At 41.3% G+C, this 413,596-nt stretch overlaps 3 protein-coding genes, 1 long non-coding RNA gene and 1 pseudogene across 7 annotated transcripts; 2 read left to right on the forward strand and 3 right to left on the reverse strand.

Annotated features, from left to right (window-relative positions):
• Positions 1 to 17,471: 17,471 nt before the first annotated feature.
• Positions 17,472 to 17,585, reverse strand: LOC113921225 (annotated as a pseudogene).
• A 57,712-nt stretch (positions 17,586 to 75,297) lies between these two features.
• LOC118356807 lies at positions 75,298 to 298,244 on the reverse strand. Its single transcript, XR_004819955.1, has 4 exons — positions 298,053 to 298,244; positions 278,864 to 278,980; positions 178,314 to 178,430; positions 75,298 to 75,552 (listed from the first exon to the last, which is right to left on the reverse strand). It is a non-coding gene; the product is annotated as an uncharacterized LOC118356807 (long non-coding RNA).
• On the forward strand, positions 139,713 to 140,161 carry LOC113919476 (macrophage migration inhibitory factor-like). Its single transcript, XM_027588649.1, has 2 exons — positions 139,713 to 140,032; positions 140,095 to 140,161. Exons 1-2 carry the CDS (start codon positions 139,713 to 139,715, stop codon positions 140,159 to 140,161), a joined length of 387 nt encoding a protein of 128 aa, XP_027444450.1.
• A 1,873-nt stretch (positions 298,245 to 300,117) lies between the features above and the next one.
• On the forward strand, positions 300,118 to 307,830 carry HNRNPA3 (heterogeneous nuclear ribonucleoprotein A3). Its single transcript, XM_027588643.2, is given in 17 exon segments — positions 300,118 to 300,204; positions 302,077 to 302,115; positions 302,117 to 302,200; positions 302,289 to 302,435; positions 302,513 to 302,723; positions 302,987 to 303,027; positions 303,029 to 303,077; positions 303,161 to 303,202; positions 303,205 to 303,228; positions 303,231 to 303,251; positions 303,332 to 303,346; positions 303,349 to 303,393; positions 303,396 to 303,410; positions 304,326 to 304,469; positions 305,436 to 305,558; positions 305,656 to 305,728; positions 305,821 to 307,830. Coding segments are annotated over 16 exon segments (1,125 nt in total). The 5' UTR covers positions 300,118 to 300,132; the 3' UTR covers positions 305,709 to 305,728; positions 305,821 to 307,830.
• Positions 307,831 to 316,443: 8,613 nt separating this feature from the next.
• Positions 316,444 to 350,224, reverse strand: NFE2L2 (nuclear factor, erythroid 2 like 2). Of its 4 annotated transcripts, none has more exons than XM_027588598.1 (5): positions 350,010 to 350,224; positions 320,897 to 321,163; positions 320,301 to 320,390; positions 319,056 to 319,247; positions 316,444 to 318,173 (listed from the first exon to the last, which is right to left on the reverse strand). In XM_027588598.1, exons 1-5 carry the CDS (start codon positions 350,052 to 350,054, stop codon positions 316,953 to 316,955), a joined length of 1,815 nt encoding a protein of 604 aa, XP_027444399.1. In that variant the 5' UTR covers positions 350,055 to 350,224; the 3' UTR covers positions 316,444 to 316,952. The 4 variants fall into 4 exon arrangements, with proteins under 4 accessions (XP_027444399.1, XP_027444401.1, XP_027444402.1 ...); XM_027588600.2 differs by lacking the exon at positions 350,010 to 350,224 and adding an exon at positions 349,338 to 349,690; XM_027588601.1 differs by lacking the exon at positions 350,010 to 350,224 and adding an exon at positions 349,141 to 349,163.
• Positions 350,225 to 413,596: the final 63,372 nt, after the last annotated feature.

The following is a 413,596-nucleotide window of genomic DNA, read 5'->3' on the forward strand; positions in this document are numbered from 1 at the left end:
AGCAGGTATTTCAGCGGAAATCTGGACTCTGAATTTTTCAACAGGACACCTCATATTTCGTGGCTATTCAATAGGTCATGATTTCACAATTGTCTTACATCTGTTCCCAGCATCTCTTCCCACCCTCTACCCGTCCCCATTAGGCAGGCCAACATGACTAATCTGAAACTTTGAGGTAAGAGGAGGAGTACACATATACCCCAATATGTATTTGTTCCAGACCTCCAAAACCAATATTGACTTGAGAATCTTATGACTTTTCTTAGGAAACTGATCAAGTTATGAGATCAGGGCTAGGAATATGCATTCTCCAAAAGCTGCAATTTATGCTGAAAGTAGCTCCAGAAATACAAGCTCCTTAAGAATGTACATTGTACTTTCTTTTCCTGCCTTCATTACAAACATGCGAATCATGAATTTTTGATGCTCTGCGAACCTCCCTAGGCGCTGACAATTTTGCATTCCATCACACCATCAGCCCACCAGATGTAAGGGTCAGGCCTCCTCCTGGAGCTTACGGGTCCTTCATGAATGGAGAGAGGCTAAGGCAGGAAAGACGATCTACTCTTGTGCCCATGATCCACCTTCTCAGACCTGTTCTGGTTCCTTCTCTTGGATACGTTCCACAGAGAACTGGAACAGGTGGACTGGATGGGCAAGGGCTGAGGTTTTGGGGATGGAGCGGGGACAGAGAGAGGGCAAGGGGGTACGGTGGGGGAGAGACCAGGCTGAGGGACTGAGGGGCAGAGCAGTGGATGCTCTCAACCGTTGAGGACGTGGAGCAGGGAGTCTGCAGGCTTTGTTTCACTTCATGACAATTCGGTCACAGAAATTTCTCACTTCCTGTATTCCAACCTCAAATTCAGCACGTCATGGACATTTGACCCCACGTGTACCGTGACAGGTTTCTTCTTGAAGGTCACACATCAGAAGCATACAAGTCAAAGACAGGAAATGCCCAAAGTCAGAAGTCCCTTGACGGCAGGTTTCTTACAAATCTCAGTCTTCCCCTTGGGTCGTCCCTTGGAGGGATGGATGTGAACATCCATTTTCCTTTATTGTGGTCTGGGTCACCTCATGAAGAAAACAACCCGCAGCTCAGTGGTGCGTTTCTGAGTTTCTCTTATTTATTTGGTTCTCAAACACAAAGCCCAGGTCCAGGGATGGCACTATAAACCCTCTTAAATACAAAAATAAAACTTGATATTTCCATAAGGCCACAAAGAAAAGGCAGTGGGTCTGACTTAGCTATTCCCCTGGGTTCTCTCCAGAAGTCAGGGGTAAGACAAGCTGTATTTCCCAGCACGGACACAGCACACACCTTTTTGACCGACAGAGGATGTTGCTATTTGCACTACGTTATACCCATAAATTCCATCCGCTCAGCAAGTCAAATTATTGCTGGCCTCCAAAATACATTAAGTTTGGGTTTAAATCAGTCACTTTTGAAGATATACTGCAGCCCACTTCCTAGCCATATTTGTAATATATTCACCCTGCAAATGTTCTTTAAAATGCATTGTTTGTAGAGTTGTCTTACTTCAGCCCCCCATGTGAAGATATAAGGAATATAAGCTCTAACTTGCAGTTTCTTTGTGTGTGTGACTGTTCACGATTCTACGCATGGAGCTAATGGCTGCCGAAAGGCTTTTGTGTTATGAAGAGAAAGAGCTCGTTGAATCTGAATCAAATTAGAATTAGTGATATAATAGTAAACCGCAATGGGAAAACACAGAGCCCTGAGCTGTTTATGCTAGAATTTGGTGACGGCAGACAAGCTTTTCCAGGTAATGGTGGGAAGGAGAAAGCCACAGAATCGTCTGGGAGGGTTAATGGTGTATTGCAAGATTAAAGTATGCCTCAGTGGCAGTGCTAAAAATCTCTCCCCCTCTCCTACACTCCCTATCTTACAAAGTGTTACACACTTGTGCTCCTCATCAATTGTCATTCAAACAACACGACAACACGACGAACTGACTCAGAAAGCAAGGAAGCTGAGAAAGAGAGAGAGAGAGAAATAGAGCCATAGTTCCTTGGTTTCCTTGGGAAAGAGGTGCGTCCTCTCGGCAGTTCCCTTCCTCCAACCGCTCTCTGCCTGACGGGAAGGAGGTGCGCACCGTGGCAGGAGGGATGTGCGGGCGGCCCCTCCCCAACGCTCGGCTCGGCGTTTCTCTGAGCTGGGGAAGGAAACTGGCCTGTGGAGCCTGTGGGAAGCAGGACATTCGGATGGTTTGGCACCTGCCACTATTCTTTATGCCCACCTTATTTCAAAAGACTGTTAGTTTTTTAAAGATAAAAAAGCTGCTAACACCTCACCAAAGAAGATGGCGCCACAAGCATTGTCCACACTGCACGCAGTATCTTTAGTACACTGTGGTATATATGGATTGTTCTTAGTATTTCTCAGAAATCAAGCACGCATGTTTTTCCTTCCCCAGTCTTTTGCACCCAGGTGTACGAGCCTACTACCCTAAATATCTGGTGGATACTAAGATATTATTTTCCTACAAGTCACATGCCAGGGTCAATTGATATCTATAATATTCCATATTCTCTGATAATCATAATATTTCTGCATAGATTGGGGGCTGTCACATTTAGTCTCAATTACCATTTTTGATCACTTACATGCCAAGAACTTTGCTGGGCACTTTACATTTACTATCGTCTTTATATAGCTATCAACCTTATAATAGATATTATTCCATTTTGCCACTGAGGAGACTCAGGATCAGAGAGGTAAAGTAGCTGGCTGGACATCACAGGGCTAGTAAGTAGCACAGCTAGAACTTGACCTTGGGGATTATTTACTCCAGAGCTTCTTTAATCACTTCCCCGCATCCATCATCACGATTATTATATACTGAGGACCAGGGTTTTGCTGGAGCCCCTTGTACCAGCTTGCAAGAGCTGAGTGTGAAATCTTTAGGAAGTTTGCAAGTTAGTTGTTGTCACATTGGTGGCTTGAAATTGGCCACGGTAGGAGTATTTACACCATGGAAACAGGCAAACACTACACATCAGGGCCTTTTTTTTTTTTTTTTTTTTTTGAGAGAGAGAAAGAGAACCAATTTTTTGAAAATTTACCAGCACACTGCTGCCAAAGGAAGAACATTTCCAATTATTGGGCTCTTTCTTCCTCCTCCATAGTGTTGTCCCCAAAGCACGTAAGGCAACAAAGTTAACAACTGGAGGACGAATACCCTGGGAAATGGTGCCAACCTCCAGGCTAGGTGTGGACCTCCCTACACGGTCTCGGCTTCGATACCAATTCTGGCCTGATTTTGCCCTTGGTCTTCACTTATTCCACCCACTCTGCCTGTGAAGTACATAGGGGTTGGCAGAACAAATCAAGACATCTGATACAGTTGTTTTGATGATAAGTTTTGGAAGCCAAATTCAGTTCTTACGACTGAAAATCAATACCCTCAGCCTATGGCATCAATTAGCTTTTCTCAACTCTTTTACTTTCCATCAGGTGAATATAATGTAAGTCCAAAGGAAATATATATTCTGAACACAGAGGGCATCCCTTTATGTCCAAACCTGATCTCCACCGGGGAGAGTCATGCTCAATATTTTTTATTATTATACAGTTAACATTTATTGAGTGTTAATAGTGAGCTTATATATAACACAGATACCATTACTATACCTGGTTTCTTGGCAGAGTATAGGAACAGCATGTTTTTGATATCTTGTATGGCACCAAGCTTGCTATAATTTCCCAACGAAGTCAGTGCTCCTAATTTCCTGAACATCTGTGCGTCAAATTCATTAAATGGCTAATGAATCCAGACATATAAGGTTCATAAAAATATTTATATCTGACATTAACAAAATGGCACTCCTGCTTTGTTCCTCTACATGACACCCTTAAGACAACCAAGTTTTTGTCACTGGCTAGAATCTGGTGGAAGAAGGCAAATGACTGAAATCAGTACTTTCAAGTTTCTTCCATTGGAAGGGGGATAGAGAAACCATGGCTCAAAATGGTCAATGAATATAGGACAAAGAAGAGGGGAATGGGATCCAGGAGTGCAGGCAAAATCAGAAGATGCCCACATTCCATAAATTCACTTACATGAAGATCACAGCAAACATGGATCAAAGGTTGACTAAGGGTAGAACGTTATGCAGGCATGATCAGTGATCACACATGTCCCCCCGGCCCCCCGCTGTCACCATGACCACCAGCCAGATCAGGGTCCCTGGGCTGAGCCCACATTTACAAAAATTAATAATCACAATGCTCTGTTCTTCGAAGTTTAAACATTCTAGCAAGGAATGAAGAAACACTATTTGCCATGAACTCTGAACTGAGTCAAATACTGGGGTTCTCCTCTGAACGTTCCCTGACTAGATAACCTTGTAGCTGTTACTGGATTTCTCCATTGTCTCAGGACTTCCTACTCCCATGCATAAAATGAGCCGGGGTGTGGGTGAGATTTCCAGCCCCTTCCCAATCTAAAGGTTTTAGGCTTGTTCTGTTGAGGAAGATGGGAGGCTGGAGATAAATGTTAACTTACAGAACTTTAGTCCAAAGCTGGAAAACAACGCTCATTTTTGTGTTTGCACAGGTTAAGGAAAAAGGGCTTCATCAGGGGCCTACCAGGGGGAAACCCCCACCTTCATATCCTCTCTTGTAGACACCTTTCAGTAGAAATGAGACTCACAACGTCCCAGTGGAGCATGTTTGCAGCTCTGTGACTTGCTCATTCTGTCTCAATGCCTGGAAGAGCCTCCTGGTCCCCTTCACCAGCCCCTCCAGAAGCAGCTCACACTCTGCTGGCCCTCTCCAGTCCTCATGACCTGGCCCCAAGAAACCACCTCACCCTCCTCCAAACTCCTGTAGAGATGACTTTTGAACAACACGGGTTTGAACTGAATGGGTCAACTTATACATGGATTTTTTTGATAAATACAGTACAGTACTGTAAATGCATTTTTTCTTCCTTATGATGTTCTTAATAACATTTTCTTTTCTTTAGCTCACTTTGTTGTAAGAGTACAGTATATAATATATATGTAACATACAAAATATGTGTTAAATGACTGCTGATGTTGTCAGTAAGGTTTCCAGTCAACAGTAGGCTATTAGTACCTAAGTTTTGGGGGAGTCAATAGTTATGTGCAATTTTCAACCATGTGGGGGCTGGCACCCCTAACCCCCACGTTGTTCAAGGGCCCACTATACTATTTATCTCCAATGAATGCCATTTTATAATCCAGTACTGCTCTGTGACATGGCTTTTCTGGTATTAAAGTATTATTCAAACATATCATTATTATTGTCTTTTACATATGCACAATTTATTGCCCTGATTTGATTATAAACTCCTTGAGAACAAGTTTTGTATCATTCACTTCGGAGCGTCCCCACAACACCGTGGTGAGTTGCCATAGTAGATTCTGTAGCTCACTTTTTCCATCTGCAGAATGGGGATGATAGTACCTACTTTATAGACATATGCGGAGAAAAGGAGATTGTGAGAAGTAAATTATGCCTGATTCAATAAATGCTGGATGGCATTATTAATATTATATTAGGGCAAAGGGAAGAATATAGTGTTAGAAATGAGCAAAACTGAAATCTGGTTCCACCTCTATCAATTAGTGACTTTAAGAAAGTCAATTACCACTACCATATTCCAGGCTTCTCAGTGTTTCCTTGAAAGGACTATTTCTGTAACACCAGAGAAACCAAACTAAAAATGTAAAATGTCTACCAGCGAACCCACTATTTTGTTTAAAACAAGTAAAACAAGCAGACATCTAAATAGTCAATTGATGAATTATGCTAGCATGATTGCCTATATCCATGAGTAAGAGATGAACAGAGCCAGAAAGTACCACGCACCCAGGGATGTCCCAAGATGCCTCCCCTGGGGACAAAAACCTCCTCCAGCCTAGGCACCAGAGGACCTTGGCACATACACACCATGGGGTTCCTTGCCCATGCCTATGCAAGGCCATTGCTTTCATAAAAAGCTAAGTACATCACAGATGAAACCGCACAATTTCATTTCCTGACTTCTTACGGTCTAAATGTACTCTTCTACCCGCAAACCATAAATATGATCATTCTTACTTTTTCAGTCTCATGTTATCAATTATTAGAAGTCAGAGGCCATCTAAGTTATATCAGCAATATACCAGATAGTCATTCATTCACCAAATAATTATTTAATATGTCTGTGTGCAAGGCACTGGGGCACACAACAGCAAACAACACAATCTAACTACAGTATTATTAGACAACTTATCTTAGTATCTAGGAAGATTTGTCCCTTTGCTGTCATGTAGGCATAATTACAATGTGAACAGTACATCTTTAAAAAGAAAAAAGTATTAATCAAGCAAAAATCCATGGTTAAAATACTTGGAATTTAGTGTTCTTATCCCTTCTTTAAAGACAATGAAAGGCAAAAAAATTATTAGGAAAAATTATTTGATATTCTGATATGCTCACACTCATTGCTCCAGTGAAAACAGGAGATGTGTAAGTGCATTTTTACTTTGTATAACAAAACAACCCAATAAAAAGGTAAAGTATGGTGGAAGTATACAACCTTTATGATATTTCTTGAAATTACTCCACTTTTATAGAGGATGATATTCATGCTGGCAACAGCTATAAAAAATATGGAAATGTAAAAGAAGAGAGATTAAATATGGGATTTATCTATGGGCCCCAGCACATTAAACCCTTAACATATTTGAAATATGAAAATAACCTGGGCCCTCAACATCAGGATCATGAAGGGAATTTTAATGGTGTCCTGTGCCTTCACTTCCAAGATTTGAATTTTTGTTGTTTCAAAGGTCTTTTTATATATCTGCTTGACTTGCACAATTACAGCAATTTGTCACTGCGACCAATAAGACAAAAGCATTTGAAATTGGTGATGGTGGGTGACTCATCCTGACCTGATATGCAGTAAGCAGAAACCAGTCCTTGGCTTTCTCTTTCAGCCTCCCACAAAGTGGGAGCTCAGGCCATGCTGCCAGGCTGGAAATCGTAGCAGCAGTGACCACACCTGGGGGAGGCAGGATGCCAGTTCTAAATCCTCTGCCCACGAAACATGCACTACCTGTGCATCAAAGTGGGGCCATTCTTGAATCGGCAAATGTTAGAGAGCAACACAGCCTTTCCTCCATCTGTTACCCGTAAACACCTCCTAACTGAAGCACGAGCTGACACACTGGTCCTCTCTGTAAAGGGTGGAAGGAAAAGCTAAGTCCATCCCAGAATACGCCATTTCTTCAAGAATGGAGTACCTGTTCATCATGACCGATGGAGATTTTGAAGAGTAAAATCCGAGTTGGGGAGGCAGCAAAGAAATGAACATTATGCCTGTATCAGTGGGACATGAGAGAATGGCTGTAAGGTTTAAATCCAGGCATGGGAAAAAGGAAAAGGAAGGAGTGAGAACAAAGAGAAGTTTATAGGGCACTGGGGACAATGAGGAAGTGAGAGGTAAAGAAGTAAGAGACAAAGCACAATTCCCAAATCTGTCTTCTCACTTCATTCCAGGGCCATCTTCTAGCTCTTCACTTACTTATGTCTCACATATGCCACAGGAGTTGGTAGATAAAAGCAACCTGGTAATGAGTTTTTTTAAATAAAGAGACCCCTAGGACTTCCAGTTTAAAATGGCATCTGGCTAATAGTCCTGATATGGCCTCTTCTACTAAAACACACACACACGCAGGCAAACATTTACATTGCCACCAAAAATTAAGATTGACAGTCAACTCCTCACCACTAACAGTAAGGTCAATGAACCTGGATTTTTAAAGGCAATTAGTGGCCCACCTGTGCTTGCCACCAGACCTAGGGAAAACGCACCTGTCTGAAGTTAGAAAGGCCCATTATACCTTCCCCACTGTCTGCCACCTGGCTCGTTAAATCAGACAGCCATTCTTCTACCATATAAGTGCTCCTTTTTAAGCTGGAGTGTTATTTTCCTTCCATATCCAACCCCTCAGCAGTCAGCTTTTTTCTTAAAAACAATCAGGGCCCCTACCTGGAAAAGAACTGGTCAACAAGATGGAATGAGGAAGCAAGCCTTGGGGTGCCTCATTTCCAACCATGAAAAAAACACAGTATGAGAGAAGACAGAATAAAAGATCTCTGACAACCAGGTATGCTGAGTCTTACAGCTTTCATGCCAGAAGGTAAAGCAATGGGAGCAGGGCATGAGCTAATGTCAACGCTTAAGGAATGAAAGCAAGTTAAACTCCAGAAATCGAGCTAGCGGCTCTGGATATCACCTTGCCCTCCAGATGTAGCTCTACGAAGGGAATCAACCCCACATTCAAGTGGACAGAAGGAGGCACCAGTCCAGATAGATATCCTGTGTTAAGAAAAGTGACAAGAAGGGGCGCCTGGGTGGCTCAGTCAGTTAAGCATCTGCCTTTGGCTCGGGTCATGATCCCAGCATCCTGGGATCGAGCCCCGCATCTGGCTCCATGCTCGGCGGGGAACCTGCTTCTCCCTCTCCCTCTGCCTGCCTATCTGCCTACTTGTGATCTCTCTCTCTGTCAAATAAAATCAAGAAAGAAAAGAAAAGAAAAGAAAGAAAAGAAAAGTGACAAGAAGAATAATAAATGCATTTTGATGAATGACACCAAAATAGAGAGAGAGGATATTATCCTAAAGACTCAGAGGGAGCAGAGCCTCTGAAAATAATTTACCACAGGAATTGAAAGAAATTTTCAGAGAAAATATTTCTCAATCTTCAGTAGAATTCAAGAAGTAATGGCCTTTATGGAATAGGAACAGATATCCATAACAAGAGAATAGGTCATGAGAAAGAGACAGCAAGGTGAGATGGAAAGAAGATTGTGTGAGATAGAAAAAGACTGAAGTAAAATCAAAATGCAATGATAGAATTAAAATCTGAATTTGAAGCCATGTGGTACAGAAATGACACTGCAGATAATCACATCAGTAAAGCAGGAAACCAATCTGAGAAAAGGACAAAGATGGAAATAATTAAAGAAATTATGACATAATGAAAGAGAGGATAACAAACACAGAAAACCAAGAACTATATATGCTTTTTAGGAAAAACTAGAAGAGACAGAGGTTATAATCAAACAAAAAAAATTTAACGTTTTTTAACTTAAAAAAAAAATGTTGAGTACCAAGATCACGAATCCACTACATTCCAGGCAAAACAAACATGTTAAGACATACCTAGAAGCATCCATGAGAACTTTTGAAGGTCAGAGGTAAATAACATTCCTACCACCCAAAATGTCATGCCTAGACATGTTAGATTGTTTTTCCTGTGCAAAAATCACAGAAAACACTGCTGGAGGTCAACTGTATGGCGATGGTTGGGAACCAGACTTTGGATGATGATCACTTTGTAGCCTATACAGATGTCAAATTACAATGCTCTACACCTGAAACTTATATCGTGCTGTATACTAATCTGCCTCAGTAAGAAAAAAGGGACACACAAAAGGACTCAGAGATAATTTGAAATAAATAAGAATGGAACAATTGTGCTTTTGAAGAATTAGCAACGAGCAGTAAAAGAAGTTCTCCATTTTAATTATGTTAAGCGATTTTTGCAAAATTTGTTAACAAAGTAAATATTAAAAGTATCAGGAAGGGCGCCTGGGTGGCTCACTTGGTTAAGCGACTGCCTTCGGCTCAGGTCATGATCCTGGAGTCCTGGGATCGAGTCCCGCATCGGGCTCCCTGCTCAGCGGGGAGTCTGCTTCTCCCTCTGACCCTCCCTCGTCTCGTGTGCTCTCTCTCTCGTTCTTGCTCTCTCAAATAAATAAATAAAAATCTTAAAAATAAATAAATAAAAGTATCAGTAAAAGAAAAAAAGGTTATATAAACAATAGTGATAATATGTATCTTACATCTAAGCTTGTATTAACAAAGATGGGTAAGTAATGAGGGAAAAAAATAAAACTATGGTAACTTTCTCATATATAAGGATATTTTAGAGACATGGTTTAATTCTTGATTTTGAAAATTTGGGGAATATAAAGAATGGTTCTTTAAAAAATTTAAAGGCAACCAATAGTAAAATTTAAAATAAGATTACCTTTCAAGATTTCCTTAATAGAAAAAGTAAATTTTAAAAGAAAGCAAAAAATATTGCATAGAGCAAATAAACAAAAGACAAGGGAACAGCAAAATGTCAGTAAGAGGATAAAACATAAATTATGGGAAAATTTGTAAATGGGTTAAACCAGCCCATTTAAGGACCAGTAGTTTCAAATTGGTTTCATCTTTTTCATTGCAGAATAACTGACATACAGTACTGTATTTGTTTTAGATGCACAACATGGCAATTTGATATTTATATACATTATCAAATGATCATTGGATTAAGTCTAGTTACCATCTGTCAGCATACAAAGCTGTTACGATATTGATTATATTCCCTATGCTGTACATTACATCTCCAAGTTTTATTTATTTTATACCTAGAAAACTGTACCTCTTAATCTCCTTGACCTATTTTGTCTATCCCACACACACATCCCCTCCAACAACCATCAGTTTGTTCTCTGTACCTGTGAGTCTCTTTTGTTCTTTTTGTTTTTTAGATTCCATATGTAAGTGAAGTCATATGGTATTTGTCCTTTCTCTGTTTGACTTATTTCACTTACATAATGCCCTCTAGGTCCATCTGTGTTGCCACAACTGGCAAGATTTCACTTTTTATGGCTAACATTCTGTTGTGTATATATACGTATATATGCCACATCTTTTTTATCCATTTATCTATCAATAGACATTTAGGTTGTTTCCCTATCTTGGCTATTGTAAATAATGCTGCAGTGAACATAATAGGGGTGCGTGCATGCATATATCTTCTCGAATTAGTGCTTTTTGGATTCATCTGGATAAATACCTACAAGTGGAGGGGCTGGATCATAGGGTAGCTCTATTTTTAATTTTTTGAGAAAACTCCATACTGTTTTCCATAGCAGCTGTACCAGTATAAATTCCCACCAATAGTGCACTAGGGAGCCTTTTTCTCCATATCCTTGCCAACACTTATTTCTTATCTTCAGAAACAAAATTCAGACCTATGCTGCCTAAAAGAGACCCAACAAAAAACAAGTGGCTCAGACAAGTAAGAAGTGTAAGAATAGGTAAACATATGTTTGATAAATACATGCAAAAGAAAAAGTTATAAATGAGGAGTCAAGCTAAAAAGCAATAAACAGGCCAAAGACGTAATTTTATACTGATAAAAGATATAATCCACAACTAAGGGAAAATAGTCGTAAACATTTTTATACACCAAATAGCATAGCAAAATTTAATAAGCCATTCTCATATATCAGACCATAAAAACAACAATTAATTTCCCAAAGCAGAAATTCTAAAGGCCACATATTTCCAACCACAATACAATCAAACCAAAAACCATTATCCTATATTTTAACAAACAAATTAATAAATAAATAAAACCAATAACTCTGAACTTTTAAAAAAACACTCTCCTGGAAGCCTGGATAGCTCAGTCAGTTGAAAGTCAGACTCTTGATTTCAGCTCAGGTAGTGATCTCAGGGTGGTAAGATCAAGCTCAGTGTCATGTTCCTCACTCAACAGGGAATCTACTTCTCTCCTTCTCCTTCTCCCTGTGCCCCTCCCCTTGCTCTCTCTCTCTTAATTAAATAAATCTTTAAAAAAAAAAAGGTGGGGGGCTGCTAGGTGGCTCATGTCAGTCAGTTGAGTGGCCAGCTCTGGATTTGGGCTCAGGTAATGATCTCAGGGTCCTGGGATTGGGCCCTGCATCGGGTTTGCTCAGCCGGGAATTTGCTTGAGGATTCTCTCCCTCTCCCTCTGCCCCTCCCCTTGCTCACATGCTCTCCTTCTCTCTCAAATAAATAAATCTTAAAAACAAACAAATAAACAAAAACACTCTCCTAACGTAAGTTACAAAGGATATCAAATCCTCAATTATAGACTAGGTTTTATTTTTTAAAAAGATTTTTTTTATTTATTTGACACGGAGAGAGAGAGAGAGAGAGCATAAGCAGGGGGAGCAGCAGAGGGAGAAGGAGAAGCAGGCTCCCCACTGAGCAGGGAGCCCGATGCAGGGCTCAATCCCAGGACCCTGAGATCATGACCGGAGCCAAAGGCAGAAACTTAACCAATTGAGCCACCCAGGCACCCCTAGACTAGGTTTTAAATAACATAACATAACTAAGAAATAACATAACCAAGTATATTAATAAAAATTGTGGGAGGTGGCCAAAATTCAAGTCAAGAATGAATCATAACCTTTAATGAATTATCAAATCAAATACAAAAATAAATTGATATTTGATAAATTGATAAATCTGGTCATTGATAAAATAAATTGAAAATAAAATTATGACAATGATGAAGTTTGAGCACTTGCCATGAGGTACTCAACCAAATGTCTTACATAATTATCTGTTGAAACATCACATTATTTTTGAGAGATGGGTATTACTAGCAGTAGTTATATTTCATAAATAGAGAAATTGAGATTTCAAGACATTATATTTCATAAATAGAGAAATTGAGTTATATTTCATAAATAGAGAAATTGAGATTTCAAGACATTAAGTAATTTTCCTAAGATAACACAGCTAGTAAATGACAAAATTGGGATTTAATCCAGGTTTGTCTGACTCCAAAGTCTTTGCCCATAATCACTGCCATTACAGGATTAGAAAAGAAAAAAGAATCTAAATGATAAATTTAGTTTTGAAAAACTAGGCCAACATCTGATGAACCTAAGAAAATAAAGATAAAAAGAATAAAAAAATTTTAAATTAAGAAGAGGATATAACAGATACATTATAATTTTAAAATTATTCTTTATGTTGGGGTGCCTGGGTGGCTCAGTCGGTTGAGCGTCTGCCTTCGGCTCAGGTCATGATCCCGGGGTCCTGGGATCCAGCCCCGCATCAGGCTCCCTGCTCCGCGGGAAGCCTGCTTCTCCCTCTCCCACTCCCCCTGCTTGTGTTCCTTCTCTCACTGTGTCTCTGTCAAAAAAATAAATAAAATCTTTAAAAGAAAATTATTCTTTATGTTAATAAATTTGTAAGTGAACTAGATTATTTCATAATATAAATTTCTAATTGTGTTGAGAAGTAGATGATCTGAATAGACAAAAAACTGGAAAAAATAGAAAGTTATCAAAGTCACAAGGATTAGAATGATTTATCAGTGAATTTTTTTTTTAAGATTTATTTATTTGAGAGAGAGAGAGAGTAATCAGGGGGAGGGACAGAGGGAGGAGCAGAGGATGAGGGAGAGACTCTCAAGCAGACTCCCTGCTGAGCACGGAGCCCAATGGGCTCCATTCCACCACCCTGAGGTCATGACCTGAGCCAAAATCACGAGTCACTCAGTTAACCAACTGAGCCACCCAGGCACCCCACCAGTGAATTTTTTTAGTTTCAAACAACAAGAATAATCTTTAAAACTCAGGTATAAAACCAAAATGAACAAATGTCAGAATTTTATCAAGACCCAAAGAAAAGACTTGAATAAATGTTCCTGAATGGGAAAACCCAATTTTATAAAGATGAAAAAAAGAATTCTAAAATTAATTTCAGGATTTAACTCAGTATTCATGGGGATAATTTTTTTTAATTTGGCAAAATGTTTCTAAAGTTTAACAAATGAACAAAAAGGGCTGACCATTACATTTTTGGAAAAGAAAAAAACATGCATAATTAAGAGCTATCTGGATGATTAAAACATCCTATACAGTTTTAGCAAGCAAACTATTAAAAAACTGTTGCAAAAATCAGTGGGTAGATCAATGGAATGGGATTAATAGCCCAGAAAGACACATGGCATATAAAGGAATGAGTATGTGATGAAGGTGCCAACACAGCTAGTAGGAAAGGAATGACATAGTCAATGCAGCAGTGTAACCATGTGGGACAGAAAGGAGGACAGGAATTAAATCCTTCCCATCCCCCACACACATGCACATGTGACACGCATGCACACATCATACACACAGTTCAAAGATATAAACGTAAAAGCCAAGAAATCCAATCTTAAAAATATTTGAAAGTAGATGAATATATAATGTAAGGATTTGGGGAAATATTCCAGGCATAAATATAATGGAAAATGCTGAAAAGGTAAAAAGTCAACAGGTTTGACTACTTTAAAAAAATTAAACTTTTCTGTTTCGAAAAGAAATATAAATAGAACTTAAAAGCAAACCTGGTAAAATAAGTCTTTTTTTCCAAAATGTGGCAGATAATATGTTGATATACTCTGTGTATAAGGGGCTCATACAGTTGGATAAAATCCCATGTAGTTGATTTCTGTCATTTAGGTGCCCACATTCAACACCCTTCCCTTTGGAGGAAATTCCCTGGTGGACAGCCTGCCATCCTTGTTCGCTGGCCTGTGGCCATAGGCCATGTGACCTAAACACAGCCAATCATTCATATGCACCCATCTGAGCCTTTGCCTCCTTGGGGGTGAGACAGAGATAATAAAATCCATTAAAAATTATTCACAGCTGCTGTGGTAGAATTCAGAGGCCAGAGGAGTCATTGTCGAGCCATCATGGGGCCAGTGGTCATGTGCCAACCACTGACCAGCAGTTATGGTGGAAGCTGTGGTGTCGTTTTTTTGTGGGGTTTTTTTTGGATACAGAAAATATATTTAATAAAATTTAGCACCCATTTTGGGTTTAAGTTTTCATTTAAATTCCAGATAGTTAACACACAGTGTAACATAAGTTTCAGGTGTCTAGTATAGTGATTTAACACTTCCATCCGACATAACAAGTGCCTTCCTTAATCCCCACCACCTGTTCAACACATCCCCCTGCCCATCTCCCCTCTGGTAACCAGTTTGTTCTCTATAGTTAAGCGTCTGTTTCTTGGTTTGCCTCTGTCTCTTTTTTTTCCCTTTGCTTATTTGTTTTGTTTCTTAAATTCCACATATGAGCGAAATCATGTGGTATTTGTCTTTCTCTGACTGACTTACTTCACTTAGCACAATACTCTCTAGCTCCATTCACATCGTTGTAAAAGGCAAGATTTCATTCTTTTTGACAGCTGAGTAATATTCCATTGTGTATTTATACCACATCTTCTGTGTTATTCATCAGTTGATGGACACTTGGGCTGTTTCCAAAATTTGGCTATTGTAGATAATACTGTTATAAACATCAGGGGGCACATACCCCTTGGTATTTCTGCATTCTTCTGGTGAATACCTAGTAATGCAATTGCTGGATCATAGGCTAGTTCTACTTTTTCACTTTTTTCCATACTGTTTTTCACAGTGGCTGCACCAGTTTGCATTCCCCCCAACAGTGCAAGGGGGTTCCTTCTTCTCCACATCCTCATTAACACCTGTTATTTCTCGTGTTGTTGGTATTAGCCATTCTGACAGGTGTGGGGTGATATCTCACTGTAGTTTTGATTTGCATTTCCTGGATGATCAGTGATGTTGAGCATTCTTTTCATCTGTCTGTTGGCCATCTATACGTCTTCTTTGGAAAAATGTCTAGTCATGTCTTCTGCCCATTTTTTACTTGGATCATTTGGTTTTTGAGTGTTGACTTTTTTAAGTTCTTTATATCTTTTGGATACTAGCCCCTTTATCAGATAAGTCATCTGCAAGTATCTTGTCCCATTCCATAGGTTGCCTTTTAGTTTTGTTGACTGTGTTGTGGTATCTTAACTGTTCCTATGGCAGGATGTCAGCTGTGCCTTGTCTCTCTTGGCTCCTCTCCAAGTCTGGTTCTCAGCCTTCCCTTCAATTCTGTGAGATACTCAATACGCTACTTAAGTTAACTAAAGTCAGTTCCTGTCATTTGCAAGCAAGAATCCTGACCAGTACACCTCTCTAGATAAATGGTCAAAGGACATATAATGGAAATTCACAAAAATATATATATAAATTGTTACTAAGTATTTTTAAAGTGTCTAATCTCACTATGTCAGATAAATTATTCCTAGAAAACCAAAGCAAGAATTTGGGTATAAAATTAGCATGTTTCTTTATTAACAGTAATATTTTGAATTACTAAAGATGTGGAGCCCAAATTTGTACAATCTTTTTAGAAAATAATTTGAGTATAAACACCAAAACCTTTAATATGCCCTCAACTTTTTGACATAGTAATTCTTATTCTAGGAATTTATCCTAATAATCATTTATGCAAAGATTTATGTATAAGGACATTCATTTTAGCTTTGTTTTTTGAAGTTAAAAAGTATACACAAAAAATGTGTTCAGCAATACAAAAATGGCTATGTACAGAAGATTCCTTCTTAATGCATTTCCACTAAACCAATGCCTGATTAGTCAGTGGTATTTATTCCCTCTGGAAACACACCAAACATTCCTCATTCAGACACACATGTACTTTTTCCCCCCAATTAGGTGGGCACTTACCAAGAGTGGGATATGTTTGTGCCTAGGCCTATTTATGAACTCAGTAACCTACTATCGTCATTCTGAACGCTAAAAGAAAGACGGTAGTTGTTTCTACGAAAATTAAGTTGAATGTTTTGCAAAATTTAGCTAAAAGCAAGTTGCTGAAAAGGAAAGAAAAGAAAAGACAGGAAGGGAGGAAGGAGGTTGGGGGAAGGAAGGAAAACAAAGAATATACTGTTACTAGGCAACAGTACGCATTGGGGAAAATCAATCAAGTCTAGCACAGGGATGCTCAAGATTTTTGGTCCCTTCTTAAAAATGATTAAGTGGGAAATATGTGGGAAATACCTGTTTATGTGGGAAATATCTACTGACATTTACCATATTAGAAATTAAAACTAAGAGATTTATAAACTATTAACTTTGAATTCATTTTTAAAAATAATAAACCCATTATGTGTTAACATAAATAACATTTTTATGACAAGTAAATATATTTTCCAGAATGAAAAAAATTAGAGTGGTGACACTGACATTGTTGTAACTCTGTAATGCTTAGATTAATGGAAGGCAGCTGAGTTCTCACATTGCTTCTGTGTTCAATCTACTGCAGTATCACAAGTCATGTAGCCCCTGGAAAACCCTACTGTATAATACTCATGAGCAGATGATAGTGGGAGAGGCAATAATATCTTAATATTATTATGAATATAATTTTGACTTTGCAGACATCCTCCTGAGGCTTGGAAATCTCTAGAAGCCCGTAGACCACACATTGAGAATTGTGGGCTTAACAGGGGTCTGTGCTCAGACCTCTTGTAATTGTCTCTAAGTTGGTGATCTACTTCAAAACAAAACAAACAGAAAACTGGAGAAATTGGGGAGGGGGGGTGGGGGCATGGGTTAGCCTGGTGATGGGTATTAGGGAGGGCACGTTCTGCGTGGAGCACTGGGCGTTATGCACAAACAATGAATCATGGAACACTACATCAAAAACTAATGATGTAACGTATGGTGATTAACATAACAATAAAAAATTTAAAGAAAACTGTAGAAATTAGAAGTGTGTTATTGATCTTGTTTATGTGATAAATATAGCACAGATCCCCCATTATAATTAAAGACCCTGGCCTACATTTTTTAAACTGATAAGAACAGATACTACACTTGATCTTAGCCAAAAGGCCGAGAAGCGATCTGGCCTACATTTTTTAAATGATGAGTAAATGCATAGATGTATGCTTTAAGTATTTTTTTAAATGTTTAAAAATAATTCCACATCATTTATTTTACTATTCCCCACTAGTTATTTCACTTGGGGCTGCAATTACTTACGTGCTCATTATTTCACGTAGGAGTCTAAAGCTTCACGGTTCCAGGGTTGGTTAATTCGGTGGCTAGGAAACATCAAGGCTCTGGGTTGGCATATCTGAGATAGTCTTGGCTTTCCCCCATGCTCCAAAGATGGCAGCCACAGCTCCAGTAACCACCAGCAGGAAGGGAGGACTGGGGTTGGAGATGGAGGGCAAGGGGTGTTTCATCTCATGCATCTCTCTCCTTAGCAGGAGGGAACTCTTTTCCAAAAGCCCTTATCAGACTTCCCTTTATGTCTCATTGGCAGGACTAGGTCACATGCTAACCCCCAAACTCTTCGTTCAAAGAATGGGATCATCATGACTGGCTCAGAACAATCATAGGTATCTCAGTGTTGGTGTCTCAGCATCTCAATTCCATCCTCCCAGGCTGAAAAAATCGATTTCACACACCTGAACAAAATCAGGGTCATTTTAGCTAAGACCAGGAGGGGAAATGCTGTGCTGTCGGTGATGACAGTGCCTCACCTGCTTTAAACCAAATTTTCCAATTAACCAGCCAACTACTGGGCTGAGCCCACAGCGCTAAGAGGGTACATCCATATCCAGGTATTTAAATCATTTTTAAAAGTAGAATATAATATTGTATTTATAGTGTAGAACCAATTTATATATACATATGTACGCATACATGTATATATACATATACATATATACACTTTTTTAAAAACTGGAAGGGAAAATACAAAAATATAACTGTTTTCTTTAGGTTTATGAGTTGGTTTTAATTTGCTTCCTTATAACTTTTTCTATTTTCTGATTTCTCCAATGACACATCACTGTAATAAGCTGGGGGAAAAGCATTATTCTTAAATGGTTTTGTGAAATAAAAGAACATATCCATGTCTTTCATTTGTATAGCAGTTTTACCACAATTATTGCATTTTCTTCATCTGTAAAATCAAAATAAGAATAATATTTCATAAGGAAAATGAATGAATACGTGTAAAATACCAGCAATGGTACCTGGTAGATAATGAGAGCTCATTAAATGCATGCCATTCTTGCTATGCCGCATTTGCTCTGTGACGTAAGTAGGACAGGAAGAATTATCAGGCAGCTGAGGCTAAGGGAAGTGCAGTGACTTGCCCAGGATCACACCACTTGCCAAGATCAGTGTTCCTTTCAAGTACACCATCACTATTCACCATCCATGGCACAGAGGATAGAGAAGAAAATTCTATTCCTAACATCTAAAAATGTTTGATATGATAGGATTCTTTTAAAAAACATTATACTAGAGGGGCGTGCCTGGGTGGCTCAGCAGTTAAGTGTCTGCCTTCAGCTCAGGTCATGATCCCAGGGTCCTCCTCCGCGGGAAGCCTGCTTCTCCCTCTCCCACTCCCGCTGCTTGTGTTCCTGCTCTCGCTGTCTCTCTCTGGCAAATAAATAAATAAAATCTTTAAAAAAAAAAAACCCATTATACTAGATTTCTTTGTTGTTGAGATATAATTCACATATCATAAACTTCACCCTCCGAAAGTGGTGAATTTAGGGATTTTTAGTATATTCACAGATTGTTCAACCATCACCCTAATTCCAGGACATTTGCATATCGCCCCCCTAAAAACAATATCCATTAGCAATTGTTCCCCATTCCCTTCTCCCCCAGGCCCCTAGGAATCACTAATATCCTTTGTGTTTCTGTAGATTTGACTATTCTGAGCATTTCCAGTAAATAGAACCATACAGTATGTGGCCTTTTGTATCTCGCTTCTTTCACTTTGCGTAATGTGTTCAAGGTTCATTCATGTATCAATAGTTTATTCCTTTTCGTGGCTGAATAATATTCCATTCTGTGGACATATCACATTTTGTTTATCCATTCATAAGTTTTATACTAGATTTCTGGACATGGTAATTTGACAGTTTAACCAACTAAAACAACTAGTAAATGAATCAGCAAAATTCAGTAAACCAAAAAAAAACCTGACTGAATAAATGATCAGTAAGCAAAAAACAAATCACTAAAATTCAGTTCAGTTAGTCTATCCATGACTGTTTGACTTTTTATTTGCATCCCTGCTTGGAAAATCCTAATTCCTTGCTTTCCTTAAATAATCAAATATCATCAGACAGACCCCTTTAAAAAACAGAAATATATTTTTTCACCTTTCCTTGGAATCAGTACTTGTTTTTCTTTTTATTTACTAGAAACCAAAAATATCCCAGTTCTTTCCAGAACCCTTTGTCCTTCAAGTCATCTGCAAGTCTTTTAGTCTCGATTCCCTCCACTATAAACTACAAAACACAAGCATCTCTGATACCTAGCTAAGGGTGCCAGTGGAAAACCTCGTTTTCTCTTCCCTGGGGCTCTGGGACCTATACCTGTTTTCTCCACAGACATATATTTAAATAGATGACCTCTGTGATCCTAATACAGCTCCCAGGGGTCTATGATTCTAGTCTTTGGTTTGTGTGCATAGCCATTGCCAGCACACCGCCCCACCCCACTCTACCCCAACCTGCTACCACCCTGATTCCACTCAAGTCAGGGAATCTAGAGGAGACTAAACTTCGTGTGGCTCTGGTGGCAGGAAGAACTAGAATAAGGGGACAGTGGCATCATATTACAACCACCCCCAAGGTTTATATAGCACTTGACAGTTTACAAAGCCATTCTTGATGCAATTTCTCATACAATTTCCCATGACAACTCCTTGAGTAGTTAGGCATCTTATCAAGGCAGAAACTGAGATTTGGGAACTGGTTCAAGTTCACGTGGTCAAGGATGGGCCCCGAGGCTCCTGTCTCCCAGTCTGCGTTCATCACATTGTGTCATTGAGCCACGCCACTGCCAAGGGCACTGGGACTGTGAAAAATGAAGAGCTGAGGGCAAGCAGTAATGACTGGTGGGAGCTTATGGTGGTCACAAGGGTGACTATTCACGGGCATGCCTGTGCCGAATGGGAATAAAGGAAAGGCTGACAACAGGAGTAAAGGGACAGTCAGAGAAACAACTGAGAAGTTAGCCAAATGCACTCAAGGCCAGTACCCCTGTGCTACCTGAAGAACACCCAGCACTACAAGCTCCTCACTTATTGAAAGCTTCTGAGAAAGAAATGTTTGCAAACTGCCTGTGGAGTGTCACTTAAACCAGGCACTACCTGTCCAGCCCCAGACCTTCCCACTGAAACGTTGCTCCGTGACATGATGGTCTCTACTCTGAGCGTCTATGAGGGGATCTTAAGGACCTGTGGGCAGCGAAGGCACAGCGTCACAAGTAAGCCATACGTAGAATAAGCAAACTGCCTTGCTCAGCATTTCAACCCATTTCAACACTCCTCAACAACCGAAATTTTCACCAGACCCCAACACCTACATTTTGCCTCCATGTCTACTTATAGCATTCTTTCTATAGCATTCTTATAGCATGGCCAGATACATGCCCAGTGCTCTGCATATACCATTCAGTTGCCTCACACCTGTGAGACACGCCTTATCACCCCATTTGACAGATGGGGAAACCGAGCTCAGAAACATGGATAACTTGCCCAAGCTACTTAGGGATAGAGCTGTCATTTTTTACAAATTATGAGGAAAACGTCACTTAAAGCCAACTATTTACTACATATTTGACAGTACCAAGTCAGATCTCTGTTGTTCCAAATCGATTTTTCTTTCTACTAAAATGCAGTATGTCTATTCAAACTCTGTATTAGATTTTCCATTGAAATCTTGCCTGCAGTTGAGATACATAAAATATTTTGAAGAAGCTTTTATTAGTATAAATTTGTGATATTTAAATTTCTAAGTATGTTTATTACACAGTCAATTAATGAAATAATGAAGCTGCCTTGATAGACAGAGTTGCAACAGGCATTTTAGCTCTTTATTTAGATTGCATAGAATTGAGAAAATCATGATTTAGTAGGTGAAAATGTCTTTTAATAATGGCTTTAATACTCTTTTAATAATGACCTCAAGTCACACTGTCATTAAACAGATGCAACAGAAAAAAACTTTATTCTGCTTTCAAAAGAACTTGTTAGCCTGGTAGCACAATTTGACATGTTAATTTTCTCCAGTGTGTTAAAAATTGTTACATATCACATTTTAGTGTGCCTGATGTGTCTATCACAATTTTATTAATAGTTTAAGGTGTATTTAATATTTTGGAATGAATTTTCCCCCAAATTAATCTAGAAATTCAATGCAATCCTAATTGAAATCCCAGCAGTCTTCTTTGAAGAAATTAACAAGCAGACGCTAAAATCTGTAGGAAATGCAAAGGACCTAGACTTGCCAAAACAATTCAGAAAAGAAGAATAAAGCTGGAGGATTTACCTGATTCTAAGATTTACAAGAAAGCTACCATATTCAAGACAGTGTGGTATGGGGTAAGGATAGACTCATAGATTAGTGGAACAGAACAGGGTCCAGAAATAGAACCAAACTTTTATGGTCAATTGATTTTTAACAAAGATGCCAACATAATTAAATGGGAAAATCATCAAAATGATGCTGAAACAACTGGATATTCACAAGGGAAAAAAATTTAACCTCTACCCTTCCCTTACAACACACACAAAAATTAACTCAAAATAGATCAGAGATTTAAAAATAAGAACAAATACTACTTAATTTCTAGAAAAATGTATACGAGAAAATGTGACATCCAGTTAGGAAAAGCACAAAAGCACAAATCATAAAAGGAAATATTTATGAAACTGACTTTCAAAATGAAAAGCTTTTGCTCTTAAAAAAGTTAAAAAGACACATTGGGGAGGGTATGTGCTACGGTGAGCGCTGTGAATTGTGCAAGACTTGAATCACAGATCTGTACTTCTGAAACAAATAATGCAACATATTTTAAGAAAAAAGAAAAAGAAGAAGATAACAGGAGAGGAAGAAAAGGGGAGTATGTCAGAGGGGGAGACGAACCATGAGAGATGATGGACTCTGAAAAACAAACTGAGGGTTCTAGAGGGGAGGGGGGTAGGGGGATGGGTTAGCCTGGTGATGGGTATTGAGGAGGGCACGTTCTGCATGGAGCACTGGGTGTTATGAACAAACAATGAATCATGGAACACTGCACCAAAAACTAATGATGTAATATATGGTGATTAACATAACAATAAAAAATTAAAAAAAAAAATAGGCATACAAAAAAAAAAAAAAAAAAGTTAAAAAGACAAAAAGGCATCATTTCACAATATGTGTAAGTCAAGTCATCGCGCTGTACACCTGAAACTTATACAATGCCATATGTCAATTATACCTCAACAAAACTGGAGAAAAAGATAAGCAAAAGATTGTGACAATATATATGCAAAACACATATCTGACGGAAGGCTTATATCCAGAATTTGTAAAGAACTCTCATGACTTAATAAGAAGGAAACAACCCAATAAAAATGGGGAAAGATGTGAACACTACAAACGAATGTACACAAATGCCAGTAAGCACATGAAAAGATGCTCAACATTACAAATTATGAGGAAAATGTCACTTCAAGCCAACTATTTACTACACATTTGACAGCACCAAGTGTTGGTGAGGAGGTGGGGCAACCAAAACTCTCATACGTTGCCTGTGTGAAAGTATAAAATGGTATAATTTCTTTTTTTTTAAGCTTTTATTCTTTTTAAAGATTTTTATTATTTTTTTGACAGACAGCGGGAGAGGGAGGGAGAGAAAGCACAAGCAGGGGGAGCGGCAGGCAGAGGGAGAGGGAGAAGCTGACTCCCCACTGAGCAGGGAGCCCGATGCGGGGCTCAATCCCAGGGCCCCGAGATCATGACTTGAGTGGAAGGCAGACACCTAACCAACTGAGCCACCCAGGCGCCCCAGTGGTATAGTTTCATATAAGATTAAACACATACATGTCATATGATCCAGTAAGCTCACTCCTAGATACTTACCCAAAGGAAACAAAAACATTTGTCCACACAAAACCTTTTTTACATGAAGGTTTATTGCAGCATTATTCACAATACTCAAAATTGGAAAAAACCCAAGTGTTAGTGAATGGATAAACAAACAGTGGTGTATCCACACTATGGGATACTACTCAGCACTAAAAGAAACAAGTATTAATACAAGTCAACAATGGAAATGAATTACAAAAACATCCTAAGTGAAAAAAAGTTAAACACAAAGAACTACATACTATGATTCCATTTATATGAAATTCTAAAAAAAGGCAAAACTATAGTGACAGTAAATCAGCAATTGCCTTCCGGCCAGGAGTTGGAAGAGTGGAGTAACTACAAGGAGGCACAAGGGAACTTTCTGGGGTAACAGAAATGTTCCATCTTGATTATGAAAATGGTTATACAACTGCATACAATTACCAACATTTATTAAACCATACACTTGGAATTTTATCTTATATAAAGTATACCTCAATAAAACTGAGGTGAAATGAATTTGTTTAAATTACGAGGGTTTCACAATCTTTTAAAAAGAAAGAAAATTGTACTAGTGTAAGAACAGAAGTGTGTTCCCTTCTACATAATAATACCAAGAAACACACACAGAAGTTAAACAAAATATATAAAAGACTGACTTCTTAATGCTATCTATCTGCTTTAAATTTTTGTCCCTCTAATCTCCATCTCAAGAATAATGAGAAATAAAACAACTATACCTGAAATACTGTTGGCTGACTTTAATATACATTAAACTAATATTAAATAGGTTCCTAGAGAAAAATCTTTGTTACAGGAGATTCTTTCATTGGACTACAGCTACTTGAGGCATTTAAAGACGAGTGAGAAACAGATTGTTTTGGTTTGTTGGTTTTGGGGATTTGGGGTTTGGGTATTTTTTCTTTTTAGCCGTGCTTAGCTGTTTCATCATGCTTTCCTATCGCCACAAAGGATATTTATGACTCATCAGTCAACACCCAGTGTCAGATAATTAGCCATTAACATACTTCACCTGCACTGGGATGAAAATGATATCACAACTTGCAAGAGATCCCCTTGAAGATGAAACCAAAAGAAATTGTGGCCACATGTTATTCCAAACCTGTATTCACTACCCCTCCTGACTGCCTGTCATCCAAGAGAGGCCAAACAGATGTGTAAAAATAGCTGTTTAACAGGGGGGAAAATCCTGTAAAATTGTTTATGGCAGGACAGCGGGTTCTTATAGGCAAAGTAAATTACAAATAGATTTCTCAATTACTTTTTAAAGCCTGGTATTTGATTCTTATATAACAGTCAAAAATCAATTTTGCATGGAATTTATGTGAATGTCTCATTATTAATAAAACAGCGGTTGGCGGCTGTTACTTCCTGCCCACAAAAGCAGCACGCAGTGGGGAAGCACTCACGTGCCAAGCTGTGCAATCCTTTCTCTTTTCATACTCTGCTTCAGATCATAAAAAGAAAGAGAAGAAATGAATTCAAGCAAATTTTAGGCATAGGCTTCTGGCAGCACCTACTTCAAGGGGGCCTGAAGGGGTGGCCTGAGAGTGCTCAGTGGCGGGTGTCAGAGCAGTCCTGACAGCCCCCCCCACTCCCTGCTCATATTGTACCCTGAAGGTCCCTTTTTTTAAAAAAAATAAAATCTAACCAAGCAAATAACTCCAGTTGTTGAAAAGGACATTGAATTTCATCTCTCGCTCTACCCCTGGCATATGTCATCTCAGTCTTAGAGTTCACTGCTGACCACATGAACTTATTTAGAATGACTGGTCAGTGATGTTTTTCACATCACTTAATGATAATTATTAATTTCTGAAAGAAAAGGACTGGTTCCTGACTCAAACATTCCAAGTACCTAACAAATATATTTATCTCCAATTCACAAATAGGAAAATTGAATTCCATTAATGTCCACAGACCATATACTCTGCTCCCTATTTCGTACTTGACTCCCCAAACCATGAAGACCCCCTTCCCAAATGAAAAGTGTAGTGTAATGAGAAAACCTAGCTTCTCTGGGTAGCCTTTCCTAACCAACTGGGTGACTTTTAGTAAGTTATATCATTGCTGTAGGCCTTGTCTCTTCAACAGGAAAATAAGAGAGTTTTCAAAAATGATGTGAGGTTTCTTTCAGATCCTAAACAACTCCAAGACTCAGGGCAATGAGAAAGAAGTCATCGCATTACATGTGAAAAACAAAAAGAAAGTTGCATGTTTGGCCACCAACATGGGGAAATGATCCTCTTCAGAAGTTAAAATACAGTTAAATCATGGCTACCTGCTATTTCTTCTATGGGGTCACACTTCAAAGATACCAACAGGGGAAAGGTAGAGCTCTCCCTGCCTCTGAGTGCTTGCAGCATGTTTCCACATACTGATTTCTCCTTTATTTGGACCTCTGCTCAGTGCACAATCACACCTGGCAACTGTGGGAAAGCAGCACTTGCCCCCTACACTTCCGTGTCAACAGCTAATCAGCAGTAGTCACACAATCATTAAACCAATCCAGACTGCTGTGCTGGGATCCAGTTCAGAAATTCTACTCAGCCATCAGAAAGGATGAATACCCAACATTTGCATCAACATGGATGGAACTGGAAGCTGAGTGAAATAAGTCAAGCAGAGAAAGTCAATTATCATATGGTTTCACTTATTTGTGGAACGTAAGGAATAGCAATGGAGGACATTAGAAGGAAGGGAAAAATGAAGGGGGGGAAATTAGAGGGGGGGATGAACCATGAGAGACTATGGACTCTGGGAAACAAACTGAGGGTTCTAGAGGGGAGAGGGGTGGGGGATGGGTTAGCCCAGTGACGGGTATTAAGGAGGGAATGTACGGCATGGAGTACTGGGTGTTATATGCAAACAATGAATCATGGAACACTACATCAAAAACTAATGATCTACTGTATGGTGACCAACATAACATAACAAAAAAAAAAGAAATTCTACTTGAAATAGAGGCGTGCATGAGATGACCTCTTGAAGATACAGAAGGTCAGAAATTTGCTTAAGAATAAAAGTCCAGGGCACCTGGAGAGCTCAGTTGGTTAAGTGCCCACCTTCAATTCAGGTCATGATCCCAGGGTTCCAGGATAGAGCCCCCGCATTGGGCTCCCTGCTCAGCGGGGAGTCTGCTTCTCCCTCTGCCTCTGCTCATTCTCTCTAGCTCTTGCTCTCGCTCTCTCTCAAATAAATAAAATCTTAAAAAAAAAAAGAAAAGAATAAAAGTCCAAGGTACATAAGATCTTATTATCCCCAGGTCTGTCTTTAAGTACTGGACTTGATATATCATTAAGAAACAAAGTGGCTGCCCCGCCCCCTCCTCCGAGGTCCGGGAGCGGAAGGCTGGGGAGTGCGCCTAGAGAATGACTGTCGCTTGGCTGGACAGCCTGCTGAAAGGTTGAATTGCCTCCATCTTCAGACCACACAGGGGAGATTGTCCCTGGAGCTAAAATACTGATCACAGTCATCTTCTGCCCTGACCTGATTAAGTCCTTTATCCACCCAGACTGCTGCCCTGGGAGGTATCCAGATACAGAAGGAGCCCATCTGCACTGGTACCACGGTCTTACTATTCTAGCGGAAGTTCAGGTTTTGTGCAGGCACTGGTGTGTTCTGAAATGCTCTTACTCTCAGGGGGAGAAGCAAGATGGCAGCAGAGTAGGAGACCTAAATTTTGTCTGGTCCCAGGAATTCAGCTACATAGGTATCAGACCATTCTGAACACCTATGAACTCAACAGGAGATCAAAGAAAAGATTAGCAGCAACTCTGAACAGAAAAGCAACCACTTTCTGGAAGGCAGGACGTTTGGAGAAGTTAATCTGAGGCGATATTCAGGAAGATAGACGGTGGGGGAGGGGGCCTCCATCAGCCGCTACCGGCAAGTGATAAAGCAGCAGAGCACAAAATCGAAACTTCTAGAAGTCTGCTACGCTGAGGGACGTCCCTCCAGTGGCTAAGCGGGGGATGGAACCCTCGCTGGGACAGTATGGTCTCAGGACCCTCAGGGTCACAGAAAGACAGGGCATGCCTGAGTGCAGCAGAGCTCCCAGGTATGAGAGCAGGGAAGCCCTCTGCAGACACAGAGCCGAGGAGCGGGCTCTCAGCTCCGGGTGGCCGTAAACCGTTATCCCTGGCACAGTCAGGCCACTGCTCTTCCAGCAGGGGCCAACAAGTGGCAGATCCGGGGAGACTCCCCTTCCTCCCCCAGGAGGAATCTGCTGGGTTTGGAGATTCCACAAGGGGTCGTGTGCCAGAGATAGAAATGCTCAGTCACAGGCCGGGTGAGCACGGAGTGCGGCCAGAGACCGGGGAGATGGGAGTGACTGACTGCTTTTCTCTGGGGGCTCACTGAGGAGTGGGGCCCCAAGTTCTTGGCTCCTCAGGGTGGAGATTGGGAGGCCACCATTTTCACTCTCCTCCAAAGCTGTACCGAAAGCTTGCAGGGAACAAAAGATGCCGAGAGCAAACCCGAGCAGATTACTTAGCCCAACCCGGCAAGGGCAGGGGCAATTCCGCCTCCAGCAAAGACATTTAGGAACTATGGCAACAGGCCCCACCCCAGAAGATGAGCAAGAACAGCCAGCCAAGACCAAGTTTACCGATCAATGAGAATGGCAGAACTCCAGCGCTAGGGGAATACTGCACATAGAATTCATGGCTTTTTTCTCATAATTCTTTAGTCTTTCAAAGTTAATTTTTTTAATTTTCTTTTTTTTCTTTTTCTATCTTTTTTTGAATTTTTCTTTTTCCCATTTTCAACCAACATTTTATCAATCCCTTTTTTAAAAATCTTTTATTTTTCATTTTTAGAGTCATATTCTATTCCTTCATTCTTAGTTTTCATGTATATATAAAAGTTGGTCTCTCTTTAAAATTTTCAGATACAGTTTCTTCTAACAGACCAAAATATACCCTAAATCTCTAGTGTATGTCTTTGTTCTAGTCTCATGCCTGATCACATTCTCTCCCTTTTTTTTCTTCTTTCTTTTATCAATCAGCTTATCAATTCCTTTTACAAAATCTTTTATAATTTTCATCTTTACAGTCATATTCGATCCCTTCATCATATTTACCTGTATATTTTGCACATATATAAGTTTTTCTTTCTTTAAAATTTTGGGAGGCAGTTTCTTCTAACAGACCAAAATACACCCAAAATCTAGTGTGTGGCACTGATCTATTCACCAGCCTAATCATATTTGATCATATTCTTTTCTTTTCTTTTTTTCTTTCTTTCCCTTTCTTTTCCCCCCATTTCAGGTCTCTTCTGATTTGTTTAGTGTATATTTTTCTGGGGCCGTTGTTACCCTGTTAGCATTTTGTTCTCTCATTCATCTCTTCTGCTCTGGACAAAATGACAAGACTGAAAAAAATCACCTCAAAAAAAAAAGAACAAGAGGCAGTACCAACTTCCAGGGACCTAATCAATACGGATTTTAGTAAGATAACTGGAACTAGAGTTCAGAAAGACAATTATAAAGATACTAGCTGGGCGTGAAAAAAGCATGGAAGAAACTACAGAAACCCTTTCTGAAGAAATGAAAGAACTAAAATCTAACCAGGTCAAAATAAAGAAGGCTATTAATGAGGTGCAATAAAAAATGGAGGCTCTGGGCGCCTGGATGGCTCAGTTGTTAAGCGTCTGCCTTCAGCTCAGGTCACGATCCCAGGGTCCTGGGATCGAGTCCCACATCAGGCTCTCTGCTCAGCGGGAAGCCTACTTCTCCCTCTCCCACTCCCTTTGCTTGTGTTCCCTCTCCCACTGTCTCTCTCTCTCTCTGTCAAATAAATAAATAAAATCTTTTAAAAAAAAATGGAGGCTCTAACTGCTAGGATAAATTAGGCAGAAGAGAGAATTAGTGATATAGAAGACTAAATGATGGAGAATAAAGAAGCTGAGAAAAAGAGAGATAAACAACTATTGGATCACAAAGGCAGAATTCAAGAGATAAGTGATAGCATAAGACGAAACAATATTAGAATAATTGGGATCCCAGAAGAAGAAGAAAGAGAGAGGGGGGCAGAAGGTATCTTTGAGCAAATTATAGCAGAGAACTTCCCTAATTTGGGGAAGGAAACAGACATCCAAATCCAGGAGGCACAGAGAACCACCCTCAAAACCAGTAAAAATAGGTCAACACCCCAACATCTAATAGTAAAACTTACAAGTCTCAGAGACAAAGAGAAAATCCTGAAAGCAGCTCGGGACAAGAGGTCTGTAACCTACAATGGTAGAAACATTAGATTGGCAACAGACCTATCCACAGAGACCTGGCAGGCCAGAAAGGACTGGCATGACATATTCAGAGCACTAAACGAGAAAAACATGTAGGCAAGAATACTATATCCAGCTAGGCTGTCATTGAAAATAGAAGGAGACATACAAAGCTTCCAGGACAAACAAAAACTAAAAGAATTTGCAAACACGAAACCAGCCCTCCAAGAAATATTGAAAGGGGTCCTTGAAGCAAAGAGACAGCCTAAAAGTAACAGAGACCAAAAAGGAATAGAGAAAATATACAGTAACAGTCACCTTACAGGCAATACAATGGCACTAATCCATATCTTTCAATAGTTACCCTGAACGTAAATGGGCTAAATGCCCCAATCAAAAGACAAAGGGTATCAGATTGGATAAAAAACAAACAAACAAACAAACAAGACCCATTGATATGCTGCCTGCAAGAGACTCATTTTAGACCCAAAGACACCTCCAGATTGAAAATGAGGCGGTGGAAAACCATTTACCATGTTAATGGACATCAAAAGAAAGCTGGGGTGGCAATCCTTACATCAGAAAAATTAGATTTTAAACCAAAGACTATAATAAGAGATGAGGAAGGACACTATATCATACTTAAAGGGTCTATCCAACAAGAAGATTTAACATTTGTAAATATCTATGCCCCTAACATGGGAGCAGCCAATTATATGAGCCAATTAATAACAAAAGCAAAGAAACACATTGACAACAATACAATAATAGTGGGGGACTTTAACACCCCCCTTACTGAAATGGACAGATCATCTAAGCAAAAGAGCAACAAGGAAATAAAGGCTTTAAATGACACACTGGACCAAATGGACTTCACAGATATATTCAGAACATTCCATCCCAAAGCAACAGAATACACATTCTTCTATTCTCCAGAATAGATCACATCTTAGGTCACAAATCAGGTCTCAACCAGTACCAAAAAATTGAGATCATTCCCTGAATATTTTCGGACCACAATACTTTGAAACTAGAACTCAACCACAAGAGGAAAGTCGGAAAGAACTCATATACATGGAGGCTAAAGAGCATCCTACTAAAGAATGAAAGGGTCAACCAGGAAATTAAGGAAGAATTTAAAAAATTCATGGAAACAAATGAAAATGAAAACACCACTGTTCAAAATATTTGGGATGCAGCACAGGCAGTCCTAAGAGGAAAGTATATAGCAATACAAGCCTTCCTCAAGAAACAAGAAAGGTCTCAAATACACAACCTAACCCTACACCTAAAGGAGCTGGAGAAAGAACAGCAAATAAAGCCTAAACCCAGCAGGAGAAGAGAAATAATAAAGATCAGAGCAGAAATCAATGAAATAGAAACACAAAGAACAGTAGAACAGGTCAATGAAACTAGGAGCTGGTTCTTTGAAAGGGTGAGATTGATAAACCACTGGCCAGAATTATCAAAAAGAAAAGAGAAACGACCCAAATAAATAAAATCATGAATGAAAGAGGAGAGATCACAACCAACACCAAAGAAATACAAACAATTGTAAGAACATATTATGAGCAACTATATGCCAGCAAATTAGACAATCTGGAAGAAATGGATGCATTACTAGAGAAGTATAAACTACCAAAACTGAACCAAGAAGAAATAAAAAACCTGAACAGACCCATAACGAGTAAGGAAATTGAAGCAGTAATCAAAAATCTCCCAACAAACAAGAGCCCAGGTCCAGATGGCTTCCCAGGGGAATTCTACCAAATATTTAAAGAAGAATTAATACCTACCCTTCTGAAACTGTTCCAAAAAATAGAAATGGAAGGAAAACTTCCAAACTCATTTTATGAGGCCAGCATTACCTTGATCCCAAAACCAAAGACCCTATCAAAAAGGAGAATTACAGACCAATATCCTTGATGAACATGGATGCAAAAATTCTCACCAAAATACTAGCCAATAGGATCCAACAGTACATTAAAAGGATTATTCACCACGACCAAGTGGGATTTATTCCTGGGCTGCAAGGTTGGTTCAACATCCGCAAGTCAATCAATGTGATACAATACATTAATAAAAGAAAGAACAAGAACCATATGATCCTCTCAATAGATGCAGAAAAAGCATTTGACAAAGTACAGCAACCTTTCTTGATTAAACCCCTTCAGAGTTAGGGATAGAGGGCATACACCTCAATATCATAAAAGCCATCTATGAAAAACCCACAGCAAACATCATTCTCAATGGGGAAAAATTGAGAGCTTTTCCCCTAAGGTAAGGAACACGGCTGGGATGTCCACTATCACCACTACTATTCAACACAGTACTAGAAGTCCTAGCCAGAGCAATCAGACAACAAAAAGAAAAAGGCATCTGAATCAGCAAAGAAGAAGTCAAACTCTCCCTCTTTGCGGATGACATGATACTTTATGTGGAAAACCCAAAAAACTCCACCCCAAAACTGCCAGAACTCATACAGGAATTCAGTAAAGTGGCAGGATATAAAATCAATGCACAGAAATCAGTGGCATTTCTATACACCAACAACAAGACAGAAGAAAGAGAAACTAAAGAGTTGATCCCATTTACAACTGCATGCAAAACCATAAGATACCTAGGAATAAATCTAACCAAAGAGACAAAGGATCTATAATCAGAAAACTATACAATTCTCATGAAAGAAATTGAGGAAGACACAAAGAAATGGAAAAACATTCCATGCTCATGGATTGGAAAAACAAATATTGTGAAAATGTCAATGCTACCTAGAGCAATCTATACATTCAATGCAATCCCTAGCAAAATACCATCAACTTTTTTCAAAGAAATGGAACAAATAATCCTAAAATTTGTATGGAAACAGAAAAGATCCCAAATAGCCAGAGGAATGTTGAAAAAGAAAAGCAAAGCTGGTGGCATCACAATTCCGGACTTCAAGCTCTATTACAAAGCTGTAATCATCAAGACAGTATGGCACTGGCACAAAAACAGACACATAGATCAATGGAACAGAATAGAGAGCCCAGAAATGGACCCTCAACGCTATGGTCAACTAATCTTCGACAAAGCAGGAAAGAATGTCCAGTGGAAAAAAGACAGTCTCTTCAACAAAGGGTGTTGGGAAAATTGGACAGCCACATGCAGAAGAATGAAACTGGACCATTTCCTTACACCACACACAAAATAGACTCAAAATGACTGAAAGACCTAAATGTGAGGCAGGAATCCATCAAAATCCTAGGGGAGAACACAGGTAGCAACCTCTTCGACCTCAGCCGCAGCAACTTCTTCCTAGAAACATCGCCAAAGGCAAGGGAAGCAAGGGCAAAAATGAACTACTGGGACTTCATCAACATAAAAAGCTTTTGCACAGCAAGGGAAACAGTCAACAAAACCAAAAGACAACCGACAGAATGGGAGAAGATATTCGCAAATGACATATCAGATAAAGGGCTAGTATCCAAAATCTATAAAGAACTTAACAAACTCAACACCCAAAGCACAAATAATCCAATCAAGAAATGGGCAGAAGACATGAACAGACATTTTTCCAAAGAAGACATCCAACTGGCCAACAGACACATGAAAAAGTACTCAACATCGCTCGGCATCAGGGAAATCCAAATCATAACCTCAATGAGATACCACCTCACACCAGTAGAATGGCTAAAATTAACAATTCAGGAAATGACAGATGTTGGTGAGGATGTGGAGAAAGGGGAACCGTCCTACACTGTTGGTGGGAATGCAAGTCGGTGCAGCCACTCTGGAAAACAGTATGGAGGTTCCTCAAAAAGTTGAAAATAGAGCTACCCTATGACCCAGCAATTGCACTACTGGGTATTTACCCCAAAGACACAAACGTAGTGATCCAAAGGGGTACGTGCACCCCGATGTTTATAGCAGCAATGTCCACAATAGCCAAACTTTGGAAAGAGCCAAGATGTCCATCGACAGATGAATGGATAAAGAAGATGTGGTATATATATACAATGGAATATTATGCAGCCATCAAAAAAAAACACGAAATCTTGCCATTTGCAATGAAGTGGATGGAACTAGAGGATATTATGCTGAGTGAAATGAGTCAATCAGAGAAAGACAAGTATCATATGATCTCACTCATATGAGGAATTCTTAATCTCAGGAAACAAACAGGGTTGCTGGAGTGGTGGGGGGTGGGAGGGATGGGGTGGCTGGGTGATAGACACTGGGGAGGGTATGTGCTATGGTGAGCGCTGTGAATTGTGTAAGACTGATGTATCACAGACCTGTACCTCTGAAACAAATAATACATTATATGTCAAAAAAAAAAAAGATAGTAGGAAGGGAAAAATGAAGGGGGTGGGGAATTGGAGGGGGAGACGAACCATGAGAGACTACGGACTCTGAGAAACAAACTGAGGGTTCTAGAGGGGAGGGGGGTGGGGGATGGGTTAGCCCGGTGATGGGTATTAAAGAGGGCACGTACTGAATGGAGCACTGGGTGTTATGCACAAACGATGAATCATGGAACACTACATCAAAAACTAATGATGTATGTATGGTGATTAACATAACATAATAAAATAAAACTTAAAAAAGAGAAACAAAGTGGCTAAAATATTAGCAATATATTATGGAGTTAAAAAAAAAAAAACAATTACTGGGGCACCTGGGTGGCTCAGTCGGTTAAGCAGCTGCCTTCGGCTCAGGTCATGGTCCCAGGGTCCTGGGATCCAGCCCCACATCAGGCTCCCTGTTCAGCGGGAGCCTGCTTCTCCCTCTCCCTCTGTCCCTACCCTGCTTGTGTTTTCTCTCTCTCTCTCAAGTAAATAATAAAATCTTTAAAAAAAAATTACTTTTCCTTTCATTCTTCCTCTTATTTTTACATGATGACTCTGAACATGTCTTCATTGAGAATCATATAGCTGATCCAACTGAAATCAGCAAAATCAGTATTCTTCCGGGGGCAAAAAGGAAATATACACTTTTTTCCAAGTCAAATTCACATTTAGGATTTATTGTGCAAGTGCTGCTAATAAGTTCAAACAGAAGCTTATTTACTGGTGCTTGTGGTCGGTTGCATGAATGGCCTCAATCCTTCACCCCTACTTGTATCCATGCCCTTTGCCCCGTGATTTTGCAGTTCCTGATGAAACGCAAATCTATTTCCTTATGCCTTGAATCTGGTCTCAGACACATGACTTGCTTTGGCCAGTAGAAAGAGCCGGAACTGACTGACAGATGGGCCAGTACCATGCCTCAGCCCCAGCCTTTCGGCTGGTCATTTCCTACTTCTGCCATTGCCAAGACAAGCACACGCTTGGATTACCTGTGGATCTCAGAAGAAGGAGGAGGGACATGTGGAGCAAAGCCAACTCACCCCGAAAAAGCCCAAAGTAGACTGACCATCCCTCAGATACAAGAGGGAGCCCAGCCAAGATCAATCGAACCCTGCAGATGCAGGAGAAAAAGGTGTCTCCTGTTGTATGCCCCTGAGATGTCACGCTTGTTTGTTAGGCAACAATTTCACACTAATAACTAATACATTTACCTCTCCTGATAGTAACTGACACCGATGATGATGTTAACCTTCTCGAAGTATTTGTGACTATCTGGCCTTGCCTTACCTTTCTTAGCATGAGTGATAGATTGATTCTGAGTCATTATAATTTTATTCTTTTTGGTAAACAGTCTTCCTCATGTTCTCTGAGCATCTTAGGCACGGAGTTCTCTCTCAAAGGTTTGTGTGCCCAGAACTACCTGGAGGGCTTCTTACAACACAGATTGCTTGGACCCACCTTCAGAGTTTCTGATTCAATTGGTCTGAAGGCAGCCTTGGCCTGGGACTGTGCATTTCTCACGAGTTCCTAGGTGGTGCTGTGCCACTGGTTCTGGGACCACACTTGAGTGCCACTTCCTTAGGCCATCAAGAGTGAAGCACAAGGTTGCTGGTTCACATACCCACCTGTGTTTTCCCAAGGCACATTTTCCATCACCTTCTCCCTCCAACCAATAAATGAGTGGGGCCAGAGCCAAGATTCCACAGCCTTCCAGATGACTTCCCCATGGAAGAGGCAGTCTCTGCAGCAAAGAGCAAGCAAGGCCCCCCAAGCCACACAGCAGGGACTAAGCACTGTCTCTGCCCCAACCTTACAGCTATTCCAGGGGCTTGGGAAGCTACCTGGCTTGCACCCAAGATGCACTGATTTGGGGGGATAAAAGAGAGTTCACACTTCTTCTCGGTGTCCACCTCAAAGCACTGTTCTTGAATTCTTCATCTCAAAATGCGGGGCTTTTACTGTCAGAAAAAAACCTTAGCCCCATCTATTTAAAGGTGTGCAATCAATTTCTGTCTCAAATCTCCATGCAGGGCAGGCATTCCCATTCGTTCCCACTTGCTGTGTATGCAGTGCTCCCCCGCTGGGAAAACAGAGCAGCTTTTGCTCAGGGTGTAGCTCAGCTCTGCCTGATTTCTGTTTTACAATGGTCTGAAGTCAAATTTGAACTCAGACACTTGCACATGGCTCCTCAGCATCAGCAAGAGTTGGCAGGAATCTGGGTTCTCTGAGTGATGTTTATTTGCAGTGCTGCCTCAGAAAATGAAACCAAATTAAAAAGCTGCCCCTTGAAACTTAACGTTTTTAAAATGCAATAGGGAAATAGTAAGCAATTATAAAGAACTGGCCAGCCTGCTTTACCTTTCATGTCTTTTTTTTTTTTAATAAAGTATGGTTTTCATCTGCTAACTGCTACATTATTCTAACTCAATGGCTGCGCTTTGAAGAAGGGTAGGGTTGCCCTTGAGGTGTGTGAACACTTGCCCAGGGGCCTGGGGAATGTCTGGCACTTTTCTGCTCAAAGCCTGGGGTAGTGGAAATATTTCCAATCTGTGTACTAGAAGTAGCCTGACCCTATTTTGAAATTCTTTTTCATTTTGCAAAGAATTTTCATAAGAATCTTGACGCTCAAAACTTCATAATCAACCACTATTTTGCCTATAAGTAAAGTTGCACACGATCTGACATATTAAAACTAAAGTGTTATTTTCACTCAACAGATATTTATCAAACAACTACTATGCGCGGGGACTGTGTCTGGCGACAGGGATACAGAGATGAAAATATCCTCTTTGCTTTCAAAATGCTTATCATGCTTTTGATGAAATGGACCTCAGAATGAATAGGGATTCCTTCATTCATTCAGCCACATATGTTTTGAGTGTGTATCATGTCCTAGGCATAGTGTTTCCTGCACAGGTGAGCACACAACGATCATAAAGGTAGCTGTGGTTCCTGCTCCAAGTTTAGTCTTGTGAGTCCGACAGTTACAAGAACGTGTGATAAATGTATTTGGGGCAGCCATGCCACAAGAGCAGGGGGCAGGAGACCTGGTTTTGTTCCGTGAGGTCAGAGAAAGCTTTGGAGGGAGTGGCACCGAAGCTGAGATCTGAAAGAGCACAAGAAGGTACAGAGAAAGGAGGAAGGGAAAGAAACGGAAGGCGGAAGAGGTCTGCAAATGTGGTGATACCTGGTCACCTCTAAGAAATGGAAATGGGATGACGGAGAACCCCCCCAGGCCCCTCCTCCAAGCCAAACTGCTCAGTCCTTGGGCAGATGATTCCCAAGCTCCTGTTCTGTGCCCGGGGCCTGCTCTACATGCTCGGGGATCTATCAGTGAGCAAAACAGGCAAAGAACACTGCCCTCAAGGAGCTTACAGTCCAGTGGCAGAAAAACAGATGACGGAAAAGAAATACAAGTAAATTCTGCCACATAGGAAAAAGTATTGGTGCAATGGGAAAAGGGAAGGAGTCACACTAGTGCAGGAGGAACCCCTAAGGAAAAAGAGGAAGAAGAAAAGGGTTTCGGCTCAAAGTAAGCACAGCAGTTGCTAAAAAAGCTCCCTTATCTCCCCTGGAGAGGGTGTCCTACCTCCCACTGCCTCGACCCAAGTGGTAGCCCCTGGGCAAGCAGGTTCCACAAACAGGAGACTAGATGGAGTCAGTCTGCGAAGATGGAAGGCCATCTGTTTCATCCATCGTACGTTGTATCAACTCTCTTCGATCTTGGGTTGACTTTCTTTTATGCTTGGCAAGAGGTCTCCTAACGGCCAGGGGAGTCCTCTCTCTGTTAAACCAGACTATAACCTAATGGTGAATTATTTTACAATATTATCTTCTTTGAGTCATCTGCCGTTACCTTTCAGATAGAAAGACCTTCGTTTCCTTTTTGTTAGTTTTTGTTTCTAGCACTCACCGGACACTTTCTTACCTGACATGTCCTGCAATTTCAGGTAACTGCCACCTGGTGGACAAGGGTTTCAGGACTTGCTGTTAAACAGCAAATAAAACAAATGAGCATCTCAGCTTCCCCTGAGCACAAATAAATGGGAAATCTGAAGGGCATGCTTCTCCTCCTGGTTTTGATTTTTCCAGAAACACTGAACTCTATTTAAAAAGCCACTAAGCAAAGCATGACACCTGTGTGGATACCTGGAACATGAGGTTTCTACTCACCCTGGTCTTGGTTCTCCTCTAGATACGAGCAGGAATAATGGAACAGGTCTTTCAGTTTCGGATCTAAATCTTGCTGGTGTATACTCACAATGATGCTTTAGACTCAGGGCAGCCCAACAGTCCTTTCAGGTAGATATATCTGCTCTGCCAACTCTGTTTGTTGGGAGATACCTCCTTCCTTCTGGATTCTCTTCTCCTTAGCTCTTCCTCTTTAACAGAAGCAGAAAAGTCCCCTAGCGCATCTAGATGTTATGAAATCTGATTATATTTTTCCAAGCAGCAATATCCCTGCCTTTCTGACTTCCAATTCTGAATTTTTCTCTATTTGAGAGATGTTCCAGTTTCCCATTCCCCTTTCTGATCAATAGCTGGCTTCTACCTACAATCGATTCCTTCTTCAACTAGCTCTAAATCACAGTATCAGAGAGATACTGCTTTCTGTTCCAAGCGTTAGTGTTACAAAAATAGTCACAACAATACTAAAACGAAACATGTAACTTGCTTGTCATTTATGTAAGAAATTTAATTGAAATTTTTTTCTGTGGGTGAGTGCTCCTCAATTTTTAAATATCCCGCACTTTTGTATGAAAACACTGGAACATATTTACACCAGTCTTGGGATTCCAGGTAATGAGTCTAATTTCTTCAAAAGCAACAGACGTCCTCCACCCCCCTACCCCCAGACAAATTTTCCTAGTCTGAGTTAAAAACTAAAGGCATATTGATTTCTAGAGAAGTGTAACCATCGATGTTTAAACCAGTAATTAAGACAGTGTTTATACAGAAGGTCTGAGTGCAAATGTTCTCTGGACATTCTGGATCCTTGCAACCCAAAATGCAGCCCTTGACCTAGCTGCTTGTCAGAAATGCAGACTACACTGCAGACCCTACTGCATAAGAATCTGCATTTTAACAAGAGTCCCAGGTGATTCACCTGCACATTAAAGTTCGAGAAGAAATGTAAATGGGATGATGTTTGCATTCCAGGATTGTTCTTCCCAGGCAAAAGAGTAGTATTAGTATGGAAGAGAGAGATGGAAAAGTTTGCACCTCTGGTTGTTACTTCAGACATTTCTTTAACACAGCCACTGCTGCAGTCTTTCGCTGAATTCAGGCTTCTGCTGATCAGCACCTCCAGGCTCCTGGACGAGACTGCAGCTCTCCCGCAGGAGAACCCACCTCAGCTTCCTCTCCCTGGGCTTTGGCTCCCCACAGAGCCCGCTCCTAAGTTTTACATTCTCAATCCTCTCTGCCTCCTTCTGAATCTCCCATTTCTTTAGTGTTGAGGATGCCTGGACATAGGATGAGGTGGAACAAAAAGCCAGAAGACTCTTTCATCTTCTTAACACCCTCTTGGCCCCAGAGATCAGTGCTGCCCAACAGAACTTTCTGTGATAAGGGATATGGTTTTTAGCTGCATTGTTCATTCTGATAGGCACTAGCCAGCTATGACTATCGAGCAATTGAAATGTAACTAATGTGACTGAGAAACTGATTCTTTTTTGTTCCCTAGCTATTTAAAATTCAAATCTTGTTTTTTCACAGTTTTAACTTCACTGTTTTAATATCATGAAATACAAGTACAAAACATTGTACTAGTATATATTGTACTACATGGAAATGGAATAATACATTTTTTATCAGAATCTGTATCACCTAGTGCTAGCCACTGGACCAATGGCTTTCCACAGGGATTTTTCTACTCTTCCTATGAGGTTTTTTTTTTTTAAGATTTTATTTATTTATTTTACAGGGAGAGACACAGCGAGAGAGGGAACACAAGCAGGGGGAGTGGGAGAGGGAGAAGCAGGCTCCCCACTGAGCAGGGAGCCCGATGCGGGGCTCGATCCCAGGATGAGGTTTAATCATGAATAAAAAAGCTCACAGATCTTTTCAACCACTGCAGATTTATATTTACCTTAATATTCTTGTTCAGCTGCTTTGGAGAACTGTTAAGAAATACAAATTAAAAGTAAACAAGTTTTAAATTCATTTCCCCGGTCACAATACCCACTTAGCTTACTAAGCCACCCTGTGGCTAGTGGCTACATTTTGGACAATGTTAAGTCTAGATCATTCTCTTGGGGTTTCTGGGCTCCCTACCTTTTGGTTGCCACTTGGATGGCCATCACATCCCCACATGGCATCCACCACCACCTCACATGGCATCTCCACAACAGCTCTAGCAACTTACGTGTGTGTGTGTGTGTGTGTGTGTGTGTGTGTGTGTGTGTGTGTGTGTAGCAGGGCAGAAATCCTTTTATCAGAATATCACTGCTCTTTTTATAATTACCACTTATTTCCTTCCCGAGTTTAGAAACCTCCCTGGAAACTAAAGCTCAAAGGAGGTTTCTTTCTCTTAATAATTACAAAGTGCTCTAAAAAGGCCCCAAGAAAATGACCACTGTGTAACAACCTCAATATAGTTGTAAACTGTTTTGAGAATGTTCTTCTCTCAGAGACTCCAGAAATGTAGAAAGGGACCAGCACCCTTAGCAAGCTTTATCATCAAACATCTGCATGTGTTTGAAGGAGAAATTAAATGTTCTTATTGGCTAACAAGGAGTCTGAGCAGGGACTAATGGACCATAATTCTCTCTTCAGAATTTATGAGGATTCATCATCATTTAATTAACAATATAAATATTAAAAAAACATTTTACAATAAAATTTTATAATTGTAATAAGACACCCTAGCACATGAATTATGGGGTACTAATTCCCACCCAGTTTTGTTGAAACTGGACATGAATGAATATATTAAAATGCATACTATGTCACATGTCTTAGCATGTAAAAAATAAAGTGGCAAAAAAAGTGTTCCAAAACTCAAAATTCTATCCCCTAAGAAAATAAGTGAAGAAATTCAATGAAAATGTAATTTATTGAGTTTGAGTTTTTATTCATTTTTCCACTGGTAATTACATTACCCAATAACAAGAGACAGTTATTGAAGAGGTTCAAAAAATTAAACTGGGTTTTTTTTTTACTCTAGATTTGTAAGCTCTCACTCTTCTGCAGAGAGGCCATGTTTTTTCCTCCTAAATCACCCCATAATTTAGGAATGCAACAATAATAAAATATTAGCAGTCAGCAGAACACAAGAGTCAGAATTTTCTAACAGCAACCCTAAATCATATCCACTATCATAATCATTTACTTATAATAATAATAATTAACATCTGTAGATGTTTACAATGTACCTCGCACTGTGCAATGCACCTTGCATATATTTACCTCAGTGCATATTTACAATAACTCATGTGGTTATCATTTTCCCGTTAACCCATTTTACAAGTGAGAAAGCTGAGGCTTGGCGGTGGGGGGGGGGGGGTTCAGTGAGCTGTCCAAAAAAGCTAATAACTTGTAGAGACAGGATTTGAACCCAGGCAATCTAATACTAAAACCTAGCCCTCCAGCCACATCCTTGAATTAACCAGTGAATGAACCCCACTGACACATAAGGAAGACTAAAGCAGACAGGTAAGAATTAAACCATCATCATCAGAGTTTAGGCAGCAGCTTGGTGAACATTCAGAGATTTGGTGGAGTGTGTAGAAGCTCCTGGGGAAAAACCCGTCCTGATGATGAGACACGCCAGTGCAAGCACAATGCTCAGTATCAGAAAGGAGGAGGGGGTCGCCACCTGAGTTCTCAAGGACGCCAGCGGGAAGCCTGGGGCCAGGGCACGGTGTGCAGCACAGGAGCGGGCAGGGTGGACAAGACAGAAGGCCCTGCAGCACAGGCGTTGGGTCTAGGCATCATCAGAACCAGAGGTGCTCCCAGAGCGAGTCCAACCAGGAGGGGGAAACAGAGGCGGTCTCCTGGTGACCAGATCTGCAGAACAGGTCAGACACCTTGGGAGCCTCAGAAGTAGAGGGCGGAGTGTGACTACCCTGATAATCTGATTTTCCTTTCCAGGCTGATGAGTGATTCCTCAGTTTCTGACCCAGGAGGAGAAGCACACAATGCCACCTATCAACGGTCTCAAGTTTGACTGGAATGGTGATACTAGCCCAAAGACAGAACGCCTGTCATAAGGGCTCCAACGCCTGTCACATGATGAAATTCAAATGTGAGCTATGGGGATCTGGGAGGAGAACCCCAACACAAGACGCTTCTTAAGACCCAGATCCTTGTCCACTTATAATCGCATGACTGTCTATTAGCTACTCTGTTAGGACTGCTCTCTGGAGAAGCCAAAATTTGAACCATTCTGTGGACTTTTCTAGATAAACCTCAAACCACTGAAATCTAACCCTTCCATAACCTTGTTGCTTAATTCAGAGCCTGTCCAAAGAAAATCTAAGCTTCACGGTGCACTTGACCCTCACTTGTACCTTAGTTTAGTGCTTTTGCTTTGTTATCTTCATGGCCTGTACGTGAATATCCAGCTAGGTACAAAATAACACACTGCCAAGTGAATGAATAGGGTCCAAGTAGAGAGTATCAGCCTCCATGCATGCCACTGTATCCTTAAGATGAGGCAAATGCTAGTGTCCACAATGACAATCAAAAAAAATCCACACAGCCAAGCAAAAATCCTGCATAAAACTTTCTGAGCATTCCAAAAATCAGCACAAATACAGCTTCCTCACCCCTATCTCCCTGTCACCTAACCTATCCTCTACACACCCCTGAGTATTACAATACTCATGTTCGTGAGTATTGTAATACTCATTCATCTCATTCATGAGTAAATCATGTTCAAATTCTCTTTCCTGTAGCCATAACTGAGCAAGAATGAGGTCTGTCATTAGAACTCTGCTGGCTAGTATTTTGCACTAGCTGGGGAAAGTGCATATTTGGTTGTCTCTTCCTATTATGATTTATAGCACTCCTGTTCCCCAGAAATGATTCCTGGCCTTGGGGTGGAGGGGATGGGGAGAGAGTGGTGGGATTAAGTCAGGTTATTAGGTTATTTAGAAAGTAAATCAGTCACCATCAATCCCTACACATAGCGGGCCAAGTGTCATAAAACAGAGCTACAGGCAGAACTTCAGACCTTCAGATATTTGGACCATATAAAGCAGAGAGACACTAGAGGAATATAAAGAAAACATTTAAGTAGAGATATAAAAGTGGCGATGGGTTTCGTGGGCCTTAAGAAAACCTAGCAGACCAGGATAACATTTAATGTACTAATAGGCTTTCAGAAAACTTTTGCCCTTCAACCTTTACCTCTCATGACTAGACGAGCTGGTAGCTATTGCCTCGGGGAATCAGAGAATAAAAGAAGCAGAAGTTTTAAAGTCGTAGCCCAGATTTAAAACAGAAAATATCTGAAGAGTACATCACCAATAGAAGGCCAATTTTCCCAAACCCTGAAGAAAGAAAAGAGCTGGGGAAGAAGAGAGAAGGGGAGCAATTAAGACAATCAGACTCTAGTAGGTGTCCCTGAAAAGGGGTCCAAATCCCTCTGCCCCATCACTCCTAGGCTGATTCCAGGGCTGGGAGATGAGGCAACAGAATGTCCCCAATTAATCTGGAAAGACAAAAGCTGAGAAGACCAGGGCTTCATACCATATGGGCCCAGGAGAACAGGAAGGCCTGGAGCTCTCCACACCCCAGTGTGAGTTTGGAGCCATTGAGTAGAAGTACCTGCTTGAGATGTCCAGGAGAAAAGGCTTAAGGCAGCCCCACCAAGTAATAAAACGCAGACAACAGATAGCCAACCTGCTAGGGCTGCCTGGCTGGACAGGAAGGACATAACAGTGGATGCATTCGGAGACCACAGACGACCAAGGACAGCACAGTAGCTGCCTGCACAGAAATGGGACTGCCTCGCAGCAGATGCCCTGGCCTCCTACTGCCTTGACTCTTACGTAAGGACCAGGAATTCAGACACGGTGGTCCCCCCTTACCTGCAGTTTCATGTTCCACAGTTTCAGTTATCCACAGGCCACCACTGTCCAAACACGGATGATTCTCCTTCTGACGTAGCATCCAAAGGTCAGTAGCACAGGGCGCCTGGGGGGCTCAGTCGTTAAGCGTCTGCCTTCGGCTCAGGTCATGATCCCAGGGTCTGGGATTGAGCCCCGCAGGCTCCCTGCTCAGCGGGAAGTCTGCTTCTCCCTCTCCCTCTCCATCTGTGTGCTCACTCTCTCTCCGAAAGAAAGAAAGAAAGAAGGAAAGAAAGAAAGAAAGAAAGAAAGAAAGAAAGAAAGAAAGAAAGAAAGAAAGAAAGAAAGAGAAATCAATCTTAAAAAAGAAAAAGTCAGTAGCAGCCTAACACTACGTCACTATGTCATGCACCTCACTTCATCTCCTCACATAGGCATTCTATTATCTTACAGCATCACAAGTACAACAAGATATTTTGAGAGAGACCACATTCACATGACTTTCATTACAGTATAATTGCTTTTCCTATTATTAGTTATTGTTGTTAACCTCTTACCTCTGCCTAACTTATAAACTTTGTCATAGGTATGTACGTATAGGAAAAAGTATAGTATCTATAGTGGCTTCAGTCGTCCACTAGGGGTCTTGGAACTTACCCCTCATGGATAAAGGGGGACTACTGTATAAGAGGCAAAGATAAGGGAAACCTTTAACTGAGAATCATCCTGATTTGACAAAGGGCACCCCAAACTGATGAAGAACACATTTTCTCCACCCAACGGAATGAAGTCTTGAGATGGAAATTAGGTTTATTTCATAGAAATGAAGTTTCATTTCTTGCATATCCTAGTTTGTGAAAATAGCCAACTTCCAAAGTATCAGTTGCTGGCTCTTTTCTATTATTTAAAAAAGAACAGGAGAGAATGAAACCTTAAGAAAAGCATTCTTTGCTGAATGATGCTGCATGCACAGGAAACACTTATGACTGAGTAAAGACGAAGACTCCTCTGAGAAGCCTTGCCCCAGGTGCACTGGAAGTCTTCTCTGATTCACGTAAGTATTCATGCACACAGTAACTCCAGCTCAGTTCTCTTGTGTATTTGAAATACATCAATGTGAAAAAAAAAAAAAAAAAAGTAGCGTTTCTGAGTACTTAATAAGATATAAGTGAAAAGAAAATAAAGGAAGATACACGGTCAAACGGAAATTTCTCTCCCAAATAACAAAGAGAGACTTGTTGGAGACAATCCTGAGGTTAGGATTTGATAGATCATTGATAACACCCAAATACCACTTTAACCAATAAGTTTTAAAAGTCCCCTTGGGGGAAAACATTTTTACAAGAATTGTTGACAGGTTGTAAAACATACAGTGACTTCAGTCTCTCCACCTAAACAAGCAGGGAGATGTCAAGAGAGTGAAATGATGAACTATCTACAAACTTGAAAACAACTTTGTTGGACATGATGGATCTGAACTGAGACCCGGGGTTCCCCTAACATCTCCGTATACTCTGATATCTATTGTAGTTCTGATTATCAAGGTGTTTGCAAGTGTGCATACATTTTTTGTTGTGTAAGCATCGAGTGATTCAATCCCTGGGAGGAGGAGGACCCCCTGCTTGATCAGAAGCCCAGACAATCTGGGTGCCTGGATGGCACAGTCAGTTAAGTGTCCGACTCATGATTTCGGCGCAGGTCACAATCTCAGGGTCATGAGATGGAGCCTCAAGGCAGCCGCCATGCTCAGCAGAGAGTCTGCTTGAGATCTTTCCCTCTGCCCCTCCGCCTGCGCTCGCTCACTCTCTCTCACTCTCTCAAATAAATAAATCTTTTAAAAAAGCAGCAGCAGCAGCCCAGGCAATGAACTGATAGGGCTCAGTTGGCCAGCCACTCCCCAACAGCTAGCTAGTCATAGCGAAATGTTTCACCTACCCAAGATCATTCATCTTTCAGGCCTGCATTACTGACAGGTAAAAAGAGTCCAGTGTTTTAAACTAAAACCGCATTGTAAATAGACAACTTGCTAACTTGGACGCAATTAATTATACGGTTAATTTCTACAACTATTTATGTACCAGTGTCTGCTTTAGCAGTGTTCTTCTGTGAAAATAAGGAGAGATTAGAGGCATTTTGCCTTTCTTTATATTTAGACATGGAGAAGAAATGACAATGCAATGGGATTTATTGGTGTATAAATGTGGTTATCTAAATAAGACATTATTGTTGTCAAGTCTATCACTAAAAATTTAGTGATTACAAACAGAAGTGTCACCCTCCCAGTTTCAAACTGTACTACTAAGCTGTAGTAATCAGAACAATTTGGGACTGATACAAAAGCAGACACACAGGTCCATGGAACAGAACAGAGAGCCCAGAAATAACCCACACTTATATGGTCAATTAATCTATGACAAAGGAGGCAAGAATATACAGTGGGAAAAAGACAATCTCTTTAATAAATGATGCTGGGAAAACTGGACAACTACATGAAACTGGACCACTTTCTCATACCACACCCAAAAATAAACTCAAAATGGATTAAAGACTTGAATGTGAGACCTGAAACCATAAAACTCCTAAAAGAAAATACAGGGAGTAACCTCTTGGACATCAGTCTTAGAAATATTTTTTTGGATCTGTCTCCTCAGGCAAGGTCAACAAAAGCAAAAATAACAAATGGGACTACATCAAACTAAAAGCTTTTGCACAGCAAAGGAAACCATCAACAAATGAAAAGGTAACCTACTGAGTGGGAGAAAATATCTGCAAATGATATACCCGGGAAGGGGTTAATATCAAAAATATATAAAGAACTCATAAATTCAACACCAAAAACCAAACCATCTGATTAAAAAATGGGCAGAGAACCTGAATAGACATTTTGCCAAAGAGGACGTCCAGGTGGCCAATAGACACATGAAAAGATGCCCAACATCAGGAAAATACAAATCAAAACTATAATGAGATATGACCTCATACCTGTTAGAATGGCTAAAATCAAAAAGACAAGAAATGAGAAGTTTTGGCAAGGGTGAGGAGAAAAGGGAACCCTTAAGCACTGTCGGTAAGAACATACATTGGTGCAACCACTGTGGAAAGCAGTGTAGAGATCCCTCAAAAAATTAAAAATAGAAATACCATATGATGCAGTAATTCCACTTCTGGCTATTTATCTGAAGAAAACAAAGACAGTGATTTGGAAAAATATATGCACCTCTATGTTCACTACAGCATTATTTACAATAGCCAGGATATGGAAGCAACCTAAGTATCCATCAGTGGTTGAATGGATAAAGATGTGGGGGGATAAATATATACATACATATATATATGATGTAATACTACTCAGCAATAAAAAAAAGAATGAAATCTTGCCTTTTAAAACAATACAGGTAGGGGTGCCTGGGTGGCTCAGTCATTAAGCGTCTGCCTTCGGCTCAGGTCATGATCCCAGGGTCCTGGGATCGAGCCCCACATCGGGCTCCCTGCTCAGCAGGAAGCCTGCTTCTCCCTCTCCCACTCCCCCTGCTTGTGTTCCTGCTCTCGCTGTCTCTCTCTCTGTCAAATAAATAAAGAAAATCTTTAAAAAAAAAAAATAAAACAATACAGGTAGACCTAGAAGGTATTATGCTAACTTAAATAAGTCAGAGAAAGAAAAATATCACATGATTTCACTTATTTGTGGAATAAAATCTTTAAAAAAATAAAAAACTAAAACAAATGAACAAACAAAACTAACAGAAATAGACTCATAGAGACAGAGAACAAAGTAAGTTGGGAGGGGGTGGATGGACAAAACAGGTGAAGGGGATTAAGAGGTACAATCTTCCAGTTAAGTCACAAAGATACAAGTCACAGCACAGGGAACATAGTGAATAATATTGTAATAACTTTGTGTGGTAAGAGATGGTAACTAGACTTAATCTGGTGATCATTTAGTAACGTATATAAGATGTCAAACCACTATATTGTACCCCTGAAACTAATATAATATTGTATGGCAAAAATACTTCAACTTAAACAACAACAGAAGTGTCAGGCTTATTCTAGGCCCCCCGGCTCCTACTGAATTAGAGTAAGTTTTTTAATGTTCTTTTTTAGAATTTTTCATGCATGAATTTAATTGGGTTTTGAGATTTCTTGGTCTCCTCTCATACGTGACTGTTTTTAAAAATAGAAAATGGATAAAATTAAAAATAAAAGAGAGAAGAGAGGGACAGAGAGAGGAAGGAAGGAAGCAAAGAACCTAAGTGGCTCAGTGCTAATGCTTTATAGTGTCCCTAAAATTCCTACTCTCATTTTATCACTCTTTCCCAAATGACAGTGATGTTTATAGAGCACGCACAATGTGCAGAAGTCCTGGGTTCTCCTGCTCCCACAGACCTAATCACTTTACTGTGACACTAACAAAACAAAAATTGTATGCAATTGTATGCAATATTGCATTGCATTGATAATCAGAATTACAATAGATAAGATACCAAAAATAAGTTTATGCTCTATACCCCCCCCAAGATCAAAATTGAAGTAGTGATTTAGAGGGCAAGTCTTTTATGTTGGCCTAAATTTGGATTGTGGGTGAAACATAGATTGTCATGCCCTTTGTCCCAGGGTTTCTCTACCTGTAAAACCTGTCAAACCCTTCCCCAGCATCTCTAAGAAATTAATCATCATTGATAAGCTTTGGTGTTATTACTGAGGCTTAACCTAGTCCAAATTTTTCCAGATTTCTAAGTCAACCCAGCCTGATCTCAAACTCCAAAATTCCAAAGTTTACTCTATGTATGAAACCCATGATCAAAAAAAAATTTTTTTTAAGATTTGATTTATTTATTAGGCAGAGAGAGAGAGAGCCCGAGAGCACAAGCTGAGGAAGCAGCAGGCAGAGCGAGAGGGAGAAGCAGGCTCCCCGCGGAGCAGGGAGCCCGATGCGGCGCTCGATCCCAGGACCCTGGGATCACGACCTGAGCGGAAGGCAGATGCTTAACGACTGAGCCACCCAGGCGCCCCCATAATCAAAATTTTCAAGCAACACAAACCAGTGGTACACATTAGTCATGTCACCCTCTCCATGGGAGGCAGCCTAAATTACACACATTAAATACAGATGTATTGATTCATTCTTTTGGGGAAAAAAAATAGCTCTCTTTAGTGGACAGTAATATCCAATCTGGCTATATTCCCACAAGTTCTCTGACATATGACCAAACATCTCCCCACTCAGAAAAGTCACCCATAACTGATGGTCTCTTTGGGGATGGGCTAAAAGACTTTTTTTCTGGTTTCTCTCTGTCAAAAATTTTCTCCCCGTGTACCATTATTATAATTATTATGACTACTAAAGTATTATTAAGTACCTACAATGTAGTAGGCACTGTTTTGGTGCTTGGAATATATATGCAAATAAAACAAAGATTGCTGCCTTCATGAGGCTTACGTTCTAATAGAAGAAATGGACATTAAACAATAAAAAAATAGGTAAAGAATGGGGGAATTTTTTTATAAAACTCAACCTACATCTATTTCTTCAACCCACTGACCCAACAATTATGAGTCAATGATCTCCTTGCGTTAAATCCTTGTCTGCTAAACCTTCCTGGAGTAGGTTCTGGTCTCAGCAACTGAATCTCAACCAGTACTATTAGCCAGCCCACTTTATCTCCAGCCCCACCTCATTTAAAACCACAATAATGGAGTTTATCAGTCAGTAGCCCAAGGGGCCTGCCTCCTACTGACAAGATTGGAAAAACCTATCTAGTATTTTTCAACTTCTCTAAATGGGAGAGGCTATGCCAAGTGTCATACATTGACGAATTCTGACACTTAGAAAGAAGGTTCCAAAGATGGGCAGCTCCTCCAAAATGACAAACATCTTTAACAAAGGACTGTCTCTAGGCTTTCTCCTTAAATGTGCATCTTTTTTTTTAATTTTTTTTACAAGGTAATAGCAGCGCCTACTATAAACCTCTCACACACCAAAGGTAAGACACAGACAGCTAAGCAAACCTGCTACAACATGAGAAGCCTCTGAGCTTCTATTCTTGGCAAATCAGCCTTCCCTCCACCCTGATCAACAGACTGAGCTAGGTTCACTTCCTCTGTGCCTCCAAGCAGGCTGTTCTTGCTTTCATCATACTGCTCACCCTCTTTTGTAAATGCCATTCCGTTCACTTGTCTGTTAACCCTTTGGGACTAAAAGCACTTGGAGAAAAAAGAATTTGTGTCTATAGTACAAATCACATTCCTTGGCACCTAGAGGAAATAAATAAATATTTGCTCAACAACTGAATAAAACTTCAGTATCAAGACTCCAAAAGATGGAAACTAAAAATAGCAGGTGTTTCTGTATTACTTCTTAACCTCAGAACATTAGTCAGAATAAATTCTCTTTTTTTAAGATTTTATTTATTTTTTTGAGAGAGAGAGCGCGCGCGCGCACAAGCAAGGGAGAGGGAGAAGGAGAAGCAGGCTCCCCACCAAGCAGGGAGCCCAATGTGGGGATCAATCCCAGGACCCTGGGGTCATAACCTGAGCCAAAGGCAATTGCTTAACCAACTGAGCCTCCCAGGCGCCCCAAGTCAGAATAAATTCTTAAATATTTTTTGCAAGAGATGATCCTGCAAACTCTGATGCACCCATGACCTTCAGAAAAGAATCTTTAAAAAACACCAAAGCTTTACAGGCTTAGGTTTGAGAGGTGGCTCTGCTTGAGGCCCTTCCCACCCAGGCACCATGCTCCTTAGCTCTCTGCCCAGTTTGGGTTCCTGAGTCCCAATCCCAGCATACCCCACCCTCACGCAAACCACTGCTTATTATCATCCTGTTTCTTACTTTCCTCTGCAAGTCAAGGAGCTACATCTAAGGACCAAAAAATGTCAAACATCCCTATGTGGAAAATCAACTGTTTTTTTAACAGTTTTTCTTACCCATGCCTAGAGGTTTTCTAACTGGCCGTTACTATTTCTAATGAAATATCTAGCCTCCCAAACACTGCTCTGATGAACCTGAATGGAGGAGATGGTTGCCACCTTGGCATCAGTTGGCTTTTTCTGAATAATACACCACCTAAAATTTGGTGGCTTCAAACAATAGTCCTTTATTATTGTTCTCAAGTCTTTCGTTGGCTGGTTGTTGCTGCAGATCTGGGTCAGGATTGGATTGGCTGCTCTTGGCTGGGCTTGCTCATGCATCGCTGGTCAGCTGGCTGATCAGCTAGAAGTTGGATGGTCTAGGATGGCCTCATTCACATAGGCAAAAGACAACCTACAGTCTGGAGTGAGGAGGGCTACACTGAGTCATATGTCTCTCATCATCCAGCAGGCTAGCTAAGCATCTTCACATGGTGACAGCAGCAGTGGCCCCGTGTGCAACAAAAGACGGCAAGCCCCAATGTACAAGCGCTTTTCACATCTCTGCCTCATATCTGCTATTATACCACTGGCCAAAGCAAGTCACATGGTCAAGCTCAGAGTCAGTGTAAGAAAGGACTGCCCAGGGACCTGGGTACAAAGAAGCCATGAACAAACTGGAGGCCATTACTACAACAATCTCCCACACATCTTTGACCCAAGGTGACTTCATTCTTCAATCTCTTTAAAATATTTAGGTGTTTAATTTGGAGACTGGAAGATGTCTCACAGGGAGGCTGATGTAGGGCTCGATCCCAGAACCCTGGGATCATGACCGGAGCCGAAGGCAGACACTTAACCGACTAAGCCACCCAGGTGCCCCCCTTTCTGATTTCTTTTGTGTGTAGTTCAGATGGCCAACTGTGTGCTAGAACAAGACACAAACATTTCACACAGAACCCAGGCAAGTCAGCTTTTGAGAGAGAATGCTCATTTGCATGTTCATTCACAGGAGCCTGAATCCATAAACACAGAGATTTTGTGAGTTCCATTTCCAGCTGTATCCCCAGAGCCTGGAATATGGCCTAATAGATAGTAGGAGATAATTCATTCAACAATTTCTTTTTCTTGAGCTCCTACTGTGTGTAGGCCCTTCCCACCCAGGCACCATGCTCCTTAGCTCTCTGCCCAGTTTGGGTTCCTGAGTCCCAATCCCAGCTGGGGCTGGAGATACAGAGGTGAAAGACCTAGGCCTCATCCTAGTCAAGAAATGATGGGCGTCCAAACTAAGACAGAGGCAAAGAGGTGGAACAAAGGTGCCAGAGTTCAGAAATGAAGAATGGAAAATCCACAGGTCTTGGTGATTGGTTATATGTGGAAAGGGAGTATGAGGGGAATCAAGGATGATGGCCAGGTGACTGGCTGGATGGTAGTGTAGAGGGGAGACCATGTTTCCCCATATTGCAAGCCCAGTTGTAAATAACAGCACCAATTCAAAGTAGCTGTTCTTTTGTTTCAATAACAATTGTAACGAGAAACCTACCCAATAAGCATGCGTGACTTTCCTTAGCCCTACACACTCTAAAGAACCCTTTAAACTCATACGTCTTCAATAATATTGCAATTACCTTTTCAGTGTCTACTCTATACCATCTCAAACATGTAATCAAACTTAAACTTAGTAAAATTATTTTTCTATAGAGTAATATATTTTTATTGTCCTTGTCCACTGCTAGAAGCCAACAATCTCTTTTTTATTGCTATTATCTTACAATCATAAAAGCTCTATGGTTGGGTTATGATTGCTTCAAATGAAGAAACTTAGTCCAGGTAATTTCTCATGACAGAAGTCCATGAGGAAGGTTAAGTCTGAAATCAAGCATATCAGATAATGCATCCAAGTTCAGACATTTGATTTATTGCCTATCCTTTCTAATGATTAAATATTCAGCTGCCCCACTGAAACCACACACATATTCATACTATAAAGTTCAAAGCAGGTTAACTGTATACTAACTTTCTACCTTCATTCTCTGGAGAAAACCATCAGCCTGTGCACAATTCATAATAACAAAGAAGGATTGGATACTAAGATCCAAGAAAGAGTAGAAGCGACTAATGAGGATGTGAGCATCAAATTTCTCTTCCTAAACACCAGGCTCTAGCAAAGTTTTTCTTTGTGATAAAGGAACTCAAGAACAGCTGTCAAAAATATGGCACTGCTAACCCTTTAACAAATTAAAAAGCACCATCTGCAGGCACTGCAGTCTGGATAAGCAGATGTGCACCAAGTACAAAGCCCAGGGAAGAGAAAATGGCTTGGCAATGCTGAGGTGAAGGGGTCTGAAAGCAGACAGCATATGTTTCTCCAATAAAAGGAGCACTCCACTACAGAAGCCAACAATTTGTAACATTTATAAATCGCTATTGAACCCCTAATGTACCTCTAAATACCTGCATTCATGTTTTTAAAGTTTCTTTAAGAACAGTAAGTAGATCAATTACAGAGGACTACAAGTTCAGCATCTTTCCATGTACCATTAGTCGTTCAGTTTAGCTGAAGAAGGTCCCTACACTATCTTTAATCTGTTTCTTTTTCCCTCATCCAGTAACGCCTCTCATTAAAACTAACTCTTTTGAAATATGCAACACTGGCTAGCTTGTCCTACTTGCTAATGGTCCTGAATTGATTCTTAATTAGTTGCAGTTTTGGAAAGAATCCAATTAAAATAGTAGGGGTTTCCAATAGCAGAAAAGAACTGGCTAATATGTGTTATGCTCTGAGCTGCTGATCTTTGCATTAAACTTGCTCAGGCAAAAGGCAGCTATGCAAAATATGGCAGGATTCAAATCATACTAAACATATTCAGGTTTTAAACAGAAACCTTCACATGGTAATTCATCCTCTAGCCATAAAACATGATCAAAGAAAGGCAGCCAAATGCTGTTAGAAAAATTGCATTCCTTCATTCCACTTTCTCTCTCTTCTTCCTAAAAGGACAGGTTACTAATTCAGGAGAAGACAGCAGAATCTTTTCAATAAATTATACTATATCTTTTATTTGCTGTGCATTTTCCAGTCCCGTACTTAAATTCCAAGAGGAGAGAGGAAGCTCAGTGTGGGGAGAATTGGAGGAAAAAAAAAAAAAAAAGGTAGAGCAGGGGAGGGACGTCTCTAGGAAGCTAAAAAGGATATTTTCCTATATTCTTTCCAAAAGCATAGAGCTGCTACCAGCAAAATTCCCAGTGTTGTTTATGAGGGCAGCTGGAGGTCATTTGACAGGTATGGCTTTTATGGTTCAGATTTAATTATAGAAAAGCAAGGGCTCCGAAAAGCAAGGTCTCAGGAAGCCCAGGCGGGAGAAGGACTTGTGCCACTGCTGGTAGGTGACAGTCACATGACCAGCTTTTGTATTCAGCAGTAATAACTCACTGCCCGCTGCCGGGATGGAGCCCAGCTCGCCTATCCCCTGAGGAGCTTCCACCAGGCCTGGATTCAGAGGCTTTGATCTGCAGATTAACATGATCAGGAGCACAGGCTTTGTCTTTTGCAAACATCCTCAGTCCCTAAATTTGGATCCAATGCAAGGTTGCAACCATTTTTATTTGAGTAATGAATTGCAGTAATTAATGTATACATTGATTTTTTTCAATTCTCCCTAAAGGCTATTTCCTTTTTTAATTTATAGAAAATATATAGCACTCCTTTAATAAGAGACTGCTCTATATTTCAAAACATATACAGAAGAAGAGGCACAGCAAACAAGAACAAAAAGATGAAACAGGTAATATTAAAGATGGGGGCAGTGAGTGAATTAAGTCAAGTCACTCTAAAAATCAGTAAGAAGAGGCTCTTCCACTGGCATTTCAATATTTGCTCTCAATCTGTTCAAATATTTCAGAAAGCTCTCTAAAGAAGCAGTTATTTAAAGTATTCAGTTGAATGGATAAATAATCTCCTTCCTTTTAAACAAAGTTTTTCCCAACTATTATTAAAGGGACATCCTGTGCAAAAAGAAAAAAAAAAAGAGAGAGAGAGAGAGATGAAGAAAGAGAATCTAAACCAGATTAAAGTGTTGTGGAATTTTAGTTTTGTTTGAAGAAGTCATATCGTTTCTTCCAATGTCTCTGACCACGCAGCTTTTAAAACAGAAAGACAGAGAGAGAGAGAGATTGAGAATGAGAGTGCCCCTTGTCTCAGCTGTACCTTAATGAAGTATCCCCAGGGCTGGAAATGATGGGATTTTTCTTACTTGAGAAATAATTATTTTCTTGCACCAGTGTTCTCAGTAAATACCAACAGAGAGAGAGGAGTGTGTGGGTAATACAATCGGACATTTATCTGAAAGTCACAGGTAAGGAACAGTGGAAAATCTCCCATGACAGGTATTCAGCAATGGCCCGGCACAGCCCAAGAGGAAGGAGTTTGGAGACAAATGCAAACTAAAGAAATACCTGATTAACCTTTCACTGACTCTGAGCCACGTGATGAGCAGTGAGCCTTCTTAGAGTGATGGCTTTAGAAGAAGATGTTAAATTTAACCTCTGGCGCAATGATAAATTGACAATAAAAAATTCAATGGCTTGGTAATTACCAATCACTTTGGACATCGGCAACATTTTTCAGCTCTGTCACTGCGCATTGGCACAAAAGCTTCAGCTGAAATTCTCTCGATCTTCCTCTTTTTAACTTTGTTTTCATGATGCAGATTAAATCTGCCACCCTATTACTGATTCATTTTCCTAATTTTTCATGTCTGCACCATGCCCCAGCTGCACCAGACTGATAATTGTGGAGCCCAGCCCTGATGATTAACATCAGAAGAATTAATTATGCCTGCCATTAAAATTCCGGGTTGCACATGGTGATCAAGAAAAATTAAGTTTCTCTAGGCCTCTAAATCATTTCACCTTTACAGGGAAGGATAGGGCTTGGACAGCCAGGCTGCAGCCTGCCTTCCTGCCGAGGTCGAAACCACATGCCCTTTGTGTAATTCAACAAATGCCTTCCCAGTTATTTTTTCCAGGATTTGGACGAAAGGATTTAACGCTTAGAAAATAAAAGAAACCTGAAAGATACTCCCTATCCCTGCTTGGAGAGAGGAGAAGAATACTTTTTCAGAGGCTCAGCTGCTGTTTCTGAAATATCTGTTATTCTAATTTGTAGATGAACGCATCCTGTGGAAAAAAGAAATGTACAACCCTTGGAAACAGTTGATGAAATGGAGGTGGAGAGGGCTCTAGCTTTACAATCATTATAAATGAGATGAAAGGAAATGTTCATTCAAGTAGGTAAAGACAGGGACATTTCTTGGAAATAAATTGATAACAGAATAAAAACAGATTCCTCAGATCTTTAGGCTAAATAATAATGAGTAAAGGAAGCCTGTTGACTGACGCATTTCCAAAATGATTGTTGCATGAGAAACACAAAATGTATTCAGTCTAGCCTAAGGTACAAAATTTACTAGAGCTATAAAGAGTAAGATGATATGCATTTATCATGTTCTTTTTCTACTCTATGTTCCATTTTTAAATTACCATAATAATGTGTATTATAGGCATGGCTTTAGAAGACTACAAAGGAAGTCATATTTTGATGAACGGATGTAAATATCTTATACCAAATGGTAAATCTCTTGTTCACCTCTATGCAAAGAGTATGCATAAGCTATGCATCATATCTGTTTCACTTATTATATTTAAGAAGTGATATCACAAGACAACTATTTCAATGCAGATATTCTTGTTAGTTTTTATTGGCAGTAAATTTACAGAGCCATGTTAACCATCCGCCCATCCCAGGTGAGGTAGAGGGAGGGGGGACAAGAAACAGTTAAAAATTAATTCTACCTTTCTAAAAACTGTACTAGAAAATTCTAGAAGCTTATATATTTTGAAGTTGTCTCATCTTCACACACACACAAAAAAAAAACCTCTTGGACTTAGTGACATGATAAAATCCCACACTTAATGATTTAGTAGCTTAAAACTGAGTATTTCTTATATTTTTTTGACTGCCTTCTGTACTAATTACCCAGGATCATTTAATAACACAATTTCACAAGTGACAAGTTCTGTATGCAGGGCTGACTGCAAATGTGTTCATCTTCTAAGCATTTTTCAAAGATGATGTAACTAGAAAACTAGAAACGTCTACTGAAATACCAAATTTGAAAAGTCATAAAATCTGTTTAGAGGGCCGAAAGGACAGATGAGGTAAAAGCAGCTACTTGAACTCCTCGAACACTTCCTGGCGGCACACAGAACTGACCGTTTAGTCTCCATTTTCCTCATAATATACAAATCCACCAGGAGGTCTGGAAACAGAAGGAAAAGCTGCCCCCAAATAGTCACATCTCCAAATCAAATAAATTAGATTTAAAAATACAGAGCAAATAATAAAGTGTATTCTGTCTTTCAATAGCAAACAAATTAAAGGTACAAGAAGTAAAAAGTGATGGGAGAATATGAAGCAGCAGGGGAAAGAAAGAAGAAAAGAAAGTAGGAAGGAAGGAAGGAAGGGAGGAAGAAAAGAGGGAGGTGAGCAGCCTGCAAAACACACATAAGTCACATAAGCACCAAGACTGTTGATGTAAAAATATGTAACAGTACAATGTTCTGATGATCAAGGAATATAACTCGGGAAAAGAAAAAAGTAACATGGGAATCAAGCAGCAGAGAAATGCCTAATGCTAATGTCACTATAGAAGGAAATCAAGATGGTGGCTCAGGGGAAATGTCTGGATTTTTCTTATAGGTTTTATAAGAAGCAGTAGATGTGGGGGGTGGGGGAGGAAACAAACCCAGGTGCAAAAAACAATTAGAAAATAGATGAAAGGCTTCCTGTAACCATATTGAATAATAGAAGTGGGACAAAAAAGATGCAAAGATTTCCCAACTGCTTTATTTTCCCATTTCTTAGTAAATCCTAAATAAACAGACCCTTACATTATTCCTCCTTATTTGTGACAAAGAAAAGATGGTGTAAGAGAGAAATTTGGATGACATAAATAAATTTTGTGTTGGTTTACAGTATCAGCTCTCATGCTCTGTTTGTCTTTATTGTCACACTGATATTTACCATGCAAGGACACAGGAGCGTGCGGGCGTGTGCACACACGTGTGTGTGTGTGTGTGCGTATGCATGTGCACTCTTATGAATGAAAGTGTTTTACAGTGTTCCTTTAGATTTGGGGGCAGCAGGCAGATAATTATTCTGATTGAGGAGACCACAACAACCTATAAAATCAAGCATGGATATGCAGGGTCTTCAGTCTAAGTAAACAGAACTTATCACAAAATGAATCTGGCACATGATTTAATGAAACACAGAATCAAAATAGTGCTGTTCCCCAATTAGGAAAGAATACTAAGCAGTTCACATAAACTAATACAATTTGTATTATTAGTAACCAGTCAAATAAAATGTTTAGGTTTTTTCTACTTCGTCATTTCCTCAACGTCGGCATAACCAGTTATCAGTGAATGAGAATTGTAGTGAGTAGTAGGGGTTCTCTCAGCGGTGGGGGGAAGGGGGGTGTCCTCTGCAGTTCAGGTAGTACACTGCTTCCAGATGGGATGCAACTAAAACAATGTCACAAAGCATTCTTGCCAAAATTGTTTAACCTGAATCTAGTCAACCTCGAGATCTAACTCCCAGTACATAGGAAATACAGAGGCTAGAGGAAAAAGTGAAATGACACCACAAGGGAACAAACAAATCTGGAAAGGAGAATGTCCTACAGAAAAGCTAGTCGAGTCTCTTCAACATGTTAATCTCAAGGAGAATTAAGCAAGCTTGGGGAGGGGAGCTTTGATTAAGGGACACTGTAAATGCATGCAGTGCAATACCTTCTGGCTTGAACAAAGTAACTTAAGAGACATTCTGAGAAGATAGTGAAAATCAGAATATGGGCTGGATGTTCAATGATATTAGAGAATTGTTAATTTCATTAGGTATGATGATGCTATTGTGGTTATGTAGGAAAATGTCATTATCATTCTATGTATGCATTCTGGAATGTTTAGAGCAAAATATCCATAACTTTAAAATAGCTCAGAAAAAGAAGAAAGAAATACAGCAAATTTTAAGATAGAAATGTTGTTCATTATACTATCCTCTCTACTTTTCTGTATGTTTAGAAACTGTTCATAATAAAGTGCCTTTGTGGGGGTGGGGCATATTGGGAGGTAGATTCCACAAAAGATAGTTGGATCTGAGTAATAACTAAATTGAAGTGGTTGTGAGTATGTTCAAAGTAAAGTCAAGGTAGAGTCAACCCAAGCCACCGGAAATCATTTGAGGTATTAGAGGAGTCTATAATGGGTCAGAGAATTACTGATTGGTAAAAGTTTTTCACTTGGAGTTTCTTCAGTTATCACCTGGTCCAACTTAGCATTTTGCAGAAGAGGGAAGAGAAATCAACATAAGTTGCTCAGCCTGTGGCACACTAGAAGGGGAATCAATCCTCTCAATTTTCACCCTACCCCTTCTACTCCATCTTACTCTAGACCAAAGATTCCATGATTCTACCTTTTCACAACAATAGGGACAAATTATACTTCCGTGTGCTTTGTAGTCTTTGGCATACTTTTCAAACATTATTTCTTTTAACTCTTCCTAGGAGATGGATCGTTTTACAGATAAGGAAACTGAGGTGCTAACTTGCCTAGTGTCATAGAGGGAAAAGCTTGAGGTACAATCAAAGCATGTCAGAACCAGCTCTGTGTTCTTCATCCTTCTGTAGACAGCACCTATACTTGTAAAATGACAAGATCTGATTCCCCAACAGCTTGTCCCCTTAGGGGACAATACTTGCAGCAGCAAGTTTCATATGATCTTTACTTGCAATAGTAAATAAAAGTCAAATGCCTAACACTAGCTAACAACCCAATGAAGGTAACTGGATAAACCAATGGTTCTCAACTCGGGCTGCACTGCATTGACTCTAGAGGAGAGTCAGATACTCTGGGTTTTCTAAAAGTGCCCTGGTGGGGGTAGGGGTAATTCTCATGTGCAGCCATGGTTTAAAAACTCTGAGATATGTTACCACCATCCTAGTGCATAGCCTCTTGGTGGTCTTGATTCAGGGATAGAATTTGGAAATCTGAGGAAATGAATGACATGATACAACATGGATGAACCTTGAAAACATTGTGCTAAGTGAAAGAAGCCATTCACAAAGGACCACATATTGCATGATTCTGTTTCTAACATTATATGTCCAAAATACGCAAATCTATTGACATAAAAAGTAGATTGGTAGTTGCCTAGGGTAGGGGTATGGGTGACTTGGAGTGATGGCTAAGGGGTGTAGGGTTAGTTTGGGGGCAATGAAATGTTCTAAAGTTGATTGTGGTGATGGATGCACAAGTCTGTGAATATACTAAAAACCATCACACACTTTAAATGGGGGAAATGTATGGTATGTGAATTAAATCTCAATAAAGTTGTTTTTTAAAAGTGAACAAACTGTATGTCTACACAATCCCCCATATTAACCATTTCTGTCCCCCTCTCTTTTTGAGAAAAGCTAAGCGTGTGCTTTCATTCACATCTGCAAGTATTCACTGACCACCTTCCATATGGCAGGCTCTGTTCAAGGAGTGGGAGATATAACAACAAACATGTCATACAAGAATACTGTCCTCATGGAACTTACATTCTAAAGGAGGAAGAAAGACAATAAATAATTAAATAAATTAGGAAAATAATTTCAGATTAGGATATAAAGCAAGTAAAACTAGATGAAGTAGTAAGTGTATGGACTAGGGGTGCAGGCCACTTTATATTGGGGTAAAGGTATCTTTGGGGAGGTGACACTTGAATTGAGGCTGGAATGACAAGAAGTAGCAAACCATGCAAAGATCTGGGGGCTGAACACGGACAAATGCCTTGAAGTAATAACAAGGCTGACATCTTCCAAGAAGGAAAAGAAGGCCAGAATGGCTGGCACCAGGTAAACCAGGCAGAAGTGCAGGATGAGTTGAGGGGGTTGGCATCCAATTTTTAGCATATTCACAGACTTGTGCATCCATCACCACAATCAACTTTAGAACATTTCATTGCCCCAAAACTAACCCTACATAGGGCCTGCTAGATTACATAGTATGTGTCTAAACCAGAATATATTCGAGGATGAAAGAAGATGCTTTATGAGTTACACAGAACATAGGAACTGTTCCAAGCAAACCAGGATGTCTGCTCACCCTACATTAGGACCAAGCTTTTACTCTAAAATGCCATGGAAAACTGTTGGTGGGTATTAAACTGGATTGCAAGAAAGTTTGAAATTTTCCTAAGGAGTCCCCAGAGCTTATTCTTGATTAGAGAGATTAAGGGTGGAAATGGCACAGCCAGGCATCTCTTATGAAAACTAGAGGCACCTACAACCACCTCACCATATGGGGGTGGGTGGCAGAAGTCCCGCACTAAGACCGGCCAGAATTGTACTCCCTTGGCAGCTTGGGGTCAGTTCCAGTACATGAAAAATACTCCACTCAATTCCCAGGGTTCCATGACATACAGCACAGCCAAAATCACTTTGGCTTGGAAAATCTTCAAAGCAGGTATTGCTTGCCATCCACCCTCACCATAGAAAAGCTTCAGAAATGTTCCCAAGCTTCGACGGACCCACAGCATGGGAATTGACTGTCATTTCCCAGGGAGTTCACAGGCGTGAGCTATAAAATGCATTCCCAACTGACTGCTTGGAATTATGTAAAGGGCTTCCTGAATTATGGAGCTTGCCTACCAAAAACTTGTCATCTTGTCTGAGTAACACTGAATTATTCCTTCTGGCTCTGCTTAGATACCAAGACGTTAATGAGTAAATAAGAAACGTCTAACAGCAACCATTTTCACCATAAAATCCGCTTCTGAAACAGAGTCTAGGAAAGGCTGGGCGAGTTCAAATTCCAAGAAGCATTTTTAAAACCCCTAAAACTCTTTTTGAAAACAGTTTAATAATAGTTACCATTTATTAAGTACCTACTATGCTCCAGGCATTATGCTAGATGGCTTACTTGCTTTACCTTACTACAAACTTGCAAGGTGCCTGTGTTATTCCCATGCGTCAATGAGGAAATTAGGTCTCTGGAAGGTTAAATTATTTTCTCAAAGTCATATCTCTAAACTTCAAGCTTAAGTAGGAAAATGAGTCCATGTATATTCCCAAATGCCCTAACTCATTCTCCTCTGATGAAACCAAACATACTCTGTTGTTTACATAATTTTGCAAATGTTCCGTGTGTGTACCATCTTTTAAAAACTCAATACCACACTGAAAATCCAAATAAAGCAGAACAAATAAATTAGGAGTTATTGTTAACATTTCAGGAGGTTTTACTTCACTGACTCTTTTAATAGCAACCTGATTTGCTTTACAAGTTTTCAGTTTACATTCACCTATTCAGAAATATATCTTCTGAATGTACCAACGTATAGATTTATAACCCATTCTATAGCATATCTATTTTTGTGGGGGTTTTTTTATACCTCACCCCTTCGCACGAAACCACCAAACCAGGTGGTTCCCATAAAAATCTCAGAACTTTGGCAAACACGCTGAAGTCTCTTTAAATGTTATAATTAATGGTGGCCTGTGGCATGTAGATATAGTCAACAAGCCACTCCCTGGCCCTCAAGGCAAATCCAATCTTCTCAGCCAGGTTTACCAGGCCCTTCACATTCTCCCCACGTTTCGATCCTATTCCAGCTGCCATGCTGAGCTCTCCCAGGAGCCTGTTGGATAAAGGGAGAGCTGCCATTTGGAGGAATCTGACATGCAGGTGGCAGGGAGGGTATCCTGCAGGGGACCTGGGGGGCCAGGTTCAAAGACCACCCCCAGCCACACAGAGGCCAATTAAATCAGACTGGGAGTGGGGCCTGGGTATAGCTCTGTTTTGTATTTGCTTGCTTATTGTTTATGTACTGAATTTCTCACGGATGCCAAGTGCGGCCAGGATTGAAAACTTCTGACCCCCTTCACCCACCAACCTGGCTCACCGTGCTTCCTTTCCACACTCAGAGCCGCAGCCTGCCAGCATGCCTTCACCTTGAGGCCTCTGCACAAGATGGACCCTCTGCCTGGAACACTCTTCAACAAGTCTCCTCCTGCACACCCTGCTCACTGCTGCTCACCTCTCGGGTCTCTTTTTGGATACATTTTCCAGGAAGGTTTCCCTAACCCCTACCAAACAAGTTAGGACAGAGTAAGCTCAACCCTCAACCCTCACGAAACGTGTATTAAACTGCACTGAAGGGCGCCTGGGTGGCTCAGTTGGTTAAGCGACTGCCTTCGGCTCAGGTCATGATCCTGGAGTCCCAGGATCGAGTCCCGCATCGGGCTCCCTGCTCAGCAGGGAGTCTGCTTCTCCCTCTGACCCTCTTCCCTCTCGTGCTCTCTATCTCTCATTCTCTCTCAAATAAATAAATAAAATCTTTTAAAAAAATAAAATAAACTGCACTGAAATTGCCTATTTAATCTGCTTGCCACCTTCCCCATGGGCTCCTGGAGGGCAGGGTGTGTCTGCGTGAACTCTGTACCCCGGGGGACTACCTCAGGGCCCCATGCAGAGTACATGCTCAGCGCACTATGCCACCGAAGGAGCGATGTTCTCTCTCCTGGTCTGAAGCAGCTTGCCAGTTGATGCGGTCAATGCCTCCAGAAGTGCACAGGACATGCTTTCAGGAGAAAAGCTCTCTCCTGACTGGTTCCCACACACTCCTCATCCCTTGCCTTGTTTTTAGAGGCATGTTATATTCTCATTGTCAGGCACTGGTGCTGTTTTAAAACCCAAAGTAACATTTATCAGGAAATCCTACACAAATGCAAAATGTCTCCATCCTCTGGTAGCCTGGCTTGACCATGTCCTTGGAGTGACCTTAAGAAGTAGATGTGGGAATGCCATCTTCAAAAAATGATTTTGTATTACCATCTGTGATTATGGACAGAAGCATATTTTGGTGTGTTCTACCCAATAGAAAAACAAATCCATTACTTTTTTCTTTTTTTAATTAGTGATTTTTTTTTAACTCAGTGATAACCAAAGATTAATGGCCATTATTACTTTTTGTTTATATCCTTTAAAACTTTCCTTTATTTGTAACTTTTCTATTTGTACAAATACAGAGTTTAATTATTTTTTGGAAAAGTGGGAGCATAAATACAGTTTCCTAGCCTAGTCTTCCATTTAACACACAGGGTTTATTTTTCCATGTTAATAAATACAGATTTACATCATCATTTTTAAAGCCTGTAGGTAATCTGTGGTATTGTACCATTAGTTATTGAGCCAGCCACTATTAGCAGTCATTTAGACTGATTTCAATTTTGGTTATAAACAACGCTGTGATGAATACCCTCACGCACACATTTGCATGCATTTGTCCAAGTATTCCCTGCAAATAAATTTCCAGAAGTGGAATTCGTGAACCAAGGGGTATACATATCTTTAAGTCTGACATTTTGCTAAATTGCCCACAAAATATGTTAAACCAATTTTTATCACTATCAGAAGTTTATAAGAATGTATGTTTCTCTATTTTCCTATTAGCATTATTTCAATATTCATTCATTTCATAAGAGAAAATATCTATTGCTGTTTTAATGTGTAGTTCTTTGATATTCATGAGCTTTAATATTCTTTCACATATTTTTTGCCATTTGTATTTTTTGTATTGTTATGTTTACATTCTTATTAATTTGTAGGAGCTCTTTATATATTAGGGATGTAATCCTCTTATTATATGTTGTGAATATTTTTTTCCACTTTGTCTTTATCTTTACCTTTGTTTAGGGGTGTGTTTCTGTTTTTCATGTGGTCAAATTATCAGTCTTCTTCTCTATGTCCTTTGCTTTGATGGCATGCAATTTTAGTATTTTTAGGGGCGCCTGGGTGGCTCAGTCGTTAAGCATCTGCCTTCGCCTCAGGTCATGACCCCAGGGTCCTGGGATCCAGCCTCACATCGAGCTCCCTGCTCTGTGGGAAGCCTGCTTCTCCCTCTCCCACTCCCCCTGCTTGTGTTTCCTCTCTGGCTATGTCTCTCTGTCAAATAAATAAATAAAATCTTTAAAAAAATTTAGTATTTTTAATGTAGTTTATAAGATTTAAGATGGATTGTTCTTATTGTTGACAATAAAAAGTCACCTGGAAACCAAATCAGAACTTCAAAAAATATATTTTACATTACTTATTACACTCTAGTCCTTATCACTACTAGAAAAAAAAAAGTAAGACTAAAGTTAACATATTTATCAATATTTTTGAAAGGAAAAAATCTATCTTTTCAGAATCCTCTCTGTGCCAATTAGCAGGTGATACTTTACGTATTCCATATTTATTACCTGAAATAACATAATCCCAATAGAAAACTCTAATTTGGTCAGAAAACGATTTTACAAGCTGTTGCAGAATATGGATGCAAGTATCACAGCTTCAAACTGTGAGGAGAGATCCAGCCAGAACTTGGCTAGAAATGTTTCAATAATGACCACACATGGGATAAAACAACTGAAAATCATTCACTCTCATTGACAAGTGAAGCATTCTAGAAAAGTTCCTCTTTCCTTTCCTGGAAGCCCAGAGTTCATGAAGGACAGAGTGACAATAATGCCGTAGCCTGATGGATGACCTCCACACATGCCCGTGCCCTTCACTAATGAAGGTCCTCCAGGCCTTCCTTTGACATGTTCATCTAGACCCCCGGGCAGTAGAACACAGCCAGCTTTTAAATACTCAAATTCCTTCTGATTTCATAATGCCTGTTCAGCTCCCTTTAAATTCTGCAACAAAACAGTCTTCTCAATGGGTTGTAAAATAATGAATTTATGAAAGCCAAGAACTGAAAATTTTCTGTTTTAAATAGAGAAAATTAACAATAACAACAATAATGAAATAATTTGGGCAGCATGAGTCAAAAGAACCATTCCCTGTGACAAAAACAGCTGTGCAAGATAAATCTTCATTTTCATCTCTTGAGAATATAAAAAAAAATTTATAGCTCTCTTCTCTTTCTTTGTATTCTACTAAGTGCTGTAAAAAAAAAGTTAATTATTAAGAGTCTCATAGTCACCACTTTTACAACTGTACCTTCAGCTGAGGAAGAAACAAACGCCCTGGCAACCCTTCTCTTCTTGGTCAGTGACTTTTTTGTTTTTTTGTTTTTAAAGATTTTATTTATTTATTTGACAGAGAGAGACACAGTGAGAGAGGGAACACAAGCAGGAGAGTGGGAGAGGGAAAAGCAAGCTTCCCGCAGAGCAGGAAGCCCGATGCAGGGCTCAATCCCGGGACCCTGGGATCATGACCTGAGCCAAAGACAGACGCTTAACGACTGAGCCACCCAGGCGCCCCATGGCCAGTGACTGTTAAATGAAATGGAGTTGTGGGCCAGGGGACACGGGGCACCCACAAAAACCAGAGACAGAGTCCCTGATACAAAGAACTCCTCATCCGTTAGGAGGGGTGGAGGGACTCAAATGGGAAATAATGATGTGACAGCAAATACAAGGTACAGGCAAAGCTTAGGAAAGAACAAGTAAGCACAGGCTGCGGCTTAAAGGCTCACTGGAGAAAAGAGAAGCTGAGCGGGACGCTGAAGACTGAGCTAGCGGAAAGGAAGAAGAGACGTTGGCCAAGGAGGGAAGAAGCCAACAGCTTCCATGAGAGCAGAGAGGTACATATGGTACAAACAGGATTTGCTTGGGGAGCCACTGAGTGCTCTATGACAGAAAGGAAAGACAAATGTTGTACCACAGGGGAAGGAACTGAAAATACGACAGGGAAATGCAGGAAGTATTTAAGACCACCAGGAGGGAGTTTCATCAGGGCTGAGCAGACTATGCCCACCCACCTCCCCACTTTCCAGAGTCAAAAACAGGAAGTTTGGTTGATAAGGCAGAAGTTGCTCATAGAGCCTGGGGGCAGGCAGAAGACTGTGTGCTGCAATATTGTGTCTCTCTCCCTTGTCATGGGTCCACTCCCATTATATCTAGATGATTACCATATACAGGGATGCTCCCCAAAATCATTTGAGAATGAAGAAACAATGAATCTATAAACTAATGAACAAGCAAACGTGATGAGAATTTTTTCCAGGAGCTTGTTATATCTGGATATGAACTACTGGGGATTTCAGGGAAAGAAAAAATGGTGAGAGAAAGGAAAACCAGCTATTAAAATACAGCAGAATATCAATTATAAAATGATAAAGGCCTAGATTTAGGAGACAGAAATAGGAATAAAAACACAGACATTAATTTGAGAAAATGATGGTGAGTTATTGAGTGGTTTTAACTCCCTGCTATTCCCATCTTACAGCCAGGTCAAGTTTTAAGTGGTCCAATCAAATATTATACTCATTCATTCAAATGTAAAATATCTATTGAGCACCAAGCAGTCCTCCGGCTCCAGGGGCCAAAGTGAAAATCAAATTTATTTTCTTCAAATTTCTGACTGATGACATAAAGCCCTGAACCCTGACAGCTAACGACTCATGTGCAATTGGCCATTATCACAATAACCATCCCTGATTACCAAAATAACCTGGCATTTATTAGGACAAAGGTTTGAAAGAGTGCATTTTAAGGCTGAGCAGCATGGAGGCAGTCCCAACTGTGTATATATTGGAAACATTAAACAAGCAATTAAGCACTTCATCTGCAATCATTCCACATTATTTATCCAGGTGAGACAGAGTCCCAACCGGACATAATATTGTTTTAGGAAGCATGAATTTGGCTAAGATTTTTAAGATAGAAAAAATCCGCACAACAATTATATATGGATCATGAGTCAAAAATTCTCTAAATCCACGTCAGAAGATACAGCTTAAATTTGATGCTCTTTCTACCACTGACCTCTGCCTCCAGCCTCTACCACCAATCACATGTCGTCTTATACATTTATATCAAGGTTAGATGTCCCAAAACATCATTCAGCAAATCATTCCTCAGGGGAATAAAGTTCAATGATTCCTTCCTCAGTCTTCTTTCCCCCACCCCTTTCTTTCCCTCTTCCTTTCTTCCGTACCAAGTGTCTATTATTCATCAGGCATGCTGGGAGCTCCCACACTGAATGTAACAGACATAGTCCAATGGTCTTGGGAGGGTCCCCTTGACTACAGCCAGCCATTCCAAGCCCTCCAAAGTAGAACGCCAACTCCCCAAGGCTGATCTCCCAATTATTTCCACATACCACTCAAACCTCCAAATCGGACCAACAGAACTGCGAATTTAACTTTGAATACCTGGAATTTGTTTTTGTCTTCCACCCCTCCATCTTTCACCACCCCCTTATAATGCCACTCCCCAGTTTGACATAGTCTGACCTGGGTTCAAATTCTTAATACATTCTTCTATCTGTAGGATCTTAAACAAGTCACTTAACTTCTGGGAGCCTCAACTTCCTCATCAGGTAAATGAAAATAATAATACCTACATTTCTGGAATGTTGAAAGGATTAAATGTGACCATGTGTGGTAAAGAATTCAATAAGAGGCTTTGTGATGATTTTCTTGGACCACCCCAGCTGGAAGTGAGCTCTCCTCCTAAATTCGGAGCGTGGTTATACCACTGCACTTCTGAGCCACTTCCAATTATTAGTTCTCTCTCTGTGTCTATCTTCACTTCCTACTTAGGACCAGAGAATGGGAAAAACTTCTTTATGGCTGATAACCTGAGATGGAGCCTGACACATACCTCGTCCTATTGTGGAGGAAGGAGAGAGGCATGGTTAATGACCCGCGGTACCTCATAGTTGGCATTGGTAGTTTAGTTTAAAGATTCTGCTGAATTCGGAGAATCATCCAACACTCAGATTGTTCCTCTGAGCTTTGGACAATAATGCAAATGGGGAGTTCTCCTCAGAATGACTTGCCTCTTTTATTTCTGTTGTTACCCAGTTTAAACCCAAATGCAGAGACTGAAAAATATTCATACTTACTTTCCACCTAATTTCACATTGGTCTCCATATTCAGTGGCCATGAAACAGTTGTAAAGATCAAACCAGAAAGAATTTGTCTGGAATTCAACTAACAGGCCATCAGAATACGAACTTAGCCAGAAAGTTGAAAGGTTAATGAAGAGTCAAACCAATACTCTAACCCCTCACTGGCACTCTAAGACAATGACTAGCACCCTCACATGAGTAGGAATCACAAGCCTGTGCCTTCAAAGAAAAAAACTGATGCTGAAGGACTCATTTTCCTAGGCCACTGTCATGGCCAAACTTGCTCTTATTCCTGAGCAAATGCAACTTCAGGAAACCTTCTTTGAACCTTCTTCAAGAAGCTTCAAACTACTTTACAGAATCCCTGCACTAGCCAATAGCCCCCTGCTTCTGCGGGAGTAATTTATGGCCCCCTAAATCAAGGACCTTCTACTGTTCAATAAAACTCTTTCCTGAATTATAACAGTAACCATAATTAACTTCACCCAGACTGGGCAACATGCAGCCCAAAGCTCTCAATGGCCCCCAGGCATTATTTCAGAGCGGGCAGGAGCTCCTGGCTACCCCACCCAATGCCTCACTGATCCCCTATGTGGTTCTCCCCCCAGAGCCAGAAATCTGGAGATAATCCACAATAGGAACAAGCGGCCTATTCGGATCAAACTCTAGGAGTATCTTGCTCCCTCTCTGATAAATGGACATAACCACTTTCCAAAAGACTGAAGAACGGCCAAAAGGAATCTTTCAAAATATACATTTATTTAACAATGATATAAGCCCATTCTGAGTTATTACTGCTTCACATGGAAAAAAACCCAAGCCTTTCCCAAGAGAGAACTCAGACAGACAATGCAGGTAATTGGAACTAAGGGATAGAAACAGGTTGGCAAATTCTCAGGACACATTTGGATGTAATTGCTTATTCCTTTTTTTTTTCCCCCAAGAAAAGCCCCAGCGACAAGGAAGGAACCCCTCCTTGCCCCTTTCCAGTAAATTCTCCTCATAGCACGTTGTACCTCCCCAGAGACGCTTAGAGACTGCCATTCATTTAATTGCTTGAAAAGCCCAAACCAAACAAGAGTCACTGGAGCTTGGCCCTCTGTTTGTTGGCTGTCTGCAGATTTACAATTTAGCACCATGTGGATCTTCAGAGCCAAAGTGTTAGAATTCGGAGGGCCTCATTCCACCTCTCAAAATACAATGGGCCAGGGCGGAAAAGCTTCAAAGTCCCCAGAAGGCACCAAACCCAATTACATTACAACACATGTGTGCAGCCCTTTAAGCTGCTCATTAACATTTGGAAAATTCTTCTGGTAAATGTCCTCCCATCCAATTTAGCCTCCTTTTCCCTTCTCTCTACCACCCTCATTTCATAGACAGGCAACAGTAATGAGCTATTTACACGTAACTCTTTAAACAAAGAATGTCATCACTTAAGAATACAAGAGAGCGGTGCATGTTGTGTATGTCTACAAACTGCAGTTGCTGTCTGTTAGAGTTTGTAGCAACTTTTAAATCTGTCATCACGGCATGAATTTCATACTAAGCTCCTTCCCGGTGCTTGAGCCAGGAAGCAAAGGGGGAACAGGCTGTATCATTTATGGGCAGATTGGTATTGGGTCAAGTGTGACATCACACTCTACTCCCACCATAATGAGGTGAAAGGCAAAGCAGCAACAACGTGGCACTTTGTTTATTGGGAAAATTTAAGTGGAGCTGTATTTCAGCTTATGATAAAACTGAAACAAAGAATATGGATTACAAGATTTTTAATAGCTTCAAACAACAGGAGAGTGAAAAAGAGGGGAGCCCTATAGGACTTAGTAAAAAATGCAAAAAGTCAAAGGATCAATGTAAGCTCCAAACAGGCTGGTCCCTTGGCATTTGTCCTGGGCACATTTGCTCAACTAAAATATTAGCATATCAGCCAAGTGTCTAATTTTTGTTTCTTTCCCATGGTTAATATTTTAAAGCAGGAAGGAAAACCTGACCTAAAATGTGTATGTGTGTTTAAAATATCCCATGTTTAATACTCTGGCAGGTCTCTACCATGATCAAAAATTTTCTATTCAACAAAAAACAGAATCCAACCTATAAATACAGAGAACAAACCGATGGTTACCAGAGAAGACAGGGGTGGGGGATGGGCAAAATAGGTGAAGGGGAGTGGGAGATACAGACCTCCAGTTACAGAATGAATAAGTCATGGGAATAAAAGGTACAGCATAGGGAATATAGATGATATTGTAATAGTGTTGTATGGTGACAGATACAAACTTGTGTTTGTAGTGAGCACAGCATAATGTATAGAGATGTTGAATCATGGAGCACCTGGGTGGCTCCGTCAGTTAAGCATCTGCCTTCGGCTCAGGTCATGACCACAGGATTCTGGGATTGAGCCCCACATTGGGCTCTCTGCTCAGCAGAGAGTCTGCTTCTCCCTCTCCCTCTGCCACTCCCCCTCTACTCATGCTCTCTCACTCGCTCTCAAATAAATAAATAAAATCTTAAAAAAAAAAGACAAGGCACAGTGAAATTAGAACCCTCAGCTAAGCACAGGTATTCACATCAACCCAGAAGAAGCAGCCATTAAATTCACCTAAATTGTTTCATCTTCCACTGAAAGAACTCTACATACAAACTTTTCCTGTATATCAAGAAAGCAAAAGCCAGGGGCATCTGGGTGGCTCAGTCGGTTAAGCGTCTGCCTTCGGCTCAGGTCATGATCCCAGGGTCCCGGGATCGAGCCCCACATCGGGCTCCCTGCTTGGCGGAGAGCCTGCTTCTCCCTCTCCCTCTGCCTGCCACTCTGCTTGTGCTGTCTCTCTCTCTGTCAAATAAATAAATAAAATCTTTAAAAAAAAAAAAAAGAAAGAAAGCAAAAGCCTGAGCTGCCCCTGTTGGGAGGGGACCTAAGGCCCCACTCAAGTGAGAAAGACACAAAGCTTTGTACCACCGAGGTCCCATGAAATCCTCTGGAGGAGCTTAGTTTTCAAATTGCTCTAAATAGTTCTACTTAATTTAAGTGAGAAATTTGTTTTTTAAGAGAAAACATCCCATTGTAGGACTAAAAATCTACAACTACTCTTTTGTCCTTAATTTTTCAGCTCTAATCAGACACACCCTAGCAGAATTGGGCCTAAATTTTACCAAATCTTTCCAAGAATAACGGCACCTCCCATAATGCCATTGTGAAGATTAAATGACATGTGAAGTACTTAGTAGAATACCAGCACATGGCAAATGCTCAAGAAGTTAGCTGTTGACAAAATGATAATTATATAACGAGGAGAAGATGATAATAACAATTATATTATACAATAAGCGTATATTACATCATAATCGTTCTTGGTAGGAGCTCATTGACTAATATTATCCAAATTCACAGTCCTTCCTCTAGTTCATTCTATTTTAAGACCCTAGTATTTTCAATCTTCCTACCTGTGGGGAAAAAGCAGTGGAGAAAGAGAAAGACAATGGAAACAAAATGCAGAGACAGCCAATCACTCAGCAAAGCCCCCACCCCATGTGCATACAATCAGCACCAGCTGTAGTCCAATTAAACTTAATCTAGTCACATGCTCATGTGCTCCTCAGAAATTAGAGGAAATCAATTCAAATGCTAATGAGAAAGTCCATAATTTATTATCTGCTGAGGAATGCATGTTACATTAATTTTAACTGTAAACAATTATTTTTATTGCAAGATTAATTACCCTATCTTATACAACTTCCTTTTTTCATATTCTTTTAAGGAATTAGTTTTCAGTTGCTGTTTTGTGGCTCTGTCACAGTTCTTTAGCTTGAGAAAAGTATAATTAATTTAGGGATGCTGCAAATGTTGTTTTCTATTCTTCTGCCAAAAGAAAGTGGGATAAATGGCTAGGTCAAGCATGGAGAAAAATAGCCGCAGCTTCCGGCCAGGATGAAAAGACATTAGAACTCAGAATGGAAGTGGGGAGAACCAAACAGAATTTAAAACATGAGCTAACGTTGGTCAGTTCTGACCGCAGCATTCCCCAAAGGCTTCAACATGCAAGGCAGTCCTCAGATTATTCCTACGCCCTGAAAGTCCATGGGAACTGCAGGGGCTAAAGTTTTCAGAGCAAGAAAGAAACTAATCCTTTTTGCTTAAAATAGCATCAAGGTCTGGACTTCTCTGTCCATGCTGGGTGGAGGTGACTGTTCCTTTGAGCAATCAAAATGGAATAAAAGTTTTCTGTCAGAATTCCACTCCCTTGACAAAACTGCCCTCTCTTTGACTTGGCTCCCAAGGTGAATGAATGTTCTTACGGTGGCTTGTGGGAAATTATTCTTAAAATGGTCACTTCTCAATATGAAGCACAGGATTTCAGACAGTGAATGGCACTCACAGGGTTGAAAGTGAGTATTCTATTGTTTCTGACGAATCATTTGCCTGATTCTTAGGCTTTCTAAAAGTTTCCATTGGCAAAACTAGATTTAGCGGTTTAAAGGTAAATATCTATAAAACACCAAAATCTATTAGTCTACTTCATTGTGACTTTCTCAATTTAAACATCCAGTGAAAGCAACTGCTGGTCATCGATTAAAATTAAATTAGACTAAATTAAATCAATAAGCCTAGTTGTTGATTTCAATGGGAATTTGGTTAGAAAACGGGTAAAAGAGAATTGTGCCCAGAGAAGATTCAACTGCTAATTACTTGTAAGTTTGGGCTTAAAGGGTAATAAGCATTTGACCTAGGAAAGGAAACAGAGGAAGAGATGCTGGCTAAGACAACCCTGAGCCACAGCCCTAAAGTCAGGGTTGGCCGTGACTTCCTGTCAAAGAGTTTGAATCCTAGTTAGTCCTAATGTGTTTCTCTCAACTATGGCCTGGGAGGCCATCAGGCACACACAATAATCAGCTGGACTGTAGTAGACAGGATGAAAAACAATCTTTCCCGTCAGCGACAAGCTCTCAGCACTCCACGTTGTAAATTCAAACCAAAAAGTCGGGTTTTTGCCCTTCTTACATGCTTTTGTGACTTCTATTAAATATTTTCACAAGTCCCTACTAGGAAAGCATGTGCTACTTATCAGAATCCCATATAGTAGCTACAAAAACCAGGAAGTGGTTGGAAGGGACAGGCTGTGGTGATACAGGTTACACCTGGTTTCAATTTGATTGTCAGATGTCATAAGGGCAGGCTTATAAGACTAAACCTCACGTCTACCTCAAATCTATGGGGAATTATTGCTGATTTATTTTAGCAAAGAATGTTTCATGCTCTTGATTTCCATTCCAATTTCTCTGCTTAATAAAATAAGATATCACATGGCAAGCTACATTGTGGTGAATTATTTCAACAACCCAAAGCCATTCAAATCCACTTGAAAACTTGCCACAATGCCAAGATCTGTCACAAAGCATTAGGATTAGTTACCCCCGGAAAACCCTCCTATTATAAGACAAGCGGATAGGCAGCACACAAGAAGAAAAACCTTGAAGTATTTCTAAGCTTTGCACACCAAAGAACTCTGGTTCAATAGACTACAGGTTCTATGGCCCTTTGAATTACTCCATGCCTAAATTTAAGTTCCTCTGTTCTTTTGACCAGACCAAAACAATCTTATCATGGACCAAATTCCTGCTTTTCCAAGCTGTAGACCTCTGTGTCATGTTCCACAAAGTACATGACAAAGGACCTCCATTAATTTCAGATATTTCATATAATAGAAATTTATATTCTATCAAAGCCCTGTGCTTGACAAAGAGCATGACTTCCAGGCAATAGGCACAAGTCTACATTTTGAAAGTTTGTCTTGCTCTAGGTCTGTTGCCTTGTATCCAGCAGCAGGGAGGACATTCAAATGAGCCTCCTTCTAAGTGGGGCAAGTGGTCATATCTCCAACTCTGATCAGTTACATGTTTTTTGTTTTGTTTTGTTTTTTTTTTAGTTACAGATGTCTTTCACACATCCCAAACCAATGTGGTTAAAGAAGAAACTACTTTGGGGAGAGTCTATAGATCATAAACGAAATGAATGAACCTAAGGAACCCCATCTGTAAGTGCTTAGGCCTTCTCGATTTAATGGTAGACTTTCAATGCCTTACCCTAAAACACTCTTAAAGTCCGATTTTTTATGGCAAATATGTGTGGAATGTCTTGTAGAACCACAGGATTTCATTTCCCAAGGTTGATGTATATCGGAATAAAAATGAACCCGGAGAAACACAGAGATGTGAAGCCTTTTCCTTAAACTTTCTTCAACTATTGGGAAGCAGGAAGCCCCAAACATCACACAAGAAAGTATTCTCTTTCATGACTCCAACAGAGAAATCCAGTCTTTAAAAGGATCACAGCTCTTCTGAGATTCACCGATCTCTGGTCATACTGTGGTCATTCAAGCCGTGTGGGCTCTTGTAAAGCCATGTTTGGGCAGCAGCACCTGCCTCTGCCAGCCCCCAGCCATCCTCAGAGAAGCAGCTTGGGCTTCCACCTCCACGCCCAACCTCATCAAGGTTCCAAACAAACTCCCAAGGGTCAATGGATAGAATTCAGGATCTCTGCGAACTTGGATGAGAAAAAAATTATTTTCACTAAATTCAGTATCTCAAATTGTGAATGTAGACAACAAATCAGAGCAGAATTAGCACATCTAGGACTTACAGAAATCAAACATATTTTCATATCACCATTATTATTGATGCAGCTATTTCAAAATGGCATTTATGTTCATCATTATATCAAAATTCTGGTGCTTAGCAAACACATTACTAGATTTTATTATTAATCTATTAAAGCATATACAGACAGTCCCCAACTTACAAGGGTTCGACTCACAATTTTTCAACTTTACAATGGTACAAAAGAGATATACATTCAGCCACACCATCATGGGGGTCCACAACTGGCACACTACAACTGCTCTGTACCCGTACAACCATTCTGGTTTTCACTTTCAGTACACTATTCCATCAATTACATGAGATATTCAACACTTTATTATAAAATGGGCTTTGTGTTAGAGAATTCTGCCCAACTCTAGGCCAATGTAAGTGTTCTGAGCACATTTAAAGTAGACTAGGCTAAGCTATGATGTTTGGTACGTTAGGTGGATTGAGTGCACTGCTGACTTACATAGTCTCAATTTACAATGGATTAATCAGGAGGCAACCCCCTCATAAGTAGAGGAAGATTTGTATATTACTATATCATAATCTTTAGAGTATTTTGAGAACTATATTTCAGTATAATTGGTTTTCCTCATAATTCTAGATATTTTATTTTATACATTAAAAGCATATTTCTAAGAAAGGGTTTTTGGCTTTATCAGATTTCCAAAGGAGTCCATGATGCACACATACAAAAGATGAAAAACTCCAACCCTAGGGGCGCCTGGGTGGCTCAGCCATTAAGCATCTGCCTTCAGCTCAGGTCATGATCCCAGGGTCCTGGGATCGAGCCCCGCATCGGGCTCCCTGCTCAGCAGGAAGCCTGCTTCTCCCTCTCCTACTTCCCCTGCTTGTGATCCCTCTCTCGCTGTGTCTCTCTCTCTGTCAATAAATAAATAAATAAATCTTAAAAAAAAACAAAAACAAAAAACCTCCAACCCTGGTTACAACCTTGGAATTCTCATCTGATCATTACTATGTAACCCGATTCCACAAAGTGGTTTCTCTCTGGTCCTAACAAGTTCTACAGTTCTAGCAGCCTAATCCTGCCAGTCTTCCTGCTTGACTTTCTGCCCTAGAAACTTGATTCATTCTCTGTTCCTTCTAAGACTTGGTTTTCTGATTTGCTCATTCATTCATTCATTCATTCAATAAGTATTTACTGAGTGCCTACTATGTGTCAGGTATTGTGTGATGTGGTAGAGATACAGAGACAAATTCTCTCTGTTTCTATATAGAGACAAGTTCTACATTCTAGTGGGAGGATGGATAGACAGGTAGATAGCTAGACAGAGAGGAGATGGATAGGTAGAAGACAGAAAAAAGGGAGGCAAGCAGTTAAGCAGGAAGCTATGCAGAAAATTAGAATAAGCTGATGTCATGGAAAATGACTTGGTGGCCACCACAGCTTGATGGTCATGCATAACCTCTCTGAGATTAGATGGTAGAAGGGGCAGTCATTTGATGTTCAGGAAGGAAAATCATCAATGTTGACTTGAGTGATCAAGGAAGGCCGGGGTAGTTGGAACACAGTTCTGAAACAGAGAGTGGTCATAGAGGAGGTCAGAGAGGAAAGAAGGGTTTATTTCACAAAGGGCATCCTAAGTTGGGTAAGAACTTCAAACTTTACAAAAGTGCTCAGCAGCCATTCAAGAGTTTAAGCAGGAGATTGTCATGACCTGATTCCTGTTTTTAAAACAATTGTTTTAGCTGCTGTGTGGTGAACAGGCTGTAGGAACACAAGAGTGAAATCAGTGAGTAACTTAGGAGGCTGGTGGGTAAACTTGCAGGATTAAGTGAGAGTACAGGAGATGGAGAGGGAGAGATGAAATTGGGATATGTATCAGGCTGGGTCACAGCAGGAAGCAGTGCCAAAATCAAGATAATTGAAGGAAGTTTAACAAGTGACAATTTATAAATGCATGGATTGGGTATAAAGAAACCACAAGGGATAGTACAATAGCCCAAGGCTGTTAACCTAAAGGCCCAAAGGGAATGGGAATGGAAGTTACTGGAGCCCAGAGGGTAGAAAGCATGCAAAGATGGTGGCCTCGAGAAAAGCTCTGACCTTCGGGCAGGGGGCACGGCCAGCCCATGCTAGTAAGACCTAAGTAGGGGCACAGCTTAGGACTGGCTGTGGCCCACTTTTGAAGGCCAATGAGGAAATAAATATCTTTACCTCACCCTCCAACCTCCTGTCAGGATTCCCTGTTGGCCAGAGGGAATGGCTGGTCCCTACCAGAGTAAAGGAGGATGAGTGGTCCCTGCCTGCCTTGCTGCTCAGTGTGCCAGGTCTCTTACATCCAACAATTATGGAGATTATCTCCTGGCATCCAAATTATTTGTTTATATTCTTTCCCCCACAAGACAATGAGCTTCTTGAGGATGTCCATGTGCATCTGCTGCACCCAGAAGAGTGGCTGTTTAATGAAAGATTGTGGTTAGTGAATGAATGAATGAATGAATGGCCCCTTCCAGGTTCCTATGTCCCTACACCTATGGAATGCTGTTACTCTGTATGGGGTTTTCCTGACATCAAGGGCTATACAAGGAATAGTTCCTCCATGTCACAAGTTATGCTGACACACTGGCTCTCCTCCCAGTTCCTCAGATGGGCCCATCACGGGGTTCCTGTCCCACTTCTTGTCCATCTCAAAGTCCTACTCTCGCCCCTATTTACTCCCTCATGTATCCACTTAAGGCTGTCAACCTGCTCTGAGACAACTGCCTGGATTTTTATAGTTTTTTTTGTCCAAAGGGTTCCAACTTCTCAGGAATAGCAGATATATGGCTTCCCCTTTGAGCTTTTCTGTATCTAATTAGCACTCTTACTGTTGAGTGTTAGAACCTTGGTGAATACGCACATACATATATATCATATATCTCCAAGCCAAGGAGACATGGCCTGTTGCTGCATTCAGTGCTTGAGTATGCCAGTGTTTCGTGCTAACCTGTCTCACTGTATAAATGTTATGCCCAGATCTCCTCTGGTGATATAAACTGAGCCTCTGCTTTAGCTGACGAAAATAAAATGCCAAATACCCAAGTATAAATGACTTATTTCTGGAGGGAAGGAAAAAAACTACTTCAAAACTACTTTATACTTATCAATCTCTGTATCTTGCCTGTCCAGTATAGTAGCATGCACAACTTTTCAGCTCTGCCTTCAAAATGTGATAAATCTTTCCTCTGGGGCAAAGAGTGCATCTCTGTATTTATCCAGAGAAAGAATTTAACTCTTGTCTACATGTTTAAAAAAAAAAAAAAGGTAGGTTAGGAGGCGGAGGAGGAAAAAGGTAACGGATTGTGAAGGATTGATTACTAAAGCAAAAAAATCAATCCGGAGACTTTGATGATTTAACCAGCCCCAAAAGCACAGAAATGTATGAGAAAGCCCTGATTGATTTTTAACTCCGTCATCCTTCCCACCCCATCTATTATCCTGTATGGATCATATTAGCCATCATTATGACTAAGACAAGATAGGACACTGACATCCGCCTGACATGATATAACTGTAAATGGAATCGGCTTCCACACAAAGGCTTTTACCTGGTTATTAATAGTGTTCTCTGAGGGTGATGGACTGGACTGATATTAAAACCTCCGTTGGCTGTGTGGAGCCGTTGCAATTTGATTTCAGTCCAAGAAGCAGCTCCTCAAGGTAGTTAGTGCACAGTGCCCTGACAAACTGCTTGAGTATCATTCCTGGATACTCACCCTTTTAAGAGGCTCATAAAATACTGGGGGCTGATGACATCTTTTTGGCACTGAGGATTCCAAGCTAATACTGCTAAGCTGAGAGATACCAAGTATGTTCGCAAAGGCCTTGACTACATCCCTCATCTTCACCACCACCACCGTGAATGTGAAGTAGAGGAAGATTTAGGGCACACAGCTTTTCAGGTGACATGCATTATAGTAAAACACAGATGAACACATATCAAGATATTAAGGTCACTTGGTGACTCTTGCTTCTTTCACACTTACCTTCGATGAATCAATGAAAAATATTTAGTTCTTAAGCAAACATTTACCTTCTCAGCTCCATGAGGCTTCCAACCACTATTTCATGTCTAACCAAACCAAGGGGTGAATTAGAAATATGAGAGGACTCGCCCAAGATTACACAATGATTTAGAAGCAGTTCTAACTAGAAAGCCCAGATTTTCCTTTTGTAATTCAACAAAATATCTTCTTTTAATCAGCAAATATTTACTAAGTCCTTACTACATACCAGGCATTTTCTAGTGAGTGGAGGAAAAGCACTGAAAAGTGGATGACATTCCTGTTCTCATGAGGCTCACAGTCATTGTCAACCCCAGAACACTGGTGGGAGATACATGTATAAAATTGTATATTACGTGTCTAAGCATCTGAAACTCAAAACACCTAGCAGATTTCCCCCAAACCACTCTGGCGTCCTCCTGCCTTTGACATGGCAGTCAATTTCTGGATAATATTCTAAAAGATGGCTGGGCAGGTAGGGGAAGGGGACACCTTGTATTTAAAATTAGTAACTCTTTCCTTTTAGAAACTGGAAAATATCTATTCACTGATAATGAGAATAAATCTGAAAATTCCCTGTTTGGAAGTTATATTCTGGGGATCAATTGTGAGAATTAAATGAGATTTAGACAGATAGATAAATGACAGAATTTAAAATAGAGCCTAACACATCCAAATCGGCAAAGAAGAAGTTAAACTTTCCCTCTTCACAGATGACATGATACTCTATGTGGAAAACCCAAAAGACTGCACCCCAAAATTGCTAGAATTCATGCAGGAATTCAGCAAAGTGGCAGGGTATAAAATCAATGCACAGAAATCAGTTGCATTTCTATACACTAACAAGTAGGCTGAAGAAAGAGAAATCAAGGAATCGATCCCATTTACAGTTGCACCCAAAACCGTAAGATACCTAGGAATAAACCTAACCAAAGAGGTAAAGGATCTGTACTCTGAAAACTATAGAATACTTATGAAAGAAATTGAGGAAGACACAAAGGAATGGAAAAACGTTCCATGCTCATGGATTGGAAGAACAAATGTTGTTAAAATGTTTATGCTACCCAAAGCAATCCACATATTCAATGCAATCCCTAAATACCATCAACATTTTTCATAGAGCTGGAACAAACAATCCTAAAATGTATATGGAACCAGAAAAGACCCCAAATAACCAAAGGAATGTTGAAAAAGAAAACCAAAGCCGGAGGCATCACAATTCTGGACTTCAAGATGTATTACAAAGCTGTAATCATCAAGGCAGTATGGTACTGGCACAAAAACAGACACATCGATCAATGGAACAGAAAAGAGAGCCCAGAAATGGACCCTCAACTCTATGGTCAACTAATCTTCAACAAAGCAGGAAAGAATAGCCAATGGAAAAAAAGACAGTCTCTTCAACAAATGGTGCTGGGAAAATTGGACAGCCACACGCAGAAGAATGAAACTACACCATTTTCTTATACCATACACAAAGATAAACTCAAAATGGATGAAAGACCTAAATGTGAGACAGGAATCCATCAAAATCCTAGAGAACACAGGCAGCAACCTCTGTGACCTCAGCCACAGCAACTTCTTGCTAGACATGTCTCCAAAGGCAAGGGAAACAAAAGCAAAAATGAACTATTGGGACTTCATCAAGATAAAAAGCTTTTGCACAGCTAAGGAAGAGTCAAGGGACAAGTTATCTATTTGCTTGTTTTTATGAAGCCACCCTCACATGTTCTTAAAAGCAGGTCCTTATTATCTCTCCCTGAGACCTTCAGCTGTGCAAACGCCATTAATATAGACACTGACACTCAGATGAATGAAGGGAAGCAATTTATTGAACTGATATTTGGTGTAGATGTCATTAACAGCACTCCTTTGGAGCAACTGCATCAGATTAGACACAGTCTTCCCCAAAGAGCATGAAGAAAATCATTTAACTGCTTTCCTGCCACTGTTTATGTGAGGCCAACCTCTATGAATGGCTCAGTTGGCTCTGAGACAACTGTGACCCTCCTATGATTGCTCTTCATTGATACTGTTTTTTTCTCTTCCAAGAAATATGTCCTGTAATAAATCATGCCGTTGTGGCTTCAGTGTTTGTTGTTGTCATCCCTTCTTCCCCCTCTCCCACAGTAAAGTCACTAGAAAAGTTCCAGTAATGAGACAAAGTCAGTAGATCTCCAAATAACTGTATCAAGAGGGTGCATCTGAAAGGCAGTCTTGGAAGCTAAGAATAGGGCCTGGTGGATTTGGGTGGTTTTACAAATCCACCAGGATATACTATAGGTTCTTTCACAGATTCTTAGAGTTAGAAAAGTCGAATATATTTGGTAGCAACAAGGCAAGGTTTGGGAAAGATCATACATATCCAACGTCTTCTCAGGCCACATAGACTACTTAGCAGATGGCCTTCATCCCGTTCCCTCCTAGCACAAGCATTGCTTTACCAGGTTTTTTTTCTGAGCTCCACTAATGAAACATCTATAGGCCCAGCTCCCTGCCCCTCCACCCATTCTAGTTTTTTTTTTTATTTCAATTCAATTAACATATAATGTATTATTGGCTTCAGAGGTAGAGGTCAGTGATTCATCAGCCTTCTATAACACCCAGTGCTCATTATATCATGTGCCCTCCTTAATGTCCATCACCCAGTTACCCCATCCCTCTCCCCCTCCCCCTCCCCCTCCAGCAACCCTCAGTTTGTTTTCTATGATTAAGAGCCTCTCATGGTTTGTCTCCCTCTCTGGTTTCATTTTGTTTTATTTTTTTCCTCTCTTCCCTTATGATCCTGTTTTGTTTCCTAAATTCTGCATATCAGTGAGATTATATGATAATTGTCTTTCTCTGATTGACTTATCTCACTTCACATAATACCCTCTAGTTCCATCCACGTCATTGCAAACGGCAAGATTTCATTTTTTTGATGGCTGAGTAGTACTCCATTGTATATAGATACCACATCTTCTTTATCCATTCATCTGTTGAGCCCCTCCACCCATTCTAAAGCTCCTTTTTCCCATTTCCCCTTCATGATTGTTCACTCCTTTTCCATACAACAGCCCTGACTCATGAGCAGCCTTCCAGACTCCACTGACCACAAGACTAGGTGACCCATTCCTTTTTAACACTTTCAACTGTTAGAAATCTCTGCATGTACTGTGGAAATTCTCCTAATAACTTTGATCTGTTAGTTCTAGTTTTGCCCTTTAGACCTATACACACACACAAAAAATAATCATTCTTGTGCATGTACCTTCGTCTAGAGTTGGACGGACTTGGACATGCAGTTGCTTCTTCCAGACTACCATTACTTCAGCCAGTGCTATTTAAGCAAGGGTGCTCCTCTCCTCCGCACCTCTGACAGCCAGTCAGACTCAGGACCTTTGATGTCATTCTCAGGGTGAGTCCAGGAAGCTCTAGAACAGCTGAATCAGGTGAGCCACCTCACAGACAACAGAGTTAGAGAAAAAATACTCTGTCTAGAGGCAGCCACCAGTTCATCCCTGAAGCAATGCACACCCATGGTCAGTGGGTGCCATAGGGACCAGTGGTTTTTAATCTACCTAACGCCTGAGAGTTGGAGGGGAGTGCCTAAATATGACCCAACTGCCCAGAGACACACTGAGTCTCAGCCTCATTTGCAGTGATCTATTGTTATTCACACAGTGGTCATCATGGTCATCCATAAGCACCTAACCATAAGCACCTACTTTACACTGTCACCTTTTTATAATAAAAGTTATAGTTTCCAGGCCATCTCCCCTTATGAATTACTGTCCAGTTGGAAAACATCTTAATATTCAATGGGATCACTTGTTTCTAGAATGAAACATCTTTCCATGACATTGTATATAATATTGCTAAGACCTGAATGCACAAGCAAGAATTCACAAGTCAAGTCTTTCATTCTATTTATGGGGGGAAAAAAGCAGATACTTGCAGAGAATTATTTAAGAATGAGGATTTCAAAAACAGAGCCCCATTGTTTCAACAAGACAGTCAAAGCATATTGTAAAACTAGAAAGAAAAAAATTCGGCTGGCTGTCTCAGTCAGTAGAGCATGCGACTCTTATCTCAGGATCATGAGTCTGAGTCTCACACTGGGCGTGGAGTCTGCCTAAAAAAAAGTTTTTTAAAGGGCAGGAAAATTAAATGGACCAGGAGTTATTCAGGGTTTATAGATGAATACGTCATTTGGTAGATCCAGGCCTTTGTCCAGATTCAAGTTTGCTTCAGAGATACAGGTGGATAATGTTTTCAGTCATCAGTCTTGAAAAACTGGCTGGTTCTACTTAAGTATACAACCATACTATATACACATTTTGACACAAAAATATAAATATGCAAATAGATAAAATATACCTAAACATAATTTCTCAAATATCCCTATTAGAATTGTAGCTTTCTTTATTTTTCATTATTATGAAGCATATGCTAGTTGTAGGGCAGAATTCTAAGATGGCCCCAATGATCCTTACCTTCTGCTATCCATGGCCTTGTGTACACCCCTCTCCTTGAGTGTAAGCTGGATCAAGTGGCTTGCGTTCAACAAACAAAATACAGCAAAAGTGATGGGATATTACTTCTGCGATTAGGTGATAAAAGGCTGCAACTTCCATCTTGCTCACTCTCACTTGCTCTCTAATGGAAACCAGCTGCCATATTGTGAGCTGCCCTGTGGAGAGGCCCACAGGGCAAGGAACTGAGAGAGGGCCTCCAGCCAACAGCCAGCAAGGAACTGAAGCCTTCAGTGCAGCAAACTGTGAGGAACTGAATCCTACCAACACCCTCACGAGTGAGCATGGAAGGACCTCCTTCCCCAGGTGCCTTGCATCATACCTTTATTGCAGCCTGGGAGAGTCCCTGAAACAGAGGACTCAGCTAAGGCAAGCCCAGATTCCTGACCCATAGAAACTGTGAAATAATAACTATTTTTGTTGTAAACCACTACATTTTAGGGTGACCTGTTACCTGAAACAAAACAAAAACAGAAACAAACAAAACACCCGGCTGATTGTTATTTCTCTGCCTGAAAGCACCATGACCCCACTATCGTTGAGGCCTCCTGCTTTTTGAACTTGAATATATCACTTTGGTCTTCTTGGCATTTGCTTCTTGACATTTGATTCTCCCGAAATACAAATAATAGTAATTAAATAAGCATTTTAAACTCTGTACTCCAGTTGATCTTCAAAGACCCTGCTTTGCATCTGAGTTCAGTCTTCTGCTTTTACAGACATCTTTTCCTGAAGTTTAAGAACAAATACTGGCACAATGTGGCAAGTGGGAAAGAAAGGATGTCCTTAAAAATAAAGCTTCCAAAAAAATAATTAATTAATTAATTAATTAATAAAGCTTCCACCTGGAAATCAATACAATGGCATGAAGCACACATGAATAAAAACATGATCGAAAAAATATTCCTTTTCTCTCTAAAAGTCATAAAGCAAGATTAATGATCAATTTAAAACTAAAATCAACCCCCAAATGAAATATCTTCTCCTAAAATCACCATCACACGTTAACTGAATACATCTCTTCACCCTGCTATTTTTCACTGTTGGCAACCTCCGGGTTTCCAGCCAGAAGCAGGAAACACTAAATGTCTTCCAGGAAGCCTGCACTGGTGAGATTGGCCCCAGGTTTGGCAGCACCAAGGAGTGAACAGAATCATCACATCACCTTGTTTATCACACGGTGGTTTATTGCTGACCGAGCATAGCACCAGGCTCTCTTTAACCAAAGGGAACCCTGAATCCACACAAGCAACCCTAGCCTCCAAGAAGAACTGCCAAGTCCAAGTGCCTTGATCACAAAGGGGATGCCTAGAGACGAATATTTTCCACCCCCACACAGAAGGATCTAGCCCAAATGCCACGTAGAACTATCTGCTGTTTATGCAGAACAGAAAAGACATCAAAGCATGAGCTGCAAAGAGAGAATCTTGGCAAAGAACAGATACTGTGACTTAATAGCATTTGTCCATCTTTTACCCTATGGTTCTTTGAAGTTTCCAGTTGAAATTTTAAGGGACTGGAATAAATGAATATGCAAAATAGCCAGAGTTTGGTGCTTTACTGATTTATTTTCAGCCATCCTTCAATTAAGATCACCTTCTTGACTATATGGTGTCATTTGCCCACAATAGGTATTTTAATTAAAAAAGACCTGATTTGAACCTGTGAGTCACCTAGTAAAAATAAATCAGTAAAACTAGCAAGGTTTTACCTAGTATAAGAAATAGGAGCAGGGACGCCTGGGTGGCTCAGTCATTAAGTGTTTGCCTTCGGCTCGGGTCATGATCCCAGGGTCCTGGGATCGAACCCTGCATTGGGCTCCCTGCTCCGCGGGAAGCCTGCGTCTCCCTCTCCCATTCCCCCTGCTTGTGTTTCCTCTCTCCTGTCTCTCTCTCTGTCAAATAAATAAATAAAATCTTAAAAAAAAAAAAAAGAACTAGGAGCAGAGTAGATATAAATAGGTATTTTATATTTGTTTGGTGAAATATTCTAGCCATTGCACCAGTAAAAAATATTCCAGCATACCCGTTACTTAGTATAGGTATCATTAAATCAAAAAGAAGGGGTGAGAGAAATAAAATTAGTGACTCCAATATTAGGTCTGTTGCCAGAAATGCTTTCTCAGCCCAATTAAGACAAATCAAGAGTTCAATTTTTATCTCTTCTCTTAATTAAGGAATTGGGAATACATGTAAGACAGGGTGAAGTGTTCTTTTTTCATTTTGTCCCTTCTTTCCTGATATTCTTCATCGTCTCCTTGAAAGGAGGCTGCCTTTGAAAGGACCCAAGAAAGGGAGACTTTGAGAGTACATTGGTACATCAAAGTTAGACTCCACGAGAAAAAGATTAGCATTAGCAGAGGAAAAGTTTGTCTTGTAGATGTGACACTCCAAAGACTTTGAAAGACATAAGTCCCTTTACATGACACATGGGACCTTAAAAAAAAAAAACAAAAAAAAACGATAAAACCCTCCAAGATGAACTCAGCAGCCTGGATGGAGGGAGAGGGTTAGAAATAGGTCAATAAGATTGTGAGGAGGAGAAGGGAGAGAGGGTCCATAAAAAAGGAGACAAGTCCTCTTCTAAGATGGGGTGAGATGGACTGACAAGACAAAGAGAGAAGTCAGACAGAGAAAGACCAATACCATATGATCTCTATTAGATGTGGAATCTAAAAACAAAACAGACAAAACAAAACAAAAAAAAAAAAACAAGCTCATAGATACAAAGAACAAATTGGTGGCTGCCAGAGGTGGGAGGTAAGAGAAATGGGTGGAGTCAAAAGATTAATTTTTTTAAAATTTACATTATACATTTATAGGGCGCCTGGGTGGCTCAGTTGGTTAAGCAACTGCCTTCGGCTCAGGTCCTGATCCTGGAGTCCCGGGATCGAGTCCCACATCGGGCTCCCTGCTCAGCAGGGAGTCTGCTTCTCCCTCTGACCCTCTTCCCTCTCATGCTATCTCTCATTCTCTCTCTCTCAAATAAATAAATAAAATCTTAAAAAAAAAACATTTAAAATTTACATTATACATTTATACATAAATAAAAATACATTTATTTAAAATTACTTATATGTAAATATCTATATAATGGGATAAGGATAAAAGCGCTAAGGAGGGAAGGAACACCGTGGGGGCTGGTGGGACAGGGAAGCGAGAGAAATTACCCACACCGAGTGACTTCAGTGGAATACTAGCACTTAGCGGGGAGGAAGAAAGTTAATGGAGTTATGAAAGGAGACTTCTCCTTGAATAAATGGAAAGATAAACAAACGAACAAACAAAGAAAGGCTACCCTGGACCTTATTCCCCAAAACTTCCTATTAGGAACGGCTGGGGCAGTTGCCTTTCTTTGTCATAAATGACCAGTGCTCAGTTGTACTCCACAACTTTGCCCAAGCTCATTCGGTTCATCCTTTCCCCACAGACTACCCACGGAGACCTACCTCTTCTACTATCCCCAGGGTGTGTTATTTCCTCCCTGACACCTTCCCCAGTAAGAATAACACCTCACCCTCACCTAGCTCAAGTGCTTCCCACACATTAAACTCTGTAATGCTTCTGAGAGGTGGGAAGCACTGTCACTATTTTCCATGGGAGGAAACAAAGGCTCAGGAAACGTGAGTGACTTGTCTAAGGTTGAGCAGCTAGAACTGGGACTGCAATGTGGATATTCTGAACCCAAGCTGTAGGCCTGAAGAAGGAGGGAGCCGTAAGAAGAGCACGGGTTCAAATCTTGACGCTTCCCCCACTAGCAGGGTGACTCAAGCACGTTGCTCCACTGGTCCAAGCATTAGTTTTCTCCTTTGCGAAACAGGAGAGTGAGACAAACAGAGTGGGTTTGTTGTGGGGGCAGACCATGGGGCCTCACCCCAGTGTCTGGAACCCAGGGGACACACGACTGTTAGCCACCTCTGCTTTCTGCTCCCTCCTGCCCACCATGTAACAGCGACTGCCATAATTATCCCCCAGCTCACAAGGACCTTCTCTCCTCCACACTTAGACAGCAATCATGATCTCCACCATGCAACTTGGTCTTTATTCAGATAGCAATTAGGATTCTATATGCCACAAGGGACCAAAGCCCAGGTCAAAAATGGTTAATAACGAAAGAGTATTTATTAACTCTAATAACTGAAAAGAGCAGAGTTAGGTAGCCAGATATGAAACTGTCAGCAGGGCTCGAGCACTACCCACCCTGGGATTTTCCTCTGGCTTTGCATGTGCCCGTGCATAGCCCTCCTGCTCGGGCCACTTCCCAACATGACAGCAAAATTTACCCCAGCAGTTCCAGCCTTCATATCTGCATGATATCCCAGCCATGAACAGAAGTTCTTGGTTGCAGCATTCTCAGAAAATGTCTTTGAGTCCCAACTCAGGTCACACGCCCACCCCTGAGCCAACCACTGTGACCAGGAGGAAGGACCAAGCTCGGAGTCTTAGGCTGGCTATGTGCTCAACTCCAGCCCTGATCCAGACATGGAGTCACTGCCCAGGAACCGATTGGATCATCAGTGGAAATCAGGGTTGTGGGGCCAACAAGCATTTTAATAGATGTAATGGCAGTCCCCTGTTGGACCCAGTTCCACGTCCTGGCACTGAAGTGAGCAATGCTGAGAGTATATAGCCCTGTCAGCCCACAGGACCCAGCTCTTTGAGGGTTTCTGTGGCCCAAACCTTAGGCCCAGGTCCCACTTGAGTTATTTTCTTAAAGTATTACACTTCTACCCCATAGCTAAAATAGCCACTCTCACAGGAGTCCAGAATAAATAAAATTGCACGGGATTGGATTCTGTCCCTAAATTATCCTTTTGAAAGCTTTATGTTGTATCGTGTTTGTGTACAACTGTTGATCAGGTCACTGAGGGATGGTCTTATAAAGAGTTACCCATTTGGCTTTTCATAGGAATAAAATCCACATTATGACAATGACTTTCTACAAAGGTTAAGCATGCAAACTTTGGTTTAAAAAAACAATTTGCCCATAACTCAACTGCTTTTATCTTTAAGCCTTTGAAGTGGAAGGTAAAAAAAAAAACAAATATTTCATCCTTGACATCTTCAGGGAAGGTGTGTGTATACAGGAAACACCCATAAAATCCCTGAACATAAAGAGACAACAAATGATTATGCATAATTACAACCACAGAAATGTATATAGGAGGTAAGACAGATTAAGGATGTTGCCCTTGGAAGCTACTTTCTGTCAACAAGGCATGGATAGATTTATATTGCTCATATTTCCCTGATCCACAGGTTAAATCTGCCATCTTCTGATTCCTTGTCATCATTTCAGATATCAGGCTAAACACATCTGGGGCACCTCTGGGGTATTCACAACCTTCAGAGAGTTGTTGATAGTGATCACTTTCTTCTGAAGTCTTTGTTGATCCAGGAATACATATTTCGTTGTGTAAGTCTTCATAAATCAGTCTTTCCGCCCATTTATCATCCTTGTGGCTTTTCTCTGAACACTCTCCAGTATGTCTCCAACTTGATAATTATGAGGTTCCCAGACCACAGTGCATCGTTCCAACCTCAGTCTCTCATTGTGCAGAGATGGACTTTGCTTCCTGACCCACTGTTTCCACTTACAAAGTTCTGCTGCCGGATCATATATGAAACCGTGTTTCCTGCGCCCTCCAGGTCAATGCCTGATCTGTAATAAGTGCTCAGAAAAGGTCCTTGAGTAAACGAACAAATGAAAGCATGGGCTCCCCAGTTGTGTCTTCACTGCATCTAAACTCTTACTACAAGATGAGCAAGGGAGAGGGAGTATGTGTGTTTGTGACAAAAGTGAGAGACAAGGGAACAAAGGAGAGACACAAGAAATCGTTCACTGATTACTTGGCCTTTGTCATGCAAACATTTCTACCGCTTTGATTTGGTGGACATCCAGTGCCACCTTCATTGCAAAAGGCAAACTGAAGTTGAGAAAAACAAGGTATGTCACCACAGTGGCTGAACAGTTGAATTGCAACTGGGAACATGTCTAGAATCAGAATGGTAGTGCCTGGTATAGCCTCCAGACTAAACCAGTTTTAAAATACTATTGGTAAAACCTTTGCAGGACTTAACTTCGTTAGCTAAAATATTTGAAGCAAGGGTTTCTAACTGGTTTTGTTGATAGAAGTTTTGCCATTTCTAGCCATAACAGGATTCAAGAGGATGGAAAAGGTAGCAGACAAGAGCTAACCTGGTTGCTTGCTTCCCCTAACCTGATGGCTCTAGTGGTAGCGAAGAGTGACAAGAATAGTAGTTGCATCTGCTAGCATGACTGAGTCCCTGCTGTATACTGTCCTCTCTGCTTGATCCTTCACACATATGGGATTTCATGTAACCCTTTAAACAGCCAATCGAAATAGGCATCATTAGATGGATGTTATGGTAAAGAAAGTAAGTCCCAGAAAGGTTAAATGCTTCAGGATCACATAGCAGAACCAGTGTGCCAATTCAGCTCTGTGAAACTACACCACATTCTTCTGCCCTAGAAGACAGCCTTTCCTTGGTTTCAATACTATATCATCCCCGACAGTCATTCCTACTTTCTGCTTTCTATAAACTTCTCATTAAGGAGGCACCTGGGTGGCACAGTTGGTTAAAGCATCCAAGTCTTGGTTTAGGCTCAGACTGTGACTTCAGGGTCATGATTTCAGGGTTGTAAGATCGAGCCCCATGTCAGGCTCTTCACACAGTGTGAAGTCTGCTGGAGATTCTCTCTTCCTCTCCCTCTGCTCCTTCCGCTTGTGCTCACGCTTTCTCTCTCTCTCTCAAACAAATAATCTTAAAAAAAAAACAAAAACTTCTCATTAAGGACCCTCAGTTAAAACTACCTGAGATACAGGGGGGACAAAATCCGTTCCTTTTAGTTTTCACTTAGAAAAGTATAGAGTTGGGCGCCTGGGTGGTTCAGATGGTTAAGCGTCTGCTTTCGGCTCAGGTCATGATCCTAGAGTCCTGGGATCGAGTCCCGCGTCAGGCTCCCTACTCCTTGGGAGCCTGCTTCTCCCTCTGCCTCTCTCTCTCTGTCTCTCATGAATAAATAAATAAAATCTTTAAAAAAAATTTAAAAAGTATAGAGTTTTCAAAAGCACCTTTTCTCTAGGAAATTAAGGAAACAACAAACCATCAAGCACGGCACTTGCTAATAGGACGAGCCAGGTATAAGGCCCAATGTAAAGGCATTAAAATTTACCAGTATAGTCCCTGCCTGGCCAGAGATGGCCATGGTGGCCCAAAGGCAATTCCCTCTTCTCTAATCCATCCCTCCACCTTTCTCAGTTTGTTCCACCATGTATGTACACTGATGGCCTCTGGCTGGAACTGATCATAGCAGGTCAATACAGCAGCACATAGTACTATGATGAAACACTGCAGTGAAATGCATGGAAAAACGAATCCCCCGAATCACTCTTCTTTCCAAAACTAATCCAAAAAAAAAAAAAAAAAAAAAGGCAAGACCAAATAATCTCTTCTTTTGGTTAATTCATTTCCCCAAATTATCTGTACCACACTCTGTCTTTATGTTGTAACTCCAAACCAACAAATACTTGGATTGAAAAATTGTAAAGAAGTAAATTCTTCAGATAAGTCCACATGCCATACAAGAGACAACATAATTTTACAGAAATAGCACTGGAGAAGAAGTGAGATTTGGTAGATATGTGGCTCTTAGTTTGTTTGCAGGAACTATAAAATAACCATTTTTGAAAACCCCCTGGGATGTATAAAGCATTCTACAGTACTCATGAAATGTTGGTTGAATATGTTTAACCGACCTTGGATAAACCTCTCCATATTTCCAAGCTTTAGTTTCACCATTTATAAAACAGAAACTAATAATAACTTCCTTGTATCACATGACTATTGTGGGCTCCCAACAGGATAATATACATGAAAGCATTTTTTAAACAATAAAGCATCACACAACAGTAAGCTATGAAGAAAGGGGGACGGACTATGATGGTTCTGCCAATAATGTAGGCATTATGCCAAATAGCAAGCTGGAAAGTTAATAGCACTTTTTTGCTATTCATCCAGATGTTAGGCACATTCTAACTATAAAAACTGAAGCGATCACTGGCAAACATTCAGGAGGTCAGAGGACTGCTAGAAGGAGCAATGTGAGTGTTCTCTGGCTCTCCTGGGCCCCAAGGAGGGCAGGAAAACTTCTGCATAGAGCTACTTCTCCTCTAAGAGAATCCACAACTCTCTTGCAGCTCTAAAGGGAAAATGTACAGATTCTAAATATTTTGCTACGGTGCCGAGCTGAGTAAATGCACACAAGAGTTAAGTCTTTGTTTTTTCACTGGGGAATAAGCCCTTTAGATCTCACACTTTAACCCCACTTCTATAGCAATCAAACCAAGCCAGAAATTTGCACTTGCAAATATTTTTGAAAGATCTGACTAAGCCATTTTTAGATGTTTTTCCAGTCTTCATGTGCCTTTCCCTCCCACAGAGCACAATTAAAAAGGCACCTTTAAAAGGCTATTAAAAAACATTGATTGGCTTAACTGTGCTAATGTCATGGCTTTAAAATAAAATTCTATTAAGTCCTTAAAATATTGCAGACAAGTACTTTACAGCAAAAACTCAGGACAACCATCCTGAGGCTTCTGTTATTCACAGATATTTAGCTAATTACGTTAGTTCCGTTCATCTTTCTTATTTTCTGTCTTTGAATTTTTTAATCTTTTGATAGTTCTCATGAAATAACTGCCTCTATGCATACCAGAAGCCAGCACTTAGCAGCCACATTTCCCCCAAGTTGCCACAGTAAATTCAAAAAGAACAAATCAGACATGTGTGTGCTTTCATGTTGTTGCTACTGGTACATAAGGAGGGGATGGTGTTGTCTCCCTACATTCGACTGCTAACATCACAGAGTACCCCTCCCTCAGAGTTGTCCCAAGATTTATTGAGGATCCTGATTAGCCCATGTGATTACGCCATCATCCCTGTGTATATACTGAATCACCCTTGTCCCTGGAGAAACTCAGGAACACAACATTAATGTACAGAATTCTTTTCTTTTCTTCCATATTTCAATTCCTGCTGTTGTCATGCCTCAGGCTGGCAAAATGCCCGAGGCCAGTTCAAGAAAGGGTTGCTCACGAACAGGTGTCATTGAAGGATAGAGTTAACATGACATCCGGTTTGGGCTGCTCTACACCAGTTAATGGCTTAGTATCATAATACTCTCACATACGCCACCTGGCCACAGAAGGCAGACAAAGAAAAGCAAATGGTTTCACATACATGAAGTAATTTGTAAACTGCTCTTTGTTTTGGAAATACTAGATGTTTGTTATTGCTGCCGCTGCTACTGAGAGTGATGATGATGACTGACTGAATTTTGTTGTTACTAAAGTAGGATTTGCCCAAGAACCAATGGACTCCATTCAGACCCTGTGGAAACCTGAAAGTACAAGAAGTTATCTTGTGAGCTATGTGTCTGACTTATATGCAAACTGTGTAAGGCAGCTTTATGAGTTACTACACAGACTCAGCTAAGAGATATGACAGTGAATGAGTTGTTATGGTTAGCGATTTCTCCACAGCTCAAGTTTGGGATCCATAGCCTTTGGAAAGAAACCTCCAGGACATGACTTCCCCTGAAGCAAATTTCAAGGTTAATGAAGGCCCTTGCCAACCCCCATCCAGATGACCTGTCTTTACATCTCTGTTGCTGTTCATTTCCTCATTTACCCCAGGTGCTGACATGCCTTCCCACCATCTTGGGCCCAATTCTGTCAGTCAGTTAATGGAATCCATAAATACCATTCAATTTACTCTATCCTCAATTCTCCCCCCTACTGAGGTAACTCCCTGTTGTTTATTAGGCCCACAGGTGGACTAAATATTCCTTCTCTCTACAAAACAGGAAAAAAAAATTTTTTTTTTGCTCCTATTCTACTATTCTAGATAATAGTTTTTTTCCAATTTTTCTAAATGTTGAGTGGGCCAAGGAGGGAGGAAAAGAGTCTGGGACTGGCCAAGCAGCTTGTCAAGTCAAGATACAGTATTTAGAGAAGAAGACTTTCTGCCCAGACATCTCTCCTCTCTTCCACTCAACTCCACAGAACCATCACAGCTAGAGGGGGAGAAAGAAGTCTCATTGTCAGAGCGAGCCCTCCAAGGCTGCCTAGGACTCTGCAAATTCATCCCACTGTGCAATGGCTACCCCTGCTTGACCACCCTTGGATTTTTTCTCCTCCGATCACTCCTGCTTATCCTGTAAGACCAAGCACTGGGATCATCTGCAAAAATGTCAACTGCTTTGGCACCATCTCCACTTCCTAGGATCACTGAGGAACTCTGAGCTTGTAATACCTGGTTCATATCCCTACTCATATTCATGGATGGCTCACTAGTTTGTTAGCAGGGACTACAAAATAACCATTTTTTTAAATTTTTTATTTAAATTCAATTTAGTTAACATATAGTGTATTATTACTTTCAGGGGTAGAATTTAGTGATTCATCAGTTGCATACAACACCCAGTGCTCATTACATCATGTGCCCTGCTTAATGCCCATCACCCAGTTACCCCATCCCCCCACCCACCGCTCCTCCAGCAACCCTCAGCTTGTTCCCTAGAGTTAAGAGTCTCTAATGGTTTACCTCCATGTTTTTACCTTATTTTTCCTTCCCTTCCCCCAAAATAATTATTTTTTAAAGCCCTCCCTCCCTGCTGCCACAGAACAAAGTACTCATGAAGTATTGGTAGAATTTATTGAATTGAACTTAGGAAAACTTCCCCATGTTTCCAAGCTAAGATTTCATGTACGCCAATAATTTGGTGCCTTTCAAATAAATATTCTTTAAATATTGGTTTATTATTCATTTGGTGAGATCAAGAAAAACTATCCATAAAAACAATAATCTCTTTGTTCAAAATAAGGAAAATGCTTGGAGTAACATAATATTTAGACTTACTTGGAACTGTCTTTCATTCCACTTTCTTACTATCATGTATAACTGGATAGTATTGGTGTATTTGTCTTCTATTGCTGCCATAACAATTTACCACAAACTTGGTGGCTTAAATAACATAAATTTATTATCTTACAGTTCTACAGTTCAGATATCCAATACAAATCGCACAGAGCTAACATCGAGGTGTTGGCAGGACTATATTCCTTTCTGGGGGGCTGTTAGGGAGAACAGGATTGTTGCCTTTCCTAGCATCTAGAAGCTGCCTACATTCCTTGGCTCATGGCCTTCCTCCTTCTTCAAAGCCAGCAATGGTGGGCCAAGCCTTTCTCACACTGCCACCTCTGGTTCTCTCTAGCAGGGAAAGCTTCTCTGCCTTTAAGGACTCATGTGATTAGACTGGGCCCAAAACCCAGGACACTGTCCTCATCTCAAGGTGCTTAAACTTGATCACATCTGGAAAAACTTTTTCCAGGTAAGGTAACATATTCACAGGTTCTGTTGATTAGAGTGTGGACATCTTTAGGGCCATTACTCTGCCTACTATGACTGTTTTCGGCCCCTCACCCGCCTCACTTGGAGTAGATGTAACTGACATGGACAAAAGTACCAAGAAGCGATGACAGGATGGAGAGCTCTTTCAGCAGCCTCCCCACCGTCCTCCTGCCCCTACTTTGATCCATCCCTCACGGCTGTTGCCAGATGACTCTTCCAAAGTAGAGCTCCAGGGTTACTATTTCCTGCTCAAAATCCTCCAGTGACCTATACTATTTTCCAAAGTAACTATAAAATATTCTCTAAAATGTAATGATGATGGTAAGACAGGGATCAAGGTACTTGCTATGAATTATCACACTTAACCTTCACAATATCCCAAAAGAGGTTGCAGCTTTTAACATCCCCAAGAATACAGAATAGCTTACAAAAGACAAAACAAGGGGCGCCTGGGTGGCTCAGTCAGTTAAGCGGCTGCCTTCAGCTCAGGTCATGATCTCAGGATCGTGGGATTGAGTCCTGCATTGGGGTCCTTGTTCAGCAGGGACCCTGCTTCTCCCTTTGCCTGCCTCTCTCCCTGCTTGTGCTCTGACAAATAAATAAAATCTTAAAAAAAAAAAAAAAGACAAAACAAGCATGGAGAGGTTGGCTAAATTACTCCACCCACAATACATAACCTTATACTTCAACTCAAACGTCAATAAACTTGGCCCACAGGTCAAATCTGGCCTGCTGGCTGTTCCTGCACAACCTGCAAGCTGACAACTGTTTTTACAGATGAATGTTTGTAACCTATATGATGACAGGGAACACTAACTCTGGACCCAAATTAAATGAAATGTTATCCTCCCTAAAAAAGAAACTCCATTCTTTTCATTAGTAGGCCTATATTACAAAAAAAAAAAATTATACTCAAATATTATTATCATTATCAGCAGAATTATTGTTGTTTGTATATCATCAATAAAAAAATCTGTGGAGATTTGCTTTTTCTTTTATTAAGTAAGCATCAACATATTCTGCCGCTTGGTCTGCAAATCCTAAAATATTTACTCTCTGGCTCTTCACAGAAAGTTTGCCAACTCCCACTCTAGCCAACTGTCTCTCAAACATGAGTAAAATATGGACTCTTTAAAAAAAAATCACATATAATTAACACAGTATTATATTAGTCTCAGGTATACAATACAGTGATTCAACAATACTATGCATTACTCAGTGCTCATCATAAGTGTCCTCTTCATGAACATGGACCCCTTTTCATATATTCTTTCAGATGCCCAGTGCTGAATTAAATCATTTCATTACAATGTTATTAAATGTGAATAAACAAAAACTTATTAAAAAATAAAAAATCTCCTTATGCTCATAGCTTTTAAACAACTACAAATCAAAAATTTATGTACTAAATACAAATAAACTTAAAAAACCAATAAAATTCAAATAACATCAATTTTGTGTGTGTAATCACGATGTTCTAATGATCTCACAGCACCATGAATATAGTATACACTGCTCAGTGCAGATTATATATAAGGTGGCCACATATGGCCAAATATGTGTTTATGTTCATTATTTTAGGGTTATTATTGAAATTAAAGTTATAGTAATGCATAAAGAGAACTCACAGCTGCCCTAACAACACCTTCATGGCCCCTGAGAAGTTCACAAACCCCTGAGAAACACTTCACTAACTAACGTGCACTGTTTCATGTTCTCCCAAACATGCTCCATGCAGTAATTTGTGCCTCTATTCATACTATTCCCTCTTCAGGGCTCCATGACTTCATTTGGAAGACTCCCAAATCCCTATTCCCATTTCTAAAATGATGATTCCCAAGCCAGAGAATATGGCAGACACTGGAGAAACCAAAAAACTCAGGTCAACTTATAGAAAACAGGAAATCTGTGAGTTGTATAATGACAAACTTATCCAATCAGAGCCCACTTCTTGGGCAGGATAAATGCCAGATGTTCAAGAAGGAAGCAGGTTCCCAAAACTAGGGGCTCTCCCTCTGAGCTCTGGCCACGTTAGCACCGGGACCCAAAGCCACTGTATAATTGCCCAGAGGGTTCCTGGAGCTGCCCGACTCTCCCATTGTAGCCTTATGATAATCCCTCACCCATGATGATTGCCGATGTGCATCTCTTCCTTAGAACCTTAAAGAGCAGAACTGATACCAAGTTTGTTGGCTTGTTAGCCTAATTCTTTCTGGAAAATTCTTCAAGAATATTCTCATGCCCTGTTCCTTTTTTTCCCCAGTCCCCATACATCATTTAAAGAGATTGTTAATCGCAAGAGACAATGGTTACTGAGAACAAGGAATCCTGGATAAATGGAATAGGGCTCTTACAAGAACTTACCGTGTAAACGTACTCATTCATTGGGCAGGTATTTTTGCCTATTTTCCCATCAAGAATATAAGTGTCATAGGGGCACCTGGGTGGCTTAGTCAGTTAAGCATCTGCCTTTGGCTCAGGTCATGATCCCGGGGTCCTAGGATTGAGCCCGCCATCAGGCTCCCTGCTTAGCAGGGAGCCTGCTTCTCCTTCTCCCTCTGCCCTAACCCTCCCCCTCCCAACCCCACTCATGCTCTCTCTCTCTCATGCTCTCTCTCAAATAGTCTTTTAAAAAAAAAAGAATATAGTTGTCATAAAGAACAGTTTTGTTGGGGTGCCCAGGTGGCTCAGTCAGTTAAGTGTCTACCTTTGGCTCAGGTCATGATCCCAGAGTCCCAGGATTGAGCCCTGAGTCCAGCTCCCTGCTCAGCAGGGAGTCTGCTTCTCCCTCTGACCCTCCCCCCTCTCGTGCTCTCTCTCTCTCACTCTCTCAAATAAATAAAATCTTAAAAATAAAAAGAGCAGTTTTGTTGAAGGATATATATATACCATTACTCATTCTCTATAGATTTGTTGGAGTTCACTTGAGCCAAAGTAACATGGCAGTATAAACTTAAATGAGATCCATAATTGGACCAGCACTAATCAGCACTTGTAGCAGTACCTACCAAATGTTACTTTGTGCAGAAGAGACATATGACCTGTAAAAGAGAATTATCAAGGGCAAATAATCAACTGTCCCAGGATAAAGGTAAGTCAAAAAAGCAAGAAAGTAACATTTTTATGTCTTTGGTATTAACATAGAATAGATTCTCTAATTTAATAGTATTTTTGAGTACCCAATAAATAGTCTATGATGAATTACAGGAAACACAATACTTGGTTCCAGAACTCAAGAAGCTAAGAAAAACAGATGTAAAAAGAAACAGTATCTATTGGCCCATGTGCCAGGTGCTTTTACAGATACTACATTATTTATTTCTCTCCGGTGCTGGAGATACATATTATTACCCATTTTATATCAGAAGAGACAAAGGCTTGGAAAGGTAAAGTAAGTTGCCCAAGGTCCATGCATCTTACAAGTGTCAGAACCATTAATTCAAAACTGAGTTTCTCTACAGATCCAAAATCCTTACACTTGCATTAAGAGCATTTTCTACTAAGAAACATAACAACCATGGAAATAATTACAAATTTTTTAAGTTTCATAATGGGACATACACATGATGTTATGGATACTGAAAGGTGTAGAGAACAGAGAATGTTTCTCTAAGTTCCATGGTTACTAATAGGCAATAGCACAGAAAGAAGTACTTCTGCTATTATCAAAAAGTCAAAAGATAACAAATATTGGCAAGGATTTAGAGAAATGAACCCTCTGCCCTGTTGGTGGGAATGTAAATTGGTGCAGCCACTGTGGAAAACAGTATGGAGTTTCCTTAAAAATTAAAAATAGAGGGGAGCCTGGGTGGCTCAGTTGGTTAAGGGACTGCCTTCGGCTCAGGTCATGATCCTGGAGTCCCGGGATCGAGTCTCACATGGGGATCCCAGCTCAGCGGGGAGCCTGCTTCTCCCTCTGACCCTCTCCCGTCTCGTGCTCTCTATCTCTCTCTCTCTCAAATAAATAAATAAAATCTTTTAAAAAATTAAAAATAGAAATAGCACATGATCCTATAATCCCACTGCTAGGTATTTACCCAAAGAAAACAAAAACACTAATTCAAAAAGATAAGTGTTCCCCTATGTTTACTGTAGCATTATTTACTACAGCCAAGCAACCTAAGTGTCCATGAATGGATGAATGACTAAGATGTGGTGTGTATGTATATATGTGTGTATATATATATATATGTATATATATATATATACACATATACACACAATGGAATATTATTACTTAGCCATAAAAAGGAATGAAATCTTGCCATTCGTAACAACATGGATGGACCTAGAGGGTTTTTTGTTAAGTGAAATAAGTCAGAGAAATACCGTATGAGATAAGTCAGACAAATACCATATGATTCCACTTACATGTAAAACAAATGAACGAACAAACAAACAGAAAAACATTTATAAATAAGAGAACAAAATGGTGGTTGCCCGAGGAGAGGTGGGGGTGGACAAAATAGGTGAAGGGGATTAAAAAGTACAAATTTCCATGGTGGGAGGTGGGAGGGATGGGGTGGCTGGGTGATAGACATTGGGGAGGGTATGTGCTATGGTGAGCACTGTGAATTATGCAAGACTGTTGAATCACAGATCTGTACCTCTGAAACAAATAATGCAATATATGTTAAGAAAAAAAAAAGAAGATGATAGCAGGAGGGGAAGAATGAAGGGGAGTAAGTCGGAGGAGGAGACGAACCATGAGAGATGATGGACTCTGAAAAACAAACTGAGGGTTCTAGAGGGGAGGGGGGTGAGGGGATGGGTGAGCCTGGTGATGGGTATTAAAGAGCGCACGTTCTGCATGGAGCACTGGGTGTTATGCACAAACAATGAATCATGGAACACTACATCAAAAACTAATGATGTAATGTATGGTGATTAACATAACAATAAAAAAATTTTAAAAAAATAAATAAATAAAAGTACAAATTTCCAGTTACAAAATAAGTAAATCACAAAATGAAAAGTACAGCACAGGGAATATAATCAATAATATTATACCAACACTGTATGGTGACAAAGGGTAACTATACTTATTGTGGTATTTTGTGATGTACATAATTGTGGAATCACTACATTGTACAACTGAAACCAATATAATGTATGCAAAACACAGTTCAATAAAAAATGCAAAAAAAAGAGATACTTCTAAATAAGTACTTAGTCGGCTAAGTACTTAAGATCTGCAACAAAATATATATTTAAAAGAAAATCACAAGATGCTATCATGAACATAAAGGTAAAATACAGAAATACTCATGCTGTGTGTTCCTAGCTCCCTCTCAACCCAACTAGTTAAAGTTCACTCTTTGTAAACCACTCCATGGTGTGTATTTTTTTTTTAACATTCACGTTCATTTTAAAGGCACCTGTGTTCCAAATCCCTGGATCTTTGTGGTCTCTATTTTGAGTTCTCCTTTTTGCCCGCAGATAATATATGAGCCTTGTCCTCACAACCCAGCATCTCCTGAGCCCCCTCTCCAGCCGAGCTGGGACAGGCCAGTCCGGCATGATGTACCAGTTATCCAGGGCCTACTGTGGAAAAAGAGCCCTTAATGAGGTTTTCTATTTCAAGCAAGGGCCTTCTGGATTCCAAGCTCAATATAGTTTCTACTACTGAGATGGCATTAATTAGTTTATCACCTATGACCAGAGAGATTGTGACATTATATGGATACAATTTATCACAGCAGAAAGCTGAGGGCATTTCATTTGAAACCAGACCATGTTCCCAGTGTGTAAGGCTGAGAACCGTTTGCCTTCCCATCCTATCCACTCTTATCACACAACCAGAAACAACATCCACCTATTAAGAGGAATGCATGCTTCTCTGCACCCATACGGTAGTTGTGCACAAACAAGAAACTGTGTGTACAAATGACTCTGTGCACCCCACCTCCCAGAGGGGACATCAAGACCTTTCTCACTGGTCTTGATCTCAGTCCTGCGAAGTATTTGATCTCATTTTCTGGAGGGGAAGGATAAGCTATAAGAATGAAATAAAATCAGCCACAGATCACAAACTGATCCTGGAGACTAAGCAGCAATGACAACACCATTGGTGTTGTCACCATCCCAGCAATTATACCACTGGGAGGTAGAAGCAAGGAAATGGAGATACCCAACAATTAAGACCATGAATTAACAGTGGGAAACTAGGTTACCACAAATTTGGGACATACTGTCATCTAAATATATTATTTTATAGCAAGACTACCTGAGCAACGGATAGAGCAACAGAAGCACTAACCACTTTTTCATCTCAACACAGGGTTACCCAACCTTCTGCTTTCACATAATGAGAGTACCATGAATGTTTGTTAAGTGAATGACTGATGTCACTGGGGGACAGTGCCACTGAGGCAGGAGGTCATCCCTCATTCTCCCATGTTTGTAGCACCTTCTCGGTTCCAAAGCACTTGCAGATACATTATTCTATGTTTTCCCAATAATCTAGTGGTGTGGTATGAAATTATGACTCAGAAAGGTAAAATGACTCACCCAAGGTCACACACAGGGTTACCTGGAGCATAGGTCCTCTAGGCTAGCGCCCATAATTTTCTCCTTGGAGAAGGTTGAATATGAGAAGCCCTGTTTCTGCCCTCTTTATCTACCATTTCTCATTTCTGTGGGATTAGTGGCCACATATCACTGGGAATAATCCAGATCATTAGCAATGATAACTAACATTTAATGAATTTATAATAAGTGTTATCATTGTGTTTCAGATTCCTCATCTTCAAGGTGGGATATTGGCAGTACCTGGTTTTGAGGATTAAATGAATTAAAGCATCTAGATAAATGGCTGGCACATAGCTAATACTAGTGATACCCCTTGCCTTCTTGCTAATCTTGCAATCAAAGCCCACCCGCCCACTGAGAGATGTTTCCCTAGCTCCCTCTTTATGCAGTACAAATGCACTGTCTGTGGGGTTTCTCAGTTCTATTGGGAACCAGGGTCATCATCAGCCTTGGTTTAGAGACTGAAATGCTTCCTATGTTTTGATTACCAAGAAAAAGACTTTTATTATTTTTCCTATGTGTACTCATGTTTCAAAAGTTTTCATGTATCACCAGCATTCATTAAATAATAGTCTACATGGCCTCCTGACTAAGAAATTGACTATCTCTTTAGGTCTCTTAAGCACTGAAAATAGTTCAGTCTCCCATTACTCCCTGAGGACCACAGATTGAGAATCATTGTACTAATCCAACCCCTCATTTCCAAGCTAAGAAACAGACGACCCAAGATGTTGGGGGACTTGTTCAAGGTCACTCAGCCAGTTAAAGTCAAAGTCTGAGCTAGGAACTGAATCTTTTGACTCAGTGGAGGGCGTTGACAGCTTTCTACTCTAAATCCATATATCTAGTTAGGTCCTTTCTTCCACTGAAACCATTACACCAGTGCTCTTTGCAATCTGGATTTTGTAAAGTCAACACCAGCCTTCATCAGAATTGCAGAGGGATCCATTTTCACTATCCCCAGTGCAGAGTTTCATAACCAGGCAGTAGTCAAAACACGCTGACTTGGTTATTTCAAGACATACATCTTGATTTTCCACTTGCTATAGTTTGGGGTCTGTTATGAGTGTCAGGTCATTGTCCACAATGTCCCAGGAATTAGGTACCCTTTTGCGCTATGCAATTTGAGGGTTCTCCCTAATACTACCTGATAACCACCCTCTAAACTTCTATGGTTTTTAATCATCCATTTCTTCTTTCTTTAGTACAGTCCAAGACCGGCTCTCTAAAACACAAGCCATCCCACCAGTTGTTTTTATTGGCAGAATTAAGGAACAGATTCCTATTCCAACATCCCAGTCATTAAGGAAATGTTGACTAGGACTGGACCGAAGATGGCCATTATGGAAATCCATTTAATCTTCCCATTGGCTGACATCGAACCAATGACATAATATTAAGCTACAATACAGGTCTCTAAAAATTGGCTTTCCAGTCATCCAGAAAAGACAAAACTCTAAAGACATTTTAGCTGTGTTAAGAAAAAAGAAAATAACTTTAAATTGAGAACAAATTTTACCAAAGTGGGTATTCTAGTCCCTGATGACAAGAGATATATATCTCACCCCCAGAGAAGTCACACATCTGAAAGGAAATATTTAGTGGAAATTTAGACCACACTTTGCGGTAATACCACAGGCTTCTCAGCATCCCCAGCTGCATTCTCCAGCATCAACAGTCGCCAGGCAATTTTCAGGCAGCTTGTAGTTTTCCACATTTATCAGCCAAGGCCGACTTTAAATACACAATCTTGTCTCCAGTATGGGTTCTAGTATGTGACTCTCCCTAGAGGGCCAGGCTACGACACTTAATGAATAGATTATAATGAGAAATAAACATTCTAGAGTGTTTTTCATCTGGGACAGACTCTTATTCCAGCATTGTTCTTGCTTAGTTATTGTCTCTAACAAGAAACCGAAAAGCTATAACCATATAGTGAGCATAAAGACACAGCTGATCCGATAACGCCATACAATTTGGTAAAAGAGCCATTTCCTTTCCGTCACCATTTTCTGCTAACACGAACAAGAACCCAGTGGAATCCAAACCTGAGCACATGGCATTTCTGGCCATGCTACAAAGGTCTACAACACCCTCCTACATATTTGATGACCCCTGGGATACTGCAGTGTAGCCCTGCTGTGGGAACAGCTGAAACTGCTAACGTGCACAGCTGTTTTGGTCTTCGCGCCCTGCTTGGGAGCACGGCTGAGGGAGGGGACAGAAACGGAGGTGGAGTGCTGATAAAACGAGAGGCACTCGCCAAGGCCCACACAGCAATGCCAGGCTGACTAAGTTCTAGATCTCTCAACTCCACTCCCCAGAGACTACCCATCTTTCCGGTCACAGCCACCACCAGCCCCCCGCCCCCCGCCCAGCCTCCCCACGCTGAAAGCCCTCATGTCCCCGACCAGGCAGGCTGCTGAAGAAAGCACTGGACTCTCAGAGAAAGGCCCACAGCGGTGACTCCGGGGCTCTGTCCCCTCAGGGTGGAAGAACAGGATGGTGATGACGGTAGAAATGGTGGTGCTAACTCCATCACCAGGACTAGTTATGCCATGATAATGGTCTCAGATAAGTGTTTTCAGGTGCTTGGGAAGGGACTGGTGGCTTCCCATAAAGAACAACCTGCAGATGCCTTGGTAATAAGAAACTTGGTTCAGTTCCCAATTTCTATAAAAATAATATTACCCACTCTTCCCATATCACAAGCGTGGCCATTTCCAAGATGGCTTGGGGCTGAGGGGTCCTCTGTAAGTTCCATAAGCCTCCTCCCACGTGACCCCAACAAACAGTATAATTGTGTGCTTGCCATGCAAGCACAGCCTCAAGACACGCAGGGCCTCAGCTGATCCTGTGGGGAGCTCCATGGCCGGGGTAACATTTCAGAGTCTCCCAGTGGAGGCGAGGGGTCAGATCTTTGAACCCTCTTCTAGCCATCCATCGCTAAATGTGAGCTTCCCTCTCCCTCCCCACCTCCAGGGTTGGGGAAGCTAACCTCAGTAAGGAAACTGCCCTCAGTCAAGGACAATTCCTGTTGAGGGACTTGGCTGTGATTGATCAGGGGCCAAAAGTCTCAACAGCAGGGTAAATGAGGATTTTTTTTTTTTAAGATTTTCTTTATTTATTTGACAGAGAGAGAGAGAGAGGGAGAGCAGGAACACAAGCAGAGGGGAGTGGGAGAGGGAGAAGCAGGCTTCCCACCAAGCAGGGAGCCCAATGCGGGGCTCGATCCCAGGACCCTGGGATCATGACCTGAGCCGAAGGCAGACGCTTAACGACTGAGCCACCCAGGCGCCCTGAGGATTTTTGTTCTGAAGGGTGATCTGGTCAGTGCAACCCAGGTTAAAAGAAAACAGTATTATTTAATTCATTTTTATTGATGATTTGCAGCTGAGAATATGAGAACATAGAGCCATTACAGTCCACATGTAAATGGGACTGCCCTGGAGACCTGTTAGGTGACATCTATGTAAGCCATCCATATCAGGGTTTTGATAATGCAAAATATGCTCTTCTGGTTTCCTACAGTGAGTGATCTAGTCTTTGTCTCCCCTGATCTATCTCAGAGCCAGAAATTACATTAGCTAAGACACATTCTGAATGGTGTTGAAAGGACACGATCCCCAAAGAAAGGCAGACAGTGATAAGGGGTAACCTATGATGGATTATCCCTGACATTGTTTAGGCAAAATGTCGCCCGTCACCATTTTGAGCCAAGAGTATGTAATAAGAAGACGGCTTATCACAGCAGACTACTGGTAGCATCTCTGGGCAGGTTCTCAACAGCCACAGATGCCATGGATATGGCACATTTAATGTTTAGCAGCAGCATGCTAACAAGAGCTAAGCGTTGATTTGGAGTGTGTAGCTGCATGCTTGGGAAGTTACACTGGTCGGAATGATGCGTTAGATTTTTGAGCTGGCCGTGCGTCATTCAGTAATGCCAGGGAAACTCCGAGGTGCAGAGTTAGCTCTTGAAATTTGTTTAAATTGATCAGAGAAAAAGAGAAGCAGGAAGAGGAGGGGAAAGGAGAAAAGAGAAGAGGAGGAAAAAAAAAGAGGAGGGAGAAGAGAGCAGGGGAGGAGGTGATAAAGATGATCCCAGAGTGCCTAGTTCTAGTAAAAAGGTGCTAGGTCTCACTGTATAAAGCTTATATATCTAGAAATATTTTATACTGCTTCATTTGACACACAGGTTTTGATTATGAGCTTGTTCATAGTATATATATATTTATTTATATACAAATATATTGTGTATAATATATCCTACTCATATAGAAATATAAATAAATGTAAACAAAATTTATTATAGTGTGTTATATAAATATTATTTAATAAATAATAGGATTGTATCATTTTATATATCAAAATATGTATAAATTATATATCATATTTAAATGTATAACAAATTATATACGTATATATATTAAAAATCTCATAATGGGAATTAAGAAGGCAGTAATCCAGAAAAATATAACACCTGAACTCCAGGCTCTAAAATATTGTTATTAAAACTTTGTTTTCAAGATTTCTTGAGGTTTCAGTGTCATCTTTCAAGATCAGGCCATGAGCAGCTATGCTGCCTTCCATGGCTATTAAAGAGAAATGTTGTTTCCTAGTTATAATGAACAACTGATAAATGATATTAACTCATAACTATACTAAGCTGCTAAAAACGCTGTCTGATGGACTAGTCAATCCCAATTTCCTGATTATGAAATTATGACAAATTAACTTGCTTTATGAGGACATGTCTGTGGACAAACCACTTGGAAAAACACCCATTTAAAATTTAAAAACCAAAGGCTTCTGACTCTGGCCTCTACCACGGACTCACACGATACAAAGGAGACTCTGGCCCATCTCCAATGTACACTCTGAGCAGCCCAGATAGAAAATTAGAATTTCAGACCCTGAATTAAAATAGATTCTATATTCACAAAGGCCTTAGGATTATTCCAGGTGCTAGTGATAAAAGAAAAAAAAACTAAAGAGTAAAAATCTTCCACACATTGTATTTTATAGTAATAAAATTCCTATCTTTAAATACAGCCAAAAGATATTTCAAGACTCTAAAGATGCAGAACCAAAAACAGATTTATGAACTGAATATTGATTAACTGATGACTTGAAGGTAGACACCAGACAGGTAAAGAAAACGAAAGAAAGATGTTTCATGGGCAAATTTCTCAAAATCGACAGCTGCAATACAAGTCTACGGAGCTCAGCCTTTGCTGGTCTACGTGATTAACACTTTTCTGGTTCTACAGCGTATCTCATTTTCCCAAGGAGAGAACTATTTATGAAGAGTCATGGCCCCATCTTTGGCTGGATGGAAACACTGCCCTCAAACCACCAGCATAACCTGCAACAAGAATGCTCCATTGCCTCCTATGGGACCCCAGGGACTACTCTTGTACACGCACATATTTATCTTCCCCTCCCTATGCATGTGAAATTCCACCGGGAGGAAAACTCATGCTCTCCCAGTCACTGGGCTTTCTCAGCCTGCGTCTTCCGGGGTGAAGACAGCATCAGCCTCATCTAAGGCACTCCTCCCCAACTGTGGCACCAAGTGAGTGGCTTGTCTCTCAAACCTGTCTCCTTCTACTTTCTCCCCTCACCAACTCCACACTCTCCAGCCCCCTTCCCTCCATTCACTGGTCTTCAGTCTCTCCATGACCCTGAACAATAATCCCATTACATCCCTGAACTCTATCCAGAACATTCATCTCCATCCACCTTTTTAATGGCATTTTTAATGATTTGAGGGGAGTAAATCACAGTCAAGATAATGGCTGCAAAAAATTAATAGACATGATTTTTATGATATAATATACTAGTGTACTAATCGTGAGAACAGTTAATTGAAAAGCACTAAATATTTTATTATCCATTCAGCATTCTGTCTCCTTTTACCATTCAGCATTCTGTTTATTCTTTCCCCCATTCTGAACTTTTTACCTATTATTCTTTCATAATTCCCCATAAAGGAAAACTGCAGAGTAAGATAAAGAGGATTCTAATCACTGCATCTAATTACAGAGATGAGTAAATCACAGTTTAACATGTCATAGTCTTAAGAGAAAAGGGACAAGGCACAATTCAAGGAGAAGCTAACGCCTTAAAGCTTGGGGAGAAAAATCTCAGATAAGCTAAAAATTGCTGAACTACTTGAGAAAATGGGGCCCTTTTTCTTTCTAATTCTTGAGCAAAAAGTATCAGGAGCTCTTTTCAAATGATGGTATTTTTCCATTGACTAAAGTGCTCCTTGCCGGGCTTTGGAGCTGTCGGCCACACGCTGGGGAGGGGCGGTGCGGGTGTCCCATCCATCCCACAGTCCCAGCCTCACGGGCACTGGGGAGCTCCATGAGACCCCGGCCTTCCACTCCCACCACACACCACTGGGGACCCCATTCCCCTCAGGACTGCAGAACATGCTCGATTACTGTGTATTTACTCTCTTCAACGTGAAGAAAAACACAACACTAACACACCGGAACATTCAACTTTCCACTAACTGCAAAAGTGGTCCCCCCTCAGGGCGAAGTCAGATATTTTCACATCTAATAAATTCTAACAGAAGTTCTCAAAAACTGTGTTCAGTACTCAGACTTGCCGGTTAGTTTACATAACCGTTCAGTTTTGTTTTGTTTCTTGGGTTGAGAAGAGGATAAAAATCACAATACCATGTAAATTCTTAAAACCTAACAACCCTTTACCCCACTTATTATTATCATCTTCATCTCAAAGGAAGTAGGATAGCAAAGGTTACAAGCTGTGTTCACTCATCCAGAGCTGGCCCTAGGCATGTATGCCAAAATGGCCAAGTCTCTCTTTTATTCTCCCTGTTCCCAGATGCTTGATTCCTGAGTCTTCATTCCTCCGCCTCACCACGACCATCATCCCCCGCCTCCTACCCCCACTATCTCTCTCTTGCCTCACCCCCCAGCCCCACAGCTCTCTCCTACAAGATGAAAAGTCTTAAGTACTAACTTAGCCAGAACATTTACATTTTCTCAGAAGACGCTTAAAGGCTAGGGAGAAAATTATATTTAGATTCGCAAGTCTCTGGAAACGTAATCTTTATCATTAGTCCCCAAACCTAGAGGACTTTCAGAATTATCTGGAGAGCTTGTTAAAAATACAGATCCCAGGGCTAGAATCTAGCTAGAGCTAGAATTTCCGGAGGGCAGTCTGGCAATCTGCAGCCAGGCCAGGGATCAGCAGCAGCTTGGCTGTTGGGGATCATCACGTGATCCACCACCTTCTCCAAAACTGGGCCTGCCTTCGACGAGTTAGAAAGGGAGCTTGAGGGAATTAATTACCTGAAAAGGTGGAAGCCACAATAATATGTACAAAAATGGAAGAAAAGAAATCAGTTATATTAACCATGATTATATTTTGCGAAACAGGATGCTGGCTTCAATTCAATCAGCTGAATCTACAAGTTGACATATTTGATCAGCTAATTGTATCCAGCAAGAAAATGGCATTGGCTATTCTTAACTTCTTCATTCCATTAGGCTATTGTAAAAGGCAGGATTTATAGGTGCACATAAAGGCCTTTCCTTTCCTTCTCTAGAAACGAGAATGAACCCTTGCCATCCCTTAAACCCAGTCTAACATGTGTTTGACACCAGACCGATGCGGAGCAATGATCACTTCCATTTTCCCCTTATTAAGTAGAGCCCTTATTATAATGCCAAGTAGCAGAAGGACTCTGCAAACTGCACTCCCACCCCAGCCAGGTGTCTCTCTTCACACATCCTATCCTTTAGAAGTTCATCTAAGGAACCCTGACTTAGAGGAGGGCACTCTGAGTCCAAGTTCCTACTCAGCAACTCTATGACCTTGAGCATAATACTTACCCTTGGGGGGGACTCTCATGCATCTGTAGAGTAGGCATCCAAGTATCCAGGTCTCTGCCTATCTACAGTGAGATGTTAGGCCCCTCCCTCTCGCCAGGTCTCTTTCAGAAGTTACCTCAATTTAATCTCATTTCAACCAATCCTCTACCCTGTCATCCCCCAGTTAAAACAATTTGATGCAAATGAGGGCTCTTACAGTTCAAATCTGATTGATTATTTTCAAACCACTAGTAAATTTCTATTTCGATAATAGACAATTATAATACAATTAACCACATTATTATGATAAATTAGGACTATGTTTATCTGAACCATGACAACTGTTGTTCGTTGAGGAAATAATGTCAGTGGACTTCTACACAGCCCAAGGTGGTTGGACACCCTTTAGTGGGGTACAGAAGAGGGGATTCAGGCATTAGCTGCGTTAGATGTACCACATAGCCTCAAGGACCCTTCCAACCACAGAGTCTATGAAGTTTTTGCTAATCCTAAATATTACTCATTATTACTAGTATTATTAACATTAATCTATTTTTCTTTACTCGAAGGTACATCCTTGAAAATTAGTCTGGTAAATCAAGTCATATTTCATGTTCAATTATTGTGATTCTGCTACTCTAAAGGAATATATACTCAATCACTTTGAGAAGTAAGAAGCATTTATTGGTGTTAATATCCCCCTTTTGCCTATCTTGACATCCTAGATTTTTTGGACCCATCTGATCCTTTTTCAAGTAGCACATCCTTGAATTTATGAAGAGATTTTATACTTGTACAAGAGCATAAAATTATGAATTATGGAGGCTGAAGAAATGAGCACTTTTTTGGAGTACTATGACTCAGCCCATGGAATTTACTTAATAATCATAAATAAAACAAGAGATTATCTTTCCATCCTAAATGCATCATTTCCAAGGTGTCATTACCTTTGACCTATCACAAAAAAGTATAGGATCTAAACAACATTGTTATTATTGCTAGTCCTTGATCTGCAACCTCATACAACTCTGCCTGAAGCTGTCATAGACAGTCAACATGACCCTACATGGTTGTAAGGTCACTGAGAAGGTGCAGAATGTCCTTAACACTAAAATGACACCATTATGTTCAGTGTCCACAAAGAACACAACCATACCTGGACAGATATCATGCATAGCTTGGTGACCCCTTATTTCTGTTTGCCTCTTCAGGTCCCACTGTCCACACTTCTCATTATTCTGGGTAACCTGTGGGAACTGAATCAATGGGCTTCCTTGCTCTCAGGCTTCCAGGTGGGTTCAGCCAATGGGCATATCAGCAGGTCAGAGGGAAGGAGGAGAATGAGATAAAGGTATTTTATTTTACCGACTGCTTCCCAGCATGATGGCTTTGGGCAGGCCGCCTGCTTCAGTTGAAGGCCCCAGTACTTGTCAAGTAGCCCTCTCTCCATAATGTACACTCTGTCTCCCTCCCACTCCTGGTAACCACTTTTCCCCATGCTCCATCATGGCCTAGTGATGGAATAGCTCTCTGCTGGGAGTAGCCCAGCAGGTCTGCATTATGCTTTATTGCTTTTCACAAACCCTACCCCCACATTTAAATAGTCCATTTATTAATCTCTCTTCAGTTATCCATCTTGAATATGCCATCTGTTTTCTGCCAAAGACCTGAATAATTTGCTCCTTACATCACAATTTACAACCTGGACCAGTTTCTAAGATCTATCAGGGTATGCCTTTCTGTAACACTGGGTTCTACAGCCAATAGCTCAGATTCTAGTAACAGAGCCAGGCCTCTGACCACAGTGAGACAGGTCAGACTGAGAAAGGGTCAGAGCCAATGCCCAGCACATAGACTGCAAGACACAACAAAGTCTGGGAGCCAAAAAAATGGAGCTGGGCTAAGAGAGATGAGAATCTTGGAAGGGGGAGTTGGAGCCATGTCCAACCCAAGATGAGAGGCACAAAGAACTACTAGTACAAGTGCCAAGTGGTGTTCCAATCTGGGGCAGGGCAGGGAGGTAATCAGCTTATGGCTGAATGAGAGGCATTCAGTGCGGGTCCAGGAGCGCAGGTGGCAGGGGGCAGGTTTCCAATGACTCAAATATGGAGAGAACTCGAGTTCAAAGCAGAAATCTACTCAAGAAATAAAACATGAGGGGGGGAGGAGACTCTTCTAATATCACTGAGAAAGAGGCACACATGGCAGGACTCAGCCACAGAAGAGCTGAGCTGTCAAGGCTCAGAATGAGACCAGATGCAAAAGCTGACCAAACCAGATCAATGAGCACATGTCCGTGGACTCCTTAAAACCATCTGCCTGGAGTCAGGAATGGAACTGAAATCTTGGAAGGATGGAGCCGGAAAGGTGGGGAGGGTGGAGATAGGAATTAAATAAACCCAGTTGTCAGGATGAAAGGGATTCTTGAGTGGGATAACATGAAGGCTCCTAGACACCTACTTAATCCTGCCTCAGGGATTTCATCTAGGGGGGAAAATGGCCTCTCTTACCAAAAGGTAGGAGTTTAAGAAGAAAAGGTAGTTTTCTGTACGTCTAGCACTTACTGAGGACTTACTATGTGCTAGGAACTGGGCTTTGTATGCATCTTCTCATTATATCCACACACAAGGTAGATACTACTATCACCTCCATTTTATGGATGGGGAAACTGAGGCTTACAGAGGATAAATCATTTTCCCAAGGTCATACAGGAAGTTTGTGGTAGAACTGGGATTCGGACTCATGCTGAGGTCACCCTGCCGATTACTAAGACACAGTCTCTGCAGCAACATAAAAGAGTCAATTAAGGCTGTGCCTGTCAGTCATTGGTGGAGTGTATGCAAGTAGGTGGCGTGTGGTGTGTGTATTTATCTAGACAAGTAACTGCATAGTTGTAAGCCCTTAGGGAGTTATGTTCTGCTGCAGAGCACTCTCATATGTTATTGTTAGGACAATAATTTCGTTGTTTTCACACTGCAATGTTATCTTTCTCCAGGAGAGAAGGTTTGCCTGCCTTCTCATCAGTGTGATCAGACCTGGTCCGCTACAATATGACACTCGAAGTCCTTCTAATTATCCCCCTTACAATGCAAGTCACCTTTTGGGCTCCCAGTCAAGGTGAATAGTGGAGGAGAAGGTGGGAGGAAAGTACATTTGTAATGGCACATTAGATTTTAAAAAGCTTTCAGACTGCTTTTAAGCTGCACTGTCCTTTTATAAACACATCTTACTCAGAACCTCAATATGTAAAGTTCATAGAATCAGAACTTCTCTGGTCTAAGTTTTAGAAGCAGGCCCAAAACGCTACCAGCTCCACCTTCCTAATTACTCCGAAGTTCAAGTTAAAAACACCAATCTTTTTGCAGTTTTTACAAAGCTCCATATAGTCTTACTATATGATCCAGCAATTGCACTCCTAGATATTTGCCTAAATGAGTTAAAAACTATGTCTACACAAAAACCTGCATGCAAATGTTAACAGTAGCTTTACTGATTGCCTCAAGTGGAAGCAATCAAGATGTTCTCTCAGTAGGTGAAAAGTAAATAAACTGCAGTACATCCATACAAGTGGATATTATTCAGTGATAAATGAACTATTAAGCCATGAAAAGACATGGAAGAACCTTAAATGTGCATTACTGAGTGAAAGAAGCCAGTCTGCAAAGACCACATACTATATGATTTCAACGTATGACATTCTGGAAAAGGCCCAACTATTGTAATAAAGTAAAAATATCAGTTGTCAGGAGCTGGAGGGCAGGGGGACAGAATGAACAGATGAAACAGGATTTTTAGGATGGTGAAACTATTCTGTATGATACTGAAGTGGTGGATATATGACATTATGCATTTGGCAAAAATCTCTGGAACTATACAACATAAAGAGGGAAACCTAATGTAAAAGCAATGCACTTTAGTTAAAGATAATGTATCAACTGTTGGTGGGAATGCAAACTGGCACAGCCACTCTGGAAGACTGTATGGAGGTTCCTCAAAAAGTTGAAAAGTTAAAAACAGAGCTACCCTATGACCCAGCAACTGCACTACTTGGTATTTATCCAAAGGATACAAACATAGTGATTCAAGCACCTGCACCCCAATGTTTATAGCAGAAATGTCCACAATAGCCAAACTGTGGAAGAAGCTGAGATGCCCTTCAACAGATGAATGGATAGAGAAGATGTGGAATATATATACAATGGAATATTATTCAGCCATCAAAAAGAATGAAATTTTGCCATTTGCAATGATGTGGAAGAAACTAGAAGGTGTTATGCTAAGCGAAGTAAGTCAGTCAGAGAAAGACAAATACCATATAATTTCACTCATATGTGGAATTTAGGAAACAAAACAGATGAACATAGGGAAAAGGAAGGAAAAATAAAATAAGATGAAAACAGTGAGGGAGGCAAACCATAAGAGACTTGACTATAGGAAACATACTAAGGGTTGCTGGAGGGAAGGTGGGTGAGGAGTGGGGTAATTGGGTCATGGGCATTAAGGAGGGCACCTGATGTAAAGAGCACAGGGTATTATATGCAACTGATGAAATCACTAAACTCTATCTCTGAAATGAATAATACAGTGTATGCTAATTTCATTAAATTTAAATTTAAAAATTTTTAGTAAAAGATAATATATCAGTACTGGTTCATCAGTTGTAAGAAATGGACCACACCAATGGAAGATGCCAATAATAAGGGAAAATGAGAGGAGAGGGAATATTTGGGAATTCCCTGTACTTTCTCCTCAATTTTTCTGTAAACCTAAAACTGGTTGAAAGAAATATGAAGTTTATTCACTTTAAAAAGAAATATTAATCTCAACAAATACTAAGTGTTCAATAGGCTTAATAAATATTTATTGAATAAAGTCACTGAATCAGCATTAAACTTGGTTCATTTTGACACTGGGCATCTCTTTGAAAACAGATTGTTGCATTCTGTTCATAGGTACGCCAGCATGCTTAGCCAGTTTTCATGCACGTGGTAGGCAGAATCATGGGCCCTCAAAGATGTCCATATCTCATCCTCTCGACGTATGAGTATGTTATCCTACCTGGCATGAAGGACTTTGCAGATGTGATTAAAGTTAAGGCCTTGAGATGAGGAGATTATCCTGAATTATTCAAGTGGGCCCAATCTCATCATGTCCTTAAAAGCAAACGGGTCCCTAGTTATTGAGAGGGAATGTGACCACAGAAGATGAGCTTAGAGATGCAGCAGTGTTGGCCGCCTGGGTGGCTCAGTTGGTTAAGCGACTGCCTTCGGCTCAGGTCATGATCCTGGAGTCCCGAGATCGAGTCCTGCATTGGGCTCCCTGCTCAATGGGGAGTCTGCTTCACCCTCTGACCATCTCCCCCCTCATGCTCTTTCTTATTCTCTCTAAAATAAGTAAATAAAATCTTAAAAAAAAAAAAAAAGATGCAGCAGTGTTGGCTTGGAAAATGAAGGAGGGGGGCCACAAGACCAGGAATGTGGGCAGTCTCTAAAAGCTGGAAAAGTCAAGGAAAGATATACTCTCCAGAGTCTCCAGAAAGGAACACGTCACTGCTGACACCTCGATTTTAGCGCACTGGGACCCATGTCAAACTTCTAACATACTGAACCATAAGATAATAAATGTCGTTTTTAAGCCCCTAAATTTGTAGTAATTTGTTATGGCACAATCGAAAACTAATAACAATGCATGTATGAATTAGAAACAAATCTTAGGCTACTCCCTTACCCCACCAATGAAATGCGGACCCCTTCCCCAAGGAAATATCTAGGCTCCCTATCCCCTAATGATTACCCATCTAGTCATGAACTTAAGCAGTATATTATAGAGACATAATACACCAGAGCAGCTCATCAAGACATATTTTTCAGAGTAATGCTTAAACATTTTGACTTAAAAAGAAAAATAAAAAACTTCCATCTCCACTGACTCTTTTATGGTGGCGGGGGAGGCGTTCAAGTTGGATATACAGCAAAGAGCTTCTGCTTTAGAGCAAAACTCTGTTTGAATCTCAACTCCATCATGAGCCTTTGGTTATACACAAGGTACTTAGCCTGAGCTTCCGCATCTTACTGGGAAGTGTTAAAATAATCATCATACACAAAAATACAAAATATATAGTGACACATACAAAATAATAATCATAATGTACATAATATTTTCAAGAGAATAAGCACTGGAAGAAGTGTTAAGTTGTTCCTGTTTTCAACAATGATCACTGAACACATGATATCCTGGCACCTCTAAGTAAATCGCAAGTATCAGAGATGGCAATGGGACAAGTGGAAAAGTGAAGAGACATGGGTAAACAGGTGGGAGAGGCAGTTTATAATCTATCAACCCATGCAGTTTCCCATTAAAAAATAAATTAAAAGGGCACTACCTTTAGATAATACATTAATGTAGGCATGGGCCCTGCCATTCCAAACTCCAAAGCCTGCCTATCTGTGATGTTTCTGAAAATGTCTCTGCTCCTGGTAATTCACCAGCCTCTGCATCTTCGAGATGTTTTCTCTTTAAAATTCATTGATAGGGACGCCTGGGTGGCTCAGTTGGTTAAGCGACTGCCTTCAGCTCAGGTCATGATCCTGGAGTCCCGGGATCGAGTCCCACATCGGGCTCCCTGCTCGGCAGGGAGTCTGCTTCTCCCTCTGACCCTCCCCCCTCTCATGTGCACGCTGGCTCTCTCTCTCATTCTCTCTCTCTCAAATAAATAAAATCTTAAAAAAATATATAAAAAAATAAAAAATAAAATTCATTGATAAAGCAAAGAGCCTTGCAGCAGAACTAGATCAATACCCTGTATCTCTCTATAGAAAACAGTAAAGGTAAGCCTCCATTGTTCAGAGTTCTGATTGCATTTAACCCTTCAGTCCTGTCACGTGCACCACCAAAACTGCCCTAGGGAATTCACCAGCAAAGGATGCTAGACAGCCTAGCAAAAGGCGATTCCAATGAGAAATGCTGAGATTTCTCTTTCCTAAGAGCTTTGCAAAACACTACACCATTTTTTTTCCTTCCTAGAAACTGTGCCAATTATTCTCAAATGTAATCACCACGCAGGTTCCCATGAACATGAAAAACATAATGCATCCTTTTAAAAGTAGCCCCAAAGGCTTCGTGGCCCCAGGGAAGCAAGGCATTCACTTGTACGTATCTGTTTCTGAGCATTATCACAGAGCCCTGAAAATGAGATAAAATCATTACCCAACCAAAAAGGTATTTGACAACTCATAAGGTTTTATTTTAGTACACAAATAAGTACTCTGCTTTGAGAATACCAACTTGGTGTGTGTGCACTATAGTTTTGAGCTTTATGAGATAAAACTATAAAATAATAAGATCATGCCAGGCCTTAAACATTCTCAACACACAGATCTCTCAGAATCCTTGAAAGCTACATAATTTCCATGATACTGCTGTTATCAAAACATTTTTTTCGTTCTGAGGATCTGCATTCTGAACTCAGGCATATCCTTCTGATATAACCTTATTGGTTGCCAATGTTGGTACCTCGAGTGATGGATTTGATTGTTGTGAAGAATCCAAAGTCACTTGAAGCCTGGTTTGATTAGCTATGTAGGTTATCAATAGGGATGGCGCATTATGGATCGAAAACAAGGCTTAAAGATAAAATCATAACACTGGTTTTTTGGGAAGCTCTGGCCAACTAGCCAACAAGAGAGCTCCAAAACGAAAGATTAAAAGGAGACTGAGAAACGACGTCACCAGACTAGGAGTATAGGATTTCAAAGTGACTATCTGAAAAGGAGAAACCTTCGCTTACTACATGCTACACCATCTGTTTGGGAGAGAGAGGGAGAAAGTCTCATAGCTTTCGAGTAGCAGTTCTTAAATGTTTGGTCTCAGAATTCCTCTATAATTTTTTAAAGGTTTTATTTTATTTATTTGAGAGAGAGAGAACACAAGAGGGGGTAGGGTCAGAGGGAGAAGCAGACTCCCCGCTGAGCAGGGAGCCCTATGCGGGGCTTGATCCCGGGACTCCGGGATCATGACCTGAGCCGAAGGCAGTCGCTTAACCAACTGAGCCACCCAGGAGGCCAGAATTCCTCTATACTTTTAAAATTATGAAGGACTCCAAGGAACTTTCATTTATATGAGTTCTAGCCATTGGTGTTTACCATATCAGAAATTAAAACTGAGAAATGTGTAAAATGTTTGTTGATTCACTTAAAAATAATAAACCCACTACATGTTAATATAAATAACATAGTTTTATATAAAATGACTGCATTTTCAGAACAAAACAAAATTTAGTAAGAATAATGGTATGGTTTTACATCTTTGCAAATCCCTCTTAATGTCTGGGCTCAGAGAAAACTACCAGATTCTCACACCTGCTCCCACATTCAATCTGCCCCGTGTTGTGTATCTGGAAAACACTGTACACCACGACAGAATGAAAGTGAGAAAGAAAGATACTATTTTAACATAACGATGAAAATAGCTCTGATCTGACAGACTCCCTGACGGGTCTCAGGACCGCTAGGTTTCCTCAGATCACGTGGGAAAACCACTACTTTATTGTAATGCCAGCACTACGTGAAGTGTGACAATAAATAAAACTGTGTGTGTGTGTGTGTGCGCGCGCACGCACGCGCGTGCGCAAATACAGAATGAGATTTCAGAAGCTCTTTAATGTTACTCTGAGGAAAATAGATGTTTCGGTCTTCATGTTTCTAACTTGACTTTGTACCCTAATGGGGCCTGTGCTCAGCTGCCCAACAGCTCAGCTAAAACCTCGTCATCTCCTCTACTCCTCAGCCACACTCCATTTGTGCCCTGAGTGTCCTTGTCTGCAATTAGCCAGGCACTTTAGTCTACGGCAAGGAGAATGAGCCAGAGGAGCCGCCGAGACCATCCGCTGCATATCTGCTGCTTAAGGAAACCAGTCAGTGGCTAAATGGGGTGAGGGCGTCCCAGACTTTTTCATTGTTATTTTCCCTGATAACCCAATACCAGTTTACTCACTGTTATTCCCAACACACCAACTGCTGTCATCCCAAAGTGACCACTGATAGTACCTAGTTAGCAGATCAGCCGTGGCAGACCTGAGCCATCCCTCCACAAGACACCAGGAAAGAGGGATTGGGTGGGGGGCGGATTATGCACTCAGTTTCCAGAGCTCCAATAGCTGCAGACAAGCTCTCTCAGACAGCCAAGAAGGCATTTCTCCGACCCTCTGTTGACATGGTGGAAAGGTTCTGAAAATGAACGTGTCTTGGACCAAACATTTTGGGAGAATATTACAGTTTTCAAAGAACTTTCAGCTCGGCACACACAAATGGAGCTCTCTCTGTGTTCAGGCACCGTTCTAAGTATTCACTATCTTAGTAGAAAGAGCACTCAACTGAGAATCCAGGTATCTGGGATCTGGTCCCTGGGCTGCATCTAACTAGCTGTGTGTCCCCAGACAAATCACCTAACCTCTCTAACCTCAAGATGCTCACAGGCACATAAGTAAAAATGAGGACATTAAAACAAACGAACTCTAATGACCTTTCTATTCTAAAATTCTATGATCTTTTTTTTAATGGTTTTATTTATCTGAGAGAGAGAAGGAGGAGGAGCAGAAGGAGAGGGTCAAGCAGACTCCACGCTGAGCACGGAGCCCAGGGCAAGGCCTGATCTCATGACCTTGAGATCAAGACGTGAGCTGAAATCAAGAGTTGGATGCTCAACCGACTGAGCCACCCAAGTGCCCCTAAAATTCCATGAGCTTAAAGCCTGCTGGCAACCTACAAACACATAAGCAGAAGAAAAAAACATTTTTTGATGTGTACAGAAGGAAGATTGCAGGGCCCATTTCTCTTACAACAGGGAATAAGGCCCAGGACTCTTTTCAGCAGTGTGGGTACTCACCCATGGAATGGAGGTATTGACAGACAATGCACACATCATACAGAAATGCTTCCCAGGCCTCGGGAGCTGGGAGCCATGAGCATTCCCCACCCCCACTAAGTATGGCTGCTTTCCAGGGACTCTGCCCTTCGCTGTTCAGGATCTCATTATTCCCAGTGCTCCAGACGGAACACATGAAGCCCCCGTGATGCTGAGCATATGGCCTGGCTCAAGAAGTGCTCCCTGCACAGAGAAATAGAACATGTCACAGAGACAAAAACACCTGGTTGTAGCCATGATTCTCAATGGAATTATCCTTATCCTTGAAACATGTGAGCACAGCTAATGTTAAGCCTTCAGCTGAACATGAAAATGGTAGTAGCAGCCTAGACCATATTCCCCTGAATGACACTCTCCCCCCTTTCAGCCCTGCCACATGCTCACATGAAATATCAAATTGCTTGCAGCTCATATTGAATAATGAATATGCCCGCCGCAGCCTATCACCAAGCCTTCAGCAGTCCGCCTGGGGAACTGGGAGAGATGTTAGAGGTTTGCAGGCCAAGCACAAAATTGAAGACAAGCTTGAATTAATAATTTGCTTATTTCCATACATGTGCTTCAAAATAAAGTGCAAATTGAATAAGGTAATAACAGGGCTTGGGAGAAAAAAATAAAAAGCTTCCTTTTGCAAACTGCTGACACTTCAATTTCATTATCTCTCACCACCCTGAATGTGATTTGCAAATGTGCTCTCCCTATGTCATCATGTAGAAACATCTTCAGGAAGAGCCAAAACGAATGGAAAACAATTCCATGGAGCTTTGGAAAAAAAGAAATTAAACCTCTCATTTTAAGCTGATTTTTTTGAGGGCACCATTTTCTAAAATTGTGCTCCGTGGACCTCCGCAGCTGAATCACCTGAGCATTCCTTGGAAATCCCAGGGACGTTTCAGACGTTGTCTATGCCAGGTTATCTCAGCTTTTTCCTACCCTGACACAAGAATCTCCATCATGTTCTTGCCAATCACAACCACATACATACCTTAGGAGCCATGTTTTTTGAATTATCACTCTCAGGTACATTTGCCCCTAATATGTTGGTGCCTAAAAATGTAGGTCCATTTACCTTTGCATTTTTAACCACTGTCTCCCTTACATCATAATCAGGCCCTTGCAGAAGAATGAAAACAATGTATGTCTGAATCCAGTCCCAGGATCTTAACCAATCTAATTCATCGGAAGATGGGTACACACACCCATGCACACACATATCCACACATATCCAGAGACAAATTTAGATTCAAAATATTGGAAGACCCACATCCCTAACAAACCCCAGAGGAGGAACAAGCTGAAGACGTCCCCTATTTCCCAGTTGCCTTGGAATAGAGTTCTCTGTGAGCGGTGTGGGGCAGCTCTAAAGGATCCTCTCTCCTGTGTGTGGTTGGCAGTGCCTCACAAAGATCACCAGTGTAAGATCAGAAAACTGCTCCCTTCAAACATGCTTTCCCTTGGTAAAAGTGCTTCCTTCCCTACTCCCTCCCCTCCTGACCCCTTCACTGGTTCATGTTCTAAGCATGTCCGCTGTAAGCTTCCTGATTCCTTAAAATGGGGTTAGATTACCTTCATGCATGCTCCCATAGCACTTACCACTCTGGACTACAACTGCCTAATCATTTGTCTAAAATTTCACTAAAATATAAGCTCCTGTAACACAGGAAATCCAACTTGTTGGGTTTTGCATCCCCAGCACTCTGTTCATTGCCTGGCATATAATAGGAACAAATTACTGATTGAATGAATGAGTGAACAAATGAACACACTTAAACCAGTCTGACAATTCACTGTTATCCAGAGGAAGGAAAGGAAGGCAAACAGAGGAAATGAAGACTATGGATCTAGAGATTAACGATGGGATATTATGTCTCCCACATCTGGGTTACTGGTTTGCATCCAAACTTGGTAGGTGACTTATAAAAACTGGTATCAATAAATTCCTATTTGGTCCAGGGTATTCATACCACTTCTAGAGGCCAATATCTAAGGCCAGAGGAAATGAAAAATCACTGTTGTCCATTTTAATTATCAATATTATCCAAGACATAAACGGTTGGTTGGACAGTAGAGGCTAATAATCTTTCCTCTAGAGGCAACCTCAGCACCTCTTGACAATTACAATCCACAAAAACTCAAACAAAAAATGTCCCTGAGGATGTTCATTTTACATCACCTTTTGTCTTTCATTAAGAGGCCCAGGGAAGAGGCACCTGCGTGGCTCAGTTGGTTGAGCGTCTGACTCTTGGTTTCGGCTCAAGTCATGATCTGAGGGTCCTGGGATCGAGCCCTGCATTGGGTTCCCACTCAGCAGGGGGAGTCTGCTTGGGATTCTCTCTCTCCCTCTCCCTCTGCCCCGCCCCACCCTCGTGCGTGTGCTCTCACACACTCATGCGTGTGCTGCTCTTGCGCACTCGCTCTAAAAATAAATAAATAAATCTTAAAAAAAAAAAAAAAAAGCAACCCAGATAAGGACAAAGATGAGGAAGATGACCTAGCAAGACCAATGATAACCACCTTCCTCCTTTGTGGGCAGACCCCTATATCTAAAAATTAGAAATTGATAGAGGTAAGACTTTGCAAGATAATCTTAGAGATGTCTGAAGAAGTAGAAGGAAAAAAACAACACAAAATGCCTTATGGATCATGAGACATTACAAGCTACTGGTCAGAACCAATATCAAGTTCACTCAGTTCACTAGTACTCACCCTGTTATTCAATCTAGAAGTCTGGACTCATTCTTGTCTCATGATTAACTTGTCCTTCTCTACCACCACCCCATCTAATCAACCACCAAAAACTACTGATTCTACCTTCTAAATATCTCTATTCCCATTGCCAGTACCTTATTCCATCATTATCTACTGCCCACATCCTATATTACTCAGGTTAAATAATGCTTGCCACTTTCACAAACAAGCTCAAAATCTAGGTGACTGAACACAATAAAAATATTTTTCTCTACTCAGCAAAGTGCAATGAGAGTTGGTGCTGGAGCCCCTGTTGCAAAATTTGTCCAGGGACCCAGGCTCTTCCTCTCCTATGGCTCCATGATCTTCTGGGCTTTTGAGTCCTCTATTGGGTCCTCTGCTTCTGGCTAGCATATGAGGGAAGAGAGAGGGCATTAAGAGTTGCCAAGCATGGGAGGGGCAAATATCTCATCCACTTTCATTCCTTGGCCAGGACCCAGCTATGGGGCCTTACGAAAGCGTGAAAGAACTGGGCCAGGACGAAAATGTTTATCGGCTAGCATTAGCATTCTCTACCCACAGATCTCCTCCTATCTGACCTTGTCTTCACCAGCCCCGCTCTAAGCCAGTCTTCACGCTGCAGATGGAATGGAAAAAAATTCTGAATCACATTACTCTCCAGCTGCGAACCTTTCAATGGCCACCACTGCTCTTAGGATAAATACCCAAATCCTTCTCATGGTATATCAGTCAGCATGTGATCAAACGAGAAGAACCACCATGATAAAGAATGGGATTTGTTTGAAGGTGCAGACCTCACACAGTTGCGGGAGCTGATGGAACAGTATGTCAGCCATTGCCTCTGCCTTCTAGTTCTGAGCCTGAAGTTATCATAGATCAAAGATCAACCAGACTGGTGACTGGAAGGCCAGCTGGATGTGGACAAGAGCAAGAACACACTGGAACCTTTGAGGATGACCTGGGATCTACAAGGACAATGGGAAACTGTGAGGACAAACTGGAATGCATGTGTCACTCACCACCTCCACCCTCAACTTTAGCCATGGAGCTGCAAGCGCACTTAGGCCAGGGCTTGAGGCAGCTGAAGGAAGAGATCCAGTGAGGGTGGGAGATCCAGGAGCTGCCCCACACCAGTGAGATGAGCTGGCAGATCTCAATGCACAAGTTGCCACAGCACACGGAGCCCTGCACCAACCTTCAGAGCACGAAAAGTATGGCTGATGCTTCACTTCTGCCTTCCAAGTCTCCCGCAAAATGTCTCTTATGACCCACACTAACCCAGAACCATACAAGGAAAAGATTTCTGGGAAACATGACACAGCTTAGGTAAGTGGGCACGGGTCTAAAGCCACCATGCCCGACCTGTAAGATCTGGCATGATCTAGTAGCCCCTGCCTACTTCTCCATCCTTGCCGGAGTGAATTTCTCCTCTTTTTTATTCTTTAAAGGTCACTCCCCCAGAAAGATTCCCTTGACCAAGATCTTCTTTAAAAACACTTAGTGCCCTTGTAATTGCTTGTTCAAACTCTAACTTTACCCTTGACTACAAGTTCCAAGAGGACAGGGACCATGTGTACAGTATGCACTACTATATCCTAGCCCCGAGCAGATGCCTAGTACACAAAAGGCACTCAATGAAGACCTCATGACGGAAAATTGCCTAGTGTATCAATGGACCTCTTCTTAGGTAGAATTCCAATTAGGTCACATAATGTTGATACTTATCCACTTTATTTTCAAAGAATCTCTAAAGTAGGAAAAACAGCCGCTTGAATGAGAATTCATTCCAAAGTCTGACAACCATTTTCATTGTACCTCACCTAAGTCTTTAATGCCTTTAAAACTACCCAATGAAGTTCCTATATAAGAGATATAGGCCACTAAATTATTATATATTAGCATCAAGGAAGATAAGTAATTCTCTCTTTTGGAGATTTATTAGAAATAGTACACAGCTAACATTTCTACATTATATTAGAACCACCTGCCCAAAAGCAGGGAGATGGCTTCTATGACCCTTTAGGGAAATCCCCGTTCAATGAGCCTATCAAAGTTATTTTACTAGCACAGCTGTGTAAGATTAATCATCTTTGTGAATTCTTAATTGCCGTGGTCAGACAACCCCCAGAGAGTAATCATACACCGTGGCAGAATTCATGCTCCTTTTTCATTCTTCCGTGATAAAGGAGAAAGAAGGAAGAAGCAGTAGTTCACTACCATTTGCTCATTAATTCATTCAAAAAATAATTATGGGTGTTTCCTACAGGGTTAAGTGCTAGGGATACAAAGATGGCTAAAGGAACTCAGAGTCTAGTGGGGGGGGGAAAGGCAAGTAAACAGAGAAGGTTGATATTTCTTTAGAGGTATTCAAAACTAGCAGCTTCTATTTTAAAAGAAGTAAGTGACCAAAAATATCACAGCAAGTACTCAGGAGATCGAAGCTGTATGTCAGGCACCAACATGAGCACGTTACACCAACTGACACACTGACTCCCAATAACAACTCTGGAAGGTAGGTTTTCTTATTATTCCCCATTTTCACAGATGAGAAAGCTGAGCCACAGACAGGCCCAAGCAACTTGCCTAGGGCGAAAAAGCAAGTCTCCAGAGCCCACTGATTTACCACAATGCCACTCTGCCTCAACCTATCTTCCTACCCTCTTCCATAATCCCTCCATGACTATCAGACCCAATGATTACAAATTAAGGTATCAGAAGTTCAATGATTAATCTTCAAAATGTAATGAATTATTAGCATTTTAATAAAAATGGCATTTAAAATCTACAGAGGGGTCAAATTTGTAAACTCTTTCATTTGTGAATCTAAATACCTACATAGGCTCAAAAGATGAATACAAATTATTCCCCATAAAGAACTCCAGCCTTTGGCGATATCCCATCCTTGTCTGCATCGGTGCTCCTCCCTTTACCTAGGGCTGAACGAAGAAGGAATTCCCCATTACCCACCACACAAGTCACCACACTTTGCAGGGGACAAGGAACAAAGGGTTATCCAACAACTACACACTAAAATAGTTTCCACTCTTGGGGTGCCTGGGTGGCTCAGTCGTTAAGCATCTGCCTTTGGCTCTGTGCTCAGCCGGGAGTCTGCTTCTCCCTCTGCCCCTCACCCCACTCATGCTCTCTCTCAAATAAATAAATAAATAAACAAACAAACAAACAAACAAACAAAATAGTTTCCACTCTTCTTCAATCCTCAGACTTCCTGTAGCAGCATCTGCTGAGAAACAGACTGACTTCAGCTCTGTCCTAAGTGGAAGAGGGAACAGAGCATATACAGAAAATGTGGTTCTTTTCACTCTATCAGGAGATGTAAAGAGGCATTTTAAAAAATCATTTCTTGGGCACCTGGGAGGCTCAGTCAGTTAAGCGTCTGCCTTTGGCTCAGGTCATGATCCCAGGGTCCTGGGATTGAGCCCCACATCGGGCTCCCTGCTCAGCGAGGAAGGGGCTGCTTCCTCTCCCTATGTCTCCCACTCCCCCTACTTATGCTCGTGCTCTTTCTCTGTCAAATAAATAAATAAAATATTTTTTAAAAATCATTTCTTGTTTGATTTCACATTGGAATGGATCAGGTACAGCATCTAGATTCCTCTTACAGTGGTTCCACTGCAGTATCTAGTATATTCCCTCCCCTGTCCAGCTCTAGTTGGTCCACACTGGATGCTATGGAAGCCCAGTGGGGCAGCTGGAAAGGCTTCTCAGAAAATGCTGAGCTTGAAGAACATGACATGGTAAATCCACTAGAGAATCCAAGTAGTTCCCTATGACTAGAGGACAGAGCAGTGGGTAAAACAGAGGGTGAGGGTGAGGTGGGGCAGTCCTGGAGATGAGCCTAGCCTAACCAGGGGCTACATCACTGAGGGTGTATAGACTTGACTCTGGAGACTATGGAGAACTGCCGGAGAAGACCAACCAGGGAAGACGTCTCTGGCAGTGGCAGTATAGAAGACAGATAAAAAGCCCTTACCCTAGAACTTGTGTGGTTATCTAACATTGGAGAAATAGCCCTGCCTACTTAGTGGAGGTCCCCCATTGCCCCTAATAATAATAGATCAAAATAAAAGATAAGAGGGGTCTTTTTTTTTTCCTTTTCTTTAGCGATGATCACAAAATATACAGAAGCCTAAGTCAGGTTCAAATGTTGACAGCAAAACTCAGTGGGATTCACAGCTTCCAAAAGAGACTGGGGAAAGACTGATGAGAAGCTGAGATCTGGCCATGAGAATTGAAGAGCCTTTCTAAACTTTTTTATAAAGGGATAGATGATAGTCTCGAAAGGGAGTCCAACTGATGACAAGAAAACATCAGAAATGCTTAAACGACCTATATTGGGGACTGACTTTAAAATATGGGTAGGAGGACACAGAAATATACAGGACCATCGAGTGTCTTCTCTCCATGGCGGCACGCACAGAGGTACCGTGGGAGTAGAGTGCATGGATCAAGAGCAGCTTATGATCCTTTGCTCATAACATTTGATCAGAGAAGTTTTTATGATGACTTTCCAGTACATAGTAGTTAAATTGAACAAATGTTATGACCACAATAAAACACATTCTTATCACTGGAACATAAATCAGTAATTGCTACACTGTGAGGGAGTTTCCCCCACAAGTGCAGGGATGCTGCTAGCTAGCATCAATGGGGGGAGAAGTTTAAAGGTAAAGCCACAGCATCAAATATCATTTAAAATCAAAACACAACAAAGTTAAAACCTGTTCCCTCCAAGGCTTTAATGTAGCTTTTCGAACCTTTCAGAAAAAGCTTTTCCCTCTAGTGGATCGCTAAAAAGCCACCTACATAAAACCTACTAATAAGGACTCCAATGGAGAGACTCGCCATAAAATCAGGAATGCTCTGGAGCTCAGTGGAGATTCACTCCTGCCACACACAGCTTGGCAGCAGCAACTCCACTCAATCCCAGTACACGTGTTTTCAGTTACAAACTGGAGATTTCTATCAGACTCAAAATTAATTGTGGGAGAAACTCTTTTAGGAGAGAAAATGTCCACAGCTCACGTAGTTGGACTTCTCAGGAAGATGCCCCCCCCGCCCCCCCCCCCCACACACACCATGTCCATTCAAGGAGGGGAAAGCGTTGAGACTCTGGTTAAGGGCAATCTGTTTTGCAATTCTGAATTCCTTGAGTCACCGCACCTTCTTGAAACAGTGAAATCAAAGTTGCATCTCATAACAATCTAACAAGTACTTCTTATTTTTTTTTTAAAGATTTTATTTATTTGACAGAGAGAGACCCAGCGAGAGAGGGAACACAAGCAGGGGGAGTGGGAGAGGGAGAAGCAGGCTTCCCGCAGAGCAGGGAGCCTGATGTGGGGCTCGATCCCAGGACCCTGGGACCAGACCTGAGCCGAAGGCAGGTGCTTAACGACTGAGCCACCCAGGCGCCCCACAAGTACTTCTTATTTATAGACCCTTTGGAACCTGGCAACCTCTGGACATTTGAGACAACATGGAACATTCACATTCTGCTCTTAGGGCTTAAGGTGGTCAAAATAAAGTAGCTCTGAAGGCAGTCTGGGGAACTTCTAAGGAAAATGGGCTCAGAGAGTGTTGCTCTTTCTAGATTTGGAGCCATCCAAGCTTATGAATTTACAAGGTTACTGGCTCCCTTTTTTAAAACATCTCATTTTTGTGGAATAACCCAAGACTAGAGTAATTTTGGAGAAGAATTTTCATTAATTCAAAGGAACAACCCCTCCCACAACACAAAAAGTGGTAATTCACTCTATAAATTTCTTTTTCTTTTTTAAGCTAGAAAATACTGAACATATAGCAGATGTTCATTCAATCCTTAGAGCACCCAATAAGGTATATGTTCTTATTTTATAAGTGAAGAAATTAAGGCTCAGGCAGTTTAGTTACGTTGTTCAATACAGCTAATAAGGGATGGTGGTAGGACCTGAACTCAACACTGTCTGGGAGTTCATTGCCGTGACATGGTGCCACCCCATCAGAAACAACAATAGGAGACACACTGGCGTGGGGCCTCCATTTTCTCTCTAATGATGCATCAGGGGACAAAACCGCCTCATAAAACAGAGCAATGTTCATAATCATCATGCCTCTACTTTTTTACCAATCACTTCAATTACATAAGGCATGTATTTCTACGAGAGAAGTAACTTTATTGCTTTTACAATAAATATTATAAATAAATATGTGTGCAAATGAGATCGCTTTGCCTTTCATTGTACCTTCTAAAGCCTGACGCACAGATCACATCTGTGTACTCAAACAACCAGTGTGTTTCCTGGTGCTCCACACAACCACTGTATTTATTATGTACATCAGGAAGGGCACTGACTTTACTTTCATACTTAAGCTTTTATAAGTCTGTCTCTTTTCACAAAAGGAAACAAGGCATCCTTTGTAATACACACAGCAGAAACATTAATCCATTTTCAAGTCTGAAACTTGCTATATACAATTAAGTGGCAATAAATTCAGCCTCATCCAGGTTAAGGGCATAGGCACAAGGAACCAAAGTTGAGGTGTTCTCCTGAGACTGCTAACAATTCACCTTCAACACCAGGGCAAAGAAAACCGCACTTCTTCAGTACCCATTTTCTGGCCTCTACGCGACTGCAAGTTTCCCACCCAACACAGAGTTAACAATATACAATACAGGGGCGCCTGGGTGGCTCAGATGGTTAAGCATCTGCCTTCGGCTCGGGTCATGATCCCAGGGTCTTGGGATCGAGCCCTGCATCAGGCTCCCAGTTCAGCGGGAAGCCTGCTTCTCCCTCTCCCACTCCCCCTGCTTGTGTTCCCTCTCTTGCTGTGTCTCTGTCAAATAAATAAATAAAATCTTTAAAATATATATATATATATATATATACACACAATACATTTTCATTGCCTCAGTTAATGCAGAAAAAAAGCTAGAAAATTCTTAGGGCAACCTGCAAGAGGAACTCAAATCAACCTTGTAAAGAGCGCCCGTCTCTGGTTCTATACTAATTGCCATGTAAATTAACAAAAAGCAAAGCCCCACCAGCAAGGAAATGTTTTCTTCACAGACCATCAGCAAAGTGGCCCCAGAAGCCTGAATAACATCATGCCTGTTTCTTTAGACAATAAAATGCCAAAGTTTTTCTTTTGCTGTCAGCAAATGATGAATACATGTGGTACCAATTATTTAATACCACTAGACCACCAGGGAAGAAGATTTAGGTGAACTGCGGCAGAACTATGCCATTTATTTTTATTACCATGCATTAAAAATTACGTTTACAGATAATTGTTTTTCTCCTTCCAATAAAGCAAGATAAAAAAAAATCCAGAAGAATATTTAATAATACTGGACCACCAGGGAGGAATTTTTAAAAGTTGATTTTTTATTGAAAAATTAGATTTGCTTTTTTAAAATTTCCAACTATTTTTAAGTGCAATTTGTGAAGAAATTATTTTAAACCAGGGCAGTATGAATTTTCTGCTGGGGGAGTGTCTCACAGATTAAGTTACTCTTTTAACAAGGGTAATTACCTAATCAAATCACCCCTCAGAACCATCAGTTTTAAAATACTTGTGTAACTGACTGCATGTTTTACAATTCTGTTCCACCACACGTCGCATTCTCGTGGTTTCTATTTGAGTCTGTGTTTGCAAAATCCCCAGATAAAATAAACTCGATTTTTTTCCCCCAAAAGCACTGTAGTAGATTGGGAAAAACTTCTATTTACCAGTTTCTTCTAAAAGGAGAATGGGAAGTAAAAGGAGAAGCAGTAGCAGCAGCAAACTGAAGAAAAGAACCATACAGAGGTGAGGGGAGAGAAAAAATCAAAAGGAAATTAAATTCGTCTTCACACAATAGTTGCAATGATAATCTCTCTACACTTCAGCTGACATATTTACAATTAGGACAGAAGTAACTGTTTCTCTCTCCCTCTCCCTCTGCCCCCACCACCCCTCTCCCTCCGTCACTCCCCTCTCCCGACCTTTCTCCAGAGTGCAGAGCCCTACAATTAAAGGGGACTTTAGAAGTCTTCTCAGCTCATCCCCCATCAAGATCAGAATACCCTCCCTGCATCCCTCCCAGATACCAGCCTATCATGTCAAAGCATTAGCTGATTTGCCCAAAAGGCAGGTTGCTTTGTTGCCAGTGGACATCCCCTAAGATGGGAGAAGTCCCGTCTCTCTGTAACTCTCACTTTGGGTCCGAGGCTGCTCTTTGAAGCAATGAAACAGAAGAGTAGTTCTTGAGATGACTGCACGTCAATTGGCCAACCCACGCCACCCCTGCACACTAAATATTGCTCTGGTTTTTAACTAATTGCACGTGACAAAGGCAGACCCTGTGTTCTGGGCTAAAATCAGTTAGGGAGGAAGTGGGACACACGGACACACACACACACCCCTCACGTCTGGTTTTCCAAAAGGAAAGCTGCTTCCCAGCTGTTCTCAGGATAGAAGAAGAGACCAGGGCCAGAGCCAGGCAAAATTATAAAATCATTCGAGGATGCCTTTGGCTCCTTCCACTTCTTCTCCAATTTGTAGATAAAGGTGTTAAGTCCTTCACAATACTGTTTGCTAATATATCCTAATTTTATTAAATAAGTTTGTCAAAGAGTAGATCAAATCACCCCATTTCTTGCGGAGTTCATGCCTGTTCACATAATTCTCAGGATGCGTCTCCTCAGTGACTCCTCAGTGACTCAGGTTTGTTCTAGAACTACCAACATGCCCTCATGTGAACCAGCAAACCGTATTCAGGGCCGAAAGCTGGGTCTGTCTTGAGAGGCTAAGAATGTTTACCCCCAATGTAGGACAGCTTCAGATCACACAGGGACTCTCCTGGTGACAATACCATCTTAGTATAGTTTCCTTGCTACCAGGTAAGTTAGCTTGCTGAGCTCTGTTCCTTCCAGACCAGAAACAGTACAGGCTGGCTGGAGACAGGTCTGGTCAGGGCTGATGGGCAGTGAACCTGTTCTAACAGTGTGTAGGCCCAGGCAGTGGGAGCAGTGAGCGACCGTGATAAGGCTCCGAAAGACGTGTGGGCATGGACTGCCCCTCACTCTGGGCGCTGACAACAAGCGCTTCTGACTTCAGAGTAGTTAGTCTTCTCTGCTGCCATAAAGTCAAAAATCACCTGCCTCTTTATTACTTCTGTCTTTCGAGGAAATCGCTCACCCTTCCACTCCACTAGGCTATTCTTCTGGAACATAAGGCTTCAGACCTCACTTCACTGGTTTCCACGAGCAGAGACCTAGAAGCTCTGTTTGCCTCCAAGCAAAGGTTCTACGAAGGAGGAGAGCGGTCAAATGCAAACCTGATCTTGTCATTCTCCTGCTTAACACACTTTTGTGTTCCCTACTGCCCACAGGGACAACTACAAACTCCTGCCATGGGCTTCCAAGGCCAGCCTGTTTCAAATGAATCCCTCAGGTACTTGATTTCCAAGGACTTAACCACCTCTGAGCTTTCGCATGTACCATTTCCTTGCCAGGCCTCTACTAAGAATTTCTCCCCATCTTAATCAGCAGGAGTAATATAAAAACCCTAACAAAAGTAGAGCTCTAAGAAGGAAATGGATAACTGTGGAAGGCAGCATTTTATGCCTGGAACAAACATTCCCAGATTTTTGTGTTTGTGGGATTTCATCACCAGAAGAGGAAGAAGGAGAAGAAGAAAGACAAAGAGAAAAAGGAAGATGAGAAGGAAAAGAGGAAGACGAAGAAGAAGGGGGTGAGGGGGAGGGAAGGGGATGAGGGAGGGGGAAGAGGGGGAGGAGGGGGGAGCAGGGGAAGAGGAGGAGGGGGAGGAGGAAGGGGAGGAGGGGGGAGGGGGAGGAGGAAGACAAACAAAACCAAACCAAGGGAGGAGGAGGGTTTCAGGCTGTCAATATCAGGCATGCTTAGAGAACAGGGGATGTCCCTGTGATGGCTCAAAGACAGTATTGGTCTTCTCAGCCACCTTACTATGGCCACGCAGACTTGGAGAGATGAAGGTGGTTTGCAGAGAACCAATATCCTATATGCTGGTGGTCAGATAGAGCTCATCCTTGCTTATCCTGGGGGGATCTGAAGCCGCTGAGTGGCCTCCACCCAGCAGGTTGGGGGGTACCTAAAGAAGGTACCCCATCAATTGACAAAGATATTCTGGATCTGCTGGTGCACTGCTGAATGTCTGGTTCTCAGATCACCCTATGAATACATGGGCCAAACACTTTCTTATTATCAGCTCGACACCTTTTTCAACTAGCTTGCAAAAACCTAACTTACTAGAACACAGGCCACTAAACTGGAAATCAACTACAACTGAACTAACATAGTAATAAAGCTACTACAACAATAACAAAAACCAACGTGCTTCACATTCAAATGGTGCCTCCCAAGTTAAAAGACTTTCACAAACATCATCTTACTTGAAGATGCAACCCTGCCTCACAGCCCTACTGTGAAGCACGTGACCTTCTCCCCATATCACAGGTGAGAAAACTGAGCTCTGGACGCAGAGATGACTGCCTCAGGGCCACATAACTCACAAGTGGAGTCAGTACTCCAAGTTCATGTCCTCACATCAGCTCCTGTGCCCTTTCTGCTATACTTTGCTGATTTTCCACCAGGACTAAAATCAACAGCAAAGCAATTAAGTAGAGGTTTAATTCTCCGATTCAACCTCAACTCAAACACAGTTCAACAAGTGTTTATTCAATCTCAGCTCTGTACCTGCACGCGGCATTGCCCCAAACATCTCTCAAAAATCATGACCCTCGTGGCATTCAACTGTCTAGACCCCTGTTTTATTAAAACAAAATACATTATGCAAAACAGTTATAAAAATTGAGGGTATTTAAATGTTTAGCATTAACAAATTAATGTGCTGAACACACATACACATTTACAATGATTGGAATATAGATAACTCACTTGGAAATAATGTCCCAGTCTAAAGAGCCCTTAGTAAGTCAAGGTGAGAAATTCCTGGCCCTTGGGACAGATTCTACTTGTGCCAGGAAATGCCTAATTCACTGGAGAATCCAAACATTTTTTAGACTCTAAAATGAATTTTAAACAAAAAGATAGGACTTCAGAGGACTTTTATTAAATTCCCAAACTGCCTAATATTTGCAGTTAATAAATGCCAGTGAGCCTTTAAAGAGCCCTGGAGTAGGAGTCTAGAGACATAGGTGCTAGACCCAACTGTCCTGTGGATGCCAGGAAACCATAACGGAGCCCCTAACTTCCCAGGGCTTGATTCTCTCATCTGTCCATCCACTGCGGACTGTGCTGTGGGAGACACTTACGGCTTCGTGTTCTGTGATTTGAGTGCCCATCCCTGGAGAAGCTCCTTCCTGGTCCATGAACTAAAACTAATGATCGCTTCAAGCAAGCAATTCTGTGAGACTGTGAGAAAAAGAGAATTGCAATCACCAAAACAAACAAGCCCTGACTTCAGAGACCAAGCTCCACCAAATAATGGCAAACAGCAGTAACTTGAGGCTCACTGCACCCAAAAGGGCATTCTGTTCTACATGATACTGGGGATACATGAAAATTGTAGATTTTCATCAACACCCATGCACAGAAATTTCCAAAGCAAACATTCCTTGGAAATAAAAACTGCAGTCCTAGATGTCATCATCTTCCCTGGGCTGAGTCACTCAGGTGACTGCATTCTATATGGGCCCCCACAGGGGGCTTAAGAAATCTTAATTTGCCCAAAGATGCTAATCAAGCCTAGAGGCTTAGAGTCTCGAGCTTGCTGATGTGCTGTTTGTTTTAAATCAGACCGCCTACTTGGTGTGAGGCTGATCTCTGTTATTAAATCCCCTTTTGTTCTGCGTGTACACCCATCAATCTTATCTTACAAATCAAATAGAGAAGGGATAGCACGTTTATAATTAAACCCTGTAAGCTGTTTCCAAATATCTAGTCAGTTGCCCTATACAAGTGCACCCATAAATATCCTTTAGTTATAAAGTGAAGCTTATCTTAATGGTATTTATAATCTCTTTTGCAGTAAAACAATGGCCTGTAATCTCTTCTGGTTTTAATATAATTTAGACTATGGAATTTGCTTTGAGTTAGAGTATTATTCTGATTATCTTGACTGTATCCAAGACAGGACAGTTTTATCTACAATAAGGGAAAGAATCACTTATAACCAATGCCAGCTAACTCTAAAAATTCTGAACTCATAAATATATTATCATTTGTGTTATTAGTTTGGAAATCAGAGACCGTTAACTGTCCCCCAGTATTCACCTGCTCCTTCTCCCCTTTAGAAACAGAATGCCCTCCTAAGTTCTGGCCAGGCACAGAGCCGCCCAGATAAAGACCACCTCTCAGCCTCCCTTGCAGCTAGGTATGACCACATGACTAAGTTCTCATAAACAGGTCATGAGCAGAAGTGAAGTGTGCGACTTCCAACTGTTGGCATTTTAAGAAGTCTGAGTAGGTACTCTTCTCTCTCCCCTGCCCATTGCTAGAATGTGTACAGGATGCCAGCTTTAACCAAGGAGACATGAGCAACACCTTTGGGAACAGGAGCAACAGGAGAGGAGAGTCTCAATCCCCAAGGAAGCCGGACCCCTGCCTTGCTCTAGGCTATTCTATGCAATAGGGATCTTGACTGAGCACTGTACTTTGTTATAGCCATTTAGTAAATATACAAAGATAGAAATATTAATTTAACCTTCTACTGTACAGCCCCCTTTCCTAAAAGAAAATCATACTTTCCCAGGTATTCTTCTTACTGTGTGGAAATTCAAAAAAAAAACATTTTAATCTGTATTAATATGGACATAGTACAGCAAAGTGTGGAATTTCAAAGTGAGGGTTTTGTCAGGCCCCAGAATTCAAATATTGGCCACTTCCTAAGTTTTATGTAACTTTGGAAAAATTACTCATCCTTTCTAACGTCAGTTTCATCATCTATAATGTGATGGTGATAATGCCTACCTCATAGGGTTTTAGTAAGAATTAAATGATAATGTGGGCACCTGAGTGGCTCAGTTGGTTGGGCGGCTGCCTTCAGCTCAGGTCATGATCCTGGAGTCCCGGAATCGAGTCCCGCATCGAGCTCCCTGCTAAGCAGGGAGTCTGCTTCTCCCTCAGACCCTTCCCCCTCTCATGCTCTATCTCATTCTCTCTCTCAAATAAACAAATAAAATCTTTAAAAAAAAAGAATTAAATGATAATGCATATGGAGAACATGATAAGTACTCAGTAGGTGTTAGTTCTTATGATAATGATAATGTTATTGTTACATTTAAGTGGCAAATTTAAGTAGCCATATAGGACAAAAAGGATAGCTTCAATTTGTCCAGTCGGATAAACCAAACAAAAACGGATGAAGCAAAATTGAAAAACCGTGTTTTTTCACCCATTGCCTTCCTCTTTTTTAACCCCAATGAAGCACCTCCTCCCCGTAGTTCTTGCTTTTCTAAACTGTGAGCCAAGCAAGAATGGATATGTTCTCCTCAACTCATCAGTTCACCTAGGTATTTTTATTTAAAGCCTTTGTTCAAGGGGGCGCCTGGGTGGCTCAGTTGTTAAGCGTCTGCCTTCGGCTCAGGTCATGATCCCGGGGTCCTGGGATCGAGCCCCGCATCAGGCTCCCTGCTCCGCGGGAGGACTGCTTCTCCCTCTCCCACTCCCCCTGCTTGTGTTCCCTCTCTCCCTGTCTCTGTCAAATAAATAAATAAAATCTTTAAAAAAATAAAGCCTTTGTTCAGGGAATCCCAGGTACTACATTATAGATAAGAGAGGTATTTGGTGGTGCCTCTTACTAAATTTATATTGAAACTCATTTTGTCACGGGTCCTTCATTCTGCCCTTCTGTTCGGTCACCACACTTTGTGCTCAAGCTCCCCAGTCCCTCCTGGACACTTGGCTTGAGGCACAGAAACACGTATTAGCTGTTCAGGAACTCAGCATATGAGGAGTGGAAAGAGTTGAAGGGGGCAGAGAGAGAAGCCGTGTAATGACCAAACACAGGGCCACTCTGGCCCTAAGGCCTGGGGACGTTTGGGGTTGGGTGCTGCAAGGGGAAAGAGACAGCTTTGGGAACAATGGAAACTGGTCATTATAAGATCCGGGACATGTATATACATGTGTGGGTTGTTGATGACTGGTAAAAATGAGGGAAGATAAACAGCGTAGGGTATTAGAGCAAATGTTAGCATAGAAACCCATTACAGATACTAGAGTAATGAAACCAGAGAAGAAAACCCGGATTGCAGAGTTTTAGAAATCATAAAGTATAGAAAATAATGAGGCATTAGTAGGAGTGCTGCTGCTGCTGACGGTAGTTGAGGCAGACACCTTGACAATGAGTGTCCTGTGCACTCCTCCCTTGGTTAGCTGGCCCGCTGGTCACAGTGCAGCTCTGAGTAACATGTCATCCCAGCCCTCTGGCCAGAGTTGATTAAATGAATAGAAACATCTTGGGCGCCTGGGTGGCTCAGTCCGTTGAGCGACTGCCTTCGGCTCAGGTCATGATCCTGGAGTCCCAGGATCGAGTCCCGCATCGAGTCCCGCATCGGGCTCCCTGCTCGGCAGGGAGTCTGCTTCTCCCTCTGACCCTCCCCCTTCTCATGTGCTCTCTCTCTGTCTCTCATTCTCTCTCTCAAATAAATAAAATCTTTAATAAATAAATAAATAAATAAATAAATAAATAAATAAATAAATAAATACATCTAATCCAAGACAGGCCCATCAGATTCTTTCTCTAGGATATAATAATCATTTATTCAACAGTCGCTTTCCACTTCTAGCTATGATAGAGCAGACTAATGAACGCTCTTGCCAAGAAGAACCAGATGAGTTAAAATATCAAACCAAAAAAATTAAAGTACATTAGCTACCAAGGTAGCAAGACCTGAGAGCTAAGATCCTAGAGAGAAGGAAAGGAAAGCACACACAGATTAGCCTGACATTTGGCAACACTTTTCTCCTTGAGGCATTTTAAAGAATGGCCGAGAGACTAGAAAGCTGAGAAGTGCTTTATGCTTTCAGTTTTCTATTACTGCGACCAAAAAAAAAAAAAAAAAAACCGTTCAGGGCCTACCAAGAAAAAGAGTCCTAGAGACACCCCTAAAGTCTCCACTGGAATCGCTGGAGGGCACACCCTAAGAATAAGGGCTCATTAGTACCAGGGGAGGTCATTGAGAAAACGTGACTACCACTTGTCCCCTGAGCTGGACCTGGACAATCAGAGGCTCCTTACCATCGCCGCCCTAGTCCTTGGAATGTGTGCTCTGCTGTCTTCCCCATCCCCACAAGCTGTCCCAAGGATACAGCTTTGAGATGGCGATATAGCGTTGAGACCATCTGGATGGTATATGTGACCGAATCCAGTTAAGGCCTCTGCATAAACTTTTCAGATTTGGCAGGCAGGTGCAGAGATGCATTCCTCTTGTGGCCACCCGAGACAAGCCTCCTAAGTTCCCTTATTTATTAAACCCCCCACCTACCAATCTGGAGTGGTCTGCCTCTTTCTTCCACCTCTCCCTGCCCTGGGCATAAGGGGGCTGGTTTCAGATTATACCTGGGAAGCTTCCAAGGAGGTTGCGAATCAACAACTAGAAATAAACAATCTCTGTAAAGATTGAAACACAAAGTTGAATTAGCTCAATCTCAGATTGGATTAAGGTAATTAGCTTCTATCCTAATAGCTTTGTCTAAGCATCAGCAGCAAAAGTATATCCTCTCTGGGTGGTGATAATATCATCCAGAACTTCAAATGATCTCTTCAATTTTTCACGTACCATGTTCGGCACTCAATAGACCATTTAAGCAACCCAAGAGATGAAAATATAGGAGACAACAGAAACAAACCTCCGAAGATCCAGCTATTGGAGTTATCATTTACTCACCAGGTCACTGCCTACCTACCACATGTCATGAAGTGTGGTAGGCAATGAGAATATATTGAGGAGCACACAGTTGTGACTCCTGCCTTATGGAGTTTTAGTCTGCTGGGACAGATCAACAATAATCCCTCATTTGAAGGGGAAGAATAAAAAGCCAGTGAGAGTCCATTAGATGGTCATAGGCAGGAAACTGTGAGATCATGGCAGGTGGTGGGAGACCCCAGGCCCATGTGAATTTTAAAGGAGCAAAATGTAAGAATCTTACAAAGAAAGCTTGTCTACCACAGAAGAGAATGGAGTATATTTACAGAAGAAAAGCACACATGCAAAAACATCTAGGCCCAAAGAGAGAACCAGAGAGGTCAAGAGTAGCTTCCTGATGGCTTTCTAGTTCCCATAAAGTCCTGTCTACAGTTCCCATAACTGGGTTCCAAGAGATTAACACTATACCATCTTCATCAGCACTACTTTGACTTGAGCTTCCATAAGTGAATTTCTGTTCCTTGCAACAATCAGGTTATCTGACAAAGACCGGAGCCATTTATGTGACCTAGAGACTATGATGTTAACTGCCATGTTGCAAAAAAGGGAAGAGAAATCAATTCAGTGTGTTAGCTTAGCTTGTTATGAATTTCATCCAGTTACACGAGAAAATCCCACTTACGCATGATCAAACTTACCCAGGGTAGTGGTATGTTGAAAATAGAAAACAACAAGAAGGGAGAGCAGGTGCCAAAGAGTTGCACCTCTGTCCCCAACACAAAACTCCAAATAAGTCAAGTTACCTTCCAGACAAGTGAAAATCTAAATGCAGTATTCAAACAAGTTTTATGATAGTCCATTCACAAAACATATGCCCCGCATTTTTAGCCATGTAGTTGTTCCTTTTCTAAGGAACTGTGTTTTATCTGTGCAGATCCCTGTCTTTAGCCTCTCCTCCTGCCAGTATGGCTCCAGTTAGAACGCCCTTCTGTCCAAATTGCATATATTCAAAGTGGTCCAGAAAGAGAGTGCTATGCAGAGGCAAACAGAGCAAGGGCACATAAAGGAACAGAATGCACTGGGGAGACATGCAGGAAGGTGGAATGGTACTTGGGGTTCAGCAAAACAAAACCAAAAACTAATTTAAAAGCACTATAACTAGGTAACTCAGGTTCCCAGGCTGCTGCCGGACGCGTGTCAGTTAGTTCCTGTGCACCAGTCCCCGCCGTTTCTCCGCCAGCATGCCGATGTTCGTGGTGAACACCAACGTCCCCCGCGCCCCCGTGCCAGATGGGCTCCTTTCCAAGTTCACTCAGCAGCTGGCGCAGGCCACCGGCAAGCCGGCCCACTACATCGCGGTGCACGTGGTCCCAGACCAGCTCATGGCCTTCGGCGGCTCAAGTGAGCCGTGCGTGCTCTGCAGTCTGCACTGCGTGCTCTGCAGTCTGCACAGCATCGGCAAGATCGGAGGCGCGCAGAACCGCTCCTACAGCAAACTGCTGTGCGGCCTACCGGCCGAGTGCCTGCGCGTCAGCCCAGATAGGAGAGCGGGGCCGCGGGGGTCACCGAGGGGCGGGGTGGGGGGGCCCGCAACCCCCTGAGCCCGGCGTCCACGCCCCGCAGGATCTACATCAACTACTACGACATGAACACGGCCAACGTGGGCTGGAACAGCTCCACCATCGCGTGAGGGCCACGCCTGCCCGACCCGCCTGCGCCAGGCCCTGCCACTCGCAATATTCTGCCCACTTCGCCCCCCCCCCCCCCGGCGACCTCCACCCCCAAGTCGGGATAAATAAACGGTTTGGAGGCTGCAAAAAATAAAATAAAATAAAATAAAAGCACTATAACTAAAGGACACAGGGCATATTTGAATTCCAAGAGCCAGAACTTCAGTATTCTTTTGAGACCTTGACCAAATACCCTCTGGCGATGGTAATTATATTTTCTTTCTCTCATTTTGGCTTGTTTGCGAGTAGGCTAGATTATGTTCATTTACAGGTTCCTGTTATTTATGCTTATTTACAGGTTCATCTGTACATTTACACGTACACCCACAGACACCTATGGTTTATGAAAGTCAATTAGGCATCTGAGTGGCTCAGTTGGTTAAGCGACTGCCTTCGGCTCAGGTCATGATTCTGGAGTCGCAGGATCGAGTCCCGCATCGGGCTCCCTGCTCAGCGGAGAGTCTGCTTCTCCCTCTGACCCTACCCCTTCTCATACTCTCTCGCTCACTCATTCTATCAAATAAATAAATAAAATCTTTTTTTAAAAATTTAAATAAATAAAAAAGAAATAAATGTTTCTGTTGGTGAATTCAGCATAGCACAGCTTAGAATTTCACCCACAGAAATGTCAGGTCCTTCTTCCCTCATCCAAATACACAAAAATGAAACAAAAGAAACGTGCTTCACTAAATAAAATGAGCTAAAATTAGCAAGCAGCAAAGATGATGCCAGTTGCCCGGGGCAACAAATGGTTGATGGATGGAATAATTAAGATCGACAGTAAACTAATCTCAGTTCCTTTATTGAAAACGAAGTCCCCTGAATCAATTAGCCTTGTCATGGATACCTTTTACAAAACAACTATGACTTCCCAACCACTTCCCTTTGTTTATAGATTTGCCCATCCTTCAGTAAGTGCAAAAACTAATTTCAAAAGCACCAAGAGATAATAATGGAAGATTCTGATACATTAGGCACTGCGCAAATACAGCCACAGTCCTTGAAAAATATAAATATCACAAAGCAGGCTCAGAAGACTCCACGCACTTACCCAAAGGCACAATATCCTCAAAGTTTTGCTGCTAAAAAGCCTAAAAGCCATCTTTTGCAGGCCAAGCATGGACCTGTCAAACTAGAGATCTAACTCTATTGTGAGGCCAATCCTCACAAGTGATAGAGTTGGGAGAGCAAAAGGTGTCAAGAGGAAACTTCCGGCACTCACACAGTCGCTTTGGGGTCAAGAAACAAGACAAGAAGCTGACAGAAAGGACGGTGTTTGGGGAGGGGGTGGGGGCAGGGCAGTGGTGGTGCTAACATTCCATACCTAACAGATCAACATGCCGCTACTGCCAAGCATGACCCTGAAGTTAGGGAATAAATCGAAATTATCCGAGATGGCCAAGGAGAACTCACTCTGATCTCTAGTGTTTCCGTGACCTGAATTTAAGCAATGGCTGTTACAATCACTAGAGAAGCTGAGGGATTCTACAGTCAATCAAAGGTCTTGGGGCAGAGGATTATGACTTAAGCATAAAACCCTTCGTGAGTTATTTTTATAGAAAATTCTGCTCATTTTATTTGTCTCCTCTCCTGCTTTTTTTCAGTACAGCAAAGCAAAGTCGGTTAATGTTTCTTTGATGGTGTGGGCTCTTGCAGTGCTTTCGAAGTAGTACTTATGAATATCCTGGTTGGGTACGTTTGGGAAATAGGGATTTAAACAGAGTTTAAGGGATTTCTTTGCTACAGAACATTTCAGGACATTTAATGTGAGTAACTGAATGGAAAACAGAGTTGGACAGTGACATAGTACATAGTGTTTCCAAAACTTTTTGGACAGAGAATCAGGTTTTTTTCCCCACAAACATGTCATGGAACTATTTATTCCACAAAATACACTCCTAGAATTTGTATTTGAGAACATAAATGTAAATATGAAAGGCGCACAAGAATAGGCAGAACAGATATGCCCTAAGGATATATCTTGTAAACCGCCCATTAAAAACGTGTATGCCACTGTTACTTTAATAAAGAGGGGAAGGAGTTTGGAGTTGTCCAATAAAGGAAGGTGCTTTTTTCCCCCATAACAGTCAAATATCAAAATCAAAGCTTGGCAGAAAAATAAATGAAATGAAATGAAAGCTTGGCAACTTAGGATATCTAATCACCTGATTACTTTTTAAAATAAGATTTTATAATAACAGTAATAACACTGGCAAATTTCTATATGTAAATATATTTGCTGTATGTGTGTACGCTGAAATTTTTGGTCATGGAATTTTATCACACTGCTCTAAGATGAAAACGTGAAAGCTTTAGCATCAAAGCTAAAACCAAGTGGTCCTGACTTGCCCCCAAAAAGTTGGCATCTGTCACAAATGTGCTAACCCAGGGCAAATGTAAAACAGCATTATTTTCAAGGAGAAAATATACATAGCAAATCACAAGAGCTGGATAAAGTAGTGTTGGGGCCATTTTACCTCCCAACAGAGAATAATAAAAAGGAATAATAGATTTTGCTTCATTGTAAAAAATTAAACCCTTTAAAATCATCACTAATGGGGCACCTGGGCAGCTCAGCTGGTTAGGCATCTGCCTTTGGCTCGGGTCATGATCCTGGGGTCCTGGGATCGAGTCCCGTTTCGAACTCCCTGCTCAGCGGGGAGCCTGCTTCTCCCTCTGCCTCTCTCTCTCATGAATAAATAAATAAAATCTTTAAAAAAAATAAAATCATCACTAATGGAAGTAGATTGTTCCACTTTATCTTTTAAATAAACACCTATTTCATGCAGATTTAAAAAGTGATATATGCTCACTATGGGAAGCCTGGAAACCACTGGACATTATTAAGAGACACAAGACTAAAATAGACTCCTAAGCTTGCCACCAATCATGGGCATTTGGGGGTATGTCCTTTAATACCCATTGTTTCACAGAGTTTAGGTCACACAGTGTATATTTGACATCCTACTTGTTTCTTTCATTTACTAATGATCTGTGACATTTTTCCATGCCTTCAGAACTCTTTGGATTCAAAATGGCTGTCTATGATTTCCACACCTTTAACATGCCCGTTACCAAGAGCGTTCAGCAACAGGGAGCTCTGTTTCCCTCCTCTCCAAAGACCTCACCTTGGAAAAACCTTACTGGCTACACAGCCAGGATCCTGCTGTTGGTGGAAAGGCTTTGAAGGCCATACTACTGAATTTTCACTGCATACAACAAGCATTTTCTTCTACACAATTTCAAGGCCCAAAGCTGCATTTTCCTCTCAAATGCAAATGTAAAATGTACCCTTAGGCCTAAAACACTATTTGCTTTTGCCAACTCACCAAATGCAGGAATCATCTGTGCAGTGGCTCAAGACAGACATGGCTAAACTTCCCTTCTGAGCACTGTGATATTATAGACCCTCGATGCTGTAGGAAGTACAGCCTGAGAAATCTGTGAATCACAGGTTAGAGTTTTACTACCAGTAAGTGTATGTGTGTCTGGCTGTTTAAAGTCCCTCTTTGTAAATAAATACATCCAGTGGTGAAAAGAAAACAAGTCTGCTTATATTTTTCCTGTGATTATGGGTCCCATCAGAAGTGATACAAAAATTCTGTTATCAGTATAGATGAAGGTGGGGAAGCTTCCACCAACCACTCAAAATGCCATCCATTAACTAGGATGAGGCCATCTGTTGCAGAGAGAGGGCAGTTCAAGTTGAGTAGGCACTCCTCCTTCCTGGTGGGCTGAGGCTGGAGAACTCCAAACACCTTTTTCTGGGGTCAGGAAGAGCCATCAGTAGGAAATAACTTTGAATCACTACCCATGTGGGCTGGATATGAACCAGCCCCCTTAGAATGGCCAATCTGGACAGACAGCACTAAACTCCGGGCCCTGCCAGCCTCCCACAGCCAGGCTGCTGACACTTTTATTTGCTGGCATTTACAATGTTGCAGCAGCTCAGCCCCCCTAATGTGGCTGCTTCCAACACCACACTTAGGCAAGGACTTTTGAGAGGAAAGCAGAAGAATGCTTCTCTAGGGCAGGAAGCCTCCACCAGTCCTGTTCACACACAGGGGAACTGCATTGTCTCAAAAGCAAAAGCTTGGGATTGGTTAGTCTCCTAGTGTTTTCTGCTTCACAAACAATGTGATTACTTGTCACACACACACACACACACACACACACACACACACACACACACACAGACACACACACACACCTGGGGAACTGCATTGTCTCAAAAGCAAAAGCTTGGGATTGGTTAGTCTCCTAGTGTTTTCTGCTTCACAATGTGATTACTTGTCTCACACACACACACACACACACACACACACACACACACACACACACACACACACACACACACACACACACACACACACACACACACACACACACACACACACACACACACACACCTGTTAGGGATTTATCGTTATTTTTTCCAACTACTTACAATGAAGAAAAGCAATTTGCCATTTAAAACCACAGCTGCCTCCTAAGGAAAATGGCCATGTTAAAGGGGGGATGAGCATCTGCTAAAGCTGGAGACGGCCCAGTCATCGGACTGAGCTTTCTGCACATGAAGACAGGTGTAGATCCAGTTTGGAAGTCCACCTCAAGCAGGAGAGCTGAAGTGTGCTGCAAAAGAGAGGGAAGAACTGGGCATTTCCAGCCGCCATTGTGCAAGAGAAGTGCAGAGCGTGTGGACTGGAAAAGCACAAGCACAGAAGAGGAAGAGAGGGCTGGCAAGAGAGCCACAGGCCAGAACGCCCAGCTGGGGCGTGCACTGGGGAGAAATCCTGATGGTGGGATGCACCAGAGGACTTGGCCCAACAGGGATGCCTTCATTTATCCGCTGTAATATAACCTTGGGGCCTGCAAACCTTCAGGGCAAACTCTGCTAAATGCAACAGCCTTGTTTATGTAGTTGATCAGGAAAGTTAAAACTTACCCAGACCTGGGACACCTGGGTAGTGCATTCGGACTCTCAGCTTCTGCTCAGGTGGTGATCTCAGCCCCGCGAGATCGTCGCGTGAGTTCTGGCCCCATGAGACCCAGCCCCGAGAGATCCAGCCCCCGCCTGCACGCGATGGGCTCGGCTCTCAGCAGGAGTCAGCTTGAGATTCTCTCTCCCTCTCCCTCTGCCCCGTCTACCCATGGGCTCGCGCTCTCTCCCTTCCTCCCCCCATAAAATAAATAAGTAAATCTTTTTTTTACTTTTTTACTCAGTAAGTAAAGCTTACTGAGACCTATTATGACTTAAACTCTGTAGGTTACAAGTACAAACTGAATCTTTACATGGTATCATGAGGTAGGTGCTGTAATTATTATAATCATTCCCACTTTACAAACGAGGAAACAGAAACAGAGACATTAACAGGCCAGTAAATGGCAAGGGTGAGATTTGTTGTTGTTGCTGTTGTTCGACCCCACAGTTTTATTTGTAAAGAACAAAACATGAAAAGACCTATTTAAATGTACTCCAAAACCTTTAAAACCCACATCAGTTTCTCTAATACGTATGTTAAAGGGCTTGATATCACAATACTCTTTAAAGTTTATATCACGTTCAGATGAGGGAAAAAAATCCAATTCTGATGCATTGTTAACAATACAAATAATTTAAATGTAGAAATGTTCATGTTTTAAAAAGATACGCAGGGTTTAGAAAGATAAATGGTTCAGGTGTAACATGGAGGATTTTTTTTTATGTTTAACACCCTCATTAGATTGACAACAAGGAACCCCTGACTATACCTCTCTACTGTCAACAAGATTTGGTTTGGAATAGACTGGAGCCACACACAAATACATTTAGGAAATTGGATCAGGCTTGATTCCCTCCCACATAACCCAAGCATGCCCTGGATTCCTTCAAACAAGGAGAAATTTTTTAATATATCTTTTTCACTCTGTTTCAATGTGATACATTTCTGGAGCTAATCTTTATTCTGTCCTTGAAAGGATGATCAACTCAGGGAAGATCTGGGAGGAACTTAGATGATGGAGTTCCAGGGCCACATGCTTAACCACTGTACTATACAAAATTAAGGGACAAAAGGAAATTGGGGCTGGAAGTGGTAAGACCCTAGAAATAGTCAAAATGCCTTAGACAAGGGCATTGAACCCGTCTTCCCCAGATCTTACTGGGCAGGATGATCACAGCCGATGTCTGAGTTACACATCCTTCCTTTCATATTGATTCATTGATTCAAATATAATGAACCTCCTACAAGGTGCTAAGCAATGCATTTGACATGAAGAAAACTATGAACAAGGCAGCCTGGCTCTTGCCCCCACAGAGTTGACAACTTAAAGGAGAAAAAGAAAGATGGTCGTTCCATGGCAATCCACATAATATAAGCTTGCTATAAGGGAAGTATAACATACTTTAGAATATACAGGAGAGGGGCGCCTGGGTGGCTCAGTCGTTGAGCATCTGCCTTCGGCTCAGGTCATGATCCCAGGGTCCTGGGATCGAGCCCTGCGTCAGGCTCCCTGCTCCGAGGGAAGCCTGCTTCTCCCTCTCCCACTCCCCCTGTTTGTGTTCCCTCTCTCGCTGTGTCTCTCTGTCAAATAAATAAATAAAATCTTAAAAAAAAAAAAGAATGTACAGGAGAGGCTCCTAACCCAGACTTGGAAGGCCAGACAAGGCTTCTTGGGAAAAAAGAAATCTAAACTGAGTCCTAAAATCTTAGAGTTATCCAAGAAGAAAGAGGACAAAGAGACACCCAGCAAAAGAATCAGCATGTGCAAAAACCCACAAGCAAGAAGGCCATAGTTTGGTAGAGCTGGAACCATTCAGGAGAAAAACAAAAGGAAATATACTTGGATATTTAAAATGGATCGGGTTCATACATGCCACATAAAGAAGTTACACTTTATGGGGTCCCTGGGTGGCTCAGTTGGCTAAGCATCCAACTCGTGATTTTGGCTCAGGTTATGATCTCAGGGTTGTGAGATCGAGGCCCACACTGGGCTCTGTGCTGGGTGTAGAGCCTGCTTAAGATTCTCTCTCCCTCTCCCTCGGCCCCTCCTCCCCCCCAAAAGAAAAAAAAGAAAGAAGTTACACTTTATCACAAAGCCAATGAAAATGATTATCATGTTTTAGGCAAAAAAGGATATGACTCATTCAGCAAATATTTATTGAGCACCTACTATGTGCCAGGCATTGCTCTGGATGCTCAAGGTAAATTGGTGAACAAATCAAAATCCAGGCCTTATATGGGGGGGAGGTGGAGGAAGAGGCAAACAATTAATACTAAACATAAAAAATAAATTATGCAGAATATTAGAAGGGGATAGAACAATTAAAAATTAAAAAATTAAACAAAAAAAAAAAGCCATGCAGGGTAAGACAGATTAGAGTGGGAGTGGGGGAAAGGAGCATGGCCATATGTAATTTCAGAGTCAAGGAGAGGCCTAATATGGGTGATAGCCAGCAAAAACCTGCAGGATCTTTTTGCTGGTCACTGTGCAACTCATAATCAACATATGCAAACAGATTATTAGCTATTCAAAACAAAACATAGGACTTCTTTTTTTTAAAGATTTTATTTATTTATTTGGCAGAGAGATACAGAGAGAGAACAATTAGGCAGAGAGGCAGGCAGAGGGAGAGGGAGAAGCAGGCTCCCCGCCGAGCAGAGAGCCCGATGCGGGGCTCGATCCCAGGACCCTGGGATTATGACCTGAGCCGAAGGCAGACGCTTAACCAACTGAGCCACCCAGGCACCCCAAAACATAGGACTTCTTCATGTTTGCTCAGTGTCCACAGTCTTGCTTACCTAATTCAGAGTCATAGTCCCATTTTCATCCAGAAACATAAAATTACTTTAGACTTCAGAATCTAGAGTCTAGAAATTAACCAAAAACCAGAAATAAACTGAAATTTAGCCCAAACCTCAAGTATTTTCATAAGCTACTAATATCATATGTACCCCTTGGATATATTTAACAACTTGAAACTTTCTATACCCCTTAAGCCTATGTCCATCTCTTTTAAAATGCAGCAGATTAAAAATATTTGATTTAGGGCGCCTGGGTGGCTCAGTCGTTAAGCGTCTGTCTTTGGCTCAGGTCATGATCCCAGGGTCCTGGGATCAAGCCCTGCATCGGGCTTCCTGCTCCGAGGGAAGCCTGCTTCTCCCTCTCCCACTCCCCCTACTTGTGTTCCCTCTCTCGCTGTGTCTCTCTCTGTCAAATAAATAAATAAAATCTTAAAAAAAATTTGATTTACATCTATTTTTCCTATGGCCACCCCAAAGACTTGCTTCCCACTGGAAGACAAAAGCAACCATATTTGGTCAATTTGGTTTCTGTCCTCTCCTTTTTTCTTTTCTGAGTTTTTATAATTGTCAGGAACAGCTGTGTGCATTGCCAATACCTTTCCCAAAACTAACAGGGCTCTAACATACAAAACATCTATTCTGCTTCTAAATTTGTTTTTAATTATATTACAAGATGGAAAAAGAAATGCCTTAGCTGTTAACACTGGCTCGGTGGGGCCAACAGTAGACATAGAGCAGACACAAGGAAATACTTCAAAAAATTTTTTTAGTTTGCCATGATTTAATAGCAGATATTCCTGGCTTTGAGTGAACTCTGCAATATCCCAGTGCGACAGGATAAATGATCGTCTACCACTATTAATTTTAGGTCATAATGTCTGAAATGCCGCTTCAAAAATAAATGCAGTATTTTCACTTTATTTGGTCAGGTAAATACTAAACTATTTTGTCATAATAACTTTACAACACTGTGTTTCACCTTGTCTTGCCTTGACTGCTGAAGGTAATAGGGACCGTTTTATTATGTCCATAAATTGAGTCAATTGACTTATCCTTATATCCTGTTTCCTGAACTTAACGAGAGATTCTGCATCATTAGGAAAACACACCATCCTGCAGCAGGATCAAAAGCAAAGGAAGCCTGATAATAAGTCATTTTGATTTCAGGGAATGTTCACCAGGCAAACTTTCAATATTCTGGCAGAAGTAAAACAAATAACTGGCTTTGCAAAGCATGGTTTGCTCAGAGCTGTACTTGTGCTGGAAACATCCCAGAAGGGTCCATATACAGGGGAAAAAAAAACCAAAATCACTGCCTCTGAATACGAAGTGGCACTTGTCATGAATCTGTAGATTTGGGTGGTTCAACATATCTATCAAACAGCACAAATCAAAATATTAAATATTTTTACAAGGAAACTTTTAAAAAGATTTTTACAGTCATCATTTTTAAAATTCAGACTAGCAATCACAATCATATTCTTGGATTAGATCTTACTGTGAGAAATAAATGGGGAAGCTGAGGTATTCTTTCTGGCTTGCAAACTCTGAAAGCTGCTGAATTTGTTGTTGTTGTTGCTTTACAGGGCCTGGGACATAGCTCAGTAAACAGCTGTGTTATGTTACTCTATTAACCAAGACAATGGCCAAGGTGATAAAGTCCTCCACACTGCATTCAAGGGAGGATCAGGATCCACCCCCCAAATACTGATGGTAGAGACAAAGAGCAATAATGATTTTAAATAATGACTATCATAGACTGAACATTTGCACTGTACTGAGCACTCCTCATAGATTACATCCTTTGATCTTCAACATTTCTATGAGTTAGGTACTATTATTACTATCATCTTATAGATGAGTAAACACAATTGCTCAAGTTCACACAGCTGTCAGGTGGCATCTGCTTCCAAAGCCTGAGCTTTTGGAATTTAGGGTCCAAATCTTATAGGCTAACATGCAGAGAAGACTCCCCTGCCAGCAGACACAGACAGCACAGGAGCCTGGCAAAAAATAAGCAAAGACCCTACAAGTGCCAAAGAAGAGCCAAAGACAATGGGCAAGGTTGAGCTAGCAGGCAAGTTTCTTGTGTAAGTTAATTTAGCTTATTAGACACCACACCCCCAGCAGATATATTTTGGACCTACTGCTCTCCTGGGCCTCTTCCACCTGCTGAGACCACAAGGGAACTGTTCTGCAAGAACCAATGGACTTCCTCCTCATTACCTTACAGAATGCCCAGATTCTTCCTCAGATCCCTAGATCAAAGAATTTGAAGATCTCTAGCTTCATAATAACAAGCACAACCAGAGTAACTACTCCCTGAAATATTGCCCAAAATGCTTATGTGCTGAGGACCCAATTCAAGCCCACTGAGACTGGGTAAACTTCAAGCAGTCCCACTAGACAGCAAGCCCAGGAGCAACAATATAGAAACCACTTCAGGCTATAGTTACATAAGCCAAGTAAGTTAGAGAACTGAGTGATTACTAGTGAATTTCATTCATATTGGAGACCATTGAGATACATAAGTATTCCCATTCTCCACTATCCAGAAGTAAAAGTAAAATTCATCCAGCATTCTTTTGGAGTCATCCAAAAAAAAAAAAGAATTATAAACCTGGATATGCCTGTAAAGAGTTCAAATATAAATTTTATTAGCTAATGTCCAAGGATGACAGTGGCGCATTCTGGCCTCTGCCAACTCTCCAGCTTCACCTTACTCCAATCCTCCTCACTCACTGCTCTTCAGCCACATGGAACTACATTCTAATTCCATTTCAGGGCTGCACATGCATTGTTTTTCTGTCTGGAGTGGTCCTCATCACACTCATTACCTGGATAACTTTTTGTATCTTTTGAGGTGGAAATAACAGAAACTCGAATCAACTGGCTCACATTATAAGAAACATCAAAAAATCCAAAGCTAGGGGTGCTCTGCAGTTGATTTACCAACTTAAGAAAGCTAATAAGAACCAAGAATCTTTCCATCTTCTTGCTCTTCCTTTGGTGAATGGGATTTGTCCTCAAGTTCCACTCAAGGTCACCAGACATGACAACATTCAGAGGCAGAAAGAGTCACCTCTTCCTTGTAAAGAGTAAGGGAACCATTCTCAAAAGTCCTCTAGCAGACTTCTCTCTGGTCTCAATAGCCAAAATTGTAACACGTGTGCTAACTAATCACATGCTCTAACTTAACACATACCTAAGCCAATCAATGGCAAAACCACTAAGACTAACATTATTAACTCAAATCAATCAAGACCTATATTCTGGGGCCACCTTCCCTGAAGAACATAGCTAGATAAAGGAAGTTGGATACATAAAAATTAAAATGGAGAATGGTAGTCCTCAAGGGAAAGAAGAGGAAAGGGAAATTGGGTGTTTGGGAAACAATCTATAGGGTGTGTTACAAACAACCCTTAGGGTTTGTTACAGAGGTTGTTTTCTCAAGGAAAGATGTCCCTGAAACCTACCCCACACCCAGACTCAGACCTCCCCACTATAAGCTATCAAAGAACACTCTACTGGGGCACCTGGGTGGCATAGTTAGTTAAACATCTGACTCTTGGTTTCGGCTCAGGTTGTGATCTCAGTGTTGTGGGATCGAGCCCCCTGTGGGGCTCTACACTCAGCGAGAAGTGGCTTAGGATTCTCTCTCCCTCTTCTTCTGCCCCTCCCACTCAAGCTTGCTTTCTCTTTCTCTCTCTCTCTCTCTAAAATAAATAAATAAGTCTTTTTTAAAAAAAAAAAGCACTCTACTTTTTCATCATAGAGTTTATCACAATTGTAATCATGTGCATGAATATATACTTAATGTCTTTCTATCCCACTATACTCTTGTTTATTGCTCTAGCCACAGCACCTAGCATGATACCTAGCAGAGTTGTTTGGCCAAAGTGGGGTCTCCTTCCATCACTGGAGCTGTACTGCTATCAACACTCCTCTTCATCCCTTTCCTTCAAGACATACAATTTTCACTAGGTCTCCTCCCTGGACTCTAAGATGTTGACAGCAGTCAGCAGCCCAGGAGTCTGTCTGCCTCCATACCTCACTGCCAACAGCACTGCTGGCCGATGACATGCCCTGCTCTATCTCCCTTATCCATAAAGGCAGCCTGTGTCAGCCCCTGCCAAGAGAGCAGATGGCCAGGCTGTGTCTAGCTTAATCTCCTAAGGAGGTATATTTCCTCTTGCAGCTCACAACCTCCAAGAACAAGTAGCCTATGAGACAGAAATTTGGCAGTGGCTAGTCAAAATTTCTCCAAACCAGTTTCTCTGGTGGCATCAGAGTAAGATGCATAACTGTGTTTTATTCCTTCCCTTTGAGAGGACAATCGAGCTAGAAACACTGAGTTCTTTGGAGTCAAATACACTTTGGCAAATTATTTAATCTTTCTGTATCTCCTTTTGCTCATCTTTAAAATGGAGAAAATCATCATTCTCCCATGATGATGCTGTGAAGTACCATGCAATAATCACTATAATATGTAACAGATGATAGATTTCATCAGTCTTGTTGCATTGACATCTAACAGAGGGGAGGCGGGTGGGGGGATGGGCGAAACAGGTGATGGGGACTAAGGAGGGCACTTGTGATGAGCCCTGGGTGATGGATGGAAGTGTTGAATCACTATACTGTACACCTGAAACTAAGATAACACTGTATGTTAACTATATTGGAATTAAAATGTTTAAAATAAAAAAATAAAAAACTGTATGAGGCCACCATCCAATGGAACGTGATGAGAGGTGGTATGATGGGCCTCAGAACTACACATTGTTCTCTAGAGATAAGACAACAATTTTGATTCTGCCAAGACTTGTTGGCCCGGCCTGGACAGTACTTCCCTAAGGAGCTAATAAAGGTTTCTGTGTTTAGAATGATTTGAGAAACTTCACTGTTAGAAATATAAGAGTAAGTAATTTTAGAAATTAAAATTAAGAGTGAAGAGTCTGAAAGTACTTCCAGTTACAATACTCTAAAGGAACAGTATCTAGCCTAGGAATCATGACCATGAGAACTTCCAGCCACTTTTTTCTGGAAGCTTACAACTTCCTCTTGTTATCCCTTACCTTTCCCTTTAAAGGGACAGGATGCTTATCTTCAAAGTCAGCTGGGAGTCAGTTGGTTGAGAACACTGTATCTCACTCTACAGCTATCTTCTGGGGAAAAGAACAGCAGGGCAAAAGGTGGCTGGTGCCTGCCTTTTCAAGTAGAGGAGAGCAGCCTGCATCCCAGCACCTGCACCAAGGAGGGGGAGATAAAAGACATCTCAAACCCACTGGGCCAGAGGACGGTCTGTCTATCCCCTCTAAGGGTTTTCAAGACCACTGCTCCCCAATGGCAACACATCCTTCCAAGCAATGTCTTCTCTTGCCCTCAATGGATGTGGTGAGGCCATACTATCTCCGATCCATCTTAAGCTGTGCTGGAGGAAGAATGGACATTCCTTTTTGCAAATGGATTGCTCTTCTCTACCCATGGATCCTTCACCCCATGCCCTGCAGAGGGGCAGTCAACATTGTAAGAGATCACACTCTATGAATGCAGTGATTCCAACCTGAAGAGTTCAAGAAAAGACATGGTTGGAAGATGTGTTGTTCTACCTTTAGGCCATAAATTTAAGAATGAAAAATGTAAAACTACAAAAAAAATGATCATTTGCATTTCCCCATGTACTCTGGGTAAGACTTGCATTTGTGCTCATCGAGGAAACACAGAACAGTCTCAGTACAGTCTGAGAGGCATTGGAAGCCAGTATTCAAGTGTGGCAAGGTGGATGATGTCATATCATGAGTAATGATGTAACCAGCATTAAAATAAATGGTATTAAGGTACTGCAGCAACAAAAAGATGTACACTGTTTCAATGCAAAAAGTTCTGTAGAGCCATGTCATTATAAAAACAGTATTGCTACTTCTTTATTGCATGGGAGATAAGAAATCAGCCAGGGGGTGCCTGGGTGGCTCAGATGGTTAAGCAACCGCCTTCGGCTCAGGTCAGGATCCTGGAGTCCCAGAATCAAGTCCTGCAGGGCTTCCTGCTCAGCAGGGAGTCGGCTTCTCCCTCTGACCCTCCCCCCCTCATGCTCTCTCTCTCATTCTCTTCTCTCTCAAATAAATAAAAAGCTTTTTTTAAAAAAAAAAAGAAAAAAAAGAGGGCACCTGGGTGGCTCAGTTGGTTAAGCGACTGCCTTCGGCTCAGGTCATGATCCTGGAGTCACAGGATCGAGCCCTACATCGGGCTCCCTGCTCAGCAGGGAGTCTGCTTCTCCCTCTGACCCTCCCCTCTCATGTGCTCGCTCTCTCTCTCTGTCTCTCAAATAAATAAATAAAATCTTAAAAAAAAGAAAGAAAGAAAGAAAGAAATCAGCCAGGAACAATGTAATTAATGATAAAGAACATGAAGAGATGCCTGGACACGTGCACTTGACTAGACAATACACAAATATGTAAGTACCTCTTTTACACCCATTATGTAAATCTTCATCAACAAATCACTTTACTTCATATAGGCGCATGGATTTTGTAACAGATTTTTTTAATCAAATTGCATAAATAGATGGAGTCCCACAAAAACATATTTGCCCAAGTCTCTACACAGCCTCAAGAAAGCCAGAAGCCCTGTCTCCTGACATCAATTCTCCCCTTACCATAGAAATAAAATTTTAGCTGAACATGTGATCACATAAAAATAGTATTTTCCAGCCTCCTTTGTTATGAAGTATGGCCATTTGACACTTCTGGGTTATGCCTCTGAAAAGGAGATGTGCAGGCCCTTCTCTGACCCTTTCCCTGCCCCCTGCTGGCTGGGATCTGATGAGAACTGAAGCATTCCTACAACCAGGAATAGAATCCTGGGGTTAGGATGGTGGAGTCACCCTACCAACACTGGTTCTCCCATCTCTACACGGTCCTATGAGAGAGAAAGAAAATCCTGGTTTATTTAAACCCCTGTATTTTGAGGTCTCCTTGAGATACCAATTTCCTTAGGGGGACCCAGGGTATGGAGCCTGTGGGAGAATAAATCCAGGATTCAGTTTTACGCTGCAGTTTGAAATCCCTATGAAATATCAGAATGGGAGTATCACATGAATAGTTGGATCCACAGTCTGAAACTCACAAGAGAGATCTACGTTAAGGACATAAATTCAAGCCTTGGCCGTATATAGATTTTAATCAACCATATTGAGGTACAACTTATAATAAATTGCACCTATTTCATGTACTCAATTTCATGAGTTTTGACTGCTGTGTATCCCTAAGAAACCACTGCACAATAAAGATACAGAACATTTCCATCACCCCGAAAGGTTTCCCTGTGTTCTTTTGCAGTCCATTCCTCCCTCTGCCCCTGGCCTCGGGCAATGCTGATTGGCTTTTTTTAATTCAATTAATTAACATATAATGTATTAAAAAAATAACATATAATGTATTATTTGTTTCAGGGGTACAGGTCTATGATTCATCAGTCTTATATAATACCCAGTGCTCATTACAACACATACCCTCCCCAATGCCCATCACCCAGCCACCCCATCCTTCCAACCCCCCTCCACTCCAGCAAAGCTCAGTTTGTTTCCTGAGATTAAGAGTCTCTTATGGTTTGTCTCCCTCTCTGGTTTCATCTTGTTTCATTTTTTCCTCTCTTCCCTTATGATGCTGATTGGCTTTTTGTCACTATAGATTAGCTTGCATTTTCTAGAATGTTAAACAAATGGAAACATCTAGTACATACACTGCATGCCAGTCTTCTTTCAGCTAGCATTAATGCATTTGAGATTCATCCATGGTTGTGTGTAGCAGTTTTTCGTTCTTTTTTGTTGCTGAGTAGTATTCCATTGTATAGATAACACATTTTGTTATACATTTACCCGCCGATGGACTTTTGGGTTGTTTCCAGTTTGGGGCTATTGTGAATGAAGCTGCTATGAACATTTATGTGCAAGCCTTTATGTGGACTTGTGTTTTCCATATAGATGGATTTTGAATCTTTAGAATCTTTTTTTTTTTTTTAAGATTTTATTTATTTATTTGACAGAGAGAGACACAGCGAGAGAGGGAACACAAGCAGGGGGAGTGGGAGAGGGAGAAGCAGGCTTCCCGCGGAGCAGGGAGCCTGATGCGGGGCTCGATCCCGGGACCCTGGGATCATGACCTGAGCCGAAGGCAGATGCTTAACGACTGAGCCACCCAGGTGCCCCGAATCTTTAGAATCCTTTGAATGAATCTTCTCAAGAATTTGAGAAAATAAGAGAAACAAGCTCTGAGTTATTCCTTGTAGAGTCTGGACAGAAGAGGAGAAGCCCCCAAGACAGAGTTGATAAGAAAGGAGAGAGAAGTAGAAGAAAACCAGTGAAATGTGGTATTCTTGAAACCAGGAGAAAAAATATTTCAAAATGGCAGTAATCGACAGTTCTGACAAATGATGCTGTGAGGTAGGGTGGGCTCTGCACTGAAAAGTGTCCATTAAATTTGATAACATGAAAGTGATTGACAATCTTAGTAAGATGAATATTGGTGGAGAGGTAAAGGTGAAAACCAAATTGGAACGGACAAAGAACAAATAAATGAGGAAGTGAAGTAATTATGTATGCACAAGTCTTAGAATCTTGAGTATGAAAGAGACAATTGATGAGAAGGTGAAGCTAAGGGAGAACTCTTTTCAGTAGGGGATACAAAAGCACATTTGAGGGGGTCCTGGGTGGCTCAGTCAGTTGAGTGTCTGATTCTTGATTTTGGCTCAGGTCATGATCTTGGGGTTGTGGGACCGAGTCCTGCACTGGGCCTCACATGGGCAAGGACCCTGCTTAGGATTCTCTCTCTCCCTCTGCCTCCCCCCATGCACTCACACTTTCTCTCTCTCTCTCTCTCTGGAAAAAAGAAGAAGAAGAAGAAGCATGTTTGAATAATGATGGAAAAGATTCCATTTGGGAATGGACACCGGGAAGGTGAATGCACAATTGGGTTCGTCCAATATAGGAGTTTTATCATGGAATGAGTTGGGCAAGGGAACCGAGGGTATTTGCAAGAAAGAGGTTGAAATGGCCATGCAATTTAAGCAAATTGGAAAGAAAGTAAAGATAGGAGAGATGGAGAGGTTAACGGACTAGAAGTCTTAGTGAAGTGCTGCTGTCATGGAGGCAGGAAGGAGAGGAAGTAGGGGTTGAAGAGTAGTATGTTCGAATAAGTGACTTCAAAGCAGTGCCATCTTGGGCAATGACAAGTCTAGAGCCTGACCATAGAAGTGGGTGACTACGTCAGCGTGGAAGAGAAAGTCGTTATCAATATGGAGGTCAAGGAACTGAAGGACAATGTGCTCAATGTGCAGGTTGTCCACATAGGCGATGGATTTGCCAAAGGCAAAGGCAAGAGCTGGGCTACGGTAGAACACCAGTGCCAAACAGGCTCGTCTCTAGCAAAACGTCAGACTTCCTCATTGGGATGAACTGGGCTTGAGAGGGGAGAATTCCAGCAGGGGGTGTGAGGTGGAGCATAAACACATGGATACAGGCTGTAGGATGACTGCAGCAAGTTTTGGGCTTCCTCCTCAAACCCAAAAGATACGACCATTCATGAGTGTCGGGGGTAGGGCAGGAACGTGGCTTTTGTGGAAGCTTTTAATTGGTCAGAAAACCATTCTTGTGGCATTTGTGTCTTAACAAAAGGATACTAGAGAAAATCTATGTTTCTGCTATTTCCAGCAGAAGTTGTTCATGTAGCCAAAGTACCGGTCCTAGGAGATACAGCCACCATTATTTTATATTTATTACTGTACTTAATCTTTTAAGAAAACAGGATTAGCTTTCAGATTAAACACCATGTAAATGTTGCACTGTACTCTAATTAAAATGAATAAGCTAATTAAACTAGAAAAAAGTTCAAATAAACCCTTGGGATTGTAGCATTAAAGAATATACCCTTTGTTAATGCTTTGTGATGTGAATAAAGATTATAGCACATTAGAGATAAATATTAGTTGCATTTTGTTATATTTAAGGTCCCTGGACCATATATCATACTATTAATGGCTAGCTTATATTAATTATGTCTGCAGACCAAAGCAATATTTGACGATATATGATATATAGTATAGTATATTATAACATGACTCAATTCTGAATAACATTGTTAGTATAGATTTCAACTCTCATTTTCAAGTTAGATTTCTGGGAATTCTTGCATTTAGTTAATGCCAGTAGAAATGAGCCTTTAAAGGAAAAAAAACAACAACAACAACTTTGTAGAAGTAAAGGCAGAAATGCATTCATTTCATCCTGCTTGTTACACCAGGATCCTAAGTATGTGTAAGGGTTCCACTGGAGCTATTACTACCAAGTAAGGGAAAGTGCCTGGTAGCTCTCAATGAGTGTTCAGTCCACAGCTCATTTCCACTGAAGTCAGGCCACGGTCTGCTGTGTAAATGGGCGCTGTGAGGCTCTTTAATGCACAGATTATGGGCACAATAGGCCATTGCTGCTCTTCTCTGCATAAACACGTTCTTGGGGGAATTTAAATATGTATACTATTGCTCCAACTCAGTATAATTTCTGAAATTGTTCTTTTTTTTAAGATTTTATTTATTTATTTGAGAGAGAGAGAATGAGAGACAGAGAGCATGAGAGGGAGGAGGGTCAGAGGGAGAAGCAGACTCCCTGCAGGGAGCCCGATGTGGGACTCGATCCCGGGACTCCAGGATCATGACCTGAGCCGAAGGCAGTCACCTATCCAACTGAGCCACCCAGGCACCCTTCTGAAATTGTTCTTATCAGTTAAGTCACATCGCTTTAATGAGGACTTTCTCAGTTTGCAAATGAGTGATTTCTCCACTAAGTTATGGATATTACAGTCCATCAAGACTAACTCTCCAAACCCATTTCACAGTTTGTCCTTAACGTGGATTAAGGCACTTAGTATCCCCTCACCTAGTGTGGATTCTTGACAATTCCTGCAACAGTCTCCTTGAATTCAATTTACTCTGAGATCATAGATGGAAAGATGGATGGATAGATGGATGGATGGATGGATAGATACCTGATGATAGACAGATGGATAGATAATGGATAGACAGAGATAGAAAGATGAGACAGAGAGAAACAGATAGCTAGACAGATTGGGGTAGAGGTGGCCATGATTATCAACTACTATCTGGTCGTCTCAGAGCCCTCTTCTCTCTATAGAACCATTCATTATTTACAGACTGCTGGCAGTGTCTGTCCAAAGAGCCAGCTGTGTAAATCAGACAGAAGCCACACATGAGCAACTGGTGGGATAACTATCCAAATGCCTCCTGGTCACCACCCAGTAGCTTTAATAACACATAACCCACCTCCTTACCATTGTGTATCTCAACAACACCCACTCTTTACATGAGGGTCCCAACAGTCTATGTGCACAGTATTCATCCCAGCCAATATGTCATTCACAGTTAAACACACTTTTAATCTATTTACCTATGTCATTTCAAACTTACAAATACATGGGAGAGAAACATTTGAAAAACCAACAACGTTTCTGAACTGCCTTGCAACCTGAATTGGGCTCTGCATCCTACAAATCACTGAAAAATTTGTAGGCTTTCATTGGCCCCACCAAAAACAGAGCTGGGCTAAGTTTGTTTTTGCTGCCTACAGATTTGACTACATATTATTTTTATGGTTAGCATTATTATATTGCAGTTTTATAGCCTCTTTTTTCTGAGGAGTGGAAAGAATTTCATCCTCCTCTTTCAGGATCACTTTTCATTTTCCAGAGAATAGAGGAGAAATAGAAAATAAGGAGAAGAAAAAAAAAACAGTGACAATAAAAAGAAACAAAAAGGAAAATGGAGAGGACGTAATATTTGGAACAAGTCCTTTCTACCAAGTATCGATGGATTCCTACACCATGAGAAATGCATTTAAATCCAATTCTTATTTAGGTACTAATACATAATTCTTTACCTTAATTTAATTCTTTTATTCAAAGCAGTTTTATATTATATTATATTATATTATATTACATTATATTATATTTATAAGTTTTATAAGTTATAATTATAATAGCTAACATGTATTGAATGCTTACTGTGTGTGAGGTGTTGCTCTAAGTGTTTCACATGTGGTCCGTCAATCTTCGTAACAACCCTGTGGGGTAGATATCATTTTATTATCTTCATTTTACAGATGAGGACACTGAGTAACTTCCCTTTGGTCAGGAGCCACTAAGAGATAGTGGAGCTGGGATTTCTCTTTTGTTATCACTGTAGCCCTAAGGTAGATTGGAGTATCCCCTCCTCCTTACAGGGGAGGCTCGGAGGCCAGGTGATGAGCCCAAGCCTACAAATAATAGCAGATCTGGGAACAGAAGAACCACAACTGGGTCTGGGTCTCTTCACCCAAAATGTGGTGATTTTACTCCAAGAGAGTGCAGTATCTTAGAGCAGAATATACTTTGCTGTGCTGTTGTCTAACCCTTTAGAAATGTGTAGTGCCCGTATCAATGGTGAGAACCTAGAGTAACAGCACGGGGCTGGGCACATGGTAGAAAAGAACTGTCAGTTTCGCAGAATGTCCTATTTACCATCATCTTGTTTTACAGAACAGCAGCTAGAAATGGCTTCTGTTTCTCTGAGGTGACTGAGGTGTTGAGAAAGACCAGCAAGGAACATAGGGCACCAGCCCCACAGGAACAGCAAGACAGAACCTGCCTTCTGTCACTCCAGCTCGGCCAGAGAAGGCCGAATCTAGACAGAACTGTGGGGATGGTGGAGCCAGAGGGAGGCTCTCACCGCCTGAGCCTGGACCACCCACCTTCACCAAGAAATCCCGGTTCTTGTGAAAGTCAGGCCAAACTGACATCGAGAAGGACCCTCTTCACCCCTAAAGTTCCAATGGGCTATGAGACCACAAACAAGTCACTTCATCCGAGGTCCAGAAATATCATTAGTAAAAATAAAATAACATAAAATAAATATAAAAGCATATTGTCCAATAAATTCATCTGACCATTTCTCATTATCTTAAATTTGTGATTCTAAAAATGATACCCTGAATTACAAGTGGAAAAACTGAGCTAAAGACTAAAAGATTTACTTAGGGCCACACAAAATCCCAGGACCAAATATGCTACATTTCCAGATATTTTCAAGACACAACCATGAAAGTTTGTATTAATTAGCTACTTGCTACTTATCAGGCCTTTTTTAAAAAAGGAATTTGCATAATGAAATTTGTTCCAACTTAGCTATAAATTGCTTTCCTAACAAATGTTGTGCACTGAAATACTATACTGTCCCGGATTTTTTTTTGACCATGCTAATGGTTCTGTAGGTAAGGTTAATGACATAATTAGTATTATATCATAAATCCACCCTGCATAAAGATTGTTTCCTTTTACTGTTCTAATTCCAAAACAAGTAATGTCTTAATCTTCTTATAAAGTAGCTCAAATTTGGAATGATTTGAACTAATACAGTTACCGTAATCAACGTAAGTATTGGGATGCCATAATAATAAAATAGAATATTTTAAAAGTGCCAGTAATTGATCAAAATTCTGAATCATATTTATTCTCATCCCCTTCCTGTCTCTATCTGTCTAAAAGTCAAACAGACAGAGGTAGAGACGGACAGGGGATGAGAATAAATATGTCAAGGTTTTCATAGAGTAGCTTTGTAGTATGAGACATTTACAAAATCCATGATGATTTATGAGTCAGCCATTTTTGTTTCTGCCAGAAATGTGTTCAACATCCTGCATTTGGTCACGTTGGATTGCCTACCACTAATAGACTGACTTCATCTGATTCCTTTATTGCTGGGTCCTTCGTAAAGAAAGGAGGCTTTATCTGTGTTAAGAAGAAAAGGAAAATTAATTCCACAGATTAAAAATTCTATATCTATGGCACACAAAGCTTTTCATAAATAAGACTTCTCATTCTGAAAGATAAGTATATATTTTTCCTAATATTTTATTATGTAAAAGCACCTTATAGGAGTTTAAAGAAGAGAAAGGAATAGTTTGCTGAAATGATAGCAAAATGAAATGAGCATTTGTTGGCATATATATGCACTTGATTTCTATTCAGCTATTCTGAAATAAAAGTCTAGAACCATCTTTACACAAAATGTTAAACCAACAATAAGCCACTATTAGTGATGATATTCACACCTAATATTCTTATTCGTTACCCTCAATATTCTGTGAAGCTGAAAGTTTTGATCATACCTGTGCTCCACGCTAGTGGTCAACGCATTATGCGCGCCCCCCAAATCTGGCATGATGCCTATTTCTGCAAATCAAGTTTTATTGGAACACAGTCATGTCTATTCAATTACATATTACCTATGGCTGTTTTCATGCTACAGTGGCAGAGTTGATTAGTTGTAACACTGATAATGTGACCCACAAAATTGAATATTTACTACCTGGTCCTTTCCAGGAAAAATATGCTGACCTCTTCTCCACACAACAAATATTTTCAATGTTTCTTCTGCCAATAACATTCAAGTAATAAGTAAGCCAAATGTGTTTTGCTACTTCTGCTCTCCTCTGCACCCATTCATTCAACATTTACTGAGTGCCTGCTATGAGCCACACACAGTGACCTCTTTATATGAGAGCTCTAATGAACATGCACTAAAACTGAATGAGAGTTCTCTTCGCCATGATATTTAAAGAAGAAATGCTCTCATTTCAAAGTGAATTTTCAATGCTTTCTGGCCATTAATATTTGCTTCCTGATCGTCTCTTGCCTGAATTTAAAATTTGGAACTAAGTAACTAGACGAAGATGATCGTATCTCTTTTCTGGGTTTAGTAGCACACACCCCACAGAAGGGGCATGTGCTTCTATATCGCCAGTGCCCCCCAGCCTCCATCTGACTCTCTCCCACCCAACCCTGAGAAAACTCCCACTGAGCACAGGTTGAAAAGTCCTGCTCTAGTCCATTCCTTTATATCTATAAATCAAACACACTACAGAACAATAGGGATCTATCCTTATTTTTAAAGGTCTTTAGAACCAAAATCCCGGGTGGCTCAGTTGGTTAAGCGTCTGCCTTCAGCTCAGGTCATGATCCCAGGGTCCTGGGATCGAGCCCAGCATCGGGCTCCCTGCTCGGCGGGAAGCCTGCGTCTCCCTCTCGCACTCCCCCTGCTTGTGTTCCCCCTCTCGCTGTGTCTCTCTCTGTCAAATAAATAAGTAAAATCTTTAAAAAAAAAAAAAAAACACAGCTCCATAGTCTTCCAAAGTAGTTCATGTCAATGTCCACCAATTTCTCCAATGAGAAAACCCTTTCCCTTATCTTTTTCCACTTAAACTCACTCACTTCTGGCTATATTCAGGGAGCTGGCAAGTATCTTCTAGTATTCTCAACTCAGAATAACTCATGCTTCTGTGGTTAGCATGTGTATGCAAGTCAAATCTTTTAGTTTCTTTGAGCTAATAAAAGAAACACTCCCGTAATGGGCAAAGGTGAAATGAGACCTCTTCTCATACTGGGTAGTACTGCTCATTCCCACAAACTGTCCCACATTAAAATTCCTTGGAAAAGTACATCGAATGTCATTTTAAAGATAATAAAGTTGCAGTGGTCTAAAGAGAAGTTGTGCCATAAACTTCTGTGCCATAAACAAGTTGGCTTCTTGTTGCTCCCCTCTACTCCGTCTGCCAGTCCCGAGGAAACACAAATACTCCTAGAGACACAAGCAATCAAGGGAACAGAGCACGGCTCTTTGAAGCTGTAGGACTTCATTGAGCTTCTGGGCCCTGAATGAATTCACAAACCCTAGCCACTTACTATGCAGCATGAGGACAGGTAAAAGAAAATTAATAGATCAATGTAAACTCATCATCGCTTCCGGGAAATAAACACGACATCCATGTTCTTAGTCTTTCTACATAAAACAGAGCCTGTTTTGCTATCTCACCTCCACTTAAATTTCAGCAACAAATAATTAAGATGAGAGGCTCCAATGTGTCACCCATGTTTAAAGAATCAACTTGCTAATTAGAGAAACAATAAGATAATTTATTATAATGCAGTTAGACCCAGATACTATTCCTTCTGCGACAGTCACCAAAGAACTAAACTCGGCTAATAAGCACTGGCATAGATGTTAAATGATTTTGAGTGAATGACCGTGGCTCTTTACAACCCACTGGAATCATGGAAATGTTCCGAATTCGCTCTGAAGTTCTTGGAAAATAGAATACTCTTAAAAGAGCACAATTCAACAAAGTAAGCCCAGGAGCAACAGAATTGGAACCTACTCAGTAAATACTCCTGGGCTCTGAAAGAATGGCACCAAGCCACTGAGCCTCACAGAACGTTCCCTCCTCCAAATGGCAAGCCCTTTTAAAGCTATCCATCTACTTCAATCCATTCGTCCATCAGCAATAAAACTGCTTTGATGAGATTGATTTAATACTTGAGAGAGTCCTGAATTTGATAAATGCATGACAGCTGCTTATTTTGGCCTCTTTTGCATAGCAGTAGCTAGCTCTAGATAGAAATTCTATTTCTTCCCTTTGTTTCATTTATCAGAACATACTGGGGTAACTGTTACAAGGAGCAGAAAGGAAATGGCTCCTGGAGTCCTTTTAGCACAGAGGTTGCGTACTGTGCTGGAAATAGGCAGCATGGCTTAGAGCACAGTCTCTTTGTAAAATGATGAGTTACATACAGAAGTCACCATCCACAGACAGACCCTCCCCCTTGGTTCTCTTCAACTCCCTTCAAGTCCCTCCTACCTTGTTTCTTCCAGCTACCCTGCCTACCATTTTGGGATGACCCTCCCTGGCTACAGGAAAGTTTCTGAGGTTCCTCAAGATGAAGGAGGCCTCTCAGCCACCCCTACTGGACTGCTCTTCCCCAGTCACTTTCTTGAAATTTTCTCCAATTGCAAACACCCAGGTTGTTATTTTCCTTGTGTTTCTTTGCAGCAAGTCCAGAACTATCCATGAGCGGCTTTACATCATCAGTGAGGGATTATAAGTATCCTTTAGATTAAGTGGCAGAAAGAAAACACAAGCATTGCTGAATACACCCCACTGCAGTGTGGTGAGCTAGTAATTCTCCTTAGTGGACAAGCTACAGTATAGTTTGCCCGGGTAGCTTTCCTTACTAAGAGTATACAATCACACTTGGATAAGGAGAAAATGCACATTAACAGTGTACTCTAGTAGATTGCTATATATCTGCATTTATACATTCATATTTATTATACATTTTTATTTGGTTCTACACATTTTAGGAAAATATTTCAGAAACAAATAGGATTACACCAAATCAAGGTGATATAAAACATGATATGCTTGTGTTCCCTGCAAATGCTTCAGATTATTGAGGAAGATAGTTTAAGTCTTCAGCTCTGCCTCTTAAATTTTCATTCCAAACTCGAGGGCAGTTTCAGAGGTCGCTTTTCCCACATCAGAGCTCTTGCTCTGCCTGAGTTATTCAGTTGGAGGCCTCTGGAAGACAGCTTTCCACCACAGCTCCAGCCGACACAGGGAAGGGGTGGTTCATTCCATTGATGACATGGGCTCACTTAGACAAGGGAGGCCAGGGCCGGGGATGGGAGCTAGACTAGGCTGGGAGGACCATGCAACAGAGGATGGGGTGCAGTGGTCTCAGCCCTTCTGAAGGGGGCACTGAGGTGGGTATGAGAGGACCCGATTGGATCTGCGGGGCAGGGAACCTCTAGGGAAGCAGAAGGCAATCAAGTGTTAGGGGTCCGAGGGCCGCCGTGGCAGCTGTAGGAGATCTCTCTGTACAGTCCAGCACAAGCAGCCAGCACCCTATGGTGCGGGGGGTGGAGACTGCACAGGGGTCAGGCAGGCCAACTTGGGTTTAGGGAAGAGCAACTAGGTAGCCCAAGATGCTGGTCCCTGAACTGGCTAGAGATGGCAGAGACAGATAACCCTATGGCTAAGGGAGAGCCTGGGTGATGGATCAGGTGTGGTTCTGGAAGGAAAGAGATGCACACAAAAAAAGGAAAGGGAGAATTTCATGAAGGGACAGGTTTCAACGGAGGGGGTGGGGTTAAAGAAACTGTAGAGCGGACCCGTTGTGTTCCCAAGTGCGGGTGAGGGGAGGAGTTACCACCAGAGGCCTGGTGGGTTAAGGGGAGGAGCCGCTGGGAACTGTCTCTCAGGGGTTTTGACCTAGAGAGTTGTTGGCGTGGCTGCAAGAGAGGCCCACCAAACAGAAGCTGCACCCCCTTAAGGAGGAGCACGGCCACGGCCAACACAGGCCAGGCAGGGAGGGGGGCCAGGCGCGGACACATTCTCTTGTCTTCTCTTCCCTCGTCAGATGCAACAGAGGGCACAGGAGGACGACTGAGGCGGGAGACACAAGACAGCCGCTCCGAGCGCAGGGCCGGAGGCAGGAGCATGGAGAGTGAATCGGCTGCGGCAAACTAAGAACATACAGCACAGCGAGCACCCTGGGAGTGAAACATACACAAGCCCAGAAGTCACACTTCGCGGCCCTAACTGTGAGTCCGCACAGGTAGACCTGTTTCCAAACCCACACAGAGATGGAGACGTGGGAGGGAGTATCCTAATGATTCATTTTCTATTCTTTTTTTCCCCCAGCTTGACCCAGGTACTGGAGCTGGTCTGAACTGCACCAACAGTGGGGCAGAAGACGTAGAGGTGGGGAAAGAGAGATGGGCATGACCCGCCAATACAGCTCTCTGGGCCCACAAATCTCAAAAGCATGCCCATTCTGATACTTGTACTTGATTCTCAAGGCCCCTTATTTAGTGGGTCAGGTCGGCATTCATGTTCTAAGCGCCATTCAGAAACCTGAGGAAATTTAGACAGGCCATAAGCGGCCCCTCTCCAACTCCCCCACCTGCAAGCAAATTGGCCACATGAATCACAAAGGAGTTTGAATAGAAGAAAATCCACTACCATTAGAAGAAATTTCTGTTCAAAGGAGCCCGGGGAAGGCTCCCTCATCAGCACAGACCACACCTCCACACCTCCGTCCCTCCCTCTGGACTGGAGCTGCATATGATGTACTGCCACTTCCCTGGTCTCTTTCTTTTTTTTTTTTTTTAAAGGCTTTATTTATTTATTTAAGAGAGAGAGAATGAGATAGAGAGCACGAGAGGGAAGAGGGTCAGAGGGAGAAGCAGACTCCCTGCCGAGCAGGGAGACCGATGCGGGACTCGATCCCAGGACTCCAGGATCATGACCTGAGCCGAAGGCAGTCTCTTAACCAACTGAGCCACCCAGGTGCCCTTTGGTCTCTTTCTTTTAAAGCTCCAGCCCCCAGCTGATTCCCTTACTGCTCCCCCAGGTGCAGTGGTTGTTTGCTTGCTTGTTTAATGAGGCTCATTAGCTTCTAAGCTGTAGCAGGTCAGACCACAGCAAAGCATTCAAGCCAACGGCTCCCCCAGCACAACCAGCAGGGTCCCAGCAGGAGCCCCAGCACCCCAGCTCCCCCCTGCCTTCCTTCTCCGCCAGGCACACTCTGAGAGCTGCAAAGAGCCTCTCTCTTCTTCTCTCTTGTTTGATATCACAGACCTGGTGCTAACTATCCATCTCAGCCTTTCCCTTCCTTACTTTTACCCACTAGGGTTCTTCAGGAAACAAGTTTTACGAATGCTTTGCAAAGGTGAGATGATGTTGAAAGAGAATAAAATGGTGACAGCAATCACATCTGTGTATGTTGCCCATAATCTCATTCATCTGATGCTACACAGCTTGCAAGGCTCATAATTAGTTTGACCCAGAGAATCTGGGACCTTCCCAAAGCAGTTTCTAGAATAGCAGCGCAAATTGTCATCACTATAATGAAAACCAGCATTTATTGAGACTAACTAGGTCCCATACATTAAACTGTGTGGTTTATTTATTTATCTTTAATCTCCACAGCGGCCCAATGGATTATGGATTATTATCTTCATTTTAGAAATTAGATTAGTAAATTGCAAAGACAGGATTTGAATTCGGGTGTGCTAGAGAGGCTAATCTCAGCACCTGCAAGGCCTCCTGACCCATTCTGAGCCTCTGCTATAAGGGAGCACCAATGCACCTTATTAGGCAGAGAAATGGGAAGATGTTCACTTAAAACAATAACAATGTCCTGAAACTAATGTAACATTTGTGTCAACTATACCTCAATAAACAGATAGGTAGCAATTCCAAAGCATGGAATCCATAGCATCATGAATGTGAGAATAAAATGTCTTAGGAAACACACGGCATGTGGGTCTGGGCTTTCACCTCACTCTTATCTGTGTATTCTTAGACCCATTTCTTAGATGCATTATGTTCTTGGAGTACTACATAATTTACATATTTGCTTTTCAGAACACTTCTGGAACTATTTAAAGTTCAGAATAATTATTCTTCTCATAGCTTCCTTAATACAATACTTATCATAAAAATTATTAATTCAGTATCTGTGTTTACACTGGCAAACTCCTTTCCCTAAAGCACCACTTCCAGCTTCTGATCTTAAGCAGGTCCAGCAGAGTTCATGACTGCTGTCCATATGGCCCCTCCCCGATGTCGTGACACGTTTTCCTTGCTTCCCAACACCGCCCTGTGATGCAGCCTCTTCACCTTCCGAGATCCGCAGACATCGGCAGCAGTCCTTGACCAACTCAATTGCAGGAGGACCTCTCTTCTGAAGACTTTTCCTAAATGTCTACAACTCTATCCCTTTAATGCTCACTGGAACACCTTTCCTGCCTTTCGTGAGGGCACTTTAGAGGTACTAATATTTCAAAGGCTCACACTTGAATTTATTTTTTATTCCTATTTGATGTTGCCTCACACATAGGCTGTCTTTTCTCTTTAAATTCTTGAAGTGAAGCGTCGGCTCAGCTTCTCCTGTTCAATCACTTCCCGAAGGCCCCCCAGCTCCTCTCCACAAAAGTTAACATGCTAACATTTCAGACCTCTTGTCTTTGGAGTTAGCTGACCGTGGTGCGACTGTCCCCCTCGGGTCTCCTGGGGGTTCTGACCTGTTTGAGGACCCGTGGCCATGACTGGGAGCTCTCTGAGGGAATTGTGCAGATATTTATCTGGCACCTCAGCAACCAGACTTTCTGCCAAACCGAGGCATGTTCATCCCACCTTTCCTGGATTCGTCCCAATATCCGGTCGTTTCACAGAACTGAGATGTCAAAAACAGAGCCAATCTTGCATCTAGAGAGAGTAGGCAATTACCTATATACTGAGCTTTAGTCAAAAAGACAATAAAAACTAAAAACTTCCCCACCTGTTCACAATGGCTGAAACCTCAGGCCAAGTTTTTCACGCCACCACAGAAGTGTGGGAGACTGCACCCCGGAAAAAGCTTCAGCAAACTTCAGTCCATCCTGAGGGGGAGCTACCAGGTGTCAAGCATTTTCCTGGAAAAGCAAAGGGGGGAGCTGGGGAAGACGTGGGGCCATGAAGTCAGTGGGAGGCCCGCCCAAGAGAGGGCGAGGAACCTGAGATGAGAGGCCCCACAGTCATCGGACTATTTTGATCAAATTGCTTTCCTACCTCGCTCCCTCTTTGCTCCTCCGCCATCCCTGGAGCACCGTCTGGACCTTTGTCCGCCCATAGGAGAGAATCTGGGGAAATATTTTAATCCTTCCTGCAGTCATTAAGGCAAGATTCTAGCCCTCACTCCCCTTCCACTCCCAGAACTCCTACACCACCCCAGCGTCGGGCCATTGACACAGACAACGCAGGAGACCGATGAAATCTGCTGGAGTGTGAGGCTGCTAATTCCTGCTGCTGAAGACTGAGGCGAGCCCTTTCTCATGGAGGAATTTCACTTTTCCTGGTCCAACAGAGATACAGCCCAAAGGGCAAACTCCCATGTTGGGCATAATTCTTCGGGTGGAATGTTTAGAAGAATCCTGCCAACACAAAGCAGCAATTTCCATGCAAATTTGTGCCTGTGGGGGAAAATGCAATTGGCCCAACAACGGCACTGATGGGACACCCCCTTCCCACTGCAGTGGAGTGTGGAGGCACGGCTTGAAGGAAGAGATCTATCTGTTCAGCTTTTCTCCCTCTGAGCGTGCCAAACATAAACGACTCCTGTGTTCCAAAAGGGGTGTTTGCTCCACACTGCTGCTCAATGACAGGGACTGCATGGAAATGAGAAGTCATGTTCCCCTCCTTCTCAGCGGGCCTGAGAGAACAAAGGCAACGCTTTTTCAGAAAGAAAGAAAGTCAGGACGTTCGTGTTTTGTGAAACCAAAAAGGCTGGTTAGCCATGTGGAGTTTACAAAGAAAAATAATAACAATCCCCTAAGCTGCAAGCCCCCCACCGTGATCCTGCTAGCCACGCTGGGGCCGCGGCAGATGTAGTGGCGGAGAGAGTTTAGGATCCGTAGATTGTTCTGGTCTCCACCGGTAGTATCAAGGTGAACCGGGGCAAATTGCAATAAATATGATGTTGCTGAACTAGCTCGGAGGTCTTTAAGTTGGGGGAGAGCTACAACGTGCCCTGGCGCATGAAGACTTCCGAAGCGCTTTCCCAAGGAAAGGGATAGCTCTGGGGAATCAACCGCTAAATCTTCAGCTTCTCCTCTTTCATGAAATTAATTTGTCTAAGATCATGCCACAAGGACTCTTTCTATCTCCAGTAGTCCTTTTCCGACTTTGCAAGAAAAGCATACCCTTCACCCACCGCGGTCCTACTCAGGTGCATTGTCCTGGGGTGTCAAAACTTTCATGGATTCTTCCGGAAGGACAGTCCTTTGAGAGAAGAGCAAGCGAGCTTCAGAAAGGAATATGGAAGGCAGGTGAAAAACTCATGGTTAGCCTCTTTCGTTCCTTTTTCCTCCCCCTCACTTCCTTCTTTTCTTCCTTCACTTTTTTTTTTAACTTTATATTCTGTCTAGTTTATTTAGGATGTAATGAATGTGAGATCGTCTTCCTTCACTTCTTAAGAGTCAGAATTCAGGAGCAAGAAGATTTCAAAGGGTTGCATGCTAACACACTTCTCTGAATTAAAAAATGAAGTGAGACTTTTTTTTTCTGACATGAAGCAAGTCCAATTTGGCAGAATGGTTTGACAATAAGGACTAGCTTTGCCAATTAATTTATATGATGGACACTCTCCATAAATTTAATGAGCTAAATCTGCAGCTCCAAAGTTTTGATGAAAATATATTTGAATCACGGATGTGATATTCTGTACTTCATCTAATACATACTTTGCAACTACTTAAATTTATAATAAAAAATTTTAGATGTCATCTCAAAAAGAATCTTTCAGAATTCTTTCATGGAGTACATGAGCAAAAAAAAGACTGAAACTGCTAGTCGAACTGATTCTTTCCAGGTCAGAGTGCTCATAAAATTTCTTGGTATCTTCTCTTTCTCCCTCTCTCTGCACCCGGCTCTATACCTCACTCTCCTGACCTTGCCCCACTGCCTTCTCAGTCATGGCATTTGAAAGGCCTTGGTTACCAGTGTTCAGTATCCCTTTCAGCTCCCACAAATTAAAACACATCTGAAAAAAACCAGAAAAGTAGAGGGAGAAGCTATAGGAGCCAGGCATAAAGTCCCCAAAACACTTCCCAAATATTTTGACCGTCTTACAGATGAGGAGACTAGGATGAACAGACTGAATATCTCAACTGTTTCAGAAAAAATAATAAACTCATTCTGCTCCGAGTTTCCCCACTGGGCTAATTTAATATTCCCTTCCCACTCGTAAGAAATAGATATGATTTTCAAGGCCAAAGTAGCAACTTTTCCTTTTAGGTTTTTGTTGTTGTTGTTGTTAGTTCAGTTGACATTTAATATTGGTTTTAGGTGTACAACATAGTGGTTCAACATTTATACGTATTTCAAAATGATCACCATAAGTCTAACCACCATGCAAAGTTCTTATAATATTATTGACAATATTCCCCATGCTGTACTTGTCATCCTCATGACTTATTTATTTTGTAACAGGAAGTTTGTACCTCTTAATCCCCTTCACCTATTATGTCCATCCCCCCACCTCCTTCCCCTCTGGCAACCACCAGTTTGTTCTCTGTATTTACAAGTCTGTTTTTGTTGTTATTTGTTTATGCATTTGTTTTGTTTTTTAGAGTCCACATATAAGTGAGATGATGCAGTGTTTGTCTTTGTCTGACTTATTTCACTTAGCATAGTACCCTCTAGGTGCATCCATGTTGTCCTACATGGCAAGATTTCATTCTTTCTTATGGCTGACTAATATTTCATCAGGGAAATACACCACATCTTCTTTGTCCATTTATCTATCAGTGGACACTTAGGTTGCTTTTATATCTTGGCTATTGGGAATAATGCTGCAATAAACATGGGGGTGCATGTATCTTTTCAAATTGGTGTCTTCAGTTTCTTTGAGGAAATACCCAGAAGTGGAATTACTGGATCGTATGGTGCTACTATTTTTTAGTCTTTTGAGGAAACTCCACACTGTTTTCCCGAGTGTAAGCTTTCTTTTTAACTTTCTCTTTGTAATTCCTCCCATTGATCCAGTTCCCTTCTTTTGTCCACAATGACCACTCCTGGATGTGAAAATGAGGAGAAAAAAATACTTACAGGTAGAGATACAGATAGAGATAGATGTAGAGGTAGAAGTAGAGATATCCCCCATTCCCTTTGCTTGGTTGATAGAAGGCCAGAGTGATAAGAATCTCAGTTGTTACCAACAAACCTCAGAAAAGGACATAAACTTGATGACTCTGATTAGCCATACTAGCCAGCTGGTTCTTGATAGAACCAAAATCATAGACAAAATTCATAAAATTTTTCATGCCATGCCCCCCTTTGGTCATCTAAAGCCTATACAATCCTTTTTTTTTCCCAGAGTAGCTGTACACTTTTTTGTTTATTGTGGTAACACTTAACATGAGATATACCCTTTTAACAAATTTTTGAGTGTACAATTCACTTCAAAAGAACATGTAACATAAGGTCTACCCTCTTAGTGAACTTGGATGCACGCTGTAACTCTAGACACTGTGCTGTACCAAGATGACTTTGTCATCCTGCATAGCCAAACGTGGTGCCCTTTGAACACCGCTTCCCCATTTCCATCTCCTCCACCGCCAAGCCCTGTTAACCAACATTCTGCTTTCTGCTTCCAAGAACCTATTTCAGAGTCCTCAGGTAAGTGAGATTATAGAGTATTTGTCTTTCTGTGTCTGGCTTATTTCACTTAGCATAATGCCCTCCTGATCCATCCATCCATCCATTCAATCCAAATGGCAAGATTTGCTTCTTTTGTAAGGCTGAATAACATTCCATTGTGTTTATATACCTCATTTTCTTTATCCATTCATCCATTGATAGCATTTTGGTTATTTCCATATCTCGGCTACTGTGAATAGTGCTGCAATGAACATAGGAGTGCAAATATCTCTTTAGGATCCCGATTTCAATTCTTTGGGAAGTGGGATTATATGGACCCCTACTCAGAACACATAAAACAAATGAGTAAGATTGCAAAAGGAGATAATTATCTTAAAATACTGTTATCAAAATATCTTTAAAAGCAATTTTGTGGCATAGTAATATATGTGTTTTTTATTAACATATTAAATAGCAAGGTCAGCATATTATTCAGGAATAATACTATCATAATTTTGAAGTAGTAATTAGTATAAATGATATTTTGAAATATCTGCAACCACTCTAGTATGTTATAAAAATATCTATAATTTGGTGGCAAATTCACAGATACTGCCAATATTACTGGGGTTTGTTGGCTATGTACATAATAAAAGGAAATGTTACATTTTAGTTAGAGCTTAGTGAAAGTACACACTTGTGTATTTTCCCATCCAAATTCATGGATACCCTACTCTAAACAAACCATGACTCAGGCAATATTTTGAAGACCTGCCTACCTTCCCTTTTTGCTTCCTCTTTACTATTCCGGTTGACTCTTCCTTCCCCAAGCACCTACCCTATGGTAGTTTCGATAGCTGGTGTAATGGCTCATGAATAACAACCACCATTCATGGACTGTCTACTGTTTCGCATACATTATTTGTATGCCTTACAACAACTGTCTAAGACCTTTTATGAATGTAACACCTGAAGCTCAGAGAGCTTACACAACGTAACCAAGGCAACAAAGTGGAAGACTGGTATTTAAACTCAGGTCTGCATGGCTTAAAGTTTGTTCCCATTTCCACTACATTATACTGCCTCCTTTCAGTTTAGAGAAATTTTGCAGATATCTTAATAGGGAATCTAAAAACCATATACCTCCAAGAAATAGATTTCTAATGGAATTTGAGGTAGAGCTACTTGGAGATGAAGAGTCTTTAGATACTCTCTAAATCTTGCGAGACCAGTGACGGTTCTCACTCACTGTCCCGCGTCTGCAGAGAGGTAAGCAACTGAGTCAAACCACAGGAATCTATCCCTAATCCCTGGGAGGGCTGCACAAGTTGCAGAACATGTGGGCAGACAGAACCCTTCAATACTTGTGAAAGACAAAGAGAGATTATAAGAAGGCTCTTTTTCACCTGGCTGCCATTGCAGGCAGTGTTCTAGCTGCATTCTGGGTGTTTTGCGGGGTTTTTTTGTTTGTTTTTTGGGGGGTTGGTGTTGTTTTCTTTAAGCACTCCAAACACAGTAAAGAAACATTATAGAGGAAGAACTGAGTGCCAGAAATGATGAAGAAAATGGCATGGAGCACTCTCCTCATCTGTGCAACTTGACAATGGCTTTCTGTTGTTACAAGTAGATTTCCCACAGCCTAAAAGGAAGAAGTGTTGGGCAGAGGAAGGAGAGCATGTCTTTTGTGGCCCAGTCTCAGAAGGACATAGCATCACTTTCATAATATTCTTTTGGCTGAAGCAGCCACAAGCCTGCCCAGATTCATCAGAGGAGACGTAGACCCCTGCATCTCCATGAGAAGAGCATCGAAGGATTCATGGCCATGTTTTAAAAACCGTTACATACGGGTTTCTTATCATTCCTTTTCTTGGCCGAGAGTTGTTTCTCTTCCCATCCCACCCCCATTTCCTCTTCTCGAGTCACCCGAGTTTGCGGGCCCTCTTCTACCTGTCCTGTACACTCTGCACATTCCTGGCCCCTGCAGTGTTGTGTTGGATGCTCACCTCCTGAATCAGGGCCCTCGTTACGCACGGTTCTCAGCCACGGGCTATGGCTACATGAGGTTTACACAAGGGACTGAGTCTTCATTACTTTCATTTAAAGGTGCTGCTGGTCAGTGCCAGGAATGGCTTCTTTCTCCATCGGCGCTGCATTTGCATTGCTCAGTCCTTGAGGCAGTTTGCTCCTTCCTTGTATGTCTGTCAGTTCTGCACTGATCTCTGCCAATTGAAAGTGAACTCCCAGATTCAGGCCTTTACCGGTCCTAATAGGATATTTTGTGCTCCCAACAGTACACTTGAGACTGGAGTGCAAAATGGATAAGAATGCAAGCTTTGGGGGCAGAAAGATCTGGATCTCTTAATCCCTGCTCCCTCACTTACTGGGTGATCTTGTCCAAGCTACTTAATATCACAAAGCCTTAGCTTCCTAGTCTGTAAAATGGAGACAAAGAGATATACTTCATAGGGTTGTCAACAGGATTAAAAGGGACCGTGCAGACTGAGCAATTATCACATTGCCTGGTACTCAGTAAACACCCACTAAGTGCTAGTGATAGTAGTAATAGCAGCACTACTAGTAGTAGCAGCGGTGGTTAACAATCTCTGACTCGGGAAAGGGCCATGATGACATAAAGCACTCATGATACACAAATGAGTTTTTAAGGCTCCAATCCTTTCTCTATGGGTATATAAACTGGACTCAAAGAAAATCTGTACGAATATGGGTATGGACATATATACGCATATGTTAAGTCAAAATCTTTTTTTTCTTTTCACCAGCTGTATTTTATTTCTATTTCTTAAATGTCCACATGGATATTTTTCTGTCAGTCATTTACACCAGCGTGTTAAGTAATTTTTACTAAGAGAATTTCCCTGTCTTAGATAAGCATTCCAATGCAGTGGTCGGGCTCCGCAGATCACAAAGAATACGGCATGATGAAAATGTCTCCAGAGCATCATAAAGTAACACTTCAATATTTAAGATGGCTGGATTTACTCCAAGGACTGAGACAGTCCGCCTATTACCAGCTCAGCTTCAAAATATAGTTCTTGGCCCCAGTCTGCAGTTCAATGAATGTGATCAGTGCAAATACAAGGTGAATAAATCTTAAAGATACTGAACAAAGTTATTTCCCAACACAAGAACACAAGGGACAAGACAATCTTGTTTAGTCGATGCCTATGCTAGTATTTCATCTTGGACTAGCTGATGTGAAGGTTCGTGTTATCGACTCCCTGTTTGAATCTTCCTTGGAAAAAAGCAATATTCTACTTTGAATTGGTTATTATCACAACACCCTCTCCATAGTTAAGATCTGTCAATATTCCTTTATCTGGGAGATGCTTAAGGTCCAAGGTTTTACTGGTCCTGACATGAAGTAATCTGCATTCACAATTCATGTCACTTACACAGTTCAACCTTTCTGAACAAGTGAGAATCCTCCCAACAAGGACTCTACGGGCCATTCATCTACAGCTGTGCAGAGGAAACTGGGTGGACAAGAGAGTTAAGGACTTTTTCGAGGGTCTGAAATTCTACTTCTCAATAGACAGCAAAGGACTGGAGGAAACATTGAAAGTTCCTAAGTTCGGTGTAAGTACCGTGTCTTAATTACCTAGGGCTGCCATCATGAGGTACCATAAACTGGGTGGTTTATCACCTTATAGTTCTGGAGGCTAGAAGTCCAAAATCAAAATGTCAGCAGGATTGGTTCCTTCTAAGAGCTATGAGGAAGAATCTGTTCCATGGCTCTCTTAGTTTCTGGTGGCTCCAGGCATTCCTTGGCTTATGGCTTCATAACTCCAATTTCTGCCTGCATCTCTACATGGCCATTTTCTCCCAGTGTGGGTTTACATCATCTTCCCTCCATGCATATCTATCTCATTGGCTAAATTTCTTTTACATAGGGACTTTTGTCATATTGGATTAGGGCCCATTCTAATGATCTCATTTTAACTCAATCACCTCTATAAAGACCCTACTTCCAAATAAAGTCCCATTCTGAGGTACCAAGGGTTAGGACTTCAACAGATCTTTTTTGGAAGACACTATGTAACCCATAATATACAGTAGGCAAAACTTTGAGCAAAACAAAGCAAGGAAATGGTGCAGTCATATTACAGCAATGTGGACCCAGGAAAAATGCCAAAGCAATACAAAAGATTCCCATTCTAATTTTCTAAACCCACTTCTCCATTGTTTAGTCTCCTTTCCTGCAAGCTACCATTCATGTCGTTCCACTTTCAATCTCTGTAATTCAAAGCAAAGAGAACAACTTGATACCTTTCCCCACAGATCTGTTCTGGGAAATCTACCTCTCAAATAGGTTCATCTGTTAGGTACAAGATTCCCCTGAGTTTTCTGTATTTGTTATCGCCTTAGCAAGAGAGCTTGGAATAACTCACAACCGATTGCTTTGTATCTTATTTTGCTAAGAGTAATACATGTGCATGGTAATTATCATTAGACCTGCATTAGTTGTAAATTGACAAAAATCCTTCCAAACGTTAGAACACTGACCTCATCTTTCTCAGAAGAATATTTTTCCTCTCTCCACCTCTGGCCTCCAGCTTCTTAGAACCAACACATTCAGCAAAGGTTTAAATAAAGAACCTACAGTATTTACGATGCTCTTAGGCCATAAATAATGCCTCTGCCAAAGACTAGTCTCCTGGAAATGGACTTTCAGTTTCTCTCAAGTACACTTCAAGGAAGAACACTATGAATCTGGGAATATCTCCTTCCTTTACCAAAAGAACATATTTTAAGCTCTGAACCTCCTAAAGGACTAGCTACCTACAAATTCTGTATTAGAAATGAGGGACAAGAGACCAATTCATAGAAATCATATCTGAATCCAACTCTGGATATATGTGAGACTTTGAGACTATACTTTAGAGCAGAAGCAATAATGTAGAAAGTCTACCCACTGTAAGAAACGGGTAGACTCATTTTTGCAACTGCATCTTCATCCTAGATTGGGTGCTGAGTTTTGAATATTCCAAAGTAAAAAGAGCAGCCATGTTCAAGAGATATGTGGTTCAGTTAGTAAAGCATGTGACTCTTGATCTTGGGGTCGTGAGTTCAAGCCCCATGTTGGGCTTGGAGCTTACTTTTTAAAAAGAGCGATGTAAAGAAACATTAGAGAAAATTGCCTGTTCACTAGAACTTATAAGTTAGAGTTACGGAATTATAAATAATTGTAATAAATTTAAAAACACAGTATCAGCATCAAAGGAGCATTTAGTTGCAACACATTTTTACCTGAGAAATGGATATTACAGAAAACCATTTGTGGAAGGTGCATTTACAGCAATAGAGCCCAAGATTCATGTCCAACATGTAGATTTCTGGATCTTTCAAAAGGTGCCAACATGTGCTCTATGAAAGAGAAAAAAATATTAGAATTATTTTCCCCAAACTTGACCTATTAATTTCAGAAATAGAAGTCACTTAGCTTAATGGTTGTTTGGCTACTTGTGCTAGAGTACTGGTTTTAGATATTTTTCTTTCAAGTGAAATCGTGGCTTTATCATACATAGATATTTTATGACATCCCTTAACATTGATATGTTGTAATAACTAGAATAGTTGTGTTGCATGATCTCAAAACTAGGACAGCCCTTAGAGATTATCTAGCCTTTCAAAGTGACTTTTACATACATATCACTGCATCTCATATAAGGTTCCAACAACTCTGAAAAGGAAGTAGAAAAACGTTATTAATTCAAATACTGAGGTCCAGAATGGATGTGGGACTTGCCCAGACTGCCCCCTAAAACAGAGCCAGGACCTCACACTTCATGCTCCCTACATCCTCTTTTCATTTCTATTTCTTGTCTGTGTCACCTCCAAACACTTTGCTCAGATACTTGAGACACAGTTACTCTCCCCACAAAATTTCGCAACTGCTCTCACTTTCAACTCCATCACACTTTAGCCCCAGCTTGGGTTTTCCCACCACTTAGAACTGTTCACCTCTAAGATTTCTAGTCAGTTCTTACTTGCTGACAAAATCTCCTCACTTTCTGCTTCCATCCCCACCTACCTACTCAACCTGCCGTTTGCCATCGTCAGTCAGTCAAAAAACACCTATTGAGAACCTACTTCACCTGGGCCTAGGAAATCAGTGGAAGACTAGCTAATCACCGGCCCAGCCCAGCCTGAATCTTCCCCCTCAGCAGAGCCCACCCTTGGACCTCTTAGTCCTTTGGAGCTCCCTGCATTCCAGTTCACACCTGCTCTGAAGGCCTCAACTGTCTCCCCAGCAACTGACGGTCATTTCAACTTCACCCTCCGCAGCATCTTAAAATTCTTCATTGATCTTCCAACCCCCAGATCTGAGTCCCTTCATCATTCATTCTCTGCTCCCAAATTACCTTGCTGCTGGTTAAGATCGTAAAACTATGATGATGGGGTCCATCACAAATTCAAATTCTCCAACTTGAGCTAAGACTTTTAAATTACTGTAAACAGTAAATTTCTTTTGTTGAAAGAACCAACAAAAAAAAAATGGGTGGGTGTCTTGAAGATGCAAATTTTGGTTTGAAATAAGATAACAACTTGTAATCACATCAGCTAAGCAGGAACAAAATAGTAATGAGCTCATTGTTACTGTTAATGCTTAAGTAGAGTTCAGGAATTCCCAAACACGACTGGCTAGAAGAACCCTTAGAGAGATTTTTTTGAAATACAGAATCCCAAGTCCTACTTCAGACTAGTGAAGCAGAACTTCCAGAACGTGTATATCTAAAGCTCTCTAGTAGACTCTGATGCAGCCAATCCACAGACTGACATTAGGGTCCCACGGAGCTACACTGTCGACTATGCTTTTCTTCAGGACACAACGAAAGGGATTTCTTCACTGAAAAGGAGTCTGGGTTGGATGATCAGCCTTTATGTTTTATTACCTCTTTTTTTTTTTTTTCTCCTCTGCCTGAACCTGAAACCTGTTAGTGTTATCTGTTGTTTGCACTCCTTCTCTACCCCATATGTGGTTTTTAGAGCTCCACACACTGATGCAGCTTGGGAGCACAATCCCCGTCCCTGCCCCAGGTCAGCTGTGCCAGTCCAGGACTCCTGCCAGTCTAAAAATGGCAGCAATGGATGTGCGTGTGAATCCTGCTCTTTCCACATCCACCAACGTGAAGCACCCACAGCTTCTCTTAATTTTCCCACTGATAGGGACAGACGACTTGCTTTACACTCCACTGCTCTCTTGCCTCATTTGTAATGACTTTATGTTAGCCAAAATGAATGTTTCTTCATGTCTGCCCTTACAGCAGAAGTAAAGGCAAGATGAATATCATGTCTTTGCTGGACTAAACACTTAAATACATTGCTGCTGCAGTGGCCTTGGTGGACTCTACTGAGTGCAGCTTATGTCACTGTTTTTGAAACATCTTTATGGTCAGTGAAAAGATCAAGCATTACCTCCAGTGATGGTAAGATCCAAAGAGCCACTTCCAGTAACATCCCTGAAGATGAGTCATAGTCTGATCAGTTGATTTATAATAAACCTTCCCCACATGTATCTTGATAAAACCAGACTTTTCAGGATTTTTTTTAAAGTCCCCTACCAACGCTTTCCTTTTCATACTTTTCAGTTGCCAGATTATACAAAATTATAATTTTCCTCATTTACTATGGATTTGATTGATTACATAGTCCTTAAAAAAAAGTTACCTGCAAATACAGTTACTTGACCCCACTTGCATATACACACAAAAAAATAGGCAATACTCTAAATGTTGTCTCTTGTCTTTTTTTCATTAAATTGCAAAAGGCTTCATACAGTTCAGCATAGCTGGTACCTCCTTACTTTCATTTCTGTAACACTCTTCTTTATTATTAATAACATTTATGGCAATAAAAGTAATAATAATGTCTACATTTCTTCCCAAGAGCACAAAGGTCTTGGCCCTGGGTACCAACGTGCACTAAAATATAGAACAGATGCTGTGAATCTTTTTTTTAACATCTTGAATGTCTTAAACAATTTTCCTTTAGTTACTCTTCCCGGTTACTAAAGGCAAGAGAGTGGTAAAAAAAAAATTTAATTAATTAATTATCCTTCTTTCCTTTTGTCCTTTTAACAGAGCAGCTCACATTTTCAGTCTTTCAAGTCTCATGTACACATCACAAATTCACTGAAATTGACCAGACATTAGAGAAACACTTCTGTTTTCTTCTCAAGGAAGAACAAAGGCAGCACTGACACAGGGGCTTTTCTAACAGGAAAGGCACTGAGAGAAGACAGCTGTGACTTATCTAGAAGTACGCTGTGTCTCTGAGGAAAGATGGGTTTCAGGCCCCCAGTCTGGACTATTCTCTTCTCACCCTGAATCATTCACTCTTCATCTTCCCTTATTGAACCAGCCTTTTGGTTTTTTTGTTTTGTTTTGTTTTAATTTAAATTCAATTAGCCAACATACGGTACATTAGTTTCAGATGTAGTGTTCAATAATTTATCAGTTGCATATAACACCCAGTGCTCATCACATCATGTGCCCTCCTTAATGCCCATCACCCAGTTGCCCCATCCCCCCACCCACCTCCCCTCCAGCAACCCTCAGTTTCTTTCCTAGAGTTAAGAGTCTCTCATGGTTTCCCTCCCTCTCTGATGACTTCCCATTCTGTTTTCCCTCCCTTCCCCTATGATCCTCTGCCCTGTTTCTTATATTCCACATTTGAGTGAAACCATATGATAATTGTCTTTCTCTGATGGACTTATTTCGCTCAGTATAATACCCTCCAGTTCCATCCACGTCAATGTAAACTGTAAGTATTCATCCTTTCTGATGGCTAAGTAATATTCCATTATATATATGAACCACATCTTCTCTATCCATTCAACTGTTGAAGGACAACCCAGCTTTTTCTATAGTTTGGCTATTGCGGACATTGCTGCTATGAACATTGGGGTGCACCTGCCCCTTCGGATCTCTACATCTGTATCTTTGGGGTAAATACATAGTAGTACAATTGCTGGGTCATAAGGATAGCTCTATTTTTAACTTCTTGAGGAATTTCCATACTGTTTTCCAGAATGGCTGTACCAGCCAGCATTCCCACTAACAGTGTAAGAGGGTTCCCCTTTCTCTGCATCCTTGCCAACACTTGTTGTTTCCTGTCTTGTTAATTTTAGCCATTCTGACTGGTGTGAGGTGGTTTCTCATTGTGGTTTTAATTTGTATTTCCCTGATGCCGAGTGATATGGAGCATTTTTTCATATGTCTGTGGCCATTTGGATGTCTTCTTTGGAGAAGTGTCTGTTCATGTCTTCTAACCATTTACTGACTGGATTAGTTGTTTTCTTGGTGTGGAGTTTCATAAATTCTTTATAGATCTTGGATACTAGCCCTTTATCTGATGTGTCATTTGCAAATATCTTCTCCCATTCTGTAGATTGCCTTTTAGTTTTGTTGACTGTTTCCTTTGCTGTGCAAGAGCTTTTTATCTTGACTAAGTCCCAATAGTTCATTTTTGCTTTTGTTTCCCTTGTCTTTGGAGACATGTCTAGCAAGAAGTTGCTGCAGCAGAGACCAAAAAGCGAACCAGGCTTTTAGAAATGTATCTTCTCTTTGATTCATCTAGTAGACCCCTTACTATCAGTGAAATGGAGTCTGATTTGTCGGTTGTTTTTTTCCAGGCACCAGCCCTACCAGTCCAGAGGCAGCCACAAGATGACTGGGGCAGGAGGTGCAGATCAAGTTCTTCGGAAGCAGAGAAAGATAAAAACGATTGAACAAAAGCCCCTGTTTAGCCCAGACTCTATTTTTTATTCGTTCCAATGTACTAAACATTTATAGAACTTTTACAGTCCTGGAATAAATTCCCTTGAAAATCGAGCCTGGGTTGAGGTTTACATTCTAAGCTCATTAGGAGTGTAATCCCAGGGCAGTGTGATGACGGAGAAGAGAACTGAGGCAGGTAAGACTGGGGAGCACATGCAAGATAGTGTGTTACAAAATTAGTCCCTTCACAAAGAGAAGCCTCCTAGGATAACCTAACAGAAAGCAGTCTCTCGGAACAGCCCATCTAGGGGTGGAAAGGGAGACAAATTATCTATCCAGCCCCCGCATCTATCAGATCCTGGAGCCATACCAAGTCAGTTACCAGCCAGCAACTACAGTGGAAGACATCCAGAGCTCCAGCAAGACAGGCCAAGGCCAGAGAATCCGAGGTGGCACAAAAGAGATGTCTGATACACTTACCATATGCAATGAAATATCTGGTATACTATTTCCTGGTCAAATATAATTATCAAAAATATAATGAAATGTATCCTACCAGTGTTTTCAAGTCACAACCAAGGAAAAAATACCTCCTGATCACTGGTTTCCTTTGAAGAAGGCATATGTAATAATAGTATATAATTTTTTTCAGGGATTGTTTTCACCTGTGAATTTCATTTATAGTATTTCCAAACAATAAGCATTCATCAAAGGAAAAAACAGTTGATCTGGACAACTTCTGCTTGCCGAAGCCCCTCTAGATTAGCAGAATTACATAAATACCAAGTAAGGGCTTCTGAGGAAACACTAAGAGATCATGTGAGCTATCTAGGCAGCCACCTTGTCGGGAAGGTGGTTACACAGATGACACTGACTTTCTCAACGGAGTAGTGTGAGCATGATGTCCAGTGCTGCGGCAGAGGGAGGGAGAAATTGAGGAAGAATAAATTACTCCCTTTGTTAGTATGCAAATAAATTATTTATATGCAAATAATATGAGCAAACAAAAAGTCTATCTTATAAAGAAATTTTTTAAATTTGTCTGCCTGAAAAATTAAAAAAAAAACTTTTTTTATTATCTTACCAAATTTTCCACTAAATTATTGAGGCCAAAATAACTCTCCATCTGATGCAATCTGAACCAAGTATCATTGGATACATCTTTAATTGTGATTAAAACACTTCAGCTCAGTGTAATTTCTTTCTGCCCCAAGGGTGTCCAACTGTCCTTAAGGACAAATGACTCTACCATTGTCATGACCATCATTAAGTATTTGGATTGAATTGAAAATTCATTTTGGATAATAATGTCTTATGTTAAAGAAGTCATTTATTTGAAAGGCACAAAAGACAACTTAATTCTACTATGTACCAAGTCTTGCTTGCCATGAATTAGCAGTTCAAGGTGCTTACACCATTAACCCTAAATCCTTAGACTATCTTTATTTTCAGTTTGTCCAAAATTCTTGAAAAATAAACTCCGTTACTTACATTTGATTATTCTCTACGTACAAGAAAAATAAGTCTGCTCAGGCCCTCCAAAATAGTACTGTGGACCTTATTATAGGACTAGTCCACACAAAAGATGTGTTAGCCCCTGTACCAGGTTGCCAGGCTTGCCAGAATAAAGCATCACACAAATTCTGATGGCTTAAATAACAAAAATTAGTTTCATCATTTTCTGGAGGCTAGAAGTCCAAAATCAAGGTGTTAACAGTGTTGTTTCCTTCTAAGGGCTGTGTGGGAAGGATCTGTTATGGGCATCTCTTCCTTGGACGGCAGATGGCTGATTTCTCCCTATGTCTCTGTCTCTTCACATCATCTTTCCTCTATGCAAGTCTCCGTATTCAAATTTCCTCTTTTGGTAAGGACAACAGTCATATTGGATTAGGGTCCACCCAATGATTTCATTGTAACTTGATTACCTCTAAAAGACGCTATTTCCAGGGGTGCCTGGGTGGCTTAGTTGGTTAAGCATCTGCCTGAATTCAGCTCAGGTCATAATCTCCAGGTCCTGGGATTGAGCAGGTTGAGCAGGGAGCCTGCTTCTCCCTCTGCCTCTCTCCCCTGCTCATGCTCTCTCTGTCTCTCTCTGTCTCAAATGAATAGATTTTTAAAAAAATCTTTTTAAAAAAAGAAAGCAATTTCATAAACCCTACCTCCATTATTTTTTTTTCTGTTTATTCCAAATCTTTATTGTTAAATGCCTTGTTCTTGAATTGTGGGATACAGCCTAGCAGTGTGTCCTCACTTGGCACAGGTCAGGTCCCCAGGTCCTTTTCGTTTTAGTGGTTTCAGGGACCAACATCAGCAAACCGCACTTACGCACAGGAGTAGGTCCTGAGCGCCTGAGGCGGGGCAGGAGGAGGGCAAAGGCTCTGACAGGTCAGAGCTGCCATGACCCCATCATGGAATCCATCCCAGTGCAGTGAGAAACAAAATGGTAAACCAGAAAGTAACTAAAACCCAGACCCCCAAATAGCTGGAAGGGCCACAAAGAGCTATGGAAGTGGAGGCGGGGAGGCAGAGATGGGGGCTTTAGGAGAGAACATTGCAGCTTGAGGTCTCAGGGGGACAGCAGAAAGCACTCATCAAGACTACCCGAAACACAAAATCTAAACGAGCCTGCATCGAATCCGTAGTGTGGTGCAGCTCCCACAACTGAGCCATGTTCTCAGGAAAAGTCAGCACCACAGGCCCAGGGGGGATGCAGGGTGTGGGTCCATCTGCAATGCCACCAGATGGAGACACTACACAGGTCTAGTAAGCATGGTGACCGGTGCCCCCATCACAAGATTTAAAGTGAGATGGCTAACTCAAAGCCATAGTGCATGGGGACTGGAGAGGGAGGCAGGACCATGGGGGCCTGAGAAGGAATGTCAAGGAGTCAGGCGAAACAGCAAAGCCCCACAGACAGGGAGGCAGGTAAGCTGACCTCCCTGGATGAGAAACTAGCCTCTGGAGGGGTAGGGGCAAGTCAGAACAGAGCACTCAGAAGTAGGAAGGTAGGGTCCCCCTCCTCCAGGAGGCTGAGCAGCCCAGCAGGTCCAATGCAAGAAGAGTGCTACAGTGACCATGTGAGGAGGGGTGGGCCTGCTGGACAGACAAGGGACACAGAAGGGAGAACAGGGTACAGCAGCAGTGCTGAAGGTGAGGTGACCAGAGTCGGAGACCGGAGCTGATGTGTGGTCAGTGTGTGTGAGTCACACCAGGGGCCTGGACAGCACACAGTGTGGGGCAGAGTCATCAGTCCTCTGGGAGTAAAGCGGGAGTGACTGGGCTGGCAGAAGACAGGAACAAGAATGGAGAAGGACACAGCTGACAAATCGTTTCTTACATGTATTTATGCACAATGAGGGTGCCGACACCTCACCATGCAGTGAGAAGCCGCTGGCCCAGCTGGGTCTGTGCTTTGGTTTGTGTGAACATGGGGCTGGCCAAGTGGGCAGTGAGGGCCCAGAAAGGCGGGCACAGAAGGCAGTGTGCAGAGGCTTCGGATGAGGGGACGACTAAGAGTTCCCTTAGTAAGGGAATACTCACTGTTGAAGGGCCTCACATGGTGGAGGGGAAGCTGCCTGGTGACCCTCAAGAAGTGACCCATGGGTCCTGTGAAGAGAGTCCTTGTAGGGAAGCCTCCTGTCTTGACCCACCGAAGGCGCCTCCCCAACACAAACTCCGCCTGACTCTGAAACACCAGATGGAATTGCTTCTAGAGGTCTGGTCTCCCAGAAACACATCTTTGGTGTTGGCTAGATCTTGAATCCTGAAAAAAACGGGAGTTTCTGCTCCTGGATACAAGACTGTGAGATCCAAAAGGATCAGGGCCCAGTGCCTCCAGCCAAGGTTGCGGTCCACTTCTTCATCCACAATACCCTGCCCTTCCCCGAGGGTCTGGAGGGCAGGCGAGGCTGATCCACCCATGCTCAGCCGCCCTAGCCAAGAGTAGCTGCAATCTCTGAGCTGAGGAGCTGGTGCTCAAACTTCACAGCCAAATCCCCTTCCTGTGTCAGCTCCAGGCACCTCAGGCATCAGACGTGGCCTTACCCAGAGACATGGATGGGGCAGAGCCTTGAGACATCAGAGCCCCAAGGGCCAAGGGAAGGGCTGCTGGCCACAGGTAGCCATGTTCAGGATTTCCAGAGGCTCTGCTCACACCTGGCTCTTCCAGAGCCTCTAGTACCCAGAGTAGCACAGGGGCCTGGGCCTTGGTTTCCCCAAGGGAAAGAGACCCTTACACACATGGGACCAGCCAATATGAGCTCACTTGGTCAGAGGCAGCCATGAACGCCAGTCACAGAGGAAGAAAATTCCTAAGCCACAATCATCATTTCAAAGGAGTATTTTGCAGGTAGGTCCTCTGGAGCCTAGGACAACCAGGCAGGGGAAGACCCTGGTTGCCCCAGGCACCCACAGAAGTCAGCTCCTAGTGGCTCATGTCCTTACCCATGCTGTCCAGGTACTGGTTCTGGTCTTCTGAGTCCCTGTCGATGTCCAGAGCCTGGTGACCTTGGAAGCCAAACTGTTGGCCATCCGCTTATCGTCCCGGTCTAGAATCTCCTCCACAGCGGTGGGGCTCTGAGCCCAAGCCCAGTCCACCATCACGCCTGGCCCCGGCCCCGGCCTCGGCCTCCCTCAGCCATGCGGCCGCAGCCTCAAGCAAACATGACACAGTCACAGGGAGGCCCCTCCAACCCCTACCCTACCTCCATTATATCTTACAACCCTGCGAGGTTTTTTTTTTTTTAACAAATATATACAATTTTATTGTTTTTAAGTTAAAAATGAATGAATACTTGTAAAAATTTTCAAAACAATATGGAAGTACATAGAATAAAGGGTGGAAGTTTCCCTTAATCCTTTCTACAAATTCTATCCAGAGCCCTTTCTCACAGGTAAAGTTTGACACGTATCCTTTCAGACCTTTCACAATGCATTTACACACACACACACACATACACACACACACACACACACAAGTCCTGAAATATTCAGAAAAGCTAGAGATGGAGGCAGATTTACCGGGAGAAAAGAAACTTTGGGGAGAGAACTGAGATGTTTGAGGATGAACTAAAATATTTTGTGACAGGCAATGTAACCCATACATCATTGGAGTGTTGGAGTTTATGTTTGGTTTGGGACAGGGAGGGAGAGAGAGAGAGAGAGAGTTAAAAATCATTATTGGAAGTCCTCAAGGGTGGGTGTTGGGTGAGAGCAGAGTCATCTCAAAGAGCCTAGTTATTTAGGGTACATAGATTATAGAAATTGGAAGGAAAAAGATTGTCTAGTACTCCAATCTCCAAGCTGAAGAATCTACAGGTTTTTTCTGGAGGCGGTAAGAAGTCATTGAGGGCTGATGAGCATGGGATGGATGATGTGATTGATGTCTCAGGAAAATGCATCTTGTAGCAATAGGCAGGACATAGACTCTGAAGTTATGGAGACCAATTAAGAAGTTATTAGATCCTTAAAGTATATATTCTCAAGGAAATAGTCTTAAATAAGGTCAAAGGTTTCTATACAAGTATTTTCACCACAGTATTATAAAAGCAAAAAAGTTTCTAAACAAGGAAACAACCAAAATAGCCAAAAATAGGAAAGTAGTTAAGTAAATGATGGCATCCCCAATTCAATGAAATTTCATGAAGCCATTAAAAATAACGTTTTTGTAAAACACTTACTGACATGAAAAATGCTGGTAATGCAATGTTGAGTGAAAACACTGACACAAAACTATATATTAGCTTGACCCCAATTATATAGAGAATTTCCTTAAGAATACTGTTGTGATTATCCTGCCTTAGGAAAAGACCATTAGTCATAATGAACATGTTTTAGTTTATAATGCTCTGCTTTCACTAAATAAATTAGAGAAAACTTTTGTGTATCACAATGACTTGGGCGCCTGGGTGGCTCAGATGGTTGGGCGTCTGCCTTCGGCTCGGGTCATGATCCCAGGGTCCTGGGATCGAGTCCCGCATCTGGCTTCCTGCTCCTTGGGAGCCTGCTTCTCCCTCTGCCTCTCTCTCTCTCTGTCTCTCATGAATAAATAAATAAAATCTTAAAAAAAAAAAGAATGTTTCGATTCCTATTATCAATTCAGGTTTATCTTCCTAAGCATAAGAAAGGATAATAATTAGACTCCACTTCTCTGAATAGGACTTAGAAGTAAATAAGCCAATGAAAAGTAAGACTCGCTTCTAATATAATAACACTGAAACCGCGGGGAGCCAGCACCTGCTAATGGACCCCTTGCAATGCTAATATTTATTTTTTTAAAGATTTTATTTATTTATTTATTTGAGAGAGAGAGAATGAGAGATAGAGAGCACGAGAGGGAAGAGGGTCAGAGGGAGAAGCAGACTCCCTGCCAAGCAGGGAGCCCGATGTGGGATTCAATCCCGGGACTCCAGGATCATGACCTGAGCCGAAGGCAATCGCTTAACCAACTGAGCCACCCAGGCGCCCCACAACACTAATATTTAAAAACAAACCCAAAAATTATACATCCACATCCATCTAGAAAGAAAGAAATCAAAAGTCCTAGCCATGTTATCGCTGGAAATGCCATTATGGGTGATGTGTTTCACTGTTATGCTAATAAGCATATATCACTTTGAAAATTAGGGGAAATTTTTTTTGTTTAACTGGATTTATTTATTTAAATAAAGGAGCAAGTGCTTAAGACTACGAAATGCAGGAACAGAGAAACCAAAAAAGATCCAGCAGTACCTTCTAATTCAGGATATAAAGGCTTGATAAAATACAGTTTAAAGTTGTATACACATTTTGGGTGCCTGGGTGGCTCAGTCGGTTAAGCGGCTGCCTTCAGCTCAGGTCGTGATCCCAGGGTCCTGGGATCGAGCCCCTCATCGGGCTCCTTGCTCAGCAGGGAGTCTGCTTCTCCCTCTGCCCCTCACCCTGCTCAGGCTCACTTGCTCTCACATCCTCTCTCAAATAAATAAATAAAATCTTAAAAAAAAATAAAGTTGTATACACATTTCACCGACTTTTCAAAGAAAGAGGATTATAGACACTTTAGACATTAAAAAAACTAAAATAGGTAATTTTCTTGGGATTTTCCCAAAGAATCTATGTGGAATAAAGTGGAAAAGTGAAAAGTACATTCTCTCTACCAAATTTTTCTCCAAACTTCCAAGATAGCTTTCAATCAGCACTGTCAGTGTGGTAAAAAGAATATTTCAAAATTTCAATTACTAGTCCAAAACAAGCAAAACAATAAAGAGGAAAATTACACAGTATTGCTGTGAAATTTTTGAAGGGCACTGAGTTCAGACCCATCCTTTTCTTATACAAGTTCTCAAATCATCATTCTAATCATTCATAAATGCTAATAGGACTATAAAGTTACTATAATGATTTATAATAATGAAGACAGAGACTCCTAAATTAGCAGTCTATTCTCCATTTTCCACCAAAATAGTCAACAGGTAAATTCCATTTTGCCATAAAATTTCTATTTCTATTATTTCAGTTGTTAAGCCAAATGGTAATGAAATAAAAATTTACAGTGCCTGATGGGGCCAGGATTAACCCAATCCTGCCCACAGTCTTCATTAAAATTGACTGTGGCCTTCCTCCCTGCCCCTGACTTCCCCCAGGAGAAATAGACACCTCTGGACCACCCAGAGCTTCCTGTCCACTCTAACTAGAATGTCTACATAATTATGTAGAGCTCAAATAAAATCAAATAAAATTAAATAGAAATCAGACATACTCTAATTTCACTAATAAAAATAATAACTAAGAAAAGTTTATACCACATCTATATAGCATTTGTTTCTTAGTAGCAATGGATGCACAATAAGAATATGGAGAGAGATTAACAAAAAAAATTTTCATGGTACATTTTTGCAGGCTCTGACACGTTCATGGTTTTTCTCTGATCTCACACTTTGTCTTCTTAATTTTTTTTAAGCCTCGGCATTGTTAGTCGAACCATAACTGGTAAATTAAGCTTCCTGGGGCCGATTGGCCTTATCAGAAAATAAATTTGTTAAAATTTATTTAAGAAATACTTATTAACCAATTGCTCTGTGAAATGCACTATTAAATAAATAGGTATTGGAAAATAACCATTTATTTCACCAGTGGAAATTTTAAAACTACCAATTCTTTTTCTAACTATAGACCATTAGCCATTCTTCCTCAAAGCCTTCTCTACCGAATATGAGATGAAAAGTAATAAAATCTGAATACTAAAGGATCATTAACATAAAGTCTTTAATTTACTCATATAGTCTGATTCTATTTTCAAGTTCAAACCCTAAGAATATATATAACAATGCTAAACTTCAAAACAGTGATATGTCAATTAATGCATGCTTAGAAAGCTCTTTTTTTCCAGTTTAACTGAGATATAATTGACATATAACATTGTATTAGTTTTAGGTATGCAACATATGATTTTATATATATGTATATATATATAAAATTATATGTATATACATATATATGTATATATATAAAATCTATAAATAACAAAATAATTGTCACAATAAGTTTAGTTAACATCTATCACCGCACATAGTTACAAATATTTTTTCTTTTTTTTAATATTTTATTTATTTGACAGAGAAACAGATAGCAAGAGAGGGAACAGAAGCAGGGAGAGTGGGAGAGGGACAAGCAGGCTTCCTGCTGAGCAGGGAGCACGACACGGGGCTCAATTCCAGGACCTTGGGATCGTGACCTGAGCTGAAGGGAGATGCTTAATGACTGAGCCACCCAGGCGCCCCACAAATATTTTTTCTTTCTTTCTTTCTTTTTTTAAGAATTTTATTTTATTTTTTTAAGATTTATTTATTTATTTGACAGAGAGAGAGAACAGCGAGAGAGGGAACACAAGCAGGGAGAGTGGGAGAGGGAGAAGCAGGCTTCCCGCTGAGCAGGGAGCCCAATGCGGGGCTCGATCCCAGGACCCTGGGATCATGACCTGAGCCGAAGGCAAACGCTTAACCAACTGAGCCACCCAGGTGCTCCTATTTTTTCTTATTATGAGAACTTTTAAGATCTACTCTCTTAGCAACTTTCTTTTTTTTTTTTTTAAGTAATCTCTACGCCCAACATTGGGCTCAAACTCATGACCCCAAGAGTTGGATGCTCTACCACCTGAGCCAGCCAGGTGCCTTCTTCTTCTAAGTAAACAATAGTTTTCAAATATATAATACCATATTGTTAGTTATAGTCACCATGCTATACATTACATCCCAGAACTTCTTTATCTTCTAACTGGAGGTCTGTACCTTTTGATCACCTTTGCCCATTTTAGAAAGTTCTTTAAGGATACCAAATCCTTGGGCGTCTATATGCTCAGTAGCATGATTGTATCTGTTGGTGGCCTCTAGCTGTACTGAAAATTTTCTTGTGAAATAGGACTGCAACCTGAGTTTCCCCACGCCTCCTCAACCTGTGAACACAAGCAGAATCACACGAGTAATTAGAACTCAAATTCTGTTGGTCCTTGCGTCCACCTGGCAGGACCTCAACAACCTATAAAATTTCTCAAGTGCTTCTGAAGTATAAGTTCTCTCTGAAGTCAGGTGCTTCTGGAATTCAGGTGTGCCCATGAAGAATCTGAGCATCTGCTGTGGTTGTCTCTGACATCCGCTGGACACTTCCATGTCACCAGGCTTGCACGCTCTGCCAGACCACACTGCTGCCCTTCTGTCACTGGAAGAACCAGCGACGTGCAGTGGGATGGGGATGATGCCCCACATCTGCCTGATGTTGACGAGTATTGACATTACAACATGTTCAAAGGTTCCAACATAGTGGTGTTTATGTGACTGAACCATACAGAATTTTGGGTTTTTCACTCTATTGTACACCTGAAACTATTATAACACTGTATGTTAACTATACTGAAATTAAAATAAAAACTTAATAAAAGAAATAAAGAGAAATTTGGGGAAAAAAAAAGAATTTTAGGTTTTGTTTGTGGTTTGACTTTTATAGGCAACATGCTCCCCCACAGTATCCAGAGTTCTATCACTGTGTCAGGCGTGCCTGGCACCTTCTTTCTTTAAAATGAGTTCTCCCCTAGGCGCCTGGGTGGCTCAGTTGGTTAAGCGACTGCCTTCGGCTCAGGTCATGATCCTGGAGTCCCGGGATCAAGTCCCACATCGGGCTCCCTGCTCAGCAGGGAGTCTGCTTCTCCCTCTGACCCTCTTCCTTCTCGTGCTCTCTATCTCTCATTCTCTCTCTCTCAAATACGTAAACAAAATCTTTAAAAAAAATAAAAAATAAAATAAAATAAAATGAGTTCTCCCCTTGAAAGCTCCCCAGCACCCCTTTCATATATCCTTTAGGTGCCATACCATGCATACCCCCACATAGCCAAACCCCAGCTCAAGCTCAAGCTAAGATCCCCCTATATATTAATCACACCTACTGGAAGGCTAAATAGAAGTGCCAACTTTGGAAGAAAAAAATACTCTTTTAGTTTCCTCTAGAGAAAGGCTCTGTGGTCCAAGTTTGGGGTTTATTATTTTGGGAGAAATAAATGTTTTATTTAGAGCAAGTCACTATATTTCTTCCTTTGGTATAAAATTTCACCAAAATAATTTAAAACTTGAACGCTAAAATTCCCATTTGCTCACTCTCACAGAGTAAATGAGTATTTAAGCCAGGCAAACAGAGCCACTTATATTTAATGGTGTCATAAATGGATTGCAAAATATTTTAACCCATTGGTAATCCTTTGGGCCATTACTCTCAAGGAATGAAAGAATAGCTTATGAGTGCTATTTCTAAAATTAGTAACATACCCAAGAATTCCAGTAACTCTCCACTGTTTCACTGGATAATTTTCACCTGGCTAAATGTAAGTACAAGAAGAAATTGACAGTGGGTGTCAGGAGAACTGTTTTTCTCCGCTGATCTCTTCACTTCTATGCACTGGTTCCCCCAACACAATAGTTTTCTCACTGCTTATCAATCTTGGCAATGGCAGATGGCCTTTCCATTCCACAGTTCACCTTAAGATCAAGAGTTCTAAAACACAATACCATCCTTCTCTTTATCCCCTCACTTATTTAATCACCCCCTGATTCTGGTGAGTGTGTTTGGGCTACTTGTGAGAAGGAAATCCTGATTCTGTTCCAAGGCAGACTCTCCTTTCCATTCTCAAAGTCTTGATTCATGTTTTGAGACACAGTATAGCAGAATATTCAAGAGCACAGACAATGGACACAAATCACCCATGCTCAAATCCCACTTCCTCACTTACGAGCTGTATGACCCTGGGCAAGTTACTTAAACTCTACACTCCAATTTCCTTATTTTTAGAATGAAGACGATGATAATAAGACCCACCTTATAGGTTTCTTGTTAGGATTAAATGAGTAACACACATACAAGTGTCAGAAAAGTGTCTGGTACATAATAGGCATTAGTTGTTGCTGATACTTTAGAACTATTCTGTTGAAAACAGGAGGAGGCAAAGCCAGAGAGATTCTGAAGAGGTCAAATACCATCATCTAAAAGCACTCTCCAGGTATTTAGTTCATGGCTGAATGACCTTAAGAAAGTCACTCTCTAAACCTCTGTCTCCTCATCTATAAGATGGTGCTAATTGAAAAAAAATGCATGTAAATTACTTGGCAATGACCTAACAAGCAGTAAACATTAAATTAGCTCCTATATCATCTGTAAAATAATCCATAATTATGTCTGCTTTACAAGAGTATTGTAGTGAGATAACAGATGAAGGACTAGCAAAATGATTTAATATCTATTAAGTAGAGGGTTGATACATAGTTTCCTTTCCACACTTTGCTCTCAAACTCTATGGAATTATATATCACCTCTTTTAATTACCCTTGTCTTTCCTTCCCTTGCCAGCTATACCTGAAAGTTCAAGGAATGAAGGGAGTCAATGATTATGAAAATTCTACCTACCATCAAGACCCTCCACAAATCTATAATTGAAAAGCAAACCTTTATCAGAAGTGAGGATTTATCTGGATAATTGAATTTCTAGCAACATACCAGACTAAGTATCAGCACCAACCTTTCCTGGAAATGACTAAAAATGCTGGATATAATATAGGAACATCTTGAAAGCACCCAAATGAAAGCAAAAGAGTAATACCTAGAAATGCAGTACTGAATCAGCTCTACCCTCAGAGCATTTGCTGAACCAAGTGAACTTAAGCACAAATTCTGTGCTCTGGAAACACAAAACAAAACCCCAGGACCACCCACATTGGAGTGTCTTATATTAGAACCCTCATAAAACTGGATCCCAAACACAGAAACTCAGTGAAAGAGGGGACTAAAATAAACCACCCATTTCCACCATCCCCCCACAAAAAGATTGCATGGAAAACTAGCAGTCTCAAAATTTGGCAGTGCGTAGAGTGGGGGAAAATTATACCCTGAGAATTTATAACCACAAACTACCCTTCCACAAGTTAGCACAACCAATTTTCACTTTTGAAGCAGCCTAAATAAAACCTGAAGTCAATTGTATTTAATGTGGTCCTGGACTGGTAAGCCCCAAGTGTCTAACAAAAGCAAATGCAAATCCTTTGTAGGAAATAGTCTCACTCTAAGATACAAAGAATCTCAATGGATACTTTTCCAAGGAAAACTAAACAATGTAAAGTTCAAAATTACTAAAGAAGGAATCAAAGCCATGAGTTAGAGCCAGCAGAAACAAAAGTTAGCACAATCAGGCCCAAAATACTTCAAATACTTAAATTATCAGCTACAGAACACTAGTATAGAAAAGGTGGGACAAATGGATAACATAGAAGACAATAAAAATAAACCTAAATATGTTTGCAATTACAACAAATATAAGCAGATTAACTGCTTCAGTTAAAAGACAAAAATGCTAAACTGAGGGGTTTTTTAATCTTTTTTTATGTTATTTATAAGAGATATGTCTAAAGCTTAAAAACAGACTGAGAATGTAAAAGTAAAAAGATACAGAAGGATATACAAGGTAAATACCAAAGAGGGGCACGGGGTGGTTCAGTGAGTTAAGCATCTGCTTTTGACTCAGGTTATGATCCCAGGGTCCTGGGATGGAGCCCTGGGCTTCCTGCTCAGTGGGGAGTCTGTTTGTCTGCTTGCGCTTTCTCTCTCTCTCAAATAAATAAATGAAATCAGAAAGAAAAAGAAAGAAAGAAAGAACGAAAGAACGAAATCTGGTGTAGCCAGTTCCAATACACAAATACTTTTATAGATGAACTTTATTAGACACAAAAATAATCATTACAAAATGATTAGAAATTCAGTTCATTTGGAAGATATCAATTTGAAGTTGCCTATGAAAATACACAAAGCAAGGAAAATTGACAAATTCTCTACCCTACTGAAAGATTTCAACACACTTTCTCAGCAATTGACTTTTGAGATAACATAAAAATCAGTAGTTTTATAGAAAACTTAAACAGTGAATAAATTTAAACTAATGAACATATATTGAATACTGCACTATTTGGCTCAAAGTGTACATTCTTGAAACATTTTAATCAAATGGTGTTTTCAAAGAAGTTTCTACAAATGTAGCCCTACCCCAAAAAAATAGTATCACACAGATGAAGTTCTCCAACCACAATGGATTTGCAACCAAAACACATAATTAGAAAAATTCCTATATGTTTGGAAATTAAGAAACACCCTTTTAAATTACTCAAGAATCAAAGAAGAAACTATATGGACATCAGAAAACATTCAGAACTGAATAACAAACAAAATAGTACATATCAAAACATATGGAACATATAAAATATTACATTATGGAGCTAAAGAACTTACAGGAAAAGATGCGGCTTTAATTTCAAAATAGAAAATAAGAAAAGTAAACAATGATGAAAACTGGGGCACCTGGCTGGCTCACTCCATAGAGCATGTGACCCTTGATCTCAGGGTTGTAAGTTTGAGTCCCATGTTGGGCATAAAGATTACTTAAGGGGCGCCTGGGTGGCTCAGTCAGTTAAGTGTCTGCCTTCGGCTCAGGTCATGATCCTGGAGTTCCAGGATCGAGCCCCACATCTGGCTCTCCCTCTCAGTGGGGAGTCTGCTTCTCCCTCGACCTCTGTCCCTCCCCCTGCTGTCTCTCTCTCTCTCTCTCTCACTCTCTCAAATAAATAAATAAATAATTTTTTAAAAAAAGATTGCTTGAGCGCCTGGGTGGCTGAGTCGTTAAGCGTCTGCCTTCAGCTCAGGTCATGATCCCAGGGTCCTGGGATCACACCCCATGTCGGGCTCCCTGCTCAGCCAGGAGTCTGCTTCTCCCTCTCCCACTCCCCCTGCTTGTGTTCCCTCTCTCACTGTGTCTCTCTCTGCCAAATAAATAAAATCTATTTTAATAAATAAATTTAACTTAATTTTTTTAAATCTTAAAAGAAAAAGAAACCTATGTCTATCTTAAAAAGTTAACAAAAGGACAGAAAAAAGCCCCAAAATAAGAAAGGAAATAATAAAGTTAGGAGAAAATAATTAAGTAGAAAATGAAAGATTTAATAATTAAAAGTTGGTTCTCTGAAAAAGCTAGTAAAATTTACAAACCTGTGATAATATTAAGAAACAAGAGAGAAGACCCCTCAAATTAAAATAATGCGTATATAACATGAAAATATTATATATATATATATGAAATAAAAAGGGGACATATATTAGGATGCAACAGACATTAGGTAATTAGGAGATATATGAGCATTATTCCAATAAACTTGAAAACATAGCTGAATGACTCCTATAAAATATAACTTATCAAAACTGACTCAAGAAGAAAGCAAAAAACCTGAATGGTCCTATAACAATTTTTTTAATATTTTTTAAAGATTGTATTTATTTATTTGTCAGAGAGACAGAAAGAGAGCACAAGCAGGGGGAGCGGCAAGCAGAGAGAGAAGCAGGTTCCCTGCTGAGCAAGGAGCCAAATGCAGGACTCTATCCCAGGACCCTGGGATCACGACCTGAGCCAAAGGCAGCCACTCACCTGATTGAGCCACCCAGGTGTCCCTAGTCCTATAACATTTAAAGAGATTTAGGTCATCAGTTTAAAATCTTCACCCAAAGAAAATGACCCAGGAGACTCTACTGGTAATCATTCAAAAAACAATTTCATTTTACACAAACTATTTCAGATTATGGAGGGGAAAAAAGACATTAATCCATTCATTTTTTGACACTAGTATAACCTTGATACAAAAATTCAACAATGATATTCAAAAAGAGGAATTTACAGACAGATCTTACTTGTGAATATAAATGCAAAAGTCCCAGACAAAACACTAGCAAACCAAACCTCTCCAAGTATTAAAAATACACACACACACACACACACACACAAACACACACACACACAAATGAGTAAGTGGGTTTATTCAGAAATAAAAATGAGTTAAAGAGGAAAAATAAATAATGTTATTGGCTCCATTAATGTACTGAAGGAGAAAATTGTGACTACCGCAACAAATGCACTTGATAAATTCAACATTCCTTAATAGTAAAAATTTTTTTTATTTTTATTTTTTATTAAAGATTTTATTTATTTATTTTGACAGAGAGAGAGAGACAGCCAGAGAGGGAACACAAGCAGGCAGAGTGGGAGAGGGAGAAGCAGGCTTCCCGCTGAGCAGAGAGCCCAACGTGGGGCTCAATCCCAGGACCCTGGGATCATGACCTAAGCCAAAGGCAGACGCTTAATGACTGAGCCACCCAGGCACACCAATAGTAAAAATTCTTAGTAAATCATGAATTAAAATAAACTTCCTTAATCTGATACAGGACATCTACCCAAAAAGTTATAGCAAACAACATATTCAATTTTGAAATTTTCAAAGCACTCCATTTAAAGATCAGGAATAAGGTAAGTTTACCTACTATCCCCACTTCTACACAAAATTAAACTGGAGGTCCAGACCAGACCAATAAAATAAGAAAAAGAAATATGGTAAAAGAATTCAGAAAGAAAAAACAAACCTTTCATTATTTTAAAATGATGTGATTGTCTACAAACATAAACTATAAAAATAAAAAGTTCAGTAAACATGATAAATATAAAATCATTATGCAAAATCTATTGTATTTCTATATACCAGTAATAAGCAGAAAAAAATTTTAAAGATGTCATTTCTTACAGGATCAAAAATATGATGTGCTTAGGAATAAATCTAACAAAGGATATGCAAGATCTTTAAGGGAAAAAGTATACATCATTATTGACAGATATTAAAGAAGACTTTAATGAATGAATAGCTATACAATATGACATATAATTTTTAAGAAGGGAGGGGGTGTAGAAACTTGAACCAATGGAACAGCATAAAGAGTCCAGAAACAAACCGCACATAAATTGCCATTTAACATATCACAAAGATGCTAATGCAGATCAATGGGGAAATGATGGATTGTTTTCAATAAATAGTGGTGGAGCGATTTGTTTTCAATGTGAAAAAATTAAACTCTTACTTCACACAATAAACAAACATCGGTTCCAGGTCAATTAAAAACTTATATGTGGGGGCGCCTGGGTGGCTCAGTTGGTTAAGCGACTGCCTTTGGCACAGGTCATGATCCTGGAGTCACGGGATCGAGTCCCGCATTGGGCTCCCTGCTCAGCGGGGAGTCTGCTTCTCCCTTGACCCTCCCCCGCTCATGCTCCTTCTATCTCATTCTCTCTCTCAAAGAAACAAATAAAATCTTTAAAAAAAAAATCTTATATGTGAAGGTAACTCTACAAAACTTTTAGAAGACAATAAGTCGAGCATCTTTATGGTCTCAAAGTAGGGAGAAGTCTTAAACCAGACATAAAAAGTTCAAATTATAAAAGAAAATATTTACTACATTGCAATTAACGTCTTCTGTTGATCGAAAAGCATTATAAAAGGTGAAAAGACAAGCCCAAACTGAGAGAAGATAATTGCAGCACATCAAGCATCATCATTTGCAGATGATGATGCAAATCAGCAGGAATGACAAATATCCGAATAGAAAAATGGAGCACAAATGGCCCATAAACACAAGAAAAGATGTTCAACTTCCTCGCAAATCATGGAATTTCAAAACATGAAAAACCATTCCAAAGCTGCCAGACTTAAGAAGTGTGATATAGCCTTTTACAAGACTGAGGAGGCACGAGAATGTTAAGACTCTGCTGGTGAGAAAGGAAATTGGTACACTTTCGGAAAACAACTTGGCATTACCTAGTAAAGTTAAGCATGCCATATGTTCCTACTCTTAAGTATGTATCCTAGAGAAATCTGTAGATGTGCACCAGGAGACATGCACAAGGATATGCATAACAACATTGTTTATTGCGGTGAAAACCAGAAAGCAACCTCAATGCTTTCAACAGACTAGATCAATAAGTTGTGGTACAATTTCATAATCAAATACCATACAAAAATAAAAATTAGCTTACTACAGCTACAAGCCCACATGAATGGAGCTCAAAAATAAATAAAATATTAAAAGAAGTCACAGAAGAATATGTACGGCATGTTTTCACTCATATAAAGTTTTTTTTTAAGATTTTTTATTTATTTATTTGAGAGAGAGAGAATGAGAGACAGCGCGAGAGGGAAGAGGGTCAGAGGGAGAAGCAGACTCCCCGCTGAGCAGGGAGCCCGACACGGGACTCGATCCCGGGACTCCAGGATCATGACCCGAGCCGAAGGCAGTCGCTCAAACAACTGAGCCCCCAGGCGCCCCGCACTCATATAAAGTTTTAAAAACTAAACAATACAATGTTCAGGGAACATATAAATAGGCAGTGATGACCACAAAGAAAAGCAAGGAATGGATTAACAAAGTTCAGAATTGCAGACAATCCCAGAGGAGGAGAAGGACACAAAGGGGATTTCTGGGGTACGGTGATGTTCTGTTTCTCAGCCTGGGTGCTAGATACAGAGGAATCTGTTTTATTTTTCTTTAAACTGCACACATATATTTTCATACGTTTTTTGTATGCCACTGTATTTTGTAGTAAAAAATAAGTAAAAAACATATTTAAAGGATTTTGATATTTGCCTTATCTGAATTTTTCACACCAAACTGTTTTTTCCTGAATTACAATAATTATTTCAGTTTCCTCTTTCACACTTGTAAAAGGGAGTCCCAGCACCTAAGGTTTCTCTATGATCAAATTGGAAAGAAGTACTTTTATGCATAATCCCTGTGTATCTAGCAACAGGTTTCAGTTAAACAGTGTAGGTTTCACAGTCACTCAAAACGTGGTAGAAAATTATGTCATATCCCCTAAATTCTTAACAGCATTCCTAATACTCAAGAAATAGCACTCGATAGCAATGCTGTCCAGTAGAAATACAGCATAAGCCAAAGATGTAATTTTATTTTATTTTATTTTTTTAAGGATTTTATTTATTTGATAGAAAGAGCACAAGCAGAGTGAGAGAGTGGGAGAAGCAGGCTCCCTGCTGAGCAAAGAGCCCGATGTGGGACTCGATCCCAGGACCCTGGGATCATGACCCAGGCCAAAGACAGCCGCTTAACCAATTGAGTCACCCAGGTGTCCCAAAAGATGTAATTTTAAACTTGTAGTAGCCTCAACACCTGATCAATAATTTAAAGTTATTAGTGAGATGCTTTACATTCTTTTTCATACTAAATTTTCAAAATTCAGGGTGTATTTTACACTTAACAGCACATCCGCATCTGGACTAGCCTCATTTCAAGTGCTCAAGAGCCCCATGTGGCGTGTGACTACATACTCAACAGCACAGCATTATGGTCTCCAAAGGAATAATGATCCACTTGGCTTCAGTTTTAGAGAATAAAAATAGAGACCCAACCACCAAACTCAGAAGCCTATTAGACCTCCAAACTACAAAGGAGATTTCTAATTTTAGCATTAAGTAGAAGCAGGTACCTTATTCACAAAGAACAATAGAACTGGTCATTTTTATCACATCTTTTCTCTTTATATCCCTGAATTTCCTCTGGATTGGGCCTAACAGGAACTTCTTGTAAAAGGGAAATAATAATGCTTTGGACTTCTTAAGCCTATCTTCCTCTGGGATCTAAAAAATTTTAAGAACATTGGTTCACTAAAAAAAACAACACACACACACACATTGGTTCACTAATCAACAGTCTTGACATATTCTGCCATTGCAATTCATTTTATATTTAGGGAAATTGAGCCTTAGAATAGAATGGCTAACATCAAATATGGACACAGAAACTGAACCCAGGACTGAGATTCTGAGTCTCACAGGTCTCCTGAGCATATATACCTGTTTCGTAAGGTTATTAAATTTTCTTTTGGTTCTACTTGTCAATCCTTCATGCTTAATTCCTTTTATTATCTTTCATATTTCACCTACTCTATCCCATTTCAATATTACTCCAGCCCTCAGTTGGCTGCAGGAACCAAACATAACATGCTAACACTATGCCTTATTTAGTAACGTTTCTAAAAGGAAATACACAATTCGTAAAAGGTTTTGTTTCCTGATTTTTTAAGGATCAGATATTATAACCTTTGTAGAACAACTTTTGTAGCAATAAAAGCCAAATACTGACTAATTACCAGAGAACTAGAGAATGAGATCATCAATATTTATGGGATTTTTCTTCTAATTTCACTATTTTGCATAGGAAATGTGTGTTTTCTTAGTAAGTGTTGTTTAGTGAGTGTATTCATTTTCCAGCAGTAATTGCATGAAGGTGTTACTAATGAGAATCAAACATTGACTTTCTGGAATTCATTTGTATGCTTATATACAAACTCATTTTCCTGGCCCTTTCCTATTTTTTGAACTATTTGTTATCCACAGCAGCACAAAATATTATTTAACCAACCTCCAGTACATTGGTTTTCTGACTTTCAGATTTCATAAACTAAGAAAAAGTACATGTTTTAATTGAGGGACTAGCATAATGTTGCCAATTTCTTATTTTGCCAATTACAGTTATAAAAAAATCATGAAAAGCTACCCCTTATTTTATAACCATCATATCATTAAGGCAGTGGTTCTCAAACTTCAGCATACATCAAAACACCTGGAGGACTGTGAAGACATAGATTGCTGGGTGCCACCTGCAGAGTTGAGTTCAATAGGACTGAAATAGGGCCCAAGAATTTGCATTTCTAACAAGTTCCCACGTGATGCTGATACTGCTGGTCTGGGGAACCACACTTTGAAAAGTACTGCATTAAAGAGAGGCCATTTCAACAGCAAAAATGAGGGAAGATAACCTCAGGATAAAGGAGCATCATTTAAATTGAGTAAACTCAGGGGCACCTGGGTGGTTCAGTCAGTTGAGTTGAGCGGCTGACTCTTGATTTCACCTGAAGTCATGATCTCCCAGTGGGGGGGATCGGCTGGTGCTGGGCTCTGAGCTCGGTGGGGAGTCTGCTTCTCACCCTTTCCCTCTCCCTCTGCCCCTCCCCCTGCTCATGCGTGTGCTCACACATGCTCTCTCTAAAGTAAATCAATACATCAATCAATGGCATAAACTCAGCTTATGTCTCTCATTTCTCCCAAGGTCCATGCAAGTTTCACAGTGACAGTCCCTGAAGTAACATTGGAAAACCAATGCCCTAGTACATTGTCTGGTAACGTAGCCTAAGCAGCTACATGTGGCTATTGAACATTTGAAATATGGCTACCCTGAATTTAGATGTGCTGTAAGTATAAGATACACACTGGATTTTAAAGACTTGCTACCAAAAAAGAATGTAAAATAGGTCACTAATAATTTTTTGTATTGATCAGATGTTGAAATGACAACATTTTGGATACATTACCTTAAATAAAAAATATTAAAAATAATTTCACTTTTTATTCTTAAAATGTGGCTACTAGAAAATTTTAAATTATATATGTGGCCCATATCATAACTCTATCAGACAGCACTGCCTTGAGTGGACGTTCTCAGTGTGGCCTCTGGATCAGTAGCATCGGCAGCACCCTGGGAACAAACACGAGAAATCTAAGTTCTTAGCCCCTCAGACTTACTGAATCAGAATCTCTAGGGATAGAACCCAACAATTTGTTTTAATAAACCCTCCAAAAAGATTCTGATCCAGGTTAAAGTTTGAGAACCATTGCTATAACAGGGCTTATCAAATTTTAATAAAAATACAAATCACCCAGGGGGCTTTTAAAATTCAGATTCTAGTTTAGAAGGTGAACAGTGGAACTCAAGATTCTGCAATTGTAACAAGCTCCCACATGATGTTAGATGCTGCAGGTCCTGGACCATTCTGTGGGTTGCAAAGACCTAGAACATTTACTCCTCATAGAGCACTCACCAATATCCATTACAAACAAATCAGCACACATCTCCAAACTCCAAAGGATTCACATCTCAAGATTCCAGTTGGGCTGCTGTAAAGAGAAGGGAATTGTGTTTCTCTGACAGAAGGAATTCTGTCAAGACCCTTGGAGAGCTATAAATAAATTCTTCTGTTTGTTTGCATAATCAGACAACCTGCCATGTTCATCGAGTAAGAAAGTGTGTATTTGTGTTCGCATTTTTCTAGTAGGAAAATGGTGATTCAATATATTTAGAGCTGGAAGCTACTTTTACCAGGCTGGAACATTTGAATGAAAAATGGGCACTCCAGCTGAATCTCCCTTGGCAAAGTGATCCTTTTAATCAGCACTGTTGTTTGTATCCAGACAGTGGGTTTTAATCTGAGTTACTATCTGCTGGTTTTAACTAAGAGAAGGCAAAGAAAATAAGGAAAGGAGAGGGAACTCTTCTCTTAAGCTATACTGAGTCAATTTCTAGTTTATTCATCATGACAAGAGCCACTAGAGATGGGGCAGACCTTCTCAAATTCTGCTTGGTTCCCAGGAGACTCCATCATACATCCAAGAAACAGCTGCTCCCATATTTGAAAGAGGTGTTATTTTTCTTGATTTCCTCCTCCTCTGAGTCTCTTATTATATAATATTTCCCCCACAACTTGCTGTAGTAGAAGAATACAGAAAAACAAACATTTACAATTGTCTGGGGGGAAAAAAAAGCTTACAGTCCAACTGAAATGATAGAAAGTGACTATTAACTGTTCAGGTTGTATCGTGTCATATTTTTTAATAAACCAGAACACAGAAATGAGAAGTTAGGAAATGTGTCTTCTATAAACTTTTGCCAATAGTCTTTGAAATAAAACTATAGAAAGCTTTTTTTTAACCAAAATCTATCTCTTTCATTATCTATTGTAAGTATAGGAAGGAAAAAACACAGAATGGGTGAGGCTTTTTTTTTAATACGTGATTTATTACCCTTCTTCAGTTTTGACAAAAACCTATAATATACAGTACATTATTCATGCTAGGTACAAGAATATGCTATAAAATAGATTTTTGATATGTACATATATACATGTGTGTACATACATATGTATGTATATACTTGTTTTTTCAGCATTTATGCAGTGACTTAAACCCAACCATTGAACTTAATTTATAAAAATCTTAGTCAAGAGGGACACCTGGGTGGCTCAGTCAGTTAAGCGTCTGCCTTCAGCTCAGGTCATGATGTCAGGGTCCTGGGATCGAGCCCTGCATCATCGGGAGCCTGCTTCTCCTCTGCCTGCCGCTCCCCCCTACTTGTGCTTTCTCTCTGTGTCAAATAAATAAATAAAATCTTTAAAAAAATAAATAAAATCTTTAAAAAAATATCTTAGTCATGAGAAGTCAGTCCACTTTGTGCCTAGGCCACATGCCATTTGAAGAGACAAAGAGTCATATAATGCTGGGGCAATACAATAAAAAATTTGGCAATTGAGATCTGTAAAGATTTTTCCTTATGTGGCTATAAATATAAAACAATCATTTATTGTTTGGACAGAGACCATAAAAACAAATCCCATAAATCAGGAGCTACAATACAGTAAAAGGTTAAATCCAAATAGTCTCTGTACTTGAACACAAACAATTTGTATCTTTTGCATGAGTTTAGATCTATGTGTGGTCATGGGGAGGCACATGCTATGGAAACTGAATTTGCCGGGAAAGGAAAGCGGCTCGTAGAGCCAGTGAAGAATGAATGAGTCATCCTGGCAGGTCTGGACATCAACAGGCCATCTCCTGGAGTAGGACACTCAGTCTCCCTCTGGTCCCACGGAGCAGTGTGGCAGATCCCCTTTACACAGTCCTGGTTTCGGATCCCCGGCTGTTCCCATTCCAAGCACGCTGACTTTGAACAAGTCACTTACCCTCCTTCCACCCCAGCTTCCTCGGCTCAGGTTGATCCTGAGTGCAGAGCAATGTTCTTCCCAGTGATCTCTGGGTAAATCATTTTCTTCCTTGGATTCCAGGACCCTGTGATTTTTAGTTCCTTTCTAAATGCGGGCCAATGGCATTGTTGAGTATGTTAAAAATACATGTACATTTCCCGGAACAAGGTGGTGCTCAGTCACTGAACTATGAGAATTTGGAGGCAAACCCAGGGCACTGGAGATGAGCAGGCAGAGAAGCAGTGAGGCTTGCCGCTCTCTCCATCTCCCTCCTACATGGTGATTCTGCTTCCTCTGAGGAATGGGAGAGACACTCTCTTCTTCGAGAGTAAACCAGTAAAGGTTTGTGTAATCTTTGAAAACCATGGGATTTTCTTTTTCTTTTTTTAAAGATTTTATTTATCCGACAGAAAGAGATACACAGCGAGAGGGAACACAAGCACGGGGAGTGGGAGAGGGAGAAGCAGGCTTCCCGCCGAGCAGGGGGCCCGATGTGGGGCTCGATCCCAGGACCCTGGGATCATGACCCGAGCCGAAGGCAGACGCTTAACCACTGAGCCACCCAGGCGCCCAACCAGGGGATTTTCAATTAGCTCAGAAACGATGCTTACTCTGCTATGTTCACATTACACATTTTCCTTGAGTTCACAAGTCCTAGCTTTGTCCATTTTTCCATGTTCATTCACCACATGTTTATTTAACACCTACTGTGTTCAATGTTTTAATGCAAGAGGAATTGTTTATGTCTAGATGTCTCTAACTTTTCATTTCTGTGGAAGCACGTGAAGCACAGGGCTCAAGCCCAGCACCACTCAGCTGAAAGACCGGCCAAAAGATGATACCGAATACAAATGACACGGATATAGGAAGAGTCCACACTGCATTCAGAGTAAAATGCCAACTTCTTTGTGTGGTCCCTGCTGACCTCTCCAGGAGCACCTCTCCTCACTCTGCACCAACTATTCTAAGAGTTGCCTTCCCCTAGAAGCAGCCCTAAAGCCTCCAGCCCCCTCTCCATCCCTGCTGTACCTACCAAAGTCTGCTAGACTGATGTTCCTCCTAGAGACGGGTGGTTATCAAACTTTATCTAAGTCACCGTAGGCCTTGTTAAAACACAGTGCTGAGCCCCACTGCCAGACTTCCTGATTTAGTATGTCTGGGGTGGGGCATGAGAATTGGCTTTTCTAAGAAGTTCCCAGGAATGCTACTGCTGCTGGTCCAAGATCACACTTGGAGAACCACCACTCTAGTCTACCAGTTCCCCGAGAAGAACCTCAATTTCTTTTATTCGGTTATCCCTAGCACCTAACACAGAGTCTGACATATGCTGAATGGAAGCAATGGGTGAACTAATGAATACCTTGCTATTCCATTTGGAGATTGACAAATTCGTCTCACAGTATAAGAAGAACCCAAGACACTCCCCCATTAATATTAAGCTCCCTCGACAAATCATAAGAGACTCTTAATCATAGGAAACAAACTGAGGGTTGCTGGAGGGGAGGGGGTTGGGGAAAAGGAGGAACTGGGGGATGGACATTAAGGAGGGCACGTGATGTAATGAGCACTGGGTTTTATATAAGACCGCTGAATCACTGACCTCTACCTTTGAAACTAGTAATACAGTATATGTTAATTAATTGAATTTAAATTTAAAAAAATTAAGCTCCCTCTTAAAATGGGCAGAGGCTGAGAGCCACTACGTTGGGCTCTGAGCTACAGCACAGCACACTGACTGGTGTTGCCGAACACTGCCATAGGAAAGTCTTCCCCTCACTACCTGAAATTTCCCCTCTAGGATCAGAGACTTGGTTTGACTGGAGATTAAAATGGTAAACCTTCTCTTCTGTTAAATATCTCTTCTTTGATAGTATTCATATGTGAATAAGTAAAAGAAGACAAATAAGCCACTGGCATGAGAACTGTCTTCAGGACCACTAAATTCATTTCAAAAATGTGATATTAAGTGCTCTTTCCCAAGACTGACACCCTAAATCAGGTCGGCCAAATTTCTCTGATCATCTGGGAGTCTTGTTTAAAATACGAATACCCAAGGCCCTCCTGCGGAGAGTCTCAATTCAGGTAGGTATGTGATGGGGCCCCTGAATCAGTCTCTTTAACAAGTTTCCGATGGGGCCCAAATGGTCGTTTTTTTAATCTCCCCAGCCGATTTTTTTTCTTTTTTCTTTTTCTTTTTTTTTTTTTAGTCCCCAGCCAAGTTTAATGTGCAGCTGGGAATGAGGACCACTGCAAGAACCCAGGTAACAGCTTTCCTATGAAACTATTTTTGACCTAGTATTTTTCACCTGGAACAGGTTAGGTCATAGTGCAAAAGGCCAGGTTCTCAACATGGAATGTGGCTTTGTTGCCCTTTGGTTTCCTGGAAGGAATAAATGTGTAAGGTATTTCTACCAAAGATCAAGTTTTGCGTCATGACTCTATGGAGCTCAACCCACTCCAACAATAACAATAGAGCCATTAGTCAAAAGACCTCAGGAAAAGGGGAAACTTGTCACAGGATGATGCCAATTACCCAATTATTCTGAACTCAAAAACTAAACCTTGAACACTTGTCTTATAGCATCAGAACCATGGGTATGATCTGGAGAAGTAATTAGCATATCAGAATTTTATGCTGGGACAATGTCAGGGTAAAATACAGGTAGGCTCTGGAATGTTACAGGGGATGGAACTAGGAATGGTCTTACACTTGAGTGTAAATATGGTGATGTCAACAATTAACCTTCCACTAAAAAAAATTTTTCCTGTTTATACATACGCTCTGGTGGGAAAAAAAAATTTGATGTAGTTGGATATTATGTTTTGAAAAGAATTTCCTTTGCGCTAAGTTTATTTAAGGTGAATTATAGTTTTAATTCAGAAAGTAAGAATTTCTATTTTTTTTTTAAGTAGGCTCCATGCCCAACATGGGGCTCGAACTCAGGATCCTGAGTTCAAGAGCTGCACATTTTACCGACTGAGCCAGCCAGGCGCCTCTATCTTTAAATCACAATGTCTCAGAATCATACTTGCTTTCCTACCTCTCTTCACTCTCTTGCCTTCACATCAAATCCCAAGAATAAAATCTTGCCAACACACTCTGTATTGGCCTCTGCTCAAGGATCTAAGGGAGGCCAGTCAGGCTACATGAGGTCTGAAGCAGCTCAGTTCATTAAATTGTTTAGAATGAGCACTAACTTTTACAACTGTGTAATAAAAGCAAATGTTTTCCAGAATGGACAGTAGACAAAAGTAGAAAAGTATATAGGATTCCAGAAAACAACTCATGGGGACTTGACAGCTAAGAAGTCATTTTTCTAAAACATAAATAGTGTTGCAAAGTGCCATTCGTTCTCAGCAAAGCATCAGCGTACAGGAGCTGCCTGGTGAGTGCTTGATGGCATTAGCTTTCTTTCAATAACTGCCCATGTCGTTCATTAAACACCTACCATCAAAAAAAATCATTTCTTGGGGCGCCTGGGTGGCTCAGTCGTTAAGCGTCTGCCTTCAGCTCAGGTCATGATCCCAGGGTCCTGGGATGGAGTCCTGCATCAGGCTCCCTGCTCAGTGGGAAGCCTGCTTCTCCCTCTCACATTCCCCCTGCTTGTGTTCCCTCTCTCGCTGTGTCTCTCTCTCTGTCAAATAAAAAAATTAAAAAAAAATAATTTCTTACAAAAGAACGCTTTGAGGAATGAAAGGCTGCCAATGTGTAAACTAAAGTTCATTGCATTTTTAATAAGAATTTTGAGCACAATAAAGATTTTATACCCAAATATATTACAAAGAAATAGATGTAATGCCACATTAAACGATCACTTCATTTGCCTCTTTCTCTTTGTCCCATGCCCAAAGCCATCGCCTTCCTTTTAAAAAGGACACGGTCTGGGGCACCTGGGTGGCTCAAGCTGGTTAAGGGGCTATTGGTTTCAGCTCAGGGTCCTGATCTCAGGGTGTTGAGATTGAGCTCAGCATGGGCTCAGCATGGAGTCTGCTTGTCCCTGCCCCTCCCACTCTGCCCTTCTCCCTCCACTAAAATAAAGAAATAAAATCTTTTTTAAATAAATAAAAAGGACAAAGCCTGAGATGCATGTGATAGTCCCCGTTTTTACATCTGCACGTCTTTGGGCATCATGTAGTCCCCTGGACCCCGTTGTTCATGACAGAAGCCTGGGCCGCCTGGGCCAAAGGAGGGAGGCATTGCTGCAGGCTCATGTCTCTGCAACCCTTTCTCAAACTGGCCAAACTCATCTTTAACAATCCCTTGTGTGGGAGATTCAATAGTTGTCACGTGCAGAAAAGCCTATGCCAAGAAAGCAAGAATAAAAGCAACCTTCCTCTCTCCTACACCCAGGTTCTTGTGGCTATTTAAATGCGTTAAATTCAGACGCCTGGGTGGCTCAGTCGGGTGAGCGTCTGCCTTGGGCTCAGGTCATGATCCCAGAGTCCTGGGATCAAGTTCCACATGGGCTCCCTGCTTAGGGGGGAGCCTGCTGCTCCATGCGTGCTCTCTCTCACTCTCTGACAAATAAATAAAATCTTTAAAATAAATAAATAAATGTGTTAAATTCAATAAAATTTAAAATTCCATTCCTCATTTGCACTAGGCACACTTCAAAGCGCTCTGCAGCCCCCGGTGCCTAGAGACCACCGCATTCGACGGCACAGACATAGAAAGGTCTGTCGGGACAGCACTAGTCTCCAGAGGGCAGAGCTAAGGAGGGGAATAACAGCTCCCTTCAACCAAGAAGGAGAGAAGGAAGACATAGGGCTATCCACTATTTCTCAGAGTATTTGTTTAGGCCCACCAAATTGGCCGCCCCTTTTTCCCCCATAGGTGCCACCCTTCCTCTTCCTCAAATCTTTGCCATATTTCCTCAGCCCAGGGGAGGATAGGGGTGGCAATGTGTGAGAGATTTTTGAAGGCAACTTTTAAAAAAAACAAAAACAGCAAATACCTCTTGTATGCAGTTCACTGGGGTAGCTTCCATATGGATTTTGCTCTTATAATCCCTAGATGTTCAGCAGAGGCACATTTATTCAGTTATTATTATTATTATTTTATATATTATTAATGTTATTCTATATATAAGTTAACATATTTTATATGTTGTCGTTATTTTTGTCATAGAACCCTCATACTGGTTGGAATTTGGAATTCATATTCATACTGCCTCAAGTAATAGCTGTGGTAGTTTAATTTCAAAGATTTAAAAGAATAGTTTTAATATTGATGAAAACTGATCTTCTACTACTTTTAAATAAAAATCTGATTGCCGGGCGCCTGGGTGGCTCAGTTGGTTAAGCGGCTGCCTTCAGCTCGGGTCATGATCCCAGGGTCCTGGGATCGAGTCCCGCATTGGGCTCCCTGCTTGGCAGGGAGCCTGCTTCTCCCTCTCCCTCTGCCTGCCTCTCTGCCTACTTGTGCTCTCTCTCTCTCTCTCTCTCTGTCAAATAAATAGATAAAATCTTTTAAAAAATAATAATAAAAAATAAAAAAATAAAAATAAAAATCTGATTGCCAACAATCCCACATATATTAAAAGATAAAAAGAATGATAACTGATAGTAACAAAGTCATTTTGTGCTTCATGTGGGAAAAATACAACCCTTCTATTTCCAATACACATGGGTGGAGCTGAGGAGGCTGGCTTTAGCAGACATTGTTACAGTCCCCAATATTCAGGAAACACAAAGATTCTAACTCTCTCATCCCTTTGAACTTAGACATGGCCACGTAATTATTTGTGACCAATGAAATGAGGGCAGAAGTGAATATATCACTTCCCGGCAAAACGCATTAATTGGCAGTTCTTGACTCCATACCTGCCCTCCTTGCTTTGAGGAGCCCTGAAATATTGTACTGGCAGGTCACATCTTAAGATGAAATTGCCATCTCTCTAGGAGATGTAGAATGTAGCAGAATTTGCCACCCATCTATGTACCAATCCACACTGGACATCAAGGGTGATCAAGAAATAAACCTTTCTTGTCTTAGCCACTGATATTTGGGGTTATTTTTATTGCAAGCACAACTAGCCTATTCTGACTAGTACACCAAACCAGAACCAACATGGTCTCTCTGCTGGCATAGCAAACTGTTTCTGTTACTTAGAGCTATGAAACCAGATTTTTCCATGTGTTTGTCAGTTAGACACCCTCTGAGATGCCACTTATTTCTTTTAGGAATTTCCTGAGAGTGGGTCTCTAGTGAAACTCCACGATGATGCATCATGGATTTAACCTACACACAAACACATCATACCTCATGTGCCCAGAGCTGTCCCTTCAGTACTGTTTGAAATGTTACCCTTGCCCTCCGACACCATTGTTCTGTATGACGTGGGTGTAGCTTAGTGAAGCCCTCCCAGACACTTCTTCCCTCCTGTGCTCCCTGGGGCAGACCTCTATTCCAGCACAACACATTGCACTATTGTTACCCAGATACAAGAAAGTGAATTCCTGGGAGGGAGGAATCCTGTTGACTCATCTCCATTTCCCCAGCACATTATCTGAGAGTAGAGAACTACTAACCATTTGAGTGGAGAATTGAATAGATGTATTTACAGGTTTGGTCATACTCTCTTTAGCCTCTCTCTATTTTTATCCCCCTCTTCCAGCACCATCTCAAATAAATACACAACCTTGTACAAATAACGTTCTATAAACACAGCTTTGGGGCCAAGTCCCTGAACGACCCATCCTGCCACTGAAATTGTATTACACTGTGGTTAAGCTCACCACCTCTGAAACTGTCGGCTTAGATTCAGATTCCAGTTCTGCTACTTACCAACATGACGATCCTGGGCAAGGTGCTGAACTTAGCCAGGGCTCAGTCTTCCCATCTGTAAAACAGGACCTCTGGCACAGGCTTGTGAGAATCCAGTGACTACAGGGCACTAAGTGACTGTGAGAATCCAGTGACTAAGCATGGGGCCTGGCACAGACTCAGCGCTCCACCTGATCTCAGGGTAGTAGGTTCAAGCCCCATGTTGGGTGTAGAGATTGCTTAAAAAAAATTATTTCAAATGTAAATGATCCTGTTTGCTCAAAACAAGAGTGCTTAAAGCTGTGGTCCTCCACCCTCACTGTGCCTCAGAATCCCAGGGTGAATTTTAAGAAAAAATCACACATGCCTGGCCCAACCCCACCTAAACCCAGCCCGCCCCCGACTAAGCCACCCTGCCCCGCCCCCAAGACTCATTCTATTGGTCTCAGGTGGATACAACTTGGCATCCTAGTTTTTTACAAAATCTCCCCAGGTAATTCTCATGAGATTGAGACCCACCTGCTTAAAGAGAGCATTACATTCGGACAAGGTCTGTGTGGTGACCCAGCTCACCAGGAAAAGAAACAGGGTCAGTAAAAAAGAAGTTACTCTGCAACTTGAGGAAAGGATTCCAGGAAGCCCTATCAGGTTTTTAGGACTTGCACTGTTCGCCCCTCGGCCGGGAGGGCCTACACCAGCCCTTCACACCCGCTCCTCTGATCTTGACCCAGCTGCCTGGATTCTAGCCTGAGACCTTCACCTTCACTCCCTCTGGGTCAGCTTCATTCCAGCGCCATCTATCCCTGCTTCAGGCTCTGTCTCCTGCCCTGCCCTGACTTCTCAGTGCCCTTCTGCTGGTTCACCCACATCCTGTTTCTGACCCTGGGCTGGTCCTGGATCCCGATTCTGACCAGAACTAGATGAGACTTTTCCAGGGCCATGGTTCTGAGGAAAAAACAATACAAACCCTTCCCCCCAAAACTGAAGACTAGGGGAGCCAGGGAGGGATGCTCACCTGTTTGAAGACTGCAGAAACCAGGGGTGGCTGGCTGGCTCAGTCTATGGAGCATGCGGCTCTTAATCTTGGGGTTGTGAGTTCAAGCCCCATGTTGGGTATAGAGAGTGCTTAAAAATAAAATCTTAAAAAAAAAAAAGATTGTAGAAACCAGCCTCTTGGAACTGAGGCTGCCAGCAACTATGCCTCAGGCTTCCCCCTTCCCAGGCCAACTAATTTTGTCAGCAAAATACCTAATAACAGAGAATATTAAACAAATATTACAGTTGTGGGGGCACCTGGGTGGCTCAGTTGGTTAAGCTTCTGCCTTCGGCTCAGGTCATGATCTCAGGGTCCTGGGATTGAGCCCCACATCAGGCTTCCTGCTCAGTGGGGAGTCTGCTTCTCCCTCTCCCTCTGCCTCTCCTCCTGCTTGTGTGTTCTCTCTTTCTCTCAAATAAATACATAAAATCTTTAAAAAAATATTACAATTGTGCTTTTTTTTTAATTTTGAAAATTTATAGCTAAAAGCTCTGGGGTTGACCCAAGAGTTTAGAAAACACTGATTTAAAACTTGCTCTTGGAGCACCTGGGTGGCTCAGTCTTTTTTTTTTTTTTAAAGATTTTATTTATTTATTTAATTGACAGAGAGAAAGAGAGAGACAGCGAGAGAGGGAACAGAAGCAGGGGGAGTGGGAGAGGGAGAAGGAGGCTTCCCACCGAGCAGGGAGCCGGATGCGGGGCTCGATCCCAGGACCCTGGGATCATGACCTGCGCTGAAGGCAGTCGCTTAACCAACTGAGCCATCCAGGCGCCCCAGGTGCCTCAGTCTTAAGCGTCTGCCTTTGGCGCAGGTCATGGTCCCAGGGTCCTGGGATCGAGCCCCTCATCAGGCTCCTTGCTCAGTGGGAGGCCTGCTTCTCCCTCCCCCACTCCCCCTGCTTGTGTTCGCTCTCTCTGTGTGTCTCTCTCTGTCAAATAAATAAATAAAATCTTTAAAAAAATTTTTTTAATTAATAAAAAAGCTTGCTCTTACCAAAAAAAATGTGATATATATATCCAATGGAATATTACTCAGCCAAGAGAAAGGAAGATACCCTCCCATTTGTGACAACATGGATAGACCTTGGGTACATTATGCTAACTGAGATAGACAGAGAAAGACAAGTACTGTTTGATAATCACTTATATCAGCAAGGAGCCTGCTTCTCCCTCTGCCTGCCACTCCCCCTGCTTGTGTGCTCGCTCACTCTCTGACAGAAAAATAAAATCTTAAAAAAAAAAAAGTGAAAGCAAAGAAATCAGTTAAGAAGCTACTGCAGGAATCCAAGCATAAGAAGGTCACAGGTTTGGGTGCCTGGATGGCTCGGTTGGTTGGGCGTCTGCCTTCAGCTCGGGTCATGATCCTGAAGTCCCAGGATCGAGTCCCGCATCAGGCTCCCTGCTCGGCGGGGAGTCTGCTTCTCCCTCTGACGCTCCCCCCCATCATGTGCTCTCTCTCATTCTCTCTCTCTCAAATAAATAAAATCTTTAAAAAAAAAAAAGAAGGTCACAAGTTGAACTTGGGTGATGACAGTAGATTCAAGAGATATTTTAGAGGTAGAATTAACAAGACTTGCTGATGGATTTGATTAGGTAGGAAAAGAAGGAGAAATCAATCCTAGGTTTCTGGCTGGAACCTCTGGGAAGGACTTTTACTATAATGGAAAGATCAACAAAAACAGAATCTTTGGACAGACCTACTAATGTTCTGGCAAGTACTCAGCAAAAGGAGGAGAGGCAAGTGGAACCACCAGGTAGAAACTACAAGAGTAGTTATCACGTGTGCATTTAAACACTGGAAGAGTCTAGTGCCTAGAGTGGGTCCTCAAACACCAGTGCACCTCCCCAGGTACCCAAACCTTCAGTAATTAGGATATTTGTCAGAGAACAAAGACAGATTCAAGCATGGGAGAAGAAAACAAAGATGCAGGCACAGCAATAGATGGAGCCTGGGGACAAGCCATGAAGCAAGTACTAAGATCCAGGAATCCAGGTCCAGGGTAGAAGGAGAGCAGCACTAAAGGTCCTCTTTTCTCAGATGTATTCTCAGAATCCAGCATAGCGCTTGCCTATGTTATGTGCTCCAGTATTTGTTAAATGGCTTTATTTATTTAATAAGTACTTGTATAATGCTTACTCTGTACCAAGTACCATTCCAAGGGCTTTAAAATATTAACTTGTTTAATCCTCACAACAACCTTACGCAGTAAGAACCATGATTATCCCCATCTTTCAGATGACTTTTACAAAGTTCTCATGTTTTAGCTGCTGCAAAACACTAGTAAATTCAAAGCTGCCACAGAGAGGGTAGATGGTCATTTGTCCTTTCTACTCCTCTCCACTGTATAAATACATACTTTAATGGGCTTGATACCTTAATTTGTCTGAACCTTTTCAAATTGTGTTGTGTTATTTTCTTTGTGGCTGTTTTAAATTTCTCTCTCATACACTCTTCACTAAACACTATGTTTTAAAATCATAAGATGTTACTGTAAATCTCTATTGTTCCCAACTAACTACTGCAAAATATGCATCCACCACATTTTATTCATTCACTCTTTATGGTGGACACATAGGATGCTTCAAACACCCTGCTACCACAACCAAGACTGTGATGAACTTTTTATGCATCCCCTACTGGACTTATGGAAGATTTTATCTGGAATATATATGTAGAAGGGGTCATAGGATACATATAAACTTAATCTAAATACTGACACATTGCTTTCCAGAATGGCTATATAGTCCAGACTCCCATCAACAGTACTCGAGGGCTCCCACCGCCCACATCCTTGCCAATACTTGCTATTATCCACCTTTTACATTCTGCCAGTTGGATGAGTATGAAGCAATAACTTGTATAAATATGCTGTTCTCTGATTACTGATAAATTTCAGCATCTGTTCATATATATTTTTGTTAGATTTGCCAGTATACCCCTCTGAAAATAATCTATTCTTATCTTTTGACCATTTCTCTGTTGGGTTTCTTATTTTCCTCATGTTGATTTGCAGTAGGTCATCGCATATTCTTTATATTAATTATTTGTTGCTTTTAAACATTGAAAATATCTTTTCCCAGCTTATTACCTGTCAGTCAAATGTACCTCCGACCTTTCTACAATTTCTAGGGCAAACAATAGGAACTTTTGATAAAATAACATTCTTTTTTTTTCTTAAGTAGAATGGAGAAATGTGAAGGCTTCAGCTTTCATAATTGTAAAATCATTCCTTCATCAAACTATGAGACACAAAAACTAAGGAGAGAACCTGAAAATAAATAAATTTGATGTTCTAATTCCCAAACAACTAAATTGGTGATTAAGGAATGCTTTTGGCATATTCTATTAATAAGCTGAAGCCATTTTTTATTTACCCCACCTTGTTCCACAAAGGATCTGAGGAAGCTTACAAGAAAACAAGCAATAAAATCAAAAAATATAAATAACCAAAAAATCAGGAACAAGGAAAACACACAGCAGAATAGAAGGTCAAGACCAGGAGGAAACTAAGAATGCAGATATGTAGGCCACAGGGTTCGATAAAATTATTAATGTTGAGCCAAAAATTTGGCTCTGAGCTTCTTGGCAACCAGAGGGAAAAGGGAAAAGGGAATACAATCAGGCACAGTCAACGATATTCTTTGTTGATAAGAAAACATACAAGTTCCTCAGGGGAAGATAAGCTTTTCCTGGCCCCGAGTTCTAAAATAATTTCTCAGGTGGGCTTCATACACGGGACAGTTCCTTCACTGACATTTCTGCGGTCAAAGCAATGTGTCTCATTTCTTGAAACATTTCTGTAAACGCTAATGGCCACCAAACTATATTCTTAAACATGAAAAGTCAGAGACCCTGTCTCTGATCTGCCAGTTAAATGTGAGAGGGAGGAAATGAAGAAGAGAGGAAGACACCAAAGAAAAGTCCATCCAAGGGGTGCCTGGGTGGCTCAGTCATTAAGCGTCTGGCTTCAGCTCAGGTCATGATCCCAGGGTCCTGGGACCAAGTCCCGCATTGGGCTCCTTGCTCGGCGGGAAGGCTGCTCCTTCCTCTCCCACTCCCCCTGCTTGTGTTCCCTCTCTCGCTGTGTCTCTCTCTGTCAAATAAATAAATAAAATCTTTAACAACAACAACAAAAAAAGAAGTCAATCCAAGGGCAAAGCATTCGAGACTTCAATTTAGTTTAAGAGTCAAACCAAAAACATCTGGAAGAATTAACGACATATTAGTTAAGATAACACTAGTTGCTGACATAGAAACCCCTGAAAATCTCAGCTGCTTAACACGGAATTGGGGTATGGATGCCTGGGTGGCTCAGTTGGTTAAGCGACTGCCTTCGGCTCAGGTCTGATCCTGGAGTCCTGGGATCGAGTCCTGCATCGGGCTCCCTGCTGAGCAGGGAGTCTCTTCTCCCTCTGACCCTCCGCCCTCTCATACTCTCTCTCTCTCTATCTCATTCTCTCTCTCAAATAAATTAAAAAAAAAAAATCTTTAAAAAAAAAACAACACTAAATTGGGGTAATTTGGGAACAGAAGTTTCTTTCTTCCTTTCTTTTTTCCTTCCTTCCTTCCTTTCATTTTCTTTTTAAGTAGGCTCTAAGCCCAAAGTGGGGCTTACACTTACAACCCTGAGATCAAGAGTCACATGCTCTACTGACTGAGCCAGCCAGGAGCCCCTAGAAATTTGTTTCTTATTCATGTAAAGCCAAAATGAGAACCAGGCTCCTTCCATCTTGAGTCCCCACCATATTCAACATATGGGGAAAGAACAAAGAGGAGCATGCATGGGAGGTTTTTATGGGCCAGGCCTGGAAGCAACAACACATCACTTCTGCTCACATTCCACTGGCTAGAACTTAGAATACTCTCAGCCACAAATTATCAGTTGTGGGGCGCCTGGGTGGCTCAGTCGTCAAGTGTCTGCCTTCGGCTCAGGTCATGATCCCAGGGTCCTGGGATCGAGCCCCGCATCAGGCTCCCTGCTCAGGGGGAAGCCTGCTTCTCCCTCTCCCTCTGCCCCTGCTTGTGTTCCCTCTCTCGCTGTGTCTCTCTCTGTCAAGTAAATAAATAAAATCTTTAACAAAAAAAAAAAAAAAAAATTATCAGTTGTGTCTTTCCAATATTTCCTCACAAATAATTTCCTATACCAAGGTTTAGCAAATTACCACATGAAGGCCAAGTCCACCTCACTGCCTGTTTTTGCATGGTTCACAAGATAAGAATGAGTTTTCCATTTGTTTAATGTTTGAAAAAGAAATCAAAAGTGGAAGAATAGGGGGCGCCTGGGTGGCTCAGTCATTAAGTGTCTGCCTTCAGCTCAGGTCATGATCTCGGGGTCCTGGGATCGAGCCCTGCATCGGGCTCCCTGCTCCGCGGAGATCCTGCTTCTCCCTCTGCTTGCTGCTCCCCCTGCTTGTGCTCTCTCTCTGATAAATAAATAAATAAATAAATAGATTTAAATAAATTTTAAATAACTAATCATTTTATTATAGAAAGGATACTATTTTTTGAGGATTCTAATGGTGAAAAGGTAGAGGATAAAGGTAAGTGGCTAGGAATCATATTTCATGAAATTATCTCTGAAGAAGTTTATTTATAAGTAGTTTTCTGACGATTCTGTTGGCATAGCCTTCTTTGTTTCTTGATAATTCTAGAGTCAGATCAAGAACAAAGGTAACTCCTTTTTATCAAAATGCCTTATTGACCTAACATTAACTGACAGCATTTCTTTCTACTGAAGTTTCAAAATAGGGAATATGCGCAGCTTGTACCTACACGAGACCAGTTTAAAACTTTAAGAAACAATATACCAACTTATCAAAATAAGCTTAAAAAAAACCTCAACCTTCACGTCAATAGGCATCCCCCTTGAGCAACACGGTGACATAAAAGACAAAGTTTGTCTTTTAGCCACTGTGACTGTAATCGTCCAGAGCACAAAACTCCCAGTCCTGAGGACCCAGTCTCCCTGAGACCAGGATGCCCAAAACTTGGGAATGATCTGAGTGATGATTGTACCAGGATCCAATATCAAACTCTTGCTCTATATAAGAGTAAACCGAGCACAGACTGGGTAAGAGACTTGTCCAGGCGAAACAGCCAGCATTAGAATCCAGCCAACCCATTTCCCACCCTATGCTTCTTCTGTACACCACAATTCATCCCGCTAGGCACTGGCTCTCCGGAGCTATCAGTTTGCAAGCAAGGCTCAAGTAGCTTCCTTCTAAGATAGATAAATTCATGAGGCACCTGGGTCTTTCAGTCAGTTAAGTGCCTGACTCTTGATCTCAGCTCAGGTCTTGATCTCAGGGTCCTGAGTTCAAGCCCCATGTTGGGCTCCACGCTGGACATGGAGCCTACTTAAGAAAAAAAAAAAAAAAAATAGGGGCACCTGGGTGGCTCAGTCAATTAAGCGTCTGCCTTCAGCTCAGGTCATGATCCCAGGGTCCTGGGATGGAACCCCGCATGGGGCTTGGGATCAAGCCCCTGAATCAGGCTCCCTGCTCAGCTTCTCCCTCTCCCTGTGCTGCTCCCCCTGCTTGTGCGCTCTCTGTCAAATGAATAAATAAAATCTTTACAAAAAAAAAAGTAAGTAAATTCAAATTCAAGTCCCATACCACTTACTGCATGAACATCTCCCAGTGAGAACTATAAAGGTCCTGTCAGCTCTGTGGGCCCCAAAGATCCCACAATGCCTTTTTGTAAGAGCTGAGTTTACCTTGACTCTTTGGCCTAAGGCTCAGATGTCTTTCACCTTTCCCTTCAGGCTGCACTGGTTAACCATGGTTAACCATGGTTCTTTTCTTCCCTTCTCTGGCATCAGCTTTGCAAATCATTCTTCTGTAGTACGCGGGGATGGTTAACGCCAACAAGCACACAACTGCTCAACTGCTGGAGAACAGTGCTGGGCAGCCAGACCCACCACTTTTACCTGAATATTCCAGATTTCTGTGTGAAAGTCCATGATGTGATTGTAGATTTATTTTTGTTAACACAACTATTTTACTAACTAAAACCATGATGAAATTTTGCCGATTTGTAAAGTTTTTTAATTTTTTTTTTTTTTAATTCTAAGACATTACAACTTGGGCCACTTCCTCCTGGTAGGTTATTTAGGGGAGAAAAAAATCTCTAATCAACCAAATTTAATATTATTTGGTGTTACTTGACAAAACTAAATAGTAATCTCTTATTTCCCTCTGTTTTTGAATAAGACCAGATCTCAATTTATAGCATTGATTTATTTAAAAATAAAAATAGTAATCTCTCTTTATTCTCTAGTTCCCAATTGTAAAATCTCACTATCTCCAATTAACACTGATTCATTTTAAGCAAAATTGTAGCAACTTTTTATTTTCTCACCCATTCCCATAATGTAAATGTTACTTTAGTGCTTCTTCTACCCCAAATCAGATAGCTGAAGCTCTTTAAAAATCTAGCATGATAGATACCATCAAAATGGGTAAACACTGCAATCCTGATTTTCAAAGTTCTTTTCTAGTAATGACTAATTTTCTTTCTAGAGCTTGAACTGTGATACTTCGAAGTGGTCAGCTCCTGCAGTTTCTGATTTTTTCACCTAGACCTAACCTGTGTTAAAACACAAAATCATGTAGTACGACCTCAAAGGTTGGGGACACAGAATGTAAAGCATCAGGATTAAAAAGTAAAAAGGCAGACATCTTGGGGCACCTGGGTGGCTCAATCAGTTAAGCGTCCACCTCTTGATCTCAGCTCAGATCTTGATCTCAGGGTCATGAGTTCAAGCCCCACATTGGGCTCCACACTGGTTACAGAGCTTACTTTAAAAGATTCAGAAAAAGGGGCACCTGGGTGGCTCAGTCGCTGGGTGTCTGCCTTCAGCTCAGGTCATGATCCCAGGGTCCTGGGATTGAGACCCACATCGGGCTCCCCACTCCGCAGGAAGCCTGGTTCTCCCTCTCCCACTCCCTCTGCCCCTGCTTGTGTTCCCTCTCTCACTGTATCTCTCTCTGTCAAATAAATAAATAAATACTTTAAAAAACAAAATTAAAAAAAAACGGCAGAGATCAGATATCTGGATGTTTGGGAGGGTATATAAGTCATCAAGAGATGGGTTTGTTTTTTATTTTTCACAGAGATATTTGAAGTTAGAGTTTTATATGAGTTACAGATAGAAGGGACCATGAAGATCATATAGTCCGACCCTTCTTTAAAAAAAAAAAAAAAAAAGATCAGCACGTTAGTTTTGGAATTTGATGGCCAGGGCTCAAATCCTGACTCCATCATCTTCCATTCTATGAAGTCGATCAAGTAGACTACCTTCTATATAACTCTATCTTCTATAAAACAGGGTAATAATGAAATTTACCCCATTCGTTTCGTGAAGATTAAACAAAATTATATAGATATGTATTTGGGAGGAACACTCAGGAAGAACCTATCTTTTAGTAAACGCTTGACAAATACTAGATTTTTAAAAAATATGGGTTAAGAAGTTAAGGCCAGGGAGGTTATGTGATTTACTCAGTATGACAACACAGGGAGCGCTGGAATTCCTGGTCTTCCTACTCTACACCAGTGAGTTGACTTTGCCATTTTCTTTCTTACAAATGTTTTGATCCAGTAAATGTTTCGATCTGCTATAAACATTAGCTTAGCTATAAACATTGCCTAGCATTAAAGCAACAGCTGAGTCAAATGCAAGTGTTTTTCTCAAGAATAAAAAAAGAGACTTCCACAGGTATGGATGCAACTTGCAGAGAGTTTTCTAATTGAAGGCACTTCTATAATACTGCCCACATTTTCACAGCAATTTATGGTGACTTTGCTGTTTTTCCCATTAGTTGCTACTCTTCCTGTCCTGTGAGAAGTGGGATTAGTACTATCCCTACTTACAAAAATGGAAGCTGGAGAACAGACTTGATCACAGAAACCAATCTCCCTATAAGCCTGTACTTTTATGAAATGACACAAAGATTTAGCTAGATTTATCAACTTCTTCCAGGAAATGTAAACATTTAAATTTTTATTTCTTCTGTATATAGGACTAACTCCAGGGGGAAAAAAATCCAATTTGTATGTCACAAAAGATCAAATGAAGCCAAACAAGTCTTCTAGAATAAATTTGAGACAGAAAGTAATTCCATTATCACCACCAGAGTAACATGCCCTGGTTTAATAGTAATTTTTTAAATCTTAGGCCATCTCATACACAAAAGAAATGCAAATAAGCTATATTTTGTTTTAATCTGGGGATGAAAGGAAAAGGGACTATAAACTCACCCAACTTTTAATAGTTTAAAAGAGGATTTTAAAACCTTTCATAGGCAAGTGTCCAGATACCAGGGTATCTATTACAATGTTGTTTGTATAATGTGTAAAATAGACCACAGGGGTGCCTGGGTGGCTCAGTCCATTAAGCGTCTACCTTCAGCTCAGGTCATGATCCCGGAGTCCTGGGATTGAGCCCCACATCAGGCTCCCTGCTCAGTGGAGAGTCTGCTTCTCCTTCTCCTCCTGCCCCTCCCTGCCACTCATGCTCTCTCTCTCTCTCACTCACTCGCTCACTCTCAAATAAATAATTAGAAAATAATAAAAATAAAGTAGACAGTAATTTAAATACCCAATAAGGGGAGGACAGTAAATAAATTATGGCATATCACTATCGTGGAATATTATACAACCATCAACACTGATGATAAGGCATATATCCATCATGTAAAAACGTTATATTAATGAGAAAAAAGCAATTATGAATAGTAATTTGTTATGGTCACATTTTGATAAAAATCTAAGTGAAAAACATACACCATATGCATAGGAATACATAAAAAGGAAAGGTTGGAAAAACACACATCAAAATAAAAATAAGGTTTATTTCTGGGTAGTAGAATTATTTTCTTTTTTATATTTTCTAACTGTTTAATATGTTTCACTTGCTAAAAAGAGGAATAAAGTTTAGGACGCCTGGGTGGCTCAGTCGGTTAAGCATCTGCCTTTGACTCAGGTCATGATCCCAGGGTCCTAGGATTGAGTCCTGCACTGGGCTCTGGGCTCAGTGGGGAACATGCTTCTCCCTCTCCCATCCCCCCGTGCTTGTGCTCTCTCTCTTTCTCTCTGACAAATAAATAAATAAAATCTTCTTAAAAAATAAATAAAAGCAGAAGCAGAACTAAGACCAAAACACAAAGGTTCAGAATTTCAATTCCCATTACTAAAGTTCATTAATTCAATAAATAGTTACTATGCAGCTAGAATTTAAGCAGCGTAAGGATAAGTCATAAACAGATCCTACTCTCAGAGCCACAGCTACTAAGAGAATAAAGAATCTACTTGAATTAAAAAAGAGATAGTGCCACAGAAAGGTCTGTGTGAAGGAAAGCTTTCTTTTTACTCAGGGAATTAAGGAAGTATCATTAAACAAACAAACAAAAAAGAACACAACAGAGGTTTGATATTGGAAAGCTGAATTTGTATGGTTATATGATGTGTGTTACCTGAGGAAAATGAACTCTGTATAGTTTTAGGTGAAAAAAAAAACAAGTTTTGGTGTGCCTGGGTGGCTCAGTCATGATTCCAGGGTCTTGGGATCGAGTCCCGCATCAGGCTCCCTGCTCGGTGGGAAGTCTGCTTCTCCCTCTCCCTCTCCCTCTGCTCATGTGCTCTCTCTCTCCTTCTCTGTCAAATAAATAAAATCTTAAAAAAAAAAAAAACAAGTTTCAAAATAATATGTGTGTTTAATAAACACATATATCTCAGAAACCTATAGGCCAAAATGTTAAAATGGTATCTCTAGATAGGGAAATCACAGGTTTGTTTTTTTCAATCATTTTGTTATCTATCATGTCCTATCCTACTACAATAAACCTAAAGAGTGTATTACAATCAGTAAATGTGGAAAACCTGCCCATCGTGACCAAATAAAAGCTTGCATCATGCCATGATTAGTGCAGACTACGAAGGAACTAATGTTGGCATGTGATAGATTGTGACCAGGATACAGGACCTGCTGCGTTTTCTGACATACCTGGTTCTGACTTTCTCCATCTGACAACATTGAATGAGTGGTACAAAATTATCATCTCTACTTCAGTGTAACATTCGGAGAACTAAGTAGAGGTCTACAAACTGAGAAAAGGATCAAAATAACCAGAACTTGTGTGTTCACGATTATATGACCATGAATCATCAGCAGGACTTCACAAAGAACTGGTTGCGTCTGGGGACAATAGCGTCAGCTTCTAACACAGGAAAGTAGCAGGCCTGGCAGATCACAGAACTTAAGCTGATAAAAACCTAGCTTGACTTTAGGAAGGCTTTAGATCCTGTCCTATAAGACATGCTGGGAAAATATGAACAGGAGCAGACAACCCTTCACCAGCTAACTACAGCCTGATAGGGAAGCAGTAAGCTAAAACACTCGAATTTAGGAGATCAACCACAAATAGTGTTTTGTAACATCAGACCAAACAACAAAGAGATATGCCAAAAAGGGTGTTGAGAAGGGAAAACGACAAGTTAAGATGAAACAGTATAAATCACCAGAAACAAAATTCAGAATTAAACTTAGTAAGAAAAATGTGCTCCAAACATATCTTGATTGTGGGAGATAGAGAATTAGAAATGATTTGGATAGAAGTCTGACTTACCAATAGGCATTGCAATAGCGTTAGACCAGTGTTCTGACATGGCTATGGAATCAGGGCTGTAACATACAAATGCACGTGGTACACACCCACATTAGCATTTACCACACGGTGCTGTCATTATTTGTTGGCAAGTCTTGCTCTCCCTCAGTTGTTTTTTTTTTTTTTCTTTGCTGTATTTCCAGCACCTAGCAGAGCCTGGCAAGAGGAGTCTTTCAATAAATCTTTAAGAATGAATGAGATCATCCTCCCATCTTCCTCAGGATACCCCAATAAAGCACTAAGTTCACTCTTGGCTCTATATTTAAAGATGGATATGAATAATTTTCTGACCATTCAGGGGAGAACTTAGAAATGCTGAGAGGTCAGTAAACGAGAACAGGATTATCAGTTTATCGAACTGGATTCTTCAATTTATGGAAGAGAAAGCTGGGGTGTATTAGTTACAATGCTCAAATTCTGAAGAAATCTGACAAAAGAGACATCTTTTTCTACTAAAAATGTCCCCAAATGGATGAGTAAGAAGCCCAGATTAGAGAAATGGACCATTAAATGTTGTAATGGAGACTAACATCATCAACAATGACAAAGTTAAAATACATTTTACTAAATGTTTTCACAAAAGAGCCGGCTCCTCAGCTCCACTGATGAGAGTGGTATGTGAACCCTTGTCAGTTAAGGAGCTGACCTCTCAAAAGCAAGCCCCTTCCAGAGCCAGAACCCCACAATTTCATGATAAATAAGAATAATCAGACATCATCAGAAGGTTTGCATGAAAATGCAAAACCCAATTTTATTTTTATGATATTTATGTTGAATGCATCATAGAGGTCTATATCAACAGAATATAAAATATACTGTGGGTAGATAGGAAGTAGATTTCTGCAAAGTCCCCATACTTATCTCTTCATGTATATTTGCATATATTTCTATGTTTTAAAAATTAGCTGGTTATTTAGTAATTCAGAATGCTCTAAATGACACCTGATATCGAATATAATTATTTCAGTTTCAAAATGCATGACCTTTGTACCTAATGTGTTCAGTATACCCAGTAATATATGGTTGTAGGGAGAAATTGTGAGAAAACAACCCAACTCTTGTTGATTCATCTGATGTATTTATTGAATATTATATTGTTCTATTCTTTGGCCATTGTTTTTATTTGCAATACATAACTGTTCTAATAATCCACCATAAAGAACTGCCACCATAAAGAACCTTTGGATTTCTTCTCCTTTCCAAATAACAGTGAAAGGGTTCCCCAAACCTACTGATTTAGCACCAAATTTAAATAAGCCCAGAGACACTCTCACTTTTCACATTGAGTAGAACAAGGTCAGATTGGGCATATTCCAAATGTAAAGGCTTAATTAGACTAATTCTTTCATGATAATAATGTATATTTAAGATAGCCACTAAAAATTGTCAATGCTAATTTAGTAGATCAATTCCATTAAATGCCTTGAACTTTTCACCACTTGCTAATCTCATTTATTAAAGCTGCTGTTTTTGTTGAAAATCTGAAGCTGTAACTTAATATCAAATTACAACAATTCCAGCCAGATCTAAGAAATATTTCTTTATATGTGAAATATAACCTTAAAGGATCTTAAGTTGTGTTCAATTATAAGATTCTAGCCATAAAATTTCCTGCAACCAAAATGCAGAGAGATCCTATGAGTCTACTGGCAATTAGCGCTATTGTAAGAAGCGTGCACCAGTGTTTCTCTTTCAGAAATACATGTTTCTGCTGTCTGGAGCAAAGCTTTAACATCTGTGATTATTGATTATAGACCAATCTCCATATAACTATGTGGTTCGGATTTTTATACCAAACACCATGTCATTTAGGTAATAGTTCAATTCAGATCAATAAAAATGTCAAGATTTTGCTCAACATTCTGATGAACAACTTAAGCAATATCACTCCTCAAGGTAAAAATAATAATATATCTGTTAATTAGCTAAGGAAGAATTTGGAGAGAAGAGACTCCATGCCACGATCACATAGCCAACGATGTGTAACATTTGTTTGGAACTAGACTTCCAAAGCTATTTTTATTCCCCATGATTTACCACCAGTATCCTCTGGGTGATAGTGGAGGAAACAGATGCTGGGAATCTCTCTCTGCTCAGTTCCTGAGAGGAGAATTCTGACTCACAGCCCTGCCAGCTCCCTGCTTTGTACTCACATGCCGAGGGTGGCGGAGTGAAACGTAAATGACTGCCTGATTTCCAGTCTCCCACTGCCAGTTTCCTCAAAGTTTCCACTTACGCATTTGACTCCTTTACCAACTTCGTTTGAAGTTCTCATTCCAAAATCCTGAACGGCATGTTCCCAGGATACATTCAATTTTTTTTTTAATTCATTCAGTGGGGATTTTCCAACTGAAATAAAAAAATAAATTGAAACTGGGGAGTGGGCGTTCTTTTGGGGGGAGGAGTTTTTCTTTCACCGTTGACTGGGAGTACTGATTTCCGCAGAGGGAAGGTGCAGGGGAAAAAGAAATTGAAAAATATTCCCTGACAAGCTCCAAGCACACTTTCTTATGGAGAACCATAAACCTTACCAAAGTTTCCTGGACCCTGTTATTTATTGTGAACAGATTTGAACTAAAATAGATCTGCATCTATTTGGAGATTATATTTAAATTGTTAATAAAAAATTAATGTTTATTAAATTTCCACAAAGCTTAGAGCCTTATTCTTTCTTAATGCATCTAAGCTAACAAGAATATAAGGGAGGAGGGGGGAATCTATGCAGTTTAAATACCTTTCATAATGGATTTATAACAGAAGTGTGTTACAGATTGAGAACTCAGTTTCACAAGGCAACAGTTTCTATTAAAACTACTATTTTATGGAGAAATTAAATTCACTGGCCAGTCTATGTTTCTACAAAGCCTTTTTTTAAAAACCTACTTTATTTGAAACAATAGGACCTATATAGGGGACTTTTACAATTTAATTTTATGTAAACCAATGGGTTTCCTTATCAAGCACCACTGAATTACCTAAAAGTTTACTTATTAATCCTGTTATTTAGTGTTTAATGATAGCCTAGAATAATTGACTTAGGCTACTTTTACTTTAGAAAACTTAGCAATTGTTATTGCATTTCAGATAAAATGAGTTTAAGCGGATGAATTAGGCCTCACAACATAACTGCAACAACTTCTGTTGGTGTGTCTATGTGACACTGAGGCGCAAAGTCAATTTACTAATCTAATGGAAATCTATCCTTTGGGGTGGGAGGGTTATTAGCATAAAGATCAAGCAAACCACCTAAAGACTAAATTATTGCTTTTCCTTCATAAAGACATCTAACCACACTCAAGGTCACAACCATATGATTCTTCTCTGTGGGAGACCCCACTGGTAGATTGGGCACAAAATCACTACCACCAAATAAATATTTCTTCCTAGCCACACACATACACACAATATATATATATATATATACCGTGCCAAATTAGTAACATTCTATTGGAAAATGAGGCAATTTGAATGAGGAAAACTACTTTATGAAAAAACGTGGTGAGATGCCCACACTGAGCAGAGAAACTTAAAATGCAAGAGATCCTCCAGTGGAAAATCATCCCAAACCGCTACACAACAAGCAAAAAGTCAACATAAAAATTTTGACTTAAAAAAATCCACTTGCCAATAATATTTGCACAGACATTAAATGAACACCGCACACACACACACGAAAAATGTATATGATGCTGAAAACTCCTTTCGTACCTCCAACAAATAACGGATGCTTAACAGTTTACACTCTTGGGCTCAGTGTATGTACAAAAACACCAAAATAACCAATCAACTTAATCAGACATTTGAGCAAAGAAAGTCAAACATCTGGGTGACCCAAACAACTCTTTGGCCACCCAGACAAAGAGAGAAACTCACCACTTTACGTACAAATGACAAAAGACAGGGTCAGCAATATGTTCATGGGGACACAGACAGGAGCAGGAGTAAATTTTTTTAATGAATACATCAAATCTGGTATATGAATCACAAAACTAAAATCCGTCCAATATACTCAAATACAGCTGCCTAATCTAAAAGTCCCAGTCTCAGCACCAACAGAGATAAAACATACTCATTTTAATGATCCCTGATACCGTCAAATGGCCTAATAAGTGTAATATTGAAGATCAATTCTATAGCATCTCAAGGGTTAAGTTCTGTGTTGTGAATAATTTTGAGACAGTATTCTAGTAAGAACCAGGCTTAGGCTGGTTCAGCAAGAGGAACGGTTCCATAATGAGGCTTGGCCTGGCCCAGTCCCAGTAGAATTAATTTTGTGCCGTAGAACACCTAGATAAATTAGTTTTGCTTTAAATATTGAGTCCTAAAAGAGTTAAAAGAGGGAGAATATCAATCAATAATTTTTAGATTAACTACTTTGTATATGACAAAACAAAATTAACTTTGGCATTATAACCCCTTTTTTCTGGCATTTCAGATGAACCCCAAGTTTAAAATAATTGGAGATTTAAAAACCAACCAAACATGTGCATTTGCCTCTTGGCACAGAATACTAACTCACTGCTTGGTTTGTTAAAAGAAAAGATTACTCATACATTTTGCAAAATGACAAGTATGGTTCTTATTTTTAGTTATTAAAATCGTGCCTGAGAATTAAGACTTCTGAAAATATACAGAAATATATTTTGTAGGGTTTTTTTAATGGAAACACTGAAGCAGTTAAGCTTTAAAAGTAAGTGGAAAGATAATATCTCAGTTAACAATGTTAGATTCTCAAAATTATATTTTAATTGATTATTCCCCTCATGTCTACCCAATTATTTCCCTTTATAAAATTGATTTCTATGGAAATATTTGTGCGGAATTAAAATCATGTCTACAGATGGCAACAAATTTAAGCTAAAACTCCCTTGTGTCCTAATGGCTTTTTCTGGTTAAATGCCTACCAAAAGGTAAGTATAAGATTTATTTCCACGGGAGATGAAATCAGGCTTTTAACCTGGCCAATTGCCCATATAAACAATCTTCAGTGTTATTTGGTCATCATTTGGTAATTAAAATGGCAAATCACAACCATGCTGAATTTACATCCATGTGCCAAAAAGTTATTTAGCAGATAACTAGAGACAGAGGAAGTGTCTCTTTAACAGATTCTTTTAAGAATACAGCTACAGGAAGCACCCGCCTTTCAGTCATAAAAAACAAGAAGCAGTTGAACAGTGGCACCCAGAGGTGAAAAGTATATTACTTCTAGAGATTTATATGGTTAACCATCGTCTGGTTTTCAGATATCCTTTTTGTCACCTCCAGATTTTTTTTACTAGTAATGTACCAGAAATAATTTTTTCTCAGTTACATATTGAAATACCATCATTTAATGAAAAAAAATAAATGTCTTCGTTTTGAAAAAGTACTTTCCTTCTGGATTACATTGCATATCAATTCCGCCCCTCCCAAAAACACAATAAGCAAACCAACTGAACACCAGGCAAAATACTTCCCAGAATGGAATATAAAGCCCACTCATCTACTTCTAGCCCAACCAACATTATTAGCAAAAAATTTTTTTCAGAAATAGTTCTGTTGACTGCTACACAATTTCCATATGCCCCATAGTACCTTTTTTCTAAAAACGTTTATTTGAACTATTATATAGCCCTGAACCCAAATTATGAGCCTGAGGAGATGTTAAGAATTTTCTGCCGAACCCTCCCATTATCATGACAGCAGAAGGTGAGGACAGAATAAGAGCTGGGCAAGTAGAGTAAAGGAAACAAGAGTACTGTTTTATTCCACAGGAACTTTAAAAATAACAAAATCTACGTTGACCAAAATTAATATGAACCTACAATTTTTTAATTAAAGAGGCTCCAAAACTTTTAACCTGCCAACTAGCAGCTGCATGAAGCATTTGACTGGTGCTGAGTTTCTAAAATAACTGCAGGAAAAAAACACCTCCTTCTGAATATAATCACCTTCGGGAGCTCAAATAAACCTTAGTTTGTGGGGCCAGAGCAGGTCAGGTTTTTTAAGAGCCTCAGAAGAAGAGTCTTCTGCTCTTGAGCTGAAATGCACACATGTACTGTAGCAGAGACGGTTTTCCCAGCTGGTTATGCCTAACCCATCACGGATTTTCATCTATGAACTGTGTTTCCATTACCTTTTGTCAGATGTTTTCTCCAAGATTCCACTGCTTCTTTTTAATCACCTAAGAAGCAACACTGATGTGACAAGCTCCAGAATGAGGTTCATTCTTTCTGATCTGCATCTTAAGCCTAATGAAGAGAAATGGGCTCCCATAAACTTAAAAGAGGCAGGGAAATGCTGCCAAAGTCATTATCCACTACTCTGAATTAGAAAGAAGAGATGTGGAGGGGCGCCTGGGTGGCTCAGTCGTTAAGCGTCTGCCTTCGGCTCAGGTCATGATCTCAGGGTCCTGAGATCGAGCCCCGCATGGGGCTCCCTGCTCAGCGGGAAGCCTGCTTCTCCCTCTCCCACTCCCCCTGCTTGTGTTCCCTCTCTCGCTATGTCTCTCTCTCTGTCAAATAAATAAATGAAATCTTTAAAAAAAAAAAGAAAGAAGAGGTGTCCCTTTCTAGAAGAATATTAATAAAGTATAAAATGATTTTATAAAGCCTTCAGCGTTTCATTTGTGAAATAAAGGCAATTCTCCAGTGCCATTCAAAAGAAAAACAAAACACTTCATCTCCTACTATCTGAAATCTACATCAGAATATATCCTCGATTTTGCATCTCAAGCAGAGTGTTCAATTATCTGACAGAATGAGAGAGGATTATGCTTGCATGAAAAGCTAATATTAAGATCTCTTCCTCTTTCTTGTCCATCTTCTTGTCCCTTTATCCCTTCTCCACAAATAGCAGGGTCGTTGCCTAAATCAGTATTTTGGCATTAAGGAGTAGCTTCTATGTAGCTTCTAAGTCGCCAGCATGCAATTTACCCGCGAACAGGCTGTGAACTGCAGCTAAATAAATGCCTGTCTGCCCGCTGCCTGTGGCTAAGTCTCTTGAGGCAAAATTGCAGGCATTCTCGGACTCAAACCACATCGTTGCCCATATTTGGTGATTCCATTACAGTAACAGTGTGAAGGAGCTTACAGCATTTTGGCTTACAACATTTGGAGCAGATCTTTAGGAAGCTGCTGCACACGGATCTTACTGATCTCTCCAGCCATTCTTAGAAAATCCACCGCTGTTCCCAGGACCTGCGCCCCACGGAGGCAAGACGCCGCGGTAGATTTGGGCGCCATCTAGTGGACACCATGGATCTGGGGGAGTCGGCAAGAGATTGGGGGGTTGTGTTAAGATTCTGGGAATAATTCCTACAACGTACTTGTAAAAAAAATGTTTTGCCTCAAACAACAATCAAAGCACTGGGAAAGGAGGCTTATCTAAAAACAAAGGAGGGGCACCTGGGTGGCTCAGTCAGTTGAGCGTCTGCCTTGGGCTCAGGTCATGATCCCAGCGTCCTGGGATGGAGCCCCACATCGGCTCCCTGCTCAGTGGGGAGCCTGCTTCTCCCTCTCCCTCTGTTCTTGTGCTTTCTCTCACTCTCTCTGTCAAATAAATAAATAAAATCTTTGAAAAAATAAAAACAAAGGAAAAGAAGAATATATATTAACTCAAATGACTCTTAAAGGAATTTCACCACTGGTTTTTCAATATGAATTTTTAAGTCTCCGAAATGTCAAATGTGCTTCATTATTTATATATTTATTATGAGAAGGAAAATATGAAAAGTTTATTTTGCCAAAATATTACCATTTTCTCTTTCCTATAATGTGCCAAAATGGACACTGTACGATTACATGTTAACTTTAAGTGTTTATGATTCAGTAAGGCAATTCAAATGGAACTGAATCCTTATTTTTCCTAACATCTAATAAATATATGCTTAAAGATGCTGCTTATAAAATATTCCACCAACTATTTCTCCCTTCTTCACCCGAATACCATCTATTCCTAACATCTCCCAAAAGAGATGTTCTTTGCACACACATACCTTCTGGATGAAAGACCTTCAACTTTCTTCTTGGCCACGTTGTGTCAATTACTCAGTCTAAGATTAAATTCAAAATACAACTCCTGGAAAGCTGTACCCCTGGCTGATCCAGATTACTTTTTACTTTATGTTACCAATCATGTCTTTATTTTTTTATCGAAGTATAATTGCCATATGTTATATTAGCTTTAGGTGTACAACATAGTGATTCAACAATTCTGTACATCACGTGGTGCTCACCACGGTAAGTGTACTCACCATCTGTCCTCATATGTGATTACAGTATTATTGACTGCATTCCCTATGCTGTTCTTTTTAAAATTTTTTTATTGAAACATAATTAACATACAATGTTACATTAGTTTCAGGTGTACGACATCCCAACATGCCTTATTTAACCGTTGCCACTTGTCTGTGATTTCCTAATTGCTTATCTCCATAAACAGTACTTTTGTATGACCCACAGCCTCTACCACAGTCCAGGAGCCTATTAAATGTTGAATACAAAGCCGTGACATTAAGTAGATGACTGTCTCTGTTAAGATCTGTTAATAAATACTCTCGTTATTCTACCCTTTCTGTTGGGCTAAATATATCAACAATAACTAACTTTATTGAGCCTTACTAAAGCAGGCCTTGTAAGTACTCATAATTTTCTTATTGGATGCTCACAACAGCCTTATGAAAAAAGTACTACTACCATCCTTATCGTATAGTTCAGGAGAGCCGAGTCTGAAAGGTTAAGAAATTCATCCAGCTGACATGGGTAGTAAGAGGTAGAGCAGGAACCTGATTTCAGCCTGTCTCCAGAGCCTGGACTCAGACCCACCCTGCTACACATTGTCTGCCTTCTATGTTGTTACTAAATATATGATACATTCTGATCTTATTACTGGTTGTATTATATTTCAATGATTCATGTTATACAAACTAAATAGTTATTATTTTATCCCATGTAAAACCAGTTATTTTAAATAGCTGCTAAAATTATTCAAGTTGTTCGTATTTTTTACCATGTTTGTTCTTCAAAGAATGAGCTTACTATAATTAAAAGACTTGTACAGAGGAAGGAAAAGAAATTACTTTGCTGATCAAAGGACTGATGTAGGAAAATATGCAAGCTGACTGCATTTAGCTAAGATTGCAACAATGAAGTGGAAAAGCTAGGGGAAATGGGGGATCTGGTAATAACTCTTTCTTTGTTTTTTCAGTTCACCTGACCTCTTTAAACATTTTAATTTAGAAATGCTCCTCACAGTCCTCAGGCTTGGCCTCATGAGTAAGCAAATCAGGAACCCGACAGGAGCCACCTGCGGGGTTTCATTTCAAGAAAATTAGAAAGAGCTCCCACCCCCCTAAAATGTTTAAAGATATTTAAAATTGCATTCTGAGAGCATCCTGCCTTTGACTTAACCGAAAAAGGGACAACATTGGTCATTATTGCTCAAAACTGGAAATAACCCACATGTCCCTAGACAATAAAACAGATAATATGGTAAATTCATACAATGAAACATTACTCAGCATTGAAAATGAATGCACTCATACCACACACAACACAAAATATAATTTTTTATAAACACTCTATTTTTGGGGGTGCCTGGGTGGCTCAGTCATTAAGCGTCTGCCTTCGGCTCAGGTCATGATCTCAGGGTCCTGGGATCGAGCCCCGCGTCGGGCTCCCTGCTCCGCGGGGAGCCTGCTTCTCCCTCTCCCACTCCCCCTGCTTGTGTTACCTCTCTCGCTGTGTCTCTGCCAAATAAATAAATACAATCTTTTCAAAAAATTAAAAAAATTTTTTAAAATTGTATTTTTTAAAGTCTGGGGTTTTTTTTTAAGTAAACTCTACCCCCAACATGGGGCCTGAACTCACAACCCCAAGATCAAGAATCACATGCTCTATGAACTGAGGCAGTCAGGCACCCCAACACAAAAGATAATTTTAAGCAAAAGAAGCAAGACACAGAAAAATACACACAATTCCACCTACATAAAGTGCCCGAACAGGCAAAACTAAACTATTGTTTAGGGATGCATCACTCAGATTGGGAAACCACAGAGAAACATAAGGTAATAATGCCACCAAAGCTGGGCTAGTGGCTGCCTCAGGGAAGAAGGAAAAAACAGGAAGGGAGACACAGGCAATTTCTGGAGGTCTGGTGATGCTTCCTCAAACTGTCTGCTCATGTTATGTTCACTTTTCTATTTGAAAGTTATATTTTACAATAAAAAATGTAGAATAAGCACATCTAATGATCAGTCCAAAAACGCATCAGGAAAAAGAACACATTAAGCTTTATCCATCACTTATGCAGATTTGCAAGGAGAGGGAAAAAGAGTAGGCATGAAGACTCTAAATTCTAGAAGAAGGCAGTGGTTGGATTGTGAGCTCAAGAAGCAGACACACTTGGATTTGAACTAGAGGCCTGCTACTTGCCAACTCTGGGCCTTGGGCTGGTGTATAAGCCTCTCAAACTCTTCACTCTCTCCACCTATGAAACAAAAATCACAGTAGGGCCTCTATCACAAGGTCATTATGAGGCTCCCACAGTGCACTGGTTTTCGTTAATTGCCCGGTAAGTGGTTTTTTTGTTTCTTTCTTTCTTTCTCTGAGACTGGGGATAGAGGAAATCTCCACAAGGAGTAGAAAAGGAGAAAACGCAGAGACTGCCCTCACTATATTTCCTTTACACTCATCCCTGGGTGACGACTCAACCCCACCAGCTTCAAGAACCACTCACCTGAGACGGCTCTAGTAAGAGTCGCCAGGGACCTTCTTGGAACCCAACAAACATCTTTTCTTGACATCGTTGGACACTGTTCCTGAGCTGTCCTCTTCTCACCGAAGTCCTGCCACTTGTCAGGCCCTTGTCATTTCCCTCCTGTCCTCCCCCAGCCGCCTACATGGTCCTCGCTATTGGACCCCTCCCCAATCCTTTCCCCACACTTTAGCCAGAGTGCTTATCCTAAAAGTAGATCTCATCATGCCTCTCCCCTAGAGCCTTCATATGAACCTCTATGATCCTCAGCCCTGGAGAACCTGGTCTGTCTGTCTGTCCATCTTCAGGCTCATCTATTGCTATGCTAACCCACCCAAACTCCTTTGGACCTTCTGGCCTTTATTCCACCTGCTCTCTCGGCCTCACCCTTCACCATATTGTCTGCCTCACTTGTAAATCTTCAAAACTCAGGACAAGTCTACCTACCATCCACCTTTTCTAGATTACATACCTTCTTTGGTCATCAGTACAATTCCTGATCATTCTTAAGCTACTGCACTATTTGTGTGATGGTCTATATCCTCATAAGGCTGTACACTCCTCAACGGTGGACACTGTTTCTTACCTTTGTACACCACCACCCATCACAGTGACCAACAAAATCCTGCTTAAGTGAATTAATGATGAACTGGGCAAATAATCAATGCTTACCTCACAGTGTTACGGGACTGCTCTACCATCGCTTCTACTGTAATCGCTCTCTCACTCTTTCTACAAGGGAAGAGAGTAATGTTCCATATCCTTGGCCCTTAAACCCTGCCTTCTAGCATTTCTTGGTCTTGTCATAATTATTATATTTTTCCACCTGATATTTAACTAATCAAAAACTTTACAAGTAAATTTACAAGTAAATTAAACTATCTGATCTTGTTCAATGTACAGTGAGTATAAATGGAGAGCCATGGGTTAAAATCCTAGCTCTACCAATAACTAGCTGTGGGATCTTGAATAAGTCATCCACTTCCAAGTTTGTTTTTCCCTCTAAAATGAGGGTAAAAATATCTCCCCCTACCTCACCCCACCCCCGCCGGCTTGTGAGGCTAATGAACTACATTGTACATAAAGCACTTAGCACATTGTTTAGAACAAGTATGTAATAGGCATTATCTTTATTATTAATGCACAATTAAGACACTTGTGCCCTTTGCAAACTATAATTTGTTAACCATTCATTATAGTGCTCTCTGTACTTTTCAAAATTGAGGGTCACCTTGGTTTTAGGAGATGAAGGCCCTGGGCACCTGTGTAGCTCAGTTGTTAAGCGACTGCCTTCGGCTCAGGTCATGATCCCGGGGTCCTGGGATCGAGCCCCGCATCGGGCTCCCTGCTCGGTAGGAAGCCTGCTTCTCCCTCTCCTACTCCCCCTGCTTGTGTTCCCTCTCTTGCTGTGTCTCTCTCTGTCAAATAAATAAATAAATAAATAAATAAATAAATAAATAAATAAATAAAAGATGAAGGCCTTAATAACAAGAAAAATGTTATATACATATACGCATATCGAATGAAAAAACCCTAAAACATATGCTTGTATTATATATATAATATAATTAGTAATTAATATATGTGATATATATATATTACTACCTTGCTTATTTTATAACTGAAAAAAAATATCTGAACTATCGTAAGTTCACTGAAAATATAAATAGATTCCATTCAGTAAATGCTGGAATTTTCACAGTGGAATCAACATCGTTTATTAAATAGACATTAACCATATATGTTACTCAATGGTGAAATATGCTTTAAGCACATAAAATGAAAAATGCAATACCACAAACTTAACCTCTGCTATTGCTATTTTTCTGCGCTTAATATTGCAGTTCAAATCTGGTTAAGTTTTAAATGATGGTTTTGAAGAATGCAGTAAGCACAGAAAAGTAAAAATGAAGGGAAACAAAATTCATTAGCTAGAACCGTATGAGGAGACTTGCATGGCCTTTGGAAATATGAAGACAAGACCTTTGGAATTTATTCCTGATCTTTATTTATATTAGAGGGATATTATATATTTGTATTTTTAAAAATCACTCATCCAAAAGGGAAGGGTCTGTTTGTTTTATCTACAAAACTTACTTTCTCTCTCCCAATTGCCCCCAAAAAAGGAAAACCAAACGTGAGCCACTTTATTCAAAAAGAAGAATCTCATGACAATAGGATTATTATGACAAGCATTTCCCATACTTTATTCTTCATGCCCAGAATGACATTGGTAAGATAAGACATTTTAAAACTCAATAGCACTTATTTTGAAGTTTAAACTATCATGTTAAAAAAAAGTCATTTCCTTAAACAGGAAATGTATTAATAATGGCACAAAAGACAGTACCAGTCACACTATAGAGTACAATGTTGCCCTTCAAAAAGAAAATAATATCCTTATCCTCAAAGGGTAGTAATTCTTGAACAGATTTGTTTAAAAAATAAATACAGAGGGGGAAATCTTGACACCCCTCACCTCACATTCGCATATATTTTGTTGAATTCTGATCTTGTGACTTAACTAAAGATTTCAGTTGAGGCTATCTAAAATTTAAAGTTGCAACAATATTCTCTAGTTCTCACTAATCAAATAAGTCCTCTTTGCTTTATACATCAATTTTTACACCAATATTTCCAAAATGATCATATTTTTGCAACTGGTCATTCTGTTCAGCATTATACCCCAGAAGGCTCTGCAAAGAATGACTTACTAAAATACATTTTTAGAGACTCCTAAAGCTTTTAGATTTATATAATAGGAATTTAAGATGAAAGCATTTGGGGCGGGGCACCTGAGTGGCTCAGTCATTAAGCGTCTGCCTTCGGCTCAGGTCATGATCCCAGGGTCCTGGTACTGAGCCCTGCATCTGGCTCCTTGCTTCTCCCTCTCCCACTCCCCCTTCTTGTGTTCCCTCTCTCGCTGTGTCTGTCTCTGTCAAATAAATAAATAAAATCTTTAAAAAAAAAAGCATTTGGGGCATTGTTTGTTTTTATTTACTATTACTTTGGATTAGATAGTATTGGGCGGGATTCCAAGAAATGTTATTATACATGGATTCAAAGTCCTGAGGTGTTGGAAACAGTAGATTTTAATTTCCTATTAGCTAAAAACATAACCTTACATTCTGCTTCAATTCACTGCCTAACTCATTTTTTTGAAAGATTTTTTAAATTTATTTATTTTAGAGGGGGTGGTGGGGAGGAGCAGAGGGAGAGGGACAAGCAGACTTGTACTAAGTGGGGATACCAATGCGAGTCTCAATCCCACAACCCGGAGATCATGACCTGAGCCAAAACCAAGAGTCGGCTGCTTTAACTGACTTGAGCCCCTCTGCCTAACTCATTTTACCAACAGGTCAGATTTACCTATTCTTACCTAAGTAAGATTTCTCCATTTCATTATAATGCAAAACTTTAGTCTTAGTTTAGCCTAATAGCTAGGCGTGTGTGTGTGTGTGTGTGTGTGTGCATGTGTGTGTGTGTGTGTGTGTGTGTGTAAGTTCCTTTGTGTGTTGACCAGCTATTGGTCAATCAATGGCATTATTAAATCCAACCTGAAATACAATAAACTAGACTGTGTCTGTCCACTTCATAAGATCCATCAAAACACATCAAAATTAATGACTTTGGGTCAATTTTCTAAACTGTTTTTCCAAAGTAGCTAACAACCAGATTTCCTGAAGCCAGTGGACGGGACTCTCTCAGTGGATTGAGGCAGATATTGAGTCAGCATGTTTGTGAGTAAAGGTTACAGAAAGATTGTTAACCCAGTGCAAGCCCCCTTATTCTCCAGGGTCTGGATATACATTGGTTTCTGGAAACAAACCGTTCTTTACTTGCTAAAACTAACTTTCTAAGATGGGACACTCCTGAGCCTCCAAAATTGTTGCTTTGCTTTTGAATCAGCTTCCTCACGATCCAAGATGTAGATTATTCTCTTGAAAATAACTTTTTACTAAAAACTGGTTTGAGGAGTGATCTAGAAATACTTATTCTTGGGTGCCTGGGTGTCGTTGAGCGTCTGCCTTTGGCTCAGGTCATGTTCCCAGGGCCCTGGAATCGAGCCCTCCCGGGATCGAGCCCCGCATCGGGCTCCCTGCTCAGCAGGAGTCTGCTTCTCCCTCTCCCTTTGCCCCTTTCCCACCACCCCACCCCACCGCCCCACTTCCAGTGCACGCACAATCTCTCTCTCTTTCTCAAATAGATAAATAAAATCTTTTAAAAATAATAAAAGAAAATAAATAAAAAGAAAAAAGAAATACTTATTCTCAAAGTCTCATTTTTATGAGCAAAGAGGATCAGTTTGGGCTTGGTAATAGAAACAGCAAAGAGGAGATTTTTATTTTTGCATAAAGCTGGAGCTTGCATAAATACACGAACATGAAAAGACACATCTTTTAAATGTGAATTACCTGAAAGTTGATTTTAACCAAAAGACGAGCAAGAGAAAACACAGTAAGATCAAATCTGCCTCGCTAATAGACTTGTATTCACTGGAGTTGAGCTGGGGGGTGGGGGGGTGCGGGTGGGGTGGCGGAATCACTCCATTTGGTTGATTTAGTAAAAGCCAAGAAATATGCTCCTGAGCACAGCATGGATGTAGGATGACTCACTCTTCCACTGTTTCTTGAACTGTTTTATGAGCAAAGATGCCTGTTACTTTGGTGTGATTTGAGGGGACTTTAAGGAATCTAGAAGTTCCTCATCCATTCAAAAGACAAACAGACCCCAAATAAGAATTTTGTTCTGTCCCAAAATATCTTCCTTACTAATGTGTGAAATTTCACCACCATTTTATTAAAGTAAATAAAAGAGCAAGTCTGTATATTCTAAGGAGACAGAAACTACAGCTCACAGTTCTGTCCCCAGGACAAGATTAGTTCCTGGCAGAAAGGTTAATCAATAAATATCTATCTGTTGAATGAACACATTTCCTGACACTTTTATGCAAAGGAGAATTTTTTAATGTTGTTTGCTGTTTTTTTTTTAAATCAATTTTCTTTCCAATCCATAAATGCTAGAACTTAAAGAAACTGTTGAAAGGCAAGAAAAGAGGGAACTTCAGAGTGAATAAAGTATATTCTTTTTTTTTTAAAGATTTTATTTATTTATTCATGAAAGACAGAGAGAGAGGGCGCCTGGGTGGCTCAGTTGGTTAAGTGACTGCCTTCGGCTCAGGTCATGATCCTGGAGTCCCGGGATCGAGTCCCACATCGGGCTCCCTGCTCAGCAGGGAGTCTGCTTCTCCCTCTGACCCTCTTCCCTCTCGTGCTCTCTATCTCTCATTCTCTCTCTCTCAAATAAATAAATAAAATCTTTAAAAAAATAAAAATCTTAAAAAAAAAAAGGAAAGAAAGAGAGAGAGAGGCAGAGGGAGAAGCAGGCTCCCAAGGAGCAGGAAGCCCGACGCGGCACTCGATCCCAGGACCCTGGGATCATGACCTGAGCCGAAGGCAGGCACTTAACCATCTGAGCCACCCAGGTGCCCTAAAGTATACTTATTCTTTCAGGATAATGGAAATGAGGGCAAATTTCTGATTTTAACAATTTTTTTTTTTTTGGCCAGCCTAGCTACAGTCTAATAAATGAAAAGGAAAGAATGTGTTGTCTTTTAATATATGAATTTGGCTGCTTATCAATGGAGTACATTCCTTATCATCAAAATTTTGTGACCCCAAAATCAATGGGTGGTAGTGGGTCCTTATCTTCATAAATTCCTATGAATCCTAATTCTATTTTTTTAAAAGATTTTATTTATTTATTTGACAGAGAGAGACACAGCAAGAGAGGGAACACAAGCAGGGGGAGTGGGAGAGGGAGAAGCAGGCCTCCTGTCAAGCAGGGAGCCCGATCCCAGGGCTCAATCCCAGGACCCTGGAACCATTACCTGAGCTGAAAGCAGACGCCTAACGACTGAACCACCCAGGCAACCCCTTATGAATCCTAATTCTAACCTTATTTGGTTAAGCAGTTGGGGTGGGAGTGGTGGGTTAACTGACAAAAAAAATAATTCCAGCACATAGATTTTTCACCAGCCCCTTTATGTTATCAAATTTCACAGTAATAATATTTATTACTGGGACTGTTAACACACTAAAGAAGGACAAATAACTGATGCTGGAGACATCTTTTTTTTTTTAGATAATTTTAATCTTTATGAAAATTCTTATATGAACAAAGTCGTCGTCCGCCCACCCCCAAGGGCCTGTGTTAATTTGCATAGTTTGTAACCTTAAGTCTGAGTAAAGTGTTGGCATAAGTCAAACGCAGGGCTGTTTACTATCATATTATGCCAACTATTGGATTACCTTTTAAAGAGGGAAAAAACATATGGCAGGTTTCATTTCAACATTCGAAAGAAAAGGCAATTGGGGGAGGTTAAATTCAGGAAGGAAAATTGTTTAGTTGCATCTTTGTTAACAATTTGGAAGCATCCATTGTATTAATTCTGCAATGGTACTGAACTAGTTTTATGAAGGCAAATTTATAGCAATGTTAGAAATTAATACCACTCTTATTTCCTCCACTGCCTGACTTTATTGAATGCCATGGGGCATATTAATCAGTAAAGCCAAGTAGTGCATGAAATAAAAGTATAAATTAACCTGTAACATGAATGTAAAAGGGGCTTAATAAAATAGAAATAAATAACACTTTAATGATAATCAATCTGTCCTGTCTGAGCCAAGTAAAAATTGTGATAATGCCAAACACAGGGTCTAAAGAGCCCTATATATTTTTATAAAGTTAGATGGAACCAAACATTGACATAGAAGTCAAAGTTGATAATTACGGCCACATAAGCCACAAATGATGTGCTGCAGGAATCCTGGAACTATTAGTTCAAAAGACAAACATATGTACTGCATTAAAAAGTTTGAACACTGAGCAGCTAACTATTCTAAGTTTCCACTTTTTTACCACCCTGAACACGCCCAATCTCATCTAAGTTCCCACTTTGGGTCAGGTAGTTTAGAAAAACATGATTGTCTTACTGGGCTCCCCCGGCCAATATATTCTGGTATTTTTTAAAAGTATAGTAAATGGCTTTTAAATTTATTGATGTAAACTGTACTTTCTTCACATTTTTATATAAACTGTATTTGCTTCAAATTTTTAAAAAATATAGGATTTTATTAAAATTTTAAAAATCTTAAAAAAAATCTCTTCTCTGTCTATAATTAGGACTCCCTTTTGCTTTTTTCATGTTACTGTACCTTTCTCTTTCATTCTGGATCAAGTAAAAGACAGTATTAATATCAATACCAATATAGTATATATATATAAATTATAAATTTTTTCAGAGAAAAAAAAGATATACCAAACAACATATATAACTGGATGACACTCTATTTCCCTCCAAAACGTGCTTGCTTTGAGTATATAATTGAAACAATGATAGTACCACAGTGTACGATACCTACAAAATGAAATTCAAAGCTTCTTTGAAACAAATAGCCATAGAGGGGCACCTGGGTGGCTCAGTGTCAGTTAAGCATCCAACTTTTGATTTCAGCTCAGGTCATGATCTCGGGGTCCTGGGATTGAGCCTGTGTAGGGCTCCCTTCACAGGAGGGAGTCTGCTTCTCCCTCTCCCTCTGCCCTCCCCCTGTTCATTCTCTCTCTCTCTCTCAAAATATAAATATTAAAAAAATAATAATAACCATACAATAATATTGTCAACTCTTCACAGAGAAACTGACACAACCATAAGCTTCAGTCTAATCTCTCGATCTAAATTTACATATGCAACCAAAAGATAATGTGGGGGCAAAGGGTCGGGCATGTAACACCTGTTATTTTTGTAAGTATCCATTAACCTTACCAGGTTGATGAAAGAATAAAACAGTATGTTGATATTTGGAATAATAAAACATGCTCCCCAAATGCAAGATATTATTATTAATATTCATGGAAATAAAATATCCACACACAGCTCTACTCACACTTGTTCTCCTGGATTTTAGCATTGACTATAATAATCAAGGAAGATAATATAAAACACTTTATTTTTTATAAAAACACTTTAAATCATATTTTAAAATTATGTGAACAGCGACTTTATTTTTTTTTAAGATTTTATTTACTTGAGAGTGAGCAAACACAAGCAGGGAGAGGGGCAGAGGGAGAGGGAGAAGCAGGCTCCCCGCTGGGCAGGAAGCCCAACTCAGGGCTCCATTCCAGGACCCTGGGATCATGACCTGAGCCAAAGGCAGACGCTTAATGACTGAGCCACCCAGGCGCCCAAAACAGCGACTTTATAACTTCTTTTTGCTTTCTAATGCTGATGCTATATCAATTTGATTAAATCTTCAAGGATCCTGTTCCCTGTCACCAGATCAATCTCCCTGGTAATATTATTCCTATGAGTATGTTTCCCTCTAAAATCCTCCCTGGCTCCTTCTGCCTCCAGAATAAAGTTCTAACTGCTTAGCTGCACATCAAAACTTCATGATAACGCCCCACTCCTTGTAGGTAGCCAAAGTTCCTATGCTCTGGTCTGTGACCCTTTCCAACTATGACCCTTTGTTTATGACCTTTTTGCCTGGAGTGTCTCTCCCTCTCACCACAACTATACTACAGCCCCACCATCATCCCCATAAAGTTCTTCCCAACCTTCAAAGCTCTGCTCAAATGCTACTCCTCCTAAACTTTTCTGATCACTCTGAGATTGCATTTTTTTTAAATTTCAGCATGGACGGAACCAGTGGATCCACAGAATTGTGGATCCATCATAGAATTTTAAGTCTTACAGTCTTTTGGCAAAAAAGAAAAAAATTAATTCTTTATTTTGTTAAAATTGCATGTGTTGTACCAACATTCAGTGTCCCCCTCAATGTACAGTTGATGCTTTGTTTTAAGCTATTTCTTAAGAAATCCAAAAATTATTCAATAGAAATTGTTTCAATTTACAAACCCCTTTTTAACATCACAATGAAACGTCATGCTGTGAGGTGGCTTTTCTGATATTATGGGCAAAATCACCAATGCAGGTATGTGGGTATCACTCTAGAATTCCTTCCCCTCCAACAGAGCAGAATAATCTAGGATGGACTCCAATATATAGAATGTATGCCTAGAGACATTACAATGGCTTATTTACAGAGCAAAAAGTCATTCAGATATTCTGAATTATTTTATGGTAGTGAAAACCTACTGACCCAAGGATCTCATCAAGAATAAGAAAACAATATTAAAGGCCACTGGGCTTTTGCATTTTATTAACTTCAAAATGGAAAATTAAGTCTGGGTCATATTAGAACACTAAGCAATTGCAGTGGGACCTCCCCTCACTATCACAGTCTCAAAAATATGTCAGTTGGTATATTTTACCTTTACACTTTATTTCGGGGGGGAAAGGTATAAAGTGTAAATGCCAAAGAACAGGCACAAGAAATCATATAGGGATTTTAGCTGATTTCATTTTCTGAGAAATAAGATTTAGAACAAGTTTTTCCCTGGGTTAAAAGACAGGGAAGAAAATTCTTACTGCCAAATTGTCACCTATCAATTATTCTTAGTGCATCCTAATAATTTCATATAATTAAAGAATAAAAATTGACCCTCTGTGACTTAAAATTATAATAGTCTAGCACATGGTAATTATCTGAATTCTAAACATCTATGTTATAAATGTACATAGATTGTAAACATCTCTGTTATAACTGTAAAACAACAACTATAATAATTATTATAATAATCAGCCAGAGAAACTGCAGAGCATAAAACAGTATGGGCTCCCCCTGCTGTTTCTACTGCTAAACTTAACTAACATTTCCGGTTGCCAGGGCTTGGTGCCCTGATTTTAAGGTTGATTCATAAACAAAGGGTAAACAAAACAAAATTAAAATGCCATTATATCAATAAATCAGTAGGTTGAGGGGGAAAGGAGAAATGAGACTGTCGTAATAAGGAAGCACGTACACGAAGGTGAGCATTGCCTGGAATTCCAAAAGCTGTGCTAATGAGCTTCTGGGGAGCATCAAGACTGTCCTGCCGCATTTAGATAAAGAAGTTTATAAGTCTGACTTGCTAGGGAACTTTGTCAAATCTGAAAGTCATATAATGCCCCTTGGCAAGTTGGACACAGTGCCGCCATCTCGGCTCTCTGCAAGTGGGGACATGTAGACAAGCCCAAGCCCAATAGGGTACAGTAAGGAGATTATTTTGGAGAAGTCCTAATGACATTGAACAGGAGGCTAGCTTAACATCTTGTCCAAGTGAGATCCCAGGCCTCCTCCGTGATGGTTGCTTGGAGTTTTGTAGGCTAATGAGGGGAACCATCTGTAGCACTTTGCTGGCAGATGCGTCCCCTCCTCATACTGTGCCAGAGTCTCCTAACGAGGAGGTCTGTAGAGGGCTTCGGGATCACCCTGCGAGGGAAGATTATGCTACTTAGGAACCGTGTGATCTAGAGGCCAGACCAGTACTTGATTATTTGTACATATGCATTTTAGTATGCCTTGTCTTTTCCAGTGTGAACATCAGAATGTGTGACTGTATTTATAAGTTTGTTTTTATGCTGCCACATTCAGGGACACCCACAAGTAAAAATTATAGCCTATGCTTATTTCTTTTGTAAAAATGTTATAGACTATTTCAAATAAAAGGAGAATCCAGGGTGCCTGGGTGGTTCAGTTGGTTAAGCGACTGCCTTCGGCTCAGGTCATGATCCTGGAGTCCCAGGATCGAGTCCCACATCGGGCTCCCTGCTCAGCGGGGAGTCTGCTTCTCCCTCTGACCTTACCCCCTCTCATGTACTCTCTCTCTCATTCTCTCTCTCAAATAAATAAAAACAAAAATCTTTAAAATAATAAAAAATATTTTTAAAAAAAGGAGAATCCAAATTGAGTAAACCAGTTATTTGCTATCACTATTTCAAAATCATCAGAGAAATCTCCAAAGAGGAAAAATATATATAGACACTCAGGCGTATTTTCCTTCCTTCCTTCAAATGTGTTTATTTTGCAATGTAGAGTTAATTTCTAACTTTATAATATCAAAAAGTATTAAGAAATCAAACCCAAATGATAAATCTTAAAATCTTTATGAGTAAATTTCAAATTATGACAGAATGACATTTCAAAGCATTTACCTAGCAGCATATGGGAAATTACATAAGGATTATAGTAGGCATCAAAATATTTTAAGGCAACCACTAAACAGTTTTAAAGATAGACTTAATTGGGGCCCCTGGGTGGCTCAGTCGTTAAGCGTCTACCTTCAGCTCAGGTCATGATCCCAGGGTTCTGGGATTGAGCCCCACATCGAGCCCCACATCGAGCCCCACATCGGGCTTCTTGCTCTGCGGGAAGGCTGCTTCCCCCTCTCCCACTCCCCCTGCTTGTATTCCCTCTCTCGCTGTGTCTCTCTCTGTCAAGTAAATAAAATCTTAAAAAAAAAATAGACCTAATCACAACCTCAGCATTTAAAATAAGTAGTTACATACTACAAAACTGTTTTAAAAGAGCATAAATTATTTTATCTTGCTGTAATTCCCAAAATTTTATGACAATTCCACTCTATCATTCATTTCAGTTTCAATTAATCTGTCATTGAAAGAGCCTTGTTAAAATTAATTTTCTTTTTCCAAAAAAGAAAAAAATACTCCTTAAAATTCACATTCATTTAGATAAGCTCAACTTCTATCATGAAGAGAGATAAAAGAGACTCAGAGGAGACCAGATAAACTGAAGATTTTAAGATGTTTAAGTAGGGCTTTATTATAGATCAAAAGTTACAAAATGCTTAAAACCAAAGAGACGATGTCTATACTTTAACTTGGTTGACAAGGAGGTTAGGTGAATTTTTAATATGAAATATGCAGCTTTTAGCAAAAGTGCAAAGTAAGTTCAAAGTTCCAGTTTACATAAATCTCACACAGCGGCACTGGGAGCTGCTGGCTATTTTACCATCTGACGTCTCCCATAGAGAAGATTTTAAATGTGTTTCCCCAATAGCAGAGTAACACTTTAGGCTGCCCGGGAAGACTGTGACAATAATTCCTGCCTGAAAACTCCTCTTAAATTAGATCTGCCTTCTAAAAATATTATTACAAGAATTTTAGTTCAGATTATCCTTATTCTCTAGAACTGACATAGAGATATACAAATGACATTTCTTTTAATAATAAATTCTTTATTTAAATGCAATTTAGTTAGCATATACTGTATTATTAGTTTCAGGTGTAGAATTCAGTGATTCGTCAGTTGCATATAACACCCAGTGATCAATAACAAATGACATTTTTTTAAAGATTTTATTTATTTGACACACAGAGAGAGCGAGAGAGAGAGAGAGAGAGAGAGAGAGAGGGAGAGAGCATAAGCAGGGGGAGCGGCAGGCAGAGGGAGAAGCAGGCTTCCTGCATGAGCAGGGAGCCCGATGTGGGGCTCGATCCCAGGACCCTGGGATCATGACCTGAGCTGAAGGCAGCGGCTTAACCAACTGAGCCACCCAGGCGCCCCAACAAATGACATTTTTTTAAAAGTTCTTTGCAAGCTTCAGCTTGTTTTCATTAGAAATTCCACATTGCATATTAGTACTAATAATTGATTTTAGCAATAAGTAATAGAGTTATAAACACTCCTGCTATTTAATGAAAGAAATGCCTCAGCTTCACGTTTTATTTATTAGCATTTGAAGTCCCTCCATAACCGTAGTAAGATCAGCTATAGCTTAAATGAGAAAAATGGCCTGCCAAAAATTCTTTGTTGTTAAAATACATACTGTATGTTTGAAGTTTTCCTGCAAATCCTTATAACCTATTTCAACTTGAGGACAGATTGGGCTCCAAGCCTAGATTTACTTCATAAATCCCCAACAAAGTATCTTTTGCCCGAAATTTTTATATATTTTTTTCATAACGTACCAGCTACAAATATTATCTTAAGAGTGTTTTGTTTTATTAACCATCTGGGAGTTATTCATCTAGAGTTGTACCAGTGAGAAGGTAGCAGAGCCTGTTCACAGTAGAAATATTTGCTACTTAAAAATGAACACAAATTTAGACTTACAACATGTCTGTCTTCAGTGCTGTGTTTGTGGTGAAGTTCCATAGTTATTACATGTCCTAAGTATACATTCAAATATCTCTACAAATGAAAAACAAAAAGCTAAGCATTCACTCGCAAAAGATTGCGCTGCTCCATCAACATGGCAGGAATATTTCAAATAAATGATCTCTTCTCAAATCCATTGAAAGAACGGAATGCATTTGTCTGGCCTTTCCTCTCTCCGCCCCTGCCCACCATTTTTCTCTACTTTGATCTGCAATTCCGCCTGCCCCTCTCTAGCCACGCGGCATTGATCCCCCATGATACTGATGGGGGGGTAAAAAATGGGGAAGGACGAGGGCTAAGGGGAGGCAACATGATGAGAGCCGCCTCTCCTGATTTGAGAGCAACCACGCGGCTCCCCTCTCCTACCACTAGCTGGCGCCAGAGCTCTAAAGATGCAGTGATATATTGCGTCACAGCCTGCTAATTAACAAGACTGTTTTCAAACTGACCGCAGTTATCCGAGGAAAACATGAAATTATTTTCACTGTGAACATGTAGTAAAGCAGCACCACAGAGGCTGCCATTTCGATTAAAATAACCCCATTTTATGCCTCCAAGCTTTTGTCGAAGAAGGAAGGGAAGGAAGGGAAGGAAGGGAGGGAGGGAGAGAAAAGCATCATTAAAGAATCTGAAGGGTTTTTTTTTTCTTATCTAAATAATAAACCTAGGAGAAGCCCTTTTTTCCTCCACCAACTATTCACTATACATATAAAACTAAAAATTTCTGGTTATATAATGCTCTGTTAACCTAAATAATAAAGTGCCTTTTTTTATTATGCCTTTAGTCTAAGACAGAAATGTCCATCATAGGAGGGTCAAAGCAACTTTACTGCCTTAACTCCTAATTCACTGTTATACCCTCCTTCCTTGTAACTAGCTTCAGCTTTGCACTCCTAGCATGCCTGCTCTGCAAGACCAGCTTTCTCTCATCCTGCCCTTGCCTCCTCTAGTGTAAGCAGAACACCGCCCTTCCAGACACCGCCATGGCTGCAACTCTGTGGCCAGGAATGGCAGCCAAATGCACATAATCGCTCATTTTAGGGAAAGATGGCTCCTGGACAAAAGAAGGAAATAGCACTTTTGGTTCATGACGTAAATTATCGTTTTGCAAGTAGATATACTGAGATAGAGGTCTGACTAGAACAAAATCATATGCGAAAAGGTCAAAGCCTTTGCTGCCATGGAAAATATTGGTTTTCCAGTATGGAGGTTCATCAAAAAGTTGAAAATAGAGCTACCGTGCGACCCAGCATTGCACTACTGGGTATTTACCCCAAAGATACAAATGTAGTGATCCGAAGGGGTACGTGCATCCCAGTGTTTATAACAGCAATGTCCACAATAGCCAAACTATGGAAAGAGCCAAGAGATGTCCATCAACAGATGATGAATGGATAAAGAAGATGTGGTATATATATGTATGTGTGTATGTGTGTATATATGTATGTATATATGCGTGTGTGTGTACACATACAATGGAATATTACGCAGCCATCAAAAAAAAAAAACGAAATCTTGCTATTTGCAATGACATGGATGGAACTAGAGGGTATTATGCTAAGCAAAATAAGTCAATCAGAGAAAGACAAGTATCATATGATCTCACTAATATGAGGAATTCTTAATCTCAGGAAACAAACTGAGGGTTGCTGGAGTGGTGAGGGGTGGGAGGGATGGGGTGGCTGGGTGATGGACATTGGGGAGGGTATGTGCTATGGCGAGTGCTGTGAATTGTGTAAGACTGATGAATCACAGACCTGTACCCCTGAAACAAATAATACATTATATGTTAAAAAAGAGAGAGAAAAGAAAAGAAGATAGTAGGAAGGGAAAAATGAAGGGGGGAATCAGAGGGGGAGACAAACCATGACAGACTATGGACTCTGAGAAACAAACTGAGGGTTCTAGAGGGGAGGGGGGTGGGGGAAGGGTTAGCCCAGCGATGGGTATTAAGGAGGGCACGTACTGATTGGAGCACTGGGTGTTATATGCAAACAATGAATCATGGAACACTACATCAAAAACTAATGATGTATGGTGACTAACATTACATAATAAAATTAAATTAAATTAAAAAAACAAAGAAAATACTGGTTTTCATTTGAGCAAACTTCATATATATGTAATACATTTTTACAATTAGAAAAATGGCAGACACCGATTATTTTGGCAAGAGGAGAATTTAGACAAAACTACAGTGAAATATAATTTTCTGAAGCAATACTTTTTAGTTTAACTTATGAATGGTCTAAATGGCTGGTAATACCCATTCGAATCACGTACCTATTACCTACTCTGCCCCCTCGTGTCCTCCAGGAACAGTGGAGGTGGACCACGTGGGACTGGGGAGGAAAGAACTGGTTTCTTCGAAACCAGCCTTCCCCTGGCTTTCGGAGACAGAAAAACATCAAGCTTTCCTTCCCTCACCCTTACGCTAATTCCTCAAAGAATGAATGCTAAGCTTTATCTTGGGCTGATTTGCTTCACCTCCAGGACAAATGAGATAAATGTGTTTTCTGTACTTAGAAGCCAGTCCCTCTCTGAGCCAAAGTATACATGTGGTGCCTCAGACTTGCAGTTCTAAACCTTTCCTGAGCTGAGTTTTCCCTTGGGATATCAGTGAGTCATGTCCTTTCCTCTCCAAATAAGGTCCCAGAAATGAACCGGGACAGGGTGTGGGGTGCTATACCAACTGATGTTTGTTTTGGTGGCTTTTCAGTATGCCCGTTGAAATCTTTACAAACACTTACCTAATGACACCTAGGTGACTTTGATGAAGGAGGGAATATTCAGAAGGTGATAATAAAGTTTTGAGACTGTAAAAAATTCTGCAGAGCAAACACAATGGAGGAGCTCAGTGCATCTGCAGTGTCATGGAGGGTCAGATTTACTTTTTTGTTATCAGTGCTGATTTTGCTGGGCCTTTCCAGGAGACATAATGATGGGGGAAATAAATTAACCACAATTTGGAATGCCTTGATCTTTATGCTAACTGCAGTTGTCTTTTGTTACTTACTGGCCTTGATCTATAGATGGACTGCATCAGTTGCTACTGAACCCAGCAGGTTCCTAGTGCAAGCCCAAGTCTTATGCATAGTTTAATTCATATTCCACTCAACATGCCCATTTTATTTCTAGTGGAAATTGCTCATTTAATTGCACTGTAAGTTTTATGGGGTATGCCCCAGGCTGCGTTCTTTATGCTAGGCATTTCAGTATTTATGGGCAGAGCTATACCCAAAACTTCAAACATAAAGTAAAACCAGCAAAATATGCTCTCCTCCAGTTCCATAAATACTTTTCTCCACTTTCATTATTTTTTTCCAATGAAATTAAAGGAGTGTGCTAAACCTGTAACACAGACTATTGCTTGGTGTCTCCACAGCTGCTTTTGTCCTTCAGATTCATATCTGATACAGTTCTGCTTTCCTGCTCAAGAAAGACTACAAGAGAGCAAGAGTGGTCCATTCTGTGCATGAGCTCGCTCTCCACTAACAGAAAAGACTTCCTCTGTCCATAGTCTACAGAATTTTTTCCATAAGACTAACCTGATTTTTTCCTTTGTTTTTTTAATGAACTGTGCCTGCTTCTAGGTGACACCTACACACAGTAAATAAAAGCTCTGGATTACAGATTTAATGGATGTGTTGCACAATAGGTCTGGTTGAAAGAAAGAAATATCTGTCAGCCTTCTGCACAGATGGTTTCTACGTTGGGGGGCAGGGGCAGACAGACCTGATTTTACCTATAGCAGATCAGAATACATTCCTAAACTACTCAAATACTAAGGTTCTACTGTGTTTTACTAAACCTGTGATTTGCTGTTATCTACTATTGTTATCCTGGGAATTCCAGAGATGCCGACAAACACTTCCTACTGATTACAGCATTGATGCCATCATTCCTGTATTGGTTGGGATTCAGTGAAACTCAAGTAGAGGAAAACCCGAAATAACAGTGGCTTAAACAAGACAGAAATTCTCGTACTCATTAGGATAGTTCACGTATTCTGGTTCTTCTCCCATCAGGGCACATGGAAGGATTGTACTTCCCTACCCTCTTTGAAGTTAGGCATTTTGATGTGACTTACATTAGCTAATGAAGGAACACGTGTGTTTTCACATGTGTGAAAACTCAGGTTTTTTTCAGGCAGAAGCTTTAAGAGTATACGATTGACTACATTCCCTTTGCCTGTCTGGACAGTAGTGGGAGCACTGACTGAGATAGAATGCTTCAGCCCAGGTCTCTCAGTGCCCTCAATGAGCAGATTCCCCTGCTGACCAGCACTGGACAAATGGTGGGATCAAGAAATAAACTTTTGTTGTGTTAAATTTCATTCTCACATAACAGTCGGGGTGGAAGGGCTAGAAGTGACACAGTGATCCATGGTTTTAGGAACCCAAGCTCCTCTGTCGGGCTGTTTAGGGGAGCATAGCCACGTGCTCTTGTTCTAAAATTCCAAGCAGCAGGAAGCTCCACTCAGATCCCCCTGGCCAGGACTTGGTTGCATGGCTACCTCTAGAGCTGCAAGGGAAGGGGGACAGACGAAAGCTAGTTGAGGCTCAGCCAAAACTTGTGGACTGTTTTACTACGTGAGAGGAGGCAGGGTGCTGCACTCTGCTCTCACTCTCAAAAAGTCCTTTTGTGGGGCGCTGGGTGGCTCTGTCAATTGAGCGTCTGCCTTGGGCTCAGGTCATGATCCCAGGGCCCTGGGATCCAGTCCCGCATCGGGCTCCCTGCTCAACGGGGAGCCTGCTTCTCCCTCTCCTTCTGCCGCTCCCCCTGCATGCGCTCTCTCTCTCTTTCTTAGATAAATAAATAAAACCTTTTTTTAAGTCCTTTTTTTTTTAAGATTTATTTATTTATTTGAGAGAGAGAGACACGGGGAGAGAGGGAACACAAGCAGGGGGAGTGGGAGAGGGAGAAGCAGGCTTCCCACAAAGCAGGGAGCCCGACTCATGGCTCCATCCCAGGACCCTGGGATCATGACCTGAACCGAAGGCAGACGCTTAATGACTGAGCCACTCAGGCGCCCCTAAAAAAGTCCTTTTGTAAATAGACGCTGGTGGTAGGATTGTACAGCCCCCATCACAACCATCTTTTATAAAAATGCAGAAGTAATTAGAATATTGGTCAATATGGATGATGAGAGATTGAGGCCACCTGAATTTATTTTGTTGCTGGGGAGAGGTTCTTTTCTCCAACATCTGTGTTGGTAAGAAATTCTGAAACAAGAATCCTCATTTATAACCTTCAACAGGATTTGAAATGAGACTGTTTGTATTAATTCCATGTACTTGTTCATCTGGCTACTTTTATATATTTTTAAAAGATTTCATTTATGAACTTAGAGAACACCAGGGGTGCCTAGCTGGCTCAATCAGTGGAGAATGTGACTCTTAATCTCAGTACCAGTTCAGGCCCCACATTGAGTGTAGAGTTTACTTAAAAATAAAATCTTAAAAATAAAAATCACAAAAATCAAGTTTATATTGTCTGCTATAATATCTCACTACCAGTCCCAGAAATACAAGAAACAGGGATAGTGAGTTTGGCTGTACCTTCATTGTTTTTTGCAAAGACCAGAACTGAAGAAAAATCAATGTGATCAATTCCAACGTCAGGGAGTTGTTTCCCCATTGTGTCTGAGCTGAAGCTGGCAGCAGGAATTAGTGATGCTATCTTATATGCACACTACAACTGACCCAGTCCCCAAAACCCCCGTTGGACAGATCGGGTGAAACTGGCCACATTGGAACTATATCACAGCGCAGAAAGAGCCTTGTTCTTTTAACAAAGTATTCAGTTCAAAGCAAAGTGAAAAGCCTTTTTGTCAGCTTTAGTTTCACATCTAAGTTCATTTTTGGTCACCCCTCCTTGTGTAGAAAAAAAATTTATTATTTTTAAAGATTTTATTTATTTGATAGAGACATAGCGAGAGAGGGAACACAGCAGGGGGAGTGGGAGAGGGAGAAGCAGGCTTCCCGTGGAGCAGGGAGCCTGATGCGGGACTCGATTCCAGGACCCTGGGATAACGACCTGAGCCGAAGGCAGACGCCTAACGACTGAGCCACCCAGGCGCGCCACCCCCCCAACACAGCAAAAAAAAATTTTTTAATTGTCCAAAATGTTTCCAAAGCATTTTTGGTCAACACTACAGCTTAACCAGGAGGGAGCCTGACCCCCAAAGAATTTATGGTCTAAGATGTGGAGAGAAGCAAGGCAGACAGGTGGGTATTGCTGAATTAGTCACCCAAATGCAAATCCAAAGCGGGCCTGGGGCAGGCAGCAGCACCAAGTGTGGCAAGTCACACTGCCTTTTCACTCTCCTTTCTTGACCTCCACTTCTCTTCCTGCTTCCTGGCCTTACTCGTACAGTGGGAAATCTACTGTCAATTGGGGGAGTTCCAGTATGCCTGAGCATGTTTGTCAAACTGGTGGGGCAGGCCTTGGAGAAGCCTGAGGGGCCTCTGGCAATGAACTCAAACTGGGTCTGCTACTTAAATTCAAACACATCCAGACAAGTCTGGCAAATGAGTAGGGGTAGGAGAAGGGCGTCTGTGTGAGATGCACAAGTCTCCCAACAGAAGAACTCCATTTTCAGGGTAGAGCGAGTCTTGTTTGCATGAGCAAGGGCTGACTTATCTTCCCCTCTCAAAATAATTCTTTTTTTTATGATGATTAAGGTATAATCGACATTCAACATTATATTAGTTTCCAGTGTACAACATAATGATTGGATATTTGCATATACTGCAAAATGATCACATAATAAGTCTGGTTGACATCCATCACCATACATAGTTATAGATTTATAGTTTTTTTTCTTATGAGAATTTTTTCAGGTTTACTGTTAACAACTTTCAAATATGCAATATAGTATTATTAACTACAGTCACCATGCTGTACATTATATCCCCAGGACTTTTATTTTATAACTGGAAGTTTATACTTTTTGACTCCCTTTACCCATTAAACCCACCCCCACCCTGGCCACTGGCAGGCACCAATCATGCTAACCTTCTCTGTATCGGTCCAATTTTAGTGTACGTGCTGCCAAAACGAGCCCTCAAAATAACTCTGATGATTGTTTTTGAGTCCTAGGAAATTGGGACACAGGGTCAGAATCTTGTATACCCAATGGGAGTATCACTCTTGCAGGCTTCAGCAGGATTTGCTATCAGATCAGAAAACAAGCCTTATGGGTGCCTTCGTATTCATCAGAAAAAGATGCCCTGCCTCAGAACCTGGCCAAGGGAGAGGCTGGGGCTGGTACCTGCAGTTCAAAACCCCAAAACCACACATGGAGGCCCTGATGGGAATGATGACAATGCTATTAAGCCAAAGGACTCCAAAGTACCCAGCTCTCCTCCTCTCCTCCACATAGGCCCCGGGAAAGACATTTAGAAGCAATGAGAAATGGAAATCAAAGAACCATATGCCTAAAACCCCAATGCAGAGCTCTCTGATGCTAGGCCAAGCACATGGTTTAGGCTTAACTCAAAATGAGTTCTCTCCTTTCCCTCAAGCCCATCTTACATCTTGGCATCTTCCCTCCCTCAAGCCAGCTAGCCTCGTGGGATAAGAGACCAAAGTAAAAAATAGCCCAAATGGTGACCTGAAATCTGACCTAACAAAGCCTGAGAAAGGAGCAGTCAGAGGAGAGGCAGGGGAAAGCTGGGGAGAGTGATCTAGGGCTTTAAATCACCAATGCTTCCTGGTCATGGGCTTGACCATCATAATTCTCAAAGGGCTAGTTTAAGGAGCTGCTACAAAAAATGTGAGGAAAACAATTGGGAAGCCAAAAGTAATGTGGGAAAAATCAATTACAGTATTTCAATATCATAATCCAAAAAAGAACAAAAATGTTAATCAGAACTTAAAGAAATATTAATTCTGCTCCCTGGCAGTATTAAAACATAGAGGAGTGGCAATTTCCTGGAACACATCTAATTCTGTAATTACTTAGGTGACTAATCCAATAAAGTCTCCATTTACTAAACTCCAAGCCTACAACTAAGGGTTTTTTTTTTTTTTTTGATGTATCTTAAAGCATTTTAAAGTACTCGATGCAGGCATTTTATGTAGATTTATTAGAAAGCTATGAAATGTAATGTAACTGCTATAGTTTTAGTAAATAATAAAATCAAAATGATTCATAGTTCTTCAAATCACAGATGGCCCTCCACTTACGGTGGTTTGACTTACTATTTTTTTTTTTTACTTTACAATGGTACAAAAGTGATACATGTTCAGTAGAAACCAAACTTCCCATTTTGATTTTGACCTTTTCTGTGGCTAGTAACATGTAGTACTATATTCCCTTGCGATGCTGGGCAGCCCCAACCCCCAGGCAGCCCCAGCTCCCAGTCAGCAGCAGCCCCTAGTTCAGGCCTGCCATCACAGTGCGGGGGTTGGGGGGGGGTTGAAAACACCCTTACAAAACTTTTCTGTACCCATACAACCATTCTGTTTTTCACTTTCAGCACAGTATTCAATAAATCACATGAGACATTCAACATTCTTATCAAATAGGCTTCTAGTTAGAGGATGTTGCCCAACTGTAGGCCAGTCTAAGTGTTCTGAGCAGGTTTAAGGTAGGCGAGGTTAAGCTGTGATGCCCAGTAGATAAAGTGCATTAAATACATTCTTCGCTTCTGATGGGTTTATCAGGACTTAACCCCATCATAAGTTGAGGAAGATCTGGATAATATTCACTATGCATTTTACTCAGAAAGGAAGAAAAAAATCTAACTGAGGCATGGTGTTCAAAGTTCCTCGTGGCCACAAAACTTTTTTTAAAAGCTGTATTTTACACAGACATTATCTACATAAATACAGATAAAAGCAGATCTGCTCCAGGGGTGTGCTGGTAAATGTTTAACAAGGAGCTCTCTAAGAAACCCTGATTTGGAGGTTCGCTGCTTTCTGTGGTATAAATGCTCCCATCTTGGCCGTCACCAAATGAAGACTTGGAAGAGATACACAGAATCTGCACCTGTGGGCAGGTGCCTCAGACACCCCTGAGCCAGCCCCCCACCCCCACCACTCAGTCCCCTCTCCCTTAACACCCAAGGGCACAGTTTGAAAACTCTTAGATAACTTTGTACAAGGAAACTTTTTGGGGTGGCTGGGTGGCTCAGTCGGTTAAGCGTCTGCCTTCAGCTCAGGTCATGATCTCAGGCTCCTGGGATCCAGCCCCACATCAGACTCCCTGCTCAGCGGGGAGTCTGCTCCTCCCGCTCCTTCTGTGCTCTCCCTCCCTCTCTCTCTTTTTCAAATAAACAAATAAAATCTTTAAAAAAAAAAAAAAGGAAACTTTTTGATGGTTATCCCAAAGACTGCTAAATTGCTGCTTAGCAATACTTAGAAATCCTGTTTTCCTTGCCTTATCTTACAATTCAATGAGAGCTCTAAAAATACACAGTAGAGATTTACTAACCCCCAAAAGACAACTCCCTCCCTCATTTTAATAACCTTTAACCTTCATCGTAGGATATTCCCAGTATACACTTTATTTTTTTATTTTTTTTAAAGATTTTATTTATTTATTTGACAGAGAGAGACACAGTGAGAGAGAGAACACAAGCAGGGGGAGTGGGAGAGGGAGAAGCAGGCTTCCCGCAGAGCAGAGAGCCCGATGTGGGGCTCGATCCCAGGACTCTGGGATCATGGCCTGAGCCGAAGGCAGACGCTTAACGACTGAGCCACCCAGGTGCCCCGCAGTATACACTTTATATGAGTCTTGTCTCAAAGAGGACACACAAAAATTTGCTCTTAAAATTCTAAAAGTCAGAGGGACAGATTTATCTGCCTCCCACTTTCCCTCCCTCTCCTTTTCCTTATCTTTTTCTCTCAAAGCCTCTCAAACCACCCCCCTCCTCCCTCTCCACTATCTCTTTCCAAAAATTGTAGTACATGTGGAGCTGGTCAGCCTGGTTGAATGAGGAATTCGTACAGACGCGGAGCACATTTCAATCCTGTACCCTCCCAGCCTTAGCCCTGAAGAATGTGGGTCTTTCGATTTGGGGGAGTCTAGAGAGAAGGCCAGAAGCAAATTACCCTCCTGGTGATTCTGTCTCAGAGCCCAGGGGAGTCACAACCACCAGCCATGGTCACATGAGAGAGATGCCCAGTTAGGGAATGTCAGGGGAGACAGTGGCCTATGGACAGAAGCACGAAAGGAGGAACTGGTTAGGGATCCCTGCTTGTGTCACTTCTTAGCAATACCTACATTTTCTCCCCTCTTTTGATGTGTTTGCTCTCTTGTTAGCAAATAACCAACTCCATTTTTTCTTCTTTTCACGGCTTTCTCTGGCCACCTTACTTATTTTTTTAAATACTGTTGTATTATGCTATCAGCCGACAAGAAATAAACATTTCCTCAGATAGGGTAGGAAGCTACAGTGAAATCTTTGCAGTTTCTCTTGGGCAGGTCAAGTTAACCAAACAAAAAAAAGGGGGCGGAGCCTGATTCCCAGAATTAAGTAAAGTCAGGAGCCCTCGAGGGCTGTCCTTTCCAGACTGTAGCTTGCCTGGAAGGGGGGGCCAGTTCAGTATTCCACACACTTTTTTGAAGCTCCTACTATGTGCTAGGCACTTTCTAGGTGTGGAGCTCTGGAAATCAGTTCTGCTATTCAAGAGCCCCAGGTTGCCCTCATGTTATTATTATTGTTGTTTTTTGGTGGAATCAGGGAGCTGAGTGATCTATTCTCATTCTCGGCGATATTTAAATGCCTTGCATACACCCACAGACTTATCTGAGACTCTAAGCAAACAGCTCCCAGAGGAACTTCTGCGGCCAAGCCAGGGAGGGAGGGGCAGTAACTGGGGAAAGGAAAGTGAAGGTCCTGTGGATCAGGCTAGGCAGCTTGAGGACTTGGGGAGAGGGGTTTGTGAAGGGCGAAAAACTTTCAAGAGAAATCACAGGAGAGGATCTAGAATATATGAATTTGGGAGAGAAGAGCTCCAAGAAGGAGCAAGGCAGGAGACGACAGAGAGAATACCTCCTGATGGGAAGCTCACCATGGGGAAACTGCTCAGAGGGGAAACCCTCATAACCAGGAAATACCGGAGAGATTCCAGCACCCAGAGTTCAGGATGTGCAGCCCACGTGCCAGTCACATGGCTACGGAAAGAACAGAGTAAATACTGGAGGGCAAATCTGGTGAACGAGAGCAAAGTCAGGACTTAGCCCACTTCAGAAACCAGAGGCTGAAAGAGACAATTCATCCTAAACCTGGGAAAAGAAGGATGATAGGATGACCAGCATAGGCTGGCCCAGGGAAGGAGCTAGATAAACTAACATTCATAGTGTGTGCCAAGCACTATTCTCAGCACTTACATATATTTTAGCTCATTTAACCATCAACAATAGTTCTGTGAGCTCGGTGTTATTATTATACCCATTCTACACCTGAGAAAATTGAGAAATAGAATGTTTATTTCTGCACAGCTAATAAGTAATATAGCCTGGATTCAAAACCAGGTAGTGTTGTTATGTGGTTGCAGAACCCGCACCCTCAACCCTATGCTAGAGCACTAAAAAAGCAACAGAACAAAACTGGGAACAACAAATTCATGTTTTCAAATGAGTAACCTTGAGATTGGGTTTTTAGAACTTCATTCATCACTAGACTGAGTCCCCAAATTTTTTTATGTCATAGTAAAGGTATTTGTCCACATGATTTTCTGAGCACATTGTACAAGAGACATGCATTCAGCAAATATTTACTGATCACCCCTCTATCCCAGGCAATAGACTAAATCATAGGAGTTCCTGCTTTCGTGGCGTTTACAGTCAAGTGTGGGAACTCAGTGGTCATAGGTTATTACTGGAGAAAGCAAGATAGAGAAAAAGGTTTTAAAAAAAAAGAATTGGGGCTGCCTGGCTGGCTCAGTAAGTAGAGCAACTGACTCTTGATCTCAAGGTGGTGAGTTTGAGCCCCACAGTGGGTGCAGAGATCACTTAAAAAATAATTAAAACTTGAATCACAGTTCTGTACTTCTGAAACAAATAACGCAACATATTTTAATAAAAAAGAAAAAGAAGAAGATAACAAGAGAGGAAGAAAAGGGGAGTATGTCAGAGGGGGAGACGAACCATGAGAGATGATGGACTCTGAAAAACAAACTGAGGGTTCTAGAGGGGAGGGGGGTAGGGGGATGGGTTAGCCTGGTGATGGGTATTGAGGAGGGCACGTTCTGCATGGAGCACTGGGTGTTATGAACAAACAATGAATCATGGAACACTGCCCCAAAAACTAATGATGTAATATATGGTGATTAACATAACAATAAAAAATTAAAAAAAATAATTAAAACTTTAATATTAAATACTGATTCCATATCATGTACCAAAAACTTCACACATAATTGCACTGTTCCCACATTAACTCTACATATCATACAAAGAAACTGAGGCACTGAAAAGTTAAATAAATTGCCCATAGTCACAGTATAAGAGGCAGAGATTCAAATCTAGACTTCTCTGGGGCGCCTGGGTGGCTCAGTTGGTTAAGCGACTGCCTTCGGCTCAGGTCATGATCCTGGAGTCCCGGGATCGAGTCCCGCATCGGGCTCCCTGCTCAGCGGGGAGTCTGCTTCTCCCTCTGACCCTCTTCCCTCTCATGCTATCTCTCATTCTCTCTCTCAAATAAATGAATAAAATCTTTAAAAAAAAAAAAAACAAATCTAGACTTCTCTGATATGAAAATCCAGGTTCCCTCTTTGACTCTACACTGAAATAAAGAAGTCCCATGAAGGGACGCCTGGCTGGCTCAGTCTCTTGACCCTGGGATCGTGAGTTTGACATTACTAAAAAGAAATAAATAAACTTAAAAAAAAAGTCCCATGAAAAGAATGAAAGTTAGTGGGGCGCCTGGGTGGCTGAGTCAGTTAAGCATCTGCCTTCGGCTCAGGTCATGATCCCAGGATCCTGGCATTGAGCCCCACATCCCTATCAGGCTCTCTGTTCAGCAGGGAACCTGCTTCTCCCTTTGCCTCCCTCTGCCTGCTGCTCACCCTGCATGTGCTCTCTCTCTCCCCCTCCCTACCTTCCTCTCTCTCTGTCAAATAAATAAATAAAATCTTAAAAAAAAAAAAAAGAATGAAAGTCCGTGATAGTTAACTGAACCCCTGTGGACTTTCTAAATCATAATCACAAATGTTTAGTTTTAATACGTGGATTTTTTGTAAAACCCGCGTGTGTATTGGACAGGGAGTGGATTTGAAAGCAGGGGAATGTTGGATTAAAGGCCTGCTTGTTCTGAAGTAGAAATTTTATAGGAAATATCTTTAGTTTAATGATGATAAATACTTAGCCTTTAATTAACTCCTCTTTTGAGGGTGTTTGAGGATAATGGCATTTTCAGGGCAGCCTTAAGATGTGGTGAGAAATTTTACGTAATTCCTAGTGTAGGGGGTGGAATAAAGTCCCTTTAGTGACTTAAACTACTTTGCCTTTCTGTTGGAAAGCTCCTGGTGGCAAGCTGATCTAAACACTCTTCCCTCAGGGGGTGGTGGAAAAGCTTGACTCGTTGAAAACAGCTGTGGTCCCAGTTCAATTTTTGGACCCCCCATTTATTCCTGTTTTTGGTAGAAATACAAAGCAACCCAAGGTAAGTAAGTAAAGGTAGTACTATCCTCAAAATTAATTTGTTCTGTTTACACACACCGACACAGTGATCTAGCGGCCCTATGAAAGCATGTCCTAAGAGTGAAAAGGGAAAATAATACAGGACCAATGTAGTAACAAGAAAAGAGGAATAAAAATGATATAATGAAATCTTCATGAGGATCCCCATGATTGTCCTTCTCTCTGGGATCCTATAAACAAGTGCCACTCTGTAACACGCTTTGTTTCATTGGTCACAAGAGCATCTCCTAAAGTAATCAAAGCCTATGGGCTTAAAAAACAAGAGTTAGCTGTTACCACTTTGATGATTGGAATCATCTGGGTAATTTTTTAAAACTCTTGATGCCCAGGTTCGACCACCAAAGAATTGGGCTGGGGTACAGCCTGGACATCAAGATTTAATTTTCCAAAGTTTCCCAGCTGATTCTAATGTGCAGTCAGTGTTGAAAATCATCATCACTGTGAGGTTTGAAACATAAGGTGTGATTGGCTTTCATCTAACTATTTAAAAACAATTAGTGTGGCGCCTGGGTGGCTCAGTCGTTAAGCGTCTGCCTTCGGCTCAGGTCGTGATCTCAGGGTCCTGGGATTGAGCCCCGCATCAGGCTCCCTGCTCCGCGGGAAGCCTGCTTCTCCCTCTCCTACTCCCCCTGCTTGTGTTCCTGCTCTCGCTATCAATCTCCGTCAAATAGATAAATAAAACCTTTAAAAATAATTTAAAAATAATTAAAAAATAAAAATAGTGTGTTGTGTCTAGACAGGACAGCCCCCGAATTCCTGGCCACCCATGGATAAGAATCTAGACTATACCCCATTGACCCTTTAGAGGACAGCTTTCATGGCCATCTCTTCCAGAGGGAACATGGCAACAGGGCACACAGCAGAGCCATGCACTTCTGTTGCCCTGCTAAGCCCAGGTATCAGAACCACCATTCTTCATCCTGACATCAGAGGAAAGTCAGTTTCTAGGAAGGCAGAACCACCCCCCAAACCCTCCTCCCCATGTGTCTCTGCTATCACTGTACATGGATCCTGCTGGAAAAAGCCAAGAAGCTGTAACCCTTAGCACTTTTAGAAGGCCAAATTCCTGGCAGGAAAGCCAAACTTGCTCTAAACACTGCGGCACTCTTGTATAGGAGAAGTAGTCTACCTTTACTTCTGAGAAAACAACTTTTCTTTTCTTTTAAAGATTTTTATTTATTTATTTGTCAGAGAGAGAGAGCACAAGCAGGGGGAGCAGCAGAGGGAGAGGGAGAGGGAGAAGCAGGCTCCTCACTGAGCAAGGAACCCGATGTGGGACTAGATCCCAGGACCCTGGGATCATGACCTGAGCCGAAGGCAGATGCTTAATGACTGAGCCACCCAGGCGTCAACTTTTCTGTGATGGATTTTGTTCCAAAGTTTGCTTCTTCCAAATATATTTATCATCATTTTATTCCTATGCTTTTATATTACATTCTAAAAATATTACGTAAGTTTTAATAGGGGACGTTAACACCTTTATTTTATTTTAGTCAAAACATTTTGAAAGAATTCTACATTGTGCTAGGGGCAAATGCAAAAAACTTGGGAGAATCTTCTTCCATAGACACATTTATTTTAGGGGCGCCTGAGTGGCTCAGCTGGTTAAGCATCCGACTCTTGATTTCAGCTCAGATCATCATCTCAGGGTTGTGAGACTGAGCCCCATATTGGGCTCTGAGCTGGGTGTGGAACCTGCTTAAGATTCTCTCCTCCCTCTCCCCCCCCCTCTAAAATTAATTAATTAATTAAAATGAATTTATTTTACTTATTTCCACTTACCAGACATACAGTACCTGTGGTAATTCTCTGTGCATTGATTGTATTTCTATTGTACTGATTTATATATGGAAAATATTTTGGTGTCTAGTCAAAAAACAAGTACAACTTGGGGCACCCAACTGGCTCAGTAAGTAGAGCATGTGACTTGATCTCAGTGTGGTGAAGTCAAGCCTCATGTTGGGTGTAGAGATTACTTAAATAAATAAAACCTAAAAATACAAATAAACAAGGACAACTTAATGATGTATATTTCAAAAGCAAACAAGTCAACAGGTTATATTGTGTCATAGAGCATTTGTCACTTTCAAAGGCTTCTAATTATTGGATTTAGACTGTTCAATATCTACATAGTCATTTTTGTAATATCTCAGGATCATACAAGATTTTTTAATAGTATTAGCATATTAATTCCATGTATGCCTGAAAACAGAACATAGAAGAACACTACAACACCAATGCTGTCCTATACAATGTTACACAATGCAAGAAAAAGGAAGTCTGTGGCATCAGCTCCAAGAAGGCAGGGACCCAGTGTGTTTTATTCACCACTGTACATTCAGCAATTTGCTCTGTGGTGAGCACATGGTAGATGATCAATCAATGTTTGTTTAGTGAGAATAAACATAGGAGAATAAAAGAAAGGGAGAGAGAGAGGAAAGGCAAATATGGAAGTAAAATAGGAGAGCATTTCACAAATCCTAGTATGGAACCTCTTCTGTTTTGACAACATTTATTACGCTTGCTGTAAATAAGGTCTTTGCATTGAAACCAGTTATTTTTTTGATGATGGCTAAGACTATGTATTCACATGTGTATTGTCAGAACTTTTTGATGGTGATAGAAACCCCATTCCATTTATTTTAAACAAATAAAGAGAATATTTTTGCTCACAAAACTATAAAGTTCCAGTTCTTGGCTGGCTTCAGTACATCCAGATACTCAAACGGTATTCTCTGGTTTGTCTCCCTCTGTCCCTCTGTCTCTGTCTCTCTTTCTGTCCCTTTCCTTACTAGGTTTATTCTCAGGTACGGTTTCTGCATGTGCTGGGGAACATGGGCCCTAGCAGTTCAGGTACCTCTCCCTCTCTGAGCATTCGTATCAATCTCCTGAAACAGGGTTGGTCCTGCTTAGACAGGTCACAAGCTCATTCTTAGACCAGCCTCTATTTCCGGAGAAGTGGGCTGTTGTGATGGCCAACCATAATCACTCAGAGCAGGAGAGAGGCAGTTCTCAAAAGATAAGCTATGGAACAAACAAGAAACTCCTTCTTTTCACAATTTGGAAAGTGAAAATATTTACGCAGATAACTATAATGCAAAACCTGTCCTTTCACATATTGTGAATATTAAGTTTCTATTCATTGTTTTTTAGTAATCTCTATACCCAACATGGGACTTGAACTCACAATCCCTACATCAAGAGTCACACACGAATTTTGTTTCCTTAGGCTTATGAAAGCTGAGGTCTCTGCTCCTTTCTTCTAATTTCCTTTCTCACTTTTGCCTAAACCAGTCCCCAAAGGGAAATGTTGATTGGTCTGAGCCCAACACATCAAATTAGGCCAAGTTGACCCTTGGGCAGATTTACCGTGTGTTAAAGGTCATGCTCACCTCTCTCTTTCCGTGACACTAGATCAACTGGTAGCCTGATTCAGATTCCTGGCTGTCTCTTTTCTTAGTCTATCCTTTCATGTAGCCAATCAGATGATAAGATCTCAAAGCAAGTTTGAGAACAGAATTGTCCAACCTCAAAAGAATCTAATCTTCCTTAAATTTGATTGAACTTTTAGCCAGCATTCTCAAAAGTACCTGAGGCAAAACAAATGCAAAGGTTAAAAAAATAAAAAAATGAAAACTATTTCAGGAGTGATCCCTTTAGTTAGGAGTGAAGTAGTTTGTGGAAAACTGGATAAAGACTAAAAAAGGAAATTAATCTGAAGTCACATTTTGTGTTTTATCTAATAATAACAAGCCAGAAAAATCTGCCTGGTTAGTGGTGGAAGTTAGAAGGAATGGTGGAAGGTGAAGAGGAAGCTACCGTACATAAATACAAATATAAAAAGGATCTACTGAAATTTCTCTGTTTAACCTGGAAGCGATGGGCCAGTGAACTGAAGGGAAATAAACTGAGAAGATACTCGGTTACTGGAAGAAGCCAGTGAAGGTACAATAGGAAAGGGAGGGCACTCTGGTTCAGGTTAGTTAGTTGGAGCTCAGCTGAGAAATACCACCTGCAAGAACATGCTACTGGTTCTTTCATGAATCTGTTTTTATCATTTTATAAATGCTGTGGAGATTTTTTTTAAAGATAGAGCAAAAGAACAAGGAATAAAAACATGGAGTTTTATTTGCACTTTGTGTTTAGTAATTAGACTTTGGTCAAATCACTCAACTCACAATGAGGAGACAGCAATTTTGACTGAGCCAGGAGTATGTGATAATAAATCATTGTAAAGTACCCCGCTACTAAATACCAGTGTGATCAAGATTTGGTAGTTCTCGGGGCGCCTGGGTGGCTCAGTTGGTTAAGCAACTGCCTTCGGCTCAGGTCATGATCCTGGAGTCCCAGGATCAAGTCCCACATCGGGCTCCCTGCTCGGCAGGGAGTCTGCTTCTCCCTCTGACCCTCTTCCCTCTCGTGCTCTCTATATCTCATTCTCTCTCTCTCAAATAAATAAATAAAATCTTAAAAAAAAAAGATTTGGTAGTTCTCATGTTTGTTTTTGCAATTAAATGTAAACTAACTGTTTAATTTCTTAGGCCTGAAAATATTTTTTCAGCAACATGAAAAAATGCTAGCCAGAGAGGTTCCAGAACCTCCTGAAGCTGCCCATAGAGACTATGCAGACAAATCCATTTAAAGGAAGAATACCTCTGAAAATATCAACGTATAGTTCCTATAAAAAGGACTGTGAAAAAAAAAAAAAAGGACTGTGGTATTTTATTTCAAGGTAAAAAACTGAAACATGTTCCTGGGGGGGTGCCTGAGTGGCTCAGTCAGTTCAGTGTCTAACTTTTGATCTCAGGGTGGTGAGTTCAAGCCCCATGTTGGACTCTACCTTGGGTGTGGGGCCTACTTAAAAAAAAAAAAAAAGAGGGAAGCCTGGATGGTTCAGTAGTTTAAGCATCTGACTTTTGGTTTTGGCTGAGGTCATGATCTGAGGGTCCTGAGATCAAGTCCCTGAGATGGAGCCTCATGCTTGTCCCTCTCCCTCTGCTCCTCCTCTCCTCCTCCTCTCTTTCTCTCTGGAATAAATAAATAAAATTGAAAGACAAGAAAGGAAAGGAAAGAGAAGGGAAGGAGAGGTGAAAGAAAGAAGGAAGGAAGAAAGGAAGGAAGGAAGGAAGGAAGGAAGGAAGAAAGAAAGAAAAAGAAAGAAAAGAAAGAAAGAAAGAAAGAAAGAAAGAAAGAAAGAAAGAAAGAAAGAAAGAAAGAAAGAAAGAAAGAAAGAAAGAAATAGAAAGAAAGGAAGGAAGGAAGGAAGGAAGGAAGGAAGGAAGGAAGGAAGGAAGGAAAGGAAGAAGGAAGGAAAGGAAGGAAGGAGGGAGGAAAGAAGGAAGGAAAGGAGATAGTTTTTTTTTTGTGCCTCAAAATCAGCCCAGCCAAACCATGCTCTTTACGTCTTTATCCCTCCGATTCCTACCTTAAGTCTCAGGAGTTAGTTGGACCATCATCCACTCAGTTGAAGAAACTTCAATTCCTATTTATTTAAGCAATTACTAACTCTTGTAAACTTCCTTAGAACCTGTTTGTTTTCCTTTTATACATCCAATAACTCAGGCCCATAACCCCTGACTAGTCTGTCCCCTCCTCTGCCTCATTCACCCCAATAACAATACAGTTAGATGAAATAAAATAATCGATGTATTAAAAACAAAAATTCAACTGAGTAAATTTGAAGATCTAACTGGCTTTCTTAAGTGATTCATAAATCAGGCAGCAATCTAGCAAGAAGAAAGGAACTCTAGGAGCGCCTGGGTGGCTCAGTCGTTAAACGTCTGCCTTTGGCTCAGGTCATGATCCCAGGGTCCTGGGATCGAGCCCCGCATCCGGCTCCCTGCTCCGCGGAAAGTCTACTTCTCCCTCTCCCACTCCCCCTGCTTGTGTTCCCTCTCTCGCTGCATCTCTCTCTGTCAAATAAGTAAATAAAATCTTTAAAAAAAAAAAAGGGCGCCTGGGTGGCTCAGTTGGTTAAGCGACTGCCTTCGGCTCAGGTCATGATCCTGGAGTCCCCGAATCGAGTCCCGCATCGGGCTCCCTGCTCGGCAGGGAGTCTGCTTCTCCCTCTGACCCTCTCCCCTCTCATGCTCTCTATCTCTCATTCTCTCTCTCAAATAAATAAAATCTTTAAAAAAATTAAAAAATTTAAAAAATTAAAAAAAAAGAAGAAGAAGAAAGGAACTCTGAAGAGTTGTACAAAATGGAAGGAGGGTGGGACAAGGAAGTATTAGCAAAAGAAAAGAAAACATTGTTTCAGGCAAGGTCACTTTTCCTGAAGGGGAAGGGCAGGGTGGTCTTATACAGATTACCTCACCTTCCTTTGGGGGTGGGGGAATGGAGAAGGCCCATGTGACAGATTACCTCATTGGTGCAGATCAGAAAATTCCTGACTGACTGGTTAAGAATACATTTCTGGGGAAGGTTGCAATTAGGGTAAATATCAATCCCCAGTTTGTTGATGTGGCCTAGTATAAATGACTCCATTTTGGGCTTGTGGTTTTCTTTTTGACAAATGTATATTTATAAACCCCTTGAAGAGAATGAAGAAAATTTAGATTTGATTCAATTGTCATCTACTGAAAATACATGGGATTTTATAAAAAATTCATATTATAAAAATTTCAAATATATATATAGAAAAAAAAACAAAAGAAAAATTTCAAATATATACAAAAGAGAAGGAATAATGAATCTTCATGACCTATCACCTCTCACTGCTCCTCCTATCTGCTCCTCTCCCAACTTTGTTCCTCCTGGAATATTTTGAAGCAAATTCTTTCATCTTATTGGCTCACCGGTACATACTTCATGTACTGAACTTTTGAAATTTTAGTTTCATTCAAAGAAAGAGGAGAAATTTGTAGCTGATAGTTTGAGAACATACTCTGTCCCCTTAAGAGTTTTCCGGGGCGCCTGGGTGGCTCAGTCGTTGGGCGTCTGCCTTCGGCTTAGGTCATGATCCCAGAGTCCTGGGATTGAGCCCCGCATTGAGTCCCGCATCGAGCCCCGCATCGGGCTCCCTGCTCCGCGGGAAGCCTGCTTCTCCCTCTCCCACTCCCTTTGCTTGTGTTCCTGCTCTCGCTGTCTCTCTCTCTGTCAAATAAATAAATAAAATTAAAAAAAAAGAGTTTTCCATAGCCTTTAGGAATTTTTCCTAATTTTCTATCTTCCTTTCCTTCATAAATTGCTCTTTAACAGTTGTATTGAATTCAATTATTTAAATTCAAGTAGGAGTTTTTATGCTGAATTGTGAGTTCTCAACTAATAAACTGTCCTCAGGTAAAATTAAATTCTTGAATTTTACTCCCAGATCAACAAAAATTTACAGGTCACATACTTGAATGTTAAATAAGGGCCTAGATGATCATTTGTCAATGAGAGTAATTCACTTATTTCCAGGATATCCCATAATTCAATATTATTCTAAAGTGAATTATTATGTTTTCACTCTTATGTAAATAATCCTATATTCTGACAATTCTATTTAATATGCATTAATTTTTTTTATTTTTTTTAAAGATTTTATTTATTTATTTGAGAGAGAGAGAATGAGAGATAGAGAGCACGAGAGGGAAGAGGGTCAGAAGGAGAAGCAGACTCCCTGCTGAGCAGGAAGCCTGACGCGGAACTCGATCCCGGGACTCGATCCCGGGACTCCAGGGTCATGACCTGAGCCTAAGGCAGTCGCTTAACCAACTGACCCACCCAGGCGCCCCAGAAATGTTTATTTTTATTAACAAAATTGAGAGGGCCCTTTTGCAAATTTGTTTGAAGTTTAGATTCAGGGGCGCCTGGGTGGCTCAGTCAGTTGAGCAGCAGCCTTCAGCTCAGGTCATGATCCCAGGGTCTTAGGATTGAGTCTCATATCAGGCTCCCTCTGCTTCTCCTTCTGCCTGCCACTCCCCCTGCTTGTGCTCTCTCTCTCTCTCTCTTTCAAATACATAAATAAAATCTTTAAAAAAAAAAAGTTTAGGGCGCCTGGGTGGCTCATTTGGTTAAGCGACTGCCTTCGGCTCAGGTCATGATCCTGGAGTCCCGGGATTGAGTCCCACATCGGGCTCCCTGCTCGGTGGGGAGTCTGCTTCTCCCTCTGACCCTCCCCCCTCTCATGTGCGCTCTCTCAAATAAATAAAATCTTTTAAAAAAAAAGTTTAGATTCAGCTTTGTTTTGTTTGCTGATGTTAAGAAAATTATCAAATCAGAGACATCTCTGGGTGGCTCAGTCGGTTAAGCGTATGCCTTCAGCTCGGGTCACGATCCCAAGCTCCTGGGATCCAGTCCCACATCAGGCTCCCCACCGAGCCAAGACCCCCCCCCCCCCCCCCGCTTCTCCCTCTGCCTGCCGCGCCCCCTGCTTGTGCCCTGCCCCCGACAAATAAATAAATAAAATAAATTTAAAAAAAAAGAAAATTATCAAATCATTAAAATTTTTTTAAACTTATCTATTTTAGAGAGAGAGAGAGAGAGTGGAGGGGAGGGGCAGAGGGAGAGTCCTTTTTTTTTTTTTAAAGACTTTATTTACCTATATGACAGAGAGAGAGAGAGCACAAGCAGGGGGAACAGCAAAGGGAGAGGGAGAAGCAGGCCCCCTGCTGAGCAGAGAGCCCCATGTAGGGCTTGATCCCAGGGCCCCGGGATCACAACCTGAGCCAAAGGCAGATGCTCAACCTACTGAGCCACCGAGGTGCCCCGAGGGAGAGGTTAAGCAGACTGCACTGAGGGCAAAACCCAACAAGGGGCCCGATTTCATGACCCTGAGAGCACCACCAGAACCAAAAACAAGAGTCAGATGCCTAACTGACTGCACCACCCAGGCACTCCAAATCATTAAATTTTTTATACCATGGATGAATCTGGGTTTCACTGGTGAATTTCAAGCAGTCTGTAACCCCTCCTAGGTGTATTAAAAGGGGTACAAGAATAGTGAATCCTTCCAAAGTACTGAATCCAATCTCCAGGCCTTCACTCAGGGTTTGAAACTTTTACCAGGAGCACCTTTCTGTCTCCTCTCTACCAATTCAGTTCTTATCCATCCTTAAAAATGCCATTCAAAAGTTTCGTTTTGGGGGCACTTGGGTGGCTCAGTCGTTAAGCATCTGCCTTCAGCTCAGGTCATGATCCCGGAGTCCTGGAATTGAGCCCCGCATCAGGCTCCCCACTCGGCAGGAAGCCTGCTTCTCCCTCTCCCACTCCCCCTGCTTGTGTTCCCTCTCTTGCTGTCCCTCTCTCTGTCAAATAAACAAATAAAATCTTGAGAAAAAAAGTTTCATTTTGTGATGTTGTGATTTATCATTAGAGATGTATATTTGGTCTTCATCCCTTTTTCTGGCACATAGCTCCCCAAACCCTGGGAATTTCCTAAGTGATGAGAGCAATAAAGATGTCTTCTCTTCTGTTAATGAGGTGACTTTTGGAAAGCACCAAAGGGTGGGGGGCAGGTTGCCAGGAGAACCAACCTTGTGATTACAGGGTTGGAACTCTTCCCCCCACCCCACCTCTGTGGAGGGGAGAGGGGCTGGAGAGTGAGTGGATGGCCAATGATACAACCAATCATGCCTAATAAAGCCTCCATAAAAACCCAAAAAGATGGGGTTCAGAGAACTTCCACATTGGTGAAAACATGGAGATGCTAGGAAAGCGGCATACCCAGAGAGGGCATGGAAGCTCCACGCCCTTTCCCCTTTCCCCACACCTTGCCCTAGGCATATCTTCCATCTGGCTGCTCCTGAGTTACAGCATTTTACAATAAACCAGTAATCTAGTGAGCAACATGTTTCCCTGGGCTCTGGAACCTCTGATCTATAGCCGGTCCATCAGAAGCACAGCTGATAACTGCAGCCCGCAACTGGGGTCTGAAGAGGGTGGGAGGCAGTCTTGCAGGACTGAGTCTTTAATCTGTGGAATCTGATGCTATCTCAAGGCAGATAGTGTCAGCACTGGGTTGAACTGTAGGACAGCTGGTGCCCCAGAATCGCTGGTTGGTGTGGGGGAAACCCCCCATTCCACGTTGGAATTGGAGGCAGAACTCCTATCTCTCCATCATGAAACCTTCCAAGATCTTTGAGACCATCAATAATTTCCCCACTTCCCTGAGGCACTTTGGTGTAGACCACACAAGTTAGTATTTCTATACTGTCTATATTGTCTACCTATATTATGAGGACAAAGAAGCCCTTTTCAGCATTTCCAAAGATTTACATAGTGCTACTTGATTCCCAAAATTATTGATTAATTAGGATATAAGAAAGGGTCTTAGGAGTCTGCAGGAAAAGAAACGAGCACTAGAGTGTCTATCCAAGCACTAGAGTGTCTCCAAATTCATACTGAAACAATTACTTATTACGTATGCAATTTGAAGATATTGGTATAAAAATAGGTTTTTATCAGTTATTCCTAAGACCACTTGTTTTTGGGGTACCTGGGTGGCTCAGTCGGTTAAGCATCTGACTCCAGATTTCAGCTCAGGTCATGATCTCTGGGTTGTGGGACAGCGCCATATTGGGCTCTGCGCTGAGCCTGAAGCCTACTTAAGATTTTCTCCCTCTCCCTCTCTCTCTCTCTCTAAAAATAAATAAATAAATAAAATATTAAAAAAAAAAAAGAATGAGGGGCGCCTGGGTGGCTCAGTTGTTAGGCATCTGCCTTCAGCTCGGGTCCTGATCCCAGGGTCCTGGGATAGAGCCCCGTGTCAGGCTTCCTGCTCAGCGGGCAGTCTGCTTCTCCCTCTCCCTCTGCCCCTGCTTGTGTTCCCTCTCTTGCTGTGTCTCTCTCTGTCAAATAAATAAAATCTTTAAAAAATTAATTAATTAATTAATTAAAATTAAAAAAAGAATGTACCTCGGGGCGCCTGGGTGGCTCAGATAGTTAAGCATCTGCCTTCGGTTCAGGTCATGATCTCCAGGCCCTGAAATGGAGCCCCACGGCGCAGGCTCCCTGCTCAGCGGGGAGTCTGCTTCTCCCTCTCCCTCTGCCTCTCCCCCTGCTTGTGCTCTCTCTCTCTCCCTCTCAAATGAATAAATTATTTTTTAAAAAATGTATCTTAAAAAAAAACCATTCGTTTGCACATACTTTTAGAATTTTATTTTTTCTAATTCATATGGTGGGCCTATGTTTTAGCCCAATTTACTAAACAACAAAGTGTAGGGGAGATTGAGTGTTCTTGCTTTTATGTGGTAGGTGTAAACCCAGGGCAGTGAGAGGGAGAAGCAGGGAAGAATGGGAAGTAACGCACGGGTAGGCTGTATGGGAAAGCTGTGCCACAAGGTGGCCAGCCAATGAAAGGGAACAATGGGGTTCAGGGCGGGTCACCCCAAAATATGCCACTTTGACATATTGATTATTTTGAACTAAAGTTACCTAAGAAACAGCTGGTACAAGAAGGCCCTTTTGTCCCCCTGAAAGCAGGAAATAAATTCCCCATGTGAAGGCTACCTTCCCTGCACCTGGAGGGTAGAAAGCATCCTTATCACCACAGATAGGGAATTCAGGGTTAAGATGGCCACATAAACAAACTTGGTTATTTCTTCATTTATTTGCTACCCCAAGCCCAAAACCTTTTGTCAGTTCTTCATAAATAATTGTTTCTTTGTTTAAAAGGTATAAAGGCTGCCTGTTTTGGTCACTTCAGGGAGGCTCATATTTTTATCAGTTCCCTTATGTTTGAAATTAGTTTTCTGTTTATCTGTCTTATGTCAATTATTTTTTTTAAGATTTTTTATTTATTTATTTGACAGAGAGAGACACAGTGAGAGAGGGAACACAAGCAGAGGGAGTGGGAGAGGGAGAAGCAGGCTTCCTGTGGAGCAGGGAGCCCAACACGGGGCTCGATCCCAGGACCCTGGGATCATGACCTGAGCCAAAGGCAGATGCCTAACGACTGGGCCACCCAGGTGCCCCTCAATTTAATTATTAGACCAACCAAAGAACCTAGAGGGGACACTGCAAGTTCTGATGCATGCTCCAGACTGTCTGGGCAAGGAATCTGGGGGTCCCAGGAAGCCAGAGCATGTTCCAGAAGGGGGGGCTGTCCCAAGAAAACCACAAAAGAGCATGTCTTTTGTAGGTAGTTGAGGGCAGTAGACTGGATCCGCTCGATTTAGGCCTGGAGGCCTTCCCAAGTGTTTCATGTCAGCCATGGCTGCACTGTTCGTTATCTGCAGATGATATACTGGCATTTGGTGTGAGTGGCTAGGAGAGATTAAAGGCTTTGTTTGTTATGCAGCAATTTTTTTGTTTTGTTATTCTATTATGTAAATCTAGCCAAGGAATTGATTATTGACATTCAACAGTTTATACTGCAGGGTTTATTTTTAGCAGAGAATTGCTGAAGCAGAATGGTGTGAAGAGTTAGGAACTAGATGATGAGAGATTACTAGGTGATAATTATAGCTTCACTTTAAATTGTGTGTTGCAAAATACCTGCTTTGTTTCTCTTGTGGATGAGGAGGTAGGGAGGATTTGAGGATTTAGCCAGTCTCTCAACCTAATTTCTCAGGGAGAGTTCTTGGAAATCATTCATTTTTCTTGCATGAAATGATATCATACACTATTATTTTTTTTAAAGAGGTGTTTGGGATTTTTATTTTATTTTACTTTTTTAAAGATTTATTTATTTGACAGAGAGAGACACAGCGAGAGAGGGAACACAAGCAGATGGAGTGGGAGAGGGAGAAACAGGCCTCCCATTGAGCAGGGAGCCCGATGTGGGGCTCGATCCCAGGACCCTGGGATCATGACCTGAGCCGAAGGCAGATGCTTAACAACTAAGCCACTCAGGCGCCCCTTCACTATTATTTTTTAAGTGAACTGTACACCCAACATGGGGCTCAAACTCACGATCCCGAGATCAAGAGTCTCATGCTCTACCAACTGAGGCAGCCAGGCGCCCCGATATCATACACTATTTTGATTACAATTTATGCCATTTTGTTCTTTAATCTGAGCAATTTACTTATTTTTTTAAAAAGATTTTATTTATTTATTTGACAGAGAGAAAGAGAGACAGTGTGAGAGGGAACACAAGCAGGGGGAGTGGGAGAGAGAGAAGCAGGCTTCTGTACGAGCAGGGACCCCGATGCAGGGCTCGATCCCAGGACCCGAATCATGACCTGAGCCGAAGGCAGTCGCTTAACCAACTGAGCCACCCAGGCGCCCCTAATCTGAGCAATTTATTGTATCTTGTGAGAGGGTAGTTGCTTATTTTATACCCCTTAACTCACACATCTAATTAAACGAACAAAACAATTAGCATATAAATCTCACACCACTTTGGAAAGAAAAAAAGACCTTTACTGAAAGCCAATTCTGAGTCTTAAGAAATGAATTGCCCATAAATTGAAAGACTCAAAGGAGGAAAGATTTGAAAGCACAAAAACAAGCCCGTACAATTTATTTGAGGTCGCCAGAAGAGAAAGATCTGGTACAGGTGTCCCACATCAGCCTGTATGGTGAGCTATATGGACTCCTTATGGAGAATTTTCACTACAAAACTGTCAATAAAAGAAGCAATTCAATATTATACCTTCCATTTTTTATGGCATCTTACTACAAATATACTTGGCAGGTTATGGCCTTTATTTCAGAACTTAAAGCTGCTATGGGATGGCAGTTGCCTTCATCCTGCTCAGAGGCCCAGGGCAGCTAAGGCTATTACTGCTTCTACTGTCCGTGTGGAAGGGCGGTGAAGAGAGATGAGAGTGCGTGGCTTGCCGAGTGAGAAGTTCATCTCATACGATCTCTGTTTCTGCTCAGTGTTCTCTCCCAGTCACTTCTATTCACCATATGACCGTAGGCAAATTACTTAGCGTCTCTGACCCATAGTGTCCTACTCTCTAAAATGGAGATAATTGACCTACCTATGGCCAATAAAAGGATTCACTGAAACAATTTGCACACACTTTTGGCAATTAGTGGGCTCTTTTTTTTTTTTTTAAGATTTTATTCATTTATTTGAGAGAGAGAGCGAGCAAGAGAGAGGACCAGGGGGAGGGACAGAGCAAGAGGGAGAAGCAGACTCCCCATTGAGTGGGGAGCCTGATGTGGGGTCCTGATCCAGGGACTCCATGACCTGAGCTGAAGTCAGACACTTAATTGAGCTACCCAGGCGCCCCACTCACTAGTGGGCTCTTTACGTGTAAGTTTCCAGCTACCTCCTATCTTTAAATATAGGTGGAAAGGAGAAGCCACACTGTTGCTACCTTGTTATCTTTATTGCCTAGAAATTCAAGATCACTGGGGGCGCCTGGGTGGCTCAGATGGTTAAGCATCTGCCTTCGGCTCAGGTCATGATCCTAGAGTCCTGGGATCGAGTCCCGCATTGGGCTCCCGGCTCCTTGGGAGCCTGCTTCTCCCTCTGCCTCTCTCTCTCTCTGTCTCTCATGAATAAATAAATAATAAAAAAATCTTAAAAAAAAAAAAAAGAAAGAAATTCAAGATCACAGCACAGGTAACAGCACAAAATCTAGTGTCGAAATTGACAGAGAGCCAAGGATGGGGGAAATGACTGTACTGTTCTTACCTGAGACTTATTCATATCTAGTGAAGCAAAGTTCTCAAAGGAATAAGCAAAAAATTTTTTTTAATTTTAGATATCTCTTTTTAATTTTTTTTTAACTACTTAGGAGTTTGACTTTATGAACACTTTTTAGAAACAATCTGCTCCACACTTTAAGGGATACTTTAATGACACCCTCGACTTGGCTGACACTATCATGTAAAAAAATGTATTGGCTAGAATGTCATGTTCTTGGCAACTAAAAATAGCCTGCTGTCTGTCCTTTCCATTGCTATGCTGAAAGACTCCTTTCAGTTTTCAAAGGTGTGTGGTCACTAAAACACCAACAAAACTGAAATGTTTGGGCCTGAGGACTTTAGCTTGAGGACTTCAGAACACATTCTTCTTACAGCTGAGATGGTGCCTTGTCCATCAGGGCACTACAAATATTAATAAGTATAGAAATAAGCTTTCCTTGGGCGCCTGGGTGGCTCAGTTGGTTGAGCAACTGCCTTCGACTCGGGTCATGATCCTGGAGTCCCTGGATTGAGTCCCGCATCGGGCCCCCTGCTTGGCGGGAAGTCTGCTTCTCCCTCTGACCCTCCCCCCTCTCATGTGCTCTCTCTCTCATTCTCTCTCTCTCAAATAAATAAATAAAATCTTAAAAAAAAAAAAGAAAGAAGCTTTCCTTTATCAAACAGCATACTATTCAAAACTTATGGTAAGACTAAAATAAGTTTTTCAAATTTGTCTACATAGAAAAACCTCAACATCAGTGATCCATATAATGTCTGTGTATATTTGAGGCTCAACTAATTACGAATATAGGAGAATCACCTAAACTTTGGTTTTATTTCCTGTAACAGAAACCATAAACATGGCCACCTTATTTCATATCTGTGAATACTATGATTATTTCAAATTTTAAAAATCTATCAGGTCGGGGCGCCTGGGTGGTTCAGTCGTTAAGCGTCTGCCTTCAGCTCAGGTCATGATCGATCAGATCAGGTCCTGGGATCGAGCCCCATATCCAGCTCCCTGCTCAGTGGAGAGCCTGCTTCTCCCTCTCCCTCTGCCTGTCGCTCTGCCTACTTGTGCTCTCTCTCTCTCTGTTGAATAAATAAATAAAACCTTTAAAAAAAATCTATTAGGTAATAATTATGGGGTAAATGAGTAAAGCTTTATTGATAAAGATAAGGCCTCATTTGAGTTTTGTTTCCTTTCCAAAAAGCACTTCATCTGATGTAGTTCCAGATTTTTCTTATTCGTTTTTGCTACCTCAATATGGTATACCAATAGTTAGAAGGATAAAATATGGTATTAATTAATGAGGAAATTGGACTACATAATTTCTAATATTTCTTCCAGGTCTAATATTCTAAGATTTATTATAATAAAATTTCATAAATATAAAGAAAGTTAGAGGTGAATAATATCATCATAGAAACAATGAACTGAAATACCTGAGGTGTAGAATCCTTTCTGAAATCCAATCAGGCAATGCTTTCTTGATGTGTTGAATATATCTGGAACTTCATTATTATGAAGTGAATTATAGTAACTCCGAAGAACTGAAGTCCCTAGAATGTAAGCAACACACTCACAGTTACGTGTCAATCCAGTGCACATTTGTTAAAATTATCAAGTATCAAGAGAAAAACCTTTAAATAACCTTATTAGATCTTATTTGCCTATCTTAGTTTGGACTACTACAACAAATACTACAGAGTAGGTGACTTAAACAACAGACATTCATTTCTTATGGTTCTGGAGGCTAGGAAGTCCAAGATCCAGGTACAGCAGATCTGATGTCTGGTGAGAGCCCTCTTCCTGGTTTGCAGATGGCAGCAATATTGCCATATCCTCACCTGGCAGAGAAATAGAGATCATCTCTCTTGTGTCAATATTGCTCCTACAAAGTGTTTAAGCTCTGGGGCGCCTGGGTGGCCCAGTTGTTAGGCATCTGCCTTCGGCTCGGGTCGTGATCCTGGGGTCCTGGGATCAAGCCCCGCATCAGGCTCCCTGCTCAGCGGAAAGCCTGCTTCTCCCTCTCCCGCTCCCCTTGCTTGTACTCCCTCTCTCTCTGTCTCTCTCTCTCTGTCAAATAAATCTTAAAAAAAAAAAAAAAGTGTTTAAGCTCTAACCAACTGAATATCATAAAATCTAGCTAGCATACTAAGAGAAAATATAAAGGAGGATGAAAATGTAGTAATTGTTACTATTCGCAAATGTCATTGATCTTCCAGTTGGCTTCACATTTCATCTCCCATTTTCTTTGCTGTAATGAATAAGATTGATTTTTTAAAATATTTTATTAATTATTTGACAGAGAAAGACACAGTGAGAGAGGGAACACAAGCAGGGGGAGTGGGAGAGGGAGAAGCAGGCTTCTGGCCGAGCAGGGAGCCCGATGTGGGGCTCCATCCCAGGACCCTGGGATCATGACCTGAGCCAAAGGCAGACGCTTAATGACTGAGACACCCAGGCGCCCCAAGACTGATCTTTAACATCCAGGAGTCCTACAACCAAGGTTGGTGGCTCAAAGACAGCTATCTGAGGTAAAACTAGTCTATTCACTGGCTTCCCAAATCAGATCATATTCTGTCTCTTTCCCCTCACTGCTACCCCTTTCAAATATTTTGAACAGACATGGAAAGCCTGAAGGTAGCTATACTGATAGGTCAGACTTGGAGACTGCCTGCCATTTCAGGAACAGGTGTGTTAACATGTCAGCTACATGAAAGAGGAAAATGGAGGAGATGTGCTAAGAGAAAGGAAGCGGAAACACCAGTTGGCCCCAGTGAGACAGAAAAAGGAAGAATATAGATTCCTTGGTTCCTGATAGCTTCAGTTTACAGCCTTATTTCCCATGAAGTCTGACTATGTTTGATTTTTTTTTTTTAATTTTTTTATTGTTATGTTAATCACCATATATTACATCATTAGTTTTTGGTGCAGTGTTCCATGATTCATTGTTTGTTCATAACACCCAGTGCTCCATGCAGAACGTGCCCTCCTCAATACCCATCACCAGGCTAACCCATCCCCCTACCCCCCTCCCCTCTAGAACCCTCAGTTTGTTTTTCAGAGTCCATCATCTCTCATGGTTCGTCTCCCCCTCTGACATACTCCCCTTTTCTTCCTCTCCTGTTATCTTCTTCTTTTTCTTTTTTATTAAAATATGTTGCGTTATTTGTTTCAGAAGTACAGAACTGTGATTCAACAGTCTTGCACAATTCACAGCGCTCACCGTAGCACATACCCTCCCTGACTATGTTTGATTTTGTGAGATCTTTGCTATCACATGTCCCCACCCCTTTTATTTGAATTAATTAGATTTCTGTTCCTTACTTCCAAAAAGAGAAGAAGCTAAGACAACTGGGGATATACCCCCAGTGACTGCCTGTAGGGCTGGCTTGGCCTGTGGTAGAGAGTTAAACAGGAAGCAGCACTTGAAAGGACTTCATGGACCATCTGAGGTCTTGGTTTACAATGTTTTATACTGCTAGTTTACCAGGAACACTGATATGAGTGCCTGGCCTGGAATTAACCTACTCAAAGTGCTTCCTGAAGGCAGACTGGGAGACCCAGGGAGACTGGGGAAGCAAGGAGCACCAACCAGCTGGAGGCGAGCTTACCCACCCCCATCAGCTACACCATGTTACAATATTCTACCTTTCAGGAAATAGCAGTATTCACTAAAGGAGAGTCAGTTTTCTACTTCTTAGAGATTTAACTCTGATTATTGACAGTTTTAACTTTAGCAGTTACACCAATATGTGACCAGTTTGTCTTCATTACTTATTATAAGGTCTAGACTAAGGAATGTGTAATTCCAAAATTGAGAAATCAAGGTCATTTTTTAGCCAAAAAGAGACAAAACTCAAAATCATTTCAAATTGGGGAATCAAAATATGTGAAATTCCCCCTCAGATACACAGAATTAAGGGTTCTGAACATGTCAGCACATTTTGAGGTGCTTCATGCCAAATGATTTATTAAGCTGTTTTGAACCTTCTCTCCCCCCCAAAAAAACATATTTATTGCTCTATTATTTAATAAGTTTCTGCTTTTCAAATTGTCTTATACCTAATAGAAATAGTTAATGCTTGAGAAATTCAAATTTAAAACAATATTAATGAAGTGATATATAAATTTTATTTCTACAACTTATTAAAACTGCTTTAAATCAGGCACCTGGGTGGCTCAGTTGGTTGAGCGACTGCCTTCGGCTCAGGTCATGATCCTGGAGTCCCGGGATCGAGTCCCGCATCGGGCTCCCTGCTCGGCAGGGAGTCTGCTTCTCCCTCTGACCCTCTTCCCTCTCGTACTCTCTATCTCTCATTCTCTCTCTCTCAAATAAATAAATAAAATCTTTAAAAAAAAACTGCTTTAAATCTAAATCACTGCATATTAGAGTATTATAATTATTCTTTTTATATGGTTCATATGATATCATCTGATTTAAGGGACATTTCACCAAGACATAATTAACCTACTGAAAAAAAAGTATAGTAGAAATGTAATTACAACATATAGATAATTAAAATAATAAAAATTGAAGAAATCTGAGATATAAACTAAAAATAATTAATCTGGCTTTCCTAATACATCTAATAGTATTTAGAATAATACAACTACAGCTTTATTTTTTATTTTATTTTTTTTAAAGATTTCATTTATTTGACAGAGAGAGAGCATGAGAGAGCACAAGCAGGGGGAGCAGCAGAGGGAGAGGGAGAAGCAGGCTCCCTAGTAAGCAGGGAGCCTGATGCAGGACTCAATCCCAGGACCCTGAGATCATGACCCAAGCCAAAGGCAGACGCTTAACCGACTGAGCCACCCAGGATCCCCCAACTACAACTTTAAAAGACCATGGTAGTATTTGGAAGGAATAGAATTCACCATTGATATTGTAAGCTTCAAGTAAATACACAGAATATGCTGGTCAGCATACTCTGTGAATAAACTACAGGATATAAATAAATCCAGAGATGTATTATCATTAGAAGTTCAACATGGAGTTTGCTTATATCTTGTAAAAAGGAAACGGTGGAAAAAAAGAAGACATTCAGGGTTGTATTTACTTTGTCCCTATAAACTTTATAGTGTATTTCCTATAATGTCCGATTTTGTACTAGGGGTCCTGCTTTGTTCTCTTACATTTACTCCTGAGAACAATCTGAATTGCACTTTGTTTTCTCTTTAAGATTTTTATTAATTTGGGGCACCTGGGTGGCTCAGTTGGTTAAGCGACTGCCTTCGGCTCAGGTCATGATCCTGGAGTCCTGGGATCGAGTCCCGCATCGGGCTCCCTGCTCAGCAGGGAGTCTGCTTCTCCCTCTGACCCTCTTCCCTCTTGTGCTCTCTCTCTCTCATTCTCTCTCTCTCAAATAAATAAATAAAATCTTTAAAAAAAGAAAAATAAAAAAATAAAGCTAACTTTATTTTGAGTTTTTCTATATATCATGTTGTTTTTTTTTTTAAGATTTTATTTATTGGGGCACCTGGGTGGCTCAGTTGTTAGGCGTCTGCCTTCGGCTGGGGTCATGATCCCCGGGTCCTGGGATCGAGCCCCACATCAGGCTCCCTGCTCCGCGGGGGGCCTGCTTCTCCCTCTCCCACTCCCCGCTTGTGTTCCCTCTCTCGCTGTGTCTCTCTCTGTCAAATAAAATAAAATAAAAATCTCAGAGCAGGGAGCCCGATGCGGGGCTAGATCCCAGGACCCGGGGATCATGACCAGAGCTGAAGGCAGACGCTTAACAACTGAGCCATCTAGGCACCCCCCCATATATCATATTTTAATTAAATTAATCCTTACAAGAAACTTACAAAAACCTTGTAAAAAACCCAAACAGCACCACTTGTAAGAATTCTGACATAATAGGAGAGACACTAACAGAGCTGTAGAACAAAGTAGAATCTCAAATGATGTTGTTTATAGATACAGGCAAATAATCTCAATTTGGTAGGACCAACCATATGGAACTTTACAATGATAATATATCTTCGGTCTTGTTTACATCCTGTAATCATATAGTACGAGGAAGGTGTATTTAGTACCTCCTTTCATATAGGAAAGTTACAGATAGCAAGGGGTAGTGCTGGGGTTCAAAACTACACAGTCTGGCTACCAAATCCTTGCTGTAAATCACTGTATATGTGGCCTCTGTGCCCATGTGGCATAAATTAAATGTCAGAGCAAAGCAGTCCCCTCTCAAACTGAAGGCATCAGAGCTGTGTGCATCCCAAAATATACACCTTCACCTGCTGCTGCTCACCAGAGCCAGTTCCCTCAGCAGGCCAGAGGTCCAGGCCCGGTCTTCGAGGTCTGGTTAAGGTCTTTCCTACTAGCCTTAACCCTACCTTCAGGCTCTTTAGGCCCAGCTGGTGAAGAGAGATACCCATCAGGCTCCCTTCCCTTCTGGGACTCATTTTCTTAAGCAGTCTTTTCACATACAATTTGTAGTAAAGACAGGACAGGACTCGTCTTAGCCAAAATGATAAGATAAAGAACATTTGCTACTTTCTCAGCTAACAAAAACCATTTCCCAGCCTCTTGACATACTCACAACTAACCTACTCTTGTTACTCAATTCCCTCCTACTGGGTTGCCTTTGGGCTGCCCAGAACCCTGCTCATGGCCTTCTACTCAGTACTGCCCTCTACCTTGGAAGTCTCATTCTTCAAACTACCTCTCTTTTGTTGCAGAAAGTGCTAGTTATTCCCCAATATCTGTACGTCCCTCCTCCCATAATGACAGCTCCTATTTCCTGGCTCCCTTGCAGTCAGTTATGGCCATGTGACAAAGTTTTGTCCAATGGGATAAGAACACACATTGTATATGCAGTTTGCAGCAAACATCCTTAAAGGTGATGTACCCTTCACTCCCTGTTTCAGTCTGCTTACTGGCTGCAATGTAGATTAAATTTCTAGTGTGAAATATAGCAGATAGGAAGACTGAAGGAGTCTAAGTCTCCAAGTCTTATTGAATGCCATGCCAGATTTGTACAACCTTGTGAACTAAAAAAAAGACTTCTGGAATATGATGGAGAAACAAACTTCTACCTTGTTTACTCTTACCTGGAGTATTTTTGTTATTTGCAGGCAACCTTAACCTAAGTACTCCCCCTTTCTGCCATTGAGCAGCAAGATTTGTGGTTTTATTAATATAAACAGACGAGTATCCTCTCTTTATACCACAGAATTTTATGAGCTGGTCCCTCCTGCTTCAACCAGTGAATAATAAAAGGATTTAGAAAAAAATCCTCTCTTAAGATAAAAATTCAGCCTGCAAGCCTACTGACATGCATAATACTATTTTGCTTTCCAAAGCTGAATATCATGTAGATTTTTCTTTTTGTGTCCTTTCCATCTCAAATTTCCCAGTTCGGCCAGCTAGATCAACGCCTCTGCTAATGAGAGCAAATACTGCATTTTGAGAAAAGCAAAAGAAAAGGACACTGTGATGGTTTTCCAAGTTAATCCCTTTGAGTTACCAGAAGGAAGAGTTAAGTCTTGTTCCTCTGCATTCCTTAAGCCATTTCCTAACCACATAGCCACCAAAGCTCACCTTTTAAAAAATGGCAGATAAGGAGTGCCTGAGTGGCTCAGTTTGTTAACCATCTGCTTTCCAGGGGCGCCTGGGTGGCTCAGTCGTTAAGCGTCTGCCTTCGGCTCAGGTCATGGTCCCAGGGTCCTGGGATCGAGCTCCTCATTGGGCTCCCTGATCTGTGGGAAGCCTGTTTCTCCCTCTCCCACTCCCCCTGCTTGTGTTCCCTCTCTCGCTGTGTCTCTCTCTGTCAAAAAATAAAAAAAGCATCTGCTTTCAGCTCAGGTCGTGATCCCGGGGTCCTGGGGTCAAGCCCCAAGTAGGGCTCCCTGCTCAGTGGGGAGTCTGCTTCTCCCTCTGCCCCTTCCCCTGCTAGTCCTCTCTCTCTCTCATATAAATAAATAAAATCTTAAAAAAAAAAACACCTTAAAAATGACAGACAAGTTCATAGAGACAGAAAGTAAATTTGAGGTTACCAGGAATGGGAGGAAGGGGGAATGGGAGGTTTTGACTTAGTGGGTACAGAGTGTCTGGCTGCAGTAAAAGACAAATTTTGGAAATAGCAGTATGGTTACACAACACTGTGAATGTAATGTCACTGAATTGTACACTTAAAATTGGCTAAAACGATATATTTTATGTTATATATATTTTACCACAGTGAAAATAAATAAAATGCCAGAGAAAAATGTCTATTAAGGGAATAAAGGGAATGATGCCCACCCTTAATAATCTGCCTCTTCTTACACCTACATTTTATTTTATTTTCTGATTTTTTTTAAAGATTCATTTATTTATTTGAGAGAGAGAGCACAAGTGGGAGAGGCAGAGGGAGAAGGAGAGAGAATCTCAAGCAGACTTCACGCTGAGCTTGGAGCCCGACACGGGGCTTGATCTTACCACCCCGAGATCATGACCTGAGCCAAAGGCAGATGCCCAACAACTGAGCCACCCAGGCGCCCCACAAGAAAATTTCTTAAGGCACGGCTCTCCCTTGGGATAGCTAAGATAACACAAAGCTGTGGGATTTGTTGTCCATGTGAGCTCAGAAGGCCATGAAGGAACAAGGTGTGGGGCAACCAGATGTCTGTGTGTGGATGGCCCCAAAGGTGTGCTCTCTCAGCATCTCAGTCAGAAGTCTCTCATCACTATACACATTAACATGTGTTAAAAGATATACAGGCATATTAAAAATGTTGAGATTATTTGAGCAAAATCGATTCAAATCGGGCAGCATCCAATCTAGCAGACAGAACAGCACTTCAAGGAGCTGTACAAAATCAAAGACTTCTATAGACAGGAGGGAGCAGACAGGAGGAAGTTATGCTGGGCAAAAGAGCTGGTTGGTTATCACAAGATTACTTTCCTTTAGTGGATGGCTGGGTCCTCTCAGGCATAGGACCTATAAATAGTGCTGATTTGGTGATTCCTGACTGACTGGTTTAGGAGTCCATTTCTGAATGAGTGAAACTGTGATTCAGTCTTGGATTAGTGATGTAGGATTTAGCCTAAATGAATCCATTTTGGACCTATTATCTTTTTTTTTTTGGACCTATTGTCTTATTTTTAACTACGTGTTTTCCTCATTTAAGGTCCCATATTGCTACTGATGAGTATTTCCCTTTAAATTTTTTTAAATTAGTGTTTATTTATTTATTTATTTAAGTAATCTCTATACATCCAATGTGGGGCTCAAACGCAGCACCCCAACGAGATCAAGAGTTGCATGTTCTACTGGCTAAGCCAATCAGGAACCTCCCTCTTTTAGTGGGTCATGTTTTCTTGACTCTCTACACAGATATATAGGAAGTTCTTAATTTACAAACAAGTGAAAAACATTCACATGGTAATTTCAGCCTCCCGTTGCCAATAAATTCTGAAAAACAATGGCGCTTTTGGTGAAAATGTGTGAATGTGAAGGAAGGGAAGATTCCCCAGGTCAAGATGAGCCTAGGCTGGCTGACTCTAAGGACAATCTTGCTGGCTTACATGTCTATAGGCCAGTTTCTGCCTTTCCTCATCTCCCAATCTTTCTACATATTGCCTAAAATTTCACCATCTACAGTTTGTTTTGATTAATAAAATTCAAATGCACCTGAGAGAGAATTCAAGTAAACTCTTTAAGGCTCATGGGGGCATGGGATGCCTCGCTGGCTCAGTTGGTAGAGCATGTGACTCCTGATCTTGGAGTTGTGAGTTTGAGCCCCATGTTGAATGTGGAGATTACTTAAAAATAAAAAAATCTTAAAAAAAAAAAAAAGGACATGGGAGCATGACATAAAGGACATAGAAGCCAAATCTGAGGCAATTTACATATCAAAAGGAATAATGACTGCAACTGATTATAAAATATTTAATAAATAAAAAACCCATGGCAATGTGATTATAGAAGAGAACGTCCTTATTTTTAGGTTATGCAGGCTAAAGTATTAGGGGAAAAGTGTCATGATGTTTGCAATGTATTTCCATACAGAAACAAAAAATATATGGCAAATAATCATCAATTGTTGAATCTAATTGGTATAGATATAAAGGTGATTTTTGTACAGTTCTTTCCATTTTTCTGTATTTTTTTTTTAATTTCTATAATAAAAATAGGGAAAAAAGTAGCCCTGAGAGAATTAAAGGTCTGTCAGTCAATTTGGATGTTAAACTCATTTTTTCAATCAGGTTACTTTCTTCCAAACAATAGCTGAGACCAACTGTACTGACAGCAACCCCCACCCAAATTTTTCTTCACAGTCTTATACTTGATACTATTTTCATTCAGTGTGTACACTGATATTTCTCATCCACAAAGAAGCCAGGTTGGTACATGATGTTAAAATTAATAAAAGTAAGTCAAAATTAGGGTGATGGGAACAGTAGTGGTGCTGGTGGTAGAAAACTGAAGTTGAGAAATTAAGATAAAACTGAGGGCTGGCTGCGGAGAGCTACCAAGATACCACAGTAAGAAATGCCGCATCGAGATGGTTACATAAAGTACTCCCAGTTGGAGGGAAGTAATCCTGAGCTGGGGAAACTGTCCACCAAAATTAAGTCAATCCCCCTTTCTAGGGCTTCCATCTCCTTCCTCTTACTTCATCTGCCTGGCTCCCTACTAATAATGTGGGAAACAAAGGCAGAAGGAAATGTAGATAAAATTAAATGTTTGTGTTTTTTTTTTAAGATTTTACTTATTTGACAGAAAGAGACACAGCGAGAGAAGGAACCCAAGCAGGGGGAGTGGGAGAGGGAGAAGCAGGCTTCCTGCTGAGCAGGGAGCCCGATGCGGGGCTTGATCCTAGGACCCTGGGACCATGACCTGAGCCGAAGGCAAACACTTAACAACTGAGCCACCCAGGTGCCCCAAAACTAAATGTTCTTATAACCTGCAGCCCATGGACAAATACTTGAGGCAGGCAGAATATAATGTTCCTCCAAGAAGCTCCCAACTGTCTTTATAAAGCATTTTTGTTAAAGATTTTATTTATTTAATTGACAGAGAGAGAGACAGCGAGAGAGGGAACACAAGCAGGGGGAGGGTCAGGGGGAGAAGCAGGCTTCCCGCGGAGCAGGGAGCCCGATGCGGGGCTCGATCCCAGGACCCTGAGATCATGACCTGAGCCGAAGGCAGTCGCTTAACCAACTGAGCCACCCAGGCGCCCCAAAGCTCCCAACTGTCTTAATGTTAATGCCTTGCTAGAGGGAAAAACAACCTTGGCTTGACAATAATAGCAAGGCCTCAGGCTTCAGGAGTCTTCTTTTAGCATATGAAAATCCTTTTGGTACTTCCCCCATCTTTACGTCCTCCCCACCCAAAGTACAGTAATCAGTTGCTCCCCACAATCCTGGGGCAGCCGGGAGCAGGGGTGGAAGCAACAGCTCATTCTGCCCACGGGTCCTGTCCCCGTGCTTAAAAAAACCACCATTTTGGGGGCACCTGGGTGGCTCAGTCATTAAGCATCTGATTTCGGCTCAGGTTATGGTCCCAGGGTCCTGGGCTCAAGCCCCGAGTCAGACTCCCTGCTTTGTGGGAAGCCTGCTTCTCCCTCTCCCACTCCCCCTGCTGTGTTTCTTCTCTTGCTTTGTCTCTCTCTGTCAAATAAATAAAATCTTTAAAAACAAAACAAACCAAAAAAATGCCATTTTGCACCAAAGATGTCTCAAGAATTCTTTCTTGGCCGTCTGTCTGCTCCCAGACCCCACCAAACCTCACCTATATTCAAAAACTACATCACTGGATGTGAGGGCGATCTGGCTGCGACATCTGTCACCCCATTGACCACCAGCGTTGATTCAGCTGATCTGGCTGGCTAGACGGGTGTCCCCTTCCACCCTCACAGCTCCATGTGCGTCCCTCCCGAAGCTGCGCGCTCGGTCGAAGAGGACAACCTTCCCCAATAGAGGAGAGGACTGTTCTTCGGTCAAGGGTATACGAGTAGCTGCGCTCCCCTGCTAGAACCTCCAAACAAGCTCTCGAAAACTACATCACTAACACCTGGCTCTTATTTCATGCTCAATTCATCTCAGACTCATTCAAAAGTCTGTCCTTGGCTCTGAGGATTGGAGTTGACAGTTTACCCTCAACTTCACCAGTTCTGAGTCCCTCTAGCCCCAGTCATTTCAGTTCTACCTACCATGCACGCTGGGTGGGATTTGAACTGCATTGGTCAGAGATTAATACAAACACTCTACTGGGTTTTTGTCTCCTTTGAGGACCTGAGGCTTTCCAAATCCCTCCCATCTAGTGAAATACCAAGTAGGCCCTGTGTTGTGTTGTAGGTACACTCGTGCAGGTTATCTCAGTTAACTCTTTAAAGAATATATCACTATTTCCACAGCTACTATTAGAAGCTGGCTCTGCTGACTCAAAAGTTTACCTTTCATCTTCTTTCAACTACCTAGCATCAACTCCGACAAAAAGTCATCTTATTTTCTCCATATATTTTTATCTCTAGCCCAGATGTTTTCTCACTTCCCTATGTTAATTTAAAATGCACCGAAGACATCTCAGTCTTTCTTGGCCATCCGCTCCGGACCCCACCAAAGTTCACCTATATTCAAAAACTTTATCACTAACACCTGGCTCGTTTCTAGCACAGTTTCCTTCTCGACTCCAGTCCTACTGTCATCAGGGATAAATCCAGTGTCCATGTCTAACTAACCTAACATTCTGGTTTCACATTTCCCTGACTCTAACATTTGGCTCCCATTTGGACAATCACAAAGACTTGAAAGACGATCAAGAGCCAGGGCAGGGAACGACAAAGTTCATCTCCTATACAAGACTATTCCCTCAAGACTGGGAGAGGTGACAGAGACTTAAGGAAAATGAAGAAACAGGTAGCCTGGGTAGCTCAGTTGGTTAAGCATCTGCCTTCAGCTCAGGTCATGATCCCGGGGTCCAGGGATCGAGTCCCACATGGGGCTCTCTGCTCAGTGGGTGGCCTGCTTCTCCCTCTCCCTCTGCCCCTCCCCCCACTCATGCTTGCTCTCTTTCTCTCTCACACACACTCAATAAATAAAATCTTGGAAAAAGAAAATGAAGAAACAGAGAAATGTGTTCCCCCCCAAAAAAGAGAACAAGATAAAACCCCAGAAACAGACCTTAATGAACAAAGATAAATGCTTTACCTGATTAAGTTCAGAGCAATCCTGTAAAAATTGAAGCCTCAAAACTATCCAATGGTTTCTCCTATCACAGTAAAAACCAAAATTCTTACAATGTGCTACAAGTTCTGCATGATTACATCTCTTATTATCTCTGATCTCACTCTAGTTCTCTACCCCGTCACTCACTCTACTTCTACCAAATGAACTTCCCCGCTCAAATACTCCCGACAAGACCCAACTTCAGGATGTTAAAAAGAAAGCCACAGGCCCAAGATGGAGTCACTTGCCCCACCACAGTAAATCAAGACTTAATTGCAGTTTCAAAACTTCTCCAGGAGTGGAATCTTAAGCCAAAATCTGGAATTTTCTGGTAGGCACCACCAAGGTAAAATAATCTGTCACTTGGGCCCTTTCCACCCGCCCTAAGGGAAGATGAGGTAACCTACCTAATAAGACATCTTTCCCTGAATTCCTCCTAGGGAAAGGACCTTACCTGAAACAATCCTTTCCTTTTGCTAATAATTTTTTTTTAAATATTTTATTTATTTATTTGACAGAGAGACAGACAGCGAGAGAGGGAACACAAGCAGGGGGAGTGGGAGAGGGAGAAGCAGGCTTCCAGTTGAGCAGGAAGCCCCATGTGGGACTTGATCCCAGGACCCCGGGATCATGACCTGAGCCGAAGGCAGACGCTTAACGACTGAGCCACCCAGGCGCCCCTGCTAATAACTTCTTGCCCTACACTTCTTTCTATAAAAGCCTTCCATTTTGTACAACTCACAGGAGGCCCCTCTACTTGCTAGGTGGGATGCTCCCTAATTCACGAATTGCTTAATAAAGCCAATTCGACCTTTAAAATTTACTCAGTTGAATTTTGCTTTTTTTTTTTTAAGATTTTTTATTTATTTATTTGAGAGAGAGAGCATGAGAGGGAAGAGGGTCAGAGGGAGAAGCAGACTCCCTGCTGAGCAGGGAGCCCGATGCGGGACTCGATCCCGGGACTCCAGGATCATGACCTGAGCCGAAGGCAGGTGCTTAACCAACTGAGCCACCCAGGCGCCCTGAATTTTGCTTTTTAACAAGGGTCTCTGCACTTGCTATTTTCTATTCCTATATAATTTATTTAGTTTATTGTCTGCCTCCCTCAGTTTGTATGTAAGCTCCATGAATGTTGTCTTTTATCTTTTTTTTTTCTGTGATGTATCCCTTGCATCTAAAACATTTTCAGGCACATGGCTTGTGCTCAATAAATATTTGTTGAGTGAATAAATGAATCAATGAATGATAAGTCACTTGCCCGATCTTGAACCAATTACTATAGCTTAGAGGTGCCACCAGCAAGACCCCCAACAACCCTCTTCTTCACAAGAATGTTAACCTTATCTTTTAGAGGCAAACAACAGGAAGAGCTCCTGCTGGCCTAGACCAGTTTGAACTCAACCACTGACTCACACCTCCACAAATGGACCTCTGCAGGTGGGCCCTGGAGTGTTGGACAGTTACCTCTACATAATTATGTTAAAATCTCCACCCAAGGAGGAGTACAAACGACGTTAACATAACATACAATGCATGTATAGGCATGTTTCCTAAATATGCATGCATGACCTTATCACTTCTACATATGATGATAAAACTCCCCTTTCTGAATATTTACCCTAACCCTAAATATAAAAGAACCCACTCACCCCTGCTTGGGGAGTCACAGCTTTGGAAGTTATTTCCTGTGATCTCCTTATTTGCTGCAAATAAAGTTCCCTTTGTGTGATAATTCCATTTGGTGTAGTCCTTTATTTGTAACTCACCAAGGAGCAAACTCCTGCAGTTACAAAGGGATGCGATGTTCCAACTGACCAGGCCTAAGTCAGATGGGGCTTCTGTGGTCAGGGGTGCCATCAGCTAGCTCCACCTGAACCCTATAGTCTAAGAATGAGAAGTGGGTAGTTCCATAAGAAAATCAGAGTGTGATTACTAGAAGGAAACTAGATGCTAGACAGGTGAAATCACAGATATCCAGTCCACAAGATGTGACAAGGGAAGCACAGGGAAGTCATTTGTTTTTGTTTTTTTTTTTTAACATTTTATTTATTTATTTTTAAAGATTTTATTTATTTATTTATTTGAGAGAGAGAGAGCACATGAGGGGGGGAGGGTTAGAGGGAGAAGCAGACTCCCTGCCGAGCAGGGAGCCCGATGCGGGACTCGATCCAGGGACTCCAGGATCATGACTTGAGCTGAAGGCAGGTGCCCAACCAACTGAGCCACCCAGGCGCCCCAGGGAAGTCATTTGTAAAAGACTTATTACAAAGATTTTTAGCCTTTTCAAACTTCCAAGCTGGGACCTGTCTGAGAGAGCATAATCAGCGTGCATTCATCAATACTTCTAGTATCAAATTACCTCATCCTTTAAATCACCCACCTGCGGGGTATGTGTTGTGTGTGTTGCGGAGGAGAGTGTTGTGATCTATCCCATCATTTCAACACACTTATCAGAACTGACCACTACTTTACCTCCTGGGAAGCATGTATAGATCCCCGAGGATTCTCAGTGTTACAAATCTCATGGAAACAGAGGGAGAAGGAAATGGAGGAAAGGATCCAGAGGGGAGCAGAGAGAACAGTGAAGGGGAGAATCAATGTCCTTAATAAAGACAAGGTAGGGGAACACCAAAAAGGAGGGATAGGCAGTATTGTCAATCCCCGGGTTAGGGAGGTATGCTATGGATTGAATATTTGTGTTGCCCCAAAATTCATGTTGGAACCCTAATCCCCAATATGTTGGTACTTGGAGATGAGGCCTTTAGGAGACAAGTCATTAAGGTGGAGTCCTCATGATGGGATTAGTGTCCTTATAAAGAAGAAACACAAGAGCGAGTTTTCTGTCTTTCTCTCTCTCTTCCATATAAGGACACAGCAAGAAGGAAGCCATCTGCAGTGAGGAAGAGGGCTCTCACAAGAACCCAACTATACTGGCACCCTTGATAGACTTCCCAGTCTAAAACTGTAACAAAATAAATGTTTTTAAATTTACCCAATCTGTGGTATTTTGTTAAAGCAGCTTGAACTAAGTCAAAAGGGTTAACACCGAGAATAGAAAAATTAATTTGATGATTAGATAATCATTTATGACTTGAAGAAAGAATTTCCAAAGCCTGAGGCACAAACTAGATTATGAACACTTAAGCAATGAGTGGCTGATGGGAAGTGTAAATACATCACAAAATGAAAAGTGAACAAATTGCTTAAGAGATTAAGAGCCTACTCTAGACAGAGCACTACAGCTAGGCACCAGGGTCAGCCTCATGGGTGTATGACAGGACATTCCACACAGGGTGCTAGGCTCTGGAGAGTCCTGGTTTGGCTTGATGCTCTGATGTCACAGTCTTGAAATTCTTACTAATTTTTGAACAAGGGGCCCTGCATTTTCATTTTGCACTAGGCCCACAAATTATGCAATAGGTACTCCTGAAGGGGACCCAAAATATTTCATTCATTGTTCATTCACTTATTTATTTTTAAAGATTTTTTTAAAAATTTATTTGACAGAGAAAGAGAGCGAGCACAAGCAGGGAGAGCGGCAGGCAGAGGGAGAGGTTAGAAGCAGGCTCCCCACTGGGCAGGGAGCCAGATGTGGGGCTCAATCCCAGGACCCTGAGATCATGGCCTGAGACAAAAGCAGATGCCAAACAGCCATCTGGGCACCCCTCATTCACTTTTTTATTCAACAACAAATGAATTGCCTACTATGAGTTACCCACTCTTGTAGTTTTTGGAGACATGATGAAAGAGGTAGTGAATGTGACAGATACACAACAGAAAATCTTTTAAGAAAAGGTTGTTACTGGGGCACCTGGGTGGCTCAGTCGTTAAGCATCTGCCTTTGGCTCAGGTCATGATCCCAGGTCCTGGAATCGAGCCCCATATCGGGCTCCCTGCTCAGCGGGAAGCCTGCTTCTCCCTCTCCCACTGCCCCTGCTTGTGTTCCCTCTCTCGCTGTCTCTCTCTAATAAATAAAATCTTTAAAAAAATAAAAAAGAAAAGGTTGTTACTTTCAAGAATATTAAAATGCACAAACACCTATGACATAACATTCCACCTCAACTCCTCAGCTGTAGGGCCTATATGACCCTGATCAATTTATTCAACTTCCTAAGCCCTAGTTTACTCACCTAAAAAATGGCAATAATAGGACCTATTCCTAAGGTTGTTAAGCAAATTAAGTGAGATCAGGAATAGAAGGTGCTTACAACAGTGCCTGGTATATGGTGCGTGTTCAAAAATGTGACTATAGGGGCGCCTGGGTGGCTCAGTTGGTTAAGCCTCTGCCTTTAGTCAGATCCTAATCTCAGGGTCCTGGGATGAGGCCCCTGCCTCTGACAGTTAAGATCCGAGTCTGCTTCTCTCACTCCCTCTGCCCCTCCCCCCCTTGCACATGTGCAAGCATGTGCACACAATCTCTCTCTAATAAATAAATAAAATCTTTTAAAAAAATGTGAGTAAAATGAATTTCCAGTACTTAGCAGTGCCTGGCACATAGAGTTCAATAAATGACTAGCTTATTAAGTGGGGGTAAAATGAAAACTTCAGATCAATCTGGATAGTTTGATATATTTTTGTATAAATGAAACAGTTATGGTTACATATATATATTCATATATTTATTTATTTCAGAGAGAGCACACGCACACACACGAGCAAGGGGAGGGGTAGAAGAAGAAGGAGAAGCAGACTCCTGCTGAGCAGGGAGCCCCAAGTGGGGCTCTATCCTAGGACCCTGAGACTGTGACCTGAGCTGAAGGCAGGCATTTAACTGACTGAGGCACCTGGGCGCCCCATATACAGTCATGTATTTTTAATGTATTCATTAGGTCTAGAAGAAAACATAAGTGGAATTTTGTTTTGTTTTACTTTATATACTCCTTATTTAAAAACCAAGATTAAAAAAAAAACAAGAATTTAGGGGTGCCTGGGTGGCTGTCATTAAGCGTCTGCCTTCAGTTCAGGTCATGATCCTAGGGTCCTGGGATCGAGTCCCGCATCGGGCTCCCTGCTTGGCAGGGGGGCCTGCTTCTCCCTCTCCCAATCCCCCCCCCACCCCCGCTTGTGTTCCCTCTCTCGCTGTGTCTGTCAAATAAATAAATAAAATCAATTAAAAAAAACCCCAAGATTTTAGGAAAATGAAACTATTATTATATTCTGAATATAGTGGTGGGTAACAAAGCTTATAGTATATTACGATTCCTCCTAAGAATAACCTTCCTCTTCCAAAATATTTTTTTTTAAAGATTTTATTTATTTATTTGACAGAGAGAGAGAGAGAGACACAGCGAGGGAGGGAACACAAGAAGGGGGAGCGGGAGAGGGAGAAGCAGGCTTCTCACGAGCAGGGAGCCCGGTGCGGGGCTCGATCCCAGGACCCTGAGATCATGACCTGAGCCGAAGGCAGACGCTTAACGACTGAGCCACCCAGGCGCCCCTCCAAAATATTTTCAATCCATTTCCATTCTCTTTTCGTTCTGACTCTGCCATAATTTGCTATTCATCTTAGAAAAAATTAACTCCTTGATCTGCAGAACAACTTCCTTGTTCATAAAATGAGGCACACAATCTAGGTAGTGCTTCACAACTACTGAACTTTGGCATGCTGGTGTCCTGAATGTGGATTAAGGAACTGACCTCTCCTGCAATGGGGCAGTTGAGAGGGGTCAGGGAGAGCCAGAGCTCCCTAGGCCAGTAGCTCTGGCCATGAGCCACCTTGTTTAGGTCTCCTTAGAGCAGCCTGTGTAGAGCAGTTTGGGATGTATGCCAAAGCAGCAGCAAGCACTGTGGACAATAACCAGCAGTTATAGTCCTGCTGAGTATGCATGGCCAAGGAGATGCCCATCGCATGGGCATCCATATGCAAAGCACTTCACTGCCCATAATGGACCAGAGAGATGTTGGGAGCCAATGCTCAAGCTTGTGATCCAGATATCCAAGGGGCAGAGCAACACAGTCTCAAGGGCAGTCTGTTAGAGGGTGAAAAAGGAGCCTGGGGCAGAGTTTGGGGTTTCCGGTGGGTTCAACTCCAGGCAATGCCCTTAATATTTTTCTTAACATATAGTGGCTGTTTCTACCCTTTGTAGCAATGCACTCTGTTTTGGGTGCCCAGCTAGCTGTTGACAATGCATGCATGTTCTGAAAGCTAGAGTTTCAGTGTAGAAATCCAGATATAAAAATACACTATTGGGTTCAAAATCCATTTGCATTATCTTATGAAATTGCAATATTACATCTGTCAATGATAGAAAAGGAAGAGTTATTCTTTACATATAACTGTAAATTCTGAATGGTCGTAAAATATGGTTTAAATATTTTATCACCCACTTATGTGATCAGAGTCCCTCACTGATAATTACTATTTGGAATATGAAAAGTTTTATCATTAAAAAGTTTAGATCAGGGCGCCTGGGTGGCTCAGTTGGTTGAGGTTCTGCCTTTGGCTCGGGTGTGATCCCAGGGTCCCAGGGTCAAGCCCCACATCGGGCTCCCTGCTCATCAGGGCGCCTGCTTCTCCTCTGCCTCTCCCCCCCCCTCACCCCCCCCTTGTACTCTCTCTCTCACTCTCTCTCTCTCAAATAGATAAATAAAATCTTAAAGAAAATTTTTAGATCAGAAACTGCATAAAGTCACTTCAACCATAAAACCTAGTATCAAAATATATTCACAGAAACAAGTTCCAAGTTGATCATTAAAAAATGTGGAAAAATTTGATTTATTCAAATGCAATTTTTAATATCTTCTCTAACACATTCTAATTTATTTTATCATTATATAAAAACAATGCTATGAATTTTTTTTTACCATCGTTTAGATGCTTCCAAATCTTGTTTATGTAACCTAGTGTGCTGTGCAAAAATTATCATTTTCTGTATGTGCTGTGATATGAAAGAAGTTGAGAGGCCCTGATATTATTTATAAAGTGTGTCTGCCACTTCATCTCACCCTAGGACCCTTGTCCCCTGCCTCCCACCCTATATACTCTTTCTCTCTTACATTTTTTTTTTTAAGATTTTATTTATTTATTTGACAGAGAGAGAGAGAGACAGAGAGGAAACAAGCAGGGGGAGTGGGAGAGGGAGAAGCAGGCTCCCAGCCGAGCAGGAAGCCCGATGTGGGGCTCAATCCCAGGACCCTGGGATCATGACCTGAGCCGAAGGCAGACGCTTAATGACTGAGCCACCCAGGTGCCTCTATCTCTCACATTTCAAAGAGAGCCAGGGCTACAGGGGTAGACAGCGGCCAAGGTTCAAGTCTGTATCCAACAGGGTCAAGAACTCCAGCATGGATATTTGTATGAGGATACCGTGTGGCTGCAGGGCTGGAGGGCAAGCTTTAGACAAAAGCATAAAAAATAGCTAATGTCTAAAAATCACAGAGTCTGGATGAACAACAACCCTGGACAAATCCAAAGAGAGGAATCTACATTTACTGAAGGACAAAAGAGAATAAATGGACTGACATACCATGCTCCTGGATGAAGTACTTAGTAGCACATTTCCCATCGTTTCTCATATGAATGTAAGAATTTAATACAATTCAGGGACGCCTGGGTGGCTCAGTCGGTTAAGTGTCTGCCTTCCGCTCAGGTCATGATCCCAGGGTTCGTGGGATGAAACTCATGCGGATCACTGCTCAGCGGAGAGTCTGCTGCTCCTTCTGCTCTCTCTAATAAATAAATAAAATCTAAAAAAAAAAGAAAAAATTTAATACAATTCAAAAAAGAAGAATGATAGCAAATTATGATTGTTATTATTGATTAGAAATAACTTGTTAGGAAACATCTAACAAACATCCCCTATAGTGAAGCCAAGAGATAAGTCTTCTTGATCACCCTTGAAGCGCCTCTTAGGTACCCTGGTGTGGATACCATCTTCCTAAGGTATTTAACTTCGTGTTTTTTCTAAGTACTCAGAATTGATGAAGTTATGCATGACTATTCCACATAATCACAGTAATCAAACTCACAAAGCCTGATGTAGAAACAAAACACTAAGGTATACATTTTTCTGAACGTCTTAACTACTACTGTTGCTGTCAGGAGTACCTGATAAAATACGTCACGGTTTGCTTGTGATACGGGATCATAGTAACAGGAGGAGGCTGGGTTGGAGCACTATTTCATCACGTTATATTAAGGCCTGGTGACTGGTTTCTGCCGCAGAACAGAGTACTTCTTGTTCACGTCTCCCAAATAAAACACCTGTTCTGCTTGGCAGTGGTAGATAAATATCAACAAATTCTTATTCTTTGTGTTCCCTTTTCCAAACTCCAAACCATTCCCCATTTGTTAACACAAACTGTTTTTCAAGCAGTTTATATTTGATTTGATTTCTAATCTTTCCAAGGAGGCTTGATCAATTCTAAAGGAGCTGCTCTTAAGGACTGCTACATGAAAAATACAGGGCGTTTCTAAGCAGGGTCAGGGAGCCTTGTAAATTGTGGTCGCTTTTACCAGTATCTCTGTTAATTATGGATCCGTAGATCATTTACAGCTCTCACAGGTGTTGGAGACCACCTAATTTCACACCCCATTTTCATTAAAAAAAAACTAAAGCTCAGTAAGGTCGAAATAATTTAAAATTACTTGGGCTCTATCAAGAAAGGATTATTAGCTCTCTGGTTTTTAACCCTTATCTCGTTCGTTGTATTCGAGACCGAGTTGGAAACATTAAGGGGAAAAGTCACTAGCACATAGGAAGCCTATCTGGCCATCCTTTTAGAAATCTTGTAAATCATTCCTTAAATTAAATCCGCGGTAACAGCTGCTTCAGCTCTTTCCACAGTAAGAAGTTTAGTAAACAGTGGCGACAGATTTCTTGAGTTCGGTGAGCACTTAATGAACTGACCTCGACCAGTTCTGCCTCAGCTCATTAAGGGTGAATTTCACTATATCAGCCGCATTTTTGAGGCCTTTCCAAGGTGCCCGTGATTCATGTAAGTCGGGGTCGCAGGAATGTTCTGTGCGGGCCCTCACAGTGGCGTCGGAGTCACAGAAACTGGTCTCTCGGCATCCGGAAACGTGTGAGGAGATGCAGAGGGGGCCAGAGGACTTTCTTGCAACCTTTAAGTACAAGAGAGAAAAAGCGGGGTTTTATTCAGGCACGGAAAGAAATGAATTCGTAAATGAACACCGGAGGCCGGCGTGGGGGAGGGGAAAGAAACGCGAGAAGAAAGAGAAAGGCTTTTTTCCTCCGGTGACGAGCGGTCACAAGGCGTTCTCCCGACGTGGACGCTCGCCATTGGCTGAGTCCGAGCCGGCGTCACCGCAGCAGCCGCCGAGCGCGAACGGCGGAAAGGGCGGCACCGCACTGGAAGTTGGCGAGGCCCGCGCGCTCTCCGCAGCCCGGCCCGCCCCCGCTCCTCGCCGGCCAACCCGCTCGTCCATTCTCTCTTCGCGCCCAGTTTGGCCACGCCCCATTCCCAACTCGCCCCTCCCCCACCAGCTCGGCGGCGCGCGGAAAGCGCGTCACGGATGACTAGCCCCGCCTCTTCCTCTCGGTCCCATATTGAACTCGAGTTGGAAGAGGCGAGTCCGTCTCAAAAATGGAGGTAAAACCGCCGCCCGGTCGCCCCCAGCCCGACTCCGGCCGTCGCCGCCGCCGCCGGGGGGAGGAGGTATTAGGGGGAGAGCGGGGGGTTGATGGTAGTGGCCGGCGTGGGGGGGCCTAGCTCGGTGGGAGCGGGGAGGCCGGGGTGGACCGGATCGGCCGTCCCGCGCTCTGCGTTGAGACTGGCGGTGGGGGGGGGAGGGGAGCGGGCCTCAGAGGGTCTTTTGGGGCCCCTCGCCCTCCTCGCATTCCTCTTTCGGCTGCAGAAGTGGCCCCGCGGAGGGCGCTGCGTGGCTGGGGAGACCTCGGGAGGGGACCCGGCTTGCCGGCCGCGGGGCCTCAGATCCGAGGCCGAGGGCGGCATGGCGGGCCCCGGCGGGAGCGGTTGGGAGGAGATGGTGGGGGGAGGGGACGAGGAGTCACATCCGGGCGAGCGAGCGAGCAGGCGGGCGGCGGCCACATTGACATTGATCCGCTGCCGCGTTACGAAATGGCGCATTGGGCCGCAATGGCCGCCGCTCGCTCCGCCGCCGGGAAAGAGAGCGCGGGACTGGAAGGAAGCGGAGGAGGCGGCCCGGCAGAAAATGCCACAAATGGCCTCGGATCTTGCGGCCTACTGCTTTCGCTGAAGTTAATGCGGCGCGTTTCTAGTCCTTTCAGATCTCTTAGGCGACGAGAATTTAATTCTCCTGTTTTTTCTTCGCAGTACCCAGTTGACAATACGAAATTTTTTTTTAAAAAAAGTTTGCTGCTTTAAAATACACCCTGATCTGCTATTCTTGCTAAAGTACTTATACGTATCTTCGCGCCATGTGGGTCGGCTCGTTGTAGTTTTTTTGGATTTTTTAGAGGACTGCAACCACAGTTAAATTTTTCATGTGTTTGAGATAATTTTATGTGGGTTATAATTGTTTTTTTATCTGTGTTCTATCGATTAAATACAATTAACCAAGATTTGAAAAGATGAGACCAACTTTATTGATGCTTTAGGCTATTAATCATTTAACATTTTTTCTAGCATGTGACAGTCTTTCATATTAAATGCCTTAACATCTCTACTTTGGAAGACACGAAGACATTAGAATGTAAATGTGACCCCTTTATTTAAGGAATTTGGATGAACTATACTTAATGCATGCATTAAATGACAGTTCATGTAATTTACTGAGGAGCTAGTTGAATTGCAAACAAATTCAGGCTGTATCTTTAGTTTTTTAATTGTTGTGCTCCATTGTCAAAAAGTATATGCTACATTTAATATAAGTGCAACTTGCCCTTTTTGTAACCCTGTAATATGTTTTTGAAATTTTTGACCTGTGATACAAGTGCAAATAGGTAACTTTACAGTATATAACCTAAAACATAAATTGGTTACAGAAAGCTATCAAGATAATGGTCGGTTTCTTTTTGTAATTTTGGGGGGGGTTGCTGGTTCAGCCTTTAATGGGGAATACTATTTTAACCTTTCTATGCTAGAAACTGATAAGTTTTTTAAAATTTGGCACTCAGAACCTTTAAGTTACATACTAAACAGTTTGGTGGTTTAACATTAAATGTTCAAAGGGTAGACTGATGAGGGAAGACATGAAAAATGGCATGGATGGAACACTACTTCTACAGCACTTTGGTTTCTTGAAGAGCAGTTTGTTAGTACCAACTTATAAATTTGTCCCCAGATACTTTTAGTTGTAGTCTAAAGTTAAGGGACTTTTGATTCTGGAATTTTCTGGACTTAAATGTAGTTGAAGTGATGTTGGCATTTGAAAGGCTGTGTAGATTTAATCAGTTAACATGTGATCTTACTCCAGTTTTTAATTGGTCAAAGTGTTAATGGTACAGGAATTTGATGCTGGGTTTATTATTTGTAGCAGATTAAAGACTTGTGCATCTCAGCAATTGACCTGCTAAAAGAATAATTAAAATGTATTTGTTTCCTCAGGGCCATGATCCAAAGGAACCAGAGCAGTTGAGAAAACTGTTTTATTGGTGGTTTGAGCTTTGAAACTACAGATGATAGTTTAAGAGAACATTTTGAAAAATGGGGTACACTTACAGATTGTGTGGTGAGTTACTAATGGAACAAAAAAAGGTTGTTAAGGGGGCGTAGACCTGTGCAGATATATTTCAGTACTTAAAATTTTTGTTTTGTAGGTGATGAGAGACCCCCAAACAAAACGTTCCAGGGGTTTTGGTTTTGTGACTTACTCTTGTGTTGAAGAGGTGGATGCAGCAATGTGTGCCCGACCACACAAGGTTGATGGGCGTGTAGTGGAACCAAAGAGAGCTGTTTCTAGAGAGGTATTTTGATGATACTATGCTGGTGTAATATGTGAGATTGTTGGAGAATTTGGTTTTTGACTCTTTTTTATTTGTAGGATTCTGTAAAGCCTGGTGCCCATCTAACAGTGAAGAAAATTTTTGTTGGTGGTATTAAAGAAGACACAGAAGAATATAATTTGAGAGACTACTTTGAAAAGTATGGCAAGATTGAAACCATAGAAGTTATGGAAGACAGGCAGAGTGGAAAAAAGAGAGGATTTGCTTTTGTAACTTTCGATGATCATGATACAGTTGATAAAATTGTTGGTAAGTAGAAATTTATTGGAACTTGAATGAGAAAACAAAAGGTCCCTTTGTGCTATGTTAGATTTGCCAAATTGCTTATTTTGTATTGCATTTAATAGCATATAAAGTATGTTCAGTTTTCATAAATGACATTTTAGAACACTGATTTTCAAAGTCACTACTTTCTTGATGATGTTTTAATGTTATGTAGTGATAGAGGTTATTTGTGATTTTCCAAACCTCAAATAATTTCTGTTTGTTTGTTTGATTAAAAAAAATTTTAGTTCAGAAATACCACACTATTAATGGGCATAATTGTGAAGTGAAAAAAGGCCCTTTCTAAGCAAGAAATGCAGTCTGCTGGATCACAAAGAGGTGAGTAGTACAATATATATACATAAAATAGGTGTGAGTGACATTTGTAAAGTTTTTAAAGCTCTTCCTTGCCCATGTTAAAGGTCGTGGAGGTGGATCTGGCAACTTCATGGGTCGTGGAGGAACTTTGGAGGTGGTGGTAACTTGGGCCGTGTGGAAACTTTGGTGGAAGAGGTAAGAGGGTTATCTTTGATTGGTTCCTGAAGTTGATTGGTAAGTTGTATAGTTTTAATTCCTATCTTGCTTTTCGTCAGGAGGCTATGGTGGCGGAGGGGTGGCAGCAGAGGTAGTTATGGAGGAGGTGATGGTGGATATAATGATTTGGAGGTGATGGTAAGTTTTTAAACGGATGTTTGATATTTTAATTCTGTTCCTATACTTTATGGAAAGTACATTTGTTTCTATTTTTAATTTTAGTTATACCTAGCATGACTTGACGATATTCAAATATGATTCTGAACTAATACCATGGAAGACTAGACTTCCCCCCCATAAATTTGCAACATTAGCTAGTTCCTTTTTTTTTTTCTTTTTTAAGATTTTATTTATTTGACAGAGACACAGCAAGAGAGGGAACACAAGCAGGGGAGTGGGAGAGGGAGAAGCAGACTCCGGCTGAGCAGGGAGCCTGATGCGGGGCTTGATCCCAGACCGTGGGATCATGACCTGAGCCAAAAGCGGATGCTTAATGACTGAGCCACCCAGGGCCCCTGGCTGGTTCCTTTTTTGGTCAGAAATACTGTGCTAGCATTTGAGCTGAATTTTCTGTCTCAGGAGACTGTTCACTATTTTCTTTAGTGAACTTTAATTTTTAAAAACAATTTTTTAGTATAAAAAGATAATGTAAGCTTTCATTTTATCCTCACTGGATCAGGATTTTGTTTTTGTTTTTTTTTTTAACTTGAATTATTTTGACAGAACACAGGCAGACAGGGTTGGGAGGGAATGGCAGCATCGGAGAAAGAGAAGCAGGTTCTCCACTGAGCAGGGAGCCTGATGCCGGGCTCAGTCCCAGGACCCTGGGATCATGACCTGAGTGGAAGGCAGACGCTTAACCAACGGAGCCACCCAGGTGTCTCTAGCCCAGGTTTTTGATGCTCTGTTAACGACGTAGTATCAGTCTTTCGAGTGTTTAAGTCATTGGTTTATTTTCAAGTTGACTAATTGTAATATGGAGTTGAATAACTTGACTTTACACGTGTATTTTTTTGTGTGACTCCCGCCCCCCCCCCCCCCTTTTTTTTTAAGGTGGCAACTATGGTGGTGGTCCTGGATATAGTAGTAGAGGAGGCTATGGTGGTGGTGGACCAGGATATGGAAACCAAGGAGGCGGATATGGAGGTGGTGGTGGAGGATACGATGGTTACAATGAAGGAGGAAATTTTGGAGGTGGTAAGCTTTCACTTGTTTTAAATGTTCAAAAATTGTTTAAATTCAAAAGTGTTAAAATGTAGCATTTGGTCAAATAGTAATATTAGAAAATCCTTAAATGATGAATGATTAAACTGAATTTTCTTTGTTGGCTATTTAGCAAATTGGTAAATTATGTTCACTTTTTATGTAATTGAAATGGGCATTTTTCAGTAATGTATTTTGCTAGTATTTAGTGCTAATTCTGGGCACTTTTAAATTAGACAAATGGGAACTGCAAATTGAATGCGGACACATTGAAACGAATAGGGTGTGGTCTGGAGTTCAGGGGACAGAAGTACTTGGAATTTTAACGTCCTAGGTACATTTCAGACAATAAGCAAGTTTGCATCATTATTCTATGGTAACTACAAATAAAGAGCTTTGTTATAAACAAATGCACTGAATTTTGTTGGGGTGCATTAATGTTTCAACTTTCGGTTTTTAGGTTTGTTTTTTTTAATTTTTAAATTATTTTAAGCTCTGTGCCCAACATGGGGATCAAACTCGCAACCCCAAAATCAAGAGTTGTATGCTCTACCCACTGAGCCAGCCAGGCACCCCTAGAAAATTTTTTCGACCAGCCACTCTAGATACCTTTTTTGTCATTGACTTAAAAGTTATGCTATGTCCAAATTAGAGAATCAAGCAAAGTTGATAGTGGTATGAAGACAAGAATGTATGCTAGGGTGTTGGCATCTGATGTGGGCAAAAGATGGCACCTATGTAAATACATGCTCTTCTGGACTGTCTTCATTATTTCCCCTCTCAATGCCTGAGGTCTGGTAGTGGGCCTCTGTGGAGTCGGTAGTTCTATATACGTTTTTTGAAGGGTTGCATTGTAAGTGTTCCTAGTGTGCTGTTGTGATTGTGGAAAGTTAATCGTATATATTAAAAGAGGAAAATAATTGTGTAGGTTAACTACAAACAAAACTTTTGTAATTTCAGGTAACTATGGTGGTGGTGGGAACTATAATGATTTTGGAAATTATAGTGGACAACAGCAGTCAAATTATGGACCCATGAAGGGGGGCAGTTTTGGTGGAAGAAGCTCGGGCAGTCCCTATGGTGGTAAGTACTCCTCCCCTTCCCCCTTTTGGTTAAAAATTTTCATGGATTTCTTAATTTAAAAACTTAAACATATTTAAAAAAACTTGTGTATTTCTAGGTGGTTATGGATCTGGTGGTGGAAGTGGTGGATATGGTAGCAGAAGGTTCTAAAAAAAATTCAGAAGAAAAGGGTAGGTATCTTTAAAATTTTATCATGATGATAAAGAATATGTGGAACTGTTCACTGAGTGTAATAATTTTTTTATCCTGTATTATTCAACAGGCTACAGTTCTTAGCAGGAGAGAGAGCGAGGAGTTGTCAGGAAAGCTGCAGGTTACTTTGAGACAGTCGTCCCAAATGCATTAGAGGAACTGTAAAAATCTGCCACAGAAGGAACGATGATCCATAGTCAGAAAAGTTACTGCAGCTTAAACAGGAAACCCTTCTTGTTCAGGACTGTCATAGCCACAGTTTGCAAAAAGTGCAGCTATTGATTAATGCAATGTAGTGTCAATTAGATGTACATTCCTGAGGTCTTTTATCTGTTGTAGCTTTGTCTTTTTCTTTTTCTTTTCATTACATCAGGTATATTGCCCTGTAAATTGTGGTAGTGGTACCAGGAATAAAAAATTAAGGAATTTTTAACTTTTCAATATTTGTGTAGTTCAGTTTTTCTACATTTTAGTACAGAAACTTTAACAAAATGCAGTTTTGAAGGTGTTTCCTTGTGAGTTAACAAGTAAAGAAGATCATTGTTAATTACTATTTTGTATGAATTTTGCTAAAGTTAACTGTAAAGAAACACCTGCTGACTTGCAGTTTAAGGGGAATCTATTCTCCGCATTTCCAAACCATGAAATGAATGGGCTCTGACATGTGGAGAGAATAGATATTTGTATGTTTGCAATGTGTGTTTTAGATAAATAGAATTGGGTATTTAAATTAGCATATTTGTGAATTTAATAGCATTAAGATTTATCTTCAAATGAAAAAAATCTCAAAATTCTTATTTGGTTTTTGTGCATTTTCTTTCAAAATGTAATCATACGATTTTAGTGTGTTAGTTTTGCTGAGTCCTAGCCGTGTTTAGAACATCTCCATTCTACATTCACCTTGGTCACATGTGAACTGCCATAGTTTTATTTGGGTGTAAAGAATGTCTACTGCCCTCTGTTTAAATTCTGGAAAGGGGTAGTGGATGTTATCCCTTTCCCTTAAAAACCATTCTTAAAAACTTCAAAATACAGGACCACTAAGCCTGTTGTGTTTGAGCAAATTAGTGGCTATCCTTTTTTTTTCTTTTCTTTACAAAGCACAAGAGGCCCATAAGTCTTCAGTTACTTTCCTTGGTTTAATATATATATTTTTTTGATACAAGCTTTCAGAAGCAAGAGAATAAAAATCATGCATTGTTGAACCCTTAACTGGCTGGCATGCTTTCCTGTTTTGTACCCTCTCTGTTTTATTGGATAAAACCAAGGACAGTCTAGATGAAATCTCAAATGACCTTACTGCAGTAGAAGTGTAGCACAGTTGCTTAGTACAAACTTCTCACTTCCCAGAGACCTGAACTCAAATTTGAATAATCTTGAGTTGTTCTTGCTCACTCAAAATCCAAAAGAACACACTGTTATTCCATGTGTATGCTTGAACCTAAATCGTGTTGGTATGAGTTAACAGTTTGGTTTGGAAGACCTTGGTTGAGAAGAGTTTCAGATAAGGTCATATATATAAACACCAATGTCTACTGTTTTGCGCCAGCTAGTGCTTACAATTTCATTCAAGCCCTAAGTTATGTGCTCTGCTGTTGTTCTTTCTTTGGCAGTTGAACGTTGAATTCGAGATTATTTTTGTTTTCAGAAGTACTAAGCAAAATAAGCAATAAAAAGGGGAATGGGGTGTGCTAGTGTTTGAATATGCTCTCTTGTTGCTCTAATTCTGTGCCTCTGTGCATTATTAATATTTGGATGCATGCAATGCCAGCATGGAAATCGGTCTTCACAGATACTGAAGTTTTCCAGAAAACACTCACAAACCAATAAATGTAACAGACAACATTCCATTTGTTAATGGACATATGTGAATAAGCAGCATAGAAAATAGGCTAATAATTAGAAAATGGTTAAGTCTTTAACAACTTCAAATGTGGTTATATAAATGGACACTGTCAATGTTCATAACTTAAACCTGGGTACCTGGTCAAAGTACTGCTTGGGAAACATTAAAATTGAGCTAAATTGTCTCAAGTTCTTTTATTCATATAATAAAGGTTGAAGGAATGGGGGAGATTAACATTTCCTGTTTCTATGTTTGTGGAATTGTTTGACACAACCTTGACAGTATCCTTTAATGGCATATGAGGTTAATTGTGCTGTAACAAACTTTCTGTGTTCTGGAACTAGTTTAATAGTGAAAATATTTTCAGTAAGTTGTTTGCAACCTATAAGCAGGTGAAATCTGTGTATGTGACCTGTTTATAAGTTGTATTAGCTTAGTTCTTGTGAACAGTGTGGAAAAGTAAGCCATGAGGAGAGCGATTTAACCAGCTTTAAAGGACCTAAGATGTGCATTTTAAGCACAGTCTGGATCAAAGGAGACTCACTAAGACAGGACTTCAGCAGCCTTTTGAGTATGGACAAGTCAGCATAAATAAAGAATGACAAGGCAGCAGCAAGAGCTTCAACTACAGAGAAGTGAAGGCATAAGATACTATGGTGATAGTGAGCAACTTTCCAAAAGCTAGTTAAATCTGCTTATTACAACTGAAATATCGAAGAAAGTCTAGCAGGAAGGAGCTCTTCGCCTTTTGGAACATCAATGAGAGATAGTTGCCACAGTCACTAGGTCTAGCATTTAGACCTGCAAGGAAGGGCAATAAGCATTAGGTAAGGCTTGAATTTGAATTTTTTCACTAATTAAAGAGTAATTTTTTGTAAAGCAAGGTAAGAGTAATCTTTTTGATTTGCAGGTTGAATGAGAACCCTACTTGCCTAAATGAGGAATGTCTTTCCTACCATCTTAAATACGAAGGTTTCTGGCTGGGTAAGGTTTGTAGCTCACAGTAAAAGCTGATGACACCATTTGTTTCCCTACAAAATACGTATTATATATTTTCAAAATATTAGGTACATTGGCAAAATTATTCAGCTGAACACTTCGAAAACCACATCCAACACATTTTAAACAGTTTTAGGTCCTGCAACAACCATGAGTATCTTGAGTCAGATGTGGCTCCATGTATACAATTCATTCTTGGTGTCTTTAGGGTAAAGTTGAGTTTTGATAAGAGGAGAAAGGTAATAAGTATGACGCTTATAACAGAAGCATTGAGCTGCCAGTCCTCATTCTTTGAAAAACACCTTAGATGAACTTGCAAAGTTGTCAGGTGTTACAGATAGAAAAAATGGTCTTCATTCAGGTAGCCTCATAAATTGTCTTGCATATAAATTCAGGGAATTGAGTTAATAGGATACATTTTTGGTTCTTTTTAACCACTTAGCCAGAAGTAGGGGCCTAATTATGCTAATGTTCCCTTTTTAGAAGATTTCCCAAAGAATAATTAAAATATTAGTTACTCTTGGTGTATAATCCTTGGTGATTATAAGGGCTATTGCTGTCCCAAAAAGGGCCTATTAAAAATAAGAGATTTGAGGGGTACGTGGCTGCCTCAGTTGGTAGAGCATGCAACTCTTGCTTGGGTTTGAGTTAAAGCACCACATTGGGCAAACACTGATGAAGTTCATTCAATAGGTTTAGTTCGCCAGAGTTTATTTTCAGAAAATGGTTGGCTTTGTTTCTGTACCTAATCAGATTAGGACTGAATTTCTACACAGAATGAAGTGTTGAAGGTAATAGCCTTTTAATTTTCTTTACAAAAGTGGTTTTAGTGTGGAATTAAGATAGGAAACATTTTTTTTAAAAGGCATTGTTCTTTACAGTCCATCTTATTTCTTATGAAATAAAGTGATTTTATTTAAATGTAGTTCCACTGTCATTCCTGAAAAATGTGCTCTTCAGTCATAGCACCAGTAAAAAAAAAGGAAGTTCTAAGGAGGGGGAAATGGTTGAGGCAAACTTTTCAACTGATCTTGTCAAGCCATCTCACATGTTACCGCTTCCCACGCTACATTTTTTTCAAAAAAACCTGATACACACTGAAATCTTGAAGAAAATTGGGTAATAAAGATCATTTATTAAGGATCTGAACAACTGAAATAAGCTTGTCTTTAATAAAGAGTTCCACTATGGAAGTCACAACTTGAAACATCTTAGTTAAGGACAGTATCTTGGGAGTTCCAATAATTGATGTCTCAAGTAGTTGAATAATTCGCAAGTTAATGCAGGGGTGATGTATAAGGATTGTTAGCCTATATGATATTCAAGATTACTTACAAATTTTGATGTTTTACCCTGATTTTTAAGACTTAAGAGGTGGTCTGTAATGGATTCAAATGTTTCATTTGTAGTATAATGAAATGTTTACAGAAAGATAACTTTTTCATTAAAATATTTTTAGAAATGTGTGTGTGGTTTGTTGCTTCACAGTGTTCATGTGATTTAAACACTAGAGGAATATTACAATTGTAAAATAACAGGAAACTTGGAATGATCCTTTACATAGTTAATTTTAGAGATTATAGATTCTATTCCGTGGAAAACCAATACATGGCACTAGAAGTAGGTATGGAAAAGATAAAAGGAAAGTCTATTAAGGATGTAAGTCTTGAATACCAATAGGTGAGATGCTGGGTGACAAGTGAGGAATCTGAACTTGAGGGAAAATACAGTTAAGATTATGATAGGCCAGTGAAAGTTGGGAAGAAAGATAGGGGTGGGGCTTCAGATGTTGGAAGAATTCCTCTTTGCCCCCAAAGTGGATTGGTTGAGTCTGGTGTGAGGGTGGGCTGGGAGGAAAAAGCATGAAATTTTAGTCTAACTGCAGTGCTGCACTTTAACCCAAATGTGATAATCTCAAAGTGATCAATTTGTAAAGCAGGGCTTTGAGGAATTGATTTTTAGGAAGACTTTATAATATACAAGTATTTAGATTCTTGGCATTAAGAACAGCTTGTTAAATACTTGGGAGTTGAAGCCATGTGAGGAATTTTAGCTGTTAGGACAGCAACACATTTTGCTTGATTACAACATGTATATGCAGTGGTTTCACATGTGCAGCTTTAAGTACTTTATAATTCTAGTTTAATACTTGAGTTCTAAATTTGGCAAGAGTATATTTGCCTTTTTTCAGAATGAAAATTTAAAATGTTCAGGCAACAAATGATTGGAATCTTCCATGTATTCATAGACTATAATCTTGGAGATGAGTGTTTTACAAAAATTGGACCTTGTTATGGTTGATATGTTAGGATTCTATAGAAAGTACCAAGGATTAAGAAGGGGTAAAGATTAATAAGTATGCCATTTTTGCTTGATTTTTTTGAAAGACGTAATGACGAACTACCTTTTAAGTGATAAAGATTAAGTGGACATCCTACTGAAAGCTAGCTAGGTAATAGGAATTTGCCCAAGATACTCAAAATTTATTGGTAAGTGTGGATAAAGGGTGCTGTCAGCTTAAGACACGAAATGGTTAAGGGCACCTGGGTGGCTCAGTTGTTAAGCATCTGCCTTTGGCTCAGGTCATGATCCCAGAGTCCTGGGGTTGAGTCCCCTGTCAGGCTCCCTGCTCAGCGGGATGCCTGCTTCTCCCTCTCCCACTCCTCTTGCTTGTGTTCCCTCTCCTGCTGTGTCTGTCGAATAAATAAAATCTTAAAATGTGAAATGTTTAAGTGTCATCACATCCGTGTATATAGCCATTATAATGGTTACAAGGGCCTGTAATCACAAAGATGAATCTCAGTTAACTAGTTACACCTGAACTTAAAATACATCGTTAGTCTGCGTTGTTGACAAATGTTGAATAAACTTGTCCTTTATAATAATACCTATTAAAAGAACTGACAGGTGGTCTATTTGGATTCACTCTCATTTGTCTCTTACTCTTTTTTTTTTTTTTAAAGATCTTATTTATTTGAGAGAGAATGAGAGCACGAGAGGGAAGAGGGTCAGAGGGAGAAGCAGACTCCCCGCTGAGCAGGGAGCCCGATGTGGGACTCAATCCCGGGACTCCAGGATCATGACCTGAGCCGAAGGCAGTCGCTTAACCAACTGAGCCACCTAGGCGCCCCTGTCTCTTACTCTTAACATCCTTAATAGGTATTGGAAAATGCAATTAGGTTTTTGTTTCTTAGTATCAAGTTTATCAGTAAAATACTTAAAATACAGAACTTGTGAGCTTGGGCAAGTTACTTGGGGTTTCTTTTTTATGCATGCTACACTTTGGCAGTTTGGTGGTGCCAACAGGCTCCTAAGAATGTTGGTTTCATATACATTAAATACGTAGAATTAAGCATTACATTGAAAATAGTAATCAAGGGGCATCTGGGTGGCTCGGTTGGGCTCTGACTGACTTAAGCTCCGGTTGTGAGATAGAGCCCCATGTTGGGCTCTGTGCTGGGCTTGGAGCCTGCTTAAGATTCTCTCCCCCTCCCCTTCTCAAAAAACAGTGATCAAAATATATTAAGTTTGGTTTAGTAACACATGCTTCAAGTATTAAATGAGGCTAGTGGGTCTGACTTCGAATTTTGAGGTTGTGATGCATAAATGGTATTTTGAAATACCAGGAATTTGTAAGGATTTTTAATAGTTTAAGCACTGAATACCATTGTGATTTGTTGTCTCTAATATAAAAGGAAATGTTAAGTTTCATTAAATGTTTTAAGTAATTGAGTTCAAAATTCTGACATTTTATCCAGATTGTTTTTACCTAATTCCTTTTTTGTAAAATGGAGATATACCTACCCTCATTAAATCTGAAGTTTAAATCTGATAATGGGCTTAAAGAACTTAATCTGGGGGCGCCTGGGTGGCTCAGTCGTTAAGCGTCCGCCTTCAGCTCGGGTCATGATCCCAGCCTCCTGGGATCGAGCCCCGGGTCGGGCTCCCTGCTCCGCGGGAAGCCTGCTGCTCCCTCTCCAGCGCCCCCTGCTTGTGTTCCCTCTCTCGCTATGTCTCTGTCAAATCAAATCTTGAAGAAAAAAAATCTGTTGCCTGGTCCATGGTCCCTAAAGATATTTTTGGTGATAATTATGGGTACCATCTTAACATCTTCAGGCATAGTTAAAATTGTAATGGGTGACAAAGGTAATTATGCCAAGGTCTTTTTTTATAAGATTTATTTGAGAGCAACAGAGATACCGAGAGAACACGAGTGGGGAGGAGAGGGAGAAGCAGACTCCCCACTGAGCAGGGAGCCCAATTCAAGGCTCCATCCCAGCACCCTGGGATCATGACCTGAGCCAAAGGCAAATGCTTAACCTTGACTGAGCCACCCAGGGGCCCCTGTTATGCCAATGTCTTGAGTTCTTTTCTCCACATACAGTGACAGTGTTTGAGGTCTTTAAATTTTTTCTGCAGCTCTCAAAAAGTATAAAAAGTAACTTAAAACTGAACCTGTCCTGATAAGTATTTTTTTTTAAGATTTTTATTATTTGACAGAGACACAGAGAGGGAACACAAGCAGGGGGAGTGGGAGAGGGAGAAGCAGGCTTCCCGCGGAGCAGGGAGCCTGATGCAGGACTCCATCCCAGGACCCTGGGATCATGACCTGAGCTGAAGGCAGACGCTTAACGACTGAGCCACCCAGGCGCCCCCTGATAAGTATCTTTAAACTAGGAATGAGAAGTATTTTGTCTACATTCTGAGGCTTAAACAAGTATGGTAAGAGAAGTAGTGAAAGTTGAGCAGCCACCCCTTCCTAAAAATCCAGGGCTTGAGAAATCTCAGAAAATGTTTCTTTACATTAACAAATGCAGTATCATTAAGATTTCTAAGAATGCTTGGTATACATCAGTGTAAAAGGCATAGGTACACATTTTAAAACTAGAAACTTGAGTTTGATGTTTAATAATTGGATAGCCAAATTTAATCAGGACAGTAAAAAGCTCTAACTCAAGTCCAGATCAAGAGATGAAAACTTGGCTTCGTTTTTTTGTCATGAGGTTAGGATTTGCTATATTTGAAAATTTGGTTTCTAATTCTGCATAGTGCAGTATGGTTAGTATTTCAAAGTAATTTTTTCAGGTACTGTAAAGAACTATAGTTACTTAAATAACTTGTGCTATCTGGCTAGAAGTCTGTTCAGTCTGCCGGATATTGTTTTCACCCCTTGCCAGTGCCAGCCAATTCCAGGTGGTGCTGCTGGTTTCAAATTCGTGCCACACCCCCAACACACACACACACACATCCCTATTGTCTTAAGGGTGGGGCACTTAAGATCCGAGATTTTTTTTTCTTGAGGTTAGAAAAATGTCTCTATGGATCTCACCATCACCACTTACAGGAGAAGATACTTGACTGCATGAGAAAGGCCTGGGGCAGAATCTCAATGCCTATTAACATACATCCATTAAATTTTTTTTTTTTTTTTAAGATTTTATTTGACAGAGACACAGCGAGAGAGGGAACACAAGCAGGGGGAATGGGAGAGGGAGAAGCCGGCTTCCCGCTGAGCAGGGAGCCTGATGCGGGGCTCGATCCCAGGACCCCAGGATCATGACCTGAGCCAAAGGCAGACGCCCTTACTCCCATTAGTTCTTGAATTTATTTTCAACCCTGAGCTTTGTCATTCAAGTCAAATTCTCTTAATCTGACTTTAGTTCCTCTCACTAGCAACTAAAAGTGATCCTAATTAACAAGGCTAATAAGGAAAAGGAGAAAACACCATTTACAGAGTGCTTAATGAGCTAGGCACAGTACTTTTTGTGTAGTAACTCAAAACTTTTTTTTTAAAGATTTATTTGACAGAGACACAGTGAGAGAGGGAACCCAAGCAGGGGGAGTGGGAGAGGGAGAAGCAGGCTTCCTGCCGAGCAGGGAGCCTGATGTGGGGCTTGATTCCAGGACCCTGGGACCATGACCTGAGCCGAAGGCAGACGCTTAACGACTGAGCCACCCAGACGCCCCTCAAAACTTCTTGCCCTACAGACAGGAAATGAGCCTGACTGCTTGGAGTTACTGGAGGTCATTGTAGGAAAATGGCAGCAGCAAGCCCAGCCAATCTGGTCATACGGCCTGTGGACCTCTGCACTGTATTGCTCTTAATGGATTAATAGGACTCTGAATAATCCACATGTAGTAAATTATTCTAAATGTAATTCTCAAGATAAATCTCCATTTCCCTACTTTGAAACAAAAGACAAACTGTTTAGATGAAATAGTGAATCAAGGGTGCCTGGGTGGCTCAGTTGGTTAAGCGACTACCTTCGCCTCAGGTCATGATCCTGGAGTCCTGGGATCGAGTCCCGCATGGGGGGGGGGGTCCCTGCTCAGCGGGAGTCCGCTTCTCCTTCTGACCCTCTTCCCTCTCGCGCTGTCTCTCATTCTCTCTCAAATAAATAAAATTTAAAAAAGTGAAATCAATGCTGTGAGTGGTCAATTGGACAGCCTGCAGATTTTCAAGAGTTTTGTGGGGCCTTAATTTTTTATGTTTAATCTCTCGATATGTCCTAAAGTGAACGGACTTTCCCACCTAGACTTCCCTTCACACCAGTCTTCATCTCAGGGCAACTCAGTTCTTACGGCTGTTCAAGTCCTTGATTCCACCTTCACCCAACATCCATTTTGTCAGAAAATTTAGTTTTACCTTTGAAACCTGTAGAATCCAGTGCCTTCTTATTCCTATCACCACCCTAGACTAAGACCACACTATCCCTCCCATGTATTTCAGAGCTTCCCCATTTGTCTGCTCCCATCTTAACCCTCTAGACTATTTTCAACACACAAGGCTAAGGAAATTTAAAAATCAGATGGTAACACCTATAGCTCCCCATTTTGCTAGGTAAAAGCCAAAGCCGTCAGGACAGTGTAACAAGGTTCTGCGCCATGTTCCACTCTACCTGCCCTGCTTTCCCCACCCCTTCATTTTCAGCCATGTAGTCCTTGTTCTGTCTCAAATAGACTTCAGAGCCTTTGGACTTGTGTGTCTTGTCTGCAATAGTCTTTTTAGCTAATAGAATGGGTCTCCCACATCTTCAGATGTTGCCATCTCAATAAGGCTTTTCCTGTTTGCAACCCTATTTATTCTAGCATGGGGGCAGAGGGAGAGAGAATCTTAAGTAGGCTCCAAGCCCAGTACAGAGCCTGACATGGGGCTTTATCTCATGACCCTGAGATCATGACCTGAGCCAAAATAGTGTCGGAGGCTAATCGACTGAGCCACCCAGGTGCGCCGGCAACCCTATTTTAAATTGCAGTGCTTCCTTTCTACTGTCCATCCCAATCCTGGCATGTGTAAGGTTTGCTGTCTTCAATTCCAGGAGGACAGGGATTTCCATTGTGTCCTTTGTACTTTAAAAAATATCTAGCACATGGTAGGCATACATGTACTGATGTGAGTAAACTGAGTCAATGTTTTCATGTCAACATACAGTATTTTCCTTGGTTGAGATGTACTTGCTATTGAAAAGGTAAAGTATCTTCTTGATATACTTGGTATCTCTGGGATCAGAAATTTAGTACAAAATGCTTTTCAGGGGCGCCTGGGTGGCTCAGTCGTTAAGCGTCTGCCTTCGGCTCAGGTCATGATCCCAGGGTTCTGGGATCGAGCCCCGCACCGGGCTCCCTGCTCCACGGGAAGCCTGCTTCTCCCTCTCCCACTCCCCCTGCCTGCTCGTGTTCCCTCTCCCGCTGTGTCTCTGTCAAATAAGTAAATAAAATCTTAAAAAGAAATGCTTTTCATATTTTCAGTGAATGAAAACATTCTCAAAATGCAAAATACTTAAATATGTTAAGTGTGTTATTGTTATGGAAAATAGTGTGAATAAACTCGAATGAATTCCAAAGAAATTAACAGTCATAATACTCCTTTATTAGTACCAGCTTTTTAACTAAATTGGTTTTTGCCAGAGCTAAACAATTTAATATAAAAAAATGCCTTTTTTGTTCATACAGTATTTATAAAAAAGTACATAGTGGTTAGTTTTGCAACAATTTGCTCTTAGCCAGATATCATATAAATGAACGTAACAAATGAGATAAGAACAGTATAAATAAGAAGTTTTTGTAGTATTTACACTTATACAGAAACTAGCCCAAATGGTGTTCTAAGAAATTAAATTTGCAGTTAAAGTGAAAACTACTGATTCAGCATACTGATGACTTATTTTAATGCTTTTTAAAGTTCATATTATCTTCTATACTAGTTTTGACTATAATTTTGCATAGAATTACTTATAAAGTGTATTTTTGCATTTCACATCACAGTAGGAGCTTTTAGTATAACAGTACAAAAAAACAAAAAAAAACAATCCCCAAAACAACCCACTAGCTCAGAAAAAGGTCAGATCTTCCCAAATCTAGTTTTTCTTAATATCTGGCTTCTTACTTTTGGGCACAAGGAATACATTGCCATCTCTTGTTTGCTGCAAGGAGTATTCACTAGGAGAGTACGGTTTTCCATCTTCATCCCGGAGCATGCTGAAGACTTCGAGATACAAGGTGCTGAGTTGTTTTTTCAGTAGATGGAGGCTTTTGTCATTCTCCCCCTTTTCTTTGAGTAATTTTTCCTTTTCATCTTTTAAATGATCCAAATCTTGTTCCAGTTCCACTATATTTTCCAGTTTTCTTTTTCTGCAATTCTGAGCAGCCACTTTATTCTTACCCCTCCTGCGTATATCTCGAATTAATGCCAGTTGAGCCTCACTGAACTGCTCCTTGGACATCATTTCATTGAAGTCATCAACAGGGAGGTTAATGATTTTTTCAACAGGGAATGGGATATGGAGAGCTTTTGCCCTTAGCTCATCTCTTGTGAGATGAGCCTCCAAGCGGCTTGAATGTTTGTCTTTTGTGAATGGGGTTTTTCGATGACCAGGGCTTACAGGCAATTCTTTCTTTGGCGTGTTTTCGCACTGGGCCTCCCGCGCTGGGGTGCTGTGCCCTGGAGATGGTGACAGGGGCGGGGCTGTATCTCCAGCAGACTGTACCGGCGGTGTTTTAGGGCCATTCTGTTTGACACTGCCAGGAGCACTATCTATCTCTTCCATTTCAGAATCACTGAAGCCAAGTGGTGTGTCTCCATAGACAGAAGATTCCACCGAGTGTTCTGGTGATGCCATGCCAGGACTTGTGTTGAGTGAAATGCCAGAGTCAGAATCATTGAATTCTGTGCTTTCAGGGTGGTTTTGGTTGAAGGCTTTACAAAGTGATAGATCAGAAACATCAATGGGCCCATTAAGAAGTTCAGAGAGTGACTGGCTTAAAGTAGCAGAGGGCATGCTGTTGCTACTACCGGGTTCTGCTATGAAAGCAGAATAAAATTCATCACCAAAATCTGTGTTAATTGTGGCATCTGAATTTAATGAGTTCACGGTCAGCTGGCTGGAATCTTCTGTGGAGAGAATGCTGCTGAAGGAATCCTCGAAAGCACTGAGAAAATGTGGACTGCAGTTACCTACTTCTTTTTCCAACGAGGGCATTGAGAAGAAATGGTAACTGTCGTCAATTTCTGTCATTTTGGTTTCTGGACTTGGAACCGTGCTAGTCTCAACCAACTTGTCATTTTGAATATTAAGACACTGTGTGAAAAGAAATTTTGACTAAATGTAAATCAAGGTTAAATATTTTAATAGCTGATTATATATATCTCATGGCAAATATTTATTTTTAAAGATTTTAAAGTAATCTCTACACCCAATATGGGGCTTGCACTCACAACCCCATGGTCAAGATTCCCATGCTCCACTGAATGAGCCAGCCAGGTGCCCCTGATGGCAAATATTTTTAATAGCTGATAATCTGTATCTGATGGTAAGCTCTTTCCCCACCCCTATTCTTTCCAGGCTCTTCTGTAATTCAGATAATTCCCATTTCTAACAGATATTTAGGTCTAAGCATATGTATTATTTTCATAGTTCCTAGATCAGACTTCTGGCCTACAAAGACCAGATCTTTCAAGACATCCAGTCAATTTAACTAATAAAAGTATACTTCAGTGAGCACAGGCAGCTCTCCTGACTAAAGTTTATTTATTTAAGTAATTTTTACACCCAGTGTAGGGCTCAAACTCAAAACCCCGAAAGAGTCACATGCTCTTGTGACTGAGCCACCTGGCGGCTCTCTCATGACTAATTTTTTTTTTTTAAGATTTTATTTATTTGACAGAGAGAGACACAGCGAGAGAGGGAACACAAGCAGGGGGAGTGGGAGAGGGAGAAGCAGGCTTCCCGCTGAGCAGGGAGCCCGATGTGGGGCTCGATCCCAGGACCCTGGGATCATGACCTGAGCCGAAGGCAGACGCTTAACGACTGAGCCACCCAGGCGCCCCTCTCATGACTAATTTAAAAGCACCCTCCAATCCTTCCATTAAGTAGGTGGCATGTAAATAACTGGAGTAATTAATTTAAAGGCACTGAATATAAAAGTATCTTTGGCATTTATTTATATTAGATCTTAGTTACCTGCAATTCTGGAATGGATAACAGCTCCTCCCAAACTTGCTCAATGTCCTGCTGCATATTGTCTAGATCAGCAATGACTGACTGAACGACGAGAGTCTGAGGTGACTGAGCTTGATTAGGAGCAGTGAAGACTGGATTCTCGATTTGGCTGGGGAGATCAGGAACAAGTGACTGAAACGCAGCTGAAGCAACCTAAAATTGACAAAGCATTTATCTACGTGAGTCTGCCAGCAGCAGTGGGGAAGTACACTCCCAGGCACCATCACAACACCTTAAACTGGAACTGGCTAACAGTTCTGTATTTCTCTAGTTACAACCACTTATAACCCCTATTTCTATTATAATGAAACAAATCTTTTTTCCCCTGCCCAACTGACTCCAAACTGACTCATTTACTAGCTTAATTGTTCTATCCCTTGCATTTGAAGGTAAATTTCAAAATAAGTAACAGTCTTTAGGATTTAATTTGTATCTCTTGGTAAAAATACCTATTATAGTGCTTCAAACACAATAAATTTAAAGTTGTTAATTGAGCAAGCCTTGGTTTATTACCCAGCTTGATTTTCACTCACCAAAAAAATTTTTGTTTTTTAAAGATTTTATTTATTTATTTGACAGAGAGACACAGCGAGAGAAGGAACACAAGCAGGGGGAGTGGGAGAGGGAGAAGCAGGCTTCCCGCTGAGCAGGGAGCCCAATGTGGGGCTCGATCCCAAGACCCTGGGATCATGACCTGAGCTGAAGGCAGACATGCTTAACGACTGAGCCACCCAGGCGCACCCCCCCAAATTTTTTTTTTTTTAATTTTTTTTTAGATTTTATTTATTTGACAGAGAGAGACAGCAAGAGAGGGAACACAAGCCGAGGGAGAAGCAGGCTTCCCGCAGAGCAGGGAGCCCGATGTGGGACTCGATCCCAGGACTCCAGGATCATGACCTGAGCCGAAGGCAGTCGCTTAACCAACTGAGCCACCCAGGCGCCCCCCCCAAATTTATTTCTAAGTACCTATAACCAATGAGTTATTTGTTTCCATGGTTATGCAGATCCATGCTTCTGAGTATGCAGGGATAAGTGGTTTTGGTTTTGTATTGTGTAGGGGACTTTTTTTTTTTTTAATTGTAAAGTTATCTACAGGCTAAGGTTTCTTTGACAAAATTTCCTCCTAAAATATTTTTTTAATAGAGACACACTTATAGGATATATTAGATAGAGTGGGGGAGTTTCACTGTTAGCCAAATGTTGTACCTCATTGTCATCTACAAATGGGAATGTCTCTGCCAAAAGCTGCATGCAGTCATCAAAGTACAAAGCATCTGGTTTGGGAATGTGGGCAACCTAGATGAAAGACATAAAAGAAGAAAAAGATTGTTCAGTGTCATACAAGGTTTATAATTTAATCAAACATTTATCTTCTTTCAGAAATCAGTTCAGTGTAGTTTAGAGCACAGAATCAAACCAGACTGGGTTCCATTCTTGGCTTCCCCAATTTCTTGAGTGCTTTGGGCAAGTTACTGAGTCTCTGAGCTTCAACTGCTCAATCTGTGAACAAAACGCCAGTAATCTGTACTACTGGTTTTACTGCTGCTAGATCCTTACATAATGTTTCCACAGCTTACAAAGCACTGTCACGTAACTTATGCCCTCGCAATCCTTACAACAACTCTTGTGACGTAAGTTAGGTGTTGAAATCATCAGGAGGCTGAGGTTGGGAAGTTGACTTGATATGGTAATGAAGACATAGTAAAAGGCAAAGCTGGAACTCAAATCCAGATGTTTTAACTCTTGGGCCAGGATTTGTTCCTTAAACCCTGACACCTTCCCAAGAACTGAGTTTTCTGTACCTGGGAGTAGTTGGCAGATCCACTGGTTTCTGATGGGATGTGCTGGGCTGGCTGAATTGGGAGGAATTCACCTGTTTCTTCATCTAGTTGTAATTGAGCAAAAAAGGCTTTCTCTTGCTCCTTTTGGAGCTGTTCTTGTCTTTCCTTTTCAAGTTTTTTCTGTTTTTCCAGCTCATGCTCCTTCCGTCGTTGACTGAAGTCAAATACTTCTCGACTTACCCCAAGATCTATATCTTGCCTCCAAAGTATGTCAATCAAATCCATGTCCTGTGTTTAAAAAAAAAAAAAAAGGAAAGAGACCATGGTTAAGATGGTTTTTTAAATGGCAGATATCATATAATTTACATTATGCCATTGTTGATGGTTGGGGGTAGGGAGATGACAATCTGAATGGAACACAGATCCAGTGTTCTGGAAGAGCATAGTTAATTCCATTCAATGAATCTATTCATTAAAAGAAACAACAGCCTACAAACACAGCCATCCATTCTAATCACTTATTACTTGGATTATTAACAACTGGGTGATAGTAGAGGTCACTAAAGAGCAAAGTAACATGCTGCACATTAAAGCTCTTGAATTAAAAGAAATCCCACACTTGTTTAATGGAATATAAAAATTAGAGCAAGCACTCCAAGCCACTGGTTTCTTATGACAAATGAGTTTGGAAAACATAATCAAATACACGGAATTTTTTCTAAACCTCGGCAAATATCCATTTTACAGAGGGGGGAGCCCTTGTTAAATGTCAATCTAGCCATTGCAAAATATCACCATTCTTTTGGTATTTCCTACATTGAATTACTTTCCCCCATCATTTCTTGCTATTCTTGTCCCCGTGGCTCATTTATTAAAACAATTTCCTCTTGACTTGAGTTTTAGCTCCTGAGGCATGAACAAATTAGTAAAGAAAAGTCCTCATCTTGTGACCCATGGGTGAAGCAAGAGGCTGCCTTGAGAAAGACGTACTGCTCACTAGTTTCACTTCTGAGAAATCACAAATAACCCTCTTAAAAAAATGCACAAAATTAAAAACAAACAAAAACAAAAAACATGGCTCCAGGGAAGGATGGAAGTTTATTTCTATTTTTTTTGATGATGTCAAATTCATCTCGTTTTCTTCCCCCCACTTTTTTTTTCTTTAAAGATTTTATGTATTTGAGAGAGAGAGAGAGCACACGAGAGGGGGGAGGGTCAGAGGGAGAAGCAGACTCCCCGCTGAGCAGGGAGCCCGATGCGGGACTCGATCCCGAGACTCCAGGATCATGACCTGAGCCGAAGGCAGTCGCTTAACCAACTGAGCCACCCAGGCGCCCCCCCCCCTTTTTTTTTTAAAGATTTTATTTGTCAGAGAGAGTACAAGCAGGGGGAGGGGCAGAGGGAGAAGGTTCCCTGTCGAGCAAGGAGCCTAATGCGGGACTTGATCCCAGAACCCTGGGATCATTACTCGAGCCCGAGACAGATGCTTAACCGACTGAGCCACCCAGGCGTCCCGGAAGTTACTAGAAGTTTTAAGGTATGGGGAGAATCTTACAATGAGGGAATGGTTACTTTGTTCTCTGTAACAAAGCTAGGCCTTGGTACCATGTCTAGATTTTTCCTAACCACGTGTTAAAAGCAGTTTTTCTGATTTATAACTTTAGTTTTTGGAAAAGTCTACACAGGTAGGAAATTTAAATCACCTTCCATTTAAGAAGCCATTTATTCTGGGACGCCTGGGTGGCTCAGTTGTTAAGCATCTGCCTTCGGCTCAGGTCATGATCCCAGGGTCCTGGGATCAAGTCCCACATCGGGCTCCTTGCTCAGTGAGGAGCCTGCTTCTCCCTCTCCCTCTACTGCTCCCCCTGCTTGTGCTCTGACAAATAAATAAATAAAAATCTTAAAAAAAAAAGCCATCTATTCTGAAAATAATATAATGAACTGAGACTAGAAAAATCAAGACATGGGGGGGGAAGGGAGCTGGGGCCTGAAGGCAGGTGGACACAGTGTGCACAACCATCACAGATGCATTTCAGTTCTGATGACGGCTGGTGGCACTGGATTCCCAGTGTGTCAAGACTCTACTACTTTCTGCCTTCAAGGACCAAAATAACATGGTTGTTGCTTCACTGAGCAGTCAGGCTATTTCTACCCAACCGAGGAGGAGCAGGCCACCCAGCCTAATGGCAGCATGGCTACATGGGGAGCAGAGGCCACCTCTAAGCCCTGGTGGCAGGATCGTAAATGCTGCAAAACCCCGCTTGTCGGGTTTATCAGTGTTCTAGCCTGCAGCAGGGTTAAAGAGTATCCGGTACACACAGTAGGTACAGTGAGGACAGCGTCTGCAGCTCTTTAGAACTACAGCTGACACCTACCAAAGGCTTTCTATATGCCAAGACTTGTTCGAAGTACTTTACGACATATACAAATGAATCCACAAGACAACCATATAAAGATAACATTCTTATTTTACCGATGAAAATGCTGAGGTTTAGAAAAAAGGGATACTGCTAGAAAGTGTACAGGGACATGTATGTCCTGGGCAGCCTCAATCTTGGACTCGTGCTGTCTTAAACCACAAGTTACACTAAAAAATATAAAATCTGATCATTGACCAGTGGTTCTTAAATTGGGCAGGATATAAAATCCATTGTCATATATATACTTTGCTTTCACATCTTGGTGGTGTGAAAAAGTGGCCAGTTTACAGAAGGCTGGATTGAGCACATCACCTCAAATCGTCTTCATGGCCACAAGAGCATAACAACCATAGAGCATTTCTTCATACATGGCTATCTCCTCAGAGAGCTCCCCACTAACAATGAGCATGAAAATAATTTCCAGTTTAAAAATGATGTGTTTCCACCATTTTAATGGACACGTTTATCCAAAGGTCATGTGAAAGACAAAGGTCCAAGGCAGAGAGAAACCTACTTTAAAATTCTGATTTGGTTAGGTCGTATCTTCTTAGTGAATTTAGATACAGCAGAGAATCCTAACCAGGCTATTCTCCAAGCTGGAGCAAAGGGACCAAAGTATTAAGGAGGTCTTCAGAAGATTCACATCCACTGAAAGCCAGCACTAAAAATTAAAAGAATGCACGATCACATAGTCTCAGCTGAACTCCAGTCCCTCTCAAAAACTGATGCGGACAGTGCGCTGACCTCTGCGGACAGTGCACTAACCTCTTCAGATCAACGGAAGAGAAGTGCAAACATGTGTCCTGGCACCTGGGGCCACTCTGGCGCATCCCTTCCTCACTTGCCCAGAATGCCTAGGCGGGGGCTTCTCCTTGTTAAGAGATCCCAGGGTAAAAAGCAACACCCAGTTTTGATTTTTTCATAAAAGAACTGAAAGAACACTGAAGCAGTTTATGCTGCAAATACCTGCTCACAAACCAGACTTCCAGAGTATCCCCAGAACCCAGCTCTAGGGCCTGAAAATTTCTACTGTAATTTACTCTAAAATTATCAGTGGCGGCCACACCAAGAGTTGATACAACTCTCTTCTTTCCTTTCCTCCCCTTCCCCCCACCAGATGAGCTGTCTTGAGTGGGTTCAGGTGGTTTAGCTATACATTCAGTATATAATTGTTCTATCCCACCCCTATCATACAGATGTTGGTGGACCAAGTGAGACGTGAAAGAAATCTCTCCATAAATGTAAAGTCTATGCAAATGTTGCTGTGCATGCTGACAGTGATGGTTCTAGAACTTGCTGTAATATAAGCAAGATCAAACTGAAGGCCAATGGATGATCATGAAGCTGCGGACCTAAGTGTAGTGGGAGCGTGCAATAACATTCGGCAATGAAGCTACTTGGTTCCTCCTCAGGGAGGGTCTGAAATGGGACTACTGGGCTTGTGCAACATGTGTTGAAAACAAAAACACGTAACATACACTCTCCTGTTTACTTTTATGTACACACATACACCCATTTAACTGTTGTTCAATTCCTGATAGGACTACCCTTCAATGCCCAGCCAAACTGATTCAATTTTTAAAAATTTCCCCTAACATACTCAGAAAAGGACACCCTGATGGATCCTTATCAACAAACGGGAAAAAAGAGATCACGAAGCATCACTTGGATCACCTCTTAAGCATCCTGTTCTCCTGTGATCTGAAACAATGCTGGGCCCAGGGAGGCGGAGCAGCTCCTACAGCCCGAGCTTACTGTCTCCACCAGGAATGCTACCAAAAGATGTTTCAAGTGACAACACCTACTTGTTTTTTTTTTTAATATTTTATTTATTTATTCGACAGAAAGAGTGAGAGAGCACAAGCAGGGGAAGCAGTAGAGGGAGAGGGAGAAGCAGACTCCCCGCTGAGCAGGGAGCCTGACGTGGAACTTGATCCCAGGACCCTGGGATCATGACCTGAGCCGAAGGCAGATGTTTAACCAACTGAGCCACCCAGGCACCCCAACATCTATTTGTTCTTAAGGTAGACTGGGCAGCCTTCCGTGAGATCATAGTGGGAACAAAACAGGTTTCAAAGTGTCCTCAGAGGTTTTCCTCTGTGTTTTAAGGTTTATTTTTATGTAGTGTTTATTGTTGCTATGAGAAGTCTCTAAAAGAAAACTTCTGCTTAAAAATAAAAGCAAGGGTAGTCTTAACTACCCTGAATTCCTTAAAACAGATGTTCTGATCATATTTAGAATGAAGCAACAATGGGTTTCTTGTCATGCCCTTCACATATTATCCTCTGTCTTACTCACATTTTCAGAAGAAAACACCTTCAGGAGTTTGATATTGTATGAAATCTTCAAAGCTTTATGTTGAAAATGAGAATTGTGTCCACCCAAGACTTGCTGTTGGGGAGCCCCACGGCCTCGGGACTATTCTGTGCTTCCCTCACAGGCAGGGAGCACTTCCTGCAAGGAGCCCTGTGACGGGGCACATGATTTCTTCCACAAATGACCTATTCCCGCACGTGCACCATCTAAGAGGAAGGAGTCTGGGCACAGCCCATCAACAAACAAGAACAGGACACCCGACAGTGAGGAAGGGAAATGCCTAAGGAAAAGCTGAAACTGCTCTAAGGCATATAAATCCCAGGCCTTGAGAAAGAATAGCTTCTTAACCCCTCCAAGCCCCTAAAGAGGAAGGCCACCATGTTAACTGGCAGGTCAGTAGAGTATGGGGAAGGAGAGGAAAGCAGGGGGATGGTTTCTACAGCATTCCAATAGGTATTTCCTTAGGACTAGGGAAAAAGCTGACTGTGAGCCTTCACATGCCATATGGAGCCACTTGGTATCTGAATTTTTTGCTGTTGTCCTTTAATGATTCCTGAGTGTGTTGCAAATTATGCTGCTAGCTTGGCTTACACAAAAGATGACAATTTAATAAGAAACATAAATGTTTGGCAATTCGCATTAAATCACCATCTGGTCCAACGGAAATCTTCATATTTAAAATGTATATATCATCATTTGCCATCTGTTTAATCTATTACATGTTTTATGGGGAATCTGAAGTTGGATTATTAACTCCTACCACTTTGAAACAAACATCTTTGTTCCAGGATAAAGAAAGGAGAAAGGCCTTGAACAAACCAGCATTTTTCATACTCAGATGAACCAAAAAATTAGAAAAGATAAGGCAAGATAGCACAATCTCCTCTTAAATTAAGTAATTCTGTAAAACTGAGGCTTTGGGAAAGTATCTAAAATGAAAGATAAAATGACTTCTATAATATATCCACACAGGTAAATGAGGCTTGCACCTCTCAACCCACTGCCCTGCCCTCCCTCTTCCATCCTTTATTTTGTCTTGAGGATGGGAAGGTGGTGGGAGGTTTGCTTCTAAAAATAAATTTCACCAATAAACTTAAAAATTTAACTGCACAGATTACTAAGCTTGTAAACAGAAACTGAAAACTGCTACTCACTTTCAGTTTTACTGTGTAAGCATGAACCCATGTCTCCAGCTACTCCTTAAAATCATGTATTTCCACTAAGATAATAAATAAGTCTTCTAAAGTTTATTCTCTCAGATCTCTCCTTCATTCAAATATTAATTATTGGCATTCAGAGTCTTAAGCTACTTTTTTCAGTAATTTTTTTCCCCATCCATGTCAGACTTTAGGTTATGCCCAGGTGGTTGTATTATTCACCTGAAAACGAAATCTGGTTTAATATTTTTTCCATAGAAGGGGCGCCTGGGGGGCTCAGTCGTTAAGCATCTGCCTTCAGCTCAGGTCATGATCTCAGGGTCCTGGGATCGAGCCCCACATTGGGCTCCCTGCTCCGCGGGGAGTCTGCTTCTCCCTCTCCTTCTGCCTGCAACTCCCCCTGCTCGTGCTCTCTCTCTGACAAATAAATTAAAAGGAAAAAAAAAGAAGATACACAAGACAATGCCAATTGTTTTTTCAGTGAACATTCTAGAGAAGGCAGGTAACAGGTTATTCTTGCACTTTTGGTTCTGCACTGATGTGCTAACGTCTAAATATAGTTGCTACAATAATTGTGAAGCAGTAAGAGTCACAAAGTTTGTGTATGTACATACATATGTAAAACCACAGAATGTCAGGCGTGGAAAGGGCCTTTCAGCTGTCTAGACAAATGTAAATGTCACGGAGTTAACTTCTGTGTAACTACAGCTCCATTTTTAAAAATAACTGGCCTAGCAAAAAGTTCTGTCAGCAGAGACTCCTGGTAGGTAGTAATAGTTACAACTAGTCCAAGTTTTCCTTCTAGAGAAATCTTACTGATTATTTCTAGAATCTTCAACAATCAGCGATTTCTAACAATAAAAATTCTCACACATACACTGAGAGATCAATTATTCAACAAGTTAAAACCCTAGATCACGAGTTTGTTCTTCCCTGAGGAGTGGAATCATCCGTCCACCCTTTTGTCTTTCAACTAGAAAATAGTTCAGTTTCGAGTCTGGCATGTTACTATGTACAGACATTTTCATGGGCTGCTTCCTGTTCACAAAGAAGTTTCTCAGCAATGACTCGATCTAAGAAATATGATCCAGCCAGTTTACTGGAACTTTCACCCATTATGCTTGTCTGCAAGCTGCAAACACGATGCAAAGATAAAACTGGAGAGAGTGAAGAAAAGGAACTTGGATTGCTGGTTTTCTCAGGAGGTACATATGTGTTTAGCCAAAAAGAAGTCAGAAAGGACACTGAATTTCCAAAAGGGTAGGTGATCCCACCTGCTACAAAAAGTACACAGATCCAACTCATCTACGAGAAGTTTCACACCTGCACCCCAACAGACTCCTTACTTGGTGGTTTGTATTTGGGTGGATGCTGCCGCCAGGCCTGGGAGGGCTTCTGGGAGGGTTTATCGTGAGTTTGCAGAATGGCCTGGTTTGATAAGCAAACTTCAGGATACATTTTTCTAATCTCTTTCGTATCCCATTCAGTTCTGGACGCTGTCCTCCACACACGAAAGGAATTCTGTGAGTAGGTCTCCCAACCTATTAGAATGATTCTACTGAGGGGACGCCTGGGTGGCTCAGTTAAGCGGCTGGCTGTCTTCCGCTCAGGTCATGATCCTGGGATCCTGGAATCGAGTCCTGCGTCTGCTTCTCCCTCTGCCTGCCGCTCCCCCCCTGCTGTGCTCTCTGACAAATAAAGGAAATCTTAAAAAAAAAAAAAAGATTCTACTGGGAAACACACACACACACACACACACACACTCCAAAAGAACCTTCAGGAGCACTGGATCTAACTCCTCTACCTGCTTTACCTAAGGTTCACTGAAATTCACTGAGTGTGGACTCACCACATGGCTTGGCTATCCAAACTGAGGTCAAACAGCCCTATCTGCCCATCCCGGTGTGCCTTCCTCCTATGGGGCGTCTACCAGGAGGGAGAGCAGTGCTCCTGCACGACTCACCTGCTGGGACTCTTTACAGCCACTTCTGCTACTTCTAAACACCCTGTGTGATCTTTAGCCTCTTTGGGTCCTATTTTTTTTTTTTTTTTTTTAAGATCTTACTTATTTGTCAGACAGAGGCCCCACACGCAGGGGGAGCGGCAGGCAGAGGGAGAAGCAGGCTCCCCACCGAGCAGGGAGCCTGATGCAGAACTCAATTTCAGGACCTGGAGATCATGACCGGAGCAGAAGGCAGACGCTTAACGGACTGAACCACCCAGGCGCCCCGAGTATGAAATCTTTCTTGAAATAATGAGCCACTCCTCGCTAAAACTTCATTTTACTGGGATGGTGGTAGTTATAATAAAGGCGGTGGGTCAAGATCAACAAGATTAGTATATGTAACTACCCTAAATGGATCATCACTCCATCTCCCCATCTAGTATGTATGTACAGATCACCTCTCAGGTGCCAGGAACTGTGCAAGGTGCCTGGGGAAAAAAATAAGTAAGATAGTCTCTGACCTTAGTTTGGACATGAGGAGAAGCATATAGGAGCCAAGGCAGCACCAAGGCAAGTATCACTACACTGCACAGACAGAGGTCACAACCGACAAAGTCACAACTGCGTGAATGTCAATGTCCCGCTTAATCAACCAGGTTTATACCTGGTTTCCAAAGGTCCAATCCAAGGAAACATTCGAAAGCAAAGGAGGTTATGGAGGTAGAGAGAAGAGAGAACCACGAACACATGGCCACTCACTTTATGCATTCCTGGTCTCCCCTCTTGGTGGTGGTAGTGTGTCACCTCCTCTCCCCACAGAGGCTCAGATTTCCCCAGCACAAGGACGACTGTCAGACCCAGCGGCTTCCTCCCCACACATGTGGACTTATCCGGCAACATGAATCATGTCAGCTGAGCTGGGTATTACTGCTAATGCCACACTGTCACGGAACGCTACAACTGAAGGGACCCCAGGACTCACACAAGACAGCCCCTCTCATTTTTCAAACAGGGAAACAGGCCAGAGGATGAAATGACTTGCCCCAAGGTCAGAGGTGAAGGATTCCAAAACCACCAACCTCTCTACAACTCTTCCAAGTTATTTGGCAGCGGGGAAGAGATACACTGATACATGTTTGCTCCACCTTAATCTTTAAATGAACCTCTCTTGCCAGCGTGCAGGCTTGCATTATGGCTGGTGTTTGCCAAGCACTCACGGTTTACAGGGGTATTTGCACGCAGTATCTCATTCCAGCCTCACTGCAGTGCCCCAGGGAGCTGGTTTATCTTCACTTAGGGATGAACACATTTCGGCTTTGGGCACCGAGCAACCCTGCCCCAAATTACATGTCTGGCAAGCGGCAGAGCCAGGACTCCAACCCAGAATGGCCTCCGGGCCTGCCAGGCTCTTCCCAAGGCATGGGGCCGCTCCCCGGCACTCACTCTGTCAAATAAATAAATAATAATAAAAAAATAAAAATAAATAATAAATAAATAATAAAATCTTTAAAAATCAATCAGTCGATCAATCTACCTCCCCATAAGGCCAGTAGTTTCCCTATACTTTGTTATGTCTTATCTGGGCTCGCTTACAATGGTCTGACTCAACCGTGCACTCCTTTAGGGCATGACAGTGTCTTTTTTTTTTTTTTTTTAAAGATTTTATTTATTTATTTGACAGAAAGACAGCGAGAGAGGGAACATAAGCAGGGGAAGTGGGAGAGGGAGAAGCAGGCTTCCCGCTGAGCAGGGAGCCTGATGCGGGGCTGGATCCCAGGACCCTGGGATCATGACCTGAGCCGAAGGCAGACGCTTAGCCAACTGAGCCACCCAGGCGCCTCAGTGTCTTTTTAAAATAGGTAACACATGCATATGTGGTACAGAATTGAAAAGATGCAAAAGTAACCTCCCAGTTACCCTTCCCCAAGGCAACTGCCAGTGTCAATTTTTTGTGTTTTCTTAGGAAGATATTCTATTAAATACACACAAATAGCGTATCATCGTGTTCCACACTTACTAATGTATTTTAGAGACAGTTCTAAATCAGGGCATAGAGATGTTCTAATATTATTATTTTTAAAGATTTTATTTTTAAGTAATCTCTACACCCAAAAAGCAGCTCGAATTTACAACCCTGAGATCGAGTCACACGCTTCACCACCGAGGCCAGGCTCCTGTTACATTATTTTTAATGGCTGAGCAGTATCTCATCATAAAGATGCACTAGAATAATATATTACTTGATAACATAACTATTTAATTAGTCCCTCCTTGGGTTTTTAAGTTATTTCGGATCTTTTACTATTACAAATAATGCTATAATGAATATCCTTGTACGTAAATCATTCCGTAAAAGTGTGTGGAGACATCTGTGGAATAAAGAATTATAAGTAGAACTTCTGGGTCAAACGGTACAGCTGACCCCTGAACGACATGGGCTTTGTGGCACCAACCCCCCACATGGTCAAAAACCCGTGTGTAACTTTTGACCAGAAGCCTCACCAGTAACAAACAGTAGATTAACACATATTTTGTATGTTCTATGCATTATATATTATATTCTTGCAATAAAGTAAGCTAGAGAAAAGAAAATATTAAGAAAATCAGAAGAAAGAGAAAATACATGTGGCCAAAAACATCTGTGTGTAAGCAGACCCGGACAGTACAGTTCAAACCTGCGCTGTTCGAGGGTTCACTGCACCTGCATTTGTAATCATGACAGATACTGCCGAGCAGCTCTACACAGTGGTGGTGCCTTTTACACTCCCACCAGCAATGTGTGGGAGTGCCCATTTCCCACTCATGTGTCCTGCATACCTTGCATCATATTGGCACATGGTACCTGTACGGTAAACATGTATTAACCGTACAAGGTCTCCTATATCAATTCCAGAATCATTTCAAAACCAGCCCCTCCCTCTACCTTTTAATAATGAAATCAAGACTAACGGTGAGAATAAACATTACAGTCGGTTGGCTAGCAAGCAGCACTTTTTTTTTTTTTTTAATTTAGCAAGCAGCACTTCTTTAACCACCAGTCTATGTCCAGCCTTGCTCCTGCCAACTTAACCTTGGTTGGTGCCTTTGGAGCTGGTGGCACATTTGCAGGAGCAAGAAACAGAGAGGCTGTGGTACACATGGGTAAGACCGAGGCTGGGCAAGTTCTCAACAGCTGAAATACCCCGGCATGTCAGCGAGAACCAGAAACCTCTGCCTTTCTCATAGACAAGGCAAATGTCAAAGGAAAATAGCAAGTCCAGCCTAGCTGACCCCTCTCCCAGGTTCTTAAAGACCAGGAGAAAGCATTCTTTCTAGGGATGGGTCTCTCAGGAACAGATGTTTCTTGGTCATTAAATTACATTTAGAGTACACAATGGACTAAGGAAAGCTGACCGTGATCTTGGGAGACCACAGTCCAAACCCCGGGTTTATAAATGAGGTTCCTGAGGCCACGAGATGCTAAATGAGTAACTGTCCCTAGGTCTCATATGATGAAGCAGAACCAAGGAGGGGTCATATGGTCAATCTAACACAAAGTAAGATTTTAAGGTAGACTTTCTATTACAACATCCATTACTTAGGACTCATGAAATACTAGAATTACTCTGAAAACAGACCTTCACGAAACTGCTGTGTGGCACTGAACCCTGCGGCCAGATTGGTGGCCTATAAAACCCTGTTATTTGACCAATGTCTAACATGCATTTTTCTGTGCAGAACTTTCCTTCTGCCACCCCCAAGCTCTAAATAGTTTCCTGAAGACTGCACCCCTGCTCAACACAACAGAACTAAGCCCCTTCAGACAGATCATCTCTGCTACCACAACAAAAGCAACTCAGAATCAACATGGGTCCCCCCCGCCAAATCCCCAAATCCCAGAGACAAGGCCACGTACCTACTAAATGCACATTCCAAACTTGACGGAATCATCCAAGGGTTCGCTGAGAACAAGTGTGATCCAAGAGATAGTTCTACACTGTCTAGGAGAAAGCAAGCCCTTGAAGACAGCAGCCCATACATTTATGGTGCTTTAAGATCAGAAAACACTTTCACGAGCATTTTTTTTTTTAAAGAGAGAGGGAGAGAGCGAGCAAGCACACGTGCATACCAGCGAGGGGGCAAAGGGGTAGGGAAAGGGAGACAGAGAAACTTTTTTTTAAGATTTTATTTATTTGACAGAGAGACACAGCGAGAGAGGGAACACAAGCAGGGGGAGTGGGAGAGGGAGAAGCAGGCTTCCCACCCAGCAGGGAGCCCGATGCGGGGCTCGATCCCAGGACCCTTGGGACCATGACCTGAGCCGAAGGCAGACACTCAACGACCGAGCCACCCAGGCGCCCCGGAGACAGAGAATCTTAAACGACTCCACCGCCAGGGCAGAGCCCAACGTGGGACTCTCGATCACACAACGCTGAGATCATGACCGGAGCCGAAATCAATAGTCGGCCGCTTAACCAACTGAGTCACCCAGGCGCCCCTCACGTGTATTCTTAAGTCATTTAATCCTCACACTACTCTGTGTGAAGATCAGTGGGATGAGGAAACTGAAGTTGAGAAAGGCTAAATGTCAAAGGACACACACTTGTCAACTGCAATTTAAGCAGAAGTAGCCTCCTCTAATCTGATGGACGTACTCATAAATCAAATCACCATTTGGTAAATCGTAACGCCTCCCTTTCTTCTTCCACACCTCAAAATACAAATAAAGTTCGGGTTTGCTCTAAGGGTGTTCCTTGTAGTTTGTTGGTGGCTTCTTTCTTGAAATCAGTTTTGCTGCCCTTATAAGAAAACAGTACCATAAAACAGGCCTAGACTTTTACCAAATGACCTGAGACAAATTACCTAAATAATAAACGTATGAAGTCAAGCTCTCAGTCATTTTCTCCAGGACAAAAGCTGTGGGTCTGGTTTAAAGTCTTCGGGCTCTGGGAAAATGACTTTAAGTATGAAAACCAGATGTGTGGAGGTTCCCAAAGTAAATGTTCACACAAAGCATGGGAATTATTGTTACCTTATTACTATGCCCCATGACTGTATCATTATACAGCCCAACAAAAACATGTGTCAAACACGGAATCAACCACCCTGTCCACTGGTAGGTAAAGCAAAAAAATTATTTTTCCTTACCAACTAAAATAATTTCTTCTGAAAGGCCTTTTCTTCGGTCTGGACCCAGGCAAAGTTTAAGTTCCTCGCAGCCCTTGACGCCCACCAACTTTCCAAGGCCAAGCAAACCTCAGACCTGAGGCAGTAGGCTATCAAGAACACCAGCTTCCAGTCCCCATCTAGTCTTGCCATCTTACAGTATTTTTCAGCCTCGGTTTCTTCCTCTGCCAAAGGACATGGCTGGGTTAGGTAACTCCTAAGATCCCTTCCTCTAAATACCTCTGATTCTACAATGTCCAAAATGTAAGTCTGAAATCTAATTTTGAATTTGAAGACAAGCTAATTTTAGCTACCTGTAATAGATGCTCCAAAGCAGTACCGTCCAAGAGAAATATAATGCAAGCCACACGTATCATTTAAAAATTTTTAGTAGCCTTAGTAAAAAGACCAAAAAAGAAACAAGTGAATTTAATTTTAATAATATATTTAATCCAATATATCAAAAAATTATTTTAACACGTAACCAAAAATTCAGAATTATCAATGAGGTATCAGAAGTGGTGAATACACTTAATATACACTACAACAAATCTCATGGATATGACCACATGAAATGTAGTTTGCTCCCAGAATAAAATTATATTTAACAAAAAATCTTAACACTGTGTTTTTAACTTTGTTTTACTGTTTTTAAATTTAAATAAAAATTCATTGAAATTAAAAATTCAGTTTCTCAGCTGCACTAGCCCCATTTCAAGTGCTCACAAGTGACAAGGTGGTTAATGACAGTGCAGCTTTGCTGCGGAAGCTTCCAAAGTCAGCCCTCCGCACTCCTATGGGGGGAATTCTAGTGCACCAATCTCTTCCGTTTTGCAAATTACTTCCTGAGGCTACACTGGGAACATTAAGTCTTCCAAACCTCACTAGGTAGTATTTACAATGCTAGCAATTATTTGTAAAAAGCTACTACAGTGCCCGGCAAGTGCTAGTGTGAATCTGAATGCCTAAAGGGGCTCTTAATGACTGACGGGACCTTGATGGTCCTACCTCAGCACTTGTCTAGTCCAGACAGCACACAATTACCAGACTATTGCAAAGGTCATCTGAAGAATGGGGAGAAATAGGAGGCTTAGGTGATGGGAAAGCACTATCTGTTTCAACTAAGGATATGAATTAAGCTGAGTCTGTAAATTATATTTCAGCTACTTTCAGATGCATAGGTTTGACGATACGCAATACCCACTGTTGTTGCCAACCGCCAGGCAGCAATCTGGACCTCTTACAGAAAAACTGTAATTAGTGTATCTATCGTATTTCATGCTCTTAAGACCAGTACAGAAATCTTTCATTTCCTCAATGCAAATCTTTTCAATTAACTTGCTAAATGAATATGTAAGGACAAGGGTTACCTGGTGAGCCTTCACCTTAAGGTTTGAGAATGAAAGATCACAGTGCCACAGGATTCTGAATCCAGATAAGGAGAGGTATGACACAATTTAAGTAATACTAATGATGATGGCTACCATTTATTGTGCACTTTCTATGTGCTCAACGTTTCTGCAAGTTCTTGTGTCTATTATCTCATTCACTCACACCAATCTGCAAGGTAGGTGGTATTATAACCATCGCCCTTCTGGAGCGAGGAAACCAAAGCACGAAGAGGTTAAGTCCTTTTGCCTGAAGACCCCCACTACTAAATGACAATGAGATCCAACGCAGGGTGATGTCACAGGAGCACTCAAATAACACAGGCTTTTCTTCAGAATAACCTAGAGTCTCTTCCGGGAGACTGCCCAGTGGGCAACCAGTTAGGCCTCTGCCGTGAGGCTTGGACCTCGCCACCTAGCCTCCCTGTGCCACTCCTGTGAGGAATAAACCAGGACGCTAAGCCTGCCTCACAGAGTTGTTTTCCACAGGGGAAAAAAGTATGTAACGCCCCTTAAAAATATAAAGGGCAATCAGGGGTGAGGTATTAAAACTTAATAAATTCAACTTCTGTTGCAATGTCAAATGAACACGAGAAGCAACTAATTTCTAGGCTTCTGGGTCTAACTACTATATAAAAAATAGAAGGTGAGGTCATGATTTATGTACATACAGACATCTGCATGGCAACATCAAAGGGTAAGTGAACGCAAGAAGTCTTCAGCTTTCAGCTGCGTCATCTTCCGAGGGTTTTCTAGATGTCGTCTCTCCCTTCACCACCCTACCCGCCCCCCTTCTTTAAGCCAGCGTTACCGGGGGGTAGCTGTTACAAAGGGAACGTTTCAGTCGTGAAAGGCTAAAAGGGGCAGGACTGGGCAGAGCAGCTCGTGGAGTCAGCTCAGTCCCTGTGTGGATCTGGCCTTCTACTACCACACTGCTATCCCCCAGACTCTTTCTATTCCTTCAGCATGCCTGTGGGCACTGCTCCTTTTCTAGGCCCAGAGCCCCAGAGTAAGAAACTCTGCCACGAGTGAAGGAGTCTGTCTGGGAAGGAGTTCAATGAGATGGCTTATCAATCCACATCAGTACAGGGAATCCAGCAGACAGGCTGCAGGGTCCCATAGGGGAGACCCCGGGGCAGCAGGCAGTCCTCCGTGGTCACCACAGACTGGTTTTCTGTCTCTGGAAACTTCAGTGCCCAACGTGAGGGACATGCATAGGGAAGGGCACAGGAGAATAAGTTTACAGCAAAGAGCAAAAAAGGGCATGAATGTTTATGCCACTACCCAGCTAGAATTCAAGGAGGGTTTTTTTTTTCAGGTATGCCAAAGAAATCTCAGCCCCCCACATCAAACATCCCTGATGGAAAAGAGACACAATCATGAGAACAATAAGCACAGCCACCGTTTGTTGAATATGCACAGTCTGCTTGGTCTCGGGCCCAGTTCTTTTCTGGCTTAACTGCAAGAGCGCCATGGTGGGGTCCTCCACATTCTAATGATGATGAAACTGAAGCACATCCCACTGGCATATCCGTCAGCTTAGCCTCTCTGGGCCTCGGTTCTCTGCCTACAAAACAGGGATCAGGTCCACCTCACGGGCAGACTCAGGAGCGCACAGGACGAGATCAGTGTGCTGAAGCAGGAGCATACTGGCCAGCACTGGGAAGAGCCCGAGAGACCACAGCGGCCACCATGGATAACGTTAGATGCCCACCTCTGCTCACCTGGGGGGCTTACAAGCAAAGCACGCAGGGAAGAAAAAAAGAGAATATTGTCTGTGCTTTCTTCTCTGGGGTGAATACTGCTAATCACTGGGCTTGGAAGCCAAGGACGAGACTTAACAGTTGAATAAAGGTAGTAAGAGTGAATCGATCTTAGAGGAGGGCACAAAGAGACAAACTCCTCTGTGCCACCTTGGACAAGAAAACAATCCATCTCTCGAGCAACGTGCAATTTCTGGCTCGTTTTCCCTCCCCTTCCATTAGGGGCATGAATACAGTGGCGGATGCTTTCTCTTACCACACAGGAACAGCAGGGCGCGCAAGCTTGAGCACGAGTGCTATCTGATGGGACCAACAGCAAGAGGAAATCTCCCCTCCTTTGAAAAGGTGAGCTACATCCCTAAAACCTGAAACGCCACACGTGGGCACTGTAGGGCTCCCTACAGTCAGCCCCAAATTAACCTTTTCACCCCTAGTGACCCAATCTGTTGCCAGAGCCCAGCTCCTGCCTGTACCCTTCCTCAGGCTTCCAATGGAAGCTTAAGCCAAAGAAATCTTACTGACTTAAAAAAAAAAAATCTAGTTAAAATGCTACCTCTTCCAGGATGTCCTCTCTGAGCACCCCAGATGGAAATGACACTTTCTCCTCTGGATCACCACACGTCACCCATGAGCGTGTATAAGTACCAAGCTCGTAGAGGGCAGTAACAGGCCCACCCTCACTTTACTGAGCGACTACTATTACATAAACACTAGGCACGATGCCAGACACCAGAGTTATAAAAATGAGTAAAATACATTTTAATCCCTGCCCTAGAGGAAGTCATACCTTAAGCAGAGCGGACAGAGATGTAAAGTAATTTTTGCTCACTGATATGAAACATGTATAATCCAGGTGTACAAAGAACAAAGGGATTGATTAGGAGGAGGGGTCATTTGAAAAGCCAACGTCCTTCAAGGAAGACAACGCATTTGCTGAATTATCTTGGAAGAGTAACAACTTCATGCCCTGAAAGTTCCTAGGGTGTGCAAACACCTAATAAATATTTATGGAATGAGTAAGTACACATTTAGGCTCAGGATTCAGTATTTTAATTGTATACCTAAGGTATCTGGGATCAAAGAATTCTAATTACTTAAATAACAAAGATACCATGTTTGTTATCAGTTATGACCTACTAGTCATAGAAAATTTATTATTTTTTTAAGATTTTATTTATTATTTATTTGACAGAGAGAGACACAGCGAGAGAGGGAACCCAAGCAGGGGGAGTGGGAGAGGGAGAAGCAGACTTCCCGCTGAGCAGGGAGCCCGACGCGGGGCTCGATCCCAGCACCCTGGGATCACGACTGAGCCAAAGGCATACGCTCAATGACTGAGCCACCCAGGCACCCCAGAATCTATTTAATTATTAAACTTATTTCATAGTTACCAATATTTCAAATTATTCCTTGGGTGCTTTACTAAAAACAACGTATTACACCTTAAAAACTATAAACACCTACCCTTTCAGGTTAACAATAAAATTGAATTTTTGAGGGAATCAACATGACAGTATCTTCATATATCCATCAAAGAATCTTGGAACCCGAGTAAGACATCAATCAGTCAACATAAATGCTAAGTGTATGTTAAGAGGACAACACTTATGTCCCTCAGACTGATGGTCAAACATGGCAACCTCACTCTGCCCCCATATTCTAGACTTTTTTTCAAAGCCATCAATCTATTACCATAATATCTTAACCTCTTCAACTATTCTATACTCAGTACTCAGACTTCACAAAGTACCTGGTAGAAAAGGCAGTAAAGACCCAGAGACATATGGTACATGACTTTTAACTTCAACTTGAAAATGTAAAACGATGCTTACCTTGGGAGGACAGGTTCCTTGCAGCTGTAGGTCTGAAAAATGGTAAATACCAGCAGTGACAGTATTATCGTATCAAATGACACTGATCTCTGTGTTCAGTGAACTGGACCAGACACTCTACTGGAATAAATGAAATGTACTGGGCGCCCCTCTGGTTTCTGGAGCTTCCATCTTTCTCTGTTGCTCCCTTCTAGTTTATTATTTTTTTTTAAGATTTTATTTATTTATTTGAGAGGGAGAGAATGAGAGATAGAGAGCACGAGAGGGAAGAGGGTCAGAGGGAGAAGCAGACTCCCTGCTGAGCAGGGAGCCCGATGTGGGACTCTATCCCGGGACTCCAGGATCATGACCTGAGCCGAAGGCAGTCGCTTAACCAACTGAGCCACCCAGGCGCCCGCTCCCTTCTAGTTTAGAATAAAAGATGTGACTAGGCTGCCATCTGAGGAGATGGTGGGCTTCCCTACAAAGAATAAGGGAAGTACCCACGGAGCGCCCCCGATCTGCAGTTTTGTTTTCCACCAGTTTCAGGGACCTGCACTCAACCAAGGTCCAGAAGCAGACAACCCTCTCTTGATGCATTCATCAGAGGCTCAACAGCAGCCACAGCAAGGCCTACGTCACTCATGTCACCTCATCATGCAGGCATTTTATCTTCTCACATCATCATGAGAAGCGTACAGCATAGTATTTTGAGAGACCATGTTCGTAACTTTTACTATATTACATTGTTATAACTGCTCTATTTCATCATGCTGTTGTTGTAATCTCTTACTGTGCCTAAGTGATGAATTAAACTTTGTCCTAGGTGTGTAGGTATAGGAAAAAACATAGTATATATAGGGTTTAGTCTATCTTGGCTTCAGGCTTCCACTGGGGGGTCTTAGAACTGATCCCCACAGATAATGGGGGATTACTGTGATTTCCTGGGAACAGTAATGTCCTAGCTTCAAACTATCTCTGGAAGTCAGCAGATCACAGTGGTTCCGCTGGGGCTGGCACCACCACCGACGAGCAACTGATACTGGATGGGAATGAGGGACGGATTTTCTAGTGGTCACAATGGTTCCTGGAATGTGGGACCACCCTCCACCCCAAAGAGAAGCCCAGCAGCACTCCTTCCGATAAACAAGAAGCAAGCTCCATGAAGTAGGGACACTGCCCTAATTACTCTTTGTAAAGGAGTCACTAATTAGACAAGAAAAGAAGAAATGGAAGGAAGGAGGAAAAGAGGGAAGGGAGAACAGGGATTATGGGCATTCTAAATCCCTGTTCTGCCCTTGAGAGGGACATGGCCCTGGACAAGTTACTTAACCTCTCTGAACAGGTTTCCTTGTCTGTAAAATGGAGGTAATGGCCCTTATCACCACAGACTTATTCTCAAGATCAAGCAAGAGAACATGTCCAAGACCTACTACAGTACTAGCAGGTGTTGTTTGCTTTTTTCCTTTCCTTCCCTCTGAAATTGCTAGTTGTCTGTATTCAGATGCCTTGTAACATCAAAAGGCTGATTCTTTTCACAAATTGGAAATGAGTTGGTAAAAGGTGAACTGCAGAGAAAGACTAATTCCCTCCCCCCACCCCCGCCCCGGTCTCCATTACTATCTTCATCAGCACACACACGAGTGCTGAAGAAAGGGGGATGGATGAGCTATCTTGGGGAGTCATTTCTACTCCCATCCCTCTGGGGTTTGAGAAAAGGCTTTATTTATCAGGATCAATGAGAAAAGATGTGAGGTTCCCCAGCTCTTAAGATACTTTCCCTCCTTTCTGAACTTCTCCCCACATTCGGGACCCAGAGGCCCAAGTCCTTCGGCAACACCAGAAACATCCCTACATGGAATCAATCCTGCCCTGGCACCCCAGGGACACCGCACAGGGGAAGGGAGGCACACGACCTACCAACAATGGGAATACTCCCAACTGGGAGCTCCCCGAATGGAGACTGCATCTGTCCCCTACGGGAGTTTCTAAGATTACATTACGACTGAATTGCCCAATGGTCACACCTGTGCACTCAGTGCACTACAAGGGGCACAGGAGGGGAGCTGGAGGGTGGGAGGGAGAGCCCTGCTTTCAGGGTTGCCAGCTCCTGATGCGCTGCCAGCTTCCAGAAGGCAGTGGCCTCCTGAAGCTGCTCATCTCTAGGTTGTCTGTCCGTCACCTATAGAATTAATTTCCTATACTGAATTCCCTGCTTGAAATATCTCCTGTGGCTTCTGGTTTCCTAAACTCAACTCTGGACTCTTTCTTAACCTTTCCAAAGACTTTTCTCAAGAACCACCAAACCTCTATTAACAGGGTTGTTACAAGAACTAAAGGTAATGAGTATAAACAGCACAAGTAAATACCCGAAAGCGCTCTCCCCTTCCTCACGTGGAGAATCTAGGTGCAAGCTGCACGCTGAAGAGCAAATCTAGGGATTAAATATTTAGGAGATCTTCAGGTAAAAATTCCAGGTCCATCTGAAGCTTCCCTCAGGGAGAGTCCAAAAGGTCTGTATTCCTCCTGGGTTCATTAAAAAAAAATCCCTTAAGCTAGTTTTCTTTTTCCTCCCAATCTCTCTCCCCTTCATGATAGAACTGTTTTCCCAAGTCAAAGAGAACGTGGAATTTTCCTTCACAGAGTCATTCATCATCCTACTCTCAATCCACTGCCCCAAGAATTCTCCCAAACATGCAGCCTGGTAAAGAATTTTCCAGCAGAGGGTGAGCCTCTCTCTCTGGAGAAGAAAAGAGCCTGAATTCACAGAATGGTTCTTATTCTTGGTTCTGGTCTCAGCCTGGGAACCAGCAGAAGAACATACGGGCCAGGGACCACAGCTGGCACAAAGTGAACCAGCCCTGTTCCTGTCCTTTGGGGCTGTTTTCTCAATGTATATTTTAATTAAATTTCATTGAGAATTACCAAGAACAAAAACTTCTTCAAAAATTGGCAATTTTTCCTACTGCAATTAAAAAATACAGGTTTTATTTTTGGTGGTTTTCATTACCAGGATTTTAATGTTAATAAATTTTATTAATTTTTTTTTTTTTGCTGTATCAAAAAATTCAGGGCTCTTCAACACTCTCTAGACACAGCAGTAAGACTCCCCGGCTCCAATACTATAAAACAAAGCAGCAAAAAGGACAGGTTCTTTAGTCAACCCTCAAGCTCCTAAAGCAGCAATAGCGTAGTTCATTGTGTGTCACACCTCTGTTCCAATTCTGTTCACAGACAGCAACAGAACACCATAATCATTTTCCCCTGGATTCTAATCCCTCAGACTGGAAAAGGCTGGGTTCTACATGCATGTGCATTATTATTTTGTGCTGAAGCAGAGCAGACAAAAGGCTGTCGAGTCTGGAGTAAAGCAAAATTCCATGCCCATTCTCACGAGGCCACCCACACGGACAGTCTGTCCCCGCCTCTTACACAGACACAGGGCGGGTAGATGGGGACTAGCCCACCCTGAATGACGGCTACATTCTGGCAAAGCAGGAAAGGGACATTTAACAGGAGAAGTAATTCTCTGAAATTCAAGTATGCGTTGCATATAACCCTCACTATTAACGCTGAAATCCTTCTGTTTTAAGGTACTTTAAACATATATTACATCTACCACTTAGCACAAAACTCTTAAGAACAAATGAAAGAATAATATACTGTTTTTTAAATCTTAAGAGGAAGAACGGGTTAAAAAAATTCTGAACTACTGACCAGAGTGAGAAAAGCAGCAGCTTCCCAAGAGGTGACGAACGGTACCCCTCCAATGACAGATGGTGGGGAAAGGCTGGAGATGGGCTGCAGAAGTTCGGCTTGGCCACACTGTAGAGAGGCCGAGGCAGGGGCGGGGTGCCTGCTCCCCTCTGGGCCTGTTCCCCTCCCACCCTGTCCGCGAGGCGGGGCTCAGCCAGCTTCAGGAGGCCCTGAACCACACCTTCAGGTCTCCTGAGGGTACTGCTGTGCTGTACAACACTCACCAACGATACGGAAATTAGCCTCAGTTTCCAAAAATGTACACCAGAAAGCCACTCAGCTAAGTACAAGTGGTGGCCACTGAGGTCAGAATATAAAGTAGACTTCACCAGGCAGATTACAGGGAGTCAAAAAATGAATTGCTAAAAGTTGCCTTGTAGATTTAAGGTTTTTGCTCTTTTTAAATAGAATAACGAGGCCGAGGAATGCAGAGCACTTCCTAGAGTAAGGCAAAGTCTGTCCTGGGCTCCAGGCTCTCCAACACCTACCCCAAGCACTTTGTCCTCAAGGCCTTTTCTATGCTAGTCTCAAATAATCCAGACTGCACGTTCTCACAGGTCACGTTCCTGACCAAACACAGAAAAATTCTGACCCACTTGGAGAAAATGTTTTGATAAAATTATCACCCAAATCAACTTAAAAAACTTAAAGAGCTCAAGTTATATGTACTGAATTTCAAACATTTTGCCAGGACCTTAAAACAGTTCCCAGATTTTAGTGTCAACCTTAGGTTATGAAGGTCAGTGACCAAACACAAAACACTTCTTTTCATGATTTAAGACAGACATCCTAATACCATACCTTCGATGGGTACCAAGCACTGAGCTAGGTGCTTTAGGGCACTGGTTCATAAACCTGACTACAAACTGGAGTCCCTTTTCAGCTGCCTTAAAAAAAAAAAATACTGATGCCTGGGTCCCACCACCACAGACTTTGATTTCATGAGGGATATGGCCTGGATATCAGTATTTTAAAATACTAATGGTGATTCTACCAGACAACAAAGTTTAAGAACCTTTGCTGCAGGGAACAAAAAAGAAATACGTAAAGCAGAAACAACCCAAATGCCCATCAACTGATGGGAAGATAAATTAAACGGGGTGTATCCATACGGTAGAATGTGCTACCCCAAGGTTAAACCTTATAAACACTACATCAAATGAGAGAAGCCAATCACACAAAATCGCATATGGTATGATTTCATTTATATGAAATATCCAGAATAGACAACTCCACAGAGGCCGAGAATGGGTAAGTGGTTACTAGCGACTAAGGGAGTTGAAGGGAAATGGGGAGTTACTGCTAGTAAGTACGGGCTTTCTTTTTGGGATAATGAAAATGTTCTAAAATTGATTGTGGTGATGGCTGCACAACTCTGAATACACTAAGTCAGTGAGCTTCTGTCTTAAATGGGTGGAATATACCATATGTGAATTCTATCTCATAAAGCTGCTTTTAAAAAAAGGACAGAAATATAAATTCTATGTCCAGCTTTCAACAAATTTACAATCTAGTTGTACAGGGAAAAAAAAAATACACAGTAAGGACAAATTATCAGAGATTTTAAAAGGCAAATTTAATAGACTTGTTAAATATGGAAAACAAAAACTCAAGTTCAAAAGAAGGCTTCAAGGATCCGATTTTCTCTTTTCTTAAACAATCGTTCTTCTTTTATTTGAAAAGCAACGGAGAGCTCAGATCTGGCTGCTATGCTGTTACTACAGACCCCAAAGTCTCCATTTCTGAGCTTGTGAGAAAGGAGTGACTATTTGCATTGCCAAGGAATTTTTTTTTAATCCTCCAGAACACAGGCTCTTGATGGGATTATAATGAGTCTCAAGAGTCAGTTATCAACAGGGCCACTGAAAGATGGACTTGGTGCTCTAATCCTTCTTCTAGCCTGGATTTGTCTTTACCACCAGTTTAAGCCAAATAAATGCACGTGCTTACACACAAAGAAACTCTCATATATGAGGCTTTATGACACCCAGGTATTACAGGCCATGGGCAGTAAAGATGATTGGTTAAAAATGTGTCCTATGCCAGAGTTCCTGAAATTCTTAATCTTTTTTTAAAGTAATCTCTAAACCCAACGTGGGGCTCAAACTCATGACCCTCCAGAGCTGTATGCTCTACCAACTGAGCCAGCCGGGTGCCCTGTTCCTAAAATTCTTAATAGTTGAAAAGTGTTTTTTGTGGGCTGACACACAGAAAACTCCCAACTTTAGGCATAACGGAATTTTGCTTAGCGGTCTTGGTTTCTTTTTTTTTTTTTTATTTGATAGAGAGAGACACAGCGAGAGAGGGAACACAAGCAGGGGGAGTGGGAGAGGGAGAGGCAGGCTTCCCGCTGAGCAGGGAGCCCGATGCGGGGCTCGATCCCAGGACCCCGGGATCATGACCTGAGCCGAAGGCAGACGCTTAATGACTGAGCCACGAAGCACCCCAGTAGTCTTGGTTTTTTGAGGGGGGTGTCCGTGTGTGTGTGAGGTTAGTGTAAGAACACCATTTCCCCCCCCAATACCGTTTGGGAATGTAAATATTATAAACTTGAACGTATTTTTGCTTTTGCTTCTAGAAAACACACATTATCAACTGAGCAATTAAAAAAGCCTTGGCCTGTATCTTAGAGCCTTTTATTTTTTTATTTTTAAAGATTTTATTTATTTATTTGACAGAGAGAGAGGGAACACAAGCAGGGGGAGTGGGAGAGGGAGAAGCAGGCTCCCCGCTGAGCAAGGATTCCCGACGCGGGGCTCGATCCCAGGACCCTGGGATCATAGCCGAAAGCAGACGCTTAACTGACTGAGCCACCCAGGCGCCCCAACTTAGAGCCTTCTAAATAAACGTTTCTTGGAGCATATTTAAAAGCAGGTGGCAATGAAATTTTAGTAACTCCCAGAAATTGTATTATCAAAATATAAATTCTTTTCTCCATGTTACAGTAAATTTAAAACAAACATACAGCCAAAGGTAAAGGAGGCAGGCAAAATACTGCATTTAATAAACCTGTCTTCCTATACCTTGGTGTGCAACAGATTTTGGCAAACTTTCAAAGTGGCTGGACCAGGCATTTAAATGCCCTGGGTTTACCCAGCCTAACTTTCAGGCAAATCATCCACTGGATGGGCAACAGCCTTAATCAGACAAATAAGACAATTCTGAAAGTGACTTGTTTAACAATAAAGAGTAAGAAATAACATATTTAATTTCGAAATGTACTGTACTCAAAACCCTAAGTAGGCTTCAACGAGACTGATTTGAGCTCTTTTGCTTGCTTCAATTCAGAAATGCCCCAAACAAGAGATGAGTGTTTAATCTGAGCCAACAGGTTTCTCCTAGCCATTTTCCACTCAAATTCTCCCCATTCTACCCACTGACCTTCAACCTGGCTTAACCCAGTCTCTCCCACTCTTTGCCATATTATGTATCTTCAGAATCAGATTTATTTTTGACTACTACTTCAAAACAAAAAAAGCCAATGGAACAGGAGAATGTACCAACTAACAAGGCAAATAAAGGTAAACAAAGATTCCAGTAGCTAACAGATTTAGTTAAGAAAAAGGAATATGGTCCCTGAAAAATGTGATGCCCTAACCCCAACCCTAACCTAAATCTAACCCTAATTTGGAACACTGCTGAAATCCCAGGGATTTTTTAAAGTACTATGATATTAAGAAATGGTCCTGGGGTGCCTGGCTGGTTCAGTCAGTAGAGCATGTGACTCTCGATCTCAGGGTTTTGAGTTTGACCCCACGTTGAGTGAGTGTGATTACTTAAAAATAAAATATAAAAAAAAGGTCCTGCCTCTCTCAATTAAACCCCTCTAGGTCTGTGTCTTCCTTAAAAGGCCCCTTTGACAGGTTGTATTTACTCTCACTGTATTTAAGAAGGTCCACCTCCCCCAATACACACATAGTTAGTGAATTTCTTGTTAAATGGAAAAGGTGCAGAGATCAATCTTTAAAACTCCTGCTTCTCCTTCCCCTAGTTTTTCTCAGTTAATCCACTTTTTAAATAAAGTATGAGCTTTTCCTTCTGGTTTGAAGTTTAAGTAGTCCTGGTCTAGTATGGAAGTGGCGAGTAAAAGCCAGTGAAGTCTGACTACGGTGGTTTGATTCCCATCTCTACCACTCAACAGTTGGGGCATCTCAGGTGCCTGGCTGGCTCTGGTAACTCTTGATTTCGGGATCATGAGTTTGAGCCCCACATTGGGTGCAGGGATTACTTTAATAAATAGATGAATTAATTAAAAAAGTAGTTGGGGTAGTTTAAGCAGGACTCTTGGCCTCTTTTCTACCCCCCAGAAACTTGAGAGAATAGTACTGCCCACGGGGTTGGTGTGGAATCATGCATGTGAAGCAATTATTGCAGTGTCTGGCACGCAAGAAGTGCCCAATAACTCATCTATTATCATTTTGCTGCCAAATTCTTCCTGCACCGAAGAGTTCGCACTGAAAAACTAACCCCAGATCAAGGAAAAATTAAAGAGAAAATATTATTTATGCAAAACCCCCTTTAAGTTATGTTCAGCCAGTAGGTAGGCAATTCCCAGAAAAATGTGCTTACAGTCCACAGAGGGGTCCTTTTCTATGTAGCTGTGAAGGATATTTCATTCTGAATAAAAAGAAATATTAAGAAAAATAGTGTATTTGGCTTTCAACTCATTGTGGTAGTCTTAAAGACAGGAGTTCTTTTTTTTGGCATTGTTTATAAAAACCCAAATTAATAAGAAAGAAAGATTCCAAAATGGCCCAAGTTATTTTTAATGCAGGAAGACTGTTGTGAATTGTGTATTTATTCTCCGACACGTGGCTTCCAGAATCTCTCAAAAGTCTAAAAAAGTCGTATCTAAAAAGTCAAGTTGTTCTTGGCTCAACACTCATTCAGATGAGAGGTCCGTCCTATTTTTCTTTTTAAGAATCATCTTATCAGTCTAGTCCAAGATCAACTTCATCCCTTCTTACATAAAAGTATTTTCTCTCTCCAAGACACCCTTGGAAAGGGTAATGGATGGTTCCTTCCACTTAACAGAAACACAGAACCTAAGCCTCTCCTTGCTACCCTGTTTATCAACATCCCCTTCACACACAGGATGAAGAACTGTACCCTAGTACCACCTCACACCTGGAATTTCTTTGACAGAGGTCAGAATCCATTTCTGACGCTGCTGAAACCTTTCCAGAATACCAACCATTATTTAGAATGAATCCCAGTTACAGACGTGAAACTGACTCCAAATTTTACTCCATTTTCTTTTTGTATAGTCTTCAGATACGAAAACTGTGTCTGATTAAAGGTGGAAAAGTAGTTACCTTATCAGGTGAAACTGAAAATTCACTTTTAAAAGAGAAAGCAGTACACATGCTTTATGAGCTTTTGTTATGTATGGAATATTAAATTACAGTTCTTTGCCGTTATTTAAAAGTGAGAGGGCTCCATCGGGCTCCCTGCTCAGCAGGGAGTCTGCTTCTCCCTCTGACCCTCTTCCCTCTCGTGCTGTCTCTCTCTCAAATAAATAAAATCTTTAAAAAAAATAAACATTTAAAAAAATAAAAGTGAGAGGGCTCTAGGCTACAATTTAGAAAAGCAAAAGTCCATTAGCCTCATATCCTTTGATCACAAAGATTACTATATAAATGGCTATATGAGTTACCGTTGAATAGAATAGTAGCTAAATTGGACAGCACAATTTACTTCATACTAGTGCGAACTGGGAGAATACGATCCTAATCATTACTGGGAGAAAGTTTAAGACAAACAGCTTTAAACAACAAAAAAGCACAAGTAATAAATTATCAATAACTTAAAATCTTACTTTAAATCTTCAAGATTAGTCTAAAACTTCATATATACGAGTATAAACGTATGCTCTTACTGTACCTATTATGTTACGCATTTCCTTGGACCAAATGTTTTTTCCTAAGAACCCAATTACCAAAAAAGTTGGAAATACAAGTATCTACTCTTTTAAAAGTCCCTACAAACTATGAATAGAAACCTGTTTTCACTCTTATAACAACTTACAAAACGTGTTTGCAAAACGTTATGAAACACAAGTGTCCCTCCCTCTGCCCTAGCGAAAGAAGCAACATGCTAAGAAATCGAGGCAAATTCTTAAATAAGAGAGAAAAACTGTATAAAGCATCCAAGGAAGAAATAGTGTATGATAGCAGAAAATTGGGTAACAGCCTAAAATCAATAGAAAATCTAATCTACACTCGAGAAACTCTTACCCTTGACAGCACAGAACGGAGTATCCTGCTTTACACATTTTGGAATTGCAATTCTGAAACGTTAAATCCAAAGACAAAGCCGCCCCGGGGAGAAAAACAATTGCGCAACAGATCAACAGCTCCAACTTGTCCCTTGGCCCCGGCGCGGCAAGGTTTGCACGCTATAAAGCCGGAAAGGGCCAACCAAGGGCCGCCGTGACAGCCAACCGGCCACTGTCATGGAGGCCGAGTCCACGCACGCGGCGTGCGCCACTGGGAGACACCGCGCGGGGATCGAGCTGGGGCGCGGCGGCGTCCGACCTCAGTCCGCTGGCTCGCCCGCACTTACCCGCGGGTTGCCAAAGGCTGACCTTGGATCTCCGAGCCTTCCCCACTACGCGAGCGAGCGCGCAAGCCCGCTTCGGCCGCCGCACGTCGGGGCATCGGAGCGCGCTGGGCACTTCGTGACCTCGTCCCTCCCCCACCCTGGGGGCTGGGCTTCCTCGCCGAGCTGCCTACCAGCGATCCGACGGATGGACTGATTACCTTGCAAGGGAGCGCCCTTAGACGGCCCAGCAGGGTGGGCGCACAGCGCCACAGTCCGCGCCCACGGAGGCCGTGGATGGGGGCGGCGGCAGAGCAGGGGCGCTGGGTCCCAGTCCGGGGGAGACCTCAACTCCCCCGAGAGCGGCCCCGTGACTAGGCACATTTTTGCCGGCTCCGAGGCGGAGGAGCAGCGCAGCCCCGGAAGGGCCGGGCCGCGCCGGCTCAGACCGCCAGCGTCCGCCCCAGACCAGCAACGTCCGCCCCCTCCTTCAACCCTGCCACCTCTGGGCCGCTCAAACTCCGGGGGCCAGCTGGGGCTCCCGAGTCCCAGCTCCGGAAACTGGGGACGCGGCTAGAGAGGCCCCTTCGCCCTACGCACGCGAACGTAGCCTCCAGACCTCCACCCAGTCGCCCTCGGGGGCCGCACCCCCCCACTCCCCCCCAACTCCCCTCGCTGCCCCTTGGGTCCTCGCGGCCCTCGGCGTTCTCGCTCCCCCTCCCCGCCCGGGCCCGGCGCAAGCGCAGCGGCTCTAGTGTGCGGCCGCTGCAGTCCGGACTCCGGCCGTAGACGGGAGAGGCCGGCTGCGGCTGTCCCCGCCCGGTCCGCGGCTCCCTCGCGCCCCTGTCCCAGTCCGGGCACCACCGCGGGGCTCCAAAGGTCGGGGGCAGCACCTGCTGGGATGGCTGTCCGGGCGGCGGCAGCTCCAAGTCCATCATGATGAGCTGGGGACCGTGCTCTGGCGCTCCCCGACGGCGGCCCTGTCCCAGCTAACGAGGCGCGGCGCGGATCCGGCGGCAGCGGCGGCTCCCCCGGACTCCCCGGCACTCGCTATTCCGCGACACGGCCCGAGTGGCCAGCCGGGCTCCTGCCCCGCTCCGCCTCCCGCCCCCCGAGGGCGGGGCAAGAGCCGCGGCCCTTCCTTCCCCGGCTGCAGGCGCGGGCCGGGCTTCCGAAAATCCCCCACCCCCGCTCCAGCTGACGCAAGAAGCTCGCTGGCCGCGGGGGGGGGGGGGGGGGGGTCCCTGTGGGCGGCCGTGGGTGGCCGCGAGCGGCCGGGCGGGGTTCCCGGAGGAGGACTGCATTAGCTTCCCTCTCGCTGCGCTCACCGCGCCCCCCCCACCGGCAAATAAAACCTACGCTCTCGGCCCGCGAGATTGAGTTGTTTGCCGAAGGTCGCTCGGGTTTGGGCGCTTTGAAACAGTTTAAACAGTTGGAACAAACACGCCTGGAGACCTGGTATCGGAGCTGCGCCTCCCCGATTGGAGTTGCAGAACCTTGCTCGGCTTTATCTCACTCCACCGCTCGAGAGTGGCGCCAGCCCTGGGGGCGGGGGCTAAAGGTTTGGACCCAGGCCCTGCGCAACGCGAACTGCCCTCTCGCCTTGCGTCCCCTCCGGGGCCGGGGCCAGCGGGACTTGCCCAGGGCAGATGTGGACCGCGCGGGGAGCTCGTGCTCGCAGTCACCCTGAACGCCCTCCGCTTACTTCCCCGCGCTGGCGTTCCCGCTAGGCCCAGATCGCCAAGGGCAAACGTGGAGGTCTCTTCTGGTCGGGAGAGTGGTCAGGATCTCCCAGCAAGAGTTTTCTCTTCCCACCAGAGCGCACACACCACACCACAGATGGCGTCTTTTAACACTGCAGTACTATTATAATATGCTATAATCTTTACAAGTTTCTTTTCACGTACCACGCGTATAATTTTAAAAATAAGAATAAAAAAGACCAAATTATAAAATAGTTTGTGTTGTATGGACCCGTCTTGTAAAAACATGTGGTGTCTAGGGGAAAAAATGGAAAGTTGTTACCCAAAATCGTAGTTGTAACATCACGAATGATTTTTATCTTTCTCGTTGTTACTTTAAGTAAGTCCTAAATCTACAATGAACATGTATTATGTTTTACTTTAAAAGCGATTATTTAAAAAGTAATCATTGTCCACAAAAAACTTCAAGTACTTAAAAACAGGAATATTGTGAAATCTTTCTTAAGAGAGAAGAGATAAATGGTTTTGTTCTGTTTTGCTTTCTCTTATGCATCAACAATCTAACTCTTTAAGAATCCTTGCTTTTAGTTTCTAGTTTCTTGGAATTATGCAAAGCCAGGTGAAGTAGACAGTGTTGGCAGAGGTTTTACTATTTCATTCAAAAACCTGACGGGAAAAAAAAAGCCTGATTATTGCAGATCAACGCCCCAAAAAACTGCAGACCTTACCCGCTCTTGGTTGCATAATTTGACACTCCCAGGATTTATCTGTAAATTTATGGGTTTAAATATTCCTTGAGGTAAGTGAAGCCTAAATTAATTGCTTGTAATTGAAGCAAACTTCTTCAACTTGAATTAAACCTTTTCAGCTGTTCTTTGAAAAGCCTGCAAAATGATCTGCACACTGAAAACAAGCTTAGGGGCAGTTATTTACAAAGAGCCTGACATAAAACATGCCGAGACATAATGAAAAGACATTTCTGCGTCAAAGAAGGGCACAGGAGTATATTGTTTAACAATTCTGGTTACTTATTAAAACTACTACATGGGAGAAAGTAGACAATGAACCCAGGAGGTAAGAGATACCAAAGTCATATATGACACTGTTGCTGCCGTCAAGGAGTTTATAAAGTGTTGGGTATTTCCTTGTTAAGCAACAAATTTCCATTGAGTTTAATGAATGAAAGAACCTTTATTTTTCAAAACTGCCATTGCTGGGAGAGTATTATTTTAGGCACCTCCAGAGTACATATTTTCAAAGGGAGGAGAATGATAACATTCTAAACATGTTAAAGAAAATAAACATTAATGAAAAGCTGCTTGGTGTTAAATGGTAGTTCCGCACCAGAAAAGGGAACCCTAGTCTCAGACCATCCATGTCGAAGAGGTTCCCAGTCTTTGCAGACACTGAAATGACATTGTCTTCATGTGAGAACCTGGGCCCTTCCCTGCCCTGTTGTGCTGTGCGGGCACAGATACTATGCATTTTGAGAAGCTCCAGAGGAATAGGAAAGAGGATGCAGGTTTTCTCCTGTCCTGGTGCCATGGGGATCTTTACTGCCTGCTCCCCTAACTACTAGTTAATTTTTTCCCCCAATTTGTTTCAAATGCTACTAACTCTTTCACATTTCCATTGATGTCTGAATTCTCTGCTGTCTTTGGAAGGACAGCCCTCCATATATGCTTCAAATGTTTCAGAATTACAATATTTTGTTCTAGAGTTATAAAAAATAAGCAACATCAATTAAGTTTTCTGAGTACACAAAGTTTGGATAGTGGTGATGCAATGACCCATTTATTTCACCTTCTCTGTGATCTAATCTGCCAAGTTTGCAAGGTTATTAAAGCACCTGTTGCTTCAAAACACTTCATCACCTTGAGGCTCCTTCCCTCTTCTTTTCACTGTTGTTTTTTTTTTAAGTCACTTTCTTTTTAATTGTACTCTGTCTTTGAGCCAGAAAATATCTAGACTCTTTTGAAATTATAGTCGAAATTCTAAATTTGTCTAGCATACAGTTGAATATTAGGTAACTAGTTTCCAAAAATGGCACCCAGTGAACCACCCCTCTTCATATTGATGTGCTTATATAGCAACCCCTCCCAACATTGAATCAAGGCTGGCCCTAAGTTGTTTTAACTTATGGAAAGAGGCTGAAACTGATACTACACCAGGTCTCTGCCCAAACCTTAAAAAGTCCTGAAAGCTTTTAATTTTATACTTAGAAGTCAGCCATCATGGAAGAAGTCTATCTTCGTGGGAAGAGAGGCCACAGAGAAAACCCTGGGGGATGAGACCCCAGGTGGAGAGGGAGGCTATGTGAACCAAAGCACCAGACCTGTGAGTGAAGAAACCGTCTTGGAACCTTCCCGCCCACTTAATCAAACCCCCAGTGAACTCCAGCCCCAGGTGCTATCTGACGTCGTCAATGAGAGACTCCAAGCAAGACCTGTAGAAGACTGCCTGGCTGTGCCTAATCAGCCCAGAGAATTGCAAGAGATTATAATCAATTGTTTTCAGACACTAAATTTTGGGGGTGGCTTGTTTCTCAGCAATAGATAAAAAAACAGCATATATTAAATATCAAAGGCAAGGTTTCTCCTGGCTGCTTTTTCTTTGTTAACCATCATTGGGAACACATACAGGGATGGTCTTTTGCAATTTAATAGTCTCAAACCCTTAGAAGCAAATTGACTTCCCTGTGAATGAGAAAGATATCTTTCCTATAATGTATACTTGTTGCTACATACAAAGTAAGTCACCTTCTCACAGCATATGTCAGTATCATACTGATAGATGATGGTGGATGATGAGATATTCTTCTCAGAACACTTAAGGAACACAGACATTTCATCAATTAAATAGATGGAGATATAAATAAATGCGTATAGAAATTCTGGCCCTGACATGACCTCATTTATACCAGTTATGTAAGATACTTGCTGAATATCGGCTGAGGGAATTTGAACTTCAGGAGCAGCATGCCCAGTGGATAAACTGAATTCCCGTACAGCAGTATTCAGAGTAATTAGTGTATTAATTTCAAAACATACCCATAACCTTGGTTCCTTGGTGTGCATACCTCGCTATGCAAACTACTGATACAAAGAACTCTGCATCTCCAAAGTCAGTTTTAACTTGTATAGTTTCCTGCTGATAATAGAAACAGTGCTGTGCAGAAACGGCAGTGCAGTGAGTGAAGAGAAAAACCCAGAAGTTTAAAGAGTGCTTTTGAATTATGTATTGATACTTATATAAATATATATGCATAGAAAAAAAAGACTGAACATACATGCTCCAAAATGTTAGTCATAATATTCTTTTTTTAAAAAAAGATTTTATTTATTTGAGAGAGAGAGAGAGCATGGGGGAGGGCGAAGGGGGAGGGAGAAGCAGGCTCGCTGCTTAGCAGGGAGCTTGACCTTGGGCTCTATCCCAGCACCCTGGGATCAGATCGAGCCCCTGGGATCATGACCTGAGCCAGAGGCAGATGCTTACCCAACTGAGCCGCCCAGGTGCCCCAATCATAAATATTCTGATTAGATTACTTATGATTTTATTTCTCTCATTTTTGCCTGTCTGTATTTTCCTAAATAAACGCATATTACTTTTATAATAATAAGCAAGGAAGGTGGGGGTGGGTTATGGGGTAAAGGAGGAACACTTGCTTTTCTCCCAAGCCACTGGATCCATTTCATTTCCAAATTGAATTTTAACCACAAGTTTTGCAAATCTTTCCTTTCTGTATCTACTAGAGTGGAGCCTGGAGAATTTGACCACATCTTTAAGTGCGGTTGTGGTAAGGGTCTAAAGATCCCTTGCTCTTTCAGGCTACTGCTATATTTGCAAAGTTTCACTTAGAATAGGAGCCCCCAGACAAAGATGGAATTTTGTGAGTACACTGAGTAGAGACTAAGAACCACAGCTTGGGATTGATCCTCAAAGTTGCTCACACATAACACTGCCATATTAAAAAAATAAACGGAGTACAGAAAAACACTTACACCTAGAGCTATGTTTGCAAGACCAGTTACCAAATAGTAATAAGGGGTGTTGGGTATCAGATAATTTTCACTTTTATTTTGTACTTTTCTACACTGTTCAAATTTTTACAGTAAGCATTTTTAAGAATTAGGGGAAAAAATGAAACTGTGTTCATTTTGGACAAACAAAAAGCTGAACGCAATCATGGAAGAGCAAAGTATCCTCATGGACAGGCCTTTCAGACAAAGTCTTTAACACTCTCAGAGATTGGAATGTGAAAAAGAGAAGTAAGATTTTCCTAGGTATTTGTCTTTTGGCATTTGCTATTTCATAGATTCTCATTTTGGCCTTTGAGTAATATTAGAATTAAAAGAACCTTTAAAGATCTTCTGGCCCAAAGGTGGCAAGTACGGTTTACTTTGACTGCCAACTCTATAATGTTGAGAATTCAGAAGCAGCTTCCCAATTTGATAGAAAAATTTCAGTGACTGATTAATAATGTCTGCCCTGGACACAGAATTGCAGGAGTAGTGGCACATATTAGGTGTTTTTCCTCCCTGATCTTGTCCAACTGTCTACTTCTACATTTGAGGAAACTGAGGGGTGAAGTGGTTACCAATGATCACAGAGCTAGTTACTGGCAGAGCCAGGAGTGGAATAACATTTCCTGATCCTGGTAGTGTGTTCTTCCCATGCAACAAATTGTCTAGGACTTTCTTTCCTTTTTTTTTAAAGATTTTATTTATTTATTTATTTTTCTTTTTTTAAAAAAAAAATTTAAAAGTATTTTATTTATTTGATAGAGAGAGAGCACAATCAGGGGGAGCAGAAGAGGGAGAGCAGGCTCCCCACCGAGCAGGGAGCCTGATGCGGGACTCGATCCCAGGACCCTGGGCTCATGACCTGAGCTGAAGGCAGATGCTTAACCAACTGAGCCACCCAGGCACCCCTGACTAGGACTTTTGAAGGCCAATTTAATACTGGACCAGCCCTAAAGGGTCAGTGGTAAATTTTATTTACATGCCAGTACCTTATTTTTGGAGGAGATTAATAACTCAGTTTATTAATGATGGTAATTATTTCATATATTTAAAAAATATTCCCTACAAATCACGGAGACATGATTAGACCCAATATGACAAATCAGAGGGCTACAAACAATGATGTGAGTTGCTCAAAACTCAGGAAAATTATTCTCTGAGGCTGGCCGATTCTAAAGCCGGTCTAGTCCACTCTAGGTCAGGCCTCTGCAGAGTCTCTTGGCTACGCTGTATTTACTGAGAGTACTGACAGCAAGGCTCCTTGGAGATTACATTTTTCCACATTCTGTCTAATTAATTCCCCGTAGACAGAATGATAAAGTATTTTTCACTAGAGAGAAAACTTGCAAACAAATATGAGAACAGGATTTCTATGTGTAAGAACCTCAAAGTGAAGGGCAGGAGAAAACTAAATGGACCGTTTGCAACTTCAGCCTCTCTACCTAATAATAGGGTTTTTATTTTTCTGTTTTAATAAAAAGGTCTAACAACATTGGTATAAAATGTACTGACAAGAATATAAACTATTATAATCCTTGCACTTCTTCCAATAAATTAAATTCCTCTGGTTGTGTGCTTCTAAAAAACCTAACATGCAGTAACTTTGTTGCCAGTTTAAACCTATCGTTCCTGGTAAGGTTTGGGTAACTGTTCATCACATTTCTTTTTCCTTCCTTCCTTCCTTTTTGTTGTTGTTTGTGTTTTAAAGGTTTTATTTATTTATTTATTTGAGAGAGAGAGAGCAGAGGGATGGAGAGAGGGAGAGAGAGAATCTCAAGCCGACTCCACACTGAGCATGGAGCCCGATGTGGGGCTCCATCTCATGACCCTCAGATCAAGACCTGAGCTGAAATCAAGAGTCAGATGCTTAACCAACTGGGCCATCCAGGTGCTCCCATCACATTTCTTTCTCCTATAGAAAGATAAAATATTTCAGTCTTTGAGGTTCATAAACTTTAAAAAGTTTGTGATGGTAAATGTATGAATTCACTTGCCTTTTAAATACTGAGTTTCGGGGGGCCTCTCGATGGCTCAGTCAGTTAAGTTCAGCTTGGGTCATGATCCTGGGGTCCTGAGATTGAGTCCTACAACAGGCTTCCTGCTCAGCAGTGAGTCTGCTTGTCCCTCTCCCTCTGCCCCTCCCCCAACTTGTGCTCTCTCTGTCTCTCTCTCAAACAAATAAAATCTTAAAAAAATAAAATTGAGTTTTGACTACGGGCTATGCACTTTACATGGATCATTTTATTTAATCCTCTCAGAAACCAATGATATAGGTATATTATTTTTTTAAAAAGATTTTATTTATTTATTTGACAGATAGAGAGAGGGAGAGAGAGCGTGAAAACAAGCAGGGGCAGCAGCAGGCAGAGGGAGAGGGCAGGCTTCCTGCTGAACAAAGAGCCCGATGTGGGGCTCCATCCCAGGACCCCGGGACCATGACCCGAGCCAAAGGCAGACGCTGAACTGACTGAGCCACCCAGGCGCCCCGACATAGGTATATTATTACCTCCTCTAAAAATGAGGAAACAGAAGTGTGGAGCAGCTATTTTTTATCTATGGCCAAGCAGTAAGTAGCTGAGCAGGTCACTTTGGCACTGAAGTGCCTAAGCATGAAGATTTGCTGCTTTCCTTGGATATAAAAAAAAAAAAATTGTTGATTAGGGAATTTGGGTAGAACTGTTTTCTGAAATGTTTTCCTAAAAAGTAGCCAGGCAATTTATTCATTTAAAATATTAACCATTGAGAGGATTACCATGCTGGGGGGTTGAGGGAACACCCAGATGAATTAAACATGGATTCTCCCCTCAAGGCCCTAGAGGTCCAGTAAGAAAACATCACCATTGCTCGCAGCCAGGAAGTGGTGGATACCGCAGAAAGAGGCAGTGGATCTAGCCAACCTAATGGCACAGTCAGGGTTGTCTCTCTGCTTTTATGAAAAATTGACACAATATTTTTTCCCCCTAAAACAGCTTTAGGGGTGCCTGGATGTCTTAGTCTGTTGAGCAACTGACTCTTGGTTTCGGCTCAGGTCGTGATCTCAACGTTGCGAGATCGAGTCACACCATGTGTGGATCGAACTCTATGCTGGGCGTGGAGCCTGCTTAAACTTCTCTTTCTCCCTCTCCCTCTGCCCCACCCTCTCCCTCTAGAAAAAAATAAAAATAAAGAAACTTTGCTGTTAGATAATCAAAGAGGAATTATGGGAAGAAAGTAACATTAACTATTGCTTTAAATGGCATAAAAATTCCAGAAAATATAAAATATGCATCTTAATGCAAATTTGAGTTTGCAAAGAAAGAAACTACAAAATACTAAGCTTTTACTTTCTACTGGTATCTCAGAATTTCTTCCATGCACCATGCATTGATGGACCTACTTACTCATGCTTCCTGAACTGTGTTGAGAAGCAACAACTAGTACCTGTTTCTTTTACCTCCTTGACTCCTTTCTCTTTGAAACCCTAGCTGTTACCATAAATAATTTAAACCAAATTAGTTAAAATAATCTATTAACTACCCTGACAAGGTCACTGAAGATTTATTAGCAACGATAACAACAAAGACCTAAACACTGAATAAATAGATATTTTGTGACAATACTTATTTATAAGACAGAGGACATTTTTGTGTATACTATAGACTTCTCCATAAAGGAACATTATGGAGACATTTCTTTTCTTTTCTTTTCTTTTTTAAAAAGATTTTATTTATTTATTTGCCAGAGAGAGAGAGAGAGGGAGGGAGAGTACAAGCAGGGGGAGTGGCAGGCAGAGGGAGAAGCAGCCTCCCTGCTAAGCAAAGAGCCCGTCGCGGGACTCTATCCCAGGACCCTTAGATCATGACCTGAGCGGAAGGCAGACGCTTAAACATCTGAGCCACCCAGGTGCCCCTATGGAGACATTTCTTGCTAAAGTTGGTCTGTTTTAGTCTCCTGGGGAAGTAAGTGCTGTATTGTCAGCAGGAAAAACGCCCTTTCAATTTCAATTGTCCATTCCAGGAGGAAGGTCATATAACACCAACACTTAATTTCCTTTTAATCAATTCAATTTAATAAAAAAATCATTGTGTATATTTTGTGAAGTATCCCATGTGAGACTTGACTTTATCGAGCACCTACTATATAAGAGCCTCTACTTCCAAATCTTTGGTCAGTCATTACTAATCCTCACAACAATCATTTTACAAGCGATAAAGCTTCGTTCAATCTGATATAGTAACTTGGCTATGGTCACACAACTCGATTCAATAACTTGGCCAACTTCCACAGCAGAGTTCATGTGAAATCCCAGGTTTAGCTCATTCCAAAACCTTTGCCTTTTCACTAGGCCAACTTAGGTCCCAAGATACCACCCAATTATGATTTACAATAATTTATTCACAAGAGATTAAGTATTTGTGAATAACTTAACAACATGGGGACTATGGTCTATACCATAATTTTTGCCATGGACCTCATTTAAGTGTATGATATACTTCGAAGCGTGTAGCATAATTTCATGCTATTGGGATATAATAAAGCTATATACGCTGGACTGTAATTTTTATGCTGAAATTCAAGCTTTCCACATTTTTGTCTTTCTTGATTGCTGCTTACCAACCCTCTCTTAATGATCCAAATCTGTAAATACATTTAAAAAAGAAAGAAATTACAAGGGCCCCTAGAAACCTGTATGTGATTGCTAGTTGCTCGCAGGTGAATTTGAAGAATATCACTCTAAGGAACACAATTCAGATTTTATGGTCTGATTCCAAGGTCCAAGGTCTTTAAAGCTAACAGACAACCAGTGGCAGATTGAATCCAGGACTTTACCCAAATTATTTTTTACTATAGATCACCTTCATGATTGCAAAAATCCAAGCCCTGCTCCGAGGAAGCTATGCATCAATAATTCACTGTAAAGCGATTGTCTTGCTCCTTGGAAGGCTTAAAAGTAGAGGAGCATGTGTGTTAGGAGGAGAGTCACACCAATGTGGCTAAAAGAAGAAAAATCAGAGACCTTTTTAAAAACATAATAATAATATAAAAATATTATAGTAACTTTAAAATATAGATTTAATATGGATATTCAAAAGACATAGAGCAAAGCAGTTCAAATAAACAAAAGATAGGGTTATAGCGTTTGAGGATAAAAAGGTAAAGGACTATAATTTTGGAAAAAACACTAATTTCATTTAATCATTGATCATTTTAACGCAGAGTATTGGAGTGACCAAAACGAATAGTTATCCAGTGTCATTTCATGGTCTTCTTGAACTGACATTAAGGTGCTCAGAAATACATTGTTTACAGCCACAGTGTGCTTTTCTCTAAGAAAGTCTCCGTGAAGCTGCAGAATATTTAACAATCAAAATGACAATCATGTACTCTTAAAGTAGTAGTACGGATTACAATTTCTGAAGCTTACATTTTGACCAGTCCAGCTGGGTACCATGGTAGAAAGAATATAAGCACTAGCAAGAGACAGAACTGGGTTCACTTACTTACTAGCTGTGTGATGCAGGGAAAGTTGATTAATCTCATTGATATCAGTTTCCTCATCTGTGAAATCAAAGTTTTGTGAAGCTGTCATAATGTATGTAAAGTTACTTGTGAAGATGAAGAGCAGTGAGATCCTCTGAAATGATAATCCAAAACCAAAGAATTACTACGTGAAAAACCCTGAAGTAATAATAGCCAATTGCCATTCCTTAGCTTTAGTTATTTTCATAAATGCTTGATGTGTGGCCTTATCAGAAGAAGTACTGGTCTGAACTCAAGAGACCTAAGATTCTTCAAAATCAAAATACAGGAGTAAGCTTAGGCAAGTTTCTCAAGGGCCAGAAACTGTGTTACTCATCCTCTTACCGCGCTGCTTTTTACTTGGTCCTACGCGGGTGTTCTTGGTAAGTATTGGTTAAATGAATGGATGATTGCAGGAGTAGACTTGTTGATTTCTAAAGTTTCTTCCAACATCAACACACTACTTTTATAAGAAGAGAGGAAAGAGAGTGTATTGTATAAACACTGTTTGTTGTGTTGTAATAAATGACATGTATTAAAAATGTCAACTGCTGCTTTGGCTAGAGACCCTGGATATTTATTTTGAAATGGGGAGGCTCTATATGCTTTTTTCATAGCTACTTGTAACATTCATTTACTACTCAACAAGGAATTTTCGGAGTCAAAGGAACATGATATATATATATATATATATATATAAAGATTTTATTTATTTATTTGACAGAGAAAGACACAGTGAGAGAGGGAACACAAGCAGGGGGAGTGGGAGAGGGAGAAGCAGGCTTCCCGTGGAGCAGGGAGCCCGATGGGGGGCTCGATCCCAGGACCCTGGGATCATGACCTGAGCCGAAGGCAGACGCTTAACGACTGAGCCACCCAGGCACCCCAAAGGAGCATGGTCTGGTGGGGGTCTTCATAACATGGTATTTGCTTCATTGCACTGGTGGGATGTCAGATTCCAGTTAGAAAATATTTTTAATAATTTTTAATAACAGCAGTGGAAAGTTAGGAATAATTTTTAGTGTTCTTTGAAACTCTTTTATGTTTGTAATTTAGAAGCCTTTGCTGGCTGAATTCTGTGCTTCCATTGCCAAAACTTTTCAGACTACATAAATATTTTCATTTGCTGAAATGTTAATGTCTCAATTTCACATCCACATAATACTTAGCCCATTAGAGCTAAGGGCCTCTACCATTCACTTTTACATTGCTACCTAAGTCAGAATTATTCCAGTTCTAATTTTACATATACCTGAACTCACATAGGATTGAATGTGCTATGTAAGCCCAGGGGCTCATGATGAGTGCACAGAAGGAGGTCAATATTTATTTCCACTGCTCATCTTTGGCCTAAGCGGATTTGGCAGTGCCACGACAACATTTCAGGGACTCCGAAAATAGTGTTTTCCTTGCCTAATGCGTGATTTTTAAGCAAGTATCCTATCTCCTTCTCAATGACTAAATCTCTTAAGGTTAATAGCCGTCTGTTGGCATTGGTTTTCTCTGAGTGGTAGGTTTAGGAGTAGGGGGACATTCAATTCCTACCTTAGGCATTTCTGTATTGTTTGATTTTTTTCACAAGCACTTTTATAATATTTAATATTTTAATAAGTAATATATACCCATGACTCAAATATTTTAAAAATATGAAAGGTAAAAGTTTCTCTCCCTTCCCTATCTCCCATTCACTAGATCTCTTCCCAATCCACTGTTACTGGTTTCTTGGATTATCGTTTCAGAGTAGTTTAGGTATATAGAAGCACATACTTATATGCACATATATTTTATGTTTTTTTTTTTCCACACAAAGGATAGTAGATAGCGTATACTGCATTCTGGAGATTTTTACATATCAGTACAGCATATGTTTATGTATTTCTATCTTTTTATGGCTGCATAATATTCCAATAGATAGAAGGCATTATGATTTACTTAACCAGTTTCATATGGATGGACACTGGGTTGTTTCCAAGTTTCCTATTACAAGTAATGCTACAATGACTAACCTTGTACCTAGGTCATTTTATGTGTCAAATATATTCATAGGATATATTTGATTACAAGGAATCGTTGGGTCAAAGGATATGTGCATTTGTAAGATTGATTGATTTTGCCAAATTGAGCCTTCTGAGCCACCCAGGCACCCTCTGATATCTTTATAATATACTTTATTGAATAGTGTGTAATATGGGCCCAGTTTTATTCCAGATGGCTATTCAGTTATACTAATGCTATTTATTGAATAATCTCTTTTCCCTGGCGATTAGCAATGTCACCTTTGTCACATAATAATTCCTGCATCTCTTTGGGTCTATATCAGAACATTCTCATCTGTTCCATTCATCTATATATTCATTTATGGACTAGGTCCACATTGTTTTAATTACTGAGGCTTTATAATGTGTTTTAACATCTAGTAGGGCCAACCATTCCACCTTCTGCCACACACAGAAGTACATATTTCTTTTCTTTTCAGAACTTCCCTGGCTATTCTCCTCCTGTCCCCAATACAAATTTAAGGATTATTTTGTCAAGTTCAAAAAGAATAAAAGTTGATATTTTTATTGGGACTGTGCTAAAATTTTTTAAAAAGATTTATTTATTTGAGAGAGAGGGAGCGATTGTGCACCAGAATCCTCTCCCTCTGCCCCACTTCCCCCACTTGCCTGACGCCTAACCGATTGAGCCACCCAAGCGTCCCTAAAGATATTCTTCTGCCTTATCTGTCCTCCCAACCTCCAGTCTCTTGCTCCATGTCTCCTGTTGGCTCGTCCTAACCAGAAGACAGAGGAGAAGGAAATCCCTAAGGGTCAGCTTCCCAGAACACACAGCAGGGTAGAGAAGGGCTGACAGTAGATCCAGGGCAGAAGCCAAAACCAGATAACAAGACATCCTCTGTCTTCATTCGTTTGGAAAAAAAAAAAAGATTATTACAGGTGGTAAAAGCAATTTTCTTGAAGCTAGTAGCATCATCTTTGTTTATAAGCGAAGTGTGGGGTCTCAGTCTTAGGCATTTTTATGTGGAAAGCTGCTGGTACCGATCTTGTCTAGGTCTCATGCTAGCAGGCCCATGGCCTGCATTTCCTGGTCAGGACTGAGCTTCTCGAATGTAGTTCTCCCTACATCTAGAACCTTATTTTTAAAACCCTGCCACTCCTTCCTCAGATCTAAAAATAATGTTTTAGTGCAATGGATATCAGATGGGTTAGTTGTCACCAGAACCAGACACACTGTATCTTCTGGGAAGGATCCAGCAGAACACGCCCTTTTCACCCGCACCTTGGCCCGTCTCCAGGGGTTTTCGGTTCAGGCCTACTTCAGATGCCCCCACGAATCAGCAGGCTTGGCTTTAAGGGCTGAGAATTCACCTGACTGTACCACGTGTTGCCTTCTCAGATGGACTGGTTTCCTTCCGCCAGACATTTGGAAAGTGTTCCAAACTCCGCAGCAATCCTGGCCTTCTACTGCACAGGGTACATATTTGGGAGACCTCATGGGTTGCAGGGTGGCCAGATAAAATATAGGACACTGAGTTAAATCAAATTTCAGATAAACAACAAATAATTTTTAGTATATCACAAAAATTGCAAGAGACATCCTTATACTAAAAAATTATCTATTGTTAAAGTGCAATTCAAATTTAACCGGGCGCCCTGAATTTTTCTTTGCTAAATCTGGCAACACTTACCACAGAACTCTTCCCAAAATAATCCCTCACTATGCTGCCCGCCTCCTCACCCCCCCCCCCAATTTCAAATCCCTCCACTGGAATTAGGTTCACTGAAGTGTTAAGACAACCTAGAAGGAATATTAACTGTACAGGTCACAGTTAAGATTTACTTTTGAGGTCTTTACCTCTGACTTCCCATTAAAAGTGATTCGTTTATAAGATCAATAAATTTGTTATTTGGGCATTAAGAAGGACATTGTCATGAGTGGTTGAGAACAAGGGAGGATCATGACAAATTTAGATTCCAGCAGTTGTGTGTGGGGGGGGTGGGGGTGGGGGTATGGGGGCAGAGCTTCAAGGAATGCATGCAGAGAAGAGAATATTAAAGAGCACTTGTATTGTCTGACAATTTTGCCTGACTAGGATCCTTGCATCATTCCTTCTTTGCTTCCCCTTTTCCATCCCTTCTCTATTCGACACACACTCGCCCCCACATTTAGGGCATGAACTAGGGGCGGGGGTCCCGGCAGAACAGAAAGCAGGAGGCCTGGTGGGGAAGACAACTGCCAAGCAGCCGAGGGCTGGGAACAAAATAGACCAGGAGGAGAAGTAAAACCGAGAAATATCTAAAAATTAGGTGCATGACATTTGAGGAGAAAAGTCCAAGGTTAGCCAAGAATGACTGCTTATTGCAGGATTCCAAAACCTCTGAATGACAAAACCTCTGAAAAAGGAAGCGGTGGTAGCATGGGGCACCCTGCTGACCCTTCTCCCTGCCTGAGTACTTCCCCATTTCATCCTCCCTGCAGCTGCATGGAGCAGAAAAAACGCGGCAGCCCTCTCCTTGCAGGCTCTGTGAACGGTGTGCCTGTGGCTTATACAGCAGCTCATCTCTAACAAGTGAATAAACCAGACCTCAGCCTAATTTGCAGAGACTGACTCGGTCGAACCAGCTGTCCCGAATGCTGTGGCCCCAGAGGCTCAGGGTTCAGTCAGGAGGCAGATACAACCTTACCTTGCATGGCTGCTCCCTTGTGGCATCCGTGTTTGTGCCTAGAGATTGACCGCTCGGGGACTAGCCTTGGTTAAACTGAGCCATGTAAATTTGTGTTTGCCGTCATCTTCCCACCTGGAGTTTCTGAGTTGTACCGAGCAGCTCTGAAGCCCTTGCTGCAAGGTCCTGCTCAAGTCTGATCTGTCCAGAGAAGCAGGAGAGTTTGAGGCTCCAAATGAAGTAGAGTGGCCAGCTAGTCCTGGTTCATCCGACACTTTCCCAGGCTGAGCACTGAAAGTCCCACATGCCAGGAAAACCCTCAGTCCCCGGCAAACTGGGGTGATTGGTCACCCTAAAAATCAAGATGCCACGGCTTTGGCACCTAAATATGGCTCCTCAGCTGTACAATGCCGGGATCAGCCAATATAGCTTCTAAAGTTACTGCCACATCTAACAGCTCATGATTCACCCTCATGCTCCTGACCTTACCCATCGGCTCTCAAACAAAATTCACACAATCCAGGTCCTGAGTTCATGTAATCTGATGAAAACTAATCAACAGTGTGTTAACAAGAAAGGATGGTGGGGTTCGCAGAGGAATTTTAACAATGGCCCCGGGAGGAAGGCATGTGGCCGTAGCCAAGTGATTCTAACGGTGGGCGCTCAGCTGGGGAAATGGGGTGTGTGGCCCCGTGTCATCCTGGAAGGGAGATGTTGGTAGACAGGCGTTGCGAGACAGCCGGCCGAGAGCTGCTTTGATGGGCTGGTTGCAGTGCACAGCAGGAACGGCAGCCACAGGCAGGCATTCTTGTCTGACCTGAGCCAACTTCCACATGACATGAATAAAGTCGGTAGTTGAAACCAGAGACTGCAGAAGGAAGTAGTCTACTGAGTGCACTATTTATTTTTAAATGCGTTTGCCCTGAGCCCCAGTCTGTCATCTGAAATACAGGGGCGCCTGGGTGGCTCAGTCGTTAAGCGTCTGCCTTCGGCTCAGGTCATGGTCCCAGGGTCCTGGGATTGAGCCCCGCATCGGGCTCCCTGCTCAGCAGGAAGCCTGCTTCTCCCTCTCCCGCTCCCCCTGCTTGTGTTCCCTCTCTCGCTGTGTCTCTCTCTGTCAAATAAATAAAATCTTTAAAAAATAAAATAAATGAAATACAGATATGCAGCTATCATTTTGGGGGTCCTTGAGAATTCAAACTCTGGCATCACCCCCTACTGACTCTGTAATATTGAGCAAGTGTTAGGTTGAATCATATGAACTCGCTAATATTAGACCTTTTTTTTAAAGATTTTATTTATTCATTTGACAGAGAGAGACACAGCGAGCCAATAGGAGACCTTTTCACCTGCAAAACCAGGAATTCCACATGGTTAAGTCTAATGAGTTCCTCTCTTTTCCTTGGTCTCCTCAAGTATGAAAGGTGGAGAGGTGCCCACCGAGAAAGCGTGCGGAGAGGACTAGGTGAGAAGGTGCTCCGAACAGCCCCTGTCACACTGCCTGTTCAGGGGTGTCACTGTTCTGCTGCCTCCTCGGCCACCACTGGTATAGAAGTACAGAGGCCCACGTACTCCATCAGAGGAGCGTAGGGAGCCCCGGACAGTGAGCAGCACCGCAAACCAAGGGGGAGGGGGCACCTTAGCTGAACATAGAACTTCATTCTCATCCCAGGGTTAGCAGAGGAGAATAAGGGTTATACCTCAGATTTTTCAGTTGTTCTGAGAATTGAAGTTTCTGCTTTTTCTCTCAGGACAGAATGACCAACTCCGAAGCCCAGCAAAGGGCTTTTATAATGGGTCTTGCTCTAGCAAAATTGGGTCCCATCTTTAGCCTTACATCTGTGTTTATAGCAACCACACAATGTGGCCATCTTATTCAAGTCGCTTATATACACACATACACGTATATTGGGACACACGAACAAAACAAATGAGGTAGCCTTATCATTAGTGGAGTATGAAAAAGTGACATTGGATTTCTTCTCTCAATAACTAACAGGAAGCAATAAAAGGAGAGGAAACAAAACATTTTGCTGCAGTACTGTCATTATATAATTAAATAACATTTATTAACTTAAGCAAATGCACTTGGCTTTTTATAGCTCAAGGAATCTAGGAAATGGTTTCCTTACATATAATGAGGAAGTGCATTGTTAGGTCTCTTAATGTGCTTCTTCCCTGTAACACTTCTGTGTTTTGTCTGTTTTCTGCACTTTCATTCCCTTGACACTAAAGTGATCTGCTCACAGAACTGGGAACACTATAATTCTTGGGTCAAATGATAGCTGGGGGAGACTTTGGACTCCAAGGCCAGCACCTCCCTACTGTGCACATCCCATAGATATGTCATCAGAAATCTAAAAAAGAAAAGAAAACAACCACGAGCCTGGCTTGTTTAAATTCCCTCTCAAGCAGGCCTCTTTCAAATGTGAGATAGTTCAGCTCTCAACATGTATTAACAATAAGGTGTTTACAACAAAATGCCTGGTTGTGCCTATTAATGGCTTTGCTCTTTGAATTAATTCCTTCCTGGTGACAAAGGCTGAGCTTTTGAACTTCTGGGTATGGCTAGGCAGGGCATTTTTGCTTGGCTGGGCTCTCTTAAATGGGTAGAAAAGGCTTTGTTGAACACCTGGTATTTTGTGGCCGGTAATTATACTACAGTTGTTACTGTGCATTAGTGAATTTCATTTTTTGACCACAAGCCAACTGTATTCTTTAAAACAAACATCTTTCAAAAGCCTCGTGTGCTTTGAAATGATTTTAAAATCCACTTTGCCAATAGGATTTGGTGCAAGACAGAATTTTTTAAATGAGGTTTTGCTTTAAGGCAGCATCTCTTCTCCCGTTATTTGGTCTGAGTTCTTCAGCTCTCACTGGCCGTAGGTGATCTTTCCACTTAACGTGGTTGTAAGCCTTCTTTTTCCTCTCAGCACTGTAGGTGTGCTTCCCGTACAATGACCTGTCCCCCTGGGGAACAGATTTACTCTAGGGTGTGTGCTCATAACTGCTGCAGGGGAAGTGATAAACACTAAAACATTAGGAGAAACAAATCACCTGTTCCGCATTTAGAACACTAGTAAATCATCTACAGACAGGCTTTTGAAGCTGTAAGTCTTCCTCTAAGAAGACCGAGATCCCAATTCTTTTCTTTTTTTTGTTTTAAAGATTTTATTTATTTGTCAGAGAAAAAGAGAGAGAGCACAAGCAGTGGGGAGCAGCAGGCAGAGGGAGAGGCAGGCTTCCCGCTGAGCAGGGAGCCCAACATAGGGCTTGATTCCAGGACCCTGGGATCATGACCTGAGCCAAAAGCAGATGCCTAACCGACTGAGCCACCCAGCCTCTCTTTTCTTTTCTTTTTTTTTTTTAAAGATTTACTTATTTGAGAGTGAGAGAGAGGAGAGCGCACATGCATGAGTCGGGGGAGGGGCAGAGGGCGAGAATCTTCAAGCAGACTCCCCACTGAGCATGGAGCCAGACCGACTCAGGGCTTGATCTCACAACCCTGAGATCATGACCTGAGCAGAAATCTCGAGTTGTCTGCTTAAGTGGCTGAGCTACCCTGGTGCCCCCAAATTCCCAGTTCTTTTTTTTTTTTTTTTAAGATTTTATTTATTTATTTGAGTGAAAGAGCAGGAGAGAGAGAGCATGGGGGGTGGGATGCGGAGGAAGAGGGAGAAGCAGGCTTCCCACTGAACAGGGAGCCCCATGCGGGCCTTGATTCCAGGACCTCAGGCTCATGACCTGAGCCGAAGGCAGACACTCAACGGGCTGAGCCAGCCAGGCGCACTCCCCCCCACCAAGTTCCCAATTCTTTTTTTTTTAAGAGTTTATTTATTTATTCATGAGAGACAGAGAGAGAGAGAGAGAGAGGCAGAGGGAGAAGCAGGCTTCCCAAGGAGCAGGGAGCCCTACGCGGGACTTCATCCCAGGACCCCGGGATCATGACCTGAGCCCAAGGCAGACGCTTAACCATCTGAGCCACCCAGGCTCCCCCAAGTTCCCAATTCTTAAGTGAAAACCTGATCACCAAGAGTGTAGGATCAAGTCATCAAGGGTGGAGCCATTTGGGTTGAGGTGGAGAAGGAAAAATAGTACATTTAAAGACCAAGCAGGGAGGAAGGGGCTTAATCTGCTAGTTCCCTTGACAGAAGAACTCCCATCAATCAATGCTTCTTTGCCTCATTGTTAGTGTAATTTATTTATTTATTATTATTATTTTTTAAATTTATTTGAGAGAGATATTGAGAGAGCATGAGCAGGGAGGAAAGGGAGAAGCAGGGGCCCTGTGAGCAGGGAGCCGGACACGGGACTTGATCCCAGGACCCTGGGATCATGACCAGAGCCAAAGGCAGTTGTTTAACCAACTGAACCACCCCCGCACGCTTTCTCACTGTTAGTTTTAGGAAAATGACACAGAGCCTTCACCTCATAAGGACCTGATGAAGTTAAATGTGATACACATGTGATCAAGAATTTTTTTTTCCCTTGGTATTCCCCTACCCCACCTCCATGCCTTGGACAGCAGGCCCTTGTCTCACTACCTTGAGGTGGAAGAATGATGTGATAGGGTAAAAAGCAAAACAAGAACAAAACTTCTGTGAGTTGTGTTTTGTGTTATAAAAGCCCTCAGAGGACTGGAGAGGATTTGGAATATAGCCAAAGGATTTAGAAGGAAAAGGCTGGAGGACAGTGGGGCTTTCTTTCTTGGAACACTAGAAACACTTCCCTTCACTGGGGTAGGAGGAGAGAAGCATGAGAAGTGAGAGAGCAAAGGCATGAATGAGTCCTTCCTACCCCGCCCTTCTGCCTCCGGAAGGCAACAAGCCTGGGCAGAAGAATGGCTGTGTGGTGTGGGCCTACAGAACTTCCCAGACCCTGGAGTGGCTCCAAAGTAGCAGGGAGCTGCTGGACATGAATAGGCCATGTGAACAGGAAGGAGGCACAGATACATCAGTATCAGTGGGAAGACAAAAGGAACTGTAGACATCTTGGCTGGTGCCTCCTCAAACATCTGACTTGAGGAACAAATGGGTCTCTAATACCTTGTAGTAACCTGGGCACCCCTGCTGCATCCCACCTCAAGCTTAGATATACCTTCAAAGGTAGAGAAGTACCCAAATGATGGAAGTCATTGCTGATACCTTTCAACATAGAGCCAGAGCTTAAAAGATAAAGTAGTTTGACCATAGTGGAATAAAAGATACACTTTGGCATACCTGCGTTTGTATACTGAAATCTGTGCCTTATCTAGTTTGAGCTTCTGTGGAAGACTATGCAGTATAGTTGAGAGGCACTAACCTGAAAGAGAGCTCTGTCACTTAGTAGTATGTGACTTTGGCCAAGTCATGTAAATACTCTGGGCCTCAGGGTCCTCAGTCTAATAAAATGTGTATAATAACCCCCGTCCTGACAACTCACAGTGCTGTTGTGAGAACAGGATGCTCCATGTGGATGTCATTAAATAGAGTGAAAGGCAAGGAGCCAGCCTAAATAGTATCAAATGCAAATCATAATTAGAAGAAAATCTTCTGCAGTAACTCCAACTTATAGAAGCTTGTGGAAAAGACTTGTTAATTTCCTTTTCTCTTCCTGGCACACAAAAGATAACATTTCCCAACACTTCCCAACCTCCCTTGTGGTTAGGATGGGGCCATGTGATTGGGTTCTGCCACTGGGATGTGGCAGAAGTAACAAACAGTGCTTGTAGACCTAGCCACAAATCCCCCTGTGTGGTCTTATATATATTCCCTTCTCCCTCTGTAGCAACTGCTGAGGCCATATGTTGAAGCTCATGGCATTTTAAGATGAATTGCCAAGTCACCACTTGGAGGAGTTGCCCAAGAGTGTCCCCTTCCTCCACTGGACTGTGATGTGAGATGTAAACTTTTATCACGTCAAGTCAATAGTATTTTTGGGTTATGCGTTCATGTAGCCTATCTAGCCTATCCTGATGGGTATGGTACTATAATAAGATAACATATTATTATAATATATATACATATTTCATATCATCTATCTATCTATCAAGTGAGATGTCTCAAGAATGAAGGAGTGTCTCAGTCAATATCTTTCCTTCCACATGACGAACATGTAAATTCAGCTTGTGCTATTCTTTGTGTGCTATTCTTGAGCAAAGATGTCACAAGCGCAGGTTATGATGACATTCAGGTCTGTGTCTGGCTTGCTCAGTGGAAGCTTGGCCACCTATAATCCTGGCTCTGACAGACCCCAGGCCCTCTGCACCACCTCACCGCTGCCGCTGCAGTTGAAGTGTCTTACCTGATCACTGCACGGGCCTCGCTGGAAGATGGTCTCCTCTCTCCTCATCCCAAACTCTCCGTGGACACTCAGCATTCTAACAGGGAGGACCCAGGAGATCTTGGATCTAGGCAATGAGGAAACCCATTCTGTAGGGAGCACAGCTGTTACTAAACATCTCAAAGCGATAGGTTTTGTATGTTTGCTTATTACTAACTCCATTCCCCAAACAGTTCCAACATACATACATTTGCAGCTTAACTTCTGCTCGAGCCACCAGAGCAGTGGGTACTATTGACTGTACTCAGAGACCACAGCCTCACTGTAGCCCTGGAGTCTGTCCAACCGCAGACAGAAGGATAGTAATGCTTTTCCCCAAAACTATACTCTCTTTGTCCAGGGCTGGCAAGAGAGCTCAGTTATCTTCAAGGCCTCGGGCTTCAAATTTTCTCTGCCGCATGCCTGGTCATGCCTGGTCACCACCCTCTCTCTGGGTAAGTCTTTATTCTTTTTTCTTTTTCAAGATTTTATTTATTTATTTGTCAGCGAGAGAGAGAGAGAGCACAAGCAGGGGGAGCGGCAGGCAGAGGGAGAAGCAGGCTCCTTGCCGGGCAAGGAGCCTGATGTGAGACTTGATCCCGGGACCCTGGGATCATGACCTGAGCTGAAGGCAGGTGCTTAACTGACCGAGCCACCCAGGCACCCCTGGGTAAGTCTTTATTCTTAATGCCTTTGCACCACTGGGAAGGATCTCGAGGAAGGCCCGGTCACTTAATTCCTAAACAAAGACTACCCTCTTTTGGACCAGGTAGCTGGCTCTGCTCCATGCCAGAGAATCTTACCCAGGGGGCATGCAGACTTGAGCCGTTGGTCACACAGGGCAAATGAAGAACCATGAATACAGTGGGAAATCTGTCAGCACAACTGAATGAAATCTCAAAGGCCTTGTCCTGAAAGCCCTAAGTGCAACTGTACCATCATCTTTGAATAAATGGTACTGACCTTCAGAAAAAGAAAGCATTAATATATTTTCGATAGGTATTATTATTATTATTATTATTTTAAAAGTAATCTCTACCCTCAGTGTGGGGTTTGAACTCATGACTTGAGATCAAGAGCCGTATGTTCTACTGACTGGGCCAGCCAGGTGCCACTGTTACTATTATTGTACTGAGAATTGGTGACCTGAGGAATAAAGATACTTTAAATGTTTTAATTGTTGCTTTCTAAAATAAATGCTTTTAGGATCATAAAACTAATATGTGCTTATTGTGGTCAATTTGCCAAGTACAGAGAAGTATATAAAATGATAAAAAGCTGATATAAAATATCAGCTTCTGTTTTGTGATATAGTTGGTATGGTCTCTCTTCCCTCTACGTTATGTCTCTTGAGGAAAGAAATCGTAGCATTTCTTCATTTTTGTCTAGCCCGTGACACTGAGGCAGAGAGCCTTGAATACAGTAGGGGGCAATAAATGTTTGTGGCATGAATGTCATTTAATGAATTTAGGAAAAGCTGGTATTTTCACCTACCTCAGTCTCCAAGGATGAAAACAAAATAAAAAATAAAAAAAAAGATACCTGCAATAGACACTGGGTGGAGCGGTCATGACTGCGGACCCTGAAGCCAGGCCGATGTGGTCTGAAATCCATCCCTGATCTTACTAGCAATGTGTCTACCGGTGAGTTATCTCAACGTTCTGCGTCTCTGGCCTGATGGGGCTCTGCTTCAGATTGGCCTCATCCTTGGCCCCAAGCTGATGGAATGAACTCTACCCAAATGATGCCTGGAACTGTCCTGATTTCCACAGCTCCGGAAATTCCTCAATCTCAGGCAAACCAGAAATGTTGGTCACCCCACAGAGAAGCAGGGACAGATCACACACTGGCTCTCAAAGCACAACACTTCAGCTCTTTTCAGGGACCCCAGCACGTCACTCAAGTTTTTTCTTTCCTGAGTGGGGAAAAAAAATATCCAGTTCTTCCCTACTATCTCTTTCTTTCCTGTGTATGTCCCTTACTTTCAGAGAATACTTCTGACACTTCTGGTCACCAAATGTGTGGAGGTATTTCCCCCGCCAACCAATTCTCTGATACCAGATGGGTGTCTGACAATTTAATTCAATCCCTGACTTGTTTACCTGGAGATAGGGTCAGATCCCACAGGTTAAAGGCTCAGGCCCATGAGACTGCCTCCCCCCTGCAGATTCTAGTCATAAACCCAGGTTGTTCCCTGTGCTTCTGACCAACCAGCTGTAGACCGGCGTTTCCAACGACCCCCTCCTTGGATTCAACTAATTTGCTAGAGAGGCTCACAGAACTGATGGAAACACTTACTTGTGTTTACCAGTTTATAATAATACGATATGATAAGGTATACAGATGAAATCCAAATGGAAGAGATGCATAGGGCTAGGTATGGGGGAAGGAGCGGGAGCTTCTGTGCCCTCTCCAGGTATGTGCCACTCTCCCAATATCCCGACGTGTTCACTAACCCGGTAGCTCTCCGAAGCCAGTTCTTTTTGGGGTTTTACGGAGGCTTCATTACATAGGCAAGACTGGTTAAATCTTTGGCCACTGGCAATTGAGTCAACCTCCTGGGTTTCTCCCCTCCTCAGAGGTCAGGGGTGGGGTTGGGCATGTGGAACTAAAAGTTCCAACCCTACAGTCACATGGTTCGTTCTCCTGCCAATCAGCCCCCAGCCTTAGGGGAGGTCCAAAAGTCACCTCATTAACATAATGAGAGACCTCTGGGAGCTGTGAGTCAGGAATTGTGGACAAAGACCAGATACATATGAGAAATATATTTTAGGCATCCGAATGACCAAATATATATTTCTTATAAATCACAAGATCACAGGTGGGGATGTGCCATCCCCACTATATCAGGAGGAGGAGACCTGGAAATATTTGGTTGCCAGCTCTTATGACCACCACACCTGCTTTGCCCCTTTCCTTCCGCATCTGGGTTTTTAGTCTTTCTCAGGTGACATTCAGCTCTCTCACCTGATCCTAGCACATGTATTGCCAATGGAATTTTGTTCCCATGCTTCACTCCCAGAATAGCATTGGTAGTAAGTTGGTCAGTGGATGCCAAAGACAGAATCAGCCTCTCCCTCAATTGTAACCATTCATAAATTTATTAATTAGTGGATTCATTTATTAGACAAATGCCAATTGAACCCCTATTGTGCTGGAGATGTACCATGTGACATGATGTGACCTTCAGGATAAAATATTTAAGTCCAAGAAATATTGAGCCGCTAACATTAGGCTTTTACTATGCCATCTATAGATCTCATTTCCTTTATTCAATTATTTTGTGGGCAATTTGATATTTTCTCTCCTGCCCCTTTCGACATTCACTAAAGACTGAATTTATAGGCTTAAAGTAAGTAATATTACTAAAGTGTTCAAACTAATAAGCTCATACCTGCTTACCCAAAGAGCACTGCCCACCCATTGGTTCTGCCTGCAGGGTTAGGTGCTGGGTTTGGAGAGGGGGCTGGGTTTGGAGAAGGGAATAGGACTTAAAATTGGGAAGTTGTGATGCTCTTAAATATTTGCTAATCCCTGGAGCTTGATTTTATGCCATAAGTGTGCCACTAGCCATTCCCAGATGCCAGTGGCTGCTTCAAAAGGTCTAGGTCACAGTAGTTTCCAATTACCTGGGAGTCATGAAAAATCTCATGTCCAGGCTACATCATAAATCGATTATATCAGAATCTCTGGTAGGGTAAGACTCAGATATTGCTATTTTTAAACATTTCCCAGGTGAAGCCCTAGACCTAAGACGGTGGTTCTCAAATTTTAACTTGTATCAGATTCACCTGGAGGGCTCAGAGATTGCTGGGTCCGCCCTCTGGAGTTTGTGATTCAATAGGTCTGGGGTGGGGCCTGAGAATCTGAATTTCTTTTTTTTAAAGATTTTATTTATTTATTTGAGAGAGTGAGAATGAGAGATAGAGAGCACGAGAGGGAAGAGGATCAGAGGGAGAAGCAGACTCCCTGCTGAGCAGGGAGCCCGATGCGGGACTCGATCCCGGGACTCCAGGATCATGACCTGAGCCGAAGGCAGTCACTTAACCAACTGAGCCACCCAGGCGCCCCTGAATTTCTGACAAGTTCCCAGATAATGATGCTGCTGGTCTAGAGCCCACATTTTGAGAACCACTGGTCTAGGAGACCTTTGGTATCCTTAACAACTGAATGGACTAGGGATGGGAGTGGTGAGGAGGCCTACTCTAGATTTTTATTACTTCTGGAGGATCTGTTCAGGTTGCTCTGCAGACTCAGATCTGCTTCAGAGTAATCTGTAAGACGGAAGTAAGATAAAATTATCTGTATAGTTGTGAGGTTTAACTGCGATAAGGCACACAAAGCTCTAGCACAGAAGTGGCCACAAAGCAAGCACTCAAACAATGCTAGCCAGCGATGCTAAACCATGTTTCCCCAGAAACCCAGGAATGATCTGGAACCTCAGAGAAGGGTCTGAAGCCTCCATATCTCAGAGTCTTTCTTCTTTCCTTGCTTCCTCTCTCTCAAAATAATTATTGAAAAGGCAATAAACGTTTATGAGAAAGGGTGAGAAGTATTTTGCCTCCCCCAGGAGCTCTCCAGTTCTCCTATTCTGTTCATCAGAGATAAGCTCTAGTTCCAATTTCTTATATATGCCTCTAGAGATATTTGTTGTAGATAAAACCACAATTGTGTGTGTGTGTGTGTGTGTGTGTATCCATTTTCTTCTAAAGAGTATTAATGATAGCATGCTATATACACTGTTTTATAATCTCTTTTTAAATATATATAATTGTGCAAACTTTTTTTTTTCAGCTAAGATGATATCTTGGGGATAATTTCTTATTAATTCATATAAACCTGCATTATCCTTTTTCTTTTCTTTTAAGTAGGCTCCAACACAGGGCTTGAACTCATGACCCTGACATCAAGACCTGAGCTGAGACCAAGAGTCAAATGCTTAACTGACTGAGCCACCCAGGTGCCTTTCTTTCTCATGAGTCTGTATCACCCCATTGCAGTTATGTAGCATAAATTACTTAACCAGTCCCATATAAACAGATGTTTACCTTTTTTTCTCTTTTGTCATGATAGGCATTCAAACAACAAGTCAAACAGATCTATCAGATAAATTCATTAGGTGAAATTGCTGGATTAAAGATTATGTCCAATTTCCATTTTGACCTGAACTGCCAAACTCCCTAGGAATTACGAAGAGGCTGTACAGTAGCAGGGTTCTGCTCTAGGCTGTTAGGGTCAGCTTCTGGCTTAGCCACTGAACTAGTAGTGTAACCTGGGGTAAATTCCTCAATAACCCTATGCCTTATTTTCCTCATCCATGAAATGGTAACGTGAGCAGTACTTTCCTCACAGGGTTTTTATAAAGACTAAATGAGAGAATACAGGTAAAACAGTACAACACCTGACACAAAGTGAGTCCTGGGTAACTCTGAAACAAAATAGAAAATACAAAAGTCAGAACAAGACAAGTAAAATCTCTGAGACAAGAGGGGAGCCTGGGTGGTTTAGTCGGTTGGGTGACCGACTCTTGATATCAGTTCAGGTCTTCATCTCAGGGTTGTGAGTTCAAGCCCTGCTTTGGGCTCCATGCTGGGCATGGACCCTACTTCAAAAAAAAAAAAAAAAAGAGTCCTTGGGACAATGGTGGGTGACCCGGATTATCCCATCTTCGTTGGGCCTCTCTGATTCCATGTAACACTGATAGTTTCCAATGACCCCTTATTTGGGCTACACATTGTAGGCTGCATTGATGGGGCTTGTGTTACAGGGCATGGTATGCCTAAGGGGTCTGCTGATCTCAAGGTGACTTCCCTGAGCATTAGGCTGATGCCTTCACTTTGGGTCCTCCATAATAACTAACATGACCTAAGAGTGGAGATTCCAAAGGAGCCTCCAGAGGAGTGATGTGCCAAGAATGAGATTTAATGCAGCTGATGTACAGGAGGCTTGCAGAGGGAAGCCGGCACTGAAATAAGTAACTTGCCTGAGATTACACAAAAGGAGATGTTGGAGGCACAATTAGTATAAGAGAAAGCATTGTCTTTCCATTGTGGGAAACAGTCTCTAATTCTCTCTTTTACTACAGGAATGGTATTGGCCACGTAAAGAAATGATGGTGATGATAATGAGGATCACTATGACAACAGCACCTAACTGACTTCAATTGGACACTGTGGACCAGGTGTTTTGCTAAACATTTTATGGGGATTATTTTACTTAATTCTCACATTCCTTGTTCCCTAATACCTGCTTCTCATCAGTCCCTGCAAGGCCCCTCTTTTTGTCTATTTATATTATCTATCTATCTATCATCTCATTTTATTTACGTCTCCTCCCATTCTCCTCCCTCTGCCTAGAAGCAACCATTCTACTGTACTTAATTTTTTTTTTAATTTTTAAAAAGAATATTTATTTATTTGAGAGAGAGAGAGTGCACAGAGGGACAGAGAGAGGGAGAAGCAGGCTTCCCGCTGAGCAGGGAGCCCGATGCGGGGCTCGATCCCAGGACCCTGAGACCATGACCTGAGCCGAAGGCAGACACTTAACCGACGGAGCCAGCCAGGTGCCCCTCTACTGTGCTTAATTTAACGTGTATCTTGTTTGTGTGAGTTGTTACAACACAGGTTGTGTTGTTGTGTTGTGTGTGGTTCTTCATCCACCTTTTCCAAGGCCAGTAAGGTCTGTGTCACCATTATGGAAGACTGTGGCTGCTACAGGTTGCTCCAAAACACTTGAACTGCTGTTCTAGAAAAGTTAACACACACTGCTCTCTCTCTCTGTTGATGGGCAAAGATCCAGCAAGACAGTCTGAGAACATGAAAATCACATAGTCTTGGTTCCATTTCCAACTAACAGGTTCGGTTTAGTTACAATAGATCTTGAAAGGTCAGCAAAATGAAAGGATAGGCTAGAGACCAGTGGAAGTCCAAGGGTTGGTTAGAAGGATGGCCCCTTTCCCCCCATCAGCTCTTCTAACCCCAAGTCACCTCAAATAACAACAAATCATATAGATATGATGGGCTTGCCATAAAACAGCTTTAGGAGCCTCCCACTTCCCACCAGAGTAGCATCCCGAGCCTCAGCATAAGACCAGGTCCAGGTACACTGGAGCTTTAGTAAAGCACCTAACTTCCATATCCAAGTCAATTCCTGATGGTTAAAAAAAAAAAAATGATGTTCTAAAGCTAGAGATATAATTATATCTGTATAAACCAATATAATCATCCCAAACTCAGACCCATTTGAGGCCAAAAGCCCTTCCACCATCCCCTAGTGTTCAAAAATTCTACCTGCACCTCTACCACACTGACCAGCCCGCATTCTTCCCCTCCTCCCCCTGCTTCACACTGTTCTTCTTTCCTTGGTTGAACTGTGTTCCCCCAGATAGATATGTTGAAGTCCTAACCCTGTGGGCCAAAGTAAAAGGTCCAAACTCCATTGCCTGATATATGCCCTGCACATAACTCCAACCTATTATTAGAGCTAACTTTTTCACCACTCATTTTCCCTTCAAGTGCCCTCATACCAGCTAAACTGAACTACTACTTCAGTTACAAACACTCTGCTTTTTTACCTCCTTGTCCCACCACCTTTGTTTATAGGAGTACCCTCCTTTCCCCCATCTCTTTGTGAATACTACTTATTCTTCAAAGCTCAGTTACAATGCCACTTTCATAAAGCCATCAATGAATGCTTTGCTCTGCTTTGCCCCCCTAAAAAGTTATTGCTCCAGTCTCTGCGTTTTTGTAGCTCTTTATCTAGACCTCTGGACACTTAACATTTCCTTTTGTATTAAAGTTATTTGTGAGGCGCCTGGGTGGCTCAGTTGTTAAGCGGCTGCCTTCGGCTCAGGTCATGATCCCAGGGTCCTGGGATCCAGCCCCACATCGAGTTCCCTGCTCAGCGGGAAGCCTGCTTCTCTCTCTCCCCCTCCCCTGCTTGTGTTCCCTCTCTCGCTGTGTCTCTCTCTGTCAAATAAATAAATAAAATCTTTTTTTTAAAGAAGTTATTTGTATTAACAATAGACATCCTTTGTTAAAATCTCAACGCATTATTTCATTTAATTCTCCTAATGACTCTATGAGGTTAACTACTATTATCCCCATTTTGCAGGTTAGGAAAACTGAGGCACGGAGGGATTAAATAATTTATTCAAGAATGCATTAGTGGTGAAGCCAAGGTTCAAATGAATAGAGCCCCAGAGCCCACACTTCTCACCACTACTACACAAGACATATTGTGGTTTGCTAGACAAAGATGGCAAAAATCCTTGGATGCTCCATCTTTGCATCTCCCAAAGTACCTAATGCCATTCATTGCAATTTAAAGAAGCTCAGTGAGAAGAGGCACAGAGTTCGTCAAAATGTTTCCTTTTCTCTCATCAGTAGGTGGGTAAAGTAAGGACTAGTATATGGTGTTTGATGCAAATACTACAGTTCCATTTCCCCACGGAGCCCCCTCCCTGTTTCTTTTTGCCCCATTCAGCCTGTGGAGAAGGCATTGTCCTTGGGAGGGGTAGAAGCGACCTGTTTCCATTCTGAGAAGACCTTAGATGAGTTGTAGTGGGCACGAGAGACTTCCTGAGTAGTTCTCAGGCTGCAGCCCTCTTTGGCTGGCAAATGCTCTACAGTTTGCCACCTCAAGCCATTCCAGAGAATGTACCTTTGGAAATGAAATAAACAGAGAGGAATGGGACCTTTTATTATCTCCAGATGGGACTGTGCAGCCTTAGAAACTGTAGAAATAATTCTGTAATGCCTGGGTCACACTTCTGTTATCTCCCAAAAGGAAAGAAAATTCCTTTCACTGAGAAGTGGTAAATTATGTTAATTAAAAAGCCAACATGGATTAAATTCTGCAGATTGAATCCCCATCCCCCCATCCAGATTTTTCTGGTTTGCTTTTTATGTAACTTTGCATTGCTTTCCCCGCTTTTAAATAAGATATTAGGTTGAGTTGGAACACACACACACACACACACACACACACACACACACAATTGTAAAACTGTCGTTTCTGGGGCGCCTGGGTGGCTCAGTCGGTTAAGCGTCTGCCTTCGGCTCAGGTCATGGTCCCAGGGTCCTGGGATCGAGCCCCACATCGGGCTCCCTGCTCGGCGGGAAGTCTGCTTCTCCCTCTCCCACTCCCCCTGCTTGTGTTCCCTCTCTCGCTGTCTCTCTCTGTCAGTTAAATAAATAAAATCTTAAAAAACAAAACAAAACAAACTGTCATTTCTGAGTCATTACCCAATGACTTAGATGTTATTTTTAAAATGAGGATGAAATCCGGCCCTGAAATGTCCTTTAGGGTATTATTGGAAAAGGAAACATGAAAAGCATATCCGTAGTATTTGATTTTTTACTGTTAGTGGTGGCCAGCTGGGCAGCCTACGCATAGAAGGTGCCCAATAAACATTTACTGAATGAATTCCATACTTAATAATCTGGGGCTCTAACAATATAAAATATAACTTTAAAATTGATGGTGCCACCTGTTGGTGAAGATGCAAAATTTAAAATGATAATTTACGTAATAAATTAATGTTTCTCAATCGTTTGTTACTTATTCCTGCAGAGATTCTAAGAGATATTGAAGAGCTAGAAGAAATAGCTTGCTTGATCCATGCAGACAAGAGGCACTAATGTTTTCAATTGGTTTGCTCTCTACTGGGCACCTATTAAAAAAGCTCAGTATTTTAGAAGATGACAGAGAAGTAAAGACGTGGCCCTTGACTTCAAGGAGCATCTTATCTACTTGGAAAGAGAAGACCTACCTCCTGAGAACAATCAACAAATACAATAAAACAATAAGTACCCTGACAGTAAAATGTACAGTGTTCCCTCCAGATATATGGTTATATCTTCTATATTATGTAGTAACCATACTTTTTGGACAGTACAGAAACAAGTCTGTTTTGCTTATCACTTACCCCAGGCCTAGCACACCACTATCCCTGGCACTTAACGGGCAATGATAAACACTGCTGAATAATTGAATAATTCAGGTCTCACGTTTAAATACATGTAGACATGTAGCTTATAGAATATTTTAAATCCAGACTGGCAAACAGATCAGAAAATACATGTGAACCAAGGAAGTCCTACGGAAGAAGTGGGATTGGAGTTATGTTCTGAAGAATTCCTCCAGGAATTGAGAACCCAATACAGATGAAGACATCGGTGCAGACAGCCCTCTTGCAGTCATGGATTTGGGTCTAAACTGAGATTTCGGTAGTTTGCTATGCCAACCCATGCTTTTTCCTCAGCCAATGACTAGGTTTTTACTCAATATTGGTGAAGTCCAAAAGCAAAGAAGAGGGCAGATGGTGGGGAGTTGCAAGACTGTAAACACGTGTTTTACTCCTGAAATCTTATGGGCAGGAGTAGTTCCTGGAATATGCAGGTAGCCTTGTTAGGCTCCTCCAACCTAACTCTGTGCTCCAAAGTATTCCTATAATATTAGACAATATGTATCAAGAGCCTTAAAGTGATCATATTTTTTGATCTAGTATTTTTTCTCCTAAGAAAGTATGCTAAGGAAATAATCAGAAATGTGAACAAATGCTTTCCGGAACAAAGGAAAAATCTGTACTCAATATGGAAACAGTTAAGTGGGCTTTTTGTTTTTTTAGTTAGGAAAATTTTGTTATAGACGTAAGACAATTCTCACGGGATCTTAAAAAATATGGCACACAATTGGGTTAAGCGTCTAACTCTTGATTTCAGTTCAAATCGTGATCTGAGGGTTATGAGACTGAGCCTTCTATTGGGCTCCACGCTCAGCGAGGAGTCTGCTTGAGACTCTCTCACTCTCTCTCTCAAATAAGTAAATCTTAAAAAAATATGGCACAAAATTTTTCTATGTTATCTCTGACTAGTAGGATTATAGGTTGTTTTGGTATTACTCTATTATAAAAAAATCTGTGCAATTTAGCTCATCCATTCTGGTTATTTTTGCTTTCATTGTCCTTGGCTAGATTATTTTACAACTTTGTAGAGAAAGAGGTTAACATGTAGAAAATTGATAGGAATGCAAATATTTCCTATTGTAGCTATGTAAATGATTCCATTAATGCAATGAAAATTAATTTTGTCTGGTAGATAATAAAAATTTCCATAAATCAAATCCATTTGAACTGGTTATAACACCTTACTGGTTCCCTCATTAATTAATGAGTTAAATAAAATCTTTGATATGTGCTCCTTGTATATTTATATGAGTCACGATTTTATCTTTTCTGAAAGCTATTCTTTAACACTACATATTTTCTATTTTTTAGATTTTTTTACAGTAAACATGTATTGCTAATTTTTAAATAAGCCTTTAAATATAACATGCATGCTCTGCTTAAGTTTAACATGTATTCATGTTTTAATTTAAGTGTGTATTCTTGCATACATAAGTATACAGCTCAGTGAATTTTCACACAATCTGTATAGCTATGTAACCAATCCTCAGATCAAGGAATAGAACATTCTTACGACCTCAGAAGTTGCCTTTGTGTCTCTCTCCTAGTCACTGTTACCTCCCCACCAAATGGGTGAACAATCCTGATTTTTAACATCAGAGATTCATTTTGTCTGACTTTAACTTTAAAAGATTCATTTATTTATCTGAGAGAGGAAGGCAGAGAGAGACCGAGAGTGCACACATGTGCATACATGAGCACGGGGAGGGGCAGAGGGAGAAGGACAGAGAGAATCCTTAAGCAGACTCCCTGCTGAGCTCAGAGCCCAGGCTCAATTCCAGGATCCTGAGATCATGACCTGAGCTGAAATCAAGAGTTGGACACTCAACCAACTGAGCCACCCAGCTGCTCCTAACTTTAACTTTATATTTTTACTTAAAAAGATTTTATTTATTTATTTGTCACAGAGAGAGACAGAGCACAAGCAGGGGGGGCAACAGGCAGAGGGAGAGGGAGAAGCAGGCTCCTCACTGAGCAGGGAGCCCGATGCGGGACTCGATCCCAGGACCCTGGGATCATGACCTCGGCTGAAGGCAGATGCTTAACCAACTGAGGCACCCAGGCACCCCTGACTTTAACTTTATAGAAATGCAATCATATGGTGTGTACTCATTTGTGCCTGGCTTCCTCTACTCACTATTATGTTTGTGAGATTTATCCATGTTGTTGTACAAAGTTTTAGTTCCTTCATTCTCTTTGCTGTGTAGTATTCCATTATGTGAATAGATTACACTTTATCTATTCTACTGCTGATGAACATTCAAATTGTTTCTGGTTTGGGCTATTATGAATAATGTGCCGGTGCACATTTTTGTACATTTTTTTGGTGAAAATATGAATACATTTCTGCTATCATATGTTTTAATTTAAAATCTGAAAAAATAAACCAAAACTACATAAAAAAGTCATTTTCCCTTTTTCCTCTATAGACCATTCTATCAACATGCAATTCCTTCGAGAAACAAATTCTTTTAAAACATAAATGCATTCCAGAATTAATCCCCATTCACACCTTATTGTGAATTTGTATAATCTGATGAAATCAACGGCTAGTTGAGAAGTTTCCCCTGGTGCTGGAGGGTGTAAGGAAATCTGGGTGAGGATAAAGGAATGGGAGATTTGGGTGTGATAGGAAAGCAGTGAGTGTTGGAATTTGAGGGGTGGGGTTAGGGAGAAGGAGGCAGGAGGGGGAGATGTACTAACTTTTCCACTCATTCAAGATCTTGGCTGTTTCCTTCTGAAAAGAATCACTACAACGTTTGTTAATGTGATTTATCTGTTTTAAATAGTTTACAGTTGGCAAAGCAAAGTGTTTTCATACCCATTACCTCGTTTGATCTTGCTCTCACAAGAAGTTGGGTATTTTCACAACTGTTCTTGTTTTAGATGCTTAAAGCTTAAAATTGGATATCAGAGTTGGCTGGGTAGGATTCCAATTCCTCCCACTGAGGCCGGACTCCATAAGCGAAGCACATTTAGTTTATCCTCTCCAGATCAATTTGGTATCTCCCTATTCAGTCCCCATCTCAGAAGTAGGAAAAGAAGGAGGAATTAAAGCGCAGGAGGAGCAGAAAATATGCCTTTGACATCTCTCTAATCAAATATTGTAGACTCTAAGGGATATGCCAGAGGTCTATCATATAGGTGATTAAGGGGCAAAAAGAGTGGTACAGCCTTGCAGAGTCTACACTTTGGCCTTCTGCAAGTGGGCACTGACTAGACCAAAGGACAGTGGGGTAGGGTGAAGTGGGTGAGTGGAGGGTGGAGATCCAGGATAGGCCCAACCCAGCAGGCTTGGTAGGGATGGGACATGGGAATAGTAGTGAGAATGGCATTGGACCTGCTGAGCAGAGTCCGAGCTGGAAAGACATTTTAGCATACCTAAGTTTTGGGTGAAATGGTGCAATGGATGGGATGTCCTAGACAAGTTGTAGTGAGTCTGGGGGTGCAGGTGGGTATTAGGTAAGTAGTTCAGCAGCAAGTCTGAGATCTTGAGGTGATGAACTAAGTGGTCAGGCATCTCAGTGAATCTGAGGAGAGAGACCTTTGTCTCAAGAAAGATTTTCAGAACTTTTATCTGGACTTGTAGCTGTTTGAAAGCCTTCAAATATGGTTCAGCTGAGCTTACTGTAAAGCACCCCAGCAGTCCTAACATCAGATGACAGGGGAGGTGGCTGTGCTGCAGGCCTCCTGTGAACAGTCAGGCAGAATGGGATTCACATGAAAACCCCTGACAGCTATTCCCCTGTGTCTTTTGCTTCAGTGCCCTGAGAAAGGATTAAGGCTGATCCATGCCAACCCTGTCAATGGGCTCACTCTAACTTGGCAAGCAAATTGTTGTTGACAGCTTCTAGGTGTGCATTTTCTTAGAGATGGATTCTATGCAAGAAAAATCAGATTCGTGTTGCCAAGGTATTAATTTAACAAGTAAACAAGTTGCAAAATGCCAAAGGGGAACATGAAAATGTTTCCAGGCTTCCCACTGGGCTCATCAGGAACTGCTTGTGGGCTACCTCCCACACTAAAGAGGCCCAAAATCTTCCCTGTAGATAGAGTGTTTTACCCTTTTCCTAAATATATATTTCAAAGCTTACTGTTATACCTTGGGACCCCAGCACTGTATACCCATAAGGAGCCTCTCATTTAATACGCAAAATAAACAAAGAGTATGTCTTCCATTTTGAATCTATAAAAATAAAGGGGTGCAGGAGATTAAGTAAAGTGTTCTGCATCACATAATAAGGGATTCAAACTGGATCCTTCACTTGTGATGAGGTATCTATATCCAAGTATCCTCCATAGGGAACACACAGTCTTGGAGTCTCACCTTCTACAGACCCGAATCATTAACCCGGCACCCTGGTCAGGCTATCAGTTTACACAGATTTCATCGGGGCTTGGCCCTCTGAAAGAGCAGGCAGCCCTCAGATGTTTCTTATTCTCTAACTTCTAAAGTATCCAAAGGATTTGGCCATCCCACAGGCCTCTGAGATAAGTGCTCAATTGCCCTTCCAGGATTTCAAAGTTGTTCTTTGGGGACAGCCCAACCCTGATTGCTCAATTTTGCAGGCAGAAGCACAGATTAATCATCGGTATGTGAGTTCGTCTTCTATGCTCTCTGAGGTTTCTTGGGTGACTTTTTATTTTATTTTATTTATTTATTTTTAAAGATTTTATTTATTTATCTGACAGAGAGAGACACAGCGAGAGAGGGAACACAAGCAGGGGGGAGTGGGAGAGGGAGAAGCAGGTTTCCTGCTGAGCAGAGAGCGCTATGGGGGGCTCGATCCCAGGACCCTGGGATCATGACCCGAGCCGAAGGCAGACGCCTAACGACTGAGCCACCCAGGCGCCCCTGGATGACTTTTTAATTTATAAAATAAAGTAGTAGCCTCTTCAATGTTTCTGCTACAAATGGCCTTTTCTATGTGTATTTCAAATTCCCAAAAAACAATTTTCCTACAGATGAATATACATATGAGTTTCTTTTTCTTTAAAGATTTATTTACGTATTTATTTGAGAGAGAGAGAGAGAGTGGTGGGGAGGGGCAGAGGGAGAGGGGGAGAGAGAATCCACGAGCAGACTCCCTGCTGAGTGTAGAGCCAGACACGGGGTGGATCCCATCACCCTGAGATCATGACCTGAGCCAAAACCAAGAGTTGGCTGCTCAACCGACTGAGCCACCCAGTGGCCCCTATAAATTTGAGTTTCTTAAAATTTCATGAAGCACTTTATATAAGAAAAAAGACAAACAATTGAGGGGCTAGTTATATACATCATTAACACAGATGGGGATTGAGTGAATTTTGTAAGGCATAAAATTGGGATGCTATAGTATCTTATTACTTAAAAAGTGTTCCATTTGGGGTGGCAGGAGGAAAGGAGATATGTCTTGGAGTTGAGTCATGAAAACTGTTGCCTTTGGAAAAGAGGAGCGATTGGGCCAGGTGAAGGTGGAATGAGAGCTACAGGTACTGTTAAAAAAATTTTTTTAATACAGTCTTCTTATTAAAAAAGGAAGACTTTCTCATATTTCAAATAGAAAGTATGACAAAAGAGAGAGGGGGAGAAAACAAAAAACACCTTAATACACCACCGATTACTAATTTCTACAGTGGCTTTCCATTGTTTTGGGAATTAACTTCTAAATTCAGGGAGGAATGATAATTACCCTGGAAAATACCCTAAGTCACTCAATTTTGGAACAGAATGTTGCTTCCTCAGTTGAGCAGCTAATGACGTAGTTGTATTTATAAGCCATGTTATTTAAATGTAAAGAAACAAAATAAAAGTTTCTGTTAAGACTAGAATCACACTCAGCATGACTAGATACTCAAAGCATGTAAAGCACATGGGACCAGAAATGGTTCAAATACACATTACCTCCTTCGTATTTACTTTGGGTTAAGTTCAAGCTAACTGAAAGGAAGGTAAGGCAGAAATCACCACACCATTTAATATGTTCTCACTTGCTTTCCCCTCCTCCTTTCTTTCTCCACTTTCCCTCTCCCTTTATTCTTTCTCTTTTGCCACCTACTCTTACTAAGTTTAAGTGAATCCTAGTGAAGATAATGCTGAATGTGATGCTACTGTATTAATAATACATTTGTATCTATCCTTCAATAACTTTTAAAGTTACAAAAATAACATGCATATTAATGAAAAACTTCAAATAGTAGAGAAAGTATGAAATAAAAAGTAGAAATCTTTTTCCATCCTCTTGTCTCATTCCTTGGCATTCTTTCTTTCTTTCTTTCTTTTTTTTCCCAAGTGTATTTGCATTTAACCTTTCTTTTCAAGTTCTAAATGCAAATATAATAATAAACCTTTGAATCCCATCTTGCCCCCCTTAATAACTCCAAGGAACAGAGGAGAATGTCAAGGGACTTGTTTGTAGAGAGCAGCCCCTGCTTCCTCCAGAACAGGCTCAGAGTTGGAATTGTGATGGCTTTAGATGCTGAAGGGCAGTTCCTGCAAATTGGCATGTCACCGAAGGCCCCCTTGGTCACTTTGGTGGCACGTAACACCACTACTGTGAATTTGTGGGAATACTGGTGCGCCACAAAAAAGTGTGTTGCTTTGAAGCTGGAGAGCTAGGTTCTTGTCTCACTGAGTGGAGGAATGAATCTTGTAGACAAATGAGAGTGAGTAAAGCGATACAAGTTTATTAAGTGAAGATACAGAAAAAGCTCTCAACAGTGAGAGGGCTCCCTACAGGGTTGCCTCCTTGGCATTCTTTCTACTTTGAGAAAAGGAGCAAGACCCACTATTGGGTTGGGAGTTCCTTTCTGCACTTTTATAAACTGTGTTCTTTGTGAATGTTGTGTTTTTTTTTTTTTTATTAAAAAAATTTTTTAAAGATTTTATTTATTTATTTGAGAAAGAGCAGGGGGATGGACAGAGGGAAAGGGAGAGAATCTCAAGCAGACTCCCCACTGAGTGGGGAGCCCGATGCAGGGCTTGATCCCTTTATGCTGAGATCATGACCTGAGTTGAAATCAAGAGTCAGACGCTTAACTGACTGAGCCACCCAGGTGCCCCATGAATGTGTGTATTTTAAAATTATCTTAGTGGATTTGGAGAGCAAGAGGAGATGAAATGCATCTACTCAGTCTACCCCCTTGAACCAGAAGCCCTTTAAGAGCTTCTAAAACCATGCTTATGTTCACACATTTATTTATTTTACAAAATTGGAACCATTGAGCACATATTGGTTGTCACCAGGGTTTGTTCTTAATAAACTTTAGAGATCTTTTTGTTGTTGTTGTTGTTAGGGTTTAAATAAAGAGTCTTTATTAAAGCCACTACTTAAAGAGGCATGATTAAAGCTATGGGAATACCAAGGGATGGTGGGGGGACTCAGAACTAACAATGACACGTTCCTAAACCCTCATGGAGAGACCCGGCTCCTGCCAAAGGCACAACACCCAAGCAGGAGGGATTAAGGAAAAATACCATGATAGTCTACCTCCTCCTGACACCTGTTCTCCTGCTGGTGTCTCCCGTTGGCCAGACAAACTAAGACGCCAGCCAGCAAGGGAACCTGAGTGATGCGGCCTGCTGTGGTCAATACCTGGGGTTGCAGAGTTCAGAGGCTGGATTTGAGGCAAATGGAGAGTTATCAGCACAGAAATCAATCAAATTATATTGCAAATGTATAAATTATTTACATACTAATAGAGGGAAGATACAATCTTCTATTAGTAAAATTTAAGGTAATGTTAATGATTTTGGGTCGATGAAAGCTACCTTTTGACCCTCAGGGCACTCCTGATCTCTTATAAGTTGTCAACCTTACCACCACCATTCTGTGTTACTCAAGAAAATGGTGACATAATAAGAGGTGAGATTAGGATGTCCCAATCAGACTGTCGTTTCTAATTTATTAAACTTTAGAAGTCTTAGCACATTAATAAATATTTACCTATAACATTATTTTAAACATAAACAGTATCCCTCCTACGGTTGTATTTAACTAAAGTCTTATTATTGGCTATGTAAGTTGCTTTTACTATTTCCGTATGATAAATAGAGCTTGGCTGCGCTCTAGGTAGTCTCACTCTAAACATCTTTGCTGTAGACATCTTTGCATTACTGCAAACATATACACTGCATAACTAATTGACCATAAGGCAATTGTGTCCTAAAAGATAAAATAATGAAAAAATAAAAAAGATATTAAAAAGGACATAATGAAACATGAACAAAGTTAATAAAATTAATTATTAATTTCTTCCTACTTTAAGAGAAGTATCAGCTTTCCAAGTATCAGGATGTATATTTGTAACTGAGCTTTGTACTGGGTTGTGAAAGCCTTCGACATGGTTGTTTGTTCTTTGCCTATTGTCACATGGCCCCTTGACAGACGTTCCAAAGTTCCACGGGAAATGTGGAAGAAATGCTAACTATGTGAGGCATTTGTTACTGAGCTTTGTTATCATTATAACTGATACGTTATCATTTTCTAGTATAGCCTAGTATGCAATCTGGCTTTATACTCTTATTTCACACTTCTAGTAAGTTTTATCACCGTATTTTCTAACAAGTTGATGTACATATTTATCATCTACTATTTTGAGACCACCATGTCTACTCATCGCTGTATAGACCATTATGAGAGCTAGCTAAGATTTATACACTATAAAAGCGGGAACCTTGCCAATGGAGAAATGGAACCAAACTGTCAACCAGTTATTTTATTTTTCATGGCGAAATTGCTTACAGCCAATTATTACGGGGTAAAAATGTCTGCGGCAAAGATGTCTACGGCAAAGATGCTTATGGCGAAAATACTGGACACAGCTGAGAAGACCTGCCTAGTAAGTAGTTCAATATTTGCACATATCCTTAATTATTTCTCAAGATAGAGTTCTGAAATTGAAATTGCTCATATCAAAAGATATGTGCGTTTTTAAAGCCTTTGAGTGTAATGGGTATTTGCTGTTTTTACATCTTAACTGTGCAATCTAGAGGCCAACAAGGAATTCTGCTTCGGGACACTAAAAACTTTTTTCATGTCAGGGCACCTGAGTGGTTCAGTCGGTTAAGCATCTGCCTTCAGCTCAGGTCGTGATCCCAGGGTCCTTGGGATCAAGTAGCGAGTCCCGAGTCAGGGTCCCTGCTCAGCAGAGAGGCTGCTTCTCCCTCTCCCTCTGCCTACTGCCCCACCCCCCGTTCTTGTGCTCTCTCGCTCTCTCGCTCTCTCTCTCTCAAATAAATAAATAAAATCTTAAAAAAAACCAAACTTTTTTTCATGTCAAGATCTGCCTAGGGGCGCCTGCGTGGCTCAGTCACTAAGCATCTGCCTTCAGCTCAGGTCATGATCCCAGGGTCCTGCTCAGCGGGAAGCCTGCTTCTCCCTCTGCCGCTCCCCCTGCTTGTGTTCCTTCTCTCGCTGTGTCTCTCTCCGTCAAATAAATAAATAAAATCTTAAAAAAAAAAAAAAAGATCTGCCTCATCTTCCAAAGTGGGAGTTCCCAGCACTAGGCTTGCAGGGGGTGGAAGCATGAGCCACCTCCTTCCAAAAACTGGAGTGAGTCACTATCAGCTTTCTTCTCTCCACCCTTACATCCCAGCTTTTTTTTTTTTTTTTTGTAAGAGATAGAATTCAGCCTAAGGGTTCCATTGGATTGGAATTAGAGAGAGGTGTCTGTTCTAGGTCTTCTTGCTTCCAGATCTGAATTTATCTCATCTCTTAAAACAGAGCATTCTTAAGATAAACTATCTAAAGGCTAATTTAAGGTATCTTAACCAATTTAACAAAGTAAAAAGAAATCTCCACAAATCTTTGAAACTATTAGCAATAAAAAGGGCTATTTAAAAAAAAAATAGGGGCACCTGGGTGGCTCAGTCGGTTAAGCATCTGCCTTCAGCTCAGGTCATGATCCCAGGGTCCTGGGATAGAGTCCCGCATCAGGCTCCCTGCTCAGCGGGAAGCCTGCTTCTCCCTTTCCTACTCCCCCTGCTTGTGCTCGCTTGCTCTCTCTCTCTCTCTCTCTCTCACACACACACATAAATAAATAAAATCTTTAAAAATAATAATAATAATGACCCTTTCTTGCTCTCGCCATCTTGGGAGCTGCTCTTGGTTGGGGCTGTCCCACACATAAGGGAGGAAGATGGTGGCCGCAAAGAAGAGGCAAAGTCACTGGAGTTGATCAACTCCAGGCTCCAAGTCATTATGGAAAGTAGAAAGTACCGGCTAGGGTACGAGCAGACTCTGAAAATGGTCAGAGAGGGCAAAGTGAAACTGGTCATCCTCACCAGCAACTGCCCAGCCTTGAGGCAATCTGAAATAGAATACTGCGGCATGTTGACCAATCACATCACTAGAGTGGCAATAATAATGAATTGGGCACAGCAAGTGGTTATGCACTATCATTGATTCAGGTGATTATGATATCATTAGAAGCATGCCAGAACAGACTGGTGAAAAGTAAATCACGCAAAACTTTTCTTTACTAAAACTGGCCAGAGCTTGTTTTTTGATTTTTAAGTGAAATGAACTTGTGATGGATAGTTATTTTGGTGGTAAGATTAACGTGAATTCTGATGTCTGGGTAGATTCCCCACCTGATTTGTGTTCCTTCCCATTTGAACTCTGAAGGCTTTCACAGACCATCTTGGCGCATGAAAAAAATGCAGCACGTGGGCATGCACACATACCCCACCACCCACACCTCTCTTTTTGTTTTCTTTGCTATTGCTACTATCATACCACCATCATCAAAGTCTAACAATGCTTTCAAAATATGTAATGTGGCCATTATGGCTGGTCAGGGCATTTTCTAGGTTAAAAAAGCAAAGGAAATATAAAAATGAATTTTCAAAATCTGTAATGGTATATATTGTTTTAAATTTACAGGGCACTTTCACATATCTCACTTGATCTTATACTATTCCTATTAAATAGATATTAAGACCCCCTTTCACAGATAACAAAACTGAGGTGGATGGAGGCTTAAAAATTCTTCAAGACAAAGTTTAAGGTTACTTTCCATTTCAGTACACTCCCCTTCCTGCAGATTCTGTGCTCAGGGATCTCACCGTACTGAAATTGCTCTTCATCTGAGGAAGAAGCAACAAGATGAACTGATCATTCTCTGGGATCAGGGATTTTATGTTTCTTCTTACGAAGCCCTGACATTCTGATTTCCATCAGGATCATGGACAGTTTGAGCAGGTTCCTGTGCCAGACCTACATGATGGAGTGAAGCAAATGATTCGGAGTTTCCTTTCTCTAGGACTAAACTCATGGTCACAGAAATACAGACCAAGATGTTCCAGTAAAACTAATTCCTACTGTGGGTCATCTTACATTCAGCTAATTAGGGATTACTTTTGAGATAAATAAGCATAATTAGAACTTTGTGAAACACTTCTCTAAAATCTTGAATGACTCCTACCAGAGAGCTCTGTTTTTCCTGAAGTAGACAGAAGCACTAACTTGCTTAAGTTGAGAATTGGTTTCCAGACTGAAACATCTGCTTCAGTCTGGAAGAGTAAAGAATAGAGAAAATACCAGAAGTTTCCCTTTAAAGTGGCCAGGTTTATGAGTTAAGGTATCTAAGAAATGCGAAGAATTTAACATGGTTCATAATCAAGGAATGTAACCAGATTGGGATCCAAAATTGTTTTGGGGGGACATGTTCATATTTTTCCATATGATTGTTTATATACAAATATATAAGTTTAAGATGTACAACATGATGGTTAGATCTACAGATATTGTGAAACGATTACCACAATTAGTTAGCATTCATCATCTCATATAGATGCAATAAAAAGAAAAAAAAAGACAATTTTTTTCCTTGTGATAAGAATTCTTAAGATTTATTCTTGGGGCGCCTGGGTGGCTCAGTCACTGGGCGTCTGCCTTCGGCTCAGGTCATGATCCCAGGGTCCTGGGATCGAGCCCCGCATCGGGCTCCCTGCTCAGTGGGAAGCCGGCTTCTCCCTCTCCCGCTCCCCCTGCTCGTGTTCCTGCTCTCGCTGTGTCTCTTTCTGTGTCAAATAAATAAAACTTAAAAAAAAGATTTATTCGCTCCAAATTTCATATGCATCATACAGAGTAGGTTTTTTTTTTTAAAGATTTTATTCATTTGAGAGAGAGAAACAGAAAACATGAGAGAGAGCACGAACAGGGGGGATGGGCAGAGGGAGAGAGAGAAGCAGGCTCCCCCTTGAGCACAGAGTACTTCCTAGTACTTATTATCTTATAACTTACATTTTCTACTTTTTGACCACCTTCCTCCAGTTCCCCCTCCCCTCACCCTAGTAACCACAAGTCTGATCTCTTTTCCTATGAGGTCTTTTTTTTTTTTTAAAGATTGCACAAATAAGTGAGATTATACAGTGTTTGTCTTTCTCTCTCTGACTTATTTCACTTAGCATAATGCCCTCTAGGTCCATCCATATTGTCACAAAAGGTAGGATTTCTTGTTTTTGTTTTGTTTTTTAATGGCTGAATAATATTCCATTGCATATCTAAACTACAACTTCTTTATCTATTCATCTGTTGATGAGCACTTAGGTTGTCTCTATGTCCCCAAAGCTTTTAGAACAATGACGTGTACTTGACCACACTTTAAAAAAATATATATATTTATTTGAGAGAGAGAGAGCACATGAGCAGGGGGAGGAGCACAGGGAGAGGGAGAAGCAGACTCCCTGCTGGGCAGGGAGTCCGATGCAGGGCTCGATCCCAGGACCCTGAGATCATGACTTGAGCTGAAGGCAGACACTTAACCAACTGAGCCACCAGGCGCCCCTTGACTATACTTTCTTAGATTGGGTAGTAAAACAACATTGCTTTAAAAGTAAACTAACATTCACATTTACTCACCAAGTCTAACCCTGGTCTTTTCATTTATTTAGAAGCAGATCAATTCTTACTGCAATTTCTGAAAAAGAACACAGTGCTCTTGCAACAGTGATGACATTCCAAGAGGTAGGGTAAGAAAGGAGACACAGAGAGACTGCCTGAGGTGGATTGTTGACATTGTGGGAAATCACTATCACAGGTTGTATTTGAAAAGAGTTTCAGAAAAATTCACAATTTGGAGCTACCTGTTTTACAGTGTAAAAACTCATCAGCCTAACTGTGTCAGGCATGGTCTCTCAGCACGCAGCATTCATTTTCACCCTTCCAGAGACACCCCATCCTCATTCTGCAGTATTATAGGAGTTGGAAGTCTCAGAACTTATTTCTTCCTTTTCATCATACACAAAAATCAATACCAGATGAATTGTAGATCTAAATGTAAACAATAAAACAATAAAGTTTTCACAAAAAACATTGGAAAATACCTTTGTGACCTTGGAGTCAGCAAAGATTTCTTAAATTGGACACATACAAAATAAATGAGCCATAAAGGGAAGCCTCTGATAAACTGAACTACATTAAAATTATAAATGTCTCCATCAAAAGACCCTATTGAAGGAATGGAAAAACAAGTCACCATGGCCAAAGGTGTTTACAATACACACACCCAAAAGAGGACTCATAGAATAAAGAACTACAAAGAAAAAAAAGTCAGACAAGCCAATAAGAAATTGGGTGAAAAACAGGCAGTTCATAGAAGAGGATATCCCAATGGCCAATATATATATGAAAAGGTGCTTCACTTGTTAGACATCAGGAAAATAAAAACTAAAACCATAATACAATTTCAATACATTGCATTAGGCTTTCAACAGAATAGCTAAAATGTAGAGGTAGAAAATACAGAGTTTTGGTGAGGATGTGGCACAGCCTTCATTTCGGAAAACTGTTTGGAAATATCTACTCAAGCTAAACATATGCATCCCCTATAACCCAGAAATTGCATGCTTATATATCTAACTGGAGGTAATACATATATTCACCAATGCTCATAACAGCGCTATTTGTAATCACTCCCAAATAGAAACAACCCAAATATCCATGTGTAGTAAAATGTATAAATTATGTTATAGTTATCCAAAAGAATACTATATAGCAATGAAAATCAAGATGCTATTGCACTGCACAACATGGATGAATCTCACAAATACAGTGTTGAGTGAGAAGAGCTGGTCACAAAAGAGGAGATACTACATCATTCCACTTTGTATAAGGTTCAAAAACAGGCAAAATTTCTCTGTGGTGTTAGAGGCCAAGATTATAGTTACCTTCTGGGAGGATAATGCCTAGAAAAGAGCATGAGGGAGGCTTTCTGGTGTACAAGTAATTTGTGTTTTCCAGGCTGGGTTATGGTTACATGGGTATGCTCACTTTATAAAAATTCATCAAGCTGTACCTGATTGTGATTTGTGCATTTTTCTGTATGTATGTTATATTTCAATGAAAATTGACTTTAAAAAATCCCAACAACTATAATTCTTAGACTTTCCTGCTAATAGGATTCGGTATACAATTTGGATTTTGCCAGTCAGGTATAATGATGTGAGACTGGAAGGTAAACGCAAGATGGAGCCTATTTTCCCTGCCTGTTAGTTTTCTCTGTTACTTTTTGATGTGCATGCTACGTTAGCTGTGATTTTCAACGGCCAGACTTCTGTACCTCTGCATTGCCACCAATTCCATTGGTGAGAAGTGGCTGGGATGCCAGCTATGGTCTCCACAGGCTCCTGATCTCTAGGTTGTTGCTGTGTGGTGTGACTTGGAAGCTTAAGGGCTGCCCTCTAGCTCCTGCTCTTCCAGCCCACCCCTATTTGTTTTGGAAACATCTAATTCCTTGTATTCAACACCTAGAGTGGTGTCTGCACTGAACCCCAGTTGATATATCAACTTATAATACAAATGATAGGCAATGTAGTAGGGTCCAGTTTGGTTTTAAAGGTCTTTGAAAAGGGAAATTACCATTGGCAATCCTACCACCTAGGATCAGCATTATCATAAGATCTGCTTTAGAGCTAACCTAAATCTACTCTGATGTACTGTAAAGCCATTTACTTCAGAGGATACACTGCTTTCTGCTGCCATTCAAAGATGGTTCTTAAGGCATCCTTTGTCCTCTCTTCACAAGCTAAATAATGCCAATTCTTTGAACTTTTCTTTGCATGTTCTGCAGCTCTTCCCAGTTGTGGCTATTTGAATACAGTACTCATATAAGGACTGCCTATTCTGGTAGGATTAGTTGTTCCTTTCTTTTTTTTTTTTTTTTATAAATTGAAGTATAATTTACATACATTATATTAGTTTCAGGCATACAATGTAATGATTTGATATTTGTATATATTGTGAAACGGTCACCACAATAACTCTAGTTAACATATGTCATCATACATAGTTACAGAATTTTTTTTCTTGTAATGAGAACTTCCAAGATTTATTCTCTTTGCAAATTTCAAATAAGCAATACAATATTTTTTAATAAAGATTTTATTTGTTTATTTTAGAGAGAGAGACCAGAGGGGGAGGGAGAGGGTGGGGGAAAGAATTTCAAGCAGACTCTGCACTGAACATGGAACCTGATGTGGGGCTGGATTTCATGACCCTGAGGTCATGACCTGAGCTGAAGCCACCGGTTGATGCTTAACCGACTGAGCCACCCAGGCGCCCCAGATACGTGATACGATATTATTAACTATAGATATGCTGCACATTATACCCCCATGACTTACCTATCTTATAAGTGGAAGTTTGTACCTTTTGGATCCCTTCGCCCATTTCACCCCCACATCTCCCATCTCTGGCAATGACCAATCTGTTTTCTGTATCTATGATCTTTTTTTATTCCACATATAAGTGATATCATATGGTATTTGTCTTTCTTTGTCTGAATTATTTCACTTAGCATAATACCCTCAATGTCCATGCATGTTGTCAAAATGGCAAGATTTCATTCTTTTTTAATGGCTGAATAATATTCCATTATATGTTTATATACCACATTTTCTTTGTCCCATCATATGTAGATGGACACTTAGGTTGTTTCCATATATTGGCTATTGTAAATGATGCTGCAATGAACATAGGGGTGCATATGTTTTTTTGAGTTAGTGTTTTTTACTTTCTTTGGATGGACACTCAGAAGTGGAATTGCTGGATCATATGGTATTTCTATGTGTAACTTTTTGAGGAACCTCCATACTGTTTTTCGTAGTGGCAGCACCAATTTACATTCCCACACAAATAGGGCACATCCTTGCCAAAGCTATTATTTTTTTGTCCTTTTGATAACAGCCATTCTAACAGGTGTGAGGTGATAGCTCATTGTGGTTTTGATTTGCATTTCCCTGATGATGAGTGATATTGAGCATCTTTTCATGTACCTTTGGCTATCTGTATGTCTTCTTTGAAAAAAATGTCTGCTCAGATCTTCTGCCCAATTTTTAATCAGCTTGGTGTTTTGTTTTTTTTTGCTATTGAGTTGTATGAGTTCTTTATATATTTTGGATATTAACCCCTTACCAGATAGATGATTTGCAAATATTTTCTCCCATTCATTAGGTTCCCTTTTTATTTTGTTGAGTGTTTCCTTTGCTGTGCAGAAGCTTTTTAGTTTGATATAGTTCCATTTGTTTATTTTTGCTTTTGGTGTCAAATCCAAAAAATCATCACCAAGACCAATGTCAAGGAGCTTAGTGCCTATGTTTTTTTATAGGAGTTTCATGGGCTCAGATCTTACATTCAAGCCTTTAATCCATTTTGAGTTATTTTTGTGTATGTGTATAGTGTAAGATAGTGGTCCACTTTCATTCTTTTGCATATTGCTATGCACTTTTCCTAACACCATTTACTGAAGAAACTGTCCTTCTTTTCACCATTGTATATTCTTGGCTCCTTTGTTGTAAACTAATTGACCATATATGTGTGGGTTTATTTCTAGGCTCTGCTCTGTTCCATTGATTTATGTGTCTGTTTTTATGTTAATACCATACTGCTTTGATTACTATAGCTTTATAATATAGTTTGAGATGAGGGTGCATACTATGTTCTGCTATCTCAAGATTGCTTTGGCTGTTCAGGACCTTTTGTGGTTCCATACAAACTGTAGAATTGTTTGCTCTATTTTTGTGAAAAATGCCATTGGAATTTTGATAGGGATTGCATTGAATCTGTAGATTGCTTTGGGTAATATGGACATTTTAACAATATTAATCTTCTAATCCATAAGCATGATATATCTTTCCATTTATATGTGTCTTCTTAAATTTCTTTCATCAGTGTCTTATAGTTTTCAGTGTACAGGTCCTTCACCTTCTTGGTTAAGTTTATTCCTAGTTATTGGGGTGCCTGGGTGGCTCAGTCGGTTAAGCATTTGCCTTCGGCTCAGGTCATGATCTCAGGGTCCTGGGATCGAACCCTGCATCAGCCTCCCTGCTCAGCAGAGAGCCTGCTTCTCCTTCTTCCGCTCCCCCTGCTTGTGCTCTCTCTCTCTCTCTGTCAAATAAATTAATCTTTAAAAATTTATTCTTAGTTATTTTACTCTTTTTGATGTAAATAAGATTATTTTCTTAATTTCTCTTTGTACTACTTTGTTATTAGCATACAGAAATGCAGTGAATTTCTGTATATTGATTTTGTATCCTGAAACTTTACTGACTTCATTTATTAGCTCTAACAGTTTTTTGGTTGCATCTTTAGGGTTTTCTATATACAGTACCATGCCATCTGCAAATAATGACAGTTTTACTCTTCCTTTCCAATTTTGATGCTTTTTCTTTTTCTTGACTAATTACTCTGGCTAGGACTTCCATACCATGTTGAACAAAAGTGCTAAGAACGGGCATCCCTGTCTTGTCCCTGATCTTAGAGGAAAAGCTTTCATCTATTCACCACTGAATGTGATGTTAGCTGTGTGTTTGTCATATACGACCTTTATTATGTTGAGGGGCATTCCTCTATACAAACTTTATTAAGAATTTTTATCATAAATGGATGTTGAATTTTATCAAATGCTTTTCTGCGTCTTTTGAAATGATTATATGATTTTTCTCCTTCATTTTTTTAAAAAGTTTTTACTTAAATTCCAGTTAGCATACAGTGTAATATTAGTTTCGGGTGTACAATATAGTAATTCAACACTTCCATATAACACTCAGTGCTCATCATAACAAGTGATCCCCATCACCTATTTAACTAATCCCCCCACCCCCCTCACCTCTGATAACCATCAGTTTGTTCTCTATAGTTAAGAGTCTGTTTCTGCTCCTTCATTTTTTTTTAATGTGATGTATCATGTTGATTTATTTTTGGATGTTAAATTATCCTTGTATCCTGGAATAAATCCAACTCGATCATGGCATATAATCCTTTAAATGTATTAGTTGAGTTTAATTTGCTAATATTTTGTTGAGGACTTTTGCATTTATGTCCATCAGGGATATTGACCTGTAATTTTCTTTCCTTGTGAGACCCAGGAATGTAAGCCCCCCTGGCTTCTAGAGCCAGGCAATCAAGGGTGTCTCCTGGGCAGGAGCTGCAAAAATCAGGTCACCAGATGTAAAAACCAGGGCAACAGATGTGTGTAGAAGCTCTCCTCTGGGAGATACTGACACTGTGGAGCATGGCAGAGGGAGAGTACAAAGATTGTGCTCACTGGTTGGAGCAAGGCAGAGGGAAAATGCAAAGATGGCACTTGCCACAAGAAGGTGAAAAAAAGAAGAGAAAAAGAAAAAGGAAAAGGAAAAAAAAAGGTGGCACTGGCTGGTTTTAGTAAGGTAGGAGAGTATGCAAGATGGTACCTACCTGTCTCTAACCATGGAGAGTATCTCAGCAGGTCCTTTTCCCTTAGACTTGTGCTTTAAAATTAGGAAATAAGTCTCTTTCACATAAATCTGGTCCCTTTTCAAAGAACTATCCTGGGCAGGTGAGCCTGCATGCATGCCCTTTAACAGACATTCCTTAGTTCACCATGGATCCATGGGTCTCCTGGACATGAGCCCCATTCGTTTTCAAAGTCAGATGTTTTGGAGGCTCATCTCTCAGGTGCCAGTCTTAAAATCTGGAATGCCTTTCGTGGAGTCTGAATGCTTTGCTTCTCAGGAAGAAGCTCTGCATTTTAGTTTACTCCTAATTGTGGGTCACTGTACCAAGGGTGGGGCTTATAGCAAGATGGTGTTTCAGCCTTTCTTAACTCCCTTTGATGTGGTTTCCCTCTCATTTGCCTAATGTGAAGGGGTTGCTCTGTGAGTTTTTAGGGTTTTTTTCAGAGGAAATTTTTCCATATATAGCTGTAGATTTGGTATGTCCACGGGAGGAGGTGAGTTCAGGATCTTCCTATGTCATCACTTTGAACCGGAACTAGCTGTCCTTTTCTATTGGTTATACTCCTAGGTACACACCTGCTTATCTGACCAAAATCTTACACTGCTGACTCAAGTTTAGGTTATGGCCCAATAGACTTGTAGAAGGTTGAAAAATAAAACTTGCCAACCATAAGCAAGAGTTTTTGTCTGGCTTTCCAATACAGAACAATATCTAATATAACAGCTTATAAACAATAAGAATCAGCAGCCTAAAGAAAAATTAATAGGCAAAGAGGGATTACTGAATTGTAGATTCATACATTTAGAAGAGACCTTAGAAATAGTCTATATATACTAGGAAATTGAAGCTCAGATATGTATCCAAGCTTCTAGTCATTGCTTACTCTGAGCATTCTTGCAAATCAGAGTGTGGCCCTCAGACCAGTGGCATCAGCACCATCTGGGAGCTTGTTAGAAATGCAGAATCTCAAGCCTCAAGCCCCACCAAATCAGAATCTACATTTTAACAAGACCCCCATGTGATCTGTATGCATGTTAATATTTGAGAAGATATACGCAAAAGCACCACAGGCTTTTGTCCTATTTAAAATCTTGCGTAAATCATATTACAGAGAAAACCTGATCTCTTTTGGGCAAGACCTGTACTATTACAGGTCCTGGTCTAATACGTTATTTGAATAGTTGGATTAAATAAATTTAAAGAAACTCTAATGATCTCTGGGAAAAGAGGGCATCTATTTGAGCTCTGCTTGTTTTTAATGCACCCATTCAGATTTTAATTCGTTAGAAAAATTAATAGCCTATTTGGTAGTAGTGTGTCCTGCAAAAATAAGTGCAATAAAATGAAAGCATTTAAATGGGTATTTAAACTATGCAGTCATCAGTGATTTAGTTTTCAATTACACAAAGATAATTACACTAGAATCCACCTCATTCACCCTTCCGTGAGAAAATGCTGGAGTGTTGTAATAAACTGATGCTTTCAGGCAATGACTGATCTCCACTCCTTGTTGGCCAGGACCTGAATTCTTTCAGGCAATGACTGATCTCCACTCCTTGTTGGCCAGGATCTGAATTCATTTACTTTAAACAGTTTGGGGTGTATGCTAGGAATATAAATGATGGAAACACCCTTTGTAACCTTTCTTACAAAGGAAGTCACATCACTATTAGGGGGGCATGTGAAGCCACAGGCCTAGTCTCTCAGATTGGGAAGGGCTCACACAGTATGCAGATTTGGCTCAGGAGGGAAAGGCGGGGCTGTGGTTAAGGAGAGCTCCACCACAGGGCTCTGCCTCTAACAGTGGTTCTTAAAGTTCCATGTGTGGAGGAGGGTTTCTGGGGTGCTGGTAATGTTCTGTTTCTTGATCTGGGTGCTGGTTACATGGGTGTGTTCAGTTTATGAAAATTCACTGAGCTGTTCACTTATAATAAAAATACTTTTCTATGTGTATGTTATACTGCAATAAAAAAATTTAAAAGTGTGAGAGTTAGAGTTGCATAAGACCAGATTTTTGTCCTCCTCTGTCTTGTTCAGACGGAGGGGGTCTGTGTCCCTTACTTTGAGAAACACTGCCCAGAGTAACCTAGGGGGCTACAATGAGGGAAAACTGATGAGCAAGCTTCACTAACCCACCATATTCAAAGAGGTAGACAAGTAAAACCAAACAGACAATAATGCATACTGCAAGGTGCACTATATTCTAGGTGCTACGTAAATACATTCTTCTGGTCCTCATCCTTGAGAGGATGATATTATCCTCATTTTACAAATGAGGCAAATGGCATTCATACAGCAGTTTGGGCCAAAAGTCCATGGCAGATTTATCAGAACCAAAGTTTATCTTATTTTCACTAGTGCCACTGCCAGGCAGCTTGAAGGAGCGCTAAGTCGTAAGGATAGTCGGAAGGAGGCGAGAGTGGACAGACGAGGAACATAGGACTCTTTGCCAAGGTAGTAGATAGTCATTAAGGGCAGATTGCAAGTAGGTACCCCTGATTATTTTAGAATACTCTGGCAGCTTCTCAGAGGCAATGCCCTAAGGCCAAACCCACGGGACCTCCAGGCACCTGGAGAGTCCTGGACCATAGCCTGAACTTGGTTGAACATCAGTATCACCTCGGGAAGGTTTGAAACATACAGATTCACTGGCTCTATCTGAAAGTTCCAGATTCAGTACCTTTGGGGTGAGGCCTGAAAACTCTTTACAAACCCCCCCCTCCCCCAGGAAATTTTGATGGTCAGCTGGGCTTGGGAAGCACTACTGCAGTTATGCTGACCACAAGAAAGAGTCAGACTTGAGCTGACCTTGGTAGTAGTTCATCACAAGCCAAGCAGGGGAAAGCAGAGGGCGCATATGGGGCACCCTCAAACTGTGTAACTATACCAGATGTTAGGCCAAGAAACAAAGCAGAATGAAAGGAAACTTGCTCTCATGAGATGGAAACTCATGACTAGTTTAGGTCTGCAAAAACAAAGCATGCACCTGTTGTATCCTAGGCATTTCCACTCAGTTAGAGTTTGTCCTCTAGCTTGTTCACAAGGACAGCATCAAAAAGATGAAGAACATTTAAAATGTTACCTTTTTAAAACATTGAGATATAGCTGACATGTAGCATTTAACAGTTTTTAAAAAGATTGTATTAGGATTTTAAAAAGTATTATAAGAAGAGAGTCAAAGGATAAACTTCCAGTTATAAAATAAATAAGTCATGGGGATATAACGTACGGCAGGGAGATTATAGTTAAAGCTGTAAAAAAATGTAAACAGTAAGTAAATTTAATATCTCAGATACCAATATGAAAGCCTTGGTCTAGGCTGTTTTTAATTTACAAGTTTGAGAATTTTGAACGGAGTAAAAATGGGCTTTATACAATTTAAGGAGGCAGTATTGCAAAGGTAACAAGATCCAAGGGCACACTCTTCTCCCCCCATCAACGTGAACTGGCTTATTCTAGATTTAAACTATGACTTTGAACAACCTAGATTCCTATTTGACCCCAGTGTTCAGTGGCAAAAGTACAGAGGTGATTATATACAGTCAACAACTTCCCTATCTCATCCGTCAACTAGAATAAATAGCTAAAACTGATAAGTTGATAAAGTACTTTTTTTTTCTTGGAGAGTTAATAACTTACTCTGAAGTAGACTTTAATTACTAGACCTTGTTAACAAACTGACATATGAATTAATTGCCAAGTTTAATCCCTGTGCAAGTTTAAAAGAGAACTTCACAGCACTCAAACCTAGAGGAAGTGTTTATGATATAAATGATAGAACACAATTCAATCCATTATTCATCAGTATAAATGGGAACAAAATACAGGGAGCAATAAAATAAGCCTAGAATTGGAGCTAATCAGGTTTAAGAAAACCATCTTAACCCAAACATGTTCCCATCCTAAGCCCTTGTCTCATTTGAGGAAACAACCCTAGTTTTTCATGTATGAGATTAAAGGCCCACGTTTAATTTTTTCCAATATGTAAAAGTAGGGTAAAGGGACCTTTGAGCCAAGAAATATATTCTGGCTCCAAACACTAGAGAGCTGATCAATCTCCATGAATTTTGCAAAAAGTTAATATTTCTCTTCTGGATAAAAAAAGTGCGGGGGGGGGGGGCAAAAAGGACAAATTAGAACACATCCCCAGAGATTAAAGAGATCGTGGTATGTCCTCAGTTTCCTGGTTTGTTCAGATTTCTGCTTTCGATCTCAGTAAAATACTAAAGAGGAAGAATGTTTTAGCTGCAAGCAGAATTTCTTAATAGCTCTAGCGGAACAAAAACAATTATTAAAGTAGGTTTTTTAAAAGAGATTTTATTTTTAAGTCATCTCTATACCCAATGTGGGGCTCAAACTCACAACCCCGAAATCAAGAGTTGCACGCTCCACAGATGGAGCCAGCCAAGGTGCCCCTAAAGTAGTTTCTAGTTTGAACTTCTTGATTTAAAAGAGTCATAGTGGGGTGTCTGGGTGGCTCAGTGGGTTAAGTGTCCGATTTTGGCTCAGTTCATCATCCCAGGGTCATGATACTGCGCCCTGCATCTGGCTCTGCACCAGGCATGGAGTCTGCTTAAGATTCTCCTTCTCACTCTCTCCCCCTGGCCTTTTCCACTCTCTAAAAAAAAAAATTAAAAATAAATAAATAAATAAGTCATAGTAACTGGAGATATGACCTATTGCATATCCCTTTAGGAGAGAAATTATTGGGGTGCCTGGGTGGCTCAATCGGGTAAGCATCTGCCTTCAGCTCAGGTCATGATCTCAGGGTCCTGGGATCAAGCCCTGCACTGGGCTTCCTGCTCAGTAGGGAGTCTGCTTCTCCCTCTCTCTCTGCCCCTCACCTCTGCTCGTGCACTCTCTCTCTCTCTCAAATAAAGAAATAAATAAACAAAACCTTAAAAAAGGAAAAAAAGAAAAGAAATTATAGATATCAGAAAAGGGGTATTTTAAAAATTCATATATCCTCACACTTATGATCAATTAATTTTTGACAAGGGTTTTAAGATAAGCCAATGGGGAAAGAGTAGTCTTTTCAACCAATGGTTTGGGATAACTGAATATTATACGCAAAAGGATAAAGTTGGACCTTTACCTCACACCAAATATACAAATTAACATAGAGGCACCTTGGTGGTTCAGTTGGTTAAGCGTCTGCCTTCGGCTCAGGTCATGATCCCAGGGTCCCAGGATTGAGCCCTGCATCAAGCTCCACATCTGCTCTTTGGGGAGCCTGCTTCTCCCTCTCCCTCTGCCCCTCCCCCTGCTTGTGATCTCTCTCTCTCTCTCGTGAATAAATAAAATCTTTAAAAAATACCACAAAATGGAGCAAAGACCTAAATGTAAGATCTAAAACTCTATAACTTTAGAAGAAAACGTAGGCATAAATCTTTGCAACTTTCAGTCAATGGTTGGTTAGATATGACACCAAAAACACAAGCGACAAAAGAAAACATAGGCGAAATTGACTTCGTCAAAATTAAAAACTTCTGTGTTTCAAAGGACACCAGCAAGAAATGTACAGAATGAGAGAAAATATTTGCAAATCATATATCTGACATGAGAGTTGCATCTAGAATACACTAAGAATTTTTACAACTCAATAATGAGAAGACAACCCAAATTATAAATGGGCGAAAGATCTGAACAGACATTTTTCCAAAGGAGATAGAGAAATGGTTAATAAGCTCATGAAAATATGCACAAAATCATTAGCCTTCAGGAAAATGGCAATAAAAATCACAGTGAGATACTACTTCATAGCCACTAAGATGGCGAACATAAAAAAGACAGAGAATAACAAGTGTTGATGAGGAAGTTACAGAAATTGGAATCTTCATACATTGCTAGTGGGAATGTAAAATAATGCAGCCTTTTAGGAAAACAGTCTGGCAGTTTCTCAAAAGGCTAAACACTGAGTTGCCATATGATCCAGCAATTCCCTTTTTAGGTACATAACCCAACACAAATGAAAACATGTCCAAAACTTGTATACAAATATTCACAGCAGCATTATTCATGACATCTAAAAAGTGGAAACAGCCCAAATTCAATTAATTGATGAATGGATAAATAAAATGTGTTAGATCCACGCAATGGAATATTGTTTGGCAATAAAAAGGACGTACTGATCCCATGGATAAACATTGAAAACATTAGGCTAAGTGAAAGAAGCCAGTCATAAAGGACCACATATTATACAATTCCGTTTATATGTAAGGTCCAGAATTGGCAACCCTATACAGACAGGAAATAGATTAGTGGTTGCCTAGGGCTGGGGCAGAGGGTCTTAAACTGGGAGTGTCTCCTAATGGGTACAGGGTTTCTTTTGGGTCTGATGAAGATGTCCTAAAATTGACTGTGGCGATAACTGCACATACCTGTAAATAAACTAAAAACATTCGCTGATTCTTTTAGAAAATTTACCTTAAATATAGACATTAGTAAAACAGGGAAAGATACTCTATCAAATGAGATCAAATGATGTAAAAAAATTGGGGAAAGTGCTTAGTGTACCAAACTAAAAACTTTTTAGAAATCCAAACAAGGTTTTTATTTTTTACTGTCTGGAATACATTTTGGACCTAACTATTATGTCAAATAAACCTAGAATAGTAATTTTAAAGAGCTATTCTTCACAACACGTAAATAATACATTGCAGGAGCCAGGACTGCCCCTAAAATCTGTGAAACCAAGGGTAAAAGTACAGACGGATGTCCATATTCCATATGTATATGTAAAAGTTATAAATAAAATATGTTCTATTTTCCTAACTTGGTAACTTTGTCTTCCTAATGACCTGAAAGCCAAGTTTGAATGTGTAATTCTTGGACACCTTGTTGTTCTGCACCAGGACCTGGAGGCATGGGGAGATCTGAGGCTACCCCCCTTCTCTTTCCATTCCTGGCTCTGACTGAGAAAGATCTGTCAGGCATGTATGGATGCCCCAGCCCACACACCCGCACCCTGAGCATATCCCTCAGGTTCTCCTTGGCCACCTTCAGGCTAGGGAGTGCATATACTGGCGGCATGGTCTGCCCTTGAGAGGATGGGACTGGAGAAGCGTAGGCAGGCCTTGGAAGTGAAATTCTAAGGTGGTTCAAGTCATCTAGACTGTGGTCTAGTAGGGATCGATGTGGAGTCTGAGTGGGTGCATCCCTTTTGTCCTAGTTTCCTCACTCTGTGGTGAGGGGCTCAGCCAGGGAGGGTCAGAGCGGGGCCCTCTAAAAGTTGAAAGGCAGTATCAGCAGGAGCTCCACATGGTGGAATGTGATAATTAGTCTAAGACACGGAATCCTGGCACATACCTCAGGCCTGCTTCAGCAGGAAGAGGGAGGCCAGATCAAGCTTGTCCAGACAGGGAAGATGGATCATGCTTCATTCACCCTGGAGGGTTCACAGAAGCTTATCAATTCTTGGCAAAGCAAAACAGCTCGACCTGGGAGAGTCTGTCCAGATTTGAATGCCAGTTTAGTTAATGATTTAAAGGGGCACTCACCTTTTCATTTTATGGAGATAACGTCTGGAAGATTCTGGTGTTATTTTTATAAGGGCTGCTGAGCTCTCTGTCTGTCCTCCCCCTTGTTGTGACTCTTGCTCTCTCACCCACCCCTGTTCTCATAGTGCCAAGGACTCACGTCCTTTCAGTCTATTATTGGTGTTGATGATTTCAGCAATGATCCTGACAGATGCCCTCATCCCCTTGGTCCTTCACTCTTTCCTGTCTTCCTAACCCCTACCCTAAATGAAAGCCACCATGTACTTTCTGTTTCCACTCCCAAGCAGAAGATATTGATGGAGACAATTTAGAAATCTGATCCAAGCTATGTCAGGTGACTGGTCCCAGATGAGCCCTCACTACTAAGGGCGATTCTTTGAATTTTCAGTCAAGATACGTGCCTTCCTATGACATTCCCCCCTTCTCCTTTTCTAAATCTTTCCTACTTCCCCCAAGTCCCAAGCTCACCTCTTACATATCACTTTCCCATTTTGCTTCATGGAAGAAATTAAGATTCTATAACATGAGCCTCCTCTTTCTGTATCTTGTCCCCCTCCCCCCTTCCTTTCCTTCCCCACTTCCTTCCCTTCTTTTGCATTCACTGAAACCTGGGATGTATCCTATATTCCTCTCTTTCCTTTCTTTTCTACCCCCAATCCAATCATAACCACGTCCTGTTGATCTTCCCTCCTAAACATCTCCTCAACCCACTCTCTCCTCTTCATTTGTCATTTTCTTAATTCAGGCCTTCATCATCTCTGCCTGGCCTCATTTTTTCCTAAATGGTATCCACTGATGCACTTCATCCTCTATAGTCCTCCCAGAGGGATATTTCCTTAGAGAAGGAAGTAGAGGCTGAGTTGGGAGTGACAGAGCAGGGAAGAAGGGAGAGTCAAAAGAGAGGAAGACCCAACATCTGGAAATCAAAGAGAGATGTTGAGGGGAGAACAGAAATGCCTGCCATTTAGACTCTCTCCGTCTCTTCATAAAATCTTCAGTCAAATCTGCTGCTTTGTGGGGTTTACTTTTAGAGAAACACAATAAAGCACTGAGTCCTGCTTTAAGGTGAAAGGCAGTGCACGTGAAGCCAGCTCTTTTTTTTTTTTAAGATTTTATTTATCCATTTGAGAGAGAGAATGAGAGAGAGAGAGCATGAGAGGGGGAAGGGTCAGAGGGAGAAGCAGACTCCCCACTCAGCAGGGAGCCTGATGCAGGACTCGATCCCGGGACTCCAGGATCATGACCTGAGCTGAGGGCAGTTGCTTAACCAACTGAGCCACCCAGGCGCCCCACGAAGCCAGCTCTTATCTGGTTTGCATGTTCAATTTATTCTTCATTCATTCATTCATTTGTTATTTAACAAATATTTGTCGAGCACCTACCATGTATCAGGCACATGCTAGGTGTTGGAGGGTGTGCAGTGATCAGGACAGAAACAATCTTGCCTTGAAAGCATTTACAGTCTAGTCAGAAAGCAGATAAATAAAGCAAATTAAAGTATGATAAATGCTATGACCTGAGAAAGTTCTGGGAGTACATAGAAGGGACACATCAAGGGTGGGAGGGAGGTCAAGGAGGACTTCCCGGGGAGCTGGCATTTACTCTGAGACCTGAGCAATGTGCAGGAATTAACCAGGCATAGGGAAAAGTTGGAGAAAATCCTCTAGAAATGTAAGAAAATCCAGAGGCAAGAGAGACCAATGAGCCCATGGAACTGAAAGAAGAGGGAAAATTGTGGGAAATGAGTTGGGAGAGGTAAACTGGGAACAGATCTTAACTTGTAAGTCAAGTTTACAAGTTTAGATTTTATCCTAAAGGCAATGGGAAGGTACAGACAGGCTTTTAGCAGGTGAATGGCCTGATCAGATTTATGATTTTGAAAGGACATGTGATAGGATGAAATGTGAAGTATTAACAGAATGTATTCTCTTCACTCATCTCCTTGGGCCCTGGACTGCCAACCTGTACCCTGACACCAAACCAACCAACACACACGTACACCCACACCCACACACACATCCACTCACCCACCCAGACATACACCCTACCACCACTACCATCACCACCACCACCACCACCACCACCAGACTCTTATTAATAGGGTAGAAAGTACATTAATTATTGTGGAGATGATCTGATGCTGAGAGAGACCCAGACTCTACATTATAAAAATGAAATACAAAGGGCTCTGTTCTTTGACCCAGAGATTAAACTGAAATTGAGAGAGATTAAATAATTAATTTTTCTATTGTTTGAGATTAATGCAATTCCACACATGTGAATTAATGAAGTTAAACAATTTACACATGGGTAAATATGAGTCAATTTTTCCTGTCTGTGCTATGAGTGCAGAAGAAATGATATGGAAGGGGATGTGCTGGACAAAAGGAAGAGATGTTTCTGGATTGTTTGCTCGGGTTGCGGGGAATGTGATTGCCCCTCTGCAAGACGAAGCTACGTGGGACCTGCATGTAACCCAGCCAGCCCATCACCATGCATCAGAGCCAGCAGGGTCAAAAACCTAGAGGGCACCCTGGGCCCTGCCAGGCTGACAGAGCAGACAACAGTGGCGTGAGCAGTTCATGCCAGCATTCAAACCACCCAGAGGAGACTAGATGAAGAGCTCACACTGCATCACACCATGCAGCCAATCATACATGGACCTCCATCAAGCAGTCAGGGATGATACACAAGTTTCTGGCCACATCAACAAGTCCAGGGTAGTGCTTACCACTCATAGGGGAAATTCAGGAAGAGGTCCATGTTTGAAGAGGAAATGAGTTCACTTTAAGATGCCTTGGAACCTAGAGGTGGAGATGGCTAGAAGGTAGCTATTTGGGTCTGAAGCTCAAGAGAACGGTCTGGGCTGGAGAGATATCTGAGAGCATGTAGGTGGTGTCATAGGTGCCCAGAAAAGAGAAAGTGTCAAAAGGAGGACATGTCAAATGTCAAATAAAGAGAGAACTGACAGGTGTCCCTTGAGTGTAGCTACAGGGAGATCACTGGTTATTTTGGAGGAAGCAGATTGGGAGAGTGAACGGAAAGTGAGGAAGTTGAAACAGTGAGTGGAGATAACTTTTCCAAGAAGTTTAGCTGGCAAGGAGTGAGCAGGCTGTAGATGGAGGGGGAATGTGGCTTTTTTTTTTTTTTTAAACCTGAGGAGGAAGGAACGAATAGAGAAGAAGAGGTTGAATATATAGATAAGAGTGAGAAAGAATAACCGAAGGTGAGGTGAATAAGAAGTCAGAAGGAGAGGGGACCCAGAGCGTGGGCCAAGACATGGGCCTTAGGAGAAGGAGGGAACATCTTTTGTAAACGGGTGAGGTCGAGGAAAGAGGCAAGGTGGGGAAAGATGCAAGCTGATAGGCGGGCATGGAAACCTGAGACTACTCACATCTCATAACTTCTATTTCACCCCCTTGACAGGTGGAAAATAAAACCACCTACAGAGAAGAGTAAAGAAGGCAAGCTTGGAGGTTTGGAAAGAAGGGAATTCTCAAAATAGCTGCTCTGGTGACTCAGAAAGAAAGAGCAAGCAGGTCAGGGGAATGTGGTAGGATGGCAGGCAGTACTAAGTCCCACTGGAGGTTGCTGAGCCTGAATTTTGGGCAGTCCAATCTGTGTGACCATGCAGTTTTCTCCAGCAGTGTCCAGCAGCCCAGGCAAAGGAATGGCCAAGGCAAACAACTAGTTTCAAGTTTTGTCAGGCAGATGAAACAAGAAAAATGGAGCAATGGAGTTGGGGCCACGAGTCAGAGGCTAACATTAGAAAGCATGGAATCTTTTCTGGATAGAGAAGGAAAAGGAGCCAGCAGATGGAGGACAGATAAGGAGAAAGAAGAAAACAGAATTCTTAATAAGCTTGGAAAATCAGTAGAGTAAAAATAACCACAGAAGAAGAACTAGAGGAATAGAAAGTCATGAGTTCAGAGGTGCTGTGGTTTCTTGATGACTGAACCTGGGGTGGCCATGGGATTCGGTGATTGAAACAGAATAGAGAAGGAAGTCAGAGATGGAATCAAGGAACTGAGAGAGATCAAGTATGCTTCATGGTCATAACACATGGGCCAGATTGTTGGCAGAATAAGGAATGAAAAGGGATACTGGGGTTCATTGCTAATGTCTCTAATAAATACAGGCCATGGCTAGGCAGTCAGTGGGTGACAGCTGGGGTAGAGAGTGTGACCTGATGGCTATGTATGTAGTCTGGGTCTCAGAGGGCAGAGAACTGAGACCCATGGAAATGACAGTGTTTGACAGAAGGAACCTGACTCAGCAGCTTCCACTTGTGAGGGCCGCAGGGGAAGCAGTGTGCTTGCAGGAAAAGCCACGTTAGGGCTCGAAAGCTAAAGAATGTCCAGTGAAGAGGTTGGGAGCATCAGGGTCTTTGTTGATGATGAAATGGGATTCCTGAAATGGGTCACAGAGGAAAAGTTTAGGAGGAAAGTGGGGACAGAAGCTGAATCAAGAAGAGGATGAGAGTTCGTAGAGGATATAACCCCTTGAAAGGGCTTCCCTCTTGGGCACACATCAATGATATCAAGAATCATATCATATCAGGGATCATCATATCAGGGATGGCAGGTTTGGCAGCTACACGGATGGATGCAAAAGAATTAATGGGTCAGGGCTCTCAGGATTCAGCTTTGTCCTGGGTATGTGACACCTCTGAGTCCTGGGTCTCAGAGTAATCTGGGTCCTGGCTCCAGGGAAAGTCCCAGAGCGGGAGCGCTGCTGGCCTGCAGTTCTGGATGGTGGGGGATGGTGTGGCCCTTGAGAAGCATGCAAGCCCGTGGCTGGGTGATACTCAATATCCCAACTTCACTCTCTCATATTCTGCATTATTTCAATGCCTCTCAGTCTAGTCATTTTAGGACTCAGTTTTGCCTCTAAACTTAGAGCCCAGGGGAAAGCATTCAGTAAGCTTAGAGCACCAGGAGTTGTTTTGGTAAAGGCAGATTTCCTGATTCATCATAGCATTAACTGATTACAACCCAAGGAATATTAAAAGGTACTCCTTCAAGGAAAGATACAGTGTTTAGAGTAATTTCCTGGAATATTTGCTTTCATTAAAGAGAGAGAGAGAGAGAGAATTTAAAAGGACTCTGATACACTGCAAATTGATTTTTTTCTTAAATGTGAATGGCAATCCACTTAGCCTCAGGTTGGTTTATTTATGTATTATAGTTATTTTCACTCTCCATGGTGAGGTTTTTGTTGTTGTCGTTTGTTTAAAAGGTACAGGTCACATTTTAGCTTCTGTTCAGTTCATTACACATGAACAATTTAATGTTCTTTAGGATACCCTTGGGCCCTTGAAATGCCATATGTTGAAGGGGCACCTTCCTTATGTTCTCCTTGTCAGCAGATTTTGTTATGAACATCTTGTTGGTAGACCCCTTTGTTAAAAAAAGAAACAACAGGCCCCCAAATGGAGTCATTTAAGCTAAGCCTATGTCACCAAACCAATAGTTAATACCTAACTTAATTGCAGTTTCAGCTTCTCCCAGGAATGTAACCTTGAGTCAGTCAAGCTGAAATTCTTGGTCAGCAGTAGTGAGGTAATCTGCCCGATAGGTTCCTTCCATCCCCTAAAGAAAGATGAGGTAATCTGCCTTTTCTTTATCCCTGCCTCTACAAAAGCCTTCCATTTTGTACAGCTCCTCGGAGCTCTTTTCTGTTTGCTAGATGGGATGCTGCCTGATTCATGAACTGTTGAATAAAGTGAACCTGATTTTTAAATTTACTCAGTTGAATGTTGTTTTTTAACACCATGAGGAATAAGGTTTTAAAAAACCTTAGTGGGGCTTTGAAGTAAAGTATAAAGGTCTTCTCTCTAAGTCTGTTCTACTCCCTTCCTCTTGCATTATTAATTCAACCATAAGTTGCATGCTTTTAATGAAGTGTTACCTTCTTGCTAACTTAAGCTTCAGTGCAGCATCTGGTGACATGGGGATCATTTTACAGCAGGTTCAAAGCATCGGTTGACACAAGAGTAGGTAAATGGCATTGTTTATATCTTAAATGAATCCAATACTCACAGCAAACCAGGTGGCTTGGAGTTTGGTTGTATCGGGTGCCCAGTGTCATGATGCAAACGACCATGCTTATATGACCTTCTGCATGGC

The sequence above is a fragment of the Zalophus californianus genome, chromosome 3, assembly GCF_009762305.2.
Source record: "Zalophus californianus isolate mZalCal1 chromosome 3, mZalCal1.pri.v2, whole genome shotgun sequence".
Lineage (NCBI taxonomy): Eukaryota > Metazoa > Chordata > Mammalia > Carnivora > Otariidae > Zalophus > Zalophus californianus.

What these genes read in the sequence shown, in the direction of transcription:
- LOC113919476 (XM_027588649.1), top strand. Translation starts at nt 139,713, where the DNA reads ATGCCGATGTTCGTGGTGAACACCAACGTCCCCCGCGCCCCCGTGCCA. An exon ending in AGGAGAGCGGGGCCGCGGGG is followed by an intron (nt 140,033 to 140,094) that starts GTCACCGAGGGG and finishes CACGCCCCGCAG; the next exon opens with GATCTACATCAACTACTACG.
- NFE2L2 (XM_027588598.1), bottom strand. Translation starts at nt 350,054, where the DNA reads ATGATGGACTTGGAGCTGCCGCCGCCCGGACAGCCATCCCAGCAG. An exon ending in GATCTGCCAACTACTCCCAG is followed by an intron (nt 320,391 to 320,896) that starts GTACAGAAAACT and finishes TCTTTCATCTAG; the next exon opens with GTTGCCCACATTCCCAAACC. An exon ending in TATCCATTCCAGAATTGCAG is followed by an intron (nt 318,174 to 319,055) that starts GTAACTAAGATC and finishes CTTTTCACACAG; the next exon opens with TGTCTTAATATTCAAAATGA.